Raw genomic sequence first — 531,192 nt, 5'->3', positions numbered from 1 at the left:
AAATTTACTATTTTAAAGAACATGCCATACAGGATGAGAAAAGCGTTAGATATACTAAAATACCTTTGGCATTCTTTTAATGAAAGAAAGATGCATCTGTGACAAGGAGATTTAAGTTCTCATATTGCACTTTATCATGATATGTTGACACCTTAATACATTCACAAATTAAAAAGAATTATTTAAGGATTTACTCAGATTATAACTGATTAATCATGAATATATTTCATGTGTAATTAAATGGAAATTTATAATAATCAGGTATTTTGGAATTGAATCTATATAAGGTCACAGAAAAAAATTATAACTAATATTGATTGAACAGAATGCATAGTACTCGTGTGTGTATGTAAATAGAAGTTTAGTGAAGTACAATGTAAACACATAGGCTAGGTGAAGTGGCTCATGCCTGTAATCCTAGCACTCTGGGAGGCTGAGGTGGGAGGATCACTTGAGGCCAGGAGTTCGAGACCAGCCTGGGCAACATAGTGGGACCCTGTCTCTTCAAAAAATAAAAAAATTAGCCAGTCATGGTGATGTGCGCCTATAGTCTCAGCTACTCAAGAGGCTAAGGTGAGAGGATCACTTGAGCCCAAGAGGTCACAACTACAGTGAGCAATGATGGTACCGCTGTACTTCAGCCTGGGTGACAGAGTGAGACCCTGTCTCAAAACACACACACACACACACACGCACACACACACACACACACACACAAAAAACAAAACAAAGCAAAATAAACACATAATCTGGCCTTCAGAGCTTTGCATTCTACCTTGGCTGAAAAACATTTCATGTGTTTTAATATAAGGTCATTTGCACTGCTCAAACCCACAATTTAGAAATTATGTCTTTAATAATTCATTATTTAATAATAATTGTGGGCCGGGCGCGGTGGCTAACGCCTGTAATCCCAGCACTTTGGGAGGCCGAGGTGGGTGGATCACGAGGTCAGGAGATCGAGACCATCCTGTCTAACACAGTGAAACCCTGTCTCTACTAAAAATACAAAAAAGTGGCGGGCACCTGTAGTCCCAGCTAGTCGGGAGGCTGAGGCAGGAGAATGGTGTGAACCCGGGAGGCGGAGGTTGCAGTAAGCCGAGATCACACCACTGCACTCTAGCCTGGGTGACAGAGCGAGACTCCATCTCAAAAAGAAAATAATAATAATAATAATAATAATAATTGTGTCTTTAATGCTTAATAGTTAATGAAATGTAGGAGAGATTATCTCTAACAGTTTCTCTACAGTATTATCAAGAACAAATATATGCTGCCAAATTAGCTTTGGGGTTTTAAATTCTTTCAGATAGGCTTCCTAGTCCTGTAGTCAGAGGATCACCAAACAAAATAAATTTGTTCACTCTTTCATTCAAGAAACACATATTGAGTTGAGTTGATTTTGCAGAAATCTCACCTGTTATTCTCTCAGGACTCAGAAATGTAATTCATCTAGAACTAGAGAGAATCTCTATTAACACAATTAGATCTTCATTTAAAATCTATTTACTTATCGCATTAAGTCTTCCAGTACTCTCCTCTGTCCAATCCATCATTCATTCAGCTCTATTTATTGAGCACTTAATACATGCTGGGATTCACAGAACATTCCTTTCAACAAAAGTCATGGAACCAGAACAGAAATGGAAGAGTTTCATGTCTGCCTTTCATCTATTGACATTGTATTGTCAGCCCCAAGCAATCTCGGTCTCCATATATTATCAAGCAGCTTTGGGTAGCAGGAAGAACATGGGCTTTGAAATCAGATTTAGGGACAGGAGGTGTAGTAGGAGAATGGCACCCAAGATCTTCTGCCTCGAGGTGTACATGAGTACATAATCACTGGCTGGCCTTCACTCCTGTGACTAGGTTGTATTACCTGACATACTGACCTTCAGACAAGAAAATTATCCAGAGGAATCATACCAAATGTGTGTTTAAAGCAGAGAGTTTCCTCTGGCTTAAGAAGGATTTGACTCATACCATAGCTTTTTGAAGATGGAGGACATGGGTGGCAAGGAATGTGAGTGGTTTCTAGGAGCTGAGGGCAGCCCAGACCAACATCTAACAAGGAAATAAGGACCTCTGTTCTCCAATCACAAGGAACTGAATTCTACCAACAACAAGAACAAGCTTGAAAGTGGAGTCTTCCCCAGAGCCTTCAGACAATAGCACAGCCAGGCCGACACCTTGATTTCAGCCTTATGATACCCTGAGTAAGAACCCCAGCCACCCCATACCTGGCTTCTGACTCACAAAACTGTGAGCTATTAAATGGGTATTTTAACCATATTTTAAGTCATTAAGTTTGTGGTAATTTGTTATGCAGCCATTGAAAACTAATACAGGAGGGATCTAGTTAAATAAACTTCCTCTCCTTTCACCATCCGTGAAATGTCACCAAGCTCCAAAGCACAATGACTTTATCTGGAATTTATCTGGAAATGCCCCACGTGGTTGCATCACTCCTACCAAGCCACCTGCCCTGTCTCTTTGGGGTAATTGGGTAGTAGTTACCAGCATCATCTTGAATTGCTTTCCATCCTTCCCTGCCTTATCTTCATTTTTCCTTACTTTCACTGCCTTGAGTGTGTACTTCTCAAATAAAGCATAAGGATTAATCCTTACCCAAGACTCTTGTTTGCTCAGGAACCAGACTAAGGCACCCAGAAATTCAAACTCAGTGTCTGTAAAACTGAATTGATCATCTGTGGTGGTTTAAGAACATGTTTGTAAATTCTTCAACATTCTTCCCACAAAGGGTGAAATCTAATTTCCACTCTTCTTAAACGTGGGTCAATTTTACTAACATGCTTGTAATAAATAAAAGGCAGTAGAAATCATGCTGTACCATTTTGGAGACTGGATAACACAAGGTTACAAACACGGTTAATACAATTGGTGCCTTGATCTCAATCTCTCTCTCCCCGTGCCTTCCTCCTGCCACCTTGGAATTCCTGAATCGACATGTGAGAAGCTTAGCTGCCTTGAAGCCACCATGCTGGAGAGAGCTTGGCAGAGGCCACACAGAGATAGAAATGCCAAGGAGCCCTTGCTGTGACAGGTCTCAAACATTTATCTTCCCATCAGCTGCCTGATAAGTGAGTGCATGAACATTCAGATAATTCCAGGCCCCCACCCCCAACTGCCTTTAAGCCACTCCAAGCAGATGTGAAGCAGAAGAAAGAGGAGAGACCCCTGCTGAGCTCTGACCCAAGTGCAGATTTAGGAGTAAAACACATGTTGTGTTTGTTCTTCATTCACTAGGTTTTTGGGTGAATTGTTACATAGCCATAGAAACTGGCCCATAATTTTCTACCCAAAACGATTTTCTTTTCTTACCAATCACTATTAACCAGGAATCACATTTAGCTAGGAATCAATCTAGATCCTTCTCTTTCCACATCAAATGATCACCAGGTCCCTCTAATTCTGCCTTCTAAGTATTTCTTGACTCTACTTCCCACCCCACTGTCACTGCCTTAGTTAGGGCTCCCTCCCCTTCTCATTTGGATTACTTCACTGTCTTTCTCCATGGTCTCCTAGCTTTCAGTCTTATATTGTAAAAATCCATTCTTCACTGCTTTTAGAAGGATTTCTTTCTTTTTCTGATCAGTTATTGTTATTGTTCTTTTTCTCTTATCACAACTGTAATAGAAAATGCATTGTTGAAAATGCAGGCGACAGAAAAGTAAAGAAGAAAATTCCCCAATTATCACACCACTGAGAGAAAACTCTAAAACTATTTTAATCCTTCCGGACTTTAAGTGAACAAATATAGGTTCATACTGCACATTATAATTTATGACCTTTTTTTGTTGTTGTTGTTTGTTTTGTTTTGTTTTGTTTTGAGACGGGGTTTCGCTCTTGTTGCCCAGGCTGGAGTGCAATGGTGCAATCTCGGCTCACTGCAACCTCCACTTCCCGGTTCAAGCCATTCTCTGTCATGAACAGTCAAACGTAATTCTTAATTGATAAAATATGCAATCCATGCATGATTGGCAAAAGTTATAATGTGACTAGATTTTTAGAAAAATCAATGAATTTTATTTTTACAGCACTTTTAGGTTCACAGCAAAATAGAGTGGCAAGTACAGAGAGTTCCCATATATTCTGTGTCTCCACATACATACAACCTCCCGAGCTATATGTACATTGACACCATTTGTTACAATCCATGAACCTACACTAACGTATCATTATTGCCCAAGGTCCATAGTTTACTGTAGGGTTCACTCTTGTTGATGTATATCCTATGAGTTTTGACAAATGTAGAATGACACGTATCCACCATTGTAGTCACATACAGAATAATAGTTTTACTGCCCTAAAAATCCCTATGCATTGCTCATCATCTCCCCTCCCACCTAATCTCTGTCAGCCACTGATATTTTTACTGTTTCAATAGTTTTGCCTTTTCTAGATTTCATCAAGTTGGAATCACAACATATGTATCCTTTTCAGATATGCTTCTTTCAGTTAGTAATATGCATTTAAGTTTTCTCCATGCCTTGTCATGGCTTGATAGCTAATTTCTTTTTAGCACCAAATAACATTTTATTGTTTGGATGTACTGCAGTTTATCCACTCACAAAGTGAAGGATATCTTGGTTGCTTGCAAATTTTGACAATTATGAATAAATCTGCTATAAACATCCATGTGCCAGGTTTTTTTTTGTGTGTGTGAACATAAGTTTTCAATTCTTTTGAGTAAAGAACATGGAGCACAACTGCTGGATTGGTAAGAGTATGTTTAGCTCTGTAAAAAACTGCCAAACTGTCTTCCAAAGCAGCTATACCATTACCATTTTGCATTCCCACAAGCAAAGAATGAGAGTCCCTGTTGCTCCATCCACATCCTTGCCAGCTTTTGGTGTTACGAGTTTTGGATTTTGGCCATTCTAATAGGTGTGTAGCGGTATCTGACTGTGGTTTCAATTTGCAATTCCCTAATGACACATGATGTTGACCATCTTTTCATATGCTTATTTGCCATCTGTATATCTTCTGTTGTGGTCAGGTCTTTTGCCTATTTTTTAAAATAGGTTTTTTTTATTTTCTTATTTTTGAGTTTGAAGAGTTCTTTGTATATTTTCAATAAGAGTTCTTTATCAGAAGTGACTTTTGCAAATATTTTCTCCCAGTTTGTGACTTGTTTTCTCACTTTCTTGACATTGTCTTTTGCAGCGCAAAGTTTTTAATTTTTGTAAAGCCCAGATTATTCATTATTTCTTTCATGGATCATGCCTGTGGCACTGTATCTAAAAAATCATTGCCATACTCAAAGTCATCTAGGTTTTCTCCTATGCTATCTTCTAGGAGTTTTATAATTTTGCATTTTACATTTATTAATAAATCATAGATTTATTTTAGTTAATTTTTGTGAAAAATATAGGGTCTGTATCTAGATTTATTGTGTGTGTGTGTGTGTATGTGTGTGTTTAATTTCAATAGTTTTTGGGGAACAGGTGGTGTTTGGTTGCATGGAAAAGTTCTTCAGTGGTGATTTCTGAGATTTTGTTGCACCCATCACCTGAGCAGTGCACACTGCACCCAAAGTATTGTCTTTTATCCTTTAACCCTTCCCTCCTGCCCGCCTGTCCCCAAAGTACATGATATTATTCTTATGCCTTTGCATCCTCATAGCTTAGCTCCCATTTATAAGTGAGAACATATAATGGTTTTCCATTCCTGAGTTACTTCGCTTAGAATAATGGTCTCCAACTGCATCCAGGTTGCGGCCTATGCCACTATTTCATTCTTTTTCATGGCTGAGTAGTATTCCATGGTGTGTGTATGTGCATATATATATATATATACCACATTTATATATATATATATATACCACATTTATATATAGATAGATAGATATATATAGATATATATACCACATTTTCTTTATCCACTCGTTGGTTGATGGGCATTTAGACTGGTTCCATACTTTTGCAATTGCTAATTGTGCTGCTATAAACGTGTGTGCACATGTTTTTTTGCATATAATGACTTCTTTTCCTCTGGATAGATACATAGTAGTGGGATTGCTGGATCAAATGGTAGTTCTACTTTTAGTTCTTTGAGGAATCACCATACTGTTTTCCATAGTGGTTGTACTAATTTACATTCACACCAGCAGTAAAAGTGTTCCCTTTTCAGAGCAGTCCCACTGGATTCTTTTTTTTTGGGGGTGGGGGGGATTTGGACATCCAGTTTTTCCTGCACCATTTGTTAGAAAGATTATCTTTGCTTCATTGTATTGCCTTTGCTTCTTTGTCAAAGATCAGTTGGCTGTATTTATGTAGGTCTATTTCTTGACTCTATTCTGTTCCATTGTCTGTCTGTTTTTTTTTTTTTTTTTTTGAGACGGAGTCTCGCTCTGTCACCCAGGCTGGAGTGCAGTGGCGCGAACTCGGCTCACTGCAAGCGCCGCCTGCCAGTTTCACGCCCTTTTCCTGCCTCAGCCTCCGGAGTAGCTGGGACTACAGGCGCCCGCCACCACGCCCGGCTAACTTTTTTTGTGTTTTTTAGTAGAGACGGGGTTTCACCTTGTTAACCAGTATGGTCTCGATCTCCTGACCTCATGATCCGCCCGCCTTGGCCTCCCAAAGTGCTGGGATTACAGGCGTGAGCCAGCACGTCTGGCCTGTCTATTCTTTAACAAATATCACACTGCTTTGATTACTGTAGATTTATATAAAATAGGATTATATCAAACTAAAATGCTTCTGCAGAGCAAAGGAAACAATCAAGAGTGAAAAGACAACCTACAGAATGAGCGAAAATATCTGCAAACTCTCCATCTGAAGGGATTAATAACCAGAATATATAAGGAATTCAAACAATGCAACAGCAATAAAACAAATGATCCAATTTTAAAATGGGCAAATGATCTGAATATACATTTCTCAAAAGAAGATATACAAATGGCCAACAGATGTATGAAAAAATACTCCACTAATCATGAGGGAAATGCAAGTCAAAACCACAATGAGATATCATCTCACACCACTTAAGATGCCTGTTATCAAAAAGACAAAAAATAACGGATGCTTATGAGGATGAAGAGAAAGGGTAACTCTTGCACATGGTTGGTGGGAAAATAAATTAGTACAGCCATGATGGAAAACAGTATAGAAGTTCCTCAGAAAACAAAGCAATTCTATTTGTTTTTTGCCTCATGTATTTTGATGCTCTGTTGTTAGGCACATATACATTAAGAATTGTTATGCCTTCTTGGAGAACTGACCTATTTGTTGTTATATAATGCTCCCTTTTAAAAGATAACTTTCCTTGCTCTGAAGTCTGCTGTGTCTGAAATTAATATAGTTACTTCCTCTTTCTTGTGATTAGTGTTAGTGTGGTGTATCTTTCTCCATCCCTTTACTTTCAATCTATGTTTTTTTATATGTAAAGTGGGTTTCTTGTAGATAACATATACTTGGGTCTGTCTTATTTTTTGATCCACTTTGAACTTTTAATCAGTGCATTTAGACTATTGCTATTCAAAGTGATTACTGATGATACAGTTGGATTAATATCTATGATTTGTCACTGCTTTTTATTTGTTGCCCTTCTTTGTTCCTATTTGGTCTTCCACTCTTTTTCTGCCTTTCGTGGTTTTAACTGAGTATTCTATATGAATCTATTTTGTCTCTTTTCATAGCACATAAATTGTACTTTTTTTTTTTTTTTTGGAGACGGAGTCTCGCTCTGTCACCCAGGCTATAGTGCAGTGGCGCAATCTTGGCTCACTGCAAGTTCTGCCTCCCTAGGTTCACACCATTCTCCTGCCTCAGCCTCCTGAGCAGCTGGGACTACAGGCGCCTGCCACCACTCCCGGCTAATATTTTTGTATGTTAGTAGAGACAGGGTTTCACGGTGTTAGCCAGGATGGTCTTGATCTCCTGACCTTGTGATCCACCCACCTCGGCCTCCCAAAGTGCTGGGATTATAGGTATGAGCCACTGCGCCCGACCCATAAATTGTATTTTTTAAACTTTTTCTTACTTGCAATATACATTTACAATAAATTCAAGTCCACTTTCAAATAACACTATACCACTTTATGGGTAGTGCAAATACCTTACAATAACAAAACATCCCTAATTCCTTCCTCCCTCCCTTTTATTGTCTCTTACTGTTATTTGCTTTATTTACACATAAGAATATATAAGTATGTGTGTAAATATATATATACAACTACACAGTTGCTTGCTATTTTGAAGAAACTGTTATCTGTTAGATCAACTAAAAAAAAGGAAAAGAAACGTTTTTATTTTACTTTCACTTATTCCTTCTCTGATGTGCTGCCTTTCTTTATGTAGATCTGAGATTCTGAGCTCTATCACTTTCTTTCTCCCTGAAGAGATCTTTAACATTTCTTGTAAGGCAGTTCTACTGGCAACAAATTCCCTCAATTTTAGTCTGTCTTTGAGTCTTTATTTCTCTTTCACTTTTGAAGAATAATTTTACAAGGTGCAGAATTCTAGGTTGACAGATTTTTTTTTTCTTTCAGTGCTCTAAATATTTAATTCCACTTTCTTCTTGCTTGCATGGTTTCTGAGAAGTCTGATGTAATTATATCTTTGTTCTTCTATGGGTAAAATGTTTGTTTCCTCTGTCTTCTTTCAAGACTTTTTCTTTATCTCTAATTTTCTGATGTTTGAATATATTATAGCCAGGTGTAGTTTTTGTTGTTTGTTTGTTTTGAGTTCGGGTGGGTGTTTTTGTGTTTGTCCTTGGTGTTCACTGAGCTTCCTGGATTTGTGGTTTGGTGTCTGACAATACTTTGGGGAAATTCCCAGTCACTATTGCTTCAAATATTACTTCTGTTTCTTTCTTTTTTTGCTATTCCTATTATGTGCATGTTACACCTTTTATAGTTGTCCCACAATTCGTGGATATTCTGTTCTGGTTTTTTGAATCTTTTTTCTCTTTGCTTTACTGTTTTGGAAGTTTCTAATGTCATATCCTTAAGTTCTGAGATTGTTCCCTGAGTCATGTCTAGTCTACTAATGAGCTCACCGAAAGCATTTTTTATTTCTGTTACAGTATTTTGATCTCTAGCATTTCCTTTTTATTCTTTTTTAGAATTTCCATCTTTCTGCTTACATTATAATCTGTTCTTATATACTCTCTACTTTTTTCATTAGAGACATCTACATACTTATCATAGTTTTTAAGAATTTTTCATTTGATAATTCCAACATTCCTCCCATTTCTGACTCTGGCTCTGATGCTTGTTCAGTCACTCAGACTGCGTTTTTTTGTCTTTTAGTGTGCATTGCCATTTTTGTTGAAAGGTGGACATGCTGTACTGGGTATAAACAACTGAGGTGACTAGACCTTCAGTAATGTAATCCTAAGGTGTGAAGGGGAGAGAGTCTTCTATAGTCCTATGATCAGGTTGCACTTTTTGGTGAGCCTGTGCCCCTGAACTGAGTGCTTCTCACTTCTTTCCCCTGCCTGTTAGGTGGAGCAGGATGGCTATAGGAGGCTGGGGTTATTTTCCTTCCTTCAAGTAGGTTAGGCTCTAGTAAGACCCCAATAGATTGGATTCCAGTTAATAGTTTCTCCTGAGAGCAGGCCTTGTTAGGGACAGAATGCTGTTGCAAGTTTCAAAATGGGTTATTTTCCCCTTCCCTTGCCAGAAGCATGAGAAGATTTTTCTCAGATAATCACTGTGAAGACGTGGTAGAGATCCTTTACATAAAACTCACAGAAGTGTGGACAACCCCATGGCTGGAACCCCATGGAGTTTTCCAACTCTTAGGCTTGCATACTCTGAGCCTCCAGCAGTTCATCAATTATAGTTCATGTTTTCCCACCCTGGCACTGGTTCCCATTATCCCCCATTCCCACTCTTGGAAATAATCTCTAGAACTTCCTAGAGCAGAGGAACCAGAAAAACATTGGGTTAGGAAACAACTTTATACCTCTGATTCTAACTTATAATGGTAGATAACCCTCAGTTACAGATGAATATTGGCTTATACATTTTTTTTCTATGATACCCAATAAAAGTGTTGGGAGAAAACCAAATTTATCACCTGAAAATATTAAAATAAAAATAAAATCACTTATCATATTTGTATCATAGGTGAATGATTATTGTATATTTTAAGTGCAACAAATGCATTATCACCAAAAGGAAAATTTTAGTCTGTTCCATCGTTTTCTATTTTTTGATAAAGTGTTCATTGTAACTGGTATCTCTTGTAGTGCTAATAAGAAGCAGTAATAAGTAGTAAGTAGTAATAAGTAGTAATACAAATGAATGAAACAGTACCCATTTGGTGCCAAGCTTTTGGGAGAGAGAAGCAAAGTTTGGGAAGAAGCAAAAAGAAGAAAAAGAAAAACAAAAACAAATCAGACCTGGATGTGGGTTCAGACTTCAAAGTGTTTACCAACTGCCCAGAGTTGCATGTACATAAGTCACTATAATTTAAACCAGAAAAATATAATTACTATCAAGTATGTGCTGAGTGAGTTCAAGGAAAGAAGAGATTTCCCATGTTGTGGGGATTAAGGGAGGCTATTGGGAGGAGTGGTGTTTTGAGAAGGCCTTGAAGGACAGCTAGACACAGAGATGGGAGGACAGGGATTTCAAGCAAAGGGAGGATTATGAGAAAAGTTGCTGAAATACAAGCCCAAATGTATGTGCCAGGAGAGGTTTTACTATATTAGTCAGATGCCAGCTGGAAACAATTCACTGCAGATGGTTCTTGTGAAGGCACTAGAATGCAAGGACCATGTATAGAGATTGGACAGGGTTATAAGAATAAAATAGACATGTTAAGGCACCTAGATTTTGGCAGCAATGGAGAGCCATTATCACTCTAGGGCTTAAGGGGTAAGGGGAAGAAATCATGTTGAAGACCCAGTGAGATTTGGAGCCCTGGAGGAGGAGCTACCTGGTAGTAGCTGAGGTCAGGAAGCAAATGGCCATTGCCAGAAGGGAAGCACCAAAGCAGGGCAGTGGGAAGAAATATCCTGAATTTTTTCTCTTCCCACTCTTGCTTCCTTATGCCAGTGCATCCCATTGGCCAAACTCAACAAGTAGCTAACAAGCAAGGGGTCCTGGCTGACTTGGGCTACCAGCATCACCCTCTAGGTAGGGCACACAGCAGGGCAGAGAAGGATGAAGAATAGATCTTGGGTGGTCAGTTAGTGGTAAATCAAAGAATAATCATGACATGAAAGATTAGAAGTTTAGAGACGACTTTGGAACATCTTAATTACCACACTAAGGAGTTTGTAAATTACTTGATAGTTGGTGCAAAGGTACTGATGCTTTATCAACAAGATAGTGACACAACAAAAACTCCAGAAGTGAGTATGCCAGCTGAGTCAGAGTTCCATATGTTATCAGTGTTCATGTGCCTTCTTCCATTCTATGTCCCAATTCTTTGCGTCTGGTTTTCCTTGCTGTGATCACCTTATGGTTAAAGTATGGTCACTCCACCTCTAGTTTCATATCCATGACCTAGACCAAACAATACTAAGAAAATGACAAGGACATTGAATTATCTTCAATGTCAAGGACAATGACAAGGAAACCAAATTTTTCCAGAAGTCTACAACAGAGTTTCACCACAGGGTCAACCCCAGCTGCAAGTAAGGGAGGCTGGGAAAAAGAACATTACCAGAAAAAAAACACCTTTTTTTTGTTTTGTTTTGTTTTTGTTTTTGTTTTTGTTTTGAAAAAAAAAACATCATTGCATAGCAGCTAGCAGCATTTAATACAAAAGAGGAGTAGGCTTGATGGGAGAAAGACACTGTAATTCTTAATCATTTGGTCTTTTAATAATTCTAAATTTGGGTGGTGTTGTCTCAAATGGAGAAGTTGGGAAATGAGTTCTTAGGGGAATTAAGAGAGTTTCTGAGATTTGAGAGACATGGAATTTTGAATGACATCAATTTATAATAATAACATAATGGCTAAGCAGTGCTGAAAACTGAGAAAGAGGATGGAACTGGGGACAGAGAATTGAGTGGTAAAGTAGACCGGATTACTCTTTCCAACTCTTCCTTACTTAATACAATTATACACTCTTGCCCTTTGCCACTGTGAGCCACTGTTTACTTACTGGCTTCATTGAAGTTGGGTTTGGCAACATGAACTTTTTGGACAAAGGTTTGAGAGCAGAAATAACAAGTGCCAGTCCCAGGCCACAGAGTATTTCTGCTTGCTGCTTGAGGTTCTGAGATTCCCTGTGAGAAGAGCATGCCTGGTCCTAGGTTGAAGACACATGAAACAGATCAGAACTACTGCCAAGCCAAGCCCAGCAGAACCACAGTCAACTTGCAAACCCATAAGGAAGAAACATATGCTTATGGTTCAAGCCAGAGAATTTTGAGATTGTTTATAGGCAATAGTATTGGAGCAGAAGCCTAATTCATACAAGTGGTCATTCTAAAGAACACAATAACATATACAGCAGCTCCCCACCAACTAGGATGACTATGATTAAAAAGAGAGATGAAATAAGTGCTGGTGAAGATATGGAGAAATTGGAACATTCATAAATTGCTGGTGGGAATGTAAAATGATGTCGCCACTTTGGAAAACAGTCTGGCAGTTCCTTAAAATGTTAAAAGTGGAATCATCATATGACCCAGCAATTTCACTCCTGGACATACCACCAGGAGAAATTAAAACATACATCCACATAAAAGCTTATGCATGAATGCTTATAGTGGTACTATTCATAATAGCCAAAAAATGGAAATAGCACAAGTGTCCACCAATTGATGAATGAATAAACTCAATGTGATGTTTCCATACAATGGAATATTACCCAGCAATAAAAAAGGAATGAAGTACTGACACATGCTACAACGTGAATGACATTATGCTAACTGATATAAGCTAGACCCAAAAGGCCACATACTATATTATTCCATTTATATGAAATGTCCAAAGTAGGCAAATCTATTGATACAGAAAGTAAATTTGTGGCTTGGGGATAATAGGGGGAGGGATGAGGAATGATTGTTAATAAGTGAAGGATTTCTTTTTGGAGTGATGAAAATGTTCTAAATTGATTTTGGTAATGGTTTCACAACTGTGAGTATACTAAAAACCAGTGAATTGTATACTGTAAATGGGTTAATTGTGTGATATATCTCAATAAAGCCATTTAAAATGAAGAACAAAGGATGAAGCCACAAACCTACCAACAAAACACATGCTGTGACCTGGGGGGCCAGCAATTAACCAGTCAAACCCTCTCACTTGATCTTGATTGAGACAAGTGCCATGTGTGGTTGCAAAAGCTTGCTGGGGTTATATGGGGTGCAGTCTTTGTCAGACAAAGAGATTTTCTCTATGAGGTACCAACATGCCTATATAGGGAAAAGGTATACATTCATGGCCTCATTAGCACCAGGCTTTAACTCAGTGGTTTCCAAACTCTTGGAAAAAATATTTATTTAACAATGTACACAAGTTATACTTGAATGAATTCTCATCGTAGAACATTCAAAAATTGAGAAATAGTTGGAGTAAAATGTAAAAGTACCTCTTTACCAGCCTCCCAAGTCTACATATTATCCTCCCCAGAGGTAATGACTGGAAACAGTTCATGTATACCCTTCTAGTTCTTTATTCCAAGCACTTACATGTATATAATAGGCAGATATACAGTTTTCTTTTACATAAATGGGACCATGCTCTTCACATTGTATTGAAAAATGCTCTTAAAAAACTTAACATGTCCAAAAGATCTTTCCATGAATTTTTATCAGCTGTATAGTATTTCATAGTATAATTTGCATAACTATGCCCCTATTGAAGAATATTAGATTGTTTCCAATTTACTGTCATTACAAAACAATGATAAAGGAGCTCTTGATACATACATCTCTGAGCATGTGTGCAAATATTTCTGCAGAATGGTTTCTAAAAGTTACATTTCTGAGTCGAAGAGAGTGCACATCTTAAATTTAAAGTATTTATTATGTTTATCAGCAGAAACCTTTTCCAAACGAACTTTTATATGGAAGCCCAATGCATAGAAAGTTGAGAGGAAAGTCATTGAGCTGGGGCAGGGAAGCAGAGCTCTAAAGCTTCAACCCCTTAGCCTCTCTCTTAAACTCTGCCTCTCACTGTCCTAAGAGGCCTCTGCAGAGCCCTAGGGTTCCATGGAATACAGATTGAAAACATTGCTTTAACCAACTGAATTGACATGTTTTATTTCAGAATGTAAAGATGGATTTAAAACATGATTTACATAACAAATTAATTCCAAACGAAAGAGTTTTGACTACCTTAAGAGTGGTAGGCCAGGCATGGTGGCTCATGAAGCCCAGCACTTTGGGAGGCCAAGGTAGAAGGATAACTTGGGCCCAGCAGTTCAAGACCAGCCTAGGCAACATAGAGAGATTATCTCTGTACCAAAAATTAATTAAAAAATGATTAGCTGGGCGTGGTAGTGCACACTTGTGGTTCCAGCTACTTGGGAGGCTGAGGTTGGAGGATTGCTTGAACCCAGGAGTTCAAGGCTGCAGTGAGTCGTGATCATGCCAGTGCACTCCGATCTGGGTGACAGAGCAAGACTCTGTCAAAAAAAAAAAAAAAAAAAAAAAAAAAAAAGACTAGCGCATTCTTTTAGTTCAGCCAGTTTTAAAGCAGTAGTAGCGCCAGAGTATCTAGAGAGGAGGCATCAGGGGAGATAAGCTGATTGCTAGAAGGGGCTGGATTCATCCCGCTGCTGCATTCACACAGCCAGCTCCTTGCCTAAGGTGGCTTTGGGGGGACTGAGAGTGATTGTCGAGGGTGGGATAAAGCATCCTCCTTCAAGCTACCACTTGGCTTGACCATATCATAAATGTTCCATAAATCAATACTAGGTGTCAGGAAGACAGAAGAATTCAATGCTAGATTTATTTATTTATTATTAATTTTTAAATTTTATTTTATTTTATTTTATTTATTTTTTTGAGACAGAGTCTCACCCTGTCACCCATGGTGGAATGCAGTGGCCCGATCTTGGCTCACTGCAAGCTCCGCCTCCCGGGTCCACGCCATTCTCCTGCCTCAGCCTCCAGAGTAGCTGGGACTACAGGCGCCCGCCACCACACCTGGCTAATTTTTTGTATTTTTAGTAGAGACGGGGTTTCACCGTGTTAGCCAGGATGGTCTCGATCTCCTGACCTGGTGATCCGCCCACCTTGGCCTCCCAAAGTGCTGGCGTGAGCCACCGCGCCCAGCCAATTTTTTTAAATTTATTTTTTAAGATGAAGTCTTGCTCTGCAGCCCAGGCTGGAGTGCAGTGGCATGATCTTGGCTCGCTGCAGCTGCTGCCTGCCGGGTTCTAGCGATTTTCCTGTCTCAGCCTCCTGGGTAGCTGGGATTACAGGTGCTCGCCACCACGCCTGGCTAATTTTTGTATTTTTAGTAGAGATGGGGTTTCACTGTGTTGGCCAGGCTGGTCTTGAACTCCTGACCTCAGGTGATCCACCCACCTTGACCTCCCAAAGTGCTGGGATTACAGGCATGAGCCACCACATCCGGACTCAGTGCTAGATTTTTATACATCTTTATTACCTATGGTTTTGTATTAAATCCAAGGCTTAGAAATTAGAACTTTTAGAATGCTTATATTACTATCAGCAAAAGGAACACATCTGGCTAGCAATAAGTCTTTTGCAATCCAACACAAAACATAAGGTGATGTCACCTAATTCTAATGAAATCTTTAAATGAAGTTAAATTGAATTCTTGAATGAAGTTCAAGAGCATAAAATACTTCCACAGTAACTCATTTCAAAGACCCCACCAACATCATTTAGCTTGGAAATCATTGTGAAGATGTACAACTTATATTTCCTAATTCCATTTAATAGGAAAAAAGTAAGTAAATCTAGTTAAAGCTGTATAGTAAATGGTACTTACTATCTGAAGTAAAAGGTTCACCAATATGTAAGAAAATAACACAAAACCCAAGACATTCAAAGACATTTATCATCATAACATTAATTCCCTCCTTGAGAACAGAGGCCCTGTCTTTCATCTTTCTATCCCTTGGGCCTTGCATACAATCAATAAATCTTTGATAAATGAATGAAAAAATGAATGGTAACCACCGCCACCAAAACTGAGTGGCCTCGCTTCCTGAAAGCAGAGGGTACATAATTTAATTAAAACATTCCAGCCTCTTTTTAAAAGCAGTTCTAAATAAAGAGACAGGTCTTCTTAAAAAGTAAACCCATTCTTTGAAATCAAAAAAAGAAACATATGTCGCTTATAAAATTCTTAAATACCACCGAAACATATAAAATGAGAAGTAAGAATCTTCTTTCACCCACTCCTGAAACTATAGCTCTGGTTCCACTCCCCAGAGGTAATTTCTGATGGCAATTTCTTGTTAATTCTAAATGGATTTTTTTTTTTTTTTTGCAGCGGAGTCTCACTCTGTCGCCTAGGCTGGAGTGCAGTGGCACGATCTCTGCTCACTGCAAGCTCCGCCTCCTGGGCTCATGCCATTCTCCTGCCTCAGCCTCCTAAGTAGCTGGGACTACAGGCGCCCGCCACCACACCTGGCTATTTTTTTGTATTTTTAGTAGAGACGGGATTTCACTGTGTTAGCCAGGATGACCTCGATCTCCTGACCTCATGATCCACCCATCTGGGCCTCCCCAAGTGCTGGGATTACAGGCATGAGCCACTGTGCCCGGCCTAGTTCTAAATGTTTTATGCATTTGTGTGTGGAGTGAATACCACTTACTTTTTTTTTTTTTTTCTACACAACATCATCATCTTCTCCCTGTGTTTTGGGAATTCCCACCTAGTATTTAATGAGGTGGATCTTGCCTCTTGATATGGCAGCTAAAATTGCCAGATATTCCCTTTTCTGGCATTTCTTGAAGCTGATGTATAAACACACCCTGGCTGCCATCACTTAGCACCCTAAATTTTGTTGTATTTTATTTTTTGTTTTTTGTAATTTCAACTTATTTTAGATTCAGGGGGTACATGTGCAGGTTTGTTACATGAGTACATTACATGATATTGAAGTTCGGGGTATGAATGATACTGTCACCCGTGTCCTGAGCATAGTAACCAACAGTTAGTTTTTCAACTGTTGTTCCCTTCCCTCCTTCCCCCTCCCCAGTATTCCCCAGTGTCTGTTGTTCCTATTTTTATGTCCATGAGTAACCAGTGTTTAGCTGCCACTTATAAGTGAGAACATATGGTATTTGATTTTCTGTTCCTGTATTAATTTCACTAAGGATAATGGCCTTCACCTGCATCCATGTTGCTGCAAAAGATATGATTTCATTATTTTGTGTGGCTGTGTAGTATTCCATAAATGCTAGACTTTAGAAGTTAGAGATTCCAAGAGCAGGTGACAGGCAGAATCCATGGGAGTGAGGATGAGGCAATGACTGCAGTCAGCAATTAGATGCAGCAGTGGGTAGTGGTGCTGGCAGGGCACCAGCAGCATCAGAGATTTCCCTGATGGTGCATGGGACAGCTGCAGGGTGTGATTTGGAGCATTGTTACTGCTTGTGTAAATTGAAAGCTGATTGTTTCAAACTGGTGCATTGCATTTGTGCATTGCCCAGGTCTCACTGGATCCTTTTTTGCTATTTTCTGTGTTCCTTCTCCCCAGCATCTGAGGTGCTTTCTATTTCAAAAGCCAGTGCCTAAATCTTTCTCTCAAGGGCTGTCCTCTGGCTTGTAGAGCTAGCTTTTGCCAGAATGCATAGAGAGCTGGAAATCCTAGGAATTTGCCTTCCAAGGAGCACTCTTAACCAATGATTCAGAGATGTGGAATAAGAAAGCCCAGCTTCTGTGCCTTGAGTTGGGGCAAGACAGCCATAACTTCCGCTATACAGTTCCCCTGTGGGATCAGGCTGAAACTACCTTTGCCTAGGATAGCACCCTTGATGGGTGTGGGCTTTCTCCCATTCCCTGCCTTACTTCCCCACTCTCTAGTTGGCTTCTCCTGGCATCATTTAATAAATCACTAAGACATAAATTCTCCAGGGTCTGCTTCCTGGCAATCTACCTAAGACACTCAACTTTCAGGAGATTCTGTATCAGTCAAAATCCCTTTTAAAAAATCTCCCTTTCTGTCTAAATTAGCATACACTGGTTTCTCTTGCTTGCACCTCAATATAGATACATGCATGTATATATATACACATATGAAAATATAGACATACTATTAACAGTATTACAAAAATATTTTAGATTTTTATTCTTTGCTTTTTTTACTTTTAGCCATCTACTTTTACGTTCATTTTCACCAGTCTATTATTATGAGGATTCTCTTCTTGCCCCCTTTCTAAGGGTTCCTTGAATTTTTCATCAATCCAGTTTGGATAGAATTGGTCCCACTTGGCTTCAGGGGTGATCTATATAATTGGCTTAAGACAACCATCAATTCCCACATTCCTCAAAGTAGGATTGGTTCATGGGATTGATCACAAGAGCAAATCTGCCAAATCAGGGCAACAAATTCCAGGACCTTTATTTAATCTTTATTTCTACCCACCTCCACTCCCACCAAAGAGCCTGATGGATTTCAGACTTTAAAGAGGCCCATGTGATAGAAGTGTAGAGTACAAGTGGTACAATGGGCCTGAGAAGAAGTTGAAAAGATAGGCAAGTTTTTTTCTACTGGACGATCATGAAATTTTTGCATATTTTTTCCAAGTACAATAGAAATTTCCATTTTAATTGAACAGGAAATATGTACCTAGCTCATAGCTGTAGGCAACCATTTTGGGACTAGGAGTGGGGAGCTTGCTAGGGTCTGGAGTCAATATAGCACCAGTTGAGGAAAAGAAATGGAAAAAGGGATACACTATGTAAGCCTTGAATAAATCCCAGCCTGAAGGATGCCTCTGTTCTAGACCCAACCTATTTCCTTTTTTGTTTTGTTTGACACTGTTTGGGTCAGGCTTTCTGTGACTTTCACTTAGTAGGTGTGCCATGAGCTTCAATGATTTAATATATGTAAAATACTCAGAACCATACCTGGCACATGGCATCCACTAGATTGTAGTAGCAGGAGTAGCAGGTGTAGAACATCACACAGGACACAAACATCTTCAATTAGCCTTGTTTGTCTCTGGTGCTTATAGCAGGTTTTATTCCATTCCCCATTTCTTTGTGATTCTAACCACTCCTGAGCATCCTCCCTCCAGCTCCCTTATCCCACTTTCTTCCCATTTTCCTGTCCTCTCCCCCATCACTTCATTTTTCTTATCTTCTCTACCCTTGAAGCTTGAAGTCATGTGAGGATGCAGCGTTTAGGATCAGGGAGAGAAACTCTGGAAGGAGATGATAATGCTTTTGTGTCTTTTTTTTTTTTTAATGGGCTAGAGCTTTTTTTGTCTTGTATTCAATCTGATATCTCTCTTTTGCTTTTTGATGCTTAGAGCCATGATACTCCAAAGCCTTTGTTATTAACAAGGAAATAATTATCAAAAGTTGAAATCATGTCTTTCCACACTTTCTATGAAAGCATACAACTCCTTGGTTATTCACTGAATATGCATCTTGTAGAAAAGCAGATTGCTCTTCCTTTTGATTAAATCTTTTAACAAGGATTCTGTACTATTTTATGCTTTTTTAGTATTTTCCTTTTCAGATAAAAATGCCAATCAAATATTTATAACATATAAATTTTCCTCTTGTGTTCAGATGAGCAATCATGCAGTACAAGGAAAAAATTCCTTGAGGTGTTTGGATGACTTCACCTGAACTTCAGTATGAACAACTGAATTTTTAGTGGCTTGGCAACAGAACTCAAGATAGAATTTCTTTTGTAATACAGTCTTAAAATGTGCATTTCTCCAAATTCATTTACAGGAAATAGCATAAAAATAACATTAATACTGACATGACATAATAATTTACCAACCTGACTTCTCTCACAACATATAGTATACACAGAATTTTATTATTTTTTTTAGAGACATGGTCTAACTCTGTCACCCAGGCTGAATTGCAGTGAGTGGCATGATCGTAGCTCACTGCAGCCTCAAACTCCTGAGCTCAAGTGATCCTCCCACTTCAGCTTCCCGAGTAGCTGGGAGTAGCACACAGTAGCTACTAAGTAGTACACCCGACTAATTAATTTTTTTTTTTTGGTAGAGATAGAGTCTCTATGTTGTCTAGGCTGGTCTCAAACTCCTGGCCTCAAAGCAATCTTCCCATTTTAGCCTTTCAAACTGCTGGGATTACTGATGTAAGCCACCAAGCCTGACCCATACACAGACATTTTAAGTGGGAGCGCTCCAGTTTAATAATTGTAACACAGGGTAACAATATAAAATGATTCGAAGTATAGTATTTTTCTCATGAATTATGAATGACATGTGATTTAGATTTATTTTCCCCATTTATGTCTTTCCAAGCCATGATTTAAATTATTTGATGTTCATCTTTCAGCTTTTAATCTACTTATCATTTATTTGTTCATATTTGCAGTCAGCAAATAACTATGGAGTGTCTGTTGTACACAGAGCACTGTGCTAGGTGCTAATAAAGAGGGAGAGGGAATAAAAGTGAATAAGTCCCTTCACCTAAGAGCTTACAGTTGAGTAGGAGCAAGACCCAACATACAAATAACACTCAAAATAATGTAAAGGCATGACATATGAGGCAGGGAGAGAGAAGAAAAAATAAGGTCAGGCAAGTGAATGGTTAATCAAAGGGGAAGAAGTAAAGCCTGTTACATACATGTGACTTAAATTATTCCATCTGGAAGAGTGTATGAAAGGGAGCAGCAAAAGGTAAGAGCAGACAGCTAGCATAGGCCAGACCATGGAGGGCCATGAGGCCAGTCTAAGCATTTCATGGTCGGCAGAAGCCCAAGGTTACTTGTAGGGACTCCAAGGATTAAATCTAGCCTTTAGGAATGTTGATCTGTCAGAATTGCACAGAATAGAATGCAAATGGATACAAACTAGAGATGTTGTGGTTGATGTTGTGCCAAATATTTCATTTTCCTTAGACATGTACAGCCTTCACCAACATTGATGTGCCATTAAATGACACTTTTCCATAAATATTGGGGCTGATGGAGAACAAAGAGGTGAGACCTGGAGCCCAAGTCCATAGCTGAAAATAGAGTTATGCTGTGGAATCCAGAGAGTCTGAAAGATTTGCTGAGAATGCTTAAAATGACTCCACAAGGAGCAGGTTTTCACGACTCCTGGGACATTGTGGATGGAGATGGCAAATTGGATCCACTATTCTTTTAATTCCATGAAGTTGCACCATATGTTTATAAATAGTGTTTTTGTGATGACCCTAACTGAGGGAGATTGAGTGCTATAACTGACCTATTTCTGACTCTCTATTGTCTAAGATCTTGCATTCTTTTAAAAGTTGAAACAGAAAACTAGAGTAAATTACACATATCTGCTACCCAAATGATTTATATTTTCCTTTTGTTTGTTCTTAAATACCATCATTCCTTTCATCTGGTGACTGTTCAATTGCAGGACAGAGTGGCATAAAGCCAGATATCCTGTCCTGTGAATTCCCCTCCACTTTGTGAAATTAAGAGGGAAGAGGGGCATGGAGGGAGGAAGGGAAAAAGGCAGAGGAAGTTCTGTTTCACTAAAGACCTAACCCCCAAATAAAAGAAAAATATGTTAGCACACAGAAAATTTCTGATTAGCCACAAGCTTCAGTGTTGTCACTGGTGCTGGTTTACTTATTCCATCCGATGAGAAATGGAGACAGCATGAATTTCAACAGCGTGCTGAAATGGGCTGTGATGACACTCAGGCTAATGTGCAGACAGAAGGGGCCCAACTGCCTTGCTATGCAGATGAGGTCTGAGTGTGTGAGGACTTCAGCTGCCCTTAAGAGGTGGCTGCTGGCCTCCCTCATCCCAGCTCTCCTCCAGGCCCTTCCATCTTGCACTGGTCAACTGTGCCAATGAATTTACCTTTCTGTGGTCAATGAAGAAGATAGACAAGGTTTGATTGAACAATACATTCAAATATTCTATGAGCATTGCCCAGCGAGCAGTTTGATTTTAATGCTAATGTGGTACGTTCCACGTTTCAGATGTGAATAGGGTTTTCCTTCCTCTCTTTCTCTCTCTCTCTCTGCTTTCCTGTCTTTCCTCATCATCCCATTCTTCTTTCCTTTCCTCTCGTACTATGCTCAGGACAAAAGTGCTGCCTTCAGGAAATGGGAGGTGTTGTCATCTGACTTACATTGTCACAGAAAACATGGGTTTGTCTTAAGTTAGGTTTGTAACTATGGGTAGTTGGTGTGGGCATTTCTGGTCAAAGAAATCTGCACTTTGCGTAGGAGTAATCAGACTGTTTATCCACAACACTGATATTTGCAAGCACACCATGGGCTTTCATCCTGGCCACACACTTCCACCAACTAAGGCCAACAAATGGTTGTGTGAGTACCGATCTCTGTGATGGAAGCAGCTGATGGTGAAGCATCAGTTGTTCTGCCTTCTGTGGCTGTACCTGTAACATTCTGACAGCCTCTTGAAAAAGAATTGTCCCTAGAACCACACAGGAGACTTACATTATATATCAGTTTCCTAGGGCTGACATAAAAAATTACTACCAATTGTGTGTAACAGAAATCTATTCTAAAAGCCAGAAGCCTGCAATCAAGACACCAGCAGGGTTGGTTTCTTCCAGAGACTCTAAGGGAGAATCTTCTATGCCTCTCTTCCAGCTTCTGGTTACAGCTGGCAACCCTTGGTTTGTAGGTTTACCACTCTAGTCTTTGCTTCCGTCTTCATGTCGCTTTCCTCTCTGCATGTTTGTGTCTCAAATCTCCTTCTCCTTTCTCTTATAAAGACACCAGCCATTATCGTTAGGGCCCATCCTGCATCCAGGATGATCTCATCTTGAGATCCTCAACTTAATTACATCTGCAATTACCCTACTTCCAGACAAGGTCACATTCACAGAATCAGGGGTTAGAACCTGTACATACATTTTTGTGGGATACAGTGCAACCCACCACACACTGCTGCCTTAAAACAGAAAAGTCAGAGACAAAAATCTGTAAAGCTTTGGCTGGGTGTGGTGGCTCACACCTGTGATCCCAGCACTCTGGGAGGTCAAGGTGGGCAGATCGCTTGAGTCCAGGAGTTTGAGACCAGCCTTGGCAGCCTGGTGAGGACCTGTCTCTACAAAAAAAAAAAAAAAAAAAAAAAAAAAACATTAGCCAGGAGGGGTGGCATGCTCCTGTAGTCCCAACCATTCAGGAGGCTGAGGCAGGAGGATCACCTGAGCCCAGGGGGTTGAGGTGCAGTGAGCCAAAATCGTGCCACTGCACTCCAGCCTGGGCAACAGAGAAGACCTTGTCACAAAAAAATCAATCCACCTGTAAAACGAAATCAACATTTAAGCCAATGGGAAAGGATTATTGAGCTCCAGGATTAATCTGAGACTTGTCATCAAACAAATAGAACACAGGCTCCATTTGCTCATAATCTTTTTGTCTAGAATGATTTCTTTTGAGTTTTGTAAAGGAAGCTCTCCCTAAACACTGATGTCACATTTCCAGTCATTTCAGAAACCCAACAGAGGAAGAACAAGACTGCTAAGTTGCTTCCACAATGTTTTGCTAAAGAATTAAAAATGACTGCAAGGAAAAAAAACATGTGGATGGCTTCACTGAAGATTTTCTTGGGGTTAAGAAGCATGATCTATTAGCTGAGGCTTGATCTCTCAGGAGACAGAATCCAGAGGAAAGTTAAGGGTAGTTTTGGTCAAATCAGTTTAACAGTTTTAATACACTAAAGTCAAATGGTCAGTTTGAAAAAAAGAAACCTGTCAACCTCATTGTTTTAATTCTAAACTAAAATCAAATGGTAAGTTTCATTTAACCATCAGAAAGTCTCTGATGGACCATAACTTTTTCATGCTTCTACTATTATAATCATGCTATTCCCCTGCCTCAGGGTGGGAAAAAAATGAGTGAGTCGCTCTAATAGATTAGTGTTTTCTGTGAGCAGACCAGCCAGCACAATTTTATGATTGCTGACAACTCCTTTTTATACACTTCCCTGTTTTGTTGATATCTCTATACATTCGCTCAATGGAACGCATTTGGTGTTTTCTGGAGTGAGAACTTGCATTTATTTACCTACATATTTTTTGACATCTCAACTGCTGATTTTGTATGCAGGGAAGTCCTTTGAAAAGCTGATACTTAAGGAAGATAATTCAGTGAGCACACCTAGTTATTAGTCTGAAAGCTGCAGACACTGGGTAACTACCTCAGGTTCCTGGGTCAAGTAATATTAATAAGACCTTAACCTGGAATTCAATTCTTAGTGCCCATATTAAAAAATGACTGCAACAATGCATACCACTAACGTTCTTTGCACACTGCCATTCCAGATGACCTGTACCTCTGAGTCCCTCCAACACCGTGAACCATCAAGAATGGATAACTTTGCACTTCTCTTGTGGGACATTACAACCTATAACCATTAGCCAGAAAATGGTTAAAATTGATACTATAATGATAATTTCAGTAAGAAAAAGCGTTGTAACTACTGGCTGCACAGACATTTGGAGTCACATATATGCACTATCAGAAGCACAGAGTGGGACCTTCTTATAGAGCCATGTGATTCTCTTGGTTTTATTTATGGACCTAGGCACTAACACGTGGGAAAATACTATGAAATATAAACCTTAATTGAAATATGCTCATCATGCTTAATTAGAGCATGCTCCCAGGAAAGTAGAGGAGGTTTCTGCCTACGTTAAAAATTGCAAAATAGGGCCCAAAGGTAACACAATTTTCTTCTTTTAGTAGAGTTTTTTATTTAACAAAACTATAACAAAGCTGCAAGACAAATATCTAATGTGCTTGGCTCATTAACAATACTTATTTTTCTAATCAGAATTAATATTCTACCATATTTTCTTTGGAAATAGCAATATTGATATTTATATGAAATGCAAACAAATGATGCAATGTTCCATATTTTACAGTTTTTTACTGTGATATATTCATTCTTTAAAATTTTATGTTAGCTCAACTACCAAAAAAATGCTTACACAGTACTTTTCAAGATAATATATTGCTCCATTATAGCAAATGCAGTACGACTTGGGCTTAGGAATTGGAAGCTAAAAAGCAATCTTTGTACATGTGTTCATTATGTCTCGAACAAGGCTCTTTTGGTAGGTCTTGGACCACTGATAAGTTATTTCAAGGCACAGTTTCTAAGCATGTGGCAAAACTGTTTAAATATACAGTATAGATGTAGATATAGACATACATATGGATATATTTCAGGGCACTATTGAAATATCTTTAAAGGGAACATCCTTGGCAGCAAAGAGAAAATATTAAACCTGTAATTCTAAAAAATTAAATGGGCCAGGCAAGGCAGCTCACATCTGTGATCCCAGCACTTTGGGAGGCCACAGCAGGAGGATCACTCAAGCCCAGGAGTTTGAGACCAGCCTGGGCAACATAGAGAGACCTTGTTTCTACAAAAATGAAAAAAATTAGCCAGATATGGTGGTGCATGCCTGTAATCCCAGCTACTTGGAAGACTGAGATGGGAGGATCGCTTGGGCCCAGGAGGTCAAGGCTGCAATGAGCCATGATCACACCACTGCACTCCAGTCTGGGAGACAGAGCAAGACCCTGTCTCAGAAAAGAAAACAACAATAACAACAAAATTAAATGAACTTCACAAGAAAAAGGAAAGTTGATTTTGACTTTTGATATTTTGGTGGTTCTGTGAATTATAGATCTTACTCGGTAAAATCACAAATCTCTAACCTCCATCCATTTACTTTGCCATGAAAGCACGTTAAAATATGTTTTGTTGTTGTTGTTGTTGTTGTTGTTTTTGAGACGGAGTCTCGCTGTCGTCCAGGCTGGAGTGCAGTGGCAATATCTCGGCTCACTGCAGGCTCCGCACCCCGGGGTTCACGCCATTCTCCTGCCTCAGCCTCTCGAGTAGCTGGGACTACAGGCACCCGCCACCTCGCCCGGCTAATTTTTTGTATTCTTAGTAGAGACAGGGTTTCACTGTGTTAGCCAGGATGGTCTCGATCTCCTGACCTCGTGATCCACCCGCCTCGGCCTCCCAAAGTGCTGGGATTACAGGCGTGAGCCACTGCGCCCAGCCTAAAATATGTTTTTATGTGTAATTGTATATAACACTTTGTGACTATTTTAAAAATTAAAGTAATATTAGCTTAAAACTAAGCATACTTACATAAATTCATTAATCCTCATGACAATCCTTTGAAGTAGGTATCTTGCACTCATTATGTATTTCATTAGTATCACCTGCATTTTTAAATATTCTATTTCTTTTTTCTGTTTTTTTTTTTTTTTTTGAGACGGAGTTAAGCTCTTGTTGCCCAGGCTTGAGTGCAATGGCATGATCTTGGCTCACTGTAACATCTGCCTCCTGGGTTCAAGCGATTCTCCTGCCTCAGCCTCCCAAGTAGCTGGGATTACAGGCATGCGCCACCATGTCTGGCTAATTTTGTATTTTTATTAGAGACAGGGTTTCCCCATGTTGGTCAGGCTCACCTGGAACTCCTGACCTCAAGTGGTCCACCTGCTTTGGCCTCCCAAAGTGCTGGGATCACAGGCGTGAGCCACTGCACCTGGCCTCTACATTGTATTTTTATATTGAAATGAACTAAATCATTTTCTCTCTTGTTTAAACAGAAAAAAATGTAGGGAAAAAATGAGAACTTTAGGTTGCTAAAATATTTGAGCAATGTACACTAGAGCCAAGTACTAAATAGCAAGGATGACATTATTCATATTTTCTTAGGAATAAGATCTTTCCAGGAGATCATAAATATTTAAGCATAAACATACCATACAGTGGCAACCAGGGCAATTCTTGATTCAACATGGAATTTTTTTCAACCTTTGGACTGCTAACTATACAATCTGAATTTACTCATTAATTGCCAAGTATCAACTTTGGTTTAGAATGTGCAGATGCAACTTTTAAGCCAGATCTTAACTTTTAAGATGTTTAAGCTTAAAGACCTTGAGAAGATCTTGTGACAGTGATGCACGAAAGGAAATGTTCCACGATCATTGATTTTTATGTTCTTGTTCCAGCTAATTCAAATATCTCAGTCTTTACCAGGTTTTCTCCTGCTCCACCTATTTTGTAATTGCTGTAACTTTATACAATTTTATTGTATTCATTAATCATATGCGGGGCTGAAATTTAGTTTTGCCTCAAATATCTATTCTTCCTCCACAAGGTAAACTCCTGAGTTTTAGCTGCACATATGGCCTTCAAGAATAAAGACATTTCTGGCCAGTTGTGGTGGCTCACGCCTGTACTCCCAGCACTTTGGGAGGCCAAGGCAGGTGGATTACTTGAGGTCAGAAGGTTGAGACCAGGTTGGCCAACAAGGCAGTACCCTAACTCTACTAAAAATACAAAAAAAAAAAAAAAAAATCAGCCGGTCGTGATGGCAGCTGCCTGTAATCCTAGCTACTTGGGAGGCTGAAGCAGGGCAATCGCTTGAACCCAGGAGGTGGAGGTTGCAGTGAGCCAAGATTGCACCACTGCATCCCAGCCTGGGCGACAGAGCGAGCAAGACTCCCTCAAAAAAAAAAAAAAAAAACCTAATAAAGATGACATTTCTTAACTTTTCTTACAGCTAGGTGAAGCCATCTGAGTAATTTTAGCAAATGGAATGTAAATGAAAATCATGATACAATGCATGCCCTTTTTTAGCATCTTCCTCACGTAGACTGAAATGGAGATGTGATGTCTGGAGTCTCAGCAGCCATCTTCGAACATGAAGTGATCTTGAAAAGCAGGCTTCACACAGCAAGACAACCACCTGGAAGGAGGTGAACTTTTGCCATTTGGGAAAACCATTCCAGCCAGGATCAACTGCCTTCAGACTTCTTAAACTTAAGACAGACATTTGCAGCTTATTTAATATGCTTTTTATTTTTTTGTGACTTGCAATCAAATCACTTTCTCCAAAACAATATATAATTTACTATCACGTTTGATCTTTATTGCTTATAAAGTGTCTCAACAGTGTCCAGCACAAGTTAGTGTTAGAGTTCTGTTGTCAGGCATAAACATATGCTCAGATGATCAGAACATTGCTGAGTTAATGTTTTATGAATTTATTTGCTGGTTAATATTTCTTATATTTTACATGGTACAAAATGACTTTTCTTTCTGAATAATATCTGACAATGTGTAGTTCCACAGATTTTGCAGGTGAAATACTCCTTGAAATAGTGAAGTCTATTGTGTGCCTACCTTATAACGTTTTCTGGCACTGTACTTGTGTGAACAACATGAGGATAAATTCACATGCAAAAAGTCAGGCGTTCTGTATTCTCAGGTTAGGAAGGGTGGGAGGGTGGAGATATTCAGTTGTTCAACCTTAAGGCTGAAGAAGACCTTGGCACTGTAGATCCTAGGGAGCTGCTAAGCTCAACTTAAGGAAGATTTCCTTTAACAAAGGCAAATCATTAAAGGCGTAGAGACGAATCCCAATAAGACAGCTTTGTCAGCTTTGCTACAGGCCTTAATGTCGTTTGAACAGAAAGGCCTGTGATGTTTTATCTTGACTCCATGACAGGTTATGTGGATAAATCACTGTGAATTAAACCTTAATCAAGTGTTTAGTCAAGTTCAATCCAACTATAGCTCTATAAAGCCAGTCTTGCTTTCAACTCCAATTTTTCAATATGGTAAGCAATTTATTGAACTCTGGAAAATTCTAGATGATTTTCCTAATTTCTCATATGCTATAACAAGAAGAACAATAATTAAATGCTGCCTAATTTTACATAAAATTTTAAGTATTTAACAATTTGCATTTTGAGGTATTTATACTTAAAAGCCTTTGAAAAAAAAGTGACTGAATATTTTCTTCTTAGATGAAAAAACAAATTTTCCTTTTACAAAAAAAAAAAAAAATCACATTTGGAAGGCAGTCACCAGGGACAGTTTCACTTGGAAAGAAATTTTCTGAGAAAGTTCCAAGTGACTGAGAAAAGAGAATTAAAATGGAATTTGTGCCACAACTTTTATTCTGACAGAGGGGCTATTCATCCTATGGAATTCTTTTAAAATCACTGACCTGAACAATATGCTTCTGAGAATGTTTTCCTGCTTAGCTTATAAAGATATTATTGTGTATCTATGATATAATCACTAGAAAATGCTCCCTCTGGGGCATTGGTTGTCCCCCTAATTATCATAGCTGATTATAGAATTGATATACCTGATATACTTCAAGGTACAACAGGAAAGCAGATAAAATCTTATAAACAAACGGCAACTTCTGTCTTCGTACTGAAATCTGTTGTTATATGTAGTACTTCTATCAATTAAAGGATAGCCTATAAGCAGAACTTTTTAGTTTAAATGGGCAAACATTATGGTAATAGGGTTAAAATAATGATTCCTCTAGTTATTTGTGATTTTGATATCAAGACAAATCTATTTCCAATAATAATCATTAGTTATAATCTCTGATACAAATTACTCCTCAGGGACTCAGTTTCCTTTCTGGAAAATGGAGCTAGAAATACTTCACATCTTTAAGGACTTATTTGAGCATAAAGAGAGGTGATGTATGTAAGGAGTCTAACACTGTGCTTAACTAATTTCTATTAGTGTTTATTTTAGAATTCATGCAATTCTAAAGCCCAGAGCCATAAATTTTATGATACCAATTTTTCTTATTTTGGTTGTGATACTGAAGAAGAGTATCTCAATAAAGTTAACCAACTATAAGGCAATCACAGGCTTCATCTGTTACTTAGGTCTTCATAATTATTCATACTATTTGGGAAGATCACAGATTAGGTTAATGTAAAACAGCCGTGAAACTTAAATTTCTTTACATTTGGCTTTGGAATGTGTTTGATTCTTACATTTGAAAATTGGTGTGTCTGGGAGTCTGGTATTCACTTCAAAGAAAATGATGAAGATGGATTGAGAAGCTGTGGGTCAGGCACAGAGAAAGATGCCCAATTCCTCCCATCCTGCTTCTCTGTCCAGCTCTTCCCTTAACCCACGCAATGGTTAAAAAACAAACAAACAAACAAACAACAACAAAAAAAGTCTGCTTTTCCTTAACTGATGAAAAATCTGTGCACTCTCCAAACTTCCTTAAAGTAAGGAGGTGGCTAAGTATTTGAGCTTCAAAGGACTTCTCGGCATGCAAACTCAGTAGAGGAAATTGAAATGTCTAAAACGCTATAATTAAACAAATGCAATACTAACTGCATTGAACTTGAAAGCTAGCTTGTTACGGTATAACCTCAAATTCTGATAAACCACCCAAGGAAAATACTGATTAACTGCAGTGTGCTTTGAATATTTATAGGCATAGATCTGAATATACCAAAACAAAGCCTGCACCACTGATTTTATTATTTATTTAGAGATATAAACATATTTTTAAGTGAGTTTTTAAAGAGCTGATGTAGCAATAACATTAAGCTGGAAAGACTTTTCTTTTGAGAGAAAAGAATCACTTTCAGGAAATTCTCAAATTCTTTCATTTTAGATAAAATATTTAATGCTTAATCTGAATGTGATAGAAATTAATTTAAATGAGGCACATTAAAATGCACCTAAATAATAAAACCTGCTACATATTTTAAAACCACACATGAATCTCTGGTTAACAAAAGTGAAATTACTCTTAAAGGAGAAGATGGTATTTAAGTAGAACAAAGATGTTAAATCTGATATTTAGAAAGCATAGAGGTTATAGTATGACAGTGTTTTCATATTTTAAGATATCAAGTATAGAATGATTTTTTAAATGGTTATTTCTAAAAGATTTAAAACAGAGCTTCAGAGAAACTTGATAAAATTTAATTATATAGTGATTTTCAACATTCTAACAAAAGAATGGGCTACAGTATTAATAGGTATAATGTGGGATCAGTGTCCTGGGTTAAACATTGAACTGTATAAAGTTAAACATGTTTCATTATACATTCATTATCTATTGCTACATAACAAATTCCTCCCAATTTTAGCATCTTAACTGGATGGTTCTGGCTGGAGGACTCTCGTGAGGTTGTAGTCAAGGTGCCTTACAAGACCACAGTCATCTGAAGGCTTGAGTGGTGTTCAACCGAATTAAATTTAAAGGACTTTAATTGAGTAATGAATGATTTGGGAATCAGGCAGCCCCCAGAATCACAGCAGATTCAGAGAAACTCCAGGGATGCCTCATGGTCAGACCAAATTTATAGACAAAAAAAGTCAAGTAACGTACAGAAATCGGAAGTGAGGTGCCGAAACAGCTGGACTGGTTACAGCTCAGCATTTGCCTTATTTGAACACAGTTTGAACACTCAGTGGTGATGAGTGGTTGAAGTACAGCTGCTGGGATTGACCAAGACTCAGCTATTGTTACAGGCACATACTCCTAACTTAGGTTTTCAATCTTGTGTTTTCCTATTAAGTTAGGTTATGGTTCATTCACAAGGACTCAAGTATAGACGTAAGGAGTCCTCAGGCCATATTCGCTTCACTTTACAGTGGGTATGGAGGTTTCCACTTCCAGGATAGTGCACTCTTGTGGCTGTTGGCAGAGGCATTCATTCTTTGCCATGTGGGCTTCTCTTTGAGACATAGCAACTGTCTTCTTCCAGAGTGAGGGACCAAGAGAGAGCAAGGAGGGGGCTGCCATGCCTTTTATAACCTAGTCTTGGGAGTCACACACTGTCAATTCTATCACAATCTATTCACTAGAATTCTGTCACTAAGTTCAGCCTATATGCAATGGGAAGGGAAATAAACTCCAATTATTGGAGGGAGAAGTGTCAAAGAATTTGTGAGTATATATTAAAACCACCACATATCTCGAGAACTTTGTAGAGACCTTAATATGCTAATGTGAATCCAGTAGTATGTGTACCATTTCCCAAGCATATTTGACCACTGAATTCATTTTTGTGGATAATTTTGCAGAACCAGTGTTCCATTGAAGACACTTTGGGAAACAGTGGTTTAACACTGCCATCACAAAGAAAAACATATGTAAATTTCTTCAAGGCTACAACATATCACACTATTAGCTTATTATTCTGGTGCTAGATTTGTAGATCTTAAATAAATACCGACTTTACTCAGTGAGTGTTTATTGTTGTCTTCTCTGTGCCAGTCACTGTGCTAATAGTTGGCTGTTTAAGGCCAAATAAGAAATTGTCCTTGCTCCTGACCAGCCAACTAATGAGGTCCAAGGTATGACAGTTACAGTGAGGCAATGGCAAAGATGTGTATCATACCTTATGTGCATTGCACAGTTTAAAGTGATTTTCTCATTTTAATTCATTTAATCCCCACAATAACACTAATGAGATAGATCCCTCTTTTACAGATAAGAAAACTGAGGCTGGGATAAGGTGAATAACTTACTCGAGGTTCCACAACTCCAAAATATCAGAAGTAAGATTTCAATCAAGGTGAAGTCTAGCTGTGAAGTTTAGCTCATAGTGTTAAGAATATGCACTGCTAAGTCCTATACTATCAGATCCTTGTAGGAACAAAAGGAAAGTTGCAAATAACTGTAATTGGGGACTAGATGAAAGTGTCACAGTGGAGGTAACATTTGAGGCAGGCATTAAAAGGTAACCAGGAGTTAGCCAGAAGGACAAAGAAGAAAGGCAATTTCAGCCTTAGGACCTGGTGTTCCCAAAGGCACAGAGTCCTGTCCCTGAGTTGTGGGTTTAGAGAACACTGGTGTGAATAGGGAACACCAAGAATGACAGAGGGTCCTGGGAGATGAAGTCTAAAGTTTACCTGGGGAGTAAAGTCCAGGACCACAGTATTATTTAGCTATTATCTGCAAATGTTTAATGTTAATATTCACCTTTGCAGAAAGTGATTCACCAAGCTAGGAATATCTGGCTAAGAGAGCCTTGAATACCGGGTGTGGTGGACACTGGGATTCACCACCCAGAACCCCTTTCAGGGATGAAGGCCATACTCTCCCAGCTGCTGGGAGCACTGCCAGCACAGAGCCCTCAGCTGTCAGCTCTCTATGGGGATTGTGTTGGCTGAAGACAGCTGCCTCACCCAAGGTCATGCCCCTTTTCCAAGATGCTTACATCCAATGACTGATCAGTGTTGGTGTAGAAAGGCCAACCTCTCACCCCAGCTCAGGACAACACAGCTACAGAGGTCATCCCAGCTTCAGAGATCCCTGTAGAATCAGCTGCAGTGTTGGTTGAGACTGCATCACAGCTTGATTCTCCCTTTGCGCAATCCTGCTTTTGCCTCTTCTCTTCTGCAGGTAGAGATCCTTAGAGGCTTCATAATAAACTTGACCTCTAATTTCCATTTCATAGGCTGCCTCCTGGGGAACTCAACCAGTGACAATTGGCATCAGGAATGGTTAAGAAGGCAGATCCTGGGGTGGAATTTGGAGGTCTTGACTGGCAATTCAAATCCTATCACTGGGGTAGGTGGTGGCCAGGCAACCTCTAGTACAAAGTAGCAATGCAATGGTTAACACTTCTGCCAGTGGTGAACTGGGATGATGTACTTACAGGTGACCTATGGAAGTGAAAGTATTACCTGGTGTGGAGTTTGAGAAAGGTGTGGGAAAAAGTAACTAGAGGCTGATGGAATTGGTTTGCCATTCCTAAGCATGATTAATGCTCTGAAAAAAAATTTATGACAAAAAACCAAAAATAACTAGCTGACAAAAAAGCTAAAATTGACTAAAAGCTAAATGTGAAAGCCAGAAAGAGCATCTTTGGTAGCACAGAGAGGCTCTCGCCTTGTGGAGTGAAGGCAGAGAAAGCTGAGGTTCAGATGCAGGACTTTGTCCCTATAGTAGCAGAGCTCAAAAGGTTAAGCTCTCGAGCACAGCAGATCCCTTATGCCAAGGTCAGGGCCCTGACTGGGTGGGAGCAGGGGAATGACTCTGGCAATGGATGGGACATCTGGATTAGTGTGCATGAGAATCACGAATTCATAGACTGCTGGGCGCGGTGGCTCATGCCTGTAAATCCCAGAACTTTGGGAGGCCAAGATGGGAGAATCATTTGAACCCAGGTGTTCGAGACGGGGCTGGGCAACATAATGGGACCTCATCCCTACAAAAAAGAAACAAAATTAGGCAGACATGGTGGCACGCACCTATGGTCCCAGCTACCGGGAGGCTGAAGTGGAAAGATCACTTAAGTCCATGAGGTTGAGGCTGCAGTGAGCTGTGATCGCATTTCTGCACGTTAGCGTAGGTGACCTGACAAAACTCTGTGTCCAAAAAAAAAAAAAAGGAAAGAAAGAACAAAGGAAAGAATGAAAGAAAAATGAAAAGAAGGAAGGAAGGAAGTGAATTCGCAGACCTCCCTGAACCTGAACCTACTGAGCACGAACAAGGGGCATACTCTTCCCAGTTAAGGACTAGCACATTTCCTTGCTCCTTGCTGGGCCCATAGCTAGGATTCCCTCCCTTTCACCCAGCTGAGGATGTGTTGAACCTGACATGAGAGGAAAGGGACTAGACTCCAAAGAGCTGGCAAACTGGCAGGAGCCAGATGAGGGTCCACAGGTCTGGATTCTGTGAATGCTTGATCAACAGTGGTGAAATGTAAAGTTAGAAAGGGAGAATTTACCCAGGATATAGAATTAAACACCTTGGCAAGGACCTTGGGAATGGTACAAATACACTATAAGATGACTCCTAGAAAAAGTAACAGAGCACTAAGCAGACATGTGTATACCTGCCAGAATTGCCATGATAGATGGCATGAGAAGGGGTTTCAAAGCTCAAGGAAATTGACATGTTGGAGTGAGTATACTGTGTAAGGCCAGAAAACCACCAGAGGCCCTTGATCCGCAGGAGGCTTGGGAGGAAGTGAAGCACTATTTGCCAAGCAAAAAGGGTTATGCTATTAAGAGGGGCATCAGCATCCCTAGGAAGTTTAGTGGTGGCTGTGCCCTGTAGGTTAGGGCTGATGGTAGGAGATGCCATCCCTGATAGCAATGGGGGTGACAAGCCCACGAGGTGGACATGATGATCCAATCAGGGGCAACGTCATAAAGGCAGTGAGACGGGTCTCTGACAAGAATGTTATGGAATTGTTAGTAGAATACAGTGTCCCTGAGGGCAAAGTAGATGGGCAGCCAGCAAGGGTACTGCTCAATCCATAAAATCAAAAGAACTGAAGGATGAATGGTCAGGAGGCTGAGGGCAGTCACCCCAGCAAAATGTTTCTGAACCTAAGCCAGTTTTTCAACCTGGTACTCAGTGACTGAAGAAGCAAAGTCCCCAGGAGGGAGGACCCTCCAATAGCTTAGCAAATGAACACAATAATGACTCCCCTTTACTTCCCTGAAGAAGCTTGTGGCCATTTACTAAGAAAGGGGACATTGAGGTGCAGAGACCCAAAGCATTGCCTTGTCTCCTGGTTAGCATGTGGTCACATGGGGGCCAAGTATGAAATGGGGTCCTGGTTTGGGTCCACTGGGACAGCAGACCACCCCTCCTCCAGTGATCCTTTCTCTGGCCCCCAAATATACAGTGGAAATCGATATACTTGGCCATGAAATTTACATTGGGCTCTTGGTTAATATGATGTTATGTATTTGTCTGAATTAAAAGAGTTTATACATGTGAAGAACTTAGTTCCAGTCACTAGTAAGCATTATAAAAGAATCTGAACAATATTGAATTATTATTATTATTAATATTGGATGAAAAATACTTTGGTCACATACCATAGCTCATAGAGCACCCATGTTTGATTTAGTCAACACAGTGTTTTCAATTTTTAAAATTAGTTGGCAACATTTAAAAAACCAGGGCGTTATAAAACTTGGATGACCGTAGCTGCTGGATTCACTTTGTCACTTGGCACAGTCAGCAAGCACTGACTGCGGCATCGTCTACAGTTCACCGCACTCCTCCTCGCTCTCTGTTGCTCCCTGTTGCTCCCTGACGCTGATGGAGTGCCAAAAGCTATTTACCGCAGTGTTTGTGTTGTAGTCTTTTCTCATAACTGTCTGCTTTCCTTTTTCTTTTCTTCAATTTTCCCAGTCCCCATGGGCATTCCAGTCTGCATGTCCATCACAGAACACCGGATTTGTAAATTGAAAGGGACCTAACAGTGTTGTATCATTTTTCCTATGTCCTCTTTTTTGCTTCTTTTGCTGTGTGACTGTTAAAAGAAAACTGCTTCTTTCTTTAGACAATATGATCTGAGTAGAGGCTGCAGCCTGGTAACCTACCCCTCTTGGGAAGAGAGTGTGTGGCCTCCTTGCCTAGTAACCTCATTGACTTTTCTGGGCCTAATCATTGTTGTGCATATAATTTCTAGTAGTAAATTGGAACAGACGTAAGGCTGTTTCATGGAACTTGAGAGTTTTTCCACTTACTCCCAGCCCATCCCCCAAAATAACCCACCACTCTACAATTACTTTTACATTCATGAATTTGAGTATGTAAAAGTTGAAATACCTTTTAAAAAGAATTTGGTTGCTGTGCACTTTGTACAGTTCCAAACAAAAAGTAAGTCTGGTAATTTAGAAGAAAGCAGTTGTTTGGTGTTCTGTAGTTGAAAATTATTATGTAAATAATTATCAAAATAAGTTTTAGCTCCTTACTATGTTAGTATTTAGACAGCCTATGGGAAGTGATATTCACTCTAACTTTCATAAGGCAGCTTATCTTTTCTATTATCTTTTTGTGAAGATTTATGAATTGGAATTGAGGAGGACAAGTTTGGCACCCAATTACAAGATTCCTTGTGAAATATTTATATTTAATTCCAAAAAATGTTTCTAAGTTCTTATTGTAGTTTTCACTTGAAAAGGCCCTATGACTTATCTTCATCTTTTATTTAAGTAGCAATTGGTTAGGGTTTTTTTCTCTTTTGTTTCTTTTCTTTTCTTCCTTTCTTTCTTTCTTTTTTTTAAGATGCAGGGTCTTGCTATGTTGCCCAGGTTGGTCTTGACCTCCTGGCCTCAAGCTATCTTCCAGCCCTGGTTTCCCAAAGTGTTGAGATTACAGGCATGAGCCACAGTACCTGGCCAGGTAAGGGTTTTAAAGTACTTAATGCACTCAGAAAATCTTCCAAAAATATAGTTGTATTTGTTTATTGACTGATTTTGCATCAATAGGTTATAAGGAGAATCCAAACTTCTACCTTTGTTTTTACACTGTTCTGCAAATTTGATTTCTGGATTGCTTCCCTCCCCTCCCCCAGATGAAATATTGGGCAATTTCTCTAGTTTTTCCCATTGTTCTTGGGTAATAAACAAATAGTTCCTTCATTTGGGCATTTAAAATGATCCAGTGTAATCATCACAAAGTCCAACACACTGTAACCAAACTTTATTCAATTTAGAGCTTTCCATGTAAACTTTATTGGGTCATGGGCATTGCTATTTTATTCCCCTTCTTCACTTCCTTTCTCCCCTCCTCTTCCCTCTAGCTGGTGTTTCTGACCCTTGGAGGGTACATCAAGTTATAGAGGAGATGAAAGGAGGAGCTGCAACATGGCGTTGGTGGCCCCTGGGAAGGTAGATACTCCAAAGTTGGTTCTTTCTCCCAGGCAAGGCTATTGCTGGCTCCTTAGTGATCCTTGGCCAGTGGTCTCTGACTGCCACCACCTTGACATAGCTGTCCGATTAACATTGTCTCTTTGGAGGACTTTTGGGGTGCTTACTTCATTGTTAGGGTCCCATTGTTCTGCTAGAGCACTTAGCCTCTTGAGTAGGATCCCTTTTAAGGCAGCCCCATGCTGGCTACCTTTGACCTGAGCATCTTTTGCTCACTATCAATGAGGGTGAAGTTGGCTCCCACTGCAGGCTTCCTTATTCTGTGACCAGACACAGTGCTGTGGTCACAGCCATAGACTTTACCCTTACTGTTCTTACTGGGTCTCAGATCCAGTCCGCATGTTCCTACACTCCAACTGGTACATATAAGTTTTCTTAGAGGTCCTCTTGAAGTTCCTGTTACTTGTATTGAAGTACAATCCAACAATTTTTTCCCATGGAAATTCTCTCCCTACCTCTTCCAACTCAACTGGAAGATGATGCTGACCAACATGGTCATCGCCTTTGCAAGTCCCACTCAGGTAGCCTAGCATTCCACATTTTAATATGCGGTACTTGGAATGTCTTGCCTTATTCTTGGATTTTTGGTGCCTCCATCAAAAATAAAGCAGAATGACTTCAGTGTTATTATCATCCAGCAACATTAATTAATCCTCTTGACTCAGGCTCAGTGGTGAACTGGAGCTGGTTGTTAACCATGGCCATTATTGAAGTTTAAATGAGACAAAATTACAATTAAATAAGTTATATGACGAAGGAAGTTAACAAATTGTCAAAGATCATCACTTCCTAATTATTTCACTCCATTTTACTGTTACCTTTACTCCTGGGATTATGTATGTCTATTGTATCTGTATGGTAAAAAAAATATTATATGATGGTGTACCACTGCACATTTATTCCCAACTCTACATTCAGTGTCCTAACTTTGATGGCTTGAAATTGGTTATGGTAGGAGTATTTACACCGAGGAAATTGGCAAATGCAACAAATCGGGTTCTCCCTACCTCCAAGCCTGTTGTTAAACATTTACCAGTTCACCACTGCTCAGGATCCACTCTTCAAAGATGTTAAGAACTAGCAAGATAACAAATGCTATCCAAGGTAAAGCAGTTCGTTTCAATATAAAAGGGCTATTTTGTAACAACTAACACTTCCTGGGAACAATAGAGTCAGCATGTTCAAACAAGGTGTGTCTCACTCTCCAACGGGTGCAATACTTGGGAGATCAAATTGGTTCTTCTTCACAGGTATCCACCCTTAATACATTTTCAAGTAAAAGTCCGAGATTAGAGAAAGAAGCTCCTGCAGCTGCACATTCCTTGGCAGCCCACATCATAAATGCTTTTGCAAAAATGCCTCACCCAATTTTTTAAACTGTTCTGGGCTACATTTAATAGATGATGAAAATAATGACTTTTAAATATGCCACTGCACAATTAGGCTACTAAATCAACTGAGACACTTTGGACAGCTTGAGCCTAGGAAACAATACAAAAATACCTGCAGGGAAAAAAAGCAAAATATCTGCAGGAAAAAGGTAGATGTTGAAGGTCAAAATTTGCATCTACACAGTCAAATTGAATCCATGTGAATGACACTTCAAAAGAAACAACCTCATATCTCATTCAGTAGTATACATTTCAGCATTAAATAATCTCTCTATTTTGTTTTTCTTGAGCAGACTCAGGGAAGAGCTAATGGTACCATTGTTTCTCAGAATTGGGGAGAGCATAAACATTTAGAACACAATCTCTAAAAGTGGAGTATTTTTCACAAATTTTAGAAGGATATGTTGATGTGATGTTTGTTGAAAATATGAGAGAATTTCATAAAAACCCTAGAAGAAAACCTAGGCATTACCATTCAGGACATAGGCATGGGCAAGGACTTCATGACTAAAACACCAAAAGCAATGGCAACAAAAGCCAAAATGGACAAATGGGATCTAATTAAACTCAAGAGCTTCTGCACAGCAAAAGAAACTACCATCAGAGTGAACAGGCAACCTACAAAATGGGAGAAAATTTTCGCAACCTACTCATCTGACAAAGGGCTAATATCCAGAATCTACAATGAACTCCAACAAATTTACAAGAAAAAAACAAACAACCCCATCAAAAAGTGGGCGAAGGACATGAACAGACACTTCTCAAAAGAAGACATTTATGCAGCCAAAAAACACATGAAAAAATGCTCACCATCACTGGCCATCAGAGAAATGCAAATCAAAACCACAATGAGATACCATCTCACACCAGTTAGAATGAAGAGCATTAAAAAGTCAGGAAACAACAGGTGTTGGAGAGGATGTGGAGAAATAGGAACACTTTTACACTGTTGGTGGGACTGTAAACTAGTTCAACCCTTGTGGAAGTCAGTGTGGCGATTCCTCAGGGATCTAGAACTAGAAATACCATTTGACCCAGCCATCCCATTACTGGGTATATACCCAAAGGACTATAAATCATGCTGCTATAAAGACACATGCACACGTATGTTTATTGCGGCACTATTCACAATAGCAAAGACTTGGAACCAACCCAAATGTCCAACAATGATAGACTGGATTAAGAAAATGTGGCCCATATACACCATGGAATACTATGCAGCCATAAAAAAGGATGAGTTCATGTCCTTTGTAGAGACATGGATGAAATTGGAAATCATCATTCTCAGTCAACTATCGCAAGGACAAAAAACCAAACACCACATGTTCTCACTCATAGGTGGGAATTGAACAATGAGAACACATGGACACAGGAAGGGGGACATCACACTCTGGGGACTGTTGTAGGGTGGGGGGAAGGGGGAGAGATAGCATTTGGAGATATACCTAATGCTAAATGATGAGTTAATGGGTGCAGCACACCAGCATGGCACATGTATACATATGTAACTAACCTGCACATTGTGCACATGTACCCTAAAACTTAAAGTATGATAATAATAAAATAAAAAATAAAAAAATAAAATAAAGAAAATAGGTGTGAAGGCAAAACTTTGAGACATACAGAGGAGAATGTTGATGGAGGAGCTTCCTTTATAAACTTGACCTCCCCCTGGCCTGACCACGCCCCAGGCTTTCATACATCAATATTTGAACCTGGAACTATCTTTTACATCTGCCCTACAAGAAATATTTCCAGGTAATCGATGTGACCATATCCTTTCTGATCAGTTGCCCCTCGTGCTGAACTGGTTGTTTAACATTTTGAATATCACTGATATGCTTGGCTCTGTGTCCCCACATAAATATCATGTTGAATTGTAATTCCCAATGTTGGGGGAGGAACCTGGTGGGAGGTGATTGGATCCTGGGGATGGATTTCCCCATGCTGTTCTCCTGATAGTGAGTGAGTCCTCACAAGGTCTGATGGTTTAAAAGTGCGTGGCACTTCCCCCCTCGTTCTTTCTCTCTCTCCTCCACCATGGTAAGATGTGCCTGCTTCCCATTCACCTTTGGCCATGATTGTAAGTTTCCTGAGGCCTCCCAGCCATCCTTCCTGTACAGCCTGCAGAACTGTGAGTCCATCACCTGTCTTTTCTTCATGAAGTTCCCAGTCTCAAGTAGTTCTTTACAGCAGTGTGAGAATGGACTAATACAATCACCGTTGTGTAGCACTTTGTATTCCATAGGAACATTTGTGTTCACCATTTCAGATGAACTTCCCAGCTACTCTTTCAGGTAGGAAAGACAAGCATTATTAGTTCCTCTTTAAAAAGGTATTGACCCAGCATTCCGGGCCAGTATCTGATAGATGAGCATACAGAAGCTGAATTTGCTGTCACCTGAGTGTGGGTCCAGCAGAGCCTGGTAGAAAAGGCACGTATTAGTTTTCTTTTGCAGTGTAACAAATTCCCACACACTCAGCAGCTTACAACACCCATTTATTATTTCACACTTTCTGTAGGTCAGAAATCTTGGCATGGCACTCCCAGGTTCTCTGCTCAGGGTCTCACAAGACTGAAATCAAGATGTTAGCCATGCTGTGGCTCTCGGCTGGAGCTCAGGGTCCTCTTCCAAGTTCATTCACAATGTTGGTAGAATTCAGTAACTTGTGGTTGTAGGACTGAGGTCCCAGGTTCATGCTAGCTGTTGGCAGGGGTCACTGTCAGCTCCCAGAGGTTGCCCTCAGGCCCTAGCCACCTGATCCTCTCAAGGCAGCTGTTTTCTTCAAAGGCAGCTGTTTTCTTCAAAGCCAGCAGGAGAATCTTCCTGACTTCTGCCAGAATGTAATGACAGGAGTGGTTATCCCATCATATTCAAAAGTCCCACCCACACTCAAGTGAATTGGATCGCACAGGACACAGACACTGAGGAGTGGGAATCTTGGGATCTGTCTTAGAATTCCACTTCCACAGGGCACAAGCCTCCTGCATACAGAGAATCAACTCTCAACTGGCCATGGATTAGCTTTGTGACTTAAACCTCTCTGTGCCTCATGTTCCTCCAGATTAGGGCAATACTGCTCCCTCAGAGACGTTCTGAAAAAAATAAAAGTACTAACATCTGGACAGTATTTGGCACATGAAATTCATTCAATAAATGCTTTCTCTCGTTCTTGCCACCAAATGTATGCCTCACAGCATGCAGGTACTCCTGGTCAGTTCAGTGTTTCTTATAGGTTTCAGAGCAGCATGTTACAAACTATGATATTCAACTTCATGCATTAACAATGAAATACAGAAAGTTAAAAAAGATGAACTAATCTTACTTATTCCATCTTGAATGAGGATTTACTATATTAGATGCATCTCATGTTATCCCCTTAACCCTAAAAATCCTGCATGGAAGATATTATTATCCCCATTTAACAGGTGAGGAAACTGAGACTCACAAAGGTTTCCAATGTACCCAAATGCACACAGTGAATAAGTGATCGAGTTCATGAATGGGAGTCTCAGCTTGTAACAGAACATCCCACCAAAGAGCTACTGATAAATCAAGGAGTGTGTGTGTGTGTGTGTGTGTCTGTGTGTGTGTGTGCGTGTGTGTGTGTGTGCATGTCTGATTCATCAGGAAGAAATGCAAATAATTTCCTTTCCCCTCAGGGAGAAGGCTGGGGCCCTTTACCTTCAAGGCGAGTGTACAGATTTTAAAATGTTGCAAAGGACCATCAATTTCCATTGAGAGAGAAAAGAAGCTGAAAGAGTATTTTGTGAATAAGGATTCAAGAAAGCAGGAGCTGGAATTAGTGATGATGATCTATTTCTCTCACTATTTGATGCTAGTTTTAAGTTCAAAAATAATCCTTTGTTGTTGTTGTTGCAATGTCATTATTTCCACATTTTTAAAAAAGCTTGAAGAAGGGAAGAACACACTGTGGGGCCTATCAGAGGGTGGAGTGGGAGAGGATCAGGAAAAATAACTAATGGGTACTAGGCTTGATGCCTGGGTGATGAAATAATCTGCACCAACAAACCCTCGTGACACAAGTTTACCTACGTAACAAACCTGCACTTGTACCTCTGAACTTAAAATAAAAGTTAAAAAACAAAAAGCTTGAAATCAGAAACAAGGTCAATGGCACGACTCAATTCTCAATTAAAAAAAAATCCTGAACAAATCTTCCCACCCAGATGATTATATGCCCAACTAAAATCTCTAATGGAAAAAAAAGGTATATTTATTTAGAAAGATTACTCCACAGCTCTCAAAAAGGGGAGAGGACTTGATAATTGACAAGGCAAAGTTGATGCTGCAGAAATAATTCTTCTGTTATTTTTAAAGTTTCTTTTGTTTTGGTTTTATTTGTCTTGTAAGAATCACTCAATTATGTGTAATGAGTCAGAGAGGCTATCAGGCTGATACAAAAGGTTTGGCAAGAAAAAAATGTTAAACAAAGTGTTTTTTTTTTTTTTCCAAAATTTTGATGAAACATTATTAAAGTATTAGTCAAAGAAAACTAGTCACAATTTTGTATCTTATGCCAATTTTCTGATGTAAATAATTGGTATTATGCTTCTTACATTATGTTTAGAACTTTTTTGGTCAAAATTATTTAAAAGCTTTATCTTTTATATACCTATTTAATTTTATTTATGGAGTAGAGGGTGATGTTTTGATATAGGTATACATCATGGAATGTTTTCTTAATTTAGGTAAAATATTTTCTAAAAAAGGAGAAAAGGAATGTAGGTAACACTTTAATAACGTAACTAAACTTAATAAAATGAAAGAAAGGGAAGATGATCTGGAAATTTTTTGTTTTGTTTTGTTTTTCTTTCTTCTTCTTCTTTTTTTTTTTTTTTTTTTGAAATAAAAACTGCATCTCCACTTGAGCCCTGGAGATCTAGGCTGCAGTGAGCTATGATAGCACCACTGCATTCCAGCCTGGGTGACAGAGCCAGACCCCATCTCTAAAAAAAAAGACGCCAATAACAACAACAACAACAACAAAAACCCCTGCATCTCTCTAGCAATAGATGTCCCTGCAAAAATAAAAAGCAAAAATTGTTCAAACAGATCTCAAAGTTATGAAATAAGAGATGGAAATCTTTGAAGCTGAAGGCATCAGAGGAAAATATTTGGAAATGGGATTGTTACCATCTCTTCAACACCTCACCAACTGGTATATAGTCAGAAACAGCTTTTTAGCAGCTGGCTCACTTAAATCACATGTATAGGTGATTTAGCTGCAAGGAATAATGAACATGTTGGATTTTAAAATATGTTCATAGGCTGCAATGGGAACTCAATAGTAATAAGACAAAATTGAGTTCTTTGCTTGGGTGCAAATATTAATAGCTAACTGTATAAACCAAGAGATAGACACATGAGTTAGCAATAATACACAGTAGACAGAAATTGTGTTGCTTATAGATTTTCACTTTCCCTTCTTCCTTGATGATAAAATCTGGATTTTATTTGGAGCAGCAATGTGCTAGAACTGTATTTTCCAGCATCCCATGAAGAAAGGTTTGGCCATGAGATTTAAATGGAATTTTTTGCACGTAAGTTTAAAGATAGCTATTTAAAGGGTATTTACTCATCTGGGAGGTGTGTCTCATTTGCTCTTGCCCCTCCCGTTCTTCCTGCCTGGAACACAGATGTAATGGCTGGAGCTCTAGCAGCCACATTGTGTCTTTGATGATGGACATCAATAAGGGTGGCAGAGGAGGAAGGCAAGGGAGCAGTGAGTCCCTGATGACATTCTGAAGCTTCTGTTCCAACTCTGGACTGGACTACCACAGGAATTTCTTTATATGAAACAATAATCTCTTAACTAGTTATGCCCCTAGTTGAATATCTGTTACTAGCAGAGGAGCTCAATTCCTGATACTGGTCAGCAATATAACATGATTATGAAAATGATCCACCTGATTTGAGACTGCATTAATGAATTATACCAGGGTTAGAGTAAACAAAACAAGACACAAACGTGAAACAGCAATCACAAAAACTGACGGATGCCAGAATCTCCTTCTACCACACTACTCCAAAAAAAGGCAAAAATTATTTTCTTTAAGTCTTCTGAAGGGAAATGATGTTGGGCTGATCCAGAATTGGAGAAATCAAAGAATATGCTTGGAGGGTAAAGACAGAAAAGGCTGGTCCTGGGAAGGGGGAGATTCTGCAAACCTGAGAAGGGAATGGAGGGATCTTTGCTTTATAGCACCCCGGGGAAGTCACAGGATCCTGGAAAGAAATGACTGCACAGCGCACTGAGGAAGGCTGGGCACCCAGCATCAAGGGTTTCATTTTAGCTTTGGCAAAGACCCAAAGGCCCAAGCCTGGAGTGAAAAGAGCAGGGTCTCCTGTCTTCACATGGAGCATACAGGACTTGGACAATGAAACTCTCATGGGGGATTATGATGGCCTGAAAATAAAAGCCACGTTCCTCAATTTCCAGGATCCACATAATGCCTTCTAAACCTCAATCCTACTTTCATGTGACCCTAAAGAGGCAATACTGGATAAAGGACATTGAATTTTTCATTAGCATGGTGAGACAAGGCACACGGTTAGATTTAATTTGATTTAGAAAAGTACAAGGACTTTCCTACATCTGTATATGATGAAATAAAATTGCTATTTTTGCAGTGTAATATCTTTCATTTAAAAAAAAAAAAAGCAGTGACATATTGGCCACAGCACTTCATGAGAGACCAGAGAGCACAAGGAGAGAGTGTGGTAAGTAAAGCTGATTGCTTCAGTATGCATGTCCCTTTCTTCTAAAGCAACAGTACCTCCAAGTTTTAGGAAGGCCTATGGCTCCCTAGAACACATTTCATTTCCCAATTTCCCTTCCATGTGGGTGCAGGCATGTAGCTAAGATCAATGAAACAGAAGCAGAGTGGCCGCTTCTGGACACACTTCCTAAGGGACCACGTGCATCCATCCACTGTTTTGCCCTTCTTTTTTCCCCTTCCTCTACCCTGCTGCTTAGAACTTGGGTGCTACCACTTAGATCCTGAGATGCAAGTGAAGTAGGGGAGAGCAACAAGCTGGCCAGAGCCTGGGTCTGTGGTATTATGGAGCACCACACTAGAGGTAAATCACTTACCTGAAATTTTACACAGAGAAATATACTCCTATATTGTTTAAACCACTTGATGTTAGGTTTTTGGTCATTTGTTGCAAAATCTAGCTACAGAGGTTAGTTATCTAAGTACAGAGGTTTGAGGGAATTCACAGTTATTTCAGGCCAGGTATGATGGCTCACATCTGTAATCCCAGAACTTTGGGAGGCTGAGGTGGGAGGATCACTTAAGCCCAGGAGTTCAGATCAGCTTGGGCAACATAGTGAGATACCTTGGTTCTACAAAATACAAAATAAAAAATTTAGCCAGGCATGGTGGTGTGTGCCTGTGTCCCCGGCTACTCAGGAGGCCGAGGAAGAAAGATCACTCAAGCCTGGGAGGTGGAGGCTGCAGTGAGCTATGATCTCACCACTGCACGCCAGCCTGAGTGACAAAGTGAGAGAGACTCTGTCTCCAAAAAAATTCAATTATGTCAGAGTGTTGAAGGAGCAGGGTCTACTTGGCCTTAAAGGAGAGATCAGTCAGAGGGAGAAGGTGGCTGTTTTTTAAAACCTGAAACATCTTGCAGAGCACAGATAAGCGTTATTCTGTGTGGCTCCAAGGGGTAAATCCAGCACTATAGAAAAAACATTCTAGGAAGATAAATGTGGGCAAAATATAGGATGAATATCACTTTTGATACATTTTTGATACTCTTATCAGTATCACTTTTAATTGAGGCCAGTTTCTGATCTGGACACTGTAATTGGCTCTATTCCCAGATATGACTGGTTATTTTCATAAAACATCCCTTTGATTGTAAGCTCAGTGCGGGGAGGGACAGCATCTCCCTCACTTACCATAGTGCCTAACCCTTAGCCAGTGCTAGATAAAGATTTGTTACATGGGATAAAGGACAAAGCATAACTGGAAGGTGGAGTGGCAAGAGAAGAGATCTTTGAGGACAGTCCTTCTCATAGCAGCAAGCAGAATTTCATTGCTATTTAAATTCAGCTGTTTTTCTTGTTTGGTAAAGTCAAAGCAAAATCTACATAAATAAATGGATCCAAGAATGAGTGGCCATTTTCGTATAACAAGTATGGGATGTAAATGATTCTAGGGAAGAAAAAGGGAAGTTCATTTGCTTTCCCCAATATATGTGTACATATGTGGAAATACCTAAAGAGAAATACACCAGGAAATATGGTATAAGAACTTCACCACCATTGCTTTCAGGTGTGTAGACATTTCAGCCACATTTCAAACTATGCCATTTTGATCCCATTCAGAAAATTCGAACTTTGCAACTGAAACTATATCAGATGTTTTGCTCACAATCAATTTTCTTTGCCTTCCTTTTATCTCAAAAGCTAATTCAGGTGTGCCCTGCTTTAAGCGAGCCAAATACAGTATACTACAACCCAAACTTGACAACATATAAATTAGGAGAATTTACATTACAAAAAGATTCTGAATGGTAACTTCTCAGGAGATAGGCAAACATTGAAACTAAAGTCATTTTATTAGAATAAAATCAAAATATCTCCAAAATTATGATGTAAACCAATGAGAAAACACTATTTATTTATTTGTTTGAGACAAGATCTCATTCTGTCACCCAGGCTGGAGTGCAGTGGCACGATCACAGTTCACTGCAGCCTCAATCTCCCTGGGCTCAAGTGATCCTCTCACCTCAGCCTCCCAACTAGCTGAGAGGAAAACACTATTTTAAGGACACCCATTCACTTGAGACATCCTTAATAGACCAATCAGTGCCAATAGAAGTGACTAGATGTCTTTGGTGTCTGGCAAGAAAGAAAAATCTATGACACGCATGGCTATTGTCTAAAGGGAATCCTCCCTGTGTTATATTGGAGGAAATTATTATTTTACATAAAATTGACTTATAGAAAACAATCATGGTAACAACACTTTTCCATGGTGCTTTTATATAAAGAGTCTTTTGAATCAATTATTTGGCCTTTGGTCATTCATTCATTCATTGGTAAACATTACTTAAAGCCCAGTGTCCCTGAGCCTAGGTTGGGTGCTGGGCATTCACAGAATAAGTTATGGAGATACTTTTGAAAAGTCCATTCACAAACGAGTAATCATACTAGCTTGGGATGAGTGTCATAGAGTACAGACAGTCCTATGATGAGTGCTCGAGACTACAGATGGTTGCAGATGGTTTGAAGTACGATTTTTCTACTTTATGATGGTACCCATGCAACCATTCTGTTTTTCACTTTCAGTACAATATTCCATAAATTACATGAGATATTTAACACTTTATCATAAAAGAGTCTCTATGTTAGAGGATTTTTACCGAACTGTAGGCTAATGTAAGTATTCTGAGCATGTTTAAAATAGGCTAGGCTAAGTTATGATGTTCGATGTTCGTTAGGTTAGGTATACAAAATGCCTCTTCACATCAGCGTCAGCAGATGGGTCTTGGAAGAACAATCACTGTCCCTAAGGGTTTTCATTGTATCCTGTAGCAGCCATATTGACTGTGGACTATGAGAAAGTTTTTGCCTTTGGATCATGCTTGGCTTCAGCAGAGAATCTGGAAAGAAATAAGAAATATCTTTTTAAAACTTAGATGTATCATCCTAAGATGGGAGAAGATAGACTAATCCAAAGACTAGGCTGACCTGAAGACTAGAAAATGAGAATATAAACCTCGAGAAGTGAAACTTTTCTACTATTAGGTTGGATATGGGAGATGGAAACCAATATTTCTTGATTATCTCCTGTGTTTTGGGCATTGTCCCAGGAATACTTATAAAAGATGTTCTGCATGGTAGCCATGATATGAATACACTCCTTTCTCAAAGATACCAAATCTTAAGTTAAACCAAGTGTGCTAGATGTAAGAGCAAGAAGATGGCAGAACCAGATTGGGAACTAAAGTATGTTTTGTGCCAAAGCCTGTGCCCTTTTCCTGAAGCTGAAAGTAGACTTTCTCTTTCTAACACTATAGAAAAAGACTACTTTCTTCTCCATAATTCTAGAAGTCAGAGCTGAGTGGGGGGACTCTATATGTCTTTTCACATGTTCCCTGTCAACAGAGTATTTCTCTAGAGTAAGAGCTTCAGACTGAGACCGAAGCGATACAAAGGGCATACAGGTAATTGAGACAGTTAGAAGAGATTAAACCTTTGTCTATGGAAGAGTAGAAAGGAGAGTTGGAGCACCTGCCACCCTGCACTGGGGTGGCTTCATGCAGGGAGCGGGAGCTGGACATGTGGGGGATGTTGTCTGGGGGTGAAGCAAGGGGAGGGCAGGCAAGCTTTGGCCTGGATGGAGTGGGGAAGGCAAGGAGTGAACTAACCAGGGACCTCAGCCAGGAAAAAGAGTGAGTTGGTCTGACTGATGGGTTTGGAAAGAAACTGGGCATGCATTGACCAGCCCTTCCTCTTCATTTTATTTTTGGGAGCTGCTGATTTATGAGAAGACAGCATATTGCCTTACTTTTTCATGTTACAAGTTTTGCAGGGACAGACCTCTTCTCCGGGGAGGATTTATGGTTGCCAAATGCAGCCTCTGACTGGGTTGGTCAGTCTGTCTCATTCTGCAAGCCAACTTGCTGATAGGGGAAACATTGGCCAACATCAGCATCATCAGTAAAAATATATTTTGTATTCCTCTCTGCCTTACTCTTTTGTCTTATTTCTTACTTGGTCCAGAATTTAAGTGGGAGAAAGCAGTGTGTTATTAACTGGGCTGCCTCAAATTTCAATAATGTGAATAGGAGGAAGAAGCAGGGTCCAGGAGATATAGTGGATTAGGTGCCACAGGCAAGAAAAATTTGGATTCACTACTGGGCTGTGATGCGGAGAAGAGACACTGCGGTAGGAGGAGCTGAGAGGTATACAAGCTGCATCATCTGTACTCTTCTCTTTTGGAGGGGTTGATTCTGCATGAAGGATCTCCCCTAAGACAGGCAAGCAGAAATTAGGCTCAGCTTAGGCAAAAATGGGAGCAGAGAGTTTCAGATTAACGAAGTTTTGCTCCAAGCCTATGGAGATATGTTCTTTTCTCTTCAAATTCCTTTTAATCTGCTATTTGCCATCAGAAGTCCAAGTAGAAGGAGACAATTCAATTCATTTCTATCTTAGGTTATTAGCTACAAAACTCAAATCTGTTTGGCTCACACAGGGGCCAGTTCACCAGGGCAGTTCATTACAAAGGGATCTGAGATCACAAAGGGTCTAGTATTTGGACAAAACAAAGTGTCATAAGAGAGGGTGGCTGGTCCAACAATTCGGGATCTAGTTCTCTCCTCTGGGGTAAGTGGGCAAGGGAAGAAAAAATTCCTGCCTTAGCTTCAGACTAACCAAATGTTTTTTTCACAACCATCCTCAAATATATGTGTACGCGTGCCCACACATACACACACACACGATTGTTTTAGCTATATAAATAACATATGTCATTGTCGAAAAATGGTAAGTTGACAGAAGAAGGAGGAAAATCCAAAAGTATCTATTAGGATCATGTTTGGCTGCTATGATAAGTCTACAGGAAATAACATGAAGACCGTGCAGCAGCTCCACGATGCCTTCAGGACCGACCCTCCCTCCCTCTCTCCCTCCCTCCCTTCCCTCCCTTCCCTCCCTCCCTCCCTTCCTTCCTTCCTTCCTCCGTCTTGCTCTGTTGCCCAGGCTGGAGTGCAATGGTGTGATCTCAGCTCACTGCAACCTCCACCTCCTAGGTTCAAGCAATTCTTCTGCCTCAGCCTCCCAAGTAGCTGGGATTACAGGCTCCCACCATAATGCCCACCTAATTTTTTTTTTTTTTTGTATTTTTGAAGAGACGGGGTTTCACCCTGTTGGCCAGGCTAGTCTCAAACTCTTGACCTTAGGTGATCTGCCTGCCTCAGCCTCCCAAAGTACTGGGATTACAGGCATGAGCCACTGTGCCCAGCCATAGGATGCAGGCTCTTTCTTTTTTTTTTTTTCTTTTGAGACAGAGCTTCACTCTGTCTCCCGGGCAAGTGCAGTGGTGCGATCTCGATTCACTGCAACCTCTGCCTCCCAGGTTCAAGGGATTTTCCTGCCTCAGCCTCCCCAGTAGCTGGGAGTACAGGCGCCCACCACGCCTAGCTAATTTTCTGTATTTTTAGTAAGGACAGGGTTTCACCATGTTGGCCAGGCTGGTCTCGAACTCCTGACCTCGTGATTCACCCTCCTTGGCCTCCCAAAGTGCTGGGATTACAGGTGTAAGCCACCATGCCTGGCCAGGACCCAGGCTCTTTCTATTGCTCCATTTCACCATTCTTATCATGAAAGCCTCTGCCTCACAGCTGGTGCCTCTTTGTCACAAGATGGCTGCTGCAGCTCCAGGCCTCATATCCTTCTGTGGCAGGAAGGAGAGAAGCAGTGCCCCCCTCAGTAATTGAGAGAGAAGAACAGATCACACAATGGCATGGAGAGTTGATACATATGCTTTGAAAAAAGTGTAATAGTGTCAACTGGGTGCATAACTAGAAAAGAGAAGGTTCTCATTTTGTCAGCTGGGTGTAAAATTGGAGGAAGCCTTGGTGCTTTAACCTGGGCGACGGAATAGCACACGAGTTACTAAAAGAATGCAACAAAAAGTTTCAAAGGAACTTTCTGAGGAAAGGGTAGTGCCTTTATCAGAAAAGTTAAAGCTTTTATTGAAACTTTTGCTTTAATTCTCATTAGCCAGCACTTTTCGCATGGTCTCCTAGCTGCAAGGAGTTCAGGAAAGTGAGTATTTTTGGCTGGGCCCCTCGCTCCTTTCAACGACATAAGGATTTTGTTGGTAAGGGCAAGGAGGAAATGGCCGCTGGGTAGGAAAGTTAGTGCTGCCTCTGCTTCTGGCTCAGCCTGTGTTCTGCCTCCCCTTCCCTTTCCTGCATCACCCACAACCTGTTCCATTCTCTTGGTAACCTGTGCTGTTCTGTCACACAGGTGGGAGCACCAACGCTTCCTCCAATTTTACACCCAGCTGACAAAATGAGGACCTTTCTCATTTCTAGTTATGCATCCAGTCAAGACTATTATACTTTTTTCAAAGCATATGTATAAACTCTCCATACTTTTCTGTAACCTGTTCTTTTCTCTTAATGACGTATTGTTAGTAGCTTTGACAGAAGTTAAAATCCATTGCATCTCAGCTGCACAGCATGCTTCCTTGACTCATATTTACCATATGCCATACAGTACTAGAGATGCCAGGGACAGACCCTGAACAAGACTACACAGTCTCAGCCCTCATGGAGCTGATATTCTAGTGGGAGAAAACAATGAATAAATAAATAAGTGAATACATGATACAGCAGATGGTGAGAGGCGTTAAGGAGAAAAATCAAGCAGGGCAAGCGAGATAGAGCATGTTAGGAAAGGGAGGAGTCTCATGTCGTATGTGCAATGGTCAAGGAAGGCTACATTGATAATCAGAACCCCAAAGAAGAAAGAAGGCACGTTGTGTGCATTTCTTGAAATCTTCCAGGCAGGGGAAACAGCAGAGGCAAAGGGAGCATGCCTGGTACGCTAGAGGAACAGTACCAGGGCTTTTGTAACTGGATCAGGGTTAGCAGGTGAGAGTGTTCAGAGGTGAAGCAAAGAGATAGCAATGGCTGCTCCAGATACAGTCAGTGGAGCATTTTTTAATCAGTTGCATTGTATTTAGTTATTTTGTTGGACATTCTATTTCTTTCCAGTTTTTCATATTTACATACATTTTTAAAGGTTTAGGTCATTGGTGTCTACATGAAAATAGAATCGATTAATCTAGTTTTCTGAGAGGAAATTTTAAGTACAACTCACTTCATTTTAAAATAATGAATGATGAGGCTTCAGTGAGCTACAATCACACCACTCACTGTACTCCAGCCCAAGCAACCTGTCTTTAAATAAATAAATAAATGAATAAATAAATTTATTTAAATGAATAAATAAATAAATAATAAAATAAGATAATATACAAGTAGTGGGGTGGACAGGGGAGCATACCAAAACTCATCTCATTTGCAAACAAAACAAATTTTAAAATATGCTTAATTATCTTAGCATGATGAGTAGAGAAAAATAGCAATAAATAGAGGAAGAAAAAGGAAAATAGGAACAACAAAGTAGAGAAACACAAGGAATAAAAGGAATAAAATTTCCTGAAGTAAAAGAAAAGTTGTTAGTTCTACCTTTTGCTGTGTAACCCCTTGCCCCCTCACCCCCTTAAAATCATTTTGTTAAGCTCATGGTTCTATGAATCAGGAGTTCAAGGAGGGCATAGTACGGATGGTGGTTTCTGCTTCACAATACCTGAGGCCTCAGTTGAGGTGATTTGGACAGTTGGAAATAACGGGGCCAGATCAACTGGGGCCATATAGCTGAGCTCTCTGTTCTGGATATTGGCTGGGTTCTTTTGTTCCCCTTCATACGGCATCTTCTGGGGCTGGAATGTCCAAGATGGCTTCTTTATTTACTTGTCTGGAATCCATACTAGGATGCCAGGGTGGCTAGAAGAGCTTTCTCCCTACTCTCCCCCTAGCTCTCCTCCCCACCCCCACCACCACTCACTTCACTCTCTCCAGATGACTAGCTTGGGCTTCCACACAACATGGGAGTCTTAGGGTAGTTCAACTTGTTACATGGTGGATGGCTTTCAAGTGGCCAGGGTGGAAGTTACTGGTTCTCTGAAGAATAGGCCTGGAGCTGGTATAGCATTACTTCTGTCATACTCTCTTGCTTAGCCCAGCTTTTGCCCATGCAAGGTCCATGGCTGTGGTTGCACAGACAGATGACAAACAAGACCAGACTCAGGGTCCTTCTGGCTCACAGTCCTGAATTGTCTGCCTTGAACCTCTCAGCCACATCTCCTGTGTGGTTATCCATTTATTTATTTATTTTTAGACAAAGTCTTGCTCTGTCACCTGGGCTTGAGTGCAGTGGTGCGATCTCAGCTCACTGTAACCTCTGCCTCCCAGGTTCAACGATTTTCCTGCCTCAGCCTCCCAGGTAGCTGGTATTACAGGTGTCCACCAACACACCTGGCTAATTTTTGTATTTTTGGTAGAGACGGGGTTTCACTCTGTTGGCCAGGCTGGTCTCAAACTTCCGACCTCAAGTTGTCCGCCCACCATGGCCTCCCAAAGTGCTGGGAGTATAGGTGTGAGCCACTGCATCTGGCCTGGTTACCCTTTTTTGGATCTCAAAGGTACTCTTAGTCAATAACAAATTACAGACTATCTCTATAATCTTTAGAAAATACTAATTCTTTTTTTTTGTTTGTTTGTTTGCTCTTTGTTGGTGATATGCTACTTTTTTTTTTTTTTTTTTGGCTTTGCTTTTAGAGTAAGTTCATACGTGCAGCCTTGTAAATGGTAACTTGTCCAAGGTAACAGTTGCTACCAGGAGAGTCAAAGGGAATGTTGATTGTATTTATTTTACTATCTGTGTACTTCCTGAAAGAAGGGCAGTTTGATAAAATATTGTCAAGCTGCTCTGTTTGGGGCACTTATTTGCAAGTCTGCATTAGCTAATTCCCTCCAGACTTTTGGATTCATGTCATCTGGACCCACTGATTTGTGTATGTTCAGATTTTTCAAGTATTCCTTTACCTGCATTGACAGAGCATGTATTTGACAGAATAATATTAAAAAATATAAGATGGCAAGCAGATGGTCAGAGTCTTGACTGGAAAGAGATCTTGCTGAAAATGGTTTGTGAATGCAGACCATGCTTTTGTTTACAGGAATGTCCTTTTAAATATTTAGTTTGATCACCAATGGAGGTCTTGAAAGAAAGAGCTCAATGCCTGCAAGAATATGTTAGTTGATGTCCTCTACCTGAAATAATGGCTTCCTTAAAATAAGTAAAAAAGGTAAAGAAGTTTTTTTATACTCCTTGCTGCCAGATGTCTGTATTGCTACCAAAATCATGGAGATGAAAAAACCTTTTCCTGATCCCCATGCCTGATGCAGCTCTGTTTTTTCAAAGAAGAAAGGCATGGAGTTCAATCTAGTGAAAACAAGAGGAGGAAAAAGAAAAATCAAATGGAAAGACAAAGACTCATACCAAGCAGAATTTCCAAGGACCTCAAGTTTAGTTTCTTTGTGTTGGGAAAACAGGTTGGACAGAAATCTGGGCTCTGCACTGATACTTGAAATAAGAACACTAAGAACTGTTCTTTAAATAAGAACAGTTTCTTATTTGAAGAATAGAAAGACCAATTTAAAACTCTGGGCACATTGCACAAGTTGCAAAGAGAAACTAGGTAGAATAATACTAGAGTTTTTTTCTACAAAGACTTTTTTTTTTCCATGGATGCCAGTGTCCTGATAACAGAAAAGAATGTGGATCAGTATTTTGGCAGTGACCCCTAGTACCTTTCATTATTCACACAGTCAATTCTAGTACCCTCTTGCCATTAATCTCTGGCTGTCACCACTGAAAACACAAGTGGAGAGGAGTTTGTCCAATGCCATTAGAATGTCAGACCCAATACCCTGCTTTCCAGTCCTTGAATCCCCATTCCAATTGCTAAGACATAGGGACAGGGTGACATCAACAGAGTAAGCCTGGAAATTACTTATATCTATTAGCCACTATATGATGCTGAATATTTTGAAAAGGTTGAATATTTTGGGAGAGTGGACCTTCTATCTTTAAGATGCACATACACTTAACCTTCTTTGTCTCATACCAGGATACACACCCATGTACATAAGCACCTACCAGACTCTAATAGCCCTATGCCATTTTATGTCTTCAGGCATCTTTCTTCTATTTCTTACAGCCTGCGGCATTTTCACTCATTTTTCTACATTTACTCTTCTTCTCTCTCCCTTTCTTTTATACACAGCCAAGTACTTTCTTTTACATTCTAGGCCATACCTCTATTAGGAGTTATGGCTAAGCCATTTTAGTGGTTAGAATGAAATCTTGTTTTTAATGTTATCACATTGAAATGTTCAATAACTAATTCTCCAAAAAGACACCTTGAAAGATTGTTTTTCTTTACGTGGAATAAAACAATTTATCATTATAAAGCTATGGGGGCTGGGAAATATGGCAGCAGCTTCATTTACCTGCTTCCAGATAAGGCTGGTTTTGGCATCCGGATAAGTGGGTGTCTAATGGAGAGGGAAGATTATTTCATAAGAGATAGACCAGTGTGAAGAAAATTAGTCAAGTAGTAAGTGATTGACTACCGATTCATTAAAAAACCAATTTGCCAACAAAACAATTTTCAACATTATTGATTCACCAAGAACTTGTTGCTTTGTAGTTCTTGGCACAACCACTTGAAAAATTCCAATCTTAAAACCATTGAGTATCTTCACACTCCCATTTATATCAGTTCATGACTCACAGTCACAGGCATACAAGCCTCTCCTTATCCATGTATAAAAATATTCCTAGTCCATACTTGTAATGCAACTCCTTTCTCTCCCTGTCAAGAAAGAAAATCTGTAAATTATAGGAGGCAGGAAAAGCAAGAGATTGGTTTCACTTCACTAAACTATTTAAAATTCACTATACTATTTAAAAAATTCATTGAGATGGATGATATGCCTGATATCTGAATTTTTTTAAACCCAAGAAATTGTCTTCCTCCAAAGTAAGCTATATATTGAGCAGCCTCACTGAAACAGACATTCCTGTTACTTTATTACTTGTCAGAACAAAATTATGAATAATTAAATGGGCAAATGAGTCATAGGGCCAATTCATCTATTGACAAATTGCTATCACTTGAAATCAACTTTGATAAATTCATCTAGAACCATTTTAAAGGTTGTCTTTTAAACAATTCTGGAATGTATGCATTTTCTCTCCAGAATTTTTAAGTTCATTCTTTTTTTTTTTTTTTTTGAGACGGAGTCTTGCTGTGTCCCCAGGCTGGAGTGCAGTGGCCAATCTCTGCTCACTGCAAGCTCCGCCTTCCGAGTTCACGCCATTCTCCTGCTCAGCCTCCCACCACTACAGGTGCCCACCACCATGCTTGGCTAATTTTTTTGTATTTTTAGTAGAGACAAGGTTTCACCGTGTTAGCCAGGATGGTCTCGATCTCCTGACCTCGTGATCCGCCTGCCTCGGCCTCCCAAAGTGCTGGGATTACAGGTGTGAGCCACCATGCCCGGCCCCCCTTTTCTTTTATCAGTAGACATGCCAATGAGCTGATTTAAACAGTGAAGTTATTCATCAATAAATACTTATTAGGTACCTAAGATAAAATATTTTGTTAGACACTTACAGGTGAAGAAAAGAAAGGAAATACTAATGAAATAGGTGATGAATATTCTTCTCTTTGCTGACTCAGAAGACAAAATATTCATATACTGGCTGACTTGAGAACAATTACAAAACATTCTATCAACAAGTTCACAATGGTGCCACACTGTGATGTGCCGACAGCTCCGACCTCCTGCTGAGTCATGCCTGTAATCCATTCCCAATGTCTACGCATGAAACTCGTCCTTTTTCCTCGAGCATGATGTCTTTTTTTCCTTCCATGATAAAACTTCTTTCCCATTTTCAAATCATAAGATATTCTTCTCCCCAGGCAAATCATTTTAAACCATACAGGTATTTTTACAGTTTTTGTTGTTTGACTCACATATGTCTGTTTTGATTTTAAATTCAATAGGAAAAAAATCTGAATGTAGTATATTTCCTAACATAGAAAATGCTTAAAAAATACCAAGTTAATATTTTTAAAAATATATTTATGTATATACATGTGTAGATGATGATTTTAAGCAATACATCAGGGATCAGATGTCTTTAAACATCTACTTTTGAAATCCTTCTGGTATTCAGAGAAAGCTTGGCCCAAGTTAAAAGACCAGGTGACTAACCAGTGAGCCAAATAAGATCTACAGAGAATACAGGAGGCTTAAAAACAAACAAAAAAAAAAAAAGCCTGTAGTTTCAAAAGATGAGTTTTCTAATTTAAATGAAGCCAAAGTTCCCAAGGATCCAAAAAGAAATCCAGCCGGTGTCAGATCCCAAGGTTTTGGGCCTCTGACATTATACATAATTTTTCAGACATGCATCTTAATTACTAGGAAATACTTTAAAAAATAACCAAAACATTACAACAGGTCCTGAGGCATGGGAAGAAAGCCCAAGAACTGAGCAGCACAGTTCTCCAGGGTAGTGACCACATTTCCTCTATTGTTTCATATAGCAGTGTGCATAAGGTTGATGGGCAACAAATAAATTAATAAAACATTCATGACTGGAGGGAGTTTTCATAGAAGACACAAAAAATATTTTACAAATACCAACAAGCAAAATGGTACAATTATGTAGTTCAATTCCTTTCAAATACTTGTTGATGTCAGTATAACCAGACATGGCCCACTTCCACGTATTCAGCCTTAGCTGCCTTTAGAGACTATTCAAAATTTAACTAATGCACTGGATTCATAGTTTGCTATATTTGAGCGTCAGCATAGTAAGAATTAACAAAACAGAAATGTCTGTTTTTAACATACCTGTTGCACTCCAAGATTTGTTACAAGTCCACATCTGCTATCTGGGTCCTACCTCATATACTTTATTTATGAGAAAAAAACATATATAATGCTGAATTTTTAAATCCTTGAAATATAGAGTTGGAAGAGCCTTTAAAGATGTTCTAGTCCTGCCATCCAAGTCCAAATTCCTCCTCATTCAAGTCTAGACACAGAGATTCATAGCTGGACTGCAGCATCCATACATCTTTGGTCTGCCTAAAGCAAGAGTTGGCAAGCTGTTTCTGTAAAGGGTCAGAAAGTAAATATTTTAGACTGTGTGGACCATACAGTCTTAGTTGCAACTACTTCTGTCTGCCTTTGTAGTATAAAAACAACCACAAACAACATGTAAACAAGTGAGCGTGCCTGTGTTCCATTAAAACTCTATTTACAAAGACAGTGGGCAAAATTCAGCCAACCTCTCGTCTAAAGAATTTGCTGTCAAGCATGGAGCATCAAGATGGGTGGAAAAAATAGCCTAAATAATGCAAATAAAATACTCATGATGAATATCAGCAAAAGCTGTCCCTGGCTTTTCAGTCCAAAGGACTCAGATTTTTTAAATAAATTGAGCTTCTTACTAAATACTTTTGTTGGGCCTTATTAAGTAAAGTTCACCTTCCTCTACTCCACCCCTCTAGCCAACCCAAAGATAAAAGAGAGAAGCTGCCAGGCATGTTGGCTCATGCCTGTCATTCCTGCACTTTGAGAGGCCAAGGCGGGTGGATCACTTGAGGTCAAGAGCTCGAGACCAGCCTGGCCAACATGGTGAAACCCCATATCTACTAAAAATACAAAAATTAGCTGAGCATGGTGGTGCGTGCTACTCAGGAGGCCGAGGCATGAGAATCATTGAAACCAGGAGGCACAGGTTTCAGTGAGCCGAAATCGCGCCACTGCACTCCAGCCTGGGTGACAGTGAGACTCTGTCTCAAAACAAAAAACAAACAAAAAAAAAAAAAAAAAAAGAGACAGAGAGAGAAGCTAACACATCCAAGCAATCATTTACATGCATTCTGGATATTCTTAAGCATGATGTTATTTTAAAACAAAATTAAATACACTCTGGTTGATAAGAAAAGAATGTTATAACTTTGTCCTAAGTGGATGGCACCCAATCATATGCAGATAATAGAGGTGATCTGTGAACACTGGATCTGGAAGTAAAGGCAGTGCTCAGCTCTACATGGAAGATCACATGGGAAGCTGATGTTGAAATGAAGGACAGCACGGCCTATCACAAAGCCCATGAGCTGTGGCATCAGAACCATCTGGATTTGGATTGTTTCTGCAATTTAGTAATTCTGAAACACTGGATATGTTTCTTAATTTTCTTAAGCCTAGAGTACCTCATATATAAAATGGAGATAATAATATTTATTTCTCAGGATTGTTAGGAGGGCCACATTAGGTAAGTCCTGCAAAGTACCTAGCACAGTGCCTGGCACACAAGAAACACTGACATTCTATACAGAAAGAATAATGACTACTCTGTTATAAAACTTAGCCAACTCATCACCATTTGGAAAAATCTGCAACCTGGGACAAAAACAAAAACAAAACAAAACAAAACACCTAACTTTTAAGGAAATGACTTGCTTCTATATTTCCTGAGGAAAATGTCAATGTTTTCACCTTGCTAAGTAACAGTTACAATCAAGAGCTTAGAGAAAGGCATTGAACTTAGCACAGAAGTTACCTGTTTCCCTCACTTTTACCTTTCCTACAACTCTTTGGCTATTCAATGAGGTTTGGAATTAGCCAGAGTTAGCCATTTAAGTTTCCTTTCAGGTGAGAACTCATGACTCAGTAAACAGAGATTCCAGAATGTTGTATGCTAACCAGGTCTTCAAGTGATCAGCAATGAGAGGAAAGTCTTACTTGTTTTCCTTTGAAGGCAGCCCTAAGACCACCCAGGAGCTTGTGACGCTCAAAAAAGTAACAGCATGTTTATGTAGGAACGTGAGCTGCATAGAACATGGAACACCTGTACTCTGTGGTCTTCACAGACCCAATTAGCTTCTGGAAAGAATTCAGGGTAGAAATCCTTAATGGGATGCCCCAGAAAGTGCCTCAATTCTGAACAGCGAAATAATTTCTCTAGCTCTGCCTGCTGTGTTTAAAACATATTCACTAAAAACTACTTAGTTACCCAAGGAATACCACATAAGAATCTTTGACATTCAGAAAACAGACTTGACTTATTTATAATGAGAACTTACAGTGTTGTTACAGGAAACCGATTCGGGGCTTAATTGGAGACTTTCAAAATCCAGAGCCATTCAAATAGAGAATCCGCTGTCCTGTTAGGTAGCAAATTCTCCATGATGGAAGTGATGATCTATCAGAGGTATTGTGGAAAGTATCCCAGTAATGGAAGGAAGGAAGAAAGATTTGGCTAAATTGTTTTATTCTTATATATTTATTTAACAAGCATTTTTGAGCATCTAATATGATTTGGTACTTTTGAAGTTCTGGCACATTGATAAGGGTTAAGAATATAAAGGAAAACATAATGATTTTTTTCCCTTAAAGGACTTAAATATGAGATGGGAAGATAGACAGGATAGCCAATGAAGACTGTAGAGCAGAGGTGCTACCCTAAAGAAATGCACAAAGGTAGAGTACCTCACCTAGCAGGTAATGATCAGGGAAGGGTTCCTGGAACAGCTGACACTGAACCTCAAGGGGTTAAGTAACGTAAGTTGGTCAGATGGAAGAAGGAAGCAAGAAGCCATTCCAGGAGAAAGAAACAACATAAACAAAGGCACAAGAGGGTCACAGAGATGAAATAATGCTTCAGCCAGTTTAGAGGATGTCATTAGTGGTGGATCCCAGAGCTCTGTCATCAACCTGTCCCATTCATTTTTGTTAAAAAACTTGTGTGTACAGGGTCCCTAATGAAAACTGTGAATATGGGTCTGAGATAATACATAACGCATTTAAATAGCAAAATCAAGACCCCAAAGAGGACACAATAGGAATTTAAGAAATAATTGCTGAATCCATAACTCTTGGCAGGGTGATTAGATGGGTGCAGAAATACAGTATACGGGAGAACCAGCCAAATAAAAGCACATGTAAAGAAAGATTTAGTAATCCAAGGTAAATAAGGCAAAGCTGTTAACATGTTAATCTTGGTGATGAGTTTGTGGATGTCTGCTATATCATTTTCTGCATGTTTAAATAGTTCATAACTTTAAAAAGCACCTGGGATTTTGGTAACTATAATACAACAATAGGATTTAGTTGCCAAAATTCAAATGCAATTTTTGGCTGGCGTAAGGGAAGTCAGAATTCAGAAGGAAAGACATGTCCATCTCCTCTATTCCATGCTGACCTGATCCCATGTGCACAGTCTGAACAGTCCAGGAATTTATACTTAGGGGCACATGTTCAGCTCTGTTCTGAGGAGAAATAAAAGTGAGTAGGGGCTCAAAACTATGTTCTGTGAGAAACATTTGAAGGAATGATGGTGCTTCATGTGGAGCTGTCTCAAGAATTCTAATCACTGTCTTCAAAATGCTTTCCTGGAGATGACATGAGACTTGCCGTATGTAGCTTTAGAGGACAGGCCTACAGTGGTATATGTCATAAGTGTGTTTAATGGACACGCATTCAATTAGATGAGCTCTGCAAAAATAATCTTACTTTTAGAGAAAAATACAAGTAAGTAGTGCGGGTGGCTCCTTCAGCCATTCTGCCTAATGAGTGTATATGTGCCCCAGAATGAGCAGGAAACAGGAAGCATGAACTCTCCCATCTCAGGTCCATTTTGCCTCTCTTAACATAAGTATCTCCCCAGTCTGAGCGTAATTCTAGCTTTGTAAAATTCATATTTTTTTAAATGCCTCCATCACCATTATGCAAACCAACTACATTTTCTGCTTTTCAACCAAAGAAACAGTAATCAGTTCCAACATGGGCAGGAATGCTGGCTAACAACTCATAGGCTAATAACAGTTGGGTTGCTTTCCTGACGAACTTTCAAGACCATGTTTGGCCATATTCAATTGCTGCCTCATGTGGCTTTAGAACCAAACCTCTTGCAAAAGATACAACTTCACAATAAAACCAAATGTTAAAATTGCAGGGAGAATGGTTTTAGCTTAACCCAAGGAAGAATCCTTTAACAGCTAACTTCTTTGAGAAATTAAGAGGATTCTCTCTGACATCAAAGATATTTAAACAGAAACTAGATGATAGCTTTTCTTTGCAGTTGGGACTCAGGGATTTGACAAGAGAGGTTAACCAGACCCAAACTAGCTGATCTCTTATAATCTTGAGGTTCTAAAATTCTGTGAGGCAGTGTTTCTGCGCTACCTACAGTGGGGTCCATACGGCATTGTTCTTAATTTCAGATTCCTGTCATGACTTAAAGGGAAATTTTCACAATGCCTGGAGCCCTTGATGTCCTGCAAATGAAGGAGGAGGATGTCCTTAATCTCCTTGCAGTGGGAACCCAATTAGGTGGCACCAAATTGACTTCCAAATGCAACAGTACATCTATAAAAGGAAAGTGATGGCATCTATAGCATAAATCTGAAGAGGACCTGGGAGAAGCTTCTGCTGGCAGGTCATGCCATTGTTGTCATTGAAAACTCTGCTGATGTCAGTGTCATATCCTCCAGGAATACTGGCCAGAAGGCTATGCTGAAGTTTGCTGCTGCCACTGGAGCCACTCCAATTGCTGGCCACTTCACTCCTGGAACCTTCCTAACCAGATCCAGGCAGCTTACTGGGAGCCACGGCTTCTTGTGGTTTCTGACCCCAGGGCTGACCACCAGTCTCTCACAGAGGCATCTTGTGTTAACCCACCTGCCATTGCTTTGTGCAATACAGATTCTTCTCTGTGCCATAGGACATTGCCATCACATGCAACAACAAGGGAGCTCCCTCAGTGGGTCAGATATGGTAGATGCTGGCCTGGGAAGTTCTGCACATGCGTGGCACCATTTCCTGCAACACCCATGGGAGGTAATGTCTAATCTCTACTTCTACAGAGATCCTGAAGAGATTGAAAAAGAAGAGCAGGCTGCTGCTGAAAAGGCTGTGACCAAGAAGGAATTTCAGGGTAAATGTACTGTTCCAGCTCCTGAGTTCACTGTTACTCAGCCTTAAGTTGCAGACTGGACTGAAGGCAAGCAGGTGCCCTCTGTGCCTATTCAGCAGTTTCTATTGAAGACTGGAGTGCTCAGCCTGCCATGGAAGACTGGTCCACAGCTCCACTGCTCAGGCCACTGAATGGGCAGGAGAAACCACTGAATGGTCTTAAGCTGTTCTTCCACGGACTTTTAAGCAACATGAAAATAAGGTTGACAGAAAATAAACATCAGTTTCTAAAAAATAAAAAATAAAATTCTGTGATGCAAAGACCGGAGTCATCCTAAGTCCATGGCATAGCTCATATCACATTGTTGCTCTTTCCATCCTTCTTTCTTTAGATTTCTCATATTCTGATCTATTGAAAACAACTTGCTCTGTCAAGAAGCATTTTCCAATTTATCTCAGTTCTAATGTAATAGATGGTAGAGTACTGTAGGTACCCAGGAATGGTAACTGTTGCTGCATTATTAATGATAGCTCCATTAGATCTTAACTTCTTTTTTCTTAGTTCACAGCACTCATTTTGCAGGGAATTTTTACTTTTTCCTGTAGCTAAATCTTAGGAACTCCAGACCCCAGTTTAGACGGTTTCTTTAAAAGTGGATGTTTAAACGTATGAAATTATTAAGACCAACAGCAAACTCCCAGTAGAAGGGGAGAACTCCGGGTTGGAATTACCTATTGGTGAATAAGAAAAATCCAAAACTTAGTGGCTTATGATAAATCTTTTTCTCTATCACACAGATCTGCAATTTGGGCAAGGCTCAGCAGGGACAGCTCAGGTCAGATGCTGAGGATGACTTCTGGAACCTAGAGTCATTGGATGGTTACTTACACACAGTAACCTTCAGAGGACTCCAGGCTCCAGGAGTGGTAACTGATATCAGCTGACCGGAGGGACCACAGCTGAGGTGGTCAGCTGGAACACCTACATGTGGTCTCTCTCTGTGGCTGCTTGGCTTCCTCACAGCATGGTGACAAGGTCCTTAGAACAACTGTCTTAAGACAGCCAGGTAGAAACTAGATCTTTCTTTATGGCCTAGCCTTAGAAGTCACATAGTGTCACTTCCACAATAGTCAAAGGCCCTGTCAGGTTTATGAGAAGTGTGTCAACATCAAGTTGTAAGAAGAGTATGTATGATAGGAGATCTACTGCAGCCACCTTGGGAAGTACAATCAACCATGAAATGGATGATTCATTTGGAAACAAGAAGACTGAGAACCTTCTCAGTTTGATTGTTTGCATTCTGTGTTTAGAAAAAAAATTGCATGTGTTTCATCTCCTTTGTTCTGACATTAATCTTGAATGTATGGTTTCAAAAGTCTATGGATTTTTTCAGGTGACTTGGCTACTTGACTAAAATAGATGTAGGGAAGGTAAAACAAGTGCCTGAATTTAAGGTAAAGAAAGCCATGTGCAGACATAAATTTGATGAATAGTTTGCTATGGCTACATTAATTAACAGCATTGCTGTCAACACTAGTCTTGTAAAAGACCTCCTTTCTCCCACTTGTGCAGACAGTTGGACATATGCTGGGGTTCTGTACTCAGAGCAGAGCAAACATGCCACAATCACAAAATGTAAGAATTAGCACAAGGGACTAGAGAAAGGAAGATTCTGGCTAGTCTGCCCTCACCTCTCTGCTCCGTTTCTTAAACTTCTGTCACCACCGCACCCCGAACTACCTAGCCAACAAAATAAGAGATCCAATACAAACCACAAATTTGCTATCTAATTAAAGCATCTAAACATTGTTTTAAATCCCAGTATAGTTTTAAGTGATGAGTGGGCTCGTTGCAATGTGCACATGCGTATATGTATGCATGTAAATGGCCAGTTGTTGTGACACTTTGCAAGGATCTGCCAAGGACTAAATTTTTTAAAATTCTACATTTGGAGGCTTCCAGATGAATGGTTTCCTCTGGTTCACTCAAGCAAAAGAAAGGAAGGGAAGAGAAGAAGGAGGAAGGGAAGGAGAGAGGAATGAATAAGAGGACATAGACGGAAGCATTCCCTAGGGATTTTGACATTGAATTCTCCCTACGTAGATACATTGCTACTGTTCATTTCCAGTGTTTCTCTGAATAAAAGTCATAAATGTGGTGAATGTCATGACATGCATGTGATTCTGTAGCATCATAAAGGCCAAAAAAACTAACTTCATACAACTTTTTCTTTGGAAGCCATCCTGAATCTTACAAACTACAGTGACAAACAATAACAAGAAACACATAACTCCTGCTTATTCTTCAAAAATGGTGGAGAATAAGCCCAATGAAAAGATGACAGCTGAAACAGCATCTCTAAAGCAAAGGTTGTGCTAGTAGGCTATTCTAGTACTGTTTTTCCTCTCCTTCCCTTCGTTTCTTACCACAAGAGAACAAAACATTCCTTGACCTCCCTTTATCCCCAAACCCATCTTTCTCCACCACTGCTGAATAATTTGCTCTTCTGAGTGCCTGCTGTGGAACTCAGGTGGTGAGTTCAGTGGGCTTGGCAATGAGAAAGGATTTACTGAACTCATCCATGCCCGAGTTGCATAAATCCATTGGTTGAATCACCCACGTTGAGATTTATTGATTTAAAATTCCCTAAAAATACACTGCAAAACATTCCTAATCTCTAAGATGGCATCTATACTCTCTTTTGGAGCTCAAAGGTTCAAGAGAAGTTTGTGGATGATAAGAGAGCATTAAGTTCCCCCTCAGAAATGTTTGGGAAGATAGATAGATTTTTTTTTTTCAGGCTAGATTAAGGGTCAGGAGAATGCATACATTTAGTATAAAAAGGGAGGGAGTTTCCTCTCAACAATAGTGTCATGGCTCCAAATCCCAGTGGTCAGCTGGAGCCAGACCAAACACACACCTTGGGAAACAGGTATATTAATCTGTCTGGCTTGTGGGTGTGAGATGATTCTTTGGAGGCCAAGGGACAATGAGGTAACCAGGAACGAAAAGGAATGAAGGGGATTTGAGAACAGAGGAGGAGAATCGATAAAATGAGTAAGAATTATGGGTTTCTGTCTGCTTAGAATAAACAAGGGGTTTCTGGTGAGACAGAGTCATGCACAAAATAACCTGAAAGATCAGGTGACATATAAGACCAGATAGGAAAGGCTGTACTTACCTTTGTTATAATGTAAGGATTGACTTTATAAGGTGCTAGGTCTGATACCAGGGAGTTGAGGAATTCTCAACAGGACATTCCAATGTGAGCTGCATCCGTCTAGGGAGATTTGCTATCAGTACCAGCAAGTATCCCCCAAAATAAACATAACCCAGGGTGGTCTCTGGGCACCCGCCCCCTTCTCCCTCCTGAGAGTTGGGGGCGTCTGATAGCTGGCATGCCTCCCAGCTAAGAGTCATGTGTCCCTGCCACCCTGGCAAATTTACAAGTGAGCTGTGGCAAATTTACAAATTTACAAGAGTGCTGCAGAGCTTGGAAAACACTGGCCTAGTGGGATGGCTGAAAGTTCTCCTGTTTCTTCCCTAGAAAGAGCACGTCGTTTCTCTTTTAGAGCGTCCACTTATTTTTCAATTCTGCTCAGACACTTAAAACAGCCCCCTTCCCCTAAGCCCGGTCAAAATTAGCCAGTTCTAGCAAAACTTGTGTTTTCAAAATAAAGTTGTGATACAAATTCTGAAAATGAGCTCCTTTGACAGTTGGTTCTCATTAAAAGTCTTACCTTAAGGATTTAAAACCTGGTTTCACAGCACACACACACACACACACACACACACACCACCAAAGCATTGCAGAAATCTACTAAAGCCTCGGACGCCTGACATCATTTTACATAAAGACGAATACTTTGTGTTTTACATAAGCCCTGAAAGTAAGAAGTTTGCCTGTGTAAGAAAGTGATGATTAAGATCTTCAATAAAGCACGGGTTATATATGTATTAGGGAGAAGAGGGATATTGCCACAGCTTGTCTCTGGAAATCCAGCTGTTAAAGTAGATTCAAGCCATTACAGAAAGCACAAAGAGTTCATAAACACATCAAACCCTCCAAATCAAAATTGCAGGGGCTGTGACATGCCCAAAAGGAGGGGCAGTTTAGATGTTTCACAGCAAAATAAAAGTTCCATGCCAATCAGCTTTCAAGGGGAAGCATGGTGTTACCATCTCAGAAGTGGGGTGGTCTGCAGAAGGTGTTTTTGTTTCTCAATAACTCTGCCACTATATCTCTCTCACACACATGTTGGGTTCATCTGCACTTGATGCTGAAAGGGTGAGGACAGAATTCCTGGGACAGCACTACTGAGAGATGTTTCTATCCAAACACTATAGAGGAGGTAAGATGGCCAGATCTCCTAAGTGCTAAGAGAAAAAAGAGAAGAGAATTAGGAAATGAGTGTGGTTCCAAGACCAGTCTGGCTCATCTCAGCGGTGCTCCCCCATGATGATATGATCCAAATGGCATCATTTAGACTTTTGGGTCCAACTAATACCAGGTGATGCCTTGAGAATGAGAGGAGAACTAATTTTGCCAAGGCATCAACAAAGCAAAGTCCTGTGACCAGATGTCACAAAATTTCAGTCTACAATCCGAGAATTAGATTCAATTCAATTCTTGATAACCCAGATAATACATTCAACTCTTGATAATGCAGAATTTTTTCAGGTAGTGTGTTTCACCAGAACTTTGTTGCTTTTTCTTTCTTCTACATGATGTGGATGCATTTTAGTCAAAAGTATTCAATTTAGTTTCAAGGCTAAGAAAAACAGCAGCCCCGACTAGGTCATTACGTCTATTGAAAGTATTTGCTTGTTAGCCACTTCTTTTCTCCTGTACCTGACAAAAATTTCAGAGCCAACAGTTCTGCTGGAGGAGGCTTGAAAGACATTGGTAAAAGATTTCCCCTAGACTGAACTCTGAGTGGTGAGGTGCATTTATTTGTAAAATGCACCTTGTCTATCTTCCAAGTCTTGTGGAAACTGATGATTTGATGTTGGTTTCCTTTATTTCCTTTGTCTCCAACCATTACACCAAATAAGTATACAACTTAGTACTTATTTACATGGCCTCAGAAATAGAATCTGTTCTCAAAATCTTGGAATGACTTAAATGCCCATTCAGCTAATAGAATGACGGGGGGAGTAAGTTAAACTTTTAGGTCCCAAAATTTTCTATTCACTCCAGACTTCATGAAGTCCCAGAATCTCACCTTTCCCAAATATGTAGACATTTTAATTTACCTTTCATGTTAAGTCAGTTGTGGCACTTCCAGAATGTACCAAAAATTCTGGTATTTCCTGACCATGAATTTCTATGTAGAAGGATAAATATGTGGAAAAGAGGTAAAAAACAGTTGGGCGTGTTGGCTCACGCCTATAATCCCAGCACTTTGGGAGGTCGAGGTGGATGGATCACAAGGTCAGGAGTTCGAGACCAGCCTGGGCAACATGGTGAAACCCCCATCTCTACTAAAAATACAAAAATTAGCTGGATGTGGTGGCACGTGCCTGTAGTCCCAGCTACTTGGGAGGCTGAGGCAGAAGAATTGCTTGAACCCGAGAGGTGGAGGTTGCCATGAGCCAAGATCACATCACTGCACTCCAGCCTGGGCGACAGAGAAAGACTCTGTCTCAAAAAAAAAAAAAAAAAAAAAAAGAGGTAAAAACGCCTCATAGCTAGATGGATTTCCATCGACTGGACATATGTAGCAGCTCAAAAGTCAAAAGTACAAGCTAATCTTTCTATTAATATAATATGGTGATCACTTGAGAGACAAGTGCTCTTCCCTGGTTCAAGTTCTTCTTTGGATGATGGATGTCATGGACTTTAGCATAGAGATCTTTGCTAAAATCAACCATTAAGTTCATCCAGAACGACACTGCTTTGGAGAGACTACTACTAACAACACGGAGCTTGAAGATGAGTGAATCCTGCAATTATGAGGAGTAGAAAGTCCTTCTAACTTTCACATGAAGCCTATGATTAGAAAATATTTATTCAAGGGGGGATATTTGTTGTCTCCCAAAAAAGTGTATGTAATTGGCCTGGTGCTGTGGCTCACGCCTGTATTCCAGCACTTTGGGAGGCCAAGGCAGGCATATCATTTGAGATCAGGAGTTTGAGACCAGGCCGGCCAACATGGCGAAATCCGTCTCTACTAAAAAATACAAAAATTAGCCGGGTGTGGTGGCACATGCCTGTAATCGCAGCTACTTGGGAGGCTAAGGCAGAAGAATCGCTTGAACCCGGGAGGCAGAGGTTGCAGTGAGCCAAGATCGCACCACTGCACACTCCAGCCTGGGGGACAAAGTGAGACTCTATCTCAAAAAAAAAAAAAAATGAGTGTATGAAACTTGAGCCACTTTTCTCCTTCTGTACTGACTATGGCTCTGTGAGGAAACAGCAATTTCTTATAGCAGTTGGTAGATCAAGAGGTACCGTGATTTTCTTTTTCTTTTTTTCTTTTTTTTTTTTTTTGAGATGGAGTCTCGCTGTCGCCCAGGCTGGAGTGCAATGGGGCAATCTCAGCTCACTGCAACCTCCACCTCCCAGGTGCAAGCGAGTCTTCTGCCTCAGCCTCCCAAGTAGCTGGGACTACATGTGCACACCACCACACCTGGCTAATTTTTTTGTACTTTTAGTAGGGACAGGGTTTAGCCACATTGGCCAGGCTGGTCTCAAACTCCTGACCTCAGGTGATCCACCTGCCTCGGCCTCCCAAGGTGCTGGTATTACAGGTGTGAGCCACCCGCACCCAGCCTGATTTTAGTTTTCAAGTCTTCATTTGAGACTGTGCACAATGGTTCACTCCTATAATCCCAACACTTTGTGAGGCCAAGGTGGGAGGATTGCTTGAGCCCAGGAGTTTGAGACCAGCCTGGGCAATACAGGGAGATATTGTCTCTACAAAAAATGTTAAAAAGTAGCTGGGTGTGGTGGCACATAACTGTGGTCCCAGCTACTCCAGAGGCTGAAGCAGGAGGATCCCTTGAGCTCAAGAGGCCCAGGCTGCAGTGAGCTGTGATGGTGCCATTGCAATCCAGACTGGTTGACGGAGCAAGACCCCATCTCCTAAATAAATAAATGTCTTCATTTGCACAGACTGTGAGAGTTTATTTTTTTCCTTAGAGGTGACTCTGCTAAGCAATAAATCTGGGCTTATATAGGCATATTTCAGATGATGTTAAAAAATCACATGACCTGGTTGCAGACAAGTTTAAGGCCTCCCTTCTTTAAGGATTTTCTCTCCTGAAATCAACACATTCAACCTTCTCCTCCAACGAAATGTTGTTGCTTTGCATGTCTCAATTACACCATCCGAAGACAACTGATGGCAGGTGTAGCTTCAGATGTAGCTGTACTTCAGATGTAGCTTCCTTTTTTGTGGGTTGACTTTCCTATATCCCAGGTGACTTAAATGTATTTTTGCCCTTCTTTGAAACAACCACTTTGCTTCAGCTGATACTACCAATCCCTACAATAATAAGTCAACAAATATTTATTGAGAACGCAATTTAAAAATAACAGTGAATGTTCAGTATACTGAACATTTACTATATTCCAGACATGGTTCTAAGAGTGTTACATACATTCTTTATATCCAATTCTCACTACACCTCTATGACACAGTTTTATTGTCTATTTACAAGTAAAGAAACTGAAAAACCCAGAGGTTAAGTAACTTCCTCCAGCAGCTTGCTAGTAAACGGCCAAGAGAGGCTTTGAACCCAGGCAACCTGACTTCAGAGCAGCAACATTTAATCCCGATCCTATATTACCTACAGCCCCACACAGACAATCCATAATGATATACAAGAAAATAAGGGGCCGGGTGCAGTGGCCCATGCCTGTAATCCCAGCACTTTGGGAGGCCAAGGTGGGCGGATCACTTGAGGTCAGGGATTCAAGACCAGCCTGGCCAACATGGTGAAACCCCATCTCTACCAAAAATACAAAAATTAGCTGGGCGTGGTGGCACATCCTTGTAGTCCCAGCTACTCAGGAGGCTGAAGTGAGAGAATCCCTTGAACTAGGGAGGGGAAGGTTGCAGTGGGCCGAGATTGTGCCACTGCACTCCAGCCTGGGCGATGGAGTGTGACTCCATCTCAATTAAAGGAAAAAAAAAAAAAAAAAGGCATGATCGTCCCTACCCTTTTCGCTGCCTCCTACCTGCCCACTTCCACGTGGGTCAGGTTCTTGATGATATTACGCCCATTCTGCCACCTTTGCTAGTGCTGGTCCCCTGTTCTGGTGTGTCACCTCTATGCAGATCTGACTCCTCTTCAAGCATACTTTTATCTCTCCTCCAACCAATCTCCCTTTCAGCTTTCCCTATGGAAGCCTCCAGCTTATCTCTGTCCCTTCTTTCTTTGACCTTATTACACCTAATCAAACACTACAGTGACACTGTAAGATCCTTGAGGTAGGGTTTCATACATGATACTTCATTTATATTCTCTAGGTTAGACAGAGTCACCAAGTTGCTTCTACAAGACACCCTCTAATCCACTTCCAGGATCTTAGAAGTTTTCTTCCTGTTTTGCTGCCCACCATTGTTCTTATTTTCTTCCTTTTCCTCACTCATTTCCTCTATTCTCCATTTTATAAAAGTAATCTCTACTCATTTTCAGCCTCCATTGTACCTGATGAGAGGTCAGCCATGGTTTGTATCATCATTCTCCTGTGTATAATTTTTATTTTTTCCTCTGTTTACGGACTTTTCTCTTTATCTTTGGTTTTTAGCAGTTTGACTATGATGTGCTAAAATGTGGTTTTGCTGGTAGTTATCTTGTTTGTGGTTTGCAGACCTTTTTGGATTTTTTAGTCAATTTTAGGGGTTTGCTTTCATTTTTTTTTAACCAAATTTGGGAAAATCTGGGTTATTACTTTTCTCAAATATTTTTTTCTGCTCCATTCTTTTTCTTTTCTCTTTCTGACACTCCAACATATATGTTATGCTGCTTGGCATTTTGCTAGTACTCATAGAACCCCTGTTCATTTTTTTAAAAAATGTTGTTTCTCTTTGTATTACAGAATAAATAACTTCTATTGATCTGGACCTCTGTTCTGTAGTCTCCAATTTGCTGTTAAGCCCATCCAATGAATGTTTCATTTCAGATATTACAGTTTTCAGTTCTAGAATTTCCATTTGTTTCCTTACTTATTACCAGTTCTCTGTTGAAAATTCTCATCTATTCACTCATTACGTCTATCATTGCCTGAAGTCCTTGAATGTATTTTTAATAGCTGCTACAAAGTCACTGTCATCTAATTCTAACATTTGTGTCATCTCAATATTTACTTCTATTGACTACTTATTTTTCCTTGATTATGGGTCACATTTTCCTACTTCTTTGTGTACTTTGAATGGTTAGTAATTTTTTTTTTTTTTTTTTTTTTTTTTGAGATGGAGTTTCACTCTTGTTGCTCAGGCTGGAGTGCAGTGGCGCGATCTCAGCTCACTGCAACCTCTGCCTCCTGGGTTCAAGCAATTCTCCTGCCTCAGCCTCCTGAGTAGCTGGGATTACAGGCACCTGCCACCTTGCCCAGCTAATTTTTTGTATTTTTTTTAGTAGAGACAGGGTTTCACCATGTTGGCCAGGCTTGTCTTGAGCTCCTTTACATGGGAGACAATTTGCATGATCAGTTGTAGGGAGACTGGAACAGGTTGTCTTCCTTTAAAGTTGACTATATGCTTATTTTAAAGTACATTTGAGAGGAGGGAGGATCACTTAAGCCCAGGAGTTTGAGACCTGCCTGGGCAACAAAGGGAGGAAAAATATCTATCTCAAAAATAAATAAATAAATAAATAAGGTACAATTGAAAATATGGAGGGAAAGTAATTATCAATTCATTCATAAGCAAATGTAGCCATTTTTTAAAAATCCCTATTTATTTTAGTCAATCTGGGCTGCTATAACAAAAATACCATAGACTGGGTGGCTTAAACAACAAATATTTACTTCTCACAGTTCTAGAGGCTGAAGTTCAAGATTAGGGTGCTTCATGGTTGGGTTCTTGGTGAGTCCCCTCTTCCTGGTCTGCAGACAGCTGTATTTTTGCTGTGTCCTCACATGGCAGAGATTGCAAGTGCTAGTCTGTTTCTCTTCTTATAAGTATACTAATCCTATTATGAGGACTCCACCTTCATGATCTCATTTAAACCTAATTACCTGCCAAAGACACCATGTCTTACTACCATTCCTCTGGGGGCTAAAGTTTCAACATATGAATTTTGGGAGATTACAAACATGCAGTCCGTAACACTATTTATCCAGCAGACAGTGTCCTCCATTCTTCCAAATTCACTCTCCAGAGTTGGTTTGTTTATGGTACTAGGAACTTGCTCAAATGGAACTTAAGTTACTTGTTAAAAGATGTATGAACAAATGAGTTGTAGTAGTAAATTGCAGAGACTTAAAAAGGAGATAAAATTTGGAGAAACTGAAAGGGTGGGAAGTTCACGTGAGGCATATGGGACATATATAGAAGTGGTTCATATCTTCTTGGAAATTATCAAGAAATAATGTTCTTATTTTATCCTTTTTCATTATCCTAAAATTGTATTACCTTGCCAGCACTGTCAGCAACATACAAAAAGGATATAGTGTATTTATAATCTACCTTTCATACATTTCTTTCCACTTTAGTCATCTAAGCTGCTGCCAATTAATGCCTTATTTACTCCAGGATCTGACCCAAATATTTTGCATTCAGGGATCCAGTCACGGCACTTGAAATAAATAGATAGATCGATGGTGAACCTGATGTTTACCCTTCAACCTAATTCCATGTTCCTCCTGCCCTGCTGCAGCATTGCTGTCTGTCTCCCTGATTTGTGTGCACTGTGATGTCTCAGAAAGGTAAATGCTGAATGTCCAGTTCTGTGAGCAGTGGGTCACAGTAAGAAGGACCCAATTCAAGGAATCTGAAGTAGCAGCCCTGGTATAGAGGCAACTTCTTGAATCCAATTTTATAATTCCTCCTTTTCACTATGCCTATTTTTAGTTCTGCCACCCCCTATTATTTTTTCTTCTTATTAAAGGGAAACAGAGCCCGCAAGTCAAAAGCCCGAAAGTCCTATAGTACATCCTGGGACCTTTTAAGTCTTCAGGCCTCTATGCCTTCTGGGAGGTGGAATGGGAGTGGCTAAAACATGAGATTAGACCAGATATTTGGTTTTAACGTTTTAAATGCTGGGTCATGTTTTACGGAAGATGCTTTGTTAACTATCCACTATTAGCCTTTCTTCCTCACTAACAGAACCCTCTTTGCCTTGTGCTGGCAATGCATCCCGTTCATTGGCTCATAACTGTGAAGGTCATCTGCACCTCCTTGGATGCTAGGAGTGGCCATTTACCCAATTCTGGCCAATAAAATTATAAGAAGTCTGCTGTGATGGGGTATTGTGGGAACATTTTTGCTTTCATAAGGGATAGTCAAGCTGGCATTGTTTCTTCTTTCTCCCCTTCATTCAATATGGATGTGTCAGGAGCAGCAGCAGCTCTGTGACAGGAAGGAAAAGGTCAGAGCTTAGCAGAGATGCCACAGAGTCTGTCCCAGTTGCAGTCTCCTCAGGCTTCTTATGAATTGGAAAAAAAAATGTTTGTTTAAGCTACTGGTCATCAGGTTTTATGTGCTTGTTCTTTTGATTTTGTTTCTCTGCTTCTTGTAGGTGAAGCACTCTTCAGTGATAGGTTTTGGGAAAGTTTCCTTGTTAACTAGTAGGAATAATACTAACCCATAATAAATTAAAAGGTCAGTGGAAAAGAATACAGTTTAATATAAGAATTACCTATAGCCTATGGTTGATAGAAGGCTGTTGTTTTAGAGTTATTTATTGTATTCTATGTTTTTCTCCTTCAGCCAATTTTTTTGGTAGTACACTTCGCTCACTCATTCATTCATGCACGCGTTCAACAAATATTGCACCCCAGCTATTTTGCTTGCACCAGGGTGGATACTAGGGATACAAAATGATTAAGAAAAGTCTTTCATCCTCACGAAGCTCATTCTGGTAGAGGAGGCATGCTAGGAAAGAAGCATGAGTAGCAGGTGAGGGAAGAAAAAACGCAAACCAAGGAGAGAGGCCTGCAAGTACAAGGTTCAGAGAGCTGGGATATTGTGGTGTTTTTTGAGTAAGAAGTTCAGCACAGAGCATGTGGGATTCAGAGCCTGGAGATAAAGGTGGAAATACAGAGCAGAGCTGGATATAAAACCCTTGTAGTCCAAGCTTTATAATTTGGTGCAGCCTGTAGGCAATAAATAAACCACAAATAACCTAAACTTTTTCCGGTTTTGTCACATTTTAAAGTTTTTTAGTTGACATGATCAGATTTCCTTTATAGGAAAATTGATGGCAGTTTAGAGGACTCACTAAAGTGGAAAGAAATCCATTAAAGGGAGAACATTTCCACCCTGACAAGAAAGTTCTATTGAACAATACTGGTTTAGAGAATTTTAAAAGCCTTGAATAAGTAAAATTCAGGGAAAAGGTAAAATTCAAGGAAAGAGTAAATTACAGTGATGTACCATCCACTTCATATCCATGAAACTGGGGGAAAATGGAAAAGTCGGCTAATACTGTGTCCGGAATTGGTGGGTTCTTGGTCTCACTGACTTCAAGAATGAAGCCGCCCACCCTCGCGGTGAGTGTTACAGCTCTTAAGGTGGTGCGCCTGGAATTTGTTCCTTCTGATGTTCGGATGTGTTCAGAGTTTCTTCCTTCTGGTGGGTTCGTGGTCTCGCTGGCTCAGGAGTGAAGTTGTGGACCTTCGCGGTGAGTGTTACAGCTCTTAAGGCCGCCCGTCTGGAGTTGTTCGTTCCTCCCGGTGGGTTCGTGGTCTCCCCGGCTTCAGGAGTGAAGCTGCAGACCTTCGCGGTGAGTATTATAGCTCATAAAGGCAGTATGGACCCAAAGATTGAGCAACAGCAAGATTTATTGCAAAGAGTGAAAGAACAAAGCTTCCACAGTGTGGAAGGGGACCCCAGCGGGTTTCCACTGCTGGTTGGGGCAGCCTGCTTTTATTATCTTATCTGGCCCCACCCACATCCTGTTGATTGGTCCATTTTACAGAGAGCCCAGTGGTCTGTTTTGACAAGGTGCTGATTGGTGCGTTTATAATCCCTGAGCTAGACACAAAGGTTCTCCACCTCCCCACTAGATTAGCTAGATACAGAGTGTCAACACAAAGGTTCCCCAAGTCCCCACCAGAGTAGCTAGATACAGAGTGTCGATTGGTGCATGCACAAACCCTGAGCTAGACACAGGGTGCTGATTGGTGTGTTTACAAACCTTGAGCTAGATACAGAGTGCCGATTGGTGTATTTACAATCCCTTAGCTAGACATAAAGGTTCTCCAAGCCCCCACCAGACTCGGGAGCCCAGCTGGCTTCACTCAGTGGATCCGGCACAGGGCCACAGGTGGAGCTGCCTGCCAGTCCCCTGCCGTGCGCCCGCACTCCTCAGCCTTTGGGTGGTCGATGGGACTGGATGCCGTAGGGCAGGGGGCGGTGCTTGTTGGGGAGACTCGGGCTGCACAGGAGCCCACGGAGGTGGGGGAGGCTCAGGCATGGCGGGCTGCAGGTACCGAGCCCTGCCCCAGGCGAAGGCAGCTAAGGCCCGGCGAGAAATTGAGCACTGCAGCTGCTGGCCCAGGTGCTAAGCCCCTCACTGCATGGGGCCGGCAGGGCCGGCCGGCCGCTCCCAGTGCAGGACCCGCGAGCCCACGCCCTCCCGGAACTCGCGCTGGCCCGCAAGCACCGCGCACAGCCCCGGTTCCCGCCTGTGCCTCTCCCTCCACACCTCCCCGCAAGCTGAGGGAGCCGGCTCCGGCCTTGGCTAGCGCAGAAAGGGGCTCCCACAGTGCAGCGGCGGGCTGAAGGGCTCCTCAAGTGCCCCCGAAGTGGGAGCCCAGGCAGAGGAGGCGCCGAGAGCAAGCGAGGGCTGTGAGGACTGCCAGCACGCTGTCACCTCTCAATACCAAGTATTGCTGGGGATGAGGGGAAAGCAGGTGGCTGACATACTGCTAAGAGAATAAACTGTTACAACTACTTGGAAGAATAGTTTGGTGATTGATATCTAGTAAAGATGAAAGTATGTAACCCCAAACCCAGCAATTTCATTTCTAGGGACAAAAGTAAGAGAAACACTTTCATCTGCAAACAAGGGGACCACCACCACAAAGATGTCACTACATTATTTTTAGTAGAAAAAAAAAAAAAGGCCTACTAAATGTCCCTATGGGAGAATGAATAAATACATCCTGGTATATTCATTCAATGGTATATACCTACATGTCTCAAAATGGATGTGTCTCAAAAATGTATTGTTGGATGAAAACATTTGTCTACATTGTAGATGATCTACAGAAGGATATTATGCTCATTGATGTCCCGCCACGGGTTACTCTGGAGACACTTTACTGAATCCTCCATACTGCCACCAATTTTTCTAAACAGTTAATACGGTTATGCTAACTCCTTCCTTTCCTTTAAATGGGATAAAAGCTCGCTAACAGATAAAAATCTAAGTTGCCAATTTCTAGATTTGAACAATCTGTGTCCAGTCTAGCCTTGTGTTCATAGCTCAAGACACGACAGAAAAAGTAATAAGGACAATTCAAAGTTAGAGACTTACATTAAGAGAAGCTGGCATTGTTAGCCAGGAAAACACTATGAACTTGAGATAATGTTTAATATTGGTTTTAGGGCTTCTGTGTTCTCAGATATGCAGATCTGTCTGGTTTAGCTTTGAAGATCTAAATCTAACCTCTTTCTTTCAAAGGATCTGAAATGATTCTGGGATTCCTTCTTCCATCCTCCTTTTCTTTTTCTCCTTCTGTTTTCCTTCCTTCTTGGAAAGCTTTACATAACATTTTTAAGTATGATAAAGTGTTTGGAAAGCTCCATGCAAAAAGCTGGTTCATTTGAATTCAACATATTGATTGCACAGCTACAATTTATTTGCCATGCCCTGTGCTAGAATCTGCGGCCTGCGAACTAACACACCCCTATGCTCAAAAAATTCATAGTCTAGTTGAATGTAGGTAAGTGTCACTCAGTGACTATGCCCCACATCAGTGCCAAAATAGAACACTTAAACCTTCTTTAACTCTTCTAAGCAAAAGAACCTTTATAAAGTTAAGGATTATAAATAGCTGTAAAGGAATCACCCGTTACGGCGACCACCCAGGTGATGCCAGAAGTTGGAAGTAGCCCTCCTCCCTCAGCCCGCCATCACTGCCGCTCAGAACGAATTGGCTTTGCAGGAACGCTGAGAGAAAAGAAAAAGCCGGCCAAATCTTCCAGGCAGAAGTAGTTCCGATCCGAGGATTAGAGCCTGTCAATTAGGGGTGTCCGAATGGGAAGGAGGAAAGGAGGCGAAGGAAATATGGTTTAAGCTCCAGGGGAGACTCATTTTCTTTAGGAGAGAGGGTCAGGCACCAGGACTAGCGCGTTCCCATTCTCCTCGGAAGGGAGTTCGTCCTTATCCGGATTTCTCTTGCCATGAAAATGAGGCCCCCCTCCCGCCGGCGCGTGCTCGCTGGGCTGGTAGAAGCTCCCGGGTGGCCCGCGCGTGGCCCGGCCGCGGCGGGGGTGGCCCCGCGGTCAGCTCTGGAGTCCGCCGCCGCCGCACTAAGGACGGAGCCGGGCCCAGACGCGTCCCGGCCCGGCCTCCCCCGCCGGGGAGCGCCCCCGGCCCACACCCAGGCTGCGTCGGGGTTTGGCAGGCCCGGCCGGAGGAGGCGCCTTTGAAGTCTTGGCTGGCAGACCGGGAGGGAGATGGATGACCGGGCAGGGGCAGGGACGCTGGGGCCCCGCCTGGTTCCCACGATCAGGCCAGCGCAAGGGGCCACCGTGCGGCGCGGGCGGGCTCCGGGGCAGAAGGGGACGAGCGTGCGCCGGCGCGACAGAGGGAGAGCTGGCGGCCGCTCCACACGAAACTGGAGTGGGTGTGAGACAGGAGATGGTGGGAGTCAGAGAACAGTGTGTGCGCGACAGGGGGTGTGACAGAAGACGCAGTGTGAGTGTGAGGGGGCCGGGATGCGTGCGTGCGCCCTGCGTTAAGTGCGGGGGGGTAAAGAAGACACGGGCTGCGAGTGGGGTGGGGGTGTTGGCGGGGCGAGCGCCACCGCGACGTGGAGAGGTCCAGGCCCACGCCGTCTGCCTGGGGTGCTGGGGTCTCTAACTCCGAGCGTGGGCGAGAGGTAGGGGCTGCTCGCCGGAACCAGCCGGGAGCACCTAGCGCCCAGTCCCGCGCAGCGCCCGTCCCGGCAGCCTCCGGCGGGTCTGTGGAAGGAGACTTGCGGCGGGAAGGAGATACAACTTAACTTTAGAGCGCGGCGAGAGCTATTAACTTGTCACGGGCATCCGCTCATTCTTTATTTAAAAAAAATCACGAGCCTAGAGACCCCCAAAGAAGGTAGCGCGCGGGGAGCTGCAGCCACCCCCACAGCGCTCGGGAGATTGGTGTGTGCGCCCGCGCCGCCCGGCCCCGCCCCTCCTTTCCCCGCAACTCCCCGCAACCGCCCGGCCACGCCCCGCCGCCCGGCCACGCCCCCCCAGACTGCATGGCGTCGGCCCGTGAGCCAATGGGAAGCTCCCAGGCCCCGACCGCCGCGGCCGGTCGCGGCAGGAAGCGATGGGCGAGCGGTGGTCCCCAGCAAGATCGATCACCTTTCCCCCTCCGCAGCCCGGCCAGGGACCCCGAGGGGAACCGGGCCATGTTCTTCTCGCCCTGCCCTGGGCTTGGAGAAGGCTAAGGCCGGTGGTCCCGGACACCCAGGAGGTTTGCTTCTTAGCCTCTTCTCCAGACTTGCAGACACGGATAATAACTCGCCCAGTTTGAGGCCCGGAGAGAAGCTCATTAACTAGAGATTATACAATAAAGGCTCTCCTGGAGAGGAAGGCCGCCCTCCCCCTTCACCCCAAATTATTTCCGATGGGGTCATTGCATACATCTACAGGCCACATCTGTTCAAAAGGACCTATTAAAATATTTGTTGACCTAGAAGTGAGAAAAGGGAGCGGACTGGGAATGTTGGGGCTCGGGGCGCGGGCGGTGGGGCAGCCGGATGTGGTGAGCGCTGGCGCTCAAAATGCGCCCAGTGGGAGGATATGAAGGGGATGTTAAAAGTCACGCAGGTCGCCCCCTCCCCCATATTGTGTTTGAATGTTCTCCATGTTCAAGGTGGAACCTCAGGCTGCAAGGTAGTTTGCCACTCTTAAACTGAGTGAAGAGCCAAGATTTGAAATGGAGGAGATATTTCACAGAACGATTTTAAACTGCAGAAAGAAAAAGGTAGAGCCAGTGGAGGAAGTGCAGAAAACAGATGATAAAGGATAGTTGCAAAAATGTCATCAGCATTCTTCAAACCTAACAGGCATTTCTAAAGACCTCTGCTCTCTCTTCCCTGAGTCAAAACTCAAATCTGGGCCCTTAGAGAGCTGCAAGTAAAGGTGCTTGGTTTGTGCTATGGTGAGGCCCCACAGGCTGCAAGGTTTGCTGCCTTGTTGGTGGAGGGCAGGCCCCCTCTTTTAGGTCTTTTTTTCTTTTAATTTCAAATTTGAGCTTGAAGACGGTTTAAATATCCTCTTTCTTCTCACTCACCTACATCTACGTTCTGAAAATGGGAACATCGGCTACACAACAGAAGCTGCCTTGCTCCTCTTGATGAGGCGCAGTGTTTACTTGTCACTATTTTATTTTATTGGCAACTTAAAACCTCTGCCCTTGAAGGCAGTTGCTCATCCTGGAGTTTCTTTCAGAACATCTTTTTCTTTTTCTTTCTTTCTTTTTTTTTTTTTTTTGAGACGGAGTCTCGCTGTGTCGCCGAGGCCGGAGTGCAGTGGTGCGATCTCAGCTCACTGCAAGCTCCGCCTCCCAGGTTCACGCCATTCTCCTGCCTCAGCCTCCCAAGTAGCTGGGACTACAGGCGCCCGCCACCACGCCTGGCTAGTTTTTGTTTGTTTGTTTGTTTTTTGTATTTTTAGTAGAGACAGGGTTTCACTGTGTTAGCCAGGATGGTCTCCATCTCCTGACCTCGTGATCCGCCTGCCTTGGCCTCCCAAAGTGCTGAGATTACAGGCGTGAGCCACCGTGCCCGGCCAAGAACATCTTTATTTAATGAAAAATGGTTGACTTGCAGCAAGTATATCTTAACAAAATTGTCATTATAAATGCATTGTATTGTAGCAAACTGATATTAAAACTAAAAAGGAGCCATGTAAACAATGTTTATGACATCATAATTCTTGACTACTTGAAATTAAACTACCTACTCATTTTTAAAAATCGGTCAAAAGCTTTCCACTTTCTTTCTTTGTTTTTTGAGATTTTCTTTTTGCATTTGGTAAATTTAGAGACAGACAAAAGGGGGAAGGAGTGTTGTCTCTTACTCAACAAACACTTGGGTTAATAACAGACATTCCTATAGCCTGTATGAGGCATGAGACTCGGTAAAAATATATCAATGCAAAGCAGAAGTATGTTGAAAGGTTATACAGAGAAATTCTACCATGGTGTCAAAATATATACCATAGACATATATATAACAAAATATATACCCTAACAAACTGTCTCAAAAATCTATATTGTTAAACTGTTAGTAAACAAACAAACACACCAAACAATGTGGTTGACATCCTCTTTTTTCTCAGCATTAGTGCTGAAATTTACCAGGGCTTTCTCTTCTTTCTCTTTCATCTGTCCCAAGGTGATCTTATGCATTCTTACGGATTTTATTTACATGTTGATGGTTCCAAAACTTTTACCCCCAGGGCAGATATCTCCCCTGAGCTCAATCCCACTCTCTTCGAAGGCTCCCCAAGCATTTCAAACCTGACAGGTTCAAAATTGAACTCCTGATTTCACATCTCCAAAATATTTCTTCCCCGGTCTTTTCAATAAAAAGAAATAATCCGGCTGGGCGCGGTGGCTCACGCCTGTAATCCTAGCACTTTGGGAGGCTGAGGCGGGCGGATCATCTGAGCTCAGGAGTTCGAGACCAGCCTGGGCAAAACGGTGAAACCCCGTCTCTAGTAAAATAAATAAATTAAAAAAAAATTAGCTGGGCGTGGCTGTGTGCGCCTGTAGTCCCAGCTACTCAAGAGGCTGAGGCAGAATTGCTTGAACCTGGGAGGCAGAGGTTGCAGTGAGCCAAGATCGCGCCACTGCACTCCAGCCTGGGCGACAGAGCGAGACTCTGTCTCTTAAAAAAAAGAAAGAGGGAGGCCGAGGCGGGCGGATCGCGAGGTCAGGAGATCGAGACCATACTGACTAACAAGGTGAAACCGCGTCTCTACTAAAAATACAAAAACTTAGCCGGGCGTGGTGGCGGGCGCCTGTAGTCCCAGATACTCAGGAGGCTGAGGCAGGAGAATGGAGTGAACCCAAAGGGCGGAGCTTGCAGTGAGCGGAGATCGCGCCACTGCACTCAAGCCTGTGCAACAGAGCGAGAGAAGGAAATAGAGACAGAGAGAGAGCGAGCGAGAGAGAGAGAGAGAGAGAATCCTACCAAACACCCAACGGATCAAGGCAGAAACTTCGGAGTCACTTTTTTTATTATGTGTTCATTACTCTCCACACCCAATCCATCACCAAATTCTATTTATTCTACATCCAAAGCCTATCTAGGAACGTTCTAGTTCTATTTTCGCTGTCCTACTATACCCCAAGCTCTATCTCTCACCAGGAAGGCTGCAATAGCCTTGTTTACTGGTTTTCTTAGCTTCTATTGCCTCCTTCTAATCTCTCCTTCCCACACACCCTAACATCTCTCCATCCATCACCACCCCTCCACCCCACAAGCGGATTTTAACATTTTTATTATTTTAATTTAATTTTTTTTGATGGAGTATTGTTGTCGCCCAGGCTGGAGTGCAGTGGCATGATCTCTGCTCACTGCATCCTCCACCTCCTGGATTCAAGTGATTCTTGTGCCTCAGCCTCCCAAGTAGCTGGGATTACAGACGACACACCTGGCTAATTTTTTTGTATTTTTAGTAGAGACGGGGTTTCACCATGTTGACCAGGCTAGCCCCAAACTCCTGACTTCAAGTGATCCGCCCACCCCGGCTTCCCAAAGTGCTGGGATTATAGGCATGAGCCACTGTGCCCGGCCTGATTTTTTAAAATCACAAATTGGATTCTGTCACTGCCATTCTTTACGATTTTCAAACTTTTTTGTGCCATGGCCTGCTAGACCTGCATGATCCAGTCTCTGCGTACTTCTCCACACTCACCTTGGGCCCCTCCCCCTTGGCTCAGCATGCCTTCTTTGGCTTTCTCTTCCCCACACTCTGCATGGATGGCTTCATCTTATCTTTTAGATTTCAGCTTAAATGTGACCTCAGAAAGGCCTTCTTTAAGACATTCTATACTCTTTTAGCACTGTGTGGTTTTGTTGTTGTTGTTGTTGTTTGTTTGTTTGTTTGTTTTTTGAGACAGAGTCTCACTCTGTCTCCAGGCTGGAGTGCAGTGGTGGGATCTCAGCTCACTGCAACCTCCGCCTCCTGGGTTCAAGAGATTCTCCTGCCTCAGCCTCCCGAGTAGCTGACTACAGGCACGTGCCACCACACCTGGCTAATTTTTTTGTATTTTTAGTAGAGACAGTGTTTCACCATGTTAGCCAGGATGGTCTCGATCTCCTGATGTCATGATCTGTCCTCCTCAGCCTCTCAAAGTGCTGGGATTACAGATGTGAGCCACCGCACCTGGCCCATTTTGTTGTTTACTTGTTTTTTGTCTGTCTCATCCACCTGACTGTAAGTTTCATGTGGGCAGGGGCTGTGTCTGTTTTATACTACCCAGGGTCTAGCATAACATATTTGGCTTTCAGTAAATATTAGTTGAATGAATGAATGAGTGAATAACCCAACACTGAAAATGAATATCTCAATAAAGTGCTAACAACCTGTATATCTGGGCCACATCTCCTTTCTGAACTCCATATCTGTATATCCAAAGGTCAACAAAGCATCTCTACCGGAATTTCAATCAGCACACCAGACTGAACAGGTCCCAAACTGACTGCATGGTATGCTGGTTTTCCTGCATTCTCTCTCTATCAGTGACACCACTTGCGCATTTGCTCAGTCCAGAAATCTGGCAGTCATGCAAGTTTCCTTTCCTTTCCTCACTCCCCATATTCAACTGGCCATCAAGCCCTATCCATCTGCCTTTAAAAATAGCAAGCTCCTTATCTTCCTCTGTTTCCCACTCCTCTCTAGTAGGTCAGAGCCTCCCAATTTCCCTTTGTAATCACCACACTGGTCTTCTCCTGGGCAAACTGATCTCCTCCCTGCTCCCTAAAATGTTAAGCATATTCTTCCCTTAGGATGGTACACTTGTTCTTTCTTCCTGGAATCTTCTCCCCTAGATATCTGCACAGCTCACTCCTTTATTTATTTCAGTTCTTTACTCAAACATCTCCTTTCAAAGACACGTTTTCCTTTTCATTTGTACAAATTTAAGGTGTAAAAGTGCTGTTTTCTTACGTGGATATATTGCCTAGTGGTAAAATCTGGGCTTTTAGTGTAACCATCACCTGAATAATGTACATGGTACCCACTAAGTTATTTCTCATCCTTCATCCCTCTCCCACACCCCCACTCTTCCAAGTCTTCACTGCCTATTATCTCATACTCTGTGTCCATGAAGTTTTTTTGATTGACCTACATAAAATAGCAACCGGAAACCCTTCATTATCTTAATTTTTTTCTTAGTGCTTACGTTATCTATGTATGTCCTTATTTGTTTAATATCTGTTTTCCCTAATAAAATATAAACTCCACAAAGGTGAGGATTTTGTCTGTTTGTTCATTGCTGAATTCTCAGTGCCTCACTGTGTGCACATAGAGGGCACCCAATAGATGTTTGTTGAATGAAGAGTCTTCTAATTTGTCCTCTGACCTCACTGTACCCTCTTTCATTTATCCTCTAAGTTGCAGTCATAGTGATTTTCAAAAACCCAAATACGCTTGTTTGCCTTTTAGGAACAGTCTCAACTTACATCATAAGGTCCAGTCTCCTCAGCATATGTTAAAAAGCTATTGACAAAGGCCACCCAGCTACCAAGGAGCAGAGCTGGGATTCAAATCTGATTTAACTCAAACTCTTCAAAACTACATTTCCCTGCATCTTTAACTCAGAAAAAACCATACTCTTAGGACTTACAATACACTGGACTATTCATACCTCTGTGCTTTGGCATATGCTGTTCCATCTACCAGAAATGTTCTTCCACTTCTTTTTTCATTCACCTTCAAAGCTCCCATTATCTTTCAAGATCCAACCCAAATGTCACAACTTCTGTGAAATTTCACTGATCGATCCAACCTAAATGAATCATTTCATTAGCTGTTCAACCATGGTACTTTACACATCACATATTTCTATTTTGCATTATCACTTAGTATTACAATTACTTTTTAACTTGTCTTTCATCCACATAGTGAGTACTCAATCAATGACTATTGAATGATACTTTGGATACTTGAGTCTATTTTTGCTTAATGCTGCACTTGAGATGAATGAATACTACATTGAAAATGTTATTATTATTATTTTTTTTTTTTTGAGACCGAGTCTCGCTCTGTTGCCCAGGCTGGAATGCAGTGGCGTAATCTCAGCTCACTACAACCTCTGCTTCTCTAGTTCAAGTGATTCTCCTGCCTCAGCTTCTGGAGTAGTTGGGACTATAGGAGCCTGCCACCATGCCTGGGTAATTTTCATATTTTTAGTGGAGATGGGGTTTCACCATGTTGGCCAGGCTGGTCTCGAACTCCAGACCTCAAGTAATCTGCCCCCCTTGGCCTCCCAAAGTGCTGGGATTACAGGCGTGAGCCACTGCGCCTGGTCTGAAAATGATTGTTTCTTTACCCTACTAATCTTGAGCTTAGCTGCTCCCATCTCTCTGTACTCATAACTTAATTGCCTAGTTAGAGAATTTGGGAAGGATAGCATTTAGGAATTGGTTTCAGATGCTAATAACAGAGATCTGAAATAAATGTGGCTTAAACAAGACAGAACTTTTTTTCTCCCTTGCAAAGGTAATCCATGACTGGTATGGTGGCTTCACAGTCATCAATTACTCCTTTTACCTTTCCTCTTTGACCATTGTATTGTATGGTTTCCATTCTCAAGATTGCCTCATGGTCCACGATGGATGCTGGACTGCAGCCATCAAATCGCTTTAAAAGACAGGAAGGAGGAGAAAGGGGCATTAGAATCACAGAATAACTATATGAAATTTTGTAGATCTTTGACACCTCTTGAGCTAGGTCCTACAAGCTCCTCTGCCACAGAACAATTGATTAACATATTATAGTTCTGGGTTAAAGTATATTGCTACTTGTAATGGTTATTTTAAAAATTGATGCAAGTCCTTGGATATTCTTCCTGCTAAGAGAAGACACTTGCTCCATGCAAATCTGGGTAACTTTGTTTAAACCCGTAGAGTATGGCAGACATGATGCTGTATGACTTCCCAAGCCAGATCATGAAAGGCCATGGACACCATCTCCCCTTGTCCCTCTCCCTGACCCTCTTGGGATGCTCACGCTAGAGGAAGCCAGCTGCTATGTAAGAAGTCAGTATCTTGAGACCGCTATGCTTGAGAGGCCACATGTAGTCACTCCATTGACAGCCCCATCTGAGCTCCCAACCAATAGCCAGCATCATCTACCCAGCCATGTAATCTTCAGATGGTGGCAACCTCAGCAAATATCTTAGTACAACCACATGAGTAACCCCAGAAGAGACCTGCTCAGCTGAGCTATCCCCAGATTTCTGACCCACAAAATTGTAAGCAAAGTAAAATGGCTGTTTTAAGGTATTGGATTTGGGGGATATCTGTTAATAGCAATGGATAATTGTAACACTACCAGAGATGACTTATGGCCTCTTCTGACTGATATGTGCTAGTTTTACCAAATTATTTATTTCAAACCACCTGTCTGCTAGGACCTTGTCTGTTTACACTCATAATGATCTACCAGCAACTCTCTTCATCTCACAAATTATAAGACCAACAATTAAAAAAATAAAAATTTAGAGACAGGGTCTCACTCTGTTGCCCAGGCTGAAATACAATGACTCACTACAGCCTCGACCTCTCAGACTCAAGAGATCCTCCCATCTCAGCCTCCTGAGTAGCTGGGACTACAGGCATGCACCACCACACCTGGCTAATTTTTTATTTTTTATAGAGACAGGGTCTCACTGTGTTGCCCAGGCTGGTCTCAAACTCCTGTGCTCAAGCATTCCTCCTGTCTCAGCCTCCCAAAGTTCTGGGATTACAGGCTTGAGCCACCATGCCTGGCCCCAACAATTATTTTTTCATAATTAATCTAAGACTTTTTCCAGTTTTCTGTATGTCTGAGGCTTTTGGCCTGACATTTGCACAAGGAGCAAGTAGGCTATAGATGTAGCTACTCTTTTTTTTTTTTTTTTTTTTTTTTTTTTTGACAGGGTCTCACTTCATTGCCCAGGCTGGAGTGCAGTGGTGTGATCATGACTCACTGCAGCCTCAGCATTTGGGCTCAAGAGATCCTCCCATCTCAGTCTCTTGAGTAGCTGGGACTACCATACTGCACACTACCATACCCAGCTACTTTTTTGTATTTTTGTATTTTTAGGTAGAGATGGGATTTCACCATGTTGCCCAGGCCGGTCTCGAACTCCTTAACTCAAATAATTCACCTGCCTCTGCCTCCCAATATGCTGGGATTACAGGCTTGAGCCACTGTGACTGGCCTGCCCTCTCTTAATGTTCAGTGATGATACATCCCCCATCACCTTGTGGAGGTATCTGCCGAGAATAATGTAAGATGGCCTACAAGTTTCACTGGCTCTTAATTTTGTGGATAGAAATTGGTTATAACCCACATTGCATGGTTTTAACGTAGATTACTAGTTAATAATGTTCTTATAAAAAATTCTCTTTGAAGATATTATGCTAAGTGAAATAAGCCAGTCACAAAGGGACAAATGATGTGTGACTGCAGTTACAGGAGGTACCTAGAATATAGGTACCTAGAATATAGGAGGTACCTAGAATATATACGGAAAGTAGAATAGTTGTTGCCAGGGGCTGGAGAAGGGAGAAATGGGGGAATTCATGTTTATTGTATGCAGAATTTCAACTGGGAAAGATGAAAAAGTTCTAGAAGTGGATGGTGGTGATGGTTGCACAACATTGTGAATGTACTTAATGCCACAAAACTGTACACTTAAAAATGATTAAAATGATCAAGTTTATGTTATGCATTATTATTAGTATTTTTTTTTTTTGAGACAGAGTTTCGCTCTTGTTGCCCTGGCTGGAGTGCAGTGGTGTGATCTTGGCTTGCTGCAATCTCCGCCTCTCAGGTTCAAGCGATTCTCCTGCCTCAGCCTCCTGAGTAGCTGGGATTACAGGCGCATGCCACCAAGCTCAGCTAATTTTTGTATTTTTAGTAGAGATGGGGTTTCACCATGTTCGTTAGGCTGTCCTTGAACTCCTGACCTCATGACCCACGTGCCTTGGCCTCCCAAAATGCTGGGATTGCAGGCGTGAGCCACCGCACCTGGCCTACAATATTTTACAATAAAAAAAATTCAAAAAAAAGTTTCTACTCCAACACCCTTTATTAGAATCAAGAAAAGAAGGAACAGATCAGATAATAATCTTTTGGGGAGTATGAAATAGAATGATCTCCCTTCTCTTTTCAAATTCCCCCTACCATAACAAATAGGAAGATAAATATCCTCTTCAGGTCTGATCATAGTGTCTTATTATCATGAACCAGAAATTGCCTCAAAAAAGGTAGTTGCAGTATCTAATGCCTGCTAAAAATAATGGCTAACCAATGATAATGAAATTAAAACTCATCGTTTGTGGGAGCTATTGTCAACTCATTCAATGACATTTTGCAATGCACTCATCCTGGAGTTCCATCGGAAAGCCACGTTGTTCAGTCAGAGGTGCCGTGGGAATCCTGATGTTTTCCACCAGCCACTGTCAGTGATTAGGAAACACCAGCTTTGAAAATTTTCTGTGCCCAAACAGTGTGTATCTCTAGGGACTCAATTAAGCATTTGTTCAGGCACTGGAGCACATTCAAAGCAACTTCCTAAGGAAAATTTTGGCTCAATCTTGAGGTGCCCCTGCAGCTTACCTTGGAGGAAAACCGGGGTGGTCTTCATCAGTGAGAAAACACTGATTTGCTTCTGCAACTTTTGTAGGATGGCAAATTTAGTATTTGCTCAGTTGTTTTCCAGACCCTGTGAAGGTGTCTTCTATGATCCAAAAGAAATACTAACACACTGGGCTCTTGCCAGAGAGAATAATCTTAACTTTTTCAATTATTTGATTCTTATCAAGATCCTAGCTGAGAGAAGTAATACATGGGGAAGACTGCAGAGTGGATATGTTATTTAGTGTTCAAGGTGAATCCCCAAATACAGAATTATACTAGCTTAGTCTGACAGGACTCACCTTCACTCAAGTCTTGGTTTTCATGGGAGGTTATTATAAGAAACAGGGCTGTAATATCCTCTTTTGCTTTTCCATAAAAGTACTGCTAAGACATTGCCTGTTACATCCCTCAGAGCCCTTTGTGGCACTCCATATAGTAAACTCCTTCTGTAATTTCATTTCATTTGAAAACAGGCATTCTTTGCTTTTTTCAACAGCAAGATTGATGTCACTTACGTTTTTTTCTCTCTTTACCTTGGCTACTAAGAAGCTCAGACCCAAATCTGAAGCACAATCTCAGTAATCATGCTAACTCTTAGGGTTGGCTTATTTCAAGTTTCCTTTTTCTTTTTTCTTCTCCTGGTTTTCTATTTTGATTTTACCAATTCATTTTAAATGGGGTGTTTTCCATCATAGAGCACCCAGATTCTTTCTGGAAAGAAGTAATACGTAAAACATACTTAGCTCATAACTTTTGACTCCCTTTGATTTTGTCATCTCAGCTCAGCCTCAATTTACAGAAATTGGCTCACAAAATGACTGCTTAACAAACTTAAGGAAGAAAGTGACAACTTAAGTTGATAGAAGGAAACATACTGAAGGCTCTAGAAGAGGTAGTACACTAAATTCTTATCAAAGATTCATCTAATAGAGAAACAACCTTCAGTGAACTCTTTCACTTACATGGAGCCCAAGACAGGCTGAAGTTTGGCCAGACTCAGCTTACAATTGTACAGTCCTTCAGCTGACAGTAATCTCCACTCCATGGAATTCCCTATGAGTTTATTGAGATCCTACCTTGAGGGATTTACCACTTTTCTACCCTTTGGTATCTTTTTTTTTTTTTTTTTTGACAGTCTCACTCTGTCACTCAGGCTGAAGTGCAGTGGTACGATGTGGCTCACTACAACCTTCATCTCCTGGATTCAAGCAATTCTCCTCCCTCAGCCTTCCAAGTAGCTGGGATTACAGGTGCCCACCACCACGCCTGGCTAATTTTTTGCATTTTTAGTAGAGACGGGTTTTCACCGTGTTAGCTAGGATGGTCTCGATCTCCTGACCTCGTGATCCACCGGCCTCAGCTTCCCAAAGTGCTGGGATTACAGGCATGAGCCACCGTGCCCCGCTATCTCTTATTTGTAAAATTTCTTCTTCTCTCCTATCACTAAACTGGATGATCTATGAGGGCAGGGGAGCTGTATCATTTACAGTCTATCCCTCAATTCCTTCTTACCCTTCCCAATAGAAGCAGTTGATCAAATATTCACTCACTCACTAAATAAGTGATGTTCTTTCAAAGATTCCTGTGATATGTTATTTACTCCTGGAAATCTGCTGCACAATATTGTCCCTTTCTTTGTAGTGTCAAACACTGGATGTTTGCCCAGACAAGATACCAAGATCTAAAAAGCATGTGACATTCCTGGCATTGCTTTGTTTTCTAATTAGGATCAGTCATAAAGTTTCTGATAAGTAAATAGATACAAGTCTCAGTTGGTCCTTTCTATTCCTTTCCAAAATTATCTTGATCATTAATTTCACTTTCCAAATTACTATGCTTATTTGTCTTGCATGATGGGAACGGAAAGATTTTGGAATGCATTCCTCAAAAAAGCGTCGGTTTAAATACCAATTTGTATGATTATGTCATTTGGGAATTTTCCGATTTGAAAAATCTGGGATAATTTAAAAAAAAAAATCGTAAGTAGTAATCTGCTACAAAAGATGTAAGTCAACTTCCATTCACAAACAGGAGATCACAACAAATTTAGTGGCTGCATCCTAATCACAACAAATCTAGTGGCGCTGGAGGGAAAAAGGAATTTATGATGGCAAGTCTGTTAAGCTAACCGGTAAGCACGTACACATAATATTATGTTTGCGGGTGGGTGGAGGCTGCAGGTCATTAATATTCGTTGGGTGTCCAGCCTGGCGTTTGTGCTTCAAACAGCTTTTGTGTTTCGTGCTCCAACTCCCGCGGAGTCACAGACAGCAGTCTGCCCCTTTCCCCACCCAGTCTCAGTTCAGGCGGAGGTTCGAAACGCCACGCACGAGTCGTCACGCCGGCGGGCGCAGAGCGGGGCGCCAGGGGCTGCCCGCGGGGTGCACCTCTCGTCCACCAAGTCCTCGTTGCGGCGGGGATCGGGGCGCGCCGGGGGAGCCGCCCTTCGCCCCCGAGGTCTGGGCGCGCAGGAGATGTAGGACTCCGGGATTTTTTGGCCAAAACTCCGGCTCGAGGTCCCCGCCGCCTGGAGCGGGAAAGTTGCGCATTGGAGCAACAAACGTTTCCGTCCCCAGGGCAGCGCGGGTAGCGCGGGCAGCAGAGGGGGAGCGGTGCACAGGACCGGGGACTGAGGAAGGGGGAGTGCGGGACCGCTCCCCGAAGGTGCCTCCTGCCGAGGCCACCAAGGCCGTCCTGGAGGTGGCGTCGGCTCCTGAGTCTGCGGCGCCAAAGTGCTCCCAGGTGGCGCGGAGCGAAGGGGGTTTAAATTTCTCCCTCCTCGCAAACGTCCCCTTGCTTCGGGCCGGAAAGTATTGCGCCCAGACACCTCTCGAGGAAGGGAGATTGGACTTTCCCAGATTGGAGGGAAATTTAGAGCTGGCATTTACAGTTATTGTAAAAGAAAAAAAAAGTGTTTTGAGGAGAAGAGGTGAAGGGTAGGAGAGGAGAAGTGTTAAAATTTCTACCAAACCACGAGAAACCTCACTTGTTTTAAGTTCGTGACAGTTTATTGGCTTTCCCCAAATGTCCTCAGATTAGCCTGACAGCTCCTTACCTAAAAATATCGAGTAAAAGCCCCCAAACCAGAAGCAGTTAAACGGTGTCACTGAATTCAATCTCAGAGCGATTATGGAGTTAATTCACATAATAAGCAAATCACAGAGTTGACAGATTATTATATGAACACGGACAAATTGTTACATAAAATATTTTGATACTGATTGTTTTATTAGTAATGTTAAGCCCCTTTATGGCTGTTTCTTTTTCCCGGGACTGACATGTTATACAATGCTCACCGCTAAATAAATAAACCAAAATGGTGTGAACTAATTGTCTCCCTTATTTAACTGTACCTTTTTATTAACATTATTAACATGATTACTGATAATTCCATTGGCTATTTACACTGACAAAATTTTTCTGTTGTATTTGTTACCCACAGAGAAAAATATGTTAACATGAAGTGGACTCGAATAACATCCAGGTTTGAAAACTGATACTATTGATGTTTAAAAATATGTTAAGAGTTGTTCTATACCTAGACTATTAGAAAATTTAAACTGCACGTGCCCCAGCTAATTAAAAACTATTTAAATTATTATTAATTAAGAGAAAATACAAGGGATATAATCATTAGTCAAAACTTACTAATATAAGTGTTGTCAAAGGTAGTCAAAACTTACAAAAATACATTTTATTTAGCAAAGAAAAGATAAATGTAATTTACTTTTCATTTTATCAGAAAGGTATGGTACATTTTACTTAATTTTATGTAATTATGCTTTCTAGTTTTAATAGAGCCATGTGCATATACAATCAAAATGATTAATAGGTATTTTGTTGATAAAAGGAAAAACAGAAACTCAATTCTTTATATTTCTACTAAAGCTTCCTAGACAAGAAAATATTTTAGCTAATGAAAAATCTTGAATACCTTAAGTGGGGCGTTATAGATGACAGCAGAAATAGGTGAAAGGTGAAATTTAATTTAGCTGGCTTTATCCCTTCTCCTGGAAACTGGAATCTTACCTATAGGGTGAGGTGTACTGGGAGGAGAGGTGGAGAATTGGAAAAGAAAAAGGGAGAAACTGAAAGAATTTTAGTTTATAAAGAACAACATAAGTACATCAATAAATCACGTATTTTTTCCTATAAAAAATAAAGTACAATAGTATTTATTGAGTAAAATAAATAAAAAAATAGTACTTTAATGAGTAAAACTCATTAAAATTTCCTACAACACAGAGGAAGTAAGTGTTCAAGCACTACCATCTATACCATCATATCATTCTGTTTCTGAGTGCCAATTTAACTAAAATTGTGTCTTCTAGTAAGAGAAGTAAGAAAATTCAGAAAGATCACCAAATAAGTGGTGTTTTGGGGGAGGGCACGTGTAGTATTAATAGCATAGAAGATGCTAACTATGGCACAGATTTTTTTTCATTTTCTTTCCTTTTCTTTTTTTTTTTAAGATGGAGTCTCACACTGTTGCCTGGACTGGAGTGCAATGGCTTGATCTCGGCTCACTGCAACCTCCACCTCCTGGGTTCAAGCCATTTTCTTGCCTCTACCTCCCAAGTAACTGGGATTACAGGCGCCTGCCACCACGCTTGACTAATTTTTTGTATTTTTAGTAGAGACAGGGTTTCACTATGTTGATCAGGCTGGTCTGGAACTCCTGACCTTGTGATCTGGCCACCTCGGCCTCCGAAAATGCTGGAATTACAGGCATGAGCCACCATGCCTGGCCTCAATATGAGAATTTGAGGTATTTCAGAGAAGAGCATCACCAGGATTAGAAATTTAAGTTACATCAATTGAAAATATGAAAGGATTTAAGATTATGACCCGGAAAGAAACGATTCAAGTTACTAGCAATCATATTCAGTTATTTAAGGGTTATCCTTAGAGCCCTGGAGTTGGGACATGCTGAAAGATTTAATAAGAAGAAAGGAGATTTTAATAGCATTGGGAGAAACTGACATTAGACCCTGAAGACTTTCTTGATTATAAAGTTATTGAATTGTAACAAGTCACTAAGCAAAGCATGTTTACAAAACTGTACCTCAACTACTTGCTTAATTTACCTTAATGTTTAGAATATTCTAGACCAACTGGCCAAGAAAACTGGATCTGAGGTCCTTCTGGTTGTTTATTGTGAAGTTCTACATGGAAATAAAAAATATGCAATTGTATTCCGTTAGGATATTGTTTTTGGTAGTAGATTCTTTTTTGTTTGTTTCTTTGTTTTTCTTCCGTATTTCTACAATTTATTTGAGGTTTAAAAAAATAACCATCTACTAGTTTGGACTGACGACATAAACTCTCTGAGCCTCATTTTTTTCAATGGTTATAATAATTCCTGCATCATAAGTTGGCTTGATAATCAAGTATGATAATGAAAGTAATGTTTTGAAAAAGATAATTGTTATTAAAATAAGCCTCCTACAAGTTTGTATTATGGATTTCTATAGTTTTATTGCCGTATTTGGTTGCCTTTTTCCAAAGTGGCTAAAAGATGAAGAGCATGCTTGCTTTTTATTGTTAGTTTTTTACTTGTACAGTCGACTCTTGAACAACCCAGATTTGAACTGCTCATGTCCACTCATATGCAGATTCTTTTTTCAATGAAAGTTATACCACATATGCGTGCCTCTCCTGCCTTCCCTTCCACCTCCTTTACCTTTTCTCCTTCTGTCACCTCTGTGACAGCAAGACCAATCCCTCTTTTTCTTCCTCCCACTCAACCTACTCAATGTGAAGACAATGAGGATGAAGACCTTTTTGATGATCCACTTCCACTCAGTGAACAAGTGAATATATTTTCTCTTCCTCATGATTTTCTTAATAACATTCTATTTTTCTCTAGCTTACTTCCTCGTAAGGATACAGTCTATAATACATATAATGTACAAAATATGTGTTAATCAACTATTTGTTATTGGTAAGGTGTCAGTAGGCTATTAGTAGTTAAGATTTGGAAAATCAAAAGTTATATTTAAATTTTCAATTGTTCAGGGTTGGTACTCCTAATCCCCTGAGTTGTCAAAAAGACAACTGTAATTTAAATTATTTTTTCTTTTGATAAGTTGAATGAATATGCTAGTGAAATTTAACATTATATAGCATGCCTTAAGGAAATAATTCACTATTAGAAGTGAACATAAGTATTCATACCGGAGGGTTTCAGGGACCCAGCCCAAGCTCAGTGAGTCATAAATTCTAAGGGTGGAATCCAGGGATTGTAGTTTGTAAAAGCTCCACAAAGAAAATGCATGTCCCCAAATGTGAGAATTCCTGACCCAAGAGTTAAATTTATTGCCTTTCTTCTGAAGCCAGATATGCCAGTCATGTCTGCATATTTAGACCTCAGGATGATTTTAGCTAATGACTGTTGTATTATCCCGTTCTCACATTGCTATAAAGAAATACCTGAGACTGGCCGGGTGCGGTGGCTCACGCCTGTAATCCCAGCACTTTGGGAGGCTGAGACGGGCGGATCAGAAGATCAGGAGATCAAGACCATCCTGGCTAACACAGTGAAACCTCGTCTCTACTAAAAACACAAAAAATTAGCCAGGCATGGTGGCAGGTGCCTGTAGTCCCAGCTACTCAGGAGGCTGAGGCAGGAGAATGGTGTGAACCTGGGAGGCAGAGCTTGCAGTGAGCAGAGATTGGGCCACTGCACTCCAGCCTGGGTGACAGAGCGAGACTCCTTCTCAAAATAAATAAATAAATAAATAAATAATAAATATCTTAGACTGGGTAATTTAATAAAGAAATTTAATTGGCTCACTACTCCACAGGCTGTATAGGAAGCGTGGCTGGGGAGGCCTCAGGAAACTTACAATCATGGCAGAAGGCAAAGGGGAAGCAAGCATAACTTCACATGGTCAGTGGGAGAGAGAGAGTGAAGAGGGAAGTGCTACACACTTTTAAACAACCAGATCTCATGAGAACTTACTCACTATCAGGAGAACAGCAAGGGGGAAATCCGCCTCCATGACCCAATCACCTCCCACCAGGTCCCTCCCCCAACATTGGGGATTACAAGTCAACATGAAATTTGGGTGGGGACACAGAGCCAAGCATATCAATTGTCATCTTCACTCCCCAGCTTTCAGGGAGACTTCAGGAAGTTAATGTCCTTTGCCAACTTGTGAGCTGGCTACTCTGGCTAGCTACTCCTCCAAATTCAAAAGCGCTGATAGATTTTTCGGTCTTCTAGAGATTGCAGAGCCTAAACTTTAGGATGACCTTAGAATTTATCATCTATTTCTGAGTGATAGATGTGCTAATTATGCTAGAATAAGAATTGTGCTGGGATAATGAGTGCAAACTATGTCTGCTTGGAACAAACAAGGAGATATGGTCAACCTGCTGAATTTAGAGCATGCTTTCTGGAATCATTCTGGAAGCGTCAGAAAGATCTTAACAAAACCTCTGTAACTGAGGAGATATACTCAATCTCCTTGCGCCCCCCAGATTTTGACTCACAGTTGAAAAAGAGGCCTTAGGATGATTTGAAGGGAGGATCCAGAGTGGTCCCAAAATTCAGACTGCTAGTCCTAGGAAGAAGAAAAATATCTTCCCTGAGGACCCCCCTTTCACCATCCTGTTAAGCCCCGTATTTTCAAACAACCAAAAAGTGTCATAAGGCAAAGTGTGCCCTGGGGCACCTGAGCTTTTTTTTTTTTAATTTTTGAATTTTTATGGGTGTATAATAGGTGTATATATTTATGGGGTACGTGAGATATTTTGATACAGGCATATAATGCTTAATAATCACATCAGGGTAAATGGGGTATCCATCACACCTGTTTCAAATCTGCAGCTGGCCTTTGGATATAGCCCCAAATCACAGAGCTCCTCCGGTTCTATTTTTTGCTTTGTTGACTATTTTTCTCCTTTCTCAGCACTCCTCTGAAAAATCTCGAATGTTTTACCGGCCTAATATAATTAATCTTCCCAGATTCTTCCACTTTTTCCACGCCTTTGTAGTATAGCATTGCCTTAACCTCTTGTTTCCAATCCTTCCTATCTGTTGACATTTCCATCTCTTTACTGTCCTCTTTTCCACATTATTCTTTCTATCTGCATGCCGTAACAGGAAGCTTGACTAGAGGAAGGCCAAAATTAACGTATGAGGACCTTATGGAAAGATGAAGAGATAAATATGGCTGGCAGGAAAGGAAAGTGATGGTTGAAAACTCTTATCTAGTTTAAAGGATCTTTTGGAAATAGGAGTAAACCACAGTTTCAGATAAAAAAGCAGAGGAACAACATTTGAATCTCAGTGTTATTTTTGAAAATGTAAGGATTTGTGGTGTGTGTTTGTCACACCACACACTTTATCTTTCCTAAATCCCGAGAGCAATCAAGAGATTGCGAATAGGCAAAATCCATCCAAACATTTACTTTTGATCATTTAGTATTAGCAACAGAGGCAAGAATGAAACACAAAGCCTAGGAGAGCATGTCTTAGAATTGTATTTAAGAACCAAACACCAAGAGGGAGAATGTTCAATGTTCTCTCACATTTCATCTTCATGAAATTTGTTGTTTAAGTTGTTTCACTACAACTGTCTTAACCTTTTCATATGTATATATTTTCATTCCCTGCTGCAGTTCACTGTCTTACAAGGTAAACACATTATTGCTTCTCTCTATCATAAACCATGAACTTCTTCTCCATTTCTAGAGATCAGAAAACTAAACTGCCTTTATTTGTAATTCATTTCTGAATTCTCACTAAAGCATGAACCCCTCCCTGTACATTATCACAACGCTAAACTCCTTGCAAATTACTTTCCTCCTTTTGCCTAAAAAAATAAATGAAAAGAGTCTTAGACAAATAAGGTTAGCATTTCTAGAGGAGTGGCATGAACATTTCAAATAATAAAATTTGAAGGCAGGAAAGGTCATACCACTGTGGATATCTTTGCCTATATAAAACATTTGCCATTTTTTCAGCTTTTTCATAAACTTAGCTGAGTTAGGGGCAAATTCTTGCCCTTTTCTACATAAAATGGAATGATCACGTTAAAATCATAAAAAATTCCATAAAATGAGTTTTCCTTTTCAGGATGATTGAAGTTTGAAATAATGAATTCCAAAATTAAGGGTGCAAATTCTTAGAAAACCAAACCAAACTAAAAATAATGGAAACAAAGAAGAGGTTTATCACACATTACAGCAAGTCAGTTCTTAATTTTTGCAATTTCACTCCCCTGAACTTTATGATTTTACATAAATTATATATCTAGCAAAAGTAAAATCATTCATCTGAGAAAGAATTGCATAAAATGTGACTATTTTACTGAACTAAATGTGGATGTTCAAAGTTTGACCAGATCTTTTACTAAATTGATTAATATTTTGAAACTCTATGACTATGAAAGCTTTTCTAGGAAAAAGTTTATATAGTAAAATACTTAGTAAAAACAAACAAATAAACAAAACCTCCGACCTTTGGAATTACCAAGAAAAAGATATTCAAGATATTGGCATATCCTGTAAAACATACCTGGGAATTTAATAATGTTTTACTTCTTAGCTTATTAGCTCCACTTCAATTAACAGTGATTGAAATACACTCTACCCTTTTCTTCAATAAACTTTTAATTCATTCACAAATACAATGGGCCTTTCCCTGAAATGAGACCTTTCATTTTTAAAAAGCCTGCTTGACCTGTAAGAGTTTTCAATTAATCAAAGAAACAAAACAAAATGTGAAATACGCACCAAGGAACTTAGGCTCCTTTAGCATTCCCTTAGAATAAACATTGTCACTTATCACAGACAGTCCTACAAATCCTTGGAATTCTTCATAAAGTGAAGATTCCAAAATGTAATTGCCCTCTTAACCAACAGTTAACAAATCCCATTAAAAAGTTAACTGGCTACCATACCAAAAACAGAGAGAGAGAGAAATTGGAGTGAGAAGCATAAGATTTGGAAGAAGTCAGACTGCTTTGCCCCTCTATCCCTTCTGTTTATAAGAAAGGAATAGTTGTTAATGAAGGTCAGACCAAGTTAGAAACCAACATCTCTTGTTTGCAGGGTCAAACAACTCATGGGCCTTTAAATATTTAAAAAACAGAACAAGTTGCACAATCAATGTTTTGCTTTAAGTAATCTACTTAAATAATCTCAGAGCTGTTTCAGATTTCATTCCTAGAAATAAAATGAAATCCAGAAACACAAATTTTCATCAAACAGCTTGATATGTTTGTAAAATATATATACACTAACAAACAATAAGCACATATACAGATGTCTTCCTTTCAATGTTTTAAGATTATATGCACCTGAATGATTAAACTAGAAGTGTTACACGTCTGTCTTAATAGAATATGAAATAAAATCTTTACATAGGCTTCAAGCATTTGGGAATACTGGTATAGAAATTAATAAAGAAAAGCTTAAATCTCCCCAAACATCAGTAAGTCATCATTTTAAAGGTGCTACATACTTTCCATGGAGAGTTAACAGGGGAGACAAGAAGCCTCTCTTGGACCATGGAAGTGCCAGTAGAATGACAATAGAGCAAGGTGAGTGAGAAACCTATGCTTGCCTCTTTTAACCACATTATTTATCACAATAATGAAATTCTATCAAAAGCAGTGGTCAAGACGATGTATTACATGGCCAAATCATGAAGCATCGTTACCATCAGTACCCAAAGGCCTCAAGATTCTGGCCACCTCACAGATCAGCTTAACGTTTGTCCTACTTGGTTATTAATGCCTCTGCACTACAGCAACTATGTTTACAACATAGCAGTGCTCCTTTGTTCTAGATGTACTGTCAGCATGCTTGCCATTTGAAGCAATATTTTTTAACTCATGAAGTTGACATCTTTGCTCAGATTAGGTTTGTGGGCTGAGCCACAGGACCTTTCTTCCGGATGACCGAACACCATGCCTGTGGCTGGCCACATATGTATTTTAATCATTGTGTTCAAATAAAGCTGGGAGCATACAGATGGCTTGAGACCCAGGACCAGATGTGCCTCCTTACTCCAAAATCTCTGCTGCAGTCCTTCTCCCTTGGCTTTCAATATTAATCTTCATGCAAGTCTAACTTAGCTGTTTCAAAGATGCAAGAGTACAAAGGTGTCTTTTTCCTTTACCTTGTGCCCATCCACCTTTTAACCAAGGACTGACAGAGATGACTTCCTACAGTGAAGGGGGTTCAAAGTGCAAATTGCTTTCAGTGAGCTAGCATTTCTTTTTTCTTTCTTTCTTTCTTTTTTTTTTTTTTTTTTTTAAGACAGGGTCTCACTCTGTCGCCCAGGCTGGAGTGTAGTCTGCAAATGCGGCTCATTGTAGCTTCGACCTCCTGGGCTCAAGGGATCCTCCTGCCTCAGCTTCCCAAGTAGCTGAGGCATGACTACAGGCATGGGCTACCATGCCTGGCTAATTTTTAAAAGTTTTTTTTTGTAGAGGCCGGATGTGGTGGCTCATGCTTGTAACCCCAGCACTTTGGAATGCAGAGGTGGGTGGATCGCTTGAGCTCAGGAGTTCGATACTAGCCTGAGCAACGTGGTGAAACCCCATCTCTGCCAAAAATACAAAAAATTCACCAGGTTTGGTGGTGTGTGCCTGTGGTCCCAGCTACTCGGGAGGCTGAGGTGGAAGCATCGCTTGAGCCTAGGAAGCAGAGGTTGCAGTAAGCCGAGATTGTGCCACTGCATTCCAGCCTGAGGGACAGAATGAGAGCCAGTCTCAAAAAAAAAATTTTTTTTACTTTGCAGAGATGGGGTCTCACTCTGTTGCTCAGGCTTAGTATTTTAATTCACACTACAATATAAAGAATCCTTTCAGTGCCTGAAATGTTAATAGGTAGAATTTGTGCAGGCATTGTAAGAAACGCTTCATAATTACCTCACTCACTAACCATCCCCAAGAAACTGTAACTATCCCCATTATATAGCTAGGGACAATGAGGTTTAGGGGAGGTTAAGTAACTTGTCCAAGGTTGATATAGGATAGAGCCCAGCCTCACTCATATGCTTATGATTCTCTATTTTACCACCTCTTTTACTGTTTCCCTAAATGCCACCATCTCCTGCCTCATCCTCTGTCCTGTGAGAATCATCTACGTGCTCCATTCAGAATCTTTTTACCTTCCACTTTGCTCTAGAAGATCAATTTCTTTCCTTTATTTACAGGTTCTTAACCTAGGATCTAAGAAAGAACCTTTAGGAGAGGAGCCTTGGGAGAGACAAATGCCTTAAAGTTCTTCATTTTCATGTGTATGAACAGAAGTACATTTTTCAGGAAGAGGAGTTCCCACAGTTTTCATCAGGTTCTCAAGGAATCTGTGACTGCAAAATATTAAACCCGTGACTTGATTCAATTTTCAGGGCAGAGAGGTAAGAGAGAATAAATTTGCCTGGAAAGTGGATTCTTGGTGAAATCAAAGAGCACAAGTACAATTCACTGTGAACTCCACAAATCTGTTCTGAATTTTTCTAGAGGATCTGTTGTCAAAGCTTTGCCTAGTGCCCGCAGTTTAGCTCTACACGTCTCAGGTGTGATCAGGAGCATGTCAGGTATGATACAACCTGTGGTAGGTATGTGAGGAGTGGGGACGGTAGAGCACGTAGGGGTATTTTCGATGTTTCTTTGCAAAAGGGATCTTAATTTCAGACTTGACTGTGAGAGCTACAGTGCCCCTGAGGCTCCATCCTGCTCAGTAAGAATTTGAGGGAAGTAGAAAAGATGGTGACAGTAATGGTAGAGGGTGTCCGTGAGCTACAGCCTCCTCAGATCTCTAAAGATGTATTCAATAGCCTCAGTGTTTATGATGCGGTTCACCTGGTCATACACGACAAAATAACACACAGCTCTCAGATAAGGCCAGACTATTTTGATCATCATTAGCATGTTACAAGAATTGAACATAAGTGAGATCTAATGAAATTTAAGGAAGGTATTCTGTGGTGGGTGAATAAGTAGGAATGATTTCAGAGAAAAACTATACTTTTCAAAACAAAAACACTCAAATGCAAGGAAAAGAAAGATCGATGACTGATGAAGGAAATCCTAGTTTTAACTACTATTTGGATTTTTATACTTAAAATTGTTACCACCTAATCCTGTACTTTCTCATTGTTAGAAAGCACAATTAAATTTATAAGAAAAATAATTTCCCTCCACCAGGCATGATGGCTCATGCCTGTAATCCCAGCTACTTGAGAGGCTGAGGCAGGAGGATCACTGGAGGTCAGGAGTTCAAGACCAGCCTGGGCAACAGGGTGAGCCCCCCCCCCTCAAAAAATAAATACACAAAAAATAATTTCTTTCTGAAAAATAGTGGCTGTTGTTCTGGGGGTGGCAATGGTAGAGAGGTGGAGAGTGGAATGAATTAGATGTGATGGTATTTTTTTTCTACTTAAAGAAAAAGGACAGATCTAAGGTGGTTTAACACATGTAACTAAGGTCTGAAGGACCTGTACCCAAAATGTCAATAAACATTGCAGAACTTTACCAGAGGAGGCTATTTCTGGCAGCTGAGCTGGATCCAAGTAGCTAGCCCCAAGCAGAAGGAGATCAAATCAGGAGGGGCCCAGTGTGTACAATTAAAATTCCTGGAAAAAAAACAAAAAGGACCAGGAACCCATGTATAGGGTATCTTTTGTGGCTACCTGTAGGGCAGGCAACATAGAGCAGGAAGTTAAACTGAAAGGTAGATCTTGGTTACAAGCTGAAAAGAATCTCCAGGACCTAGCTAATGAAGATGTAACCACCCAGTGGGTTCATTTTGCTTGCTGCCCAGACAGAGCCCATTTATTAAGACAGGGGAATTGCAATAGAGAAAGAGTAATTCACTCAGAGCCAGCTAAAAAGAGACTGGAGTTTTATTATTACTCAAATCAGTCTCCTTGAAAATTTGGAAACTAGAGTTTTTCAAGGATAATTTGGAAGGTAGGGGACCTGGGGTGGGGAAATTATGACTGGTTGGGTTGGAGACGAAATCATAGGGAAGCTGTCCTCTTGAACTGAATCGGTTCCTGGGTGGGGGGTCACAAGGCCGGTTGTCAAGTTTGAGTGGAGCCATCTGCCATCAGAAATGCAAAAACCTGAAAAGACGTCTCAGGCTGGGCGTGGTGGCTCACGCCTGTAATCCCAGCACTTTAGGAGGCTGAGGCGGGTGGATCACAAGGTCAGGAGATCAAAACCATCCTGGCTAACATGGTGGAACCCCGTCTCTACTAAAAATATAAAAAATTAACCAGGCGTGGTGGCGGGCACCTGTAGTCCCAGCTACTCGGAAGGCTGAGGCAGGAGAATGGCGTCAACCCAGCAGGCGGAGCTTGCAGTAAGCCAAGATCGTGCCACTGCACTCCATCCTGGGCGACAGAGTGAGACTCCGCCTAAAAAAAAAGACATCTCAAAAGGCCACCCTTAGGTTCTACAAATAGTGATGTTATCTACAGGAGTAATTGGGGAAGTTGCAAATCCTGTGGCCTCTGGAATAATTGTTGGTAATTATTTAACTACACCTACATATTAGAATTCAGGCCCCTCTTATCTTCTTATCTTAGTGGACTTTCATTAGTTTTACAATGGCAGTGTAGTTTGGGGGAAGGACTATTATCATTTAAACTATAAACTGAATTTCTCCCAAAGTTAGCTTGGCCAACACTCAGGAATGACGGAAGACAGCCAGGAGGTGAGGCTAGAAGCAAGATAGAGTCCACCATGTCAGATTTCTCTTACTGTCATAATTTTGCAAAGGTGGTTTCAAAGATATGTAGCACATGAGAGATATTATACTACAAGTTACTTTTAAACCTTGGCTAGGGGCAACCAGATAACATGAAATTGTAGTTTTAGCCCTTGGTTATATATGGTTTACATTACCAAATTCTCTGTGCACACAAAAGTCATACAAACTCATTGTAAAATGTGTTTTCTAGTGTGTACAAAACTATACAGAATTATATAACCTCTGGATACAACCTGTAACCTAAAAGTCGACATGACTCTTCCCATAATCCAAGTACTTTTCCCAGAGGCAACCAGTGTTAATAATTTTATGTGATGGGTGAATTTATGAAATTGTGCACCACACACATACACATATGCACACGATTTTTTTCAGATCCATGTATGTATCTTATGACTCACAACAGTGTATCACCGTCTCCTCACCTTTTCAATTCATAATAGATCTGCTTCATTCAACTAAAGGCTGCACATTATTTTGAAGTATCAAATACTGTAATTTATCCCATCCTATCTTTAGCAGAAAACTCTCAGAGGCCATTCATTCATTCATTGGATTTTGGACATCACTATCAACATGGCCCCATGTCAAACATCTGATTATGAAGATGTAAGTTACATATACTTTATGCTCAAGGCTTAAAATCAAACAAAGGAGATAAGATTTAATTGTATTAATATAGTTGTGAAATGTAAGGCAGTTTAAAGCCACCTTAAATTCTTTCTGCTCTAAAGCAGAAAGTGTTAGTAGGAAAGGAGTAAATAAACAAATAAATAACCAATTTGCAGCACCAGATAAATGTTTCCCGGGGAGCGTAAACAAAGAGTCACAGGAGTTTAGAGGCACTGGAGCTGGTTTCCAGCGGGGCTTCCCTGCCCCTGCCCTGCAGCACCACCAGATCAATCTTCCTGCCACAGCGCTTTGATCATGTCACCGCTCTACTCAGAAAACTCCCATGACCCTCTGTGGCCTGGCGTCTTTCCCCATCTGCTATGGAAGGTATTTCATCCATGTTATTTCATCCATGACACTGTCCCATTAGAATTGTGACATGGTTGAAAGTGCCCTGGAGTTGTTATTACCAGACCTGGGTGTGAATTCTGCTTCTGTCACTTTTTAGCTGAGTGACCTGGGGCAATCCTTGTAACTTTCCCAGATTTAGCTTCTTCATTTGTCAACCGTTGATATTGTCCATATCATGGGTTTGGCATAAAATTAAATGAGATAATACGGGTGAAAGTTCTTTGTTAACTGTAAAGTGTCTTGTGAGCATGTGCACATATGATATACACCTTTACAAAGGCACTGAGTAATCACCTATTTATAAATGGCTAGTGCTTTCCTGTAAAATATGCCTGTAAGTCATTATACACCCCCGCCCACCTTGGAGTGGGATATTTGTTTTGGGACTCTGAGGGATGAAAGGAATTTAAGAAGAAAATGGGAGAAAGGCATTCCAGTCTCATGGAATGGCATGAGAATATGTTAAGAGGTTTTAAGACCTACAGTGTATTTGGGGAACAGCAAATCGTCTACTTTGCTCAAGTGCAAGGTATACCCAGAGAAAAACCTGGAGCTCACCTTGGAAAGAACTGGAATCAAATGTGAAGGCTCCCAAAGGCTGGGCCAGGAGGTCTGCACTCAGGCAATAGGAGTCATGGGAGGTTTTTGAGCAGAGAAATAATTTCTCAGTCTTCTGAGGGATGGATTGACAGGAAGATGGTTAGAGGTGAAGAGGGTGCCTGGGAGGCTGTGGCTAGGGCAGGTGTCAAAAGATCAGTTGCTGAGGCCACATTCTAACCAAGGAAATGGAGAGGCATAAAGATAAGTTAGTGAGATTGTTGTGAAATCATTGGCTGGATTTTTTTTTGTGTGTGTGGTCCATGATTGAACCCTGGGGAAGAGGAATAAAGACAGATCGAAGAGGTTTTAAGCTTGATGGTGATCTTGGGTTGCAGGAAATTAGCCTATTGAGGACCACAGAACATGAAGGTGATGTGTGTGTGGGGTATTTATTTGCCTGGGATGTGGTGGTAATGGAAGAGAAAATAGAAAATGTAGCCAGCAGTGATACCTGAACTAGCTAGGGAGGCAGCAGCCTAGGGGTGGGACAGTGCCTCCAGTTGCTCACAAACCTCACTGATTCCAAAGCTGGACTGAGACATTCTCTAGGAATACAAAGTGCACCCAGAAAATTAATAGTAAAAACTAGACTTGGGGAAAGTCTGAATTTTTTTTTTTTTTTTGAGACGGAGTCTTGCTCTGTTGCCCAGGCTGGAGTGCAGTGGCGAGATCTCGGCTCACTGCAAGCTCAGCCTCCTGGGTCCATGCCATTCTCCTGCCTCAGCCTCCCCAGTAGCTGGGACTACAGGCACCCGCCACCATGCCCGGCTAACGTTTTTTGGTATTTTTAGTACAGACGGGGTTTCACCATGTTAGCCAGGATGGTCTCGATCTTCTGACCTCGTGATCTGCCCACCTTGGCCTCCCAAAGTGCTGGGATTACAGGCATGAAATCTTAAGGGAACAGTTTTCAATAACCCACTTATTGGAAACAACAGACTTGTTAATTATAATTTATTCTCAAATTCCTTTTCAATTCATGAGTTTCCTTCAAAGGATTTGGCTTAGTAACTTTGTTAGCCACATTTCAATGACCATATAGCCTGAAAAGGGATCCAGATGTGTTTCTTTACAAATAGTCTTCAATTCATTTAACCAGTTCAAACTCACTTTGATTTCTAATATGTTTGAATAAATAAGGCTGTGCTGCAAAGCTAATCTGTTTCCTGAGGATTTGAGAAATAACTTGGAAATCAACTACAAAGTACTATTCTCAGGAAAAACCCAATACTTTGCAGCCAGATGTCTGTCAAGGCCCTATAACTGAGAAAAAGCCTTCACTGGAATTATTCACCAAAGGAAATAAGAATTTCTCCCGATTGTCAAAACTAATATGTGGGTTTGCTCCATTTCATCTTATGATCTACTATTATCTATACTGAAAGCAGTAACAAAATACAGTTCACTGTAAAAATAAAAGTAATTTAAGTATAAATAAGAACTTGTAATGGAAATAGATTCTCACATAGGGACAATAACTGACATCGGGAAACTCAGTGGTATAAATCCCAGACTTAAAAAATATACAATTTTATATCGTCTTATTTATTACAAATTTGTACACAGTTTAAGAGAAGTATTTTAAAGGACTTAGATTTTTGTTGCAACCTTTAAAGTTAAAATTATATCATTGAACCTTCTTGAAAAGTTACCAAGATATTTATAAATAATAGTTCAAAAATCTTAATACATTATACAATTGGGAGTCGTTATTACATTCAAAAGCAGCGAGCATCTGTTGAGGGTAGAAAAAGCAAACACTTTGGAAACAATCCCTCCACAAATGTAATGGAGTGTCAAGAAATTGATAGTCTTTTTGACCGGTTCATTTTCTAGCACCCATGGAGACTAATACCTGTCTTTTTTTTTTTTTTTTTTTTTTTTTTTTTTAAGAAAAAGGAAAAAAATTGTTCTCTATAGAAGCCTAGTGAGGCCTGCTGAGGATATAGAAACATTGGAATGAGCGTGTGGCAAATGAATAAGAGCCATAGAGGTCTCTATCCTTATTCCATATGGTCTGAAGTGAGTCTGATGGGATTTCAGATTGTGACCAGAGATAGCAGAGGATTGTCCAAAGCTCCTGAATGAAAACTTCAGACTTCTGAATCAAAACCTCAAATTCAGGTCAAATTTGCTGAAAAGTTTTTGCTGAGGCTCATGAACCTCTCTGTGAACCTGCCTCAAGTCCTACACTAGATAAGGGAAAATTTCAAATAAACCTGAGATGAATTATGGCTTAAGGTGGAAATCAAGTGGAATCCAGTTTCATCTGTGCTTCAGTTTAAATTTAGAATGAGAATCCACATAAACCAGAAATGTGTGCCATCTCCCAGCTTCTCATGAACCTCACAGAAACAGAAAACACTAAAGCTAATGAACAGCAGCTCAAGCTAATGAGCTTTTTTAACAGACATGCTTTCAACGTACACAAACATGTAAACCAGCAGCTACACTGTTTCATTGAAATGTAGGCTTCAGGATTCTGAACCTATGGGTATCTGGCATAGTACCTCATCCTATCCTGAAATAATTGCTGATAGCTTGGAACAAAGCTAAGCATGCTGGGTAGTTACTCTTTATAACCTTCTGACTGGCAGGATGCACAGACTGTCATTGCATGGATAGAGAAATCAAGGAGGCCAAGATCATGTGTTACTGATTGTAAGGCCCAGGGTCACATAACCACATAGGGAATTTAAGCATGGTAAATGAGTAAAGGCTGCCTATTCCTTGGCCCTCACCCCGTCTGCCCTGCCTATGCTGTCTCTTTAAAAAAATGAAGATGACATGATTTTATAACCATTAACAGTGTATTGAGTCCCCCAGAGAAGGAAGGACTGAATTTGGGGAGGAGACTGGGTGTTGGAAAGATAATTTCCCCTGGAGAGGCAAGAGAAGCCTTAGCTCTGGCACAGAAACGGGAGGTAGGCAGAGAAGGGGAATGCCACCCTGGGGCAGAGGAAACTCAGAAGAGCTCAGTGAACATCAGCCACTGTGTGTGTTGTATGTGCGTGTACACAAGCATGCATGCGTGCATGTGTGCATAGCAAGTTTGAAGACAGGAAAGCTCCCACATTACTGAGACAGAGATACGGAGAGAATGAATTATAGCAGTTGTAACAACTGCCCTCAGTACAGTTCAGGAGTCACTTGAGATCTCGTTGTGGATGGAAAGGGAGTTGGAGGAAATTGGGGTTTCAGCAGTGGCACAACTGCTGGTCCCTGAAATCAACCACAGATCCTTATTTCATTGCCCTCATGTCACATGTATCCTTAGCTTTTTACCCCCTCAGGCTAAGTGGCTTGGCCAACACCCAGAGCCTATTGGCAATATGCACCCCTCTCTCCCACCTACCCACTACTTTATGTTTCATTAAGACAAGATTTGTGAGAATTTGAACATGGGCAGGGCTAGAGACTAGCTTGTATGATTTAAGAATTACTGTATAATAAGGCTGTAGATAAAATGTTTATATGTGAAAGAAGTGTTAAGTATCGCAGAAATATAGACAAATATTTGATACTTTTATTAAATTCTTTCCTATTTGCAGATGTCTTAAGGTCATTTTTGAATAAAACAGTCTTGCCAATTCTAAATAGAATGTGTGCTTGAAAAACATGGAAATATTTTACCTGTTTGGAGATGACTCCTCACTTTACACTCTTTCTCCTCCCTTCTTTTCTTATGCCTTTCCCTTTCCTCTGCCCTAAATGAAGTTGTCCAATTTGGGAAGTTTTTTTTCCTTGTTTCAATCCATAAAACATACTGCCGTTTGCTGACTTTTGGGTTTCATTTTGCATTCCTGTGTAAATAATTAACTAAACCATGTCTCCAATGTATAAGAACTTCAATTAAATCAATAAATTGGTCTTGCTTCAATATAAAGATAGCAGCAGGTTCTCACGTATCTATTTTCAGGTAAGTGGCTTAGATTCCCTTTCACTTTAGCAGAAGACTCCTAGTACTGTCTAATGTGTTCAAACTCTAGAGTAGGGAGAGAAACAAAGGAACTTGATTTATCTTAAGGTAGGTTAATTTCTGTAAGAATGAATCGTTATAAATTAGAAATGGATCGAAATAAAATGAAAACTGGGTGCTAATTTACACATAGGCTCATGTTGCATGAGACAGCTGCTGAAGACCTTTAAATGGTCCAGCAGGTCTCTTAAAAACATTGAGATCTGCCTACAATCACTGCCTGAGTCTTTGCAGGGCACTGTGTGGGTAACCTTGAGAAGTAACTAACGCTCAGGCTTGGAATAACCCCAACCTTAATCCTTAGCCCTCTACCTCATTCCCGCTATTTTCTTGTATTGGGCCATTCTCATATTGCCATAAAGAAATACCTGAAACTGGACAATTCATGAAGAAAAGAGGTTTAATTGGCTCATGGTTTTATAGGCTGTACAGGAAGCATCTTGCTGGTATCTTCTTGGCTTCTGGTGAGGCCTTAGGAAACTTATAATCATGGCAGAAGGTGAAGGGGGAACAAGAACATCACATGGTCAGAGCAGGAGCAAGGGAGAGAGGGGGAGGTGCCACACACTTTTAAATGACCAGATCTCATAGGAACTCACTTACTATCATGAGAATAGCACCAAGAGGGATGGTGCTGAACCATTCAGGAGGGTTCTGCCGCATGATCCAGTAACCTCCTACCAGGCCCTACCTCCAACATTGGGGATTATGTTTCAATGAGATTTGGGAAGAGACACACACCTAAACTATATCATCCTTGCATGCAGTGGAAATTGAATAAAGGCTATATCATCAATTCTAGAATGTGCTTCCTCTTTCCCATTGTAATTTCTCTGCAATTGTGTAGTCAATGACATCTTCCAATCACTGTTGGGCAGGTGGAAGTCCTGACACAATTGTCATTGCTTCTGTTCACATAACCTGGAACTATGTTGATGCTCTGTAAGCATGACTGGATCACTGCAACTCTTCAACATTTTAGTCAGAAAACAGTTAAAAGATAATTTGAGGAAGAAATATAAATTCTGGCTTTTGTCTGAAAACCTTCCTTTGAGGTCTGGTGGGATCAAGGAATTACAGCATTTGCAGAAACAGATGGCTGGGAGTTGAAAGACATTCCCACAGATAACAGTGTGTTGTGCTGCAAATACAACATTTTTGATAGCATAGAGAACAATATTGTGTGGGCTGAAAATCCTGAATCAGGAGTGACGCCACCAACGTGGTGCAATAGAAGCTCCTGGCTCTCCTACCACCCATAGATGCATCAAATAAACATCCATTCACAGATAAATTCCCTCTGAGAGACTCCTACCCACCATGCAACTAAGGAAACATCCACACTGAAGGGGTAGGAAAAGCTGAGGCACACTTAGGCATGAACCCCACACCAGCCGGGCTCTGCTCCATAAATTGGGAAAGAAATCTCAAACAACCAGTTTCCCTCTGAGGAAAGGAGGATCTGGACCTCATATATAGGGCTGTAATGCTGTTTCCCCACAGTTTGGCTCAATTCACCAACTATGGGAGTGGAGGGGATTAGACACATGCTAGTTCTCTCTAGACTACATGAAAAAAAGTGGTGGTTTTATAAGAGTGAGTCTGCTCTTCCAAGGACTACATCCCTCCGGCAGCTGTGCAGAGCAGGAGCTTAAAAAACCATAGCCCTCACCGGGCACAGTGGTTTATGCCTGTAATCCCAGCACTTTGGGAGGCTGAGGCAGGTGGATCACTTGAGGTCAGGAGTCTGAGACCTGCCTGACCAACATGGTGAAACCCCATCTCTACTAAAAATATAAAAGTTGGCCAGGCGTGGTGGTGCATGCCTATAGTCCCAGCTACTCAGGAGGCTGAGGCAGAAGAATCCCTTGAACCCCAGAGGCGGAGGTTGCAGTGAACCGAGATCACGCCACTGCCCTCCGGCCTGGGCGATAGAGCGAGACTGTCTCAAAACAAAAAAAAACAAACCATAGCCCTCTGTTTCAGCCTAGAAGGGGAATAAAAAACATTTCTCTACTGGCTATATGGTGACCTGGCTTCTAACTGACTTGCATCAGGGAGTTAAACAGACAGTCAATTTTTTTTTCTTTTTTTGAGGCAGGTTCTTTCTCTGTCGCCCAAGCTGGAGTGCAGTGGTATAATCTGGGCCCACTGCAGCCTCAACTTCCCGGGCTCATGCGATTCCCCTGCCTTGGCTTCTCAAGTAGCTGGGACCATAGGCACACACTACCATACAGCTAAATTTTTTTTTTATTTTCAGTAGAGACGAGGAGGTCTTGCTATGTTGCCCAGGCTGGTCTTGAACTCTTGTGCTCAAGCAATCTTCCAGCCTTGGCCTTTCAAAGTGCTGGGATTACAGGCGTGAGCCACCCCTTCTAGCCTTAGAGAGTCAATTTTTAACCCACCACCAGTCTGGAAGGAGTTTGCACTCACCCCAAGCACCCTAACTCTTACAATATCCACTTAAGGGACTGCATTGTAAATTTCTTAGCTCAGGTTGCTGAACGACTGGCATACACATGTTTTTCTAAACTGCAGGGGGAAAATAAAAGGTTGTTTTATATGGGCATGCGGGCTCTTTAAAGGATTCCACACCCCTGGGAATAATGCCATTAAGGAACTTAAAAACACAGCCATTTCCCTCTGGAAGGGTTTTATGAAACACCCCTCCAGAGGCTGCTTGGTGGTCTGACTTGTAACTTGTACTGGGGAGTTAAACGGATCGTTAGTTATTAACCTGCTGTCAGCCTGGGAAAAATGTGCACTCACACTGAGATCCCTAACTTTTATAATATCCACCTAAGAAATGGCATCCTAAATCTCCTAACTGAAAGAAGAGACTGGCATACGCATCTCTCCAGACTGCAGGAAAAAAGTCACATTTTAAAATGGGAGTACAATCACTTCCAGCGTCTTCATCCCCCTAGAGTGGTATAGAGAAAGGGCTTTAAAAACTCAACCCAGGTCAGGTGCAGTGGCTTACGCCTGTAATCCCAGCACTTTGGGAGGCTGAGGCGGGTGGATCACTTGAGGTCAGGAGTTAGAGACCAGCCTGGCCAACATAGTAAAACTTTGTCTCTACCAAAAATATAAAAATTAGCTGGGCTTGGTGGCGCATGCCTATAGTTCCAGCTGCTCTGGAGGCTAAGGCAGGAGAATTGCTTGAATCTGGGAGGCAGAGGTCACAGTGAGCTGAGATCACACCACTGCACTCCAGCCTGGGTGAGAACGAGATCCTGTCTCAAAAAATAAATAATAAAAAATAAATAAAAAATTAAAAAATAAATAAAACTCTGTCCCGTGCAGTGTCTCACACCTGTAATCCCAGCACTTTGGGAGGCTGAGGTGGGCAGAGCACCTGAGGTCAGGAGTTTGAGACCAGCCTAACCAACATGGTGAAACCCCGTCTCTACTAAAAATACAAAAATTAGCCGGGCCTGGTGGCACATTCCTGTAATCCCAGCTACTTGGGAGGCTGAGGCAGGAGAATCACTTGAACGGGGGAGGCAGAGTTGCAGTGAGCCTAGATTGTGCCACTGCCCTCCAGCCTGGGCAACAGAGCAAGACTCCGTCTCAAAAAAAAAAAATAAATAAATAAATAAATAAAATGCTACCCCTTGTTTCTCTCCAGAAGGGATTTAAGACACACATCAAAAGCCCCAATAGTTTTTTTAGTCTTTTTTTTTTTCTTCCTTTTTGTGGAGAATGGGGTCTCGCTATATTGCCCAAGCAGATCTCAAACCCCTGGGCTCAAGCTATCCTCCCACCTCTGCCTCTCTGAGAGCTGGGATTATAGGCATGAGCCACCACACCTGGCAAAAGCCCCAATTGTTAAGCTACTTCCTGAAAGACTCTTTCTTAAACCTAGTAAATATGGGAACAGAAGGGACTAGTCATATGCAAGTCTCCCTTGATCACAGAACAAACATGGTTTTAAACAGGTGTCCAACCACTTCTAGAGGTTATACCCCTTTGGAACAGTGCAGAAAAAGGTTCAGAATGTGCAGCTCTAACTTTCTCTCTGGAAGGAATGTGTAACACACATTCCCAGTGGCTACTTGGCCAACTGGTCTCCAGTGAACATGCATCAGGGAGCTAATGGATCAAACAAACAACAACCCTTTAGTAGCCAGAGCCAGAGCTTGGTATTTCACAAGACCTCCCCTGGATCACCCCAGAGGTAAATCTGTGCCTGTATATTCTTCCTAGAAAGAGTTCAACCATACGCCAAATCTCACAACTCCCATAGCTCCCATCTAAGAGACTGTCTGCTTAACAACCTAGCCGTGGAAGTTGAGAGTGCTTTGTAATTTTGAGTGACTTAAGATTATAGAGATCAAACAGGTAGATGTATAACAGGCACACTCCTAGCAGCTATCCCTCCAGGATTAGAAGGTGCAACCTGAATTGTGACTACAGCATTTTCCACAGATCCTCTTCCCAGCTTAATGCAGAGAGCTAAACACCTTCACCCAGCTCCACCATGAAGGTAGAAAGAACTGGAAGACACATCCAACATACCAACCTTTTCAGCTACATCTAAAAAGCCTGGCTTCTATCATACCAGTCTCAGGGTACTGAAGACTTGGCATATCCTAAGCTCTAGAAGCCACCAAAAACAGACATAGCACCCTAGACAAACACAGATTTGAGAGGCACCTTAAAAATCTTTGACTGCGGCCGGGTATGGTGGCTCACGCCTGTAATCCCAGCACTTTGGGAGGCCGAGGTGGGCGGATCATGAGGTCAAGAGATCAAGACCACCCTGGCCAACATAGTGAAACCCTGTCTCTACTAAAAAAAATACAAAAATTAGCTAATTAGCTGGGTGTGGTGGCACACACCTGTAGTCCCAGCTACTCGGGAGGCTGAGGCAGAAGAACCCAGGAGGCTGAGGTTGCAGTGAGCCGAGATTGTGCCACTGCACTCCAGCCTGGTGACAGAGCGAGACTCCATCTCAAAAAAAAAAAAAAAAAAAATCTTTGGCTGCATAGATTGGTGAAAACCTTCTACACAAGGGTAGTCTAACAACATGAAGAGAGGTAGTTATCTTATTTAACGTACAGAAACTAACACAGAGAGTCAAGAAAAATGAAGAAATGGGGGAATATATTCCAAACAAAAGAATAAAATAAACCTCCAGAAACTGACTCAAATTAAATGAAATTCTGTGATTTAACTAACAGGAAATTAAAGATAATAGTCATAAAGATGCTAATGGAGGTCAAGACAGTAATGCAAGAATAAGCTGAGACCTTCAACAAAAACAGTACCAAAAGAAAACAGTAGATATGAAGAATGCTATAACTAAACTGAAAAAGTTGGCAGAGGAGTCCAACAATAGTCTAGATCAAGCAGAAGAAAGGATCCTTTATTTTGAGACATATCTCTAGAAGTCACCCATTCTGAGAAGAAAAACAATGGAAAAAACATGAATATAGCTTAAGATGGTGTCTTATGAGACACCATCATACGGAACAACTTACACAGTATTGACATGCCAGAAGGAAGAAAAGGAGAGGAAAGGACAGAAAGTATAATCAAAGAAATAATGGCAGAAAACTTCTCAAGTCTGGAAAAGTAATTAGGAAACCACATTTATGAAGCTGAAAGCTTACCAAGTAAGATCCCAAAGAGACTCACACCAGTATACATCATAGTCAAATTGTCAAAAGTTAAAGACAAAGAGGGAATATTGAAAGCAGAAAGAGAAAAGTAAATTGTCACATATAGGGGAATTCTCATAAGACTATCCACATCCTTCTCAGTAGAAGCCTTGCAATGTAGAAGGGAGTAGGAGCATGTATTCAAAATCCTGAAAGAAAAAGCCTTCAACCAAGAATGCTATACCCAGCAATGCTGTCTTTCAAAAATACAGGGGTGAAAAAGACTTTCTTACACAAACAATAGCTGAGAGAATTTATCACCACAGGACGTGTATTACAAAACATTCTAAAGGAAGTTCTCCAAGCAGAAGGAAGAGGATACTAATGAGTCACATAAAAATATGTGAAATTATACAACTCACTCAAATTCAAAACACTCTGATACTGTAACAATAGTGGCTAAATCAATAATATCTCTAGTATAAAGGTCAAAAGGCAAAACTATTAAAAAATAACTAAAGCTACAGCAATTTTCTAAGGGATACATATTTTAAAAATATAGAAAGTATGACATTAAAAACATAAAACATGGGAGGAAGGGGAGTAAAAGTAGAGTGTGTATGCAATCAAAATTTAGCTATTATCTGCTTAAATTAACCTGTTATAAGATATTTTACATGAGCCTCAGGGTAACTCCAAAGCAAAAACAAGCCTAAAATTGATACATGAAAGATATAAAGAAAAGAACCAAGGCATACCACTAACAGAGATATCAAACCATAAATAAAGCAAGCAAGAGAGGGAGAAAGGAACAAAGAATCAACAAAACAAATAGAGACAACTAACGAAATGATAGGATTGAGTCCATACCTATCAGTAATTACCTTGAATATAAATTGATTAAATTTTCTAATGAAAAGATATAGAGTGGCTGAATGAACAAAAAAAACAAGACCCAACTCTATGCTACCTACAAAAGACTTACCTTACTGTAAGGACACACATAGACTGAAAACGAAAGGATGGAAAAATATATTTCATGAAAATGGAAATCAAAAGACAGCAGGAGTAGCTATACTTACATCACATAAAACAGACTTTAAGCAAAAACTGTAAAAAGAGACAAGATAATTCTATAATGGTAAAGAAGACTATTCAGCAAGAGGATATAACGATTATAAATATATATGCACCCAAAACTAGAGTATCTAAATTTATAAAGCAACTATTAGTAGATCAAAAGAAAAAGATATACTGCCATATATTAATAGTAGGGGACTTCAAAACTCTACATTCAGCAATGGACAGATTATCCAATCAGAAAATCAACACAGAAACCTCAGAGTTGAACTAAATTCTAGACTAAATAGACCTAACATTTATAGAACATTTCATCCAACAGTTACAGAATACACCTTCTTCTCATCAGCAAATGGACCATTTTCTAAAATAAACCATCTGTTAGGCTAAAAATAAGTCTCAATAACTGTTTTATTATTTTTTTAGAGGTGAGGTCTTGCTATGTTGCTTAGGCTGGCCTCAAACTCTTGGGCTCAATCTATCCTCCTGCCGCGGTCTCCGGTAGTCTGCCGTAGCTGCGACGACAGGTACATGCCAGCACATCTGGCTTTCAATACGTTTAAAGAAAATCAAAATAATATAAAATATATATTTTTTCACTACAATGGAATAAAACTAGAGATCAATAACAAGAGGAACTTTGGAAACTGTATAAATACATGGAAATGTAACATGCTCCTAAATGATCAATGGGTCAATGAAGACATTTAAAAGAAAATTAACCCTTTTCCCATTGTGCGGAGAATTCTTGCCCATGGCACTTGCAGCTGCATTGTTTACCCCAAGATAACGTTGCCACGAAATATCTCACTTTTATTATTATTTTCACATATATCAACTTTGGAAACAAAGTCATCATTCTATTTATAGCGTTCTGTTTTTAGTAGTGGTTTTCCATTTACAAAATATAGTGGTTCTCAATCACTGAAAATGTCAAATCCTAGAAAATGTAGCATTCCTATGTGATGCTAACATAGTTCTTGAACAGTTGTTGGCCAAAGATTCTTTTGATGAATCCAAGTTTTTGAAAATAGATGATTCTGATGATTCTGACGATTCTGATGTTAGTTCTGTTTAGAAATAACTCTAAGAACAGTTTTTACATTTTATTTTTACATTGAAAAATCAGTCAAATTTGCTTTGGCCTCAAAGACCATGTTCATGTAAAATTAAATGAATGCTAGCCATGAGCTGCACTTTTTTTTTTCTAAACGGGAAAAGGGTTAAAATTTTTGAAACAAATGAAAATGGAAACACAATGTACCAAAATCTATGGGATACAGCAAAAGCAGTATTAAGATGGAAGTTTATACCAAAAACTGCCTACACCAAAAAAATAAAAAAATAAAAAAATAAAAAAGATTTCAAAAAACCTAACAATGCACCTCAGGGAACTAGAAAAGCAAGAACAAACCAAGAAAAAAGCATTTGATAAAATTCAACATTCTTTCATAAAAAAACTTTCAACAAATTAGGTATAGAAGAAATTTAACAATGACACCACATATGACAACTCACATTAACATCATACCGAATGGGGGAAAGTTGAAAGAATTTCTTCTAAGATATGGAACAAGATTAGGATGCCCATTTTCACCACTGTTATTCAACATAATACTGAAAGTCCTAACCAGAGCAATTAAGCAAGAGAAAGAAATTAAAGGCATCCAAATTGTAAAGGAGGAAGGCAGATTGTCCCTGTTTGCAGACAGCAAGATCTTATATTTAGAAAAACTTAAAGACTCCACCAAAAAACTGTTAGAACTGATAGATTCAGAAAAGTTGCAGCATACAAAATCTACAAAATCAACATACAAATGCAGTAGTTTTTCTTTTTTTTTCTGTGTGTGTGTGTGTGTAGTGTGTGTGTGTGTGTGTGACTGAGTTTTGCTCTTGTTGCCCAGGCTGGAGTGCAATGGCGCGATCTCGGCTCACCGCAACCTCTGCCTCCCAGGTTCAAGCTATTCTCCTGCCTCAGCCTCCCGAGTAGCTGGGACTACAGGCATGTGCCACCACACCTGGCTAATTTTGTATTTTTAGTAGAGAAAGGGTTTTGCCATGTTGGTCAGGCAGGTCTCAAACTCCCAACCTCAGGTGATCCGCCCACCTTGGCCTCCCAAAGTGCTGGGATTACAGGCATGAGCCACTGTGCCCCACCCGAAAGCAGTAGTGTTTCTATACACCAATAGCAAATAATCTGAAAAAGAAATCAAGAAAACAATCCCATTTACAGTAGCTACAAAAAACAGTACCTAGGAATAATTTTAACCAAGGAGATGAAAGATCTCTACAATGAAAACTATAATACATTAGTGAAATAAATTGAAGAGAATTCACATACACACACACACACACACACAATGGAAAGATATCCATGTTCATAAATTTAAAGAATTAATATCCTTAAAATGCTGACACTACTGAAAGTGATCTACAGATTTAATGCTATTCATGTCAAAATACCAATGACATTCTTCACTGAAATAGAAAAAGCAAACTTAAAATTTATGCAGAACCAAAAAGACCCTGAATAGCCAAAGCAGTCCTGAACAAAAAGAACAAAACTGGAGGCATCAAACGGTCTGACTTCAAAATATACCACAAAGCTGCAGTAACCAAAACAGACACATAGACAAAAGGAACAAAATAGAGAACCCAGAAATAAATCCATGTATTTACAGCCAAGTGATTTTTGACAAAGATGCCAAGAACACACAATGTGGTAAAAACAATCTCTTCAATAAAGGGTGCTGGGAAAACTGAATCTTCTTATGCACAAGAAGGAAACTAGACCACTATATTTTACCATATATAAAAATCAACTCAAAATGTATTAAAGACTTCAATACAAGGCTTGAAACTGTAAAACTACTAGAAGAAAATATAGAGTAAAATTATTCAGGACATTGGTGTAGGCAAAGATTTTTCTGGATTAGACCTCAAAAGTACAGGCAAACAAAACCCAAAAATAGACAAATGGGATTATATCAAACTAAAAGTCTTCTACACAGCAAAGGAAACCATCAATAGAGTAAAGAGATAACCTACAGAATTGGATAAACTATTTGCAAACTATCCATCCAACAAGGGATTCATATCCAGAATATAGAAAGACCTTAAACAACTCAATAGCAAAGAAATATATATATATATATATATATATATATATATTTGAGAAATATCTATTCAGATCATTTACCCATTTGAAAATAATATGGTAGTTGTATTTTTAGTTTTTTGAGGAAACTTCCTAATAAAAAATCTATTTTAAAATGGGCAAATGATCTGAATAGATATTTCTCAAAAAAAGACCATAGATAAAAGACAATATCCAAAAGACATATCCAAAAGACAATAAATGACCAATGTTGGTAAGAATTGGAAGAAAGAGGAATTCTTATACACTGTTGGTGGGAATGTAAATTGGTACAGCCATTATGGAAAACAGTATGAAGTTTCCTCAATAAACTAAAAATAGAACTACCATATGATCCAGCAATCCCACTACTGAGTGTTTATCCAAAGGAAAGGAAATTAGTATGTTGAAGAGATATCTCCACTCCCATGTTAATTGCATCATTATTCACAATAGCCAAGATATGGAATCAACCTACATGTCCATCAATGGATGAATGGATAAAGAAAATATGGTATATATACACAATGGAATATTATTCAACCATAAGGGAATGAAATCCTGTCATTTGTGGCAATATGGATGAGACTGGAAAACATTATATCAAGTGAAAGAAGCCAAGATCAGAAAGACAAATACCACATGTTGTCACTAATATGTGGGAGATTAAAAAGTTGATCTCATAAAATTAGAGAGTACAAGGTCTGGCACAGTGGCCCATTCCTGTAATCCCAGCACTTTGGGAGGCTGAGGCGGGCAGATCACGAGGTCAGGAGTTCGAGACCAACCTGGCCAATATGGAGAAACCCTGTCTCTACTAAAAAAATACAAAAATTAGCCAGGCATGGTGATGCACACCTGTAATCCCAGCTACTTGGAAGGCTGAGGCAGGAGAATCGCTGGAACCCAGGAGGCAGAGGTTGCAGTGAGCTGAGATAGCGCCACTGCACTTCAGCCTGGGTGACAAAGTGAGACTCCATCTCAAAAAAAAAAAAAAGTAGAAAGTAGAGAGTAAAATAGTGGTTACCAAAGGCTGGGAAGGGTAGATGGGAGGATTGAGAAAGAGGTTAGTTAACAGGTACTAATATTATAGTTAGGTAGGAAGTTATACCTTAGGTAGTTAGGTAGGAAGAATAAGTTCTACTGTACTGTGGCACAGCAGGGTGACTGTAGTTAACAATAAGGTATATTTCAGAATAGCTAAAAGAGAGGGTGTTTAATTGTTCCTGATATAAAGTAATGACAAACGTTTGGGGTGATGGATATGCTGATTCCCCCAAACTGATCTTTATCCATCATATTGATGTATTAAAATATCACTTATACTTCACATATATGCACAATTATTATGTGTCAATTAAAAAATCTGAATAAAAAATGACTAAGAAGAGTTAAATTATGAATAAAATAGCTTTAGGAATAGCTTAGTCTATTTATTTTGTTTGTATTTCCCTTTTTACCTATGTACAAGAATGATATATGATAAAGAAATATCTATGTCTCAGTAAGCTTAAAGGAATTCTTTCACTAAGTACAAAATAAAAATTCTAAGTTAAAAAAAGCCTTGTGTCATTTAATTGGCATACTTTTCTCTTTTTATTATATCTATGGATGAGTCTTATAAGCAGCATTATCTTGGGCTTGATAAAATACAATCACAGTTGCACTCTTTGCAGAGGGGAAGAAAAAAGGAGAGGGAGTAAATAAAGATTGAGAGAGCAAGAAAGGAGAGATTTTTCTATGACTTTTTTGCTTGCCGCTATTTAGAAGTTCACAGCTGAAACTAGCCAATGGTTGTATCTAAAAATAGCAGAATAGTACATTACATGGTATAATAATTAAAATCAATGTGCCAAACATCTTCAAAGTAAGAAAATATAAGTAGAAGGCAAACGAATGATATTTATTTTATGACCTTTTAGTTGACTGCTACCATTTGGTGTTCCTGCAATGTGTTTCTTGGCAATTTGCAAGTGTGGGCTAATGAACATTTGAAACTGTGATGCTGATGGTTGTTTTTTCCACTTACGCTTTCCATTCTTACGAAAACCTAAGCCAACCAGTGCCTCTTTAAAGACTGAGTCAAGCTACTGAATGTTGGGAAATAACTGTAGTCCTCTGCTTCTGCCACTAGACAGTGTTCTCTCTCTATGTTCAATGCACTGACAATACTGTACTTCCTTAAATCAGAGAAACTGTCCATTCATTAGAAGAGGTAGCCCTTTAAATAACTGTAAACACTATACATAAATGGACTAGCTAATATTTACTACAGATCCTATCTGTGTTGTTGTCAGTGTTTTAAGTGCTTGTGTCCCCTGGATTTGCTCCAAGAGTAAGAGAGAGGAGATTCCCAGGAGGAACATTGCATTCTATGGCAAATTATTTTTTCTTGGGAAATGAATGATCTAAATTGAATGAATTCATTGACTGTTTAAACTGTAGGCATTAGCTCCCCAACTCACACCAAAGAAATCTGAAAGAAGAACTCTTGTTTCCTGGGAGGATGGAAAAGCAGAACAGAGATGGAGCTTATAGTTGTTTTTTTTTTTTTTTTTTTTTTTTGAGATGGAATCTGGCTCTGTTGCCCAGGCTGGAGTGCATTGGCACAATCTCTGCTCACTGCAACCTCCGCCTCCCGGGTTCAAGCAATTCTTCTGTCTCAGCTTCCCGAGTAGCTGGGACTACAGGTGTGTGCCACCAAGCCTCCCTAATTTTTGTATTTTTAGTAGAGATGTGGTTTCACCATGTTGGCCAGGCTGGTCTCGAACTCCTGACCTCATGATCCGCCCACCTCAGCCTCCCAAAATACTGGGATTATAGGCGTGAGCCACCACGCCGGGCCACTTATAGATATTTTTTTAAGCAAACAATTGACACATAAGCAAACAATTGACACACAGTTACAAATAGAGGTAGTGAGGTGTAGTGAACAGAACAAGGCTTTGATGTCAGACCTGGGTCAGCACCAAAACTGTGTGGTCTTGGGCAACTTACCTAAACCCTCAGAGTCTTAGTTACATAATCTGTTTGTTGTGTGGGAAGATTACATGAGATAATTAATTATTGATTCATAGTAGAAGCTCAGTAAATATTCATCGCTTTGGAAGACAGTGACTATTGGTATCATTAATTTTATAAACTACCTGTCCTTAAAATGTGTGATGTTATAAATAATGCTGCAATGAACATCTTTGTGCACAAATTTTTGTCAAATTCTTCACTTTTTTTTCTAAGAATTTGTTCTTGAAACTTTTCCATGAAATCACAAGGTCAAGGATGTAAACACTCTTTTTTGTTTTGTTTTGTTTTGTTTAGACGGAGTCTGCTCTGTTGCCCAGGCTGGAGTGTAGTGGCATGATTTAGGCTCACTGAAAGCTCTGCCTTCTGGGTTCAAACAATTCTCCCTGCCTCAGCCTCCCAAGTAGCTGGGATTACAGGCATGTGCCACCACACCTGGCTAATTTTTTTATTTAGTAGAGACGGGGTTTCACCATGTTGGCCAGGCTGGTCTCGAACTCCTGACCTCAAGTGATCCACCTGCCTCGGCCTTTCAAAGTGCTGGGATTACATGTGTGAGCCACCACACCCGGCCTGGATATAAACATTGTTTTTCAAATTTTAGTACATTAAAGCCTTTCCAGAAAGGTTGCATCCTTTCATTGAATAAGAGAATATCTTTCTCATCTATGCCTCATAGGCATTACGTTTAATTTTGCTTGCTTGATAGTCAGTACCTTTTATTTTAATTTTGCTTTAATTAGTCCTTTTAGATTACTAATGAAAATTACCTTTATTATTCCTTAATAATTTGTATTATGATTTTTCATAAAATATTAATTTGTGGTATTTATTTCTTATTACGTTTTTACACCTATTAAGTGTAAAACTTATTAAGTTTTTACACTGATTATGAATCAACTACGTCTTCCATTGATCTCTTTCTAATCTTGTACTAATGTCATATTATTTTAATTATCACAGCTTTATGTTTGCCCAACCTTAAGTCGGCCGGGCGCAGTGGCTCGCGCCTGTAATCCCAGCACTTTGGGAGGCCAAGGTGGGCGGATCACAAGGTCAGGAGATCTAGACCATCCTGGCTAATATGGTGAAACCCTGTCTCTACTAAAAATACAAAAAAATTAGCCGGGTGTGGTGGCAGGTGCCTGTAGTCCCAGCTACTCGGGAGGCTGAGGCAGGAGAATGGTGTGAACCCAGGAGGTGGAGTTTGCAGTGAGCCGAGATCGTGCCACTGCACTCCAGCCTGGGCGTCAGAGTAAGACTCTGTCTCAAAAAAAAAAAAAAAAAAAGCCTTAAATCGCCGAGTGCTCAAAAATAGCAAGGCATCATAGGATTCTGGGGAGAAAGCATCAAGAGAAAAAAGAATTAGTGAGACCAACACAAAGATAAAATGTTGGGAAGCCTCAATAAACTTCTTCATGGCTTGCATAAACCTAGAAGTAAGATTTGAAAAACTTCTTAAATCCATTATGGATCATGATAGAGAAAGAAAGACAGACGGAGAGAAAGATAGTTTTTTCTTTATGTCCTGATCAGCTATAATGACCAGATGCCAGATAACAAGTGGATCCCATTGCATATGCATTCATTGTGATTTTTTATTCACCTGCAAATCTGATCATGTCACTGCTGTTCGGAACTTTTCAGTCATCTACCATTACATGAAGAGTAAAATCTAAATGTGGTTTACAAAGCACTGAATGACTTGGATCCTGCTTGTCTATCTAGTCTTGTCTCCCTCCAAGCCTCTGCCCAGGAGATGAGAGGACCTGGATTTCCCTGGGTCTCCATGTCCACCCCTGCTCTAGTGCCTCTGTAGCTCTGGCTGCAGCCTCACTCCCCCTTTTTCCATTCTCTTGATTTTTTTTGTCCAACAAATCCCCATAGTCCTTCAAGTTTCAGTTCTAATAGAAACTTCTTAATCAAGTCATCCCAGGCTCTCCTAGGTGTTCTCTTTCATACTGTCTACATCCCTCCATCATGGATAGCAATTGTTTCATTTCAAGTGTGTGTGCTCCAGAGAGGGAAGGACCAGGTTGTTTCATCTTTGAATCTCTGGCATCTAGCATGGTTCCTGGCACAGAGTCAATGATTAATAAAAGGTTTATAAATAAATAATGAGGCAAGAATTAGATCTCAGATGCAATGCAACATGTATAACCACATTTTCCCCTGCCCTGAGGAATACTCTAGGGTTAGAAAGCAAACACAACTCAGCAAACATTTCCCAATATAATCTTTTACTTTCTTTTCATTTGTTCTTTGCTATTGAAAGAAGGGCATATTTGAAGATTTTTCTTCACCTATCTTCACACATCTTATTGATGTGAAATAATCATAAAGCTCTTTTTGTAGAGGAAGTATGTGGCTGGGATAAACATGGCAAATCTAAAGAAGACCAGAGATATATCCCTGAACAAGCACCACAATCATCCAAAAAAGAGAACTCTCACAAATCCACCCATTCATCAAAAACACAAGTAAGACAAAAACTATCAGCACTTTCTAACCACAGAACTAAATTATAAACTTCCAGCTGCCAAGCATCACTTCAGATAATCCTCTTCTTTCTGGCCTTTATGAAGCTTTTACACATATCTCAATTTTGGTGCTAAAAATTAAGGTGTATCTGAAGTCTATAGCTGAGTATCAACCCCCACTGGCCTCAAAGTCCAGTGGTTCTGGGGAGAATCCCTGGGAAGTGGGCTAGACAGGAAGCAGAGCTACCTCTCACTTCCACAAGTTGTAATAGTCTTCTAGATCATGTCTGTGGTCAATGACTGGCCAGAACTGGCCAGCCTCCAACAGGCTTGTTTAGACTACTTGATGAGTTGACACAAGCAACGACTCTTTCCAGCGCTATTAGTGTCTGAACATTAACAAGCAATAGTGTTCAGTGAGACTATTAAAGAGAAAAGGCATTTTAATCTTTGTTTTGGAAGTGAGCCCTCCAAACAAACCCGTGGTGAGGGAGCCCTTGTAAGCCAGTTTCTGGATGGCAGCAGAGGATGGCAGGGCTTGGGCTGAGTCATCATAGGGATACTCTGCTCATAGCCAGAATAACTGGGAGGGACAGCAGGGAAGGGACACCCCCATTCCATACCCTTAGAGAAAGAAAATGCTAAGTACACCATGTGATGAATTTTCAGCACTCTGTCAGCAATACTATACATTTAAATTCCAAGCAAATGGTTTGCAAAGGACTCCCTTACCTTCACTAACTGCAAAGTAAACAAATCTCCAGGAGAGAGGGTTTCTCACCTTACAAAAAGTCCATTGGAATTTAGAGACTGCAGGATGGCCTGGCAGAATTTAGAATTATGGTTCTGGGAACCGGTGTGGTTCCCAGGTATGTCACTCTGTCAATGACAATCTCAACGGAAAGTGTAGAGACGGTGGCAAGAATGTGACACATGAGGCTGGATCTGTCATCAAGAGTGACCATCCCAAGCCAAAACAGAGGCAAGTGGTTCACACACAAAGGAGAAATGTGTGTTCATCATTGTTTCTCTTCTCTTGTTTTGTTTTGGTCAACAAACATGAAAACAGATAATTATAAAACTTACAGTTTGGAAAGTTCTTAGAAATCTTTTGCTCAAAGATCCATCTCTTTTACATATTATTAAGTTGTAGTTGGAGGTGGGCAGCAGATAATGAAGGCTTCAATCATAGTTTTCAGCATATAGCAATAACTGTCTAAGTTTTTTCCCTGAGGAGTTATAAACCAGACTGAGGAAAGTTAAATCTCTCAACATTCATGAGTATGAATCAAGAATACTTTGTAGGGCCAACTTACCAAATCAAGTACATACTGAGTTTATGGAGTATGCAACAGTGTTTATTGTTAATCATTCTTCTGCACTGTTTGCAAAAAGCAAGAAATTTTTGAATGTTCCACAAAATCTGTTTTCTTCTAACTATTCAGGTAACTGGGTCCATCATTAATTTGATTTACATAGCAGAGGCTGAAATGAAAAGCAAAGTTTTAACTACAGTCTATCACCCACATTTAATAAAAATGTTTTAAAATGGGAGTGAGTGACAAATAAGTAAAACTATCATATATTCGAGTTAAAGAGGAAGGGAAATTGGACCTGCCTGTCCTTTCATCCTCCCCCTCTATTACTGAGAAAGATATAAATAGTGGATTGTGAAAGCCCAAATAGTAATCTGATAGAGATTTCTGATCTTGGAGAACAAAAAAGAGGAAGAAATGGTTGCATCCTCAACTATATTAGTGATTACAACTGGCGACAGCAAGCCTGTTGCAAATATTTCTATTTTGACATTAGGAATAATAGAAGAGATACCTGGTGTCTGTTTTTCTATTTTCAAGATAAGGAAGTGGATATGTGATGACTTAAGGTTATCAAAAAGGTAGTCATAGCTGCTTTTTGCTTTACTTATCTGTATTTCTCAGGCATTCAGATTTTAGAAAGTTGGCAATTATTAGTGTAATTACCTCTATCTTATTCCCAGTTTAAAACTAGAACTTCAAGCCACCAGCCTGCTATTTAAGTCATGTGTTTATCACTGTGATAGGTTGAATAATAACCCCCAACAAGTGACCTGGGTCTTGATCCCTGGAACCTGTGAAAGTTACCTTGTATGATAAAAAGGACTTTGCAGATGGGATTAAGTTTAGTTTCTTGAGATGGGGAAGTTATCCTGGATTATCCTGATGGGCCCTAAATGCAATCACAAATATTCTTTTAAAAGGAAGATTTGGCCGGGGGCAGTGGCTCACATCTGTAATCCCAGTCCTTTGGGAGGCCGAGGTGGGTGGATCATCTGAGGTCAGGAGTTTGAGACCAGCCTGGCCAACGTGGTAAAACGCTGTCTCTACTAAAAATACAAAAAAATACCAAAAAATAGCCTGATGTGGAGGTGCACGCCTGTAATTCCAGCTGCTAGGGAGGCTGAGGCAGAAGAATTGATTGAACCTGGGAGGCAGAGGTTGCAGTGATCTAAGGTTGTGCCACTGCACCCCGGCCTGGGTGACAGAGCAAGACTCTATCAAAAAAAAAAGGGAGATTTGATGAGAGACAGAAGAAAAGGCAACAAAACAACATGCTACGTTGTTGGCTCTGAAGATGGAGGAAAAGTTCATGAGCCAAAGGAAGCAAGGAGAGCAACTCCAGCAGCTGGAACAGGCAGGCAGACGGTTCTTCCCTCCAGCCTCCAGAAGGTATGCAGTCCTGCTGACATCGTGGCTTAAACCTGGTCAAACTATTTTGGACTTCTGGCCTCCAGAACTGTACAAAAATAAATTTCTGATATTTTAAGTGACCCGATTTGTGAGAATTTGTTACAGCAGCCACAGGAAACTAATATAATTAGCTTTCTTTTAACTGGCTTGGTATCACTCATAAAATTGTTTTCTTTTTTTCTTAGAGATATGCAAGTATGAGAAATCTGGACTTCATAAGAAGTTATGTCATAATGCAGCACATTAAATCGAGGCACTCTGTTCCTTTTAAATCAGTCATATTTGGAAGGATACTTTAGCTCAACTATTTTTTGGCTGGCAATTTGTAGCTTGTATCATATAAATCAAAGAGGATATATGATATAGTATGGCTGTGTGTCTCCACCCGAATCTCATAATGAAATGTAACTCTCAACGTTGGAGGTGGGACATGGTGGGAGATGATGTGATCATAAGGGAGATTCCTCATGAATGGTTTATCACCACCCCCCTTAGTACTGTCTTTGTCTAGTGAGTGAGTTCTGTGAGATCTGGTTGTTTAGAAGTGTGTAGCACCTCCTTGGTCTTGATCTTGCTCTTGCTCTTGCTCCTGCATCCATCATGCAAGACACCTGCTCTCCCCTTGCTTTCCACCATATTTGGAAGCTTCTGAGGCCTCTCCAGAAGCAGATGCCACTATGCTTCCTATACAACCCGCAGAACCATAAGCCAATTAAACCTCTTTTCTTTATAATTACCCAGTCTCAGGTATTTCCTTATAGCCCTGTGAGAATGGACTAATGCAATATATTTAAAAGATTAGTATATTTTTGACAAAATTTTTTACTCAATATTTAAAGTTTGCCAGTTTGGAGACTGGGCAGTGGCTCACACCTGTAATCCCAGCACTTTGCGAAGCTGAGGTGGTCAGATCACTTGAGCCCAGAAGTTCAAGGCCAGCTTAAGCAACGTGGTGAAAGCCTGTCTCTACAAAAGATACAAAATTCAGCCAGGAGCAGTGGCATGCACCTGTAGTCCCAGCTACTCAGGAGGCTGAGGTGGGATGATCGCTTGAGCCTGGGAGGTGGAGGTTGCAGTGAGCCAAGATGGCACTCCTGCATTTTAGCCTGGGTGGCAGAGTGAAACTCTCTCATATACATATATACAAATTTCCAGCTTAAACTGATTGTTCTTTCAAAACAAGTTAGTCTTTCTAGGATAGTTTTCCCCACTTCCAACCAAGAAATTAAATGAAGCAATGGTGGCAATCTATGTTAAAATGTTTGTCCTTTAAACTGTTTTCAAAAGTCTCTAGAGGCTGGACATGGTGATTCACACCTGTTATCCCAGCCCTTTGGGAGGTTGAGGTGGACGATTTTTTGAGACCAGGAGTCCAAGACCAGCCTGGGCAACATAGCATAACCCCATCTCTACAAAAAAAATTTAAAAAATTAGCCAGGTGAGGTGGTGCACACCTATAGTTGGGAGGCTGAGGCAGAAAGATTGCTTGAGCCCAACGGGAGTTTGAGGCTGTAGTGTGTTATGATTGCACCACTGCATCCACTCTGGGTGACAGAGAGATACCCCATCTCTTAAAAAAAATTCCTTTGAGATGGTTGCATTGTAAACATCTGAAATTGCGTGGGACCAATTAGGATATAACTAGTGAGGAAGTGATTCTTGACAGAAGCATTGTAGAAAGATGAGACCATTGACGTACACATCTAATTACCAAGCCTCTTTTGGAGTATAGACTCTCTCCCTTACACACTGATATTTCGGTATGACACCTTTATGAAATACCTTCCCTACCCTCTACTCTACTCACTTCCCAAATTGCAAAACACAGAAGTGGAGATTGTTGAAGGAAAAAGAGCACATCCTACTCATACACTAATTTTAGGGAAAAGGATTCGATGCTCCAAATGGTTGATATGTTTGTTGTCTGGTCTTAGTAGCAGAAGACAGACCAAAACCCAAGTCTCCTGACTCCCATTCCAGCACCTTTCCCACTTGTTAATGGGTATTTTCCCCTTTCCTAATCTTCAACAGAACTTATTTTACTTCAGAGGGGAAATTAGATTTTAAGTATCTTTTAGAACCACAGGCTTTAAAAAAAGAAACTTAGAGACAATCTACTGAAGTCTCCCAATTTCCTGAGCCAGGCAAGTTGCTCAGCTTCACACAGGTCACCAATGGCAGCAGTAAGCTTGGATCACACATCTCTGTCTCTCATTTTCCTACATGTGATAATCTCTCAGGTTCATTTCTTTTCCTCATTCCTCTCCCTTCCAATGATCTGAGGCAATCTTCAATGCCTAAAATTGAGCCTCTTGTTCTATAATCTTCTGTCAGGCTCTTCTGCCCTTCTAACAGGACAGCCTAATTCCCCTGGCCCACAACCTGTCCAGAGAGTAGTGAAATAGGGATTGCTCATTCTTCTAGGAGTCTCTTCTTCCCTTTGAGTAGAAATAAGATCTTGAACACATCAGAGGGTTCTTCACCAGGGATTTGGGGGTAGAGATATAATTTTCCTGTAATTCATGGGAACTGTACATGCATTCGTTGTTTGGAACTTTTAACATCAATTTCCCAAGAGCCCTCCAGCTATCTATGGGCCTTTGTGCACAGTGGCTTAGAAAGGCTAACACAATTACCTCATGACTACACTCTCTGAATTATTTCTCTGTGAAGCCCTCTCTCTTCAAGACTGAAAACTATCTGAAGTCCTAAATTATGCCTTCACTGCTTATCAGATTTTCATCTCATATGATCTTATTAACTCATCCAGCACACATTAATTAGTACCCACTATGCCAGACAGTGTGCCAGCTACCAGAGAGACAGTGTTAAATGAAGCAGACGTGGCTCTTGCCCTCACGGAGCTTACCATCTTTTCTTCCTATCAAATTTAACTCCCCTATCACCACTAGTTAGCAAATATCCAGTGTTATGAATGTAGTTTTTCTTTCTAGCCAAAGACACACCAGCTTCTAAATAAATTGGTAAAATAATTCATGTTCTCTACATACAAAGAGTTGCTGAGATTGTTGAGCTTGGAATCTCATATATAGAGAGGGTTATTTCTTTTTCTTCCTTATTAAATTTATAATTATTCTTTTAGCCTCTCTATCCCATAGCCACCTTGCTACTAGTTCATCCTTATAGTTACCTCCCAAATAATCCTTCAGCTGAGTGCACTTCAAAGCCCAAGGATAAAACTCTTGGGAGTGTTTTATGCATGAGTACTCTCCTGCTTTGTCCAGCTTGGTCAGGAGTTTATGAGGATGGGTCTATGAGGTTTCAAGATGAGCAAGATAGGAAATGAGAGAACTGCATAATTTTCCTTATTTGGTTTGCTGCCAATTGCTATGTCATCAAGTCAGTGTAACAATGGACATTTATTGAACACCTCCTTTGCAGTAGATACTGTGCTGAACACAGGAGTTCAGGAGATGTATACTTTATGTCCACAAGGAGCTCAGAGACCATGAATTTAACGAGTCCTTGCAAGATAATATGATTTCTTTCCTCTTAATTAGTGTAATTCAAGTGGATGATAAATTAGATCACATGCACATGTGAAACTGTAAGCAATTGGCTCTTTATGCTTGGTAGATTGCAAGAAGGCCCACATTGGCAAGGTCCAAATGTTGGCAGCTGGTTATCCAGCTCATTGCTATGCCATTTGTTGTTTCTTCTCTTGGTGATGAGTGTTGCTCAGGACCAATGACCATCTGTGCTTTTCTGCTATGTTCATTGGTAGTGATTGAATAAATGAACATGATATGGAGGGAAAAGGATTGGTTTTAGGGTCAGAGGATCTATGTTATAACCCCAGCTCTGCTACTTGCTAGCTGTGTAACTTTAGATACATTTTAAAATTTCTTACTATCTTCATCTGTAAAAATGGAGATAAGGGTATCTCTTCATAGTGCTTTTTAAAAAGGATCAAATAGAATAACACATGAGAAGCATCTTCAGCAAAACCTGGGCACCATTGCCCTAGGCAGAACATAATAGTGCTCTTTTGGAACTAGGTCACCACCATAGACTGAGATTCTTTAGAAAGAGCTGATATTTCAGCTCGTGGACACTGGTAGGGCTGTGCTTGGTTTTTATGACTGGGATCATTTTGATTAGCTGGTGCTTATACTAGACCAATGGTAAAATATTTTGAATTTCACTCTTGCCTTGCAGGAAACTCTTTTCAGGGTAAAAGTTGTTAGTATGGTAGATCTAGGGCAGTTGAAACAACCCTATAAAATCCAATGCTTTGGCTGGGAGCGGTGGCTCATGCCTGTAATCCTAGCATGTTGGGAGGCCGAGGCAGGCAAATAATGAGGTCAGGAGTTCGAGACCAGCCTGGCCAACATGGTGAAAAGCTGTTTCTACTGAAAATGCCAAAAAAAAAAAAAAAAAAAAAAATTAGCTGGGCCCATGGTGGTGCATGGCTGTAATCCTAGCTACTTGGGAGGCGGAGGCAGGAGAATCGCTTGAACCCAGGAGGCAGAGGTTGCAGTAAGCAGAGATTGCGTCATTGCAGTCCAGCCTGGGTGACAGAGCAAGACTCCGTCTCAAAAACAAAAAAGAACAAAAACAAAAACAGAAACAAAAAATCCAATGCTTCCTTTTTACAACAATACCTTTTATTATCCTAAAATACAATTCATAGATAATGCAACCTACTTACATATAACACCTAACTGTTATATAAAGGCCAACTAGGGAAAAGTAATTTATAACAAGAATCATACATGCCTCAATATGTAAATATATGGGCATCAAGACACTGAAAGACATAATAAAGTGATTATATGCTTGCACTTATTTATAATGAATAAATGGGAGTTAAGGTCAGCAGCCATTCTGCAAAAGATGCTGGGAAAATTCAAGAGAAAAAGTACAAATTGATATTAGAATAAAAACTAGCGTTGGGATAAGTAATGACAGGCTATACATTTTTGTATATAATAATATAAAGAGGAAACTCATTTTAAGTATAGGAAAATGTCAGCTGGGCATGGTGGCTCACACCCGTAACACCAGCACTTTGGGAGCCCAAGGAGGGTGGATCATGAGGTCAGGAGTTCAAGATCAGCCTGGCCAAGATGGTGAAACCCCATCTCTACTAAAAATACAAAACTTAGCCGGGCGTAGTTGTGGGTGCTTGTAATCCCAGCTACTCAGAAGGCTGTGGCAGAATTACTTGAACCTGAGAGGCGGAGGTTGCAGTGAGCTGAGATCGCGCCACTGCACTCCAGCCTAGGCGACAGAGCGAGACTCTGTCTCAAAAAAAAAAAAAAGAAAATGTCAAGAAGAAATTGAGTCAAATTGTAGAACATGAAGTCCAATATTCTTGTAAATGAACTATTTTTTTTTTAAGTTTTATCTTATTTTTTATTGACACATAATAGTTGTACATATTTATGGGGTACAATGGGATGTTTTAATACATGTATACATTGTGTAATAATCAAAATTATGGTAATTAGCAAATCCACTATCTCAAACACATTATTTCTCTGTGGTGAGAACATTCAGAATCCTCGCTTCTAGCTATTTTGAAATGCACAATAATACATTATTGTTAACTATAGTCACCCTATTGTGCAATAGAACATGAGAACTTATTCCTCCTATTTAATTGTAGCTTTGTACTTATTGATAAACCTCTCTGTCTCCCCTCTATTTCTACCCTTCCCAACCTATAAGAACTACTATTCTATTCTCAGTTTCTATGGGATCAACTTTTTAAGATTCCATGTATGAGTGAGATTATGCAGTATTTGTCTTTCTGTGTCTGGCTTTTTTCACTTAACACAATGTCCTCCAGATTCATCCATGTTGTCACAAAAGAGGATTTCATTCTTTTTTAATGGCTGAATAGTATTCCGTTGTGTATATATACCACATTTTCTTTATTCATTCATCCATCGATGCACACTAAGAATGATTCCATAACTTGGCTACTGTTAATAGTGCTGCAGTTAACATGGAAGTACAGATATCTCTTCAACATATTGATTTCTTTTCCTTCGGATATATATCCAGTAGTGGGATTTCCGGATCATATGGTAGTTCTATTTTTAGTTTTTTGAGGAACCTCTACACTGTTTTCTATAATGGCTATATTAATTTACATTCCTACCAACAGAGTATAAGAATTCCCCTTTCTTCACATCCTTGTCAACGCTTGTTATCTTTTGTCTTTGATAATAGTCATTCTAACTAGAGTGAGGTGATCTCACTGTAGGTTTGATTTGCATTTCCATGATAAATAGTGATGTTGAGCATTTTTTCATATACCTGTTGGCCATTTTTATGCCTTCTTTTCAGAAATGACTATTCAGATTTTTTGCCCATTTTTTATCAGGTTTTTTGGGGTTCTTTCTCCTCTCTCTCTGTCTTTTTTTTTTTTTTTTTTTTTGCTATTGAAGTATTTGAGTTTGCTGGGCCCTGCTTATAAGTGTAATGTCAAAATAATTCCCAATGTTATGACATGGATTAGGATAATGACTAAATATCAAAGAAACTTCTATCTCCTATATGGTAAGAAGATAGAATTCCTTATAATTCATTTTCTGTTATTTTAAAAGTCCTTGCAGACAATATCTTTTGATAGGCAATGAGAAATAGAAGGTAGTTTGGGAAAAGAAATTGTAGTTCAAGAGGTTGTAGAAAAGTTGTGTGGTACACCGTAAGATTAAAAATAGCGAGCAACCCTCAAAATTGGCAAATACTATCAAAATGTAATTTTCACAATCACATCACCGATTTCGTATTATTCTGCCTCAAAATTTTTTACTATAAAATATAATCAGCATTATTAATAAATCTTGATTTGATTTGTGTGTTTTATATGTGTTTGCTAATATGATAATATTTCATGCTAAGGCCATTAAAAGAAGTCTCAGATTTTTTTTTTTTTTGAGACGGAGTCTTGCTCTGTCGCCCAGGCTGGAGTGCAGTGGCGCGATCTCAGCTCACTGCAAGCTCCGCCTCCCGGGTTCACACCATTCTCCGGCCTCAGCCTCCCAAGTAGCTGGGACTACAGGAACCCACCACCACACCCGGCTAATTTTTTGTATTTTTAGTAGAGACAGGGTTCACCGTGTTAGCCAGGATGGTCTTGAGTCTCAGATCTTGTTTATTGTGATCTTCTGTGACATCTCTAGATGCAGACTGAAACAATTTTGTTGTCCAGCAATTCAAGACTTTAAGCAGTGTGGAAATTGGTGGCCCAATTTTTCAAAATGACAAGCAACTCTTACGAATGTTCTCAACAAAACAAAGTGATTTTTGGTCAGTCGTCTTCCTGAAAATTATGTGTCTATTAAAACTACTAAAAAAAACCTTTGTGTCTGTATATAAAGTAGCATTTGGTTTCAGGCTGAGATAATTATAAACAAATTTCTCACTTACATGACTATTTTCTGGGGTATTTAAAAGCTGTCCAAGCGGTCTGAGACTTCTTCACTGAGTGCTTCTTCCCTGCACCGTAGGACATCTGGTATTCTTGCTCCATCAAATGGTAGAAGTATCCCCAATAATTGCGAAAACCAAAAATACTCCCACAAATTTCCAAAAAGGCCTCTAGGGGGAGGTACTATCTCTGCTGAGAAACAGTGATCCAGATCCATGTCCTTGCACTAGCAATGAAGACCATTCTCTTCTAGCCTCTGAACACAAACTTTCTCCACTGTTTCTATGTTGCATTGTACAGGCAATTCTACAAGTGATCATTCCAGTTTTAATGGCAAAAGAACTATAGAAAAACTAAACTATTTCTTAAGGTAACTCTTGACTAGAAGTCTAGTCTGTTAAGACCTTGTTGTTACTATACATATATGTATGTATATGTGTATGTGTGTATATATGTATGTGTATATGTGTATGTGTGTGTATGTGTGTGTGTGTGTGTGTGTGTGTGTGTGTATGATGGGATCTCGCTTTGTCCCCCAGACTGGAGCGTAGTGGCATGATCATAGCTCACTGCTGCTTCGATTTCCTGGGCTCAAGGGATCCTCCCGCCTCAGCCTTCTGAGTAGCTGGGAACCACAGGTGCGCACCATCATGCCCAACTAATTTTTTTATTTTTTGTGGTGACAAGGTCTTACTATGTTGCCCAGGCTGGTCTTGAACTCCTGGGCTCAAGTGATCCTCCCACCTCAGCCTCCCAAAGTGCTGACAATATAGGCGTGACCACTGTGCCTGGTTCCTATTGTTATTCTGTACTCATAACACAACGGTTGCAACCCAGGGAGAGAGTTTTCTATGTTGTATGTCTGTGCATGGGCACCACTGGAGAGATATGAGGGCAATAGCCTGTTGAGGGCAGGGATTTGCCTCTTTCATGTCTCCATTTTCCCCTTCCTTCCTTCCTTCTTTCCTTCCTTCCTTCCTTCTTTCTTTCTTTCTTTCTTTTTTTTTTTTTCAGAGTCTCACTCTGTCACCCAGGCTGGAGTTCAGTGGTGCAATCTTGGCTCACTGCAACCTCCACCTCCCAGATTCAAGCGATTCTCCTGCCTCAGCCTCCCAAGTAGTTGGAACTACAGGCACAGGCCACCATGTCCGTGTCCGGCTAATTTTTGTATTTTTAGTAGAGACGGGGTTTCACCATGTTGGTCAGGCTGGTCTCAAACTCCTGACCTTGTGATCTGCCTGCCTCGGCCTCCCAAAGTGCTGGGATTACAGGCATGAGTCACCGCACCCGGCCTCCATTTTCTAGGGCAGTGCCTAGTGCATATTTGCTGCTGCCATTCATTTCTGTTGGGTAAAGGTTGAAAGAGGCATGCTGACACACAGGTCGTGATGCAGGGTAGAGGAAAAGGGGATGGAGTCAGAGGTTAGCACTATATATTCACCCTTTAGGGAGGATGGCCATTTGTAAAAACTGGTGACTGAGGGCCACACCAGGCTCAATCACAATCCTGGAGGAGGCTGTTAGACCAGAAGGTATGTGAGGTAGGTTGAAAGAGAAGGGAGTTAGGAAGAGATGGCATTCTCAAGGCTGGGGGAGCACAGTAACCAGGAGTCTTGGGAAGCCGTGTAGGAGAGCAGGGAAACCGCTCTACTGATTCAAGCCTCCATAGCTAGTTTGAGACCCAAGTACGGGACTATTGAGGAGGGTCCTCAATAATAAAGTACAGTGCAGTGGTACTGGCATCACATTGGAGTTTAAGAAAATGCTTTAGATCTCAAGGAGATCTGAGGAAGGAAGCAGGACCCCAGGCTGGAAACTGCAGAACAGAATCGAAGGAAGTGTCCCAGTGCTATGGCCTGAATAGGGATACAGGGACTAGGTATGGAATGAGTTGTGCAGGGGAATGATATGACCAACCAAGGGCCTTAGTCTCCAGTCTCAGATATGCCTGACAGCAAGTGGGATTTCAAGGGTAATGTCGTGGGACAGAGTCTATCATTTGGGCCCCTTGAGTGGGAAGAAAGGATGAATTCCAATGAAAGAGAACCTGAGGCTGTTTAAGAAATCTAGGGTTGATCTGGACAGTAGGGTCAGGCTGGGCTGAGTTTTGAAGGACTGGATAAAGCAGAAGGAAGGGAAGTAAGCCAGGTGGGTGGTAGAAGTGAGGTGGGATAGACAGCAACATTTATTAAGTATAAAGTTGGCTTGGGTGATATATTTTGACCTATAATGTACGATGAGGTGCTTGAATTATGATTAATTTTTACTATATAAGTAAATCACAGGAACTTACTAAGAAAGGTCTAATTCTTAGTGTCCCAACCAGAGGGCAAGCAGACCAAAAATTTCAGGCTTATTTCCAGTAACTAAAATGTTGGGGAATGGTCTAAAATGTTCCAGATGGAATGTAACTTGAAGTGGGAAGCAGGAAGTAGGGAGAAGTGTGTGCCGTTTCTCACCTTGACTTTACATCTGTTATTACTTTCTTATTTCCCTGAAATACTAGGCTTGTCTCCACAAAAAACAATTCCTCATGCATACTAGCTCCTCTCACCTCCCCTCCCATAACAAAAAGAAGGCAATGGTATAAATGTGAGGCCCTTTTGTTTCTCAACCTATCAATAGGATTGACTGTATTTGAACATCAGATATCTTAAATTTCAATATTGCCGTCTCCTCAAAAAAGTAATGACTGCTTATGTAGAAACAAATATCACATCACTGCTTAATGCCAGGGTTTGATGACATGGCACTTCACTACAAACTAAAATCTCAGCATAACATTTTTGATGTTGTGGAAGTCTCAAAATTCTTGGTACATATTACTCCTGAGTAGGGTCCGTTGGGGACCACAACTTGTCTACAAAATCAGGCAGAAGTCACTATTTCAATCTGACATTTTTTACAGATTGAAACAAAGAATGAAAGAAAATTGTTAAAAGACTAGACAGTAAATCAAGTAGATGAAATTTAAGTCAAGATACCTGTCTCAAGGTCTAGGAAGACATGCTTGCTCAAGAATATCATAACACTTTTGTTGGTTCCAGTGTGGATTAGATTAAGAAGCAGTAAATTTAGATTCTGGGGGTGTTTACAAAGCAAGGATGAGATTTCCCACAGTGATACTTCATGGTGATCAAATAGCTGTGGACAAGGATCTATGACAAAATGCTGTGAACCTAATACAATAGCTGCTAAGGGCCAGAACTGCGCACTTGAATGGTAACTAGTGAAACATTGCTGTCACTCTGTGAATATCACTTCTCACTGTTTCCCAGACACCCCTCCCCCCTTTTTTTAAGTAAGTTTACAGTCAGGTTAACCTATAGTACCAAGAAAGCCTTCCACACTTAACAAGAACCATGACTGAAAAGTCAGTAAGAAGATACTAACCAGGTTGGATAAATTAAGACCATCATTACTATTTTGCAAATAGAATGTTTCTCTTTCCCTTACCTAGAACTCCCTCTAAACACCCTCTACTGATCTAAACACCATGCCTCAAGGCCCAGTGTAAGTCATTTATCATCCCAGTCCCTGAACCTCACCGATTGCCTCCTACAGTCCTGATAGTCTCAACTGCATAATTCAACATGCATTTCTTTGCGTGCGGGTTTTTTTTTTTCTGTCTTGCTATTGTTTCCAATATTAATCTTGCCTCCTCCACCAGTGCAAATATTCCCTTAAGGCAAACTTCATGTGGTAAGCATCTTTTGCATTCAACTGGTACAGAAATGAGTTACTATTTTTGGCAAAATGACTTTACAATTCACAAAGCACTTTCCCATATATCCTCATTTAATCCTCATGATAATTCAGTGAGGATGATACTATCATTACCCTCATTTTACAGACCAGGAAATAGGCTCATACAGGCCAAATTATTTGCCTAGGATCACACCCTCAGAGAATGCGGGACTAACATCCAACTCAGCACTCCAGGATTCTAAATCCTTGGCAATTTTCACTATATAGTCAGCCTCTTCCTAATAGGTTGCTCAGTGGACCTACAATTACTTTGCAGGTTAATTCTGCTTATAAGCGGGGTAGGTATGTTTATGATTGTTGTGTCATACAGGATAGAATTCGGTCTGAAAATTCAAATGTTTTAAAGGTTTATGCAAGAGCTTTAAGCACATCAGTATTGTAGGAAGAGATTGAAGGGAACTCCATTTTCCATTTGCATTGTTGACTGAAACATGTAGTTTTAGACATATGAAATATTTGTATACTTAATATGAAATATGAAAATAATATAATATAATAATATAATATAGCTTTCACTTATTCATTCTACTACTGTGGAATATTCCTTTATGTGACTAATTCCAAATTTATATATCCTCTCTACTAAATAAATGTCTGTTAGTGGACATTTAGGTCACTTCCAGTCTTCCACAATGATAAACACTACTGGTCTAGATAAGCTTATATATGTCTCCCATGCACACGTGCTAGAATTTCTCTAGCGTCTGTATCTTGGAGTGAAATAGTTGGGTCATTAGGCACAAGTATCTTCGACCAAGATAAGAGTTTCCATAGTTTCCTCACTAACATTTTTTATTATCATCTTTCAAAAATGTTTCCAGAATGATAGATATGAAATGGTACCTTCTCGTAGTTTAAATTTGCATTTTTCTAATTACTAATAATGTTGAGCATCTTTTCATATATTTATTAAGCATTCCCATTTTATCTTCTCTGAAATTTGTTTATAGTCTGTATTCATTTTTCATTGGTTTGCTTGAGTTTTTCTTATTGATTTGGGAAGTTCTCCATAGACTGTGGATATGAGTATTTTGTCAGTTATATGCATCGCTAATGTCTTCTTCCAATCTGTGCTATATTTTTATTTCAATGATTTATTTTGATCACAGTTTTAAATTTTAATGTAGTCACTCATTAATCTTGTTTTCTTTATGATTTTGATTTCAGTTTATATCTCAAGATATCTTAAGATATTCTTCCAAAGTGAGGTCATAAGGATGAGGTTATAGTGTGTTAGGGAAATATATTTACCCAAAAGTTTTGGTGCTTTTTTTTTTCCATGTTTAGTTTTTTTTTTTTTTTTGAGATGGAATCTCACCCTGTCACCCAGGCTGGAGTGCAGAGTGCAATGGCGCAATCTCAGCTCACTGAAACCTCCACCTCCTGGGTTCAAACGATTCTCTTGCCTCAGCCTCCCAAGTGGCTGGGATTACAGACACGTGCCACAATGCCCAGCTTATTTTTGTATTTTTAGTGGAGATGGGGTTTCACCATGTTGGCCAGGCTGGTCTCAAACTCCTGACTTCAAGTGATCTGCCCATCTCGGCCTCCCAAAGTGCTGGGATTATAGGCATGAGCCACTGTGCAGGCCTCATGTTTACTTTTTCATTCCACCTCAATTTTTTTATAAGTATAATGTGCAGCAGGGATATACTTTATTTTTTCATTTGAAATACTATTTGTCTCAGTACTACTTATTAAATAATTCATCACTTTGCATTGATCTTTAGTACCATTTCAACAAGTCTCCATGTAGGCATGTGTTTGTTTCTGGACTCCTTGCTTTGTCTCATTAATTTAGTTATTTATCCCTGTACTAATAACTATGTGACACCTTATTGTTTTCCAAAAAGTTCCTTACTCTTGAAAATCACTGTGCTTCTGGCTGTTTGTTCTAGGTAAAATTTAGGATTAGTTTGTTAAGTTTCAGAAAAAATCCTGTTGGATGTTGATTATAATTGCATTGAATGTATAGATGTAATATCACCACATTACAGAAATTTCAAACAACATGCACATATATGTATACATATATATGTGCATATGTGTATTTATTATTTATTTCCCACTAGAAAGTAACTTCCCTGAGAATAGGGACTTTGCCTGTTTTGTTCACCGCTACGATGTTGATATTTACAAAAGTGCCTGGCACATAGTAAGTACTTAATAGGTATTTGTAGAATAAATGAATGAATAAATATAGGTGTATTTTCTTGTATTTTTATAACTGTACTTTAAGTAGTTTTAAAACCATTATCAGAAAAGCTATACATTATTTTATCCATGTAGATTTATGAAAAATAAGACATTATGCTAAGGAAGCATTTCCCATAGTATGTTACACAGACAGTAGATTAGCAGGTTGCTGTGGGAAAAGAAAGCTCAGTGGGCAAACATGTTTGGCAAATGCCTCATCCAATACTCCTCTCTTAGAGTTACTATGTACATTAGAATATTAAAGGTTCTGAGAAGTCTTGTAGTAAGAAAACTAGTACAATTTTTTCCAAAAATCATGTGATCCTCGTGATCGTCCTACCCTTTAAAAAAAAAATAACAATCCTGCTTTTATACCAAATACAAATGCTGTTCTAAAGAACAAATTCTACTATATCTGGGAAAGTATAGAATTGAAAAATATTAGAAAATGTAAAATTATTTAAATATCTTCTCCCATGCAATTTAACATTTCCTGGGGTAATGCTATATGCTATAGAAAAGATTAATTCATGGACTGACACATCCCTTGAGAAATGTCCATCTTTAATAATTCTTTTTTCCTGCTATTATTATTATTTTGAGATAATTTCTCTCTCTGTTGCCCAGGCTGGAATGCAGTGGCATTATCACATCTCACTGCAGCCCTGAACTCCCCGCGCAAGCCATCCTTCCACCTCAGCCTCCTGTGTAGCTGGGACCACAGGTGTACGCCACCACAACTGGCGAATTTTTAAATTTTTTGTAGAGATGGAGATCTCTCGATGTTGCTCAGGCTGATCTTGAACTCCTGGGCTCAAGAGATCCTCCCACCTCAGCCTCCCAAAGTGCCGGGATTACAGGTGTGAGCCACCACGCCTGGCCTCCTGCTATCATTAAATAAAGTAGAAATGATTTGTTGCTGCTAACTTCCAAATTTCTATTAGTTCATGGGAGTAAAATTTAGGCAGAATAAATGTATTTATAAATATCAGTTTTCTTTGTTTTATTCCTGAAAGAGTACAAATTTGTAGACATGACCTTATCTTTGTGTGTCTATGTTATTACACCGGTGTTGGCATGGCAGTCAAGCTATCCCTGTGATTTGGCTCTCTTTTCTTGCCCTTTGATTCCACCAGAACATGTCAGCTACCCTGACATTGACATTGGGTAACCCATCTTTAATTTCTGCTTAAGGGATGGGGTGGCCCTTTCCAAGTGCGAATTTTTTTTTTTTGTCAACTTTTATTTTAAGTTCCAGAGTACATGTGCAGGATGTGCAGGTTTGTTACATAGGTAAACGTGTGCCGTGGTGGTTTGCTGCACAGATCAACCCATCACCTAGGTATTAACTCCGGCATCCATTAGCTTTTCTTCCTGATGTTCTCCCTCCCTCTAGCCTCAACAGGCCCCAGTGTGTGTTGTTCCCCTCCTTGTGTCCATTTGTTCTCATCTTTCAGCTTCCACTTATGAGTGAGAACATGTGGTGTTTGGTTTTCTCTTCCTGCGTTAGTTTGCTGAGGATAACAGCTTCCAGCTCCATCTATTTTCCTGCCAAGGACAAATCTTATTCCTTTTCAAGGCTGCATAGTATTCCATAGTGTATACATACCACATTTTCTTTATCCAGTCTGTCACTAATGAGCATTGGGTTGATTCCATATCTTTGCTATTGTGAGTAGTGCTGCAATGAACATATGCGTTCATGTATCTTTATAATAGAATGTTTTAAATTTCTCTGGGTATATACCCAGTAATGGGATCACTAGGTTAAATGGTATTTCTGGTTCTAGGTCTTTGAGGAATCACCACACTGTCTTCCACAATGGTTGAACTAATTTACATTCCCACCAACAGTGTAAAAGCATTCCTTTTTCTCCACAGCTTCTCCAGCATTTGTTGTTTCTTGACTTTTTAATAACTGCCATTCTGACTGGTGTGAGATGGCATCTCATTGTGGTTTTGATTTGCATTTCTCTAATGATCAGTGATGTTGAGCTTTTTTCCATGTTCGTTAGCTCCATGAATGTCTTCTTCTGAGAAGTGTCTGTTCATGTCCCAAGGGGGATATCTTAAGAAAACTTTGCACAGCAGTGGAAACATTTTTACATTTTTTGCAAATAATAAAGTAAGATTGTATGCCGTTTTAAATTAATAGTATATCTTTCAAGGGAGCTCTTTTTGATATCTCTTTACATGATAGTAACAAAAATAGTTCTCCCCCAATTATGCTTTATGTGTAGAATAATCTTCTTGACGAAGATGCTTTATTCAGTTGTTTTCCAAAGGTATAACCTGGAAGTGCTTAAGCTTAAGCCTCATGTGTACATAATACAATTATAAGTATAGTGAAATACAGATACAGATATGCATGTTGTAGGAACATAGTTATCTATTCTACTTATCAGGAGTTGCCCAGGAGGGCAGTTCTCATCATTCAGGAATAAGTTAATCAGATTTGAGGCCTTAGTAGCAAAACAATTATATTGCATATCCAGCTGTATAGTGACAGATAGACAAGACAGATAAAGAAGGACGGAAGGAAGAAAGGAAGGAGGGAGGGAGGGAGGGAGGGAGGGAGAAATAAAAGAAGGACGGGAAGATGGATGTAGGTACAGATATATTTAGAGTATATAGCATATTCAGATGTAAATATAGATGATGCAAATATAGACATGGACACACATCAACATTATATAGATGTTTCTTTTCTATTTTAACACATGCATTTAGGACACCTTAACAACAGGAAGTCATTACTTTCATCTTTGAATGATTCCAAAATATATTTTCCTCTTCCAAAATATATTTTGGCTGTTATGTAAATGAAACCCAAGGAAAGGTTAGGATTTACATTAAGATTACAGACTTCTTCCCATATACTCTAACTCGAGTTATGCATTTAGAGAACAACTGATTTGGAAGACTTCTCAAGGGTTTGTGCCCTACTGGCTCCCCAGTCTGGAGTGTTCTTTTCACAGAGCTCTAAGGTGCGTTCACTAATATCATGCCAAGCTCTGCATTAATTTCATCTACTCAGAGAGGGCTTCCTGACCACTCTGGCAGAAAGAGCAGACCCACTCCCAGCCCTTCTCCTCATCATTTTCTAATATTCTGCTTTGTTTTATTCCTTACATTTTGTCATTACTGATTTTTTCTTTCTTTCTCTTTCTCATTCTTTCTTTTTCTTCCCTCCTTCCCATCCTTCTTTATTTCGCCCTCCCTCCCTCCCTCCTTCCTTTCTTCCTTCCGTCCTTCTTTATTTTTTCAGCGGTCTGTGTCTCTAAAGGACTGGAACTTCATTTGCTTGTTATTGTATTTTTAGTGCCTAGAATATTGCCTGGCACAGAATAAGTGTTCAAAATATCTTTGTTACATGAGCAAGTGAATGAGTGAATGAATGAAATCCATTCAATTTAACTCATCAGATAATGCTGCATGAAAGTCTTGTGACCCACCATAGAAATAAGAAAAACACATTTTTTGAAGTCCAAGTATGTTGTGGGCATTGTGCTAGGAAAGACTGGAAAATTATTTCACACAGTAACATGTGAAATGGACCTATTGTCATATTTCTTGAACAGAGTTTAATTTCTATGTTCGGCCCTTATACTGCTGGGCAGTGAAAACTCGATCTTAATCTGTTTGGGATTCCATTCCGCTCTCTTTAGGGTCATGCCTACATTTTCAAGCTTGGTGTATGTGAGTGGGAAGGAAGGGTTCTGGTGCTGCCAGGCCATGCTAGCGTCTGATGTAGCATCCTTGTTCCTCTCTGGTCCTTGGTCATTTGTCCACACAGGTTTCTTCAGTGTGGCTCTCTCAACTAATTCCTGAGAATCTGAGAAATGGCTGGCTGCCTCAAAGGCCAGGCTGAGACATCAGTAACTCTGCTTTCTTGCCTCTTTGAGACCCATGAGATCATTTTGCAGCGTCTGAGTAGAAAAGATAGTTTAAAGACAGGACTTAAGGGAATATTTAGAAAACATACAGGAAAATGTGCTGTATCTAGAGCCCTGGAGGTGGTCCAGAGGTAGGATGACAGAATGGTATCATGGGAACCAAAGGAAGAAAGGATTTTATAAAACAGAGGTATGTCAACAGCATCAAACATCAACAGAAACCGACTGGAATGGAGTAAAAGAGGCATTAATGGCATGTCTACAAATGCCTAAACAATGATAACTTTAAAAAAAAAAAAAGAGTAAAAGGAAAGATCTGCTGATATATGGTACAGCATAGACAAACTGACTTATTTATCTGTACATTTTTTCTTATTGAACAGTTTTGTAGTTTTTCTATAGAAACCCAATGAATGGTCAGGAACGACCTTTCCACTTTTCCATTGTAAGATCACTGGTCACTGGCTCTGCTTCCTCAGGTTTTAATTTAATGAACTTGACACAATTCAAAAACAGTTAATATTTCATCCTTAGATTTGTGCAGTTTCTCAAATGGCAATGACCTTTTGCTACGGTCAGTTTCTCATTTTCTTACTGCCCATCCCCCCAAGGAAAAGGTTTTGTAGAGGCGTTACACAGAACAGCTGCTTGGAACATGCATAGGCCAGTTTACATTAGGCTGTTTTTTCTTGAGAAAGTCATAGTTTAAACAAATGGTTGTGTCTATTTTAATCATTTTTGCCCTCTTTTGAAGTGTTTTTTCAAACAGAAGTTTTTTTTTAGAATAGAGTTTTGCATTATAAATTAGTCTGCTCTGTCATGTCCCTTTTAAACACAGCTGTTACTACAAAGTAAACAGAGTTTTTAAAATGTAGATAAACAGTTACAAGAGGAAGAGTTTCAAGTGTTTTTAACACATGGTCAGTTTTTGCTTACTTGAATTCTGTGGTTTGAAAGTTGAATTCGAAATGCACTTTTGATTTCACAGATGTCAAGCTATTCAATACAGCTGTTCATGGATGCCCAATAAGATGTTTTAATTTCACAGCTGGCACAGTTTTGACAATATCACATTTTTGAAGTCATATCAGTAGTAAACCTAGGATGAATATGGAAATTCTACAATGGTACACTACAATACTCCTTTGAGGCATAAATGTTGAATGTAAAAAGTATCTAGTAGGCCAAAGCTAAGTTATAAAACAATTTTTCATGGTCATCCACCATATTTGCTATGAAATACACAGCAAATTTCAGTATCTTCATAGAAGGTACAGTTATAATCCCAGGAAGAGAAACAAGAGAATGCTAATTTTTTTAGTGTAATAATCTTATATTTTAAGAATTTGTGCCAAAGTACCCACCTTAAAAAGTTAAAAATTACACACTATTTGAATGTAAAGCTTTTGACTGATCTAAGTTTGTTGTTTTGACAAAATTCAAACAAATGCACTTAAATATAGCATCAGTGTCATTTTTCATGAGCATAAAATGCAAGCACTAGACATAAGTACACAAGAATCACAAGCATTTGGAACTGGCAGAGTATTAGAACTACAGCATTTCAATGTTTTTTTGGGGAAATGTAACAATATATTTGAAATGTGTACTTCCATGATCTATCTAAGAATCTACTATCAAAAATATTATAATGGATGATTAAAGGTATCACTGTTTAAATTATTATCCAGAAATTCCCAAGTCATTGTTTATTTGTGACTTCTATTACTTCAGTAATAAATTTTGGGACCACATAATTTTAGATAATTATTTAGCAAATGTTCTTTTAGGAAATGCCACATGAAGTAAAAATGAATGTAAAATTAAATTATATCTAAAAAACAGTTTAGTTAGAAAATACCATCACTGAAATGTCCAAGAAAAACATACACAATTTCTATCCATATTGTTTCCAAACCACCAGGCGTGAGTTATGGATCTTAAGGAGGAAGCCATTTTACCAAACTTAATTACTCTGTGTTTGGCTTGGATAAATTGTTAACTGATTATTTAGTTATATCACACAACCCAACATGACCTCATTTTCAATAAAAACATACGATTTGATCCAAAGCTTTCCACAGTACTTCATAATTAGACACCTTATCCATCAGGCTGCAAGAAAACCTTGGTAAGGAGTAAAACAAGAATTTTCATGTGTTAAGTTATACACCAGAGGGAGTCCCATGAATATAATACAAACATACTGATATTGCCAAGGAAAAGTCAATTAAAAATTATATGCACTCTAAGAGTTACAAAGCTCAAAATGTGTTGTGTAATTCAGGCTGAATAGCCCTTGAGTATAGGCATTCATGAAAATTAGGCTTTATTTATTAATGTTTTTATCTCTAAGAGTTCCTAAGAATTTTCCTAAGTGAATTTTAGAACTGATGTTAAAAGTATAAACCACATTTTTCTTCATCAGAATTTCAGATATGTTTGTAGGTATGAACACACATACTATATACTTATAAGTAATGCCATATTTAGAATCTTTAAATTTTTCCTAAAACATGATCACATATCTGATCTTTTAATGTACATAAATACTCTTTCAAGCTAAATTGAGCTAACTCCCTTAAATAAAAAATAATCTGAATTTCTTCCAAAAACTCACCTCTTATATTTATTCAGTGTGATGGCTGTCCCTCATACCTCTCTGAGTCATGTACGTAAAGCCTATAAATGAAACCAGGATAATTTGCTTCTGTTTCTGCCAATTTTTTTCCCTTGGATTTCTCTTTCTTGTTGAGCCTTATACTGTACAATTGACATGGAGAATCTTGCCAAATACAAGTAACAGTAACTCTATAGGCTTCCACGGTTACAGTCCCCAAAGAGCTTTGAATAACACTTGAAAATCAAGTGTTAAGATCAAGGAAACCGTTAATATCTTTGTAGGCTCTTCATTTACTTATTTATGTTTTTAAAAACAAGTTTCACTGGGTTTTATTTCACTTATTACTTCAACCCATTGATATAACTAGTATTAAACACGTCAAGTGTCATTTTATTAACATAATGCAAAAGGAATCTTCCAACCTATAAGCCATTTTATTAATCTGTTAAGGGGAAAGAATTAGTGAAACCTTGGTAAAGAGTAAAACAAGAATTTTTCAAGTGCTTGAAAATTTTAGACAAGGTGTTAAATTGCCGCTGAAAATGTAGAACCTCCTGGGCTGACAACTACTATTCTTTTGGAGACGCTAACTTACTGGTGGGCTTCCCTGTTTCTTTTAAACATTCTTGATGTGATACTGGAAGAGGTCGTCCCGAGGTCAGACATTGAAATGTAAAGTTGTGAGGTGATGACTGAAGTGGGAATATTATGAAATCTTCACCCTACATTATTTTAGTATAGCACAGCCTTAGGCAAATACAATCACTTCCACCGGATACTAATTCCCATTTTTGTGAATAAAGTCCAGGATAACTCAAGGAAGGAGAACCTCTAGGGAATGCAGTCTGGAAAGTATTCTTTCCCCTGCCACTTCCCTGCATTCCTGACCAGCTCTCTCTTGCCCCAGTCTCCACCCTAAACGGCCCCATGGTCCTTTCACTTACACAGGTTAGCTGCCTCCAGTAGCTTTGCCCAGCATCACCTAGGGACCTTCCTATTCCTTCCTCCAATTCTTTTCATCCCCCACTCCCCACAATCAATGTATTTTCTGGAGATTGGTCAGGTTGCCCTATCTTCTTGAAGGAAAACATTGGATTCCTGCCCACTCCTACCCGCCATGGAACTTTGTGGCACGGTACAAATTCCATGGTAGTGATGGCATTCTGGCCAAAGGATGAAATAATTTACACTTTCATGAAATAAAATCCAAATGTCCCTGGCATACAACCTCAGCTCAGAATGTTTACCTGCCCCATCCACCACATCATCTCCACCGGGCAGCTAAATAATTAAAATGATAATTTTCTTTTTTTGTTTCCTTTTTTTTTTTTTTTTTGAGATGGAGTCTTGCTCTGTTGTCCAGACTGGAGTGCAGCGGCGCCATCTTGGCTCACTGCAACTTCTGCCTCCCGAGTTCAAGCATTCAAGCAATTCTTGTCCCTCAGCCTCCCTGAGTAGCTAGGATTACAGGCACCGCCACCACACACGGCTAATTTTTGTATTTTTAGTAGAGACAGGGTTTTGCCATGTTGGCCATGGCTTTAAGTGACAGGAAAACAAAAATCTAATTCAATCTTGCTTAAGCAACAAGAGAAATTTATTTGTTCAGGCAATTGAAAAGCTTAGGAGTAGGCTAACTTCAAGTGTGACTTGATTTAGGGGCTTGAGTGTTGTTATTGAGATGCTTGATGCCTAGTTTTGCCTTTCCTTCTTTTAACTTCAGACTCCAGGGACACATATTCCCAGATGCAAGTTGAGAGGAAAACTCAATGTTTCTTCCTGGTGATTCTCACCAAAGTCCCAGAATTCATTCTTAATGGATCAATTTGAGGCAAGTGCATATTTGTGAGTTAATAACTATAATCCAGGGAGCAACAGTGCTATTGACTGGCCAGTCTTGGATCATAAGCTCCAATCCTGGAGTTGGGAAGAGAGGCCATCTAATCACGCAGTCTGAGAGATGATGAAACATGGTCCCCCAAAGCAAGTTCTGGCACTGTTTCCAAATAAAGGGAGGATGAATGCCAGGCAGTATGATCTTCTCAACTCCTAAGTAAAGACACAAAGCATTGCAACCTGCTCTCAAGGTAGGCTTACATTTGGCACCAGGAAAATGAGGCCATGTTCAAAGAATATAAAAATCAGATCTTACGCTTCAGTTGCATACTTTAATGTCTAGGTGTATTTTAAATATTTCAGCAATATTTGCTGTTCCAAATCAATTCCTTCTCTTGAATTTCCCAATTCTGTAAATAAAAACACCACTCTCCTAACTTCCTAGGCTCGAATGATCCAAGGCCAGGACTGTGGTGAAGAATGAGGTGAGGCACTTGCTTAAGATGCAAAATTTAGAGTGAACTCAGTGTGGTCGGCTAAAAATCAGCACATTCTCCCACCAAGTAGCCACATCCTAATTCCTGGAACCTGTGAATGTTACCTTCTATGACAAGGCATTTGCAGATATGATTAAATTGAACATCTTGAGATGGGGAGATTATCCTGGAGGAACAGGGCAGGCCCCTACATGCAATCACAAGTGTCATGATAACAGTGAGTCCGGAAAGCTTTCATTCTATTTTGTAGAATGGAGGCTACCTCGATTCATTAAAAAAAAAAAAGTGAGTCAGAGAGAAATTTTACACAGACAGAAGAGGAGAAAGTAATGTGACCACAGCGACAGAGATTGAAGTGATGGAGGAATGCTGACAGCCACCAGAAGCTGGAAAAGGCAAGGAAAGGACCCTCTCCTAGAGCCTTCCAAGGGAGCGTGGCCCTGCCAACACCTTGATTTCAGACTTCTGGCATCCAGAATTGTGACACAGAATCCATTGCTGCTGTTTTAAGCCACTAAATTTGTAACAATTTCTTAAAGCTGTCGCTGGAAATGAATACACTCAGTAATCGAGATAAATATTTTAATGCAATTTTTTTATTATTTATTTTTGTAACTTTTAAGTTCAGGGATACATGTACAGGATGTGCAGGTTTGGTACGCAGGTAAACATGTGCCATGGGGGTTTGTTATACAGATTATTTCATCACCCAGGTATTAAGCCTAGTAGCTGTAATTTTTCCTGGTCCTCTCCCTCCTCCCACCCTCCGCCCTCCGATAGGCCCCGGTGTGTGTTGTTCCTCTCTATGTATGCATGTGTTCTCATCATTTATCTTTCACTTATATGTTAGAACATGTGGTATTTGCTTTTCTGTTCCTGCATTAGTTTGCTAAGGATAATGTACAATATTTATTTTCAAAAGTCAAAATTAATGCAAAAAATCCATGATGAACAAAATAACAAAATTTTAAATGAAGACAGACTATCTCAAAGTAATTCTTTTAAAAAATAATGTTGACTTCTATTATAGATTAAGGTGTACATGTGCAAGTTTGTTATATGGGTATATTGAATGATGCTGAGGTTTGGAGTGCAGGTGATCCCATTCCCCATAGTACACAATAGGTGGTTTTTCAGTCCATGTCCCCACCCTCCCTACCCCATCTGTTAGTTTCCAGTGTCTCCTGTTCCCATCTTTATGTCTATGAGTATTCCATTGAAAATATGCAGTATTTGGGTTTCTGCTCTTGCACGAATTCACTTAAGATAATGGCTTCCAGCTCCATCCACGTTGCTGCAAAGAACATAATTTTGTTCTTTTGTTTGTCTGTGTAGTATTCTATGGTATATATGTACCATATTTTCATTATCCAGTCCACTGTTGAAGGGTACCTAGGTTGATTCTGTGTCTTTGCTGTTGTGAATAGTGCTGCAGTGAACATATGAGTGTATGTGTCTTTTTGATAGAATGAATTCTTTTCCTGCGGGTATGTATCCAGTAGTGGGGTTGCTGGGTCAAATGGTAGTTCTGTCTTAAGTTCTTTTCTCAAAGTAATTCTTAATTTTGTTTGCTTCCTTACTCCCCACAGCTAGTCAGCTGATTGGTGCTGTGGTTTGAGCACTGTAATTTCTCTTGACTTTCTCTTTTACTTATCTTTCCACTGGGGCCACTTTTCCAGTTCAGATGCTCATGATTCCTCACGGTTATGACTTCAGCAAACAGTAATCTACTTTGCCTGTCTCTACCCTCTCCTCCCTTCCAACCCATCTCATTACAGATAGGTTTTTCCTAAAACATATTTTGAGTCATGTCATTCTGTTGTTCAAAAGTCTTTAATGGATTCTCAAGGCCCTTGGGAATCTGGCTACAGCTTTCCAGTCTCATGTACCATTTTTCCTTTTCACATAGTCTTAGTTATGCAAATACGTACTGCTCTTCTCTGGTCCTGCAGGATGTGCTGGGGGACAGCAGGACAGATTACACTTATGTAGCATGTGTCTTCTTCTCCTATAGGGAGAAGAATGGAAATATCTTTACACATTAGTCAGACTTTTCTGAGGTTGTATTTTGCCAAGTGCCAGATACTCCCTAGGTAAATGAAATTGTACCTTGTGTTATGCAGAATCATTTCCAATTAAACAACTTTGATTTTTCGTATTGCATCCCAGGATATTACATGGTCATACATGTTTTTGTCTTCTTTTTGTCTCTGGGTAGAGTCTCACAAATTTAGATTTTTCATTAATCTTTCTACTGGATTTCATTACTGTCCCCTCAACACTGGGGTTTATAGCAGCCTTAACCTCACTTTATAGCCTACAGTGAATCAAACTTCTCAAAAGACAAGTAGGAAGATTGCTAAGGTCTTTGTCATGGAGGAAGGTGCAATGTCTGAGAGCTTCAGTCTCTGAGATTCCATTTCACTTCCTGGTGTGGATAACAATTTGTTCAGTGAAGGAAGGAGAGGCACTTCAGCTCTTTTGAACTTTCTGTTTCCACTTGGAAAATCCTCAGCATTTTGGGGGTCTTCGTCTCTTTCCTTTTCCTCTATACAAAAACCCTTAAGAAGCAGGCCTGGATATGGAGTGACACAGGTATTAGGTTGGTAGTTGTTAGTGACAGGGGGCAGGAAAAGATAGAAAGGGAACAGTAGTGGAGTCACGAATAAGGAAAACATAATGGAGGCAATTGTTCCATTTATATTTCCTTTCAATGTAATCTTAATCCTTGGTTAGAGCTTAATATATATTTGGTGAGTTAAGACTTACATTTATTGCAGTCTCTTTTGCTTCGCAGTGGAGCATCAGTAACAAGAAGAAAATATGATTAATATGCAGACTTTCTTCTCAACAGCTAAGAATATATTTTTCAGACTATTTCATTTGGAGAGAGAGGAAACAAAATTCCACATTCACAGCAACCTGACCCCTGGGCAAATAGGAACAAGCACAACATAATGTGCAGTAAGCTGGAGCTCCAGCACCGGCTGGCAGCATTTACACCACAGAATGCCCTCTGCTCTGCTTCCTGGTCCTTCGTGGCAGAATTCTCACACGGGAACATTTGCATAACCAACCGGAAAGGAAGCCATAGCCTAATAACTTCACAAAACATAGAATACTAACCTGGGGACTGGGCTTATTGGGAGGACAATGTTTTGGCATCAAGCACAGCTCCTGCCGGCTGTGTGTTATGATGTAGTGTGGACATCTGTTGTTTTTGTCTTGCTGAGACTGGTAATTTATAAAGAAAAGAGGTTTAATTGACTCACAGTTCCACATGGCTGGGGAGGCCTCAGGAAATTTACAATCATGGAAGAAGGAGAAGCAGGCACCTTCTTCACAGGGTGGTGGGAGAGAGAAAAGTGCAAGCACAGGAAGTGCCAGACGCTTATAAAACCATCAGATCTTGTGAGAACTCACTCACTATCACGAGAACAGCATGGGGGAAACCACCTCCATGATCCAATCACCTAACACTGGGTCCCTTCCTTGACAGGTGGAGATTACGAAGATTACAATTTAAGATGAGATTTGAGTGGGGACACAGCCAAACCATATCGGAAAGTAATTTAAATTTTGTTCTCTTTGTTTGCTTGTTTGTTTTTGAGACAGGATCTCACTCAGTTGCCCAGGCTGAAGTGTAGTGGTGTGATCTTGGCTCATTGCAGCCTTGACCGCCTGGACTAAAGCTATCCTCCCACTTCAGCCTCCCAGGTAGCTTGGACTACAGGAGCATGCCACCATGCCCAACTCATTTTTGTATTTTTTTGTACAGATGGAGTTTTGCCATGTTGCCCAGGCTGGTCTCAAACTTTTTGACTCAAGCAATCTGCTTGCCTCAGCTCCCTGAAGTGCTGGGATTACAGGTGTAAGCCACTGCACCTGGCTAAATTTTATTCTAAAAGATTCAATGTATACATTAAGAGAAGCTCTCTAGATGGTCTGTGAGGTTTAGAATGCCATGGGAGGGAAGAAAGACTATGTAGAGTTATAGCAATAGTCCAGGTGAGAGAAGATTGTGGCTTAGACTAAAAAGGTGTCAGTGCAGGATGGAGGGTCATGCAACCATGTGTTGATTAATGACCATGCTACATTCTGAGAAATGCATTGTAGGAAATTTTGTCATTGTGCAAACTTTTCATTATGCAAACATCATAGACTTTACTTACACAAACATATATAGATGGTAGAGCCTACTACACACCTAGGTTACATGATATGGCCTATTGCTTGTAGGCTACCAACCTGTACAACATGTTACTGTACTGAATATGGCAGGCAATTGTACCACAATGGTAAGTATTTGTGTATCTAAACAGACAGAAGGTACAGTAAAATTATAATATCATAATCTTTTGTAACCAGCATCATATATGTGGTGCATCATTGACCAAAATGTCATTATGTGGTGCATGACTGTAGGTGGATTTGACATGATTTTGAAAGCAGTGCCAAGAGGACTTGGTAGCATTGGGTTAGGGAAAAGAGAGGAAAGTAAGATGAGCCTAAAATGTTTGGTTTAACCATGTGGGTGGAGATGGTACCCTTTATTAAAATACAGGAGTCAGGGGAGCAAGAGGTGTGTTGTACATAGTAATGAGAGAGGATAAGAAGATATTAATTTCATCTGGATTAAAAGTTTGATATCCTTATTAGATCTCCAAGTGGCATGGAGATACTACATAAGAAGTTGAGTATGAATATCTGGAGCTCAAGGAAGGGGGCATGGCTGGAGATAAATATTTGAGAATCAACAGCATCAAGATAGTATTCAAAGGCATAAGAATAGATGTAATTCATTAGAGAGGGAACATAAATACAGAGGAGGGCTGAAGACCAAAACCTGAGGCTTTCCAGCATCAGAGGCCAAGTAGCAAATATGATTCCAGCCAGGAAGACTGGGAATCAAGGCCAGTAAGGGAGAAAAATCCCCAAGAGAGTACGGTATGATTGATGCCAAGGGTGGGGAGTGTTTCATGAAGGAAGGAGTAGCCAACTGTGTTCAGTGCTTCCAAACATTCTGGAAGTGGGGTTTAGCAACATGGAAGCCATTGCAACTGTGATCAGAGCAGTTTCAGTAGGGTGGTGGTGACAGAAGCCAGAAAGGAACACATTGAAAAGCAAGTGAATGAAAGGTGACTCGGGTGCTGACAGCATGAGGTGTGAAGTCTGGAGAAATTTTGCTCTGAAAGGATCAGAGAAATGGGCCATGGTGGAACAGTTGAATAGAGGGTCGTGAAAGGGTGATGCTAACATAGCCCTGTGGGAACGACTCAGTAGAGAATAAGAGATTGCTGATGCACAGAAGCCAGAATAGCTGGCAAAGAAATGTCCCTGGGAGGGCGCGTAAGCATAAATGAAGGAACTTGTTAACCTTTTTTGATATAGAGATGATTCCTCTACCGTAAAAGCAGGGAATATGCATACAAGGTCAGATAAATTGGTAAACGTGTAGGTTGGAATGTAGGGCAGGGATTCCCAATCCCCGGGCCTTGGACAGGTATCAGTTTGTGGCGTGTTAGGAAGCGGGTCACACAACAGAAGGTGAGTGGCAGGCAGGTGAGTGTTCCAGACTGAGCTCCTCCTCCTGTCAGATCAGCAGCAGCATTTGATTCTTATAGAAGCACGACCTTTATTGTGAACTGCACATGTGAGGGATCTAGGTTGTGCACCCCTTATGAGAATCTAATGCCTGATGATCTGAGGTGGAACAGTTTCATCCCATAACCATCCCCTCCCACCCTCACATCTGTGGAAAAATTATCTTCCACAAAACTGCTCCCTGGTGCCAAAAAGGTTGGGGACCAAAAAGCTTTGTAGGGATTTCTTTTTTCTCAGTAAAGATGAGACATGACCAATGCCTCAGGCCGGGAAAGTTTGAGGCAGCAGGAGTAAGTATTATATGGTAACCTAAAGAGTGAGAAAGCAAATTACTGAGGAAATGAGTTAGAACTGTTGGGCAGTAATAACAGACTTTTGGGATTTGGGGTCATGATTCTGAAATAGACCCTGTTGTGATATCTCATCCAGCAGCATAGCAGCATGGGTCCATGCACAGAGATGGAGGAGACTTGGGCTTAATTGAGGTTGGTTTTTTTGTTCTTCTTTGTTTTGTTTTGTTTTGCTTTAACCAGAAGAGTATGATGGGGGAGTGAGAAAGAAGGGAGCTGCGGGTGGGTGTTTACGATGATGCACAGTGAAGTCTAAGCTGAGTAAATAAGGGAAGCACAGACATGAGAGGCCATGAAGAATGTGACGGTTGTAGGATAAATGAACAGTGAATCAGAGGTGGGGCACTGACAGAGAAAATTGCTGTAATGGGAGGCATATCAATAAGTGAGGTGCAAGGTTAGGAGGTGGGATTCAGGGAATGAGTTTTGAAATCAAGATTTTGGAAGAGGCATGTTGGGTTAATGGATGTGTGTTAAGGACTGTAGTGGAGCAGACAAGCAGAATGAAAGTACTGTAGAGAGAAAGAGGCAGACCATCCCCTATTTTTTAATCTCTTCAAATACCTTGTGCTGCCTGATTTTGAGTCAAATCCAACTGGTCAAATTTAGGCCTACTTTCCAAAACCCAAAGAGGTTAATCCAAATCTAACATGAGTCTGAAAGTGTCAGATTAAGGTGGTACTGGGTACATTCTGATAGGAATGCATTTTGCTGCCAATAACAGAAAACTCAATCAACAGCGGCTTGAACAAATAAATGATTATTTTTCTCATATGATAAGAAGTTCAGAGAGCGGCAACTGTTGGCCCTGGCTAAGAACCTCTACAATGTGAAGGCCAGGTCTGTGATTCTTTTGGCTTTTTTCTCTTGGTCACATGGTGGCTGTTGGATCTTCATGTATTACAACTTCTGGGCCAGCTTTCTGCTAAGACCAGGTGGAATCATTTCAGACTCTGGGAAGAGGATGGGAGAAAAGAACCAACTCGGGTAGTCAGCAAGTTCTATAACTCATTATTGGGTTCCTGACCCACTCCCGGTTGAAATAAGGAAACCTTTCCCTGGAATCGTTGAATGAGTTCAAATGAGTAGGAAACTAAAGTGTTTTTAATCCTTCATCAGCTGTTTTCCTTCCCTCATAATCCCTCCTCCCCAAAAGATTTGTATATAAGTTTGCAAACCAGACTAGTCGGAAACCTGTAATGTGGTTATCTTTGGGCAAAGAAACTGCTCTATGCTTACTGTTGAAATTCTAGATATAAATGTAGAACTGCAGACAGTCAAAGAAATATGGGTTTCACCTATGAGGATTTTCAGGCCACTTCTGAAGCCTCACTTTAGGTAACCTTCTCCCACCATCCATAAATCCTAAAGAATATCAAGTTTTTTATTAGAAGCAGATGGGATGCTTTCAGGAGTTGCCACTTCTGTGTCAATGACTTAAGATTTAAGTGATTGGGGCATCTGTGGACATTCTAAAATGGATGAAGAGCTAATGAATGAAAGGTAATTAAAATAGCATACATATAATAGTAACCACTCAACTTTAGAGGAATCTTTATCTATTTTTTATTCTTCTAATCTGGCTTATCTAAAGAAAAAAAATCCTAGCTAGATATCCTCTCTCTATATTGTTGTTTGATCTTTGACATTTATTGTTTTAGAAATATTTGATTTTACTATATTATATTTTATCATATTTCTGAATTCTTTACTGCTTTATGACTTCATGATAATCCATTATGTACATTTATTATTGTTAAATTTCACACTCAAATTAACAAGGTGTGTGCCTTCTGTTGAGAGGATGGCATTCAGGTTCCTACACATCTTTTGTTAGTGGTTGCTATGTATAAAATCTACTCTGCATGGAATTTTTTTTAAAGCATAGATAACTCTTAAAATTGAATCCATGAGAAAGATCAGAATAGCAAAAAGACCTGTTCCAGTACAGGGGTTTAAATAACTGTTAATCTATGGTTTCACCAAAGTGGATTTCTCAGTGACTCTACACTTTTGCTGTTGACACTATCCTGATCAGGTCACCTTGTTATAGTCACTTTAGAAAGTGCTTTTTTTTTTTTTTTTGGCTGGAGTGTTGCTCTGTCACCCAGACTGGAGTGCAATGGCGTGATCTCGACTCACTGCAACCTCTGCCTCCTGGGTTCAAGCGATTCTCCTGCCCCAGCCTCCCGAGTAGCTTGGACTACAGGCACCCACCACCACGCCTGGTTAGTTTTTTGTATTTTTGGTAGAGACGGGGTTTCACCGTGTTAGCCAGGATGGTCTCGATCTCCTGACCTTGTGATCCGCCTGCCTCGGCCTCCCAAAGTGCTGGGATTACAGGTGTGAGCCACGGTGCCCAGCCGACTAGAAAGTGCTTTTAAATGTCAATTGCCTTCCTATCTTAACTATATCCTCACTTTCTTTCTTTCTTTTTTTTTTTTTTCTTTTTGAGATGGAGTCTTACACTGTCACCCAGCTGGTGTGCAGTGGTGTGATCTCAGCTTGCTGCAATCTCTGCCTCCCGGGTTCAAGTGATTCTCCTGCTTCAGCCTCCCAAGTAGCTGGAATTACAGGCGTCCACCACTATGGCTGGCTAATTTTTTGTATTTTTAGTAGAGATGGGGTTTCACTATGTTGGCCAGCATGGTCTTGAACTCTTGACTTCATGATCTGCCCACCTTGGCCTCCCAAATTGCTGGGATTACAGGTGTGAGCCACCATGCTCGGCCTATATCCTCACTTTCTATTCCAGAAAACATAAAATAAAATAAATAAGGAAAGCCATAAAATAATAGGCAAGTTTAATATAAAATTTATGTTTGAGACCTTAATATTGACCAGTGGAGGCTCTAATTATTTTTATTTTTCTGTATCTACAGTGAAAGGGGAACTTCTCTGATTTATGCTGTCCTTAGCTTACTAACACTGCAATCTCGAGACACCATAGATCAGTGTACCATCTGTATTGTCATGGTCATAAATAATGACAAAATCTGAAATTGCTGAATATATGTCCATAATTTCATTTTTGATCTCTCTTTTGTTAAAGATATGAATGACCACATCTACTTTATTCACCGTCATTATAAAGGAAACTAAAAGACTTCAAGGAGCTTATGGAGTAATGGAATAACCCATCATGCGGGTAGGATTTATAAGCTAATATGGAAATTCCCCATGAGCATTCAGAAAGACTCATATTCCTATTCATTGCTATGTGTCTAGTCTTACGACACTGGAATGAGTTTAAATTTTCTTTCTATCCAAAGTTGCAATGGACAATTTTCATGCTGGTTTGAAATACCATCGACTTCTCCTTCTCTTATAGTTACCTTTATTTTTAACTATAAGAACTGACTTAGTGGCTCCAGATGTTGTTGAGAGAAAGGGGATTCAGGTTTTGAGGTAGAGCAGAGATATGGATGGTGTTTCAAAAATAAAAAAGATAGACATTGATATATAACATAATGAAATACACTGAGCACCTATTTGAGGAAAGACACTATGCTAAACACTGGTGACACCGCACAAGACAAACTCTTCTTGCTTCTTACAGCTTATCATCTATTGAACATCTTCCCAAGACAGAAGAATTAGGAAGGTGTAGGAAGGAAGAGAAAAGATTAGAGCCTAATGAATGAAATAATTTTTGATGTTGCTTTTCTTTTCTTTTGATTAAAGGAATTGCAAAGGTTACCACACTTAGTAGATCAACAGTAAAACCACATTTTTAGAGTACTAATTGCTCTATACAGGATGCAGGTGTCTTTAACCAAGTCTTTGGACTACTAGAAACAGTTATCACCCTAGAAGACTAGCAGATCCGGCTTTGTTGACAAACCATTAGAACTATTATCAGGTGTTTAGTGCTGTCTTTGACTTGAGCAGTTCAAAACCTAGCAGACACAGGAAAGTGTTAATAGCTCTCTTCCCACGCTTGGTTGGCATGCCAGCTTGGGAGGCAAAAGATTCTTAGCCTTTCCATTCATGTTAATTCAATTCAATAATGTTCAATTCATTTAAAATGAATTAAGACATGACTTTGCTTTAGGTGTTTGGAAACTACTTCATACCCAGTCTATCCACTAAATCTAGGTCTAGCCAACTTCCTATTGGGCTTTTCCACATGGCTACCTCACAGGCTATCTCACCTAAAACTCAACATGTCCAAAGTTTGCTTCCACACACACTGCTTGTTCTGTGTTCCTTTCCTTAGAAAGTAGAACACTGTCATTGCAGACAACCAAGCTGAAAAATGAGCATCTCCTTCTCCTTCAACCCCTTATCAATCCGTGCATCTATTCACTTAGTAAACATTTCTTGAGGAGGTATTATTCTAGCCCCTGGGATGTAGCAGTGCATAAAACAGATGGAATTCCCTACACTCACGGAGCTTAATTCTAATTGGAGGCAGACAATAAACACAAGAAATAATGTAAGAAATGGATAAAATTGGTGGAGAAAATAAAGTAGCATAGTAAGAAGGATGGGGAGTATTGACTTAAAAAAATTTAAAAATAGCTAGTCAGGTGGGTTTACGAAAAAATTTGAAAATGATAAGGAACAAAATTACGGGAATATCTAGAGGAGAAGCATTACTGAGAGAGGGTGTGGTGGAGCCAAAGACCCCAAGGCAGGACCAAACGTGGAGTGTTTGAGGAACAGTCAGGAGAGCAGATGGCTGGAGCTGTGAGCAAAAAGTGAGGCAGGAGATGAATTGGAGACTGGATCATGCAGGACCTCGCAGGCCACTGTAAGGACTTAGATGTTTACCTCAAGTGAAGGGGGAAGTCATTGATGAGGCTTCAGTAGAGGAATAGAACATGATCTGATATACATTTTAAATAAATCTTTCTGTGGTAGTTGATGATAACGCATTGAATTAAAATTGAGTGGACATTGAGTCCACTGTGAGAGTCAGGAGAAGGAGGAGGAGGAGGAGGAGGGCAGCAGGAAAGGGTAGAAGAGAAGAAAGGGAAAAATAAGGAAGGCGATTTTTTACTAAAACATCTGTTACAAAATAGGAGTGAGAATATTTTAAAGTCATGATTTTGCAACATCCAGTATAATAAATAATCTAGAAAAGGTTATTAGTAGATAAAAAACCATTGGGTAAAAGATCGTGGATATTTGAAAGGTGCCAAAGTATCACCCCATGAATTTCTTACTAATTGCAAAGAGGAATTTATCTTCCCAATGGAGAACTCTGGTGAGTTGATTCATTAGCCAAGTGATCAAACAGCATCACAAGCATCAGGACAACCTGACATTATGTGCCTCTTGATCTGATGCAATATGAATTATACAACATAATCTGTGAGGAAACTGACAAATTCAGAAAGTGTGGGATATTCTATATGAGAAAGTCCATGTCATTTAAAAAGAAGAAAGATTATTCTAGATTAAGAAAGACTAAAAATATACAACAATCAAATGTGATCAAATTGCATTTGATTGGATCTTGGATCGGAAAAAGAAGCTGCAAAAGACATTTTATATTGTACTGTTCTTTCAAGTTTTCTGTATGCTCGAAAAGCTTCAAATAAAAGGTTGGCGGGGGTGTTGCATCATTCTGGCTGCTATGTAGAGAATAGACTGCAAGGGCCAGGGAGCAGCAGGTAGACAGGTTAGGATCCTATTATAATAATCCAGGAGTAAGATGGTGGTGGCTTTGATTAGAGTGGTAGCGGTGGAGGTGGGAAGAATGGATCTGATTCTTTGTAGATTTTAAAGTTAAAACCAAAGGCATGTGCTGATGGACTGAATGTGAAATATATATATAAATGTATATGTGTGTATATATGTATATATGTGTATATATGTATATATATACATATATGTGTATGTGTATATATGTATATACATATATATACACGTATATATGTGTATGTGTATATATGTATATACGTATATATGTATGTATGTGTATGTGTATATATGTATATACGTATATATACACGTATATACAAGTGTATATATACGTATATACATACACACACACACACATAAGAGTCATCATTACATCAAAGTTTCAGATGTAAGCAATTGAAAGTGGAATTGCTCCTAACAAAAATGGAGAAGACTGCAGGTAAGCCAAGTTTCAGGGAAGGTCTCCCATTCAGATTGGGTTATAGTATATTGAATAGCTCTGCTAAACATCCAAATAGAAGTGTTGCATAGACTGTTGAATATTCAAGTCTAGAGTTCAGAGATGTCTGCGCTGGAGATATAAATTTGAGTGTCATCCTGAAATTGGTTGTGATTGCAAGGAAGTGTGTGTTTCCAGAGAAAAGAGAACCAAGCATTGTGCCTTTGGGGTGGTGATGGGGGTTGGGCTCCAACATTAAGAGTCTGATTGCCAGGACTCTAAACCACAGTCCAGGATTCATTGCCAGGTCCTATTATTTCTAGCTCTACGCCCACTGATCTTGCTTTCATTCCAGCTCTACCCCATCTGCCTCTTGGATGATGATGATAGGCTCCTAACTGGTCTGCCATCCACATCTTACCTTGCCCTCATCTAATTTCTCCTTAACTCTGGTGCAAAAGGTCTCATTTCACCCCTCTGTGGAAACAATTCAGGGCTCCTCCTGGATCTGAGGATAAAGCCCAAACTCTGTAGCTTGGCACACAGGTTCTTTAAGATCTAGCTCTTGACTGCTCTTTCCAATCTTATCCCTTATACTCTCCCTACAAATTCCCATAATCTGAACTTCAGTCACACTGGGCTATCTAAATAAGTACCACTATCTCCATAAGTGGAACACAAGGTAGACATCCTGTAAGTATTTGTTGAATAAATAAATGAATAAATAAATAAATTTTCACTTTCAGAATGCTGAAATTGAGGTCAGTGGCATGTCTTTAATCTGGAAAAAACAAACCCAAATGTTTATTGTATCCCTACTTAGACCAAAAAAGGGGCACTGTAGGTCTCTAAAAATAAGAGTTGCAAACTAGTCTAGACCAGTTTAATTATAATTCTGCAAAAAGCTGGGAAGAGGTGACTTCAGAAATGTACATTTCAAAGCACTGGTTACATGTTTCCGGTGTTTCTCATTCCGTATTAAAACTCTGAGCAGCTGGGTGCCACATTACTGAATTTTAAAAGCTACACTTCGGTGATCCTTAGCAAAAGAGCCTATGAGTCAGGTGATGATCCATTCATCAGTCATAGGAAACATGAGGCACTGAAAATTTAATACAAAACCCCAAACCCACAAAAACTAGCCACAGTTTCCTAACACAGGGGATGTGACTCATATCTCAGCAGGGGTACACATACCTTATTATAGTCACAAAAGAAAATGTTTCTCAAACAAAATTTTCCCCCCAACATCATTTGCACAGGGCAGTAATTTGGTGAAAATCTTTTGAAACTTACAAAGTAATTTATTTCTTTGTGGTTGGCCCATATTGCTATGCTTGGTTCTTACCACAATGACTCTTAATTTAGGGAACAAAATGATGGCAATTAATCCTTTAACTATATTCAGCTGAATCCAGAGTCAAATTGAGAAGGGATGGAAAGAAAAAGCCCTTGGTTGACCTAACCTCTGGACCTCCCAGAAAGTGCTCCCACACTCTAGGGATGCCCCCACCAATACCCAGAGAGAAGAGGTCCTAAGCCGGCCATCCCAGTCTCAAGTGGATTCCTATTAATGCACTGCTTTTCTTGACGATAGATAGGGAGGAGGTGAAAAGGAAGGGGTGTTGCTAATAGAGAGACATCACAAAATACATGTTTAGTACTAATCTGAATATATAGGAGAGAACATTTTCTTAAATACATCTTTAAAGTTGCAGTGCAGATTTGATGATTTTGTTCATAAAGGACAAAAGGAATAAATGAGTGAGTAGCATGGAGACCTCACTTATATGTCCACTCAGTCATTCAGCAATAATTAATTACATGTCTATTATGTGCCAGAGATTTAATAACAAATGGACTAGAACATGAGCCATGCACTAGAGAAATCTCATATCTAGTGTACATGAGACAGCCATATAATCAAGAAATTATAGTGATATGATAGAATATTCATGCAGGAGCCTTACAAAAACATAGAGTGTAAAAGTATCTAACTCTGCCCAAAGGTTAGGAGGGTCCAATCTGTAGGCAATTTTTGTAAGTTGAGTCTTGCAGCATAAATCTTGAGTTGTCTTAGAATATAAAACAGAGAAAGGAATTCGAGGCAGGGAGGACAATATATGCAAAAGTCGGGAGATAAAATGGCATAAATTGAATTCCACATACCAGATTCAGGGATTTCAGAATATATTTGATACTGACTTTTTTTGACTGAACATTCTTTGAAGATGTTTTGAGGCTGAGGTTATGAAAACAAACCTTCAAATGGGAACAGCAACAACATTAATGCATTTTTGTAAAAAAATGTTTTCTGAAGCAATTTTTCTTAAATCTTGATTGGTTTCTTGAACAGTTTGACAATTTCCAGTTTTTCCTTTTAAAATTTTATTTAAATTTTCAATGGGATCAATTCTTTCTTCTCTGGGTAAACATTTACAAAATTTGATTCATCAATCAGTTTTCTGATCTTAATGATTCACAGATTCCAGTTTTTGCTAGTAAGAGTGTGTGTGAGGGGAAAGTGGGAACAATTATTTCAATAAATTCAATATCCCAGGGACAAATTTTATAACTCTAAGTTATGGAGTATCACTTTAACTGTTGTTGATTTTAATTTATGGTATTTCTTTTAATAATATTCATTAAAATTGAGTAAAAGATAGATATCCATTTTTTAGTTAATCAACCAGTCAGACTGAGAGAAGTTCTCTTGAATAGTCTGGAATTGCACTGTTATATTTTTCTTCTAGTTTTTTGATAAGCCTATGTTCACTAACTGTCTTTGCTACTGCAATAGCAAATGATAAATGTTGGAAACAAAATGTCCTGCTTCAGATAGAGTCCATCCACGATGAGTCACATCCCTGCTTCTACTATCAGATTAACCCCACAGACCAACTACAAAACACCAGTGTGCTTTTTGGAAATGCTAGGATCTCCCAGAATATAGTCACTCAATTAAACAGCGTACACTGCTAGCAAAAGGATTCTTTAAGACCATATCAGTGATGATTTAGTCTTGAACTTGGCATTTCATTTTTCCTTGGTTCTCTGGATTCCATCCGTAAGCTCCAGGTGCCATTTGAATCAGTACCTTTCTGTGCTGAATGTATCTGTGTCAAGTTCAATTCTTCCTTATCATCTGCTCTGTTCAGCCTGTTTTCATTGATTTATTTCTTAGGCCTCAACGTTTCCAGCTGTACTACTTTCCTATACAATTTATGCTCCTCGGAAGTTATACAGAGTTTATGATTTTTAAAACCTGAGATATATCTGCTTTTTATATTCTCATCATTTCAACAATTATCACCTTTGTATGTGATTAAATCTTCATAAACAGGGTCTTCTAACATCAAGCACCCTGATTAGTTATTTAGTCATTTCAAAAGGTTTTTAGTCAAGTATCCTTCTTTAATACGTATTGGTAACTCCTAAAATAGAGATTCAACATGTCGGGATTTTTGTAGGATGGGATATATTTGTACTTCTTTTTGCTAGAGAATCAGGTCTAGTGTTTGAAGTCCAGTTAATTATATTTTCAGGCCAGGCACAGTGGCTCACGCCTATAATCCCAGCACTTTGAGAGGCCAAGGTGGGCAGATAGCTTGAGCCCAGGAGTTTGAGACCTGCCTGAGCAACATGGCAAAACCTCATCTCTACAAAAAACACAAAAATTGGCCGGGCATAGTGGGGCATGCCTGCAGTCCCAGCTAGTTGGGAGAGTGAGGTGGGGAAGATCGCCAGAGCCTTGGAGGTTGAAGCTACAGTGAACTGTGATCACACTCCTGCACGCCAGATTGGGCAACACAGTGAGACTCTGTCTCAAACAAACAAACAATCCTCCCCTGCAAATTATTTTCATTTACAATCCTTGACCTAAGTACATTCTCATGCCTCTATGTCAGTGTCATACAAGGAGAATCCATTAGGATTTTTCCCCTGATTAAATTTCAAGGTAAGTCTTGCCATCTCTTGCTTTCTCAGATATTGCTGCTTTCTTGCACACCCCATGCAAAGTATGATTGTCTTGAGACTGGCGGCCTCTGATTCAGAAAGAGTTCAGAGTTTACAGTTAATTAAACTGACAAAAGCACCTCGTGCAACTTCCTTTTCACAAAACAACTCGAACTTCCATCTTCAAAGCATTAGACTTTATCTAAACGGTCTCAAAATCCTTATGAAGGAAAAAGGAGAAAAGAAACTAGTTGATACTTCTCCAAATAACCCTGCATGGCCATATCTAGAGTCTTTTAAAAGCATTTCCTAATCAAAGAGCTAGAGGCTTGCTCAGAGTCTTTAATATTGATTAGAAATTTAAATATTGAGATTTTTCAGAATATCCTTACAGTTTGAATTGGCATCTGGATTTTCAGTGTTTTGTGCTCCGATTTTGCCATGGGTGGAGGGGATTCTCAATGATTATTCTCCTGCGTACACACATCAGGAGTTTCTGCAATGATGATCTTGGCATTATATAGACATTCACAACCACCACCATCCCAATTGTGTATGCGTGTGTGTTGGAAGAGGGAGTATGGTGTATTGGAAAGAGAGATGGTTTTTATAGTCACCTGTTTTGTGTTGTGTTGCAACTGGCTGAGCCAGTAACTTGGCTGTCTACAATTCATCTTTTATCTGCAAGGCTCTGTAGTGCAACAACAAGAATATTTGCAGTTCATGTGCATATCACTTTGAGTGGGGGAAGGCATAGCAGGCAATCACCATTTATAGCATTAGCAGTTATACTCTACAAGTGATTGCAGCATACAATGAAATAGCATTTTGATGATAGCTCAATTTCCATAGATTGTTGAAGAGTCAATGAGTATCTGACTCCAGTGAAACAAGAAATACTTCTATCTAAAGTCAGTTTAGTCAAGTTGTCTGCAAGGGAACAAACACTTAACAGTCCACTTAACAGCAGCAATTTCTGAACAAAGATATTTTTCAAAGGAGAAAAGGAGCAAACTGCTTATTGCAGGCTCAAGCAAAGGCCAGTTATTTTGTTTTTTTTAAGTATACTTTTAATTTTAGATAATTTTACAGAAAAATTTATACAAAAAATTGCAAAGGCAGTACAAATAGTTTCCATATGCCCCACACCGTTTCCCCTATTGTTAAAATCTTACAATAGTGCCATACATTTGTCCCAATTAATTAAACAAAACATATGCATTATTATTACTTAAAGTCCATACTTTTTTCAGCATTCCTCAGTTTTCCCCTAATATCCTTTTTCTTGTCCAGGATGCTATCTGGTATACCACATTACATATAATTGATAATAAGACCTTTTCCCCATCTGGCTTTTGGACTTGTGTGAGTTGCTGTTACTATCTTATGACCATAAGGAAAAGAACCTGGCACCAAAGTCGACATGCTGAGAACGGCAGGAAAGAATCTAGGTTTTAATATGCTATAGATCTCTGGGCCCACCAACAGTGGAATCAGCCTTTCTTTGGATGTCTTGATATGTCAACAATAAACCTCTAATTTAAAAATTATTTGAGTTACTTGCAATCAAGGCCATCCTAGTATGTTAGTATATAAAGATAACAATGATTAACTAAATGCATCTTCAGAAAGTACAGTTAGGTGCTATTGTGAAAAGAGCCTTCACAACTACAACTACCTACAGGCTCTATGATATTGACCAAATGACTGCAATTTTCTCATTTTTTTCTTCTTCTTCCTCCTCTCTCGCTCTCTCTCCTTTTTTTTTTTATTTGGGAGGGTCTCACTCTATGGCTCAGGCTGGAGTACAGTTGCACTATCACAGCTCACTGCAGCCTTACCCTCCCCAGGCTCAAGTGATCCTCCCACCTCAGCCTCCTGAGTAGCTGGGGCCACAGGCACACGCCACCACGCCCAGCTAATTTTTGTATTTTTCGTAGAAATAGGGCTTTGCCATGTTGCCCAGGCTGGTCTTGAACTCCTGAACTCAAGTGATCCACCTGCCTCGGCCTCCCAAAGCGCTGGGATTACAGGTGTGAGCCACCACGCCTGGCCAGGTTTTCTCATTTCTAAAATAAATGTTTGAACAGACTGATCTCTGAGGCCTCTATCAGTACTAGAATACATGTTTCTTGAATAGATCTAGACCAATCTCTTCTGTTACATGTAAGTAAGGAGAAGCTCAGAGACTTAAAACTTGCCCAAGTTCTTCAATAGATAGTACTAAAACCCTGTTTCTGATTTCTTGACTATCAGTCAAGCACAGTCTTTTATGTATGCCTCCCCTTGAAGGTGTTTATTAGAACATCTGTGATTCGCACAAAGCTGTAAATTATTTTAGAGGTAGTATTATTCAGGGTTCTTTGGTCTTAAGGGACAGAAATCCAACTGAAACTAACTCAAGCCAAAAGGGAATTTATTGGTTGACATTCTGGGAGGTCTTAGGATTAATTTGGCTTCACATGTGGTTGGTTCCTTCCTGGGAGTTCAAACAACGCTTCCAGGTCTCCCTTTCTCTCTCTCTCTCTTTTTTTTTTTTTTTTTTTTTTTTGAGACACAGTCTTGCTCTGTTGCCCAGACTGGAGTGCAGTGGCACAATCATGACTCACTGCAGCCTCAACCTCCTGGGCTCAAGAGATCCTCCTGCCTCAGCCTCCCGAGTAGCTAGGACTACAGGCATATGCCACTATGTCTGGTTAATTTTTGTGTTTTTTGTAGAGATGAGGTTTTGCCATGTTGCCCAGGCTGGTCTCAAACTCTTGGGCTCAAGTGATCTGCCTGCCTCAGCCTCCCAAAGTGCTGGGATTACAAGTGTGAGCCACCATGCCTGGCCTCCTTCTTTTTTTCTAGGTGTGAGTTTCACTTTTAGTCAAGATCTCTCCACATAGCGGGTAAGATGATTGTTCTCGATTTCAGGCTTACATTGTTCTCACAGATGATGATCTTAGAGGAATCACCTTCCTTATAAGTGACATGTGTTGGTTGCTAAACAAACTTTGGGAAGAAGACTCATATCTTTTCTAATTTATATGATGGGGAAGTGGGGTGCAATTTCATCCTCTCACCTAGGGAGGTTGGAATGAATTCTCACATTGGCAAAACAATTCCATTCCCCTGCCCACAACTACTGATTTAGGGAAGGGCCATTTCAGAGGCCTTCACAAGGAAGGTAGGGATTCAAAATTAAAAGGCCTATAACATTAACAAAAATTATAATATTAAAAAACTTATATGGCCTATCAGTTGCTTTATAAGGGAGCCAGCAGTAATAAAAATACCAATTTACGCCCCCTAGATAAACAACATAAATCAATTCATTAAAAGAAACTTACGAGATAGGGCTTTGACACCTATGCTTTGATAATTTTGAAAGTTATTGAACAATTTCCCATTGGATTGATTTTTTTTCTATACCTTGGAGCTCAAGTCACAGCTAATGACCTTAATGATTTTGAATAGTTCCTGCTGTGATTTAAAAGCAGAGGCTCTCAAACTTGAGCCTACCTCAGAAGGTACCAAACTTGAGCCTACATGGAGGGCTTGTTAAAGTACATACAGTCTGTTGAACTCTTCTCTCAAAGTTTCTGATTCAGTAAGTCTGGCGTGGGGCTTGAGACTACATTCTAACAAGTTCCCAAAGACCTTGCTGATGGTCTAGGGACCACACTTTGAGAATCACTGTGCTAGAGCATTCATGGGGGTTCTTATATGCACATCATTAAAATTATTACAGAACAGGAATCTTGTAAATACAAGGAATCATATTCATCATTACAATGAAAGAACACTCATATTTCTTATTCATTCTAGGCAAAGAATAAAAGTTAAAAAGCAAATTAGGTGTCATCTTGGAATTGGAGTTTTGAGAGAGGCTTTCCATTTGAACCTATCAAATGGGCAGTTTGGAAGTGGCCTGCCACTCAAGAGGCACATTCTAGCCTTTCTGCTTTGGGATTTAGTTGATTCCCCAACTTTTAGTTCAGGTGGAACATTGCTGTGATGCTTTTGTAATTTAGGTTGAAATTTCAACCTTCCAAACACTTTGTGATTAAAGGACCTAGATGTTTTGGATAATAAATCCAAGTCCTCTGGTGATTATTGGCCTTTTGCCTAAGTCCAAATGGCCTTATTCTTCAATGAACTTTGTTTAAGCTGTATGTAAAGCCCTTTTTGCCTTCCAGTGGTCGTGTCCACTATAGCTCTGGCAACTGTATCTTTCTCCCTGACCCCCACTTCTGTTCTGATCATTTTACTCCTATATCCCCCAAATCTCTGCATTAGTGTTTATACAATTTAGGAGTGAATGTGAATTTTCAATCAAATCCTTACTTCCTCATTCAAAAGCCCACATTGGCTCCCTAATGCCAACCATATCAAATCTATCTATTCTGCCTGAGTTTAAAAGCAATAATTTCTGTAGGTATGACATCTAGCATGCTGTGGATTTTTATAAGCTCCTTTTCTTATAGACACCAGGACTTATATTATCAAATACCTGGGTGGCCAGCCTGGCTTAGCAACCCTGTTGAGCTAAAAGCTGAATAATTTGAGAAAAGAGATCAATGGGAGGTCTCTAGCATAAAACCAAAGCTGGCAACCATTTCCTCAAAAAGTCTTGATTATTTTATATCCACAAGGAACTGGTCACATTCTGTAATCTCTTTGCTTGAGTGACAGTGTTCCACTCCAACCTAATAGGGGTGCATCTCTTAACTGGTAATAAATGAGTGGGAGCTACACAAATACAAGCGGTACTCTAGTACATCCGATCTTGTGATTGTCAACATCTGTGGTTATTCAGTTCAATGTTGAATTCAATTTATGCTGAATCACTTCAGGAAATCCAGACAGTCCTCATTACACATGGTGAGTGTGTTTCCTCAAGGAGGTACAGTACTTGGCATCTCTTAGATGACTGTGACTCACTGCTTCGTCTGGCTGCTATACAAGTACGTATTGTTTTATTGAATAAGAGGGTAAAAAGTCACATAAAACATTGCATACTACAAACGGCCAGGGAATAATTTGACTTGCCTTGGTACAACTCAATTTACACATTGGACTTCTAGAAAAAAAGACTGTTCCATAAATACAGCTTCGTCTGGGCACATGAACCATGAATGGCTTTGATTATTTTTGTTGTTGTTGTTGAATTCTCCTTGCCATTTTTTGGATTATAATATTTTTTTCAGATAGACTAAAGCTACTTTCAGGCAGGGAGAAAATTAAATAATATGAAAATAAGATAAAAGGGGCTTGTAGTAAGCAAAGTAGATGAGTAAGACAAATAATATAGGTTTTTCTCAGATTTTGAAAACATTACCATTTATTCTCAACCCTGGTGAATATAACTTCCTTCTTTGCACAGCTGAAGTTTTTTAATTAAACTTCTGATTAGTAGCCATATTTAAGGTTTGACATGTTGTCTCCAGAAAGGAAATATAATGAACTTGTTTTACAAGCTCAGGTCACACCCAGGGGATATTGCTTTAAATAGAAGAAGCATGCTGGTTTTGCAAATTATGCTTGTTCTGTATGATGTCAACATCCCTGGAATTTTACATATATGAGAATGTTTAGATAAATACTGTACATACAGAGATTCTAATTTGAGCACTTCTTTTCTTTTCTCTCTCTCTCTTTTTTTTTTTTTTTTTTTGAGACAGGACCTCACTCTGTTGCCCAGGCTGGAGTGCAGTGGCACCTTTACAGCTCACTGCAGCCTTGACTTCCTGGGCTCAAGCCATGTTCCCACCTCAGCTTCCCAAGTAGCTGGTACTACAGGCAAGCACCACCATGCTGAGATAATTATTAAATTTTTTGTAGAGATGAAGTCTCACTATATTGCCCAGGCTGATCTCAAACTTATGGGCTCAAACAATCCTCCCACCTCGGCTTCTCAAAGTGCTGGGATTGTAGGCGTGAGCCACCACGTCCAGCTGAGCATTTTTTTAGTGAAGGAAAAAACTAGATGACAACTAGAATGTTATCTGGATATTTCCAAACATGACATGAGTTGCCCTGAAATCTCCAGCTAAGTGATGCTGGAGTGTCTTCTGAGAGGCTACCTGAATCATTTGGAACATTTACAAGTGAATAGCGGATATGGCTATACATAGACTTAGTCTGCGTTTGTTTCTGTACAGAACCAAAATTAAGGAAAGGGAACAGTCACAAAACACATTCTAGAGCTCCTCTTGCTTCCCCCATAGCTTCCCTATGCTTCCCTGAGGCAAAGAAAACCTCGTTGTCAAACAGGATTCCACTACTGGGCTGAGTTGTAGGTACAAATTTCAGTCCTTTATTTCTTACACATTGCAAACTTTGTTTTCTGTATTTCAGTTTTTACTTTTTAAAACTTTCTATATATCAATGAATTGCATCCTCCAGCTCCTTTTCTGATTTAAAGGTTGACTGGGGTTGTGCTGTGTTCTCACGTAGTGCTGTTTTCTGAGATACCCTTTGGGTTGGAGATTGTCCCAGCTCACATTGTCTCATCAGTTGTCTTCCTGTACCATGCTGAGAGTAGTGTTATCTTTGGTGAGCACCAGGCCTTGGACCCAGCTCCCCTGGAGCATCTCATGGCCATTTTCCCTTATCTTCTGCCATGTCCTTCAGATGGTGCAAGGAAAGAGCAGAAACCCACCCTTCTCCCCTTGAGTCGAAAAATGACTTCCAGGCTGGTCAATAGCACAGGCTGCTGCACGACGGGATTGTAATGGCTTCTGCGAGCATGCGTGTTCCTGAAAGGGAGCCGAGAAAAGCGCCTTAGAGATGTTCTAAAAGCAGAGCACCTCTATAAGATCAAGCTTCATCCCCAATTAAACGCTGACCGCAGTTGGTTAGCTCACTATGCTGTGCGGCTGCTGAAGAGATGAGCTTCGCCAGGTTAAAGGTCACATGACCTGAGTATGGCCCAGATGAACCAGGTATACCACCACAGGCAAAACCTAAGTGCATAGAGTGAGGCTAGTGGACTGATTTTTTTTTCTTTTTCTGAAATTGTCCATTTAATATTTTCAGACTGTGGTTGACCGTGGGTAACTAAAACTGCAGAAAGGCAACTACTGTATATCTATGAATTCAATCATCATAGACGTCTAAAATAAACGGTGTATTTCTCTATTTACATATGGAAAAAGATTTCCAAGACTATAAACCTTTATTTTTCAAAAAAAGCAAAATGCATTATTTTTATATAAAATAGTAGAGTACCATTTTGTTTTACTCATATATCCATGTAATAACATGAATTAAATGCCACTTATTTCCCACATTTTATATATTTTTCTGAAACATATAAATATATAGTTATCCTGTTTATTTTGAAAGAAAGATATGTTTTATAAGAAGTTTATAAAAACAAAGGAGAAAGCTATAGAAATATTTCATCTATGTAAAATTTTAAACATGTAATAAATGTATTTTCTGTTAAACACCAAGTAATAAACACCTTCTTTTGCTATTGATGTTGTTCAATAAAGGTACTTGGGAGTTAAACTCTATGTCTTTCTATAAATTGAAAATGTCTGTATTTTAAACTTTTAGTAAATATCATTTAGTGGAATATAAGATTCTCATTTTGAAATTTTTTTTTGTAGATTTTTTTCTTTCTTTCTTTCTTTCTTTTTTTATTATTGGACTGAATTAAGAAGTGGATGCCGGGGAGGCCGCGGCGGGGAAAATGGCGGCCGAGAAAGGGGGAGAGAAGAAGTCTGAAAAGTCGCAGCGAGCTGGAGCTACCGGAGGACCTGAGGAAGAAGCAGAAAAACCTGTGAAAGCTAAGACTGTTTCTTCCAGTAATGGAGGGGAAAGTTCCAGTCGCAGCTCTGAGAAGCGATCAGTGAAGAAGAAGCTGCAGACCTCCCAACAAAGCCTACAAAGATCTCCAACTTTGGATTTGCCCTAGGTAGATGACAAAGAAAGCGTCAGCCATATCCATCAAACTTGGATCAAGTAAGCCTAAAGAAACTGTTCCAACTCTTGCTCCAAAAATTTTCAGTAGCAGCAGCTTTTAATGAAGATGAAGATGGATACACCAACATCAGCTGGACCAAACTTCTTCAATAAAGGAAAGCATGGGTTTTCTGATAACCAGAAACTATGGGGGCAAAATATGAAATCTCATCTTGGAAATGTCCATGACCAAGACAATTAAATGATGTTTTGAAATTGGGGTGTGGGATGGGTGTAAAGTTAAAAGGAACAGTTTCTTTTTTTAAAGAATGGTATAAGACTATCTTTGGAGCCGCTTTTTTTTTTTTCTTTTTCATTTTTTTAAAAGCTTGAGTGGTACACTAATAAATGAGAGTTTGAAATTAGAGGTAATTTATGTTTTGTCTACAGATTTCAAGACATTTGCTAATTTTGTAGTTCCATGTGATTAGTTTCCAAAGGTTACAGATAATAAATAAATCAAAACTTGGTATCTTTTTAAGAATTGCATTTTTTTTAGGCACAACTATTAGCACATTAAGAGGGAAGCAAAAAGTTGTTTGTTTAAAACTGCAAGCACTTACTCTCTTAACTCCTTTATTACCTAAACTTGTCTGGCTCCCAGGAACAGCCTTATAGAGAGAGGGAGTATTGTATTGGGAGGAAAATGCTACTAAACTATTGACTGAAAGTAAATTTAGAAAAAATTAAAATATAGCTTTTTTTCCTTATAGGCATTTGTTTTGTTTCAAGTCATCACAAATTAGGTATTGCATTGCTATCAGTGGATACAGACGCTTAGCTCTTAAAAGAATTTTTTAAAAATGTAAACTGTTGAATATTTGAAATAGCCCACTTCACCTTAATGGGTCTTGTCTATCTTCATTAGTCCTCAAAGAAAAACCATTTAGCTACTCGAAAGGCTGAGGCATGAGAATCACTTGATCCTTGGAGGCGGAGGTTGCAGTGAGCTGAGATCACATCACTGTACTCCAGCCTCGGTGACAGAGTGAGACTCCATCTCAAAAAAAAAAAAAAAAAAGTGTGATGTCTCCAACATTGCTTTTGATTTTTGAAAATTGTTTGGCTCTTCATGGTCACTTCATATTCATATGATTTGGGGGTTGTTTTTTCTATTTATGCAAAAATAAACTGAGAATTTGAAAAGAAAAAAAAAAAAAAGAAAAACCATTTGCTACAAAAGTAAATCAGTATTTTCAATTTGCTTCTCTTGTTTTTTGTTTATTAGCTAGTTCCTGTAAGCATTTTCACCAGAACTTGACACAAATCATAAGGAAGCGGTTTCTTTTAAAATACAAGCCACCACCAAAAATTTAAATGTACATATTGCTTAAGTATTTGGCTGTTTTTATTTTTTACAAGGTATAAACACCAAAAAAAAATTTTAACATTGTCTGAAGATGGAAAACAAGAAGATGCACTCTCTATAACTTTGTCTAAGGATTTAAATGACTAACTTATGAAATCCAATTTGAATTGAACTTAACTACTGGCTTTCTTACTAGTAAAATTATATGGTTTATTTTAAATGTATACATATTGACCAATGGCCTCTCAAAAAGCACATTTTAGATACTGAAATAGAAGGAAATGAAATGCGTCTTCAAACATTTTTTGGAATCTTACCACATATACCTTGTTAGATTTGTGTATTGTAGGGTGTTTGTTTTTGTATTTTTGTATTGTATATGAACTTTAAAAAAAAGTAACAAACACATCTTTAGAAGCATTGTCACAGACAAAAGAAACATACAGTATAAAAATTTCCTTGAAAACTCCTACAATATTGTATTTGGAGGCAGCTTCAGACTCTTTTATTGGTGGTAACTGCTTGCTGAGCTCTTTTAATCAGTAATAACTCTAGAGAAGCAGCCTGTGTACATTCCTAACACTTTGTTCACTAGCATTTAAGTTTAGAATAGGCCCCAAGTAAAACAACAGAAATATATATAGAACTCTTAGTTCTTACATGATTTAATTATATCAAGATACATGAATTTAACTTACTTTAATGAGGCAAACTATCCATTTTTGTCCATTTTCTTGTTAAAGCAACATAGCTTTCCTACATATTCTTTTCTTGACCCAAATGAAATATTAACCTAAGGTCAAGCTGGGAGAGAGAAACGACTGAGATGAATGTCTTTACTAAAATACCAATAAATTTATCAAACTCAAACTCAAACTCAAAAAAAAAAAAAGGTGGATTCACATGGCAGGATCCAGGATCCAATCAGTTTGAGCTCTGGCATCACCCCATGGCAGGATCCAGTTAGATCATGCTTCTGGCATTACCTCATTGCAAGATCCAGTCAGATCATGCCTCATTACCCTACGCTTATAAAACCTGACCCAGCCCTTTGCTCAGACAGACACTGCTTTGGGAACTATCTCCTGTGTTCTCCTTACTTGTTACAAGTAATAAAATTGTCTTGCAAAAAAAAGAAAACTGTCTTCCTAGCCCGGCTAAAATCTTTCTCTCTTCAAACTCTCTCCTCTGGCATGTGCTTAGGCTTTTAGGAATAAAACCCAGGAAGTCCTGTCTCAGACCTCCCATAAGACAAGGGAGCCCAGGGTTTTCTATCTGCTTGAATGCAGGCAGAGGAAATACAAAATATCTCAAAATGTTATCGTGTCACAAATGTTGTCTTGCTTTTGGACTCTTTAGTTCCTGAGTCTGGACCATGGTAAATCTTATTTCCACAACATGACATAGATACAAAGTGCTTGTGGTAGTTTGAAATCCAGCTTACTATAATGTTGATTAAGAAACATGAGTCTCGTCTCCACACACCTGTTAAAATGACTATTATCAAAAAGATGAATGATAATAAGTATTGGCAAGAGGTAGAGAAGGGGAACTCTTGCACACTTGTGGTAAGGCTATTAATTAGCATGGCCATTATGAAAAACAGTATGAAGTTTCCTCAAAAAACTAAAAATAGAATTACCAAATGATCCAGCAATCCCACTACTGGGTGTGTATCCAAATAAAATAAAATCAGTATGTCAAAGAGATATCTGCACTCCCATGTCCATTGCAGTATTATTCACAATAGCCAAGACATGGAATCCACCTAAGTGCCCTTCAGTGGAAAAATGGATAAAGTAAGTGTGGAATATATACACAATGGGACACTCTTCTGCCTTTAAAAAGAAGAAAATCCTGTTATTTGCACAACATGAATAAACCTTGTGGACATTATGTTAAGTGAAATAGGCCAGGAACAGAAAGACAAATACTACATGATTTCACTTATATGTGAAAAAAGTTGATCTCATAGAAGTAAAGAGTAGAATGGTGGTTACCAGAGGCTGGATGGGGGCAGCTGGAATTGGGGAGATTTTCGTCAAAGGATATACAATTTCAGTTAGACGAGAGGAATAAGTTCAAGAGACCTATTGTACAACATGGTCATAATAGTTAATAATAACGTATACTTGAAAATTGCTAAGACGGTAGATGTAAATGTAGTAGCAAAACGTTCTCACCATAAAAAAATAAGTTTGTGAGGTCATGCATATGTTAATTAGCTTGATTTAGACATTACACAATGTATACATATTTTAAGACATCATGCTATACACCATAATATATACAATTTTTATTTGTCAATTAAAACATTTTTTAAAAAACAGATGAATCTCATGGTACATGGACTTGCATTAAAGATTGGGGTTCAAATTCTGCCCCTTACTACTTACCTAGCACGGTAGGTAACGATCTTGGTGTTTCGCGTTTTCTTTCCTTTGCCCCATCTCTCTACTGCTGTTTAGTTGAGACCTCCATCATCTTTCACCAAGATCAACATAACAATATCCTAATTGGTCCCTCTGTCTCCAATCTTACCCTCTACAGTCTGTCATCTATCCTAATGATAAATGGAAATGTGGTCATCCAAAGTCCTCCATCAAAACCCTTCAGTGACTTCCCACTGGCCAGAGGGCAAAGTTGGAGCTTCAAAGCAATGATTCATAGTTAATTCAATGATCTTTGTAATCCTTTATGATCAATTTCCTCTTTCCACTCAGTGGCAGATACTTGCAGTTGTCCTCCAAATTTCATACTCTCATTTTTCTTTATTAATATAACCACACATTTTTAACTGAGCTCATTGATCATCATAACAGAGTCTATTGAAAGTCCTCAGCAGGCGGTGTGACGATGTGACCGGCTCTGGCCAAGGAGCTGTAGGCAGAAGTGTCTTGCAGCAGCTCCTGTAAATCTTAAAAGATGCTGGTGCATGTCTTTTTTCCTTTTTTTTTCCCTTCCCCCTTCCTGCTGCACTGAATATGGATATGGTGAGTGAATCTAGAGCAGCCATTTGGAGGTATGAAGAGATCTTGGAAATAGAGGCCATGTGTATTGAAACAAGACCAAACAACTCCAAGTTCCTGAAGACTTCATTTCACCAACCCAGAACCTCCTTGATCATCACAGGCAAACTTATTCCTAAAGCAAACACTCTCATTTTCCTTCCTTCTCTACTTTACAACCATGCTGAACTGCTGGTTATTCCTTGAACTGATCACACAGTTCCATGCTTCTGTGCCTCCCCTTTTGCTGCTCCTCCACCTTATGCTTTGTCTTTCTAGCAAATTCTTTCTTATTAAGATCTACCTTGATCGCACCACTGCACTCCAGCCTGGGCGACAGAGTGAGACTCCATCTCAAAAAAAAAAAAAAAAAACAATCCTACCTCTAGGGCTTCCAGCTTTGAGAAGACTACTCACTCACCGCCAGGCAAATTTGGTGATTCTTTCCATTTTCCATCATTGTATCTAGTCCATCTGCCTAACCTAGTACTGATCACATGCCTATGTTTTGTTTACCTATGTGTTCTACATAATAGATGGTGAACTTCTACAGGCCATGTTTATTTTTTTTTCATCTCTACATTTCCATTTCTATTGCCCAGAACAAAATTGGGTCCCAAAGAATAGGGTGGCACAAATGAACAATTGAATAAAATTCTCTGAGTTTCTATTATTTCCTCCTCTGTAAAATGGGAGTCATAATAATCCCCATTCTAGAGGTTTTTGAGAGTCACATGAGAAGAGAATGAGAAGGTTCTCTGTAAACATAACACATTATCAAGAAAACCAAGGCATTGTGTGTTTATCCAAATTTCTGTTATCTGGTCAATAACCTTAGACAAATATGTTTTCTACAGAATCCAGAGTTGCTGATCTGTTTTATATCTACACAAAATGGAAACAAAGGAGGAATTGGAAACAGGACACACTTCTGATCTTAGCCATGTAAAAATTAGTAATGTAACCAAGAGTTCTTAAGGTCAATTTAATTTTTATTGCTAGGTACTTGAATATATTTGAGTGCAACTATTCTACACACCCTTGGCTCCAGGTAACCTCTTCAGCCACTGGACAAACATAGCTCCTCTTAATGCAGTTGTACTTAAAACAAAAGTGATATGTATCAAGCTGATTCCACTTGCCGAAATCACTTCTAGATCGTAGAATAGGTGTAAGAGCCAAGGGCTCAAGACATTCACTTTTTCTTCAAGTCAGCTGCTTTAAGAGAACACAGGATGGTCAGAGCTGGAGCTAGAGAAGGGGCAGGGTGTACTCTTGTTTCTGCTGTATTAACCTAAGCAGCCAGGGAACTCTGGACATCCTTTAGAGAAAGTGCGACCAATGGAGCAATAGGCCTGCTCAGAGCATGCTGACTTCTCTCTTGGGACTAATTCTCTCTTCTGTTATACGCTCTACACCCTCATGAAGTCATCCACCAGAGCCATCATGTGCTTGCATCCTGCTGTGTTCCTTCAACCATCTGCTGACTCTAGATCCTTGCTTTAGTCCTTTAACACTTCCCAGCACCAAGATCTCATGCCTGGGAGTCTAAAAGCACCACCCCCGCTTTTTTTTTTTTTTTTTTTTTTTTTTTTTTTTTAATAGCAATCAATTTGCTCCCACCACTCCCAGGGAATCCAGTCTCATTTTTGCCTGCATTTTCCTGTCTGGGGGTGGTGATGGTGGTGAGAGGGTGGAGGATAGTTTCAGTGTCACCTCTTACATTATGAATCAGTGACATAAGCTTTTAAAGCCAAAAGTATTTGTAAGATCTCCTTTTAAAATGATAGAAGATTTAACTACCTTCACTCTCCTATTTAAACTGATTTCAGAAGGAAATGTAGGGTTGAAAGTGAAGTTCAGGCTCTTCTCCTCTGTATATTTGCAAATGCACAAAGCTGGGTCTGTTATGTCCTGTCTGAAAGGCTATCTATTTGTACAGCTTTATGCATCTCTTCACAGAACACCCATGAAGTCACAGCTCATATTTCTGCTTTAAATATTCAATCTTTTGGCTTTAAACACCCATAAGGGTTATTTGTCAAAAGGGATCTTAAACCTCGCCCCACAGCTCTGCAGCAGATCTTTAAAGTCATGCTGTTGGGGTGGGAAGGAAAGGGTGGGGGAGACGGGAAAAGTCAGCCATTCAGCAAGCATTTATGGAGTGCCAAGTACGTGCAGAGCATATGGTATCTAGTAATAGGTGCTGTGAGAGAGAGAAAAAAGACATGGAGTACATGTTCTTGCTCTCAAGATGGAGACAGAAACATAAGCCCTGTTAGTTCAGTCCTAGATCTAGACACTTTAACCTTGTTTTCTAAAGATGTTTGTAGAAGAGCAAAAGCCAGCAACCTCAGGCATGTAAGAACATGTTAGCAGCAGTGGTGTATGTGTGTGTGTGTGTGTGTGTGTGTGAGAGAGAGAGAGAGAGAGAGTGAGAGAAAGAGAAGGAGAGAAAGCATATGTTGGTATAGGGATAGGATTAGGATGGGGCGAAGAAGAAAGAGTCATGCCTTATATAGAAGGTCCTTTCTTGATATGTTTTCTCAATCATCTTCTGACCCAAGATGCCTTCCCTTAGCTTTCTGAGACTGCAGTAGCGAGTTCCCATGGCCCCTTTTTATAGCAACGCACTTGTAAGGGAGGAGACTACCCCTCATATTGTCTTATGTCCAATTTCTGCCTCCAAAGAAAGTAGAAGTAAAAACTAAAAGGCAGAAATGAAATACACAAGCTGACAGCCTGGTGCCACACCCTGGGCCCTGTAGTTAAAGATGGACCCCTGACCTAATCGGTTATGTTACCTATAGATCACAGACATTGTATAGAAAAGCAGTGTGAAAATCCCTGTCCTATTCTGTTCTGTTCTAATTACTGGTGCATGCAGCCCCCAGTCACGTACCTCCTGCTTGCTCAATCGATCATAACCCTCTCAAGTGGACCCCCTTAGAGTTGTGAGCCCTTAAAAGGGACAGGAATTGCTCACTCGGGGAGCTCGGCTCTGGAGACAGGAGTCTTGACAATGCTCCGGGCCGAATAAACCACTTCCTTCTTTAACTCGGTGTCTGATGGGTTTTGTCTGCGGCTTGTCCTGCTACACTTGCCCCCAGCACTTTCCTGACCCTTGGGATCCAGCTTGTTTTTCCAGATTTGTGTTTGTTTTGGTCTTCTTTGAGGGCAAACTTTCTTTATTGTGCCTAACCATTTATTTCTGCCACATACCTCTTTGGTTCTTATATTAGTCTGTTTTCACACTGCTATAAAGAACTGCCCGAAAATGGGTAATTTATAAATGAAAGAGGTTTAATTGACTCACAGTTCTGCATGGCTGGGGAGGTCTCAGGAAATGTACAATAATGGTGGCAGGTGAAGGGGAAGCAAGGCACCTTCTTCATAAGATGGCAGGAAGGAGAAGTGCCAAGCGAAGGAAGAAGAACCATTTAAAAAACCATCAGATCTCATGAGAACTCACTCACTATCACAAGAACAGCACAGGGGAAACCACCCCCATGATCCAATTACCTCCACCTGGTCACTCCCTTGACACATGGGGATTATGGGGATTAAAATTTAAAATGAGATTTGGGTGAGGACACAAAGCCTAACCCATATCAGTTCTGAACTATGCTGTGGCTAGACACTTGGAAGGACACCTGTCATGTGTGGGCTGTGTGGGCCCAGGAGGGCTGTCCCCATGTGCTTACGCAGGTGTGGCCTCCCTTAGCAGATGTGGGCCCCCAAGAGGCCCTACTAATCTGGTTCTTATGCTGTGAGTGACAGCTTAGATACCACTGTAAGGTACTCTCAAATCCTTATGGAGGTGGAGTCAGACAAGCTTGGATTTGAATCCCACTCCCACTATTAGCTATACTATAAAAACTTATAAAACTACTTGGAGCCTCAGTTTCTTCATGTGTCCAGTGGAAATTCTCCCATAGTGCTATTATGATAGTTAAATGAATTAATGCATATAAAGGGCTTAGCATAGTACTTGGTACATAGTAAGCACTCAATGAAATGTTAGTATTATAATATAAATATAGTTTTCATTAGTACTCATGCATTTACTTTGAGGCTTTTCTTTGTGGCCTTAGATATATTCATTCTGTCCTACAAAGTATATGACTAAGAGAAAAACAGGAAATGTGACTTACTCCATCCATTAAACAAGCTTTTTTAAAGTGCTGACTGCATTTCCAAGTACTGTATTAAGTCCCTCCCTCCACCTCCCTTCATCCTTCCACAAACACTTATTGTGTGCCTATGAGACATCAGGCATCGCACTGGATTCTAGGAACTAGTGGTGAAATAGACATATACGTTTCCTTCCATCACAGAGCTTATGTTCCAGGGAGAAAGACAGATATTACATAAGTAAACCCAGGTGTAGAACCAGGGATAAATTCTAGGTGCTACAGGTAATGCTCATGGAACATGGAGACCTGCAGGGTCAGGGAGACCAGTATGTTATGAATTTCTATTTATGAAGCTAATTTTCAAAAGGGTAAGTTACTTGGCTGCCATTAGGTCAATAACATTTTTTATTATGTTGCTGCGAGGCATGGCTGGCATTTTCCAAGGATATATAAATCAAATCCATGATTTTCCAACTCTGTATTTTAAGTGGCAAAATGTCTCTAAATTAGAAGATTTGAATATTATGCTTATTGATAAAAAGACATATAAACTATCAAAACTTAAAAGAATGAGTTCACAGGTACAACCTGGTATGAGCTTTACCAAAACTTAACAGAGCATGCTTTTTATTAATACTTCTATTCTGAACTTAGTCACCAAGTCCAGACTTAACTAGATTATTTCTTTGTACATCATCTTGCATTAACTAAGACAAAAGCCAGAATATAAATGTGGTTCTAAAACTTCTCAAATTATATCTGTAACTTTTTTCTGCAGCCAATAGCTTCAGTGCCATTATAGAGGGGTGAAAGGGATGGAGAACTCTATGTTTATTGATAGCCAGTTATGTGTGAGTGCCAAATGTAGTCTCATTTAATTCTCACAGGAGCCCTGTAAAATAGGTCTTATTTTTATCTCTTTTACATATTAGAAAATTCAGGCCCAGAGAATTTGAAAAAATTTATTCAAATTTGCACACAGGGCTCATATTCAAAGCTGAGACTACCTGATTCCAAATGGTAGTACCATTTGAAATGGTACTCTCAATTGGGCATGAATGATCTATTTGCAGAAGGGCAAAGGAGTTTATTTCCATGCATGTGTGGTACATTTTAATTCACATAATCATGAGACAAGTTGAGATAACATGGCAAAACCCCTGTCTCTACGAAAAATACAAAAATTAGGCATGGTGGTGTGTGTCTGTGGTCCCAGTTACTTGGGAGGCTGAGGTGGGAGGATCACTTGAGCCCAGGAAGTCAAGGCTGCAGTGAGCCATGATTATACCACTACCCAGCCTGGGCAACAAAGTGAGACCCTGTTTCAAATAAATAAACTAACTAACTAACTAACTAACTAACTAAATAAATAAATAAATGCAAATCTAAATAGTCATATGATAATCACAGTTTAGCACATAAAAACCCCATTGTAGTCCGTATGTCACAAATTGTGTGCAATTTATCCTGGGCTCTAAGACTCCCTTCTTAGAGCCCTTAAATCTATTTTTAAAATTCTTTCCATAAACTGTAGTTAAAGATAACAGGACAATGAAGGGCATTCAACATGTCACAAACAGGAAAAAATAATATATGTTTATTTTTTCTAAGATTATAATTTTATTTTACTTATTAAAAGCTCTTTTCAGCATAGTAAACTTGCCAAATTGGGCCTCATTCAATGTGCCTAAAGTGGAACTAATCCATCTTCTTTCAGGACTGGATTAATCTTGCCTCTTTCCTATTGCTTTCCATTGGATCATCTGTTTCCCCAAGCACCTGGGGTCGAATCTTTGTAGACATCTTTGACTCCTCTCTCCTCATTCTCCTACATTCAGGCAAGCATCATTAAGAATGAGAATGCCAGCCTGGACAACATGGTGAAACCCCATCTCTACCAAAAAAATACAAAAATTAGCCAGGTGTGGGCGTGCACGCCTGTGGTCCCACATACTCAGGAGGCTGAGGTGGGAGGATCACATGAGAATGGCTTCCGTATATCAAGTGTCAGTTTACATTCACTTTTTCATTTGGTCCAGTCTTCATAGCAGCCACCCTAAAGTATTTGTTATCAATTCCATTTGTTATCAATTCCATCGGTAGATGAGGGAACAACATCAGAGAAGTCAGAAGCCGATAATTAATGAAGTGCTTTGAACCTGGGTCTTTATATACTATAAAATACTATTCATTTTTCCTACATCATTGATCTTCTACTCATCTATTTCCTTTCATTACTCATGAACTCACCTTCAGTCTGACTTGTATTTTTTAAATGCTCAAATGAGTGCTACAGCTTGCTAGCCATTTTTCTTTCCCCAACTTCCATCCTAAATCTATGCCTTAAGCCAGATTTGTTTTCCCAACCATTCATCTTTCTCCACTACCTAATACAGTAGTTCTCAAGCTACTAAAAATCAAATAATAGTGATGTGTCACTGATTAACATTAAAAAGTTTATTTCTTTAGGTTCTATTTTAAACATCTTTCCCTTTTTTTTCTTGAACTACTTATCCTGACCACAAGCTAATGTGAGTGCATATGTTTATTTCATATTGCCTGCAAATAGTACTATGGCTTCTAAGACACTGTTGTGTCAATTTGAGAATCACAGCCCTAGATGATAAGAGCTAAAATGACAGTCAGCTGCCTCTAAATCGTTCCCTGTTTCCTACTACTCTTCAATCCAGCATGCTTCCTTGGCTGCCCAGGGCTGAAGTTCCTAGCCCAATACCTGGCACCCAGGAGGATTCACTCACTGCTTGTTGCCCATCGTTCCACTCATTACTCATGAAGCGTACTTTGCTACTGTCCATTCCTCTGCTTTGCTCATATAGTGACCTTTGGTCCCAACTTCTGTCTTTCCTCTCCTTTTTTTCCTCTCTTCCCCCTCCTGTTTTAAAAGATCATAGTTAATATTTGTTGAATGCTTCTAATGCTCTAGACATTTCCCAAGGGCATTACATGTATTGACTCAGCTAAGCATCTCAAAACTCTTCTGTTGTGAGTATTTGCAGGACCTTTTTTCCTGACCTGAGTTTCTGAATTTGCAAAATAGAGATTAAAATAATACTCACCTAATAAGATTGTTATGAGGGTTAAGTGAGTAAATACACAAAGTTCCTAGGATGTGATACACATTTGATAAGTATTAGTCATTATTTTTATTAAGCCACGTTATACTTTTGGAGCTTTAAGTTCGTGTTGATTAACAACTTGGAAGTAGCCAGTGCAGCTATTCAGGACTCAGCCGTGTCTCCAGAGTCCAAACTCTCAAACAATGGGCTCCACCACCTCCTTTTTCCCTTTTTCCAACTCACTCAAATAACCCTCCCCCTCTAGAAAGCTTTGGCCACTCATTTGTGTTCCTAATATAACCTTTGAATATTCTGTGGTGTGTAGCAGAGTGCCACACTCATATAGATAGTCCCTTACCTTCAGATAAGACTTCTAATTATTATGAAATAATCTCCATCTTTGTTTCAATTGTATTAACAATTGAGAATAGACCTGCGCTAGTGACATAATTTTCCAATTTCCTACTTGTATTGGGGACTGCCAAGACCATCCCCAGGGTCAACGATTTGCGAGGAAGACTTACGGGACTCAGCACAGAGTCCTAGCCAGGGCTAAGAGTTATCATAGCAAAAGGATACAAAGCAAAATTAGCAAAAGGAAAAGGTGCATGGGGCAAAATCTGGATGAAATGAGACATAAGCTTCCAAAGGTCCTCTCCCATCGGAGTCACACAGGATGCGATTAATTCCTGCAGCAACAAGTTCTGACAACAGGTATGAAATGTTGTTCACCAGGGAAGCTCATTAGAGATTCAGTGCCCAGGGCTTTTACTGGGGGCTGATTACATAGGCACTCTCTGCCTAGCATGTAATAAAATTTCAGACTGGGGATTCCTTTCCTTATTCCTTTTGGGAATCATGAAAGCAGGTGTCCAGCACGAACCACATTGCTTGTACAAACAGTTTAAGCGCAGTGAGCCCTCTTGTCGCTTCTGGGGATAATGGAAACCCTCCTGTGATGGTTAATTTTATGTATTCACTTGGAGGGGTTTGGGATGAGATTAACATTTAAATCAGTGAATTTTGAATAAGGAGACTGCCCTCCAATATGTGGATGGGCCTCATTGAAGGCCTGAATAGAACAAAAATACTGGCATCCCGGAACAAAAGGGAATTCTTAGCAAGCCACCTTTGGACTGAATTGGCTCTCCTGGGTCTCCACCTGCCAGTCTTTATTTTTATTTTTTATTATTTATTTTATTTATTTATTTCTTGACACAGAGTCTCACTCTGTTGCCCAGCCTGGAGTACAGTGGTGTGATCCTGGCTCACTGCAACCTCTGCCTCCCAGTTTCAAGCAATTCTCATGCCTCAGCCTCCCGAGTAGCTGGGACTACAGGCGTGAACCACCATGCCCAGATAGTTTTTGTATTTTTAGTAGAGATGGGATTTCACCATGCTGGCCAGGCTGGCCTTGAACTCCTGGCCTCAAGTGATCTGCCCACCTCGGCCTCCCAAAGTGCTGGGATTACAGACATGAGCCACCGTGTCTGACCACCCCAGCCTTTACACTGGAAATGCACTATCTACTCTCCTGGATCTCAAGCCTGTCAGCCCACCCTGTGTATTTTGGACTTATCATCATTGGCTTATAATCATGTGAGCCAAATCCTTACAATAAGTCTCTCTCTCTTTTGTATATGTATATGTGTATATATATATGTGTATATGTGTATACACATATACACATATATATACACATATATTTACAAATGTATATAAATATACATTTGTATATTTGAATACACACATATACACATATATACATTTGTATATTTGCGTACACATATATACATTTGTATATATGCATACACATATATACATACAAATATATACATTTGTATATTTGTGTACACATATATATACATATATGTGAGTATATGTATATGTGTATACAAATATTCACATATATTTGTATATGTATATGTATATACACATACACATATCCTATTGGTTTTGTTTCTCTGGGGAACCCTAACTAATACACCCCTCAAAATCCAAGTTTCTAGATGCCAGCCAAGGATCAACCTTGCAAGCAGGTCTTCCTAAGGCTAGCAGTCTCTGGCCTGCTTTGTTAACACTTTTCTGTACACTACTAATTTTTATAGCAGTAGAAGCCATATGACAATAATGCCATGGGGCAGCAGAGCCTGTGAATAATCAAAAACTATGAGGTGGAGAGAAAGTCAGTAGAGAGAAGTTGGCTGGTAGTGACAGAAAAGTAAAAGCAACAGGCCCAGAGCCCTGGAGTGAAGGCTGCATTGTAAGAGGGGAGCATCCAAGGAGGAACCAGGGGAAGTCTGTGGCAGGGGAGAAGGTTGGGTAAGTCACTAGATGCTCCTTTACCCCGCAAGACCTGACAATGTAATTGCGGTTGTGGTAGATTAAAGATGTCTGGAAATTCTTTGCCACTCTTTACATAATGATATGGGATCTGTTTCCCCTCTCCTTGAATCTGGGTTGGCCTATGACTTGCTGTAACCAATAGAATGCTGCAGAAGTGACACTGTGGCTGTTTGAGAACCTTAAGAAAACCTAGCAGTTTGAACCTTAAGAAAACCTAGCAGTTTCTGCTTTTGTACTCTTGGGAGCCCGGGGTCCCCAGGTAATGGTAGTCGGCTGCACTGCTGGAGAAACCACTGAGAGAGAGTGAGAGAGAGGGAGGGAGAGATGCTGGACCAGCCCCAGCTGTTTCAGCCATCCCAGCTGTGGTGGCATGCACGGGAATGAAGTCATTCTGTATTATTTGAGAGTTAGCCTAGTTGAGACTCTAGATAATGCCACCTGCATGAGTGATTCCATGCAAGACCAGCAGCAGAATTGCTGCTGAGCTCCACCAAGATTACAGATTTCATGAACAAATAGTAAAATGTTGTGGCTTTAAATCACAGACTTTTGGGGTGGCTTCTTTCCTAGCAATAGATAACTAATATGGTGAAGCAGCCGGAACTATCTGAGGACAGTGGCTTCATTGTAATAGTGAAGCACAGGAGTAGAAAGCAAGAGATGTCTGTAGCCAGGGCAGCAGGATGACTCTGTGACAGTCGACACAAGATTTTCTTTTCCTTCCAGTTTCCACTGTTTCACAACACTAACATGTCACTTTACAAAGAAAACAATCTGTACCCTTCTGAATTAGGCTTTACACTAGAATCTTTTCCAGACCTTCCCAACCCTCAAACCGAAGTTTGTGAACAGTGGAATGAGTTCCCATACACAATGAGTCATGTTTGTCTTCTGAGTGCCGATTGCCTTAGTGGAGACCTTAGATCATCAAATCGCATGCCCTGAAGCTTGTTTCTTCATGCAGGGAGCCAAAATCCATTGTATAACCTCATCTCCGGCAAAGATTCTCAACATGCGTCTGACTGTGTATGTGCAAGATGCCAAATCAGTGAGTCCAAAAATGTAATAATTATCCCCGAAACCAGTCTGACCAATTTTATGGACAGGATTAATGGATCATTTTGTGGTAGCAGAAACTGGACCCATGACCAATTGTTTCTAATATTTTTATGTATCTTTTATGGATGAGGAAACCAAGGGCGGGGGTGGGGGGAGAGAGAGAGCGCTCATGAATTATCAGAGCCATTGAACAAGTCAATATCGAAGGCAGGGACATCACCCATGGCTCCCAAATCTCCTTCAGGGCTTTCTCCACTATTGGCAGCATTAGTTTTCATTGGATGTATGTATATTGCTCTGCTGGAGAGGGCATAGTTAGAGCCCTGCTTTTTTGTGTTTTTTTTTTTAACCTTAAGTAAAACATTTTTCTCCTTTGGGATATCACAGTTTTACCCCGGACACTTCGTTAGTTTCTTATGGGCAGTCTCAGTCATCTCTTGAAAAAAAAAATTCAGAAATAAGCTCCCAAAGGATCATGTGTTGAGAAAGAACATTTAAACCCAGCCAGTGGGGTGGGCGGGAAGGAAGGGGGGAGTGTGGAGAGGCTCTCTCTGCTGATAATCTTGGTAGAAAGAATTACCTGACTTAGAAATGTGGTATTTTTCTAGGTCACCTCATTTCTTCTGATTAAAAATAACCACTTTCCATTATGTACATATAAGAGAAAAATGAATGAAAACATAGGTAGGAGGTAGCCTAGAATGATAAATCAGGGAGAGTATAATCTACATGTGCATATTCAGTCAGTAAACGCTCAGTATTTATAGCATATGGAGAACTCATTCATTCATTCATTCATTCACGCATCACCTGTCCATTGATCTGTTTACTTAACAGACATTGAACACCTACCACAGACAATGTCCTGCAGAGACATGTAAGGTAAAGACCATATTTCCTGCTCTCCAGGGATTGCTTTTATAGTCTCATAAAGGAGATAAGACAAGACAAGAACACAAAGAACTATGATCAAGGTAATAGATGAGTAAGCACCACAGGAGAGAAAAATAAAGTGAGATGAAAGTTCAGAAAAGGGAGACATCACTTCTGGCCAAAGGAAATATAGAGTAGAAAGATTTCTTAAAAGTATAATCTATCACACTGCAACTCCTAGTTTAAAAGCCTCACATAGTTATTAGCTCTGTGACCTTGGCCAAATCATAAATTTTCTGCTTCTTAGTTTGCTTATCTTTTAAAAGAAAGGGTTGGACTAAATGATCTTGAAGGTCCTTTCCGCTCTAAAGTACTGGGATACATAATTTTTCATGTGAAGACCCAGCTAAATATGTGACAAACTATTCTTTATACAACTAGAGTAACTCTTTAAACCTAAATAAGATCATGTTACCCATGGCTTAAAAACCTTTCATGGCTACATTTCAAAGAAAACCCAGACTTTTCAGATAGCCCTCAAGGTCCCGCAGCATCTGGCCCCACGCTCTCCAACCTCATCTTCCCATGTCCTCCTCTTACCCTGCTCTCTCCAACCTCATCCTCCCCATGTCCTCCTCCTACTGCTGCTCTTGCACTGCCAGGTCCTCTTTGCCACTGCCCTGAATGCACCGGTCAGGATTTTCACACAGGCTGTTTCCTCCGCAAGAAATGCTTTTCCTCTTCTCTTAAAAAAAAATACATGTATGTGTGCGTGTGTGTGTGCATGTGTATGTGTGAGTAAAATTTTTATAAAAGGAATAAAAAATACAGTTTTAAAATGTCAAATGATACTACCACAGGATTATAACCCAAACTCATAGGGTTGATGCAGCCGGAAGGAGAAGAAATTTTATGTTTCAATATCTACACTTGTGCTCAGACCCTATTCCTTTGCACCTCCACTTCTTCTGGGGCTGGCATCCTGGGTGTGGAGCCACTCCAGTTCAACTTCTCCACAGAATAGTAAGATTCTGGCATCCTGGCAGGGTGAGGAGGAACACTTGCCTGGACCCGGGTAGAGGAGAGGGAAGAGAGGGTCCAGGGGTTTGAATGTGCTTTATACTGACTTTCAAACCATTCTGATTCCTCCCCAGAACTCCACCCTTGTCTTCCACAGACTAGGCACCATCAATGGCTGAGACTTACTAGGGGGGTTAGATGCTGTGACTTGGCTCCTTTGACACTGGCATCTGGCTTGCTCACACTTGGTATACAGCATTCTTACTTTTGTTCACTGCTTCTTCCAATTTTTATCTTCCAAAAATATGTTCACTCTTTGCAATCACAATTCTCTCTTTCATCACCTGTTGTCTTTGTCCTTCTGAGTTTCTATCTTATTAGTTCCTTTATACTCAATTTTAGAAAGGTCTGTGGAAAGGTTAAGAAAGAATGTCTTGTGTCTTCCATGTTTAACTGAAATGCCTCTTCCTTTATCTCATTTTAAAGCTTTTCATTCTTTTAGTATCAGCTTAAATTTGCTATCAGACTTCACTGACTGAACCATGTCTAAATAGATCCTCCTGGGATCATCTATGAGAGCACACTGTGTTTTACTTTCATAACATTTCTTATAATTTTAAGCTATCTTATTTGTTGAGTTGTTAACTTTAAATACATTTATTTATTACCTCATTTAAGGTCTGTTGCTCCCACTAGAATGCACAGTCAGGGAAGGCAGGGACTGTGTCTGTTTTCTTCAGTCAATTTATGCTGAGTGCTTAGCACAGTGCCTCACCGTGACAGATGCTCAAGAATTCTGACTGATGAATGTTGACAAACAAGGGGACCAAATCTTAGACTCCACTGACAGCACCTCCAGGGCAACAGCAGACTTGAAAGAAAAAAGACAAAGATGAGCAGACTGCACACAAGCATGAATTCTCGACCCAGACTTTGTCCAAATCCCAGAACTACCACTTGCCTAGTGTGTAACCTTGCAGATAAATTGCATAAAAATGGAGAATGGAGATAATAATGGTACACCTACCTTATAAGGCTATTATAAAAGTTAGAATTAGTCAGTAGAGGTAGAGTACATAGAACAATGGCAAGCACATAGTGCTCCATCAGTTTTGGCTATTAGGTGTTAGAATACTTGGCTTGGGGTGGGGGCCTTGTTTTGGAGAGGAGCCTCCTTCCAAGTTTTGCTCTGAAAACTTAAAGCTGAACTTCGCATATTACACACATGTTGGCATTGTTTGCCTGAAATGTTTAGAACTTTTTACTTCTGGGTTCTACTTATGTTTCCACTGTGTTCATACTTACGTTGAGTAATTTGTAAGGTGTTTGGGAGTTATGATAGAGCAGGGCCTCTTAGGCTATCCCCAAACAGAAGCCTTCTCCATGGGAATGAGGTATGTCAGGGAAGATAGGGTGAAAGATTATAGAAAGGAGATAACTTGACAGGCTTAAAAGAATGGAAGGTTTGGAAGGAGTGGGATGTGGAGGTGGAGAAAGGGGGTTTGGACACCAGACAGAATTTGGTTGAGATGCCAGTTCTACCATGACTAGCTACATGACCATGAGCAATTTGCTAGACCTCTTGGTGCCTCCACTTCCTTAACTATAGTAAATATTACATGAGATGATATACACAGAAAACGTAGGCCAGCACCTGGTATGGAGGAAAATACTCTAGTACTTAAATTATCATTATTAGGAGTAGTCAAGGTTCTGCCACCTCTGAATCTGACTGACAATGTGGCCTTGGAATATTCACTTGCCTCTTCTATGTCCAAGATGCTCATCTATGAAATAAAGGTGCTTTTTCTATTTCTTTGCCTCTCGTAAGTCAGAGTTCTGCCAAGGGCTATCTTTGGAGACCTCCCCCTGACCACCCCCAGCAACACCCAACCACACAGACACAAGCTCCTGGGATCTTAGGTCTTTTCCACATTTTGCTAGAACAGTATTTCCATATTTTTGTCTGCTGCTGCACAAAGTTAAACTACATTACAGTGCAAAGGGTCAGCAGAAGCCAGTCTCCAAGATGGCCTTTGTTGATCCCCATCTCCTGGTATTCACACCCCCGTGTTGTCCCCTCACACAATGAATAGAGCTGAATAGTGTAACAAATACAATTTTTCAGAAATGACAGTGGAGTTTCTGAGACTAGGTGGTGAAAGACATTGAGGCTTTCACCTTATTTCTTGGATCCCTCACTCTTGAGGAAGCCAGCTGCCATGTTATAAAGACACTCAAGCAGCCCTGTGGAGTGGTCCATGTAGTGAGGAACCTGGTCAACAACCAGCACTAACTTGCCAGATGTGAGAGTGAGCCTGGGCCACTCAGCTAAGCCCTCCCAGAACCTAACCCTCAGAAGTATAATATGTGTGTCATCTGTGTGTGATAATCTATGCTTATTGTTGTTTTAATCCTTTATGTTTTAGAGTGATTTGTTATGCAGCAACAGATAACTGATACAGGGTTCCCTGGGAACATGTTATGCACTGTTGAGTCCAAGTGCAGGCCTTCTGGCTAACCTTGGCACTGGTGGGAACCCTATGAACCTTTCCAAAATGTCACTCATTTCTCCTCCCTTTTAGGTAGCAGGCCTCTTTCTCAGATCATAACACTTTGGATTACAGTTCCCTTTTGTTATTCTGAGTTGCTGTTGTTTTTTTCTTTCCAAGTCTTATTCTAAGATTTCTTGAATACCAAAGCCTGCTCCAGAGCCTGACAAGTTTCAACGCCCTTTCCTTGCGCAGTGATTTTCCAAGGCCCTGAGAGGGGCTCATGCAATATGTTCACCTGATCACATGGATAATAAAATTTGTGAAAAAACAGTATTTAACTATAATCAGTTAAGATCACTGTCTCTCTACTTCAACTTCTACTCTGTCTTACTCTCCCTAACATTCAGTGGTACTGGAGTGGCCATGGGCATTTTTAGCATTCAGCTAAGGGGAAGTTTACTTTAATTTAGGCCTAGTGAGATGTATTTTTGTGGTTCACAGGCACTTTTTTGTGTGTAGGATTAAGCTATTTCTATCCTTCTCGGTGTTCAAATGGTTTCCAGCAATATTCCTACCACCTACTTTGCTGACACAAAGGTGCATAAACTGAAGTCCTATGGTAAGTATATATCTTGCACCATATCAGCCTGGGACCAGGAGTATGGGGACTGGGGAGGAGAAACAAGGTTTGAAATACACAAAGCCAGAAGCTAGTCTGTGAAAGTTCTTCCAATCTTCGATATGTAGAGTGACTAGATCTATACCTAGTCAACACCAACAAAAATTTTTAAAAAAAAATCCAAGTTGTAATCATTCATGCCAGAATAAAGAATGAATTATTGTTCTGTTAGGGCCCCTTCCACCACCCCCTTTCCATGAGTTACACTTGAAATGCTCTCTGGCTGTAGACCCTTCATGAATCTCTATGGCTACATGGGGAACAGAGGGAAAAATCCCTCACCTCCTTCAAGTCTCTGCTCAAATGTCAACTTTTGGTAAGATCTACCCTGCACCGCTTTTTTACACTACAGAAAAATTGTAGCCTGTCACTATCCCCACCTTAGTCCTCCTAATTCTTTTAGCCTGATTTTGTATAAAGCGTATATCAGATACTAACATACGATATGTTTTGCTTATTATTTGTTCTTTTTAAAGAAAAATATGTTGTCAGAGCATAAGCTCCACACAGGCAGCATTTTTATTTTCTGTACATTGTTGTGTTTCACTCACTTATAAATACTGTAGTGCCTGGCACATAGTAGCACTCAACAAATAGTCCTTAAAGGATGAATGAACTAATGTTACAAAAGGAGTAGTTTCTTAGTGGACACAGCATTTATGTATCCCTCAAGTATTTACTGAGTATCTAAATAACCTAAACTGTACTAGATTATACAAGAAAACCAAAGGCATTCAGAAAATTAAATTTTAAATAAAGCTTTGTCTTAATCTAGGCATCTTGGAGAATTCAATAGTTTAATTTCCAATTCTAGAGAAAAGTAACAGTTTCTTTCTATTTTAATTTTCACAAGTAGTAGGTTGTAATACTAGGCTCAATTCTCCATGCTCACCCTATAAAAGCGTTTGCATCCACACGCCTTGTCATATAACTGCAGTGCTTCTGTAGAGCAGACAAGGCATTCATCCCTGCCATTGGGCTTTGCCATGTGACTTTTTCTGGCCAATGGGATGTGAGTAGATGGGTTCTGAGCAGAGGCTTCATGGCACTTGCATGGTCTGGTTTGCGCTCTTGGGCATTTGCCATCTCCCATGAAACAAGCAAGTCCCAGTCAGCTACCAGAGTGAGAAATTAGGTAGAGCAAACCTGAACTCACCTAGAGCCTGCCAATGCACAGATCCTTAGCCAAAAAGTGAAACTTTATTGTTGAACCCACTAAGATTTCATAGTTGTTTGCTACCCAGAATTAGTATAGTCAAAATCTGACTAATGTAGCCACAAATAAACATATCTAACTTATTAATGGCAACTCTCCTAACTGGAATTTAATATAGAAAGAAAATTTCACCTTTCATTAAAATTAAAATTAAAAATAAAAGGCATTTCATGGTTTTTCTAAAGCTTCCTTGAAAGTGAGCACATTAAAATATGAAAAGTGAGGTATACTTCCTAAGACAAACATGATTTAAGGCACTGTTCTAATGAAGGTGAAACGTCTGGCAGTGAAAGAGCACAGGAGTAGGAGCAGAAAGTGTGTCCTAGCTAGAGTTATGCCCTGTCTTCCCCTGGGTGAGCCACCAAAAATCAAGAAATCCCTGGACATTCCTACATCTAGAACATGAGGACATCGCAGCAGATGGTTGCTAAGGTAGCTTTCTGCTCTAACATCTGATTTGCCATTTTTGTGTAGAATCAGAATAAAAATTATCTCATAGCAATAGAAGAAAAGTACTCTACTGATGGATGGAAACAAGAATTTTAAAAAGAATTTTAAAAATATCCCGTGAAATTGAATTATTCTATTGTACATAGAATTTAAAAGCAAGTGAAAAGAAGGACAGCCTCAAATCAAATCACGTCAAAAGGATAAAACTCTTATAAGGCAGCTTATTCTACAGAATGGCTTGTGGCCATTTTTCTTTGATAAGAAAATAAAGGGAGAAACAGTGTCATCTTTATTTTTCATTTATTTATTTTTACTTACATTTATGTTTATTTAGGACTAAAGAGGGTCATGGAGATTATGGGGGAGCTGAAAACCTCATGGTGTTGGCTTCTCTTTTTTTTCTAATTTCAATTTTTATTTTAGATACAGGGGGTACACGTGCAGGTTTGTTACATGTGAATATTGCATCATGCTGAGGTTTGGAGTACAGCCCCCATCACCAAGGTAGTGAACATAGTGTCTGATAGGTAGTTTTTCAACCCACGCCCCCCTCCCAGTAGTCCCTAGTGTCTATCACTCCCATTTTATGTCCATATGTTCTCAATGTTTAGCTCCTAATGTAAGTGAGAACATGTGGTATTTGGCTTTCTATTCCTTCGTGAATTCACTTAGTACTATGGTCTCCAACTGCATCCACGTTGCTGCAAAGGACATGATTTCATTCTTTTTGTATGGCTTTGTAGCATTTCATGGTGTATATGTGCCACATTTTCTTAATCCAATCTACCGGTGATGGGCACCTGGGTTGATTCCATGTCTTTGTTATTGTGGATAGTGCAGTGATAAACATACAAGGGTATGTGTCTTTTTGGTAGAATGATTTATTTTCCTTTGGTTATATACTCAGTATCAAAGTATCATTTTTATTAATAAGAATACATTTTTAAAAATAACAAGTCACTGGAAAGCAAATTTGTTGAAAGTTATTCTCGTCCAACTTTTACGTAGCAAATGCATGGATCAAGTGTCTGGGTTGCTGTCTGTATTATCCATATTCACTATTCTTAGAACTGCTTCTGTAAAACTGATGTACTAGCCTCTCCAAGCTTTGCTCCAGGTTACAGCCTGCTTCTTTAGGCAGGAACGGAGTTGTAGAAATGGTTGCCCTCTGAAAGACAAACTTTATGGGAGGAATTCCTTTTTAGTGTCTTTTTTTTAACTCCTCTTCAAGAAAAATGATCTGTCTCGGTAACATGTCTTGTCTTTTCCTGATCACTTTTTGCAATGTGCCTTCCCCTAGCAATCTGCTACAGCAATTGGCTTTGTTCTGCGAAGGAGCCCTGTCATCTCTCAAGGCAGGGAGAATCATCAATGGCATCTCACTTCAACAAATTAGCCACAGTGTTTACACTGCAAGTCCTGGAGGCCGAGCTTTCTTGCATTTCAAGAAATTCCCAGGATTCTAATGTTTTTTCCAAGTGAGAATGTTTTGATCCAATGCATTTTACTTCTCCGGCTTAACATATATTCTTCTATGGGCACCTACTGAATGCTTTAAGCCAAACTCTCAGAAATATTAATGCACATACACACATACACTATTGATGCAAATAAAGAAGGCAGTGTGCTGCAGGAGAAAGAAACTGATTTGAAAGTTAGGAAACTTAGAGATTTACATTCTAGTTCTAGTTCAGGTAAGCCAATCATTAACTGTGTGACTTTAGGCATATCACTTCCCCTAAGATTCTCTTTCCTCCACTGTAAAATGAAAAACAAAGGGGTTGGGTTAGATTAATCCTAATAACTACTCCAGCGCTAGCATTCTATAACTTTAGACTTCTAATTGGTAGCCAGATAGGGATAAACTTTGTTAAGGCAAGGCGGTGGAAGCCATTGTGCATAAGTCCTGTGATCAGCTTTTACCCCAAGCAGAAGCTGTAACTTGTCAGGGGCTGATTAAAAGAAGGGCAGCCCCGAAAGACTCACAAAACCCTTGCCTCAATTCCCACACCATATTATTAATATGGCTACAAAATAGTGGTATCACAAGGTGGCTTCAACTGCTGCCACTACTATATTTTATTAGTTGTATCGGTCCTCATGCAGAGCCCAAGGGTCTGAGCATCTGAAGAGCTCATATTATAGGGCTGAGGCTAAGGGAAGAATAATAATAATTAAAAAAGAAAAAACATAGTCAGGGGTGACCTAAGTAACTTCCTGAAGTTCCTTTCAGGCCCATGAGTTAATGTATAGGAAGAGCAAGCTTATTAATCAAAAAACGCTGATCTGCTCAATGTCTAATTATACCTGTCACTGTTGTTGCCCACACTTCAGGCCTGATATGGTTTCTTCACTGAAGTCACATGGCTGTATTTTCAGACCAGTTTCTAGTTGCTCTGTGTATTTTCTGTGTGACACATCTCTTCCATGTGACAGTTCAAAATTGTCCAGAGAAACACCAAAACCCCTCTACAGAACAACCCTGCAACCCAGAGATCATACAAGCCCTTTCTCTTCTCCTCCCCCGCCAGAGCCTCCTGTTAAATTTCCAGCCATCTCTCAAGGCCAAGCTCAAACCCTTCCTCCTCCGAGAAGCCTCTCTTGATCCTCTCCCCATCAGTCTTAATCCCTCCATTTCTTATACTCCCCAAGCACTTTGTACCTCTATTATTTTAGCACTTACTTACCAAAGTCTTGTCTTACATTAAAGTTATTTTGTGCATATGTTTTTCCCATGACATTTCAAGCTTTTAGAGGGAAGAAACAAGTCTCGTTTTTCCTTTGAATGCCTGCAACATTCAGGAAAAGGGTTTGCTCATAGTAGACACTTAAAATTGTTCCATGAAGCGTGAAAGTAGAAAATGAGTGAAGCGAGAACCATGTCTTATTCATTCTTTTATTTTCACATTTTATTACAAAATGCTTTTTATGTAGTAAAATTCTTAAAATTGTTGGATCACTTATAAATGCATTAAATAATGTAAAAATACTAAAGTAGAAAACTAATTAGCCTTGTAATTTGTTTGTATTGCCATTAAAATAAATTTAGTTTATTTAATCAATGTCAAGAATGAAATTTGCCGGTAATATTCCTTTAGAAGTAAATGCTCCTTTCATTCACCCAATGAATTTATTTATAACGAGTCTCTGCACACTTTAATTTGGAAGGAATGCATATACTTAATGAAACACTCAGAGTATTTAATTAATCATTTACAACAAGTCATAAAAGACATGAAAAACCATCTTTCCATTTATATGACTATTTCCTAGTATAACAAACTTTTCCAGTACTACTCAAAGCAAAGCTACAGTAATTTCTGTTACAGTATTTTACATTTGTCAATTTCACGATCTCCTCATTCTTTTTCTCCTTTTTTTTTCTCCCTGCTCGATCAATTAAACCAAATTATAGGTTGCTAAAGTGATCTTGGTCTATCTCTGCCCCTTCCTTCACTAAACCTAATGTCAGCATCCTTCTCATATACTTCTTAAAATTCTCAAAAATGTTCTTTTTTAGTTTGAGCTTTACATACTTGTAGAAAATTGCAATGTCTTGCCAGTTTTCATACTTCTTTTCTATTCTGGGTTCTGTGCAGTACCCTAAAATTCAAACCTCTTTGGATGACCTATGTCCTTTGGGCAAGGTTAAGCAAGAAATGTTCTCATTCTCTCTCTCTTTTTGTTTGTTTGTTTGTTTGTTTTGAGACAGAGTCTCACTCTGTCACCCAGGCTGGAGTGCAGTGGTGTGATCTCTGCTAACTGCAACCTCTGCACCCCGGGTTCAAGTGATTCTCCTGCCTCAGCCTCCCTAGTAGCTGGAATTATAGGCATACACCACCATGCCTGGCTAATTTTTGTATTTTTAGTACAGACAGAATTTTGGCATGTTGACCAGGCTGGTCTTGAATTCCCAATTCAAGTGATCTGCCTGCCTCAGCCTCCCAAAGTGATGGGATTACAGGTGTGAGCCACCACAGCTGGCTGAAAATGGCCTCATTCTCTAGGACAATTATGCATTGTCTTTCTCTACAGCAGGGCTATTATAAAATGCTGAAGTTAGTTTGATATTACCTAATGCTTAATCTAATACTAATATAGAAAAGTTTCATTGGAGGAGGGATCCATTTTGTTTTAGACAAAAGACAAACATACTACATATACTACAAATTTCTGAGAATGACCATTCATTCAGAAAATAGTTGCTTGCCATTTATAGAGCATCTATTTTAAGGTAGGTGCTACTCTAAAAGGGCTTACAGTCTTGGGGAGAGATACGATCATCGAATTTTACAATACAATACTGTTAATGCTATCATAGAAGTGCATGCTAGAAATAGGGAAACGGATGAAAGTTAAAATAATCTATGGAATGTGAGCACATCTCACTCAGTCGCTGAGGGTGAATGAAGTGCAGTGGTGTGAACATGGCTCACTGCTGTCTTAACCTCTTTGGCTCAAGTGATCTTTTCGCCTCAGCCTCATGAGTAGTTGGGACCACAGGTGTGTGCCACCACGACTGGCTATTCTTTTTTTTTTTTTTTTTTCAATAGAGACAAGATCTCATTCACTATGTTGCCCAGGTTTGTATGAAGTTTTACAGAAAATTAATACAAACAGAAATCAGACCTTTAAGAGTTGAGAGTAAGTAGGAGAGTTAGGACTTGTACTTACTTAGCTATTACATAGTATAGAACCCATTAAGTACCAGAAGAAGATAGTCATATTGTAGGAAGGATGCTTTCACATGGAGACAGGAGGGCAGCTTTCAAGGAAGAAGTGGAATTTGAGTTTAACCACAAAAGCTGAGTAAAGTAGAGAAGCGTTAAGATGGGAGGGAAAGAGAGAAAAGAGGGAGTGGTAGTCTTGATGATAGCAAGATAACACACATGACCTTGTCCTGCTCTTCATTTTCCCAAGTAGGCACCAGATACTATAATGTTGCTTTTCACTTTTAACAATGGTCTGTGCTACCAAATGTGCATGACCTAACCAGCCATTGGTTTCTCCCCTTTGACCTCCTCATCTGCTACTAATTGTGAGAAAACTTGCATTGGAGATAGAGCTTTATTGTAGTCCTATTTAATAGCCAGGGAATAGAGAATGGCACCACCTGAGTGACTTGCTCATATTTTTCTACAAACTTATATCTCACATTGTTTATCATAATTAAACAGCAAATGCACCAGGAAGGATCACTGTTTTACAAAAGAATCTCTATATTCTTGGCTCTCGCTCCTTCAAAAAAAGAAACAGAAAGAAAAAAGAGAAGAGAAGGAAGGAAGGAAGGAGAAAAGGGAAGGAAAAAGAAAAGAAAGAGAAAGAAAAAGAAAGAAAGAGAGAGAGAGGAGGGAGGGAGGGAAAGAAAGAGAGAGAGAGAAAGAAAATGAAGGAAGGAAGGAAGGAAAGCAAGCAAGAAAGAAAGAAAGAAAAGAAAGAAAGAAAGAAAGAAACAAACAAACAAACAAACAAAGAAACAAAAAAAAAAAAAGGGAGGGAGGGAGGAAGGGAGAGGAAAGGAAAGAAAGGCAGCCTGGGTGTGGTGGCTTATGCCTGTAATCTCAGCACTTTGGGAGGGCGAGGTGTGTGGCCTTCTGAACTTTCAGAAGTTCACTTTCTCAGTCATAAAAGCCACATTTCAAGTGCTCAACAGCTACACGTATCCAGTGGTCACCCTATCGGGCAGCGCAAATACGGAACACTTCTGACATCAGAGAAAGTTCTACTGAACAGTGTTGCTCTAGAGTCATTGTGCCCAGTGAGTGACCTTGGGAAAATTACTGTGTGCCTCGGTTTCCTCATCTGCAAATGGGGATAATAAAATGACTTATTTCACAGGATTCTATGAGGATTGAATATGTTAATATTTGTAAAGAGCTTAGAACAGTGCACAGCACATGGTAAGCCCTATAAAGCATATGTTAAACAAATAAAAACACATTTTACATATCTGAAATATGGCAGTCAAGTCCAAATAACATCCAACATGAATAAAAGGAGGTGGGGTGGCGAAGCAATTCCTATTGTTTCCCACCAGCTGAGGTTCTCTTACCACCTCTTCCCTCGACCTCTACTCATGTTTGTTTTGTTCAGCTGGAAAGACCACCAAGCAGGAGCTCTTCTCTATTGCACAGTGAGTGCTTGATAAATATTTATACTAGAAATAATAATGATGTATATGGAAAAGAATCGTTCCATCATCTTGGAATTGTAGCCACTGCCAAGAAGTAGATGACTTCAAGCAACTCGGCTGTGCTCCATGGCAGATTAGGAGAGGAAGTGAAAAACTCAACTTGTTTGGGGATTTATGATGAGAAATAGTTCTAGTAACCAAAGTCTCTTGGATCCAACCCAGGCTGGTAATCCCACTTGGATACATATTTGGGTGTTTTATCATAAATACAAAAGAAAAAAAGTCTCTTTGCCTGAGATACTCTAAGTGTGTGTTGTTGAATGGAATTCTTCCTCACCTCCCAACCCGTGGGAATGATGGACAGATTGTGAATAGAGAAACTGATGTCATTAGGGTAGATGTCCAAACTACAGACATAAACTTCTTCCTGCCTAGGCACTTTCTGTATCTGTGCAGACTATAAAATGCATCAATAACAGGCATAGCCCTCTTTATCAAATAACAACTTGCTTTCTTTCATGCCATTTCCTGTGCCAAGTTTGCCTTCTTTTCCACCACTTCCTACCGTTCAAATTCTCTCCATCCTTCTAGGTCTTTGTAAAATATCCTTCCCTCTAGGAGGGCTTCTCTGATCAACCCCAACTGGGCATACTCACATCCTCTTTTGAAATCCTTGTGCCATTAACAAATTGCCACCATATATAATAGCCACGTGTTGCATGTTTATTTCTCCTATTGATCTAATGTGTTTTTGCATCCTCTGCCTCTAGCACTGTATTTTTAACTTAGCAACGGTTGCTCAAAGTCTCAGATGGCTAGCTGCCTACTCCAACATCCCTTTCTTTCTTTTTATTTAGAAACAGAGCCCTGATTTTTAGCTGGACCTCTCTGCAGATTTTTTAAATTTTGTGTACATTCAATAGGTAAAGAATTGTTAGACTCCTTCACAGGTAGATATGACAATTTGTCTAAGTTGTTGACCAATAAGATAAAAGCAGAAAAATAATATGAAACTTCCTGTAAGTCTGCATTTAAGGGAGGAGGCATGCCAATATTTCCTCCTTCCTCGCTCTCTGCTGTTTAGAATGCAGATGTAATGGCTGGAATTCTGGCAATTACATCAGACCAAGAGATGGGAGTCAGATGCTGAGATGGGAGTCTCAGCAAAGCCAGAAGCCTTGGTCCCCAAGGTCTCTGTGGACTCACCATTCCAACTCCAGACTGCCTACTTCTAGGTTTATTTTGCATACATGAGAAACATATTCTTCTATCTTGTCTAAACCACATTTGTTGTTGTTTTTTGTGTTGTGTACAACTGAACTTAATCCTAAAGCATGCATTCAACAATTATTTTTATTAATTTATATAATTATATGATTATATTCACTTTCTGCTTCATAATAACTTTTATCTAGATTTTAAAATCTATTTAGTTTTAATCAATAAATTTCATTTTTTACAAGTTTTAGGCTCAAAGTAAAATTGAGCAGAAAGTACAGTTTCCACATAACCATCCCCCAACACACACCCAGCCCCTTCCACCACCAACATGTCACAGTATGTTTTGTTACAACTGAAGAAGTAATATTGATGCCTCATTTTCAACCAAAGTCCATAGTTTACATTACAGTTCGCTCTTTGTGACCAAAGCCCACAGTTTACATATGGTTCACTCTTTGTGTTGTATAGTCTGTGGGCTTTGACAGATCTATCATGTCATAGTAGCTACCCTTTCAGTGTCATTCAATATAGTTCCATTGGCTTAAAAATCCCGTGTTCCATCTATTAATTCCTCCTTCCATCTTCCCAAAACCCTGGCAAACACTGATCCTTTTACTGTCTGCATAATTTTACCTCCCCAGAATGTCTTATAGTTGGAATCATACAGTCTGTAGCCTTTTCAGATTGGCTTCTTGCACTTAGTAATATGCCTTTATGCTTCCTCCATGTCTTTCTTGTGGCTTAATAGCTCTTTTTCTTTTTTAAGTGCTCAATACTATTCCACTGTATTAATATACTACAGTTTATTTATCCATTCACCTATTGACGGACACCTTGGTGGCTTCTAAGTTTTGGCAATTATGAATAAAGCTGCTATAAACTTTTGTGCACAGGTTTCTGTGTGGACCTAAGTTTTCAACTCATTTGGGAAAATATCAAGGAGCATGATTGCAGAATGATATGATAAAAGTGTGTTTAGATTTGTAAGAAACTGCCAAACTGTCTTCCAAAGTGGTCGAACCATTTTACGTTTTCACCAGCAACGAAGGAGGGTTCCTGTTGCTCTACTATTTGGTACTGTCAGTGTTTTGGATATTAGCCATCTTAATAGGTATGTAGCCGTATCTCCTTGTTATTTTAATTTGCAGTTCCCTAATGATGAATAATGCAGAACATCTTTTTATAATCAATTCAAACAATCATTCCTTCTTACAATGTTGTGAGGGAAGGTTGACATTCTTACCACTTCTACTTGGAAGTAGAGGACTAAGAGACTCAGAAAGCTTCCTGATTCGTTTACAATCTTTATAGGTAGGGAATGATAAATCACAGTTAGACTTCTCAGCTAATGGAGGTTTCATGGTTGAACTACCAAGGGTTGCTCCCTCTGTTTGATGGGGACGAGAAACTTCCCCAACATTCTGAGTGGTGACTATGTTTGGCCACGCCTGTGTCATACAGAAAAAAAGCGGCATTTGGTAAATTACCACCTGAAATGAAAGAGCAGTCACCAAGCAGTACACACCGGCTGCCAGAAGCACGTCAAGTCTGGGCAGAACCACTCTGGCTCATTTTCAGGCAAACCTCCTTTCCTCGATCTGAGAAACAAAAACAAAAAAGCCTTCAGATGGAAACCAAAAACCAAAACACACAACACTGCGTCACACCAAGTCCCTCCCACAAGAAACACCATTTAGAGCAGACCCTCACAGCATTGCAAACAGCATTTTTCTGGCAGACTTTTTTTCCTCTTACACATTTCAGCAATGAATGCTAAATTCTTGTCCTCCAGAACAATGGAATTTCCTATACATTATTTTCAGTACTAAAATCTGAATCCCTTGGTTACTCATCAGCTCTGATTCTGGGCTTTGAACTCAGGATGGTCGGGTTGAAGGGCACAGCAAACCACCATGGCACATGTATACCTGTGCAACAAACTTGCACATTCTGCACATGTATTCCAGAACTTAAAGTATAACACATTTTTTTTTTAAATCTAACAGATGTAAAAGAAAAAAGTATCTTCAAATTAGCTAAGTTATAATATATGACACACATCATAATTCCCTGCTCATGTATAATGACAACTCTTCAAGAAGGGAAATTAGGATGGAAACTTTTGAAATAAAGAAATTTTAAAAATGAATGTGTTTCCATAGAGCAGAATTTTTCCTAGCCTTTTGAGTTGTACCATTTCCAGTCACTCGATAGTATTGGATTTGTAATTTAGGATATGTAGACTAGAAGATATGCCAGTCTGGGAAGGCACTTAGTTATCAGAGGATGTGAAATTTAGGCAGTGATGGTGGGAGAGGGGAGATGGTTAGATTCCTTTGGAGCTTAACAAAATTTCTGCTTATTCAATAAAGCATTTTTCAATAAAGTCCTAACATTCCAAACATACATTTTTGGCACTGCTCTCAGATTATCAGCCAGCTTTCTTTTTATTGCTTTACCATATTGAAGAATTAAGTAACATCAGAATTGGAAAATGAAAAGGTAAAGGAGGTTTTCCGAAGCCAAAATAAGACAAAAAGAAAAGGGTAAGATTGTGGGAAATGAGAACAAGAGGGAAAGAAACCTTGTGTGGAATTTGGAGCAAAATCCTCCTTTTCTTTCTCATGTTGAATTGCAACCTCCAGGATTGCTGCCTCCTTAGTAATGATGAGCATGCTCATGGCCTTAGGCTCTGCCAACATTAGCCAATGAATTCTCAGACAACCATCAAGGAAGTCCTGGTTCGCTATTTTTTCCAAGAGAAATATGCCAGTCTACATCAGGGAATATCAGTGCTTCGATATGACCAGAAGTCACAGGCCGTGTGTTTCTTCGGGGTTCTGTGCTCTATTGGAACACATAGCCACATTTTCACTGGGTGTATTTAATAGTTAGAAGGCTTTGGGCTGTAACAGAATATCCATCTAAAAGTGGCTTCAAGAAATCAACAGGCTCATGGTCCCAGGGTTGTTGTAGTGGCTCAGGGATGTCATTATGAACTCAAGATTTTTCTCCCCTTCCATCTTGTCAATGCTACCATGGTGCCTTTGATCCTCAAGTTTGTCATCTCATGGTCACAAAATAATTGCCACAGTATGAAGTGTCACATTCTTTCCCCACTATGTCAAAGACAGAGAAGGGATAGCCAGAAAAACAAACAAGTAAGCAAGCAAACAAACAAACAGAAAACACAACTCTCCTCCCATATTTCTCTCCTTTTATCCAAAAAGGAAAATATTTCCTAGCATCCTCCAAGCCAGAAATGGCCAGAACTGAGTCACATAGTCAATTCTAGATGCAAGATAAGGCTGGAAAACTAGATGCCTGTTTGGAATTTTAAGTTTTATAGGCCAGGTGCAGTGGTACATGCCTGTAATTCCAGCACTTTGGGAGGCTGAGGCGGGAAAATCACTTGAGGTCTGGAGTTCAAGACCAGCCTGGCCAACATGGCAAAACCTGTGTCTACTAAAAATACAAAAATTACCTTGGCATGGGTGGCACACACCTGTAATCCCAGCTACTTGAGAGACTGAGGTGGGAGAATCACTTGAACCCGGGAGGCGGTGGTTGCAGTGAGCCGAGATTGTGCCACTGCACTTCAGCCTGGGCAACAGAGCAAGAGTTCATCTCAAAAAAAAAAAAAAAAAAAAAAAAAGTTTTATAATGAGAAGTGGTCTATGCTAGGGAGGAAGGGATAAGAGAATGGAATAGTCAATGTTGTATAGACAACCATTGCCACAAGTTCAGAAAGATTGCTAAGTATCAACAGGAAAAATCCTTCCTGAAGCAAATGATATTTAGGGTTCATATTGGAAATCAGGGCTGTTCCCCAACCAAAGAATTCATAGTTGAAGAAAGGGTCAACTCAAATCCTATAATGAAAAAAGTCCACAATCTCTGATCTGATTGCTTTTGTAATCTTAATGCAGGAAATCATAGCACTGGTTATACAATGAAAGACTAACTTTTTGTACCATGGGGCTGGTATTGCTATTCCTCTTGTTGCCTGTCTCCCATAGTTCTGTTTCTTAATTCTTCTAGTCGCAGATGGGATTCACTCTATAAAACTTAGCTCCCGTTGATTCCCTGGGGCCCAAATGCTTTTCACTGAACCATTAGAGTTGAATATTTTTACAAAATTTCCCATGGAGAGATGGCGGGTGAGAACCCACCCAGCCCAATAAAATCTGCCATCCCCTCTTCTAGGGCCTTCAATCATCACCAAGCTCAGAATACTGCAGCTCAGAAACACATTTTATTTGTATGTTTAAGGTAAAATGAGTATTTTGAAATAGCCAGTACTTCAAGACTGGATTCATCCTTGCTCAAGAGTCTCAACTAATTAAGAAGATCTTACCTTACTTGGTTCTATTCTTTTTACTTGCTTGAACAATGTGTTTGTTGAGAATTTTAAATGCTAGGAATGCAAATATTCTTAGCTCTTATAAAATGATCTTCTCTTAATAAAAGAACAGAGGGATCACCCACAAAACAAAATACTTAGTCTAGGTTCAACTTGAAGAATTGAAAATATTTGTGTTATCTTGGTTTTCAATAGGAGTTGCCCTGTGGGATCAAATCGCTATTTGTCAGGGCTAATATACCCACCTCCTGTTTAGCCAGAATCAGATGTACCAGAGAAAAGGAAAAGGAAAATAAAGAGGGAAAGTCAAGCCTATTGCACCTGGCTCATTGTGTAATATCCCACGCTGGATTGCGAGGTGGGAATTCCTTTTTGCCCCTCCTTCCACATGTGATCAATTTACGTCCTGGAACATGAGACTTCATTTCCTCGTATCTTTTTTGTTCTAGCTCACATAGCTTTAAATGTTAGTCATGCTCATAATATTATCTAATCCTTCCTCAGATCCAACTCTACCCTGCCTCAGCAGCTCCCCGTGGTAGTAAATGTCACAGGTTGACTATGCCAGTGGTTTGAATAGAAGTGGGTTGAGTTGATTTGCACCTCTCTTTCTTCTATTTATATTTTCTACCTTCCAGGTGCAATGAATGTGTCCTGCTCTTACTTGGGATAAGTTCAAAAATAGATGCAATTGAAAAAAAATCTCCTGGGTCCAGGCGTGGTGGCTCACTCCTGTAATCCTAGCACTTTGGGAGGCCAAAGTGGGCAGATCATGAGGTCAAGAGATCGAGACCATCCTGGCCAACAGGGTGAAACCCCATCTCTCCTAAAAATACAAAAAATTAGCTGAGTATGGTGGCACGTGTCTGTAATCTCAGCTACTTGGGAGGCTGAGGCAGGAGAATGGCTTGAACCCGCGAGGCAGAGGTTGCAGTGAGCCAAGATCGTGCCACTGCACTCCAGCCTGGGTGACAGGGCTCAGACTCCGTCTAAAAAAAAAAAAAAAACAACTCCTGGAAGTCCCATTTAATCTTGGTTACATGAGCTTATTAGAGAATTTTGTTGTTCCCAACATTAGCTGAGAAATGTACTCTAAGAAGTGAATAGACTAAAGTGGAACCAGGGTGCAGTGGAGAATGAGAGCTGTTATCTAGAAAACCTTTCTCGGGCATGTTTCAGCACACTTTGCTCCTGACGATGGCTCCATCATTGTCACCTGTGGTCAGGTGTATGGGATATGCTGCATAGGCTCCCTGTGAGCCTCCAAATTGTAAGTTAAAGGCTCTGAGAGCTTGGCAGTAAGTAGACGACTCCTGGTCACATTTGTTTAACCCAGTGTTTCCCAAACTCATTTGGCCTTGGAACTCTATTTCTTGGGACATTTATTACCTGCTGGTGGAACTAATGTTCAAAAAAATACACCCTAGATAATTTAGGCAAAACATCTTTTCTATAAATAATCTGGTCATTAGTCACTCTTATAGTATTTATGCCAAAGGCAAAGAGTACAGTATTTGGAGTCAGAAAATTTTGGTTCTAGCTTAGGTCAAAGAATGTAACAACTCTAAGGCCAGTTTCTCAAATTGTGACACAAAGATAGACTCATCAAGGTTTCTTAGGAATTGAATAAGGTAGGGAAGCAAATGATTTGGGAGAACAGTAAAATATTAGGCAAATTCAAAAATTATATTCTATTTGTTTGACACTAAAATATGTTATTTTGAATTCTTTTACTATTTGTATAATTTTCTGTTGTTAGTTGGGATAGGGTTACTACAAGAATACATAGCCTTCAAATCTCAATGCTTTTACTTAGTAAGAGTCTTATCTTTCTCACTGACCCGGTTCATTTCAGATGTTTCTGTTCAGATAATTCTCTTGAGTGGTTCCTCTAAGCAGAAGCTCAGGGACCCAGGTTCTTTCCATCTTGTGGCTCTATCATATTGTGGCTTTAAGTTCACCCTGGCACTATCCAGCCAGCAGACAGCAGGGGAAGCAAGAATTGATAGAGGAATATGTAAAATGATTTGGGGTCTGGAAGTGGTGCACACCACATCTGCTTCCATTTTGCTTGTCAGAACCAGTCATGTAACCCTTCCTCAATGCAAGAGGCCTTGGTATTCCTATGTTCCAGGAGGAAATAAAATAGCTGCGTAAACACAAAGCATTGCCTCGGGCACAGGGCCTAATTCCCAACCAGTCTATAAGCCCCTCCATTCCTAACATGCGAACCTTAGCTCCCAATTAATGTTAATAATGAAACAAGTTAAGCAAGTTTTTCTTCTTGCATTGTTTACAATGACCTCAATCCATTAACTTTTGGGACAAAGAGCTTCCAAGCCACTATGTACAATTACAGAAAAAATATAGGGAAGATACTTTCGTGGAAATGCAGTCTGATGAGGGAGAGAGAACCCACATAAATATATCTAAACACCAACTACAGTCTCTGCCAAATATTTGAAACCAACTGCAGCTGTGCAGAGGAAACATAAATCTGTAGAGAGTGAAAAAGGAAATAAAGGAAGTGGATAAGCTGGAGGTCTGAATTAATTGGAGCCAGAAGGAGATCATCTGAGAAGGCTAAACTTCATCCATTATTTTTCAACAGCATGTAATTTTCCTAATTATAAAAGGTACAGAATTTAGGATGCACAGAAAAATACAAAACATTTAAAAAATCTTCATAATCCCAGTACCCATCTATACTCCATATACCTTTTCTCTGTTGAGATAATTATAATCTACTTTTTGATGTAGGTTCTTCAAATCTCTTTTCTATGCATATACTTTCCCTCCCAAATATGATGCTCTGCATCATATTTAAGAATTGGACTCTCAGTCCAATACTCACTAATACTCACTAATACTAATACTCACTAATACAATCTTGATATTTCCCAACATTCAGAACATGACTTTTAATTGGTTGCATAGTCAACCATGGTTGGGCATAAATTGTTTCTAACTTTTTACTCTTATAAAAATTGTACATAAACATCTCTTCACAACCATCTTTGTTACATATTTCTGATTATTTTGTGCTCCAAAAGAATTGTAATCATGGGGACTAACGTGTTGAATTTTATAATGTGTTTACTCTGAACTAAGTTCTTTATATGCAATATCTTATTTAATTCTCAGAACAACTGTTATACCAGTACTATTAATATTGTATTCATATTCTAGGTGAGGAAACAATGATTTAGGGAGGTTACATAGCTTGCCCAACATGACACAGCTAGTAAATGGAATAACTGGGATTAGAACAAGAACTGACTGACTTCAGAATCCAAGTTCCATCCACTGTAGAATACTCCACCCCAGGAGTCCACTTAAATTCTCACTAGCAGATTAACCTCCAGGGTAAGTTGACAGAGTAATGGATATGGCTCAAGATGGGGCATGTATAATCAGGAAGAGTGGTTTATGTGATACTTACAGAAGAGAGTGGGTAGAGTTTTATGAGGGATATTAACTTTTTGCCAGGTTGAAGTTAAAAACTATGAGCTAGTATGTCTAGAGTGGTAAAATCATTTCAAATGAGGGTCTCCAAGCCAAAGTTCAGGAGTGTTTAAAAATTATTTAAAGAGACAATGGGAGTGCCTGTCCAGTTTGTATAAAAGGGAGTGATGTCAAAACAATGCTTGAAAAAGATGTACTTTGTTTCATTCTTTGATTTAGGAAACTGGCCTTTGCCTTGTGGAATGAGATAAGATCCAAGTTTCAGAGGCCTTTGGGGAGACCTTTTGTCACAATTTTCCTCCAGTCTGACATGTTCTCTGTGGGAATGCAACTCTCTTCACAGTAGCTGTAGAATTTGAAGGGAGCCTGAAAGGCATGACCTTGGAAGCCTCTTCCATTTCTAGTCTCCATGCGCAGACACTTCCCTGAGTGCATTCCAAATCCCAGATGGAGTCAGGGTACGAGCGTTTGCTGACAAGAGATAAGAATGTTGACCAGAGAACGTTAGGGCAGAGTATAGCACGGCGGTTATGAGTACAAGTTCTATCCCCACACTACCTGGGTTCACACGGTAGCCCCAACACTTACTAGCCATGTGACTTCAGACAAATTACTTATCCTTTCCGTGTCTTAGTTTCCTCATCTACACAATGGGATAATAATAATAATACTAATACCTACTTTATAGAGTCATGGTGAAGATTAAATGAGTTACAATGAGTCAAAAATGCTAGCTATTATTATCTCTGCAAGGTAAAGGTTTATTGCCAGATAATTTTTGCAGTTAGTCCTATATCCCAGCTCTCGAAACACTGTAGGTCTTCCATAGATGTGTATGGATTCAAACTGAGAGTCCAATTCTTAAATCAGTTAACTCATGTCCCTAAGTAACAACATCTGTTTATTACATATCCTAAACATAAGTTCACAGAGTACCTGCTAAAACTTTCCTTTTCTCTTCTGAACTTTCTAGAGGTCATCACTACCACTTTGTGAACAGCACAAAGAAGTCTCAGACCAATATCTCTTCCTATCTCCTTTCTTGTGTGTGCCTCAATTTCCTCATTTCCTCATTGTTCACTGCTAAGGTAATCTCTGCATGCACATACATGCACACAATTTTAACTTCTTTTCTCTTTTCCTTTTATCCCATTTCTTGTCTTCTTTTCCTAATAGTGGTGGAAGTTGAGCAGGGGCCAAGGCTTTTCTCTCTGTTTCCTCCTTTAGTCATAAGTAAGCAGATGAAATTAAGTATCATCTATTTTTAGAGTTTCCAAAGTACCTCAAAGCCTTCTACAGAAATGACATAAAAGTCTCCAACTATTATCTCAAGTATCTATAATTGAAAATGGTTTTCCTGATGTCAGCATCTAAAACAGCCTCTAAATCAATCAGTTATTTTTGAGCCAGTTAACTAATAATAACAAAATTAAAATAATAATTTTGAAGTGCACAATAGGCTGCTACACTATGGGTTAAATAGCATTTAAAGGGTGGCCTGGGAACTAACTCCTATGGGTAGCATTGTTTTTATGTGAAAATACACTCCAAATTCCAGACAACTCATTTATCCACTAACTTTTGGAATATGACCCTTTAGTAAGTTGGAGACCGACTAAAAATACCTAATATTTTGGTGATTTTTTTATCAATGTATTAAAAATACATTCTTATGTTTTATCTTACTAGATTGAAGCAAATTCCAGCCTATTTTTCCATAAGAATTGCTTTCCTGACCTCAGAAGCATAATTGAAAGAGGGCTTGTGGATTTTCTGCAAAGAAAGGGCCTGGCTATTTTAATTAGCTTAATGTATGTAGGATCAATTATTTTGAGACAGTAGACAAACAAAATCATTCATAAGGTTGGCAGGTTTGTGCAAATGATTTCACAAGGGTAAATCATTTTCAGGTTACATAGGACAGATGTGTGCAGTGTATATGAGAATGTTTGGAAAATATTTTGGACGCTTTTCAAAGGCATACACTACATGTGGAATTAACTGAAATTTGTTTCTTTAATTATTTCTTTCTTACCCACACAATAATGATGGGTTCCTACTTACAAGGTGATGTGACATTTATATGCCTACAAGTTTCCTTTCCTTTTGACCATTTTTTAAAAGATGCAATATTTTTCCTTCAACATTAGAAGTTGGGTCCCCTGTAAGGCCTTATACAAGAGAATGAGAGTTGAAGAAATACATTTACGGTGGATAGGCTGTTTGAAACTCATTTTAGCTAAAACAGAAAAACTGCAGCTTGTGGAGTGGCAAGGGCCCAGAATTGGCCAGAAGTCATGAGTTTTGGCTCTAACTCCTGAATTGAGTGGCTTTGAGCAAGTCACTTACCTCAGAGCCTCATTATTTTTATCTACACAATCAGGGGTTTGGCATCTATGACTTGAAATTCCTTTCCAGCACTATGTTTTGTTTCTGTGGTTGGTAACAATGTAAGAATTTTGGGGGACGCATTCTTCCAAACTCTTGTCTTTCCACTCACATCATTTCAGTAGAGAGCTGACTGCCAATATCACACTAAATTTTTTTCGATTCACATCAACTTTAAAATGTGTTTTTAAAAATGGCAAGTTAGGTGTCTGTGAATAACAACTGATATTTTCCAAAGGTTTTCCTTCCTTCCTTCCTTCTTTCCTTCTTTCCTTCCTTCCTTCTTTCCCTTCCTCCCTCCCTCCCTCCCTTCCTTTGTTGAAAGCCTTTTAAGAGGTGAACACAACAGTTTTGGCTTGGGACACAGCTCTGCGGGTCAGGATCTAACAAAGGGAAATCCCCGATGTGCTGGAACCTTACAGCTCCAGGAACCGGCCGTTTATGAAAGCTGAAGTACCGCTAGAGTGAGCAAAGAAGCCACTTGTGATTCCAGCCAATTGTCCCCAGTCCAGACCATTCAGAGGAAAGAGTTCTGCCGGTCTTCTGCATCCAGTTGCCAAAACCCAGGAGGTGCAGCACCTGCTTAGGAAAGCCATAGTGCATGGGGAAATGACCGCTGAGGGGGCCACGCTTTCCCTTTTGCATTGGCAAAACTGTTGCTTTCTTACCTTTTAATACCCTTTCTCCGGATTTTGAGAATCTGACTATTTAAAGATTGCTTTCATACATTTAGTTTCTGCCCCAACCCACTACGGCCCCTTTAGGTTTCTTAACTTTTAAAACTTATGATAAATGAGGGTGGGACTGGGTGGGGAATGGGGTAGATGGGAGGGCTGGGAGGACTGGGAGAGTTGGAGTGGGGGATGGAAGATAAGGGTAGGGTGGAGCAGGAAGGGAAGGGTGGAGACGAAGGAATGAAAAAATGAATAACCCAGTGAAGCAAATGAATGGAGCAGCAGCCAAATAAGCAAACAAAACAAATATTTACTGACCGTCTATCACTTGCTAGGTGTTGTGATAGGCAGCAGGCAAATAGCTATGAGTCATGCAGCCAGGTCTTTGCCTTGTGAAATTTACAGTCCAAGGAGGGCGGATATCAAACAAATAATTAAGCAAATACTTTAATACTTACAACTGTGACACAATTGCCATGAAGAAATATAAGGGGCCCTCGCCCTAGTCCAGGAGGTGAGGAGGACGATGTTCAAGCTGGATTATTTCCATGCCATTTTCCAAATTGAAATCTCAAAGTAAATTATATTGCAATATCATGTATGTTTTTTCCAAGTGAAACCCAAGCACACATCCTGCTCTGCCCCACCCTCCGCCCCCACACGGGAAGCTCCCTCCCTCGTCTCGGGATCAGCCTGGGTGTTCTGTGGTTCTGACGCCATCCTGAGAGCTCCACTGCCACGCTCCTTCCCCTGCCTCCTAAGTTCGATGTGGAGCGCCACCTAGAGTTTGGCTGACACATTCCCATAACCATAGGGTACAAGGATACTTTGAAATCTAGGATATTTGCTAAGTTTTGAAAATTGAATAAATAAATAATCCATTGGAAAAAAATAAATAACGAGTGAATGAGCAAAGCAGCAGGCAAATATACAAACAGGACAAACACTTTCATTCACTGTCATTGGCATCCAGCGTGAATTCAAAAGACTCCAAGTTTTCTAAAAAGAATGGCTTTCTCTAGGCGCTTTCCAAGATTTGTTTTGCAAAGCTGCCAAGGAGAATACTAGACAATGAATCGGAAGTAGCAAGTCTCACGGTGATATCCAAAGTGTTTTTCATCCAAACCTCAGAGCAAGAAGGTTCCAGGAAGATGCCTAAGTCAAATTGAGATGTTAAGTCAAATTTACCTCGTTCTAATAACTACCCAATAATTTATTGAACAGTCTATATTACTGAAATACCTATGGCATTAAGATAGAACCAACTGTTTTGATTTATGGAGTAGGCTAACATTGCAGCTGTTAAGGAAATGAAAAAATGTATGGGATCTGTCATTTTTAAATCACCTTAAAACAAGATATCCAGCTCTGTTACCACATTCCAATTAGTCTTACAAGAAAAGCCAAGCACAGTTACATTTCAAAAATGTTATCGCATATATAAAGAAGGAACTTATCTTTCTCTCTTACATTAGCCCTATTTTTCTCTACCAAAAACTTGCTCCAGAGAAAAACATATTCAGGTAAAGAAAAGTCATATCCATGCCCTCCATTCATTAATTTCATTTAACCAACATTTATCGATCACCTCTGGTGGTACTATAGAGATGTTGGGATATCCTGCTTCATGATCCAGTTGGAGTAGATAGCAGATGCCAAGAAAGTGGACATGACAAGACTATGCTATTTCTAAATGCTATCTAGAAATAAGGAGAAGCACAAGGTGTCAAGGGCACTGCTGAGAGGCTCCTGACTAATTTGGAGCAGTCGGAGAAGGCTTCTCCTGGATTACAGTGCTGTGTCTTCAAGTATCAACTTCCCGGAAGGCTAAGTTAAACAAAAGAAACTTACAAACCCAGAATGGTGAAGATATCACTTCTACTGAAAACTTTTCCATCTGAGATATAGTGATCTGGGCCAAAAGACAGGAACATAATGAAAATGAATACTTCTGAAATATAAGATCCAGGAGTATTGAAACCATTTTGATCTTGTCCGCCCTGTAGTGATATCACTCTCCATACTGTCCAGCATTTAATAGGTATTCAATAAAGATTTGTTGAAAGCTGGACAAATGCTGAACAGAAACCCCAATATGCATAGTAAAAAAACAAATCAGTCGATGTATATTTCAGTCGTCTGTAGTTTAGTGACAGATGGTTTATCCACGTTTTCTGAAAAACCTTCAACGGTTATTTTATACTCCGCCAAATTTCAGTGCTTCTGCCTATTTTTAAGTTGCCTACCTCAACCCAGTTCCTTTCTGTGTCTCCAAATGTGTTTCCTCCTACTCTTCAACATGAACTGCCTTTGCCATTCATGTTGGTTTGTTTATGGTCCCACCAACACTATGTGCATTCCTATTTGCAAAAATTCACTGTTTTGATTTCCCTCACCTAGCTGCATCCTCCTCTCCTCTTCTCCTCCATCCTTCCTCCAGATCTATGGAAATTCTCCCCATTCTTCAAGAACCATCTTGAGCTCACAATGCTTTCTCTGTCTAATCCATTCTCTCTCAAATTCATATAAACTCTACAGTTTATGCCATATTAATGAACCGTAATTACATAACCCTCTTACATTGTTCATTTTTATGTATGTTAGTCTTATTTTCTTAACTAAACCCTAAACTCCTAAAAGGTTATGGTTCATGCCTTATTCTTCATCTATATCAAATACCCACTTGGCTGGCAAAGAGATTCTGAATGAGGCAGTGGTGGAAGATAAGAGCGGAAGAAAAACTGGGTCTAAATCATGGAAAACCTTGAATGCTGGATCAAAAAATTGTCATTAGCCTTAAGGCAGAGATAAGATTGTGTTCCTCCAACATGTCAGTCAGAAGAAAGGAAAGCCTTTCCAAAAAATGTCCTTCTCCATAGTTACTTCACCATTATTGGTCAAGTACCAATCACTAGTTATAAAGACAAAGTATGGAGAAGGAAAAATTTAGTAAATACCTTCTCTGAGTTTTCAGCATCTTGATTTCCATGTTTCATAGAGTTTTCTGAAAGTGACTGTGTGTGTTAGGTAAGTAGTTAACTGAATATTCTGCACTTAATTTCTCCAGTCTCCATTATTTCAAAAGATTGGGTCTGCTGGTCTCCATGAGATTTCAAAGATCTGTGTTCCACCCAAGGTGTAGAGAGAGTTGATAGGGCTGGTGATTCTGCTCTTGACAGAAATGGGCAGAGCAAGTGTCTAGGTCATTTGGGAGAAGTGATAAAATAATTAAAAATAAAATTAAATAACAGGCTAATAGAATTGTTTGTTTAATGAACTCTTCTCTAGGGAGGCAAAAATTTCAGTAAGAACTTAATTAAAAAGAAAATTTTAAAACTTCAAAGGTAAATGCTTTTGGTAAAAACCCTCTTCTGTGTGGAGCAATGCCATAAACCAAAACTGCATCTTTGAATCCAGATAATTTAAATGAGCAAAACCTAAAAAAACATGTATTTACCAATTATCTGGTTTTCGCATTCAAACCTTTAGGCTGAAAGAGCACTGTTTCATTTTTCCTCTAAAATGTGGGATTTTTTTCCTAGACTAGCTTAATAACTGTCAGAAAGCCATCAAACCTCATTATTTATATTATAGATTCTGTAATTACAAATTTACCTACTCACGAAAATGTATTTGTAATTCTAAAATGAGTACTCTGAGAACTTTTTCAGTTATTCACAGACATGTGCAGAATGACAAAAAAATTGAGCCATCCAACATTCATATTCCCAGCTGTGATTAAACAAGGTGACACTCTGTCTTCAATGTTTTAGCTTCCATACTATAAAGAAATGTCATTGTCGTCACCTATTTAGTGTCAAATTTTTGCATTTTTGTGTTTTTTATTGATGATTTTGCTGCTCTAAATGGTCCCCAAATGTCTGGTATTCCTAAGTGCAAGAAGGCTGTGATGCACTTTATGAAGAAAATATGTGCATTAGATAAGCTATGTTCAGGCATGAGTTACAGTGGTCTTGGCCATGAGTTCAATGTTAATGAATCAACAGTATGTATTAAATAAGGTGTCTTTAAACAGAAACACACACAAAGCAAAGTTATACACTGATTGGCAGAAAAAATGTGATCAGCAACTTGCAGGAACTTAATCCTGTCTTTTCTCTAGGAGCAGTGTTTCAGTATTCACTAATTCAGCGTTAATGATAACTTTGTAGAACATAGCTTCTGTGAATAGCAAAAAATTGCCTGCATATGAATTAAAAAGCTCCATAATTCATTTCCCATGATCAGGACTAAACATTGGGCAAACATTCCACACTAATGTAATATAGTGCCAGCGCCTTCAGTTTTGATGTCAAACAGATTTGGAGTTGAATCTCAGATTGTCTATTCACTAACTGAGAGACTTTATATAAATCTCTCTACCTTTCTAAGGCTACATTTCAAGGTTATTGAGAGAATTAAGTGGAATGATGTGTATAGTGCCTAGCATATGGTAAGCCCTTGCTAGAGTGTTGCTACTGATTGCTCTACTTTATCTTTCAAGTAGTACAGTCTCTATCTCAATGGCTCATGACATTATAAGGATGAGAATGACTTTCTGTTGACAGTACTCATCCCCTGCAGTGGGCTCACAGAGTCCTTCTTACATAGAATTGTATGTTGAGAGCCAAACAGGAAGCTGGAAAACCAATTTTCAAGTTACCTGCTTATGGTTTTAACCTACTCCCAGGCAATTTTGGCCTCAAAGGGAAATTTCTAAAATTTAATCATGCTTTTATCACTGGGAAAATTCACCTTCAGTTAGCATTTGTCCTTTACTTTGTTATTCTAAAAGAATGATGACTCCCCGCAAGCCTTGAGTTCCATATGCAAAGTACCTCTTCTCTCGTCTTACCTCCATCATGGGTAGTCACCAGGAAAGGAAAGAAAAAGAAAACCCATCCCACCTCACTTGCTTTTCAGAAAGTTACCATTTTATCATTTTTTAAAATCTTGCTTTCTCCTCTCTTACCTGGTACAATGAATTATCATTTCTTGTTGGAGGTGGGGAGGGGAGAGATTAAGTAGACCCTGAGAACAAGCAGAAATATCACATATAGTCCCAGAATCTTTACTGATTGAACATTGCTGGGGATATTAATCGTGAGGGCTTATTTTCCAAAGAACATCAGAGCACATCTGGAAATTAAATAAAAATAATAGGAGGGTTTAAATCAACAAACATTTTACAGAGAATTCCTCAAGACAATTAATAAGATGCTGCCCACAGAGGCACAGAGAAACTTTGATTCTGTTGTGCCTAAGCAAGCCTTAAAAAATAAGTATCAAAATCCCCCTCAAGTAGTTTGGTTTTTATTAACTGCCCTCTCTTGAGGAGCTCCACATACAGAACTGGAATCTGCCTTCTTTGTGTTTGTTTCATTTGATTTGTTTTTGCCCACATTGAGTGGATAAGTGGCTATTTCTATGGGATTTTTTTGACAGTACAAAATTATGACAGCCTAAGTTAGGCTGAAACCCAAGGAAGGAGACTATTTTTTTGGGGAGTGAAGACCACATCCCTTGTGAGAAATACTCTAATTAGGTGAATCTCGTCAAAGATCCAAAGTCAAAATTGAGTCTGGACTAGGCTTTCCCGTGACAAGAGGGAGGAATTTATTTGGAGGTCTTCTTTATCAGCAAGATGGTTGTTAGACAGTGCAAAGGCAGAGAAAGGAAGTGACTTCAACCTCTTCCTTATCTGTAAAAAGCAATGATTACTCCCTGTGGTTGGGTACAGCCTGCCTTTCAAGGATTGTGGAGTTGGGCCAAATCAAGGCAAGAGTAGGAAAAGAGCCAAGTCTGGACTCCGCAGCCCCTTCGTTCCTCTCCTCTTCCTTTGTTGTGTCTCCTCATCCTGCTGCCCTCCAGGTACCCAAGAACCTCTGACACCTTACCAAATGCTCTGGGTCCCCCAGCCCTCTTTGAGCAACTTAACCTGGGTCTTATGAGTTGAATTGATTCTCACAAAATTCCCATGTTGAAGTCCTAACCCCCAGTACCTCAGCATGTCACCTAATTTTGGATACAGGGTTTTTGCAGAGGCCATCAAGTTAAAATGAAATCATTAGGATTGGCCCTAATCCAATATGGCTCGTGTCTTTATAAAAATTAAAGGCAGAAACTTATACAGGGTTCAGAACACCAATGTAAACATGAAGACAGCTATCAACAAGTCAAGAAGAGAACCTTGGAACAGATCTTTCCTTCACTACACTCAGAAGGAACCAACTCTGCTAATACCTTGACTTCAGACTTCTAACCTCTAGAACTGTGAAACACTAAATTTCTATTGTGTAAGCCACTCAGTTGGTGGTCCTTTGTTGTGGCAGCCCTGACCAACTATTATAGTACTGAGCTATATGGCTCTTCTTGCTGTGCATTTGGTTTCTAAAGTGTGAAGTTCCAACCTAAGGGAGACTTGGAATTCTTGCCAGCTCGCTAAGATTTATATAGTCATGTAATCCTTAATTTAGAGCCATGTAAATATGCCGTGAGGATAACACATATAGATTGCTCAATGATTGTCCTTTGCATTCCTTTCTAGATTTAATTCTCTCTCTCTCTCTCCCTCCACTCTCTCTCTCTCTTTCTCTCTATCTCTCTTTCTCCTCACTCTATTCTAGCTGTACTGAGTACTGACCTACTCATTTCCTGGAGGGAAACCTGTCCTCTCACCACAGAACCTTTGCATATGCTCTTCTCTCTTCCTTAAAATACCCCCACATATGCCAAGTTCTGGCCAGCTGCCACTTACACTTTAGTCACAAAGATGTGCTAAGTTGCCACATGTTTGGGGAAGTTGTTGCTGAACTCTGCCAAGATTTAGCTAGACGCCCTTCCTATGTGACCACGCAGCATCATGTCTCACTTTTTTTTATATCAACAAAGAATCTTTGTTGATCACCTGTTTGCTTGGTTACTTCACCCATTAGACCAGGGGAGGGGCTATTCTATCTTTAATCTCATGTTTGCAGCACCAGGCTCAGTGGGTATAATGAAATTCATTTTCACACATTACAATAATGCATCAAAACTTTTTGTTCTTATGAATTTTCTTTTCTTTTTTTATGGAGTCTCGCTCTGTTGCCCAGACTGGAGTGCAGTGGCACAATCTCGGCTCACGGCAACCTCCACCTCCCAGGTTCAAGTGATTCTTGTGCCTCAGCCTCCAGAGTAGCTGGGATTACAGGCACACACCACCCCACCTGTCTAATTTTTGTTTATTTAGTAGAGACAAGGTTTCACCATGTTGGCCAGGCTGGTCTTGAACTCCTGGCGTCAAGTGATCCACCCACCTTGGCCTTCCAAAGTGCTGGGATTACAGGTGTGAGCCACCATGCCTGGTAAATTTTCTTAATCAATGGATATGAAATGACTATATTGGGAAACCTCAGATTTTTTACTTTGAAAAGTGGTCCCCATCCTCAAAGGTTTGGAAACCATTGCTCTAACATAGAGGTCCCATAGATGCAGTCTAAGGGCCTAATCCAGCCTGCAGAAAGGTTGGTTTAGCCAGCCCAAGGCTGCAGGTGTCTCTGGATGTGAACACTTCTCCCTGGGTGGTGTGGGCTCTGCAGGCACCACAGGCTTCCCATCCCCCCTGTCTTGCACTCACTCCTTTGCTCATCAGTGCTACCTGTCTGGTCCCTGAGCACTGGTTCTTTAAAAATGCTTCCCTCTTTGCCTCTGATTTTTCATCAGAATTTACTTTCCTGAGGGTCTCCTTTCCCAAATGTGTTAATCTAATTCTAAACAAAGGTTTAATTGGCTGACTCTTTTAGAGAAAATTCATATTTTATCCAGATCTGTGACGGGGATTATTTGAGGTACATGTGGGCAGGAAATTGTTTTTTCTATAACCCTACAAAACAAAACTCTCAAAGGAAGGTTAACTGGTTACTCTTGGAGTTTCACCTTGTCTCGTAGAAGGTATACAGGGCCTGAAAACAAATACCTAACTGTGATCAATCTTTGCTTTCCTTCCCTGGGACCTGCTGGAGACACTAACAAGCAGAGGAACACTCAAATCCCAGGAAAGTTGAAGGGAGGGAAGTGGGGGGGATGGGGAGAAGTAGGGAGTTCGGGGAAAGGGAAGAAGCGGGAGTGGGTGGGAAGTGGGTTGTAGGAGGGCATTGCAGCTAGGGCCACATAATCCCCTGTCAGAATTGTCCATCTCTGGGCAACAGGGTATCAAATCATTGACAGTGACATATGAAATACTGCTTTATTAATGTTCTTCTTATCTGTAAACAGCTTCAGAAAGGGAAAAGGTAGTTTCATCTTGGAACATATTCCGATCACTCTGAGTTCATGCTACGTTAGGGTTTAAATAAATCGAATTGCTTGGTGGATTTATTCTGGAGACTCTCAAGAAAAAAGTAATGTACCATGTAGCTCAGGCTGACAACCAGGACGTGGTGATACAGTGCCCTTCCAAGTGGAAGTCCCCAAAAGAAGAATCTGTCTGCTTATGGGTGAATTTTCTCTTTTGTTCTCTTTACCCCACCCCCGCCCCACTCCCCACTTCCCTTCCAGATAAACTTCCCAGAGGGACACCTTTAGTGTTCTCTGAAAGCTCCAGTTCAAATGCCAAGTACAGCTTCCCTCTCTCTCTTTTTAAAAATACCCTCTCACTTTTTTTAATCCTTTTTATGATCCTGTTTTCAAGGCTGACACAGCCTGTTTTCTGTCCATAGTTACCCTTTCTTTCCTCCCCTTTTGCCAGTTTTTAGTCCAATATGCCGATTGTCCTACACTTCCATGACTTCAGACCTTAAACATTTCAACCAACAGTGGAGAATTCTGTAGAGTGCTTTCTGAAAAACTCAGTCTATAATCTCCTCCCTTCCCCCATCCAGCTCACTGGGGCAGCGATTTCCTCAAAGAATTCCAACAAATTAGTTAGGCACGACTCCCCTTCCTGAAATGATGTTAGCTGTCTTTAATCAAGCTTGCTTTTCCAACTGTTCCCCATTTGATACCTTAAAGTAGTTACAGAGTTTTTCCCTCTAACTAAAGCTACACTGACCAGCTTATCCTCTTACTCCCAGCATACCCACAAATATTGATAATATTTTGAAGAGAGGCTGTGGGTAATGAAGAGGGAAAGACTTCTTTAAGTCTTTTAACATATCCTATTCTTTTCACAGACAGAGATTTTTTTTAAGCCCAAAGGTAAATGTTTAAAATCAGAATCCCAGAGAAAGGCATCTCAAAATCAGCCCTGGCGCCTTAAAAAATATTAGTACTTCTTCTATACATTGGAACAAATGTTTGAAGTAAGACCATCTTAGTTTTTTTTAATGCCAATGGCATGAAGTTTCTGCACTAATCATGCCTGGTATTTACTTGGTGTTTGCAGTGCCAAATCTCAACTTCTGAAGTCAAGAGGCTAAGTTATAAATACCCACCATTAGATAGCCATAAAATATTTGCCTGAAGGCTTTGATAGTTTAAAGCTTTCCATTATACATATATACAGATATGTATATTCTTGTAGATATGTATATTTTAAGATACATATGTATCTTCACAACACCTCATGTGTGGTCATGATATCCACCACATAAACTTCTGCATTTTCCAAACCCTGGGATACAATTTCAAACCATACATAAACTGACTTTATACTGCACATATGCACTGCACTGGGCCCTACCAGGCAGATGGCATCATTATTTCTGTCTGATTCATGGTCCAAATCCAGGAGAGGGTCTCAAGAAAAAGACCTTTTAGGACCAGGCTTCCAACTTGAAACTCTCTGTGGGAATTTCCAGAATAACTCTGATAGTTCAAGGGGAAAAAAAGTGAAGAAGGACTGAAAACCAGAACCAAAACCGAACAAAAGGAGCAGCATTAAAAAGTTATGTGATGAAGTGGGATGCTGTAAAGTTTTTATTATTACTTGTTTGGAAAGAGCTTGCTTAACAAATGCAGTCATCCTTTATTCAAATGCACAGCAATAAAAATTTTTATAGTCCACTATCACATGCCATAATGTGTACGAAATGGCTAAGCCCAATCAGATCTTGGAAAAGAATGTTGTCTTTGCTCTTCTAGGAAAGTTTGCCTTGTAAAATAAAAAAAAGTGAAGGAAGAAAGAAACTTCTACAGAGTTATGGGGATGAGGAATTGTCTGGAAATTGTATCAATTCAGGAATGAGTACAGAGAAGGGACCCATCTCTTTACCTGGAAAAGAGAAAACTAATGAGGGAAATGAGAACTGTCTTCACATATTTTAAGGGAAATTACATAGAAGAGTTATTAATTGTAGAGTTGTGATGTGAACTTATAAAGGACAGAACTAGGGCCAATGGGTAAACATTGGGGTGAAGGAGCAGAGGTAGACTTGACTCTATAATAAAGAACCTTCTGACATGATGGCTTCTCAACAAAGGAACGATCTGCATTGAAAATTACTGAGTTCTGCATGCCTAGGTCAATTACCATCCAATTGTTACACACGTAGGGGATTCTTGCAACAGATGGACTCTGAATGAGTTGGCCTCTATGATACCTCCCATGTCTAGACGTCTATGATTCTAAGATATGCTTAAAATTCCAAATTGGTAATTGGAGACATTTCAAATCTCCTGTGAATCAGTGTGCATCTGAATAGGATTTTCATTAAAAAAAATTAAAATTTAAAAATCTGCTCTCATTGTCTAGTGTTCCTTAAGAAGAAAGGCGTTTATTTTTTAAAGTAGGAAATGTCAGAAGCAAAGGCTTTTAAAAGACTCAAGTTTGGAGCACAGGGTTTTTCTGTTGTTTATTCATATAACCCGTGTTGTCAAATGTTTTCAGGTTGGGAGTCACAGTATGTCGAAAGGCTGTGGGGAAATTGCAAAAGATTTAAAGAAATCAGAGCTGTCAGAATCTGAACAGAAATTTGATGTAAAATGCATTAGTAGATTCTTTTCCTTCCACAGGATCCCCTCTGATTCCCCTTTTTCCAGATCACAGATCTGCCAAAGTCCCTTTTTCTTTGACACCACCCTTTGTTCATGTTCACTTTCTATGCCTCCTAGGTCTGTTCTTGTCTCCCTTAGCATATTTTCCTTCTGAAGTAAAACAAAGGAAAGCTATTCCTACAGCTCTCCGCTTAGTGGGAGAGACCAAACAGGCTCTCTGAAGGGATAAAGGATGAGAAAGTCAGAGAATTACTGAGCTAGTCTCATTATCTCACTCGTTATTTATTGTCAAACTTGCCAAAAAATTGCCCAGGAACAGATTTCCTTCCCCATTATTTAAGCTGATTCTCTCTTTCTTCTACTCTCTTGCCAAACTTACTTCATGATATGAGAGATGGAAGAGGGCAGTGTAATACGACCAGGATGAATTTCATTCTTATTAAGTACCTCTCATTCCTCAGAGTCCCCAAAGGCCTGGCAATCTATATTTCATCCCCTTCTCCTTCACTGCAGAAAGCTGGCCTCAATGCTATGAAGGGGATGCCCAATGAAAGCAAAGGTAAGCTCTGTTCAAGTCTGACCATTACTTCCATTACGCATGAGCATTTCCACGACGCTCTATATTGGTCAATGTTGTATTACTCAGTCTATAGAGGAGTGAAAGGAGTGTATTAGTAAATGGTATTTCCACACACTTCCATCTCTTTACTTACCTTCTTTTTTGGGTTTCCTTTTCGGGTTCTGAATTTTCCCTCTCACATAGAATTCTTCTTGTTTAGTTCCATCAGAATCCCTTTCAGGAAGAAATTCTATGAAGACAGCATCCATTTTACAATGCACAAAGCAAGAGGCACACAGTGAAGTTTTCCTTTAAGTTTTTCATTAAATAGAAACACACTATGAAATAAAAACATTAAATACAAACAGTACATGACCCTACCTTAAAGGAAAATATATCTTATTTACCAAGTGGAGGAAAGAGGGACATAGTCACCACACCAGTTTAACCACTATCCATGAAAATATTAAAATAACTGATACGGAAAGTATGTACTTTATAGGTATCACCTGTTTTACATTTATTTTATTTATTTATTTATTTATTTTTTGAGACAGGGTCTCACTCTGTTGCCCAGGCTAGAGTGCAGTGGTGTGATCTTAGTTCACTGCAACTTCTGCCTCCCCGATTCAAGCAATTCTTGTGCCTCAGCCTCCCGAGTAGCTGGGATACAGGAGCACGCCACCACGCCCAGCTACTTTTTTGTATTTTTAGTAGAGACAGGGTTCCACCATGTTGGCCAGGCTGATCTCAAACTCCTGACCTTAGGTGATCCGCCCACCTCTGCCTCCCAAAGTGTTGGGATTACGGGTGTGAGCCACTGCGCCCGGCCTGTTTTACATTTAATATCTCATTTATTTCTCACGACCATAGTATTTCTTATCATGATAGAGAAAAACAAAACTTAGAGAGAGTAAGCAAGATTTGTCCAAGGTCATGCCAATTCTTTAAGTGATTTGAGTGCACATGATTCTGACTTGAGAATCAATTCTCGGAGCCACCATTTCCCGTTCTTCCTCCCATATTTTTTCAAGGGCAAATATGAGAAAGAGGCCATTTCCACTTCGAGTGGATTCTTCTACCTGCGTCTATCTCTCTTTTGGGTAAATGCAACTGTTCTCTGGTTCTGGCCCTTGGGTGAACCCCCAGGCATTTGGAGCTCTTCATTACAGGATGACTCCTGGCCTTCGACATCTTCATCCAAGCTTCACTCCATTTCCACTGCTCTTCTCAGGCCAAACATCTCTGAAGGGTCTGTGATTGAACTTGGGGGTGGTGGGGGTGGAGACAGCGCAGTGCAAGCATACGCTTCTCACTGAAAGGGCAGCTGTCCACTGAGTTCACACAGTAACTTGAGTAGGTGTGTTACTTAATACGCCACAAGAAAATGCCCACCCTGAGATTCTGAAATTGTGGATTTAATAGGCCTCCTGCTGCTGCTCGGCTGCCTTCCAAAGGCCTGCTGAATTGCTCCCTCTGCAAGCAGGACCTTCTGTCAGAGACTCTGGGGGGACTGTGGTTGTGGATCTGTGGCGAGAGATGACAGGTGGCCACTCTGCAATTGTGGGATGTTAAAACGGATACTAAAATCTTTTTTTCCAAAGGGTAACTAGAGACTAGGTAAAGAAAGAATGGCTGTTTGGTACTGTGCCCCCAAGTTTCTGTGCCTCTGGAGAAGGTGTGCTGGCTCCTGCCCAGCTTTCCACACTCAGAGACCTAAATCCTCCCAAGACTCATTCTGGGAAGATCTTGGCATGAGGACACACTGGCTATGCCCGGGCTGGGCCTTCCCAGAGGTTTGCTTAGCTGGGGCCCCTCACCCAACTAAGCCTCCCCACCTGTGTCAAGGAGGTGGCTACTAAAAGAGCATAACTACCACTTTTGCAGAGGATCATGCCTTTGTCCCCCTCAAGAATAGCAAGGAACTACTACAAATGGCCTCAGACATGGTAATTTAAGAGGCAATAGGCCTTTTTATTTTTGACCCAAGGCAGAGCAAACTTCATTTAATGACCAGGAGTTTTTTACAGCTTACCAAATGAATTCATCCCCACTATGGAACAGTGGAAGGTGGGAAGTTCCTCAGCCCACAGGAAGGGCTTGGTACATGAACTCTACCAAATGTGCTCTCAAATGGGGTGAGTTGAATCCAATTCATCTCCTAGAGACAGGGGATGGGCCATTTTTGGAAGCATTGTTTGTTGTAGAGAAGTGAGAAATGTTTTGAGAGTCCAACTAAGATATGTGTCATATGTTTTATATCAATGGCTATGCTTTTTTTTTTAAATCAGGTTTCTGTTGTTGAAACTTTTCTAGAAGTATCTGCTCCATAGGCCTGAGCTGTGTTGCTTTCTTACTGCTCTAATCAGTCAGGGTATTCCTGGGAGACTGTGCAGCTTTCCTAAAACCAGGAATTCATTGTATAGACTCTGTTTTTCAAATACTTTCTTAAAGACTGAAGCCAGGCTCAGCCTCTTATCTTTGGAATTAGCATCTATTAGCACTACTCTGTCATGGTACACAAATGTCACTCTTTTTGGTTGTCCAATAAACATCAGAACTTCTTCCATATTTGAAGACTTCCATGCTTTAGGATTCTTGGTGGAAGCTCATGTTATCAACTAGTACAGAAGTTAAAAATGCTGCATACATACTTATTGTTTCCCAAGTTTCTCTAGAGCTAGGCGCGAGCATGTGACCCAGGTTCCCCAGGAATATGTACCCTTTGCAGACTTGGAATCTAGAAGTCATGATGCAAGAAGCTCGCATTGCAAGGAAGACTCTGGTAGTGGTGGCAGCTGCCCATAGAATCTAGGGATCATAAGCAGCCATGATGTCCTCACCAGAAAGGATCTGCAATTTGATTCTGAGCACTGTTCCTGGCTATAGAGTTCAGAATCTTCTCTAAGGCACCTGGCAATTCCACGATCTACTCAAAAGCCTTTTAAGAGCCGGATATAGTGGCTCTTGCCTGTAATCCTAGCACTTTGGGAGGCTGAGGCAGGAGGAATGCTTGAGCCCAAAGGTTCGAGACCAGCCTAAGCAACACAGTGAAATGCAGCTCTAAAACAAATTTAAAAATTAGCCAGGTGTGGGAATGTGTGCTTGTAGTCCCAGCGACTTGGGAGGCTGAGGAAGGGGGATCACTTGAGCCCAGGAGTTTGAGGCTGCAGGGAGCTATAATTGCACTACTGCACTCCAGCCTGGGTGACAGAGTAAGACTGCTTCTCAAAAAAAAGTGGGGACCTTTTAATGATTTTTTTCCTTTGAATGGCTGTCTGCTGTTTACAACCAAAAATTTTCACTTAAAACAGTAGAAATAAGTTTTAAATAGGTAGAAGTTCCAATTTTTTAATAACAAAATCATCTTAAATTATACAACTACACTAATATGGCTCAGAGTCTTTGAACTTTAGAGTGCATTATGAATATAAATACACAGATATTTACATATTCATGCAGAAATATGTATAGAAACATAAACATGTACCCGTGTATATGTATGTGTGTGCATGTCCAAGTCACACAATTCAATATGTCACATTAGAATTGGAAGCCAGTGGCCTCCAATGCCAAACTTTAAATTCTCTTCTGTAGTTGTTAGGTCACCTGCCTTCTCTATAGTCAATTGCTTTCTGTTCACTCCCTCTTTATTGAAAGAATGTACTTTATTTTTATCAAGCTGAACAGCGTTCTCCTCCTTTCCCAACCAATTTCAGCTGAGCTAATCACTGACACAAACTGAACTAAGACCAGCGTGGACTATTCACCCACACCAGCCATGGGGTAGCATTCATTTTGAAGCGGAAACACTAAACATTAAGTGAAATGTGCAGTTGTTAAAAGGGAAGTGTGTGCCATATACCCTCAGGGACATGTGCTGTACTTAAGGAAATCTGGAGGCTCTGAAAACCTGGTTCACAAAGCACACACACTTTTCTACAACAAGAAATCTAATAATGCAGAGAAAACTGAAGGAAACTTCCCTGGAATCTCCACGTAACTAAGTGCTTTCCAAAGCTCTTAGCCAAAGCATGAGAATGTTTTCAAAGTTTTCCCCCTTATAGATTATAGCATTTAATCTTCGCAGTGACTCTGGAGGGCGAACTAAGGCAGGCACTACTACCTCCATCTTAAAGATGGAGAAACCAAGGCCAAGGGCAACAGTAAGCTAATGGCTCAGCCAGGACTAAACCTATGGATTTCTGGGTCCTAATTCATTGCTTTTCCCTCTTCACCATGCCATTTCTCAATGTTTCAGGGGTGGTTTTCTTGTTTCCTTCTTTTGGATGGAGCTGTGTGTGTGTGTGTGTGTATATGTATTTATATTTGTATAAATATATATTTATATTATACATTTTAATATTTTGTTAAAATATATAAAAGTACAAAATACATAAAATACTATATGATGAAGGACTTTCAGTCAAAGGTAAAGATCAAGAAATTGCTTATGTGTTCATCTTCAGAAAAGAGTGAGTAACTAGTGGCCCTTAGATGAGCCAACCGCAAGCCTGGGCTCATCTTTGATATCTCCTGCTTCCCTCCATAATGACTGTCCTTGCTCCTCTTGCCCAAGGTAACCCCCGTTCATTCTCCATTGTTCAGCTTAAACATATATCCTCTTGGGAAGCCTCCTCTGATCCCCCCTGTTTAGGGCAAGTTCCTTTCATTATATGTGCTCTTAATAGTGTATTCCTTTCTCACTTTTTCATTCATTACATATGAGTTAGCACAACTACCTCTTTTTTGAAACAAGGTTTTACTCTGTTGCCCAAGCTGGAGTGCAGTGGCACAATCACAGTTCACTGTTGCGTCTACTTCCTGGGCTCAGGTGATTCTCCCATCTCAGCCTCCCAAGTACTACAGACATGCACCACCACGCCCAGCTACTTTTTTTTAAATTATTTTTTGTAGAGACAGGGTTTTGGCATGTTGCCCCGGCTGGTCTTGAATTCCTGGGCCTAAGTGATCTGCCTGCCTTGGCCTCCCAAATTGCTGGAATTACAGTCATGAGCCACTGCGCTTGGCTGACTACCTCTTTAGTATCTGTTTTTGCATATCATTATATCCCAGAACCTAGCCCAGACACAGAGTCGGTTCTCACTCAATCTTTGCTGAAGGATGGCATGAGAGCACAGGAGGAGGCACTCATCCACAGCAGGTGGCTCTCCTCAGTCAGTACAGTGCAGCAGGTAAGACGGGTTCTGTAGTTAGAATACCTGAATTTGAATTCTGGCTCTGAGACCTCCTGGCTGTGTGACTAAGCAAGTTGCCTGAACTCTCTGTATTCAGTGGCCTCATCCAATAAAATGGTGATAATATAATTACTTATCACACAGAGCTATTTGAGAACCAAATGAGCTTATGTATGTGAAGTACTTAGGACATTGCCTGTTCTGTAATAAATGTTCACTAAATATTAACAGTGATTACTTTTCATAACTAGATTGAGAAAATGGGTGTGGGTAAAGGCAGATTTATAGCTTCAGTGATGGGAAAGATAGAGACTTCTCTCTTCTGGCCAAATTAGAACAAGATTGAGAGAAAGTTTGAGTGTCAGAGAAGGGAAGAGAGTGATTCAATTGAGGCTGCTGCACAGAAATCCTGAATATGTCAGTTCTGTCATGGAACTGCCTCTCACCACTTTTCCAGGCCTTCAATTCAGGCTCTCAGAGCCAGCTTGCCTCCACACAGGGTGAGCAATCAGAGAAGTTTTGCTAATTCTCAGGAGTTGAAAGGTCAAAAGCCTAATGCATCTAGTACCTCAGAGCAATAACCTAGTCTGCAACACCAAGGCCTGAGAGTTTAATGTGAATTTGGAATGCACCAGGTGCACAATTAGGAAATAGCTTTTGTATTCTGGAAGAATCTGTCCCCTTTGCAGTAGTTCTTAGTTTCTTGAAGTTCTGAGATTTTATTGTATCCTTGGAGTGATGAACTCTGTTTCCTTAATGTGTGCAACGGCAGACATCCATCTGTTGGGACAGTCGACCTAACCTGTCACTGGGTGATGGATGTTTTCCTATTGCTCTGCTGAAGAGCATTAAGTTAAAGCCTTTACTTTAGCTCCACAGATAGTTGAGACAACAGATGGCCTTTATTTTTTTTTTCAATTCTGGGGAATTGCTGCAATAGGAGGTTCAGAAGAGTGGCTTCCATTTGTTGGTGGCTTAAAATAGACTAGGCAAATAAAGAACTATTAATGTTATGTATTCCAGGGAGGATAGTAGCTAATGAGAGTGGAGTTGGAGGAAAGGAGGGAAAACTTGGTCTAGTTGCCTTCCTGACCTTGCAGGATGCAGTAAATTTAGGGTACAGTGTAGGTGAGGGGAGCCAGAGAAGTTTTGAAGCAGTCAAGTTCTATCTATAATGCTCACACATTGAATATCTTTCTGGACAAAAGTGTCTCTTAATCAAACAAATACAACTAGAAGATAGACAATGCAAATCCGTCCTCAAAAATTACTGGTATACTTCAATGAATACTTTAAAAATACTGGAACCTGTATTTTTTTAATGACAGTTTGGAGGTATACAGACTAGATTGAAATCATTTGTCCCATTTTATGAGATTTCTATGATCAGGTGAGGCCTTCAAATTATCTTGAAGCAAGCAAACTAGAGTATCTTCGATAGATGTATAGTTTACTTTTGATCATCTAGAGGACTCAAACATTCACCATGAGAAGTATTCTGTTTCAGGCTGGGCATGGTGGCTTATGTCTGTAATCCCAGCACTTTGGTAGGCTGAGGCGGTCAGATCACCTGAGGTCAGCAGTTCAAGACCAGCCTGGCCAACATGGTGAAACCCTGTCTTTACTAAAAACACAAAATTTAACCGGGTGTGGTGGCAGGTGCTTGTAATCCCAGCTACTTGGGAGGCTGAGGCAGGAGAATTGCTTGAACCCAGGAGGCAGAGGTTGCAGTGAGCCGAGATTGTACCCTGCACTCTAGCCTGGGCGACAGAGACACTCTGTCTCAAAAAAAAAAAAAAAAAAAGAGTTCTGCTTTACATAATAGTAGAATATTGATGAACTAATGGGATTATTGGCCGTATGCTGACTAACTGAAAGCAGTCATTATTCAGAGCTATAATCTCATGAAAGGAATGAAAAGCCTAGTTGGAAGCTTGCTACTTATATTGCATTGTAGAAACCTTGCTGCCATCTTGACACTGCAATTTAGGAACTTCTCAGCTGGCAAGTTGCAGGATGGTCTCAAGCAAAATGTGCCCATTGATTGAATGGGATTTGAAATTTGTAATGTCTCATAAAAGACAGTGAAACTAGCTTATGACACATGTTAGAAATTAAAGAGACAGCTTCTTACAAAATGCTCTCAACCACATGCACATAGAGAGCCCTTACTAATCCCCAGGGTAGGAATTGCAGACTGTAATGTCTCTAGCTTATCCAGCTATACCAGTCATCCTCCAGGGGCAGAGAATTACTCTATAATCTGCTCACAGATTAAGGATGTAAAGTGTAAAGGCTTTTAGCAGATGCTTTGGATCTTGAAGGCATATGTTGTTTATACTTCTTTTAAAGAAATCTCCAAAACTACTGTAGAATTTGAAATTATCTGGCATTTGGGAATTTCGGTTATCTTTTTTCATGTGAAAGTAAAACCAAGAGTTGGGTCGTAAAAATACAGCCCAGTGCAAGATGGTCAGCAGTATACACAATAGAACTTAAATTCACTTAACATGCATGCAAGGTGAGCATGATCATCTGTGGATGACAATAAGAGAAGCCATCTCCATGTGTGGTATCTTAGTAGACAAAGTAACACTTCACAGTCTTTTCTATCAAAGAACTTAGACTTCAAGATAAAACACCACCATAACAGTGAATGCTGCTGGAAGGATGTGGTGAATGTGTTCTTTAATTTTATGCCTAGAATGTGGTAGGCACCCTGGTAAGCACCTGGAATACACACAACTTCATGGAGTGAATGTCCAAAAAATTGATTCCCATTTAAACAGCCTGGATGTTGAGAACCACAGTATACCCTCCCTCCTAATCTCCAAAAAATTTAAGGTTCGCAGGAGGAAACCATGGTCATTCTATTTAGATTTAGTCATTGTATTCACTCACTAGAAATCTAGAAATGCACCTTTTGCTCTCGTGAGGTAAATGGAAAGATTTGAATATCTATTTAAGCAAAATGAATCAGTTACGTTTTTGGTTGCAATCAGCAGAAAGGGATTCTGGTTAACCTAAGCAGAGGAAGGGATTTAATGGAAAGACATGGGGAAGCTAGATGAATTGAGGAAAAATTTAAACCAGTACTCAGAAAGGATATGAACCAGGAAGTCTTCAGAGGCCTACGTAGCAGGAACAAATGGTGCATATGGTCAGAACATCTTCAATAGAATATTTTTATTTTCTTTTGAGACAGGGTCTCACTTTGCGGCCCAGGCTGGAATGCAGTGGTGCAAACACAGCTCTGCAGCCTTGACCTCCCAGGCTCAAGCGATTCACCCACCTCAGTCTCCTAAGTAGTTGAGACTACAGGAGTGTGCCACCACACCAGGCTAATTTTTGTATTAGTATTATTATTTTTTTTTTGTAGAGACAGGGTTTTGCCATGTTGCCTAGGCTAGTCTTGAACTCCTGGGCTCAAGCAATCCACCCACCTGGTCTCCCAAAGTGCTGGGATTACAAGTGGGAACCACCGCACCCGGTTGAATAATTTTTTTTTTTTTTTTTGGTCCAGCTCTTTAATACTTACTTGTAAAACTGAAAAGGAAGAGGCTCCCTGAACACTGCAGATCAAATAATAGAAGTTTTTGTCGTTGGTGGTTGTTTTTTTGTTTCCTAGAAGTTGTGGACACAATGTTGCTAGTATTTCATTAATAATGGCCAATCAGCCCCACACTTGATGTAAACTGAGGGCTGGGAGAGAACACTGTTTTCAATTAACATTCACATAGACCAAACATGAAAACAAATCCTCGACTTCAATTTCTGTTAAACCATAAAATAAAGGCCAGAATTTTAGGTTCACAAGAGGATTGTAGATTTTTTTAATTATAGATTTTAAAAATCTACAATCATATTTATTTGCGGCTGGGAACTGCTTTCTGGGATGTCTTCCTGCCTAGTTAATGCACTTCTTCCACATGATAAAGGCCAATGGGAGAACCCATTAGCTCTGCTTGGCTCTTGGGAGTCCAGATTTACTGAGGCCTTTGAGAGAGCTCAATATATAATAACCCTATTCCTCACTAAGCTCTGAAGCAATTGAGAAATAAGACAAAATAGCAAATGAAGGCAAAAATTCCTCCCTGTTTAATGACAAAAGTGATTTAGGAGATTGCAGCTTGAATCTGTGGGGGCAAGTTCTTAATATTGAACACCAGAATCACAGACTTACCCAGTCATCTAATCGTAACAGTGTCTAATCAGTTCAGACAGCATCTAATCATGTCTGTCTTCTCCACTATTTGGAGAAGGCGGACTATTCCTGTAAAAAAAAAAAAGTTATCAAAGAGGAACAGAGAAGAATACATACAGCCTAAAGGCAGGTTGTTCCAAAGAGAAAGGTAGGAGGGAGGAGAGCTGTTTCTGTTTCCAAACTCATTAATCAGATAACTCAGTGCACTTCTCCTGGGAAGGAGTTATTGGGAATGTGGGGAATGACCTAGTAATGGGTATTCCTCAGTAGAGATGAAATGTTGTACCCTCCAACAAGACCCTAAAGCACAAAGCCTACAGAGAGACAGGTAATCCCTTCCTGCCTGCCTAAAGCCAGAGTTCAGAGTTCTGGTTTTCTTCTTGAGTACACAGCTCTTCTGATGAAAAACACAAGGAATGTTCACTTTTTCCAAGTAAGACTATGTCTACCTATACTGTGGCCTTAAGGTATAACTTTTGTCCTATGGATCTATAACCTAGAGTAAGGATAGTGTTTTGTTGTTTTTATCGCTCCTGTTGCAAGTGTATCCAATAGATATATTTTCTACTTCATTGGTTTTCTACCTACTTTTTTTTTATTTCAATAGGATTTTGGGGAACACGTGGTGTTTGGTTACATGAATAAGTTCTTTAGTGGTGATTTTTGAGATTTTGATGCACCCATCACCTGAGCAGTGTACACTGTACCCAATGTGTAGTTTATTAACCCTTACCCCACTCCCATTGTTCCCCCCAAGTCCCCAAAGTCCATTGTATCATTTTTGGGCCTTTGCATCTGCATAGCTTAGCTCTCACTTATGAGTGAGAACATATGATGTTTGGTTTTCCATTCCTGAGTTACTTCACTTAGAATAATGGTCTCCAATTCCATCCAGGCTGCTGCAAATGCCATTATTGCATTCCTTTTTATGGCTGAGTAGTATTCTGGGGTATATATACCACGTTTTCTTTATCCACTTAGTGACTGATGGGCATTTGTGCTGGTTCTATATTTTTGCAATTGTGAATTATGCTGCTATAAACATGCGTGTGCAAGTATCTTTTTCATATAATGACTTCTTTTCCTCTGGGTAGATCCCCAGGAGTGGGATTGCTGGATCAAATGGTAGATATACTTTTAGTTCTTTGAGGAATCTCCACACTGTTTTCCATAGTGGTTGTACTAGTTTACATTCCTGCCAGCAGTGTAAAAGTGGTCCCTTTTCAACACATCCATGCCAACATCTTTTATTTTTTATTTTTTGTTTATAGCCATTTTTGCAGGAGTAAGATGGTGTCACACTGTGGTTTTGATTTCCCTGATAATTAATGATGTTGAGCACTTTTTCATGTTTGTTGACCATTTGTAGGTCTTCTTTTGAGAACTGCCTATTCATGTCCCTAGCCCACTTTCTGATGGGATTGTTTTTGTTTTTTTCTTGCTGATTTGTTTGAGTTCTGGATATTAGTCCTTTGTTGGATGTATAGATTGTGAAGATTTTCTCCCACTCTGTGGGTTGACTATGAACTCTGCTGATTATTTCCCTTGCTGTGCAGAAGCTTTTTAGTTTAATTCACATCTCTTTATCTTTGTTTTTGTTGTGCTTGCTTTTGGGTTCTTGGTCATGAATTCTTTGCCTAAGCCAATGTCTAGCAGAGTTTTTCCAAAGTTATCTTCTAAAATTTTTATGGTTTCAGATCTTAGTTTTAAGTCTTTGACCCATCTTGAGTTGATTTTTGTACAAAGTGAGAAAGAAGGATCCAGTTTCATTCTTCTACACGTGGCTTGCCAGTGATCCCAGCACCATTCGTTGAACAGGGTGTCCTTTCCCCGCTTTATATATGTTTTTTTGCTTTGTCAAAAATCAGTTGACTTAAGTATTTGGCTTTATTTCTGGGTTCTCTGTTCTGTTCCATTGGTCCATATGCCTGTTTTTATACCGGTGCCATGATGTTTTGGTGACTCTGGCCTTATAGTATAGTTTGAAGTTGGGTAATGTGATGCCTCCAGATTTGTTCTTTTTGCTTAGTCTTGCTTTGACTATGTGGGCTCTTTTTCAGTTTCATATGAATCTTAGGATTGTTTTATCTAGTTCTGTGAAGAATGATGGTGGTGTTTTGATGGGAATTGCATTAAATTTGTAGATTGCTTTTGGCAGTATGGTCATTTTCACAATATTGAATCTACCCATCCATGAGTATGAGATGTGTTTCCATTTGTTTGTTTTGTCTATGATTTCTTTCAGCAGTATTTTGCAGTTTTCTTTGCAGAGGTCTTTCACCTCCTTGCTTAAGTGTACCTTAAAGTAATAAAAGCCACCTATGACAAACCCACAGCCAACATTAATACTGACGGGGAAGAGTTAAAAGTATTTCCCCTGAGAACTGGAACAAGACAAGGATGCCCACTTTCACCACTTCAGTTCATCATGCTAATGGAAGTCCTAGCCAGAGGAATCAGACAAGAGAAAGAAATAAACGGCATCCAAATTGGTAAAGAGGAAGTCAAACTGTCACTGTTTGGTGATGACATGATCATATAACTAGAAAACCCTACAGACTCATCCAAAAAGCTCCCAGAACTTGTAAATGAGTTCAGCAAAGTACCAAGATACAAAATGAATGTACACAAATCAGTAACCCTGATATACACCAACAGCGACCAAGCTGAGAATCAAATCAATAACTCAATCCCTTTTACAACAGCTGAAAAAAAAAACCTTTGGTTTTTCTATTTTTAATCTGACTCAATCCAATTTGCAAGCAACCAACATGCATTATCTGTCTTATATAGGGCTCCTTAATACTTTTTAATATTTTATTTTATAGTTTTCAAAAAACAGCTTTATTGAGGTATAAATATGAATGGTAAACTGGTACAATTTGTACAACTTGACAAATGTGTAAGCCCATGAAATCATTGCCACAACCATGATGGTGAACATCAATTGAAGATGAAAGATCAATATTTCCCCCCTGCCTTTTTGTAATCCCTCCTTCCTATTCTTCCTACCCACTCCTCCCAGGCAATCACTGACCCGCTTTCTATTACAATACATGTATTTACTTAGTACTCTTTTTGGTTTAGCTTCTTTCACTCTGCATGATTATTTTGAGATTTATCTCAAAATTATTGTGTGTAAAAATAATTCATTCCTTTAAATTACTATCATTTCATACAATAGATATAGCACAATACATTTACCTATTTATGGACATTTGGTTGTCTCAAATAAAGCAGCTATGAACATTCATATATGCGTCATTGTATGGATGTACGCTTTCTTTTCTCTTGAGTAAATATCTAGGAGTACAATGTTTGGATAATATAGGAGGTTGATATTGAACTTTTAAAGACATTGCCAAACTATTTTCCAAATTGGTAATAACAATAATATATGAGAGCTCCAGTTCCTCTATATCTTCATTAGTTGATATGGTTAGTCTTTTTAGATTTTAGCCTTTCTAATTGGTTAACAGTGGCATCTCACTGTGGTTTTAATGTTCATTTTCTTAACAAAATGTGTCTATTCATCATTCATATACAGGTTGAATATCCCTTATCTAAAATCCTTGGGATCAGAAGTGTTTTGTAATTCAGATTTTAAAAAAAATTCTGGAATATTTGCATATACATAATAAGATAGCTTGGGAATGAAACACAAGTCTAAACACGAAATTTATTTATGTTTCATATACACTTTTATACACATGGCCCAAAGGCAATTTTATATAATATTTTAAATTTCATGCATGCATCACATGAGGTCAGATGTGGAATAGTTGTCCTCAAAAAGTTTCAAATTTTGGAGCATTTCAAATTTCAGACTTTCAGATTGGGGATGCTCAACCTGGATCTTCTTTGGGAAAGAATCTGCTCAAATATTTCTCCCATTTTTTTAAAGTAAGTTTTTAGTTGGGTTGTTTGGTTTTTATCATTGAGTTCTGAGAGTTTAAAAAATATATTCTAGAATATATATCCTTTATTAGATAAACGCTTTACAAATATTTTCTCCCATTTGGTGGTTTGTGACTTAATTAATGTCTTTCAAAAAGCATAGGTTTTGATGTTGATATTTTTAATGGTTCATCATTTCATGTTTTTCTTTTGTGTATCATGCATTTTATGTTGTATCTAAAATATCTGTGTCTATGTCTTATATCTTTATAGTTTGAGGTTTACATTTAGGTCTATGATCGATTTTGAGTTAATTTCTTTATATAACTATAGGTATTGATCCAAGTTCTCTATTATTTTGCAAAAGTTTCTCAGCATCATTTATTAAAAGACTATTCTTTCTCCCCTGAATTGTCTTTGTACCTTTGTTGAATATTACTTGTCCATATGTGTGGTACCCATATATCCATCCGTTGTCATATGTATGGATCTGTTTCTGCACTGCCTATTCTGTTCCATTGATTAATTTGTCCATATTTACACCAATGCCAAAGCATCCTGATTACCTTTATAGTAAGTCTATATAAACGCTTTATAATAACTCTTTATAATAAAATAGTATAAGTCTTCTGATCTCGTTTTTCTTTTTTCAAGATGATTTGGCTATTCTAACTTCTTTGCAGTTTGATATGAATTTTAGTATCAGTCTTTTGACTATTACCAAAAACAAAGCCTAAGATTTTATTTAGTATTGCATTGAAGCTACAGATAAATTTGGGTAGAATTGGCATCTAATAATATTAAACCTTAAGGCCCATGAACAAGGTTTGTCTCTCCGTTGTTTAGGTCATAGTTCATTTTCCTCAGCAATATTTTATAATTTTCATGTACAAGTTTTGTCCATCTTTTGTCAGATTTATTCCTAATTATTTTATATTTTAATGCTATCTCCAGTATTGGGTTGGTCCAAAACTAATTGCAGCTTTTACCATTACTTTTAATGTATTTTAATAGTATTTTTTACATTTCAATTTCCAAGTGCTAATATGTAGAAATACAATTGATTTTGGCATTGATCTTGTACTCTTCAAACTTGCTAAATTTACTTATTGGTTCTAGGGGTTGTTGTAGATTCCATCAGATTTCCTACATAAACAATCATGCACTCCACAAATAAAAACAATTTTGCTTTATCTTTTTTAACTTAAATGCAATTTTTTGCCTTATTGCTCTAATTAAACCTCTAGCACGGTGTTGAATAGTAGTACATCTTTTTCTTCCCTAATTTAGGAAAAAAATCTTTGTATTTTTCACCATTAAGTATAATGTTTCCTCTAGGTTTTTCTTAGATACCCTTTATCAGATTGAGTGGAAGTTCTACTTCTGGTTCGCTGAGAGTTTTTTTTTTTTTTTTTTTTTTTTTTTTAGTTAGGAACAGATGTTTGATTTTGTCAAATGCTCTTTCTGCATCTGTCTTAGTCTGTTTTTCTGCTGCTGTAAGAGAATACCACAGACTAGATATTTTGCATAGAAAAAATGTATTTCTTAAAGTTCTGGAGACTGAGAATTCCAAGATTAAGGGGCTGCGTCTGGTGACAGCCTTCTTGCTCCATAATAATGGCAAAAAGATCACACGGTGTGAGAAAGTGCTGGCTTAGATCTCTCTTCCCTTTCTTATAAAGCCACTAATTATATCATGGGCACCCCACCCTCATGACCTCGTCTAATCCTAATTACCTCGCAAAGACTCCACCTCTGAATACCATCGACATATAAATTTGGATATTAACTTTTCAACACATGAACTTTTGGGGGATATGTTCAAATCATAGCAGCATCTATTCAGATAATGATATAGTTTTTATATTTTCATGTGTTAATAGGATATATTACTTTGATTGATTTTTAATAGTAAGCCAAACTTTCATTCCCAAGATAAATCCCACTTGGTCAGGATGTATTATCCTTTTCATATATTCTTGGATTCAATTTTCTAAAATATGGTTCCAATTTTTGTGTCTATGTTCCTGAGGAATATTGTTCTGTTATTTTCTAATCTTATAATGTTTTTGTTTGGTTTTGGTATCAGGATAATAGTAACCTCACAAAATAAGATGAGAAGTATTTCATTCTCTTCAATTTTCTGTAAGAGTTTGTGTAAGATTAGTATTATTTGTTCCCTAAATATCTGGGAGAATTAATTAGTGATGCCATCTAAGCCTGAAATTTTTTATATTAAGGAATTATAAGTTCAATTTTTAATAAGTATAGAGCTAATCAAGTTTTCTAGTTCTTCTTTTGTGCACTTTGACAGTTTGTATCTTTTTTATGTCATAGACTTCACAGCACATTGCTATAATTTTGTTTAAATAATCAAATATCTTTTTAAGAATTTAAATTTAAGAACATAGATCAAGTATAGTTTTCCATAGTTCTCATTTATGGTTCTCCTTTTGTTTTTAAGTAGATTCAGATTTTCATCTGGTACTTTTTCTTCTACTTGAAGGGCTTCTTTTAACATTTCTTGTATTGCGGTGCTATTGGTGATCAATTATTTCAGCTTTTCTATGACTGAAACAGTTTTTATTTCACTGAATATAGATGATAGTTATTTTTCCTTCTAAATATGTTGATCCACTGTCTTTCGCTTGCATAGTTTCAGATGAGAAATTTGCTGGCTGTCATATCTTTGTTCCTCTTATGTAATACATATTCTTTCTCTGGCTACTTTTAAGATTTTCTATTTATCATTGCTTTGGAGAAATTTGATTATTATATTCCTTGGTGTAATTTTCTTTATGTTTCTTGTAATTAGAGTTCTTTGGAGGTTATTGGATCTGTGGGTTTATAGATATCATCAAATTTGGAAATTTCCAGCTACATAATGTCAATTTTTTTTGCCTTCCCCCCTACTGTCTTACATGTATATTATTATACATATATTAATGATGTAATGTATATTATGTAATGTATGATGTAGTGTAATGTATATTACATGTACATTAATGAGTCTCTCATTGCATTATATTAGCCTGATAAAATTTGTCTCACAACTACTGAAGCTCTTATAATTATTTTAAAATACTTTTATTTCCTCTCTGTGTTTTATCTTGAGTAGCTTCTATTGATGTTTTCAAGTTTGCTAATCTTTTCTTCTGTAATGTTTTAACTGCTATAAATCCCATCTAGTGTATTTTTCATCTCAGACATTATAGTTTTTAGCTCTTGCTGTTTGATTTTTTTTTTTTTTTGTATTTTTATAACATATTCTATATCTTTTTTTAGCTTTTGGAATACTGTTAAATTAACTTTTCAAATGTCTGTGTCTAATAATGCTAACATCTGTGTCAGTTCTGGGTAGGTTTCAATTGACTGATTATTCTCTTCATTATGCGTCTTATTTTTTCTGCTTCTTAGAATGTCTGGCACTCTTTTATTGGATGCCAGACACTGTGAATATTACCTTGTTGGGTCCCGGATATTTTTGTGTACCTATAAATATTCTTGAGCTTTGTTCTGGGATATAGTTAAGTTCCTTGGAAACATTTTGATCCTTTTGAGTCTTGCTTTTTAAGATTTGTTAGCCTGGACCATGGCAGCATTTAGTCTTGGTAATTTATTCCTTAGTACTGAGACAGGACCTTTCTAACTACCCAATGCTCCATAAATTACAAGATTTTTCAGTCTGGCTATTGGGAACAGACCCCATTCCCAGCCTTTTGTAACTGCTGAGTATTTTTATCTAATAGTTTCTCCAGCTTTGGACCATTTTCTCAAGTACATGTTTTAATCAGCACTTTGCTGAACACTCAAAGGGAATCCTCTGAGGATCTCCAGAGTTACTCTCTATTGGATCCCAACTACTCTGTCCTACACACTTTAGCTACCTTTGCAGTTGTTTGAGTCAGAGAGCTGAATCTGATCCCTGTTATTCCATCTTGGCCACAAGTAGAAGTCAATCATTTATTTTTAAATGAAATTTACAGAAAATTGGCAAGATATGTACAGAAACTCCCATATCTCCTTACCCGAAGTTCCCAATTATTAACATTTTACCCCTTTCCTCCATCTCTCTCTCTCTCTCAAAATTTACATTATTCTGTTATAAACCATTTAAGCAGTAATTGCAGACCTGATGATTAATCACTACCAATTCCTCCAGTGTATATTTCTCCAAAACAAATACATTCTCCTACATAGCCACCTTACAACCCTCCAAATTAAGAAATCAACACTGATATAACACTACTATCTAATTAACAGAACACTCTCAAGTTTTTCCAACTGTCCCAATAATATCTCTTTATTTTCTTGTCCAGGAGTCAACCCAGGATCATGCATTGCATTTAATTGTCATAGATTTTTAAATCTTCTTCATTCTGGAACAGTTCTTCAATCTTTCTATCTCTTCATTCTGTGGCTATTCCTCTACCTAGGTTTATTTGATGATTCCTCATGTCCAGAATCAGGCCATTATTACTTTGCAGGAATGCTCTGATGCTGTACTTTACTTGGGCCATCACATCAAGAGACACATGAGGCCAATCTCTCCCTCCAACAGTGAAGTTGCTGTTCACTGGATCAAATTGACATCTACTAAGTTTCTCCATCATAAACTTAATGTGTTCCCTCTTGGTAAGTATTTGGCAGGGAGATACTTTGATACTATGCCAATATTCAGCTCCCAATCAAACCTCCACCTTCCACACTCAACACTATTGATGGCTCACATTGAATTTCATGGAACCTGGTCTTAACCCATATGCACTTAGTTTTCCAAAGGCATCAGCAACTATGATCAGCTGTTCCAGCTGTAACAGTCCTAATCTCCATTGCGGATCCATATATTTTTTTAATTCCATAGTTTAAAGAAGCAGTTATATCCATCTAACCATCCACCCATATATAGTTCATTCACTCATTCATTCATTAAACAAAAATTGTTGATATATCTACCATGTGCCAGGCACTGGAAATATAAAAAAAAATAAGATGTCCGGGTGTGGTGGCTCACACCTGTAATCCCAGCACTTTGGGAGGCCAAGGCAGGTGGATTACCTGAGGTCAGGAGTTCAAGACCAGCCTGGCCAACATGGTGAAACCCCATCTCTACTAAAAATACAAAAATTAGCCAGGCATGGTGGCAGGTGCCTATAATTCCAGCTACTCAGGAGGAAGCTGAGGCAGGAGAATCACTTGAACTCGGGGGGTGGAGGTTGCAGTGAGCCGAGATGGCACTACTTCACTCTAGCCTTGGGGAAAGAGCAAGACAAAAATAATAATAATAAGATACACTAATTGTACCTAATATGGTCCTAACTTTAGTAGGGAAAAATGGCATGTCAACTAATAATTACAATTTAATATGACTACAACAATATTATAATGCATTATTAAATATATGGAGTATCAAAAAAGCTTTATTAGCATATAAAATGTTTCCTAAAGAGGTAATATTGGACCTAGGTTCTTTAAGGTGAGTTATTTGTCTTTGGGTGGAAGTGAGGGGAGGGTAAGGATGTTTGAGATGGGAGAAAGAGGGAGGGCGGCAAGAAGGTAAGAGAAGAGAGACGGGTGGTGGGGAGGGAGAAACAGAATGGAAAAATGTAGGTGGGCCAGGTTGGTGTGGAACAAATTGTTTTGATCATGTTTAGTAGTCCAGTTTTTATTCACTAGTGGTTCCCACTAAAAGTACAGATTCCTGGGACTCATCCTGAAGTTATTGAGTTAGAATCCCTGAGGAGGATCTGGGAATCTGTATTTTAACAAATATCTCAAGTTTATGAATCACTGCCGTAAGCCAAAGAATATTTCAAATGCTTTAAAACAAAAGTGAAATAATCAGGTTTGTGTTTTTAAAAGCTCACAGAGGGACTTGTGGAGGATGACTTCAAAAGAGAGGCAGGTAGACACAACCATCTGTGTCCTCAGTCAGAGCACTCTACCGGTTATTGGCAACACACAGACTTCTAAATCCTGTCTTTTCTGGAGCTTAAGTGATCTTAGCTGAATTTAAGGCATTTGTGGAGAGGATTTGATCCAAGCCACCAGCATTGTGTCTTGTGTTTCTGAACTGTTCAGGCTGTAAAGAAGATCCAGACCACTAAGATGCTCCAAAGTAGATTGTTAGAAGACACTAGCCGACAAGATCTGCCAAGAGCCTCATTGTTGAACATGTTCAACAGTTGAACTCTATGTTCAATAAGAGAAATTGTGGTGAATATGGTTGATTGGCACTCAATACCTATTCTACCCTCCTTTTAGTGCAGTGGCTTTTAAACTTTTTAAATAACTCAACCCACAGTAAGAAAAACATCTGATATTGCAATCCAGTATACACACATGTGTACTACAAAATAGTACTTGTGCTTACTGAGTTGATGACTTCTGATATTTTCTGTTCTGTTCTATTTTGTTTCTTTTAATGTTCTCATGATCTGCTAATCATGGGTTCTGATCTCAAATTTGAAAGCCGTTGCAGTGATGTGCAATGAAGACTACTTTTTCTCACACACTTCAGCTAAAGTCCCAGATGTATTTAGGCTTTGCAAACCAAATATCCTCATATTGCTTTTGCCATTTTTGCTGGCAGTTGTGTTATAAAGGTGTTTGGTCTTCTTGGCAATGTCAGCAGAGATTTGGTTGCTAGCATAGGTACCTTGCATGGGTATTTAGGAGAAAGGCAATGGACATCCATTTTTGCTAGTGCAGTTTGTGTCAGGAATAGAATGGTTCTGGAGTACGTGACATTAGTGGCTTCATAATCCTGACACCTTTTAATCAGGAGGGTCTCTGATTGCAGTGGCTTTGTGATCAAGGCAGTGGCAATGTGGTGCTGGAGCCTGAGGAGCCCTGATCCTAGAGTGGCAGCAGCTCCCTTGGTGTCCAGTACTGTGTGTAACTGGGCAGGGCAAAGGAAGGTATCCAAAAGCTCACTCTATAGGCTGTGTTGTCTCTCCTTCCAAAAATTCTTTATGCCACTTAAAAACCTATAGTAAATCGCTACCTGCCTAAATTAGCTAGAGAGTATTCTGTTCTCTGCAACAGAACCCTAGACACAGAATAACCAGTCCTGCTGAATTACTAATGAAGTAACAGCCGAGGGGGCTCAGGACTTGCCTAGGCCTTTATTCTTCAGAACTTATCTGGGTCTAGCCACAAAAATGAAGAAAGGACAACTGTGTCTAACAGCATGGGTCAATCTTAGAACCATAAGGTAGAGCAAAAATAGCAAAACACACAGTATATGGTTCTGTTTATATAAGGTTTTTTTCTAAAACATGCAAATTAAACTATATTGCATAGTGATAGATCTAAAAAGAAAAGAAATATTTAACATTGATATGGTTTGGCTGTGTTCCCTACCCACAATCTCATCTTGAAGTTTAATTCCCATAATCCCCACATGTCAAGGGAGAGACCAGGTGGAGGTAATTGAATCATGGGGGTGGTTTCCCCCATGCTGTTCTTGTGATAGTGAGTTCTCATGAGATCTGATGGTTTTACGTGTTTGACAAGTTCCTCCTTTGCCCATTTTTCTCTCTCCTGCTGCCCTGTGAAAAAGGACATGTTTGCTTCCCCTTCCGCCATGATTTTAAGTTTCCTGAGGCCTCCCCAGCCATGAACTATGCCATTGAACTGTGAGTCCATTAAACCTCTTTCCTTTATAAATTACCCAGTCTCAGGTAGTATCATCTTTATAGCAACGTGAGAATGGACTAATACAACCATAAAAGTCAGGATATGGGGCATGTGATTGGTAAGGTCATGGAAAGACTTCAGAGATGACTATGTTCTATTCTTGACCTAAATGGTCATTTCACAGGAGCTTGGTTTATGTACTTTTCTGTATGTGCATTCTATTTTACATTCTCTGTCACACACAGAAAAGATTAAAAACTACAACAGAAAACAAAAATTTTAATTTGGATTCATACAACTTTGGAATTAAAAAATAATCTATGATCATCTGGTTCATCTACTCACCAGGTGTTTGACTCTTCCTACAGCCTTCGCATGGATGATTGTCTGTCCTCTGTTGGGCCCCTTCTGAAGAGTTGGAGTTGGGTAAGTGTCACTCATGAGAGCAGGAACACGATCAGGCAAACCACAGGTGAGCCTTCTAGCTTTATTTTCATGTAACTATGACTGTCCACTCTCTTCCTTCAACCCCCTGCTGTCAGGTCACTGCAGACCGTATTTAAAGAACTCAAAATGATCACAAACCTAATATTAAACCTTAGCACCCTAAGAATATAACTTCTCTCACCCTGACCCTTAGGTGATAGAACTTTTTTTCATTTAGCAGGAGGATATCTATTTGTTATTTGTTGTTGTTGCTTGCAAGACACAAGTTAGACAGCAATGATTAATATAACAGCAGAAAAAGAGATCCAAACCACATGGGTTATCTTCAAATATAAGTTACTTTCTTTTTCAAACGGGCTGATAAGGTTTAGGGAAATGTATTGGGAAAATAGAAATGAGGGTCAGGGTGAAAGAAGACCCTACTTTTTGTGTAGCCTCCTTTCATGATATCTTAGAGCTCTCCAGAGTGATCTGAATTTAGTAAGGGACACGTGGTCTAGATCTAAAAGTTCATCCAATGGAGGAAAATTCGCAAACTGCAGCTCTGCTTCTCCGGTTTTCAAAGAGAGAAAAGGTTGGTTTTTTTCTGGGACTAATGTTGGTAAGATTAAACGTTAATGCTTGGAACGTTTTCCAGTAAAAGGTGCTGTATAAACTTCAAATAATACACTTGTTTTGCAGGTTAAACTTTTTATTTTTAAAGAGACGTAGCATTTCAGGAGAACTTTTCCAAAAACTGTTTACTTTTTCCTGGTGCTTCTTAATACTTGAAAGATTTTTCTGCTAATTAGAGATTCCCAAATAAGTGGCATGATACATAAGGATAATGTATCTTTTGTTTGTCCAGTTAAATATTTGCTGAATGAATCACAATGAACAAATGAATAAATGTATAAAAGAGTAAGTAGTCATGTGGAATTAGGTGGTTCTTTTTGAAATATACAAAAGTTACATATTTTTGTGGGGATGATTTCTGAGAATTACAGGTAATGATTTGATTATAACAAAAGACAAAACTAAATAAGTAGAGCTGCCTTTCTACTCCATGCAGAAAAACAAAAGTTGAAAAATGAAGCAATTATCTGGATAATTCAGACAAAAAACTAACTGTAGAGGGAACGAGGCCCTTTTTCATGGCCCAGATTCATTTGAGCCATCCAATAACATGACCCACTATAGTGGAATTTGGCATTAAGCAGGCTTGTCTTGGCTCCTGTCCAGTGGAGTTTAGTTACTGAATTCCTTAAAGGACATTGTTCAAACATGGTCTCCCATGTAACTCGGTTCCAAGGCGTGAGCGCAAGAACCCTGACATCACCATGCGACTCCAGGTCATTATTTCATTGGATCAAATTATTCAGAAAAACACTATCATTCCAGTTTACCTTTCTGGGTTAGACAAACATAAAATGAATTGCCCAAGATTTGCTACATAACAATTACATGGAAATAACTAAAAGCTTTGCCTGCAAAGTGTATTAGTAAATATGATCCTGATTCCTGGATTCTGCAAATAGAAGCAAATTGGTATCTGCTAATTCTTCACTCACCACACCTGCCTTCTATTATCTTGGTTTCTCTGAATGCGTATTTGGTTACAGAAATAGTTGTGTTGATTTGATGAATGATAGAAATCACAACAATTAAATTGCCTACCACTCCAACTGTCTTTCATGACTCTAACTTGCTCTCTGAACTCTTGTTTACCAATTCAAGAAAATGCAAGGATGTTTTGCAGAGGGTAAGCATGTTGCAGAAATAGCAATGATGGTCTTTTACTTGCTTCCTCAGGACTTCCACAGCTTTGCTGGCCATGCCTGAGCAAGGTTTTTTATAAAACAACCTGGGACTGGGCATTCTGCCCATGCACACACCTGGCAAATCGTAGCCTCCCCTCCTTGGGAACTCAGATGCACACTGGGTTCCCGTTTTCTTTGACTGCAAAACAGACAAGGACCAGCTGGTTAGTGCTGACAGGGTTCACACTACGGATGGGAACACTACTTAAGTGTTCTGCATTTGCTCATTATTTATCAATGGGGAGATATTTTTCTGGAGAAAAGCAAGTCCTTTGTCTTCTATAGAGCAGAAAGTCTGTTATTCCAATGGGAGATGACCTAGGAAGGAAAAGTTGATCATTCATTTCCCATGTGTAAAGTCCCAAGTGTGATTCCCATGTGTGAGATTTTATTTTAAAGATTTGAGTTCTAATATAAGAAATTAATTGTGGCCCTAGAAATGCCAGATACTCAACTTTTTTCTGTAGCAACATAATTTTTAATAGCCGAGTATGTCGTTTTTCATTTACCAGGTTGCTTTTATCACCAATTTGAAGCATATATGACTGTTATAAGTATTATTACTTACTTGTATATAACTTTACACTGAAAATAACTTCTGACGTCATTGGCCTCAAGACATCCAATAATGCCATGCCGTGTTTAGTGTGTGAGTATAGACAGAACACGTTCCTGTGTGGGTGTGCAAACCTCATGTGAGCCTGGGGACTCTGAGAGATAGAAAAGTGGAGAATCAGGCACTTAGCTGATGAAGGGGTAAGGAAAGAACCTCTAATGCCTGTCCTGTTCTCTCTTCACTATTCCACCTATTTTCCCACATTGTGTGGGACAACATAGAAAAAAATTAAAAATAAAAATTTCTACACCTCTACCTGAAATTTAAAACTCCCAAGCTTTTATTCTCTCCCTCCTCCAACTCTTCTGTTTTTTCTTTACCTCTCCTTCTTTGTCTCCACTTCCTCCTCCTCTTCTCTCCTTCTCTTGTTTTGCTCTTTTTAGTCTTGTTAGATCAAATATCAGGTTCTCTTTTGTCTTTATTACTCTGCTTAACATTGAATATTCATATTCATCCAAGTAAGCTCATTTTTGCATGTTTCCCAACCAAGAAACTAACAGAACATAATAGAAATGTAATTGATACTAAGCTATTGTCCTGGAAGCAGATCTCATTACAATTATATGTAAGAGATATTTAAAAATAGCTCTAAACCAGGAGGCATATTTATGGTCTTCTGAAGACGAACAGACTTATTTATAGGTGAAGAGTCATTCCATAAGATAAGCTAAAATTAATCATACTGCTGAATTTTCAAAGAGGTTAGAGTCCAAATTAAATATAGAAGGGCAAACCAGTTTCTTCCTCTTACTTATTTTAATGAAGACTAGAGAGGCTGGAGAAATATTTATATTCTTTTATTCATATTTTCAGGATTGCCTCATGTCTCAATCTTTTCCCCCAAATCTCCCCTTTAAGTGAGGGTACTTCAAATGAATATGGGGATTCTCAACTCCTCATATCTTTTTGTTTAAAAAGGAAGAATTAATGGGACTGAAAATTTAAAACAACAGATGTACTAAATGTGTGATTACTGCTGTGAATAAGACATATGGGGGAGTCCCACTCCCTGTGGTTGAGGGCTGTGGTGGAGGTCTGATTCCATCCCAGAGGAGCTGAGCCTCAAGCCGCCACTACGAAAGGACCGCTGATTTCCCTCAGCGTGAAGGAGATAAGGAGCCATTGCTGTCTAAACATAGCTATCTAACCACTTGTGGTTAACAGGAGACCCTGCTAAGAATTTGGGGTAATTCAGTTAAGAATGACTATTGGAATGTGCTGTGTGGTAAGGGAGAAAATCTACTTCCAAATGACTTGCCACATGACTCTGATGGAATTCAAGGGCAGAGAGGAACCAACTCTTCTAGACTTCTCCACCGATGGCAACATAGTGAAGTTAGCTGCACTCCAGAATCCAGGGTCACAACAGTTCCAGTTGTGCTTAAATGCTATCTCTTCCATTCTGGCCCCAGATTTTTTTTTTCTGTCTCTTGACAGAGCTACATAGCTGAGTCATGACGCCTTGAGTGAGAAAACAGCATCTTCAGACAGTGGCTGAGATAAGAAAAAAAGTGAAGTAGAGTCCCCAGCACAGTGCTGTGTATGTTGATATCACTGAGTTATGGACTATTTCCTTTTAGCCAGTTTCAAAAGATGACTTTCTCCATATGCAATTAATTCCACATATAACTACAAGAAACTGCATATTTTAGAACAGTTGTGTCATCAGTATGAATGTTTAAACAATCTCTGTGGTCTCTTTCCCACAAACTGATTTAACATGTATATAAAGAGGCTTTGGAATGAGCACTTTACGTTTGCTTCTCAAACTTCAGCGTCTGTTTTCAGTAAATATTGAAGATGAAACTTGCCTCATTCATGCCTGGAGCACAGGCCAGTTACAACAAAGGAATGAGGTTGCTGGGCTTCTCATGAATAAAATTCTCCAGTTGTGAACCTAGCCTGTCTCAGGCCATGTCAACAGCAAAACAACAGAATGGATGTGGAATAAAGCATTCATGGTCAATCTGTTGAGCTGGCTACAGATTATCCTAATTAATATCCCAACAGTGGGAGTAACACAGACCCACGTTCAAATTCTGCCTCTATCATTTATAGGTGGGGTGCCCATGTATTTGAGTTTGCCCAGGGTGGTTTCAGCTCACTCTTACTGCTCTGGTGTAATTATTGATAGCAATTCCTTCCTATTTCAGATGTGCCCCAGTTTGAGCTATAATACATATGCTCACCCTACTCATAGCAACACCCCGCTGAGTTCTCTGTGCCCCTGCTTTTTATGGGTACAGGAGTATGTATTGGGGTTCTATTCTAGAGGCCCATTTCATATGACAAAGTCATCAAAACTGATTATAAAATAACTTAATTAAAACAAACTACATATGTGGTATAACAATTTATTAAAATATTAAGGTATGGTTTTTCTCCTCACACATTTTTTTCCTTCTTTGCTGATTTTAAGCAGGAACCTGTTCCTTGTATGCTCCTTTGCCTCAGGAACTTCTTGCAGGATGGAAGGATGGAAGGGGAAAGCCCCTGAAGTCCTGTGTGACTATTTTTGTCTTTTGTAAAAGCCTAAGACCCTTGAAGAGATAACATTAAGTGCCCCAGACTCCAAAAAAGAGAGGCAAAGGCACTGGAGGGCAAAGCAAGGCAAGAGAAGCTCTTTTGCCTAATAGGATAGAGGAGGAAGGCTGCAGACCCCTCTAAGAAAGTGAGCAGAAGAGCTGCTAACTAAACCCATTAGTTTTAGGATCAGCTTTATAATTTTCAAGGCCCAATGCAAAATGAAACTGTGGAAACTTTTGTTCAAATTTCAGGGCTTCAACAGAAGAGCATTAAAACAAATTCAGGGTTTTTCTGAGCAGGGGACCCTGTAAGACTACCCATGTCACTTGTGAATAAAGCTATCCCTGCCCAGAGGAGATGGCTCCTCAGGGCATCTAGAGGGAGGCACTTTCCTCAAAGCCTTCTAACCACAAATTGGCACCACCAAAATTCAGGGCCCACTGTGGGCTTCACAGTGGGATGCCAGTGATACCTTGAAAAATTGGAGGTTAGAGTTCCTTCCTCAATTGTCTTCATCCCGAGCAAGCTTTCCAGGTAGTGGTATGGTTTTGGGAAGGAGACGGGGCCCTCAAAAGGATGAGGTAGATGTTTTTGCCATCTTTTAAGGATGGAGGCTGAGAGTCAGAAAATTAAATTGATTTAAAGAAATGAGGAAATTGATATGTTTTGAACACTTCAGTTTGTAGACTAAAATTTATTCAACGTATGCTTTTATAAATATTTAAGCATATAAAACCAAATGTTTAATATAAGATCCACATTGTAAATATTCCTTTGAGAGTATTTTTCTGCATGGACTGGAAGGGCTGAGCTTCTTAAAATACAAGTCCATGAAATGGAACGAAAGATGCCTGCTTTTCCTTCACTACTGCAAGGACCCTTGATCTCCATTTAAAATTCAGATTGTCACAAACATTTTTCTTGTCCATTCCATGTGCAAAAATGCTCTAAGAGTCATTGAATGGTAGGTTCTGTGAGATGAGAAATTTCCATGGCTTTGGTAACTGATTATAAATTTGAGCATCTCATTTAGGAGGGATTAAATGTTTTTTTAAAAGTCACATTTCTCTGTAATAGTGTGATATTTGAGCAAGTTCCTTAATCTGCTATATAGCATTCTTATCTGTAAAATGAGGATCATACCTCTTGGGTTGTTGTGAGGACTAATGAGGTGACATACACTGTACCTGGCATACTAAATGGTGGATCCAGGACCTCAGTCTGCAATGTTAGTCATATAATGGGGACCCAATTTCTAGTTCATGGTTACCTCAAGCTTCTTCTTCTTCTTCTTCTTCCTCTTCTTCCTCTTCCTCTTCTTCCTCTTCCTCCTCCTCCTCCTCCTCCTCCTCCTCCTCCTCCTTCTCCTCCTCCTCCTCCTCCTCCTCCTCTTCTTCTTCTTCTTCCTCTTCTTCTTCTTCTTTTTCTTCTTCTTTGGTTGTAAATAAGAGAACCCCCAACCACCATGAAGTGCTGGAGTTTTTTTTTGTTTTGTTTTAACACTAATGTAAATTGCCTTGTCTGCAAAAGGACAAGCTAGCTCCAATCTCCTTAGATGCCCATGGACCATGGAACAGATTATTTCATGCTGCTGTCAGCCACTCCTGGCCTTGGGCAGATATTGAATCATTGGGGATTAGAATCAAAAAGGACCAGAGAGATCATTGCCTTCACTGGTCTTTGAAGTGCATACCTGGGAAGGGCTCTGTGGAGGTGATTTAGGGACTTTGTAGGGAGCACAAGGGTCCCCCTAGCATATGTGCTCTCAGACATCTACTTCCCACTTTGCCAGAGGAAATGCCAGCAGTATCTGTTTTATATATTGGCCATCTAAATAAGATTTTAACAAAAGGGCTCTGCAGCCATGAACATTTGAAAATCATGGTTCTGGTCCAACCTTGTAATTTTAGAGTTGATGAAATTTCGAAGTAGAAGACTAAGTGTCTTAACCAACATCACACAGCTAGTTAGTGGCAGAGCCAGGAGTAACCCAAGGTCAACTCCCAGTCCTGAACAGTTTTCCTTCTAGCAGACTGTCTCTTGCTGAAAGACGAAGCTAAAATCGCAGATGTGGTAGGGTCAAGATTAACACCTTACAAATCAGATGTAAAAAAACAGTAGCTTATTTATTTTCTATAACTGATTTAATCTTGCTCTGAAGCTCTCATTTCTACAGATGGTGGAAAAAAACTTGCTAAGTTACAGTCTCTTCCAGGGTGAAAAAAAAGGGGAAGAGGGCTTACTTCACTCAATTTGATGCCGAAACTCCCTATCAGAGTCTATTCTCTACTTTCTATAGATCTCCTCTTCCCTCCTTCTTCCCAAAACGATGTCTAGATAATGGAAAGGTTATGGATCTGTTACTGGAAAGGAGTCTCAATCCAGACCCCGAGACAGGGTTCTTGGACCTCAGGCAAGAGAGATTTCAGGGTGAGTCCATACAGTAAAGTGAAAGCAAGTTTATTAAGAAAGTAAAGGAACAAAAGACTGGCGAGTATACTTATAATTATTTCTTGATTATTTGAGAAACAAGGGGTGGATTATTCATGAGTTTTCCAGGAAGGGGTCAGAGATTTCCTGAAACTGAGGGTCCCTCTCCTTTTTAGATTATGTAGGGTAAATTCCAAATGTTACCATGGCATTCGTAAACTGTCCTGGTGCTGGTGAGAGTGTCTTTTAGCAAGCCAGTGCATTATAATTAATGTATAATGAGTAATGAAGATGACCAGAGGTCACTTTCATCACCATCTTGGTTTTGGTGGGATTTGGCCGGCTTCTTTACCACATCCTGTTTTATCAGCAGGGTCTTTGTGACCTGTGTCTTGCGCCAACCTCCTATCTCATCCTGTGACTAAGAATGCCTGACCTCCTGGGAATGCAGCCCAGTAGGTCTCAGCCTTATTTTACCCAGCCTCTATTCAAGATGGAGTCGCTCTGGTTCAAATGCCTCTGTCAGGTTCTCATGAAGGCAGGAGGAGGGCTGTATAAACTTGCAGGTTGTCTTTCTCTGCAGGTTGCTGCTGCTGTGCAGCTGAGGTACAATCCCTCTCGTTCTTTGGGCATCAGCCTCTGTTCTCCTTACATGTGCTGTGTAAGTGTCTGCAGCTGGTGTAGTCTGTGGTCTGTTCTCTCAGCATGGGCAATCTATGGTGATAGCTCCCATGAAGCTAGGCCATCTCTCCCTGGGAAAATTCTAACCAGGGTACCGGTGCCATGGGAAGGCCATCTTCAGAACAGAACTGGCTGCTGTTTAGGGAAGCTTCTCTTTATCAGGCATCTAAGCAACTGAAAATTAGCTAGAATGCTATACATTCTTTCCTTAATGTTTTCTTGAAGTAGAAAATTAAAAGCAGACATGTAATTATTTTGAAAAGTAAGTCTTCTTGTTAAAGACAGCAGAGTAAAAACACTTATGCCATTCCCCTTTCTAAAAATCCAATGAAAACAATAAATGGAACAAAAATAGAAGGAAAAAACATCTCCCTATCGTGAATGAAGTGAGGAAACAGCTATAATCCCAAACCACAAACTCTGAAGTATACCTGCCAAATATTGTGAGCATGGATGGAGATAAGGGAGACCCTTAATGCTGACAAATGTCTCTTTGGATCTCAAACAGGATATATATTTCTCTAAAATTAAGTGAGGTAAGCTAGAAAAGTCAAGCCAATTGTTCCTTGATTAGAGAGAAGGGCTTGACGGGCGTGAATAAGAGCAGGGGAGAACAGAGACTGTCTTTGGACATATACTGAGCTTGAGATGCTACAGATTATTCACTTTCTCCTTTGTACTTTTCTGAATTTTTTGACTTTTTTTATGAGTACTTTTTGCTGAAACAATAGTCATTCTAATAATCACTAAATGCTAAACAACCGCCCCCACCCCCGCCAAAAAAAAGTAACAACTGGTTTTGTTAACTGTGCAGAAGGGTTAAAGGATAATAGCTACATTGGAAATCTTAGAGAAGGACAGCCTTTATTATAAAACCCTAATAGGCTATAGATTAAAAAAGATAAATCAGACCAGAGTCTGGAAGAAGGGGGAAGAATAAACTGAAGGCCAAATTGTTCTGCATTTAAATATGGGCTCAAGTAGTAGGACTTGGCTGAGTTTATTACTCCCAAGAGTCAAACAGAAAGAGAAGGAGCGAGGAAACCAAGAAACAACGGGGGTCAGGCTGGGAGTAGAGGAAGTACTAGAACTTGGGTTGGCAGAGTTCATCTTTGTAGTTCAAGAAGTCTGAAGTTTTACAGTTATTTGCATCACCTGGATAGAAGACTTTCTTGGCTTGCAAAGCTTTCTGCCACATCCATAAAGATCTGTTTTTATTTACTTGTTTGTTTACTTTATTTCTTTATTTCATGAGGCTGAATAGAAATGAAGGAAACCACAGGAATAAGATAGCACTTGCGGGTAGGAAATGATAACAGAAGTCTGAGCTCTGAATCAGAGCCAATTAGGGAAGCCATAAGCTCCTCCCATCTTCACCCCCAACCCATCACTTCCCTATTCCAAACTCCTTCCCTATACTGCAAAGGGATTTGAGCCACTTGAATCTGCACTTCAGCTGACCTCTAGATTAACTGCACTATAAGCTTTAGGTTGGGAAGGAGAAGGACAGTGCCATTTTGACTGAGTCCAGGTAAAGGTCATTGCAAGGAGCAGAGAAGAAGAGGCAGTGCAGGGAGGTCAACATGGCTTCTGTTCACAGGTGACCACTCTCCAGGTGAGGCCACCTGTATCCTATCTACCCACCCACTCTCACCCTTTCTAGACCACTTCCCTTCTCCCAGTTCATCAATCACAAGTAAAAAAAAAAAAAAAAAAAAATCCAACAGGTGTGAAAGAGGATAACACAATAATTCTTACTGGTATTTGGAGACCTCCAAGGTCTCAGTCCTTGCTAAGATAACTGAGCAATGTTTTAAGTCCAGAATACATTCCTTCTCATTTTGAGGTCTTTGTTCTTCTAACAAATCTTCTGTCTTAAATAGTAAGGGTAATGCTAATTGTTAAAAAAAAAACTATTGCTACTAAAAGCCCAAAGCTCAAAGACAAGTTATCTCCCAACACCCACTCCCCATTATGCAAACGTAAAGAAGAAACGGGATAACCAAGAATTTTTTTTTAACTTTCAGTTTAAAACATAGAAGAATGGGAAACACTCAACAGTTGCGAATGAGTAGCAAACAGCAAACCTTGATGAATAGGGATAGCAATGAGACTTACTTGGTTGGTGATTCTAGAAGCTGCTCTCTGGGATGATCTCCTTGTTAATGATCCCCTATGGATTCATCTTTGATGGGCAATAAAGAATTGCTTTCTCGAGGGACACACAGCTTCCTCAGACCTCTTCATGCTACTGCAGGTCTAGAGGCCTGGAATTTGTTTTAAAAATAAAAATTATAGGCTGTTTTCAGGCAGGCTTGAGGTGTCTTTGACAATGTGGTTTCCTAAAAATCTTAGTTGGCTTCTGTTCTATTTGCTTCCTATCAATTGCATATGTGTGTAGACACAGCCGAAGATGCTGTGTCCACAGTCTTTAAACCTGAAGATCCTCCCCTCTTTACTTCCAACATCACTGATCTATCCTTTTCTAGTTCTTCTTCAATGGCTACTTCTTTGAGACAATTTGAAATCATAGCTTCTTATGGGAAACACTTCCCTGAATCTGAACTTTTTTAATGGATCCAAGGTGTCTTGCAGATAATCCTTAAATAATGGGAGAAGGCCCAGTGGGCGTGCCTTGCAAAATGATAATAATAATAATAATGATAATAATAATGGGAGAAGGACTTAGCGTCTTTCCAGCTAAGGTTGCTACTTTGAAGTCACTATTTCTGCTTCTTTGGTGCAGATAAAGAAGCAATTGGCCTTGTCAGTGTTTCAGTGCTCCATGTCATAGAGCTTCTCTCCATATTGGGTTGTGGCCACAGTCAAATAGCACCTGCCTTGGGAAGGTAGTATTGGCATGTTGTACCATATATAGTACTTTGTACATAACAGAATACATTTTGCCTTCTGTCTTCCTGCCTGCATTGAGCCCAATTCTGCATTTTTGATTCTTATAGATTTTAGATTGACCCTACTTTCATGGATGAAATTTATTAGTCTCTTTTCTTTCTTCCTTTTTTTCCCCTTTAGTTGCAAACTGTAGAAACCATTTGGGCTGGTTTGAGCATAAAAGGAAATTACTGAGAGTTATTAGGAGCTCGGTGATTCATTGGGAGGTCTGGCAAAAAAGAAGCTCAAGGCTAAGCTCATAGGAACACAGCCCGGCATCTCACACAGAAGTGGCTTGATGAGGATTCTACTGCCTCCACAGCTCCTGCCATCATCTTCATCTGCACCATAGATGCTCAGAACCCAGTCTGTGTCGGCATGTTGCTGACTTCCAAATCAGAGATTCATGAGAGTGTATTTGGTTGGTAGAACATAGGTCCCAGACCTACTCCCTGGGAGCTGCAAGGGATGCTGGGAAATTCTGCCCTGGAAAAATAAAACTCACAATGTGGGAAACAAAGAAAATGTACAGCAGGGGTTTAACAGAATGACAGGTATCTGCTAAAGAAAATATTGATAAAAAAAAAAAAGCACAATTTTCCCTTTAGAGCCCCAGAAAGATTCAGGCCTTAAAGGCACTAAGTACTGTAGAAAATGAGGCTGAAGCATGGGGCTGAAACTTGGTTTGGCTGAAGGTCTTTGGAAGGCGGAGCAGTTTAACCTCTAGGTTCCCTCATCCACCCCCATACAGCCAGACAATTATCCCTCCACCCTTCTGTTCTCCTCCCCTCTTCCCTTAGAAAACTTGAAGTTTATTCTCTGGAGAAGTTCCAGGCTCAGTGACACCAGGCCAAGGTGCTGGACTGAAAACAATTAGATTAAGTTAAAATCTGCTTGATAAGTGTACAAGTAATCTATTTTCAAAACCTAAGAGATGTCGTCAGCTATCTCTAACTATATGCCAGCAGTAGGCCTTCTAGGAAACTGTACTGTGATTCCAGGAAACTCGACTGTGGGCTGGGGAAGGACAATAAAGTGGATTGTAAGATCATCTGCTTCTGTTACTGGAAAGGGGTCCCGATCCAGACCCCAAGAGTGGGTTCTTGGATCTTGTGCAGGAAAGAATTCAGGAGTCCATAAAGTGAAAGCAAGTTTATTAGAGAAGTAAAGAAACAAAAGGATGGCTACTCCACAAACAGAGAGCCCTGAGGGCTGCTGGTTGGACATTTTTATGGTTATTTCTTGATCGTATGCTAAACAAGGCGTAGATTATTCATAAGTTTTCTGGGAAAGGAGAGGTTCCCAAAACTGAGGGTTCCTCCCCTTTTTAGACCATATAAGGTAATTTGGGTGTTGCCATGGCATTTGTAAACTGTCATGGCACTGCTGAGAGTGTCTATTAGCCTGCTAATGCATTATAATTAACGTACAATGAGCAGTGAGGATGACCAGAGGTCACTTTCATCACCATCTTGGTTTTTGGCCGGCTTCTTTACTGCATCCTGTTTTATCACCAGGGTCTTTATGACCCGTATCTTGTGATACCAATCCTGCCGACCTCCTATCTCATCCTGTGACTAAGAATGTCTAACCTCCTGGGAATGCTGCCCAGCAGGTCTCATTCTCATTTTACCTTGCCCCTACTCAAGATGGAGTCGCTCTGGTTTGAACGCCTCTGACACTTCCACTCTCAAGGAATGGTGTTTTTATTCTCTTCTCCCCAGAATGTACTTCTGGTCTGTCCCGCTGTTCCATTCCACAGCATTTTAGGAGGTTCTCAAGAGTGTCCTAAACAAGCAGAGAAGAATGGTGAGACTTACCCATTCCTAGTTTAAGAAATGAGTGAAATGGGGTCTGAGTTATATCACAGGTGAGCTAGACATCCTCGAAATAAAGAGCCAGAGTATCAGGCAAACCTTCTAATAGCTAAAATGAGCGTACTTCTATTCCTAACTAAAGTTTAGACTCCCGTGGTGCAGTTGGCTTTCCCAGGCTCCCGGCGTCCATGCTGTCTCGGCGCTATCTCGCAGCCTGACGCCACGCGCCATCTGCTGGCCTTGAGCTGTATAGCTCTAGAGTAACTTCAGAGGCCACAAAGGAACAAAGAGCACTCGCCTCCTTCGACTGAGCTCCGACAGGCCCTCCCTCTGCTTCAGGTGTAGGCGTGAACAAGTCCGGACCACTACCTTAACAGTTATGAGGAAAATGAAGACTCTCCTATTTTGGCACGTATCTCAAAATTGTCATCATTCACTTGAAGTGCATAACCACAGAGACCTTCCTACTTATTTTCTCAGGTGTTTTGAAGTTTTGTCATGGGAAGAAAATAGCGCTTCTAGAAACATAAACTAGACTAATTACTAATGGATTCTTTCTCTTACATTTTGTACAGTGGAATAAGAGCTATTAATTTATTAAGCAGTTGGCCTGGAACCTTCTCTGACGACTCTTTGCAAAGAGAGAGAGGTCTAGAAGACTTGTGGGAAGGGAGGAAGTGGTGGTACCTGATATTTTCCAATCTTCCGCAGGTCACTGATGGAAACTTTGACCAGCATCTTTGTTCCTCCCTCAACTTATGGTCACCCTAAAAAAGCTAAGGCAAAGATTTCAAATTCTTGAGCCAGTTTTTGTATTTAGGTCTCCAAGTACAGAGAGAAACTGGCAGACAGGGGTGGAGAAGTATTGAGAACGAATTCGGATACCCTGAAAGCTGAGTTCTAGACCCAGTGTTGCCAGCAACGAGCTAAGAGACCTTTCACAAGTTGATTTACCTTTCCATGTTTCAGTTTTCTCATTTTCTAATTCCTGCCCTTATTCCTTTCTTGCCACCCCTGACCCCTTCCCCTTTCCTGACTCGGTAACAGGACAGGAAGCAGCAGAGGGTTCTATGAAGCTTCCTCCTCAACGTCCTAGAGTAGCGGGTCTCAGTCTTCACTACACAGTCAAGTCCCATGGTGCATTTTTCAAACTTACATACCTGGCCCTTCCTGCGCTGAATTCTGGTCTGCCCATAATTTGCTCCCTCCTTTCTCACTGTTTTCCTTTCTCCCTTCCTTGTTTTCTTTCCTGTCCCTTTCTGTCTCTGTTAGAACTTCCTTTTCCTGGTATCTAGCCAATCTCCTAATGGTGTTTTACTTTACTGTCCTAAGATACTGTCTTCTCATGCCTACATGTACTTTCTTTAAAAAAAAAAAGTTTAAAAAACATTGTGTGTATGACTGGCTGGGCTCACTGAAAAAATGTTGGAATATATTGTAAAGCACATAATGATAATGATGATGATGATGATGAGCTATGGTTTATAGAGCACTCTCTTTTTGCCAGGCAATGTTGAAAGTCACTTCACATGTATTCATTCATATAACACCCTGCCAACTCCATGAGGTAGGGACTATTATTATTTCTATCTTGCAGGTAATGAAACGGAGGCACAGCGACGTAACATAAAAATGAAAGCTAAAAATTACCCATAATGCCATGCTGAGAATTCAAACCCACCTAGCATCCCTATTTCTAAATGAATGGTATGACTCTTCCTTCATGCATACATTTATTCATTCAAAAACCACTTATGCCACAACTCTACATTGCTCTGGGGCTAGTTGTGGGGATCAAAGGACCCTTTCCAATAACTGCATTTGAAATTTGGCCTTTTGTCACTGAAGGCAGAAGGAACTTCTGGTCAGTGGAAGGAGAACTAAGATAAAATTCACCACTATCCTACATCCTTACTTCCATATCCAGCCATATGACAAAAATTCAAAAAAGGACTCAAGGTCTTGCCAAGAATGGGCTTGCCAAGGATGGCAGCAACTATAACACACACACACACACACACACACACTGAATGTTTAATATCATGGAAAAATGCTTATGATGTATTAAAGGAGAAAAGAAGTCAACAAGACAGAAGGTGCAGTGTGACAGCAAACATTATAAAAAAGCCCAGGATCGGGGGGTGGGGAAGTGAAGGGGCAAATGCATCAAAAAATAATTTTAAAAAAAATGAGTGATTCTGCTTAAGGAAGCTGATAGATTTTCTTTTTTAAAAAAATTACCTGAATTTCTGCAATGAAGATGCATTACTCATATGTTTAGGAAAAAATAGTTAATCATGTTATCTTGTTAAAAAAAAAGTTGCACAAATTTAGGAGTCAATGTCAAGAAATTATATTCAGGTGAAATTCAGAATTTCTGATTATATTTTAAAAGGGAAGAAAACTAATATTTATTGGCTAAGCATTTTCCTTTTTTTTTTTTTTTTTTTTGAGACAGAGTCTCACTCAGTCACCCAGGCTGGAATACAGTGGCATGATCTTGGCTCACTGCAACCTCCACCTCCTGGGCTCAAGTGATTCTTCTGCCTCAGCCTCCTCAGTAAGTGGGATTACAGGCACTCACCACTATGCCCAGCTAATTTTTTTGTATTAAATATTTTTAGTAGAGACAGGGTTTCCCCATGTTGGCCAGGCTGGTCTCGAAATCCTGACTTCAAGTGATCTGACCACTTGGCCTCCTAAAGTGCTGGAATTACAGGAGTGAGCCACCCCACCCAGCCTGACTAAACATTTTCTCCTACATTATTTTATGCAAGTTTCAGGGCAATCTTGTTCAATTGTTTTGGGGACAGTAAGTAATGTGCCCAAGGTCACTCAGCTGAAAAGGATCAGAATGCCCAATTCCAGTCAACTCTCAAACTCAGACTCTGTTCTCCAGGCCAATGGTGTTTCCCCATTTTATTTTTTAATCTGAGCATAATATACTTTCATCTGTAGCAGTGGCTTTTTTAAGTAATGATGGAGGCTAAGGGGTGGGGAGGGAGGCAGGAGGTGCATATCAGGGTCAGCCAAAGGCCCCCAGGTGATCCAGATATGCTCTTACTCCACCCCCAGCCTCTCTAAGAGTGTAGTATTATCATCAGAGTACTGATGGCCTGCAAATTTGACAACTTGATTTCCAGGGTACTGACAATGCCCATCATGCCAGCAAAATACCTCCCCAGAGACACCCTTTGGCTCAAGGTTCTTTGTGCAAATGTCTATGAACGTAAAAATGCCTTAAACCACATCACTCCTGAATGTAAATAAGTTTGTCAACTTATCTCCCAAGTAGTGAAAGAGAATGACTATTGAACATCCAGAGGAAGATAGATACCATGAAACACAAGAAGGACATTGAAAAGCTACTAGAATCTACACGTCCTTCTTCACAGTACTGCCAATGGCTGGACTTGATTATAATATTTAGGTTTCGATGTTTATATCCTGTCAAGGGAAAGCAGAATATCACATTCTATCAAGTCACTTGAAAAGAACCACTGATTTACAACTCCAAGGCACTAACAGAGTGTTTGATTTAAAGGAGTGTGTCTATGTAACTGGAATAAACACACCACACTCCAGAAAGTCTGCAGATAGCTTCTCTCTGAGTAAATGGCAGAGAAGAACTAAGACATGTTTATATTCCTTCCCTTCCCTAAGGGTTATCAGGGCCTTTTTCATCACCTTGGATGGAAAACAAATGATCAAAAGATAGATGACCCCACGTCCCTTCCATATCTCCTTCTTGGTATGCCAAAAGGCTTACCAGCAACACAGGGCAAGCTAATTATTTTCTTCTAATCAATCAGCTATTTTAATGATGTGTGACACTCCAGATCTATCAGTACCATTAAGATAATGTCTGTTCTGTTAGGCAGCAGCTAGTTTATAGACAACTCACTAGCCAACCTGGACCTTTAAAAACTTTAAACTCATGTTCATCTGAGTATATACTCCAAGGCCTCAAAGGAAAATCAGGCCCGGAGGCAGCATCTGGGCGGCCGTGACTCAAGGATTATTATTAAATGCAGGACTGCTCCAAAGGCCTCCCTCAGGATTTGAAGTTCCCACTGGTTCCATTGAATTTTTTCTTGGCCTTCAGGAGAAATAGCTGTTATTACTATTTTTTTAAAATTTGTCCCTGAGCATCGGTAGGCGTTGCCTTCCATTCCACAGGACCTCAGAAACTGTTGTCTGAACAGCTGCTTTTCAGCAGCGTGCAAAGCGATAGAAAGATCTGGAATGTTGCTGGGGTGTCCCAGTCCTCTCCTTGGGGAGAGGGATAAAATGGACAGGAGAACATGAGGGTCCTTGGGAGGCAGGTCAAGAGAGATAGTGTTAAAAAAAAAGTTGAGAAGTCTGGCAGAAATGTGGACCTAAGTTAATTAAAAGACATTCAGTTTTGACGCTCACATTGCCTTCAAAGACTTAGAGCTTTCCTCTCAGACTCTGTGTACCTGGCAGGGAACAGTGCCTCGTTTTCAAGGGCCCAAGTTCCCAACCATGGGCTAAACAGAATCCAATGGTGGCCACTGCTGGGAAGGAAGCATGGTGAAAATGGGCCTGACAGGCTGTGGGCTGCTGCTGCTCCTCCTTCTCCTCCTCCTCACTTTCTCTGCTGCTTGGGCACCTCTAGCTGTCCCACGCAATCAACTGGCAAGCTCACGGGTCTCTGTCTTACTGGCTGACAGTGGCCCTGACCAGATGTTTCACCTGAAGCCTTCACATCCGTCTCCCATTAGGCAGTAACTGTACTAGGGCCATAGGGAGAGGGGTGCTGGTCTGCTTGGCCACTGCTGGAAGCAGCTTTTGTTCTGGATGGTTTCAGCTTGAAAATCTGCCTGAGGAGTGCTTTCCTTTCAAAGGATGGGGAAACCCTATTTTGGCCGGGGCACAAGCTGTCTTCACTTCTGAGTGGGGCAGGTGGCGGGGAGGGAGCATCCCATGCTTCCTGTTCACAGACCATCCTTTGTTCAGCAGGAGGAACCAAGGGCAGGCATCACTGCCAAGGAGGGGCCAGCTTTCCCTGGCCCTTCTCTATGACATGTATAAAATCTGTAGGCTCCCCACGCATGTGTATATCATGTGAATATCATGTTCTGCACTAGGGCTGAAGATGGAAAGAGGAATGAGATAAGCTTTTTGTCCTCAGAGAGTTCACAATGAAAGGGAAGGAGTACAGGAAGATACACACATAATTACAAAACAGAGGTCTATGTGATAGTGTGAAGACACAAAAGAGAGAATATAAGAGAAGACTTCACAGAAGGAGAAAGTGTGGTGTTGGTTCTGGAAGCAGAATCAGTAGGAATTTGGAGATCAGCCAAGGGGAAAACACAGCCCAGATAGAAGCAACTGCATGTGGAAAAGCAGGGAGGTGTGGGGAAGTTATGCCCTATGTAATCATCCCTGCTGTCTGTAAGAAAAATTAAGGAGAAAGTCAAACTTGTATTTATTCCTTTAATTTTTTTTAAGTCATCTTAAGTTTCAAGTGCAAGGGTGTGATGAGTAACCGTAGGTTTACTCTACCTGGATCTTTCAGTTTATTCCAAGAGACAGACAAACAAATAAACAGGTGCATGCATTACAACCCAGGACCGGTGCTTTGAAGTAGCAACCAGAGTTCTGTAATAGAGAACAGAGGAGGGTTTGCCCCAGTCAGGATGCTAGCGAGGCCTCTTGGAGTTGAGGGGAAGAATCAGCTATGGAAGAGCCTTTCAGTCTAAAGAAACAGCCCCTATGCTATGGTCCTGAGGCAGAAAGAAGCTTGGAAAGTTTGGGAAGATAAGAAAAGGCCAGTGTGGATGGAAGTATAGGGAAAGAGATTACATATAGGAGATACCTTTGATGAGATGTTAGGGACCAGATCATGAAGGGACTTCTAGGTCAAGGCAAAGGGTCTGGGGTTTCTTCCAAGTGCAAAGAGAAGACATGGAATAGTTTTAAACAGGAGAGAGACATAATCTGAATTTATCTGAAAAAATAAAAACTGCTGGCTTTTGTATGGAGAATGCATTTGAGGAAATCTAGAGAAAAAAATTAGATCAATAAAGAGGACTTTGCCCGTATCCCAGGTAAGAGCTCATGGTGGCTCCGCCAATGGTAGCAGCAGTGGAAATGTAATAAATGAATGGGTTTATGATATTAATTTGTCATTCCGGTTCTGTTTCTGGTGTCACAATACTTTGTCTTTTTTAGATGTCATAATTTAAGCACCTCAGAGAGTAACACACCACTCATCTTTATTCTTCTACAGTAACAAGTACTTGACATACGTCCTTGGTCTAGAAAGGAAGCAGGAGCCACAGACAGCTGAGGTGCAGGCTCCAGCCCAATGGCCTCTCATTACAAGAGGCTCTTGGAGTTTCTGATCTTCTTTGCTTGTCTCTATGCCCAACCCTGTCTAGAGTGCACCTCAGCATGATTTTAGAAAACAGCACGGAGAAAGAGAAGTTGAGGCCAGTCTTTCTCCTCGAATCACCAAGTATCTATTAAAAGCCATTCCCTCCATAGAGCCTTTTCTTGCTTCCTGAGATCTCATAGAGGATGCTCCTGGGACCAGCCTGCTCCAGGCATTCCTGCAGGTGGTCAGGGCTGGGCTGTTACATTGTCTTCTCTCCATCCTTGACCTTGAAGCCTTTCAGATTATCCTCCGAGCACTGCTCCAAAAGCCCAAGAGTGCATACAGAAGGGGATCAAAAACACTCAGGGTGGTTTATAATTTGTAATCTAGCTCCTTCAAAAACTCTCGAGGGAAGCCTCAGTCATCCTCAGGTTCCTAACTCACTCCTAAGAAAGTCTCCACACAGCCTCCCCTTTTGATAAATGTGATGATTTAATTTATGTCATGCTCTCTTTGATCCAACTTCATTAATCTTTCATTACACTTTGCAATGAATGGAAGACAATTGTGCGTGTGTGTGTGTGATCTTCAGTATATAGAAAACATTAGCATTTATAAAGCAATTTCCCATACATTTTCTCATTTAGTCCTTGCTACAACCCCATTTTACAGGTGAAAAAATGACTCTCAGAGAGACAAAGTTATTTGGATATCAGCATACAACTTATAAATTCCAGGAAAGTAGAGGCTGTGTCTGCATTGCTCTTCATTATATCTCGAGAGTCTGGCACAGTGTCTGACACGTAGTAGACATCAATTTGATAAGTATTTGTTGAGATAATTAACAAATGAATTAATGATGCCTTGACACAGCTGGGATTAAAATTCTAAATTCTAACCTCTGTATCCACCATGTATTGATTCCCTCTGATACAACAGTGGGTCTACCTACAGAAATCAGAATAAATGAATTATTCAACTCTGTCTTGTTGTTTAGAAACATTTTTGTGTTATACACATCAAAGCCATGCCCTGTATTAGTAACTCTACCCATTTAGTAATTTGTAGATTGAACGAGGCCAGACAGAGAGGAATTCGCAGCCTGTGGGTGTCTGACTGTGCTCTGGCTTCATGTACCTTTGTGGCACTACACATCCCTTCTCCCAACTCCAGCCCAAAAAATATGCATGTGTGCTCACATAGTTTTCAACACCATTTTATGGAGTGCACAGTCAGACTCCCTGCCCAAGTTCAAGATTGTCTTTGGGGGCTGTTTTGCCAAAAGTAGTGTTTTAATGCATAGTGAGGGGCCAGGTTCAGTGGCTTATGCCTATAATCCCAGGGCTTTGGGAGGCCAAGGTGGGAAGATTGCTTGAGCCCAGGAGTTTGAGACCAGCCTGGGCAATATAGTGAGACCTGTCTCTACAAAAAATAATAATAAAAAAAAAATAGCTGGGCATGGTGATGTACACCTACAGTCCCAGCTTCTTGGGAGGCTGCGGCAGGAGGATCTTTTGAGCCCAGGAGTTCAAGGTTGCAGTGAACTGTGATTGCACCACGGCTCTCCAGCCTTAATGACAGAATGAGACCTTGTCTCAAAAAAAAAAAAAAAAAAAAAAAAGCATAGTAAGGGCCTCTGATAAACTATATGTCACCATAATGTTCACAGCCAGTGCTAGGTTTCCAAAAGGAAGAAAGAAAGGAAGGAGAGACGGGTTCACAAAAAATGGTACTCTTTATTGCATCAATAGAGGAACAGGCAGGTCACCCTTCTACTCAAGAAACCTCAGAGCAGCTGCTGCTTAGTTGACTAGTTTTTCATTTATTTCTGTAGAATGAGAGAAGGTCGATTGTACATTAAATCCTTGCTGACCTGTGGCTAGGGGCTGAGTAGGCTGACACATTGCATCAAGTCTTGGTTATTCATGTAAATATGATCTACTTAATGATTGATTTATCCTCAGAGAATTTTGAGTCCCAGGCCATTTTTTTCTTGCCCCTTTCCCCCACTAATATTCTTGGTAAATAAAAATAGAGTGGTTTTATAAACACTCTTTTAATAAACCCCAGAAATTGAGCCAAGACTAGCATCTACAATCCCACTTTCGGGAACAGGCCCCCTTTCCTCAGATCATTATTCCTTGTGAAAATACCACATTCAGTTGAACAGACTTGCTGGTGTGGTCAAATAAAATGGTAAAACACAAAATAAAAAACCTTTTGTATGTAGGAATGAATGAAGTAAAATAATTCTCCTGCCAGCTCAAATACATCTAAACATCTCTGGAGTCCCATGACCTTCAAAATAAAGATGAATTTGTGAAGATTAGCAGTGACAGCCATGGGAAGGAGAGAAGGATAGCAGAGCCCAGCTGAGCCTTTAATGAGGAAAAAAGAATTCAACCACTGAGAAGTCAGAGGCCCCAAATCCTGCATATAGCAACTGAATATAATATAAGCTTCCCATATCCTGCTTGTTACCACTGTACCCTCACTTTAGAAAGGCCATATTTCTAAAACAGAATGAAAATCTTATGCTATCCATATATAAAACATATTTTTTAAATTTTGAAAGAAAATATATGACACATATATAACAAAATACATTTAACGAAATTATGTATATTAAAATATGTGTTAACATATACCTATATATAGGACACATATATAACCTAATAAAATATATTTAACAAAATTATATCTATTAAAATATATGTTAACATATGCCTATATATATAAAATGTATTAACAAAAAAGTTTAATATGTAGGCAAGCTGAAAATAAGATGATGGCAAAAACATATTTAATGCTTGCTATGTGTCAGGCACCATCCTCAGTATTTCACCTATATTAACTTACTTGAGCCCCACAACTCCATGAGAAAGTTATTATCATAGTTTTATAGTTGAGAAAACTGAGGCATAGAGATATTCAGCAACTTCCCCAAAGTTATATAGCTAGTAAGTGGCAGAGCTGTTTATTTTAATTCCAAGTGGTCAGAATCTAGATTCTAGGCTTTTAATCATTACTCAAAGAACTCAAAATGGAAGTTGAAAATAAAATTTCTTACAGTCATGTTGGAACTGGAATACTCTTAGGGCTTAAGGAAGTATCAGCTATTCAGGACTGATGTTGAAAGCACATACCCTATGTGTGCTGTAAAACTAGATCCTAAATTCTGCCTAAATCCAGGCGCTGGGAAGTTCTGTCTTGACAAAACACTAGGAAAACTCTATCCACCAGGTCAGGTATGTGGCACTGCAGAAGAGGGGAAAGTCACTTATGAGAAACAGAAACCCCAAGAGCACTCTGTCCAATGGCAGGTTACAAATTCATGCTACCTATATAATACAAGAATGAGAAATTAACATAAAAACTGGTCCACAAGCAAACTTTGGACCTCTTCAAAGAGATGCCCCCTATGAAAAATAGCTCTCCCTGAAGATGAGCTCAGAAGCACATAAGAAGACAAACTTCCATGAAAGACTCTGAGCAAATGCACAAGAATAGAAATAGTTGAGAAATTGGAAAGAAATTTTTAATATGCATTTTAAAAATATTCAACAGAAAAAGAAAGAAATGTGCAAAAAATTCTTTGAAAACAGGGAGTTTTTTTTAAATGGCAAATATGGGTTCTAGTAATGAAAAATATAGTCACTAAAAATACTTCAGAGCCTGAATATATGAGTAAAACAGCAAAGTGACCTCCTGACATTTACCTCTAATTTACTAATTTTCCCTCAGGGAAACACTTTTCAAAGAGATAAAGACATTAAGCATATAAAAGAGAAGATAAAAAGATATGGAGATAGAATGAACAACCCAACATGTGGGCAAGAGGTATTTTTAGACAATGGTAGAAATATTTTCAAACTTAAAGAAAATTATAAATCCTTAAGTTGAAAAAGAACATAGAATCCAAAAATGATAATTAAACACAAATCTGAACCTAAACACATATCATTGAAACCACACTACATGAAAATAAAGATAAATATTACCAGAAAGAAAAGACAAATGACCTTTAAAGGAAAGATAATTAGATTATTAACAGATGACTTCTCATAAGCAACAATGGATTCCAGAAGACAATGGAATAATATCTTCTCTGTGCTTATGGGATATGACTATTATTTTAGCTTTTTATAATCTGTGAAAGTTTCACTCTTAAATGATGCAAAAATAAAGATATGTTCAGACTTCCAAAAAACTAAAAATGTTTACTACTAAGGCCTTCATGGAAAGAAATACCAAAGGATATACTTTAGCAGGAACAAAATTTAACCCAGAAAAAAAGAATGAAGTGCAAGAAGCATTGATGAAAAAAGAAACATATGAAGAAATTTAGGTAAGCATTGTTGGTGGAAATGCAATGCCCTATCAGCAATAATACAGATGATGGAGAGTCAATTTGGTCTTAAGAAGTCCTGAGGTACTTGTCTAATTCAGAGGAAAAGGAGACATTGACAAACTTCACACTGAAAATTATGTCATAAATGTAACAGAGTAAAATATGCTAATTGAAAACAATTGTATTTTCTAGTCTGTTAACCAATCATTTCTGAATCCCTTGAGATGTTTTTAAAAAATATGGATTTCCAGCCCCCCCAAATGGTTCTCATTAAGTGTATTTTGAGTAAGCCTCTGCTTCTGTTATTTTTTACTCCACAACCCACACCCACTAATTTTGCTGAACAGTCATAGTTGTGACAAACTAGGTCAGGGGGGCACACATCTGGGTTCTTCCTCCTTGGGTCTCCAAGATGCAGGGACAAGCTGTAAGCCAGAACACTCTGTAGAAACCAGTGTGCCATAAGGAGAAGCTCCCTGGGCAAGTGTCCTGAGTTCATAACGGGGAAAGTCTTTTTATTCTCCCTGACACGTAATGTTTTTTCAGGTGATAGGTTTGAGGAGGTAATTTAGTAGATCCCAATAATCGGAAACAAATTATTTTGAAGTGACGATTTAAATTGGGTATTGGCAGGAATTAAATATTTAGGCATAATGAGTATAATTGAGTATCAGGAAGTGTTTTTTACAATGATGTAATAACTGTTGGCATTCTGTGTGTAATAGCAGGAAGGTTTAAGTGTTTGAAGTGTTTGAATAGCCACTGCTTGTGAGAAAGTGCTTTTAGAAAATATGTAAAAGTTATTAGCTCCCTTTTTAGCCTGTGCGAGAAGCAAAAGTCAATGCCTGAAAGTCCTATGAAAATACAGCTTGGCTCTGACTAAAATTCTATGTCATTTACCAGATCCTTGAGTAAAAGTCTCATGACCTATTTATAAAGAATTTCAGTTGATGGGGCCCAACTTCCCCAAACTCAGCAATAGATGCTGTACAAATGAAGAGGCATGCAAGGCCTACATGAAAATGCAAATCCACTTCTTTTTTTATACTGGTATACTGAATTTGGGAGATTTTTAAAAGTGTGTAGTGTGTTATATTAAAGCCCTCCCTCTTTATTTGAAGACCTTGGAGTATGGAGCAGTTGGAATTTAGAAAACATGACCTTTGCCTATAGGGTTGAGCACACCTAGTGTTGGATTAGAGAAGAATGATCCCTCAGTTCTTCTCATTGTAAGCAACCCTAAAAAAGCAAAGTCCTGCCAATTCAACCACAATGTATTGCTGTTACTACTATGAGTGTTTCTGCTCTCACTAGACTCTGAATACCTCAAGAATGGGAGATTGGTCTTGCCAATCAGAGAAGCTCCAGGACTAGCCTAGTGCCTGGCACATGGTGAGTACCAAATATATAAATTTATGTTTTTGAGTGAGAGTGAATGAATGAAGCCCCCAGGTCAATGTGCTTATCGTTATCTCAGAAAAAAAAAATTATTTCCTCTCCTCTTTAGTAACCTTCTGCCCTATGTAGCTTGGGCTAGTTCAGGACTTGGTTCATATAGGTCTGTGCTTTCCAATATGGTAGCCACATTTGGCTATTTATACTTAAATTAATTAAAATAAAATAAAACTTCAGTTCCTCGTCACACTAAACACAGTTTAAGGGCTAATAGCCACATATAACTAGTGGCTACCTATATCCAACAGCATAGCTATAGAACATTTCCATTATTGCAAAAAGTTCTATTAGATAGGGATAGTAAGACTCCTAACTGAGACCCCTGGAGCTCTTCACCCACCTCTGACTCTACTAGTTATTAATTGTATGACTGGGTGAATCACTCAACTTCATATGTGCAAGCTGTTCCCTCTGCCTGAAGCACTCTTCCCGCCTGTGGTATCCTAGTTAATTACTTCTCATCTTTTAAGTCTCAGCCCAATCATTATATCCCCAACTAGGTCAAGGCCTTTCATAATACCTTGTCCAATTCCTTGTCAAGGTTGACATTTTATGTATTTTTATGTGACTACTTGATTAATATCTGTCTCTCAGATCAAATTATTAGGTTTGGAAGGACAGGAGCATGTCTGGTTTTGTCCAGCATTGTATCTCCAATGCCTAGCAGAGTAAGTGGCATGTAGTCAGGGCACAATATTTATTGTACAAATCAATGAATAAGCCATCAGTGTCTTTGCCACAGCCACTGCAAGTGATTGGTGCTCTGCTGGACTGATACTCAGCTGAGACACTCAGGTAAAGTCACATATTTTTCACAGGATCATCCTTTCAATTGCTCTCAATGTTCATTACCTTTCCTTTTTGCTTATGTTAAATATTCCTAACAGCACTCCTGCTGGTTCACCAGCACGGTTAAGACTTTCAAAGTGAATGAATTGACTGTGCCAATTGAACATTCACAAAGTTGGAGATGAGCACAGCATTCCATTTAGGCTTTGAAACAGGCATTATTAACCTTTGTATATAGAAGCCACTCATCCAAACTCTTCGTCAAGTCAAAAACCTAATACTGATATCCTGAGTGGTTTTCTGGAAACTCCCTACTTCCAGGGTTTAACATCCAGCCCCACTCTCAGGATTATATATGGGAAGTTAGAAAACATACACGTCAATGCTCAGAAAGTCTATTAATAGCCACATTTCTTCCAAGTGCCCCAGAGGTTTGCAACTGTCTGAGCAATCCTGAATATCATCCTAAGTCTCTTGTTTTAGTGGAAACTACAGGAAATGGGGGTAGTTCCAGCTGAATGTCCCCTCAAGTGTTCAGGTCTGCACATACCACAACCACTGAGTACAGGCAGACCAAAACAGCAACAGAAAGGGCCGCCCACTTGAGCTCCTGTGAGCCTTCACGTCTGAGTTCATGTGGCTCTCACTCAGAAACGGAAGTGGAAAACCAAATAAAGTCAACTCCATGGAGGTCCTGGGGACTTAACACTGAGCAGCCACATGAATACCAGAGTGATGCATCATGATTCATGTTATTACAATAAATGCCTAAGAAAGAAATAAGGATTTGGCACTTAGTATAAAGCATTGGCAAGACAGCTCAAAGTTTTCTGCCTGTTGTAAAGTATAGCCTGGGACATTTTCTTTCATTGAGCAATATGCATTAGCAATGTTATCTAGAGTAGTAAAGGAGTTACTCATAAAGCTTTATTAAGTGATGTCAAGACTCCTTCCTCCCCGTGTTCTTTTCTTCTCTGGGACAGGCTTTAGAAAAGACATTAAGTTTTTATTTTTATTTTTTTCCCAGTGTGTCTATGCCAGCCTGATATTAGAGGATGAAACACATACCTAAAGGATTAACAATCTAGGAATCACCTTTCCCAAAGTGATTCACGTTGGGAAAGAAGTGCTGAAAAGCAAAACAGGTACCCTCTTGATTTAATACTGTTCATATTAACAGAATAGGCTCTGTAAAGGACAGAAACAAGTCACGTCAGAGAGCATTCTTTACAGCAACATTTGGGGAATAATGGGGAAGAAAACAAACTCCAGCTAGTTCTCTAGGTCTTCGTGAGCATGGGAAAGGGCGTGATGCTTCACCAGGAAAGAGTTTTTTTTCACTTAGAAAAACAAAATAATTAAACTTGCATCTCCACAGTGGCTCAGCCAGCTGGTGGTGGCCCAGCAAACACATCCATGCTGGTCCATTTATGATGGACACATCATTGCTGCCAAATCAACTGTGTGATGACTTGTGTCACTCTTCAAGGCGGCTGACGTACATAGGGAAGGTGCAGGCTATTTATCTTATACACAGAGTGAACACCTGCCTCGTGGATGGCCTGATGGGGTGTATTCTTGGTTTAGAATCAAAGACTTGAAAGGGACCTTGGGAAAAATTCATCTTCTTTTCTCCCTGCTAATGTGAGAGTTGCCTAGACAGCGTCTCCCACAGTTTTGCAGATCTACATTCTCAATCAGCATGAGTCAGACGAGAGATCAAGGAGAAGAGGAACACATTTGGAGGGCAATGGCTGTCCACTGCAAAGAAAGGCCTTCCACCTTCTCTCCCCAGGGTTCCCCACTTCCTCATGGTCTTGCCTGCTTCTAGGTTTTTGCATGTGGGGTTCTTTCTACTTAAGACCCACTCCACCTCCAATTCATCAACATCCTTGCCTGGCTAATTCCTACTTTCCTTGTAGGCCATCCCTTCTGCCAAGAAGCCCTCTCTGACTTGGCAAGATTAGTTCAGGTGCTGCCACTCCTCTGACTCCTCCCACTAGGGTGACCAACTGTCTGTTTGCTTGGGACAGAAGGACTTCCTGGAATGTGGGCTTTTAGTGCTAAAATCAAGATAGTCCTGGACAAATCAGAACAGTCACCCCACCTCCCGTGTTCCCTGTGCTTACCTTCCTCAGACTTAGCATCTTCTATTGTCACTGCCAGTTTGCTTTTAGCACTGTAGACTGTCAGTTCCCTGAGGGCACGGATGGTGCCATTCATCTCTGTAATCCTGCTAGCAAAGGTCTGACACATGAACAAGTAACCAAAAGCCACAACTGCAATAGCTCCTCAGTGCTAGATGAATGAATGAATGAATGAATGAATGAATGGATGTAAAATCCAAGAGGTCTCTCATTCCTGCTTCTTGCCTTTGCAGTCCTTCCTTAAATGCAGGCATGGCTCCTAAGATGTGCTGTGGTACCTCCCCAGCCAGCACCCAGAACAGCTCATGTGTGCTTGCCAGAGGCTCCTACATACAAATAAGGCACTCTTCTTCCCTGCTCCCAGCCATTATTTACCCGTAGTTACTAGCATAAAACTAAGGCCTAGGAAACACTTTTATTATTGCTCATTTCTTTGGCTACTATTAATTGAGAGTGTATGTGTCAAGGACTATGCTAGGTCCTGTCATTCATTTTTAGATACAATACACCATTTTCCAGGTAAGGACTCTGTAGCTCAGAGACGTTAAACAACTTGCTCAAGGTCCCAGTGTAATGGAACATATGGTTACAGGTGACCGGGGCTAGAACCCAAGCCGAAACTTGACTCCGAGCTTATGCTTTTAGCCACTACCCTCTACCGCCAGATGCTTCCTGTAGCTTTGTGGGGAGTCAGTCCAGGGAAGACTTTTCTGTCCAGTCCACAGCATAATAAATTGAGGCAAGGGAAACACAGGGCCTGTTTCTTCATCCCTTGTCCATTACCTAGACTGAGCCTGGCCCCTTTTGGTTGAAAGGAAGCATGGTTCAGAAGAGTGTACCACTGAACTTCAGGGAAGCCTGATGCAGAGGTCTTTTGAGAGGACTGAATAAACAGCTGATAAAACAGGAAGGCTCTCAACCCTTTCATCTGATGATAACTTCGAAGCTGCGATGGAGCGAGGGTAGTCCTTCTGACCAAGGTAGCAAAGCCAGACAGTGGCACCGACAGGCCTGCAGCCCTAATCCCCTGACTTCCTGCCCATGTTTTCTCCCCACTTTCTACCCCCATTCTACGACTGTAAAAAACACACAAGGCTCTCTTTACCACATTCCTCAGGTTTTAAAGCCACTGTTCCTGCTGTCCTGCCTCTCCACTCCTAATACTTTTTTCCTTCTTTTTAACATTTGAGGAAGAAAATGTTATGGTTAACTGCATTTGAATTCCACAATGTCACTGTAACATGTAATAAATACCTTTTATTATTTATTACCAAAATGCTTAGGGGCTGTGGAAGACTAAAGGCTATTCTGTTCTTTCTGATGCAGCTCTAACAGTATATTCCAGTTACTTGGGGGAGGGGGCACAGCGGGCTTGGTAATTTAATCTTCTCAATGCCACAGGCCATGTCTCCATGATTCTGCTAGAATTGTATGTGACTGGAAGATTTGTTTTAGCTCAATCTTTGCAGCCTTGAGGATGGCAGGTTCTCAAAAACACCTATCCAGCCCAGCAGCACTACCTGAATGAGCAAGGGGGGAAACCCAATGGGCAAGGGTCTGGGTCGCCCCAGAATCCACAGCAATCAGACAATTCTGTCTTAGGGTAAGGGCTACAGAAAGCACTGCACATTCAGAGTTAGCTGGGCAAACTCACTTTGGGGATATTTTTGGTACTTTTAAAAACTGTGGCTAAAATGACCCAGAGACTATGAGCCCTCCACACCCCACCCCCATAGCCTTTCATACCTGCAACCCAGGAATTTTGCTTGCACTAAAAAGGCATCTTCCAAGAGGACCTATGAACTTAAAACAAATGCTGTTTAATGTGCCATTCATTCGGGGTGTATCTGGATTGATTTATTGCACCCTTCTGACCCCACGTCTTTGGAACAGCATTCCTTCACGATTACACAGGGAAAGGACTCAGGCAGGACTTCCAAGGATACGCGTAGAAGGCAACAATGATACTTCAGATTGCTGTGTATCGGGTAGCCCGAAGGAAATGCTTCACCCAATTCAACGCACGATGCGTATGAGCCAAAAAAGTTTGTAAATTTTTTGACCCAGGTTTCTTGAGGCTTTCCTAAGGGATGTGGCCAGCACAGACGACTATTATCCAGATTATGGGCTTTTGAGTACTTCCACATTCAGGATATTCTGAGAATGTCTAACCACACACAATTGATCACAGAAATTGCAATCCCTTTTGATCCTGAGGAAGGAGGAAGTGAGCTCTTCCTGGTAACTACCCAGCAGCAGCAGAGACAGGAGGAGGGAGGGAGGAAGAGAGAGAGAGAGAGAGAGAGGGGGCGGTGGGGCGGGGGGAGAAATGCACCAGGGAGAAAATAAATTTCTACTGGCAGCTCAATAGGCCAGTGGTAATCAGAAAATGAGAAAAACCTTGTAAAGCTCTCAGAAGAGGCCAGGCTACAACAATTGCCCTTTAGAAATGAGATCAACGGCCTCTCTTGTGGGTGGCACAAGTATAATTATAGCAATTAGGAGAAAAGACTACAGTCTTTTTTTTTTTGCTCTTAATGTATAAACAAGCAATTCCGGCACTTGTAAGCCAAAAAGAATTGGTACATGGCTTAATTCTATCTACTACTGTGACTCTCCTTGCTTTAATTGGCTTCCAGGAAAATTTCATGAGCCTTTGTGGTTGTGGTTTAGTTAAATACACACATTTACCTGGAGGCAGGCTAGGGGAGGAGAGCAGAGTGCTTTCACTGACTATCCAACTCCCAGCAGACCAGTTAGCCCCCAGGCTGCCCGACCAGAGTCTGTGAGGCTGGGAGGAGAGGGATTCTGGCTGAGGGCCTGTGCTCCTATACTTCCCGTGATGCCTTGAATACTGTGTCCCCCCTTGGAGCAGCCATAATTTCATGTGACCTCTACTTCCTACATTCCTCTCCCAGTCTCCCTTCCTCCTACCCCTAAATGGCATGTGTTGGGGTGTCTAGCAAGCATCCAACTGTTGTTTTGTTTTTCCACTGAAGTCCAATGGCCATAGAAGAAGTAAAGAGGAGTCTGAGGCAGTGGATGAGCTGGAAAGTTTCTCATTTTTTGTGGTTGGGGGATACTAGGAAGCCCCTCTCAGCTCCAGCCTCCTCACCCAGTGGCTGACATTCTATTTGTGAGTGGCTGGCTTCCTTAAGGATTGCTTAGGATTTATTGGTGCAGTTAAATAAATGAATCCCTGGCTATCCACCATGGAACTCAGCTACATGGAACTGCTGCTGTGAAAAGAGCTTGATTGCAAATCAAGGCCTGCAAATTCTCTAGAGGATGAATTCTGACCTCTCCCTGAAGAATCTGGTGCATGCTTCATAGTCTAGCTGTAACTCAGGTCATCCTAAACATAGTCTCTGCACACAGTGACAATCCATCCAGCTATTTTCTCATGATGCAATGACAGACCAGCAGACAGAAATTTAATTTTATTGATAGAAATTTATTTCTTTTGTTTAAGAATTGCCTTACATTGCATTTTTGAAACGCAAATGCTTTTGCTTTCCTATTTTGGTGCCCATGCAAAATAAGAGGAAGTTTTCTCAAGATGAGGCTGATAGGGGAAATGTCCCTGGCTAGGATGGGAGACCTGAGCCCTCCCACCACCTCTGTGGCTGTTTGTTAGGGAACCAAGAAGCTGCCTGTGTGGGCTTTCTCACCATCTTGTACTCCTAGGACAGCTCTCTCTTGCTTATCCAGGCTGTCTTTCTTACTGAATTTTTACAGGAAGCTCTCACTACTCCCTCATACTCTCACAAAGCTCACCTAATGGTCCTCTTGATGATTCAAAAGAGGCTAGAGCTGGTCAGGAACAGCTGGTATATGCTGGTAGACAGAGTGATCCCTGGCCAGCTCTCTGGCATGAGTTGAGGGCCAAGTCAGTATGGCCCACCAGAAGGTTCAGCAGGGAGGGCTGAACTGAAAGCCTGGGCTAACCCAGGGTAAGGGGCTGAGCTAGCAGTTCAGAAGAAAGAGAAACCAGAGGCCTAGTAGGAACTGGGAGTCACCCAGTGCAAGAGAATTATGGTGGTTTTTCCCTCTATACCATCCATGAATGCTTAGGTGGCACTGTGGCCCACCAGCTCATTCTGGCCCATTTCACAGTTGTCACCAATCTTCAAAGATGACTCAATTTGGTGGTAGATGGGGTAGGAGGGAGTTGGAGAGTATGGACTCCACGTGCTTCCAACTGCCCCATCCTAAGCTCCTACCCTATTCCTTCTATCTTTTCTGGCTGGCCTCACCCTCAAACTCTCCTGCCATTCAGGCCCCTTTCGGCTTCATAATTTTTGCTCTGCATCATTTGATTGAGAAGTCTTAACATCTTTGGTTATTCAGTGTCCTTTCTCCATACAACCTTCCTAGGTCTATGATCTTGGAAAGGTCCTTAACCTTTCTCTGCATTTGTAAATGGTGCTAATTACACAACCTCCTTTGTTGGGTTGCTGTGGAGTTAAACTAAGAATATGAAATGAAATTATACACATATGTATATATATTTTTTAATTTTTATTTATTTATTTTTTGAGATAAAGTCTTACTCTGTCACCCAGGCTGGAGTGCAGTGGTGTGATCTCAGCTCACTGCAACCTCTGCCTCCTGGGTTCAACTGATTCTCCTGCCTCAGCCTCCCGAGTAGCTGGGATTACAGGCGCATGTCACCACAGCTGGCTAATTTTTGTATTTTTGGTGGAGATGGGGTTTTGCCATGTTGGTCAGACTGGTCTCAAACTCCTGTCCCCAAGTGATCCACTCACCTCGGCTCCTCAAAGTGCTGGGATTACAACTGTGAGCCACTGCACCCAGCCATATAAATATATATCTTTAATAGCTACTCAATACCTAGCTGCTATTAGAATTATTAGAATTAATATTAACAAACACTGTACTATGTCTTTTTGTTCGTTTCCTCTGAAAATAACACATTTGTGTAAAGGTGCCAAAGATGTGCCCAAGGACCATCCTTTTCTTTAAAATTTATTTAGCTGCCAAGTGTGGTGGTTCATGCCTGTAATCCCAGCACTTTGGGAGGCTGAGGTGGGCGGATCACAAGGTCAGGAGATTGAGACCATCCTGGTCAACATGATGAAACCCTGTCTCTACTAAAATACAAAAAATTAGCCTGGCACGGTAGTGTGTGCCTGTAGTCCCAGCTACTCGGGAGGCTGAGGGGGAATCGCTTGAACCTGGGAGGCGGAGGCTGCAGTGAGCCGAGACCGCGCCACTTCACTCCAGCCTGGTGACAGAATGAGACTCGATCTCAAAAAAAAAAAAAGTTATTTAGCAAATCTGCCTTGATTTATGTCAGGCACCACCTCTAGGAATTACAATGTAAGCCATTCACTTAAGTTTCTAGCTGACTGCTGGCATTCACTTAGCACAAAGTGCAACAGAGAAGATTCCAGGAATGCATCGCAAGAGACTGCTCATGTAGACAGTGACAGAGCTAGCAGAAGGGAACGCATTTCTGACAATGGTTCTGCCAAGCAGTAGGAAGAAAAAGAGATGGAAATAACAGAAGAAAAGCAGCAGAAAATTGCAGAAAAGGCTTAGAAAAACATGTGGAGAGTGGCTTTAGAGGGGGTTGGGATCTTGGAAGCCATATGAATGACTGTCCTGCAGGACTGGCCCTGAGGGCCCCTGGTGAGGAATGGAAAAGCCTGAATGGAAGAGGATTCTGCCTTCGGAACTTGCTCTGAGATCTGGTGTGGAGTTATCTGGAGCACAGGATAAACTTTTGGCTTCAAGTCAACCTGCACTTCATTGGACAGAGGAATACTTAAAACTAAGTGACAGGACAAAGCTATTTAGTGTCAGATTTTTGCCAGATCTTTCCATCTTGAAGCTTAAATTCAAGCCAGGGCCAGAAAGAAAGACTCGCTGTGGGGTGAATGTGGCGCAATGAGGGAGTAGGAGCTTGGGAGTTTCACCACCAATTCAACATGGGACAATGAACCTCTTGGAGAGCCTATTAATGATGACAACGCTAGAGAGAAAAATCTTTAGCACCCATTAAAAGCATGGCCATTCCAAATGGTTTATGACAATTTTTCTGGGAAAATAATGTACAATTGAAATAACATGAGAATCAATGGGAAAATGCGTAAGTACACAAGACTCCCCTCCATCCCCAACACACTATAATGTCATATCACATCACAGAAAAGAAAATAGAAAGAAAAATGTGTCTCTGGAGAGTTTAGCAAATCTCAAGCCTATTTGTCCCAGGAAGAAAATGTTTACATTGTATATCCAAAGTGCCATATTAGGAAATTGCTTTTCTGCAAGGTTTTTCTCAAATGGGTAATGGGCAAATGGATCCAAAATGATTACAAAAAAAAATTATTTCTGTGGTTATTCAAAGCCTTTTTACAACTCTCAGTTCCCATCTCAATGTGCAGGCAAGGGTGGGGTGTCTGAATAATGCTTGCTCTTCATGGGAAAAAGAAGGCAGGAATGGTCCTGGGACTCTAGTGATATCTGTGGAAGGGTTCCAGCCCCTCTGAGGAAAAATCAAGCCACCCAGCAAGGGACATGCAGGGAGAAAGAGGTCTTTTGATGCTGGTCTAAATAAGTTGACTGGCAGAGAATTGGCCAAGGTCCTGGGTCCCTGCTCAGTGAGAAACTCTACTCAGCACACAGACCTTTCCAATGAATATCTCGATGACCAGCAGTGTAAATGATGAGAAGGCTCTCTGGGGCACTTTGCTGGGTTTGAATTTCACCTCTACCACACATTAGCTGCATTGCCTCTGGTGAATTACTAAACCTCAGTTTCCTCAAATGTAAAATGGAGATAATGGGCCAAACGCGGTTGCTCATGCCTGTAATCCCAGCAGTTTGGGAGGCCAAAGAGGGAGGATCACCTGAGCTCAGGAGTTCGTGACCAGCCTGGGTGACATGGCGCCTCATCTCTACTAAAAATACAAAAATTAGCCAGTTGTCATGGTGCACGCCTGTAATCCCAGCTACTGGGGTGGCCGAGGCAGGAGAATCACTTGAACCCAGGAGTTGGAGGCTACAGTAAGCCGATGTCATACCACTGCACTCCAGCCTAGGTGACAGAGTAAGACCCTGTCTCAAAACAAACAAACAAAACACACACACACACACACACACACACACACACAACACGGAGATAATGGTGCCTACCATTAATACAGTTAATAAGTATGAAGCAATTATGACTAGCACCTATAACAATGACTTGCCCATAATAAGTGCTCCATAAATGTTAACTATTCTTGCTATTTTTATTAGCTTGGGTTGCTGTAACAAAATACCATAGACTCAGCGGCTTAAACAACAGAGATTTATCTTCTTACAGTTCTGGAAGCTAGAAGTCCCAGATAAAGGTGCTGACAAATTTAGTTCTTGGTGAGGGCTTCCTGGCTGGCAGACAGACATCATCTCAGCTATGTTCCTTGGTGTGTTTGTGCCTAGAGAGAGTGATCTCTCTATTCTTATAAGGACACTAATCCTATTGGATCAGGGCCCCACCCCTTGTGACTTCATTTAGTCATAATTATTTCCTTAAAGTTCCCATCTCTAAATACAGCCACATTCGAGATTAAACCTTATTCCAGTATATGAATTTTGGAAGGACACAACATTTAATAACACTGATATTATTTTTATTATTGAGATTAGTATTATTGTTACAAAAGTGTACTTGTCTTGGCTTCAAAGATGTCCCAAAGTATATGTTTAAAAATCTTGGGTTGGGTGAGCCCATTGCAAAACTGTGTAGTAGGTGAAGAGGGCCTCTGCATTCCCTGCCTTGGGCCAAGTTCAATTAGCCATCAGAGACACTTGACCAGACTGTCAAATATCTTTAAGCCTCTAATGGCCAAGAATGTTCCCTCCTGCCTGCCTACAAAACCAACAACTACTACCACACACAAACACACCTCAGCCTCTGAGGCCTTTGGTTTATTCCTGCTCCTGATCTTACTGACTATGGGATACAAGGGATTAGGAAACTTATCTTTATGGGACAATCCACATTACCGTGGCTAAAGGCTTCTGCATGTACAAACATCTCCTACCTTTTAGGCCTCAACAAGACAGAGGGGAAGGACTGGTCTACCTCATGGCTCTCAGGCTCCATGCTGTATGGAGCATGTTTATGGCTGCTTTCTCTGGGCTTACCAATTTCTCCCCTATTGATAGAGAATACATCTGGAAGGTCAGGGCCAAACTCCTTAGCATCCCAAGATCCTTTACAGTCAAGTCTCTGCTTAAGTCTTCTGGTTCATTACCCACTAGTCCTCCCCACAGACATGCCTTGCTCCTCTACACTCACGACACTTTGCACGCCGTGCTGCTTATATCCAGAATGCTCTTCCCACACTCCTCTTCCTGGCAAGTTCCACTGAAAAACCACATCTTTGGTGTACTTTCCCACACTTCCTTTGGTAGAATTAGATGTGTGCTTTGCTCCCATAACACTTATTATTAACCTGTGTGACCATCTTCCCCATCAGATCACTTCTTGATGCTGTCTTCAAATCCCTACCATAAAAACTATGAATGTAATAGATGCTTGCTAGGGATGAATTCTTTTAAATTAGCTTTTAAATTCTGGAGAAGCTCCTGGCTTTTGTGAATGGTGCCCACTGGAGGTATATGATGCTCAGCCTGTGTGGCCATTTGCAGTAGCTCATTGGGTGAGGCTTTCCTGATACCTACAATGATGCAGGTGGTACCCCTGCTTTCTGTAAGTGAGATCTCTGCAGACAACATGCAACTCTTTCATAACAACATTTTAGATCTCACTTTTAAGTGACATGACATTTTAATGACTATAGGCTTAATTCAGTCAAATTAGGTTCATTCTCTTTCTCTGTTAAGTATTTCATTTTGAAAGTCTTCTGCTCACTCATTGACTTATTCCAATTCCAAGTAACTTTGTTCCCCTACACTGTCCACCTTTTGTGAGGTGAGGGAGAATTTTTCCTTTATAAACGAGTATGTACCTTGATTATTCATTCATGCGCTAGTGAGTCACAAATGAGTTAAGTTTGATCAGGTGAATCTATTGCTACTTTGAGTCCATTCATTCATTTAGAAAACCCAAATACATCTGTGCTGGGGACTGGGCCAGAGATGAAGACATCTTCTCCCTGAGGTTTTCCTTCTGGCTGCCTGGCCCCTCCATTCCTTCAGGGCAGCTGGCTCACCAGTTCCTAGATCTGGGAGGGAACCTATTTCAGCATTAGCAAAGGGAGATATCTCATCAGAAGGAACTCTCAGGAGCATGGTATTTTTACCTTAGGCTGAGCTGATTCCCTGTTTACAGAAGCAGCACTGAGCTGCAGTCAAAAGCGGTGTTTTCTGATGAAAAAGAGAACATATAAGTCAGAGGAACAGAAATGTTAGGGACAATCAAGCCATAATTGTGCACAGCCTCTGGTCCCCTTTAGGGAGGCCACATATCTCTCTTCAAGCCGAAAGCTCCTAGTACAGTGCAGACCATGATGCCTTTTGGGAGAAACACTGATGAAATCACCCAATGCAAGGTGCCCAGCCAGCATTCAAGTCATTGTTGCTGCCTAACAAATCAGCCCGAAGCTTGGTGGTTTAAAAGTTGTTACACTGTCTCTCTAGGTTCTAGGCTCAGCTAGATGGTTCTCACGCAGGCTTTCTCATGCAGTTCAATGGCTGCTAAAGCTGGAGTCATCTCAAAACCTTCTTCACTCATAAGTCTTGGGTTGATGCTGGCTATTGACTGAGACCCCAACTGGGGGTGTCAGCTGAGTACCTACACATGGCCTCTCCATGTGGCCAGGGCTTCCTCATAGCTTAGTGGCTGGGTTCCAAGAGGGAGCATCTCATGAGGACCAGGTGGAAGCTGGATCACCTTTTATGACTCAACCTCAAAATTCACATAGAGTCACCCCTACCACATGCTATTAGTCAGACAGATTCAAGGGGAGGGTACATAGACCTCCGTCATGGGAGCAATCAAAGAATTTGTAGACATTTTAAAACCACCAAAGCTAAGCAGAGGAAATCATTAAGATATCATGGGATGACTATGACCAAGTGAGGAACTTTTGTCTAATTGGTAAAATAAAACCAAAACACACTCTTGGAACAGAGGTTGCAGATTTTAATGTGTTACATCTGTTGCCCTTAATTCTAGAAGGTTAGGACAATGGGATGACTACTGGCCTGGAAAGTAGATTATTTTCATTCCAACACCACTGTTTGCATTTACAGTTATTAGTTGAACTTGGGCAAGTTACTTAACAGCTAAGAATCTCAATTTATTTATCTCTATGATGAGGATAATAATGCTGTCTATTTTGTGTAGGTCATGGATATTTACAAGAAAGCAATGAGATAAAGAATGCAAAAGAACGTTGAAAACGATGATTTCTAATTAATATAAGGAATCTAAAATATTTTAGGAATTTTATTCTTACCCTTCCTAGGCCTTGGTCTTTAAAACAAAAAAAAAGTCTGTGATAATGATGTGTTGGAATAGGTTAGTTTCTCAAACTTGGTGATCTAAGGACACATTTCAAGGGAAGAATAATTTTCATAGACTCCTGAAAATACATCTGTGGGCCCTGAAGGCTCCATGGATCCTAGCTGGACAAACAGTGACTTAAGGAACTAAAGTCTTATGCCATGAAATGTCTCTCAATTGTAAATCATTAGTGCAAACAAGAGGATCTTTTTTTTTTTTTCCTTTATAACCAGTAAAATACGTTTTAGATTATAATCAAAATGAAAACCACAAAATTAAAAGACAATTACTCTAGAGCTCTGTGACCCTGGAGAATATGTCTGTGAACCTGGACCAGATGATATTTCAGATGCTGTCCATTTTGCTGCATAAGTCTGTGGTTTTGTAGGGTGATTCACAGAGCTGGCTTTTCCACTAAGACATAGTTCCTGGAGAGAAAGGATGTGTCCCAGAACTCTTTGAATCTTTCAAGGCATTTTGCATATAAGATGTTCTCAGTAATTTTTGATTGAAAGGAAATATAAATAGAGAATGGCAATGAAAATAATAAATAGGATAATATATGGATGTTTAAATTCCATCTTTCTCCCAAACTAGTGCTTTAATATTGGCCTCACCCCTAATCCAGCTCTTCAGTGGAGAATGCCAGCAGCCTTGCTCTGAATTGGCTGTTTCAGGATCTATAAGGCTGGTGCAACCCATTATGGCAAAAACCACAATAACTTTTCACCAACCTAATAATTCACTCAATGATAGTGTGTTGCATCCAATCCAGTTGACACTAGTAGAAAGTGCTTTAAACAAAACTGATTGGAGGGAGGATTCAAAACACAAAATCTTGCTCTTGGCCATCAGGTCCTGCACGATCTGGGCTCTCCCTGTCTCTTGAGCCCCACCTGAACCCACTTTGCCTCACCCCTGCTGTTCCCTCTGTCCAGAACCCAGTTGCCCCCAGCTCTTTGCTTGCATATTTCCTATCTATCTACCAGGCCTCTGTTTCAATGTCTTTTCCTTGCATCCTGAGCTCCTCAATCTAAGTGAGGCCCCCTATTGTATGTACTCCCTCTTAGAACCCTGTATCTTTTATTTACATGCACTTATTTATATTAGTTTTGGGATTTGTTCAATTCCTGTCTTCCCCACTAGACTGTAATCTTCATGAGGGCAGGAATGAAGTCTATTTTGCTCATGATTGTCTTCCTAACAGGTACTAGTATAGTACCTGGCATAAAACAGGGAACTAAATGAATATTTGGTGAATGCATATGTCAAACAACAAAAGAGGAAATTGTTAAAACATTGCATGTTTGTGCAGCACTGTGTTAGTCATAAGAAATTGGTAAGTTTCTCAGTCTTTTGAAGGAAAAGAAGAAAACTTCTCTAAAACTAGGATTTCTCTTTTAAAACCAGCAGTCCAGCCTCTGTTGCCTGTCAAGCAAGTCTGTGTAGGCCAGATTGATTCAAACCAGATCTACTTCCAGGCCCTGTTTCACACCGTTTCCAATAGGATATGAATCAGACAAGATACCATCAACCAAGCATTCAGTCAGGAAACAGGGCCCTGGTCAGCCTTTTGGGGTGACCTGCCTTACGCGGCCACGATCCAGCTCTAGTGACAGCATCTATTATAATGCTGAGGAATGGGAACACACTAAAACCTCACAAAGTGTGCTTTGGAGCCAGGCGGCCGGCAGCCACGGGAAGTGTGCTAAGTGTGGAAATTCCTTCAAGCTTTTCAAGCAACTCAAAGTCATAAGCTAAGGAGAGACTTCCAAACTCCAAAGAGAAATTCCACTTTCCTTTTCCTCAGCTCCAGTCTTTCCATTCCAAACACGAGTCCTGCTGGTTTGAGCCACTTCATGAATGTGGGATTGTTAGGGTCGTTCCAGAGACTTGCCACTATTTTTCTTAGGTTAAAAAAAACAAAAAAACAATTTGGCATACATGTTCTCTTTCATTTGCCCTGAAGAAATCAATATCCCAGTCTGGGGTTACCAGCTGTGGTTCACATATACCCTGAGGCACAGCTGCTTTATTTTATAGCTGCCGACATTCTTCTCTAGAGGCCCCAACCCTCTCTCTGGTCCAAGCTCAAAGATGGGCTTATTATGTAGCCAGTGCTTTGACGAGGTCCTTCCTTATGAGCGGTTACAAGGACTTACCATAAGAACCCAATTCCCACCTCCCACCTCCACTCACTTTTCCCTGTCTGCCCTGAAGCCATTCTAAAGAGGCAGAATGCTATCTATTTTGCTTTAAAAATTCAAGGAAATTAAATTTTATTTCATTACTGGCTCCACCAATTGCTAACTATGGGTTTGGAGAGAAGTTATTTTCTCTCAAGGCCTCAATTTCTTTACCATAAAATGGAAATAGTCATTGTACATACTTCATAGGGCTGTCATAAGATAAAAAGCCATGCTGCAAGAAAAGTGCTCAGCACAATATGGTAGAATAAAGACGGCCACCAATTCTTTTTCGTCTTTTTCATTGAGGGGTAAAGTCTAATTCCTCTCCCTTTGATTATGGACTCGTCTTGATGACTTGACTGATATGTAGATGTGGTGCAATTGATATTCTGAGACAGCCAAGGTTAGGCCATAAGAAACCTTCCAGCTTCTGCCCAGTCGATTGGAGCCCTCATTCTGAGGAAGTCAGCTGCCATGTGAGAAGTCCAGCTACCCAGAGACCACTGTGCTGGAGAAGCCCCAGTTAGCCACATGGACAGGCAGTGTGGAGAAAGAAAGGAGCCTGGCTTTTCCAGCTCTTCCAGCCCAGCACCGGACATATGAAGGAAGAACGTTCATTTCATTTCCAGAAGATATACCTTGCAGAAGAATCAAGGAGCCCAGGGAACATCCAGAACCAAGGCCCCAGGCACATGGCCCTAAGGAAGCCATCCCAGCCATCTCCAGATATTCGAGTCACCCAGCTGAGGCCCCAGTCAATGTGGAGCAGGGACAAGAGTTGTGAAGCTGTCCCTGTAGTGCCATGCCCAAATTTCTTACCCACTTAGTGTAGTTTCATGTCACTGAGTTTTGGAGTGGTTTGTTATGCAACAATAGAAAGCTAGAACACACAGTAAACCCCCAACAAGTGGCCATTATTACTTAATAAAATTATTATTATCAGCATTTGTGGAAGATGTCACGAATGCTCTATTAAATTCCCAGCTTTGCTAACTGCAAGACACAAGCTTGTTGAGGGCACGTGGGGTCAGAAGGATTATAAAGCCACAGAAGATCTCAGTGTTCTGCAGTGGGCTTGGCCTTTCATAGATGCTCAATAAAACACCATTCTTTCATAAATGGGTAAGTATCATTGATCATGAATTTAAAATGTCATTATTTCATGAATGAGTGATAGACATCATATATCTTGATATGGTTTGTATCTGTGTCCCCACTCAACTCTCATATTGAAATATAATCCCCAATGCTGGTGGGAGGTGATTGGATCATGTGGGTGGTTTCTCATAGTTTAACACCATCCCTCCTTGGTGCTGTCGTCCCAATAGTGAGTTCTCATGAGATCTGGTTATTTGAAAGTGTGTGGCACCTCCCCAGTCTCTCTTTGGCTCTTGCTCTGGCCATGTGAAGTGCTGGCTCTCTCTTTACCTTCTGCTGTGATTGTAAGTTTCCGGAGGCCTTCCCAGAAGCCAAACAGCTATCAGCATCATGTTTCCTGTACAGCCTGCAGAACTGTGAGCCAATTAAATATCTTTTCTTTATAAATTACCCAGTCTCAGGTATTTCTTTATAGCAGTGGGAGAACAGACTCATCATTTTGGAATATCAATTTTACTTCAAGATTATTTTATCTATCTAACAGATTTTATAATGTAATTGAATATAAACATCTTTAAGATAAAACATGAGACTGCCAAAAATTACCTGGCAGGTTGGCCATTCAGGTTCTGAAGCTGCTCTCTATGGTTATGATTTCCCTCTTCCCTGCCATTGGCAGTAGCTATGTAATTTATTCATTTAATAAATAGTTGAGTGCTTACTCTGTGCCAGGCACTATTGTGAATGCTGGAGATAGAGTAGTGAGCAAACAAAAAGTACCTGTCTCTTAGAGCTAGCATTCTAGATGGGGGAGACAGTGAACAACAACAAAAAAATCAGGTAAGTGTGTGATTTTGAGTGCTCTGGAGAAACACAGAGCAAGGGGAGAAGGATACAAAGTGCTAAGAAGGGGTAAGGATTTGCTGTTGTTAAAGGATGGAGAGCAAAACCCTCCTGGGTAAGATGACATTTGCGCAGAGACTCAGGAGGCCTGGGAGTGAGTCACATAGCTTGAGTGAAGTGGGTGCAGAGCACAGGGCACAGCACTGTGAAGCCTATGCAAGGAACAGGCAGGGGATAGGCAGGGGAGCACTGTGCCTGCAGTCGTGAGCATCTCAGGGAGGTGCAGGGGAAGAAGGCCAGAGAAGTGGTTGGGCTGGGGGCAGGCCTTAGAGCCCCTTATTTTGGGCCATTGTAAAGACTTTGGCTTTTATTGAGAGAGAAGTGGCGAACCACTGGAGGGTTCCCAGTGGAGAAACAATGTGAATTGATTTTCATTTTAAGGGAGTCCCTCTGGCTGCTGGGTGGAGATAAACTGGTGGGAGTTGGGCAAATGCAGAAAGAAGGAGAGAGGTTGGGAAGCTATTGCTGTTGGGAGGCTGGTGGAAGGGGATGGTGACTTGATGAGGAAAAAGCTGAGGAACAAAGCTCTGGAAAATAAGAGCCCCCACTCCGACTCTGAGTGTGGCAAAACCAAAGGAGGAATCTCCACCTCTGCAGTGCCCGCCTCCTTGGAGTCTTACCTAAAATTAGAAAAGCAGCAACAGTGTAGACATTTCTGATCCCTTGGCAGGTCCACCAGAACTAAGTCACACATGCATGCATGATTTCAGCACTCCTGATTCTCACCATCTTTGAGGGAGATACTGGCATAATTGATTTTTATTCATAGCCGGTCAAGCACTGTTCACATGCGAGGGAGGACAGTTCCTTTCAACGGCATCCCAGGAGGCGCCACTATTTCCAACCATGTTACTATCATTCAAAACGTGTTGGCCATACATCCTCTTTTGAAATTGCCCTCAGGACTTGATGTAAGCCTCAAAAGGAAACCAGTCACATTGCTGTATAAATGGCACTTTGTTTTGTCTTTTTTTGAAGAAAATAAAAAATATTGTCAGGGAAATTAAAGCAAAAACTAGTAGAATCTTCATTTTCCTAAGATACTTTGACAATGCAAAAGTAATAGCCAACATTTATTGAGCATTTACTATGTACCAAGCACTCTTCTAATTGTCTTACATGAATCAACTCATTTAAACCTCATTACAACCCAATGAAGTAGGTCCTGTTATTACCCCCATTTTATTTTTTATTTTTAATTTAATTTTAAGTTCCGGGATACATATGTAGGATGCGCAGGTTGGTTACATAGATAAATGTGCACCATGGTGGTTTGTTGCACAGATCAACCCATCACCTAGGTATTAAGCCCCATATGCATTAGCTATTTATCTTGATGCTCTCTCTTCCCCACCCCCCACCGCCTGCCCCCGACAGGCCCTAGTGTGTGTTGCTCCCCCTCCCTGAATGACACCTTTTTTGACTCAACAGGATTCTACAGCTTTGTCACTCATCTCTCTTCTGAGACGCAGCTCCTTTTGGCTTTTTAGTGTTTCCATCTGCTGCAGAAGCTTTCTCTTCTGTTTTTCATTTTAGCACATCCATACATATTTTTAGATTTTTGAAAGTTTCAAAGAATTGAGGTATTTACCTCCCTAGCACCTAGTACAGTACCTAGCATAAAACAGGCATCTAAACAAATTCCTGGTGAATACATGAAATAAACGAACGGGGATTTTTTTGCAGCACTGTGCTAGCTTTTAAAAATTAAGTTGAATCATCTGGACAAACTCTGGGATAATTGGCTGGCCAGAAAGGGAAGGGAGAAGATAGAGCTAGTGGGAAGATAGAAGATAGAGACAGATGAAAAGGAAGAGTACTGAAGTCTCTGATCCCTTGGGCCTGTGGTAAAATGTAGTCTCACTTAATGCTAAGAACAAATTAATTGACTGTCTCCTGCTGGGTGAGGTTTAGCTGGAGAGAGAATAAAGAAAGAAAGAATGGTAGGATTGTCATTTCTGGCTGGTGGTTACATGTATAGGCTGTTCCAAAGGCCAAGCTTCAGTGCCTAGTAACAGTTACATACCAAAGGGGCTGCTTGGAGGCATGTCAATGGTGGCAGCACCAGTGACTCAACCATGCAGGCACAGGGCTGGTAGAACAGGGTATAGGGTGTTTTGTTCCTCTACCCTTACATCACAAACTACTCCAAAACTTAGTGGCTTAAAACAGCCATATATTATTTCTCATGTTTTGAGAGGTCTACTAGACTCAGCTGGGTGGCTCTTACTTGGAGTCTCTCATGCTGGAGTTATCGGACATCTCAACAGACTGGGCATGCAAGATGGCTCATTCACATGGCTACAACTGATACAGGATGTTGGCTGTAAGTTCAGCTGGGGGCTGTCAACTGGAGGGCTTCCTTCTGACCCCTTGCCATGTCTTAAGTTTTTCATAGTTCGGTGGCTGGGTTCCTAGGAGAAGTATCAAGATTGAATGATCCAAGATATAGGAAGTAGAAGCTGCTGGTCCTCTTAAAGGAAAGGCAAAGAATTGTCCCTTTTGCTATATTCTGCTGGTCAAAACTATCACAGGTCATCCCAGATTTTAGCAGATGGAAGATAGACTTCACTTCTTCATTGGGGTGGGGAGTGGGGCAGTGGAAAGAGCATAGAGGGAGGGAAGAAATTGACGCCAGCCTGCTTTGAAGACAAACTACCACATGGATTGTCTCCAGAAAGTACCACCTTGATACAGCGAGGGTCCCACTGAATGGACTGAAACTGACTGCCAGAAAATGGAATAGTTATGAAGAAAAATTAATACATAAATTTAAATAAGCCCATTTGTTAAAAAAAAAAAATCTCCAATCTGCCCTCTCTCCTTCCCAATGTTGCTCCCCACTCCCCAAACCTACACCTGGAGGCAGAATGAGGTAGGTCAGAATTCCAGCAAACCAGCTGGTGGAGCTGAGCTGGAAGTAATGGACTTATGTCATTGTCTTATCATTTGACTATTCCCTCAGGCTGGTATAGCCTGGAAAATTACTTGCTGCACATAAGAATTCAGACTTAAAGGACTACAATTTACCATCATCAAGGCAATTCAAAAGAATGTACTGGAGGTTTGAAGACAATTTCCAGAGAGACATGCATTCTCAGAATGTTTTCAGTAATGGCAAAATCATTGGAATAAGGGGCTGAACTCCTCCCTGGGGGACCATGCTCATTAAGATGTATGTGCTCAGGACTGTTAAAATTCCAACTCATTACCTAATAGTTGTACCTTATGCACTTGGGTACCTCTAAAAATGCTTCTGGCCCTTCCATTTCAGTCATAACAACCAACTGACAGTCTCCTATACCTTTGAGAGGCCTTAACAGAATATTGCTTTAGCAAAGTTATAAAGGAAAAGGAAAAAACTCAAGAAGTAATTACTATTGATAATCCGTTCTGTTCATTTTCTTTGAAGTAATCTAGGATGCATGAGGAATGAATTCTTCCCAGCCTTGGGGTCAGTGCTCAAGTCTTCATTCATTCTTTTTTCTCATTAATTTGAACATTCCATCCGTGAAAAAAGATAATTCAATCTCAAGAACAATTCCAGAGCCGAAGCCAACAGTGTCTTGGAGGCAATGTCAACCAACATTCATTAATAACTAACATTTGTTCTTCAGGCTCTAACCCAAGCATCCCTTCCACTGGATGCTTCCTCTAATCCCTCTTTCCTGTGGTGGAGTCAAATCATTCCCAGCACCATGCTCCCTTTCCTCTTCTATGAAATCATTTAACTCTTCCCCACCCCGAACTTCTCTCTCCCTAAATTTTGAGCAGCTTGAGGTCAGGGACTATATTGCATTTATCTTTGATGCCAAGTTGGGGCTGCAGTCATAAAGGCTCAACTAGGGATTGAGGACCCATTTCCAAAATGTCATGTTCATATGACTGCCGAGTTGATACTGAATGCTGACAGAAGGCCTCAGGTTCTCAACAAATCGACTTCTCCATAGACAGCTTGAGTGTCCTTACAGCATGGCAGCTGGCTTTTCCCAAAGTGAGTCATGTATAAAAACAAGGCAAGCATCACAAAGTCTTTTATGACCTAGCCTTGGAAGTTTTTTTCATCATTTCTGAGATATCATATTGATGACATCCCTGTTCAGTGTGGGAACAGACTATGCAAGGAAAGACTCTTTGTGGACTAATTTGGAAGCTGGACACCAAAGGTGGCATAATTTTCAAGAGCCATTTATGGTAAAAGTTTGTTAGCTGAACAGACAAGGTTCCTGCTTTTATAGAGCTCACGTTCAAGGTGAGAAGAGACAAAAACAACGAAGCGAATTAGTTGAGAATTTCATCCAGTGTTGAATGTTCTAAAGAAAACTAAGCAGGTAAGGTGAGGTGAACAAGGGTACTGTTCTGTAATGGATGGTCAGGGAAGGCCTCTCGGGGAAGGTGACATGAATTCGGATATGAATGAAGAGAAAAGATTAGTCCTGCAAAGATTCAGGAAAGAGTGTCCCAGACAGGAGGAAGAAGAGCCAAGGTCCTGAGCATGTATGATGTATTCAAGGAATGGGCAAATTAGCAGGCTAAGAAAGTAGTAGGAAACAAAGTCAGGGGTGTGGCAGGGGCCAGAACAAAGAACCTTGTAGGACAGAGTAAACAATTTGGATTGTATTCTAAGCGTATTGAGAAGCCATTGGATAGTGTTAAGCAGGTAAATGACATGATCTGATTTACATTTTCTATAAACCACTTTAAGAGGGAGATCCTTTATGAGGCAATGGCAATAATTCTGCAAGACGTTAGTTTGCACTAGGACTGCAGCAGAAGTGATGGGAAGGTGGTAAAATCAGTACATATTTTATGCTGCGTTCCTAGAAGCATCCCAAGATTGAGTGATCCAGGAAGTAGAAGCTGCCAGTCCTCTTAAAGGAAAGGCATAGAATTGGTACAATGTATCTTTTGCTATATTCTGTTGGTCAAAGCAATTACAGGTCAGTCCAGATTTTAGCAGATGGAAGATAGACTTTACTTCTTAGTGGGGGGTAGTGAGGTGTGGAAAGAGCATAGAGGATGGTTGTGACAGAGAAGAATCAATGATAAATCAACAGTTTTTTAATTCGACAAATAGGATGGTGCTGCCATTTACAAAATGGGAAAGATTGGTAGATTATCAAGTTTTGAGAGGGGAAAGTCAAGATTTCTCTTTTGGACATGTTGATTGGAGGTGCCTATAGGTTATCTAGGTAAAGTCAAGTAAGATGTGAGATAGATCTGTATAGAGAACAGAGGACGTAATCTAAGCCTGGTGTGCATCTTCATGTGCACAAATTAAGAGAAATCTTGGTTGTATGATTTCAGAAGAGAGAGAGTGCATATTCCCACTGGGCATATTATGAAGGATTCATGGAGGAAGTAGTGGCATTGGGGCTACCATTTCAAAGGGAATTTGCCAGTGGGAATCATGGAGGAAAGTTTAAAGACCAGGAGCAATTTGCAGGGAAGTAAGAAGACCAGTTAGGAGACTGTTACAGTAGTGGATTTGGGGATTGATAATGGAAGGGACAGTGATGGACAGCTGGAATGAGAAGGAAAACATATATTCCATGCACCTTACATAGGCAGTTGAAAATAACATGAAAGTTGACTAGGCTGGAAAGAAGAGGGAAGAATCAAAGAAGACTGAAGCTTTGAAGTGAAGAACAGTGTTATGTTAGGGAGATGATTTGGGGTTTTGTCTGTGGAGGGAAGGGATGAGGAGAAGTGGCTGGGGAAAGTGAGGAGTCTACAATGCCAGCAAGATACCGAAATGGAAATGCCCACTTCTGCTACTCCAAAAACAGGTTTGGAAATACAAGCTAGGGCTTTTGCTACCTGAAAATGTTCCTGAAGTTTACAGGAAAAGACATTGTTAAGAGAGGAAGAGAAGAAGAATAGCTTTTCCCCGGGCTAGTTCAGGTGGGCAGTGCCAGTCACTCAACTTCACAGACCACAGGCAGCTCTCAAGGCTGATCCTTTTGGCTCTCTACTCCCTGGGGCTCATGACTCAGTTATTCTCTCCTAGCACATAGAAGGTGCTCAATATGGAATAAATTTCCGTGAGAAGTGACTATCATTCTGCAGCTGCAACTGACACTGGAGTCCCCTATATTCTGCTGTGGCTTCTACCATTGTCACTCCTGAAGCTGGGTAGCTCCTTGCTACTCCTGGAGACCCCAGCATTACCCTTTGCACTCCTTGGAGGCTTCTCCTTCTATCATTGCTGCTTCTCACAGGGGGTATGGATTCTCTGAGCTGCCTCCCCCTGCCTGGGTGGGGGTGGAGATGCTAGCTGTTTAATTTAGACCCTAACTCTCTCTCATCTTTTGTGGTTTGTTACTTGTCCTACTCCTCTATGCACTGGGCATGTGGGGGCAAGAAGGGGGCTCCACAAGTTAAGTTGAAGGAGAGAGGCCTAATGTCATGCTGGGCACACTGGGCACCTTGGTTCCTCCCCAGGTACATTAACATGAGGCATGTGCATTAAATGTTTATGTTTGGGTGGGGAAGATTTATCCTTAGCAACCCCACACATTTCTCTTATTTACATAAAAATGAAAAAGGAAAGGCTTTAGCAGGAAACTACCCCTCAGTGTCGAAAGACACTGGAGTGAATAAGGCAAATTCATGGAACATTTTACTTTAGGGAATTGGTCTGGGCATTAAGATATTGCAGCCCCTGCCTCAGACATGGGTTAGCTCCTCAACAGACATGACTTGTTATAATGTAGTATCTATCACAATATGACTTGATTTGCCCCTGGGAAAGTGACTGGACTGTCACATCACACCCTACAAGTTAAAACTGCTCATGTTTCTTGGTTCTGACCCAGGGCCAGTGAAGCCTTCCTTTTCAGCAACGTCAAGATGGGAGTTTGAGGGGTCACTCTGTCCTTTCTCATGAATTCCCATGTCAGTTTCCTCAGGGGACAAAGTGAAGGCTTTATATGAGTTGCTGTTTAGGTTCTAGTCCCTAAGCATGTCCCGCTCCTCATTTTTCTTCCTGTTGGACTGCTGTGCAAGCCGTCTACTGTGAGCCTTATCAGATGACCCATCTCTTTTTTTAGTTCTGCAGAACAACTTGTCCTCCTCTCCAACAGCATCTGAGCATTCAAATCAGGGGGGCAAAAATGTATCTTTCCCATTTTTGTTTTGAGACATCAGGGACCTGCGTTCTTTAGTGAATTCTCCTGCATCTTGCATGACCAAGTCCTCACTGGTAAGCTCCACTTTCTGCTTTTCCTCAGGCCTCACAACTCCTGCTCCCTCTCCTGTAGTCAAAGGTTAATATCCAGTTCTCTGGGAAACAAAAATGCCATCTTTCCCTGCTCACCACTCTGTGTTAAGGTTCTGAGCAGAGTTGGGCCAGATCCCATCCACAATAAGGGGAGATGGAGGAACCCTGCATTAGTTTGCTGGAATTGCCATAACAAAGTACAACCAACTGAGTGACCCAAACAACTGAAATTTATTTCACACAGTTCTGGAAGCTGGAATTTTGAGTTCAAGGTGTTGGCAAGGTTGGTTCCTTCTGAAGGGAAGGATCTGTTCCAGGACTCTGTTTTTGGCTTATGGATGGACATCTTCTCTCTTCACACTGTCTTCCCTCTGTCTATGCCTCTGTGTCCAAATTTCTATTCCTCATAAGGACACTAGTCACATTGGATTAGAACCCACCCTAATGAGCCCTAAACCCTTACTTTAACTTAATTACCTTTTTAAAGGCAATTACAAATACAGCCACATTGTGAGATACTAGGGGTTAAGACCTCAGCAGATGAATTTTTTGTAAGGGGATGGGAAGGGGTACAATCCATGCATAACAGATCCACATTAGACTCTTGAGGCTGGATCTGGGGCCAGGCTGAGTGAGCCCTGGTTTAGCAATAACCCCATCTCCGAAGCCTACAGTTCATGGCCCTACTGCTCTCCTGCTGCCACAGCAACTTCTTGCACCCACTTGCCTGTCCAGGGGTTGCCTTCCCACTGGGGAAAAGCTCATGACATTTGTGCCTCTTTCAACTCTGAAAGGAGGATTATGTCTCAGATCCCTGGGATAATTACTGCTCCTTTACAGTCATTGGAGGAAGAGGTAAAAGAGGCGAGAAAAAGCCCATGAAAGAGCATAATGTCACATCTCTTCTGGGCTGTTCTTTCTTTTTTACTTCCTCATTGGACTACAGTGAAGACAGGGAGTGACAGCATGTGGCTTGTGCCTTTTGCCTGAGTTCAAATCCCCTTCTTAATGAAGCCGTCCCTGTCTATCTCCCACCCACTCTCCCACCCTGGCAGAAAAATCCACTTTCTCCTCTGGATTCTTGCATTCCTTATACATGCATTTACTTGAACACTGACCATATCACTGTGATGATTTACGTATCTGTCTATCAGTGTACACCTTGTCCGTAAGAAGAACAATCTCTGTGTCCCTGGCATCAAGCACCCATGACACATTTATCCAATGTTGAATGACTAAGAGTGAACAATGGTGCATGTATCTAAGAAGGTGTTAGTACTAATACAGTACAGCCGTGGTAGAAAGCCCAGTCACTATGTGTGTAACTTCAGGTCCTCCAAGAAGCAGACACCAAGACAGGGATTTAGACACATAAGAGGTTTACTGAGGGAAGTGTATGTGGGAAAGAAAAGATTGAAAGGAAGATGAGCAGAATACACAGGGAGAGGGAGGGGAGGACAGAAGGGGAACAAGGTAGGAGAAAGTCGCAGGCTGTAGCACAATTCCCAGGAGCTGCTGCCAGGCTGATGGGAAGTCTTTGAGCTAAAGTTGCTGCTGGAGGAGTCCTAGCTCTCATTGAATGAGCTTGTGTTGGCATCCATACCACGCTCCATCAATGGCCTGGAGCAGCCCACAGGAAGCATGACCTTGGGTCAAGCAGAGTAACATGGTGAGAATGTGGTTGTGGACTTAGAGTTTGGCAGCTGGGGTCATCAGCCAGCTACTCTCCATCACTCTCCCTGAAGCAAGGGGTCTGAGTATCACCATTTCATGGCAGCTACAGTACAGAATACTAATAATAGCAATAATTAATAATAATAATTAGCACTTACCAATATGATGCTACGTGTTTTCTATGTATGATCTCATCACCGTCCACAACAACACTAAGAGGTAACCCATTTGACAGATAAGGAAATGCAGGCATGAGGGGTTTCTTCCTCCAGAGCTCTCTCCACTGAGCTGGCCAGAACCCAGTTGGCATCCATGTCACTCAACTATCTGATGCCAGGAACAAACAGGGGATGGCAAATGCCTACTGCCAGCCTCAGCCTGCCGCCAGCAGCAACTCAGTGGCTCTGCTAGCCTCTGGACTCACACCACCCTTCCACGGCTCAGCATAGGCCTGAGCCTGTGCCTACATCCTCGTGCACATTTTGTGCGGTCCTCAGAAATGTGCCTTTTGAGGTCCGCCGATAGGGAGAGTGTGCACTGCTGCCTGTGCTAACAGGATTGAGCTTTATATGACAGGAAGACTAATACCGGCCCTGAGCCATGTGCTGCTGGAGAGGAGTGTGGATGCTCTTTGTTAAGCTCCTGGGGTCTGGAAGGAAGCAGCTATGCTCTTGTTTAATTCCATATGAGCAGCTTTTTTATTTTTACAAATAGTCCTCTTGCTGTTAGGGAGTGAGTGAGCGACATAAATCATCATCATGTCTTTGGCAGCCAGGATTTCTTGGGCATGGTCCTCATTAAAGTCTTTAGTTGCAGGGTTCCTAGAGACCTTCCTTTGATATCTAAAAACATCAAACTGAAAAGGCTGTGGTTATGAGGAGGAGGAGGAGGAGGAAAGGGGGTGGAGAGGAGGGGGCGGAAGCTGACAAGGACCCCAGAATTGCTATTGGGAAACAGCAAGGCAAAACTGGGCTATTATTCACAGTTACAAAAAAAAAAAAATCAGGAGCAGGAGCAGCAGGAGCTATAAAACCACCCTGCTGAACAGAATCCAATATGCCGAGACAAAGAGAGAAAGCGGCACAGGCCAGGCGGGAAGGGTGGCTTCTTTAGGTGATTCACAAAAAAGGAAAAGTTCTCTGAGCCTTTCCCTCCCCAGACCTCAGCCCAGCAGGCCCCGGCCGTCAATGAACTAACCTTTTCCTAAGGCCTTGTCTCCCTGCTGGGCGGGAATCCAATCCCCGGGCAAAGGTCACTGAAAATACCATCACGCTGTTGGCAGTGGCTGTTCATTCACAAAATGAGCCCCTTTGTGATAAAAGCGGGGAGAGCAGACCCAAGGCTTGTGTGCATTCCAAGCCGATGGAGGAGAGCTGCCAACGCGCTCGTCAGTGGGAGCCCAGCAGCACATGCGGCTCACTTTACACGATTGATGTGGCCCTGCAGAACCATGTACATTGAATTCCTATAAATCAAATTGCATTTTAAATGCACCAGGGGAGCCGGCCATTTAAAGGAACCCTGCAGTGAATCTTTTTGAAAAGTGAAAAATCACTGCTGAATTGATCTATTTTGCCATGAAGTAACAAATATTTACTGAGTGCTTATAATGTACCATGCAAAGTACTAGGCGCGGTGAGTGTTTCTTAAAATAGAGTGTCCCTGAGCCAGGGAAGAGCCCTTGGAGAGGGTTGTTTTGGGTTTTGGTTAAACCAGGATGAGCTAAGTACAGAAGCAGGAGGAGAGACTCCAGCTGGAGCCATATCCTCATGTCACGGCTAAAGGATTCACCAGTTGGTCTCCCTCTGGGTAACCAGGCGATATTTCTCATTCATGATGACAAGCAATGCTTAGTGTCTTTTTAAGATCTGAAGGAGGTTATGGCCAGAGGCCCAGGGAAAAGGCCAGGCCCTCCTACTAGGGCATACAACCTGAGTCAGTGTCTGAATCAATATCCACCAGTACTGGCAATCATCTCTTTTTGTGGTTCTTTCTAGGAAACTCACTGCCAAGCTTATTCCTTCTGGGCTCCTATATATTGTTTGGTATACGTAGAAAGAGATTTGCATATAACTTGAGTTAAATCATATCTGCAAGACTTATATATAAGTTGTAGCCTCTAACATTTGGGAAATGCATCATGCTTGAAAACACCTTCAAAAGAGACCCTAAGATAATTAAGGCTGTGGAAAAATGAAACCAAACAAAAGCATTTTCCTGGAATGAACCTGGGCAGACTCAGGTGTGAGACTGCCAGCATTGGAATCCCAGATCTATCATGTTGTTATATGACCTCAAGCAAGTTATTTATCAGCTTCATATTTTAGTTTGCTTACCTGTAAGATGGGGATAAATAATAGAACCTACCTCAGAAAATATTTGTAAGGATTAAATCAAAAGTGATTTTACATCTAAAGGCTTAGTACATGCTCAATAAATGTTCATTATCATGACTTTGTAGTTCATTTAAAAAGTAAAACCCTAGGCATATGCTGCATAGTTTTAGAAGTCTGACTGTTTGGTAGGAGCTAGTTGTCAATTGGATGAAGCATCATAAAGGAGGGACAATACGTGCACTAAAGTGTTGCCATTGTTTGACTTTATATGTCTCCAAAGGAAAATGAACTCTGTGCAATCCAAGCAGTGTTTTTGCAGACACTATTTAGAGAAGCATCTTTGGCATTTAGAATGGAAAAGGGATCTGTTAAAAAGATCACCTGGTCTAAACTCTTAACTTTATAATGAGGAAAAACAAAATAAAACAAAAAACCAGAAGTAAGAGATTTAGCCAGGGTATACATCTTGGCTAAAAAAATAAAAAAATAAAATAAATAAATAATAATAATAATAATAATAATAATAATAATAATGTCTATGACCTTCCAATCCAGGATGCTTCCTGGTTTTAAAAAAGATTTTCTCCAAAGCTAGAATAAGATGCAATGTGCTTCATCAGATCACCTTTCTTTCCTTTGGTAAGTAGCTAGGTTATGAGTAGAAACTGTCAACAATCCCTCTAGATACAATTGGGGGGCAGGACAGGGAATAATATACTGTCTCTAGGAAGAGAGAGAAAATAGATAGGTAACAGATTTCGTGATAAGGTTCTTGTTTTTAGGGGTGAAAGTTTGTTTCAAAGTTCTAAGGAGAACTTTGTTGGTAACAGTCCTCATCTGACAAAATCGGCAAAGAATACAATGAGATGTTGGTGTGCCACTGACACAGTGTTGGTGTTTCCCACACATGGAGGAAACTTGTCGCTGGACAAATGTAGATAACATTCAAGGCACCACCCCACCCAGCCAGGAATCAGAGCAGGACAGCCGGCAACAGCACACCAGTTGTACTCACATGAACCATTACAGAGGGGGGATTGTTACTACTCAACCTGAACCTCTTACCATGAGCAGAGAAGATTTAGTGGCAATAAATCCACATTGGCCAAGCAATTGTGGATTTACCATGAACAGAAAGAATTTTTTTTCTTTTTTTTTTTTTTTACCTATAGCAACTCTGTAGGCTGCACATGCTCCCCAGATGTCGTCTCCTTAAATGTTCTTTATTAAAACAGAATGTACTGAGATAATGTCTCTTGGAAACCTCTCAGGCAAAGCACAGATCGCAGGGAATTCCCAGAGACCTTCCCTTGCATCTGGATTGAATCCACGATGCCTTGAGGAATCTCCCTTCCTCTCCAGGTCTTCTAAAACATGTCATCCCCAGCACTGAAGCAGAGACTTGAGCTCATTTATAACCAATGACAAGGTCAACTCTGGGCTGGGGCTCTCACCCGCATTTTCTTCCAGAGCATGCCTCCATCTGAATGTCTTTCTCATCCAACGCCCCATGAGCTCCACTGGAAAAGTGTCCCAGCTACATTTAACTGTGCTTGGACGTTAAAGTCACAGCATTCAAGGTACAGTCAGCCCTCCACATTCACGTGTTCCCTATCTGCAGATTCAACCAATTGCAGATGGAAAATATTCAGAAACAAAAAAAGCAAAACAATAAAAAATACAAATAAAAACAATATAACACAATAATTACTTTACGTAGCATTCACGAGATGATTTAACATATACTGGAGGATGTGAGTAGGTGATATGGAAATACTGTGCCATTTTGTATCTGAGACTTGAACGTCTACAGATTTTGGTATCTGCAGGGGGTCCTGGAACTAATCCTCTGCAGATACTGAGGGGCGACTGCATACACCAAATTGAACAATAGACAAAATGATGTCTCCAGTCAAAATAGAAAAAAACAAGGCTTGGACAACCTGGCCCCAGAGCCAGACAAAATCAGAATACAGATGCCAACATGAAGAGTTAGACTGGCAAAAAGTGCAATTCAAAAGTATAAGTGATAAAAATTCAAAGGCAGTTGGAAATGCTGCAGAAGGCAAGGAAGAAAGCAGTGCGTCTCCCCTCATGGGGGCACTAGGAGGTGACCAGCATAAGAGTTGAGACAGAGAAATAACTGAACTGAGTTTATCTCCCTCTGCAGAATAACCCATGTGGGAAGCCTGAAAAGGGAGAAAAGGCTGAGGGAAGCAGCTATGTATTGGACGGATGTGCTGTGTCAGGGAGACACTGTTGGATAGTGAAAAATGTGGCTGTGAAATTCTTAGGGTTGATATTCACAGAATGAAAATCATAGGCCAAGCTCCAGAAGGATATGTCTGACCTTGGTACTAGCAGCAAGCAGGAGAGCAAGTCTTGCTGAGGTGCCCAGCGGAATCCTAACTTCCCATAGAAGCATGAATGCCCATGGATTGAATGCCAAGCTCTACATCCAAAGAAAACCAGACCCAGACCTACACTGGATGGCCACGTGGCACTTCTCTATGTTTTTGCCTTTGTCTCCACCCTGCCCTTTGGAAAGTCAATGAGCACACTGGCCAAGTGACCAGGGACTCGGTGCCTCCTTGCAGAAGACAGTGACCCAGTGGAGAAAAACAAATCATAAGGCTTTCAAATCCTAAGGGGCTTTGATGTCAAATGGATGGATGCAATGCAGGGAGGAAATGAAAATGAGGAGAGCATCTGGAAATATCAGTGGTCTACAAGCCTTTGAAAAGTAAAGGTGATGTCTTTCTCATTTTCATACACCTTTGCCACTCCTGGCTTTCCTGCTTTGCGAGGAGCTGCTAAATCTAATGTCATGGAGGGACACTGTGCATGGGTCTTGTCTAGGGTTTACCAGTCAGTGGCTTCAGGCAAGCCTGTTTGAATCTGTGTTTCAACTTTCTCATCTGCAAGGTGAAAACCATGTCCACTGCACAGAGTTGTGGTGGGGATGATAAGTAAAGACTTTTATTTATAGTGTTGGCGCATTACCTGGCACAGATAAAACTCGACATCATCTTTCTCTTCATCATTGCTATCTTCCTCCTAGTTCTCCCTCATGCCCATCATGGATATGTGTTTCAGGCAGGAACTGATATTTCTATCCATGAAGGGGGGCAAGCAATGTCTTCCGCCTATTCCTTACGTAATAACAGCAATAATGACTAAGTACCTGTGTGTCTGCTCTGCTGAGTTCTAGAAGGAACTCCTCCCAGACTGCTAATGTGTGAAATTGCCACCCCATCTCCCCACTCTTGCCTTGCCTTCTCTCTGTGCAGTGTTCTGTGCAGCTGCCTGGGAACCCTGCCCCTCAGGTCTACACACACCAGGACAGGCAGAGAAGGCGAAGGAAAGAAAGAGCAGGAAAGCACCAAAAAGTGTAATCCCCAATACCAGCCTTTTCCACCCTCATGGCAGAGCCTCTCATCTCTACAGCCCAGGCCTCAGCTTCCCTCATGGCCCCTTCATTCCGGCACACCCCACCCACTCTTGTGAGGAGACACCAGGAAGACAATCGAGTCTGGGTTTTCCCCAACCAGTCTTGTAGGCGATTTCAGGCCTTCACATCTCCAGAGTGCCATTATTATCTCTAGGGGAGTAATTCTCCTTGCCTAGGTGGTCTAAGGGAAAAAGAAGGAAACAGGGTGAAGGGGAAGGCTTCTTATGCCTTGCCTGTTTCCTGTTTTTGTTAGAGATACAGACCCTTAGAAAGCCTCCCTGTGCTCAGGGGGGTGAGAATATGAGACTGACTTCTGTTTCCCCTGCTCTCAGAGTGGGGCGAGGCCATGTCGAGGATACCTGTCTGAAGCAACAGGTGGAGGCTGTGTAAAGAGGAGCAGGCAGTTCATTCCTTGTGGTTCCAAGGGGAAAGGAGAGCCGAAGGCTAGGGCTGAAGCAGGGGATTCGCATTAACGAGGTTCTCCTCAATCCCTCAGAGTCCAGGCTTGTGTCTCCTGAGCTGGCAGAGCCCCCAGGCTGACTGTGCCGCTAGAAGCATCACGAAAACAGAGAGGAAGTGCTTGTCGCGCTGCCTGGGCCAAGGCTGGAAGGCAGTATAGGACTGGGGAGGAGGGAGTATGTGTCACCTTCTGCCCAGGCTGAACTCAGGAAGGTATTTGCCAAGGCGATGCTGGGAGTCATGGTAATCAGGCTCCATAGCCCAGATCCTGAGAGCACCAGCCTGGAAACCCAAGCATGCTTGACACAGCACATGCTCTTGAGATCAAAGAAAACCCAGAAATCTGTGAGAGGGCATGTTTTCTATCCTGTTGATTCTAGCAACTTAATCAGATGGAGAGGAGGACCAATCCACAGAGTTTTGGGAAAACAAAGACTCAAGGGAGAAATGCCTCTTATAAGAGTTTGACATAGCCACAGTTATACTTCCAAGAATCTCTCCTAAGTCAATAATCAGAAATGCATAAAAATGGATATAAAAGATGATCCACAGACCATTATCTAAAGAGAGAAAAACTGGAAGCAACCTAGTTTATCAATGGGGCAGGATCAGGTTAGTCTTGGCATGTTTGAACAATGAGGCATTATTCAGTCAATCTGCAGAAAAATGTTTAATAACACAGAGAAATGCCTAGAATGTATTAATAAAAAGTAGGACACAAAGCTGTATGTTTAGTATGATCTCAATTATGTAAATATTTACACATAAAAGACCAGAAAAAAAATACAGGAAAATATTCACAGTGATTTTCTCTGGGGAATATGGATTAGGACTGATTTTTTCCTCTTTATATGTTCCTGTATTTTAAGATTGCCTATGATTAGTACATTTAATTTTTCCAATTATAAATGTGTTTTAATTTCTAATTAAATAATGATAAAATTTTTTTAAGACAGCGAAAAGTCCCTTTTTGATGACCAGATGGGGCTTCATCGTTTCTTCCTTCAACGACCAATCTGCCAAGAAAACAGGAGCAAGTCATTGAACTCCCTCTGTAAAAATAAACAGCATTGGCTTTAAATTTTGTAACTTAATTACTTTTAAGGTCTGTATCTGAGTTCTGCTGTCATGAGAAAACCCCATGATTTCCACCCCCTACAAAGAGTTAGCACTGAGGTCATTTCTAAACCTCCTTCATCCAGGTGCTTGGACAGCTGAGGTCACGTGAGTATTAATATTTATCTGAAGTTATGTGATTTCCAGGGAAAGTGCTAAGAGCACCTCTGCAACCTTGAGAAACTCCCTTTGGGCATCAGGACAGCCTCAGTCAGTAAACAGCATGCTCTTCAGGACACCAGCAGTTCCAGAACCCTGAAGGACCCCAGCATTGATACCAACAGCAAACACTGTTCGTGCTTCTTTTTTCAATCTGAAAGGACCAAGATTGTTATTATTTTTAAATCCCTCTCTCCTTTCTTTGTCCTGGCCCTTCTTAGGGCCACCTCACCTACCTCCTTCCAATGTGGTCCCAGTAAAATATAGATCTCCAGATAAATTTGAGTTTCTGATGAACAATGGGTAAAATATAGATCTCCAGATAAATTTGAGTTTCTGATGAACAATGAGTAAAATATAGATCTCCAGATAAATTTGAGTTTCTGATGAACAATGAGTAAAATATAGATCTCCAGATAAATTTGAGTTTCTGATGAACAATGAGTAAAATATAGATCTCCAGATAAATTTGAGTTTCTGATGAACAATGAGTAAAATATAGATCTCCAGATAAATTTGAGTTTCTGATGAACAATGAGTAAAATATAGATCTCCAGATAAATTTGAGTTTCTGATGAACAATGAGTAAAATTTTGGGTATAAGTATGTCTCAAACATTGCTTGGGACATACTAAAAATTATTCACTGATTATTTAAATTCAGATTTAACTGGTGTCCTGTATTTTATTTGCTCAACCTGGCAAGCTTCCTCCCCGACAACCTTCCACCCCCAGATCCCGCTCCCACCCCCATGCCACTCTTGCCATTCTCTAATGTTGAGAAATCACAAGAATAAAAGTAAAACCCTTAAGGAAACCAACCAGTTGCCTTATAAACAAAAGAAGAAAAAAATCCCTTTGCTAATCAGTAACTCCCATGACTAGGTATTCAAAACTTTAGACTCCAAGAAGAGGGAGAAATAAGTTCTCATTGGGTCCCTTCTAACAGCTGAAATTACCATTAATATTATTTTGAAAAAAAAGAGTTAGAACCATTCTTTACAACAACATTAAACAGTGTTGTGGTCCAAGCTGGAACATTTTGGATTGCTTTGAATTATTTCTTCTTTTATTAGAGCTGCTTCCCAGCATACGGTTTGGGAATAACCAGTTCTTGCTCACCTGTGCTGCTAAGCACTAATGAGTCGGCACAGGTATTTCTGCCACAGGACTGACAATAGCCATCCCAGACCACTGATAAGTTTTCTTGTAAAATAGGTAGGCCTGTTCCTGATACTGTTGTTGTTGTTCTTGTTGTTATTAATAATGACATTTTTGTCACCTCATGTATGTAAGGCTGTAACAAATCTTCCAGTTACTCTGTACCAAATACACTGAGTTCTTTACAAGTTTTCACTGGACTGAAGAGACTGAACAATGTAACCTGGCCATCCTTCTGCCTCTGGAAAGACTGCATTCAAGTCATGCCAGCATGACTTGAGTCTCCTTAGCTGTGCTTTAGTCTCCTCAGTTGTGAAAAGGTCATGGTGAGGATGACATGAGTTAATGTATGTAAATTTCTTAGGACAGCGCCTGGCACAAAGATGAGGTCTACAAGGGTTAGTGATTATTAATATCATCCTTTTACATTACTCTTATAGATTGTCTCAACATTTCCAGAAAACAATACATCAATGTGTATCAAAAAATCTTAAAGCTGTTCTTACCATTTGACACAATTATTTATAATTTTGAGAAATCTACCCTAAGAAAATAATTGGAGATGCAGCCACACAGATAGGTACAAAAAAATTCACCACACGATATTATTTTTTTGTGGCCAGACACTGGTAGCAGCCTAGAGTTTAACACCAGGGAGTTATCAAATAAACAGCGGTATATCAATATGATAGACTATTTGCACAGACATGAAATACCATGTTTTTAAGGAATACGTATTTAATGTCATGGGAACTAATTAGGATTAACTAGAAAAAAAGGATAATAAAAATAGTTTCGTTTCATCCCATAACCTACAGTGACAGACCCTGGTTATCACTACAAGGCAAGAACTATTAGCTATGTCTTTGTTTTTTAGATTGAGTTATCCTCAAGATAAGGGGCAGAATCCTTGGCAAATTACATATGTGTATTCAGTCTAATGGAGCAGACAGGAGAAGCACAGATGACTACAAGGACACTAACACATTCACAAGTCCAAGAGAGGTAACAAGTCAAATGGTGTAGAGAGATGGCTAATGGATTTTCCCCGATGCACTGCTCCAATTCAATCAGAATCATTGCTTGCACAATGTGCTCAAAGTGACTCTGAGACCTGTCCCTGTTCATGAGAAAATGCACTGTGTTCAATTAGTAATGTCTGCTGTGGACTCAGAAGAATGTGCTGGCAACAGGTACATTGTATATTTGCCATCCTTGGCACTAATGATAATGGTAGCTAAGGAATCAAAGAAAGGTGAATTTATCCAAGAAAGATCTCAAGAAAGATTCCAGATTCTTCATGAAATTAGTCTAGAACCTTTAATTGTAAATATATAACATGTCACATGGAACATGAGCAAATGATTGATTACATTAGGAAGAAAAGCTGGAGACCACGTAGGTTAGCCTGGAGACAGAGAACAGGTGTATAGAACACATTATTCACCACGTTTGTCGGGAAGTCATGAAAAGCCAGGGTTTGGGGAAATCTTTGTCAGGACCAAGGAGAGTGCTGGTAGCAGGAGTCAAGACAAGGACAATCGAACTTTATCTCTTTAATAATCTCAACTCCTTCGTATGGTAGAAAATGTGGTCCTTATTTTACCAAGAGGAAACCAAGGCTCAAAGATTTTAGGGTCACACAGCTAGAAATTTGCAGAGCTCTCTTTAATCACAGGTATGTCAGATGACAACGACTGGAGTTTTTTCTAAGCCCCCACCCACTTCTCTCTGACAATAAGGCACGGCCCACTACCCCTGGATTATGGGAGGATTTTGCCATAGGATAAAATCCAAGGCAGAAACCAGATATCTAAATATTCCTAGCTTGACTATTTCTCTAATTTGCTCTCAACACTACATTTTCTTATCAATGTTATCTGATTTGGCTAAATCAATTAATGATCAATTAATAAGTTTTTAATAGCCACTGAGATAAACAGTGATCTCATTGAATCTTCACAACCATCCTAGACAGAATGCCTAAGAGCACAATGATGGTGGAGAATACCCAGTTTTGTCCACCAGGGTGGGAGGTGAGGTATGTACTGAGAAGGTCAGAGAGAATCCTCCCTGCCCGCAGGTACTAAACAAGCCTGGGGTAGACCTGAGGACCTGGCCCAGCTCTAGCTTTTCTCAGCATGGACTCAGCAGCAGGGTTGCCAAAGGCCAAATCAGATTCAGTAAACACAGACTTCTGCGAAGCAAGTGCTCTTGCTTTCACTCAGTGTCAGCTGGGGGCTGTATGTGCCTTGAGTACTAAAAAGTTCTGCAGAGAGGCCAAGTGCAGAAATCTGTGCCTGAGATTTTCTACTTTTACAAGAAGAATGAGCATATGGGGCGCTCAGCCAAGGTCAACCTGGAATTGGAAGGCTGAGCCCAGGCTCAGAGGAGCCAGAGCCAAGGTGGAAAGCTCCAGGCACTGGGAGGGCAGGGACAGGGGGCTGGAGTAGAAGGCCAAGTGCAGGAATGTTTATTGAAAAGAACCCAGCCCTCACACTTCAGGGATTTGGGAACTGGCCGTCTGCACTTGAGAGCCCTGCCAGATGAGTTCAGCCATTTCCACTTCATAAAGGTCTTGGTGCAAAAACGAATGGCAAACCCAGCCATGAATGTGATTTCTAAAAGAAGATTATTGAAAAAAAAAATCATTCTGCTTTTTCAAGTCTCTCTTCTGGTGGTCAGGAGGAGGAAAGGAGGAGAAAAGTCTCTGGACACTTGCAAACATCCCCATCAGATTCCACAAACTACTATGCAGAACAAGGGAGTGTCATATCTTCTAAGATTTCTCACCAGAAGGAAAAGGCTAAAATCTGAGCCTAAATGAACCTGAGTATGCATCTGGTTGCCAGAAGAGAGCAGCAAGGATAGGAAAGAGGAAGAGCCATCCCTTTGTGAGCCCAAAACAACATGACCCCCAATTGCCCCCGGGTGACAGAACTTCAAGGCTTACATTAGACAAGCAGCTCGAGGAAGAGACATACTGATTACATATCTAATTTGCTGTCACTATCTGCATGACATCACATATGTCACTGTGGTTTTCCAGATTACTCTCGACCCTGTAGAGTAAAGAACTATTTTCCCTGATGACTCAGTTTGAATTTTTTGTTGGCACGGGTTTCATTTCCTTACTTCCTGTCGGTCTCACTTCTTAGATTTTTGTTGGGGTCTTTGGTGCCTCCCAAACCCCCAATCTACAGGAATTTTTCCAGACTGCAGAGTCTTCTGGCATTTCTCCCTCCTGATCACTCAAAATGATATAAAGCCTTACCAAATGATCTGGCATTGCTGCTTCTGGAGATAGCTATAGCCCAGCTCCCCACACCGCAACCCCTTGATCTTTTTCACGGTGTTCAAAACTAGGCTGAAGTGAAGTCATCACAACTGCTCTTTCAAGCTTAAGGAATTTGATAAATGAAGTTGTGTGGGGTCCTGGCAGGCAATATGCTTGAGCAGAGCACAGTGATCATCTGCGGACCACTCTTTATCCCTTTATTGTAGACATGTACTCAAGTTCAAATTGCTTTGTTAAACTTTTTTGTGTGTCTCTCTTTTTATATTTCAGCTTTATACAATTATTCCCAAATCTTCTAAACTGACAGTGAGGGAGAGTAATTTGAAAGGACTGATCAACTCAACATCATTTGAAGATTTGCGCCATAGCTGCATTTTTCCAATTTCCTGGCATCTATTCTGCTCTCCTGGACTTTTCAAAAACAATTGTAAGTGGATGAATAAATTTAATAACTCATTCCACTGATACTCTTGGACCATCCTTTGGACTTTCTGCTTTTGGACATTTTACAGTTTAAAATTTATTTAGCATCTATCAATGTTTCCCAAAGAAGGACTCAAAGTACACATTGTCAAAGATCTCATGGATCTAATTAAGGACAGGGAATAGGTACAGAGTCATACATTGTCTCTACACAGAGGGGATAATTTCTGAAGGAAAGAAGAAAGTAAATTCCTTAATCACCCTTATGATTATGACTACACAATTGAATTTGTTTACTTCATCACCTTTGGGAATAAAATAAGGTCCTACACTTTTCAATTTTTCAAAGAAAATGTCCTGTCTTGTTATCAAGACAGCAAATTTTCTTTTTCCCTCCCTGGGATCCTTTTCCCTCTTGTGATAAATACAACCACTGATGGTAGGTCTGATCCTAACTATCCGAGAATTCAGTTTAATCAGCAGAGGAGATTTCGGCTCCTGTACTGTGGGTGGCATCTTCCAGCCTCGCGTCATCCCTGGCGGGCCAGCAGCTTTGCTGCACTCAGTGTCTCAGACATGCATTGTCAACTCCAGTGGAACTGCAGCCAGGTTCTGACACTACCTGCAAAGGTCTGTGGACTCAAGTTCTTCCTTTATAAGCCAAAACCCCTTTCCTTCTGCCATCAGAAATGCTTCTTCTTTGGATCGAATTTTCACTGAATTAACAGGTTAATTTGGGGAGAATTGATATCTTTTCATATTGAGTCTTCCCATCAAAGAACATGATATGCTTCTGACTTTATTCAGGATTTCTAGCATGTCCTTTAGTAAAGTGTTATAATTTTCTTCATATAGGCCTTACCTATTTATTGCTAGATTTGTTGCTATGTACTTTAGAGTTTTTGTTCCTTCTGTGAATAGAGCCTTACTTTCCTTTATTTTCTAATTGAGCATCACGGTATACCCCAGATAGCATATATCTGACTACCTTGATGAACTATTTTGCTGGCTCTAAAGGTTTTTTCACTTGCACTTCTTGTGTTTTCCAGATAGATAGTGTGCTATTTCCAATAACCATACATTTCTATTTCTTATGTTGTTGCAGTGGCTAGGATCTTCACCATAATGTTGCATGATAGCAGCGTAGCTGATATCATTGCCTTATTTTCACTTTAGGGGTCTGCTTTAGTATTTCACCAGTACACATAGTTTTTATTGTGGTTTTATTGTAGCTACCCTTTATGGAGTTTGAGAGAGAGAGAGAGAGAAGTCTTTTTAATCCCAAGTTTGCTAAGATTTCTTACTAGGAAAGATGTTGAATTTTATCAAATGCAAAATCTCATGAAACACAGGGCTTTCATAACGACTCTTGGTAATTCAGAATAAACCTCATTTTGACCACAGTTTTTTATGCTTTTGCAACCTTTCCAAAATAACTAATATCACAGCAAAATATCAAAATATCTGTAAATAAATGTACTTCTTGGGAAAAGTGGACCTTTTTCTTATCATTATGGAATTCTATTTTTAGAGTTTTTAGTGGGGCATGATGCATAAGGAGTGTGACTTATTGTTCTAGATGAAATCCATAACCACAAAATAATATAAAAATATCAAAATTGTGAGTACTAAAACCATTATAGATATCATTTCATGCTCTGATGAAGAGAAGGGCACTTCAAATCCTGCGTCTATAAAGCTAATCAATTCCCCTCAATCTGAGTCTTAAAATACTTTTTCCCTTCACAATATAATTTGTCTCTCTCCAACTCCTAACTCCTCAGACCTAGTCTCAGAAAAAGGACCAGCTAGAAAGAAACATTGTAGTTCTCCTCCATACCCAGGAATCATACTTCACTTAAAACAAACAGTTGGTAAAACTCCAGACCCAACAGGGATGGAACACTCAACAGCTTCGCCTTTCATGTGGAGAAGAGGGAAATAGGCTGTTGTAGAATGGGGACCAATATTAGCCGATGTCTGGAAATGTCAAAACGATTAGCATGAAATACTAAACTCATGTGAAATCAGGGCTCTAATGGTGTAACTCCTGAATGCTCTCTGTACCATATTGCACACCAGGATTAAGAAAACAGTCCTTGAGTGTTTCACAATAGTGCCCTCTTCACAGCTGACCTTGTGTGCTTTCCAAAGTCCTTAATTCTGCCACTTTCAGCATCCCTGTCTCTGTGGATTTACGATGTGTCACCAGTATTATTACTTTCCCTGTTTCCATCCCTTCCACCCCAAATATCGTAGGCATTTTAAGTAACACATTTCCACAGAAGGGCGCTGAAAAGTCAAGAAGCAGAATTTCTCAGCAAGAAGAGCTGTAGGTAAAGGGACTCCTCCTCACCCTCTGGCTGGCACTCAGGAGGCTTTGTAGACTATAGGGAAAAATGGAGTAGAGTGAACAAAGACACCCCAAGGGAGACAAAGACACTTAAGGGAGGAGATTGCCCCCCACCATTTCCCAACATGGTGAGTGCCAACCAGCTCTGGCAGCAAGAGAGCTCCTTGAATTTTGTACACATGATTCCCTTAGCAAGCAAACCAGTGCTCTAACTTCTGGGCCTGTGGGATACCTGGTAGCATGGAAAAGGATTTGTTCATCTGTGCCATCACCAAATCAACCTGTGCAGTGGAGAACAAGCCAGTCCTTCCAGTCCACCATCACCTTTGTGAGAAGTCAAAAACTGACCGATTATGAAATGACTTTCCATGAAAAATTTCCGTTGACTCTTTTGGGAAAGAACTGCTATCGTCATTCTTATCTCTCTCGGATTATATAAATGTGGGGCTCTTTTTACTCTCTGGATATAAAATAAGTACTTTTTGACTGACTGATTATTCCTCCCGTGCTGATAACGCAAAGTAAAAGTAGGTTAAATGACTGCTGGGCTAATATCCTGCTGTAACCTGATAGATAATCTCAACCAGAAACCCTCTCAATTCTGCATCAGGTTGTGGCCCTTGTGGTGGATGCTAGGGTGCCCAAGCTAGGTCACCACCCGCTTCAGGACCAAGGCTGTCGGTCCATCTGCTTCCAGGAGTGTTGGTTGCAACATCTCACAGCTGCGTTTCTAAGAATTGCCTTCTGCTGAAGGAAGCTGCCTTGTCCAAGTCTGCAATGTCTCACTGGGGCCAGCTGATATCCAATGCCTGGCCAATGGGGTGGGTACAAAAGTCTGGCTTCCTTATCTCTATGGGGACAAGTCTGAAGGGCCAGATCAGTTCCAGAATTCCCCATGAGATCCACTGAGGCCTCTGGTGCAAAATGTGTTGCAATTCAGCTTCTCCCTTTGCCCCATTCTGCTTCTTTCACTTGCTCACAGATATTGGTCCTGCAACTGCATGCAAATTTCCATCTCAGAATCCCTGTTCCAGGGAACTAAGAATAAACCCCTTCTTCCTCCTGTTGTTTGGTTTCCAATTTCCTGTCTGTTACTCCTTCTTCATATAACAGATATCTCTATCTATACATACCTATATATTTTGTGTGTGTTTGCATTACAGGAGTTGCAGGGACATACAGATCCCTTTCCCATTTAGTCAATATCCAGTCCAATCAGGGTCTGTTTCCAATGATAAAAATCTGACCTGAGATGGCTTAACAGAAAGACTCACAGACTGGGAAAGTCCAAGAAATAGTCTGGCTTTAGCAGCAGTTTGATCAGGCATTCAAATGATGTCACTCTGACTTATTTCTGTCTCTCTATTTCTTAGTCTGTCACTGCCCTGTTGGCTGAATTCTAAAAGAGCCTGTATCAGTTATCTATTGTCACAACGATGCTGCCTAACCAGCAACCACAAAAATATCAGAGGCATTCAACAATGAGCATATCTTTCCCATACATCCGCCAGACAGCTGATGTCAACTGGGCTTACTCGACCCTATGGGAGGGCCGGCACAGTGAGACTCTGAGTGGCTCTGCTTCACATGAGGCTCTTGCCAAGCTTGGCTCCTCAAGGTAGGTTGGGAATTCATCTTAAGGTCTGGCTGAGAGGGCAGGAGCTACCCTGAGAGACTCTTCTCATAGCCACCGCAGAAGCACAAAGAGGAAGCCCAATGGCACCAGCACATTTCACGCCTCTGTTGCGTTACATCTGCTGGCATCTCATTGGCCAATGCAAGTTACATGGATGAACCCAAATTTAGGGACTACTCAGATAGCAAGTCACATGGCCAAGCCCAACATCAGGGCAGTCAAAGGAAGTGGGTGTGGGGAGGAAGGTAAATATGTAAACAATCATCAAACCTAACAGAGTCCTTCTCCCATTACAGTCCCAAAAGACACAATGTCCTCAGCATTTACCTCTTCCTAACTTCAGGTCCGAGGAGATGAATGCCTGTCTCAAGCCCCAGCCAAAGTCTCCTTGCTCCTTACTGGCCCTGGTACATCCTCAGCCCTCCCTGCACCAATCACTGTGACAAACGGGATCACAGGCACTGACTCCCAAGGCACTGACCAGAGCTGGGGAGGTGGATCACCTCATTCAGATGGCATGGGTTAAATTCCACAGATGAGTCAGAACACAGTTACCAGAATGACAGCCAACACATCTTGGGCTGCAAGAAACCACAGGTGTCCACAGTAGAGACCTCATTCTGCCTGCCCCCAACCCTCAGTTCCCCTTCTGCTCTGAATGCTGGAGCTGTTTCTCATTGGCTTGTGTTCATAACACTTCCATTCTTCCCTCGGGGTCTGCCCAGGAGAACCTTGTTGGGACTCTGGGCACCCGGGCTTAGCCTCCTTGGTGCTTGCCTCTCAGGTTGCCCTCCTCAAATACTCCCCAAATTTCTCTTTCTCTTAGCGTTCTTTCTCCAGATGGCCAATCTCAGGGCATGGATTTCTCTATGGGCCCTTACCCTGGCTCTGCCCCCTGGGGTCAGAGAGCTCGCTGACATCAACCATCTCTTCCTTGCATCATGTTGACACCCGGGCACACTCCAGCCTCCCTGACACCCAGGTCTCCAGACTTTTGGCTGCCCTGGGGCCTCGTCCAGGTCTGTTGTATGGGAGAGGGATTTATTTCCTTGACGTTTTAGGGTGGGAAAAGACTTGCTTCCTGGAGATGTGCCAAGAAGGAGGCGATCCACCCAGGAAACAAACAAGAACCTTTTCTCTGTAGTCTTCCCTGCTTCCCCATGTCAAACACTCCCTGCTCCTCCCCCTGAGTAAAAGGAAAGCTGTCAGGATCAAAGGCCTGTATTTGTGATAAACTGCTGCTGGCTGGACTCAAACAGGAAGGACTGTAAGCCCTTTAACTCCTTGTTACCCACTGTGTGCTGGCTGCACTCATAAAACTTCTGAAGTCACATTTCAATAAATGAAACATCTTTTTATAAGCAGAGAGCCATGCCAATTGGAAGGTTTGGAAGAATGATTAAGGACTCCAAGGGCAACAAACTCTGCCTTGGAGTATTTCTTGATCTCCTCTGTTGCTTTATAATTAAGATGGTCTAATATATTTGCCCCAGAAGAGAGGAAAGACTAAGAACATGGGTCCTGGAGGCACTCTTTAGCTAGGAGATCTTAACTAAGCACTAGCCTCTCTCTACCTCTGTTTCTTCATCTGTAAGTTAGAGCTAAGAATTATAGGGTTCATGGTGTAGTTGGGAAGAAAAACTGAGATACTTTATATGACACATTTACCCCAGTGTCTGGCATATAATACAAAAGTGTCATTAGCTTTCACTGTGGTTATCATCATTACCATTTTCATTATTCCAAAGGAGGAGAGTGGGCAACACCAGGCTTGCTCCCTCCCTTCAAAGGCAAAAATGACAAGATGTGCCCAGCATAATCAGGAATCACGCAGGCTCAGAGCCCAAGGGCCTTCAGGTTCTATTACATTAGCATGTGACAGGAGCTTTGCTATGCCTCCCAAGACAATAAAATGTGATCATTTTCCGAGGGAAAAATGAGTTATAGCCTAAGATTACTAAGCAATCATGCAGGCAGAACTGGGAGGAAGACTACACCATGGATCAGCCTCAGACCTCTTGTTCCCTAAGTACTTCTAAGGACTCTGGCTTCATGATACAGCCATGAACAAGAGGGGTTTGCAATTGAATGGAAGAGACAAATACCATAGATACATTGCTAACTCTATGTCTGTCCTGAGGGCTACAGAAATATAAATCAACACTCTGGAAGGATTTTGCAACTCTGCACTTGCTTATGGGTACTTGAAATTCTTCATTGCAGAACCCATTTTACATTACTGCTAACTCAGGGCAGAGTTAAGTAGTTGAGAAAGCACCCAGTGTTTTTGAAATTCTAAATTGTTCCATTAAATTCTAAATAAGGATGAGATGAAACTTTGGTAGTTTAGCCCTGGCAACTTCCAAAACATTTCACTTCTTGTCAAATAAATTTTTTTAATTTACTTCCATGGGGTTCCAGCCATTAAACCTTTCTGATACCACCATCGTCATTCAATCTCTGGGTCTGGAACTGTTACGAACCATAACACACCAAATGAGGACAGCCACAGTGTCTGAGGAAACCACAGTGAACCACATGTCACTTGTGGTTATTTTCCTAGAGCCAAATTAAGGAGAAACAGGATGGTTTCAAGAAACAAACTGTTAAATTTATGGAGTGAAAAAATATCGTACTTTTAATTATAGTCTAGGCTGCCTATCTTGGCAACCATCTCCCGCAACAGAGAGTAATTTGCTGAATGTGGGGTCAGTAAGACAGCAACAAATGAGAGACCACTTGTCTTAGCACCCTGTGAGAAACACACTTCCTCTCCACTTGCTGAACAAACCAAGTAGATAGAAAATTAATGAAGGGCAAAATATTGAGATAAGACTCTTATCTAGAAATCCAGTAGAAATGGCAAAATGGCAATAATAGTACCTCAGATTCTTTACTTATTCCTATGACATTTATTTATTTATTTAACTTTTATTGTAAGTTCAGGGCTACAAGTGCAGGTTTGTTACATAAGTAAACTTGTGTTTACTTACTTATGGGGGTTTGTTGTACAGATTATTTCATCACCCTGATATTAAGCCTAGTATGCCCCTATAACATTTATGTGAAAGTGAGAACTGCCATCATGACTGAACTTAAAATACTGTCAACTGGAATAACATTCTTTGTTGATTGTAAGAAAACCACTATACTTAAGATCCTCCAATTCTCTCTTGCACCAACCAGTTTTAAAATGTTAAAGCATAAAGGGAGTTGATCTATTCAAAGAATTCTGGCAGAAAGTCAGATTCAAAAAACAGTGGACACTTCAGCTTTGAGAAAAGTAGGCATTGATGAAGAGAAGTAACACAGCTACCAGGACAGTCTTTCCTCACTAAAAGGCAGGAGGAGGAAGAAGAAACAGAGAACAAGAAGAAAAAGAGAAAAGGGAGGGGCAACGGAAGAAAAGGGTGATGAGGAAGGAGAAAACAAGGATTCAAACAGATTAATAATAAAACCACAAAACACCTTTGTAAAATTAATTAATTAAATTGACAAATTATAATTGTATATATTTATGGGGTATAATGTGATGTTTTGATATATATAAAATTGTAGAAAGACTAAATCAAAACTATTGAACACATCTATCACCATGACACCTTATCATTTTCTTGTGAGAACTTTTAACATCTATTACCAGTTTTGAAATATGTACTTATTATAAACATGGTCACCGTGCCGTACAGTAGATCTCTCTAAAACTTATTCTTCCTGTCTATCTGAAACTTTGTACCCTCTGACCAGTCTCTCCCCTTTTCCCATACCTCCCCAACCCAGAGCCTCTATGAATCACCATTCTACAGTCTGTCTCTGTGAGATCAACTCTTTTAAATTCTACATATAAGTGAAATCATATAGTATTTGTCTTTCTGTGCAGAGATTACTTCACTTAGCATAATGCCCTCCAGGTTCATCCATGTTGTAAATGGCAGGATTTCCTTCTTTTTAAAGGTTGTATAATATTCCATTGTGTATATATTCCACATTTTCTTCTTTTATTCATCCATTAATGAACACTCGGGTTGCTTCCATATCTTGGCTATTTTGAATAATGTTGAAATGAACATAGAAGTGCAGATATCTCGTCAACATATTGATTTCAATTCCTTTGGGTATGTACCCACACAAAGCACTTCATTTTAATCCATTTTCTTCTATTGTGAAGTTTTTCCTGTTGCCACTAAAACACCCTCTTACAAAGAAAGACCCATGATTTAGAGAGAAAAAAATGAGTAGTAATTTACAATTCAAGGAGAATTGAAGGAACATTGATTTGATACCTGCCAGACAGCCACTCAATGCCACAGTGGCAAAAGATAAGACATCTGGTAAGACCCAAAGCTCTTCATTGGTTGCATGGACCCTAACTGAAAGAGAGCTGTGGTCAGACCTGCCACTAACTTTTTGCAGGCCCTGAAGATAGATAGTGGCACTTATACCTTATAAATAAATATTTTAAAGTTTTAAATCAAGCTCACAGACTCTTACATAAAATATTTTTTCTGTTTCATAAATTTATTTCCATAACGTTTGACAAATATTGCTTCATAAGAACAAAATTTTAAAATATGGGTAAATATATGTTTTTTAATGATGAAAAGTCAGTACAATAGCAAAAGAGTAAATTTTTTTGTTATTGGTCAGGTATGGGTATTCTATTGATGGCCAATGATTTTAAGGTGCATAATAAAATGAAAACATATATAATTCATAATTTATTATGTATGAATTTCATAAAATTGATGGTCTTTACCTTTAAGTAAAATCTACGTTCAATTGATAGTAATGATATGAAGGATTAAAATATAAGTAAAATCATCTTCAACATCTAGAAAATTTGGACTTTTTCATGAAAATGTATATTAAAGTAAATGTTAAATATAATTCAAATTATTTTTAATTTATAAATTCAAAAGTCACCATCAACATCCATTATTATCTCTTAAATTTAAAAAGCAAAATATAAATTATAATTGATAAAGTTTTAAATCATACTTATTTGAGAAAAGCTGAGTTTTTATCTAACTTTTTGAAAATCTTTTTAAAAGCAATTTTCTTAAGCCAGGTGCAATGGCACACACCTGTAATCCCAGCTACTTGGGACACTGAGTCAGGAGGATCACATAAGCCCAGGAGTTGAGGGCTGCAGTACATTATGATTGTGCCTGTATACAGCCACTGCACTCCAGCCTGGGTAACATAGTGAGATTCCATCTCTAAAAAAAACAAAAATTTTAAAAAACCCACTTTATTGAGGTATAAATGATATACAAATCTGCACATATGTAATATATACAATTGGATGAGCTCAAACATACGCACATGCCCAGGAAATCATCACCATAATCAAGGCAATAAACACATTCATCACCTTTAAAAGTTTCCTTGTGCCCTTTTATTCATTTTTTATTTTGCTTGTTTTTTGTTTTTGTGGTAAGAACACTTCATGTGAGGTCTACATTCTTAACATATTTTAAGTACACAGTACAGTATTGTTAACTGTGGGCACTATGCTTACAGCAGATCTTTAGAACTCATTTATCTTGTATAAAGGAAACTTTATACTCATTAAACAACTCCCCATTCCCCACCTCCACTCCCTATCCCTGGCAATCACCATTCTATTGTCTGCTTCTATGAACTTGATTGTTTTAGATACCTCATATAAGTGGGATCATTCGGTATTTGTCCTTTTGTGACTGGCTTATTTTACTTAGCATAATGCCCTCCAGGTTCATGCATGTTGTTGCACATGGCAGGATTTCCCTTTGAATGATATTCTATTGCATGTATATACCACACTTTGTTTATCCATTCATTCACTGATAGAGATTTAGGCTGCTTCTGTGTCTTTGCTACTGTGAATAATGCTGCAATAAACATGGGAGTTCAGATCGTTATTTCAATTAGTTTAGATATATACCCAGAAGTGGGATTGCTGGATAATATGGTAGTTCTATGTTTAATTTTTTTAGAAACCCCCGTAGTGTTTTCCATAGGGGCTATATTATTTTACATTCCACCAACAGTGCACAAGGGTTCCAATTTCTCCACATCCTTTTCAACACTTGTTATCTGTTGTTTTGTCTTTTTTGATCATGGCCATGTTGAGAGGTGCGAGGTGATCTCCCATTGTGGTTTTGATTGGCAATTATCTGAGGGTGGGTGATGTTGAGTAACTTTTTGAAAATCTTAAACCTTATTCAACACTTTTCTAAAAGTAAAATTAATTTTATTAGTTTTATTAGCTAAAACCAATTTTAGCTAATATAGTGTCAATTAATTGCCAATGTAAATAATTAGAGTTTTGTGCATTTCAAGTCAAGACATAATACATACAAATTCAACAGAAATATGCATTGTTTAATGGCATAAAATATTCCTCAGCCACCATGTGTAACTGTTGTGAATACACAAAAACTTATAAGCACTTGTGGAACCACCTTTTAGGACACAAAATGAGGCAAGTAAATGGACCCTCAGGGCTATGAAAATGACTTTTCATTTGTCATAATCAATAGATTATAAATGCATAATCTATTGCACTCATGCCAAGAAAGAAGGATTTGACAAGTTAGTGAAAATTGTGTTCTCCCTAACCTAGGTGCCACTGCCTCACTCCTTCCTTCATTCAGATGCAGTGTCATCTTCAATCTCAGAAGTAGAAGGAAACACAGACCTTCACAGCACTTGAACCATCAATCATTGTTCACAACAAAGGGCAAAAAATATAGAGAATCCATTTCCTGGGTCCTGAACAGGTCATAGAACAGAATTTGTTTGGGGTGGCAGGTCGTATTGTCAAATACTCAGCATCAGATTCCAAGAGACCAAAGTGCACAGTTATTTGTGATATTTTGGGGCTTCCAAAGCCCAGAGCAGAACCATCTTGCCTGTGTATAAGGAAGGTACCAGTTGTGATTCAAACTCAAGGCAAAACAAAGGAAATTTAGGTTGGATTGTAAAATTGCATATGCTCTATCTATTCTTTTATAGTTCTTTAGACTTTGTTTTTACCTATATATTTTTCCCTACATAATTCTTACAGTGAATAGTTATGAAATTACTGTGAAATTTCATAGTAATGAAATTTCATAGTTCCATGCTGGGTGGTCATGAAATTATGACCACCCAGCATGGAACCTTGGGCCAGTCACTTTTTCTTCTGTTTTCTCATCTGTAAATGGAGACAGATGAACTAACTATATAATTTCTGTCTTAACATTACTAGCTTTTGAGTTGCTATCTTCTTGCTTAATAAGAAGGAAGTTTTAGTGAAGGAAAAGCAAGGGGCTGTAAAGTCAATGAGACCTCATTAGCTCTGTGATTTGCAGCAAGTTATCTCATCTTTCTGGACCTCAGATTTCATAAAATAGAGAAATTTATGACTGCCTTAGAGGACAGTGTTCAGGACTAAATGAAGTAATACGTACTAAGTGCCAAGCAGAGTGCTGTATGCACCAGCAATGTATAGCAAAACTCACCTTTGGAAGAGAAAGCAAGAAGAAATGTGTGAATGTGTTTATGTATGTGTGCATGGTATGCGCATGCCTGCACATACACATTTATTAGAAACACTGAGGACACAGAGCATGGGATCTGGGGTGGGAGTGGTGGGGAGTGGGTTGGAACTGATGGAGCTAAATAAGAATTTGCTGATTTCAGAACCTCATTTTGTATTTGGAGAAAATCTCTCCAGAAATTATGGGAGGAGCATCTATGTTTCTGAGTAAACTTTTTTTATTGAAATGTAACATGCACACAGAGAAGTTAACAATTCATAAGCATAAGCATGCAGTTCAAAACATTTTCACTGAGTGAGCACACCTCTCTCAGTTCATTTTGTGCTGCTATAAGAGAATGCCACAGACTGGGTAATTCAGAACGAATAGAAATTTATTGGCTCACAGTTATGGAGGCCAGGAAATCCAAGATTGAGGTGCAGCGTCTGGTGAGGTCCTTCTTGCTACACCATCCAAACATGCAATGACAAAGAGGGTAGGGAGAGAGGAAGGGATTTAACTCACTTTTTTTTTTTTTTTTTTTAATTTGAGACACAGTCTCATTCTGTTGCCCAGGTTAGAGTGAAATGGTGCAATGATGAATCACTGCAGCCTCTGCCCCTGGGCTCAAGGGCTCCTTCTGCCTCAGCCTCCCAAGTATCTGGGACTACAGGTGCATGCCATGATGCCCAGATAATTTTTGTGTTTTTTTGTAGAGATGGGGTTTTTTTATGTTGCCCAGAGCTCAAGCAATCCACCCACCTTGGCCTCCCAAAGTGCTGGGATTACAGGCATGAGCCATGGTGCAGAGCCACTCCTTTTAATAACAAAACATGCCCTAAACAACAGGATTAATTCATTCATGAGGGTAGAGCCCTCATGGCCTAAATCACTTTTCATTCAGCCACACCTTCCAACACTATTGCATGGTGAGTGACGTTTCTAATGAACACTTTTGGGGCAACATTTAAACCATAGCAACACCCATGCAATCAGCATCTAATAAAAAATAGAACATTTTCAGCACTTACACAAGCTCCCCTTGTGACCCCTCCTACCTAGTCACCAACCACTGCAACAGCCCATGTCAAAGGTAACCTTTGATCTGATTTCTATCTCAAAGATTAGCTGATTTTTGAACCTTATTTAAGGGAATTGTATAGTATGCACTCTTTTGTGCTTGGCCTGTTTCTCTGAATATTATGTTTCTGAGGTTTATCCACGTTGTTGTGTACAGTTATAGTTTTTTCATGCTCAGTGCTATATAGTATTTCAGTGTATGAATATCTATATAATATATAATATATAAATATATAATATAGAGATATTCACACACTGAAATATATATATCCCTATATCTCATTCCTCTCTTGTGGCTAGAAACATTTTAGTATATAACTTTTGGTGAACGTGCTTGGGGTACACACCTAACAGTGTAGTTGAGTTATAGGGTATGCATGTATTCAACTACTACATACACTGCTGAACAGTTTTCCAAAGTGGCTACCAATTTACACTCCCACCAGCAGCATGGGGAAGTTCAAGGACCTAATTTTAAGATTCTCACTAAGAAAAGGACACCTTTGCTTCTTGTGCTGTTGGTTTTGGTGTTGAATTATAAGTGACTTTTCTTTCATTTCTCCATTTGGCTCTCTGTGCCATGTGAAAACACACAAAGCCCTCCCTACACACCCTCCCACATTCTCTGTTGCAGTGTTTGCCATTGAGTGTGTTTGTGGCAGTGGGCGGGAGAGAGGAGTCCCTCTCCACTTTCCTATAGTTGAAAGTCCTCTTTGGTGACTGTATTAGTCCATTTTCATGCTGTATTAGTCTGGTGACCTGTATTAGTCCATTTTCATGCTGCTGATAAAGACATACTTGAGAATGGGTAATTTATAAAGAAAAAGAGGTTTAATGGACTCACAGTTCCACACAGCTGAGGAGGCCTCACAGTCATGGCAGAAGGCAAAAGGAACATCTTTTTCAGATAAACAAAAAAACAGAAGATTTACCTTCAAAAGACATTGACCAAAGAAACTTCTAAAGAACGAATGAACTTCAGGAGTAAGAAAATGATCTCAAAAGAAAGACTGAAGAAACAGGAGAGAATTGTGAGCAAAGAAATTAGCAAACATGTAGGCAAGCTGTCATTATGTTTATGTGTAGTCAGTATAATAGTGTTTGTTTTGTGAGAGGGGAAAAAAGTAACAGAACTAAAAGTGTATTACAAAAATATCCAAGTTGGGAGGAGGATGCTCAATGCTAAAGTACACTAAGTTTGTTGAGTTGCTCCAGATATTGAAAAACCCAGATATTGTTAAGTTCATTACACATAATAAATTCCAATGGCAACATTTTAAAAAGAGAGGTTATGACTTTCTAACTAGTAGAACTAAATAAGTGAAAAAGCAAAGAAAATCGATTTTTCCAAAAGCATAGCAAAAGTAGAAAAATATAAAGCACAAAGTAAGATAGTTTAAATGAATTCAAATATGCCAATAGTCCTAATATTTATACATATATTAACTCAAAAGAGATTGTGAAAATTGATTTAAAAAAAGAACAGTCCCCCTACCTACTATTTAAAAGAGACTCACTAAAATATAAACTAATGGCAAGATTTAATGTAAAGGTATGTTGAAAAAAAAAATATGCCAACCTCTATCCATGTTCGTGGGTTGGAAGAATTAATATTGTTAAAATGTCCATGCCACCTGATATCATTTGGCTCTGTGTCCCCACCAAAATCTCACATTGAATTATGATCTTCAGTGTTGGAGGAGGGGCCTGCTGGGAGGTGACTGGAATATGGGGGTGGATATCCCCCTTGCTGTTGCATAATAGTGAGTGAGTTCTCATGAGGTCTGGTTGTTTAAAAGTGTAGTGCTTCCCCCCTTCACTCTCTCTCTCTCTCCTACTCTGCCATGTGAAGATGTGCCTGCTTCCCCTTCACCTTCTGCCATGATTATAAGTTCCCTGAGATCTCCCAGGCATGCCTCCTGTACAGCCTGCAGAACTGTGAGTCAATTAAACCTCTTTTCTTCATAAATTACCCAGTCTCAAGTAGTTCTTTATAACAGTGTGAGAATGGACTAATACAGAAAATTGGTACCAGAAGTGGGGTATTGCTATAAAGATACCTGAAAATGTGGAAGCAGCTTTGCAACCAGGTAATAGGTAGAAGTTCGAATGGTTTGGAGGGCTTAGAAGAAGACAGGAAGATGTGGGAAAGTTAGGAAATTCTGAGAGACTTATTGAATGGTTTTGACCAAAATGCTGACAGTGATATGGACAATGAAGTCCAGGCTGAGGTGGTCTCAGATGGAGATGAGGAACTTATTGGGAACTAAAGTAAAGGTCACTTTTGGTTATGCTTTAGCAAAGAAAATGGTGGCATTGTGCCCCTGCTCTGGAGATCCCTGAAACTGAACTTGAGAGAGATTATTTATGGTATCTGGTGGGAGAAATTTCTAAGCAGAAAAGTGGTCACGATGGGCCTGGCTGCTTCTAAAAGCCTATGCTCATTTGCATAAGCAAAAAATTAAAAATGACCTGAAACTACAACTTGTATTTTTTTTTTTTTTTTGAGACAGAGTCTTACTTTTTGCCCAGGCCAGAGTGCAATGGCGTGATCTTGGCTCACTGCAAGCTCCGCCTCCAGGGTTCATGCCGTTCTCCTGCCTCAGCCTCCCAAGTAGCTGGGATTACAGGCACCTGCCACTGCGCTCAGCTAATTTTTTGTATTTTTAGTAGAGACGGGGTTTCACCATGTTAACCAGGATGGTCTCGATCTCCTGACCTCATGATCCACCCGCCTTGGCCTCCCAAAGTGCTGGGATTACAGGTGTGAGCCACTGCGCCTGGCCTAGAACTTGTATTTAAAAGGTAAACAGAGCATAGAAGTTTGGAAAATTTGCAGTCCGACCATGCAATGGAAAAGGAAAACCCGTTTTCTGGGGAGGAATTCAAGGCTGCAGAAATTTGCATAAGTAAAGAAGAGCTGAATGTTATTAGCCAAGACAATGGAGGAAACGCCTCTGCGGTATTTCCAAGATCTTCATGGCAGCCCCTCCCATCACAGGCCTGGAGGCCCAGGAGGGAAAAATGGTTTCATGGGCCAGGTGCAGGCCCCTGCTGTTCTATGCAGCCTTGGGACATGGTGCCCTATGTCCCAGCTGCTACAGCTCCAGCTGTGGTTAAAAGAGGCCAAAAGAAAGCTCAGATTGTTGCTTGAGAGGGTGCAAGCCCCAAGCCTTGGTGGCTTCCACATGGTGTTGGGTCTGTGAATGTGCAGAAGGCAAGGGTTGAGGCTTGGGAGCCTCGGCCTAGATTTCAGAGGATGTATGGAAACGTCTGGATGTCCAAGCAGAAGTCTGCTGCAGGGTTAGAGCCCTCATGGAAAACCTCTACTAGGGCACTGCAGAGGGGAAATGTGGGGTTGAAGCCCCGACGCAGAATCTCCATTGGGCCACTGTCTAGTGGATCTGTGAGAAGAGAGCCACCATCCTAAGACCCCAGAATGGTAGATCCACTGACAGCTTGCACCATGCACTTGGAAAAGTCACAGGCACTCAATGCCAGCCTGTGAATGCAGCTGTGAGGGCTGTAACCTGTAGAGCCACAGAGGCAGAGCTGCCCAAGGCCTTGGGAGCCCACCCTTGCATCAGTGTCTCCTGAATGTGAGACACTGAGTCAAAGGAGATTATTTTGGAGCTTTAAGATTTAATGACTGCCCCACTGGGTTTCAGACCTGCATAGGGCCAGTAGCCCCTTTGTTTTGACCAATTCATCCCTTTTAGAATGAGAGCATTTACCCAATGCTTGTACCCCCATTGTATTTTGGAAGTAACTAACTTGTTTTTGATTTTACAGGCTCAGAGACAGAAGGGACTCGCTTTGTCTCAGATGAGACTTTGGACTTGGACTTTTGAGTTAATTCTGGAATGAGTTAAGACTTTGGGAAGGCATGATTGTGTTTTGAGAAGTGAGAAGGACATGAGATTTGGGAGAAGCCAGGAGCACAATGATATGGTTTGGCTCTATGTCCCCTCCCAAATCTCCTGTTGAATTATGATCTTCAGTGTTGGAGGAGGGGCCTGCTGGGAGGTGATTGGATCATGGGGGCAGATTTCCCTCTTGTTATTCTCATGATAGTGAGTGAATTCTCATGAGATCTGGTTGTTCAAAAGTGTGTAGCACTTCCCCTTCACTCTGTCTCCTGCTCCACCATGTAAAGGTTGTGCCTGCTTCCTCTTCACCTTCTGCCATGATTATAAGTTTCCTGAGGCCTCCCAGGCTGTATTAGTCCATTTTCACACTGCTATAAAGAAATACCTGAGACTGGGTAATTTATAAAGGCCAGTACCGGTCTGTGGCCTGGAAGGTGAGGACCTCTATACTAGAAGATATGTAAAAGAAAAGAAAGTGTTATATAAGGTTGTATGTTGCAATGAAAAAATGGAAACAATCTAAATGTCCATTGACAGAAAAATAAATTTAAAAATTGGGGTTGGTGGGGCGCAGTGGCTCATGCCTGTAATGCTGGCATTTTGGAAGGCCAAGGTAGAAGGATTGCTTGAGGCCAGGCATTCAAGACCAACCTGGCAAACATAGTGAGACTCCATCTCTAAAAAACAAATTGTGGTATACCACACAAAGCAATAGCACACAGTAGCAAAATGAATGAAATATGGTTGGAAACAAGAAGATAAATGAAACAGAAAATATTGAGTGAAAAATAACAAGTCACAGACAACACAGCATGATACCATTTTTATAAAGCACAAAATTAAACAAAGCTACATAATATATTGTTTATGGTTACTTATATATGTGACACAACCATTTACTATTTTTAGAAAATAAAATAAGATGGCAAAAAATATAAAATTCAGACTTGGAGTTACCAGCTGGAGCAGAAAAATGAAGGCAGAGGAGAAGAGTCCATACATAAAATTCAAAAGTATTAGTATTGCTCTGATTCTTAAATTGGGTGATGGGTTAAAATGCTCATCTTAATATTATGCTCCAAAACTTATGTATGTATTACATTATTTGTATTAAATATTACCTTATAAATTATACTAATCCTGTATATGGAAAAGTGAGATTCCTGAGTCCTCCTCCCTGCCTGCTGTAATCGAGTGACTTGCCCACCTCCAGCCTCACCAATGTAGGTGAAAGGAGCAGTTGTACCAGGGAAACTCTAGACTCAGGGACAGCAAGAGATTGGAGAAAAACTACATCACCACAGAGGAAAACAATAACAAACTGTTTTCCAAAATAGTTGTACCAGTTTATACTCCTGTCAAAGTAAAAACAATCGAACATTGGAGTCACACAAAAAAGAAAAAAAAAAGGAGGAGGAAGAGAAAGAGAAGGAGGAAGAGGAAGAGAAGAGGGAGGAGGAGAGGAAGGAGGAGGGCTTCTACCATGAAACCCATGGGTCAGCAAAGTTCCATCAGACATAATTGACAGTTCAGTGTTTCACTGTTACTGGAACTGGACAGCCAAGGACCAGCAGGATCTTGGGGAACATCTCCTCATAGAAGATGTGGGCCTATGCAAGTTGAAAAGGAACTCAAAGAAACACAATGCAGAGTGGAGAAATAAAACATTTTTAAATTATCATTAATTTTCTTAGAAAAATGAGAAAATAACATTCATTTTCTTTTTTTTTTTTATTTGACAGAGTCTCGCTCTGTCACCCAGGCTGGAGTGCATTGGTGTGATCTCGGCTCACTGCAACCTCCGCCTCCCGGGTTCAAGCGATTCTCCTGCCTCAGCCTCCTGAGTAGCTGGGACTACGGGCACATGCTGCCATGCCTGGCTAATTTTTGTATTTTCTTGTAGAGACAGGGTTTCATCATGTTGGGCAGGCTGATCTTGAACTCCTGGCCTCAAGTAACCCGCCTGCCTCAGCCTCCCAAAGTGCTGGGATTACAGGCGTGAGCCAAACAAAAATATCATTTTCTTAATAAGAAAAGGATATAAAAATGGAGCAATGAGGGAACAAGAGCTCTTGGAAATGAGAGGAGAATATATGAAAGAGATATATATATATATTACATATGTATATGAATGATAGGTGTAAAATAGTTTAAGTAAAATGGTTGTAAAATAATGAGAGAAGATTTCCTAGAAAGGAAAACAAAAGAATGATGTGATGGAAATACAATGAAAATTAAAAAATTAAATCAATCCTGGAAATATAACATCTGACTAATAGAAATTACAACAATAAAAAACAGAGAAAACAAAGGATAATGACAAAAACACAATGTGAGAAAATTTCTCAGAATGGAAGGACACATATCTCTGATTGGAAATCCTACCAAGTGCTTGGCAAAATGAATGGGAAAAAGCCTTCACTGGGCATATCATCTTTTCCAAACTCTTACAAAGGATCAGACTCTCCAGTGGATATCTCAACAGTAACCCTGGAAAATACAAGTCAGTAGAGCAATGCCTCAAAATTTGAAGAGAAAAATGATTTCCACTTTGGAACTCTATACTCTGTGGAAATACTAATAAAGTGTGAGAGCAGGATAGAGTTATTTTCAAACATACCAAATTACAAAACTTTTAACCCTGCATGTGCCTTTTCATAGGAAACCAGAGAGGATGTACTCTACTGAAAAGAAGGCATAAATGAAGGCATCTGGTAACAAAGGATCCAGCACAGGAGAAAGGTCAAAAGAATGCTTAGGACAACGACAAAACAAGGATCCACGGCATCAGTTATACAGAGGATCTAGAAAGCAACCAGTACAAAGTGGAGCACAGAATTGTGAAGAGAGAGAGACATTGTGTGTATGTGTGTATGTGTGTGTGTGTGTGTGTGTGTGAGACCTCAGGATGGGTATTTCTTGGAATAAAATGTAACTAGTATATTTTCTGACATATTTGGGAAAGTAGAAAATTGTTTTAGAAGTTATTTTACAAAGCTATCTGCTATGATTTGAATGCTCGCATTCCCTCCAAAAGTTATGTTGAAACTTAATCCCCAAGGCAACAGTGGTAAGAGCTAGGGCCTTAAGGGGGGTGATTAGGTAATGAGGGCAATTAGGTAATGAGGGCTCTACCCTCATAGATAAGATTAGTGCCTTATAAAAGGGTTGAAGGGAACTAGGTAGGCCCCTTTTTGCCCTTCTGCTCTTCTACTATATAAAAACACAGTATTCAACCCATCTAAAGGACACAGCAACAAGGCACCATCTTGGAAGTGACGACTGGGTCCTCAACACAAGTGAGAACTGCTGGTGCCTTGATCTTGTACTTCGAGCCTCTAGAACTGTGAGAAATAAATTTCTGTTCTTTATAACTTACCCAGTCTCAAGTATTTTGTTAAAGCAATACAGACAACTAAGACAATGTCAGAAGATGTAGAAAAGCTTAACTAGAGAATCAATGAAAGAAATAGTTTCATTGTTTACCTATGAAGAGAGAGTGATATGGGAACCAAGGCTCAGTAGTTGGAGTAAGGATGTTATCCAACAGGCCCTGCCTAAATTCCCACAGTACTTATGTATTTAGGGGCACTATTAAAATGTAAATTATATCTTGGAGATATTATGATCACCTCTGTTGTTAAGCTCAATAAGTTCATGTTAGAAGCCCAGAATAGCACAAATACACATGACATTGTATTGGGAGGTAGGGAAAACTTTAAAACTAATTGTAACAGTTTTTATCTAAAATAAGAAAAATTAAATAAAATACACTTTGCCAGTATAGGTAGTCATCACTTTGCATGATTCCATTATGCACAAATTTTAGTTACAGCTTTATTAAATAATACCAGTCTACTAGCAACACAGCTCAAATTTCAATTACCATGGTAGATTAACTGTGAGCAACTTCATAAGGTATTAACAAATAGGAAAATGCAGCAAAGAAATGAAAAGTGATAATGCTGGAAGTGAAATAGAATCCAACATAAATGGCATTATAGAAGAAACAGGGGACCATGGATGCCCACACTGCCACCCTTTGAGACACTCTAGGTTTGCAGCCAGAGAATGTAGTGAAGACAAACTTATTGACATAAATGAGGAAAGTGGAGGTGATGAAAAGGATAAAAATGCCTCAGAAGAAGTGACACTGGCAAAAGAAAATAAAAAGTCTCTGTAGAGCACCTCTTGGAGATATTTCACAACATTGAAAGGTAAAGTGTTGGAAGTGGATCCAAAAGTAGAAAGGATATGACCATTCACCCAGGCATAGAAAAGATGGTCTCTCTGCAACTGCTTTTCCTGCCCCAGGGACAGTAACTACCATAATCTGAAAAGAAGACGGTGTCAATATCAAATAAAAATGGATGGATGCGATCCCAAGCAAAAGGCGTTATTTGTGAATATTCAAAGAATAGAATTGCAAGTCAGGGCACACTCAACAGACTGGGGTGGCCCCTGATGGGTCCAAAGAACAAAGGAGAAGGTTGGGCTTTTGTCAGGAGAGAGAAAAACTACATAAATTGTCCTGAAAGAAAGTTTGTTAACACTTGTGGCTATGCCTGAGCTGGGGAGCTCTGGTTGGCCAGTGGTGGCAGTTACTACCACAGTAAAACTAGTCTTGGCCTGGTGTGGTGGCTCATGCCTGTAATCCCAGCACTTTGGGAGGCTGAGATAGTAGAATCTCTTGAAGCCAGGAGTTCAAGACCAGCTTGGGCAGCACAGTGAGACACTGTCTCTTAAAAAAAAAAAATTAAAGAATTAAAAAATTAGCTGGGAATGATGGCACGCGCCTGAAGTCCCAGCTACAGGTCAGGCTGAGGTGAGAGGATCACTTGAGCTTGGCAGGTGAAGGCTGCAGTGAGCAGTGATCATGCCACTGCACTTCAGCCTGGGCAACAGAGAGAGACCCTGTCAAAAAAAAAAAAAAAAAAAAGAAAAGAAAAGAAAAAAAAGAAAGAAAAAGAAAGAAAGAAAGAAAGAAAGAAAGAAAGAAAGAAAGAAAGGAAAGAAAGAAAGGAAAGAAAGAAGGAAAGAAAGGAAGGAAGGGAAAAGAAAAAAACTAGTCTTGAAGTCGCAACAGGTTGTTTCAATTGAAGTGGTCCCCTTGTAACCTGCATGTTTTTTTCAAGGCCTCTTGACTCTATTTTAGTTGGGTGTGACAGTAATGCCTCCACTTTGTATAATAAATTTTCACAATGGTCACAAACTAAAATGTATTTACTGAAAGTAAATGCAATTGGAAGATGCAGACACAGCATGGTGAAGATGTGAAGAAGCAAGTATTCGAACAAATTATATAGTGCAGAAATTTCCTTTGCAGTTGCATTAAGACTAGATGTTTCTAGCACATCTTGACTTATGGTATTAGCTGCATTTGTTTCAATAATGCATAACTTTTTTGTGTGAGCCAATAAAGAAAAGATGGAAATAATCAATTTAATAAACATAATGCTTTATGGCAAACTCTGTTAGGTGTGACCACAAGTGAGGGGGCTGCCTTGGCTGGAGTGTTGGGGAAAAGAATGTTCCATGAGATTCCGGATTCCACAAGATTCCAGAATCCATTCTTTCCAGATTCCATAAGAAGGTTCTGGAAAGGGTGCTGCATGTGAAATCATCCAGTGCATTATTTATTTGTAGACAAATGCTCAGCTGAGGGATTGAAGCCAGAAGTGCTACTGTGTATGGTTAATTTTAGAAACATAGGTCATGGAAATACAGTCAAATCTTTATAATACCTTGTAGTGAGATAAATAATAGCTATGAAAATATTTTATACTTGCCAGCTATTTCATGGAAGGGTTATCATTCATCGAGATGAGTTCTTTTTAAGAGTTCCAAGAAAATATTTTATACTTACTGGGCCTATTTCATGAAAGGATTTACAATAATAAAAATGAGTTCCAAGTTAAAATTTAAAATTTAAATTTAAAAAGTTTAAAAGTTGCAAATTTTCCAACATTTTCTGTGATGACAAGCATCTGCCAGTAGTATGCTATTTAAAAATTATCTTTGAAAAATACATTCAATCCATTCCTTTCAGGTAAAAATGCCATCTCAACAATGAATAATTGCTGCTGCTGCTTTTTTTTTTTTTTTAAAGAAAATCACATCTGGAGAAAATATTTTGAAAATGAATGTTTGGAACTGTTTCCATTGTGTGAAATTTTATTGAAGAAAAAGATGTTTGTGTCTTACCTTAAAGAATCTCATGTTTGGGCCTTACCTTAAAGAATCTCATGTTTGTGTCTTACCTTAAATAATCTTTCATAGCTGCATGCTCAAAAAACTTGAGATCAGAATTTTAAAACCTGTTTTTAATGCTGTTCAATGGCATTTGAAAATTTTTTAAGTATTTAAAAAATACCTTTGAATAATTGTCAGTCATACTCATTGACATCTGAGAATATGAAGATCTGCTAGCCAAAATTCCACACACACCATTGTACACCAGCATTTGAGATTAAAAAATGAGTATCATGATCTGTAAGCAAGCCTGACATGCACCTTTCCATGTGGGACATTGTTGTAGAATGCAGTTTTCAGTTATGTCAGCCACTTTGGCAAATATTAAGATAAATCGAATTTAGATTCAGACCTTTAAACACTGTTTCACAAATTCTTAAACCCAGGTTTTAAAAAATAATAATGTACTCAAATCACACTGCTGTCATTAAAGATATTATTAACATCTTCTTATTTTAGTAAAGGTAAACATCTTTATGCCATCTTAAATAACATTAAAATTACTTTAAAATTCATGTTTTAAAATTTTTTTCTCATCTTTTAAAATTGTTCACTTTTGCATGTATTTTAGAATGGAATACTATATTACTTTAGTGGTGAACATACATAATTTAAAAGTGAATGTATATATTAGGTGGACATACTAACATTTTTTATTTATAGAGGTGTAGGATCAAAAAGTTTGGAGACCTCCATTTAAGAGTATAGGCGTTATAGTCAAATGTCTTTGTCGGATGCTTTCTAGATACATAATCGTGGTGAAGTTATTTGCTTCCCTGCGCCTCTATTTCCTCATCGGCAAAATAGGAATAATAATATTACCTACCACAGGGGTTACAAACCAAATGTCTATAGGAGATAGGTAGGTTTTTTTAAAAAAAAGTCCTGTGGCCTTCATACTCTATATTTATTTTTCCATTTTGGTAGAAGCAGGGATACAAAATATTTGCATATTTTAAGAAACAATGAAACAGTGCAGATATAAAGACAAATGGGAGCCCATGGGAAATGGCAAGGCTTGTGGCAAAATGGAAATGTCATCCTCACCTCAAGTGTGCAGCTGCCACTTGGCACTACCTGGCAGCTGCCTGGAACTGCCAGATTCTCCCGGTATTCCGAATAATCGAAAAAGTGGGGTTTTGATGTTAGATCTCCTGGTATTTAAATATTGGCAAAAAGATGTACTAACAGAAAGTCAAATATCACATGTTCTCACTTATAAGTGGGAGCTTAACAAGTATGTACATGTGAACACAGAGAATGGAGCAATAGATGCTGCAGACTCAGGCATGTGGGAGGGTGAAAGGCAGGTGAGGGATGAGAAATTACCTGTGGGGCACGATGGACACTATTTGGATGATGTTTACACTAAAAACCCAAACTTTGTCACTATGCAATATATCCAAGTAACAAAACTACCCTTGTACCCATTAAATCTATTTTTAAACATATGTTTTTAAGAAGATTCAGGCAAAGAAAACTTGCATCAAATCTCCAGTCTGTGACTTCTGTGTTGTCCAGAAGACTAAATGAGATCATGAATGTTAGTATGGGTCTAGCTTTTAATAAATGCTGGGGGTAGGTGGTAGCTATTTTCTAGCAGATTAAGCTCCTAGTTCTCTGGGCATTGCTCAGAGAACAGATCTACATGGGGTATTACAAGAAAGGATAGGACAAGGCAAAGAAAATGAGAGAGAAGAGGAGTGAAAATTAATTTCACCATCTATTTTGCTTAGAATGGATTCTAATTACCTTTTGTTCCAGATATTGATTTATTCAAAGTATTTTTCCTCAACAGGAGCTCCAAATCTGGTGAGGGAGACAGTTATTAGAAGTGATGAACTCTAGAATCAAGACCTGAACAAGTGAGAGTGGGAATACAGTCACTTAATGATGATACATTCTGAGAAATGTGTTAGGTGATTTTGTTGTTGTGCAAACATGGTAGAGCATACTTACACAAACCTAGATGGTGTAGCCTGCTGCACACCTAGGCTATTTAGTATAACTCATTGCTCCTAGGCTACAAGCCTGTTCAGCATGTTACTGTACTGAATACTGTAGGCAATTGTGACACAGTGGTATTTTTGTATCTCAACATACCTAAACATAGAAAAGTAACATGCTGTGCTATAACTACTACAACATCAACAGGCATTGGGAATTTTTCAGCTCCATTATAATCTTAAGGGACTATGGTCATATATGAGGCCCATCATTGACTGAAATGTCATTGTGCATCACATGACTGTACATTTATGCCAGAGGAGGAAAGGAAATTGGCAATATACGTCATGAAAGAGATGCTATTGGACTCTGGATTTGAGGGATCCCTGAAGCCTATGAATCAAAAAAGGCAAAAGGACATTTCAGGCAGAAAGCATTATATAAAAGGATGTGCCACCTTCTGTGCATAGTAAGAAGTCTACAGTGAGGAAGAAGTGGTGAGAGAGGAGCCAGGACAGACAGGTTGTAGCCAGTCTGTGAAGGGCCTCTGTAGACTCAACTACAGCGTGTCTGCACCACGTCCTACAGTGGATGCCAGGTGCCCAGATTTATAATTTCAAAAGGTCACTGGCTGCATTGTGGAGGCTGGGAGGAGGGGAGAGAGCCCAGAGACAGGAAGCCAGTTTGGCAATGCTGCAGAGGTCCAGATAAGCTCATGATAGTCTGCCCTGAGAAGAGGGAGTAGAACAGAGGTATAAGCAGGTACGAAGGACCTTACAGAGTCTGCTTTCTTCTTAGATGTGGGGTGCAAAGATGGAAGAAATGGCACGGAAGCCTCTCCCTAAGCTCCTCCTCCTCCTCTTCCTTTGGTTGTCTCTCTCTGTATATACACATACAAGGTATGCCTGTATGTATGTATGTATGTATGTATGTATGTGTGTATATATGTATATGTGTCCATAGACAAACACACATACATATATATATACACATATATGTATGTATACACACACATACATACATACAGGCATACCTTGAAGATATGCTATGTGTTCAGTTACAGATCATGGCAAGGAAGTAAATATTTCAGTAAAGCAAGTCACACAAATTTTTTGGCTTCCCAGTACATATAAAAGTTATTTTTATACTATTGTGTAGTCTAGTAAGCCTACAATAGCATTATGTCTAAACATTGTACAAACCTTACTTAAAAATACTTTATTGCTAAAAAATGCTAATGACCATCTGAGCCTTCAATTAGTCATAATTTTTTTTGCTGGTGGAGAGTCTTACCTCAATGTTGATGGCTGCTGACTGACCAGGGTGGTCGTAGCTAAAGGTGGGAGTAGCCATGGCAATTTCTGAAAATAAGACATTGGTGAAGTTTGCTGCCTTGATTGACTCCTCCTTTCATGAACAATTTCTCTGTAGCATGTGATGCTGTTTGATAGCATTTTACTCATAGTACAATTTCTTTCAAAATTGGAGTCAGTACTCTCAAATCCCACTGCTGCTTTATCAACTAAGTTTATGTAATATTCTTTTGTTGGTGGTGTCATTTTAGTATTTTTAATTTTTGCTCTTTTTCCAATCTATGTACTTCCTTGTAAAAGTTTATGTAATGTTCTAAATCCTATATTGTAATTTCAATAATGTTCACAGCCTCATCCCCAGGAGTAGAAGCCATCTCAAGAAACCACTTTTTGAGCTGGATGCAGTGGATCAGGCCTGTAATCCCAGCCCTTTGGGAGGCAAGGTAGGAGGGTAGCTTGAGCCCAGAAGTTTGAGACCAACCTGGGCAACATAGCAAGACCCTATCTCAAAAAAACAAAAAACAAACAGCAACAACAAAAAATCACTTTCTTTGCTCATTTGTAAGAAGCAACTCCTCCTCTGTTCAAGCTTTATCATGAGATTGTAGCAGTTCAGTCACATCTTCAGACTTCACTTCTAATGCTAGTTCTCTTGCTATTTCCACCACCACAGTAATCTGCAGTTACTGCCTCTACTAAAGTCTTGAACCCCTTAAAATCATCCATGAAGGTTGAAATCAACTTCTTTCAAATTCTTGTTGACATTTTAACCTTCTCTCATGAGTCATGAATATTCTTAATGGCATCTCAAATGGTGAATCCTTCCCAGAAGGTTTTCAATTTACTTTGCCCAGATCTACCAGAGGACTCACCATCTATGTCAGCTACAGCCCTACAAAATGTATTTCTTAAATAAAAAGACTTAAAAAATTACTCTTTGATCCACGGGCTTCAGAGTGGATGTTCTATTAGCAGGCATGAAAACAACATTCATCTCCTTTCATATCTCCATCAGAGCTCTTGGGTAACCAGGTACATTGTCAGTAAGCAGAACTATTTTGAAAGGATCATTTTTCTGAGTAGTAGATTTCAACTGCAGGCTTAAAATACTCTGTAAACCATGATGTAAAGAGATATGCTGCTATCCAGGCTTTGTTGTTTCATTTATGGAAAACAGGCAGAGTAGTTTCAGCATAATTCTTCAGGGTCCTAGGATTTTCAGAATGATAAATAAGCATTGGCTTCAACTTAAAGCCACCGGCTACAGTAGACCCTAACAAGAAAGTCAGCCTGTGCTTTGAAGCTTTGAAGCCAGGCATTCACTTCTCCTCTTTAGTGATGAAAGTCCTAGGTAGCATCATCTTCCAATAGAAGGCTGTTTCATTTACACTGAAAGTCTTTTTTGGTGTAGCCACTTTCATTAATTCCCTTGGCTGGATCATCTGGATAACTTGCAGCTTCCCCATCAGCACTTGCAGCTTCACCTTGCATTTTTACATTATAGCACTATTATATTACACCTGGCACTCAAACCTTATGAACTACCCTTTGCTAGCTTCGAACTTTTCTTTTGTGGCTTCTTCACCTCTCTCAGCCTTAATATAATTGAAGAGAGTCGGGGCCTTGCTCTGGATTAGGCTTTGGCTTAAAGGAATGTTGTGGCTGGTTTGATCTATCCAGATGACTCAAACTTTCTCTGTATCAGCAATAAAGCTGTTTTGCTTTCTTATCATTCATGCATTCCCTGGAGTAGCACAAGAACTTTTTCTTTGCATTCACAACTTAGTTAACTGTGTGGTGCAAGAGAACTAGCTTTAAGCCTGTCTTGGCTTTCAACCTGCCTTCCTCACTAAACTTAATCATTTCTAGCTTGTGATTTAAAATGAGAGACATGTGACTCTTCCTTTCACTCGGACACCTAGAGGGCATTGTAGGGTTACTCATTGGCCTAATTTCAATATTGTTGTGTCTCAAGAAATAGGGAGGCACAAGAGGGAGAGAGACAGAGAAATGACTGGTTACTGGAGCAGTCAGAAAACATACAACATTTATTAAGTTTGCCATTTATATAGGCTCAGTTGGTGGTGCCCCAAAACAATTATGAAAGTAAGATCAAAGATTACTAAATCACAGATTGCCATAACAGATGTAATAATAATCATTAAAAAGTTTGAAATATAGCAAGAATCACCAAAATGTGACACAGAGACATGAAGTGAGCACATGCTGCTGGAAAAACGGCACCAAAAACTTGCTTAATGCAGGGTTGCCATAAACCTTTAATTTGTAAAAAATGCAATATATGCGGAGCACAATAAAGTGAAGCACAGTAAGATGAAGTGTGCCTGGATATATATACATATGTGTTTTAAGACATATATGTGTCTTAAAAAGGAGAGGGGGGAAGCAAATGGAAAAAAGCATCTTATGAGATGATCTTAGACAACCACTACTTATCAAAATAATCAGAAATGTGTTTGAAAAAGTTACAGATCACACCCCAACTGTTTCTCTGAACCACCTTGTTTTTGTCTCTCCTATGTGAAAGACTACATAGTTTTCAAGACCCAGCTGCACTTTCATCTTTAAGTGAAGTTCCTTGACTGCCACTCTCCCTGCTTCATCCCTTTTCTAGGGGAAGATAATTCATCCTTCTCCCAGTTGAGTTTTCATTACATTTTATTCACACTTCTGCATAACCCTATGCAACATGCCAGTATTATGCATAATTAGCTGCAGGTCTGTTTTTCCAGCTAATTGCATGACGCAGGGAGTCTTATTCAGTTTGCGGTTTCCTGTGCCAAGCATGGTACCTGGTACCCTAGCACATGCTCAATAAATCATGCTGAATGGATGAACTCCATATACTAGAGGGATAGGCCAGAAACAGAGATGGTAGTTGGCTTTGTTTGCAATTTTTATTGTTGTTGTTCTTTGTTTTTTTTTTTTGATGCTGTTGGTTAGTAAGGTAAAGTTTGTGACAGTACCTAGCAGGTAAAGATTTAGCATTTGTAAAATTTTTGACATGATCTGCAATCCACATTAGAATTCTGGGATTTGGTAGTGAGGAAAAAATACTGAGGAGATTTGAAGAGATCTCTGTTTCTTCCCTAAAGTTTCCCTGTCTTTTCCCTAAGGGCATAAATAGCAGCCTTGGGCATAAAGAATCAGGAACCCCACTGACCATGTGTGGGGAAAAGGCCCCTCCTATGTAATTGGATGTAAAAAAAGAAAATCTCTTTTAGACAGGCACAGGGTTTTGGCTGAAGTTCAGCGACATACCTATTCTAAGCTGAATTCGGGTATAGCCCTAATAATTACAGTTACTCTTTAGAGAAAGAGCCCAAGAGGTTTACCTGGAGATTTTTTCCAGATGTAAGCAGGTATGCAAGAAGCGCAGTAATAAAGATGTAAACCGGATGAGGCCATTTTGTGCCCCATAGTCTTTCCTCCAATCGTTCGAATGCTAGGAGATGTTCCCCAGCAATCATAAGGATGATGCAACGCAGCCGTCTAACAAACACCAGATGCCTGAGTAGCCTTATAAGCTCTGGTGTTAAAGAGAAGGGGGGTAAAACCCCAAGTTCGAATGCCTCTGCAGTTATCAATCTGTCATGAATTGTAATCAAGCAGAAACAAACCTCTTTATTCCATCAGTTCCTGGGATAGGTCCATCATGTGTCCTGCAGACATGCTCTGAGTGTGGTGAGAGCCCTCATGAACCTGTCCTCTTCCTTCACCCTCCCATGGTAGAGTCTGACTTAGTGACATTGGTAAAGGCACCCCACCCCCACCACCTGGGCTTTATATCTTTTTGGATGAGAAAGGATGAGCTGGATCAGCTATGCCAGAAACTGAATATTTTGTTTAAATGCATCTTTAGTATCACCACTATTCTTTCTTTTTTCCATATGAATCCAGAATAGGACTTTTTTTGCTGTGGTAGTTAAAATTCTTAGGAGTGTTACTTGGGTGATGGATGCACTAAAATCTGAGAATTTACCACCATAGAATTCATCCATGTTAGCAAAAACCACTGGTACCCCAAAAGTACCAGTGAAGTAAAAAAATTGTTTTAATTTAAAAAAAAAGAATTATTAGGAGTGTTAAAGTTAGCCCTTTGAAGAAAAATATGAAACTCTCTGTCACCAAAGTGTAACAAAATCAAGACGTACAAAGGCTTAGTTAGGCCTCTCTGAAATAACACAGTCACAATGCAGAATGTGTTTCGGAAGTGTGAATTGCAGTTAACTTGAAACAAATAAGAAATGCTATATACATTTTTCCCCCAGGTTCAAACCCACCACAACTGCTATCACTATCCAAGTAGCCAGTGTCCTACATGGGAGGCAGCCCAGAGTGGAGCTAGGGGCTCAGTGTTTGAAGTCACAGGAACCTGGATTTCAATTTTAGCTTGGCCATGGACTAGCTATGTAATTTGTCTTAATGTTTTGAGCTGTTAGCACCATCATCTGTAAAATGAGGATAAGACTACCTACCTTACAGTAGGTATTTCTACCTCACAGTAGAAATAATGGATCAAGTGCCTGACTTATTGACAGAGATTATTCAATCCACAATATCATTAAAGTAAAAAGAAATCCTGTGGTGGGATTGAAGGCCATGGGAATAAAGTTCAGGAAACTGCAACTTAACAATTATGACTCTCTCCTGGGCTGTATTTATACATAAAACCTCTTTTACTTTGCTTTCTAGTTATTTACACTACTATACTTTGCCCATGTCGGGGCTGTGCTGAACTAAGCACTTATTATTTCTGACTGACTTGCCCTTCTGCTTATTCCAGAAAATTTGTCTGGTTCCATGATAATAAGGGTGAGTGAGTATATGCTTACTGGGATAGCGGGGTAGACACTGCAGGGAGGAGAGTTGAAAACCTTGAAATAAGAATGAGGCTCCTTGGCTGGGCATGGTGGCTCACACCTGTAATCTTAGCACTGTGGGAGGCCGAGGTGAATGGATCACATGAGGTCAGGGGTTCAAGACCAGCCTGGCCAAGATGGTGAAACCCCATCTCTACTAAAAATACAAAAATTAGCCAGGCATGGTGGTGCCCACCTGTAATCCCAGCTACTCCGGAGGCTGAGGTGGGAAGATCGCTTCAACCTGGGAGGCAGAGGTTGCACTGAGCCGAGATCATGCCACTGCACTCCAGCCTGGGCAACAGAGCAGTGAGACTCCAAAAAAAAAAAAAAAAAAATAGAGAAAGAAAAGAAAGAAAAGAAAAAGAAAGAAAGAAAGAAAGAAAGACTCCTTGGCATCCATAATCTGACAAGTTGGTATGGTTTTGTAATCAACTAAAAATTAGGAAAATCTCATGTGGGCTAGGAATCTGATCTGGCTACCAAATTTCAGGTCACCATGGTTTTATTTCATGATGGTTCCATAAAAGTTCTTTACACCCGCAGGACAGCCTTTCAGGTGTTTTGGGCAAGGGGTGTCAGAGCTGCCTCATTCAGCGCTTATTCAGTCATTTTCGGGCCAATTCCTCCTAGACTGGCCCACAAGACTGACCTCTTGGGAGTAAGTGTATGGGAAGCATTCTTGCCAGAATATTCTTCTATGGCAGAGGGCTTTTTCAGGTAAAAAATCATCAAAATATGGTGAAATTTCAATCTGCTGTGTAAAGCACCATGAGCTCTGGTTTGAAACCTGTATGGGGTGCTAGTAAGCTTGTCCCAAACACAGTTTTTAAATTCAACCTTTTTCGAATGCCAGTATCTTCCAAAAGTCGTTTTGTTGTTAAGATCTAGGTAACAGCAGTTTTCTGACAAAAAGAAAGAGTTGAAGATTTGGGTACATGGCACCTTTGAAGAAATCTCTTAAATGGTTAAAAAAAATGATGACAATGTTGAAAGGAAGTATAAGAAAATAGAAGAGATGGGAAAGGTGATATGTAAATTTATACACTGAAGTCTGCTCTCTAATTCTTGGAATTACTGTGATGAACCCTGCCATGGACATCCTGTGGTCTAGAAAGGCACTGGGAAGCACTATTGGGCAGCCCAGGCTCAGTCCAGAAATGCAAATAGGAATTAAGGTGGTGCTTGTGAATGAGGACAGGCTAGTCCTTCAGGACAAGACAAATGGGCAGTGAGGGACGAGAATAGCTAAAAGGCATGACATTTTGGAAAAACTATCCACCCACCCCTATAGAAAGAAAAGTACTGATGAAAAAAAAAAGTCATTTTCGAGGGTCAGATATAAATGCTTTTAAAATTAATATTAATTGAAGTTTTCTCACTAAAAGTTCCAAGGCAGTGGTTAAGTACAAGAATCACATGGAGGGCTTTCTAAAATGCAGATTGCTAAGGCCCCAGCCCAGAATTTTTGATTAAGGAAGTCCAAGATGAAGCCTGGAAACTTGTATTTCTGGCAAGTTCCCAGGTGATGCTGATGCCTCAGTGTCTGAGGACTACACTATGAAAAGCAGTGTTCTAAGGTACACTACATAAAGTTGCTGGCCTGTGAATTTTAAGATCCCAGGAATATGACTTAAAGAATTGGCTGAAGAACAAAAGTCTTCATCACCCCACTTCTGCCTCCAAAGTAAATAAATCAACAATACAAAACAACTCAACATTTCAACAACAAATAATACAATACCAAAACTTATCTGTAGATATGGATTTTATCAGTGAAATCATCTGTAAGCAGTGGAAAACTCCTAATATACTTCCATAGAGACCAACCCTCGATGATAGTGTAAGTTTCCTGTCAAATTTTTTAACAGAAGCCAAGGCATCAGCATGGTATCATTCCTGCATTTTTACCCACAGAGTTTTCATGGTGGAACTCCCAAATCCATATTTTAAGCAAGAAACATACACAAGCTGCTGAAGATTTTGCTGAGGTGAGGTGAAGGTTGAGTAATTCTGCAAATGTTTCCCTTTCCTCCAGTCTTTCAGATCCCTGGAGGCCTCTCCCAGGGCCTGTGGTATGGAGAGTTGGACTTGACCCTACTGTGAGAGACCCAACTTCCAAAGACTGCATCAGATGAAAGGCTCTCTATATAGACCACAGACTTGTCAGCTGGTTAAGGAGGCAAACAGAACAATCTGCTACAAACTCCAGTCCATGTATCTGTGCTGAAAATAAAAGGAGTCTTCAGGAATCAAAGAAGAAAATATTTTTATAAAGAAATTTTATTGCATAATTCTTGTATACAATAAACATAGGAAAAGGGTTTTTAATGAAAATTCATGTCATTTTTCAAAAGTGTTGAACTGTCTGGAGAAAAATTATTACAAAGCTATCTAAGGCAAAAATAATATTTAACCTTCTAAACAAAAGATAATCCCCTTTACCTTTTTTTTTATATTTAAAGCAAGACATTTTAAACACAAGTAATATGGAGAAGTTTTCAAATTGCTACGTCATTTGCATTAAGAATTTAAATGCATCTAAGAAGTGAAGAGTTTAAACACATGGGAATGTTCTCTAATACAACAGATATTGCTGCTTTCTTCAGATCCATTCTGCTTGAATGTAAGGCTATACTTTTTGCACACCAAGAGAATTCTGCATCTTCTAATGGTACAGTAAGAGCTGGAGTGCAGAGAGGGAAAGTCCCATGCACTTCCTATGTTAAATGGCATAACTCCCACAGATGACATACACCTTGCCATATTGACTCAGTTCATTGCACTTCATATCCTGCAAAAATAAATCTAGTGCTCGACAGCTGACATTATTGCTCACTGACGTTTTAGTAATATATTTCTTTCACATAAGACAGAAATATACTGAAATTTGATACCACTTAAACCCAAAAGCAATCTGGAATTAAACCACATGCATACACCCCACTTTTTTTCAATAGATGTTGCATTTTTCTTAAAGTCAATCCTGGAAAATGTGGTAGAAGAAAAACTGGCTTTCCTTGAAACAAAGACTAAGGATTAGAAAAAGAGGGGCTTTTTTTGAGTGAAATGTTAAGCCCTACAATATAAATGAAGGAACAATGACAATCCAGTCTCTGTGGAGAGGGAAGAGGCCTCTGATTGATCCTCCTTGTCTACCTCAACACTGTGGCCCACGTCCCTCGGATCCCAGGGGAGGCTATCCCACAGAGCTGGAGCAGCCGAGAGGTGCTGTGTATGCCTCTGAAGGATGGGCTGCAGGCTGTGGCAAAGCTCTGAGAGACCTATTTCTTTGGCCACCCCAACGTGGAATCCTGGGGTCACTGGGAAGTACTAGGGCTTTCTCTGTGAGATTGGGAAAGACTTCTAGGATGGTCTGGACGCTGATGGCTGAGGTCTGGTCTTAAATTTTACACCTCATTTCTAGAGAGACGTGAAGCCTACGAATTCCAGAGTGAACCCAGGGCCTGGGGTGAAATGTCTTGGAACCTGAGGGAACATCTGGATGCTCAGATAGAAACCTCTTATCTGAGCATCCAGATAAGACCAGAGCTCATCTGGAATCAAGCGTACATGATTATAAAGAGTCCACCAGGATGTCAGGCTTCTTAGAGAGGTGCTTGTAGAGAGAGACATGTAGAAATGTGGACATGGCCACACTGATGCTGTTTGTCACAGATTTTCATTCTAATTTCTTGTTGTTTCTTTAAAATTGTCAAATGTCCCTCTTTCTTTTTTTTCTCTTAGTGCTTACAAGGAAAGCTGTCAGTCTTCATAAGCTTTCAAAAAGTTACAAAAATATATATTTTTTAAACTACAATTCAAGATTAGCATCCAAAGCTACAAACACGATGTACATTCGTCACACACCATACCACCTTCACACCTGGCTACAGCAATGTTGACCTACATCACCATTGTTTATACTTGTGAAAACTTTATTGTGCACAGTGACATCCATTCCACCAGACTTCATGTTATAAAGCAACTGAGCAGAGCTTCTCAAAGTAAAACTAGCCATGTTGCTACAAAGGGAAATTCTGGCTCTTGGCCCAACTGTTTCCATACCAATCAGCTAAGTCAGCCTCCTCTCTGCTTCTTTCCATTTCATATGCCTGGGCTTTGGCCTTTGAGGCAATTAGAACCAGATCAGTTTAATTTTACAACACTGATCTCAATTGTATAGCAATATAGTGAATTTGCCCTGAGAGTATCAATACATTTTACAAATATTATGAGTCCCAGTTTATGCATGAAGAAATAGGCACAGAGAGGCTAAATGGCTTGTCTTTTGTCACACAGAAGATTATGTTGAGTATGAAACTTGAGCTTCCGTTTTAGCTTTCCATGTGAATGCCCATGTCTCTCCAGAGGTCACCTGGAGCTCTATGCACAAGGGCCACCCCACTTGGATTCTGTTTGTTACCTGTAGTGCCCTGTCAGTTTTTCTGCCCAGCACTGAATTTTTCAGTACCCAAGACTTCATCCTTGATCTTCTCTGCTCTCTCTCATTCCTGCTGCCTTGATGAAGTGTGTTGCCCCTAATATTTTATTTTAAACAGTGGAATTTATGCCCTTCCAGCTGCAGCTGCTTTTAGGTGTGGAGAGAAGGACTTATAAAAAGGCGATGGACAGGCGTTCTTCTTTTTGAATTTTACACCAAGTGGGGCTCAATATTTTACAGTTGTCTTACATTCGAATGCTGCTTTTTCTTCTTTTTTGACAGGATCTCACTCTGTTGCCCAGGCTGGAGTGCAGTGGTATGAGCTCAGCTCACTGCAACCTCCGCTTCCCGAGTTCAAGCGATTCTCCTGACTCAGCCTCAGGAGTAGCTGGGACTACATGCATGCGCCACCATGCCCAGCTAGTTTTTGTATTATTATTATTATTACTTTTTGAGATGGAGTCTCGCATTGTCACGCAGGCTGGAGTGCAGTGGCACGATCTCGGCTAACTGCAAGCTCCACCTTCCGGGTTCACGCCATTCTCCTGCCTCAGCCTCCTGAGTAGCTGGGACTACAGGTGCCCACCACCACGCCTGGCTAATTTTTCATATTTTTAGTAGAGACAGGGTTTCACCATGTTAGCCAGGATGGTCTCGATCTCCCGACCTCGTGATCCACCCACCTCGGCCTCCCAAAGTGCTGGGATTACAGGCGTGAGCCATTGCACTGGGCCTCCAATGCTTTCGATGGAAAATAAAATAAAATAAAGGCCTAACAGTGAGGTAATGTTTACTTCTCTGCCACAACACTCAGTATGCCCCTTTGGATCTGGCAACAATTTAACATAAGGAAAGACTTTAGACCTTCACACCCTTTCAGTGAGTAAAAAAAAAATGACCTTAGCTCAAACTTTCCACAAAGCTGAGCAGTCTCATTAAGACATCACTCCATCCTTATCTTAGGTGAGTCTGTGCAAAGGCCTCAAGGCCATGTGTCTTGCAGGTCTCCATGCCCTGCACTGCCCAGCTCTGGTCTCTACACTGCAGAGGAGATCTCTATTTTCATGTTTAAAGACCATGAACCCTCTGCTTCTGAATCAAAGGGGGAAAAACTGCAAAAGAAGCCATGTGCTCAAAGAAAAGAATGCCAAAGGGTATAAGTGGCTTGTGAAGAAGTTTCACAAAGCTGTCTCCACTTGCTAAAGCTATAAACAGTTCTTGATCTAGTCAATAGCAAAATACATGGATGGCCAGGGCTTCTGTTTAAGCAAAAGAAGAAAAAATATCAATAGCACAAAACTGCCCTTATAGTTTTTGAAAAAATATATCTATTAAGATAACAATTTTGATTTTTCTAATAAGCTGTGCATTAAGTACACTTTGTTTCCATCACTCTCCATTACTCTAGAGCTCTGCTTTGTCTGCCTGGGCTGGGCTGGCGACCCCACTTTCTCCCTCGGCGGCGCCACTGCTATCCGCAGGTGTGAAAGACAAGGCAGCCGAATTTATGCAGTATCTTTTCCCAGTTGGACGAGGCCCATCATCAAAAATGTGCCCAAGGTGAGCACCACACTGAAAGAGAAGAACAAAACATCAGGGAAAAGCATGTACAAAGCAGGCTTTGAGAGGAATTCAAATTAAGCAGTTTAAATGGATGACCAGCCTGTAGAGAAATGAAGGAAACCATCGTGGATGATTTCTAATCCGCCTGTCAATAGCTGCAAAGATGGTTTCTGGCAGGCTTTGAGCCACATGCTGAGAATAAAAAACACTAGAATTGTGCATATCAGAAATCATTTGGGAGCCACTGTATTTTTTGATCTGTGAAGTCTCTCAGCCAGCTGAAAAATGACTGCAGTAATTTTATGAATCAAGTTGACCCTTGATCTTCCCTTGTAAGAAACATGGCAGCATAAAATCTTTCCCTCTGGCGTTACTTTTGGCTTTGGATGGGTGGGTTTCAGATATCCAGAAGTCCACTGAAAAGATACTGTTTAACTGGCCATGACAGAGGTGATGTTTGCTTTCATGGGCAGTAAAACTTAACATCAGACAAGCATTGGATGTTCTTGGAACCCAGCGAAGCAATGGCAAGGCCCAATAGATTTATGTCACAGTCACCAGGGCTGCAAATGTAGCAAAAGGAAACATCTCTAGCATACACAATTGTTTTTTTCCTGGCTTCCAACAAGTAGTGTCATGCTGGCTTCTTTATCCAAATGAACTATAATATAAAGAAAAGGAATAAGCTGTTTAGCTAAAATCAATTTTACTGACTATTCAAAAAGCTGGGGAAGAAGAGACATAAGGTCTAGACAGAGGCAGAAGGAACATCATGTTGGTGTTTGAGAGAAATCCAGCCCAGAGAAAGTTTCTCCAAAAAGGCTGGCTCAGTGAATACCCCTACACTAACTGCATTTATGCTGGGTACAGCTCCAGGAGATGAAGGTACATGTCACACTTAGATATCTACTACCCTTTTCCATCAGGGATGGGGCGAATGAGATGGAGACACTGGTGCACCATATTCAAGCAGGCTGTGAAAATCCATCATTTATCATGGAACAAAGAAACCAAAGCCTGGGGTAAATGACTTCCATTCATTCGCTTATTAATGGAGTGCCTGCTATATGCCAGGCACTGTTTTAGACTCTGGAGTACAGGCAACAATCCCTGGCCTCATAGAGCTTACATTCTAGTGGGAGAGACAGACAGTACACAAGAAAACAAGTGAACTATAAAGCATGGAAGGTAGAAAGCAATGCTAAGGGAGGAAAAAAGGAAGGTAATATGAAATGTTAGATAGGGTTGTCAGAAGAGGCCTAGCTGGGGTGACTTTGGAATAAGGACCTGGAAGAAGTGTGTCTCTAGGGGAGGGCATTTCGAGGAAAGGGAAGAGTCAAGATTTAGGTAAGAGTATGAGAGAAAAAGCATATCAATGATTTGTTAATTCTCACTGTGCTGATTTGGTGTATAAAACACTTATAAGTTTCAAGGAAAGAGTATGAATTCACAAGGGACTGGGGCTGAGATACCAAATGGAGATGAAGAGAGAAAAATGAGAGAAAGTGCTCATTACAATGAAAAGCACTAGAATCTTAGTTTCCCTGTTGAACATGCTAAGCTCAATTCTCAAGTATTCCCTAGTTATTAATAAATAGCAGAAATAGCAACTTTGACTGTATGGCACTTCCATGTTAAAAGTGCATTCTCATTTCACTGCCAGCAAACTCTGTCAGTTTATTAAAGAGCTAAAAATGAACCCTGAACTGATTTGATCTATTGCCTAGAAAACATGAAACAGGCCCAAAAAACAAATCTTGTATTATTTTACCACATTCTATGCAGGTTTAGGTAATATCAAGGCTGACAGCTCAGATTGCTTTTCCTTTCTATAAACAATTGATGCCAAATTTTTAGGCATCCACAGCTAAGATGAACCAGTAAAAATACATATGCTTGCCCAATGGACACAGGAAAACACCCATTTCTGCCTGCCAAAATAGTCAAGGTGCTGTCCAACAGGAACCAGTGCTCTCGGTGACCAGTGTGTGTGCACAATTACTGATCTCAGATGCAGCTCCAGCACTTGGATCACTTGGCATTTAAGAGATGTTGGAGGGAGAGGGGAGGGGGGAGGGTTAGCATTAGGAGATATACCTAATGCTAAATGGCGAGTTAATGGGTGCAGCACACCAGCATGGCACATGTATACATATGTAACTAACCTGCACATTGTGCACATGTACCCTAAAACTTAAAGTATAATAATAATAATAATAATAATAATAATAATAATAAAAATACAATAAGCACAAAAGGAAAAAAAAAGAGATGAAGTTTTCATATACCTAAAAGCCTTAGGGGTGTGTGTGTGTGTGTGTGTGTGTATGTGTGTGTTTCATGAGAGAATGCAGCTATCTGGGAAAAATTAATGATATTGCCTTTGCTAATAATCTCTTGAGCATCTTTAGAAAATATTTCTATTTATTCTACACCAAAAATAAAGCATAGTGAGGATATATTTGAAGGTGTTTAAGAATGAGTTATATGGTCTTAATTTCCCAAATCATATTTTAAAAATCCAAATTACAGTAATTGAATCTGTTGAACTGGGTGAGTTTCCAACCTGTAGTTTCATTTGCTAATGTGGAACTAGTATTCTGGTTAAATAGAAAGGAAAACACTGATTCTAGGTGTGTCCCTAATCCAAGGCAAAAAAAAAAAAAAAAAAAAAAAAAAAAAGTGAGGAAGAGAAATTACAGTTAGAAAAAGACAATGAAAACAATTTGCTAACAAATATATGGGTTGAGGATGGGGGTAGAAAAATCCTCAGAAACGGTTTGAGTCCCCTGAAAATGATAGTTATGGCTTCATTATACTTGCCACAGGGTGTTCTGGAAGAGTCACAGCAGCCTTAGGTTACTGAGGGAGGAGCATCATCTCAAAACATAGAAAGGTGTTCATCTGTATCTGTGGCACCACATACATCCCCGCCCCACTGTCGGCAAAGCCATTTGTCTGAGGGAAGCCTAACCACGCAGTGCCATTCGAGCCTCCTCCCAGGTAAACCTAGTCTCCCAGAAAGTACTGTTACCCGGTTTCTTTGAAAAGCGCACAAGCCTTGAAGGCTCCTCCCTGAGAGTATGCGCATGGAGCCCATTCTTCGCAGCTTCTAGCCCGGGAAAGCTGGGAGGATAAATGGAAGTTGCCAGAGAAGCATTGTTTCTTTAGCTGCCTGCAAGCTCTGCCTCCCAGGCCCCAGCCAACTGGCAATGTATTGGGGTTTCTCAGCACACCTGGTTGTAACTGAAACAAACTGGTTGCTCGATGAAGAAATCTCTGAGACCTGCTGTTAATGATTTATTTCAGGATAGAATCTTTAGTGTGCATTTTGAATGTTGTTTTTAACGGTTATGTGTTTCTTTATTTCACAGGTAAATGTACCTGAATATACTGGTCTTCATTCTGAAGAGCATCAGATGATTGTTCAAAAGAAAAAATTTGAATTCTCGCAAGAATCCTTTATCACCTAAGCCTCCTACTCAGAAAAGCTGGCAGCTAAAGAACCTGCAGAGAACCAAGGGAAAGGACCCCCTAAAATAAGTGTTTGAGCATCAAATTTAACATAATTCCTTAAAATCTGACTGCAGTTCTCAATTGTATACATAAGAAACACAAATAGTGTATTCAACACAGTTACATTTTTCTGCACTGATGCATTTCCCACTGTCTTAGAGGTTTTTCTCCTAGCTATTCCTAGGATGTTTGGGCTTTATTATTGTCATTTTCTCTTAAGTGTTTGATCTATGAAATGAAGCATTTTCAAAGCAGGGCTTTTACACTTGGGTATATGGTGCAGGATGGGAAAAGTTTTAAGAAGAAAAGCAATTTACTTTGCCAGTAGTATTCTGTTTTCTCCCACTGTTATTGAAGACACTTGTGTGTAAGTGGGGGCTTTTTTTCCTCTGTGCTTGTGATATTAATCTTTTGCCAAGGAAATGACTGTGAAGTCACCAGTTTAGCATTATGATTTTACTGAAAGATCAAGAAAAAGAGAGATGGGCTGTGGGTCTGAAGCCCTATTGTAACACATGTGTATCTTTAATCATCAGCAATATATGAGTTGTCATCTGTAGAAGATTAATAAGGTTTGGGGTTTTTACCAAAAACTGCTTAACTTTTGAAAAATACTTTCTATTGGTACATATTTACCTTTCTGTTGATTTGGCTGACTTAGAACAAATTAATAATGATCTTAAACAAACTTAAGGGACCATACCATAGACTCAAGCAGTAATAGCAGCACTCATAAATAGACTCCAACGTGGGTAAATTCAGAGATCTGATGGTTTCCTTAAAAAATATTACAAAAAGTTAAGTGATTTATTAGTCTCCCATTTGCTCCAGCTGGAGAATTTTGATCTGAAGAAGGAAGAATTCCCCAAGTATTCTAGAAGGAACTTACTTCACTGAACTGCACGTTAAACTGTGGAAATCTTACCTCTTTGCACTGAATTTAAACTCCTGACAAAGAGTCGCTTAACAGGCTGGGGTTGGAGGATTAGGGAGAGGCTGTCAAATAATTATTCATAGTAGTCAGTGAAACTGGAATAGAAGCAATGTATTTTATCACTAGTTGAAAATATAAATTAAATTAAGGAAAATTCTTTATAGCTGAAAATTGGTACAAGATGGCTGTAGCTGGAGGGAAAATACACGTGCCCACCAAAGCAAGTAAATTTAAGATGAAGATCCTCTTTGGAAGAGATAAGTGAAATGTAATTCCTCAATTCAGTAGGTGGAATAACAAAAGAGAACAAATAAAATTGCAACAAAAATCAGAATATAACAGGGTACCCAAAAGCAACAATTATAATGAAGACAGTGAAGAATCTCTCCGACTCTTGCTTGTTTTCAGTGCTGTCAATGCAAAGATTAGGCAGTATGCTGTTTCCTACACAACAATTCTTTTAGAAGAACCTCACTGCAAGACTTCTAGACTGAACCAATCTGAACTCTCTCAGTAAATCTTTACTAAAAACATTATCTGAGAAGTCACTGGACACATGGACAAACATCTTTACAATGTACTGTAAAGAGGTGGTAGGCTATTGGCTCCCAATGAGTCTACAATTCCTATGCAAATATGAGGCCTAATTCACTGCATGCATGGTGTCATCCCTACCACAATTTTTTTTAAAAAAGGGTCCTAAGCACTAAAGTGAGAATTAGGTAGGAACCAAAAGAACAATGAAATATTGCCATATTGCCAAACTGCTGATCAGGTTGAGTTGATTTAGGTTTTGTCCATGAAGGCTCAGTTCATTTGTAGAAGTTGGCAGTTAAAGGTTCTTCATATTTAGATATTCCATCTTTACCAAAAGGAAAGAAATACGCCACATAACATATCCGACTGAAAATGTCTACAACACACTAAAAGCATCTAATAGATTTTTTATAACACAAACCATATTGAGGCAATTCAGTCCAGAGAAAAGACAAGCCACATAAATTAAGAATACAACAAGAATTTTAGAAAGAGAGCAAACCAGAGTGGTTTCCCACATTATCTCACCAGCAAAATAATAATAATAATAATAAAAAAACCCTTAAAAAATGGGAGAAGTTGGCTGCATAAATGTCTTCTTTTGAGAAGTGTCTGTTCATATCCTTCACCCACTTTTTGATGGGTTTGTTTTTTTTTTTCTTGTAAAGTTGTTTAATTTATTTGTAGATTCTGGATATTATCCGTTTATCAGAAGGATAGATTGCAAAAATTTTCTCTGATTCTGTAGGTTGCCTGTTCAGTCTGATGATAGTTTCTTTTGTTGTGCAAAAGTTCTTTAGTTTAATTAGATTCCTTTTGTCAATTACACCATGGAATACTATGCAGCCATAAAAAAGGATGAGTTCATGTCCTTTGCAGGGACATGGATGAAGCTGGAAACCATCATTCTCAGCAAACTAACACAGGAACAGAAAACCAAACACCACATGTTCTCACTTATAAATGGGAGCTGAACAATGAGAACACATGGACACAGGGAGGGGAACATCACACACCAGGGCCTGTCAGGGGATTGGGGGCTAGGGGAGGGATAGCATTAGGAGAAATACCTAATGTAGATGACGGGTTGATGGATGCAGCAAACCACCATGGCACATGTATACCTATGTAACAAACCTGCACGTTCTGCACGTTTCCCAGAACTTAAAGCATAATAAAAAATAACAAAATAAAATAAAATAAACGGGAGAAGTTCTGAGCAGGAGAAGAGACTACATGAACTGAAAAACTGTAAGGTAAAAGAAGATAAACAGATAATGAAAAAATAGTGCTAAAAATGAGAAACTAGGAAGTAAAATACAAGTGACTGCTCTAGCATGGGAACTATTAAATCTTTTATTTTATCAAGTCAAGGTAAAAAAAGATGCCTGAGAAAAAGGAAAATTAAAAAAAAGAAAGAAAATTATAAAACAAAAGGAAAATAAATGTGAATGGAACACACAAATAAAAGACAGAGAAATTGAAATGAAAGATACCCAGTCCACTTGAATTCAGTACGCCGTTTTTGTGCTTAGGTGGCAGACACCCTCTCCTCCATCCACAAGGGCAAGGGTGTGGCACACATACCATTCGTTAGTGCTGGAACCTCATTCTCTCCTGCACAGAACTTACTTTACTCCAAAGCGTGTATTTTCATACATGCCTTAGTGGAACAAATTCCTCTCCCTCTTTTCTTTAAATTTAAGAGTTCTATTTAAGAAAGGGTCAAACACCTTCTAAATATGAGAAGTGAAGGTTGTGGAAAAAGAAGCCAAAAGGGAGCACGTCAGTGTTGGTTCATCACACAACTGTTAGGAAAGAACAGGAACAGTCACCTTGGGCTTTAACTGCGGGGCCAACAGCTATGCTTGGTTTAGCCTGACTTCTTTTAGGAATGTTGCCTAATTTTGGCATTGTTTGTGGGTTTCATTTCTCTTTGGCCACTGTAAGACATCTTCATAATGATCTTTCCTAGACTACTACTGACGTTATCTATGTGACTGGCACAGAGAAAGAAAGAAGCTTATTCCAACAGTGAATTATAAAATTTGTCACAAAGAGGTTAGAGAGTAGGGCCATAAGGAAAGTCAATATCTTATGCTTCATTTTTCTGTGCCTTTTAAATTTAGTTTTCATAAGATTCAATGTTTGAAAATGGGTTCTGAGTGAAAACAAGTTAAAACGATCATGTAACAGCATTTGTAGCTTGAAAAAGAAAATAAAAGAAACAACTGTTAGTCTTAAAAGAGGTTTACTAAATACTGTGTACCTAAGTTACAAATTAATGTGAGCCATCCTACTTATAGTTTACCTTTTTGTGACAGTTATAAAATCATCAATCAAATTTAATTGAATTTAAAACTAAATTGCAGGCTGGGCACGGTGGCTCACTCCTGTAATCCCAGCACTTTAGGAGGCTGAGGCGGGTGGATCACTTGAGCTCGGGAGTTCAAGACCAGCTGGGCAACATGGTGAAACCCTGTCTCTACCAAAAATACAACAAATTATCCGGATGTGCTGGTGTGTACCTATGGTCCCAGCTACTTGAGAGGTTGAGGTGAGAGGATTGCTTGAGCTCAGCGGGTGGAAGTTGCCGTGAGCCAAGATCATGCCACCGCACTCCAGCCTGGGCGACAGAGTGAGACCCCATTTCAAAAACAAAAAACAAACAAACCCCCAAACTAAATTGCATTTAGCCAACTGCTGGAAAATCATGAGATTTTTAAATTTTAATGACTGTTTTCAACCTGTCTATCTGGGCACCATAAGAGCTCTGGAGAGTACCCTAATTCAAGTCTCAGCTCTGCCACTTAAATCCACATAAGCTGACCCAAGTTTAATTGCTCTCTTTGTGCCTCAGTTTCCTCAACTGTAAAATAACAGAGAAAAAAAGGGACCTACCTCAGAAGGTTATTGTGAGCATTAACCAGAGGAGCTTTTAAAAATGCTGCTCCCCACACTAAACCTGTCCAATTACATTAGACCCTCTGTGGGTGAAACCCAGCACCAGAAAGTTCCACTATCACCATCAAAGACTCCATTCTGAGAAACAAGAGTGAGCTGAAAATGTGATTCAGATAAAATATGAAGTCTAATTTTCAAGAGAGAGAGAGTAGTCCTCACACTTGGAGGACAGGAAACTTGCCAGTCTTTTTTTTTTTTTTAATAAAAACAAAAATTCATCAGATGGTTAGGTTCAAACTAACCTCCCTCCCTACTTGGTAGTAAATATGCCACCTACTCCCTAAACATCTTGTGCCTGGTGGAGGGGGTTAAAGAAAAATGGATAAAGGGCAGGTAAAGAATGCTGAGGGAGGCCCATATGGCAATCACTTTGCTATTACAGCTGCCTGATCATGCCCCTGTACCTCTGATATGTCCAACAGATTCCCCAACAAAATACCCTGTGGTGTCAATAACTTTCAATGCCACAATATTGAAGACTTTACATTTCACTTATTTAAAGCAGATTAAAAGAACAAGATTGCCTTCCATAGAATATGCAGCTGCTCTTATTCCATGTAGATGGAGATTCTATGTCTGTGTGTTTAAGCACAAAATACCCACAAGTTCAAGTCTCTCGATTGTGGGTGTCAGATTAACTATTTTTGCCTCCTCCTCAACACATGCTCATTTGCTTCCTTAGAGCCAGCATTAATTTGGTTAGAGCAGATGGACAGAACTAATTAGGAAATTCTTGGAAATGAGGATGTCTGTATACCAGAAGAAGGAATTGCCTTATCTCATATAGCCGACCTACCACTGAACTTTCACTTCCTACAGCCTCTCTTCAACCACCTTCCTCACACCCACCTAAGAAAAGCCATTTCTGAGGTCTTCCTTGATTGTGTTTGGATCACTGCCATTAGAGGCATTCTGACTGAACAGTGGGTACACAGAACTGCAAGGAGAGGGAGATTATCAAAATATCAGGTTATACAAAGCCACATAATGAAATCTTCATATGCCCCAAGAACAGCCCACTCTTCAATTTACTGAGCCAATTGAAGATGATTTTTTTCCTACCAACGATTTTGTTTAATAGTGGTGAAGCCAATAACTGATATTTTATTTATTTATTTATTTATTTATGAGACAGGGTCTTGCTCTGTTGCCCAGGCTGGAGTACAGTGACATGATCACAGCTCACTGCAGCCTCGACCTCCTGGGCTCCAGTGATTCTCCTGCTTCAGCCCCCTGAGTAGCTAGAACTACAGGCATATGCTACCATGCCCTGCTAAGTTTTAAAATATTTTCTGTAGAGACGAGGTCTCACTATGTTGCCCGGACTCGTCTTGAACTCCTGGCCTCAAGTGATCCTCCCCTCTTGGCCCTCTCGAAGTATGGGATTACAGGCTTGAGCTATCATGCCAGCCTTAACATTCCACTAGACTTGCTAAACACCTGAACATAGGCATCCCTTGGACTTCATATAAACTTTGTCATGCTTGTCTGTCCTTCTTGTGACCAGTCACTTGGCCTTAGTTGCTATATTTAGCACAACCAGGAGTCCTGAAAGTGTTTGCAATGCAGAGGGAGCAATGTATTGGGTTTTCAGAAAGGATGAACTCACCTGAGAGCAGCTTGTTTCCACCCTGTGCATCCCATAGGAAAAGTCATCTGTGAATGTGATTGCCTCAGAACTGATCACATCGTGGAACGAAGGCCAACCTGGGGCACAGCAGGCACAAGAATCAAAGCAGAGAGGAGAGATACACAGCCTTGGGTTAGAATGCATTTTAAAGAAATACTAAGCAAATAATGAAAATCCTTAGTGTATGTTTAACTTTTCAATCTGAAAAAAGAAAGATCAAAAGCTGAAGGAAAATATTTACAAGAGTACAGTTATTTTTTAACCCTTTCCTCACATTCAGATTACAGTTGCATTAGGGTTTAGTGCTTCGTGAGACATTCTTAGACCATCCAATAGTTTTCTAGAGCATCCTTGAACTTAGAAGGCTCTCTCTCACCACTCTTTCTCTTGTCTTCAGAGTCACTCGGCATGGCCCTGAAGCACTATGAATCTTCCATTACGATGTTTTCCGAAACACAATCAATTGGTCTGGCTGTTAACTTTTCAACTATCCCATGCCTCCTTAGAAAGCAAGCTTTTTCAGTACTTAGTCTGGATAGTTAAAATTTTGTTTAAAAAAACGACTATCCTGTTGTCACCATCCTCATCTAATTTCCTGGAAAAAGGGTTATCTGGAAATCATAGCATCTATCTATTTTTATGGGCAAGAAGCTTGTTTACTTCATATGAGACTCATAGAGCATCAATCCTCAGACATCTCTGGGTAGCACCTTGTCTCAAAGAGCATCTAGTTCCAATTTTTATTTATTCTAGTGATTTTAAAAATATATGCACACTTTAAGAAACTTGATAGTAAATGGATCATAGGATTATACAAATGTTTTGAGTGTACAGTCAGGTTTTATGTTCAGTACTTATGGGCATGTTTTTATGTTTCCCCAAAATATGTCTGGAGTTACTGAGCTGAAGCCTGAATCCCCAAAATGATGAAAGAGGGGCGATGTTGCTGAAGTGCTGGTGCAATTTTTTTTCTTTTTCACAAGTCAAATTTACTTCTGCAGAAAGAAAGAAGCCCGTTAAGAACCTGGTGCTTTGTGTTAATACACCTATTGAAAGAAAACAGAATGCAAACTTCAACAACATGATTTTCAGTTTCAAACAAAACAGATTAGGCCAAATCCCCCAAGCTCCCTCATCCTCCACAATGCAAGAGTATAGTATTGATAGTCAGTGCTGGCTTTAACACCAAGAGTGTTAACACTTTCTAATTCCTTGATTTGAGCTCAAAATTGCTATAAAGCACCAGGAAAACCTTAATCTTCCAGACTATAACCTTTCACAAAAATTAATTATGCTGAGACATACTAGCATTCTTAAGAAAATGAATTTCTTCCCATTTTCTAAATTCTAAAGAGAATTTGAATATATTCTAGGCTATAATGTTTGGTTTACAATGGTTACATGACACATTTAGGGGTTCTTCTTTGTTAATAATAGAAGTGCCAATTGCTAGTGAAAACAGGTTTAATGGTGATATTTGAGGACATTGAAAAATAAAGTCATTTATCTATGAAAAGAAAGAAAACATTCTGTATTTTCCTTTTTAACCTTCAAGGGCATACCTCATTTAATTGCAATTTAAGGCAACTGATATTATGGGAGGGACACACTTGATTTAGTAGTAAACAGGTAAACAGGTTTAGGAGTTTCGTTGTTGTATTAAATTTACCATAAAGCTACCTTACCCCAGCACCACTTAGTCCTATTTCTAGAATTCAAAATAGGTATGGAGAAATAGATATACACACGTATATATTTTTCCTTTATTCTACATTGCATCTTATATTTATTTATCTTGTTCTAGGCGTCACCCTGGATTTGTAATTTAGTTTCATGCTTTCCTCCCTTACTAGTTAGTGAACACCTTGAAGGCAGTCTGAATTCATCGACCTGAGTATTCTCATTGCCTAACACAGTGTCCAGTACAAAGGCACAACTCAAATGTTTCTTAAACTGATTTCCAGTTAGCCTTAAATAAGCAAATGAGATAAATAATTACAGCACATCAGAGAGTTCCACAAGAAAGACAGAGAATAAAATCATACTCCTTACAGACTAATTTAGGAAATATCAATGCTAGTTTCTCACAGCACTGTCCAACTTGGCTCAATCACTGTGATTAAGCCTCTTTATGTAGGGGAGAGGTTTACTTCTTGTGTATTTAGGAGAGGAGAAACATGAAGTTCACAGAGTTCACTCATTTTACAAGGTTTTGGGGGTGGGAGGGAACAGAAGGATAAGTTACTTGGCCAAGGTTACACAGGCAGTAAGTAGCAAAGCCAAAACTAGGATGTGAATATTCTGACTTTAGGACTCTCTTCTTAGGTTCCACTTTCTTCCTCAATTTTTTCTACCTGAATTAGATATGCACAGGATTTTCCAGAAAACTATATTCAAGAATAGAACAGGATGAGGGAGGTTGAAACAGAGTGCAGGTCTCAAAAGATTTCAGTGTTTCTGGGAAACTGTTGATGCTTGAATAGTTTGTTGTTTACCATGGCATTATTTAAACATTAGAAGAGACACTCAAAAATAAAAATAAAAATAAATAAAGATATTTCAAAACTCCCCAAAACTCACAATGTCCCTTTGCCCTGTAGAAGAGATGGCAGTTTTCAAAATGGAATATTCAATATGTCAACCCAAATCCTGATTAGTGGAGATGGACAGGAAAAACCACGCTGGAGACTGTAACTCCCTGTGATGGAAGGCATTTCAAAGGAGAATCATGGCTAACTTTGGCCAATAAGGTTAACAAAGGAGAATGCTGAGTTGCTTTGCTAGACTTCTCAGAAAAAGTGACATTCTATACAAAGAGTACATTAGAAAGGTAAGTGCTTAATGACAATCAAACTAAGAAGGACCTTCCCCCAATAATAAACTGCCTTATGGCAGAGAAGCCACAGTGATGACAGCACTTTGAAAGCGGAATTCCCTCATCATGTGAAAGTATTTAAAGAAGGAACTCTTCACTGCTGTAAAAATCCTCAAAGGAAACCTTGCCCCCACTCCTAATAATAAGGAAAGTGCTTCAAAGGGTGATAGGCAGAGACTGAAGCAATCTGCGTCTTGTTGAGAAAATTATCTTGAGTAAAAGGGTGGGGGAAGGGGAGTGTGTTTATGTCAGTTTTGACATTAAAGAAAGATCATCCATCTTCCTTGCTCTAGGATTTTCCTTTTGGTCTTCTAACAAAACATTATTTGTTTTGGATGCATTCCATGCACTTTTTAAAAGAAAAGTCATGTGAAAACCTGGATAAACAGAGTTGGTTCACCCCACCCCCAATACATCCCTTAGTTTCTATTTGATGAGATTGGATTAGGCCTATTATCATTTCATTTCAAAGAATATAAACTGTACTTCTTAGATATTAGCCTATTATTATCAAGGATGCCTTATTTTCAATAAATAGTTTCACCCTTCAAAGAATTCCCATCTCCAGATAACAAATAAATATATGTAGTACAACTGAAGCAGGCAAGTTGAAATATGGCAGTTCTGCCTCAATTTTATTCACCCATCAGGCCACATTCATCTGCAGATATAACGTCATACTACTCATATCATGTGAAGCAACTCCAGAATATGCTCATTTTCATCTCAAATATAAGAGCAAGTGATCCAGATTAGTTGTTGTAGCTTCTTTGGTGCTTGCTATATCATCTACACTAGAATGGATTTTTTTTTTTAGATTGCAGTATAAATAATCATTCCCCCTCCAACCCATAATGTAGCTTAATAAATCTGTTTCAAGTCTACTTGAGCCCATAATTGAATAATGGCATAGCTCTCCACAAGTAGTATTCTGTTGACAAATTCTAAATGTTTCACGCCAACTGCCTCATAAGTAAAACTTTCTTAGCTCTCCATCCCAATCAATTCCATCTTCTTTAAAGAAATCTGTGAAACATGTTGTTAAAGTTAGCAACAGAGTGTAAACAAATTGAAGCCAATTCTATCTGTACCATATCTAGAAAATGTGGCCCTCATTGTCCTATTCTTAATTTAACAAGAATTGCTATACAGCTTCCACTTCCCCTAATCCTTCCCCACCCTAAAATAAAAATTAGAAACCTTGCTAGTCAGCTACATGACTCATCAGTAGAACCCAGCAGAAACTACTCATGAATGAGAACTTATTGAATTGAAAGGTAATTACACATGTTTTGTTATTTTCAAATGTAAAGTAAGTTTGAACACAATGAATCCCACTGGGTTTGGGTGATGGTTCAATAATGATGATACATAGTTTAGCACAGTTTTGGTGAGACAAGCTGGAGGTACAGGTCCTTATTTGTGCGTGTATCAGTCCTCACAGCTCTTTAATTCCAAGGCCATATTTCAAAATTTGTAGTATTCAGATTATTTGTAGCTGGAATCTGCTAACCTCACTGACCACAATTTACCTTATTACCTAATTCAAAATAAATAATCCAACTCTGTATGTAGTCCCCTGCTAACAAGAATTGTTTGAAACTTAGAGTCCTGACTCTTGCCAAATTATTTAATATTCACTTTGGGGGGGTGGATCATGAGGTCAGGAGATCAAGACCATCCTGGCTAATACAATGAAACCCCTTCTCTACTTAAAAAAAAAAACAAAAAAATTAGCCAGGCATGGTGGGGGCTGCCTGTAGTCCCAGCTACTCGGGAGGCTGAGGCAGGAGAATGGCGTGAACCCAGGAAGTGGAGCTCGCAGTGAGCCGAGATCGCGCCACTGCACTCCAGCCTGGGCGACAGAGCAAGACTCTATCTCAAAAAATAAAATAAAATAAAATAAAACATTCACTTAACTGATGCTTCAGGTATAACGTCTATCTCATTTAAAAAATGATTCTTTAATCCCCTTCAAAGACCCATTTGGTTGCAATATAGTCTTCCAAAAATTTAAGTGGCAATCAACCAAATATGTGCATGTGGTAGAAAGTCAAACAAGATGGCTCATAATGAGACATTCCCTGTCAATTCTGCCATACCCACAGGAAACCATGATAAATAGATTTTCTGTTTCTTTAAAAATATGCTTATGCTGCTGTCTCTTGATTATTTCATTTTAAACCTGTGCTAATACAGTAGTTATGTCATGTCATTGTTTAAATTTGAATTAATTAAAATTAAATAAAATTACAGTTTCTCAGTCACACTAGCCACATTTCAAGTTCTCAGCAGTTACAAGTAGCTAATGGCGACCATATTAGACAGCACAGATATACATATAGAACATTTCCACCAAGATTTCCACAGAAATAGAACATTTCCATCCTTGCACAGTGCTGTTTTAGACATTATAAATTCATTTCTTCTTATGAAAGATTAAGATTTAGTACTCATACCTACATAATCTCCCCTCCATTCCCCTTTCCAATCAGGTTATTTTTAATTTCTTTAAAACCTCATTGGGTAATGTCTGCCTCTTGAACGAGAATGTAAGTAAAAATAAAAGCAGGGAGTTTGTTTTATTTACCACTGTACTGGCAACAAACTAAAAAAGTGCCTGCTACATAAAAGGTGTTCCAAAAAAACTATCTCATAAATGAACAATCGAATGCATGAATATCTAGCTTAAGTAGATATTTAGTAGCTTAAGATAATACCATTCAGCTCCCCACTCTGTAAGACGGCCTTAGCACCCTCATCTTCCCTCCACCTATCCTTTGCCCCATTCCAATGACCAACCATAATTAAGTCTTCTGTGCTTTTCTACAGATTCTAAGAACTGAAAACTAATGAACATTATTTGTATTATTCTGCCAAATCCTTGCTGCAACAAGTAATCCTAGGAGACCGAAAATCAAATTGATTTTCCATTTTTTATACAGCAACACTTGTTAGAAGGCATGCCACACTTCTTTTTATTTTTGTTTGGATTATGACTTTATTACACAACTGTACAAACTTCTGTATTCAAAATTTTACTTTTTGAGTTTTTAATTACAAACATTTCAAGCATATGCAAAAGTATACAAATAATAGACTAGGTATCCACAATTTAACAGATGTTCACTGCCCAGGTTTCACAGATATTACCTTGTTTTCTATATTGGCTTCAGGTTTCTTTCTCCCCCTCTTTCTCTAACAATTACAGCAGATCTGCCTCTAACCTTGTTCCCTACTCTTATGCCTCCTAGTACTCCAAAGACAATTACTTACCTACCATTCCCACACTTATTTTGATTAATCCTCTACGTATGTCTATATCCAGAAATAAAATATACCATTTTAAATGTTTAGAATTTTATATAAATGGCATTGCATTGTAGGTATTTTTTTGGCAACTTATTTTTTCACATTATTGTTATCTCTGGCTTTCTTGGTAACAGTATCATCTTATTTTATAAACAAAGTATCTTTTCAAATATTTCTGAGAATATTAACTAGAGAGTTGTTTTATTTTAGTTTTTCTATGATTCTCTAAAATATCTCTGCTCCTTCTGGGGCAATTGTTCTCCTTATCTTGATTTTTAAATTTCAAGCTCTTAGTTTCCTTCATATGTCTTTGGGGATCTTTGGTCAACAGTTCCTATTTAAACATGGAGGCCAAGGTCAGTTATCCTACACATCTGATGGAGGTTTTCTCTGCCATTAGATGTAGTATGGGTTTGTATCCTTAGTAAGCCTTTCCTCTGAATATAAAAGCTGCCTGGGAACTCCAGGACTGCTGTCATCAGTTGCTGATGGACAAGGCTTCATCCTGGGGTTCCCTGAATACCTCAATGGGGAATGGTTTACTCTGGAATATCAACACCTCAATAGCAACCCCAATTATCCCAGACAGGCTGTTTAATATCTTAAGAGAGCAGTCTTCCAGGCTTGTTTTCTTGTGGGTAACTAATGATCTATCATTCTAAATATAAAGATAAGGAAAATGTAAAACTAGTCTAGTTGTTATTTAGACTTTCAGTTAAGTACCTTGTTGTCAGGCCCCCATTTTGCTCTTGTCAATTCTGAGTTCTGAGCCTTTTTGTAATTCTGCTGGGCATCTGCAACAACTCTTGTACACATTTTGGGCTGCAGCTTTCTTTAATTGGTCATGCCCATTAATGCATTTCCACCCATTTTTTTTTCTTGGGAAAACTTTGAGTTTCCTTTTCTAAAGGCTCCCTACCCCACTCCAATTCTCTTTGCAATGGATTTCTTCTACTTTTACTCCTCCTACTCCTCCTCTTCTTTTTCTTACTCTCATTTTAAAGATATCTCTTGGGAGAGAGGGGAAACAAACATGTATGCTCAGATTATCATCTTGAATAAGAAGGCAAGATTTTTTTAATAAACTGCAGACTTTAGTCTCTTCATCTAATATTTCATTTGAAGAAGCAACAAATTTGAGGCATCGTAATTTTTCTACTAACTACAATTACATTTTAAAAATCTTGATAAAAATATCAAAATCAGTGTAAGTTTTAGCAGCTTTAACTGGCTCAGATTTAACTCTGGCTAAAAACGGATTATGGGTTAGCTGTATGAGATTAACACAAACTTTTATGACATCTGCAATGGCATCTGAGTTAGAATTGGTAGGTTAGAATGGTCTCTTCATTGCCTACTTAAGTGGAAAGGAATTTCTTAGACCACTTTTCAAGTTTGTATTTGCTTTGTATTGCTTGAGAATTTCTGTATTTCTTCCCTCCTGCCATTGCAAATATAAGGATGTGTCCCCCTATATGCTGATGACATGATTTCATTACTTCAAACAAACAATAGTCTCAAGAAGCAAACTAGTTCAGTCCAGACAAAGAGTAAACATGACAAAAAGAAAATCATTGGTTTTGGCAAACATTCTCCCATGCTTCATTCAGCTTTATTAAGAGGTACCTGAAATAAAAATGATATTTAAAATATTTATCTTGGCTGGGCACGGTGGCTCCCAGCACTTTGGGAGGCTGAGGCGGGTGGACCACCTAAGGTCAGGAGTTCGAGACCAGCCTGGGCAACATGGTGAAACCCATCTCTACTAAAAATACAGAAATTAGCCGGGCATGGTGGTGCATGCCTCTAGTCCCAGCTACCCTGGAGGCTGAGGTGGGAGAATCGCTTGAACCTTGGAGGTGGCAGTTGCAGTGAGCCAAGATTGTGTCACTGCATTCCAGCCTGGGCAACAGAGTGAGACTGTCTCAAAAAAAAAAAAAATTATATATATGTGTCTTGAAAAGTAGGGAATTTACAATATACATGAAATTAGCATAAACCTATAAACTCTAAAAATTCATGCAGATAAAAATGCAAATAAAATTTAAATGCAATGTACTATTCAAAAATTAACTTTATTTTGGTTACCAGTTATCCTGCTTTCTCATCTAGCTGTCCAGGAACCCAGTAGTTGTAAATGGTGGTGGCACTGCTACCAGGGGCATTCTAGATAAAATGATGATTGGGGGCCACCTGAAGGCTTTTAAGCAGCCTAGTAACATGATCAAATTTGTATTTTAGAAAAATGGTTCTGAAAGCAGACTGGAGGGATTCGGGATAAGAGGGAACATGGAAACGTATATATCAGATGAGAGACTGTACTGGAACAGAAATAATGAAGCTTTAATGGGACTGGGAAGCAGGGGAGAGTTTATAGAGCAATCAAGAGAGCAAAGTTTGCTGATTTTGGTGACTGCGGTACATGCAGGGCAATGAAGAAGGGCAGGATCACATTATTACTAGGTTTCCAGCTTGTGTGACTAGCTGAATCATGCTAGAGATACATTTTTACAGAGAAAATAACAAAATCAGTTTCTTGTGGATCTAGGAGACAAAGGAATATGTGGGCTCAGAAATGAGAGCCAAGCTCAAGATGCAGATGGGAAAGTTATCACAACATAAAAGACAGTAAGGTCCTGGATAAGGATATGTAGGAGGGATGAATATAAAGGGAGAGGAGAACCAGGCAGGTATTTAAATGTTAAGCAAAAGAATAAGAGTCAGCAGAGGAAAAGAAAAGAGAGCATTTCCAGAAATAGGAAGAGGAAAGGGAATCAGGACAGAGTCTGAAAAAAGAGAAAATTGCTTAAGGATGGAGGACAGACAGCAGTCACATAATCTACAGAAAGGACAAGTTAAGTAAGACCTGAGAGACACTGCAGATTTCAACCAGTGAGTATTAGATTGGAAAGCATAGTGAAGAAGACAGTGAACAGAGACTACTCTTTTACAGCCTGCAGGGAAGAACACAATGAGGTTTATTTTAAGATATTTGGAATCAAGGTCCCTATCACTCATCCCATCTTTCTCTGTTTTCTGAAGTGTTCAAATGTTACAATATTACTTTCCTAATGGAATTTTTGCAAAAAAATCAGTGATATAAAAGTGTTTAGACATGTTAAAAAAATCTTAAGCATTACTCAAATGCTCCAAAGGATACTGAACAGAAGCCATATTTGAAGAAAGACTACAAGAATCTTTTTGATTTTTATTTTATTTTTAATTTGTTTGTTGTTGTTTCTAATTATCTTGTGGTCCACCAAACTGAGAGTCAATGGCTGTAATGCCTTAAATGACCATTGTAATCTGTTTTGCTTTTTGACACAAAGTAGGTGCTCAATAAATATGGCTGGAGTTTTAATTCTAGGTCAGGTTCCCAGGTCAAACATGTTTGCAGCACCCAGTAGTACTTTTTTTCCAAGCCATGTATCATGGTTTGCAATTATTTATTTATATGGGTAATTTTTGATTAATGTTTGCTTCTTTCACTAAGTACTATGAGACCATGATTACTTTATTAACTACTACAACTTCAACACCAAGCTCATGGAAATATTTCTTAAATGAATTATAAAGAAAATATCACATATTTCATTATTTACATTATATTTACAATATATGACTTAATTAAAAGGTAATAACTTCCCACTTAGAGCAGTCAAAATTACAGAGACAGAAAGTAGAATGATAGTTGCCAGGGGATGGTGGGAAGATGGAAAGGAGCATTATTATTTAGGGGTCCAGAGTTTCCTTTTTACAGGATGAAAAGAGTTCTGAAGTTGGATGGTGGTGATGGTTGCACAACAATGTGAATATATTTCATACCACTGAACTGTACACTGAAAAACAGTTAACATGCTAATTTTCTTATGTGTATTTCACCACAGTAAAAAATCAGAAAAAAAAATCATGATGACTGACTATAAGCCAGGATAGAGAACCCTCCCCAGGAACTGAATCAGTGAGCTTCTTATCTTGGACTTCCCAGCCTCCAGAACTCAGAGAAATAAATTTATTTTGTTTAAGCATGCACACACAAAAAGATAATCACTTAGCCTGAATATGGCTATCAGTGGGTCAAGTGAAAAAGCATTTTTAAAAATAGGCAAAGAATTTCTACTGTTTTGCTTTAGACTTTTTTTTACAAATATCAAATTTATCATGTTTACTTTTCCTGCCTATCAGAAATAGTGCATTTCTTCAAAAAATTATTAACAAGTTCAGATGTACAAACGGTGTAGCTTAATCATTTCAGGCATTTGAATCTGTTTAAGGACAATATGACTAAGACTGTCAAGAACACTGAGGTGTCCTTGGGTACTGTGAACATCTGGTATCTATTCTCTTTGGAGATTAATAATGTAGCTGTACTGCAGCAAGCTTTACTAATTCCTTTGAGCCCTGCACAACATTTTTAAATGGTTCCAAACACACAGGATCTCTAATTGGTATGGATTTCATCCACAGCTTTCTTGCAATCTCAAAATGTCTCGGCAACTCCTAAGCAGGAATTGACAGGGGCCAGCTTCCCTATTTCCCTTTATGAAGGCAGCTATTAATAATATTTTTTCAGGTTCAATAAAATTACTGAACTCAAACCATTTCAACCAAAAACCTGGAGAGGGAGACTTTATTTTCCCTGGCCTGAACACTGTCTCTTGCTACTTTAAATCACAGTTAATGTTTTTAAAAATACATCTTACACAGAAGTCAGTTGTAGACCTTTAGCATCAAAGGACCTGAGCCACATCACATGTAACAGCCTGATCTTTAGCCATAATTTCTAAGTGCCATTAAAAAATGTCTCTCAAAATGGTTTTAAATTTAGTGTTGACCTAGTAACCTTGATCCAAAAACATTCAACTTTAGATGATTATTTTATTTTGCTTCCAAAAGCTCTTCAGTCTGGTGAGGCATCCATTAGGAAGCTTCACAAGGAGTTTGAAGTTTGCTTAGAATTTATTAGCTATATAAGACAGGAAGATGGTGATGTGGGTTGCTTGCTGAGCAAAGATTATTTACTGTGCTTAACTGACCTTAAAAATACCAAGTGAGATATAGGATGGGGAAATTCAAAGAAATACAGATTCTACTCTCAGCAACATGCAATTCAGACTAAAAATGAAATAATGATCCATTCAACGGCAGTTCTCAATTAGGGCTATTCACTACAAAGCATTATTTGGGACTCTAAGACAAACTATTACTTACATTTTTTGGTTGGGTACTTATTAAAAATGTCAGAGTAATTCCTCTCATAAATATATGTACCTGATGAAAATGTAAGATTACTTCTGAGGGGCAGTTAAGTCTCAACATTCTTTCCCTTATCTAAATTTTCTCCTGACATTTTTCTCTAACTGAAACCTCTCCAACTTCTGAATAGGCTTTAGATCTTTATTCTATTATATATATTTTAAGTACTAAACCTGAATTTCCCTGTTTTCATAAATCTTCTATGATCATTCACTGATCTACAACACCTTTTTATGATATGTCAAAACTTAGTCCACCTACTAAAATTTAAATTCTGAAAACCATTCTTGAAAATACAGTTTTCAACTATCTTTAGAAACAGAACAGATTGCTCAGTAAAGCTATTAAGAACAAATATTTTAGGACAAAATAATTACTTAGAATTGTTTATATGACAAATGGTGTTTTGCCTTTGTGGCAGGCAGACACATGGCAAAATTGAAGCAATTTGGCAAATATTGTACATTCCCTAATATATTAAATTTTTTTAATAGATTACATCGAAAAGGCATGAAGGAACCTTCATCGAACCAAAGCATACTCTATTACCACCCCTTCTTTTTAAAATCCTTTAGGGAAATCTTTGCCAACCCCCAGTGCTCTACTTTGTCACATATGTATCACTTTCTAATATACCATAACTGTTTATTATGCTTTTTGTCTCCTGTCTTTATTTTCCCAGCTAGAATGTAAGCTCCAGGAAGGGAAAGATAATTGTTTTGTTCCCAGTGTATTCCAAACTCCTCAAATACATTTTGGTTGAATGAATTTTCTATATACGTTCCTGTTACCCTGGAAATCTGGAATTTAAAGACAATACTAGCTTTGGTTTTAAAATACACAGATACAAGTCTTTGTAGCAGAATTAGTTATAGAGTCTCCAGGTAACTTATTAATATTTATTGAAGAGTTTGGCACCTGATGACAGTCTTCTCTAAATCCCAAACAACTGCCTACATTCCAGGAAACCTCATTGAAGGTAACCTACTTACCACTCCTCATATTGACAGCTCTAGGAGTACCTCAGAGAACTTAAACTAAGTTCATAGAGCCGGGCCCCTTGTAGGCACAAGGGGCCCTTGCAATTTGATGGTTTCAATGGCTTTAAAACTGACCACTGACAAGCTTAAAATGCATTAAAATTAGATGTCATCACATGAAGAGTGTTGAATCTCAGATGGATAAATTTGGCAAAGACACTATGGTACTGTAGTCATATTTTAATGTGTCCACTGGACCTCTGTTACCAAAAAAAAAATGAAATTCAATAAAGGTCCAAGCATACCCATAATATAATCCATAACCTACACTTTGACATATTATTTTGTCAGTTGGGCAGTAATATTTAAGTCTTACTCCACTAAATGGTAAATGATTAGCAGGCAAAAGATATAGCCCCTTAGTACTGAGTAGGCACTAAATAGATAGCTTGTTAAATAAGTGAGCCAACCTGGGGCTGAAGAAAATATTAACAAAAATTGTGAAAATGATATTACAATCAATCAATGTATATATTTCAGATATTTGTAATAAACATCACTTCTCAAGTATTTATTACTACTTATGTCACTAGACCAGAGTAATCCATAGGTTACTATTTCTTGGTAGTATACTGTGGGCACCTATGAAATCTCTGATCTTATCTAGTTTGGGTGGCACAAAAGTTTGGAAGCCTTAGTCAGCATCCACAAACATAAAGCACTGTAGCACTATTGTAGCATTATATAGTCTTTTGATATTTGGCTTCCTTTTAGTGTTTAAAAAATTACAAAAGTCTCAGGAAGGTATTATTAAATTTTTATGCATTGTTATCTGTAACGGCTGTTTCACACAATTTTTACCTCTCAATTAACCTCAACTTTTTGCTCAGTCCCTGATGTTTCCCTTGGTTTCTGGCCTCTAAGATACCTTAATGTTATTACTTTCTTAATGTATTGTTGCTTTTTAAAAATCTTACATGCACATTTATTAACCACATATAAATGCATAATTGTGAATATATCATACACATCTTAAGTACAAACTTTATTCTCTTCTTTTCTTGGTCCCTTTCCCCATCTTATAGAAAACCTATGTTAACAACCTAATGAGGGTTCTACCACATTTTTGTTCATGTTTGTATAGCCATACAAAATAATAGCTATCTACATACACATAAATGTAAATGTTTTAGTAGCTGCATAACATTCCACTGTGCAACTGACTCCTGAATGACTTTGCTTCCAACTGTTTTTCCTCTATGAAACATAGGGCAATGACATCCTTGCATATATGCTCTTACATCTGGTGGAATTTTCTATCATCATGGAAGAAATTCTTAGTCCAAAGAGTAAATGCCAGACCAAAGAGTATTTTGCATTAAATAGATATTTCTAGATAGCTTTCCAAAATGAATACAGTTGAATACTCTTTTCTCCATGCCTTCAGCAACAATAGATGTTGTAGCTTTTATAAATTTCCAGTAAATTATTACCAGTAGCTCACTTAAACAAAATTTATATTTCATTGACTATGTGTAAGGCAGACAGCTCTTAATGTTGGCGATTTGAATTTGCTCTTCTGGAACTTGCATCTTCATATTCTTTGTCCATTTTCTATTGGGTTAGTTGTTGTTTTCTTCTTAATTGATAACAGTTCTTTGTAAATTATAGATATTAATTACTAACATCTGCATTATAATTATTCTTCTATATCTATTGTTACTGTATTTGACTTTGCTTTTGATTATTTTATTCAAACATGCCTGTCCCTTTCTTTTGCAGTTTCTGGGCTACCAGCCTTGGTTAAAAAGAGTTCCTCCCCCTGAATTTTACATGCAGTATCCTATATTTTCATATAGGATGTTTGTTTTGCATTCAGATCTTAATCAGGAATTTCACTAAGTATATGCTATAGTATAATTTTATTTTCTTCTAAACAGAATACCAATTGGGCTACCAATAAATTTTAAACTGTTCATTTTTGATTGAGTTGAAATATCATGTTTATAAACTGTCATTTACACTGTTATCTACGAGTCTGCTCTACTAATCTATTTGTCTATCCCTATGCCAATGTAAGTTTATTATGGTGGCTTCACAGACTGGTCTTACATTAGGAAAGGCAAGTATCTACCACTGTATTTCTTTTTCATAAATATCATAAATATTTCTGCTCTAGGTTTTTTTCTTTAATCAGGTTTATTATGAGTTAATCTATTTTTTTGATCTTTCAAAGAACCAACTTTGGATTCACTTATTCTTTCTACTCTTGTTTGATGTTTTCTGTTTCATTAGTTTTAGCTTTTATCTTTATTCCCATCTTCCTGGCATTTTTATTGTTCTTTTTATAAAATTCCTTTATTTTTCATCTTTTTTCTATAATAATGAAGGTATTCAAGATTACAACATTTCCTTTAAGTTTAATGTTTATTGTACCCCATAGAGTTAGATATTTATCTCTAGTTTCATTGGATTATTATAAAAATATGGCCTATACAAAATCTCTACTTTCTAAAATTTAAGATTTTCCTTGTAGCCACACACATGATATATCATCTTCTAATGTTCCATGAGAATACAAAATTATATGTCTTATTTGAAAGATGTTTTTTATTTGAAAGATACTTCATCTATTTAAAAAAGTTGATTGTACTATTTGGTTATCCTCTATCCTTATTTAGTTTGACTACACATATGTCTCAATCTGAGAGAGAGATCAAAGTTATCCACTACAACTATGTATTTTTAAATCAAGTTTTCTTTCATTTCTAAGATTCTTATTCATATATTTATTATTTATGTTAATTTATTCCTATAGGTTTATGATTGCTCTGTACTCTTCATGACTAGTACCTTTTTATTATCACATAATTCCCCTTTATCCTCTGCACTTTTTAGCTTAATTTTCACTCTGTCTGATATTAATATTGCCATTTCTGCTTTCTGTTTTGTTTGCCTTGGCCTAGTATGTTTTAACCATAAAGCTTTCTTTATACTTTGTTTGCTTCTTGTAAGCAGCAAATAACTAGAATTTAACTCAATCTCTGACAATCTGTCTTGTAATGGGAGAATTCAGTTCATTCATATTTGACTTAACAAGAGACATACCTATTTTCTTTTCACTTTTCCTTATATTTGTCCATTTCATGTTGTGCTTGTCCCTCTTTTTCTGCTATTTAGATGAAATTCCTATTCATTCCATTCTTGCCCATTATTACATCATTTTCCTTTGTGTGTGTGTGTGCTCACAAACAAAGAATTATCTACTGTTATTGGAAAATCAGATACCATTTCCTCCATAAAGACCCATTGTCTTCCATATCAAGATGCTATATCCTCCCTTTTCTGCTTCCCTTTCCTCCCACCCAAGTAAAATAAAGCCTTTGGAAAACTCTCATTTTCCTCCACTCTGCCTTCCTCTCTTGTAGATGTTATCTGTAGATGTTATCCTGCTGTCTTTCTATTTTCCAAGATTGCAGATGAGAAACTGAATGCTAACCTAACACTTCTATTGTAAATTTGGAAGCTTATAAGATTTTGTGTTTATCCTTAAAGTTCAGGAGTATCATCTTGCTAGGCTTTACCTTCCTCATTAATCCTATGTAGAATTTAGTGAGCCTATTCAGTCTGTAGACTTGAGTTGTTCTATAGGTCCCCCAGAAAAGTTTCGATTATTTGCATGTTAAGCCTCTTGGATCTATCTTCCAAGTCTCTTAATTTTTCTTTCAAGATTTATACCTCTTTGTGTTTTTGCTCTGTGCTTTCAGATATTCTTCCAATTGATCTTCTAGGCAACAAATTTTGGTCTCAGCAGTGGCTTCCTTCAGCTCACCTACTGAATTGTTTAGGTGGGAAATCATGATCTTTTCAAATCTCCAAAACACTTTTTGGGGACTAGACATGAATTCCCTTAATTGTATCAGAAAGAATTTTTCAACTGCAAGAAATAAATAACACAAATAAAAGTGCCTTACACAATAAAGGAATTATTGTTTCACATAACAAGGAGTCTATATTTAAGTGGTTCCATGTTGGTCAAGTCAGTGGCATAATTACCTCATCAGGGACAATGTCTGCCCTCCTCACAATGTCAGTGATATCCCCCTCATGGTCACACAATGGCTACAGTAATTCCAGACACCACAGGCAGACAAAACAACATCTAGTGAAAAAGGGAGCACTTCAGCCAGTGTGTCTCTTTTTGTTAGTGAGCAAAACTTCTAGCAAAAATCTCTCAGATCCAACTGATCAGGAATGGAGCATCTGTCCAACTGAAATCAACCAACTGAAATCACTGACAAGGGAAATGGAATTTTATGATTGGCTTAGATCAATTATTATTCACCTGGGGAATATTCACTTCTGCCCTGGCAAAAGGGATGAGTATAACTGGATTAGGCAAACAGTGCCATGACAGCTTGCTTTTTTTCTTCTTGGTTTAGTTGTCGTCTGTCTACTGTAGGCATTGTTTTATCAGATATGTGTCTATTTGTTCAGACTGATCCTGTCTCACTGCAGGACTCCCTTAGATAAGTTGTTATTTTTCTTTTTTGTCTCACTTGGGTTCAGGCCTGGTTATTAATATAATCCAAAAGCTGGTTGTCCTACAGGTAGTGAAAATCCAGACACAGATGAACTACCAGATCTTGCTAAGAGAATAAGAAGATAAAGAATAAGAAAAAGCCTCCTGTATCCAAAATTCCTGTCACGAACAGTGATGCAGCTCAGATGTTTAGCCGCTTCTTAGTCTCCGGGAGCAAGAAGGCTGAGTACACTTAGAAGTGGCTATGCCGATCTCTACTCTTGAAGTCCATAAATCTCCTTAAGTCAAACTCCTTCCATTATCTGTCACATTCAAAATCCTGCCATCATGCTTTTTGACGCTGCTCTCTTGGCCCCTTAGTCCACGGGGCAAAAACTTTACCCAAGTTGTCCATACCAAAATTACTGTCACTATTTAGCTCAAGAGGTTCAGAAAGACTGGAATAGAAAGTATAAGGCCATACACAGGACCATCTCCAATGAATATTATTGTTATTATTTGTGATGTTATGCTAAGTGCTTTACATTTATTGTTGTATATATTGTGTATACATCCTATTTATTCCCATTTTACAGGTAAAGAAACTGGGGTTTAGAGATTATTATATACCTTTCACAAGGCCACTTTACTGTGCACTGTTAAGTGAAGTTGGCATGTAAATCCAAGATTGTCTCCAAAATTCTTTCTTCTAAATCCTACACCAAACAATCTCTGTGGCAGCTCAGAGAGTTTACAAGTTGAGACAGTCTATTACAGAATATAACTAGTGATGAACAGAAATAAAACAGTAAGAAGCTAGAAACATCTCTGAAAGCTAGAAAAGTTCACATTCTACCAGATGATTAATGATTTTTGTAAATTTTCTTCTCAATAAACAACATTATGTAATGAAATCCTGAGTTGCTTAATGTTCAGTGAATTAAAAAACTCTAGAAATGATGAAATGATGCTATAACACCCAAATCAGGGTTTCTTGAATTTTTGTTGTTGTCCCAGACCCTTTGGAAGTCTGGCAAAGCCTACAGGAAAATGTTTCTAAATGCATGAGAACAAATATATGGGATTACAATGGAAAAATGATCTTTAAATACTGCTATCAAAATACTGAAAAAAACAAATGCATTGTATAGTAAAAATGTGCTTCTTTATTAACACATTACATAACAAGCTTTAATGGTAGATCTACTAATTATCATAATTTGGAAGTAGTAATGAGTGTAAATGTTATTTTGAGATATCTGTGATGACTGTATTATGATATGAAAACATCTGTGGTTTCTACTGGTGACAAACTCATAGGTACTTCTGTGGGTTATCTATAACATATATCATAATTGAATGAAATTGTGATTAATGAAAATAAAATATGGATTTTTTTCCCATCCAAATTCATGGACCTTCTAAGTTTAATTCAAGGACCCCAGGTTAAGAACTCCTTATCTAAAGCCTATGCCTGAATATTCCAGGGACACTATATTGAAACTTCTCATTCCTACCTGAGCTGTACTATCATGACTTTTCCTAGAATATAATCATTTTTCACTATCTAACTTTTCTAAGTGGGGTGTATTAAATGGAAAAAGCATGGAAGATACAGTTTAATTGTATGCCACATCTATTATTGAAAAAACAGACAAAATATCTGGACTCTCCCTAGAAAAAAATTAATCCAAATACATATACCAAGCTTCAGGGTTCACAGACCTTGGGTTACTAACTCCAGCCTTATCTTTTATTGCTACTTTGATAAATTCCTTTCTTATGAGAAATGAATGTCAAGACCTTTACCTTTCAGAGTAGAAGAAATGTTGCCTCCAAGTCTATCAACTCTTTCCTAGAAATCTCCACAAAATGTTATCAAAATCTTTCAAAGTGCTTTATAGAAAATATAACCTGAATCTGGGTCATCAGTGTACTGTAACATTATACTGCTGTGAACAAACAGGTGTACAAATTTTAAGAAACTTGATGTACTACTCTTTGTTCAAAATCAATATTGCTCAGACTATAGCTCTGACAAAGTATTATGACCAAATCTGAATTTAACATCAAGAGAGATATGTGGAGAAGCTGGCAAAGATTCAGAAAACAATCACAAATATAATAAAAGCATTAAAAACATCCCTATACAAATGGCTAAATAAACTAGCAACTAGGATTACGTAGCCTGGCAAAGAAAACACTAAAAAGTAAACTCAAAACAGTCTTGAAACATATGAAAAACATTTTAAAATATAGATTTGATCTTGGCCAAAAGATGGAAAAGCAACAAGAAATTTTAAACAAAGTGAAATGAGTCAGAAAGAGATCTTTACCACCTCTTATACAACAAAAGAAATGGGCTTCAAATTACAAATCAGGGACTTGACTTACATATATTTTCCTGTCTCTTAATTATGGCATCACAACTCTTTTAGTTACCAATATTCAAAGCACATATGTGGTACTCCTATATCCACTTAGTCATTAAGTGCTATGGAGTCTACTTCTAATCTCCATCCCTTCCTCTCCATTCCACAGCCACCATCAAAACTTGCAGCCTCACCATTTTCTGTCTAGATAACATCTAACTGGTCTCCCAGACACAAGATTCTCACTGCCTAAATCGATCCCGGCTCTACTATGCATGAGCAATGAAATTTCTGGCAAGATACTTAGGATGTGATTTACTCATCTGTGATTTTACAAAGCTGTTACAAGGACCAAATGATATAATTATATCAGTGCATTTAAAATAGCTAATCACCACACAAATGTAAGGAATTTATATGATAGTAATCTCCAGATGGAAACGATCTTCAAGAGCCTCCTATTTACTATCTCATTAATGGAAATCTTGAGGAATTGAGGAAATCTTCATTGTTGCATCAATATGCCAAGCTCCTTCCCACCTTCTTCCTTCATTCATGTTCCTTCACTGGACTGGAATTTTTACATCTCCAAGTCCCAACGTTTATTAATATCTTGTTCAAGTCCCATCTGTTCACTGAAGCTTTCCATAAATATTCTTCACTATTTCTGAATGGCTATGACACTTATCAATACCTATTATACAATAAAACTTACTTGGTGATAGTTCATTTTATTGTCTGTTGTCTTACCATGTTGGACTTATCTTCTCAACTAGATATTAAACTGCCTGCACCCTGGGTGGACAAAGTGATCTAAAGGATATACTAGAACAGAGGTAGAGGGGCAGATCTCAGCCAAATCCTATAGGAGACAGACACCAGAGTTGGGGCAGAAGGATCAAAGGAGGAATGCCAATTCCAAAGGAGCTGGACTGAAATTAGGGGGCTGAGTCAAGAGCTTGAAATGAAATGTAGACATAGATGTGTAGGTCGAGCTCCTAGGTGTGGATACAAAGCAGACAGTAAGATTCTACTTGTCTAATTTTCAAAAAAAGAAAAAATGGAGAAAGGACGGACCCCATACACTAAATGGGGAGCCCTTAAGCCAAAAGATTCCATAAAAGACTGCTGCAAGGGTAATTTGTTCATACTTACAAAAGTAAGCACCTCAAAGTGCAAAGACTCTCCACCACTGAGGATTTCAAAAGAATATGCCAAGATCTTTGAAAATAAAGGAAGTGATCAAGTACTCCCTGCAGATCAGGTGGTTCAGAAAACCTGAACTGCCACATCTAGTGAGGCACCAGAGATATACAAGTGGAATGGGTCATCTCTTGTTGGGCTGCGGGATAGAAAGCTAAGACAGAATCTTGGAGACATGCAAAATATAAACCCAAATAGCAACCCTGGGGAAGGGAGCAGTGTAGAGAATTAAAGATTTCCCTAAGCAGAAACTAAATGAAACAAAATGAATTTTTGAAAAGACAAATATTTTCTCAGTCCTGAAAGCTAGGAAAGCTATCAATATCATACAACAACCTTGGAGAAAAGCCACCACAGTGAAGCAGGAGGGTGATGAAATTCAGAAAAGCCAGAGTGATAGTTCCCAGGTCTGTGGGCCACGGTGTAAAGTATCTCCCTCACACCATTCTGTGCATGATGGTGTGAGGTACTGCAGAAGACTGAGATCAGAAGAACTACTGAAATTTGACATTAGAAAATTCTGGTTGCACTGAATACCATGGACAATTAAAAAAATTTTTTTTAATTCTAAGAGGAACTTGGAGAAAAAAGATGAAGTTTTTTTCTGGAAGTTTTATCCCAGAAAACAGAAAAGAAATCAAACCACAAATACTTCACACTCTAAAGAAAATTTTAACAGAATATGACTCCATAAGAAATTTTAAAGAATGATAAATTTGTAACAGAAGAAACTTATATGAAAAGAGTCAAGGAAAAAAATACCTTTTGGCTATTATGAATAATGCTGCTATAAACACTGGAGAAAAAAATACTTGTTTGAGTCTCTGCTTTCAATTCTTTTGGATATATAACTACAAGTGGAATTGCTGGATTATATGGTAATTCTATGTTTAATTTTTTGAGGAACTGACATATTGTTTTCACATTGAGTGTACCATTTTACATTCCCACTAGTAATGTATAAGATTCCAATTTTTCTACATCCTCTCCAACACTTATTATTTTGTTTTTTAATAATAGCTATCCTAAGAGACTCAGAATATATTTTTAATGAGTCACTGTCAAATTCACAAATCCCTTTATCTCAGATTTACACATAAAAGGACTAGAGGTACAATATTTGCCTGGACAAAGACCTTTTCTGCTGCATAAAAATGCTCACATTGGCTATCTAACATGTGGCCCTAGCATCATTAGCAACATACTCAAAGCAATTAAGCCAACAGGCTTGAACCACTGCATCTCTGACTGGTACAGATCTGTCTCTAACTGCTTTAAGAACTTTCTAACTGATGGAAAAAAACAACTGTAAAAAAAAAAAAAAGCTACAAATGGGGATGGCGGGGGATGGGGAGACAGGCTGTAATGCCAGATATCTTTGTTCCTATCTTCATCTGCTAAAAAGGTGAGTCAATGCATTTACCTTAGTCAGGATTAGAAGAGCTAGGAGGGGATATAGATAAAGAAGGAAATTAATTGCTTTAATTGTCAGCTTGTGTTAACATATATATCTCTAAACCCCCATTTCAACTCTCTTATTTTTTTGTGGAACCATCAAGCTTTTCCCCCCTTTTAAAATTTTGGAATCCATTCATCTTCCCTTGCCACAAAACAGTCCTGTGCCAGAATCTGGTTCTTTTCTCAAGGGTCTAACATTTCAGCTTGTTATAAACAGCATATGGATATAGATTATGTAATGATAATGTGTGCTACATTCCAAGGACTTACATTTTCTGCATATATGTGAATAGCCAGTAATTTTGCATTGATTTTTTTCTACTCTCAAAATAATATACTAATCAACTAAAACATTAACTTGGTGTATTCCTTTGTGTTTTATAGACAGAATCCCTCCTTTTATTGATTTAAAAGTTCAAAAAAGTTATGTGCTGAAGGAGCCATAATACAAATAATATATAACTACCTAGCTTTTGGGGTAAAATTTTAGATTTGTTCTTAACGAAACCAAAGATACTGAAGTCTACTGAAAGATTTCCTGGTAACCAACTTCCGAATAATTTGTTAGTGTCAATATTCTACTAGCCTTACATTTTGTGTTTGTCCCATGCTGGTTGAATGTAGCCAGATAGCACATCCAGACTTAGACTTCAGTCTCTTCTGTGCATACTCAGCTACTGCCATTTATAAACAGAAGAGTTAGGCATTATCTTTTAAAACACACAAAGACATGCGCATGCAGATGAAGCTCTGCACATAAGCGGAGTGTGTATTATAATAATCACTAAGAATTTCTGAAACTCGCATGTCAAAAAGTATCATGTTCACTTCCCAGGATTTTTCAAATAGGAACACACAATGGTTCTGGCTTTCCACTATAACCTGACTTTCACCTCCTTCAAAAAGAACTTTAAAAAAAGAAGAAGAAGAAAAAAGTAAAAGGATATCTGAAGACATTTCTCATCAATAGCTACATAGTCCAGTATATTTGTAATTCTATCCTCTTTTCCTTTATACCAAGTGAGTGATGAAAACCTGACAGGAAAGGCAAGAAACATACTAACATTAAATCGCTGGGATGTGTTCACAGAAATAGACAAAAATGGGCCTAAATACGCACAAAAAAATTAATGCTGGAAGCTGTATAGGCAGCAAGTGAAAACATCTCTGTCATGACAGGAGGAGGTTAAAAAGTTTAAGAAAATTTCTGAATAAAATTACTAAGACTAAAGCAATGAAAGAGATTAATTTTTCAATTTTCTTGAAAAACAGGAGCCAACCTGTGACCCGGGTCCCCAGGTATTACATGCAGGCCTCAGGAATACAGTCATTTAGGAAGTAACTGCTTCAAGGAGTCCAGCTAAAACTACAAACACGTGAAATTCCAATCAGACACCGGAAATTCTTTGGGGAATAAAAGAATTTTATGACTCATAAGATGAAAATCTCCTGAATACTCACTAAAGTAATCTAATGAAGTATTGTCACTAGGAAAGGAGTTCGATGAATTTATGTGTTATGTAGGCAAATTTTAAGCAAAACAAGAAATTGAGCAAACTTGAACTTGTATTCATTTCTAAGTTTTCCTCTCAGGGTAAAACTAACTTTAAGGGCACCAGACTTTCCTGTATGAAGTGGCATTCTATAGGATGTCACATTTTTAACTTCTAGGATTCTAAGCAAAATTTCACATCCATTTTTAAAAACTAGAACAGGTCAGCTTAGGAGTAGGTCCAGGATTCAAATGTGAGTCATTTTGAAGGTTCTGAGTCTTCAAATTTAATACAATTTGAAAGAAGCTATAAGAGTTGAAGGTAAAGGCTTAAGACAGATGCCAACGTAATAAGAAAGAAGGAGGTCAAGTTTTTCCTGAGGAAATTAACAAACAACAAAAACTAGAGATGCAATCATTTTCTTGACTTTCAGATAATGCTTAAGTATAGGAGAAAATCAACACCAAGGAGGCTACCCTGACCTTACTACTTTTTCCATTTATTTTTAACTTAATTCCAATTCAAAATTTTGCCTGTTCTATATGAAATTATTTTCTAGTAACAGGCTGTAAAAATAGAGCAAGCAATGAAAGCCCTCTGTTTAATCTTTCCCAGGGACAAACAGAGTATAACGTACAATATGTATTATAACTATGCGTTAGATTGCAAATTACTCTTATTTAATTTAGTCTAGTGCTTAGCTTCACCTCTGAAATATCCGTCTGCATCCTTCTATTTTGGTTTGATTCTATAGTCCACTTAAAACAGTAAATGTTTACATTAAAAGGACAAGAGAATGTGTGATGTATTTTAACTGTCAGAAGTGTTGTGAACAGCAGCAGCTGGAAGAAGAATGTGTTGTCCACTTCACTGTTACCCTGAAGCCTTTTAGATTCTTCAAACCAGCACTTACATCCTTGAGTGCTCAGGAAAGAAGGAAGGAAGGAACAAAGAAAGAAGGAAGGAAGGAAAGCAGGCAATTCAATTGTCATCTCTGAAAAAAAAATGTAGTAAAATTTCTAGAATTTACATGTGATCTTTGCATTGGATTCTACACTAACTTTCTGCTAGTGCAGGGACTGAACTGGTCACTGGAAATGGAGCTGTTCTTTCATTATTTTAGGTTCCTGGATCATACTGAGATAAAAACCAGAAGCAAATGAAACAAGCTCTAAGCTTTACTTAGAGGTCTGTATGTATTGTGCATATCCAGTTCCTCTGCGATCATCATTCACATCATCCTGAATTCATTATGATATAGCTGTTGTTAAAGGCCTACTCATAAGACCAAACACTGAAAACAATTTGCTTCCTTTAATGTTTCCAGATCTGGTAAAATTCCACTAATAAAACTGAAGAGAGAAATGTATGACACTCTTACTCTTATTGCAGTGGGCCCAATGGGAACATGGCTGGAGAGAAATGAAGCCTAAGGCTATGCTGGAGGATAAGGACAATATATGCAGAATTTGATTTCAGGCTTGACACATTCAGTTCAAGAAATATTTGAAGGCGGACAAAAGCCTGCATGATCCAACTCCTGCCTACTTCTCCAAACACATCTCAAACCACTCTTCCCCTTGTGCTTCAACCACACTGGTCTTCTTTTGGTTCCCATAACATATCAAATACTTGCTTTCTCTTCTGCTTTGAACACTCCCCCAAGCTCTTTGTGTGGTTGTATTCTCGTACTTTCGACTTTGGCTCAGATATCACCTCCTCAATGAGGCTTTCCCTGAAATGCCTATTTAAATGAGTGTCTCCCTCCACCTACCACCATCGTTCCCTATCATGGGATCAACGATATCAAAGAGTTAAATAGATCCTTTCTATTTCCTGCATGGCGCCTATCAAATATCATCCCATTTATTTGTTTCCTTGTTTAGTAACTCCTTAATAGCAGGAGCCCTGTCTGTTTGTCACTGTATCTCCTGTCCCTAAAGCAATAGATATTGACTTAATGGATGTGTTTAAAACTATACTAGAGGCCAAGGGTAAAACAACAGGCAACCATACAGTCCCACCCTCAAAAAAATTATAAAGACAGGGGAGACTGGTAAGTAATCATAATACATAAGACAGCTGTTTTACAAGGAGCACATAATTCCAGTAGAAAGAAACCCCATGTCTATCTTATGGGGAAAAAAAGTATATTCCAAGGGAGGACACCCCATATGTAGGGGCACAGAAACAACAATAACAGCACAATGCATTCTGGGGAATTAGTTTAGCATTTTCTAAAATACCAATTGCTAAAGATGGGGGTGGGAAGTAGAGAAATTGAACATAGAGAAAGGTCTAGGTCATGAAAGCCTTTGATTGCATGCAAAGGGAGTGATATTTCATCCCATAGTCAATTAGAAACCCTTGGAAAAACTCTGGGCAGAGGGGTTACATGATCAGATTTGCTAGTGCCAATAATGTCATACTCCTGTTTGTAAACTTATTTTAAAAACTCACTTAATTAGGGAAGGGCCTGAGTCTACACTGTACCATATATATTCAGTGTATGTATACCAGTATATATACTGTCCATATATAATGGACATATATACCAGTCCATTAGAGCAAGTGTTGAATTGGTGTTTAAAAGAATGAATGAATAATAGGGATGTAACCACAATGGCAGAGTAGGAGATATCAGCTTTCTCCCTTTAGCACCCCCCAAAATAAACATAGACAGCTATCTACAAACAAAATAACCCCAGAGAGTCCCCAAGATCCTATTAAAGATTTTGCAACAATACAGTGGAGCAAAATATACACACAGAAAATAAATAACTGGTAAGATCAGTATACCTGAGATGCCAGGATATTGCCCGGAACAAAGAGGAATAGCAGAGGCTGTCTGAATCAGCCATGTGGTGAAAACCACCATGGTCCTCAGCAGCCTGCTCTGCAGATGACAACAATATCTTTTGCCACTGAAATAACAAATCATTATTCTTCACAGGGAACCCCAGAGAGGAAGACACAGCTACACACACCTCACCAACCCAAGAAGTGGCCACTGTTGAGCTGCTTTGGGAAAGGAGCCACCAACTCTCCAAATCCCGTATGTGCCTCAACTCTGGACACCTCTTGAGTCCTCACACTCTAGACCTGGGTCCTGTGGCTGCACTGGGTTTGTCCACATTTCAGACACTGGAGCATTTCAGACACTGGAGCTTACTAGCAAGCTAATTTGTACTCCAGAACCTAGAGTTAAGCTCTTGCTGTGCATGGCTGCACTCCACGCACCAGCTCAGCCATCACAGTGAGCTAGGCCCTGCTCTGACTCCAAAACAACTGTAACTACACACATTTGCACTCTAGTTTTTGACTCCCCAGCTACTTTACAAGAATCTGAGCCTTACATACTGTTATCAGTGTGGCAGTGAGAATGCCTGCACACTGGACACCAGTGCCATTACACCCCAGAGCCCATAGCCATATTCCCTCCTTGTGTGCCTGTGCTTCAGGCCTCAGCTCCATGGCTGCTCCATGGGCACCACTCATCAGACACTAGTGCCACACCAAACTGCTAGTGGGCCTGCAAGCCAAATCCAGTGCCAGTAGAAATCCCCTCAGCCGCAACTTCCTCAGTGGAAGAAAAAGAAATCAGAAGGCCCTTAGCTGCCATTATCGTAGAAAACTCAGAAACCCTCACTGCCACTGTGGACGCTGCCACTGTGGACAACCCTCACTGCCACTGCCACTGCCACTGTGGACACAGAAAACCCAGAAACCCTCACTGCCACTGTGGTATCAGCTGCTGAGTGTCACTGCAATCTCCATCAACAATGACCTCAGCTGACAGAGCTGCAGAGACATACACAGCTGCACCTTCACTGGTGCTAGAATTGCTACATCCCCCACCCAGCAAGTTCCCTGGAAGCCCCCGATAAAAGAAGGACTTTCCACAGCAAAGCTAGCCCATAAAATCTAGAAGAGGTGACTGTTCCACCACATATGGAAAGATTAACATAAGTCAACAAGAAACATAAAAAACCAGGGAGACATACCACTACCAAGAGAACACAATAATTTCCCAGTAGGTGACCTAAAGAAATGGAGATATGCAAACTGCCTGACAAAGAATTCAAAACAATTGTTTTAGGGAAGCTCAGCAAACTTCAATACAGTATAGAGAAATAATTCCATAAGATTAGGAAAACACTGTAAGACCAAAACAAGAACTTTAACAAAGATTAAAATTATATTTAAAAAAGAAATTAGGGAGCTGAAAAATACAAGGAATGAAATTTAAAACCCATAGAGAAGTAAAAACAACAGAACTGATTAAGCAGAAGAAAGAATCTGTGAACTTGAAGACAAGTTATCTTAAAAAATACAGTCAGAGAGAATAAAAGAAAAAGAATGAAAAGGAATAAAAGCTTAAGGGATTTATCAGATAGCATCAGAAGAGCAAATATTCATGCTACAGGATTTTGGGGAGAATAAAGAGACAAAGAGCCAGAAAGCTTATTTAAAGAAATAATAGCAGAAATCTTTCCAAATCTAGGGAAAGATACAAATATCCAGGTATAGGAAGGTAATAAACATCATCAATCAGATTCAATCCAAGTAAGACTACAGCAAGACATACTATAATCAAACTATCAAAAATTAAAGACAGAGAGAATTCTGAAAACAGCCAGAGGAAAGAAGCAATCACATTTAAGGGAGTTCAAATAAGGCTAGCAGTATACTTCTCAGCAGGAGCCTTACAGGCCAGGAAAGAGTGGGGTGATGTAAGTGCAGGGGGAGGACGGGACTGCCAACCAAGAATGCCCAGGAAACCTGTCTGTCAGAAGTAAAAAAGAGATAAACACTTTCCTAGATAAGCAAAAGCTAAGTGAGTTCAACATCACCAGACCCTCTTAAAAGAATTGTTCAAAGAAATACTTTAAACTTAAAAAACAGACAAAAAATAGTAACATAAAAACACTAGAGGCTGGGCACAGTGGCTCACGCCTGTAATCCCAACACTTTGGGAGGCTGAGGTGGGCAGATTACTTGTGGTCAGGAGTTCGAGACCAGCTTGGCCAACATGGTGAAACCCCCTCTCTACTAAAAATACAAAAAATTAGCCAGGCTTGGTGGCACACTCCTGCAGTCCCAGCTACTCAGGAGGCTGAGGCAGAAGAATTGCTTGAACCTGGGAGGTGGAGGTTTCAGTGAGCCAAGATCGCACCACTGCACTCTGGCCTGGCCAACAAAGCAAGATTCCATCTCAAAAACTAAAACAAAAATTACTGTATGAAACTCACAGATAAAAGTAATTACACCCTCAAATTCAGGATACTTTTATAATGTAATGATGGTGTAGAAATCATTTATATTTTTAGTATGAAAGTTAAAAGACAAAACTATTAAAAACAATAGCTACAATAATTTGCTGAGGGATTTACAACAAAAAAGATGAAAACTATAATAGCAAAAGTGTAAAATGTGAGAGAGATGGGTGAGGCAAAAGTGTAGGATTTTGTAATACAATCAAAGTTAACTTGTTATCAGCTTAAAATAGCCCATTATGACTATAATATGTTTTATATAAGTCTCATAGTAGTCATAAAACAAAAAACTACAGTAGATATACAGAAGACAGAGAGTAAGAAATCAAAAATACCACTAGAGAAAATGATCCAGTTACAAAGGAAAGTCATAAAAGAGAAAGGAAAAAATGAATCTACAAAACAACCGGAAAATAATTTTTAATAGCACTAATGAGGCCTTACCTATCAATAATTACCTTGAATGTAAATGAACTAACTTCTCCAATCAAAAGACAGATTGGCTAAATGAATAAAAACACAAGACCCAACTATATTCTGCCTACAAGAGACTTACTTCACCTATAAGGACACATATAAATTAAGAATAAAAGGATGGAAAAAGATATTTCATGCAAATAGAAACCAAGAGAGTATGTGTAGCTATACTTATATCAGATAAAATGGATTAAAAGTCAAAAACTGTAAAATGAGACAAAGAAGGCCATTATATAATGATAAAGCAGTCAGTTCTTCAAGAGCACATAACTACTGTAAATATATATATATATAAAACCAAAAACCAGAGGACCTAAATATATATATATATAAAACCAAAACCAGAGGACCTAAATATATATATATATATATAAAAAACCAAAACCAGAGGACCTAAATATATATTTATATATATTTATATATTTTTATATATTTATATATTTATATATATTTATATATATATATTTATATATTTATATATATATTTTTATATATTTATATATAAATATATATTTTTTTATATTAATATATAAATATATATTTACATATATTTATATATTAATATATAAAAATATATATTTATATATTTATATATATTAATATATAAATATATATTTATATATTTATATATATTTATATATTTATATATATATTTTTAATATATATTTATATATATTTTATATATATTTTTATATATTTATATATGTTTTTATATATTTATATATATATTTTTATATATATTTATATATATTTATATATATTTTTATATATATTTATATATATTTTTATATATATGACCAAAACCAGAGGACACACACACACACATATATATATATAAAAAGCAAATATTGATACAAATGAAGGGAGAGATAGACTATAATAGAATAATAACAAAGAGTTTCAATATTTTCACTTTCAATAGTGGACAGATCATCCAGACAGAAAGTCAATAAGGAAACACCAGACTTGAACTACACTTTATACCAAACAGACCTAACAGACATGTACAAAACATTCTATCCAACAGCAGCAGAATACATATTCTCTTCAAGCACAAGTGGAACATTCTCCAGGACAGATCATATGTTAGGCTACAAAACACAACTTAACAAATTTAAGAAAACTGAAATTGTATCAGGCATCTTTTCCAACCACTATAATATGAAACCAAAAATCAATAATAGGAGGAACGTCAGAAAATTCACATGTGTGAAGAAGTTAAACAGCACGCTCTTAAACAACCAAAAGGTCAAAGAAGAAATTAAAGGAAAATTTAAAAATATCTCGAAATACACAAAAACAGAAACACAACATCCTGACACTTATCGGATGCAGCAAAATCAGTTCTAAGAGGAAAGTTCTTAGCAATAACTGCCTCCATCAAAAAAGAAGAAAGATCTCAAATAAACAGCCTAACATTACATCTCAAGGAACTAGAAAAAGAACAAACTAGGCAAAAAGTTAGCAGGAAGAAAAAAATAATAAAAATCAGAGCAGAAATAAATAGAGACTAGACAAAAAAGAAAAGTTCAATGAAACCCAGTTGGTTTTTTAAAAAGGTAAAATAAGATCAACAAACCCTTAGGTAGATTAGGAAAAAAAAAAAAGACAACAAAATCAGAAATGAAAAAGGAGGTATTACACAAATACCACAAAATACAAATGATCATGAGTCTACTATGAAGTTATATGCCAAAAAATTGGATGACCTAGAAGAAATGAATAAATTCCTAGACATATACATCATACTAAGACTCAATCATGAGGTAAAAGAAAATGTGAAGAGACCAATAACAAGGAAGGACATTGAATAAGTAATAAAATGTCTCCCATCAAATAAAATCCCAGGATGTAATTGCTTCACTACTGAATTCTACCAAACTTTTAAAGAAGTACTAATGCCAATCCTTCTCAAACTCTTCCAAAAAATGGAAGAGATGGGAATACATTTAAACGTATTTATGAGGCCAGCATTACTCTGATACCAAAGCCAGACAAGACATTACAAGAAAAGAAACTATAGGCCAATATCCCTGATGAATATAGATATAAAAATTCTAAACAAAATATTAGAAAATTAAATTCAACAACACATTAAAAGAATGATTCATCATGACCAAGCAAGATTTTGAGGTGTGAGGATGGTTCAACATAACCAAAACAATAATATGATACACCACATTAACAGAATGAAGGACAAGAACCATATGATCATCTCAATAAAAGTAGAAAAGGCATTAAACAAAATTCAACATCCTTTCATGATAAAAGCTCTCAACAAATTAGGTATAGTAGGAATGTGCCTCAACACAATAAAGGCCATATATGACAAGCTTACAGCTAAAATCAAACTCAAAAGTGAAAAGTTCTCTCTAAGATCTGAAACAAGACAAGGGTGCCTACTCTCACTACTTCTATTCAATATTGTACTAAAAGTCCCAGTCAGAGCAATTAGGCAAAAAGATGAAAAATAAAATACACCCAAATTGGAAAGGCAGAAGTTAAACTGTCCCCGTTTGCAGATAAAATAGTCCTATATATAGAAAACCTACCAGGCACTGTGGCTTATGCCTGTAATCCCATCACTTTGGGAGGCTGAGGCAGGTGGATCACCTGAGGTCAGGAGTTTGAGACAAGCCTGGTCAACACGGTGAAACCCCATCTCTACTAAAAACACAAAATTAGTCAGGCATGGTGGCACATGCCTGTAATCCCAGCTACTCAGGAAGCCAAGGCAAGAGAATCACTTGAACCCAGGTGGCAGAGGTTGCAGTGAGCCAAGATTGCACCATTGCACTCCAGCCTGGGCAACAAGAGTGAGACTCTGTCTCAAAAAAAAAAAAGAAAACCCTAAAGATGCCACCAAAAACCTGTTAGAACTAATAAATTCAGTAAAGTGGGTGGATACAAAATCAACATACAAAACTCAGTTACATTTCTATACACTAATAATGAACCACTCAAAAAAGAAAGCAAGAAAACTATCCCATTTACAATAACAAATAAAATAAAATACTTAGAAATAAATTTAACAACAGAGGTGAAAGATCTGTACCCTGAAAACTATAAAATATTGATTTAAAAAATTGAAGAAGAGACAAATAAACAGAAAGATATCCTATGTTCATGGATTAAAAGAATTAATATTGTTCAAATATTCATACTACCCACAGCCACCTACAGACTTAATGCAATCACCATCAAAATTTCAATAATAATTTAATTATACATTTAAAAATACCTAAAAGGGTACAATTGGATTGTTTATAACACAAAGGATAAATGCATGAGGTGATGGATACCCTATTTACCCTGATGTGATTATCACATTGTATGCCTATATCAAAATATCCCATATACCCCATAAATATATACATATATATACTATGTACTCACAAAAATTAAAAATTAAACATTTTCAGGTCCTAAATATCTTTGTTAATTTTCTACCTCGATTATCTGTCTAATACTGGCAATGAAGTGCTGAAGTCTTACCCTACTATTGTGTGGGAGTCTATTTGTAGGTCTCTAAGGACTTGCTTTATGAATCGGGTGCTCCTGGGTTGGGGGTGTATATATATTTGGAATAGTTAGGTCTTCTTATTGAATTGAGCCCTTTGCCATTATGTAACGTCCTTCTTTGTCTTTTTTGATCTTTGTTGGTTTAAAGTTTGTTTTGTCTAAAAATAGGATTGCAACCCCTGCTTTTTTCTGATTTCCATTTGCTTGGTAGATTTTCCTCCATCCCTTTATTTTGAGCCTATGCATGTCATTGCATGTGAGATGGGTCTCTTGAAGAAAGCATACCATTGGGTCTTGTTTCTTTATCCAGCTTGCCATTCTGTGCCTTTTAAATGGGAAATTCAGCCTGTTTACATTCAAGGTTAGTGCTGACATGTGTGGATTTGATCCTGTCACTGTGTTGTTAACTGCTTATTATGCCAACTTGTTTGTGTGGTTGCCCTGTAGTGTCACTAGTCTGTGTACTTAAATGTGTTTTTGCATCAGCTGGTAATGGTCTTTCCTTTCCATATTTAGTGCTCCTTTCAAGATCTCTTATAAGGCAGGTCCGGAGGTAAAAAAAAAAACTCCCTCAGCATTTGCTTCTCTGAAAAAGATCTTATTTCTCCTTCACTGAAGAAGCTTAGTTTGGCTGGATATAAAATTAAGTGTAAACCCCAAAACTATAAAAACCCTGCAAGACAACCTAGGCAATACCATTCTGGACATAGAAACTGCCAAAAATTTCATGATGAAGATGCCAAATGCAATCACAACAAAAGCAAAAACTGACAAATGAGATCTAATTAAACTTAAAAGCTTCTGCACAGCAAAAGAAACTATTAACAGAGTAAACAGATAACCTACAGAGTGGGAGAAAATATTTGCAAACTATGCATCTGACAAAGGCCCAATAGCCAGCACCTGTAAGAAACTTAAACAAATGTACAAGAAAAAAAACAACCACATTAAAAAGTGGGCAAAAGATATGAAGAGACACTTTTCAAAAGAAGACATGTATGTGGTCAACAAGCATGAAAAAAAGGTTAATAGTGCTGATTATTAGAGAAATGCAAATCAAAACCACAATGAGATACCACCTCACATGAGTCAGAAAGGACATTATTTAAAAGTTAAAATATACCATGCTGGCAAGGTTGCAGAAAAAAAGGAATGCTTATACACTGTTGGTGAGAGTGTAAAAGAGTTTAACTATTGTGGAAAGTAGTGTGGCAATGCCTTAAAGAGCTAAAAGTGGAACACCCAGCAGTTTCACTACTGATATACCAAAGGAATGTAAATCATTCTACCATAAAGACACATGCACGCTAATGTTCACTGCAGCAATATTCACAATAGCAAAGACACTGAATCAGCCTAAATGCCCATCAATGGTAGACTGGATAAAGAAAATGTGGCACATATATTCCGTGGAATACTATGAAGCCATAAAAAAACAAGATCATGTCATATGCAGAAACATGGATGGAGCTGGAGGTCATTATCCTTAGCACACAAGAACAGAAAACCAAATACTGCACGTTCTCACTTATAAGTGGGAGCTAAATGATGAGAACACAAGAACACAAAGAGAGAAACAACAGACACTGGGGCCTACTTGAGGGAGTAGGGCAAGAGGAGGGAAAGGATCAGGAAAAATCACTATTGGGCACTAGGCTTAGTACCTGGGTGACAAAATACTCTGTACAGCAAGCCCCTGTGACATGAGTTTACCTATATAACAAACCTTCACGTGTACCCCCAAACTTAAAATAAAAGTTTTTTTAATTAAAAATTTTAAAAAAAATAAAGATTTTTAACAATTCCAGTGACATATTAAACAGAAATAGAAAAAAAAATCTTAAAATTTGCATGGAACCACAAGTGACTCCCATATAGCCAGACCAATCATAAGGAAAAAAAAAAAAAAAAAGCTGAAAGTATCACATTACCAGATTTTAAAATCTGCTACAAAGCAATAGTAAACAAAACAGCATGGTACTGGCATAAACACACACACATAGACCAATGGAATAAAATAGAGAGTTCAAGTTTATGCTCAATTTATTTTTGAAAAAGATGCCAAGAACACACAATGAGGAAAGGATATTCTCTTCAATGGTGCTGAGAAAACTAGATATCCACATTCAGAAGAATAAAATTAGAGCCTCATCTCACACCATACAAAACTCAAGGTTATCGGCAAAGCCTGAGTCCTCTCTTCCCACTCTCTTCCCCAGACAACATGAGCTTCACCACTCGCTCCACCTTGTCCACCAACTACCTACCCATCCCTGGGCTCCATCCAGGTGCCCAGCTATGGCGTCTGGCCAGTCAGCAGCACAACCAACATCTATGCAGGCACTGGGGGCTCTGGTTCCCGGATCTCCATGTCCTGCTCCACCAGCTTCCGGGGCTGCTTGGGGTCCAGGGAGCTGGCCAGAGGGATGGCTAGGGGTCTGGCAGGAATGGGAGGCATCCAGAATGAGAAGGAGACCATGCAAAGCCTGAAGACCGCCTGGCCTCCTACCTGGACAGAGTGAGGAGCCCAGACACCAAGAACTGGAAGGTGGAGAGTAAAATCTGGGAGCACCTGGAGAAGACAGGACCCCAGGTCAGAGACTGGGTCCATTATTTCAAGACCATCAAGGACCTGAGGGCTCAGATCTTCACAAATACTGTGGACAATGTCCACATTGTTCTGCAGATCAACAATGCCCATCTTGCTGCTGATGACTTTAGAGTCAAGTATGACACAGAGCTGGCCACGTGCCAGTCTGTGGAGAACGACATCTGTGGGCTCTGCAAGGTCATTGATGACACCAATGTCACTCGGCTGCAGCTGAAGACAGAGATCGAGACTCTCAAGGAGGAGCTGCTCTTAATGAAAAAGAACCATGAAGAGGAAGTAAAAGGCCTACAAGCCCAGATTGTCAGCTCTGGGTTGATCGTGGAGGTAGATGCCCCCAAATCTCAGGACCTCGCTAAAATCATGGCAGACATCTGGGCCCAATATGACGAGCTGGCTCAGAAGAACTGAGAAGGCTAGACAAATACTGGTCTCAGCAGATTAAGGAGAGCACCACAGTGGTCACCATGCAGTTGGCCAAGGTTGGAGCTGTTGAGATGACGCTCTCAACAGATGAGCTGTAACATACAGTCCAGTCCTTGGAGATTGACCTGGACTCCATGAGAAATCTGAAGGCCAGCTTGGAGAACAGCCTGAGGGAGGTGGAGGCCTGGTACACCCTGCAGATGGAGCAACTCAACGGGATCCTGCTGCACCTGGAGTTGGAGTGGACATAGACCCGGGCAGAGGGGCAGCACCAGGCCCAGGAGTAGGAGGCCCTGCTGAACATCAAGGTCAAGCTGGAGGCTGAGATTGCCACGTATCACTGCCTGCCAGAAGACATCAAGGACTTCAATCTTGGTGATGCCTCGGACAGCAGTGACTCCATGCAAACCATCCAAAAGACCACTACCCGCCAGATAGTGAATGGCAAAGTGGTGTCTGAGACCAATGACACCAAAGTTCTGAGACATTAAGCCAGCAGAAGCAGGGTACTCTTTGGGGAGCAGGAGGCCAATAAAAAGTTCAGAGGTTAAAAAAAAACAACTCAAAATGGATTAAAGATGTAAAAATAAGATCTGAAACTGTAAAACTACTAGAACAAAACAGGGAAAAGCTCCATGACATTGATCTGGGCAATAATTTTTTTGGCTATAATTCCAAAAACACAAGCAACAAAGGCAAAAATAGATAGCATTGTATCAACTAAAAAGTTTCTGCACAGCAAAGGAAACAACAAAGAGACAACCTATAGGATAGAAGAAAATCTTTGCAAACCTCATATCTGATAAGAGTGTAATATACAAAACATAACATAAGGAACTCCAACAAGTCAATAATAAGAAAACAAATAACCCAATTTAAAAATAGGCAAAGGACTTGATAGATAACTTCCCCAAACCCTGTCTCTACTAAAAATACAAAAATTAGATGGGTGTGGTGACTTGCTCCTGTAATCCCAGCTACTTGGGAGGCTGAGGGAGGAGAATCACTTGAACCTGGGAGGTAGAGGCTGCAGTGAGCCAGGATCGTGCCATTGCACTCCAGCCTGGGTGACAAGCAAAACTCCATCCCAAGATCCAGTGAAGATGTGGAGAAAAGGGAACCTTTGTACACTGTTGGTGAGAATGTAAATTAGCACAGCCATCATGATAAAAAATTGAAAATAGATCTACCATATGATCCAGCAACCCACTACTGAGTATATATCCAAAGGAAATGAAATCAGTCTGTTGAGATATCTGCACTCCCATGTTTATTGCAGCATTATTCACAATAACTAAGATGTGGGAATCAACCTAAATGTCCATCAGTAGATGAACGGATAGAGAATGCGGTATATAATCACACAAGGAAATGACATTCATCCTTTATAAAGAAGAAAATCCTGTCATTTGAACAACTTAGAAGAACCTGAAGGATGTTATGTTAATTGAAACAAACCAGGCACAGAAAGACAAATACCACATGATCTAACTTATATATGGGATCTAATAAAGTTCAACTCATAAAAACAGAGTAGAATGGTGGTTACCAAGGGTAAGGGGAAGGAGTTTGGGGAGATGTTGGTCAAATACACAAAATTTCAGTTAGGAGAAATAAGTTCAAGAGACCTATTGTACATCATGGTGACTACAGTAAATAACCACCTATTGTATGCTTGAGAATTGCTAAGAGAGTAGATTTTAAGTATTTTCACCAAAAATAATAAGTATGTGAGGTAATGCATATGTTAAAAATAGCTTGATTTAGCCATTCCACAACATATACCTATATCAGAACACCATGTTGTACACCATAATTATATACAATTTTTACTTGTCAGTTAAAAAAGGAAATTAACAAAAGAAAATAAGCTATTTTAATCTATTATCTTCTTATTAACACAGTAAAGGTTAGAGATAGAGTTCTCAAGGAGTATTCCTCATTTTCCTACCTGCTAATGTCATTAATTCCCTTAATGAGGGGCAAACACCAATTAGACTAAGTATGATAGGACAAATATCTGAGGCAGAGGTAAAATGCTGATTACAATTCATAATAAAAATAAATAAACCATGATCTTATAGTTGAACAAATGTGTCTTGATTTGGAAAGTAGTAAAGAGGGTCTTCTAGAATCAGAAAGTAAACTAGAATCTATTAAAAAGGACACAGTACTTTTCATTTTATTAAAGAAAGAGGTGCATTGTGTCTGTAGTGCTTCTGTTGTCTGAGCAGGGGATAAAATGGATCATATATGTGACTTTACCAATACAAACCAAGATGTACTGAAACCCAAGCAGGGCCAAAATAGAAAGAGAATCCAAGGCTACACACTATCGAGTTGGCAATAGAAGGGCAACTGTAGGCCTTCACGTTTCCCCACCAGTACCTGTTCCTATCTTAAGTGTCACAAAGGATTACCTGCTAAGTAACAACAGTTAGGTCAACTATGGACTGCATATATGATGGTGGTATCGTAATATTATAATGGAGCTGAAAAATTCCTATCACCTAGTGACATCTTAGCCATTGTAACGTCTTAGTGCAATGCATTACCTTTTCTATGTTTAGATCTGTTCAGATACATAAAGACTTACCAGTTACAACTGCCTACAGTGTTCAGTACAGTAACATGTTGTGCAGGTTTGTAGCCTAAAAGCAATAGGCTATACCACAGAGCCCAGGTGTGTAGTAGGCTATCCCATCTAGGTTTGTATATGCTCTCCAATGTTCACACAATGACAAAATCACCTAATGACAGACTTCTTCAGACGTATTCCCATCATTAAGCAACACATCTGTACATTGTTACATGGGGTCACAAAGAGTCCTGCAATACCTAATGGATAGGTGTTTTTCAAATTCCAGGACTCTGTTTAGAACGAGGAAATAGAATCACAACCAGGGTAAGTCTTCCTGTGTTCTGAGCAGTGGAGAAGAGATGTATGTACACAGGCAAAAATGATATGAAGCTAGCAATTAATGGGGAACGTTTCCCCAGGTGTTGATTTAGAAACGGGAAAAAACAAAGGCAAAGTTGTACCAAAGGACTGGCTTCCTTTAAGATGTATCCAAGTTGACTAAGACAACAAGCAAACCATTTGTAAGATGCTTCTGGGCTGCTTCATGCCTTATCCTCTGTAACTGTTGACCCACTTTGTATATATAGTGAACTTTGTCCACCTCCCTGGAGACCCCACCTTACCCAAGCACACACACAAATAGTGCCAGATTTTGACTTGGCATTGCTCTCTGGACTTTGATCTGGTGGCCAGGGATGCAATCCTTAGGTGTTGGTCTTAGAGTTTGCAAACCACAACTTGGCACTATAAGCCTGCCAGGGGCAGAAGTGAGGGTTAAATCCATCAGTCTTTTAAGGTCATGCAGTGCAGTTGATCTAGGATGGGGCTGGTAAACCCTTCCAGGGATTATTCAGTCTACTTTTTTTTCAGTCTAATTTTTGGACGAGAAAACAGAAGAGAATCACACCCTTGACACAACGGTAGAAGCATATTGAGTATACAACCTTATATTTTACCAGTTCAACAAATGCTTATTCCAATTTCCCTAAATTCTCTTGTAAGACCAGCAGAAATTTCAATCTTGTGCCTCAGGACCTACACGGTCTGAAACAGGGTTGATCAGGACCCTAACCCAGGTGCTATCTATGGGATATATGAATCTGTCCTTCCTGTAGGTTGCTAGCTACAAACTTCAAGAGTCTATGGCCTTCTATCAAACATCTCTCAAAACTCCATACAGCCATCTGAGGCTGCTGTCAGAACAGGTGGAGAGACTCTAAATCAGCTTTCTCATAGCTCATGGAAAGAAATTCCTCTCTTGAGAAACCAGGAAATTCAGTAAAATTGCAATGACCTCACTTGGAAGCAGAGGGGTTTGGTCAAATTATAAAGCATCCTAAAGAGTATGAGCTTACCACTTTTGCTTGGAAGATACTGTTGTCTTCTTGAATTTCCTCCTATCTCACAGCTGCTCCCTCCCTGTATCCTTTGCAGGTTCCTCCTCTTTCCCCAACTTCTAAATATTGCAATGCCCCCAGGCTGACTCTGATCCTGATCTCTAACGAAAGCCTTTCCCCAGTGGTTATCTTAGTCACTCTCAGGGCTTTATATATCACCTGTATATCTTATGACTCTCAAATTTTTATCTCTAATTTTCTCTTCTAAACTCCAACATTTATATAACATTTCCATGGGGACGACTCATAAGCACCTCTAAAATAACACGTTCAAAACTGAATTACTGATTTCCCTCACCACTCCCCCAGGCCCCACCTGAACTTATTCCACCTGAAATCTTCTTCATTTTAATTGCTGCAACTTCATATTTCTGGTTGCTGAGGCCAGAAACCTTGAGGTTTTCCTCGACTCCTTTCTCACACAACTCATTTCCTATTGGGAAATACCATTGGCTCCATGTTTAAATTACAGTCACGTGTTGCTTACTGATGGGGATGTGTTCTGAGAAATGTGCTGTTAGCCTATTTTGTTGTTATATAAACGTCACAGAGTAAATTTACATAAACATAGACGGTATACCTGCTACACACCTCAACTACATGCTATCGCCCATTGCTCCTAGGCTACAAACCTGCACGGCATGTTGCTGTACTGAATACAGCAGGTGATTGTAGCACAATCGTAAGTATTTGTGTATCTAAACATATCTAAACATAGAAAAAGTAAAGCAAAAATATGGTATTATAATCTTATGGGACCACCATTGTTATATGTGGTCCAGTCATTGACTGAAATGTGATTATGAGATGCATGACTGTGCATCTGGAAATCTACCATACCTCATTCCTATAGCTGCTACCATCTGATGTGGGCCACCATTCTCCCCAGGCCGTATTACTGTAACAGCCTTCTAATTATTCTCTCTGCTTTCACATGTGGCTCTCTATAGCCTATTCTGTATATAACAGCCAAAGTGAGCTTTTAAAGATAGAAGTCATACCATGTCACTCCTCTATTCAAAACCATCTGGTGGTTTCCTGTTTTACTCAGAGTAAAATCCAATGTGTTCACAGTGGCCTAAAATGCCCTAAAGGACCTGACCTTCATTTCCTCTCTGACCTCCTGCTACCCTCCTCCACCTCCCTCAACTACAGCAATACTGGCCTGCTTCTCTGTTCTTCTTAAAAACCAGGTATACATTTATCATAAGGCCTTTGTACCATTTTCCTCCAGGATATCTACATTGTCAGCTTCCCTTTCTTCTGCATATGTTTGCTTAGATGTCTTCTTCTCCCTAAGACATATTCTGACCTATTGAAACTGTGACTGTACCCTGTCTTCCCTAGCATTCCCAATCCCCCTTACTCTGCTGGGTTTTTTTTAATAGCAGTTACCTCCTAATATGTTATAAAATGTAGATATTTAGTATGTATTTCTTTAATTGTTTGCCTGTCTCCTGCCCCCATCTAGAATTTAAGACCCACAAGTGTGGAGATTTTTATCTGTTTTGTTTACTAATGTACATCAAGCACCAATAACAGTGATTGTCACATAGTAAAGCACTGAAAAAATATTTAGGATTACTGAATGAGGGATGAAATTAATCTATGAAGAAAGACTAGAGTTCACAGAGCAAAAGAAGAGAATAAGCTAAAACAGGAACGAGAACATCTCAGAGCCAAAGAACTGTACTAAAAAGTTATCCCAAGTTATTATACCCTTTACTGAGGGCTGTCAGGCAACAACTAATCAGGCATTTGCTTTTATCACAGGAGACCAGGCAACCAAGCAAAGAAGGATGCTGACCTCAAGAGTATTTATGACAAAGCACCTACTATCTGCTAGATATTCATGGAGTTGGCATAAAGATGATGGAAGCAAATATCTTGGCCCTTCCACATAAGAGATATATGCCACTAAACACTGGTAGCTTAAGCCTGCCTTTTCTCTCAGTCAGGAGATGGGTTCATCTTAATACCTTATGTACATTCTGACCTTTTAGCAATTTGAAGAGACACTGTTGACATAGGGTAAGCACTAATTACCAAGAGGTGAGTGTAGGCTTTCTTAAGAACAACTGATATGGTTTGGCTCTGTGTCTGCATCCAAATCTCATCTTGAATTGTAATCGCCATAAACCCCACGTGTCAAGGGAGGAACCAGATGGAGGTAACTGAATCGTGGGGGCAGTTTCCCCCATGCTGTTCTCATGATAGCAAGTGAGTTCTCAGAGATCTGATGGTTTTATAAAGGGCTCTTCCCCCCTCACTCAGCACTTCTCCTTCCTGCCACCTTGTGAAGAAAGTGCCTTGCTTCCCCTTTACCTTCCACCATGATTGAAGGTTCCTGAGGCCTCCCCAACCATGCTAAACTGTGAGTCAATTAATCCTCCTTCCTTTATAAATTACCCAGTTTCGGACAGTTCTTTATAGCAGCATGAGAATGGACTAATAGAACAACTTACCATAGAGACTGCCAAACCATACACCTCTCAAAGAGTGGGAAAGAAAATTACTAGGTTGGTGCAAAAGTAATTGCGTTTTTGCCATTCTTTCAATAGCAAAAACTACAACTACTTTTGCACCAACATAAGAGTATTATCCAGAGGGTACAGTGATCAATGTAATTACACAGAGCTAGCTGTATTTTTAATATGTTGTTTAATAAGAAAGATGCACCTATTAAAACATCATTTTCAATCTTAACTATTGAGCCCAACTTAATTATGATGGTCTTGAGTTCCTTTGAATACAGCACACAATTTGAAAGTCCACAACGGGCATGTGGCATGACACCTCCTGAAGGGGATAGGTGAAGGAGAAATAAACTACTTATTCTTCTATTAGTGCCATAAGATGGGAATATACACAACACTGCAAGTACTAGGGTGGTTGTTTTTGCACATTTTCAGTGAAAGCAACCTTAATTTTTTTTTATAGCTTCAGTGTCTAATAAGATGGCTCTTGTTTAAAGGAAATCTGCCAAGTTATTGAATAGGAAAATCTTGAACCGGCTTAACCACGTAAAGAAATAACTGAAATTAAAAATAAAGTTAAAATTAAAAGGGCTTGAAATTGAGTGAAAATATGACTATAGTCATACAAAGTGTGGTCTCATGAACACAGCCCTGGATTCTTCAATAGGTTCTCCCACATAAGATCTTGAGTAAGCTATATGCTGCCTGTCTAAGCTTATTATTTGTAAAATGAGAGTGTTGTACTATATGATCTTTTATGCTCCCTTTTCAAGCACTAGCATTCTGTTCCTGTAAAAACAAATAATGAAAAATCACATCCTATGTTTTTTATATACATATAAATCTATATATTAAATAAATCTATATAAAAACATAAGTATATAATATAAATTTATAGTCATATTACACATATTATATTTTAGTATATATTAATATAAATATATGGTATATATATTATAAATCTAGCTTAATTCTGCATTAATAGACTGAATAGCAATACAACAGTGATTCTATCTTACTTCTATTTCATCAATAACCAATGCTTTTTTGCCTTCTATAAGGCATGAATGATTGAATGCCTGAAAACTACAAACAGCTTATAAAGAGAATTTCATGAGGATTTAACTGTTTGCTAATCTAACGATGATAAAGATATGGTGATTATTGCAAGTTTTTCAAAGGTAAAAGAGTACAAATTTTACATTCATTTCTACATGTGAGGTTTTAAAAAGGAGATCTGAGTATAATGGGTAGCATATGTACAAAAGTTGCACTGGTGGTCATAGGAAGGACATATTTTATTCAACCACAGAATAGACAGACATGTAAAACATATAAAAAGTAACAACACAAGTAAGACTTCCCCAAGAAAGGCTCACATTCCCATTCCTCTAAACTTTTGGAAGAGAAAAATGTCACTAATCAAAAAAACAAGTAAGGTCTTCATGGTATATTCAGAGCTGGAAACACCCGTTTATTCACTTGATGTATGTCCCACTTCAATAATTGCCACTGTTATGTAAGTAGGAAAAGAAACTTAGTAAAAGTATACACTGAATCTGAAAAAAGCCCTCTATTTACTGAGCTTTATTTACATATTTGAAAAGTATACCTAAATGAAAACCTACACAAAGAGTATTCAACACATTCCCAAGACATTAAACAAAATGAGAATAAGATTATATATCAAATATGCTACCCCATAAAAGGGTGGCAGTAGGGGAGTTTCACAGAGGGAAAGGTACATGTGAAAAGGCCAGAGAGGGCAGCAAATATAACTTATATATTCATTAATTTCACATCATTCCGTTTATTTCTGCTTTGGTCACTGTTTAAAAATATACAAACAGTAACAGCCAGAAATGATTGACTGTTTACTAAATTATGACAGATATTATGCTAAACCTTTTAAGTAATTTCTCTCAACAACCCCATGAAGTTGGCACTATTGTTTTATATCAGTTTTAGCAAGAGCTAAAAGTTATTAAGCAATTTCCCAAGATTACATAATGAGCAAGTGGCTGAGCTGGGGTTTCTTTTTTGAGACAGAGTCTTGCTCTGTCACTCAGGCTGGAGTGTAGTGGTGTGATCTTAGCTCACTGCAGCCTCAACCTCCTAGGCTCCAGCAAGCCTCCCACCTCAGCCCCCCAAGTAGCTGTGACTATAGGTGCACGCCACAACACTCAGCTAATTTTTTTTATTTTTTTGTAGAGACAGGGTTTCACTATGTTGTCCAGGCTGGCCTCAAGTGATCCGCCTGCCTCGGCCTCCCAACGTGCTGGAATTATAGGCATGAGTCACCACACCTGGCCTGTGCTGGAGTTTGAATACAAAGTCCATGCTCCTAACCATTTTCCTAACAAAATGCCAACAAGCATTGATCTGCTGCCAAAGAGAAAACAACATAAATAAATCTAAAAACATATCAACCAGATAAAATAAGATGATCTAATATCCTTAATATATAAAGCGATCTTACAAAGCAACAAAGTATACAAATACCCCAATAGAAAAATACACAAATGACATAAACTGGCAATACATGAAATAAAAAAAGTTGAATAATTACATTATAAAATTTAAACTAAATAATTAAATAATGCAATTAAAACATAAATGACAAACTAGGTTTCAAATACAACACGCCAGATATCATAAAGAATGAAAATATTCAATATTGAAAAAAGAGGGAATGGAAAAATTGAAACACCCATAAAATCCAGATGGAAGTTAAATCAGCACAAATCTTCTGGAAAACAATTTGGTAACAATTACCAAAAGTGTTTATAACAAGACATGGAAGTACTCATTACCACTCCTGTTCTGATTCTAAGCATTCTGTTTCTTAAAAATCAGAATATAAAGCTTAAGTAGATGACTTACTAAGAAACAGCTATGATAAATAAAACTCATAAAAGTTATTTTATACTATATCTAGATAACTCTTGATAATATGGCTTTGAAGTATAATGTAACACACAAAAAGGATTGTATAGATGGATGAGGTATTTTGTTAAGAAAAAATTACTAATAATCTGGAAGCAAATTCTCAATTATTTTAAAGAACCTGAAAAGGCAAAAGAGAGGAAAAGGTAAAATTATACAGTCATAATGCCACATAATGACATTTCAGTCAACAACTGGAACCACAGATACAACAGTGGTCCCCTAAGATTATAATGCCATATTTTGACTATACTTTTTCTATGTTTAGATATGTTTAGATACACAAATACGTAACAGCGTGCTACAATTATCTACAGTATTCAATACAGTAATATGGGATACAGATTGGTAGCCTAGGAGCAATAGACTATATTATATAGCCTAGGTGTGTAGTAGGCTACACCGTCTAGGTTTAAGTACACTCTATGATGTTTGCACAATGACAAAATTGCCTAACAAAGCGTTTCTCAGAATGTATTCTGATGATTACATTATTCATGACAGTGTGTATGTGTATGTATGTGTGTATATATACACACACAAACACACACACACATATATATATAGATATATAGGTATAATATGTATTTTGTGTATATATATATAATATGTTACTGTAATTAACAGATTGCTGGGGGTTCAGTGTGAACAAGTTTAAGACTTTAAAACTCCAGAGAGGCCCATTTTTGGAAAGAGGGGACACACTTTCATACGTTTTACCTCTAGAAGCCCTACCAGGTTGTCACAGTGAAGATCAGAGAAAAGTCCCCTTGCGATTCCAGCAGGGGGAAGGGGAAAGTACCCATTTTAAAATACACCCAGATGATTGTGTTATGTTTAACAAGGCCTGCCCTCATGAGAAAGTATTTTACCAGAGCCTAATCAATTTGTCATTTATTAGAGCCTAATCAATCTCGGAGAAAGAAAATACCCAACTCCAGCCCACTCCAGCCTTCTCCGTTGGGGAAAGGAAATAACCAATCCTGGCCCTTTCTAGCTTTGTTGTCTCATCAAACGGGGAAGGGTGAGACTGAGAAGTCACAGCCCAAGGGCGCAGGCTCACTGAAAGTCAGAGACATAATTATGGGTCTATAGAATGTACTCCCCATCCCCATATCTTACCACAAGATCAGAAGGGCTCCTGTATAATCACAAAAGATTACAACTGAAAGAACTACACATCTCAAACCATATTTAAGAAGTCTCTAGCCACAGAAAATAGTGAATGCAGTCTACCTCCTAGTCAGATAAACATGAAACTTCACACTAAAGGCCTACTACCTCAGATCCTTTTATCCAGTATATCACATTCAGCTTTCAACAAAAAAAAGATAAGGCCGGTGGCTGACGCCTGTAATCCCAGCACTTTGGGAGGCCGAGGTGGGTGGATCACGAGGTCAGGAGTTCGAGACCAGCCTGGCCAATACGGTGAAATCCCATCTCGACTAAAAATACAAAAATTAGCTGGGCATAGTGGCAGGCACCTGTAATCCCAGCTACTCGGGAGGCTGAGTCAGGAGAATTGCTTCAACCGGGGAGGTGGAGGTTGCAGTGAGCTGAGATCACACCATTACACTCCAGCCTGGGTGACAGAGTAAGACACCATCTCAAAAAAAAAAAAAAAAAAAAAAGCATACTAGAAGACAAAAGCACATTTTGAAGAGATAGAGCAAGCATCAGAACCAGACTCAGATAGGGCAGAGATTTTCTAATAATCAGACCAGGAATTTAAAACAACTATAGTTAACATGCTCTAATGGAAAAAAACAAGCAAAGTTGCAAGAACAGATGATAATGTAAGCAAAGCAATGGAAACTCTAAGAAAGAATCAAAGAAAAATGCCAGAAATCAAAAGCACTGTGGCAAAAATGAAGAGTCCTTTTTATGCGCTCATCAACAGACTAGACACAACTGAGGAAAGAATCCGGGAGTTTAAAGAAAGGTCAATAGAAACCTCCAAAACAATAAATGCAAAGGGAAAAAAGTGAAAAAGACAGAATAGAATATCTAAGAACTGTGGGATAATTTTAAAGGGGTATCACATTTATTTAATAGGAATAGCAGAAGGAGCAGACAAAAAGGAACACAGAAAATGTTTAAAGTAATAATGGCTGAGGATTTTCCAAAATTAATGACAGACACCAAACCATATATCCAGGAAGCTCAGAGAATACCAAGAAGGATAAATACCAAAAAAAAACTATGTCTGGCAATATCGTATTCAAATTGCAGAAATCAAAGACAGAGAAATTTTTGAAAGAAGCCAGAAGGGAAAAAACACTTTACCTATGGCTGGAACAAGGATAAGAATTATGTCAGACTTCTCCTCAAAAACCATACAATGAAGAGAGCAGAGTGAAATATTTAAAGTGTTAAAAGAAAAAAAAAAAAAACACCAGGACAGAATACTGTACCCTGAAAGATTTTAAATTGAGAAAAAAAGTGAGAAAGTAATAAAGACTTTCTTAGACAGAAAAAAAAAAAAATTGAGGTTTTTCAAAACCATTTATTGAAAAGACTGTCCTTTCCCCATTGTGTGTTTTTGGCATCTATGTCAAAAGTCAATAGACTATAAATGCATAGATTTAGTTCTGGACTCTCTACACTGCTCCATTGGTCTATGTGTCTGTTTTTATACTAGTACTATGATGTTTTGATTAGTATAGTGTCTTAGCCCATTCCCACTGCTATAACAAAATATCTTAGACCAGATAATTTTATAAAGAACAGAAATTTATTTCTCACAGTTCTGGAGGCTGGGAAGTCCAAGATCAAGGCACTGGCAGATTAAATTTCTAATGAGGGCTGGCTCTCTCTGCTTCCAAGATAGTGCCTTGGGTGCCAGGTCCTCACATAGTGTAACACAAAAAGGCAAAACGGGCCTAGCTAGTTCCCTCTAATTCTTGTATAAGGCATTAATCCTACACTTGAAGGCAGAGCTTCCTAAATGACCCCAGCTCTTAACATTATGGCATTGGGGATTAAGTTTCAACATAAATATTGGGGAGGATACAAACATTTAAACCATAGCATAGATTTGTAGTAAATTTTGAAACCAGGTGGTGTGATGCTGCAATCTTTGTTCCTTTTGCTCAAGATTGCTTTGGTTATTCAGGGTCTCTTGTGCTTCCATATAAATTTTAAGGTTTTTTTTTCTATTTCTGTGAAAAATGTTATTTGGATTTTGAAAGACATTGCATTGACTCTGTAGATAGTTTTGGGTATACGGACATTTTAACAATATTAATTCTTCCAACCCATGAACACAGGATATTTTTCTTTCTAATTGTTCTTCAATTCCTTTCATGAATGTTTTATAGTTTTCAGTGTACAGAACTTTCACTTCTTTGGTTAAATTTATTCCTAAGTATTTTAGCTTTTTAGTAGCTATGGCAAATGGGATAGTTTTCTTGATTTCTTTTTTGGATAGTTTGTTGTTAGATTATAGCCATGTGGCAGAATGAAACTGGACTCATCTCACACCATATGCAAAAACAACTCAGACTGGATTAAAGACCTAAATGTAAAACTTGAAACTGTAAAACTACTTGAACAAAACACAGAGAGAAAGTTTGATGACACTCGTCTGGACAGTGTGTTTTGGATATGACTCCAAAAACACAGGCAACAAAAGAAAAATAAACAAATGGGATCACATCAAACTAAAAAGCTCCTGCAAAGAAAAGAAAGCAATCAACAGAGTGAAGAGACAACCTACAGAACAAGAGAAAATATTTACAAATTTTATATCTGATAAGAAGTTAATATCCAAAATATATAAAAAACTCAAACTAAATAATAAGAAAATAAATAACCCAATTTAAAAATGAGCAAAAGACATGAATAGATATTTCTCAAATGTAGACATACAAATGGCCAACAAATATATGAAAAAAATGCTCAACATCACTAATCATCAGGAAAATGCAAACCCAAACCACAATGAGATGTCATCTCATACCTGCTAGGATGGCTATTATCAAAAAGGTGAAAGATAAAAAGTGTTGGTAAGAATGTGGAGAGAAGGGAACATGGTACACTGTTGGTGGGAATGTAAATTAGTATAGACCTTACAGAAAACAGTATTGAGGTTCCCCTAAAAATAAAAAACAACTACCATATGATCCAGAAATCCCATTACTGGGGTACGTATCCAAAAAATATGAAGTCAGTATGTTGAAGAGATAATTGCGCCTCTAGGTACACTACAGCATTAATCATAATAGCCAAGATATGGAATGGAATTATATTGTTGTCTTTCAATGAATGACTGGATAAGGAATATGTGGTATATATATATGATATATATATATATGATAGAATACTATTCGGCCTTAAAAAAGAAAGAAACTCTGTCATTAGAGACAACAACATAGACGAACCTAGAGGACATTATGTAAACTTAAGCCAGGAACAGAAAGACAAATACTGCATGATCTCACTTACATGTGGGATCTTAAAAAGTTGAATTTATAGAAGTTAAGTAAGCCAGGCATGGTGGCTCATGCCTGTAATCCCTGTACTTTGGGAGGCTGAGGCAGGCAGATCACTTGAGGTCATGAGTTCAAGACTAGCCTGGTCAACATGGTGAAACCTGTCTCTACGAAAAATACAAAAAAATTAGCCAGGCATGGTGGCGCACACCTGTAATCCCAGAGACTTCGGAGGCTGAAGCAGGAGAATTGCTTGAACCCAGGAGGCTTTCAGTAAGCCAAGACTGCACCACTGCACTCCAGCCTGGGCAACAGAGTGAGACTGTCTAAAAAAAAAAAAAAAAAGTTGAGTAGAATGTTAGTTATCAGGGGCTGGTAGTCAGGGGTTGGGAGGAATTGGGGAAACGGGCAAAGTATACAAAATTTCAGTTATACTGAAAGAACAAGTTCTAGAGCTCTATTGTGCAACATGAAGACAATAATTAATAACAAGGTATTGTATACTTGAGAAAATTGCAAAGAGAGTAGATTTTAAGTGTTCTGATCACAAAGAAGTGGTATGTATATATTAATTAGCTTGACTTAGTCATTCCACAATGTATACATATTTCAAAACATCATGCTATACACCACATAGAAAAAAAATTTTTTTAATTGAAGTAATTTGTTACCAGTAACCTGACTTGCAAGAAATGTTAAAAGACATTCTTCAGAGAAAAGGAAAATGATATAAATCAGAAACTCAGATCTATGTAAACAAAGAGCATTAGGAGGAATAAATGTAGGTAAGAAATGTTTTTCTTTTCTTATTCTATCTAATGGCTAGCAGTTTGTTCATAATAGTAATAGTAAATACAAGTAAATCACTTGCATTCAGTGTTTATAATTTACCGATGAGTGAAATGAATGACAGCAATGACAAAAGGAATGAGAAGAAATATTTGGGAATATTCTGCAATAAGGCATTTTGTTACCCATAAAGTGGTATGGTGTTATTTGAAAGTGGGTTTGGATTAGCTGTAAATGTATATTGCAAACTCCAGGGCAACCACTAAAAAAGTTAACAAGAGCTGGGCACAGTGGCACACCTATAGTCCCAGCTATTTGAAAAGGTGAAGCAAGAAAATAACTTGAGCACAGGAATTTGAGATTGTGGTGCACTATGATTGTACTTGTGAATAGCACCTGCCCTCAGTCTGGGCAACATGGTGAAACTCCATCTCTAAAAAAGAAAAAGAGGTGGCTGGCAAGATGGCCAAATAGGAACAGCTTTGGTCTGCAGCTTCCAGCAAGATCAATGCAGAAGGCAGGTGATTTCTGCATTTCCAACTGAGGTACCTGGCTCATCTCATTGGGACTGGTTAGACAGTGGGTGCAGCCCATGGAGGGGGAGCCGAAGCAAGGTGGGGTGTCACTTGACCCAGGAAGCAGAAGAGGTCAGGGAACTCCCTCCCCTAGCCAAGGGAAGCCATGAGGGACTGTGCCATGAGGAACGCTGCACTCTGGCACAGATACTGCGCATTTTCCATGGTCTTCGCAACCCACAGACCAGGAGATTACCTCAGGTGCCTACACCACCAGGGCCCCGAGATTCAAGCACAAAACTGGGTGGCCATTTGGGCAGACACCAAGCTGCTGCAGGAGCTTTTTTTCATACCCCAGTGGCACCCAGAACACGAGTGAGACAGAACTGTTCTCTCCCCGGAAAGTGGGCTGAAGCCAGGGAGCCAAGTGGTCTAGCTCAGTGGATCCCACCCCCATGGAGCCCAGCAAGTTAAGATCCACTGGCTCAAAATTCTTGCTGCCAGCACAGCAGTCTGAAGTTGAACTGGGAAGCTTGAGCTTGGTGGGGGAGGGGTGTCCACCATTACTGAGGCTTGAGTAGGCAGTTTTCCCCTCACAGTGTAAACAAAGCCGCCAGAAAGTTCAAACTTGGCAGAGCCCACCACAACTTGGCAAAGCCACTGTAGCCAAGACTGCCTGTCTAGATTCCTCCTCTCTGGGCAGGGAATCTCTGAAAGAAAGGCAGCAGCCCCAGTCAGGGGCTTACAGATAAAACTCCCATCTCCCTGGGACAGAGCACCTGGGGGAAGGAGCTGCTGTGGGCACAGCTTCAGCAGACTTAAACGTTCCTGCCTGCCAGCTCTGAAGAGAGCAGCAGATCTTCTGGAACAGTGCTTGAGCTTTGCAAGGGACAGACTGCCTCCTCAAGTGAGTCCCTGAACCCCATGCGTCCTGAATGGGAGACACTTCTCAGCAGAGGTCGACAGACACCTCATACAGGAGAGCTCTGGCTGGCATCTGGCCAGCGCCCCTCTGGGATGTAGCTTCCAGAGGAATGAACAGGCAGAAGTCTTTGCTGTTCTGCAGCCTCCGCTAGTGATACCCAGGCAAACAGGGTCTGGAGTGGACCTCCAGCAAACTCCAGCAGACTTGCAGCAGAGGAGCCTGAATGTTAGAAGAAAAACTAACAGGGAGGAATAGCATCAACATCAAAAGGATGTCCACACCAAAACCCCATCCAAAGGTCACCAACATCAAAGACCAAAGGTAGATAAATCCATGAAGACGGGGAAAAACCAGCATAAAAAGGCTGAAAATTCCAAAAACCAGAATGCCTCTTCTCCTCCAAAGGATCACAACTTTTTGCCAGCAAGAAAACAAACTGGATGGAGAATGAGTTTGATGAATTGACAAAAGTAGGATTCAGAAGGTGGGTAATAATAAACTCCTCTGAGCTAAAGAAGCATGTTCTAATCCAATGTAAGGAAGCTAAGAACCTTGAAAAAAGGTTACAGGAACTGCTAACTAGAATAACCAGTTTAGAGAAGAATATAAGTGACCCCGATGGACCTGAAAAACACAGTGCAAGAACTTCGTGAAGCATATACAAGTATCAATAGCCAAATCGATCAAGTGGAAGAAAAGATATCAGTGATTGAAGATCAACTTAATGAAATAAAGCATGAAGACAAGATTAGAGACAAAAGAGTGAAAAGGAATGAATAAAGCCTCCAAAAAATATGGGACTATACGAAAAGACCCAACCTACGTTTGACTGGTGTACCCGAAAGTGATGGGGAGAATGGAACTAAGTTGGAAAACACTCTTCAGGAAAATATCCAGGAGAACTTCCCCAAACTAGCAAGCCAGGCCAACATTCAAATTCAGGAAATACAGAGAACACCACAAAGATACTCCTTGAGAAGAGCAACCCCAAGACACATAATCGTCAGATTCACCAAGGTTGAAATGAAGGAAAAAATGTTAAGGGCAGCCAGAGAGAAAGGTCAGGTTACTCACAAAGGGAAGCCCATCAGACTAACAGCAGATCTCTCTGCAGAAACTCTACAAACCAGAAGAGAGTGGGGGCCAATATTTAACATTCTTAAAGAAAAGAATTTTAAACTGAGAATTTCATATCCAGGCAGACTAAGTAAGCTTCATAAGCAAAGGAGAAATAAAATCCTTTACAGACAAGCAAAATCTGAGAGATTTTGTCACCACCAGGATTGCCTTATAAGAGCTCCTGAAGGAAGTACTAAATATGGAAAGGAACAACCGGTACCAGCCACTGCAAAAACATACCAAATTGTAAAGACCATCAACACTATGAAGAAACTGCATCAACTAATGGGCAAAATAATCAGCTAGCATCATAATGACAGGATCAAATGTACACATAACAATATTAACTTTACATGTAAATGGGTTAAATATCCCAATTAAAAGACACAGACTAGCAAATTGGATAAAGAGTTAAGACTCATCAGTGTGCTATATTCAGGATACCCATCTCACATGCAAAGACACACATAAGCTCAAAATAAAAGGATGGAGGAAGATTTACCAAGCAAATGGAAAGCAAAAAAAGCAGGGGTTGAAATCCTAGTCTCTGATAAAACAGACTTTAAACCAACAAAGATCGAAAGATACATAGAAGGGCATTACATAATCGTAAAGGAATCAATGCAACAAGAAGAGCTAACTATCCTAAATATATATGCACCCAATACAGGAGCACCCAGATTCATAAAGTAAGTTCCTAGAGACCTACAAAGAGACTTAGACTCCCATACAATAATAGTGGGAGACATTAACACCCCACTGCCAATATTAGACAGATCCACGAGACAGAAAATTAACAAGGATATTTGGGACTTGAACTCAGCTCTAGACCAAGTGGACCTAATAGACATCTACAGAACTCTCCACCCCAAATCAATAGAATATACATTATTCTCAGCACCTCATCACACTTATTCTGAAACTGACCACATAATTGGAAGTAAAACACTCCTCAGCAAATGCAAAAGAACAGAAATCATAACAAACAGTCTCTCAGACCACAGCGTAATCAAATCAGAACTCAGGTTAAGAAACTCACTCACAACTGTACAACTACATGGAAACTGAACAACCTGCTCCTGAATGACTACTGGGTAAATAATGAAATTCAGGCAGAAATAAAAAAGTTCTTTGAAACCAATGAGAACAAAGACACAGTGTACCAGAATCTCTGGGACACAGCTAAAGCAGTGTTTAGACGGAAATTTATAGCACTAAATGCCCACAGGAGAAAGCAAGAAAGATCTAAAATCGACACCCCAACATCACAATTAAAAGAACTAGAGAAGCAAGAGCAAACAAATTCAAAAGCTAGCAGAAGACAAGAAATAACTAAGATCAGAGCAGAACTGAAGGAGATAAAGACACAAAAAACCCTTCAAAAAAATCAATGAACCCAGGAGCTGGTTTTTTGAAAAGAATGACAAAATAGATAGACCACTAGCCTGATTAATAAAGAAAAAAAGAGAGAAGAATCAAATAGACACAATAAAAAATGATAAAGGGGATATCACCACTGATCCCACAGAAATACAAACTACCATCAGAGAATATTACAAACACCTCTACACAAATAAGCTAGAAAATCTAGAAGAAATGGATAAATTCCTGGACACATACACCCTCCCAAGACTAAACCAGGAAGAAGTTGAATATCTGAATAGACCAATAACAGGTTCTGAAATTGGGGCAATAATTAATAGCCTACCAACCAAAAAAAAAGCCCAGGACCAGATGGATTCACAGACGAATTCTACCAGAGGTACAAAGAGGAGCTGGTATCATTCCTTCTGAAACTATTCCAAACAATAGAAAAAGAGGGACTCCTCCCTAACTCACTTCATGAGGCCAGCATCATCGTCATACCAAAACCTGGCAGAGACACAACAGAAAAAGAAAATTTCAGGCCAATATCCCTGATGAACATCTATGTGAAAATCCTCAATAAAATACTGGCAAACCAAATCCAGCAGCACATCAAAAAGCTTCCCCACCATGATCAAGTCAGCTTCATCCCTGCAAGGCTGGTTTAACATGTGCAAATCAATAAACATAATCCATCACATAGACAGAACCAATGACAAAAAACACGATTATCTCAATAGATGCAGAAAAGGCCTTTGATAAAATTCAACACCCCTTCATGCTAAAAACTCTCAATAAACTAGTATTCACAGAATGTACCTCAAAATAATAAGAGCTATTTATGACAAATCCACAGTCAATATCATACTGAATGGGCAAAAGCTGGAAGCATTCCCTTTGACAACCAGCACAAGACAAGGATGCCCTCTCTCGCCACTCCTATTCAACATAGTATTGGAAGTTCTGGCCTGGGCAATCAGGCAAGAGAAAGAAATAAACGGTATTCAAATAGGAAGACAGGAAGTCAAATTTTCTCTGTTTGCAGATGACATGATTGTATATTTAGAAAACCTCATCATCTCAGCCCAAAATCTCCTTAAGCTGATAAGCAACTTCAGCAAAGTCTCAGGATACAAAATCAACGTGCAAAAATCACAAGCATTCCTATACAACAATAATAGACAAACAGAGATCCAAATCATGAGTGAACTCCCATTCACAATAGCTACAAAGAGAATAAAATACCTAGGAAAACAACTTACAATGGTTGTGAAGGACCCTGTCAAGGAGAACTACAAACGACTGCTCAAGGAAATAAGAGAGGACACAAACAAATGGAAAAACATTCCATGCTCATGGATAGGAAGAATCAATATCATGTAAATGGCCATACTGCTCAAAGTAATTTATAGATTCAATGCTATCTCCATCAAGCTACCATTGACTTTCTTCACAAAATTAGAAACAACTACTTTAAATTTCATATGGAACCAAAAAAGAGCCCTATAGCCAAGACAATCCTAAGCAAAAAGAACAAAGCTGGAGGCATCACACTACCTGACTTCAAACTATACTGTAAGGCTACAGTAACCAAAACAGCATGGTACTGGTACCAAAACTGATATATAGACCAAGGGAACAGAACAGAGGCCTCAGAAATAATGCCACACACCTACAACCCTCTGATCTTTGACAAACCTGACAAAAACAAGCAATGGGGAACAGACTCCCCATTTAATAGATGGTGTTGGGAAAACTGGGTAGCCATAAGGAGAAAACTGAAACTGGAACCCTTCCTTACACCTTATACAAAAATTAACTCAAGATGAATTAGAGGCTTAAATGTAAGCACCTAAAACCATAAAAACACTAGAAGAAAATCTAGGCACTACCATTCAGACATACTCATGGGCAAAGACTTCATGACTAAAACACCAAAAGCAATGGCAACAAAAGCCAAAATTGACAAATGGGATCTAATTAAACTAAAGAGCTTGTGCACAGTAAAAGAAACTATCATCAGAGTGAACAGGCAACCTACAGAATGGGAGAAAATTTTTGCCATCTATCCATCTGACAAATGGCTAATATCCAGAATCCACAAGGAGCTTAAACAAATTTACAAGAAAAAAACAAACCCCATCAAAAAGTGGGCAAAGGATATGAACAGACATTTCGCAAAAGAAGACATTTATGCGGCCAACAAACATATGAAAAAAAGCTCATCATCACTGGTCATTAGAGAAATGCAAATCAAAACCACAATGAGATACCATCTCACACCAGTTAGAATGGTGATCATCAAAAAGTTAGGAAACAACAGATGCTGGAGAGGATGTAGAGAAATAGGAATGCTTTTACACTGTTGGTGGGAGTGTAAATTAGTTCAACCATTGTGCAAGACAGTGTGGCAATTCCTCAAGGATCTAGAACCAGAAATACCATTTGGCCCAGCAATCCCATTACTGGATATATACTTAAAGGATTATAAATCATTCTACTATAAAGACATATGCACACGTATGTTTATTGCAGCACTGTTCACAATAGCAAAGACTTGTAACCAACCCAAATGCCCATCAATGATAGACTGAACGAAGAAAATGTGGCACATATACATCATGGAATACTATGTAGCCATAAAAAAGGATGAGTTTACGTCCTTTGCAGGGACATGGATGAAACTGGAAACCATCATTCTCAGCAAACTAACACAGGAACAGAAAACCAAACACTGCATGTTCTCACTCATAAGTGGGAGTTGAACAATGAGAACACATGGACACAGGGAGGGCAACATCAGACATTGGGGCCTGTCAAGGTGTGGGGGGCTAGGGGAGGGATAGCATTAGGAGAAATACCTAATGTAGATGATGGGTTGATGGGTGCAGCAAACCACCATGGCACGTGTATACCTATGTAACAAACCTGCACGTTCTGCACATGTATCCCAGAACTTAGAGTATAATAATTAAAAAAAAGAAAAAGAAGTATAATTGTACTTTGCCAAATGATAATGGTAAGAGTATAGAGAAAATGGAATCATATAAAATGCTTGATTAAAACCAAGATAGTCAGGAAAATAATGGAAAACAAAAGAAAAAACCACTGGCAATAAATAAAATACCATGACAGATGTAGTAGATATTAATCCAACTATGGTGGATTACAAGTAGCAATGCAAGTTTGCTATTACTAAAGTGATTATATCAATAATCACTTTAAATGTCAATGGTCTAAATATACCACTTAAAAAGCAGAGATTGTCAGAATGGTTCAAAAAACAAGACCCAAATATATGCTGTCTACAAGAAATCCACTTTTAATATAACAAGAGATACAGATAAAAATGAAAGGAATGAAGATACACATATCACGCTGACACCAATCAAAAGATAGCTGAAGTAGTTATATTAATTTTTGACAGAGTGAACTTCAGCTCAAACAAAATTATCAGGGATAAGAGGGGAACTATATAATCATAAAGGGGTCAATGCTCCAAGAGGACATAACAATCCTTAATGTGTGTGCACCTAACAACAGCACATCAAAATACATGAGGCAAAAACTGATAGAACTTCAAAGAGAAACAAACAAATCCATTATTATAGTTAGAGACTTCAACAAGCCTCTATTAGAAATGGAGAGATCCAGCAGGTAGAAAATTAGTAAGGAAATAGTTGAACTTAACAACACCATCAATCAACTGGATATAATGAACATCTATAGACTACTTTATCCAGTGACAGCAGAATACACAGTCTTCTTAAGATGAAATGTTTACCAAGATAGACCACATCTAGACCATAAAACATATCTTCACCGGTTTTTTTTTTCTTTCTTTCTTTCTTTTTTTTTTTTTTGAGATGGAGTTTCACTCTTGTTGCCCAGGCTGGAGTGTAATGGCATGATCTCGGCTCACTGCAGCCTCTGCTTCCCGGGTTCAAGTGATTCTCCTGCTCAGCCTCCTGAGTAGCTGGGATTACAGGCATGCACTGCCACACTCAGCAAATTTTTGTATTTTTAGTAGAGACAGGGTTTCACCATGTTGACCAGGCTGGTCTTGAACTCCTGACCTCAGGTGATTCACCCACCTCAGCCTCCCAAAGTGCTGGGATTATTGGTGTGAGCCACTGCACCCAGCCCATGAAACACATCTTAACTAATTTTTAAAAATAGAAATAATACAATGTCTGGTCTCAAGCAACAGCATAATTAAAGTAGAAATCAATAACAGAAAGATAGCTAGAATATCAGAAAATGCTTGGAGATTAAACAACATACTTCTAAATGGCACATGGATCAAAGAAGAAAACGCAAGAGAAGTTTAAAAATACTTTGAACTAAATGAGAATGAAAATACAACTTATCAAAATACGTGGGATGCAGTGTAAGCTGTGCTTACAGGAAAATTATAGCATTGAATGCATTTATGAGAAAAGAAGAAAGGTCTATAATCAATCATTTAAGCTTCCATCTTAGGGAACTAAAGAAGGAAGGGCAATCTACGATAAGCAAAAGAAAAGAAAAAAATTTAGAGCAGAAAGCAATGAAATTAGAAATAGGAAATCAATAGAGAAAATCAGTAAAACCAAAAGCAGGTTATTTGAAAAGATCAATAATATTGACAAGCCTCTTGCTAGGTTAACTAAGATAAAAAGTGAGAAGGATAAATTAGTGAAATCAGAAATGAAAAAGAGGTCATCACTATTGATCCCATGGACATTAACAGGATAAGAGAATATTATGAAAAATTCTAAACCCACAAATTTGATAATCTAGAAAAAATGAACAAACTCCTTAACAGATACAATCTATCCAACTCACACAAGAAGAAATAGATAATCAGAACAGGTTTATATCTATTAAAGAAACTGAATCAATAATTAGTAACCTTACAAAACAGAAAGCACTAGCCCTATATGGGTTCACTGGTGAATTTTACCACAAATTTAAGAAATTAATGATACATATTTTCTACAGTCTCTTCCAGAAATACAATTGATTTTGTATATTGATCTTTTATTCTGCAACCCTGATGAACTTGTTATTATTTTTGCTGGATTCCTTAGGATTTTTTTTTTTTTTTTAGATGCAGTCTCACTCTGTCACCCAGGCTGGAGTGCAGTGGTGTGATTTTGGCTCACTGCAACCTCCGCCTCCCAGGTTCAAGTGATTCTTCTGTCTCAGCCTCCTGAGTAACTGGGATTACAGGTGCTCACCACTATGCCTGGCTAATTTTGTATTTTTAGTAGTGACAGGGTTTCACCACGTTGGTCAGGCTGGTCACAAACTCCTGACCTCGAGTAATCCACCCGCCTCAGCCTCCCAAAGTACAGGGATTACAGGTGTGAGCCACCATGCCCAGCCAGGATTTTCTATATACAAGATCATATCATCTGCAAATAGAGATAGTTTTACTCTCTCCTTTCCAATCTCAGTGCCTTTTCTTTCTTTTATTTTTTTCCATTTTCTGTTCTTTTCTTTTTTCTTTTTTGGCCTAATTGGCTAGAACCATCAGCATAATGCTGAATAGAAATGGTGAAAACAGACATCTTTGTTTTGGGGAAAGCATTCTGCCTTTTCACCATTAAATATGGCACTAGCTGTCAGTTTTCACATGTCCTTTATTGAGTTAGGAAGTTTTCTTCTATTCCTAGTTTGCTGAGTGTGTTTATCATGAAAGATTGTCAGGTTTTGTCAAATACTTTTTCTATGTCTACTGATACAATCACCTTTATTCTTTTGGTGTAGCATATTATATTAATAGACTGTTCAATGCCAAACCAACCTTGCATTCCTAAGATAAATCACACTTGGTTATGTTTTATATGTTGCTGTATTTGGTTTGCTAGTATTTTGTTAAGGATTTTGTGTATGTATTCATAAAAGACATTGATCTATAGTTTTCTTTCCTTGTGATCATTGTCTGGATTTGCCATCAGGGTCATAGTGACCCTGTAGAATGAGTTGGGACATGTTTCCTCCTCTTCTATTTTTTGGAAGAGTTGTGAATAATTGGCATTAATTCTTCTTTAAATATTTCACAGAATTTATCAGTGAAGTGATCCTGGCCGGGACTTGTTTTTGCGGGTAGTTTTTTAAGCACCAATTTAACCTCTTTACTTGTCTATTCAGTTACAAGTATATCCTATTTCTCAAGTCAATTTCAGTAGTTTCTGTCTTTCTAAGAATTTGTTCAGTTTATCTAAGCTATCTAATGTGTTGGCATTTGCCTGAATATTTTAAATGAATGTGTTAGTTTTATTTTTTATTACATAAGTAAAACATAATTACATCCTCTTGAAATTTTGCTTGAAATTCTAAAATTTCAAGCAAAAATGTTTTAAATAAAATAAAATTAAAATTCAAGCATAAAGAAGTCTTTAATATATATATGCAAGCATATAGAAGCATCTAATTCATATATATGCATACATACAAACATGTTTTATATAAATGGTTTCATATTCCATATATAATTCAGTAACTAGATAATCTTTCCACCAGTCTACATATTCCTACTTAGAGTATAGAGTAATTTACCTTACTTATTTATAAATACCTTGTTTAAAATGTATTTTAAAACCATACAGGGATATTATGGATAAATATTTAGTGGCATAAATATTTAGCAGGTTACAAAGCAATATACTCAAGATAAATTCATTTTTATTAAAAAAATTTTTTAAAGAATCTAGAAGTACCCACATCCATACCCACACATCAAAAATAACACTGAGTCATAGGATTATGGGAGATTTTCTGTATTTTATAATATTTGTATTATATGTATATGTGTGTGTGTATGTATGTCCTTTGTAAACAGGTAAATACACACACACATAAATATATACAAAACAAGAATAGCAAACACAAACCATAAAATAAGGTGGTAGGCATTTTTTTTTTTTTTTTTTTTTGAAATGGAGTTTCGCTCTGTTGCCCAGGCTGGAGTGCAGTGGCGCGATCTCGGCTCACCGCAAGCTCCGCCTCCCAGGTTCACGCCATTCTCCTGCCTCAGCCTCCCATAGCTGGGATTACAGGCGCCCGCCACCATGCCTGGCTAATTTTTTGTATTTTTAATAGAGACGGGGTTTCACCGTGTTAGCCAGGATGGTCTTGATCCCCTGACTTCGTGATTTGCCCACCTCGGCCTCCCAAAGTGCTGGGATTACAGGCATGAGCACCTGGCCGGCATTTTTTAAAGTGTCTCCCTTATAATAAAATGAAAGGTTGAAATTCTTTAATTTGAAAATAAATATTCTCATAATGGATAAAAAATAAAAATAAAAATTCAGCTACATTATATTTCTAAGAGGCACACATAAATTTAAGTGACAAGTATGGTCAAATATAAGACAATAGCAAAGGTAAATGCATACAACATAAAGAAAGTACGGATAATACTATCAAGCAAAAAAATGAATTCCAACAACAGTGACAAAAATAAAAAAAAATATTTTTAATAGAAAGTAATAATTCAGAAGACATAACACTAAAGAATTTTTATTTACTATAGAGCAGTAAACCATATAAAACAAAAACTATTAGAAATACTAAGAAACTTTGTAATCTTCAAATATTGTGGGAGCTGTTAAAGTACATCTTTCGATACAAAAAATAAAAGTAAAAAATGAGGAAGAAAATATAAATAATATAATTAACAAGCCTTACTGAATAATAGAACTCTTTCTGTGCATTTACAACTACAATTCGTTCCAGAGCAACAAGTCAACAAGAGGGAACATGAAATGGAAGAAACAGAACACACTCTTGAGGAATCATGGAGAAAGTAGTACTGAAGAAGTCAAAATGTCAGCCAAATTTACAGGCTCACAACTACTTGGCTGAGATTCAGGGGCAACATTCTGGATCTTAGAAAGTGAGTCTGACTTGAGAGGATTGCAGTTCTTGGCAGGTTCCTGACAACAATGACTGAGAAACAGTAACCAAGCAAGAAGGACTGAATTGGGGTACCAAAGGTATTACTTGGGAATCAGACAAAAGACCAGTTGTACGAATTGAGACACAGTCAGTAAAGGACTAGCCATAAATTGTGCCCTAATGCTGAACTATAATATATGGGATTAGAGCTAGTTAAATCCACTCATTCCTCGGTCCTTGATTCACCCTTTTATTCAAGCAAATATTCATTGAATTTCCATTAATAATCAAGAAGTATGCTAGATGCAGAGGTAAAATGGTAGAAAAAATAGACACCCACTATTTCTACCCCTGTGTAATTTATTACTACTTCTAAGGCTGACCAGCAGTTCACCCCTCCTTCTACATGCACATTAGAATAGTCTAGGGAGCTTTTAAAACAATGCCAGTGCCTGGGCTCCAACTGCAGAGACTTTGAGTTAATTGATCTCGGATGGGCCCAGGCACCTCTGTTTTCAAAAAATTCCTCACATAATTTTTATGTGTGGCTAAGATTCAGAAAAACTGTTCTAAATGCAATTTGACCTGGTAACCAAAGTTAGGGTTTGGCTTAAAGTGAGTGTAAATACTAACCATTCCAGGTGCATGTAACAGTACTACTGTAGCAGGAAAATCAGGCAGGCCCTTTAGAGTTTTATCATTCAAGGAACTCTACTTTGGAAGTCATCAATTATCCTCTTCTCCTCTCCATCTGTGGATTCCTGGGACACTCTCCCATTTTCTTTTAGCACTTGGCTCAAATTTTCTCTTTCTAATCCAACTTTTCATGATCCTCTATAACTTCAACAATTATATTGATAACTCTTCCAGCACTCTGGCTTCTTCTTTAAGTACATTATAAGTTAAAAATATTTAGTGAACTAGCCTTAAAATCTAATTTTTCTGTTATGTTGTTTCTATAGTAAAGTGTATTCTAAGTTCAAAACAACCAACTTACAAATGAACTTTTGAAAAACAAGCTATTCACCTTTTTTGAGAACATTCTGTTTATCACTTACTGGCCATTATTTGATATGACAGTATTACTTGTATGAATATAAATTACAAACAAAAAACAGAGCCAGGGGACCCACATAATAAGTTTCAGTCTACATCTGTAAAGTCAGAAATTATAAGTCTACAACCAGAAGCACATATCCTGGATATCTCTATTTAACCAACAGCAGCAGCTTCTTGCCTCTGAAGAGAAATACTCTCCTGTCACTAATCACTTTCTCACATTTTCTGGGGAAGGAGCCAACTCATCTTTACTTTTAACTAAAGGCTGTTTGACTGTTAGTCTTACATTCAGTGAAAATATTATGAGACAATCCACCCATTATTGATGTGAACCTACCTCCTCTTAGCTTGAGATGATTGGTTGCTTTGTTTCAGGTTGGTTCTCTTCCTTCTCCTTTAATGCTTCCACCCATCATTCACTGAAGAGTTCCTCTTTTCCCTCCTCTAACATTTTGTGCAGGTCAACATGTTCCTATCATTCAAATACTTGATGGAAAACCCTATGCAAATCACATTCCCTGTCCTTTTCATCATGAACATCAATACTACATAAAAGAAAATTTAAAAACAACTGGAACATACTGAAAGCTTATGGACATACAAACACCGTTTCACAAAAATTCCTACTCTATTCTTTTGCCAAAGGCAAAGACAGTTGGGGTAAAAGGATTAGGAATTAATATATATACCTTTTATATTTCTGAATACATGTTCTTGTAAATTAAACTAGAAAATTATAGAAAACTATAAGAAAGATAATAAATCAACTGCAATCTTAACACAATGAAATAACTATCATTAAAATCCAACAGGGATTTGGATTTTTTCCATGTAGAGAGTATGGTACCTTGCCTGCCTCTGTTATTGGACATTTAGGCTGTTAAGGGTTTTTTTGCCACAATAAATAATGTTCTATGAACATTCTTTCATGTTTGTCTCTGAATATTTTCTTCAAGAAGTCTCCCAAAGTGGAATTACTGGGTTAAACAATTACCAAATTGCTTTTCAGAAAGATTGCATCAATTTATATTCCCACTAGTAATATTCGAGAGTAAACATCTCCCCATACTCTTAAATCCCTAATTTTTGAGTAAATATTCTTACAGTTGATGCAATTTGCATTTCTATGAGTAATAGAGGCTAAACTTTTGCAAATGCTTATTGGCCTTTAGTAATTCTTCAGTTTTCCTCTGTTTTTTTTTTTATTAGGTTATTCCTATGAATAAAAGAAAATACAAACAGCATAGTGTACTGAGAACCTTAATTCCAATGGAAAGAGGAGATAAGAGAAGAGGACAAAGCTGAAGGAGTTGCGTTTGGGGTTTTGTTTGATTTTCTTTTTAAGACAGTATGACTTGAGTTTATCTTCAGGCTGTAGGGAAGAAGTCAGCAGAATTAAAGAGCTTCAGGAATTAGAGTAAATGACTGATGGAGTAACATCCCATAGGAGAGAGTTGAGATGACTACTTTGAACTAGAAAAAAGGGCATCTCTTCCTCCAAGCATATAGAAAGGAGGTTCAGTGTAGATATAAATGTTTGTTAGTTTCAGGAAAGAAACGCTCAAGCTTCACAGCGTTAAATTTCTCTATGAAATAGGAGGCAAGATGATTGTTCAAAAAGAAAATGGTGGTAGAAAAGGGGATTTGAGAAAAGTGATAAAGACACAGAAGGACTGCAGAATAGTGCCAAGAGGCAACCTAAAATTGAAGACCATAAATCTTTAGTGGCAATTATCCCATAATTATACTCTTTCCTCCAGCAGGGCCATGCAGCCTGTGTGAAGGAGCTACAACTGAAAGCAGATGGTTGAGGATTTTTCCGGGGAATTTAGCATAAGGAAAACAAATCCAGGACCCAGAGAGCACTGGCAAAAGTGAAAAATGGTCACCAAAGAGTCTAGGATGGATGGGAAGGGAAGTAAAATGATGAAGTACATAACAGACTGGGAAGAAAGGGAAGGGGTCGGAACATGGAGGTTGAAGACACTCAGTTGTTGATTGGACGGTCCACATGGTCACTGAAATCGCACGTGAGGATAGCAAGAATTAGAGTGGAAAACTAAGATCCTCAATAAATGAAGGGCATTACCAGGGAGCTAATAAATCACAGCAATGATGAAAGTTAATAAGTGGCTGTATAAGGAGTTCTTACATGAGAAAGGAAAAGTGAGGTTCTGAATGAGGTAATGAAGAGTTATTGCCTCTATTCTTGCAGCTGCAAGAGGGACCTTGGGAGAGAAACAAGTCTCAATTTAAAAAAATGAAGAAAACATTTTGTGGAGAGATTTGAGGATAAAAAAGAATGTATTTACAATGGAATCACAGCTCCAAAGAGCACAGTAGAAATGACTGTGAGGATAGTAAGAAAGAATCACGGATAGAAAGCTATGGGGTGATATAAGGGCAGGAGAGAGGAACACCACACGATGGTTATGTACAGTAGGAGGGTGAGACTTCTGCAGAGCACATTTTGCTGGACACTCCACACAATGCTGATCAATTTACCCATAACAACAAAGACATGCAAAAGGGCATGTCCCCAGATATGTCATTAACATCATTATTTACGAGGAGGAAGAAGCCATCCCTTAAGAGCTCATGGATTAATAAACAAGGTAGAAGAAAAGAGGGGGGCATATTTGTACCAGTGCTCTCTTGTTTTTTGCTCACAATATTCAAATTAAAAAGCTTTTCTTTTCTCTTCTCTTCTCTTCTCTTCTTTTGACAGGGTCTCACTCTGTCACCCAGGCTAGAGTGCAGCGAACGATCTTGGCGCACTGCAGCCTTGACCTCCCTGGGCTCAGGTGATCCTCCCACCTCAGCCTTCTGAGTAACTGGGACTACAGGCACCCACCACCATGTCTGGCTAATTTTTGTATGTTCCTGGAGAGACGGGGTCTCACTATGTTGCCCAGGCTGGTCTTGAACTCCTGGGCTCAAGCCATCCGCCCACCTCAGGCCCCCAAAGTGCTAGGATTACAGGCATGAGCCACTGCGCTTGGCTTCTTTTCTTTTATAAAAGTGCCTGGATAAAAAGCTGCTCACTTTAGTTGAATTACACAAGTGGATTTAGATAAAATAATCATTAATTTCTCAAACTATTTCAAGAACCATTTTGAGATAACACTGAAACACAGTCCCATCTGATAAAGTGGTGCACTCTGGACAGTGCACAAGGAACCTGGTGGAAGAAACAAGTGGGAGCTGAACTCCGGCTCCTGTTCCCCTCACTCCCAGGGCTGTGTACCTGCCTTGACCCACAGGAGTCATTTAGCTGCAGTGTGGGCAGGGATGTGGGGGTGGGAAGGAGAGGACCCTTTTTCTCATTCATTGGCCCAAGCACAACATCATTTTCTGGTGGACACAAGAGCACTGTAGAAAATAACAGAGACCCTTCCTAAATATACAAATAATCTAGGGGAATGTATTGTCAGTCTTAAAACATTTTTTTTTAAACTTGTTAAATATGTGAACTAATGTTTCTGGATTTCTTCAACAACAGTGAATGCTAACATTTTCCTAAAGAAACAGAAAGATTATAAATTATTAGTTTCTTTCTTAGTCTGTGTAACTAAATTTGATGATTCCATTTAGAACTCAGTCACATTCAAAAACACTTTCATCATATTTTTATACTCTTTGGTGTGAAGAACAATATTCTTAGTATAAACCCTAAGTAAATACCATAAAAGAAAGAAAAGACTGACATATACTAATTACAATTATTTTTTATTTTTGTAGGAAAAAAAAATCAAGCAACCAACTGGGAAAATATTTCCAGCTTTATGTTTTATCAGCAGCAGCATCACTAATGTATACCAAGCACTTTGCTAAGTGATTTAACTCTATGTTATTTTATTTAATTCTCATAACATTGAGGTAGGCATTACAATTATAAATATTGTTTTATAAATGAGGAAATTGAAGCTCAGAGAGTTTATATTATTTGCCCCAAATTACACAGTGCTTAAAAGACAGAGCCAGGATTCAAATGATGATCTGTCTGACTCAAGCCCTGCTCTTATTTCCAGCCTCACCAAAGAAAAAAAAGTTAATAAGCAATTCACAAAGGAATTATAAACAGTCAATGTACATAAGAATAAAAATATTCAACCTCCCTAGTCATCAAAAATGCAAGTTAAAATAATGAGATTTCTACTTTTTACCTATCAGGCAAAGAAAAAACAGATAGAAATATTCAGAGCTGGAAAGAAAAAAGATAATACTAACACTCAGCGACTGTCAGTGTGTCCAAGGGGGAAAAAAAAATACTACACACAGTGGTAAAAGCAGAAATTGGCAGAATTTTTCTGGAAGGCTCTTTCACAGTAAAAGTTAAAAGTCATAAAAATGTGTGGACTCTTTAGCCATTATTTTCATTGATTTTATATTTATTTATTCATGTTGCTAATTTTTTTATTTCCCCTTGTTCATTGCCTTTCATTCTCAAACTATATTCTTTGTTGTGTCAAACTTACTCCCTGAGTGTTTTTAAAATGAGATACTGCTGTTGTACTGTAATCCTGTCACCCATTAGCTCTACAACAGCCTTACATAAATAAACTCAGAATTGAAATAATGAGATAAGACCAAGAAATATCAGGATATATAGTCCATATTAAAGGTGCATGTATCTGTGTAACCAATAATTCTACTCTTTCACTTATGACAAAACTGACATGAAAGGTCTTTGCTACATTAGTCTTTGTAAACTACAAAAAAAAAGGGAAATCCTGTGATCCTTTGAATTGCTCTAACATGTTGTTAACTAAGTATCCAAAAATGGTAATAACATTTAAAAATTGATGCAATGTGTATTCTGATTTAATCAAAGGTGATACTATTTCTTTAAAATTTAATTTGTATGTATTTAATTTAAAAATACTACTCTTAAAGAAAAAAAAGAACCAGCAAGCTCAAATTTAAGCTACAACATGAAAAGATGCATATCTTAATATGCTAAACCAGATTATCTATTTAATATGTTCCTTCTCAATACTGGATATTTATTGCATAGAAAAGATGCCTATGAAGTATTTGTTTAAGTGTATTTTTAACAGTATGATACCTAACAAATTCCTTCTCTTCTCCAAGAGAAAAATTTTAGAAAATGAGTTATAAACTAAATTTAAAGCATACCTATAAAAAAGTTTATCATTCAAAAGAAAAAAGAGTCCACCCTTAATGGAAGCAACATAAAGATCCCAGAATCACGTAAGTTCTCTTTACCAACAACTACTCTTAAAGAATAAATGTGTAATGGTGTGTCTTCTGCCTCTAATCCTTTCTGATATCATGAGAGTTGTAAATAAACAATCTGCATATAAAATAACCCAGATATTTGCTATCTAGAACCATTTCTCAAAGAATAGCCAAAGAACTACAGCACAATGAAAAATAAGTCTAAAAAAGGTAAAGACAGGATACGAGAAACAGTAATGAGTAAATAAATAGGTAAAATTAAATAGTTAAGTTTAAACAGTAGTTAACAATGATGCTGTAATGCTTAATAGAATTCTTAAATGATTTTTAAGTAAGTAGAAGCATAATGGGAAATATGCAGGGGTCAGAGACAAAAGTGTACTAAAGTTCTCATGCTGAAATGAAGGAAGTTATAGATATTAATTAATTCCCAATATTAACAGGAAAAATATCAGGTCAAATATGTTTGTTAGAATTAGACGGTAGACAGAATAAACAAATAGTATATTTAACATACAACTAGAAGTTTTCTTAAAAGGGCAAAACTTTAATCCAACTAAAGGAAACAAAAAGACCACAAGGAGGCATAATAAAAAGGAAACAAGATGGCAGAAGTAACACCAAATATATTAGTTTTCATAATAAATATAAGTAAGCAAATGTAAGCAATTAAAAATTAATTCATTTTAATTTCTTTAGTGCTGGGGATAAAAGTAATGGATAAATTTAACAGGGCCTCTGTCCCAAAAGAATTCACAGCGTAGCAAATTAAAGAAAGCTATTTTATTTAATTTTGTGGGAGTTTAAATTTAGAAATAATGAAAATTAAAAGCAGATATAATGAAGAGAAGGTAATACATTCTTTTTCCCATACTGGAATTATAAATTCATATATATGGCTTTCCAGAAAATGGTGCTAAAATATATCTAATTAAAGATTAGCTTCAGATTTCTGTCAGAAATCAATAGAAGTTTTCCTAACTATGAAAATAGGAATGAATAAATATGCAAATAATAATGAAAATTAAGAGGTGCTGTAACAATGTCGGGTGGCATTGAAGTGATTCCCCTAAGCAGAAACAATCAGAAAAATGTAACCAATTTTTAAAGGGATTTAATACGAGTTCATATAATTTGCCACATATTTTTGCTTTGGTCTTATCCATCCTCCTCCTCCTCCCACCAAATAAAACCCATATCACTATCCTTTCAGAGACAGGCTGATGTATTTGTTTAAGATGAATGGTATCTTTAGACAAAACAGACTTCCTTCCATTTGCTATTTTATGTAGTATTTACACATAACCTCAGTGAAGGAGAAAAATGAGGGATTAAAAAGACTTCCTCTAGGTAAATATGACAGAGATTGAATACACATCATTATCTTTGGATAAAAAAAACAGAGCCACTAGAATCAATGGGCAAAACTCCAACATTAATACTTATACATGCCACCTATTTATGCACTTAGAAAACATTTAGAGTTAAACTTTCTAAAATGGCCTGTTTCCAAATGGTGAAGATCTGCCTAGCTGTAAGAATAAATTTTAAAAAATTACACACTGATTGAAGTGTTACCCTGTCTAATTGAAAACATAATCTTAGACCTTTTATGTTAAACCTAGTAAATATTAACACTTTAATGAATGTATTTAAGAATATCACAAAAGCTATATTTCAGTTAAAATTTGTTTTACATTTATGCTATTTTTGGCTAAAAAGAAGGCACAATTTGATAACACGACTTCAAGAGGATTATGAATGATATACTTTTCCTATAATATTTTACTAGTTGTAAATTTTAGGGTAGAAACTTAAGATAGAGGTCATTAAAAGCAGAATGTGAAAATATTTTAATCTTCTTCAGTCATTAATCATGTCATTTTTACCAGATTGCCCTGCTAAGTTATTTGAAACAGATTAAAACATTTTCTAAACCACAGCTTTCCTGTTCCTGATCATCCTATATAAAGCCATCCTGTTGACTCTTAGTAACAAATGTAGATAATAGATAAATATAGAAGCTTTCATCTTTTTGTTACATAGACTCATTACTTGTATGGTGACACATAATAGATATCAAAATTCATATGAATTGGGAAATATCTTTCGAAATTTATCTTTCGACATACATGTGTGTATAACATATATGCTGGAAACTATAGGCAATTCTAAGTTCTAGATATGTAGTATTCTTCTACAACCCTGAAAAAATAAAACCATATAGCTAGAAAATATAAATATATTAGTACATTACTTAAAACAACAAAAAAAGCCCCAACAAATCTAATAAATCAGTAAAAGCCACATATCATCACAATATTTCAAGGGATACTGCTAACTAAACAGGTGGTCGTGATGAAAAAAATTGAATAAATTCCTATGTAGTATAATTGAAAAAGCAAATATGTAGATAAAAAGTGATATCAAACAAGCCACAAAATACAAGAAATTTAAACAAATTCCTAAAAAGATAATTCTACTGTATAAATTTAAATGAATTTTAATGCCACTTTCATTCACACTGTAAAAATGTATTTTACTATTAGTATATAGCAACACAGGGGAAAATAATTTTAATAGACTATTCTAACATAGAAATAAATTTAAATCTAAGTTAGGCTAAAACTCCAAAGTCTATTTTTGATTGACTGGGGAGCCTGAGGGTTACTATTTTTGGTAGAAAAACCACTGATAGGCCATAAAACTTGAATGTTTACATTGTTGTTTTGTGTTCCTATGTTCTGCCACAAAATATTTTTGTTGTCATTAAATTTTCTTGTCTCTTTTATCTTTCACCATCTACATATAGCCTTCCATCCACAATGTGCATCATTTAGATGCAAGGTAACATACAGACACATTTTGTGAAGAAAAGGATGATATTTGTTAGCGTCAAATATTTCACATTGTTTGGAAATGGCAAAACATTATTCCATATGTCATTCATTCACTTATCACTTATTCAACAAACATTATTACATGCTATTGTGTGAAAATATAATGTCAATTATACATCTTAAATATATATCAATTAAGTATGTCTTTAATATTAACAAAAACAAAAGTCCAAGTAGAATAGAAGTTTACTAATTTGCAACATCGAATACAACATAGGCCATATGGCCATTTAAGTTCTTCATTAAGGAATAATATTTGAATATCTAAAACATAGATATTCAAAATTCACTAAGACTAGCAATCATTAAGCAAAAATTTATTTTAAATGTGTTAATTTTTTACTCCTATCCTGGGAAATTAATGAAAAATCAAAAGAACCTCTTATAAAATGTTCTTAGTATAGTTCCATAATACAAAAGACTTGAAGAAAAATTTATCAAGACATAAGAACTAAAAAGCCACTATCATTTTAAAGGATTTTTACTAGAATATTTTGATACTATAAGCAAATAACTGACAGTTTTGCTACATTTGTACATGTTCCTTAATAAATAAAATATTTTCATACTGGAGCAAGATGTTAAAAATCTTAAGACTGCAACCAAGTAATGCGCTATGGCAAAATTTTCTACACATTGCAGTTGAATGTAACTTATTTCTGCCCAGGAATGAGCAAGATCTGTCAATTATAATGAATAGCCAAATAATCCTTGTTCTGCTGCCCAAAGAAGGTGACCATGATCACCGATTCATTCCAATTTATAAATATCTATCAATATAAGGTAAGTACTTTCACCTCCTGTCGAAACCACAGTAAACTGTATTAATTGTATTATGTTAATTTTGATCTATGTTAAAAATAAAGCCTTAGTCTAAAACAAATTATTATAAATTCTCTAGAACCAGTTAACTCTTCCTTTATCATTTCTTTGCAACAAGTCCTTCATGAATATCTTTCTCGGCAGGCAATTTAATGCTGGGGGAGTAAATGCATGTTATTTTAATTAAAATTCTTACAGTACCTTCAAAATCCATTTCTCAACAGACTACTGAATCTGAGTAACTATTTGGAGGGAGAGAAAATTTCTACAACTACATGTGACTGTGTGAGCAAGTATGTCATGTGGGAATAGGGTGTATGACTAAAAAAGCATAAAACATTGTTTCCATACCATCAACTCATATTATAGGTTTTTATACTGCATATTGGTTAAGACTCTTGAATTGGACTACTTAGGATCAAATCCCAGTTCTGTCACTTACTAGCTATGTGACCTTGGGCAAATATGTAAACTCCCTGTGCTTTGGTCTATTCATTTTTAAGATGGGAATAATAATGTATGGTCTATGCAAATTAGATGAGTTAATAAATATTAAACACTTAGTACAGAGCATATTACATATTAGCCAGAAAATCAATTTTGTAATTGTTTTGTTGTCATTGTCGTTGTTATTATTATTGGCCACAGAGTTAAGTACCAATTCTTTTTCTTTTTGAGACAAGGTCTCACTCTGTCACCTAGGCTGGAGTACAGTGGCGCGATCTTGGCTCACTGCAGCCTCCACCTCCCGGGTTCAAGCAATTCTCCACCTCAGCTTCCCAAGTAGCTGGGATTACAGGGGTGCACCACCACACCTGGTTAATTTTTGCATTTTTAGTAGAGATGGGTTTTCACCATGTTGGCCAGGCTGTTTCGAACTCCTGAACCTCAAGTGATCCACCTGCCTTGGCCAAGCCTGTGGTTTCTAATAGACTCCCAACTATATCAGGACCCCCCAACAAAAACACTCCAGTTCTGGCAAGTTGGTTTACTTACTGTTCCTCAAATACATTTAGCAATTACGTCTCTGTGCCTGACCTTAAGGGGCCCTCTATTTAAAATTATCTTCCTCTTTATTTATATCTATCCATATTCTACCCTTGATTATTTCAGTTCTACCTCCACCATGCAACTGCCCCAATCAATCACCATACTCTAAAGTAATTCATGTCTTCTAAATTCTTTTAGGACTCCATTGCTGAAACCATTCAAATTACCCTGAACCTACAGATATCTTCATATGTATGTATCTCATCTCTTTAATTAGATTATAAGCTCCACAAATGTATAAACTGTCTCATACTCATATGTCCTTCGCCATGTCTTAAATAGAGTAAGTGCTCTACATACACATGTAAATTGACTGACTGATCATGACTGATCACTGAGTCAAAGTAAAAATGCCTACATGCTGGTTCAATATATTAATAACAGTCTTCTGGGCCTGAGAATATTAGAAACCAAGACTGCTCAGTAAACACAACTGCATCAATGGTAGCCAAACTTGGAGCAAAATATACTTCCCAATTTATACTACTCAGCTATAACTATTGATACATACAAATAACATGAATAAATCTCAAAAACTTGATATGGAGTAAAAGCCACCATACAAAAAAGAGTATATACCATATAATTCTATTTTATATGAAATTCAAGAACAGGGAAATCTAATATGTGGTGACTGAAGTCAGAAGAGTGGTTACCTCTGATGAGTGGGGACTGATTGAAGAAAGATATAAGGGAACATAATAGGTGGAAATGTTCTATATTTTGATCTATATACTGACCTTGTTCTACATGTTAATTTAAGTATACTGACGTGATTTGTTAAACCACCGAAATTTTAATATTTATTTCAATAAGGTAGGAAACATTTAAACTGTAAATTGTCAGCTCTACAATCGCTTCCAAGGTCTGCTCTGTGAATTTGGAAACAAGGTCTTAGGCAATGAATTTGCAGTATATTGTCCAGGTCCAACAGCAAGGCTATCTTTTATATAGATGGATGGGTAGATGGTGGATGGGTAGATGGATGGAAGGATGGATGGATGGATGGATGGATGGATGGTTGAATGAAGTTGTGGCCAATTAAATTTAAGTCATAAGAGGTCTCACTAGCCAGGACCATCCCTATTTGGAGATAGATAATTGTTAACTTGAACTCATAAAACTAAACATTCAATTTGTTTTATTTGTTCTTAGTCTGTACTCAACAGCAATCCTCCATTTTGATTCAACTTCTTAAAGATATCTAGCTTTAGGCTGGTATATGTTACAGTAAGGAAATTTCAGTCCCAACATTAATGATTTATGTTGGTAAACTGATCAAATGAATTTTTCTTGCGATTTTGTGTCTCATATAGCTGGATTACTTACAAAAAAAGAACACACTGATCATGCAGATGTAAGTATTCTCACTCATGTGAAAATTACATTTCTCACTATAAAGAAATACATGGCATTCTGGCTTCATCCATCAGTCTTCTGGGTTTGTCCATGTGAGCCCACCCCTGAGAGACAGTGAAACGTCTAGGTTTCTGAGCCTGAAAGTTAATCTCCAGATACTAGACACAAAAAATTCACCAAGGCAATTAATGCTACTTTTTGTGTGTGGCCAGCAACCTTTTTAATGGCCTAATAATGGCCACATCACAACCATATACAAACCTGTACTACATTTTATATTTTCAAGGTGTTTTATAATCATATCATTATGTGCTTGCATAGTTGGGCTTGCCCTCTTATCTTCTACCATCATTGACAAGTGTGGAACAGACCTGGACCCAACCTGCAACTAGCATGTGCCAGCCAACACCCAACCAACCCATAGACATGTAAGCATGAATAAATGATTATCGTTTTAAATCACCACTTTTTGAGGTGACCTATTGTACTGCATTATTGTGATAATCTGTAGCTGATAGGCTTGATGACTATATAGAACATAGTATTCTATTTTTGTATGATCCCTGGTTTAAAGGATCATCTTCAGGTTAGATAATGTAATTCCTGGCCACTCATTCAATCATTCATCCAAAAACTATTTAGGGATATTTGCCACTAGATAATAATTACAGGCAAATAACTTTTTGCCAAGGACTAGTCTAAGCACTGGGCTAGTCAACGTAAGTAACGCTAGCTGCTATAAGTGATAGAAAAATCTTAGTGGCTTATCATAAAAAAATTATTTCATAATATATGAAGTCCAATGAAGATATTCTAGGATGAATGGCTCTCCTGCGTGGATCTCCTCCAAGTATGATGTATGGATCCAAACTTCTTCCACACTGTGATGGCATCATGTTCAACATGTAACTATGAGTTAACCTCAGAAGAGGAAAAGTGATATAAGGAAAGCATGTTGGCTACTTAATCCCCTTAACCTAAAAATGACATACATTCTACTGTAAAAATTAGTTACATGTCTCCACATAGATGCAAAGGGCCTGGAAATTGTCAACTCTGGCCCAGTAGCCACTTCCCAGCAGCAACTCAACACTATAAAAGGGGAGAATAAATCTTCCATCGTTAGTTATGTATTTCTATTACTATTAAAGAACAAAAATTTCCAACTTCATGGAATTTTTATTTATTGAGTAGTTATCTCATATAAGACGTCAGGACTACAGACCAGGCGCTGTGGCTCATGCCTGTAATCCCAGCACTTTGGGAGGCCAAGGCGGATGGATACCTTGAGATAGGTGTTTGAGACCAGCCTGGCCAACGTGGTGAAACCCCATCTCTACTGAAAATACAAAAATTAGCCAGGCATGGTTGCGGAGGGGCGGAGGGCGGAGGAGGGGGCAGGGCGCCTGTAATCCCAGCTGCTGGGGAGGCTGAGGCAGGAGAATCGCTTGATCCCAGGAGGCAGGGAGCCGAGATCGTGCCACTGTACTCCAGCCTGGGCAACAGAGCAAGACTCTGTCTCAAAAAAATAAAAAATGATATCAAGGCTATAAAGGAAAATGAGACATGGTTCTTGCCTTTAAGAAATTCACAGACTTGGAGAGAGAGAAAAGATCCACACAAATAATTACTGCAGATGATAAGTGCTACAAGAGCCAGGGTTTGCACAGAGAAACAGATGGCTGACTGCTGGGAAGGTGTCAAGGAAGGCTACATTTAATTGATACAGTAATGTTTGAGGTGAGCATTAAAAGGTAAATAGAACCTTGCCAAACAGATGGAGTAGTCAGGGGAAGATCTTAAGGGGAGAAAACAAACATTTGAATCGTATAAAGTCTCAGAGCCTTTTTCCTTATAACGCTATGAGATATGAGGGAGGAGGAGAGCACTTGTATTTACAGGTGGTAAATGCAGCAACTTCTTGCTTCACATATGAGTTTGGAATAACATGTTTCCTCTTTACGGCAGCCTTCATTTCTTTCTTTTTATATATATACTTTAAGTTCTTGGATAAATGTGCAGAACGTGCAGGTTTGTTACATAGGTATACACGTGCTATGGTGATTTGCTGCACCTATCAACCCGTCATCTACATTAGGTATTTCTCCTAATGCTATCCCTCCCCTATCCCCCCACCCCCTGACGGGCCCCGGTGTGTGAGGTTTCCCTCCCTGTGCCCATGTGTTCTCATTGTTCACCTCCCACTTATGAGTGAGAACATGCAGTGTTTGGTTTTCTGTTCCTGTGTTAGTTTAGCAGCCTTCATTTCTATGAGCATTGCTTTGCAGTAATGTTCTCTACAAGGAGACAAGTGTAACGCATGCCCCAAGTAAACTGGCTGCCACCGGACTTACGGATTATGTGGAGCTGACAACACAGGGATGGTGATATCTAAAGAAGCAGAATTCAGGTAAAATAAAAAATGACAATCCCAGCACTTTGGGAGGCCAAGGCGGGCGGATCACGAGGTCAGGAGCTAGAGACCATCCTGGCTAACACGGTGAAACCCCGTCTCTACTAAAAATACAAAAAATTAGCCGGGCGCAGTGGCGGGCGCCTGTAGTCCCAGCTACTCGGGAGGCTGGGGCAGGAGAATGGCGGAGCTTGCGGTGAGCCGAGAGAGCGCCACTGCACTCTGGCCTGGGCGAAAGAGCGAGACTCCGTCTCAAAAAAAAAAAAAAAAAAAAAAAATTACAAACTCTTTCCTTTCACTGTCCTTGTCATATAAAATAAAAACCAAATGAATAATGATACAAAGGATTAATTATCATGGATCAGGTTGTCTAATAAATGTCCACTGAAGCCTTTACATTGCAGAGAATATAGTTTTCCAACAAAAAAGCCACAAAAATTAAATACATGGGAGGCCAAAAAAAAAAAAACTTTAATAAGTACTGAATAATAGACTTTCTAAAAAGTAGTAAGGCCAAATTCTTTGACTACCAAACAATAAAACTGAAAAACATTAATAAAAGTAGAAGGTAGAAAATTTGGAAATTAAAAAAAAAAAGTTTCCTAAATAACTATCATGTCCAAAAGAAAATCAAAACTGCATTTATTTAAAATACAATATTGGGCTGGGCACAGTGGCTCATGCCTAATTTTAGTGCTGTGGAAGACTGAGGCAGGAGGATTGCTTAAAGCCAGGAGTTTGAGACTAGCCTGGGCAACATGGCAAGATCCAGTCTCTACAAAAATGTTTTTTAAATTGGCCCGGCATGGTGGTGTGCACCTGTATTCGCTGCTATTTGGGAGACTGAGGCAGGAGGTCACTTGAGCCCAGGAGTTCAAGGTTATAGTGAGCTATGATCGTGCCACAGCACTCCAGCCTGGGCAACAGAGACGCTGCCACTAAAAAAATAATAAAAATAAATAAAATATTAAAACTCTAGGACTCAACTAAAGCTCCAATGAAGGAAATTCATAGCTTTTAAATGCTCTAGTTCTAAGAAAAAATACAAAATGTAAGTATGTGACATAAGGGTACATATGAAATCTGAGAAAATCAATAGAAAATTATTAGAAACAGAGACTTACATCTATCTGAACCAAACCTCAGCACTTAGCCACTATGCCTTGCTGTTTCCTGGTCAAGTTAGTTTATAAAAGGGGATGAAGAGCCATGTCCCCTCTACTTGATTCTATTCAATCAAGAAAGATTGATATAGGCCGGGCGCGGTGGCTCAAGCCTGTAACCCCAGCACTCGGGAGGCCGAGGCGGGCGGATCATGAGGTCAGGAGATCTGACTAACATGGTGAAACCCCGTCTCTACTAAAAATACAAAAAAAAAAAAAAAAAAAAAATAGCCGGGCGTGGTGGCGGGTGCCTGTAGTCCCGGCTGCTCAAGAGGCTGAAGCAGGAGAATGGCGTGAACCCGGGAGGCTGAGCTTGCAGTGAACGGAGATTGTGCCACTGCACTCCAGACTGGGCAACAGAGTGAGACTCCGTTTCAAAAAAAAAAAAAGAAAGAAAGAAAGAAAGATTGCTATAGAGAAGGTTGCCTGATTTTTCAGGCTAACCTTGAATAGGATCCTGTAAAAGAAATAAACAAAAACAAAGAATAGAACCGTATTCACAAATATTTGTCAGTGTGTTCTCATCTAAGTTGATTTTTTAAAGATGATGATCAAATGGAAAATGTCGCTCCTTATTGAAAACTCTAGAAAAATTACACCCTAACCATTAGCATTATTAGGCTGTTCTCTTAAAAGTCTGTGGAAAACAGAATGATATCGCTTGAATACAGTAAAGAAAGGTGAATTTGTCTAAATCTAAAATAAATTGGCTTATGTTTAAATATCAAGAGGTCTTTGACTCACCATTTAGATTTAAGTTTTAGTCTTGTTAGGCCTCCTCAGTTAAGTATGCAGGTAAATTCATGTGAATTTGTATAATGGACCATGGACCAACCAACCAGCATAAGATTCCATGACGAAGGAATTGTATCCACCCTGTTCACAGCTATAACCTCAACATCTGGCATATGGTATGCCCAGTAAATATATGATGAATGAATGAATAGATTAATAGTCAATATTTTTCTTATTTCTGCTGATAAATGATGCCCAAATGCAGATTTCAATATTCTTATATAAATATTTATATTTTATTTCCTTGTTCTTCAATGTTATGAGTTTAAAATAAGAAATTTAAATTGAAGAAATTGAACTGTACAGCTAAAATGTATTGTCAACATATTCTCATTCTAACAAGAACTGAAAATATTTTCCTTATTAATAGTTCTTGAGGAAAGTTTACTATGTTAGGCAAATTCTCTCATTTGTTAATAAGCTTTCAAAACTCTATTTCTACTACATTCAAATTCCTCATTTCCCTTCAACTTAGTGACTACCTTAACAGCCCCACTCTATTTTTCCCTGCCCTTGTTTTTGCCTCAAGCTTTAACTGATTGTGTTCTTTGATTTCCTTACCCTGATGTAGATTCCTTTTTAACTACAGATCCTAAAAGCGACACTAGCTGCTTTTTGTTCCCTGGATTCCACCCCCCCTCCGTCAGCATAATTATATTCTGTTGTGCCTTTTATAGTCATGTCTTTTAGGATCTCCTAACCTTCTACACTCTCGGCTTTATTTAATAGTGAGCTCCCTCCTCAACTCTGCACACTAAACCATGCTCATTAGGTTTCTTAATCCTCCATAATTCGCTTTCATGAAATCTTATACCTTTGAGTTGCTGTGTTCTATGAGCCCATTTCCTTAGTATAGCTATTCCAAGCAGCCCAGAATCAACAAGCACTAAACATAAGCTTATTCACTTTCTCAGCCAACATGACTCTATAGAAAAAAAAAATCTTTGTTTTGAATGTTTATGGACCATGAATCTATACCATTTAACTTGGTACTTCATTTTCTCACCCAAACATTGCCTGATAAGGTTGGGACCACAGAATTATAGTACAAGCTGTCCTTAACATCCAGTTATTAACTTATAAATAAGTTAATAAGTTAAGGTTAACTTATAAATAAGATTCTTCTTGGTCAGAAAGCTATTCTACTTTATTGGAACAGAAATAACAATATCCTGATGTTATATTAGTGACTAGTAAATTCCACCTATATCCTTATACCCAGAATTCAGAAGAGAAAAACATCTTATTTCAGTTATTTTGCAAGAGCTCTGCTTTTCCAAATGGCTTGTGTTTGAGAGACGTGCATGTTCTTGAAATTTGGCGACAGAGCCAACTCTTGGGCTTTTCACCCTCATCCTTCACTTTTTCTTCCATCCTACTCATTACTAGTCCATTACTCTTTGCCAATGGGTATGTACAGAGGGCCAAGAGAACATATATTTTGGATTTTTTAAAAACTTCCCAGAGACTTTGGTTTTTGAAAGTATATGTTAGCAGTGGACTGAAAGAGTTAATGAAATTTCCAAAGGTGCCTAGCTTATTTAAGCAAAGTTTACACTTCAATCCTGTGCATGTTAACTTGTGATCCTCCCCAACCAGATGATAGAAAGCAAAGCCAGTAAGTTCTTTTATTTAATTGGTTTGCATCCACACACTGACCTCCAGGGCTCTGTTTATATAGCCTATCATGCAATATGCTCCACAGTTCTCTGCCTCTTTCAAAAGCATGTTTCTCCTGAGATTTGATATATGGCTTTCATGTTTAACCACTACATTAAACTCAATGCTCTGCTTCCTCCAGCATCAACTAACTTCCCTTCTTGGGAGGTGGGGAGAAGAGTATAGCTTCTTGCTACTTCTGAACATAGAAGGAAGTCTGTTTTACTCTATTAGTAAAATCACCAACTCCACACAATCCTAGGCAAGGCAACATTAGTACATCAACTAGGAAAAGGTATAAAATGGAAACCTTAAAACTCCTTTTAAAAAGAAGGTAAGCTGACTGTTCTCAATTGGCAAAGCCAAAAACTTTAGGTGATTGAGTTATAAATCAACAGAAAAGGTTTTTAATCAGTATACTACTCAGTACACAGAGAACACAGCTAAATGGCAGCTGACATTTTAACTAATTTTGAGAACAGAAAATTTCTGGAGTTCTCAGGTCAGAATTAATTCAGGGCCTCTGCCTTCTGGTTGAAGGTTTTCTTAACTATACAATTCACCATAAATAGGACTTTCAAGGAGTTTTCAACTGGATGTGGACATGAAAATGCCACGATCCTTTACACAATAATGTGTATGTCACTCAAATTTCTAAAATAGATGAAAACCTCAAAACTTTAACTCCTTTTAATAAGTCAAGACCATCTATAATTTCTAGATTGTAAAAATCACAAGAAATGTATGTATTTTGCTTTAAAATATTTCAAAAGCAAAAAAAGGTAAAACAAATTCGGCAAATAATTAACAAAAGTAACATTTAGAGGATGACTATATGGGTGCTAATCACACTATACTTTCTACTTTTATACATGGTTGAAATTTTTTCATTACAAAAAATTGTTAATTTAAAAAGCACAGGAGGTTGAGGATTTGCTTTTGTAAAAAAAAAAAAAGATGCAATTCTGATCAGAAAAAATTTAAATCAATTTCTAGGATAATCATTTGTTATACATTCAACAAATGAAACTTTTTACCATGTGCTGGCAATGAAAACTTTCCTTCCTTTCTCATGAATGTCACTCCACATCCTAAAACTCATTTACATAAACTAAAAATGTTGTGCGGTAAGCTCTGCATAAGGTTGGGTACTTTCCTTGATATACTTTGTGTGTGTGGGGGGGGGGGGTGTGGGTGTGTGAGTATACACACACACACACATAAAATTTAACTTTGACATCCTTTCCGTTATGGCTGGTCACTGACCATAGTATTTATTTTTTATGGTTTTTTTTTCCTAGTAAGATTGGCATATTCCTTCATTTAAAAACCTTGCTTTGTCACAGCTGTACACAACATTAGACAGACCTAATTTACTTTCTGTATTTGATGAACAATAGAGAATCTGAACCTATTTAATTGTTCCAATATGCTACCTTATTTCCATTTTTTTTTTTTTTTTTTTTTGAGATGGAGTCTCGCTCTTGTCACCCAGGCAGGAGTGCAGTGGCACGATCTTGGCTCACTGCAACCTCTGCCTCCTGGATTCAAGTGATTCTCCTGCCTCAGCCTCCTGAGTAGTTGGGACTACAGGCACGTGCCACCACGCCCAGCTAATTATTTTTGTATTTTTAGTAGAGACGGGGTTTCACCGTGTTGGCCAGGATGGTCTCGATCTCCTGACCTTGCGATCCGACTGCCTCTGCCTCCCAAAGTGCTAGGATTACAGGCATGGGCCACTGTGCCCAGCCCTATGCTACCTTATTTCTAACCAAAATTTTCATGATATAGGATGCCAAAGAATACATTTCTAGCTTCCTTTGTCATGATTCTTTCAGTCATAAGCTAAAAGGAGCTTATAAGAAAAAATAATTCCCTGTTTCTTAATTTGAAAACATCTGAATTCTTTCCACAACATATTTAAGTTTAAAATTAAAAGACTAAATAAACTTTTAATCAGTATTCCCCTTTAAGACTTTTCAGAGTACAGAACTCTGTAGTTTTCAAAGACATGCAGATGTTGTCCATGATAGATTTTTTTTTAAATAAGAACTTGAAAAAAAAATAAGTCATGCATAAAATCTTTGGTCACAAGAGTGAAAGATGTGTGCCTGTACAGCTGTTATAACTATTTTCATGATAAATACTTACCTTCAGTACAGGAATTTAGCAGCACACTTTAATTTGGATTTGAAAAGTTAACATAAATTGTCTGACTTTGACAATAGTTGCCTAATATTTCAGTTTTGTACACTACTTCCAGGTTCTACCTTCAATTCTACCTTCAAGATGAACCTAGTGGACTTACTCATTTTTAAAGCTACATTCCAGACCCCGTACCCTAAAATCAGTTTCTGACTTGATGTTTAGGGAATTACATCAGATCATAATGAAGTGGGTTCTTAATAAATATTTGGTGCCTGGCAGAGAAAAAAAAGACGTGTAATTTTTAGGTAAAAATACACTCTCCATCAACTTTATTCATTTATTTTTAAATTATACTTAAAGATTTTAACTGAAAAAATGAAAAAGATTTTTCATCTTATTTTGAGCCATTTGTGAATCAAGGAGTCAAACAGTTGACACAATGCCATCCCACCTTTAGTCTCTATATAGTCAGCGTTTTCAACCAAAAATGTTTATCTTATACTATCATTCATACATCTGATTCAGAGGCTGCAGAAGACACAGGATACGAAGATTTCTGGAGTTCTCAAACTAGGTTAATTTGTTAACTCAAATGTACAGACTTCATAGTTAATGAGTCTCACCAAATTCACAAAACCATACAACAAAAGTAAGAAAAGGCTTATAAAGAAGAAAAAGTGTGTCGTCTCCTTAACACTACTAGCAAAAAGAATATATAGCACTTGTTCCTTTGTGAACATAGTAAGTAAAAACATTTTTAAAGTTACAATATAGTGAAACTTGAACCAGAGTAAAAATGTTACTTTTAAATTCAACAAGTTATATATTTTTCTGTAAATTATTTTCTCCTGGAATTCAAAAATTAATGTTTATTTATCTGTTAACAGTCTACCAAAGGGCATATGTAATTCCTTTGTATGAAATATGAGGCAATTTTTGTGCTTTAATTGTAAATGCCATCAGAAACTTTGAAGCACATAAATCTCAGCAAGTGACATAATGACATAGTCAAACCTGAGAATTATATAGCTACATTTCATGCTTAATGAAAAGAAAATGTCTAAAGAGGCTGATATGCCACTGCTTGTGAGAATGTAAATTTTGTCTTAATAGATTCAAAATAATGGCTTAAGGTGACCTTCATTTTCTATCACCCATCTAGCAATAAAACTTTTTTTTAGAGAAAACAAGCTAATAACCCATAGACAAATTTCTATTTCTATTGGCTTGAACTCTCTATAGTTTGCTGAATTAAATGCATCCATCTCCCACATTTGGTGACAACCTAAAGAGAATTTTCAAATTACTCAGGATGCTTTGTCCACTGAGAAAATAATAATCTACTTTGAGCAATTAGTATGTATCACCCCCACCTCTGCTTTTAAAATGAAACTCTGCAGATATAGGGCATGTAATGCTTATTGCAGAGCTATGAAAACTCCAAAGTGAACATCTCAAATTATGATTTGATGCAGTCAATAGCCCTGCTTTGAGGTGGGACTCACGTTTTGAAAAGAGACTGCCTAGTCTGTTCAAAATCAAAATGGTTCTTGATCTGATGAATTACTCCTCAGAGAATAATGTAAATAAAATATATTCAGAATAGCATTATTAATGTAAACATACCTGAACCGGAGTCAAATTTGGTTTCTGACCTGCAAAGAGAAAGAAAGTTTTCACAATATAAAAACTGTTTGTAAAAGAACAATTATTTCATGGGGGAGGGGAGTGTGGTTGGGAGGGGAGGTAATAGTTACATTTTTCAGTGTGTATTTCTAAAATTTAATATATATGTATTATAATCATTTTATATGCATGCACTACCCTAGGCCCTCTAAATATGCAAATATCAATACAGATTGCACAATATGGAAAAGATATTAACTTTTTAAATTTGTTTTTGGGTGAAACAAGATACAATACGGTTTTTCAAAAGGCACCTGATCTTTACAGATTACCTTGTTTCAGTAAGATAATAAAGCAATACAAAACCAAATTCATAATTATTCCCCTTATTATTCAAGGTTTGAAATTATTCAACACCAAGTAACTTTTCACTAAGTTCTTAGCACACAGCAAATGAACCTAGTAACCCCATACATTTAATAAGAAGGAGAAAAAATTCTGAGCTCTTGTGGGAACATTATGTTTCAGATATTGGTTAATACTGGTTGTAAATTCAGAAGCCTTTGAAGCTCTCAGTTCGGCTGTGGGAAAACTTCTGTTAGGTAATTACTCTCAAGATGCTGCTGATGTGCTGTCAAGCAGAATTAACCCTATGACTAGGCCTATCTACACAAGCTACTATAAAACAGCATTGTCTATATCTAGTTCTCAAACCAATTAGTGGGCATGCTCCAGTCGGATTTATATCACACATCAACAATCAATAGTATATATGTTCACAGCTGCCACAGCAAGATACAAGAACCAACCAGCAGGAGTCCTGTTAAAGGATGTTACATTGACAGAGAAGACTTTTTTTTCCTGGAGAAATGTAGTTAACTAAGTGGGAAAGGAGATTTCTTTGAAATTATGCCAGGGTACCAAAGCACTTTTGGAAGCGGTGGCTTTCTGTACCTAAATTAGTCTCAAGAAAAGTCATCAAAGGAGGAAAGGGAAGGATAAGCAAGAAGCTTCCTTGGTCATAAACATTCATTTTCTGAAGTCCTCCCATACAAAGTTTCAGCTGATGCTTATAATTGTATGATTGTGTGTATGTGCGTGTGTGTATGTATGTATATGTAAAATATATACACATATATGTGTAATATGTAATACACACGTATACATGTACATGTAAAATTGCATCCATGGTTACCAATCACCATCGCCGTAATCCTGGTGCACATTTTCCCTAAGTCCTGGCCCTACCATAGTCCTCATCTCAACCTTTCTCTTCCATGTCCCTGCCTTCTATTTCAGGTACAAACCCATTTTCACATTTTGCCCTCTCTCCAATTCTGCAAAGCCTTGTCTCATGCCCTCCCCTGTGTTTCCACTATCTCTTAGCACAACTCTAACAACATTTGCCACATGTTATCTTGCTGATTTCCTTGTCTATCTCCCCCACTCAACTATAGCCATGCCTTATTAACCTCTGTAGCCACAACACCTAAATTGTGACTAGAGTTTGTGTTCAAATGTCTGTCAAGAGAATTTTTTGCATCTATGCATGCTCTTTCTCCTTCTTAACTGTATAGGAGCCAGACGTGTTCTTCCTTCTGCTTAAGCTTCCCTCCTCCTGGGTCCTAAAATGCATCTCTCATCTCCTTTGAAACCAGGCTATATCAGTTACTCCTTTTCTCTGCCATATATTCAGTATCTGGTTCTCCACAGGTTCCTCTTCCCTTCATCATATAAGTGCTCCAGAATTGTTTTTAAAGGCCTCCTTCAAATCTGTGCCTTGCTTTGTTATCCCTCTTTCATCTGGCTTTATAATCAAATTGTAATGTAAAAAAGATGTATAGACCATATCCTATATCATCTATCTCCCTTTCCTAATCTCCCAACATATTCGATCCTTGGAATCAGTGCAATCTGCCTTTGCTAAGGTTTATCAGAAGCTTCCCAATGTTAAATGCACAAGCCATGTCACCATCCTTACTTTATTAAACCTCTCTCTTTCATTGGACATACTGCCCACTTCTTTCCAGTGTCTGTCTGTCACCTCCCCCCCTCCTCCTGTCCCTTAAGTATTGGTGAGCACCAGAGTTCAGCCCTCAGGCCACCTGAAACACTGTTCCCACTCTCCAAGGTACAGATGTGTCTCAAAATCACCACAGGAGTTTGCTCACCTGCAGGCTCCCAGGACTTCTGGTGATTCTGATTCAGTAGGTGGGGCCTAGAAATTCCCATCTTAACAAACTATCCAAATAAAAACATTTCTTTGACCATATCTTGACCCATATTTCCAAATAATAAACTAAATACTACCTGATTGTCATACTGTGGCCTTAAACGGCACTCATCAAAAATGATGGCATTATTCTAGATTTCTTCTGCACCCCCAATATCTAATTAGTCATCAAGACCTGTGGATTCTACATCCCTCCCCTCCTCTCTAGCTTCACTTTCACCATCTTTAGGCCTTTCCTTGGCTGAATAACCTCATAACCAATGTCCTCCTTCCTTCAGATCCACCAATGATGAGCAAGAAGCTTTTGCTCTGGCCTTCCTCTGCCTGTGCTGTTTTCCACCAGCCAGGGAGTTCTCTTTTCCACCTGAAGCTCTGACTACCAGCATCACCATCATTCTCTACCCAAATGGCCTTAAGTTGCTACTCTGACCTACATGGGCCCCTTCTTCAGGTCAGGTAGTACTACTAGCATGTGTGTACCTCCAGTCCAAGGAGTGGCCAAAAGTCGTCAGCTGAATGAAAGAGCCTGGACCTGAGGGCTGGAGAGACCCCTTGGCCCTAAAAGAATGGGGAAAAGGTGTGGCATAGAAAGCAGGGGCCCCTTGTCTCAATACTTCTTCACATTCCTGCTCAGAGAACTCTTAATGCAAACCCTCCTGTGAGGGTGAGTGGCTGAGAGCACCTAGGGGCCAGAGGTTGCCCTTGGACTGGATTATCATGGACTAGATCACTTTGGAACTCAATGCCTGGCTGTTGGGTATAGAAGGAGCAATGGGTGGGGGCCCAGAGCCTCTGGCAGAAATGAAAGCGCCCTTCCCCCAAAAAAGAGCAAGAGACAGGAGGTATTTATCTACAGATTCCATGGCCATTGGGAGAGAAGGCTGAGTGAGCCTTTCCCTCCTTTCCTCCAGCTTGGCCCAGTTACCACTGTCCTGGCATTTCCTCAGGGTAAATTCATAGTCTTTTGGTGGAAGACAAAATTAATTTTAAATTTGCACTATTCTCAGTTATTTGGTATCATTTTTCATTATAAGGTATATGTGTCAAGGTAGGTTGGTATATCCTTTTCTAATAGTTTTTTGCTTTGAGTTTTAACTATTTAGCTACACTGTATGTATCTATGCTACCATTTGTCCTCTTGCCCAGGCCCTGCAAATGTTAGGTCCAGGCGTAGTAATAAGTCACCATGTAAAAACATATGCATTACTATGGGTTGTGGACAAAAAGGTTTGAAAGCCACTGACCTGGGGACATTAAGTCCCCACTCCTCTGCATGGCATATAAAGGGTCCTCCATGATCTAGCTCTCCAATTCCATCTCTAACTCACACTTTGTATGTATCACTCCCATCAAATGGAACTATTGCCATATTATTTCTCAACAATCAAGGTTCACGTGAATCATGTCAGCATCCCGCCTGCCCCCATTGCCTCACAAGCTCCTTGCTTTCCCCTCAGTTGCCCCACAGTGGGGTCCTGGCACAACACTCCCCACACGGTGTGGCACTGACACTAAGCTGAGTGAGGTGCACACTGGGTCTCATGCATCCTCATGGTCCCAACACTGAATGCAGCACCTGACACTTAAGAATTATTAAAAAGGTGTAGTATAAGTTAACACAAGAACAAATGAATCTGTATATTAACAGAAGGCCAAAAACAAGATAAATGATCAAAATGTCTATAGAATACCTAATTCTGAGATACAAAAAAAAAATCATGTCAGAACACTTTTATTCCTCAGATTATCTTATCTTCTTCAGGGATAGCTGGTCAATACATAAAATATACACGTAAGGTGCAGAGAAAACATCTTCACAAACCAATTAATGGCCTTGGGTATCAATTTTAAAAATCTGCGGAATTCTCAGACACAGTACTGAACATTCAAAACAATACAGCTACTCTATTGATAATTAAAACATGATAATAGAAGTTAAAACTGTCAATTTGGGGATAGGGAAAATTGGTCCTTTGTTGTTTTAAGTTAATTCAGATTCCTATTAGATTTTACATACAGACTTAAACACACAGAGATACAAAGTACTCCTCTATCATACTATGAACTATGATCATCTCGACTCTTAAATCCCCTTTGAGAAGGGAAGTGAAATATGGATAAGGGTGAATATATGGCAAGTGTAAAAAAGAATACATATCTAATACAGATTGTACAAGAAAAGAAAAGAAGGATGGTCATTCATTCCAAACATATTTTTACGTGTTTATTTTTAGTAGTATACTATGCTAGATGGTAGGGATACAAAATTGCATAAAATAGGGTATAATATGCATAAATATAATTGTGTCTCCACAGACACCCATTTTACCCTGAATTATATACTCACATCTAAGTTCAAAACTATTCAACCACTTCTTTTGGCAACTGCCAAAATATGGTGATTATAGCACAGAACGTTACTGCCTTCCAATATTCATCCTCCCCCTTTCAATTTTAGAAAATCTCTGAGTTTTAAGTGGGCACACAGACAATATTTCCACATTATTTCCCAACTGTCTTGTTGCTAGTTGTACCCATATGACTAAGTTCTTGCCAAAAGGATGCAAGCAAAAGTGAGGTGATAACATCTGAGTTATTCCCTTATAGGGAAGGAATATACCCTTCCCTTCTTTCTGTTCCTTGCCACTGGCTGGAATGTGAATGTAATTCCAGGAGCTGAAGTAGCCATTCCTAGATCATGAGGGGAAAACTGATATTAGAATAGTAAATCAATAAGATAGAAGGCACCTATGCAACTGCCATATGAATCTCCAACTGTTATTTTGTTTTTTGTGTTTGTTTGTTTGTGTGTTTTTAAAACAGAATCTCACTCTGTTGCCCAGGAACATGTTATCAGCTCAATGCAACCTCCACTTCCCGGGTTCAAGCAATTCTCCTGCCTCAGCCTCCCAAGTAGCTGGGATTACAGACATGTGCCACCACACCCGGCTAATTTTTCTATTTTTAGTAGAGACGGGGTTTCACCATGTTGGCCAGGCTGGTCTCGAACTCCTGACCTCAAGTGATCCGCCTGCCTCATCCTCCCAAAGTGCTAGGATTACAGGCGTGAGCCACCACGCCCAGCCCCAAGCTGTTATTTTTTTTAAGCCACTATTATTTCGGAGTCTTGTCAGAACAGTTGAGCCTGTATCCTATCTACCATAGCAATATTGCCACATTTTACAAGATTTAAATAAAAACTTCCAAATTTTTAAACATGAAAATGAAATTTTCATGAATTGTAAGCCAGAAAGGGTAGACACTAGGAGAATTCAAGTATCATGAATACTTTTTAAATAATTAAATTATGTAATATATGCATTCTTTTGATAACAAAGTTGCAAATTTTCAAAAGAGGTCACTTTTAGTCATTGGTTAGAGCTGTATACTGCTGGACAAATTTATAAAACTACCATTTTATCCTAGCAGAGAGTAGCCCAGTGTCCACAAAAATTCTATGTGTATTGAAGCCAAAAGACATTTTATTTTATTGTCTCTCTGGGGAAACCCACAAAATCTCAGAGAACATTGTTTTTCATTTAATATTCAACTGTACCAAAAATTTTAAAATGGGAATCATGTAAGTATCAAGTACAGAAATTAGCATCACAGAAGGTGTCAGAGAAGTGAGGGTGCTGTTCTTAACGTTTTTAACTGATATCAACTAAAGATTCCAGCTGCAGGCAACTGTTAGAAGGAGCAGGGGTGACAGCCTGATTTTTGCCTGTAAGCGCATTATATATGGCAACTCCACAGCAAGAATTTTGTACAACAATCCAAGTCAAATAATCTGTCCTGTTGTCCCTTCAACACATGGAAATTTTTCAGAAATTCCAGTATTTCAGCGTCCTATTTGTAGACCTACAAGGTCTACCAATTTCTTCTACCCCTAGAAGTAACTCAAAGGCCTTCACCGACCAGCGACTAGTGAGAACAGCAGTGAATATTTATGTGCCCTTTTAATTTACATAAACACAATATGCTTCCTCTGCGTGGAATGCTTCCTCCTCCCTCCCCAACTCTACTATACCTTAACCCCTTTGCCTACCTAACTTCTGAAACTTTCTCCACATCTTAGCCTAATTATCAATTATTTGAAGAAGAGTGGGCAGGCTCGATTAAATCCCTTTCATTTCATAGCACCAGTCATTCCTTTGCACTCATCAGAGTTGTAATTGTACATTTGTGCATAATAGCTATTTGATCATACTAAAGGAGTTCAGTAATAGTGGCAGACACTATTAATTGCCTACCCAACAGCCTGTCTTAAAAACAGAATTCCCATTTTGAAGAGTGCTAAAAAATGTGCACTCCTCAGGGATGAATCACGATTGGACTAAGCCAGTCATGGCAACCCTATTTGTTGTCAGTGACTGGTACAAGGAGAAGCACTTAATCCAGTCCTGAGCAGTGAGAGGAAAGCTAAAGTCTGCTGGTGATGCTTCTCAGAAACGATTTTTCTGCATGAAAATGAGAGAGATGATTTAGGGAGAAGGCCCTTTTTCTATTCTTTCCCTCTTTCCTGCCTTTGAAAATACCACATAAGGATATGCCACTTAGAACTGCTATAGCAATCTTGCAGCCCTGAGAGGGACACCAAGAGAATCACAGAAATCCCAGCCCAAAACTCTGATATCATTTCTATTCCAAACCTGCCTTTCTCTAGAGTCCTCACTGAGTTAGATAGTAGGGTCTGGCATTGCCAGTCCACTTTTACTTGGGTATTTCTATCCTTTTAACCCAACATATTAACTAAGCAGCAGTAGGTTATGAGTTAGCTACTCACTGTGTTTAAAACTTAGGCCTGTATGTTACTTTTCGATAATAATGATTTAAATAAAAGGTGCCCATTAATTTTACGGTTAATTTTTTTAAAAACTGAAAAAAATAGAATTTTAAAACCCAGAAATTTAGAAATCAGGATAATCATGAGCAAAAGAACAGCAAGAATTCAGTCAAGCCACATTGAAAACATGATACAATTACAACTATTATGATAAATCATGTGGTTTAACAAAATATAGTATTATACGTCTTTTAACTTTAATGTGAAAATGAGATTTATGACTGTTTGGTTAAGATATATCACTAAATTAAATCATGCCAAAGTCTTAAGATTTACCAATATCAAGAAGGAATAAATCATGTTCCAAGAAGAAGTCTAAATTCATTACAAAACATTAATATCTGGGAGAACAAATTGAGACATAAAAATGACTCAAAGAAACTAAAAGAGCAAAAGGTATATAAAAATATATTTAGAAGCTGTGGGCCACATTCATTTTTCCACAAATTGACCTCTGAGGAAGCAGCCTCCGTGTAGGCATCGGAGGTACACACGGTAAGCAAATAGGTCTATTTCTTGTCCATATTCAACGTAACACTTGTGGGAAAGGAGCCACAGAGACAAACAGAACAAGCCAAGTCCCAGCTCTCCCAATTTCCACCCTATGCAACTTTAGAGAAGTCAATGACCATTTTGAGTCTTACCATCTATAAAACAGGTAACATATTCACCTTTAAAAACATTTATGTGGATTAAATGAGATGATACCATAAAGTACCTAGGTGGTCCTGACACATATTAGAAGTTGAGTAAAAGGTAGCTTTTATCGAAACAATGATACTAAGTGAAGTTTACCTATGGCCACAAGTACAATTAGTAATATCATACTTGTGGTACAAGTACTAGTAAAGCTAAGTTTAAAAAAAAATAGCACTACATTATAAAAGAAAGAATTACTACTTTGGTTAAGATCTTATGTGAGGTGAAACTTTAACATGGATGCCAAAATTATGTAGGAAACAAATAAGAGAATAGTAATAAAAATAGCTGAAGAAATTGGAAATGTTTAAGAGGGAAGGCTAATGGAAAATAATACAAATGACCTGATTACGCAAAATGGAAAGGCAATCTTATTTGTTCTTAAAACACAAATAAAACATTCTCCCACTAAAATTGTGGCACGATGCACTTGAATGCATAGTGCAGTAAGAATCAGAAGACCTGGATTCTAGGTCAGAAACCTGGACAAATCATTTAACTTGTGAACCCCATTCTTCTCATTAGTGAAATTAGGTTACTGAAGTGAGGCAATGTTGCCCCACACAAGCTATCCCATTAAAAAGGTAAATTACCTACTTTTTTTCCCCCTGCATTCCCAGGAATGAAGAAAGAGGAAAACAGAGAGAAGGGAACAGAGGAAAAAGTTAAGTGTGAGGGGACAAAAAGGTGCATCTGTAGAACTCAAACCTACAGATAGAGAATGCTGAAAAAATAAATAATTTGTAAGGCCATTTTTGGCTCCCAGCTTCTACAATTCTTCCCTAGGCCTTGTTGATATTCACCTTCTCTGAATTCCTGTCTATGTGATTTATGTTTCCTCTAAAATAATGTAATTGTTTCTTGTGTATATTTGTATCTCCACAGAGAATGAGGCTTTTTAAAGTCAAGGCCTTTTATCTATTGAGAATAAACTCACAATGCTAAGAAAATAACATTAAAGAGAACAGAGTATACCTTCATGTTATTGGATGAATTATGTTCCCCCAAAATTCATATGTTGATATTTTAACCCCTAGTATCTCAGAATGTGACTGTATTTGGAAAAAACATTTTTAAAGAGTTAATCAAGTTAAAATGTCATCCAGGAGGACCCTAATCCAATGTGACTAGTGACCTTATAAAAAGAGGAAATTAAGACAGACACACACAGAAACAAGGCCAGGGGAAGACACAGGGAGAAGATAACCATCTACAAGCCAACTAGAGAGACCCCAGAAGACATCAGACCTGGTGACATCTTGATCTTGGACTTCTACTCCAAAACTGTGAGACAATAAAATTCTGTCAAGTCTCCCAGTGTGTGATACTTTGTTATGGCAGTCCTGGCAAACTCATACATTTCACTTCTTCTACAGTCAGCCACTTAGCAACCCCAAACCTCCAATAAAAGCCAAAAACCTAGAAGTTAGCCAAATCAAACAAAACGTATACAGTTCTTCTATACTTTAACTCATTTTACAAAATGTGTTTTACTTCCTACTCTTCATCACTATTTTCAAACATATTCTGCCAAAGTGCTTAACCTGAATTTTGGCCATTGGGCAGCTGCCTCTGCAAATTACTGGAGACCACCAGTAGCATACCAGAAGATTCTAATCAATGTGATCTTTGTCTCTTCATATCACTTTGTGACAATTTCCAATGCATTTATTTGTTTATGCGTTTGTTTCTTGGTCTTGTCTTTCAAGATTGGTGTTGTGTACACACTTGCCATGTGTTCTCTGGGTGATGAAGCTGATTAGGAGTTAGTAAAATTTACTCTACCAGTTTTATACATAATATTTATTTTCTTATATTCCCTGGAAATTTTCATTTCTGCCTTAGGTTGTAATCAGGAATAGAACAATAGAAGTTATGGCTAGTGGGCTAGTTCTAGACACAATTACTGACAGATTCTAAAAGTTTAGAGCTGTAAAAATCTCAGACAAGAGCAATACAGAGTTGACTAGCGCTTTGGACACTTCAATAGCCTCTGAGGACATAAATGTGGATGAGAAGCTAAAGGAGGAGCATCCTTTTCACTTTACAGAACTCTCTAGAATTATTTAGAAGGCAAAGAGAGTCCTATGTAGCTCATTAGGGCCTAAACGCATCATTGTTATATAACTTATTATATATAATGATAACTATAAGTCATAAAATTGATCATTACATTATTCCTTTTAGTAAGGAAGGTAATACTATTTAGACAATACTACATTAAAAAATCATTAGTTAATAATTTGGGGGTTAAAATTCGGAAGAGGGGAGGGGGAAGAAGAAAGAAAAAAGGCAGGGTGATGGGAGGCCAATGCATCCAGGAAGGAATGAATGAGACAGAGAATGGTAAGAGATAAAGTCATAGAAGTAGGTAAGGGTAGACCACAACTTTAAACACCATTGTAAGGAGTTGTGATTTTGAAAGATATAAGGATAACCCATCACAGGTTGCAATATAATTTAAATGTACTTAAATCTTCACCCTGTTATGTGGAGAATGAACTATAGGGGAAAAAGCCAAAGCAGAGAGGCCACCTACCATTCAGATTTTGGTTTCCAACACAGCTCTCTAATAAAGAAAACAAGGACTCCTTGAAGAAATGGCTGATTCTAGGACTAGGGCAGGAAATATACAAGATAAGCCTGGATCATCAAGAAGTGCCAAAAAGTAAGAGGCACTTAAAAACACAACAAAAAAAATACACCCCACATTGATGGGACTATATCAAAGGGACACAGGAGCCAACTGAAAGAGCTCTCAATGGCCAAACCTGAAACAATATGAGCAACAAAAATAAATAAAGTAGTATTGATTATAACTCAAAGTATAAAATTAATATCCATGAGTCTATACTGATATAAATAAGTGATTGATTAAATAAAGAAAAGACTTGAGCCCAGGAGTTCAAGACCAGCCTGGGCAACATAGTGAGACCCCCTTCTCTATAAAAAAAAATAAAAAATTAGCTGGGCATGGTGCTGCACACTTGTAGTTCCAGGTACTCGGGGGGTTGAGGTGGAAGGATCACTACAGCCCATGAGTTTGAGGTTGCAGTGAGCTATGCTCATGCCATTGCACCCTAGTCTGAGTGACAGAGTAATACCCTGCCTCTAAAAAATGAAAAATAATAATAATAAATAAAAATAAAAGAGAAAAAGAGACTTATCTCACTTGTAGAGGAATTCCAAATAATTTATGTAGAGATACTCTGCCCTCAGGGTTGGGGAACATAAATCCCTACTCTTTTTTAAGTGTAGGCTGTGTGTAGTGACTTTCTTCCTAAGAATACACTAGGAAAAGGAGGGGAAAAAAGTACGTTTACAGTAAAGAAACCTAACAAACACTACCTCAGCCATGCGGTCAAGGTCAATATCAAAAGTGATGACACGTTGTTCGCATATACCTTTAATATGATGTGATGAAAATGGTACTTAACCTCTGCAATCTTCCTCCAAAAAAACCATAACCCCAATCTAGTTATAAGAAAAATACCAGACAAATTGCAGCAGAGGAGCATCCTGCAAAATGCCTGATCATGACTCCTCAAACCTGCCAAGGTCATCAAAAATAAGAAAAGTCTGAGAAACTGTCACAGCCAAGAGAAGACTAAGGAGAAGAAGGACTAAATGTGTGGTATCCAGGATAGAATCCTGGAACAGAAAAAGGACATTAGGTAAAAACTAAGAAAGTCTGAAAAAAATGGGCTTTAGTTAATAATTATGTACCAATATTCATTTATAATTATAACAAATATTCCACACTAATGTAAGATGTTAATAGGAGAAACTGGGTGAGAGAGTATATGTAAACTCTCTGAACTATCTCAATTTTTCTGTAAATAGAAAACTGTTCTAAAAAATGAAGTCGATTTTTTAAAAAGCCAAAGAAGACAGGCTCATAATAGTTCAGGCCAAAGAGGATAAAGATGATGGTGGCTTAGACTAGAGCAGTAGCAATGGATATGAAGAGGAGTCAGACTCAGAATATATTTGAAGGTGCATGGAGCAAAATGCATTGGTAGACTAGATATGGGAGGTGAGGGAAAGAATAATTAAAGATGACTGCTAGGCTTTTTGCTCCGGTAACTGGGTGGATAATGAGTAGTACCTTCATTTAGTATATGGGGAAGAAATGAAGGAAGAGTAAGTTTTGTTCCTTTGGAGTCATTTGCCTCCTCAATTTGTTCCTTATTCCTGGTTTATTCTCATGAGCTACTAGGATCAATAAGAAAACTTGAAGCTGCATGGACCCACACAGGATATTAGATTCATATAATTTTGTTTTTTAAAAAATCGTAAGGATACTAAAAGTCTACTTTATAATAGAATAGTATATAACCGCCTTGAAAAGAGATAGTATAAAATGTTTCTTGACCTAACTTGGGGACAGAAAATCTGTACTAAACCACTTGTTCCCTGGGCCCAAATCAATAATTCAAGAACATGTATGATTATCTGAATTACATTAACCTTTTGAAAAGCACAGTTGAAGAATTTGGAAATCTATACTTTAAGTTCTCTAGCTAATCCTGAGAACCACTAACCTGGACGTTCTTTTAAAGCTAAGAAAATCTCACCTATTTAAAATAGAGCATTCTATCTTTCTAATTACTCCAATTTGTTTATGTTAGTAATTTCCAAAGTAACTTTTTGCCTAATGAGGAAGTAAAATATGTCCCCTCACCAAAATCCCACAAATCACCACTAAAGAACTTACTCATGTAACCAAATACCACCAGTTCCTCAATAACCTATGGGAATAAATTTCTTTTCAAAAAAGTCCCCTCACATTGTATAAACTTTCACATTGAAAAGTTTTTAAGCAGCACTGTTTTAAAGTTGTCTTTGTGAGAAGCAATGAACTAAGGACCAAATAAGTGAAAAATCCATCATAAAAAGACCCAGCCCCAGGGCAAAAAATAATACATTTGCTACTTTCTCGGTGAACTTATTAAAACTATTATTTTATTTTACAGCTATTGTCTCTGAACACATGAATCAAATTATAAAACCTTAGATTCCATTGATTACTCAGGCAGGGCCAACAGACCACCTAAAATGATTCATCACTAAAAAGATAAATTTTCTGTGGTCAGTAAAATTACACTATAGTAAGCCCCCAAGCAAAACTAATAAGAAAGACAAATATTCAATATCAAGAACCCTTCCTTCAAATCTGGAAAGCATGAAAAGAAGTTCACTGGAAGGTCTAAACATTCATTAAGTCATAGTCAGTCAAGAGCATTTATGGAGTGCTCACTATGTGCAAAGCACTCTATTTGAAGGAAGAGGTCTTGTTTAAAGTATCCATAATTCATCCCATAAAGCCCTTTATAGTTTAAGATCCACAGTTTGAACCTCAATCAAGAGCAAATGGACAGCTCGTTCATACTGAAAGATGCAGGTGTATTTGGTCAGTCAGTGCTGCTGGGTTTTCTTAAGTTCAATGGGTCTTTGCAGTCTGTGTAAATTCAGACTTCTGGGTGGTCTTCCAGAGCAATCTCAAAGAGGGCATACCACAGAGGTACTGGAGTTAATTTATGCTTATGCAGACTATGAGTCATGCGACTGCCATTAACACTGTATACGTAAGTGAGTACATAGAAGTAAAATGTGCAAATCTCCAGCGGCGTAAAGCAAGTTTCCTTAGAATAAAAAAAAATTGCAACTAGAATGACCACTGAAAAACAAATCAAGACATGAATGAACAAAAGTGTAGGTTGTTTCAAGTACAATGCAAGATAATGAAGATGAAATATAAACAGCAGAAGGAATCATAGCCAGTCAACTTATGATTACAAAATGCAGTACTGATAAACCAAATAGAGTTAATTATCTGGTTTGACCTTAATGGAATCTCCTTTGTCTACTCACTGGTGGTGGTAAGAAGCAGCAACATGTTCAAATAGAAAAAATAACAGCACCACTAATGAGAACAGCCATGTATTGAACTCCTACTCTAGGCAAGCATACTTGACACTAATACACAAGCAAAGAAACTAGCTAATTCAAAAAACGGAATACTGAAAACTAATCTCATAGATTGACAATTATTAATCTAAAAAAATCTAATACAATTATTCATCTAAAAAATTTCCTATCCCCTAGAAGGAGAAAAATTAATCTCCTTTTCTAAAGTTATTCTACCAGTTCTCTAATCTCTTTCCCTCATTTCTAGCACCTTAAATGCATCTCTCTTTACACCCTTTTTCAGTTTATCCAATAATTAAAATTTTTCCATGAATCTACTTCCCTTCCTATTATAAGGAGTTAGCTTTACCACTATAGTAGCATAACTATAATGACTATGTTTTCCAGGATAATTCCAATTTTAATATTTTAACATGCTGTCTCCATTTCAGCTTGTGGTTTGAAAACATGAGATTGTATCCTAACATCTTCAAAATCTTACTTTCACTACTACTTCTACTAAAATTGCCTTTTCTAAATTTTCTAATATTGCCAACTCAAATGACTGGTTCTTATTCTTCTGAGTCTCTGCAGCATTTCACTACCTTATTCATCCCTTCCATGAAACCTATACATCTGACTTTGGCCTTTGTAGTAAACTTAAAGATCTTCCTTAAAAAAAAAAAATAAATGAATGGCTAACTAGAATAACCAATGCAGAGAAGTCCTTAAAGGACCTGATGGAGCTGAAAACCATGGCACCAGAACTACGTGACGAATGCACAAGCCTCAGTAGCCGATTCAATCAACTGGAAGAAAGGGTATCAGTGATGGAAGATCAAATGAATGAAATGAAGCAAGAAGAGAAGTTTAGAGAAAAAAGAATAAAAAGAAATGAACAAAGCCTCCAAGAAATATGGGACAACGTGAAAAGACCAAATCTACGTCTGATTGGTGTATCTGAAAGTGATGGGGAGAACGGAACCAAGTTGGAAAACACTCTGCGGGATATTATCCAGGAGAACTTCCCCAATATAGCAAGGCAGGCCAACATTCAGATTCAGAAAATACAGAGAACGCCACAAAGATACTCTTCGAGAAGAGCAACTCCAAGACACATAATTGTAAGATTCACCAAAGTTGAAATGAAGGAAAAAACGTTAAGGGCAGCCAGAGAGAAAGGTCGGGTTACCCACAAAGGGAAGCCCATCAGACTAACAGCGGATCTTTCGGCAGAAACTCTACAAGCCAGAAGAGAGTGGGGGCCGATATTCAACATTCTTAAAGAAAAGAATTTTCAACTCAGAATTTCATATCCAGCCAAACTAAGCTTCATAAGTGAAGGAGAAATAAAATCCTTTACAGACAAGCAAATGCTAAGAGATTTTGTCACCACCAGGCCTGCCCTAAAAGAGCTCCTGAAGGAAGCACTAAACATGAAAAGGAACAAAACATGTTCCAGCCACTGCAAAAACATGCCAAATTGTAAAGACCATCAAGGCTAAGAAGAAACTGCATCAACTAACGAGCAAAATAGCCAGCTAACATTATAATGACAGGATCAAATTCACACATAACAATATTAACCTTAAATGTAAGTGGGCTAAATGCTCCAATTAAAAGACACAGACTGGCAAATTGGATAGAGTCAAGACCCATCAGTGTGCTGTATTCAGGAAACCCATCTCACGTGCAGAGACACACACAGGCTCAAAATAAAGGGATGGAGGAAGATCTACCAAGCAAATGGAAAACAAAAAAAGGCAGGGGTTGCAATCCTAGTATCTAATAAAACAGACTTTAAACCAACAAAGATCAAAAGGGACAAAGAAGGCCATTACATAATGGTAAAGGGATTAATTCAACAAGAAGAGCTAACTATCCTAAATATATATATGCACCCAATACAGGAGCACCCAGATTCATAAAGCAAGTCCTTAGAGACCTACAAAGAGACTTAGACTCCCACACAATAATAATGGGAGACTTTAACACCCCACTGTCAACATTAAACAGATCAATGCAACAGAAAGTTAACAAGGATATTCAGGAACCGAACTCAGCTCTGCACCAAGCAGACCTAATGGACATCTACATAACTCTTCACCCCAAATCAACAGAATATACATTCTTTTCAGCACCACACCACACCTATTCCAAAACTGACCACATAGTTGGAAGCGAAGCACTCCTCAGCAAATGTAAAAGAATAGAAATTATAATAAACTGTCTCTCAGACCACAGTGCAATCAAACTAGAACTCAGGATTAAGAAACTCACTCAAAACCGCACAACTACATGGAAACTGAACAACCTGCTCCTGAATGACTACTGGGTACATAACGAAATGAAGGCAGAAATAAAGATGTTCTTTGAAACCAACGAGAACAAAGACACAACATACCAGAATCTCTGGGACACATCCAAAGCAGTGTGTAGAGGGAAATTTATAGCACTAAATGCCCACAAGAGAAAGCAGGAAAGATCTAAAATTGACACCCTAACGTCACAATTAAAAGAACTAGAGAAGCAAGAGCAAACACATTCAAAAGCTAGCAGAAGGCAAGAAATAACTCAGATCAGAGCAGAACTGAAGGAAATAGAGATATAAAAATCCCTTCAAAAAATCAATGAATCCAGGAGCTGGTTTTTTGAAAAGATCAACAAAATTGACAGACCACTAGCAAGACTAATAAAGAAGAAAAGAGAGAAGAATCAAATAGATGCAATAAAAAAATGATAAAGGGGATATCACCACCGATCCCACAGAAATACAAACTACCATCAGAGAATACTATAAACACCTCTATGCAAATAACCTACAAAATCTAGAAGAAATGGATAAATTCCTCGACACATACACCCTCTCAAGACTAAACCAGAAAGAAGTTGAATCTCCAAATAGACCAATAACAGGCTCTGAAATTGAGGCAATAATTAATAGCTTACCAACCAAAAGAAGTCCAGGACCAGATGGATTCACAGCCAAATTCTACCAGAGGTACAAGGAGGAGCTGGTACCATTCCTTCTGAAACTATTCCAATCAACAGAAAAAGAGGGAATCCTCCCTAACTCATTTTATGAGGCCAGCATCATCCTGATACCAAAGCCTGGCAGAGACACAACAAAAAAAGAGAATTTTAGACCAATATCCCTGATGAACATCGATGCAAAAATCCTCAATAAAATACTGGCAAATCGAATCCAGCAGCACATCAAAAAGCTTATCCACCATGATCAAGTGGGTTTCATCCCTGGGATGCAAGGCTGGTTCAACATATGCAAATCAATAAACGTAATCCAGCATATAAACAGAACCAAAGACAAAAACCACATGATTATCTCAATAGATGCAGAAAAGGCCTTTGACAAAATTCAACAACCTTCATGCTAAAAACTCTCAATAAATTAGGTATTGATGGGACATATCTCCAAATAATAAGAGCTATCTATGACAAACCCACAGCCAATGTCCTACTGAATGGGCAAAAACTGGAAGCATTCCCTTTGAAAACTGGCACAAGACAGGGATGCCCTCTCTCATCACTCCTATTAACCATAGTGTTGGAATTTCTGGCCAGGGCAATCTAGCAGGAGAAGGAAATAAAGGGTATTCAACTAGGAAAAGAGGAAGTCAAATTGTCCCTGTTTGCAGATGACATGATTGTATGTTTGGAAAACCCCATCATCTCAGCCCAAAATCTCCTTAAGCTGATAGGCAACTTCAGCAAAGTCTCAGGATACAAAATCACTGTGCAAAAATCACAAGCATTCTTATACACCAATAACAGACAGACAGCCAAATCATGAGTGAACTCCCATTCACAATTGCTTCAAAGAGAATAAAATACCTAGGAATCCAACTTACAAGGGACGTGAAGGACCTCTTCAAGGAGAACTACAAACCACTGCTCAATGAAATAAAAGAAACAAATAAAAGAAACAAATGGAAGAACATTCCATGCTCATGGGTAGGAAGAATCAATATCGTAAAAATGGCCATACTGCCCAAGGTAATTTATAGATTCAATGCCAGCCCCATCAAGCTACCAATGACTTTCTTCACAGAATTGGAAAAAACTACTTTAAAGTTCATATGGAACCAAAAAAGAGCCCACACTGCCAAGTCAATCCTAAGCCAAAAGAACAAAGCTGAAGGCATCACGCTACCTGACTTCAAACTATACTACAAGGCTACAGTAACCAAAAAAGCATGGTACTGGTACCAAAACAGAGATATAGACCAATGGAACAGAACAGAGCCCTCAGAAATAATGCTGCACTGTTTCTACAGCTATCTGATCTTTGACAAACCTGACAAAAACAAGAAATGGGGAAAGGATTCCCTATTTAATAAATGGTGCTGGGAAAACTGGCTAGCCATATGTAGAAAGCTGAAACTGGATCCCTTCCTTACACCTTATACAAAAATTAATTCAAGATGGATTAAAGACTTAAATGTTAGACCTAAAATCACAAAAACCCTAGAAGAAAACCTAGGCATTACCATTCAGGACATAGGCATGGGCAAGGACTTCGTGTCTAAAACACCAAAAGCAATGGCAACAAAAGCCAAAATAGACCAATGGGATCTAATTAAACTAAAGAGCTTCTGCACAGCAAAAGAAACTACCATCAGAGTGAACAGGCAACTTACAGAATGGGAGAAAATTTTTGCAATCTACCCATCTGACAAAGGGCTAATATCCAGAATCTACAATGAACTCAAACAAATTTACAAGAAAAAAACAAACAACCCCATGAAAAAGTGGGCGAAGGATATGAACAGGACACTTCTCAAAAGGAGACATTTATGCAGCCAAAAGATACATGAAAAAATGCTCATCATCACTGGCCATCAGAGAAATGCAAATCAAAACCACAATGAGATACCATCTCACACTAGTTAGAATGGCAATCATTAAAAAGTCAAGAAACAACAGGTGCTGGAGAGGATGTGGAGAAATAGGAACATTCTTACACTGTTGGTGGGACTGTAAACTAGTTCAACCATTGTGGAAGTCAGTGTGGGGATTCCTCAGGGATCTAGAACTAGAAAGACCATTTGACCCAGCCGTCCTATTACTGGGTATATACCCAAAGGATTATAAAACATGCTGCTATAAAGACACATGCACACATATGTTTATTGTGGCACTATTCACAATAGCAAAGACTTGGAACCAACCCAAATGTCCAACAATGATAGACTGGATTAAGAAAATATGGCACATATACACCATGGAATACTATGCAGCCATAAAAAATGATGAGTTCATGTCCTTTGTAGGGACGTGGATGAAGCTGGAAACCATCATTCTCAGCAAACTATCTCAAGGACAAAAAAAACAAACACTGCACGTTCTCACTCATAGGTGGGAATTGAACAATGAGAACACATGGACACAGGAAGGGGAACATCACACACCGGGGCCTGTTGTGGGGTGGGGTGAGTGGGGAGGGATAGCATTAGGAGATATACCTAATGTTAAATGATGAGTTACTGGGTGCAGCACACCAGCATGGCACATGTATACATATGTAACAAACCTGCACGTTGTGAACATGTACCCTAAAACTTAAAGCATAATAATAATTTTAAAAAAGATCTTCCTTATCTACTTTAGCATTTCCTACATGTGTTATCAGGAACATTAGCTTCATAACATTTCCTCAATTAAAAAATTTTCTGTGGTGAAAAAATTTTGAAAGTGCTACATATATATTACTCCTGGAGCTCTACAATGAACATTAGTGTGTTGTAGGCTCCATGAGTTTTATGATAAAGCAAACATTTGACTTATTTTAATTCGGTGTTTCCCAATGAGCCATCTTTTATTTTCCTAGTCCAATGACACTCATTTTTTTCACAGAACACAATATCAACATGTCCTGGAACTAGCATTATGTAGATGTAATGGTCTGATGAAACAAATATTCAGTGGAACACACTTTGGGGAAGACTGATATACCTGAAATTTTATGTTAAAATCTCAAATCCATCAGGCTTCCAAAACTGAATTCATCATCTTCCTTTCCAAACTAGGTTTTAAACATCAAATTAATCTTTAGGAATAGCTTTTCACCAATCTCGCATTCAGACAATTGATAAATCTTTTCAGCTCTCCATGCCTATTGTTTGTAGTGTTTGTTGCATGACTACTGACATCACTCTAAGGCAGGGCTTCCTTAACCTTCACCTGGACTCATGGGAACCAAGCATAAGAATTATGGGAGAGTTTAAAAAAGAAAATTCTGGAATCCACTATAATCTTGCTACATCAGAACTTTGAGGAGAGGCTTGGAATGTATGGTTCTAATGGACAGTGAGGTTTGCAAACTACTGAAGTAGACCCTGACAGCTCTACGACTTTTCCCCTTGAGCTAAGCCTTTTCAGTTCTCTTCCATTGTCTTTTCAAAGTGACATGGTTTTGAGTCTCCTAACCATCAGTTGCTCTTCTCTGAATGTAGCTTTTTGCCCAATGAGGAAGTAAAAAAATGTCCCTTCACACCGTATAAACTTCCACATTGAAATAGCATCACTGTTACAAAGCTGTCTTGGTGGGAAGCACTGAATTAAGCACCAAACAGGTGAAAATCTAGAAAAAGACCCAGTTCTGGGCAAAAAATAATACACATACCACTTTATGTCTATAAACCTTTTAAAGTGAGGGTCTCATATTGAACCACACAGTGCTCTGGATGTAGGCTGGCCATTTGGTAAGCTATTAAAACTATCAATTATCCATTGTATCCTGAGTTTCTCTAGATCTCTTTTTACTCTAAATAAGCAAAATTGCTCTCTTCCCCACCCACCCCTGCAGCAAATTATTACTAGTTATCATCAACACCAATCGGCAATAACCAGAACTGACCCAGAATATGACCAATAACAGAATATGATGCAGTAAACAAATAAACCTTCCCAGAATTTTAAAGGAGTACTTACCTAATACATCTCCAGTCTCTATTCCAACAAGCAGCATGCCTCCCTTTCACTGATGAACCTTTGTTCTGAAAACTACTGTGTATACCAATCCTTATACTGTTTAGTATCAATGCTTCACATTTACAGTGTTTTTTCCACTTACAAAACATTTCAACATTATTTACTTAATCCTCTCAAAAGTTCTTGTGACAAGGGTATTATCCTCATGTTACAAACGAGGAAATTAAGGCTCATAGAGGTTAAGTAGCTATTCAAAGTCACACACAGTAAAGTGGGGAAAGTTGCGACTTTAACCTCACATGTACTACACCTTAATCATAGCTTTTTCCACTTTAAAATCCAAGTATAGTCATTGGCCATCATCAGAAAATTAGCACCAATTAACACCAGAGTGTGATAGCTACCAGATGGTGAATTACTCAGCAAAAAGAAGAATCAGCCAGAATACAGGGAAGCATTATAACATAATATTGGGCTGGGGAAGGGTGCCTTAGGGGCCAGACAGACGTGAATCTGTGTCCTAGCTCCATCTCTTACTACCCATGTTACCTTGAGCATATTACATACACTTTGTGAGCTTTGATTTTCTATTTAAGTTGTAAAAAATAAAGGAGACAATTTTCTTTAAAGTGCTTAGCAAAATGCATGGTAATTTCTCAACCAATGGTGGCTTTAAAATATTCCCAATTTTAAAATATTCAAACATGATAAACAGTTAAAAAAATCAATCCATTTGAAAATAAATGCAAATCTAACTTTGGTGTCCCGCCCTTCATTGATTGCCTCTAGGCTTCTGGGAATAGGACAGTGTAAGTGCTACAGGAAGATGGAAGATAGTCATGAGGAGGGAGAAAATTTGAAACCAGAAGGTTTAAGCAGTTTAAGCTTCCAGTGGCTACCTTCCATTAGGATGTCATCACCATTACCAGTCACTTAGGGATAAAAAAGGAAAGAAGCAGCAACAACTTAGGAGAGACGGCAGTGGGCAAAATATCTACCACGAATGTGAGTAGATGGGCAATATGGATTGTGGCCTTTAAAAATAAATGTGGAACTACATTCTAATTCATTCCTTCAAATTATTATTGGGAAAAGATAAATTTTGTCATAGAGAGATGATGTGGTTAAAGTCAGTTTTTAAAATAAATTGTTCAGTGTTTGTAACACATTGAGCAAAGTTAATATTAAAATAACATTAGTGTTTTTCTGATACCCTATAAATACTTGCTAATTTTAGAAAAACTTAAAAGTACAGATTTTAAAAATCACCTATAATTGCACCATCCAGAGATAACTACTGTTAACATTTGGTACAAAACCTTTTAAACTATTTCCTATGCATATATTTATAGGTACGCATATTTTATAGATATGGGATCATATGTTAATACTCTTTTAGACTTACAAATGTATTTTAAATCTCTTTCCAGATAATTAAACGTTCTTTTGCACTATTATCTGAAATGTCAGATATATTTTCACCATACAGCTCATTTACATGGACTCCTATTTTGGACACTGAAATTTTTTTTTTGCTATCATAAGAAGAATGATTAAGAATATTCTTGTAGCTGTATCTTTATACATAAAAATGATTTGTGGAATAAGTTCCTAGAAATGTAATTGCTAGACCTATGGCATGCAGAATTCTAAGACTTTTAATAATTTATTACACTGCTATCCAGAAAGGTACTACCAATTCACACTCTACCCTGCAGTATTTGAAAGTGCTAATTTCCTATACTCTGACCAACACTTAATTTGACAATATTGGAAATCTTCACTAATTTCCAATATTAATAGAAATATAAAATTATATTTATATATAATAAAAATAAAATAATAATAAAAATATAAAATAAAAATAAAAAATTATTCATCCTTTTACCTCATTTTTTATTATTAATAGGTGAAAGATTTTTTCCTAAGTTTGTGGATCATATATATTTCTTATTCTGAAAAGTATCTGTTTATATTTTCTGCCCATTTTTCTGATGTTTGTCTTTCTCAATTGATTTCGATATGAATCTTTTGTCCATCAAATGGGTTGCATATATTTTTCCCAGTTTGCTTTGTTGCCACTGCTGTTGGTTTTGTTTTTTTTTAAATAATATACTCTATGGTGTTTTTGAGCTATAGAAAAGTAAAATATTTAGTAGTCCAATCCAATGTCTTTTATCTTTTTATTTCTGCTTTGGGAATCTTGTTTAGAAAGGCCTACATCACCCCAATGTTATATAAGTTCCCACTTATATTTTCCCCTAGGACTTGTAGTAGTGTTGAGTGGTGAGAGACAACAGAAAAAAACACTTTGGTTTTTCTTCTATACCCTTACAAATGGCTTCATAGATTTAATGAAACATAGTACTAATTTATACTAAGAGGTTTTTAAATTAAAGAATACATTTTGAATGTGTATAAAATCTCTTCTGAGTACATATTAAAATGATTATATTTTTCCTAAGATGTCCCAGTATTGAACCATTTGTACATCCCTGAAATAAACCTTACCTTGTCATGACATGTTACTTATTCAACATATTGCTATATCCCTTTTACTAATATTTTAGTTAAGATTCTTACATCTATTTTCTTTTTTATTTTTAATTTTTGTGGATATATAGTAGGTATATACTTATGGGTTACCTAAGATATTTTGATACCAGCATGCAATGCATAATTACCACATCGGGGTCATTACTGCATTTATCCTTTGTTTCAAACAACCCAATTATACTCTTTTAGTTTTTTTTTTTTTTGATGTACAATAATTTTTTACTACAGTCTCCCTGCTGTGCTAGCAAATTCTAGGTCTCATTTAGTTTTTCAATTTTTTGTTCTTCATAATTATTTTTTGTACCCGTTAACCATCCTCCCTTCCCCTCAACTGTTCCAGCCTCTGGTAACCATTCTTCTACTCTCTCTCTCCATGAGTTCAACTGTTTTAATTTTTAGCACCCACAGATAAGTGAGAACATGTGATGTTTGTCTTTCTGTGTCTGGCTTATTTTACTTCACATAATGAACTCCAGTTCCATCCATGTTGTTGCAAATAACTGAATCTCATTTTTTATGGCTGAATACTACTCCATTGTGTATATATATCACATTTTCTTTATCTATTCGTCTGTGATGGACACTTAGGTTGCTTCCAAATCTTGGCTATTGTGAACAGTGCTGCAATAAAATGTGAGTGCATTTTATTTTCATAAATCAGACAGGTCTATAGTTTTTCTTTGATTGAATACCTTTTTATCAGATGTTGATTTTAGGGGTACTTTACATTTGTCAATAAGTTGATAAGATTTATTCTATTTTCTTTAATTGACACAGTTTATAATAGCATAGGAATAATTTAATTTTGTGATAACTCAATTTCTTCTGAGGTTGCTGGTCTATTCAGGTCTTGTAACTCTTCCTGAGTCAAATTTTGTATTTTATTTTATTTTTAGAAAATTACCCACCTCACTGAGATTTTTAATTTATTAGAATTGGGTTATACATAGTATTCTCTTACATTAAAATAGTTTTTTTTCCATCTCTGTGGTTTTATCTTATTCTCATTTCTAGTGTTTTAAACATCATATTCTTCCTCCCTTCTTTCTTGACTACACTTGACATAAATGGTCAACTTTATTTGTCTTTTCAGAGATCAACCTCTTGAATTTATTTAACAGTTCTACATTTTTTATTTTTCATGTTAATTTATCTGGATGTTTTTAAGATTTTCTCCTTGCCTTTGATTTTTAGCAGTGTGACATAATAAGATATGGTTATTCATCCTGTTTCAGATTTCAAGCACTTTCTCAATCTGTAGCTTGAAGTTTTTTTCCAAGTTTGTGAGTTTGAGAAAATTCTTGCCAATTATCTCTTCAAATATTGCTTCTTTCCCATCTTCTTTTCCCTCCCTTTCTGTGGCTTTAATTATATACATGTTATAACTGAAACATATTTCTTATCTATATTTTTTTCTTGCCCTCCTAGCTTCAGTCTGGATATTTTCTACTAACCTGTTTTTTGCTGTTGCTGTCTGCCAGTCCTACTTTCTTGTGTGTCTGATATGCTGTTAAATTCATCTATTGTGTTTATACTTTCAGTTATTGCATTTTTCAGCCCTAAAACTACTTAACTCTTTACAGTAGATTCCAGCTGTCTGGTGAAATTCTCCATTTTGTCATCTATTTTCTTGGATATATTAATCACAGTTATTTTAAAGCCTAACTTAAATATCTGTATATCTGGGTTCTGTATAAACCTGTTTGTTTTGTCAATTTATTTCCCTTGATCATGTACTTTGGTATGCCTGGTAATTTTTTATGAATGCCAGGCTTTGTGCATGAAAAATTGCACTCCAGATAATTTAATCTTCTTCCAGAGAGGGTTCATCCTATCTTCTGATAGCCAGCTAGACTGGGGAAAGGAGGTGGAAGATCATCTTAATCAGTTTGGAGACTGAGCTGACTTGAGGCTGGATTGCAGTTTTTGTTAAGTTTGGTCTACCTTTTGTTTGCCCCCATTACAGTGGTGTGCTGAAGCTTGGGAGAACCTATTGTTATCATTTAAGGAACCTGCTGAGCTAGCTGCTAAACATAGCCATTATTAAAAATAAATTATGTAAATTTATAATGAAATGAATTATATTAAAAACAAAGAAAATAAATATTCAAAATTCATCTCTTCCCAATTATTTAACTACACTTAACTACATTATTTACAACTGTCATATCTGTATCACAGAAATACTGTGTAATGGTGTTACCAAACATCTCTTCCCAACCCCACATTTAGTGATGTCATATCTGTACTTCAAATAGCCCACAGTGGAAGTATTTGCACCACAGAAATCAGAAAATACTAAAAGTCAGTGTTTGATTTATTATTTGTTGATTTAGAGTTAGATTTACCATTCTGTTGGTTGTCTAAATCAGCTGTTCTCAACAAGAGACATTTTTGCCCCAGGGAACATTTGAGAATGTCTGGAGGAATTTTTGTTTGTCACAACTGCAGAAGAAGTGGGGACAATGCTACCGGCATCTAGTGGAAGGTCAGAGATGCTACTAAACATCCTACAATGCATAGGGCAGCTCCCCGCAACAAAGAATTGTCCATCCCAAAATGTAAATAGATCTGAGGTTGAGAAACACCTTTCTGTTAGTATGTCTGCTTCTTAGTAGTATGTCTCTGTCTGGAATGTCTGGAATCTTTTTATTTTTTATTTTTTTTTTTGAGACAGAGTCTTGCTCTGTCACCCAGGCTGGAATCCAGTGTCACAATCTTGGCTCACTGCAACCTCCGCCTCCTGGGTTCAAGCAATTCTGCTTCAGCCTCCCGAGTAGCTGGGATTACTGGTGCATGCCGCCACACCTGGCTAATTTCTTTTGTATTTTAGTAGAGACAGGGTTTCACCATGTTGCCCAGGCTGGTCTCGAACTCCTGAGCTCAGGCAATCTGCCTACCTCAGCCTTCCAAAGTGCTAGAATTACAGGCATGAGCCACCGAGCCCAGCCTGTAATCTGCCTCTCTTCTCATGCCTAGAATTGGCAAATGCCTGGAGGAAAAAGGTGGACATTTTATCCCATTTTCTTTTATTGATTTTGTTGTTATTTTTCTAGCATTTTGAGATGAAGATTTAGTTTCATTATTTTTAATCTTTCTTATATTTGATACTAAAAAGGCTCGACTATGAATTTTTCTTTTAATGTAGCTTTGGGTGGTTGATCCTATTTTCTGTGACTTTTTGCTCTATTTACTGTTTTGTTGTTAAAGGTCCTAGCCATAGACATCGTCATCACTCCCTTAGGTGAGACAGGTACAACTTTACAGTTGCAAGCAATGCTATTGTTGTAACAAGCATCTACCGAAAGTAAGTTCCAGGAGTAGTATATTAAAAACAAAGATAATAAATATTCAAAATTCACCACTTCCCAATTATTTAACTACATTTGACTAATTATTTACAACTGTCATATCTGTATTACAGAATACTCTGTAATGGTGCTACCAAACATCTCTTCCCAACCCCACATTTAGTGATGTCATATCTGTACTTGAAATAGCCCACAGTAGAAGCATTTGCACCACAGAAATCAGAAAATACAAAAAAAAATTCTTCAGAAAACATGGCAGGGGATTAATAATTATGGGAATCCATTACCAAGTATCTATTTACATTTCTGCCATTTTAGTGTCAACTTGAATCATTTTCAGGCAGGTTATTGCTGTTATTCTTATCAGGATTAAACTGTATTTATTTAACAAATAGTCAAGTACCTAGGATTTGCAAAATCCAATGCCCGTGTAATGGAGCAGAGGTGGGGGCTACAAAAGCCCTACACCATAATCTATTATCTCAAAAAGTTCATAGTTTTGTTGGGGAGAGAGATTTGCAAACGACGAATGTATTAAAACTCTGTTACTCATGTAAGTTATATAATTTGGAGAATTTAAAATCCACACTAAAATATTTTTAAATTATTCAACAGAAACCAGAAATATTTTGGATGAGATGGATCACTGTGTCAAATAATATATTATAAAATATGCAATAATGTTGACATCAAAAGCCAGTTATACTGACTTAGTTTTGAGAACTTCAGATTTGCATGCTGTTTGTGGCTTACTGTGTACATTTATTTAAAGTGGCAGTTTTTACAAATCTTACTTTATACTTCCATCTTTATATCTTTTCTAGCATGTTTCTGTGATCCTTTCCTTTGATACGGTAGGGTTATGAATTAGAAAGGGTTGATGTTATTCTCACTATTTAACAGCTGAAAAAATGAGATAGAAAGTTAAAATAACTTGCCTATGGTTATGCAACAAATTTGTGCTGAAACTTTTTTTTTTTTTTTTTTTTTTGAGATGTAGTCTCACTCTGTCACCAGGCTGGAGTGCAGTGGTGTGATCTCGGCTCGCTGCAATCTCTGTCTCCTGGGTTCAAGCAATTCTCCTGCCTCAGCCTCCCAAGTAGCTGGGACTACAGGCATGCATCACCATGCCCAGCTGATTTTTGTATTTTTAGTAGAGACAAGGTTTCACCATGTTGGCCAGGATGGTCTTGATCTCTTGACCTCGTGATCCACCCGCCTCAGCCTCCCAAAGTGCTGAGATTACAGGCGTGAGCCACCGCGTCCGGCCTCTGCTAAAACTTTTAAGACACCATGTTTCCAACTGGTGAGCTGGATGGCTTCTGTATCTTTGACAATGTTATGTGATGGGTTCTTTATCCACGTGTAAAACACACTGAAGACATCTATCTGATTAAAATTTGTGCAATTCTTAATAACTGTTTTTCAATAAAAGAATTATTCATTTACAAAAAAAGCTTTGTGAATTACCTCTGAAGTACTTGCTAAAACTTGCACATTATTTTTTATAAACTGCCTTTAAGTAATTTCAAAGTTTGTAAACTGGAATAATATTAATTTTCTGATTCATGTTTATTCAAACAAGATAAATGTACATGAATTACAGTTAAAAGTTTTCCCTATTATGTTTCCCAGTTTATTCTAACTATCCATTCTAATTCACTGTGAAAAATGTAATCCATCTGGAAAATTAACTGAAGAACTAAGATTGTTATTTAGGTAAGAAGAGGCAAGGCGAGATTGTTCTTCCCTCACTTTCCTTTCTCCAAATAATACACATACACACACACCTTCACACACCTAGGTATTTTTGTATGTATTGCTTCAGTTCTTTTCCGTGTGTATATAACTTTTTAAAAAGAAAAATGCAGTTATAATTATCTTTGTATATTGTTATACTTTGAATCATGTCTTGCGATAGTTTTCTAGTTTCTCAAATGGAGTTGTTCTTTCCTTTTCTTATGCCATGCTTTTATGTTCTTTTCTTTCTGCCACGCTTTTATGTTCTTCTTTTCTTTCTTCTAAAGTCATGCTTTGGCTGTGTTTTTACTCCCTGTCTCAAGCAAGTCCTTTTCTTCCAATCCAGCTGTGGTCTTTCTCTGAGTTTTCAGTTGAGTTGAAGGTAGAAAAGTAACTGTCTCTATTACAAATACTTTTCCTATAAATCATTGTATGGGGACAAGACAGGAAGGGTCAGTGGGCTAAGAGAAGTCAATTTTATATTCTCTTCAAAATAATATATTACTTACTCAGCTATAACACAACTTTAGGTAAGCCACCACTCAGAACTCTAGTTTATTTCAGAACAGTTTCTTTATACTGGAAAGCTTTCTTTGTTAAAGGATTTTGAATAAGGTGAGAGGCAATTCAAATCTTTTAAAATTCAAGTTAAATGTACTTTGTTAGAGGTTAAGAAATATTTTCTGGAATTATGAGCAATTTCTAGCTAGAGTTCCACAAAAAGAAAGCTTAAGTTAAATTCATGTTACTCTCCATAACGGAATTCCACAGTGACTGATATGGTTGTTAAATATCGTAAGGAGAGTTTTAAAAGGGTTGAGGAGATGGGATTTGAGTAGAGAGGAAAACGGGAAAACTCTACCTTCTCACTGTGCTCTTACATCCTCCCCCGCCACACACACACACAAAATTGCATCACAGAGGGAAAAGTTCATGTTGAAAGTCTCTTTTAGTGGTGAACAGAATAGCATGCATGGAGGAGCAGAGTTGAGTGAATTGTGTGTGGCACTGGACTGGAATTTCCTCAGTGAAAGGGCTTATGTTCTTAAAGAGCTGAAAAATGGCTTAAATTTTCTTGTAGCCTAGAATAAAATTGCACAGGAGGCTCATGTGAAATGTAGCATGTGTGAACAGTCTTGCAGCAGAGTTCCATTTGAAATGTAGCAACACAGCTGGAGCTGTGACTCATCACACTAATATCCACTGTTAACAGACAGACTCTGTCTAATAAAGCCTGTACTTTCTCACATTGTAAGGATTTTTTAGGCTGCTGTGATAGTATGATATGTTCCCAAAACTTGGACAGGCCACTTGTATTTAATATTTGTTGAATACCTGGCATATTCGAGGCATTTTTCTGCATTTAATTTTTATACCTGTTCGGTGTTATTTACCCCATTTTATGTGTGATGAATCTGAGATCACACATCTGGCCTGATATTCAGCAGGCGCCACTAGCTGCTGTTAGTCAGTGCCTGTTCTGATTGTTTGATGAAGACGAAGGGACACAAAAATTTCCAGTAGTAAGATAGACGTTTACAATAGTTCCTGTCAGTTGGCGTCAATCTTCTCAAAAAATGTAGAGAGAGGATTTTTTTAAAGAAAAGATTAGTGAAAATTTGGAATGCAGCTACTTGAGAAAATGTGACAGGGAGTCAATAAGTGAAAATAAAATGACCTCCCAGTTTCAATTACTAAAATCCTGCCCACAAATCCAGCTGCCCTAGCTCCCAGATGTTGAATGGCCTGATGACTTCCTGAACATTGGCTCCATTTTCTTGTCAGGATTCCAAGGGACTTCCCTAAGGACAGATAATAACCTGCCTGAAACTGAGTCCTTCTTGATGACCTGCCATGATGGATCTCATTACTTTTGGGCTAGCCCTTCCCACATTGAGACACTTTTCAATTTTCAACTTAAGTACTTAAGTACTGTGACAAACAGACTTTTCAAACAATTGAGAGGTGTGTGTGTGTGTGTGCATGTTTGTGTGTGTTCCATTTGTTCCAACGATGCTAAGCGAAATAACCAGAGTGACTAAAATAAAATATTAAAATTTCATTCTACTATAATTCTTTAACTTTCTTCTTTTTTAAATGTTTGAGTGCTACTATTCTAAATCCATTTGTATACTGGCTGTGTGATCTTCACAAGTTACTTATCCTCTCTCAGTTTCCTCATCTATAAAATGTGTTGCTGTGAAGATTAAATGAGTTCATATATTTGAAGCACTAAGAACCATGCCTGACATATGGTAAGTGCTGTATTAAGTGTTAGCTGTTGTTTTAGCATTATTATCATTATCATTAGTGAACCTATAGAAAATGAGCTATTCAGTGGAATGCCTGCTGAATAAGTGTATACAAAATATTAAAATGTCCTATGTGGTTCCTCAAGGTCTCAAACAAAATTATCAGAAGCTGATTGCACATGCATAGTGTTGAGGTTTATCAGCTAACAAGGAGAAAAAGAGTTCCCACTGAGGCTGTTAATTAACATCCCTATTTCCTTCTTTTTCCGATCCCAGAATCTATCTTGTGCACTGTTATGGCTTACATCTCATTTTCATCATGCTATTACTTCATTATCTATCTAACAAAGTTCAGATATGCACGTGATCAACAACTAAGTATTTGGTGATTATTATGTGCCAGGGGCTATAAATATAAATATGACTAAGGTATGGCTTTGCCATTGTAAAATTCACTCCTAGAGGGCAGACAAGCACATAGGCAGATAATTATAAAACAAAGTAGAAATTGCAATGATGGAAGCGCATTCAAAGTGCTATGGAGCAGAGATGAGGGAAACCCATATTCACACTAGAAGGATCAGATAGGGCTTTATGGAGGAAAAGATTCCAAGGCTTAAAAGACTTCTGGTAGGAATTTAGATGCCTTCTCTGGCATCCAAGGATTGCCTTAATTGGTCCCCTGTAACTCCCCAGCCATATTTCCCATTACTCCCAACATAACCCACCTTCCCACTCCTATTGGACTAGTGTTCCATATCCTTGAAAAATCCACTTTTGATTATATCTCTGATTCCTCTTCTCATATGGTATTCTCTACTAGGCATCCTCCACCTGGGAAAAACTGAACCCCTCTCTTGGCCTGGTAAAGTGTGTTCTCATCTCCTCCATGAAGTCTTGCCTGACTTTGATGTAGTCATATTCCTTCCTATTACATACAAAAGCATTTCAAACAGGCACATTCAGAGACACTAGTATTATTTTGTCATATTTTATAATGGTTTGTTGTGTTTTTCTTACTATGCCAAAAAAGTAAGTACATTGAGAAAAAAATGTTTCATAAATTTATTTTATTTATTCCACAATACCTAGGAAAGTGTCAACCAAAGCAAAATATAAATGGTCAAAAATACTTTCTGAATTATTTTCCCAGTGTTTTCTTTGGTTTATCTGATGTGCAATTTCATAAAATTCACTTTATGAAGTTTTAAAAGTTCAAATAACCAAAAGAGAAAACATTCTTACTTCTGTCAGTTAATTTACTAACTGAAAGTCAGTAGTACCATATGAGAAATAAACTAGCTTGGTAAAATTTGTAAATGTGAAGAAAATGTGAACCATGGAATAAATTATACATTTGGTTTATAAGAAGGCTGTGAATGAGGTTCTTGTACTTGGTAAGCAGTAAGAAAGCAGTATACTGTTCAGAGAGGGAATGTATTTAGAGTACAAGTTTGAAAATGAAATGAGAATAATTGAATAGCCATTTTTTGTGAGGAAGTAAAATATACACAGCAGTCAAGTAAATGATGAGGATTATGCTCGTATATGCATGCACACACACATATACTTTAAGTGTGAATAAAATAACAGAAATAGCAGTGGGGGAAGTGATCTTTTCTTTTTTTTATTATACTTTAAGTTCTGGGGTACATGTGCACAACGTGCAGGTTTGTTACATATGTATACATGTGCCATGTTGGTGTGCTGCACCCATTAACTCATCATTTACATTAGGTATATCTCCTAATGCTTTCCCTCACCACTTCCCCCACCCCACAACAGGCCCCGGTGTGATTAGATACTTTAAATTCAGCACTCTTCTTATTTCTTCTGTCTTATCTATTTCCCTCCCACTATTATTTCTCATACGGTTCCTCTAGTTAATCTCTTCTGTCTAGTTTTCTACCCTCACTCCTTTCTAACAAACGGAAACTCCATACACTTTTCATACACACACACACACACACACACCTCAATTGTTTCCTACACTTTTGTTCAAAGCATAAAACCAATTACCTACAGGGCCCCTGATAGTGACATTAATTTACTAGACTAGTGAGTGGTTTTAAAACTTTTGCTCCTGAACCCCTAAATGAATTTTGATATTAAAAAAATAGACTTTGTGCCAGTTATCAAATAAAGTTAGAGCCTCTCGCCTCTAAATCCATCTTCTTTGCCTGCTCTGCTAAAATGGGGCTGGGCCCTTTAAATACTTTTTTCTTTGTCAGCCAGCATGAGGTCTAACTTTGCCAGCTGAGGGAACAGGAGACAGACTCCAGGAGGAAAAGGCCTTTCCTTTCTGGTTTCAGGATGCTTGCTTAACAAGCTCCTCTAGTGCTTGTAGCATATTTCACATCCAGATCCCACAGCCCATGCAGTTTCTCTGCTTTCAGGCTTTTGCAATGTGGGCAGCTTCTCTAGTGCCAGGCTCCTGTTATGTGACTGGATTCTCCTGCACCCATCTCCTCCCGTGTAGGCAGCTTTTCCAGCAACCAACTCCTGCAGAGCACACAGCTCCTTCTGCATCCAGCTTAGGTAGCATACTCTGCTTTCCAGCTACGTGAGTGGCTTCTTCAGTGCCAGGTGCTGCTCTCTGTGCACAGCGATGAGCAGCACCCAGCGGCCAGCAGCTTCCCCTGGCGCTCCGCTCAGATGGTTTGGTAGTGGAGTGCCTCCACTGAGACGCCCTGCAAACAGCTTTCCCCAACATCCCAGAGGGTAAATTTCCAGCAAATTTCAGATTTCAGGAAAGCTCCAGCAAGTTGCACCATCATGGCACCATAACAACTTCTCTGCTGTTTAGTGGCTACAGCATGCCCTCTCCAACAAGGTCTAGCCCTCAGCCCTGTGTGTATGGAGGGGTGCAGAGGATTCCTAGGGCTGTCTATCTCAGTTCCTAGGAGTCATGATTGTTTCTTATGTCTGCTATTCCTGTATTCTTTAGAATTTCTTTTCATTTCTTATTAACCAATCCCTTATTACCACAATCCTCTCTTACAGTTCATAATTCTGTAAACCTTACTGTTCAAAATACTGTGTATTCTGTGTCCTGACTGGGTGCTGATACATGCTTCCTCACATATTTAAATTAAGTTAAAATGTCTTATCAGAAATTTTTTAAATTGCAGAAGATTAATTTTCTGGTGTTTTGTGTACTTTACACGTACGTAAAATGTAGGTTTGACAAAACCTTAGAGATACATATTTAGATCACTGAGCAGATGAAGTCCACCATATAATTTACAAAACCAGTCCTCACTGTCAAATTAATCAACCAAATCGGATGTATTCCGTGTCCGAAAAAAAGACTTCCAATTATTTCGTTTTTGTTCATTTGAACAAAGATATGAATACATGTTCTCATGGCAGCGTTCTCAAGTAGGCTAGCAGAAAATGAATGGACAGTCAGCAGATGGAGAGACAGACAAGCAGGCAGACAGGGAGGTGGACTGTGCTGTGCCAGGAGCCTTGCCAAGGTGAAATACGATTTCACTATTTTTTACCAACACTTTTTTAACCGTGCTTTCGAGTCTCTTTAAAGTTCCCGAACTGTCATTTTGTTTGATGCCCTGGAGATTGTACCCCAGGGCAATACATGGTAAGATTTGGGCTGGGTGAAAGGTGTGTCGTCTTTTGTGAAGTGGGAGAAGGGTTGTCATGATAGAGGAGATGGGAGGAAGACGCAGCCAACCACAGACTCTCAGACATATCAGTTTCAGGAAATACACATACAGAAGTTGGCACTAGACCAATGAGCTACTCGACTACATTCTCCAGTGAAGGATACAGCAAGGAGTTTTTTCCCTAAACAGACAAGAAAACAAGTTAAAAAGAAGCAAACAATTAAAAGAAGAAAAAAGTAGGATGAAAGTATGAAATCACACTCCTTATAAATGTGGAAAATAAAAGCTCTCCTTGTAAGTACAGAAGTAGATGAAATAGAGGCAATATCACATCAAATGTGAAACCTGACTCCCACTAGCATCTATGTTTGGATAAGGGTCTTGCTTTTAGGATTTGTGACTCAAAAATCTCACATGGGTTAAATCCTTCATTTACAGTGGTTCTGTTTCTTATTTAAAACAGTAAGTTTTCTTTAGATCCCATACTTTAGTGAATTGCATGATAGGGAAGTGGATGGAGAATCTGAATCAAAAAGTAAAGGGGATGTGGCCAATTTTTACCATTTGGGATATTAACAAGTTTAACATGGCTCAGCAACTATCTTAAGTGTTATATCAACTATTATGACATAAGCTAAAGGTGTTGAATTATTATATAAGGAGTGTGTTTTCTGAGAGGAAATGGGTGACAATTTGAAGGGTCGGTTTTTTAACAGAAGGAATACGTAAGAATTCAGAACAGATTCTCAACCAATGCTAATGTTCAATAAGGTTTGTGCAATGTAAGAAATGTTTTAAATCTTTTTTTTTAAATTTCAAGGAAACCACTGTTTCCTGTTATTTCTGGAAAATCAGTAAATGCTGGTTTTTTAAAAGAGAAACATTTATGGAGAGATATTAAGTGTGTTTTAGCTACAAGTATCAGATCCTTGTTTATTTATTTCCCCTAAGAAACTCTGTAATTCTATTTTAAATAAATGACATTTACTTTCTTTTTTTTGAGACGGAATCTTACTCTGTCACCCAGGCTTGAGTGCAGTGGCACAGTCTTGGCTGACTGCAACCTCCGCCTCCCGGGTTCAAGTGATTCTCCTGCCTCAGCCTCCCGAGTAGCTGGGACTACAGGAGCACACCACCACGCCTATCTAATTTTTGTATTTTTAGTAGAGATGGGGTTTCACCATGTTGGCCAGGCTAATCTCGAACTCCTGACCTCAAGTGATGCACCCGTCTTGGCCTCCCAAAGTGCTGGGATTGCAGGCCTGGGCCACCACACACAGCCAATGACATTTACTCCCAATTAAGGTTTCTGCCTTTTTATTCCCCAAGTCAGCAACCTATGGGAAGCATAGGGCTTCTAGAATTTTCTCCACCTAGACAAATAAATTTTTGGTAAAGATTTTCTTTTCTTGAATAACATCTATAATCTCCGGAATACACTATCTGAATGAACTATTTCAGTCAGAAAGTCCAGTGTGCTGCCTATTTTATGGTAAACTGTTGGGATCTTTAAAATAAAGATTTTGAATCTATGCAAAAACTGTTAACCTCATATTACATAATTTGCTTACCTATGTAAAGGTATGTTCCCATGTTACATTCAATACAGGTATTTCCCTTCATTGCAAAAGTATAATCTACTTGGTGGATATTATTCAATGTGAAGGATATACATGAAGAACTTTTCATTATGTTCCAATAAATATTTAAGGCTGTCATTTGAAGATTTAAAAAATCAGTAAATGCATAAACATTTCTATGCTTGCCAAAATCTCTTTCATAGCTCTGCTAAGCACCACGGTTACTGACATGAACAAGTTAATGTTGGGTATTTTAAAGATCCAAGTAGTGCAAAATCAACCAGTCTGTCACACTGGTAATTTACCATGAAATCAATAATTACCTTTGTTTTGTTGAGGGTAAATGGAAATAGAAAAACAAACAGAAGAAAATTCAGCAATGGAAAGATTCTAAGATGAACAAGCAATAACTAGTTTGCTACCATCTGTGATACAGCCATACCTACAGGTTTTCAACATACTTACTTAAACAATGGAGTTCCACAAACAACACATTTATATATTCCAGGATCTTTGTGATGTGTGTACTCTCCTTCAAAGGCACTGATAAATAAACAGATCATTTAAAAAATTAAAGTTAGCATTATTTCTTACAGAATGTATTTGCTTAAAATATATTTCTCTAATAAATCTTTCAAGGGCTTTTTGTCCTAGAATGAAAACAAACCAAACATATGGAAATCTGAACTTTACTAATATATTTCAAATCTATATGATAAAATGTGCATATAACTACTCCAAACTAGTGCAAGTTACATAAAAACATCAAGCCATCTAGTTATGTAATGCTTAGAAAAAGATTTTTTTCTATTAAAAAAAAAAGCCTGTAGTTTAGATTCACAGAAAGAACATTACATAAGATTTTGCTACTTTACAGTGTGCAAGAGTATATACCAGAAAATGCAGAAGGATCCAAGACTTCAAGTGGAAGGAGTCTTATTTTTTGGTTTGAAAAGGAATATTGCAGCTTTAAGGGAATATTTTTCTAAGTTAACAATCTTAAAGGCTAGGAGGTCATTCAGCTAATACAAATCAGCTGTGCTAGCCCAACAAAAAGTCTATGTGCTCTGCAGCTTGTTTTTATTATCCTTTCACCCTCTTTATGAGGTCCAAATTTTTTATAAACAGAATTTTTAAGAATGACCTAATCTCTGGTTGTTTGTGTGCATTAAATCATTTTGCTAGTCATGTACACAACAGAACGGATAGAAATCCTCGCAAGCTGAGACTGAAGTCCACTGCTAGCTCATTGTATGCTAAGGGTGGACTTCCTCAGAGATACAACATTTGGTAAATTCAGTAAACAGTAGATACTGTGACAGGAAGAGAGTGTTGCCTATTAACAGGGGTCCCATGTGTAGTAGAGAGCTCTTTCAGTTCATGAATGAAAACAAGAAGTTACATCATTAATAAATTTGGATCAGAGGTAAGTTACGGTCTTACGCCAAGCTCCATGGTATAAATTAGACAACAAAGTCGTCGGACCTTGGCAAGTCACCTTTGAGCTGGAATCAGCTGAGAGAGGCTTTATTCACTAAAAACAGTCTTGGAAGTGAACAAACTCTTTTTTCAGGACTTAGGGCGAACTTCCAAGGACCAAAGCCATGTGAGGGCAGTTATTGAAAATTTTTGACATTCCAACCACAAATGAGCCAATAAATACTTTCTCCACATGTGCTTCAAAAAGAAATTGGAGTTGGGTAGAAAAGAACTAAATTATGCTACCTTCTTTTTGCAGCCAGAACGTCTATACTGACAATGGCCACCTTCAAAATCTCAGCATCCTGGCATAGTGCCAAGTCCCTCATGGTTTTGCTTACTGTGATGTCTTCCCAAAAAATGTACCTAAATCGCTATTACTTCCACACATTTTGTAGTAAACTAAAAACAGGCCCTTAACAAAAGTTTTGTGACTTTATATCAGATATGCAGTATTCATTAAATGGAGAAAAGAACAAATAAAACTTAGTCTTAACCTAAACAATACCATTTTAACCTTTTCAAGGATACTAATTTGTAGACTTTAGCAAGTAAGTATAGAGTGCTTTAAATTAATTGGCAAGGAAGAGGATTGCAGAGGGCAGGGGGAGAAGAAATCTAGCTCTTAATGACTTTTTATTAAAGCTCACCTTACCTTTCGGTCCCTTTCTCCTGAGTGACATGGTACTGCAGGGGTGTTAGCCGCTTCCTCAGTTCCTGCTGGGAAAAGACCACCTTACAGTTCTTTTTATCCCTACATGACCCTGAAAAGAGAGAGGATATGGGAGAAGAAGGCTTTTTAGCTTGAATCCTAAATAATTGCTTTGGCTGACCGCCACAGCACAGCTTCTGCAGTCACTTGTCAATGACCAGACCAGTCTCTAATGCACTGGAAATGCTTACCTGAACTGCAGCTGATTATTTCTCTAAGTTTAAAATGAATGTTTCTTAAGATTCAGATGATTCCACTGGAGCAGTGACAATATGCTACAGCCAGTTTCTAGCATGTGATACTAAAAACTCACTGATCATTCCCAAGGTACATGCTTTATATCTCCCAGTATCCTGAAACCCTTTTTTTTTCAAATAAATTCAAAAGCATAAGTCTATTTACAAACATTTATACCGTATATATAAAATGATGGGCATATTAAGTTAAACCATAAGTCTGCAATAATTTTGCAACTTAGTAGAATAGCCTGAAACCATCAAAATTCAATTTCTATTGTGGATGATTTAACTACCATCCTATTTTTGAGCCCTAAAAATATATTTTTCTATGACCAGGAATTACTGTGCTCCTTGATTCCATCAGAAACTTCACTAGATTCTGTATACTCCTTCAAAGTGTAAAGATTCTGTATATCTCTTCAAAAACTGTATCTTACCATGTTAAATGGGCAGCAAGAAACTTTCAATAAACTACAGGAGAAGGCATTTTCACTAATGCAGATTCAAGAAGTTTCAAAGAAAGAGTGGGAAAAATAGAAAGGGAGAAAGAAAAAGAAAAAAGGAAACGTGAATATTTTTAGAAACCTACATTTTCTTTTTGCAAAGTATATCTGGGAAGAGTTTACTGATTAACTGTATTTGAATGGTGAAATAATTCTAATGTGATTCTAGTAACAATGGCAGCTTTTATTTCAACCTATACAGCCTGCAGTAAAATGTTCAGACAACACCTGTTTATATGTAGTATTTTATTTTACATGAGCAAATGACTGAAAAGAAATATAACTCCAGGACAGGGTAGCCATTACTCACTGCAGTAAAATTGCTTTTCTTTGCCATCCATCACAGTGGGAAAGAAGCCTGCATATGGTCCTAAATGTAGAGAGTTCTTGCCATGTTTTGAAGTTACTAGAAGAAAGCTTGCTTAGTTTCCTAAATATTAAATGCAACTTCTTTTGAAATATAAAGAAATATGATTTAGGAGTGGAAATGCTTCCCACTTTTTTTACTTTCAAGGTACCTAATGTCATAGTATGAGATCGCTGACCTTAAACTAGGAAAACATTATCTAGCCGGTTACCCTGACTGTGGTGTTGAAGAAGGATATCAGTTTGCAGAATCTGGGCCACCAAGAAAGAGCGGTTGATTCTCCACAAGAGAAAATGGAGGCAGCAAAAGAGCAAGCCAGAGCCAAAGAGCAAGATACACCTTGGAGTGGGCCTGCAGGTTGTCAGACAGCACCTCTGCTGACCTTCCACAAATACTTCGGCCCTTCCCTGGCCTGGAAAGATCCACAGGCACAACAGGCATGTCACTAATGGCATGTTGATCTCTCATCTCACTGGACCCTGCCTTATCCTAGGCTTTATCCAAATACCCACTACTTGTATTTTTGCTGTTATCAACAGTTAGGTAGAAATGTTTCCCTGAGAAATGTCTGTCCTATCAGAACAAGCCTCTCAATAGCTTGAATGCAAAGTGGCTCTTTCTTAAATAATCAGTCAACAGTGATAGGTGAGTTTCTGCTTAATTCAGTACAGACTTCTTAAAAATTATTTTATTCTCATGTGTTTGTTGGAAGGGTTGTATCTTAGTTAATACTGTCACAAAATCATTAAATGCAAACTTAACATGACAAAATGACTTGGTTAAAATTATTCTTTTCAATGGCATAAATAATTAAAATATGTACAATTAAAATCAAACAATTCTATCCAAAATATTTTTGTTAATATACGTTCATTCATACAGAAAGACCAATTGTGTTCCCAAAGTTGAGAGAACTAAGCTACCCATCTGTATGTCATTTAGTACAAGAGAAGCAACTGCAGGTTTAAATTACATGGTATTGGATTGCAATTTCCTAACATTGGATGCTTTTCTGCTTTTTTACCTTGAGTCATTTACTAAGGAGTGTTCATAAAAAGTAGCTTAAAGCACAGATGCTTGCAAATCGTTTAGGCAAAGATGTTTCTCTCTTTTTCATTCTCCCTCTCTCATGAATCTCTCTTTTCTGAAGAGAATAAAACTGTTGGTCAGTATTGATGAACCATGTCAAGTATTTGTACAAGAAAAAAAGGTAAAATTGAAAACATCTGATTGAAGTAAATAATACAAACATAAAAGCTTTACTAGTGAATGAAGGGTATTGAAGAGACTTTATTTCATAGATTAGAAATTACTTTTGATCTAAACATTCTTAAAAACAGATTGTTTTCCACTATGAAACATCTCATTAACTGTGCTACAGAGACCTCGTTTTAATGGCAAGCCTTGAAAGAGTGCTGCTGTACTCCTTTGTTAGTCTCCGTCTTATTTGGGAGGGGAATAAAGATTTCATTCCAGCTTTCTTTCTTTGTCTTTCAAGAACCACTAAAGCAGTATTCACACAAATTTTGTAGGAATGTGCCCTATGTCATAGCCTACAAATTATTTGGTTTTGGTGCACTTAAAGGTCATCTTCCAAATTAACAAAATTTTTCTACATCCTGGCTTTTCAACCTCAAGTATAAATATTGTTTCCTAACTGTAAGTGAGGTTTGTCCTTTAAGAAATACTAGTGATTATTTAAAGTTGTCAAACTTTGTACGTTTTCATTCTTTGGTTATACTATATTCTCAAAATAATTAGGTTTTCAAAGTATATCTAATACCGAAAGGAAATATATGTAGACTAGAAACAACTATTGTGATTTTACATTAAACAATTCAATGAGAAGTTAGTCAGATTTTAATAAATGTCTTGCCACACCATTTAATAATAATAATATACTTCCTGGACAATTTAAAGCTATACTATTACATTAGCCCTTCTATCATCAGAACCAAATATTGGTATATATAAACACAGAAAAGCTTCACTTTTGTCTCTGATTTCCCTTCTCCCTATCAGACTCACTTTTCTAAAGTCATATGATGCCACTGTTAATCTTGAAAAAATCATTTCATTTTGAAATTCTAGAGTAATTCATTGGATGGTTTCCCTTTACTATCTTCACTTAGGTACTGTAATTTTCTTATTACACAGGGTAATTTAACATTAGTATTATATGACATCTGTTCAATGACCTCTAAATTGGCTTAGAAGTATGTTTGGGAAAGGTTTTTCCCTTTATTTAAATGTTTAATAGTGTCTTTTGAAGGCACAAGTGAGTGTGTGTGTATACACATATAACACAAGTACATATTTGAGTAGATAATATTGCCATTTTGGTATCTAATCACAACACCGTTCCCTACAGAGTAACTTTGGGATACATCAGTTCCATCTTGAACCTAGTCCAAGGATATTTTATGTATTGAAATATGTCCAAAGTCTCTTTTTATAGCAAAACTTGTCCTGTGTTGTTGCCTCAAGGCCAGTATTGTTTCGAAGTCCCAGTATGAAGCTCTTGCTATTAGTACAAATAAACGTACAGCAACAGTTTGCTTTGTGGCTCTGCCTGCTTCCCAGCCATGTGACCTGAAGCAAGTCACCTTCGCTATGTGTTGCCACCCTCAAAGATCTGCTATAAGGATCACAGCCATTAGCACTTACTTCATTTTGATTACAGTGAATTCTGAGGTTAAAATTGTATTTTAAAAGATAGCCAGGTCCAGTATTTAGTGTGCAGCAATCTTTTATTGGTAATTCTTTTTCTATAATAATTCCCTGGGAACAGTATTTTCCTCACACCTTATCCTGTTTTTATGATTAAAGTGGGAAATGAAGGAAGAAAATAAAACTAAAATTTGAGTCCTCCTACATGCCAGGCACATGTCTAGGCACTTTCACATAAATACATTTAATCCTCTCAATAATTCTAGAACGTGGCTGTCATGCCCATTTTACAGATACAGAAACTGAGGCATGGAGAGGTTATAACATACCTTATTAAGGACAAACAGCAAGTGGACTTATCAACTCAAACCCAGGGCTGTCTGACTGCAAAACTCATAGCTGTTATATTTTCTTTCTTTTTTTTTTTTTTTTATTTGAGATGGAGTCTCGTTCTGTCACCCAGGCTGGAGTCCAGTGGTGTGATTTCAGCTTACTGCAACCTCTGCATTTCGGATTCAAGCGATTCTCCTGCCTCAGCCTCAGCCTCCAGAGTGGCTGGGATTACAGACGCTCACCACCACACCCGGGTAATTTTTGTATTTTTGGTAGAGATGGGGTTTCGACATGATGGCCAGGTCTCGAACTCCTGACCTCAGGTGATCTGCCCGCCTCAGCCTCCCAGTGCTGGGATTACAGGCGTGAGCCACCACACCCAGCCAGTCATCATATTTTCTGTCAGGAAAAATTATGTAACAACTTTTCTTCTTTCTTCTCTAACTATACAATAACTTTCAGCTTACAAACTAACAAAATAATAAGGGGGAAAAAGTAATAATCACCTCAGTACATCAGAAAAGTTACATACATTTATCTATTAGCCAATGTCTCTTTTCCCTGTATTTACTCCTTCAACATAGGGTCAGTGACAAGTTTCATACAGGATTCTCACAAAGTCTATAAAATGTTGAAAGGCTTTTTAACTTCCTGTTAAGAAGTAAATCAGATCTGTTACCTAAACCTTAGAGTACTTTTAAGTCATAAATTTTATATTTCGGTGTGAAAAATCAAAACAAAACAAAACCTAAGGATCCTATAACTTTAATTTTGGTTCTAGGATCAGAAAAAATGAAACTATTAAATATTTTCCCAAGATAATAAATGAATAAGAGATAAGAATGTCTTGTTTTGCTTTGAGTTTAGTAGGTTAAAACAGTAAAGTTCATGTTGAAATATCTTGCTGCTATATTTAAAGGTGGCATACTTTATTTTTCACTGTAAATTTGGCTGGTTATTTGTCACTGGAAAATTAAGCAAATTTTTACTTCAGGCATAGTATAGTGTTAGAATTTCTAAATAATTGGCCATTTGGAAAAGCCAAATTTAGGGCATTTTTTAGAATAAAATATAAAACATATACCATAACTATCATTTTTTGTTTGTTTGCATTCTAGTAATTCAATAAAGGCTTTAAGATAAGACAAAACTACAAAGCATGGGGGAAGAAAAGCTCCTATATTTGTAGAACCATACCTAATTCTGATTTTTCTCTCAAAGTAGACGTATATAGGAAAAACATTCCTGAGATTAACATACAATCTAAGATGTCAGGACACTTTTGCTTCAGTCCTCTGGTTTCCACAAAACTAGAGCTGCAGGGCTTACTTTGAGGACCACTGATCCAAGATTTTTTCTTAAATTGTTTGTTTCAGTCATCAAAAATGTTGAGTGTTTACAAAGTGTCAGACACTATGCTAAGTAAGATATATACATTAGTTCAATAATTATTTATTGAGTACCTATTATCTGCTGGCATTATTCTAAGTACTTAGGATACTTTCCTGGAGTACTAAATAGATCTAAGTACTTAGATCTATTTTCCTGGAGGTCCCATTCCAGCAGGAGTAAGGGAAGACAGACAAACTACAATGAAAATAAGTAAGTAAATTATATAGTCTCTTAGAAGGTGGTAAGTATTCAGGAAGGAAAAAGGAAAACTGGAGGACTGGGAGTGAAAGGAATAAGGATTATAATCTTAAATAGAGTGGCCAAGGAAGTCTCACTGAGGTGATAGTTGAGCAAAGCCCTGAAGGAGGAGAGGAAGGTGTCTGTGCTGATCTCTGAAGGAAGAGCTTTCCAAACACATGGCAGAAATGACCAATGCAAGAGATGAAAACACTAACAAGTTCATATTCCAGTGGCAGAGACAGAGACAGGTAACCTCAGTGCAAGTGCTAAAACCTGAATATGAATAGATAAGCAACAATTTAAATATATAAGGAATATGTTTTTGAACCAGGAAATTTACAACTACATATCTTAATACAGGCATTGTTTAGCATTACCTTTTTTACTTCCAAGAGAAAGTTTAGTGAATATCCATTTAGCAAAGTGCTACCCTCATTTTTTTGGCTGAACTTTCAACGTATGATTAGAGTGCAGGTTCTGCTAATTTGCTTTGTCTACCTAAAGTCACCCTTTTTAGACTATAGATCATCATTCTCAACTTGGAGTTATATCTAAGAGGATACTCAATGGCTGTTTCTGGTGATGAAATTTGGATGAGCCTAGAGAACAAAAAACCCTTTGGCCAAACAATGTTGTTGCCCTTCCGAAACACTCCAGTAACTCTCCCCTTCAGAGTAATCTTCTGGCCATGGCAGGAAACATCCATAACCAAAGAAAGTATAAAATTAGTACCTGTTCTATTTTTTGAAAACATTCTTAATTTTTACATTTTGTTTCAGTTTAATTTCATCTGTTCTCCGAGCCCTAAATATGACACACACAAAAATAAATATATGAGTTCTAGGACTCAGAAAAAAGATAATTGTTTCTTCTTAAGGTAAAGATTTGTTCTTTTCTATATGTAAGAAAAATCATATCTTTATATGTCATAATAATAATCACATTTAATGCCTTCTTGCTGTTTCACTTCACATAAGACAATTCCACGAGATCAGTTTCAATTATATTCTATAGATGTATGCACACAGTTCTAATTAACATCAATGGACATTATAAGCATGCCAAGGCAACATACCATTGTAAACTTCTTGAATTAAACAAGACCATATGTTTTAGTGCTGCATAGTTGAATGATAAAAATGGCCTTCAGTATGGTTCTCATACTGAAGGTTTGAATAAATACACTCAGAAGACGTTGTCAAGCAAGTTTTCCTTCCAAGGCTACACATCCTGATAAGTTCACCGCTATCAGCACTTTTAGTATTAGTGTATTTACTCTGCAAGGTACTACTTAAATGGGCAAATACAGTATTATGCAATTATTCTCAAACATCTTCATTCATTTCTGCTTTATTTTCCCAAACACACTGTAAATTCTTTGAAGATAAAAACTGTTGAGCCTAATATTAATTTATACTTTCTACAACTATTTATTAAACATCTACAGTGAATCAAGAACTGTGATGAGCACTGGAAAGTTAAAAATAAATAAGGTAGTGTTCCTGCTCTAGGAGAATACATATTTTAGCAGGAAAGATAAGAAAAACAATCTATACAATGTGCAGTCTTACAGTAAAGGTATGTGCAAAGTTTTGTGTAAAGAGAGTTAACAAAAAGGATGTTAACACTTTAAAATTTTTCCCACCAAGATTTAATCATATCTGCTTACAAATGAAATATAGAAAACTCAAATAATTAATGTCAACAGCATTTACAGGGTTCCAGAAAAGATCCAAACAGAAAACTACATCTAGACATCCCAATAGATATAGTATGATCAAATGTGTACAAGTCAAGGTGGTCATTACCCTATCCTGATGAAAAGTATGCAGTCTTTCATGTAAGAGTAGCAGCTAATTTAACAAACCAAAAAAAAAACCAGGATAAAATGTAGGTTCAGATTTGAAAAGGGAGAAATTGGGGAACTGAGAAGTAAGCCAGTTTTAAAATTAAGGGGAAAAATGTGCAAACATTTTCTTACTGTAAGTCAAGGGGAGTAAATGTATTTTTCACAATACTGAAAGGTTATTAACGTGATTTAAAATTCTAACCTTAATAATAAAATCTCATTCATGAAGCTACACTATTTTCTTGATGGGAAACAATAGAGGTTTAGCACTACATTCATCCTGATGAAACATTCATTAATAATTCACCCGAATGACTGTACGATGGAAGCCACATTTTACTTTTCTATTTCATTTGTTATAAATTTTTAATTGTTGAATTCATGTGTAGTAGTCATTTTATTAGCATTCTTTAAGCACCATAAAAAAACTAAAGAGTATCTTATCAACTCTTCAAAATTTAATGCAAATACTGAGAGCAACAATTTTTGTGTTAATGTGGACCATAAAGCCTAGAGTTTAGGGAAATATTTTTAAAATGTCTTGATCCAAAGAGCATTTTCTTGCTTGGAAGGCGTATAAATAAGAAGAGAATTTTTAAAGGCACTGCCATCATCAAGTGACAACAGTGGAAGAGAAAGTCACTTTACTTCAATTCTATCTGATTGCATGTGAAACATCTGACAAACTTGGAGTTCCCTGTTTTTAATTTTTTTTTCCAGCATGGGTCTTCACTAGAACATCATAGCCCATAAAAAAAAATTAAAAACAGACAGGCTCATTTCCATTCTACATTTCACATGCAATCAAAAAGATTTGCAAAAAATAGCTCGCTCTCTCATCCTCCTTCTCCCCTTTGGGAGCACCGACTGCTTAGGGAGATGAGCGGTAACCACCCAGAAAAAGGAAGGAAAGGAGCCCTCTCTTAGATTATCATGCAAATTTTATTTAAATGTAACATTGAGTATACTTCACCAGAAACAAAATAAAATATATATTGTCAAAAACTCAGCTTTGCAAATTTCCAAAATTACATTACCACCCAAATCAAATTTCAACCACCCAAATCAAATTTCAAATATAAATTAATTAAGCATAAGGCATAGAAAACAAGTCTTCAATTGCCACTCAACAAAGAGCTAAATCTAAATCTATATATTCCAGAAAAATCTGAGGAGTTCTGGAGAAAAAAAAAATCCACTTTACTTTTTCACTCAAATTCATCAAGAAAAGCCATGTCTTGCCCTGACATGGGAAGACATTATTCAATATCTTCTTGGGAGACAGCGCTCATACATATTTTAGTCATCTTTGCATCCCCAGCACCTAGTAATGTGGCTGAGAAAAAGGAAGGACTAAACGGGTATATGTTGTATTTAAATACTTACTCAATTCTCCACTTTAATTATTGCTATTTAAATCTTCTTTCTAAAAGATGTTTTCTAAATAATGACTTTGGCTATGTTTCTTAGAAATTAGTTTAAAAACAGCAACAATAACATTTGCTTAATAAATCAGTGAAATTTTAAACACAAATAATGATAGAGTAAAAACATTAATTCAGTAATTCAGATTGCTACTCTGAATCCTATGTTACCTCTCTAGGGTTTCACATTCAAATCTTTTATTATAACTAATATTTGATTAATTCTCTGGATTTAAGACTATAAGATTACCTGATCCAGCATTCCCCAAAATGCATTCTCTAAAACACTGGCTCTGAAAAAAATGCTAACATGTTATTCCTCTTGCAGAGTGAGAAGGGAAAGCTTCCACTGTCAAATCAGATTAGGCAAATCTAGGTGACATGGGTTTCTTGAAGATCTTCTCAGAGATTTTCTTATGCTGATGTGCACTATTAAATATGTGGTCATTTGCTACACCATTATTTTATGCTCCACTAAAAAGGCAGGGAGAAAGTGGCCAAACTATAATACATTCTTGTCACAGTGATTTTTAAGCTGCGTCCAGATTACCAAGATGGTAAAATGGTAAAAGCAGTGCATCTTAGAATTTATGCAATAGGGTAGTATGCAGGGTTTCTCAATTTCATGATGAGATCCATTTTACAAGGGAAAGTTAGTAGAATTAGTGTTCCTCAGATTATAATTTGGGAAATGATGAATTTCTAGTCCAAAGCCCTCGAAAGGAAATCAGGGCCCAAAAAAGTTACTACTCATGGTTGCATACCTGGTTAATGACAGCCAGGTTCTCTTGTCTGCAGCCTTCCTCCTTTAGTTTATTTGTCCATTCTGTTTCTCTCTTGAACCCATGCTTGGTTGCACTCTACCATACCTATCTATTGCTAACCCATGTGCCCACAGTCCACTCCTACCCCCATCTTCTCATCCTCCACTCCTACCACCTCCCATTAATTACATCTACACATTCCTTCAATATCCTTCAGAAGAACTGTCATTGCTTGAAATCCTATTCCGAGAATCCAGTCGGACATTCTGGGAGGAAAGAAGCACAATGCTTCTCACTTCTTCTACTCCCTGCCTCAATGGTAAAACAAAAGAGAAAGTGTTCATATAGAATCGTAAAACCTTCAAGTATATAACTCCTTTCATCCTACAGATAATAAAATTTGAACCTGAGGTGGCCATCTTTCTCACCAGAATGTAGATCCCTTAAGAGCAGAGATCACATTACTTGTAATGTGACATTATTTTGACATATAAGATGATGTTACTTATTCACAAGCATTCATTCATCCAACAAATATTTATTGAACAGCTATTATGTGACAGACACAATTGTAGTTGCTGAATTGTAACAGTGAACTAAACAGACAAAAATTTCTACCTTTCTGGAGCTTACTTTGCAGGAACCAAGGACTTTCCATAACTGAAATAGATTTTGCCTGATCAAACCCATCACATTTCCCAGACTTTTTGGCGTCCTCCCTTCCACCCCCATCTTTTTTTCCCCCAATTTCTTCTCCCTTACAACAAGGCATTTAAATTGCACAGAACAAACCTTTGGAAAATGTCAGCTAATATGCAATATAATATAATATAATACAATAACCCTCACCTGAAGGTCATATCTTTTATAAAAGATTTGACAAGAATGTTACAAAATTCTCAGTTTACAGATGCAGAATAGGAATAAAAGGTACAAAACAAAGATTCCTGGGGCCAGAAAGCCAGTTGGTGGTAGAAACAAACTAGTAAATACAGATCAAGTGTCTAAACTCTTTCTTCATCAATATCAACAATATGAGGAGAAGCTCTGAAATCTGCTGTGAGATTATCTAAAATTTGCAGAAGGAAGATTAAAATATTAATCAAGTGGAATATAATATAAACAGTTTTATCTTTCTGCGCCAACATGTATTTCTGCAACAAAACAAAATCCTACAAAGCTATAGTTACATGATTCTGAATTTTCTTTGCTTGCCTCAAATTCAAATACTCTAATGACAAAAATTAACATTCCATTCCTTCCTTGCAATTATGTGGCTCAATATAATAAATACATCTAGTACTGAAAGAAAGTTAATACATAAAAGTTAATACATAAATTTAAACTCTATAAAAGTATATCTCTTATTAACCATCTAAATAACTGATATCTTTTGTCATTTCATGGGGTTTTTTTGTTGTTGTTGTTTTTTGAGATGGAGACAGAGTCTCACCCTGTAGCCCAGGCTGGAGTGCAATGATATGATCCCAGCTCACTGCAACCTCTGTCTCCTGGGCTCAAGCGATTCTCCTGCTTCAGCCTCCTGGGTAGCTGGGATTACAGGCGCACCACCAGGCCCGGCTAATTATTGTATTTTTAGTAGAGACGGGGTTTCACCATGTTGGCCAGGCTGGTCTCAAACTCCTGGCCTCAAGTGATCTGCCCACCTCGGCCTCCCAAAGTGCCTGGATTACAGGCATGACCACCACGCCAGGCCTCAAGGTGTATTTTTTATAACATGCATTTTTAAATGACTAATACAAGCGTAAATATACTAAATGTTTTAAAAACTAAAAATATATAGGAAATTGAAATAAATGAAATGAGGGTTTACAATTTTCAAGTAAATAGTTGATTTCAAATGCAAAGGCACAAAAGGTAATTTCTGATAATTTATCGTTGCATCTTAATCCAATCTATTTTAAAGAATGTTAAATTACAGTATACCTAGCAGAAGCAGTTATGAGAAATTCAATCTCTAAATAAAATGTTTAGGATGAAATTGTAAACTAGGAAAGGATGATAGTAAAAATTCATCAAATATCTACCCACAATATTACTGAATCTGTGAGCTGTCATTCGTGGCTCATTCCTTCATTAAACTTGTGTCTGTTGAGAGCAAGAGTTAGCTCATTTTAATAAATCCTTCTACAATCTGTCACATAACATTATTGTGAATATGTTTAGATAAATAAGCATCTAATTACCTATATGATTCCTCCAAAGTCCATATTGTCTAGATATTCTAACCCTGTAGAATTATCATTTGTTTTCAGAATTCATATTTTACACACTTTACAGTCATTGTTAACTAATGAATTTCTCAAACAAAACTAAGATTTAATTGTTTTGTTCATGCCTATTTAAACTCTCTTGTTACTAGGTGTTATGTATTTTATAAGTCTTAAGGTATATAAAGAATTTATTCCATATTTAACAGAAAATCAAGAGAATCCACACTTAACAAACCATATGCCCAACATCTTATTCATACAGTCTTATTGTTGTATAACAATTTAGCCTTAACTAATATCCATTGTCCACAGATAATTAAAAGTTCATCTGGTAATTAGATGCTGCACAGCAACTTTTCAACATTAACTAAAACTTTATTATATTATAGGGCTACTAAAACAGTTTGTTTTAGAAAAATATAGCTGCATCAGAGTACTCATTAATCAACATTTTAAATATAATTTTTCTTAGTTTTCTAAAATATTTTCATTCATGCAAAAATCGATTCATGCTTAACAGTCAACATGTTAAACTAATAACGTTTTCAAGATTCTATAAAAATTCAAAACACAGCAAAACAAAATGTGAAATTTTCTTTAATTCTTGGGTGGTCTGCTGAAGAAAATTTAGCTGCATATAAAACTATAAATGACTGTTAAATCAGCTATTTGGATACAAGATAAGTTAATTTATGAAAACTTGTTTCAGTTTATAGAAAGTCTACACATGAAAGACAATTTCAATGAGATGGCCAAGCATAAGGGAGTCAGAATCTTATTGAAAATGGAAAAAGGTTTTGTGCTCTACAAATATTGTTTGAACATAATATAAGCAGAAAAATTCGTGGTTTATAAATCCATATGTTCTTAACTGGCTATTCCTTATATACTTTTGTTTAAGTTTTCACAATGCACCTATGTGCTAATATCAATAATCATTCATGCTATGAAAGAATGTAAACCTAGTGCCATCTACTGGAAAAAGTGGATACCATTTAATCAACTAATTGCAAATTATTTTGTGAATTACGGGTTGAAATTTGTCTGTCCTTTTTTTTCTATTTCTTTAAAAAAATCCTCTCCACGGCATTTTAATATAATCAAAGAAATTAGGTAAGATAAAGTTAGGTCAGATGTTGGGTAAGAATGGTGAAATGGGAGAACTGAGGGCATTAATCCGAACACAAGGGAGAGAATTCTTTTGGGGACACCAATACAGAAATCAGAAACACTATGTTCTGATCCGAATTTTATATTGGGTTCATGTGCATATTTTAGAACAGAGGTCCTGGATATGTGGTCAAAGAGCCCCCCTTGAAGAGTTTCAGAAGACCTAACAAAAAATTTCTTGAAATTATATGAAAACATGTGTAGATGTATATATGTCTTTTCTGGAAAAGAAGGTCATAACTTTTATCAAAGCACTATGTAGGTGGTCCATATTTTTCATGACCCAAAAAAGGTTCTGAAGAACTGATATAGAAAGTCAATGCATTCAGTAAGTGAACAGCACACTGACGATTCTGATTATCTTTTAAGTACATCAGTTCTATTAATGAACTATTGCCAGCTCAAATTGAATAAGTACTTGTTACTGATGGATGTGGCTTTAATGTGTATCTGTAGTATTTCCTCTTTACAAATGGAGACTTTAAAGCACAACAAACAATAATTTGCTGCAAAGAAGTGATCAAAAGGGCCAGAGTTCTTAAGTCTTATGCTAAGTATAATACGTACTTATTCACCGCCTCAAACAGTTTACTATCATAACTCAAACTGTTTGCAAGAAAAGGTAAAAGCAATTCTGGATAATACGCATTGAATCTGTTGCCGCTTTTGTTTTTTGTTTAGCTACAATGTGATTTATACCTATGGCATCCCCTATATTGTATTAATGCAATAAAGTGAGAAAAAAATTGTTAGACAATAAATTCGAAAGTAAAGCAAACTATGAACTTCACTTTTAACCTTCCCATATAAAGGAGTTTCAAATAAATTTGCACTCTCTTACAGCTATGACTTCACCTACACATAAACATTCCAAATGTTTACTGATTCATTTAACAAATATTTATTAAGTGCCAGGCACTGTGTTAAGCTGTGGAGCCATAAGCCTCTGATTCATGGAGTTCTAGTTATACAGATGATAATCAATGACTTTCTAACACCATTTGCAAAATATCTCTAAGACTTCTAATTGCTACATTAGAAAACTATGATATATTTATAAGCTACAGCCATGTGACTCTTCAATTCATGGAAACTATTAAATATGCCACTAATGTCAAATAAGAATCACAACCACAAATTATATGTATGAGGGTAGAAAAAAAGTATAATTTATCACTCTAATTAGTACTATTCAGACAAATTTTATTTATTTCACCCTCACTTGGCTGAAAGCTATCATGATATCTAGTCTAAGCTACAATTACACTTAATTTTTATCTAGCATTAAAACTATGTATAAAATTGGGCTTCCTGATTTCTCCTCAGATAATGCTTCAGTCTTGATTAAGAGGCAAGGAATTCTAATGTTCAAACATGGAAACTGTGTCCTCCCACCACAACTCGGCAGACTTCTCTGTAAGTTCCCAGCATTAGTTAGTACTGAGTTTTAAGATCTGATTAACCTAAAGTCAAAAGTAAAAACAAGTGACAGTTAATAAAATCACAGAATTTAAGAACTAAATATATTATCTAATTTTAATTCCTCATAAAGATGAAGAGACTGTGATCAGGAGAAGTTTATTGATTTGTTCAAGGTCACGAAGGACAGAGATTTGGTTAGAGTTTTCTAACTCCTAATCCAGTGTTCTTTTAATACATAAAAGAAACTGTTGTAAGAAATTAAGAAGAAATTCTGAGAGAGAAAAATTACCTTTAATTACAAACATGAGTGAACCATAACTCAGATGCACTTAATAAGCTCTAAATTAAAATTATACTTTATTAAAAAAATAAGAAGTAAAGAAAGTCAAAGTTGAAAAATAATAGATCACTTTTCTGGGATATAGCCTTCATGCAGGTCAATCCAGTTATAATCAACTTTAAGAGCTTGCTCCAATTATATTTTAGTTCTGGAATTATTTCATATTGAATAATACTCAAAATTAGTAGGGTACTGGTTAGGGAACAGACATCTTTTTGATTTACAGAGATTTCTGTTGTAATGGGTTTTGACCAGCAACAGTATATTAAAGCAAGACTTCAAACTTTCACCTTCACTTCCTATATTTCCAGTTTTGGCCTCTTCTCTTCCCTACCTGTACAAAGTAATAGGGACTAGAATTCCCATTTTGATTTCATCTTTATTTTTCAAAATTTAAGCAGTCTGTTTCATTATTGTTGAAGTTAATTTCTTCAACATTTCTATATATCTAAGAGCAAAATCCTGTTAGAGAAATGATGATGATAAAGATTTTGCTAAATCCAAGTTATAAAATATGTAGACACCCAAAGACTGACTTTCATAACACTTTAAAAACTAGTAGTGCTTGAATGGTCAAGAAATTATGGAATACTATTCTAGTCAACTAGAATTTTTAAAATTAAAATGGGTGTACAAGCCCTAGATAAGAAAGATTAGAGTTTCTTTGGGCTTTTACCAGTACTGGGTAGTAAGAATAAAAGAAATCTCTTGTATATTTATAGGACTTGAATTCTGGTTCAGCAGGGTGCATAAGTAAAATAAAGAGACCAGAACAACAGATCAAGATGGTTATTTCTCAAACAAAGTGTATTTGTGAGTCCCATGAAAGTAAAAAACAGTTAAATGAAACATAGGACATGTTTAAAAGTTTGAAAAGTCTGTTGTATTGGAAAAACATAAATCTATATTAATACAGATACATGAATTTCCATATTGAACATAGTGAAGACATATATGGTGTTTATTAAATACCAGCCACAGGTTTAAGCACTTTTCACATCCCAATCTATTTAATTCTCACAGCAACCCTTTCAGGTTGGTACTATTATTATCTCCATGTTACAAACAAGGAAGCTAAGGCACACAGCTAGTCAGTGGGAAAGTCAGATTTTAAACTCAGTCAGACCTCACAGAGAATTTGTGTGCTTAAGCACTGTACCATAATGGTTAACTTCTTAAAAACTATCAGCTTTGCTGAATTTATCTTTGAATCATTTTGTTATCAAAATTTAAAGATATTTATATTTCAATTAAACAATCTCATTATGAAACCCTTTAATCCATGACTGTCATATCTTGAAGAATACACTGTTAATTAATGTGGTTTCTATAAACATTTAGCCTCCCCTGTATTTGGCAAACCAATGTTACAAGAACTATGCTGGGTACTTTTACACATTGGAGCTTTTTCCAGAGGAAAACATCATTATGTATAATCTAAATAACCTCCATAGTCCACCTGTGATATATACGGTATAGCATTAAAAAGGTTCTGCAAAGCACAAGAACTAGTGGTTGAGGTTCTCCCTCAAAGTCATATACAATTCAACAGACAAATCTTGTCAGTTCTACAGCCTGAATCTCTCCCAATTACAATCTTTCTTTTCAACTCTACTGTAATGGCCACAGTCAAGGCTTCAGCACTTCACATTTCCTTCCAGCCTCACACTCCTCCAGTACCCTTTATGGTGGCAGTGCAGGGGGATGTGGGGCTAGGGGGCATACTGAGAAGAGTGGTTGGGGCCTCTATACATTAAGCTTCATTAGCCCCTCATGTCACCACAAACAGACATAAAATCTTCTTTTTAAAAAAGTGTATTTGCTATTTAAATATAGCTTCAAGACAAATACCTTACTCCTTCTAATCAGGTTGCCATCCCAGCCTCTCTCACAGAAACATCTGAAAAACCAGCACTGACCTCCTACCATACTAAATCAATAATCTTTGTAAAATGCAAATGAAGTCACGTCATTCCTGTTCATCTCCCCAAGACTTAAATTCCTTAAAACATCATATAAAGTGCTTCATGATTTGGCTACCTTTCCTTCCTTACCTCTTCTATTTGCCCTTGCACATCCAAACCAGCCATATGAATAACTGTATTTCTCTGAACATGCCTTGCTCTTTCAGGCCTTCATGTTTTCCCATGCTACTCCTTTTGTTAAAAACGGCCTCCCCACCACCCTGCTTAGAAACCAGGCTAACTGTGCTCCCAGTCCGAGATTCAGCTCAAGCACCATATCCTCCATAATGCCCTCCTTAAACTTCAGAGATCTTCCCTTCCTTCCAACATTTCTTCTCCTAAAGAAAAGATCTAGGACCAACCTCCTCTGAATTACCATAACACACCAAGTATAAATACCTCTAGTCTAGTCAGGTCAACATATGATTTAATGGTCCTCACACAGTTCCATTTCCACCTTGTACTTGTTGAAAAAAATCAGCTTTACCTTATTTATCACTGTATCCTCACTGCTTAACACAATGCCTGGCACGCATAGTTAACATCTAATGAGTTGGAATTAAATTCTCTATACAATGTAGTGATAGATATGTACACTAATGGAAAAATGTAAATAATATTGATAATCATGCTCACAGAAGTAAAATATTTAGCCATTGTGGCTTTCATAATAAAATTAAAATATGAAGCTTATGATACAGGTGCATATAAAATTTTGGACTTTCATGCCTCACTTATTTAAATTCTTAAAATCACATCTTTAAAAAGTACAGTGGTTCTAATTTAAGAACCCACTGATGCATGCTATATTAGTTCTGTTTATCTGGTCATTGTTAAGTAGAACTTTTTTTCTTTTTAACTACAATAAATTGGTAACTTAATTATGCTAACGTTGTTCATTTTCATTTTTTCCTAAAGGAATGACCACATGTGGAATGAAAAGCATTTTCATTATCCTTTAACAAGATGAATGTCCTATTTTGTGTGATTTGGGGCAGTTTCTTACTCAGACTGCCAGCCTCTTACGAACGTTATGATTTGCAGATGTGTAGTGTGCATTAAAGAACAAGAAGATATCATGAAATATTAGTGACAATTATACACTGGGCAAGGAAACTGGACAATGTTCCAAGGGTTGTAAGGATTGTGGAAATGAATGTTACTCAAAGTAGAGTGGTGATTTATAACCAATTTCCGTCTTCAAATTAGGGCCCAAGTAAAAGAAAATGAAATTTAGCAAAGCATGATGGTGTATCATTTCCTGCAGCAGAAACACCCAGTTGGCCCTGTGCCTTCACTATGTACAGTACAACAAGCAGCAACCTGAGGGAAGCCCACAGGCTCGAAGGGCTACTGGCTGGCTCTTTGTCACCAAATGCAGCAGGTTGAATGCAGACATCACTGTGATATCTTCACCAACAAAACGAGAAGCAAAGAACAGGGGCAAGAGCTGAGTAGGAGAAAAAACAAAAACAAAAAAACAAATTAAAACATCACAAATATTAAACACATTCATTGCACAACTGATGGTTACAGTTTTATCTGGAACTGAACACATGCATATACTGCTAATAAATTTCAAATGCCTATTTTTCAGCCGGTGAGCTTACTTTCAATCTAGCTTTATTTGTACCTTAGAGGTAAAATACACACTACATGATAGCAGTGTAATCTGTGAACACAGTTTACAAGAGGTTGAGAAAAGAGAGGAAGTTTAAAAACAGTTGAAAGGAATTTGCATTTACTGAGTTCGTACCATGTGACAGGAACTGTCTGGAGCCTAATATACACGTTGTATCACTTAATTCTTACAATAAACCAAGGAGGTAGGTTTTACGCCCCAACACATAGGTGAAGAAACTGTGACTCAAAAGACCAAGGGCAGAAAGCAAATAACCAGTGGAAAAAGGACTAGAAAACCCTGTTATACTGACTGCAAAGCCATGTTCTTTCCTTACACCATGCTGCCTTCTTCCAGCAATTATTGGCAAATCTCCCTCCCTGGAGAAGACTATAAAATAATAAGATTAAGAGAAATATTTTGTTAAAATTTCATTTTATAAAATAGAGACCCAGAAAACCTAAGGACAATTAAGAGACTTCACTTTCAAAACAGCGTTACGTTTGAATAAAGCATGGCAAATATGAATTTTCATTTAATTATATGATTTATAATTTCTAGGTCAATCCTGTGAATAATATTCATGATTTAGTAATTTAAAGAGTGTAAAAATGTTTTTTAATGTCTTTGGGAATGAATTATGTGGAAGAATCTAAAAATTGTGTAGATATTAAACTTTAGAGAAAAGTTCAATTCTTAGGATTTTCTTAAAAGTTTTGTAAAATATTTTAATTGGTAAAGATTAACTTTAAATGCAAATGGAAAATACTAGATTAATAAACTTCATATATGTTGTTTCGAATTAGCATTTTAAGTGACTTTAACCATTAAATGTCCAAAAATTAATATAAAATTAATGTCTTGTTCGTTTCCTGACCACTTCCCCTGCTCCCCATTCCAAAAAAAAAGTCTATTCCGGCTCTTCTGACCTCCTTGAAGAACAAACATATAATAAACGGTAATATATTTTACTAAATCACTCTGGAGTATATCTGACAGAAATCTGCTTGTATTAACATGCCTGAACTCTGACTTCCCCAAACTAAACTCACTACAAGACTAAAACATTTTTGTGTTACTAACTTCAGGCAAAGAGGAGGGAAAAGGAAGGTAAGTATCACAATGCACAGCCCGAAAGAACCATTAAACATAAATAAACATGTCATTTTCACGAGTGACTGCAGAGCAGGGAAAAGAGAGCATTCCTTTGGAGCAGACTACTGACTAATAAAAGATGAAAGGTCTATACCTCACAACACTATAAATAAAAATGTATTTTTTCCTTGTGACCCTTCTCTGTGAGGAATAAAGTACACGTAGTAAATGTAATTACTTAGCAAAGCTGCAGTCTCACTGTGCTTCCACAGCTGACCATAAAACGTCTTCCTATTCTGTTTCATCAACTCCTGTACCAGGCAGCCTGGGCGCCTACCAACCACGGTGGCCATCTGGCTTATGTCAAAGCCAGCACACAGGAAGAGAGGCAGTGATGTCACTCTGCAGGTCAGGGAAAGAACAAAGATGCATTCTACAATTAAAAGCTGAGGGCCACAAATACCGGGAGCCCTCCAGCATGACATGACTGTGTGATTTAATATTCTGACTGTTGCCTGTATTTCTACCCAAATAGCCAGGGCTCCATCTAGTGGCAAATTAGTTTTGCCCAGCTTTTTGAAAATAGAAGACCCAGAAAGAACATACAACATTAGCACCAACAAAGTGGGGCAACTAAAATGACTACTTTTAGAGCAGTCTAGTCTTTCTATACTGAAGAATGCAAAAAGCACAATTTGTCAAACTGTTCTCCATTTTCTAATCCTAAAAGAATGCGTTTTATAGGTTAGGATTTGATATTATCCGAATTATTTTAATGCCTGCATGGATAGTAGAAAACGATTGAAGTTTGCAAAATGCATGCAAAGTGGCATTACTCATAAACCACTCTGAAAATATGTAGCTGAGACATAAAGTGAAAAGCAGTTTTAAAGAATGGATGTATGCATCTGGATGCCTTGGTTACATCAAACTAATACTCTTATACTTCCACAGAACAAAAGAATCATAGTTAATATGGCTCTAACATGTATTTTTATACTGAAATGGTTTAACAAAATTATTTTTAGCTCATGTTTTCCACCTAATTAATGTTTGCAGTAAATAAAATAAAACACTTTAACAAACACTTTAACAAACATATGTTTGCATGAAAGATGGGATATCACAATGGATGTGTGTGATCCATGAACACAGACCATCTGAGTTTGAATGCTGGTCATGCCCATAACCAATTCTGTGACCTTGGACAACTTGCTTACCCTCTCGGGGCCTCAGTTTCCTCACTTATAAGATAATGATTAAATAAGTTAATTGGTTAAAAGTGCTTGGTACAACTCCTGGGACATAGTATATGCTCAGGAAATGTTAGCTATTATTATTTAAATATGCCAAATATTTGCTACAGTTTTAACTACATGAATTAGAAAATTGTAACAGTACATTTATATCCACCCCTTCTTAGAGTTAACAAGCTATTCTCCAAAGAATCCTGTTTAGGCCAGAAAACCACTACTTGATAGATTTCCACAGTAAATTATTCTAATGAAAACAATAGAACAGAGAAATCCTAAAGATAACAGTTGACTGTGCACACAGCATGTGCCATGCACTACTCTAAGCATTTCACATTTATTAGCCCTTTTAATCCCCACAACCTCATGAGGTATATACTATCATTTTCCCCTTTTTAGACACAAAGACTGAGGCATAGGGAGGTTAAGTAAATGGCCTAAGGTCTTACACTTAGTAAGGGGCAGGGACCTTAAGCAATTGGGTAATCTGATTGATACATGTGAACTCAGGCCATTCACCTCCAATGCCAGTGCTCTTGACCACCACACAGCTGGCAATGAAGAGCCTTACGATGCACCAACCAACTCTAAATACTCTGATTCCATGTTTCCCCACTAGGTAGTATGATGAACATGTAATAAGGAAACTTAATTCAAGAAGATTACTTGATGGCCAGACGAGGTGGCTCACACTGTAATCCCAGCATTCTGGGAGGCTGAGGCAGGCAGATTACTTGAGGTCAGGAGTTCCAGACCAACCTGACCAACACAGCAAAACTAAAAGTACAAAAATTAACCAGGCATGGTGGTGGGCACCTGCAATCCCAGCTACTCAGGAGGCTGAGGCAGGAGAATCGCTTGAACCTGGGAGGCAGAGATTACAGTGACCTGAGATTGCACACTGCACTCCAGCCTGGGCAACAGAGAAAGACCCTGTCTCAAAAAACAAAAAAAGAAAAAAAAAAAAAAAAGAAGAAGAAGATTACTTGAAGATTCTCTCCCTTGACATTCTCAGATTTCTAGACTTGATCTTTCTAGTTCCACCACATGCAACTTCAACTGCTTTCACCTTCAAATTTTTCTCTAAATTCCTTGGATATACCTTCACAATCTGTAAAGCTAACTCTATCTTAATCTACTAAAACTTCAATATGTTGACAATGTACTTTTGAGGACCAAACAAACTAACAGCTACTTCCACTCTCAGATCACCTAAATTGAAGTTTCAATTCGGCAGCTTTCACCTGTTTGTATTCCTTGAACTGTCTGAGTGAAGGCCATTGCCAGAAACAATCCTAGTCTAGAAAGAAGCAAAAGCTTAGCATTAAACACCCTGTAGAAATCAGCATTGAGCAAGGATCACCAGAAAATCTATAATTCTCCAAGTTTATTCTCAACTTCCTCACTTTTACATTGCCTTTTATTCAATTAACTACATGAATGAATGACATTTACAGATAATCCATCCACCTCGGCCTCCCAAAGTGCTGGGATTACAGGCGTGAGCCACCATACCCAACCTAATCAACATGTTATTTTTTAAAAGCCAGACAAGATGTCTCATGAATCTTCCTAATCTCCCAAAATATCTGGTAGATAATTTTGAAAATAGTGGGCATTTAAAAATACTGACTGCACAATACCTAATGAGCAGTATCACATTATGTGTTAAGAACAGAATTAGATTCCATAATTGTCTATAATTTCCTGCTTAAAACATTTTGATGATTCCCCCTTGTATATCACAGGGTTCTCCAAACCATGTTCTGAGAAACATAAGATAGCCGCTCCTTCCACAAGTTTAGTAGTCAAATAGTCATGGAAATGCTAACCAATATAAAGGGTCTGAGAAGTCTTCAATAGATATGGCTGCTTAACTTTGTTCAGTTGGTGTCTCTGAAATGTTTCTGATCATACAAAACCCCTTCCTGTCCTATCACCCAACCTCCAGAACACATTCTGATAAATCTTTCTGATAAAGCCCAAATTCCTAAACAAAGCATCTAAAGTATCTAAAGTTCTACATTCAGCTACTGCCGAACTCTTCAGCCTTTTCCCTTGCCATACCTCTACAACCCACCGCACCCCACACTCCTGCCATACTAACATGGTGGTAATTTTCCTAATAGGTCAGCTGTTTCCTGTTTCCACCTCCATGTCTTCATTTCAGATCCTTACTATCTGCCACTACTTCCAACCTCCACCATTCCTAACGCCTCCAATTCTAGTCCCCAGTATAGCACCAAATATGCTATCACATCCCCTATAACAACTTTTAGAGCACTGATTTGCTTAGATCTCTCCCTCTTCTAGATTATAAACCCCTTAACGACAGTGACAGTGTCTTTCATCCCTGCATCCCAGTACCCGGCACATAATAGTCATTCATTTATTGAGTGAACGACTATGAAAATGACTGATTATATGTTCAGGATATGACTATATTGTTCAGGATCATCATTTCCAATGCTTCTATCTCTGCCATCTCAACTGCTAATAATGCTTAAAGGTAATAATTTGAATTAAAATATATTATAAAATTATTAGTTCCTATGAAGAGGTGGAAGTTGCAAATGTAACCTGACTTGAAATCCAAAAATAATTCAAATGCCCTATTTTGGTCAAAAATCTCTACTTCTTCATCTCCCCTGTGAATTCTAACATCCAAAAATTTGTTTAAAGTTAATCGGCTAGGGTTTTGTTTTATCTTTTTTCCCTTTTACTTTTTTCCCTGTAGTTGAACACTAATCTTCCAAAAAGAGATGGTATAAAAAGGAATCTAGAGAATTCACAAAGCTGATAATTAGCTCCAGAATAAATGAGCTGATTGTACTAGTAGTTTTAAAGTGTCAAACCTAAAGGTCAAATCCCTTCCCAATAAATGCCAAAGGAATGTCTACATCAGTGGTTTTTCACAAGCTAGTAAAATGCTCCCCTCCACCACACCCAAAACTGTAGGAGCCAACAGTTTTGAGTTTTGTCAAATAATGACCAAAAAAAAAAAAGGCTCAAAACCCTAATCTCACCATAATATCAGAAAAGAAAGATTATGTTGACACCAAGAACTAAGAAAGCAATCTCAAGATAAAAAACATTCTTTTAAGTAGAATATATGTAGTTTTGTGGGGGAGAAGTTTCATTGTTGCTATTTTTTCATCTTATTATGAACAGAAGAAACTTCATCACGGGAACCACTAATATAAGTGTCTACTATAAAGTTCTATAAAAACATCTTTGTTCTTATCAACCCAGTGCCTAGCAGTTTATGCTCAACTGGTGTTTGTTGAGTGAATTGATCAACCATTTAGCTACTGCTTGAAATCCATAGCTCGTTGGCTAGAATTTGGCATTCCTTTTGTTAAACAGAGATCCTTTTGTGATTGTATTTGTTTTAAGAAACAACAGAATCCTGGCTATTCAGAATGCTTACTCAATGTTTCAAGTGATTTTAAGAGATAATTTTTTTTAACTTACTCAATTCATCTATATAAATTCCTACTACATGGAAAACAATGTATCAGGTGCTGATGAATACGAAAAGATTTAAGACATAGTCTGTGCTGTTAAAAAATGTATTAGCTTAAGTGGGAACATTAAGTGGGACATAAGCTAAATGAGTTAACGGGGTAGAAATCAAGTATTACAGAATTTCAGAGGAAAGAGAATTGCTTCCAGCTTTAGGAGAGGGAGTGGCAGGGACATATGGGAGTTTGGAACCAAAGAGAAGCTGTATGAAGGAAGATTTTTTATTTGTATTCTTTCATCTCTATATCTTTAGGGTTACCCATTCTCAAACTTTTGGATCTCAGGATTCCTTACACTCCCCAAAATTATCAAGGACTCCAAATACCTTTTGTTTACATGATTATAAATATCAATATTTACTTATTAAAAATTACAACTGAGAAACTTCTTAAATATTTGTTTACTCCATTAAAAGTAAATAAAAAATAATTTACAAAATGCCTATTCTTAAAATAGTAAAACTTTATTTTAACCTGAAAGCTTAAATAAATACATTTATAAAAATGACATTTACAGTGAAAATTAACTATATTACCCAAAATAAAAATATATGTATAATGGAAAGAGTTTTATATTTTTGCAAATCTCTTTTTATTATCTAGCTTAAAGAAAACAACTGAATCCTCATCTCTGCTTCTGCAATCAATGTGTTGTGATATGTTGTTTTGGTTGAAGTACATACGTGAAGAAAATCTAGACTCACACAAATAAGTAGCTGGAAAGGGGAGTAGTATTTTAATAACCTTTTCAGATAATTGTATGTTTTATTCTTTGTTATCACACCGAAGATCAACAAATGGTAGTCTGAAACCATATCAATGAAATTCTCATACTGTTACACTAAAACCCATTGGTCTATCTTGCATTTTGAATGGACCTTCTAACCTTGCATGATTTTGTAACATCCTGCACTGTTCCTTTGGAAAACATTGGTTCTCCGAGTTATACAGATCTTTCGTATGTTGAAACATTTCATAACACGGTATCAAAAAACCATACTCATTAATATCATCACTGATTTCATCAGAAAAGTTTTTAAATATTGAGAAGCTGTCAAGCTCACAGTAGGAGATGCAAGTTTTCCAAAATTTCCATGTAGATTTTACCTGTTCTTACAATTTCAACCATCACTTCTTGATGGATGAATACAAAGGTCTAGCGCCAACTTTGAACCAAGCTCTAATGCTTTATCTTCTAACATCTACTAGATAATATCAACTTGCATTTGCACAGTATGTTATTATTTACAAGGCATTTTTGTATATGTTACGATAGTCTTATAACCTTATAATAAAGCCTTTAGTCTCCCTGTATATTGTTATTTAATATTTGCATGTATACATCTATAATGAGATTAACAATAATCATTTTTGAGCACCTGTACTGTGTGTATGTGTATGTGTGTGTGTCTGTGTGTGTGTAGATGTGTAACCTCATTTAATCCTCATATCAACCTTGAGCTAGGTACTCCTATATGTAGTAGTCATTATTACTCTGTACACAGTACTTGTGGCTCTCCATCTTCCAGGCACATGGTAGGAATGCACTTCCTGGCCCCCTTATGGTTGGGTGGGAACATGTGGCTGGCTAGCTCTGGGCAATAAATTGTGAGCAGAAATGATTATGTGTATGCTTCCAAGCCAGAGTACTTAACTGTTGGTGTGAGACCCTCCAGAGCTTTCTTTCCCTCTGCAGCAGGGACCAGCAATGTTCTATAATTAGCTGGTGGCTGCTCCATTAATCACGATCCTGGGATAAGGAGATATGGGGCAGAGCTCCCATCTGAACTACAGTGAACACACAGTACAAAGAAGAACTAAACCTTCAGCATTTTAAGCCATTGGGATTTGGGGGCTATTTGTTCCAACAGAAACTGAAGCTTATAGAATTACCTGCTTGAGGTTAAATGGCCAGTAAATTATGGAGCCAGAATTTGAACTAAACTTTATTTTAATCTCTTCTACTACATTCCAAACTCCTCAAGGGCAGGGGCCCTTGTGCCCCCAGATTGATGTCCTTGTTTTAGAAAACAACAGAGTCTGGAAGGATGAGAAGTCTAATGCCAAGGACAGTGAGACCACTTCCAAAAGTCTATAGTTTCTCTCTCATTAGTCATCCCTTCTATCCTAAATATCCCAAAGAGATTCTTAATTTAGTCAGAAGATACGGCTGCCCTCTCATATTCCAACATTAAAGGCCAGGAGACAGCTACTTGACTTTGATCACTCAGAGCTCACAAACTTGTCTCAACACCAAAAACTAAAGATTTTCCTCAGCTGCAAAAGTGACTGCGTAGCTTCTGGTCACAATAAAATGACGATGTGAAGATCTTATTTCCTGAAGCAATTGAAAGTTTCTTGGACACTAAGCACATTCACTGTAGAAAGCTAGTGATCTAGCAAGTCAATGCCTAAATCCAGACCTTACAGATACAACGCTTGATTTTAAATCACTCAACAAATACAAGGAAAATCAATCCATTCGCCATGATGATAGAAAAATGTCTGTTTCTTTCAACAGCTGAGATCATGACCTCGGAACTAATGAGAAGGAACCACATTAATAGCTCACATTGTGACCTGGAAGTAATCAATGTGCACATAGTCATAACAATATAAGCTTTTAGAGACAACCTATGGACAAATATTTGGCTGTGATTTCAGAACAGACTGTAAGTATTAGCCACTTCACATTGTGAAACAAAAATTATATAGCAACAAAACGTAAAGAAGGTTGGAAAGAAAGGTTGAGGAAAGACTCAGGGTATCAGTGTCCTCCTCTTATAAAGTAGAGGGTTAGAAGACACCAACTAGACTGGAAAATGCTAACTGACCCCTAGAATCCATACTCCCTTCTTATTAGTAATAGAACCCCCTGAAATTTTAACTGAACATACAGCCTCTTTCTCACCGTCCCTTGCAGCTAGATGTGAACACGATACTAAGTTGTGGAAAATGGAATGTAACTCAATGTCATGTATGATCTTTCAGGTCATCTCCTTTAAAGACAAAGTCACTTGCTTTGGATTTCCTCTTCCCTCCTGAGAAATGGCAACAACTGCATCAGCATACTTGAACCCTGAGAAGGAAGGGACTTGATGAGGAAGACAAACCTAACAGGTCATGAGGCAAAGCTATTCACCAGCCCAACCTTGGACTAGTATATGAAATGGAAACTTCTACTTTCTGTAAGTTGCTCCACTTGTAATCTCTTTGTCAGAGCAGCTTAGCCTGTTGTCTATTAAAATCTAACAAGGGTAAACAGAAAGGTGAAGAGATAGCAGATAAATACTTATATTCTGTTACTGGTTATTATCTGAAACTGATGCATCAATAAATAGCACTATAACTATATTAACCGAAATTATGAAAGTAACTACTAGCATAATGATTTTAAAACATGACTTCAGAGGAGTGAGACAGAAATAGAAAGAGGTGGAGTTGTAGGCAGTTTTTTTCACCTTAGTTCCCCTGTACCAAGAGCCATGTGCAGGTTTTTTATAAAAATAAAGCTTATACATAAAAAAAGATCCAGTGCCTCAATGGACCATTTTATCTAAAGAAAAAACCTGCTAATGCAAGCTGACTAAATTCTATGCCTGCGACTATAAACTACAGTATCTGTATCACTAAAAGACTATTTTTAGTGAGCTAAATATAAGCCTTAAAAATACATATCCTTAAATCATATTTCATATATTTTAAGTCAGAACTTTGCCACCTATTCATGGAATAAAAAGTTTTAGCACTGGAAATTACAAGTAAATATCTTCTCTTGTATCTGAATTTTTGTATCCCTCCCCATAGAAAACAGAAAATTATTAAATAAAATTATAATGATGGCTTGCATCTGATACAGCAGATAAAAGAGAAGTTTTATGAAAATGGACTCCTTATATTCCACTAAAAGGTATATTTAATGACCTCTATCAACTACCCTTTGACATCATGTTGGGCTTAGGAAAGAGGAAAAGTCCTGAATGAGATCATAAAGTACAAGAAATAAAATATTTTGCAAAATTTCTACTTTGTCCTATACTGTTTTTCTTCATGAATTTTAGGTGATTAAAAGATGTTTTTCAAAGAATATGAGCATTCCATATCTACTTCAAACTGCTTATTATATCCCAAACTCAATTCATTTATTACTTTCTTTCTTCACTAATTATTCTGTCTGCATTTCTTTGTTAGAAAGTAGTCCCATCAGCAGGGTGTGGGGGCTCATGCCTGTAATCCCAGCACTCTGGGAGGCCAAGGCAGGAGGATCGCTTGAGCTCAGGAGTTTGAGACCACTCTGGGCAACATTGTGAAACCCTGCTTCTACCAAAAATACAAAAATTAGCCAGTCGTGGTGGCATGCACCTGTGGTCCCAGCTACTCGGAACGCTGAGGCGGGAGGATTGCTTGAACCCAGGAGATCAAGGCTGCAGTGAGCCAAGATTGGGCCACTGCACTTCAGCCTGGGTGACAAAGTGAGGCCCTGACTCAAAAGAAAAAAAAAAGTAGACCCATCTATCCAGGCACTAAAATCTCAAACCTTGGAGTCACCATCAATTCCTTTCTACTGTAACCATTCATATCCAAACAATACTAAGTGCTGTCAATTTTACTTCCAAGATACTGCTCAAATACATCCCTTTCATCTCCCATCTACAATAAGTAATGACCTCTTATTGGTCTTTCTGCCTCCAGTTTAATTCCCCTCACATTCACCCTCCACACTACTGCAAAAGTGCTGTGTACTAGCTCTGACCATGCCATAAGCCTGCATAACATGCTTCTATGGCTTATTAGAACCTACAGGGGGGGAAAGAAATCTAACCAATGTATCCTGGTATTCAAGACCTATCAGGTTCGTTTCTTTTCCTATGTATAGAATCTCAATCCTCAACACTCTATGGTACACTATATGCTTCATGAACTTACTTGTCCCTTACTTTATTTCTACCACTTAACATGATGCCTAACCTTAGCAGGCATTCAGTAAATATTTGTCAAATAAATATAATGTTCTGATGATAGCCAACAACTTATAGTTTCCCATACGGTCCTGTCTACCCTCACCATATGACCCATATCCTCCATCTCATATGCAGAATGGACTCTATTTTAATTTTAATTTTTATTTTAAGTTCCGGGGTACATGTGCAGGATGTGCATGTTTATTACACAGGTAAACATGTGCCATGGTGGTTTGCTGCACCTATCAATCCATCACCTAGGTATTAAGTACAGCATGCATTAGCTATTTTTCCTAATGCTCTCCCTCCCCTCACCCCACCCTCCAACAGGCCCCATTGTGTGTTGCCTCCCTCCCTGTGTCCATGTGTTCTCATTGTTCAGCTCCCACTTACAAGTGAGAACATGTGGTGTTTGGTTTTCTGTTCCTGCATTAGTTTGCTGAGGATAATGGCTTCCAGCTCCATCCATGTCCCTGCAAAGGACATGATCTTGTTCCTTTTTATGGCTGCATAGTATTCCATTATTTTTTAACTTTCAAAGACAATTTAGGTATTATCTCTTCTGGGCAGAATATTATTTACAAATCATTTATATTTATGATACATTTAGATATCATTTCTTTCGCAGTTGTCCCCCACTTCCTTCTCCCTATCACTTCCATGAGAAAATTAATCAGTTCTTCCTTCGCACTACTTCCTACTTCAGGATCTCTATTATTGCAGTTTGAAGTTTAGGTTCATAAATCTGTTTCTCTTTTAAACTCCTTGAGAGTAGTCAGTGGTCTTTCACTTCTGTAAAATAAAGGCTCAATAAATGTTTTAATATCACTGAACAAATGGCACTTCCTGTTTTCCTTCATCTTTGTGCATAGTGTCCTAGTTCTCAGGGACTACAGTATCCTGTATTGCTGTCTAGGAAGTGCAGTATACAGGAAAGAGTCCAAACTGGGTTCAAATCCTGACTCTATTACCTAACCAGCTGATATATTTTAAGCAATTTAGTTACTCTCTAAGATCCTCAGCTTCCTGTGGATCTCTATAGATCCTGTTTCCTCACTCGTATAATGTAGAGCATAACATGTACTTCATTAAGTTTTGGAAGAGTTAAATGAGAGAACGTTTTTGAAAGCATCTAGCAACATGCTCAGTGAGTTTTACTTCCCTTATGGAGATTGAAAAGTAAGAGGAAGTTTAAAAGAGAGAAAGAGAATGTATGTGTGGCTGTGGTGCATGCATGCATGTGTGTGAGTGTTGGAGGGTTTAATTAATTTATTTTTGCACAGGGAAAGAATGAGGTGATTGCCTAACAGACAACTGAACTAAGATTACTTTTTCCATTTCAACAATTATGTTTTAGCGACTGTCAGAGAAATCATCATATTTGACAAAAAAGAAATTTCAAATTTTGTGACCAACTATTTCAGTGAATCATATAGAGTGATCTAACTTTGTGTATGCATGAAGCAAATACACTAATAAAACAAGTATTTGACAAAACAAACTGCTGGTCAACTCCAATGTGAATAGCACAATAGAAATTATAAAACATTCATTGCAATTCAACTAAAACTGCCAATATTGCTTACACTCATTCAAAAATAAATCTGTTCTAGGGCTTATAACTAATTGTGCATTGTGACCCTGAGAATTATCTACAACATTACAGGTCTTGAATTCCTAGCAATAACCTTGTGACTGACATAATTTATCACCTGAGTTTGTGGTAAATTCCTTTTTTCCTAGGTTCTTCTTCTTATAGAATGCTAGCAACATTTTATATTCCATAATTAAAATATTATTTGCTTTTAGGTTATTCTATATAGGAATTTTACAGCCTCCCAATTATGCTTCTTTGTAATCCTCCTATCAATTAAATGTTGTTTTGCAAGGGAGAGTTAACATGTTATATAATAGTCTTTAATTTCCTCAGATAACAGAAGGGCTCAGGAAATAAACAGGCATACACCTTTCCCTACCAAAAAAAAAGGGAGACATCAACTCAAAAATATACTTTAGCCAAATGATGTATGAATCAAATATCCTTAAGGATAGTTAAATTAACATATAAAAGTTGTGGTGGTAGTCACTGAATGCAGTAAATGTTGTATGATTTAATAAAAAAGATAAAAATAATCCTTAAAAGGGAGAATGTATAATACAAAATCATACAGAATGTCAACTATTCGACAATAGTCATGTGGATCTATAGGACCCACTCTAGCTAACAAAGGCAAGGGAGAGAAAAAGACAAGAATCCTAAGTTTCTCCTGTAGAAAAGAGTCAAATGCTACTGCGTTTTTTACTTTTTCAATTTAATACTTAGGTAAGGCTCAATAATGTTTTTAGACACTTTTTCAAGGTCATAGAACCTAAAATAATCCCTATGAAAGAAAAAAGTGAATAAAACATGGAAGGTCAGGCACAGTGGCTCACGCCTGTAATCTCAGCACTTTGGCAGTTGAGGCAAGAGGATCACTTAAGGCTAGGAGTGCAAGACCAGCCTGGGCAACATAGTGCCATCTCTTCTGCACATAATTTTTTTTTAAAAGTAACCAGATGTGGTAGGCATGCCTATAGTCCCAGGTATTTAATACTTGGGAGACTGTGGTGGGAGGATCACTCGAGCCCAGGAGTTCGAGGCCACAGGGAGCCATGATCACACCACTGCATCCCTGCCTGGGCAACAGAGACCTTGTCTCAAAACAAAACAAAACAAAACAGAAAAACCTACAGAAATCACACAGCAAAAGATTGAAAACCAAGGGGGAAAAAAATCACAAAAAGAACATAAAACTATATATAGCACAAAGAGTGTCATCAAATATGTCCATAACATAAAATACAAATGACTTAAATGTGCCCATTAAAAATAATGTCTCATATAAAGTTACAATACAAAAAAATGGCCTAGAAGGATTTTTTTAAAGCAAAGAGAAAAACAAATTGCTCGCACATGCATGTGCGCACACGCACAAGGACAAAGGTGGCAATAAAATAAATACCTTTCAAAAGAAAGCTCACCCATTTTCTTCCTCAATCAGATTCCCACCAGTTCCCATCAAAATGATAAGTATAAAAATAGGGGAAAACCTACATCAGCACTGGAAACTAAAAGAATAAACCCATTTTGAAAAACTGCTGCTATCATGCAGAGAGGTTGTATTGAAGAAAAGGCCAACTCCTAACTCATCTCATGCACAAATACTGTTACTGCAAGTTAGTGAGATTCAGCGATCCCCAGTGGGATTCTAAATAGGAGGAAAGGCCAGAGAGCAGGTAGGCCATAAGGTATGGAGCTTAAAACTCACAGGGTCTATCTGGATCCAACGGGAGACACTAATAAGCACTTCTGACATTGGAAGCCATATGAAACAAGGGTTCTGTGGCAATGCTCATGCCTAGATTTCAAAGGATTTGGGAAGCACTGCCATGCTGCCTCTTGAAAAAGACAGCCAACCTGAGAAATACTGGGGGCACTGCCTGGAATTCCTGGATAGCACTCCAATCAGAAAAAAGAAACTTCAACCCCAGAACAATATCTCCTCATTAGAGCTGCCTTCAAATGATGCTGCTTCCCTCCCCTCTACCTGGAGGCCGCAGGAGAGCTCTGAAAGTAAACCTACAGGAAACTGAAACTTTTCTGTTCTCCTCTTTTGTCACACTGAAAGATTAAGACCAACACACACCAACCCAGCTAGAAGGCCTCTCATTCCCCAAAATGGGCATGCCCATGTTGCATTTATTCCTCACTCTATTTAACAAACAGATGCTGGGGAGAAAGTGAGAAACAAGATGCCACGGTCCCTGTCACCATGAAGCTTACGTCTTAGTGAAGCAAAAGACATTATGAACAAGTGCAGCAAGGATTACATAGAAGCAGAGTGGGGAAGATCCTATACAACAGAGGGATGTACTCTAGCTTGTGGGGCATGAGAAAGCCTTCCTGGAGGAAGTAACATTTAAACTAAGAATAAAGGCTAAGACTGTTGCCCAGATTAAGAATAAGGAAAGAAGTATTCCAGACAGGGGAAAAGATGAGCAGTAGCCCTGATGTAAGAGCGTAGCTCATTGAAGATTGGGAAAGAAGAGCAGTGTGGTGGAGGTGTCAGTGAGGAGCAGGGGAGGAGATGATGAGGCTGACAGGTGCAAACCTTGGAAGCCAGTTTAAGAATTTGGAACTTCATCCCAAAAAGAAAGGAAAGTAAGTGAAGGAGAATAACATAATCAAATCTGCAAACTAAAAAGACAAACATGACTAAAAGGTGGAAAATGGATGGGAGCGGTGTAAGAACAAAGGTGGTGAGACACTTTAGGAAGCCATTGCAGAAATCTAGGCAAAGAAATGACACAGGACATGAGATCAATAAAAAAATTTAAGAGGACTTCAATTCTGGCTCAAGTAACTGGGCAAATAGCAGTACCATTTATTAAGCTAGGTAACAAGGTGGGGAGGCTTAAGTTCAGGCAAAAAAAAGCTCAGCTTGTGATGTGTTTATGGTATCTAAGACACAGCCATTTAAATGGAGATAATATAGAGGCAAATGAATACATGGAATTCTGCTTTTACTTTTTATTTTTCTCATTTAGTACACACTCTTAGACAGTCTTATTTATTCCATGGCTTTAGTTCTGTCTGTATATTGAAGTTTCTTTTTTCTGATTGGAATGCCATCCAGGATTTCCAGGCAATACCCTCAGTATTTCTCAGGTTGGCTGTCTTTTTCAAGAGGCAGCATGGCAGTGCTTCCCAAATCCTTTAAAATCTAGAAGAGCACCACACTACTCTTCTTTCCCAATCTTCAATGAGCTACATTCTTACCTCAGGGCTGCTGCTCATCTTTTCCTCTTTCTGCTCAGGAATGAGAACTGGGCTGAGCGTTAGATGTGGACAGTTGATTATATACAGACAGAACTAAAGCCATGGAATAGATAAGATTGTCTAAGAAAGTGTACTAAATGAGAAAAATAAATGTCAGAGCCCTGAGGAACTTCAACATTCAGAAGTGAGTTGAAGGAGAAAGAACTAGCAAAGAAGATCAAGAAGGAGCAGAGGCCAAAAAAAAGGAGAGGTCAAGGAAAGTGTTGTCTCAGAATGATGATGATGGTGATGATGATGATGATGACAATGACGACACCAGTTAACTTACTGGGAATTAACTCTGTGAATTACTGTGCTAAGTAATTCACATATATCCTCCCCTTTAATGATTACAATAACCTATGTGGTAGATACAATATTATCTCCATTCTATAAGTGACAAAACTGAGGCACAGATAACTAATTTGCCTAAAATCATATATCTAACAATAACAGAAACCAAGAGAAAAGACAATTTCTAGCAGGAATGGGTGGTCAGTGTATCAAATGCTCTGAAGTCAGGAAGACAGGGACCAAACTGAGCTCACTGGGCTCAGTGATATGAACAGCATTAGTGGCTTCAACCAAAACTGTTTCAGTGGAATAATATAGATGATTCTTCTCTTTTCCTTAGACTTTATATCCAATCAGCAAGGTCTCAGTTCTGCCACCACCACTGTGGTCCAAACCATTATCAATTCCTATCTGAACCACTGAAGTAGGCCTAAATGGTTTACTGCCTCCACTCTTGGCCCCTACAATCCGTTCAACACAAAGCAGCTGGAGTGATTATTTTAAAATGCAGATCAGATCCTGCCAGTGCCTACCTAAAATTCTCTAATGGCTTCCATCACACAGAACACTATCTAAACTCCTCATAATGATCTAAAAGCCCCATATAATCTGGTCTTCTTCTTTGCCCTAAACTCTAACCATGCTCTCTCTTGCTCCTACCACAAAATAGTCTACTTACTCTTTCTACAACATGCCATGCTGGTTCCAAACTGAGAACGAAAGACCCTGAGAATGAGGTCCTGTGTTTCTCTGGTCCATACTGTAACCTCAGATTAGACAAGTTAGTGCCTGACATGTAACAGGGCTCAATACATATTTTTGGATGGATGGCAGATAAACAGAGACAGCAAGGATGTAAGCAACTTGTAAAATAGATTGATCGTGGGATGGGGACAGGTTTGAGCAGGCTTTTTGTTTTTTAAGATGAGAGATATTTAAACATGTTTAAATAAGGGATATTAGGAAATTACCCAAGAGCTTGGAAAAACTTTAAGACATCAAAAAAGCCACAGAAGCTGGGTGTGGAAACCAAGAGAAAAGACCTGTAATCCCAGCGCTTTGGGAGGCCGAGGTGGGCAGATTACCTGAGGTCAGGAGTTCAAGACCACCCTGCCCAACATGGAGAAACCCCATCTCTTCCAAAAATACAAAGATTACCCAGACATTGTGGCAGGCACCTGTAATCCCAGCTACTTAGGAGGCTGAGGTAGGAGAATCACTTGAACCTGGGAGGCAGAGATTGCACTGAGCCGAGAGCGTGCCACTGCACTCCAGCCTGGGTGACAAGAGTGAGACTCCATTGCAAAAAAAAAAAAAAAAGAAAGAAAGAAAGCCACAGAATACAGGAAAAAAGATAATTAGCTAGCTAGCTACCTTAGGAAAAAATTAAAGCTGTAAAAGAAAGTTGTGTTACAAAGTTGTGGTACATCACTGCCAATGTTTCTTCTGTAATTTGAGGGGTTTGGGTAAAATCAGTAGTTTCCAATCACTATCAAAAACTTTATTTCCCCTCATGAACTCTCTTGGTTATTTCACACTGAAAAGGAGTTCTGATTAGCAATTATATATGTCTGATTTTAAAATATTCACTACTTAACAGATGCAACTTACTTGAAAAAGTCAAAGCTCAGGAAGATTAAGTGATTCTTCTAAGGTCATATCAATATTTTTCAAAAGAGGAAGGCATTGTCCAAATATGAAGAAACTAGCCCGAACACACACAGGAAATCAAGGGAATCAATTCCAAACCACAGACCAAAAGTAAAAAACTGAAATATTTTAGAAGGGTAACAAATAAGGCATACATTTCCCACCCCTCCCAATTAGGAAAAAGAAAAGCAATAGTGAATCCCAGAGAATTTTTTAAAGACCTGTAGAACAAAATCATGGAAAATTACATTGTGTCATGGCTTTGAGCAACTGGTGTTGTTCAGTAGAACCCATCTGAACATCACACTAGGGCCATTCTCTTTTGAATGTCATAGAAACGTTTAAATATCTTAAAAAGTTAAATGGGAAAAAGCATAATTAAAAGAAAAGACTACATAGGAGTCAAAGTAGTGTAATGATTACAAACACGGACTCTGGAACCAGACTGCCAGATTAAATCACAGTCATACAAATTACTGAACACTCTTGCCTCAGTCCTTAATCTTAATATATGATTTATCATGATGATATTGTATTTCCTTGATAAAACTGTAATAAATAAATAAATATTTAGAATAGTGCCTGACACATAGCACATATCTGTAAGTAGTTGGTATTATTATCACCATTATCATCACTATTATTATTATTTTTAAATATATAGATAATGAAGCTTGAAAGTAATAGGATAAAATACAGATTTGACTTCACAGGAAAACACAAGAATCCTAATGGATAAATGTCCAAGGAGCATAAATAAATTAAAAAGTTGAAAAACATATGGATAATAAATGCTAAGTTTTAGAAAGATGAGTTATATACACCAATATAGATAACATAAACATAATTTTGTGGGGGATAAAGAAAACATGGTACACATACATCATGGAATACTACATAGCTATAAAAAATGTGATCATGGCCTTTGAAGCAACATGAATGGAACTGGAGACCATAATCCTAAACAAATTAATGCAGGAAAAGAAAACCAGATGCCACATGTTCTAAGTGGGAGCTAAACATCGAGTACACATGGATATAAAGAAGGGAACAATCGACACTGGCGCCTATTTGAGGGTGGAAGAGGGGTAAGGATTGAAAAATTACCTATACCATTCTGATTACCTGGGTGACAAAATTATCTGTACACCAAACTCCCACGACATGCACTTTACCCACGTAACAAACCTGCATATGTATCCCTTGAACCTAAAATACAATTTAAAAAGATAAAAAATGCAGGTCACAGAGGATACACAGCAGATGATAACTTTTTTTTTTTTTTTTTAGATAGAATCTCACTCTGTCACCCAGGCTGGCGTGCAATGGCACAATCTTGGCTCACTGCAACCTCCGCCTCCCAGTTCAAGCAATTCTCCTGCCTCAGCCTCCCGAGTAGCTGGGACTACAGGCACATGCCACCATGCCGGCTAACTTTTGTATTTTTAGTAGAGACAGGGTTTTGCCTTGTTAGCCAGGCTAGCCTCGAACTCCTGACCTCAGGTGATCTGCCCACCTCAGCCCCGCAAAGTGCTGGGATTACAGGCGTGAGCCACCACGCCCAGCCGATAACATTTATATAATGTTTTAACATATGCAAAACTGAACAATATGATATAGAGACATACACCTATGATAAAACTATAAAGAAAGCAAGGTTTATCAGTTATTTGTGTTCAATGATAATCACAAAATATAGGACTATGGGTACTTCTGAGTACACGAAATGTGTGTCTCACAGGCATCTTTCACATTTCATTTCTGAGGCTGGATGAGGGTACCCAGATTTTTTCAAAATATTCTTTATACCTTATATAGACACTATATATTCTTTTTTGTGTATAAAATATTCTCTCATAAAAAGGACAAATCTTATAAGTGAATTTTACAGGCAAGAGAAGATACTTTCTAAAATCATCAAATTAGCCAAGTTTTTTTCTTTAAAACTCACAGTGAAGTTTTTTAAACAATAAGACCAGATTAACCAACCTTAAGAGTTAAATATATTTAATAGGGTAATCAGAGGCAAATTCTGATGGTAATATATCCTGCTAAATGAGGACTTTTGTCATCTGAAATCTATTGTCAAGCATAAATAAGCAATTCCCAGCTGTACATTTAGAAAGACATAATTTCTAGTCCTTAATACCATTATTTCAGATGGGATATTTAATATGATGCTTCTGATACATTGTAATCTATTCTTTAAATACTAAATCTTTAAAAGGGTTATGTAACTTTGCCAATAGCTCAAATTACTGGGCACACTAGGCTATGAAGCTCAAATATAAGATCTTAGATGCAGTGTAACATTTATAGTGAATTGCACAAGATAGTCAACTTGAACAAAATATTAAAAACAGACATAATTTTGCATACCGTATTAAATATATTTTTCCGTTAAAAATTACAGAAAGTTGGAGACTTTAAAATAATCCTTAAGTTACAGAATCTTTTTTTTTTGCAGGGGGGGACGGGGTCTCGCTCTCTTGCCAGGCTGGAGTGCAGTGGCATGATCTTGGCTCACTGGAACCTCCGCCTCCCGGGTTCAAGTGATTCTCCTGCCTCAGCCTCCTGAGTAGCTGGGACTACAGGCGCACACCACCACGCCCAGCTAATTTTGGTATTTTTAGTAGAGACGGGGTTTCACCATGTTGGTCAGGATGGTCTCAATCTCTTGACCTCGTGATCCGCCCGACTCGGCCTCCCAAAGTGCTGAGATTACAGGCATGAGCCACCATGCCCAGCCTACAGAATCTTAAAGCAACATCAGGTATTACCCAGTCCAATTCATTCATTTTGCAGATATGAAAACTGAGGCACAAGAAGCTTAAACGACTCAGGCAAAAACAGGACTAGAAAAACCTAGTTTTCCAATTCACTGTCTAATGTTTTCACAATACTACACTGACTCCCCTGCAACACGAACACATACACAAAGATGCAAATATGTAAATGAGCCTATAATTTTTCAAGTGGCTCTGCACGCAGGTAAACATGCTCTGCCCTCAGCCCTCCTCTTCCTGGCCCCCTAAGGTGATCTGACTAGAAGGCATATTCGCACCCCACAAAATCAGAAACAAGGGGGACTACAGTGCACTTTTTCCTTTTTGCTCTCAATTACTGTGAGACAAGTTGCAAAACAACTGTTACAGGAAGATATGACATTATCTTTCCTTAGCTACACACCACTAATCTAAGATAAAATAAGTATTCACCTATAATAGGCCCTATAGTTCTCTCTCAACCCCAACCAAACTCAGGTTCTCTGACAATCAAACACAACAAAAACAAAAGAAATGTACTGGGCGTGGAGGCTCATGCCTATAATCCCAGCACTTTGAGAGGCCAAGGCGGGAAGACTCCTCAAGCCCAGGAGTTCAAGACCTACCTGGGCAATATAGGGAGACCCTATCTCTACATAAATTTTTTTTAAAAAATTAGCCATGCATGATGACACAAGCCTATAGTCCCAGCTACTCAGGAAGCTGAGGTGGGAGGATCACTTGAGCCCAGGAGGTCAAGGCTGCAGTGTGCAGTGAGCTATGATCCTGCCATGGCACTCCAGCCTGGGCAGCAGTGGGAGACCCTGTCTCCAAAAAAAAAAAAAGGGAGAAATGAAAGAACAAACACAAAATTTAGGGCTATCTAATTTATACAAGGACTGTCCCGAGTTGTTTTTCAGTTTTTGGTTTTGCTTTTTTTTTTTTTTTTGAGAAAGGGTCTCGCTCTGTCACCCAGAATGGAGTACAGTGGTGCAATCATAGCTCACTGTAGCCTCGAACTCCTGGGCTCAAGCGATTCTCCCACCTCAGCCTCCAGAGGAGCTGGGACCACAGGTGCATGCCACCACACCTTGCTAATTTCTTTTTTTAATTTTTAGTAGAGGCTAGGTCTTGCTATGTTGCTCAGGCTGGTCTCGAACTCCTGGCCTCAAGTGATCCTCCTTCCTTGCCTCCCAAAGTGGTGGGATTACAGGCATGAACTACCGTGCCTTGCCTGAGTTTTTTTTTTTTAATAGATTCTACCATGTGGCACAGGCTTATTTTCAATAATGCCCTGTCTTACATATGTACTGAAAGATGTTTTTGTCTTTAAATAAAATAAGTGACCCAAGAAACCATAAGGATTTGTTATGTAATTTATAGTAACAGAAGACATGTCACGGCTATAACGGAGACCTGTAGGTGTATACTCACATGCAAATCAACTAAATTTCACTTTAAAATAGCACTGTAGTCCTAACAACAATGCTCATATACCTAAAAATATAATTTTTAAAAAGTATTTATGTATTGTATCTGACTTCTTAATCCCTGAGACTATTTAAAAGTCCAGTCTTAGTATAAAGTACATTGTCTGGCATAACATACATAAATTTTATTGTAAGAGGATTCTGAAAAGGGGTTTCCCTGTCATTCCAAAATTTCCGCTATGGCTCAAATTTTCAAATAGAAGTTTTCCCCCATACCCCACATTCTAAAGTAAGAGAACAATGAGCTACTTGAAGTTGAGACCAGAACTTCCTGAGAGTATCCATAAAGCAAGAAATCAAGTGTCCATAGACTCTATAAGTCATAATTTCCACATGTATACTTTCCAAATATATGAGAATGTTTTTATATTTACAAGAACTTATTTCAAAGTTTTATAGTAGCTTTTGCTGTTACGTATTTTCTCAGTCAACAGATACTAAAAACATAATTACTACTACATGGAAGGGTCTCCATTATTTTTAAAGAGTTGGAAATTACTCAATACTATATACTGTATGTAAATGTGTCACTTTAGACAAATGTTATGAATAATATACTATTTTTGTAAACCTAGAATCAGGATATACCATTCGCCTGGGAACTAGACCCTGAGAAAACACTTCCTGGTTTTTTGGGAATTTTTGTTTGTTTTCTGAGACAGGGTCTCACTCTGTTGCCCAGGCTGGAGTGCAGTGGCATGATCTTGGCTCACTGCAACCTCTGCTTCCTGGGCTCAAGCGATCCTCTCACCTCAGCCTCCTGAGTAGCCGGGACTACAGGCATGCAACACAATGCCCAGCTAATTTTTGTAGTTTTTGTAGAGATGGGTCTCACTATGCCGCCCGGGCTAGACTCAAGTGATCCACCCGCCTCAGCCTCCCAAAGTGCTGGGATTACGGGCATAAGCCACCAAACCCAGCCGAAAACACCTCCTATACCAGCATTCTTTCTCTGTTTCACCTATATTCACCTCCACATTTTATAAACCTCTTTAATCTGTGTAAATAAAGCCCTCTCATAAAATAAATTCCCTCAACTTTCCTTTAGGAAACCAAGTATCAATAAATAGCCCTGAGGCTTCCACATCAGCACAGCTGGGTAACCCAATCACAGCAATGCCCAGTAACAATGCTGCTCCAGGCTACTACAGCCAAGTGTCAGAGATCAGGGTATAGTGACCAGAGTGGCCAACTCAAGTAAGTGTACAGGAACCTTGCAGTCAACACTTGAAGAGATAAGGCAAGCAAGGAATTTTGTAAAAATGAGGGAAGTATGTGATTTATCATTACTTTTCATTTTAGATTTGGAAGTTATCAATAATTATTTTATGGATAAGAACCTGACCATGGCCACAAAAAGTGACCATAAAGGACCCCAAAAAAGTATAAAGAGTACTCCATCTGGTGGAAATGTTATCTTCTTCACATTGTCCAGTCTTGGGGAAGAAGAGGGAGGAACAAGGAGGAGTGTGAGACACAATGTGTGTTCAAATTGGTGATGATGAAGACATTTAGGAGTTAGTCCTTTATCTGAAGAAAGATAAGAAGCCACTGAGGGAGAGTTAAGCAGGAAAGAGGGGAAATGATTTTGTAGTTTAGAAAGGTCATTCTGGATGCAGTGTCCTTTGTCCAACATTTCCCATGTATTATCTCTCAAGTTAGTAAATGTGATGTCCCCTCAACAAGGAAAGCTCATGAACAGAATGCCATATACCAACTCGGCATCTTTTAAAGTCAGATCAAATTCTCTCTTCTCTATGATGCTTTTCCTGTACCCTTCCTTTTACTCCAGCTAACAAATGCTCTCTTCTTCTCTTTATTTTTAACTCTCCTTACTCATACATGTTTTATTTCCAGCCTTGATCTCTCCCTCCAAGTTCCAGTTTCACACTTCGGATTCTACTACACATCTCCACAGGAATATCCTACCAGCACCTCAAAAGCAAGAGATCTAGAACAAAACTTATTTTTACCTCCACCCACAAACCTGCTGAGATCACATTCTCTCCATCACCCAGGCTTAACATCTTATGTCACCTTTTATTCATCCCTTTCTTTCCCAATATCCAATTGCTTATATCTGTCCAATGTACTTTAGCAACACTTCTACTGCGTTGCCGCTATTCTCGTTAGGTCTTCATTCCTTAAGAGAAACTCTCAAAACACTTCTTTATTGGTCCTATGACTTATTTCCCAATTTAATTAATTCTCTAAACTATTAGATTATATAACCTATCATTCACCTCTGATTATGACATTTCAAGGATCAAAAATGTCAGTCTCATAACTTACTAACCCAATCCAAGTTCCCTAACAGCATTAAAAGCCTTCCACTTAATTTTCCATATTTGTACTTTATTGTCCCACTATTCCTCTTTATACATGCTCATTTTCTTCTACACCTGTCCTCTCTATCTGATCTGGTAAATTCTGGGTGCTCAACAAAAGCTGATTTCCTTCCGTATGAGTTGCTGTCCTCTCCTTCCCCCTGCCATCTCAGTTGCAGGAAAGCATCCTATCATTTGTATATTCCCTCTTCATACAGGAAATTAGAGTGTTCATGGAAAAGCCTGTAAAATCTAGGAAACAGACAAGTATTAAGAAAGAAGAGCAGAGTGATTGAACTCCAATTTCAAAAGAAGAAGACAGCAGCAAGCAGGATACCATAAAAGCATCAGAGTATTTGAAAAAGTCAGAATTGTTATACCTAGAACAATGGATGCTGAGAGCCTATCAGAATTCTTCTAGCTGAGTGCAGTGGCTCACGCCTGTAATCCTAGCACTTTGGGAGGCTGAGGCTGGCAGATCACTTGAGGTCAGGAGTTTAAGACCAGCCTGGCCAACATGGTGAAATCCCATCTCTACAAAAAAATACTACAATTAGCTGGGCATGGTGGCAGGTGCCTATAGGCCCAGCTACTCAGAAGGCTGGAGTGGGAGAATCACCTGATTCCAGGGAGTTCGAGGCTGCAGTGAGCCATGAGTGTGCCACTGCACTCCAGTCTGGGTGACAGAATGAGATCCTATCTCAAAAAAAAAAAAAATTCTAGGTGATTCACTGACATATGGAATTTATAGCTTAGTGAAGATGAATATATATGGACTTAACTACAACACAAGACAATATAGTAAAAGTTGTACTCCAACCATGGTCCAAAACACCTTAGAAGCACAAGGAAATTACAAATTCTGTGGTATGAGGAAAATGTCACAAACTACCATCTGACAGAGGCCTTGAAGACTTCAACCTGTTGTGATAGAGAAGAGGTCCAGGCAGTAGGAACCGCCTAAAGGAAAGGTAGAGGCAGAAAATGTTAGATACGTGTGAGAAATAGGAAAACAACTGATTAATTCTCAGCCCCTAAACTATTGCTGTTTCAAATATCTCTACCACTTATAGTTTTAATGAACTTATCCTAAAGAGCCACTGGAGGTCAGCATTTTATTCAGTGAATTCCTAAAAATATGCAGATGATTATTTGCAGAGTGAATTAGTTGTTATCAGAGAAAATGTTCACAATTCATTTTAAGGACTATAACCTCATAACATAAAATGGAGAAATGCAAAATCAAACCATCCACATGGCTGTACTATGTACACCAGATACTCTAGAATTAGAAGAGACTTTAGGGAAAATCTAGGTCAACCATGTGATCTAAACTGTGTCTATCAGGTTCTACCTCCCAGGAATTTAGGATCAAGGCTCAATAATATAGTCCCTCCTTATGAAGGGACACATAAATACTCAGGAGCTGCTGAGCAGCCACATCTAACCATGAAGAGAAAAAAAAAAAAAAAAAAAAAAAAAAAACACCAGCAAAGAAAAAACAGCGAAGCAAACTAGAGACAGGGAATATTCTAGATTTTTCCAGTCCCTTATCTCAGGCCCTAAATGAGGTCTGCCTGCATTTGACTTCCAATGGTTTTCCAACAAATTCCTTTCCTCCTTTTTGCTAAAACTAGTTCATTTCTGTTACTTGCAATAGAAGCTTAGAGGCAATAACCAAAATCTTTCATAAAGTCGATTGATGCGTTTGTTTGATCTTTTCCATACTTTCCTTTTTGGTACTTCCCTTAAAGCCATAAATATGACTTCAGCATACTATACAGACAAATATATGAACAGGGATGAGGGACTGTGCTGAGCAATTTTTTTTTTTTTTTTTTTTTGAGACAGAGTTTTGCTCTTGTCACCCAGGCTGGAGTACAGTGGCATGATCTTGGCTCACTGCAACATCCGCCTCCCTGGTTCAAGTTATTTTCCTGCCTCAGCCTCCTGAGTAGTTGGGATTACAGGTGCTCGCCACCATGCCCGGCTAGTTTTAGTATTTTTCGTAGAGACGGGGTTTCACCATGTTGGCCAGACTGGTCTCAAACTCTTGACCTCAGGTGATCTGCCTGCCTCGGCCTCCCAAAGTGCTGGGATTACAGGCATGAGCCACCACACCCAGCCTGTGCTGAGCATTTTAAAAGGAAAACCCATCATGGGCAGGAAAGAGAAAATACAGAATATTCAAAGTAAATCCTTGAGATACAGCAATAAGAAATGCTAACTAACAACTGGCAAATTAAATAGCTGATTATCCTCCCATCCAAATCCAGTTTAATTCTGCTAAATCAGATAGGTAGATCCAATTCAATCTTCTCTGAGGTAAGATCAAAAGGTGATAACCCATTATAGGCTATTTCATCTGGAATGCTCACAGACAACTAGCCTTCCCAATCACAGGAATGTTTGGATGCTCTCTGGCGGTATCCCTAACCCAGACCTAAATAACAAAACTGAACATCAAACTGTCTTAAGGCCTGGGCTTAACTATCCCCGAAAAGCAGTTAGGCATTTACCCTATGACATAATCAGCACTTTCTGCTATTAGATGAGGAAGAAAAAGTAATAGAAGCTTAACATGGAATCTGTCCAGGTATGTATGTATCTTTGTGCATGTTCCAGGTATTAACACAATCCTGAGACAGATCTGGACTCTCCAAAGCTGGACCACACCCATCACATCTGGCTATGGTAGACCAGATTGACATGTATAGCAAGTCACAGGCTGACAATCAGAAGTTTGAACCACATGTAGTAGGTGGCTCTGCAGAGTTACATAAACAAAAACAATATTATAGGATCTTGGAGTTAGAAGAGACATGGAAACTGTCCAACTTAATAATTTTACCAAGAAGCTAAACGTGGGAATCAAATTCATCAACCAAATCCATAACTATGATAAATTAATTATACAGGTGCAGATAAATTAGAGGGATTGTGACCAGATTATGACAGAACCAAAAATGCAGTGGTGTGATCACGGCTTACCACAGCCTCGATCTCCCTGGCCCAAGCAATCCTCCCACTTTGGCTTCCCAAGTAGCTGAGACCACAGGAGTGAGCCACTATGCCCAGCTAATATTTTTTTTAATTTTTGTAGAGACAGGGTATCCCTATGTTGCCCAGGCCGGTCTCGAACTCCTGGGTTCAAGCAATCCTCCTACATTGGCCTCCCAAAGTGTTGGATTACAGGCATGAGCCACCACACGTGGCCTTAAATTATTAAACGGCATATGTATTAGAAAAACTGATTAACCTTACTGTTAGGATAGTCTTTGGATATTCTTTTGAGTTGAGCAAAATAGTAAGGATTTCTGACTTAATGGATTAACATCTTAGTTAAAATATTAGAACAAGCACTTTCAAAAACAAAAAGCAATGTGTTGATTCAAAATCTAAATTACATTGTATGCTGCAACCTTGCCATACAAGCAGTTTAAGCACTGTGACAAAATTCTAGATGGCAAAGAGCTACTTATCTTAATATAAAAATTTCCAGATATTCATATAGGGCCCTAATAAAAGTCATCAGAAATTAGACTGATATATCAGCTGGGACCAAAATTAAAAGAATATATGTTTAAATGGTCCAAATATAAACTTGATGTTCAAAATTACTGGCAAGGGGCCAGTACAGTGGATTCTGGTCTTCGAAGGCCGTTTCACCACAAGTATTAGGTAAGTCAACACATCACTGAGGAAAAAGAAAGCATACATTTGTTTCCTGGCAATAAAATCCACTCTTCACTATCCAGCACAGTATTGTTTAGAAATCCATTGAAAAACGTGAAATTAGAACCTGTTGTATTTCCCAAGAAGTGCTATTAAAGTTACTTCCAAAATATGAATCTATAAAAAACAGGGTTTTTTTGAAAAACAATACTATGCAGAAACAAACATGAAACTGATATCACTGCTCAAGTTACTATTTACAAATTGCAAATTGAATACAGTTAAATACAGTAAATATCTGCCATTAATCTGAACTGACAATTTTATAAGTTATATGAACCCTGAATATTTTTTTATAGACAAAATTGTCTTTGAAAATCGGTTTTGCCACCAGCGCTGCAAATGAAATATGAAGAGATAAACCAGAGTACTAAATATAATCTATACTTCATAGAGTCATGTTTCAACTAATTTATGAGTCCTAGTTTGCCATATCTTATTTGACAACTTAGTCTATTGGTAGAAAAAACAAAAGCAAACTAAAATCTCCTAAGTAATCTCAGCTCTAAGGAATTATAATTTATATTATTCCATTCCAGATAAAATTAAGAAGCAAGAAGCTTTGACTACTACTCATCACAAATGTAAAAGTCCATGCAATTTCACATTTACCTTTATCCCTACCTTTGTACTTTCAAATAACTGCTTTTTAAAATAATAATCTGATATTAAATTCCCCCCAACAGTTTCCACATGATTCAAGAAGATTATCTTATAAAGTCTTACTATAACGACTTCAGAACTGCCACTTCCGATAGCTATTAGCCCTAAACCAAATAAGGCAGGAACAGCACTTTTCATTCATGTAGTTTGACTCGAAATAGTCCAGTGTAAAACTTCAAAAATAGACTTGGATGCCTTTTTCTGCTTAAAAACAAAACAAAACTGATACCTGGCAAACTCGGGGTTCTGTTCGATTTTGGCCTGTGAAATGCCAGCCGGGCCCGCGGGAGTCTGGCCCAGCAGCGGGGCAGCAGCGCAGGGAGGGCGGGCGGCGGGTGCGCTCCCGGGTGCGCCCCTCCCTGCCGCCTGCCCGCCGCCCCGCGCCCCCGTCCTCTCCGAGGCGCGCGGCGAAAAGCGCAGGCCTGGCGGGCCGGTTCCCACGCCCCGGGCCCGTTATCTGAGCGGCAACCCTGGCAGGGCCGACGCACAGAGCAGAGGACTCCGGGATGGACCCCTCCCCTTCCTCCCGCGGGCTGCCCCGCCAGATCCCTCTCTCCGGGGCCCGCGCGGGGCGAGAGGCTCCCGCGGGTTCAGGTTCGCTCCCGGGACAGGATAAGGTGTCAGTGAGGCTGCCAGACGTCTCCCGTCGGCGGGTGGGGGGGGGGAAACCAGCCCTGACCTCCTTCCGTTCGGCCCCTCACCGCTGGCGCGGGGCGCAACCCTTCTGCTCCCCTTCTCGGCTGAGGCAGGGGCTGTCCCCGCAGGCGGCCGAGGGGGCGCAGCAGGCGCAGAATGGAATCCCGGCTCGGGGTCACACCCTAACGTGGCAGGGTTGGGGTGGGAGGAGTGAGGCGAGGAGGGGAGAGGAGCCCGAACTTACCGGACTGCGCACTTCCCAGAGCCGCGGCCAGGCAGAGGCAGAGGCAGAGGCAGAGCGAGAGGGGGCGCGGGAGGGTCCGCTGCGGGCTCATGGAAAGGCCAGGCAGCCGCCGCCGGTGTCCGAACCTCGCTCCCTCCCTCCCCGGCTCCGGGCGACGGACGGGGCGGCGGGAGGCATGACGGGAAATTCCTGGGCACGGGCAGCCGAGTCCAAATATGAGCATAGGAGACGAGCGAGGGAGGACCACGGAGGGCGCCGGCCCTGGACGGGGCCCGCTGCCCGGGGCTCGGCGGCCGCCAACTCCCTCCTCCTCTGCCCTGTCCTCTTCCTCCTCCTCCTCCTCTGCACCGTCCTCCTCCTCCTCCTCCTTCTCTGCTCAGCCCTCCTCCTCCTCTCCTCCCCCTCGTCCTCCTCTGCCCCAGGGCTGCCGGCCGCCTTCTGGCTGGGGGCATCCCTTTCCAACTCGGGACCCCAGACCACAGCCAAGCGCCCACGTGGCGTGTTCCACCTGAGACGCCAGGAGTGAGAAACGGACAAACCAACACGAAGAGACCGGACAGCGAGCCAGGGACCTGTGGGAAGACGTGTCAGGGGTTGAGAGCGTTGGTGGTGAGGGGATAAAAAGTTGTGGGAGAGTGAAGCAGGAGCAGGGCTGCCAGTTAGTTACTTGGCCATCCTATACATACTGAAAAAGCACTCACTATAATACAGAGAACCAGCCGCCTGCGTTCCAGGTGAGCTGGCCCTCTCTAGCAGAGGAGGGTGATTGTGTGTTCTTGGCCAAAACTGCAAAGGTGCTCGTCCCAAACTTATATTTGAACACCATATATGGAGCCCAGGCAGGCTGGCTGAACAATAGTTTTTCACAACAAAATGCTTAAGTTTACACCGGTCTTTCTCTCCACCTCCAATCTCTATTCATGTCCACCCCCCAACCCCCTCCACACACTTGTTTTGTATCTACCGTAGCTTGTCTATAACGAAATGGTGTAATCCATTCAGAAGGTGCCACCTCTGATGAACAAAATGTCACTCCTAGATGTTTAATTACAGGCCCAAGCCTGTAGTTGCCTAATTTTCCTTGGCACTGATAACTCCTTGGGTAATCAAGTCCAAATGACCCTTAGCTTTTCAAGACAACATAATTATGTCTTAATTACTATAATATATTTTTTCCCTCAAACTAATGGGACAGGACCTGGAGATGTAGGGTGTTCAGTAGTTACTTACGAACATTTTAAGATGCTAGATGATACAGAAATGATTTATTGATCCAAAATACTTAAGGGGTAAATGTCAAACAGATTTAGAGTGTGGATTATTTCAACCTGAACTAAAGTGATGGTAATTTGTACATCACACTATTTGTTTGAAAATGCTATATTTGAAAATCAAGAACCTTGTTTCAAATCAAACTCAGTTCTGGCAAACTATTAAAACACATACACCAAAAAACAGTCCATTGCAAGTGGCTCCCCTCAAAACATCTGGTACTGAAAAACACCACATCCTGTGAATTACATAGAGCAAGTGGGCAAATGTCACCCTTAATGCATTGGCAATTATAATGGGACTAAGGGTAGATGACCCAGATAAAGTAATGGTGAATAAATTATAATGTAATGAATAAAGGATTTAAATGACACATAACATGACTATTTAATTAGGTACCTAGAACCTAGGTAGTTGGAAATACTGAAGAATCTCTTCAGTATTCCCTCCATTTCCTCTTTTTTTATAGCCTTGTGTTACATAAGTGTCTGTTTTTCTACTGCCCCCACAACACTTTGCAAAGTTCTTTGCCCATAGTCCAAATGTTTGTTTAAAAACAAAAATAAAATGGGCACAGCCATTTGTAGAAAGGAATATAGGAGCTCCCTAAGTGTAAAGCATGTTTCAAAGGATTGCAATAATTATGCCTATATTTAAAATATTTTAGTGAAGAACCTTACATATAAAAATATAAAATTATAAAGAATGCAATATCATTACAACCTAATTCATGTTAGTAAAAATAGAGAGTTCATTGTATCAACATAGCTGACATCACTGTCAGCAATGCCAACTGCTATTCTAAAGGCTTGAATAAATATGCTAAGAGTGGCAGAAAAGAACTAAAGTTACTAAGTGCATGATAAGTGCCAGACACTGTGCTAGATGTTTTTTATACCTGATATCTCATTTAATTCTTACAAATATCTCTGAGATTATTTTTATCCCTGTTTTACAGCTAAGGAGACTGAGGCATAAATAAGTAATATGCTACCAGGAAGAAGTGAAGTAATATTAGAATTAAATCCTCATTCTAAAGTGCATATATACTTTTACCATACTAATCTGTCTTATTTTCTCTACATTAAAAAAAAAGTGGCATTCAAAAACTGTATTCATTGGGCTCTTTTGGTTTTAAGTAACTAGTATGCACTCAGGTTACCTCAAGTAACCAAGGTGAAGAATACATGTGGAAATAAGACCAGAGGCTTACCTGGCTTGTCAGATCATCCTTTGTGGGCATGGTGGGTGGGGCCTGTGCCTTTGATAGCTAGGGGAACAGGAAAAGTACCACCCCCTTGACCACATTCCTATAAGTTTTGTAGTTAAACCATTGATATTTTAATCATATATTTTACAGTGCCTTTTAAATGTCTTCTTTATTATAACCTTAATAACAATCATGTTACCATATTCCGTTCAACATTGATTTTAAGGCTAAAGACCCAGAGGAGTAGCTGCTTCTGCCTACTTCCTACACCATCCCTCCCCCAACCCAGTGGCGTGCTGGTAAACATTTAACAACCAGATCTGGATGAAAGGGCTAGGGGCCCTGATCTACAGTATTAACGAATTCACATGGTACAAATACTCCCACCAACAACATGTCTCTGAAGGCAGGGTTGGGAAGGGATCCACACAACCAGTTTTTGGGGCCGTAGAGCCAGCTCTGGCATACCACAGCTGCAACTCATGAAATGTCTTCAGAACACACAATAATTCAAGTTGCGTAACCACAGCTCTTTGTCTCTCTGCCTGTATTTCCACTTCTGTTCCCACAACCAGGTGCCAACTCTCTCCATATATCTCATAACCAAATGCCCCAGGGGGGAGAATCTGATTCTATCACCATTCTTATATTGAGTCTGTCTCGTAAGCCACTGAGCAGCCTATAGAATGGCCGCCCCCGATCCAGGTGCTAGTTCTTCAGTTGTGGCTAAGATGGGAAGGTCACATGCCAACAGAACATGACCACTCATCCTAAATAAACAGACTGTGTTGCTGTCTTTTTATAGGACTGTGCTTCGGGCAGCCTCTTTCAAAAAGAATAGGTAAACATGACAGGCATCTAAGCTGTAACCTCCCCAAGGTGCTATTCTCAGCTCTTTAATAAAATCTCCTCAGACACTGCACAAAGCCTTGGGACAGCCCCCACTTCACATACACCAAGAAACATCTTAGGTGGATGCCAACAACTGCAAAACAAGTGCCACTGTTCTAAACCAATTAATACTCAAT

The 531,192-nt window shown here is 39.0% G+C and overlaps 1 protein-coding gene, 2 long non-coding RNA genes and 3 pseudogenes across 18 annotated transcripts; 4 read left to right on the top strand and 2 right to left on the bottom strand.

The window, feature by feature from the left end:
• Positions 1–62,897: 62,897 nt before the first annotated feature.
• On the top strand, positions 62,898–63,778 carry LOC129010655 (small ribosomal subunit protein uS2B-like; annotated as a pseudogene).
• Positions 63,779–174,054: 110,276 nt separating this feature from the next.
• Positions 174,055–174,628, top strand: LOC129010387 (PEST proteolytic signal-containing nuclear protein-like; annotated as a pseudogene).
• Positions 174,629–178,434: 3,806 nt separating this feature from the next.
• On the top strand, positions 178,435–357,254 carry LOC134737591 (uncharacterized). Of its 8 annotated transcripts, none has more exons than XR_010122617.1 (6): positions 230,811–230,906; positions 247,020–247,077; positions 271,871–271,948; positions 273,828–273,945; positions 310,772–310,928; positions 330,029–330,716. It is a non-coding gene; the product is annotated as an uncharacterized LOC134737591 (long non-coding RNA). The 8 variants fall into 8 exon arrangements; XR_010122614.1 differs by having other exon boundaries at positions 247,020–247,123; XR_010122619.1 differs by lacking the exon at positions 273,828–273,945 and having other exon boundaries at positions 230,808–230,906; positions 247,000–247,077.
• LOC134737592 (uncharacterized) lies at positions 199,011–214,898 on the bottom strand. Of its 2 annotated transcripts, XR_010122621.1 has the most exons (4): positions 214,697–214,898; positions 211,154–211,647; positions 206,854–206,975; positions 199,011–204,946 (listed from the first exon to the last, which is right to left on the bottom strand). It is a non-coding gene; the product is annotated as an uncharacterized LOC134737592 (long non-coding RNA). The 2 variants fall into 2 exon arrangements; XR_010122620.1 differs by lacking the exon at positions 206,854–206,975 and having other exon boundaries at positions 214,697–214,881.
• MSRB3 (methionine sulfoxide reductase B3) lies at positions 320,115–528,041 on the bottom strand. 8 transcript variants are annotated; one of them, XM_054442097.2, is made up of 8 exons: positions 527,482–527,596; positions 499,521–499,684; positions 497,890–498,016; positions 479,599–479,707; positions 477,930–478,007; positions 441,761–441,789; positions 357,330–357,427; positions 344,030–347,778 (listed from the first exon to the last, which is right to left on the bottom strand). In XM_054442097.2, the coding sequence occupies exons 3-8, from the start codon at positions 497,963–497,965 to the stop codon at positions 347,611–347,613; spliced, it is 558 nt and encodes a 185-aa protein (XP_054298072.1). In that variant the 5' UTR covers positions 497,966–498,016; positions 499,521–499,684; positions 527,482–527,596; the 3' UTR covers positions 344,030–347,610. The 8 variants fall into 8 exon arrangements, with proteins under 8 accessions (XP_063502539.1, XP_054298069.1, XP_063502536.1 ...); XM_063646469.1 differs by lacking the exons at positions 344,030–347,778; positions 499,521–499,684; positions 527,482–527,596 and adding exons at positions 320,115–322,882; positions 527,683–527,705; XM_063646466.1 differs by lacking the exons at positions 344,030–347,778; positions 497,890–498,016; positions 499,521–499,684; positions 527,482–527,596 and adding exons at positions 335,377–335,428; positions 336,860–336,927; positions 527,683–528,011.
• LOC134737635 (keratin, type I cytoskeletal 18-like) lies at positions 388,254–393,621 on the top strand (annotated as a pseudogene).
• Positions 528,042–531,192: the final 3,151 nt, after the last annotated feature.

This window comes from Pongo pygmaeus, chromosome 10 (assembly GCF_028885625.2).
Source record: "Pongo pygmaeus isolate AG05252 chromosome 10, NHGRI_mPonPyg2-v2.0_pri, whole genome shotgun sequence".
Lineage (NCBI taxonomy): Eukaryota > Metazoa > Chordata > Mammalia > Primates > Hominidae > Pongo > Pongo pygmaeus.
Note: the sequence above shows the minus strand (reverse complement) of the source record. Positions and strands in the feature narration are given on the sequence as shown.

What these genes read in the sequence shown, in the direction of transcription:
- MSRB3 (XM_054442093.2), bottom strand. Translation starts at nt 527,905, where the DNA reads ATGCTCATATTTGGACTCGGCTGCCCGTGCCCAGGAATTTCCCGTCAT. An exon ending in CAGGAGAAAGGGACCGAAAG is followed by an intron (nt 478,008 to 479,598) that starts GTAAGGTGAGCT and finishes TTTATTTATCAG; the next exon opens with TGCCTTTGAAGGAGAGTACA. An exon ending in CAAATTTGACTCCGGTTCAG is followed by an intron (nt 357,428 to 441,760) that starts GTATGTTTACAT and finishes GCTGTGCCCCAG; the next exon opens with GTTGGCCTTCGTTCCACGAT.